The sequence below is a fragment of the Melozone crissalis genome, unplaced genomic scaffold (assembly GCF_028551555.1).
Source record: "Melozone crissalis strain CALT ecotype California unplaced genomic scaffold, PUWL_Pcris_2 ptg000061l_1, whole genome shotgun sequence".
Taxonomy (NCBI): domain Eukaryota; kingdom Metazoa; phylum Chordata; class Aves; order Passeriformes; family Passerellidae; genus Melozone; species Melozone crissalis.
In genome coordinates this window covers 4,692,338-5,257,037 of record NW_026535839.1, presented here as the reverse complement: position 1 = coordinate 5,257,037, position 564,700 = coordinate 4,692,338, and the positions used below count along the sequence as shown (strand labels likewise).

Genomic DNA, 564,700 nt, shown 5'->3' with positions numbered 1-564,700 from the left:
CTAATGGGGACGAATTTTTCCTTTCCTTCCAGACTGGGTTATCAATTATGAATTAGTGGCAATCTAAGATCAAAGGGGTTCCATTTCTGCAGCTGAATTTGAGGATTTTGGAACTGAAGAGATGAAATGCAGCTAATGACTCATTTCAGGAAGGCTGAGACAGGAGATAACTGGTGGGTGGAGTTAAGTGTTTGCTTTAATATATTTCTGACCACGGACATACATCCTCAAATGCAAAACTGGACACTGAGATCAAGTTAATCTTATGAAATGATGCTGTGAGCTCCTCTTGCTGAGCAATCTGATCTGCAGCATTTTTTCTTAATGCTGAACACAACCTAGTTATTGAGACATACAGAAACATGTTAAGGTAATCATGTATTTGTTACACCAAAGGCTTTGCATCCATACAAGTTCCATTACTGCTGAGAAAATGCTTCTCTCCAGCAAGAGCAGCTCAACACATGCTTAAAATCAAAACCAAAACAAAAAATTAAAAAAAAAATAATTATGAGGCTTTTAAATTAAAAGTGGCTACAGCCCAGTGGAGAGACATTGAAAAGAGCAGACCAAGGCAGGGCTCAGCTCTGTGCTGCTCCCTGAAGTGACAATAAAGCAGTTTATTATTTAAGGTAGTAGGTGGTGAGACAAAGATCTGGGAGCCTTAGGGGACAAACAATAATCTGCTGTGATTTCTGCAGGACCACTGGACAAAGCAGGAGCAGCATCAGGTGGCTTTAAGAGTCTTTTCTCCTTGCAATACTCTGCTCCTGAGTGAGTGGCCCAGGGGAAACCAGGTGAAAAGGGTTTGTGGTTAAGTGCTCAGGGCTCCTCCCCACAGGTGTTGGTGGGGCTCTGGGGGTGTGGAGCTGCCCAGGAAAGGCTGTGGATATCAAACACCACCCGTGGAGCTTCCCTGCAGCTCCAGAGCAGGAATTTCTTAACCTGGAGACTTGGAGGCAGCAGGAGGAATCTTCCCAAGGAGTCCTGGCAAAAGTGAGTTTCTTACTGGTGTAATAAATCCCTGAATTCCCAAATGTAGGGGGATAGAATATAAGAAAATAAAGACAGTGTAGAAAGTAATCTTCCCCCGTAAGGAGTTGCAGCTGGGTTAATTATCAAAGATTGGGAACAGGCCTGGCCTTAACAGGCCACAGGTGTAAGCAATGAGAAGAAGATGCTATAAGAGAGTGGGGTGGCTGCTTGAGAGGAGAGTTGGAGGCAGTTGGCTGCTGTGTGAAGAAGAAAGAGGCAGTGCTTGGAGGAGATGACCACGAGAAAACACCAAATAGGTAGGAAAGAAATTTTTGTGATAGGAGACAACAGTATGGAGCCCTTGCAATAAGATGATAACACCTACAGGGAAATTACTGGAGAGGGTGAGACAGCCTGGATGAGAGGGGGAGTCTTGGGTGGGCTGCTGGGGGTGTGAATCTATGGCTGCCCAGCATGTCTGTTCTAGCTCTAGTACTGGCTATCAGCTCTTGCTTCAAGAGCACAGCAGGAAAAGTCAATTATCTTGTGTGGTTTTATGTGAAATATTCTCTTTGCCCTCAAAGTTATAATTTTTAATAGGGTGTTAGATAAATTTCATACTATGTGTTACTTGTTTTGTTTGGATAATGACTTCTAAATAGGAGTTTAGATAAATTTATTTTTAATTGTTGCTTATTTTGTTTGGATAATGCCTCGTAGTAGGACTTTTTGAAATTAATGTGAATCTATTACTAAATTATAATGGAGCAATTATGAAAATAATGAATTTATGATCACAACTGCTGTTGGAATAAAAAGGAAGGGGATTCTAATGACCTGGTTCACCTTTGCTGATGTATCAGAGAGAAAATGAGGCTGGGAGTACTGAATGTTGTATTCAAACAGGTTAATGTATGGAGAGGAACTTTCAGAACTTCACACTGACATGAAATGGGAAATAAGTATTTATTTTGGGATAAAAATGATTTCTAACTTTAGAAGCGAAATGGAGAAAACCTGCTTCAGGTTTCATTAAGAAATTGGTTCTTCCCCCATGGCTTCTTTTGTTTTGAGGGCTAAAACACCTTTTTTAAGGATCTGTAATGAAAAATGGTTTTCCCCTCTATAAATTTTGTTTTTATTAGAGTTCTGATGTAGGCAAGGTGTGTTCTGATGCTCTGAGTTGCAGAACACTTTATTGTTATCCTTGTAACAAGAAACACCTGGAGATGAGAATATCTCCCTCTCCAAACCTGTGAAGAATCTGTTCAAATCAGTGGCTTAAAAGTTTCTTTTTCTTTCTCTGGGTCAGTGTCTGCATTTGTTCACCTTCAAGTGCTCCTCTATTTCCTGATAGTAATTTTATTTAACTAATAAATCTTTGTCAGAGACAACAGAAGGCATGACCTGGGCATGGTGTTTTAGGAAATAAACCTAAACCAATTACTATAGGGAAAATACTCAGCTCTTGATTAAGACTCTGAGATAATTTGGTGATGACTCTGTTCAGAGCACAGTATAACATTTTTTGGTTTTTATTTCTCAAAAGGATTTTCTTCTGGCTGCAGAGCCGTTGCTTGAGCAGTCACTGCTGTGTCCTCTCCGGTGGTTTCTGTGCTTTGATGCTCAGTGCAGGCTCTGTGCACAGAGGGAGCCCTGGGGGCCTCTGTGCTGCTCTTTGCCCAGCCTGGGCTCATTATGATCCTGATCCAGGGGCTCCCTGAGGTGAAAACCTGTCACAGCAAAGCTGAGTGCTCAGTGGGCTCTGGGCTGAGGTGTTAAACCACATTCCTTATCTCTGCATGGCTCTGCGTGCTCTGGCTCCTTCCCTGGTGCTGCCAGAACATCCAGCAATTTCTTTGCCTGGAATGTGCTGGTGATGGGATTGAGAATCTCCCATCCCCTCTGTTTGCTGTTTGTTTTATTGGAGGTGTTGTTAACCTTTACTCAGTGCACTTATTTACTTCAGGCTTTAATAGTGTGATAAGGTCACTACAAATTTAGTGGGAGGCATTTTAAGCACTTGTAGCCATAAATCACAGTGTTCATCACCCTTGTGCAGTTTATCCAGAACCAGAGAAATCCATTTTGGTCCAAACCATGAAGGCCAAATAAAGCCAGGTATCATGGTGAGAAAGCTTTGACATATGGCTCTGAGGGAACCTGCACACTTCTCCTCTATAAATTAACAGCTATTTTGCAGAGCTGACAAGTAGCTGGTATTCTTGGAACTGATCCTATTTGTGGCTTTCCCCCCCCCCCCCCCCTCCCCTCTTCCATTCTAGTCTCTTGATCTTTCCCTTTAGAAAATCCAGAGAGTGGAAAAAGCAGTCTGTTCTGTACAGTAGGCTTTAAACCACTGGTGGTATGGACCCATGTCACAAGTCTGCTGAACTTGCTGGTAGAGCACGAAACCCTAAAGCCTCAGGGACTCATCTCTGCAGGAATACGTTCTTATCTATTCCTTTATATAAGATTTTTTTTTTCTCCTTGGACAAGACAGCCTTTGCAGGTAGGATCAAACCAGACTGCAGGTCCAAGAAAGGGACAGCAGCAAGCTCTGTTCAAGGTGTGTTGTGGGTCACTAAAGTGCACTGGCCAAGAAATGGGCTCAGTAACCTGGAATGGATATCTGTGACAGTGTTCACAGGGGTCTGAGGATGAGAGAAGAGAGGAGGATCTGACTCCATGTTTCAGAAGGCTTGATTTATTTTTTTATTATATATATTGTATTAAAACTATACTAAAAGAATAGAAGGAAGGATTTCTTTAGAAGGCTAGCTAAGAATAGAATAATAAGGAATAATCACAAAGATTTGTGGCTCAGACTGTCTGAGCCAGCTGGGCTGTGATTGGCCATTAATTAGAAACAACTAATTTGGGCCAATCACAGATGCACCTGTTGCATTCCACAGCAGCAGATAATCAATGTTTACATTTTGTCCTTGAGGCTTCTCAGAAGGAAAAATCCTAAGGAAAGGATTTCTCATAAAAGATGTCTGCTTTAATTCCTGTTGGTTTCTGGCCCCTGCAGTACCCCAGGAGCCTGGCCTTACCCCTGCCTTCAGCCCAGCAAAATTCAAAGGCTGTTGGAGAAGGGGAGGAAGGGATTAGTTGGCAGCAGTGGTGTTGGACTCCTGCACTCTCTAAATGACCCAAGAGGAGATTGATTTCACCTGTAAAGCCCAGCAACCTCCTGGGTTTTAAGCTAGCATTAAAAATTAAATGCCAGTTTGTGTGTTACTAAAGGTGGAATGAAATTGCTGCATCCCACCACGTTCAGAGCAAGAAAAAGATGGAGGCTTTGCAGAGCTCAGCAACGCTGTTACTGTGAAGCGCAAAAGTGGTGTGAGGAGGAAGGATGACTGTCTCCTCGAGTTCCTCCTTCATCTGTGTAGTGAGAGAAGAAAAAACACTTGCTCTGAGTGAGAGACAGTGCTGTGATGTCTGCCAAAGTTGCCAGAGAGCAGAGTCAGGCTGGGCTGTGTGCACAGCACACCTGATGGATGCTCAAACACAGCCCCTGTGCAAACAGGCACGTCAGGCTGTGCCAGGCTCTGCTGCCTCTCACTCAGTGTCAAATGCTCCCTGCCAGAGCAGCTCCCTGAGTGATAGATTAAAAAGCAGCAAGAGCTCATCAAAGTCCAGATACATCTCTTTTAGGTAAATAAAACTTGTCACTTTGGAGAACTGCGGGGACTGGATGAGTTTTTCCAAGGCCTGAGGGTGAAGGCAGATCCCCCCCTCACCATTATGGATGTGTTTTGGGTGCACATAACCATTGCTGGTTCTGCCATTTTAATTTTGAGTCCTTGCCTGATGTTTTTCTGAAGAACTGCAGGTCCTGGAAATGTCTGATTCATTTGTTTTTAAAGGTACAAAACTCTTACCATCATCTGCATAGGTGTAGCATGAAGCTCTGACCTGTCTGCATCAGGCTGGGAGAAAAGCCAAGCCTTTTTTTTTTTGTCATAAAACCCTAGGACTTTGATCAAAGTACACATATTTTTGGAGCAATGGGGCTGAGATAGGTGATGCACAGGAACAGTGGAACCTGATGGAGGTCCCTATGACAGGACATGAAAGTGGTTGGTCTGCGTGATGAAATTCACGGAGCAGGAGCCAGAGGCTGAAGTAAACTGGATGTGCCCTTGGTGCAACCTGCCAGAGGTGCACACCACAGCTGTCACTGGCAGAGAACAGATTGGAGACTGAATCACTGGGAAAAGGGACCCTCACCTTTGAACAGGGTCTGTGCCGCTGCTCATGGCTGTGGTCATCACCATGCACTGAAATCTGCAGCTCCACAGCGTTTTCCATGCCAGGCAATCTCTCTTTTTAATGCCTAAATAGTCTGATAATCATCTTTTAATTTTTTCCTGACTAACTATGTCCATAACTTTTCTTCAGTAAAGTCTGCTTAGTGCACAGCCATGTTGTAAAGCCAAGCTGCAGTTCCAATGTGCCCCATCCTAAAAGCAATATTTGTTCAAAAAAGATCTATTTCTCAGGGAAATTTGCTTTGATTTGCAAAACAGGAAGCATATCCTCAACTCCCTCTGCTGATGTACGTGCAGTCCTTGGCAGGTCACAGGGCCTCAGGAGAGGACACCTGAGTTTCCAAGGCATGGGCATGGTTCTGTGTGTGCCATTTGCTTTCTGTCTGCTCCTTTCTTCACTGCTTTGAGAGAATTTGAGGGATAAAACCTTACAAATTGTGGCTTGACCCTTGTAGAATAGATATTTAAATGGAAATAATAGTTTTATAAGTTATGATAGAAAATGGTCCACCTTTAGGAGTGGAGCTAAGGCCACTCACCATCTCACAGTACCACTGAAATCCACCATTTTCTTCATCTGTAGGATGATTCAGAGCTCTGGAGAGCTTTTTCTTACATCCTTATGTTTTGCAAAACTATTCTTCCTTCACTTCTGAACTTCCTCCTCCTCTGGCTAACGTTCTCTGGGGAAGGTTTCTGCTCACTGCTGGCAGATGATGACCTAGATCTCTTGTGCATCTTTTCTGGAGAAAGCAGCTGAGCTGATGCTCCTTATTCTCCACACTGTTTAAAGCTGGGCATGGTTCAGCAGAACTCAAACACTTTGCCCTTGGGAGTAAATCTCAGATTCCAAGATTCATCTCTAGGATTGTGTTTTGTGCTCTGCAGGCTGAGGTGCCTGTCAGGGTTTCCTGTGAGCTGTGGGGATGAGTTGATACTCTCCCCCTCTCTTCTGCTGCTGACAGGGCACTTACCGTGAAATGCTGAGTGGCTCAATTTCCTTTTGCTTGTTTCATGTTGGCATCTCAATCCCTCTGAAACCAGAGACCCTGCTCCTTTTGCTGGGTTCTGTGTGCACTTACAGTGAGCACTTGTTGGACCTGTTGAAAGAAGTGATCTGGGCAGCCAAGATGAAGGGCAAGAAATGAAAATATTTTTCCCTTTTCCATGGGGAATTTCAGGCAGAGAGTGGAGAGGAGAAGCCTTGCCTAGGAGCTTGCTAGAAGCCCCAGCAATGACTTTGAGGCTGCTCTGGATGTTGGTGGCAGCAAAAGAAGCACATTTGTAGGTCTGTGACTCTTCCCTTGCCTGGGGATGAGTGGAAAATGGGATTTAATTGTCTGAACAGCGCAGGAGACTTTTGAAACAACTGCTTTTGTCATTTTCTCTGGTGCTATTTCTGCATTGTCAGCACTAAAGTCCCCAAACTTTTGATATGGGATGAGCACCCCTGTGTGGGGCTGGCAGGTGTGAGGTGTTCACAGGGTCCAAGGATGAGGGAAGAGATGAGGATCTGACTCCATGTTTCAGAAGGCTTGATTTATTATTTTATTATATGTATTACATTAAAATTATACTAAAATAATAGAAGAAAAGGTTTAATCAGAAGGTCAGCTAAGAATAGAATAGACAAGAATGATAACAAAGGTTTGTTTGAGCCAGCTGGGCTCTGACTGGCCATTAATTACAAACATCCAATGTGGGCCAATCACAGATGCACCTATTGCATTCCACAGCAGCAGATAATCAATGTTTACATTTTGTTCCTGAGGCTTCTCAGGAGGAAAAATCCTAGGGAAAGGATTTTTCATAAAAGATGTCTGTGACAGGCAGGGTCCAGTGGGAGCACGTGGAACTGGAGGTGACAGAGGGAAAGGGCACAGATTCAGGATGTCATTTATAAATATGCTTCTAATTGTTACCTTGGTTTGAAAGGCTTTGGAGAAGTGTGGACATATGGACTCCCTTAGCTTTCAGTTGTTTTCAAGAGGCATATTGTGAGTGGGTGAGTGTTTGATAGGATGGAAATAAGGAAACCAGAATTTTCCCAAGTGGTGAATCACTTCTGGCTCTCCCATTAGCAGAAGGTCTCCTTCTCAAGGTGACTTTATTAATTGGGCCTTTTATCATCTCTTGCATCACAGAGGAAAGTGAAAAGATATCAGCAACTGTGTGTGGCCCTGCAGACAGCCACCGTCTGCAAAATCATGCACTTTCCATCAAAAAGTAATTAAATTAGCCCACATTCCATGAGTAATGCAACTGGATCTCCCTGGCACCTCCCTAGAGAAACGTGCCTGAAGTCAAATGCACTCAGAGACCATATTTGTAACTGAAACAATTATTACTTTAATTCAGTCATCAAATTCATTTTCCAGAAGCAGGACATGCCAATCACCAGAGGGGGTGGCAGCAGAGTGCAGCTGCTCAGGCTCCAGTGGGGCTGATGGATGGGACAGACTGACCATCCTCCTGAGCTGGGAGCAGCCCATCAGCCTGTTCTCTCCTTGCTTTTCCAGATGGAATTTTTGTTTTGTATGATTGTGACAGTGTTCACAGAGGTCTGAGGATGAGGGAAGAGATGAGGATCTGACTCCATGTTTCAGAAGGCTTGATTTATTATCTTACGGTATGTATTATATTAAAACTATACTAAAAGAATAGAAGAAAGGATTTCATCAGAAGGCTAGCTAAGAATAGAATAGCAAGGAATGATAAAGGTTTGTGGCTCAGCTCCCTGAGCCAGCTGACTGTGATTGGCCATTAATTAGAAACAACCAACATGGGCCAATCACAGATGCACCTGTTGCATTCCACAGCAGCAGATAATCAATGCTTGCATTTTGTTCTTGAGGCCTCTCAGCTTCTCAGGAGGAAAAATCCTAAAGAAAGGATTTTCCATAAAAGATGTCTGTGACATACAATGGCACTGGAGGGCAGCTCCCTGGGCTGCCACAGCTGCTGTGCCCCACGAGCTGCAGGGAGCACAGGGAGGTTAAGGCCAGGAACAAGCCAGGGCTCCTCTTTGTGCACCAGGCACCGAAGAGAAGTAGTCGTGACATCTAAATTAGAGCCTGGTAGGGCTGTAGTCAAACTGCATCCTGAGCATTGCCATGAAGGGCAGTAAGTGGCCTGTCACATGCAGTTTGCTGCTTTGCTCATCCCCTGCCCTGCAGATGTCTGTGTGCACAAGGAGTTGTTTGCAGCAGCAGGAATTTTCCTGATAACCATAGACCCTGCTGCAGAAAGCAAGCTGAGATGTGGAGATAGTGAAGGCCCTTTAATCAGACAGCCCTTAGAAAATCTTTGATAGCGACAGATAAACATGGATGCAAAACCTTTTCATTTTCTTTTTCCTGCTTGTTCTGCATCAGTCTTTTCCAGGAGTCAGGACTGGGGTTAAGAATCTCCATTTCAGGGTCTGTATCAGCTGCTTTGCTTTCCTGACAGGTGCCTTTTCTGGGCTCTTTGGGAGTGCTCATTTTACCTTGCACCGATGGATGTGCTTGTTCTATCTACACTCAGCTTGTCCTAAACTTGATTGATTTCTAGAGTTCCTTTACCTGCTGATGGGCTCTCTCTATTTCTCTATTTGCTGCCTGAGTTTTTCACAGTTGCTTTCCTAAAGGTATTCTGTTTTCTGCCCAGCATGTTTTAACATTGGGTTTAGATTCAAGTACTGGTTCCATTCTATTTTGATCGGTCCAGTGTTTTTTATTTTGTTGTCACACAAATGATTACCTTGACTGATCTTCCCTCTCCTTGTGTTTATGCCTCTATGCAGGTTTTTCTGTATGGTTTGGTTGGTGGATTAACTACTTGAAATGTGACATTTGACTGTTGAGTGGTTTCTTTTTGCTGGTACACGTGGATGCTTCAGGCAGAGTGACTTGAGATCTTGGATTGACAAATGAAAATAACCTTATTGTGAATTTTAAAAATTGGTTTATGAAACCCAGCACCGTATGATTTCCTTCAGTGTTTCATGCAGTAAAGAACACTTGGACCCAGGCATGTAGTTGTGATACCTTGATGTGTTTGAAACTTAGGGTTGAATAATCTTTCTGATCCAGACTTGAAGTGAAATAAGCAGGAGGGAACCCTTGGAGGTAAATGCTGAGTGCTCTGTGTGTGGAGTTCAGCCATCCCCATGGTTGCTATCAATTGTAATGATGGTTGTGAATCTACATTCTCATTGTTCTTGCACAATTACCTTTGGTGCAATCAGAGCATCTCTTGAGGTTCCCTCTTCACTTTTTGCCACCAGCCAGAGCACCTGCCTCCCCTCCAGAGCCCCCCATGGGATCCACTGCACCATTCTCATTATCTGGGGTAGCTCATCAGCATTACCTCAAGGAGAGCTGAACAATCCTGCCAAGGCACAGGAATAGAACTGGGAGGGACAGTATGAAGCATCCAGCACACGGAGCAATGCCCTGTGTCATTCCCTCCCTCCCATGGGGCGGACTCAGCCTGGACCCTCCTGGTCCAGAGGGATGCTCTGGATCCAGAGCTCCACCACAAACAACATCCATTTCAGCTCTTGAGTTTCTGTGCTGCTCCAGGAGTGTCCTGGAGTTTGGCTCTGGATGTGATGAGACAGGGATGGGCTACAGGGAACTGGGAAGGGGCTTTGGCCTGGAGGTTCCAAAATCTTCCTGCTCTCCATGCTCTGGGGCTGGACCATCCCTGGTGCAATCTGCAAATCCCTCCCCACAGAGGGATCTGGCCCCAGCTGCAGCTTCCTTGCCCACTTAAGTGTGTTTATTCAGCTTTGCCAAAAAGGTGATGTGTGAAAATTGCTTTTATTACCAGAAAAAGAAGTTTGCAATAAAACCTGTCTCCTTGGGTGCACTAATTCTATTTTACAAAGAAAGAACATATTGTTTTAATTAATCATATGAAAGCAAAATTAGCATGATTATGTGAAAGGTGCTGTAAATCATTCTGATCCACATCATTGAACAAAGAGCACTTAGTTATTCCAGAGTTGTTAAAGATTTTATCTACCCAAGTGAAAATTCAATTAGCACAAACCAGTCTCATATAAAACTAAGGATTCTGACTGCAGGAAAAACTTTGTATGTGAATACTACCTTGTGCCAGTTTGACAGATTACTGTAATTAACTGTATCCCACGCAAGCTAAACAAAATTTACAGAAATGTTGTTGTACAAAAGGAATATCTTCTCTCTTGTTCTTGGCTGGAAATTGGAATAGTCTCCATAATACTGTTCTGATGATGCTAATCCATGTCAAAGTAAAAAAAAATGCCGTCAACAAATGCAGAGAGCTCTGATATTCACTGTTTGGGGTTTTTCCCCTTTTCCTGCTGCATCAGAAACAGGTACTGCACTTAACATGTCTCAACTTGAATTCAATTAGTTAACCCAAGATGTTTCAATTAAGCCACTTGAATTCAATTTGTTAACCCAAGACATTACTAGAGAAAGACAAACCAAGAAATAAATGAGATTGCTTAGAAAAAGAGCCGAGTTCTTATTCTTGGCCTTGCTGAGAGACTGGCAGAGTGCTGGAGGGACAGAAATGGAGGGCATGGCAAGTTGTGCCAGAATGCCTCATCCTAGTGCAAAAATGGCTGTACAAATAAGCATGTTTGTTCTTGGAAGTGTCTCTCCTCACCTGGTAATTGTATTTGTCAGGCTTTGGCTGAGCTCTCCTCCTGCAAGGAGGAGCTACTGTTGGTGTGTGCAGGGTCAGGCTCTTTGCTGCTCCATGTGTGCAGTCGCACATTGATGCTGCTCTTGGGATGAGCATGGATTTTGTTGCTGTCACCCTGAGGTGCTCTTGGTTTGTCTTGAAAAACACTTTATTAAGCAAATAGTAATGGCCTGTTCTAGTGAGAGTGGTCAGGTAGAGAGGAGCTGGTAGTTCTGTTTTAGTATTCCAGGTTGAGCAGAATGTGCTGTGTCCCTTATCCAGGCGTAACTGGGGAAGATTTGGGGAATTATTACCCCCTTATTATCCCCAAAGATTTGTACAATCCGTGGAGTGGACCGTGTGTACTGAGGAAGGCAGCTCTTTAGTGTTTTGAATGTAACTGCTACATGTTCTTGTTGAAAATGTGGTGGTCCAAGATATGACCTGGTAGTGTCTGGTGTCTGTCCTTTGTCTCATCTTGGGCTGTCTTTCCTGTGGAGAAGTAGGAAAAACCACAATAAAATTGTTCAATCTGAAGGAAGAAAGGGAGAATGAAAATGCACTTTTCTTTGGATGCTTGGGTGCAAAATGTGACCAATCTCTTGTGTCAGTTGTTTGCTTTGATTGGATTTTTGTGTAGCTTGAGCTTCCTTTCAAATTTAACTAAATGGCCCCAATTTGGATGTGAAGATGCCTCTGTTTGCCAGAAGTGGCAGATATTGAGGGTCATGGCTCTTGCAGCAATATCATACCAGGCTGTCTGACTTATGGGGTCTCTCTTGCTTTTTGGACTGAAAATAAAAAATACCCAGTAATGTAAGTAAGCCTTGAATTGTCAAATGGGCTGGTGCATGTTCCTGGACTCCTCAGCCTGCAACTAAACCTTGTGGCAGATCTTGGCATGCTTGATAATCAAAAGAGTACCTGGATAAGATCTCTGTGTGCCCTACCCATCACACTGATCATCCCTGTTTGATTCAGATGGGGGGAAAAAAATCCTTATAAATTGCTGGCACTGCTGTCTGCAGCACCTGAAAGTGTCTTGGACTTCTCCCAAACATGTAATGGCCTGGTCTGATTCTACTTCTATTACAGCTCAAGCACTGGAAGTCCTGGGGTCAGATCCTCAGCTGGAATAAATGAGGATTGCTCTGATTGCAGTCAGAGATCTCTGCCAGGAGGCATCAGTGGATGGGGCTGCTCTCTTTTTTAAGGGGAAAAAGTGGGCAAATGGAACTGGTATCAGAGAGGATGCAAATGTCTGTAGATATAGGCAAAGTAAGTAAAAGTGTGGTAGGGGGTGAAGATGGGAGCAAACACTTGAAGCAGCTGTCACAGAATCATAAAATCGTTTAGGTTGGAATAGACCTTTAAGGTCATTGAACCCAACATTGCTGTCGCTGCAGTTTAAGTGGAAACATTTACCTGCAGCACAAGTGAAAGGTCTGTCTGCGTGGCTGAAGTTGTTTGAACCTGTTTCCTTGGAGGTCAACAGGCAGAGAATTCATTTTTGTGTTTAAAAAAGGAAAACACCAAGTGTAAACCCCCAGAAATGAACATCCCCCCTGTGCTAGTGAGGGCATCAGTGGGGTGTAACAGCTACACCCTCTGCACAAACCCCCATCCCACAGCAGCTCTGTATCTCTTTCCAGAGCAAATCCCTCTTTCTCAGCAGTTCTCCTTCCCTGCCAGTTTAATTTCAATGCAGTTGGATTTCAGGCTTCCTCCTCTTAATCCCCACTTATTTCTTTAAACAGAAATGGTCAACCATTTTGGGGCAAGGTGGATTAGTGGAAGTGTTGGCAGAGAGCAATCTCTGTGTGGGAAAACCCTCAGCGTGTTTCCTCCAGTGCCAGATTAGCTCAGCTGGCCCCTGCTGAGTGAGGAAATGGGTCATTGCTAATGTTGTTTAATTTTGCTTTTCTGAGATGGGCTCTGTGTAGCTCAGCTCTGTTTCATTTGCCACTCACAAACCTCTGTGCCTTTCAATAGCAGGATGGCAGTGGTGACACTTACAAAGCTAAAGTGATTCACTTGTGGGGTTTTTTGCCCTCAAATTTTGCACTGATTTAAAGTAAATAATTCATAGAGTAATCTTCATCCTTTTCTCTTTGGCTCCCTTACACTCTCGGTCTGTTTGCTGACTGAACAGTAACTCATGAAACTACAGCTCTCACATTGTGGAGTTTATTTGCCTAGTCACTTTTTGTTTTGCAAAATTAATTAGATAAGGATAGATTTAAGTGACTGTGGAAGCTGGTGATGAAACATTACGTTCTCATTAGCTGGAATAATTCAGTTGCTCTGCTGTAATCTGCAGAATCCCCACAAGAGTCAACAAGATGGATGTGAGTGAGAGGAAGGGAAGTTCTGTAGTGACCTCCTGCCAGGGAGTGGTGGTGGGATGGCTCCTTGCAATCAATATCCCTCCTTTGGAAAGGGCATCCTTGCTGGGCTGAGCCTTGGAGCATGACCAGGAGGCTGCTCCTGTTGATCAGGAGCAGAGTCAGCACTTCTGGTGCATCCCCAAGGCACTTGGCTCTCTGCCCCTTCCCACTGCTGAGGGGTCCCTTCCCCACCCTGTCACTGCAGAATTCCTGCTTGGAAAGGCAAAAATTGTTTCTTCTTTTACAAATGGAGAAGAATAGAGAGGAAGGGAAAGGGAAAAGGTGGAGCGGAATAGAGAGGAGAGGAAAAGGTGGAGAAGAATATTAGGGAGGAAAGGAAAGAGGAAAAGGTGGAGAAGAATATTAGGGAGGAAAGGAAAGAAGAAAAGGTGGAGAAGAATATTGGGGAGGAAAGGAAAGAGGAAAGGGTGGAGAAGAATATTGGGGAGGAAAGGAAAGAGGAAAAGGTGACGGAGAAAACCAAATTAGACAGAATTCTTAGTAGCAAATGGGATGGAGTTCTGGTTTTGGGCTCATATGTCCGAGCATGTGTGATTTGAGCATGCTGAGCTGCTTTTTGTAATCACAAATGCTACCATAATATACGTAACAAAAAAAACAAGAAGTAGAAAGGTGATTGAATTCCTGGGAGACAAACAGCTGGAGCTGCGCTGCCATAAGGCTGTGGGCAAGGATCTGGGGCTGGATGAGTCCCTTCTATAAATAATTGGTGAGGAATACAGAACTTGGGATACTAAGGACAGAAAACAATGCCAGGGACAAAAACGCACAGCTAGGGAGTACTCTGAGAGACTGAAATGAATCACAGAGTGAAAAACAAACCAGACCAGAGGAAGGTTCTGGGGTTACAGCAAATAATGATGCACCTCTGCTGTAAAGAGGCTTGAAAGAAAGGCACTTGGTGAAAGTGCTTTATAAGCTGTACACTGGGTTGAATTCCCACTGAGGCCAATGGAATTGCTCCCATTTATTTTTTTTAATGAGTTGATTTGGGCCTCAGTGGCCATGTTTTGGTCCCCTGTGCTTTGGGGATGTTTTCTTACTCTACTGGACAAATATATCAGTTGGATTCAGCTGGACTGTTCGAGCACCAAGACTGTTAATTGTGATTTAGGTTATTCCTGTTGTTTAGGATCATGAGCTGTCATGGAATCAAGACCCTCTTTGCCTATCAGAGCTTGAAAAAGCATTTCTGCTCTGGACACAGATAATGTTCTGGTGCTGGTAGGGCCGTTGTACTTTTAGGAAGGATAGAGACCTAGAAAATAGAATTTATTTGCAACTGTGGGGAGAACTTGGCAGATTTTTTTTTTAGATGAGAAATCAAGACTGGTGATGGGAGCTTGTCAAATCAAGGCTTCCTAACCATTTTCTTCAAACCAGCATAAGTAATTCACCTGGATTAGATGCATAACCCAAGTAAAATTAATTCTTTAATCTCCTAATGATACCAAGCAATTAGCTTGTCAGGTATTTGTAGCCGACTCAAAAATATTTCTATTTTTTCTATTGAAATGGAAAAGACCACTTTGCCCAAATGTCTTTAAGACTGTCAGACATTCAGCTGATAGCAGCAGCAATTTGAGCAGCAGAATGCCCTTAGTGGAGGCTGCACAGGGGTCAGGTTCCGATCCCCATCTCCAAAGCTCCGCTGGATCTTTAATTCTTTCAATATTCCCTCCCAGACCTTCTGGTTAGGGCAGTGCCAGGACACTGACACCTCTTTGCTTTTTCCTTCTTTCCCTCTCAATTACTCATCACATCTGTCTCTGTTTATTTTGAAGTTTTCTATGACCACCTACCCCATAATTGCAGATCTGAGTGTAAATCAGGAAAGGCACCTGGGGCTTGAGTTTTCCGGTCAATAAATCATCAGGACAATCTGGGAGCTGCAGCAGGGTGAGGTGTACCTGTAGGCCAAAGGCCACTGTGTAAGTGCAGTGAAGCAGGGGAGAGAAGAAAAAAGAACTAATTAATGCTTATTGAATAAAACTATTCTGCTCTTTATCTATGAGAATTAGATTTAGAAAGAATTAGATTTAGAAGAGGCTGGAGCAAGCTGATTCAGTGACATGGATTTTGGTGTAGCACTGAGGCCAGTGTTGTTTGCAGAAGCAGACACCAAGGTCGTGTCTTTGAACTACACATGTTTTTGATAGGAATAAAAATGAAAGACATTTGTGGTGGCTTTGAACTGGTATCAAAAACAAGAGCTGGAGGTCACAAAGTGACAGTGAAGGAGAGGATGTACCCAAAATATTCATGACAAAAATTTCTTCAGCTGGGTAGAGCTTGGTGCTGCACAGGGACTTGGCTGTGTAAAAATACCCTGCAAGAAAAGGCTGGAAGGGAGCAGAATGGGTCTGCTTTGGGAAAACAGTGCTGCAGCCTGTAAATCACATTTGTGATGGTTGGGCCAGTGCCTCAAAAGTCTGCTGTGGAGGGCAGCTGCAGGCAGGGACCAAAACAGGACCAGGTTCCAAAAGGTACCTCCACACCTTTGGTGGGGGACAGATGTTCCCCTCTGCAGCTGCTCTGGTACCAAGTACTGCAAGTTGGTGAGAGAGGAAATGGGAAAACCAGTTCAGTGCTGGTTTCTATTTTCCCCTGCTCTCTTGCAGCTTTTCCTGCAGGTTTCACCCCTGCAGATATCTTGGTTCCCTGCAGTACAGCTGCAGCTTGATGCAGCAGCATCCCTCTGTGCTGTGACATGGTGGGCATGTCCAGCTGCATGGGGATGGACAGGAGTGCCCAGCACAGCCATGCCACTGGCAGGGCTCCTTTCCAGGTGGTTTCTCGGTTTTTGGTGAGTGTACCATGTCTGTAGCCATGGAGCTGGAGCCTAGAGTCTCCCTGAAGGAAAGGCAACACAAGGAGGGTGTTTGAGGTGGGCAAGGCTGAGCCAAGTCCCTTGAAACAGGTTATGACACTCAAGTGTCTAAAATGCCCCACAGTTTTTCCCTTATGGACAGTACATGGCTGCAACAGGAGCCTGCTGAGACCTCTGACCCCCCTCTCCATCTCTTCCCCCCCGTGTGTCACAGCTCAGCTGATGCACAGCCTCTTGGTGTTGCCACATTTCTCTTCACAGGGAAAATCAAGGCACAATTCTTCATAAGAATATTCTTATCTCATTGGCAGTCCCTGTGTTTGTGCCCAAGTGGAATGCAATGTGGAGATTGTTTACCCAGAGTGATGGTGTTTTGTTTCCTTGGCCTATCAGGGCCAGGTGTGTGTGTCAGGACTGTCGGCTGACAGCTGTGAGATTCAGAGCAGTGTGTGCAGTTGAGTGCTTGGCAGATTCAGTTTATGTGTAATGTAATATAATATAGATTAATATAGTATAATAAAGTAATTAATTAACCTTCTAAGATGGAGTCCTCCTCACCATTCTCCCCCCTTGTCAGGGGTTGCCTGCGAATTCGATACCTCAGAACTCAGCTGAGCTTAAGGAAAAAAGTTTGCTTTGACTTTGTCTTTTGTTGGTTTATTCCCTCTTGCTGACCTTTCCTGGCTGCTTCCTCACCCTTCCCTGTGATGATGCCTTCCTCTTGCCTGTGATTGTGTCAGCCTTATCCATCCATGGAGGAGGAGTGTCCTTGGGAAGGGCTGTCACTCCTGCTGATTGACAAAAGGAAGGGCATTTGTCCTTTTGTCTATCAGTGTGATAAGCAAATCCAGTGCCAGTCATTTGCATGCAGGGAGGACGGTTTCATTAAGAATTTCATTAAGATGGTAATGTTTAATGTTTCCTGGAAAAAATGAGTTTTTAGGTTGTTCAATTATATAATTAAAGTCAGAGAATTAGGGAAGATTGCAAGCTGCTTGCATAATGTGGGCAAGTTTAATGGTAAAACTTGTAAATAAGTTCAAAGGAAATGAGCTTTTCTTTATGTTACTTGCCTTGAATGGATTTTGTCTCCTGCAAGGGTGAGGGAAATGGAGAAGGGCATCTGGGCACTTAACAGGCTCTGCCAGAGGAATGAATTCACAGACAGATGTCATTTTTCCCTGAGTTTGAGCAACAGGAGATGGGTAAAATGGTAAGATGCAGAAATGCTGCCAGGCTGGACCAGGCTGTTCCATGAGCTGTGCAAGGCTGGGATTTCAGAGCACTTCTTCCACTTTATTCAGCACAACACTGGGTCACAGGGGCTTTGGCCTGGTGTTTTGCAAGGTGATTTTTTTCCCCTTGGGGTTGTGATGCTGCAGGCAGGCTGTGCTAGAACTGCCCTGCTCCAAGAGTGGTTTCCCTGAGCTCCAGAGCATCTGAACCTGGAGTTCACTGGTGTCCCAATGGCTCCTGAGACTCCCTGACCCCTGTCCTGCCCCAAAATCATGGATCTATGAGTGGGATCTCCCAGGGAGCTGCTCCTGCCTGCTGAGGGTTGCCAGCTCCATGGAATTATTCCAGAAGTTCTCCAAATCTTCCCATAGCATCCCTCAAATGTCAGCCCTGGAAAGTGACATATAAAGGAAATTTATTAGGGAGTTTTCCCAGCAGAAGCTCAAGCAGTATAACACCTTAAAAAGGGAATGGTGACCTGACAGAGCTGCAGCAGTGCCATGTATTATGTGCCTCTCCTTTAGTACTTTATATGGGTTATTTTAAGGAAATAACCATTTTGGATGCACCATTATTCTTTATAAAGACGATCTATATTTGAGTGATTTGAGAATGACAACTGCTTCCTCCTTGCTTATTTTTCCTGGTTTTCACAGTGTTCTAGTCCATTTCATTGCAGGCTTTTATTTTGTTCAGTTCATGACTTTTGATTGCTGTCCAGCATATTAATATTTCATATGGAAAATAATTTAGATTAACTAATTTATCCAGTCTCTTTTACTCATTCAGCTTGTGAAATAATAAAAAATATTTAATTTATTAAATCTCATCATTTTTCCCCAACTCAATATACATTCTATAACCATTCCTTGGGTTGTGAGATGGCTTAGAGCATTTCTTTTGGAGCATTGGTTGCATTTACATGTTGCATGTTACATTTTTGGACACAAGATCAGGCTGTGTATTTTCCAGTGCTAATAGTCTGGTCTTGGTGGAAGAGTCCCTTTAGCCCCTGAGTGAGCTTTTGCCTCAATATTTGTTTTCACAGATGAAGACTTTTGTGTTTTTTTTTTTTCTTTCCCCCCAGCCTCTGTGCATTCAGCAAATCTTCTCAGCACATTGACAAGAATGATGCATAGGTCTTTCATTATTATTTATCTGCAATGTTTTATGCATCACTGAATCCCATATTTTCCTTCTGCCTGATAAATACTTAGCTGCAGGGAGAAATGTACCCACCTGGTCATTAGCAGTCAAAGAATGGTGTGTCCTGGGAGAATACTGCTGGGTCAATAAAATTGTGTCTAGGCATTATGCTGGACAAAAGGGGATTACTGGGCTATTGAATGGGAGGTGAGTGATTATTGATTGAAGTATTTGTGTTTTGAAATAGCTCTGAATAAAAACATACCTCACGTGTTGTCACTTGCCAAACTTCTGGTTTTTCTCTGTGCTAATGGGAAGAGCCTTTTTTGCTGCTCATGACCAGTGATGTTATTCACCTGCTCAGTTCTGGAGCCTGCCCTGTGCAGTTTTAGACTTGATTTGTGGGTTCTGAGTTGTTGCCAGTGAAATTGGGAATTTTAGGACCCACAAGGTCCAAAATGCACTGAGTGGATTTGCCCCTCACCTGTGGGTCCAGCTTTGCCCCATGGCTCAGTCTGGCAATAATAAAGTTGTCTGAAGCAAGTCTCTGCTTTATCACCACTCTCCATTTAACATTTCCATATTTCCTGTCATCAGAGCATTGAGGAGATTGGGAATGTACTTTGCTTCCCAAATTCCCCGGAGGGCTCGGATTTCTCACTGCAAAGTAGTTAAGAATGCTGCATAGATGGGCAAGATTGATGAGCAGTAAGTAAAATATTTAAAGACGTGTGTAAGACAAGCTTTGCATGGTATCCATTTATCATCTTGAGCAGATTTCATCTCCAAGCTGAGTTCAGACTTTTAAAGGAGAGAACGAGAGCCTCTGCTCTTGGAACTGCAGTTTCAGAGAACTTCAAGGGGCTGCAGAATGAGTGTCTGTGCATCTTTATTGAACTGGTACTCACTCCCCATTTATTGCTGCGAAGGTTTGGTTGCTGCTGATGGCAAGAGGGACACAATCAGACATTTCAACAGTGTAATTAGTGTGGTGTGGAGGCAACAAAGTTGTTCCAAGGTCGTGTTGTCACATCAGAGCAGGCTGTTTCCTGCATCTCATTTCTGTGCCCACACACAAAGAGACAGTTTTCTGGCTGATATTTATAGAGAAGTCCTACAGTCATTTTAATTATGCACAACATACTGATGCCTGCTTCACTGATCATAATTGCAGCTCTGACCTGTTTTATTTTGTGATTTAGATGCTTTCTCTTAAGCCTTGCTCTGGGCTATGATTTACAGCAGCAGGTACTGGGAGGGAGGAGACAGCCATTGATAACTCAGCTTTGGCTGGTGGAGGCTGAGGTGAGCTCTGGGCTGTCACTGAAGGGTTCCTACATGTCCTGAGCAGTCTTGCCATATCTCAAACCCCTGGGAGGGAAGGGACCAGCTGTTTGGAGCATGGCCTGTCCACTTCTGCTCCAATGGCCTGTCTTGTTCACCCCCTCTAACTTTGTTTTCCCTCCTAGCATGAAAAGTTCACAGCCAAAACCTTCACACTGTGTCCATTCTTTCTCAAAGGGATTTTATTCCTGATCTGAATGATTGGTCATGCAAAGGAAAGTTCAGGGAGTGCCCTACCACAGGCAGCCCTGCACATGGTGGTGTCCAACAAAAACATCCCAGCACTACTGCGGTGCCCCTTGCTTTTGTCACATTAAAGTTTCACTGAGAGGAGAAATCCATTTCTTGTCAAACAAGGAAATGTAGGAACGTGGCGTCAGAACAGCAGTGCTGCATGTTGTAGCAAAAGCACCCCCAGGGAGTGTCTGGGGAGACTTAATTTTTAAATCCCTTGTCATGTTGTTGTGCCACTGGCTCATTTACCAGCAGAGGTGTCAGAAGGCAAGTTCCATGGGGCCTCTGCAGGGCTTGGAACAAAACATTTGTCACCTAATGCTTTTAAGTGCTTCCCCAGGGCAGGAAAGATGGGAGTGTTGGGGAGAGAAGATGACCCATTTCCATCTTTCAGAAGTCTTCCTCACATGGAAGCTTTGCCAGGAGGGATTTCTGCTGATGGAGGAAACACAGGATGCAACAAGCCCTTTGGAGAGGTGTCTGTCCATGGGGTGTGGGTTACAGAGCCTTGTTTTGATCACTTTAGCCCCATTAATAAGTCAGGGCTTGTATCTGTTCTGTCACAGTCAAACCCACTCTAACCAGCCCACTGTACCCGATCCCTGTGCACACAGACCCTGTGGTGCATCTCCTGACCTGAGCCTGGAATCATGAACTCTAAAATTGAGTAATCCCTTGTCTTGGGGCTCAAATAAACCCATTCTGGCTGCAGCAGAGGCTTGGGGTATTCCCCAGGGTGAAAGGATCCTGGTTGCTGGGTCAATGAAGGCACCAGGCCCCCCTCTCACCTCAGGTACAAGAGCAAGAGCTGGGCCCTGTGTCTGCTGAGGGAACTGGGGGCGCTTCAGCTCTTGCTATGAGTATTATTGTTTTTTATTTTTGTTTAACAAATTTAGCATTTCCCCTGAATTCTTCACTTTGTCTTAAAGCAACTGGTGCTGGTGTTTGGATGGACTGGAGAGCCTCATCCACAAATGACAGACAGAAGTTTAGTCCAGAATTAGTTATCCGGAATGTGCTTGCTGCTTGCTCTGCTTCTCCCCAGGAGTCAGTCTTACAGTATTCTCCTCCAATGATGGAGACTGCTTATTTTTTTTCCTCCTTTGGTGTGTCATTCTGTGGTATTTTAAAGAAATGTGACATGGCAAAACTGTTGCATTGTTCCTGGCTGCATCTCTGAACCCTGCAAAGGAGGTTCAGGCTCTGCCTGCCTGTCCTTGCAGGGAGCTCATTTCAGATGGTTTCTCTGCTGGGTGCTCATGCCACCTCTAGAGCACAGCTGGTGAAAATAAACTAGAGGAGATGGATTGTGTAGGCACTGAGTGATGATCTGTCTTGAGGAGCTAAAGTCTGAAAATTTTGTTTTTTGTTTTGGTATCCAATGTGTTCCTGCTTCCTTGCCTGAGTCACGTGGAAGTTGTTTAGAAGTTATGAGTTAAATGGATTTAGGTACTTGGCTCATTCAATGATAAACCCCTTGATGTCCCTTTGCTTTCTGTCCTGACAATCTCAAGGTGTCAGTGAGTGATTTCTTCTGTCCTTCTGCATGATGGAAAGTAGTCTGACAGTGTGGATAGATGTCACTTGCTATCAGGTGCAGATATGAAATGGCCAAGAAAAGCATAATGAAATTTTAAGTAATTTCCTTTGCTGTCTTCTGAAGCTGGGAGGGTGTTTTATTTTGATGTGTGGTTCCTTCTTTTACCAAAGGCATTTCTCCTTCATTCTTAACCTTTGGTATTAGCAGGTCAAATGAAGCTGGCATGGCACAAATAGAGAGCATCCTCTGAACGTGCACATGAGCACCCCAGACCTGTGCTGGGTGAAGCAGTTCTCTCCTGCCACAGGCTCCAGCTTGGTCCTGGCTCAGATTCCTGTGGACACTGGTTTTGTAAGCATAAATCTTGCTGGGATCTGCCTCCCTCACTTAGAAGTTGCAGCTTCTATGCTGGCACGCAGTTATTGGAAATCACGGCAACGCTGCCTGTTTGCATGTCATTAAACCATCACTGTCAGCCTCCTAATTCCAGAGCACAGCAATCTGCTGACAGCAAAGACTGAGGAGAGTGGTAATGACACCAGCAGGGCCAGCAAGGGAGCTGGGAGGGGCTGTGTTTGCTCTGAGAGAGCCTTCCCCAGCGAGCAGCAATTGCATGGCTCACCTTCCTGTCCTGACCTGGCAGTAATGCACCCTCAGCTGAAAGCCAGGAGCTGTTTATTGATTATTACACACCATCATTAACCTGCACATGCTGAACACAGGCATTGAAGTAGAGTGTGAAAATCTGGCTTTCAACTCCTGGGACTGATTTTCCAGGGAGGTGAAAGCAAACCTGTGACAGTCAACAAATTGGGAAATTCCTGATGTGTCACACATCAGTGCCAGCCTGTGGAGCAGCTCAGGAGGATCTGATACAGAAATATGAGCCATTAACAGACCTCATATGTTGTCCATATCCTCGTGGATGGGCCAGGGTATAAAATTAGCCAGGCAGTACAGCAAACTGCAAGCCTGGCATTTCAGGAAAGTTCACCTTCCACAAGTGCCCAGGACGGGGTGATGTTGCTTTGGATGTGCTGCTTTTCTGATTCAGAAACAATTGGCCCAAAACAGCTGGGGTAGGGACAGTATGGCATTGCCAGCTCAAACAGGGGAGGTGAGCTTGTAGGCAGGCAGAGGAACAGGACTGGTTTTTCCTGTTGTGTTTGTGGAAATGTGAGTTGCACACTAAATATTGAATCCTCCAGAAGCAATGCTGGTGTTTGTGGCTTTGCCCTCTCGTTCTTCAAGTCAGGTCGTTGGGTGTGCTGCTGAGGCTGCCACCAGTCCTCCTCTGCTCATCCCCTGAAGCTACCTTGTGCTGTAATTGGTGAGAAAACGTGCCAGAACAGGCATGTGTTAGAGCAACTTACTAATTTTTATCAGACAACAAATATTTTCATTTATTCTCTCTTGCAGAAGAGGCCTTGGTTACTCTTTGGGAAAATGGAACGGAGATAATAGGTTTGTGCTAATGCTGCTCTTCTATCTTTCTTACTCAGAGCTGACCCTGTCTCTGTGGTGGGGGACCAGCCTGTCCACTGAACATGTCACTGCCAAAGCAAACGGTGTAAATCTAATGATATTACACACTGCTCTCAAAGATGGAGGAAACATTTGTAATACTCTGGCTTATCACTAAGCTGCTCAGTCATGAAAGAAGCAGAAAGCTGGTGCATTCAAATAGTAGTATAAAAAAATAACAGAGGAAGAGAAAAATGTTTTAAGAAATCTCACTGTGGTGTTGACTTTTCCTGTCAAAAAGAGCAATGTTTTGGCTGGGTCAGCATGACTGTAACAGAATTTCTGAAATGTGGTTTGATGCAATATTTGTGAAGGTGGTGTTTGCTAAATTTATTTTCATTTTTCCCTACCAATCTCATTCCCCATTCCATAGTTACACTGAAAAAAATTGGCATTATACACACTCTAAATTATTGAGTTTTTCTTTATGGTGACTACCCACTGGTGAGCTTTAGTAACAATTATCTTCCTCCCAAAGTACAGGTCTGCACGGCAGGAGATTAGATTGGTTTTGTGACTTTGCAACCAACTTTCTTTCTAACCTTGAGTGAACCTTTTGATCACAATTATGTCTCAGCACACCATTGTTATTAAACCTAATGATACTTAAACATAGAATTTAAAACAAATGTTGTGATATTAATGGGTATGTAAGGCTGCCTTTTTTTTTTTTTTCCCCTCTGAAAATCTCAGCTCAGAGCTTTCACTGAGCTTGGGGACAGCTGACCTTTGTATGGCCAAGGACTGCAAGTCCTGTGCTGTGACAGTGCTCACAGGGGTTTTCAGATTGGGGAAGAGATGAGGATCTGACTCCATGTTTCAGAAGGCTTGATTTATTATTTTATGATATATATTACATTAAAATTATACTAAGAGAATAGAAGAAAGGATTTCATCAGAAAGCTAGCTAAAAATAGAATAGAAAAGAATAATAACAAAAGTTTGTGGCGCAGCTCTCTGTCTGAGCTAGCTGGGCTGTGATTGGCCATTAGTTACAAACATCCAACATGGGCCAATCAAAGGTCCACTTGTTGCATTCCACAGCAGCAGATAACCATTGTTTACATTTTGTTTTTGAAGCCTGTCAGCTTCTCAAGAGGAAAAATCATAAAAAAAGGATTTTTCATGAAGAGATGTCTGTGACACTGTGCAGTTCATGGGGCTCAGGGAGCACAGGGCATCACCTCTGCTTGGGGAGGACACCACAGCTCCTGCAGCACTGGTGCCCTTGGGCTGTGCAGGGTGTCTGGGGAGGGGTGGTCCAGGGGTACCCTGTTTGGGCTGCTTTGGTTCACATCCATGTGGGGCTGTGGGCATGGCCTGGGATCTGCTCCCAGCCACGCCAGGAGTGCTGAGCTGTTGGTACTGCGCAAGAATTCAGAGCCTCGTGCTGAGCATGGCTCTCAGCCAAGGTGATTTTGCCATGACTGAGTTCCCCTATTGATGGTTTTGGTGCCTTTAGCCTGATTGGATTGGTGTCTTCTGCCAACAGAAAAAGTGGGAAGACCTCTGGTGTGCCCAGTGTGGTTGATGAGGAATTCCCAAAGAATGGAAATCATTGCTGCATCCCTGATCTCTCTTATCTCTGGCCATTTCTGTCTCTTTAGCAGAGCAATATCCAGATAAAGCTGTCTGATTGCTTGGGAAATCTCCTTTCCAGGCTCTCCCTGAGCCAGCCGACACACTTCCCAGGAGGTGCAGCTGGTAATGAGCGCAAGGTGTGGCCCCAGGGGCATCCCCAGGTGTGGCCCCAGGGAAATCCTCTCTGTTTGGCTCAGTTTCCCTTTCAGGAGGGGCCCCAAGGTCACCAGGGGGCTCCCAGAAATGATCCATCAGCACGGTGAATGCTGTCACTTCCTCCCCATCACTCACTGGAAGGGGACACTGCATTCTAGATATTGGACTTAATTGCTTTCTGAATGACAACACATTAGGTTTAATTACCCATAAAATTGAAGTACAGAGACTTTGGGTCCAAAATAATTTTCCAGCTCAGTAATCTATATGTGCCCAACCTCTCAGCATGGTGTCCTGTATTTCCAAAGGTGTTTCAGGGTGCAGTGGGTACCTGTGTGCCCATCAAACCACTTTTACCTGGCAAGACTCCTTTTGCATGTGACATTTTTGTGATTGCAACCAAAACCCAAGAGTTTTGCTGGAGCTGAAGTCTGCAACTGAAATAACCTCTAGGATTGCTAAGTAAATGTGAAATTTTCCTAGGTCAGAGCTGCAGCGTTGCCTTTTATCTTTGAGCTGATTGCTCTTTGTAAAAAGTTGCACTGGGAAAAACTAAAGCAAATAAAATAGATGACATGCATCCTCTTTTAACTCCATTGATATTAAAAGAAATAAGCCAGATCAAATGCAGAGGAAATAACTACAGAGAAACTTTAATCTGCCTATGAGATCTTGTAAAATTAAAAGAGAAAGTTGTTCTTGCTCCTATATTGAAGTGAATAGAAACAAGATTAAAAAAGACATCCTTAAAAATGCTATTTCTATCTGTTTCTGTTTGTTTACCCCTCCCTGAACCCAGCCATTGGGTTCTCCTGACCAGGTCTGTCTGTCTGGAAAGTGCTTGGGCACTTTGAGCTGCATGTGGTGTCTCAGGTTTTCATGTTGTCATCTGCTGGGGCTGCATAGGGAATCAAATTGGGCAACACTTAAATTGCTTTAAAGCGTGGTCGAAATGAGGCTTGACAGAATGAAAATAGGGCCATTCTGCCATTGCTGTTAGTGGGGTTTTTGTGGCTTTTTTCTCCCCTTTTTTTTCCTCCTTTTCAGCACACAGCTCCCATGTATTTGTAGGAACCCATTCCTAGAACCCCCTTTGCCCACCACAAAGTTTTCTGGGAGGGAATGTTGTTCTTTTTGTGAATAAGAATACCTGGAATGGAATAACTGGCATTAGAAGCATTGAGTATTTTAAAGAGATTGGGAGATGACTCCCTCACATACTGGGCTTTTTTATTTCAGGGTGAATAATTGCTAAATAGTTAGAGTTCTGTGCCAGTGTCCATGCACAGGCACTGGGAGCCTGTAGCACTGAATCCTGCACCTTCAGCTGCACCCTGTGGAATAATTCCTCCTTCATCTGCAAGGAAAATAGCAGGCTCTAGGTTTATCCTGCGACTCTGTTCCCATTTCTTCCCAGTTTGTGGGAAGAAGACACAGCAGAATCTGTTATTCATGATGGCCCCGAGTTCAAGGAATTAAATAAGAGGGTACAGGTTAGGTGACCTCAAGCACATATTAATTAATTACCTCTATTTCCATGGTGGCTGGCTGGGATTCTGCTTGCATTGAGTCACAGCTTTGCTTATGCCTGCTCTGTATCTGCAAACCATCATGAGATTTCCTGTTGCTTTCCCTCTAAATCATTCTTTGTCGAACAAGCTGCATACCTCACTGAGCAAAAGCTGAACATTCCCTCCTTTATCTGAAGTATATATTATTCTGCTAATGCTCATATGGCTACTTTTTATTTTTTTCAAGGTCATTAGTCACTTGCCACGATGGTAAAAATGTGATGAACAGCCCCATGAAAAGTTCAATGAAATGAATAACTAGCTTTAAACTATTTTATGGAAAAAAAAAAAAAAAAAGCAGCAGTAAACCAGGCAGTGTGTTTCATGTAGATGAGTTTTCTATGACTAACCTTGCAAGGCTGAAACTCAGTCTTGGGCTTTGATTTTTAGATACCCTCATGAAATTACTCTAATGATCAAGAATTTCCTTTATTATTTCCCTGTATTCTTTATCTTCTCAGATAAGATGTGTGGTAACAGAAATTTCTCTGCCTCTGAGAAATAATGCTATTCCTTGTGTGCATTTACTTTTAGTAATTCCAGAGCTTTCACCCATAAGCCACAGAGTAGATGACTAATGAACTGGTTTCACTTGCAGCTGTTCTGCTCAATACAGAACATGCTGTGACAAAGTAATAAATTCACCACAAAAAGGGTTTATCATAGTACTGGGTATCCTGATATAGTGAGAACCTGGTTCTTCAGGGGGAAGGATGCTATAAAGATATCAACCCTGGTGTTTGTATTTACTTCTTCAGGTGAATAAGTAAATAAATCAGGTGCAACTGGTGTAAGAAAAGAAATAAATTATGGTGGCATTCAGACTGAGGTGGGAGAATGACCTGTGCCATGGTCTAGGCAAATGATCCAACACCTTGCTGTGAGCACATCAATCTCCTCCTGTAGTGACACAAAGGATTAAAGACTCATCAGTGGTGTTATCTAATTTAGAGGTGCCCAGTGAGACCTCAGGAGGGTTAGCAAGTTGCGTTGAGCTTTTGTTTGGAGGTTGTTTTATTTCTGGGTAAACCATTGAGGTTATGAACAGAAATGGAAGTGGCTTTTTTTCCCTGCTGTATTTGAAGGTTTTCAGTGTTTTCATTTCTGAAAAATTTTTGTTTCTTTAACTGCTGCAGTGCACACAAAGGTGAGATTTGTCCTTCTGGGAAGCTCAGCACAAGTACATTAATCTATTTGAATCCCAAGGGCTTGCTGAGAGAAGCCTTGTATGGATCTTGATCACCTTTGAATAGGAGTGAATTTTTGTTACAACCATAATGAGGAGCAATTTCAGTGTTGCCTTTTTATTTTTTTCCCTCCACTTTTTTTCTTATGATTATATTCTAAATCTTATATTATTTCACTTCATAAACTGAGCTCTTCAAAAGGGTCTTTAAAAAGAGCAGGCTTTTGCATAGAAAAATTTTGTTTCTGCCCTTCAGTTAGAGTCTCCCATTTAGGTGAAAGCCCAGGGAACAAGCAGAACTAAGTTTTTCCTTGTCACATCTTGCCCCTGTAATTTTTGGAATATGGCAGATTCAGGTTTTTTGACAGTTAATTGGTGGCAGCTGCTGTAACAGTAACACTTTGCATTCCTTCCACTTAGTGTCCTGTGCAAAGGTAAAAAGGCATCTAAGGAACCTGTGATATTTTTGGTGGACTGCCTTTGGGAGGCACCTTTTGTCGCCTCCATTCTGGTTCCTGGGGTGACAATGCTGCTGCAGAGGTGACTTGCCCAGGGCTGGGGATGCTCAGAGCAATCACTGAGCCAGGCACCATCTCCTTCGAGTCCTGCTACTCCCAAAACTTTATGCTCACAAATAAACGAGGGGTAGACCCCCTAGTTCCATGGAGTCAATATGCTAAACCATCAATATTTTGGAGACGTCTGCTCCCAATTTTGGAGTGCTTGATGCTGCCCAGGGCTGAAACAAGCTGCTCTGTGGGCAGGCCTGGTGAAGAAATACCTCTCTTTGTTTCTCCTGGGGCTATAAGTGGCTTGAGCTTCCTGAGGACGGCTTCTTGTTGTCAAATTATCAGTTATTATAGTGTTGTTGAGATGCTGGAGTGAATATCTCAAGTGCCACTTGAGCTGCAGCCGCAGATTTGTTGGCGGGCGCGAGCACACAATGCTCGCCCAGGGAGAGGTTGGAGTTGTCACTTCCCTCTTTAATGGAGACAGGAAAGGTAATTAACAGCCAGCCTTGTGTACAGATTCCTATTTCATGGGGAAGATGACTCATTTTGGCTCTGAGCAAGCATGAGAATGAAATTAAACCAACTCCTGGTGCCATGCCAGTGACTTTGGCATTTTAAAAATATCTCCCCTCTGTGTCCCAACACAAGCTCGCTATATTTTCAAAATCAGTATGTGCTTTGTGGGAACAGGGGTTTCCAGGCTCTCTCTGTAGGTGAAATACAGCTTTTATTTTCCTACTTGGATCCAAATTCAGTCATTTAGTAACCTCACAGTGTATTAGTTGTGTGGTTTTTATGTGCATCAACCTGTTTCCACAGAGTATTTAAAGTGCACTAGCTCAAGGTTAGATTTATTGCAGCAGTCAAGGAGATTGTAGAAGGGTGTGTTGGGCAGGATACATGGAACACGATGTTGGGAAAGGCTGCAGTTATCCCCTCTGCTAAGATTGTGCTCCCCACAGCTCTCACCTGCATCCCTGATAGTCAGGATGGATGAGCCATGCTCAGTCTGGAGCTTCTCTTCATCCCCAAAGGGCTGTAGGTGTTTTGTGTGTGATGAGTTAATGAGAAACTCCAAAGAAAGCTGCAATTTATGCATTAAAGTTTGGACAAAACTGCTGCAAATGAAATGCAAGACGCACTGTAATAATGAGAGCAATGTATTCTTTGTTCAGTGATGTGGGGTTACTCTGTTGTCATCTTTGTGAAGCGACTGATGACCAGTTACTGCCTTGTCCTTGCTTCTGTCTCTTCATGCTGCAAATCTTTGGGGTTTTTTTCCCTCAAAACACTCTGTTTCCATATTTGTGCCTGTCAGGGGGTGGCTGGGTGTCATCCCCAGCCTGTGGGGAGGCTCTGAAGGCAGCAGAGTCTGCCCAGGGCTGGGTGAGGAAACCCTTGTGATGGGTGGCATCAAAGGGGGCATTACCTGCACCCTCAAGGAGGGGACTCCCCAAATTCCACATCCTGGCATGTGGGAATTGCTGCTGGATGTGCCTCCTGCTCTGAGAGGGATGAGGGCAGGACTCTGCTCTCTGTCCTGTGCGGTGGCTGTGAGTCTGTCCGTCTGTCCCTCTGTGCTGATCACAGTTTCTCTGTGCTAACACTGAGCAGTGAACAAATCCGTTAGAATTCCAACTTATATTTACCTTTCACAGCTGTAAAGGACTATCCAGTGCCTTTTTACTACCCTGCCAATGTAATAACCAGAAATAAGACATATCTTGAGATATTATAAATAAATTCTGGTGCTTGTGCTGTCAATTTTTTGTACAATGTGGTAGAGACCTTGGATTATTTTTAAAATTTTATTTATTAAGGAAAAACAGCCATAAATAACCCTCTGCTGATGGACTGATTCATTACCTCCTCCCCCGCCCATTTCCAAAATAACAACCCAGATCCAGCTCCCCACCAGCTTTACCACAGCAGGAGCAGAATTTAGATAATGAGGGCATGAAGAAAAGGTTACCAAACAAAGCTAAGGGAGTTAAATTTAGAAAAGAAAGAGCTAACAGGTGGCTAGAGAAAAGGGAAGGAGGAAGACTTTGGAGAGGCAGTGAATAGAAGTGTGATTGCATTCGTTATGGGGTTTGTATAATAGAGGAAATGCTGGGAGTAAAATAAACTCCATAAAGAAATATTTAAAAATGTATTGTTTGCAGAAAACTGTAATCAATCTAACTGACAGTCAGAAAGGTCTATTTAAATTGCAGGGCTTCTCTCCCTTGCACTCCTACCAAAATCTGCTTCAATAAATTGGGACGAGTACAGAAACAGATACTCAACATGACAAGTTAGACAATTTCAGTTCTAACTGGATATGCATCTCCCTTTCCTGTATTTTATGGTCTGACATGATTTTGGTCCAAGGGCTCATCTTGGGATGATAATACCAAGACCCAAAACACTTCCAGACCTTTGCTGGCTCCTGTGTCTTCATGCCAAGTTGTTTTTTTGCCTCAAAGCCAACTTTTATCAAAGGAAGCATATAAAAGCAGAGCTATAGCACAAAGTCATTTACCTGCTGCTTTCATTTGGCAGTGATAGCTTTGACTGCAACTGTGCTCCATAGACTGACTCCTGAAGCAGAGATTAATTGTCCATGTGGGGGACTGAGATGTAGCTAAAGAAAGAAACTGAAGTTTGGCCAATGCCCTTGGTCTCACTTCTTATGTTGGAGGATATTGCCTGGAAGAAGGATTTGGTTCACAGTGTGTGATAAGAGTGACTTTGTGAGTAACACAATGCGGGATTTTTGTTGCTGCTTTTTTTTTTCTTTTTTTTTCTTTTTTTTTTCTTTTTTTTTTCTTTTTTTTTTCTTTTTTTTTCTTTTTTTTCTTTTTTTTCTTTTTTTTCTTTTTTTTCTTTTTTTTCTTTTTTTTTCTTTTTTTTTCTTTTTTTTTTCTTTTTTTTCTTTTTTTTTTGTTTTTGGTACCAAGGCTTTCTTAGTTTTTTGTTTTATTCAAAATGGAAGAAAACTCCATCTTGGCCACAGAGCCAAGAGAGTTTTCAGATGTATTTGACTAGAGAAATAGTATTCATTTTTCACGTTACTTATCTGCAATGCTTCTTGGCTCTATCCATCAGTAATGGACTCCAGAAATGCCCAGCTCTTCACATATGGAGTCTAAATGAATTTTCATATGCAAATATTAACGTTGCATGCATTTGAAGTTGGACAGATGAATCCCAAATGAAGTGCTCCCTGTACAGAGCTGGAATTTGGGAGTCTCAGCTGCACAACATTTCAGAGGTTTTTGTCAGCAGAGCAGTATTAAGCCCTTAGGTAATATATTATTGTTTATACTTAGCGGAAATCCTCCAAGGATTACTTTCTTTCTTCTCCTAGAGTTTGACTAGATTAAGGAGGTGTATTATGACAGTGCTGTGTCACTACTGGGCTTTAGCTGAAGGAGTAACTTCAATTTCTGCTGTCCCTGAACCATTCACTGTCAGCTGTGCATTGATAGAGGCCATGGTCCTTCTGTGGTACCTAGATGTGGCCTGTGCCTGGTGTGTCAGAGCTCAGCATCATCCTGAAGATGACGTTCCAGTCTCTTTTTATGATTCAGGGACAAACTCTTGAATTTCTTCTTTGACATGATTGCAGCTGACACCATTTTCAGCAATATTGGTTCTGAACAGGAGCATTTAGGTAGTGCCACAGCCATTGTTCTGAGGAGAATAACAAGGTTTTTATTTCTCTCTCTCCTTTGTTAATCCCTGGAAAACGTAGCCCTGGCTGCCTCAGCCAACTTTAAAAAGGAAAATGCAGCATGCAGACTCCTGGTCTTCACTCGGTGGAAATACTTTTATTTTGGGCATCCTTTTTATTCAGCAGATTGGCCTAATCTCAGATGCCCTTTCGATCCAATTCTGCCCTGACTTTGATTGATGCTATCTCTCTATTTGGGGATTGACTAATTAAGGCTATGCTATCTAAAATCATTTTCTTTGCTTGTTGGTTGTTTGTTTTGTTGGTTTTTTTTCCACTCACCTACTTTGAGTTTGAAATGGAGCAGGGCACTGTGTTGTACAACTTCTTTTAAAGTGTTTTGTTTCCCAGTGTTAAAACCAAATCAAATTTAAACTCTTCTCTTTACTTTAGAGTTTTCTCTGATCCAATCTACCTGTACTTATTTAACCCAATCACTCTGTTTCAGATTACTGTGTTTTTAATTATAGTATTGATTACCTCCTCCCCTCATTCATTTTTTAAAGTTTTTTGGTTTCTTAACCAGAAATACTGCAGGCGAGTTTGCATAGCACATCCTTGAAATTACACTTGGAAACTATTACTTGGACAGTTACTTTAGAGGCATTCTTGGAGGTCATTACAGTTTTTGTCAAGAACAGTTTAATTCCCTGCCATTTTCCACTTTTGTTATTATTGTGGATTGTCATGGGAGCAGGTTAATTTGGTCCAATTTCCTCCCCGTGTTCTGTCCCTCATCTCATGAATGCAAACACGTGGAAACTGGACTCTGCAGAAGATTAAACCTGTGGCAACAAGTAATTCCTGTGACAGAGGCTTTAATGGAAAGAGAAAAAGACCTTAAAATATCTCCTTTCACTTAATAAGGATAATCTGAGTGGTGGTAGGAGAGCCACAGGAGGACAGCTCTGAGCTGTGCTGGTCACATTGCAGTCCATGGTGGGACTGGCCTTGGGGCACGTGGGGCAGTGACTCCATGGGCAGGCAGGATTGAAGCCCATCTCTGAAAAGCAGAGAAAATCCTCAGTGCTGACCCAGGAGAAAATGTGCCTGAAGGAGCAGCTGCTGCAGGGGCTCATTCCACACTGTCCCTGCTCAGTGCCAGTATGGAATTTGCCATCACCTGGCCAGCCAAAGCCTGTCTAGGGGCAGATGTGTAGAAAAAGGCAGGAGAAATAAACAGACATTGAACCTGTCTCAGACAAATCTTTCCAGTTTTTGGCAATTGCTGGCTTGGGGGTGTTCAAGCCCTGCCTTTAGGCACTAAGTCCTCATGACTTTGTCTAGTCCTTTACTGAATCCTTTTAAAACTCTTTGTCTCGTGCAATAGCTTGTGTCAAGGAGTTCCATAAATTAACTGTGTAAAAAAGCACTTTATTTAATTTGTGTTAGACATGCTGCCTGATCATTTCATCAAATTCCACCCCTCACTCCCATTTATTAAGTTGGTAGTAGGTGCCCTCTCATTACCTTTCCACTCTGGATTTTGCAGACCTTTTCCATCACTCTCCTTCCATGCTCTAGAGAGAGCCCTTAAGGAATTCAGTGCTGTTCAATGGGAGAGGCCAGCTCGGAGCTGCTCCTCAGGGTCAGAGTCAGTCCAGGAGGCTTTAGCATGGCTTTTAGGGCAGCTTTTTGGAATCAGTTTGTTGTCATCCTAGGGAGAAAATCATTACTTTTTGTGAGTTTATTGATAGCAGGGCTGTGATTGATGATTAATCCCAACTCTGGGTTTCTCCTAAGACTTGTCTCTTGCTGGCTCTTCTCTTGACCTAGCCCTAAACCTCAGCACCCTCTGACCAGAGGAGGAAAGGGAGCAGCATGAAGAATAGATGCTGTATTTCAGTGAGATTGCCTGGTCCATCATTTGGATGTGAGTGTGAACTTAGCTCAGCAGGTCACTCAAACCCTCCTGTGCTGGCATCTCAGTGACTTCACTAAAAGCCAAACACACAAAACCCTTCTGAGTTTAAGAGCTCCTGGCGTCTCCCTGCATCAGGATGAGAGTGATCTCCTTGCTGTGGCTCAGCTGTAGCTGTGCTCCCCCTGATCCTGACCTGCTGGGGTAGGAGCCAGAGCCTGCTCTGTGCCCCCAGGCTCCCTGGGTGTATTTGGAGCAGCAATTCCTCTGCCTCCTTGCAATCTGTGCTGCAGCAGCTCTGGATAACTCACTCGTGTTACTAAAAGGCTGCCGTGGCAGCAGCTTGGAGGTTACACCCACCCATCTGAGAGGCTTTTGTTGCTGCAAGCTGGCTCCTTTTTATGTGAAGAAATCAATGTTTTTATAAGCTGAAGGTTGGGGGTTTTTTTCACCCCCAGTTCTGGACGCTCCCAAAAGGAAGAATGTTTCCATCAGGTATTAAAATCTGGCTTTTGCTTTCAGCAGCAGGCAGGGATGTGTGTTATTACTGTACTTGGACTAAATGTCACTCAGGATAATACAGAGCTGCAGACAAGCATTGCTCTGAAAGCAGGCCCTTGTCTCTCTGTATTTCCTCAGCACACTGAATGTTTGGCTAAGCTCCAGGAACTTTCCAAACACAAACAAGCATTTATGTTTTAAGCCTTTTTATCAGTCTGTGCTCTGTCTGAGCTGGGATGTGGGCAGCCTTTCTAATAAGGTGTATGCAGTGTTGTTAATGGCTTTCCCATCCACCTGTGCAACAAATATGTCCCAAATTTTTAATATTAAATCACTAAAAGCTTGGGTTTTTTCCAAGTACAATGCTATCTTCCTTTCACTAAACAGTATTAGAAGAATGGGGTAATTATGGATTTGATAAAAAAACACAGTTTTTCTGAAATAAATGGGGAGCTGCATGTGCATGGTGAGGACATGAAATGCAGGTTGAAGCTTTAGGATGTGGCTTGTGCTGGAATGAGCTTTGGCAGCACTGGCCCATCCCTGTCCCCTGGTCAGAGGGTGACAGTCCCACCAGCTTCCAGTCAGAGAAATAACAATCAAGCTAATAATTCTTGTGCAGCTGTGTTAGACACCCAGCCATTCAGGATTTCTAAGTATATTTCTAACAGAAATAGCATTAACTACCTTTAAAGGCAGAAAAAGTGAGACTTGGGAGCAGCAGGATGCTGTGCCATCAACAGTCCCCCAACACTGTTTGAGGGTGTTGCCCTGGAGTCATTGCAATCTCACTGGCATTTGGACTTGATGAAGTTTGAATTGCTGATGCTCAAGATGAGCTTGTTGTAAACTCTAGTAAAGGATTCCAGGCTTTTACTATGCTTTCCTTTCTTCCCCAGACTTGCTGAGATGAAAAAGAGATGCATTTAAAATACATACATTTAAATATGTAGATGTATTTTAGATTTGAAGATGCAATCTGTGGCTCAGTCCTTAGTTTATGTCTCTTATGTCAGTAGGACGATCTCCAAAATAAGCTACTAGCTCTGAGTGCTACCACAGCAAAACTTGGTTTCAAATAGTGCCTTGAAATAAAGTCTCATCAGCTGCAAGATGTGCTTTGTATTCGGAATGTTGATCATGGGGACTCATTTCCCATACATTTATGGGTCCCATGCTATCCTCTCCCTCCTTAGGCAGCAGCAGAAAGTCCTCAAAAGTGAAATTTAAACATAAATGTTTGTCTCTTTGGATTCAAATCTCACTTGCATCAAATAGCATCTGAAATGATCTCATTTATGTTCTCATCAAATGGGTAAGGAGGAATTATTGAGAAATAGTCTGGATCTCTGTGGGGAGCTCAACAGAAGTCAGCTGCAGGTGTGGAGAGGGACAGGATTGGGGTCCCCCAGCTGCATTATCAGGATCCTTATCACTAAAACAGCTGAGATAGGGACACAACGGCAAGGGACAGATGGTGGGAGCTGCTCAGGAAGGTGGCTGAGAAACACCAGGTCCTGCCTGTGTCCAAACTGAAGGACACAGACCTGTGAGGAGGGAACACTCCTGAGCAAGCTGTCACAGGAGTGGCTTCACATGCTGAATGAATTGGGCTTTGAGGAGTAGTCTTTGATATGCCACACTTTTTCTTTAAAAAAATCAAATATTTGTGTTCAGCCACAGTTCAGTTTTAAAACTCCAAGGTAACACTGGAGTTCATCGTGCCTCCCTTTCATTCCAGGAGTATTTATTTATTTTTTTCTCACCCCTGTTTCTGGCTGGTCCCTGTTAGCATGCAGCTCTCCTTGCATCTAGAGATCAAAAAATCCTGTCTATATGACAGGGCTATTGAAAGTAAAAAGGGGATAAAAGAGTGATAGCTGGGAATAAAGCCAATGTTGTGATTTCTCTAAAAGCACCCTTCTGAAGAGCAAGTGCTCCAAAAAGGCACCAGATGTTGTGTGTGTGTGTGTATTTTTAATATAGCTTTGACTAGAGGGAAGAGATAAAGATGGTTATCTCTAAAAAAGGGGTTTCAGGGCAGGAGATGATGAGCTGAGGACCAAATGCTCCTGTTGGTTTGTACTTGTCAGGGAGAGGAGGAACATTTCAGCTGATTGATCTTTGGGCTGCATCATCTGTGTCTGGAAGGCAGCAGACACTTCACACCTCCAGCTTCTCAGCATTGGCTTTTCTTCCTCACAAATGAAGGGGGGATGTGTTCAGCACCTGCTGTGCCTGGGGATTCCCTTTACTCCTGCAATGGGATCCCCTCAGTGTGCTCCAGGCTTGGAACCTTCCCTGCAGAGCACATCCCAGCTCTGCCAAGGGAGAAGGGAAAAGTGATAAAGCTGTCCCTGCCCACCTTGCTGTCCTGCTGGTCCTTGCACAGCCATCCCAGCCTGGGAAATGAGTTACTGATGGGGGTTCTTGTGTAAAGTCATTGTTGGAGAGCTGTCTGCAAGGTAGGTAATGCTCAGGGCTGCAGAGGGAGTCAGATTGGTCCCTGCAGTCCAGGATCAATGCTGGGGCTTGGCTGCCACTTTCAGTCCTCCCAGGGACTTCTTCCTTTTCTTTCTGTTCCCCATTTAACAGGACAGGGTGTTTCTGGCTGCCCCAGATGGGCATTATCCCCAAGGTGGATAATGCGCTTATCTTGACCCCTGTGCATCTCTTCAGGGAGAGCTCCTAATGTGACCAGGTCACACTGGGACAACTGGGAATGCTCTGTGAGAAAAATCCCCTTGTTAAATGCTTGCAGGCACACAGCTGACACAGCCTTGCTGAGATCAGAGGAGCTGTGGCAGAAGTTTCTGCTCAGCAGCTGTGAATTGTTAGCACTGCCAAGCCTTGATTCTGTTTCTGAACACATCTCCAGTGGCAGGAGAAGCTGTGAACAAAACAAGGTGCTTGGGAGGAAAGGGAGGCAGCTCAGTGGGCTGGGAAGGCTGAGGGTTTGGGTTTTTTCCCCTCCTAGTCATTTATCTGAACAACTGAAATTACAAAATGAGGCTGCTAATGCTGAGGTAGCCTGATGATTGCCACGGGGGTCAAGGAGCCTCCGTGCTCCTGGTGCCAAATCACAAATGCTCAGAGCAGCTCTGAGTGTGTGAGTCCCCTTCTGTGTCAGTCATTTCTGCTGTACAAGAACACAGAGAGAAAAACAGAAGAAAGGGAAGGAGCAGGCATCTCCTGAAAACCTGGGAGACTGCACCAGAGCATGCGCCCTCCTAGGGCACATCAGCAATCTCAGTGTTGTTTGTGGGCATATTGTTAAGGAAATGGTTCTAAACAATAGCTCTGTTGCAGATTGACTATGAAGAAAGCTTATTTTAGCATGATTTCTCCCAGAACATTTAGTGTTTTTCTTTTCTTTGGACAAACATAGAAGGGTGAGATGGATCCATGCACAAAAGCCCCAAAAGCTTCTGCTTTCACCAGCAGGGCTGGCTGTCAACTGGGATGGCCAGGAGCATCACTCTTGGAGCATCTCAGTAATTGGACTTTGCCAAGGAAGAAGTAAATAAAAGGTACCCAGTGAGGATTGCTCCAATAGCTTGGATTTCACAAATTGAAAACATATTAACTTCTGACAGCTCTGTTCTTCTATAGACAAAACAGCTGCATTCCCAGGAGCTCTGTGCTTAAAGTTTTAAACCTTTTCCCTTCTGGTGAATTCTTTGTGCATCTAAAGAAGACTCCCAGAGTATTTTCTATTTTTTTCCACTGTTTTGCACCTTAGTTTATCATTCAACTCCAAAGCCAGAAGGCTCAAAATGTTCTTTTGCATCTGATTTGGCAGCATTTCACTTCCACTTGGCACTGGGACATGTGTTTATGTCTCTTACTCCATGGGGTATGAGGCTGTAACAAATTTGGCCCTCTGGATATTTCTTACATTTGAACTCAGGGCTAGACATATTCTCTGGGACTCAGCAAGATTTCCATTCATTGTTTTCTTTCCTCTGCTCATCCTCTCTCTGTTCTTGGTGCCTGCTGATAAAACTGTGGATAAAACCTTGCCTTAAGTTTTGGAGACAAAAAAATGTCAGGTGCACCTTAGAAACAAACTTTTAGTCCTGGCTCATGGCTGCTCTGTCCTGCCAGGCTGTGCACAGTGTATTCCAGACTGGAACAGCTGGGGAGGAAGGAGACTTGTTCATATCTCACAACAATTCTTTCTCAGGCTCCTAGAGGGAAAGCTCACTGCTTTGCCTCAGTCTGCCAAAATAATTGAGTAAATAGGAGCCATCTTTTTTTCCTTTTCCACATGAATGAATTTGGCTTGTGGATTTTCCAGTAAATCACTAGAAAATTATTTGTGATTTGGCCTTCTTTGTATGACTTCTGCTCCGAGTGCCAGTTACACCAAATAGAAAAACTGACAACAAGGCAGATTTATACTCCTTGTCTTAATATAAATTTGGGACACTTTTTGCTTTGTAATGGATTCCAGCCAACCCTTTCCTGTATCCATGCGAAGGAGAGGTGGATCCAAGGTTGTTTTGCTAACAAGTAGGGATGAGTGGAGCATGGAAGACTTGAGGCAACCATCCCAGGAAATGTTGAATGGAACTGGGAGCACTGTTTTCCAGGATTCTTGGGAAGTTGATTTGCTGCTTTTATGTCATTTTCAGGCAGACATCCCTTAAAAACACCCCAGCCTTGTATACATCCTTTTTAGCCTCCAGTGATCAGGTTTGTGCCTTTGCAGAGAAGATCCCAAGAATCCATTTGTACTGAGCCTTTCCAGACACTGCTAACTGGCTTTCAAAACTTCAGTTTATAATTACTTTTGATTATATCAATGTTTATATGCTCCTGTGCGTGCTCTGGGCCAGATGGTACTGCTGTTGTTACCTGCATTGCAGAGGCAATTTGGCCCAAATGGTGCTGTTAAGTCACCCCCAAACGTCTCTCGGATGTCAGAGTTAAATATGAGCTTGTGTGAGTATCATTTTTCCCTCCTACATATGAAACAGGGCGAAGTAGGTAGGAAAGGAAGAAAAAAAGTGTAACCAAGCAGTGCAGTTGATACATGGCTAATCCCTGGCAGCAGCTTTGGGATGTCACAGCAGGAATGAGACAGCAGCCTTCAGACTTCACTAGTCATCCCAAAAGAGCAGGTCCCAGACACCTGGGGTAGGATTAGGAGAGTGCAGAAGCACAGAGGCTGTGCTGTTTGTGTTTGCAATCCTTTCCATCCCTGAGCTGCTCTGTGTGAAGGCATCCTACAGACGCAGCTGGGCAGAGGCGAGTCTGAGGCAGCAGGAAATTTCAGTGCTGCTCCAAGTGATTCTTCCTCATCAGGGGGATTTAGTGTGGTCACTCAGAAAATAAGCAGCTGGGTTGATTTAGCAGCTGTTGTACTGGGTGGTACCTAATATACTTGGCATCCAATGGAGGGAAGGCAAAGGAATCAGGGAGGCAGGTTGGAGTGACCATAATCACAGCTGGCAGCACTCCTGATTTTACCAAATGTCTTGGGGGGTTTGGTGATGTTTGAGAGTCCTGTGATTATGCAAAACTGTTCCTTTACAAAGAGGGAACTAAATGCATTTCAGGAGACCATTCTGTTCTCCCTTTCTGCATCCTCCCTGCTGTCTCTGCTGCACGTCCCAGTGTACACATCCCCTTATCTGCCATGGTGCTTGCCCTTGATGTCTGTAATACATCCAACCACAGGCTGAGCCTTTTGAAATGACAGCTTGGAATTAGGCACCCCAATCCTAGGAAGTTTGCTGGACTTTGGCATCATTGCAGAACTCTGCCTTGGTGATGCTTTTGGTGCTGTGACTCTCTTTTGGAAACCAGAAACTCAGGATGTGTCTCCCCATTTCTGTTTGCTATTTAAAATAAAACTTGGTTTGTGCTCTGACAGTTTTTAAACTCAGCAGAACCATCTGTGCCAAGCTAGGTGAGGGTGGCTTTCTGGAGTAATTTCTTGTGTCTCTTTACCATCCTATCAGGTACCTCCTGATATCATTTTTGTGTGTTTTGTATGTTCTGCACTTAAACACATCCATGGGAGCCACAGTCAGGTGACTTCAGTTCTCCAGGACTTCCTGAAGGCTGTGAGCTTTTCACAGGCTGCTTCTCCATTTCTCCAGAGGTCTCCCAAAGAAATCAGAGTTTTCTGCGCATTTTATTGTCTTCTACATCTTTGAAAAGCCAGTTCCATCTGGTCTGGGCAGATGTTGCAGTGGTATCTGTGCATCACTGGTGGGTTTGGCTGACTTGGGTTTCCTTTTGAGGTCTGCTGTGAGTTTTCCAAGGAATAAAACATGTCAAGGAACTAATATTTTCTATGGTTTCTCAGCTGCTAAGTTGCAGTTCCTAGTACTTCTAGAAATTTGAAGTAGATGGAATCAAATGATTTTCTATCTGGGTGGGTCTATTAAGACCTTGGACTGTTGAGTGTTGTCTAATCTAGAATAAAAGGCTATGCTCATTATAGTCACACTTGTATAAAAGGGAACAGTCTGCAGGATTTGAGGGCCAGAAATTTCTGAAACCTTCACACATAGTGGAGGTACTTAAAAACTCAATTTTGCAGCTGTTCACTTTATCAAAAGTGAATCTGACCCAGCCCAGTGCTCAGCTCCTACATCTCTGACTGCAAGCAGAGATGATTTATTTCTTGAAGGATTTTTGCATTTCAGGGGGGGTTTGCCCTGCTTAGGCTGGAGTCCAGGTACTTAATTTTGGAGTTTCACAAAGAGTTGTGTCAGTGTTTTGAAGCATTAGCTTGATGAGGGATATTTAAATAGAATTGATGTGCTTGGTGCATGTGTCCTTTTCCAATTCTTTTTGGTTTGTGTAACTCGTGTTTTCCTCACGCTTCACATCCATAACAAAAAAGTTTCTCATTTACTTAGACTTTCCCCAAGTTTCAATACTTGTTATTTCACAGAGCATGAAGAAGCTGGATGCTATTATATTTCCTATTTACTGTTTGCAGTTATAATACCCCTCTTAATGGTGTGAAATATAAATGAATTTTGTGCCCTCATTTGTGGTTGCAAGTTGCTGTTATAAATAATGCAAACGGATGCTCATGTGGTAGTAAATGAAATTTTTCAAAAAGAAACAGCACGAAGAATGGAAGAAAAGAGTGGTTTTTGCTTGCCTTGTGGCATGCAATAATGTGTGTGACTGAGTGTGCAGAACTGTTCATGCACACACTCCTCCTCTTGTTTGGTTTAATTTAAATCTTTTGTCTTAAAAACTGCTTATATTCCAAAATGCCACTCTGGTGTTGCCTTGCTTTTCCTGTTAGAGATGAAAAGTATGCTTTAAAAATAACTTTAATTAGAGAAAAAAATTAGGAATTTGACATATAAACCTTTTGCTAGGAGTGTGGAAATAAATGTTTCTTGCAGGATGTAGAGTACAGGTCTGGTTTTGAAATCAGTGAAGCAACAATGTTAATTTCTTATGCCTAGGATACCATAAATAATTCATTTAGTGTTGTAATTTATCATTACTCACAAATAATAAAAAATTAAGTTTCATATATTTGTTTTAAAGAAGTTTTCCAGCAGTGTTTTATGAATTGCATCCTTAAGTGTAAGTACAGATCTCAATGCAAGAGTTAGATCTGCTGGTACTATTTACTGGCATTGAAGTCATATCTGCCTCCCCCTGCAAAAACCTGCTGCTGGTTTTTAAAATGAGAAATTGATAAAAGAGAACCCAAAGGCATCTGACAAAAAAAATTTAAAAATTCTGGCCTGAAATGAATAGGATTGGTCATGTAGTTCATATTAGTCTTTTAAATATTTTGTTGAATTGCAACACAGATTGTACAGTCTTGAGTGATGAGGGTGTAAATACATTCTTCCTAGCTTTATTCTTTAATAATTGAAGTAAAACTGATCATAATTCTTCATTATGTGTTAAGTTTCAATAAGGTATTTTGTTCAGAAAAATACATATGTTAACAGCTCTCTGAATTATGCAAGTATTACATTTGAAGACCATCCTTCTTGTTCCTTTTGGCATTGCATATTTGTTCCCATTTCACTTTTATTCTTCATTGCCACTTTTGACTGCTTGGCTCAGGCATGGGAGTTTATCAAAATAAAAAATGTTTTGTTTTAGATAAGTGTGAACATGGGTAGTGAAATGATTAAATGAAAACAGGAGTGAAAAAATATCTCCTTGCACATCAGCAACTGGAGTGAGGATTGGGTTGTGGTTTTTTAAAAATTATTTTGGTTGTTTTTAAACTGTTGAGTTTGTATGTAAATATTTTTGCCAGACCCTCTTCCCTGGCTGGGTTTTAGGGACATTTTGTCTTCCCTGGGCTCGTTGGAGAGGGGATTCCATGAGTGCACAGTTCAGGTGATGATGATAGAAGGAAAGGTCTGCCATGAAAGCACAACAAGGATCTTCCCCAACTCTTTTCCTTGCACTCTTCATTTATCTGCAAGCCTGAATTGCAGTCCCATTGCTGTTAACCTTTCAACTGCTGGCAGCAGGGAGGGGAGGGTTGGAGCAGCTCTGAGGTGATGAATTGGCCTTGGCACTTTGCTCAGTGGCCACTCTCTGGAAAGTGGGACATGTGCACCAGCTCTGTGGGCTTTATACCCTCTGTAAAAGCCTGAAATCCAGGAGCAACAGAAAAGAGGGGGAACTGCAGCATTGGAAGGGTCATTTTATTTCTTTACTTCCACAACTGTCTGCTTCCCCTCTGAAAAAGGAGACAAACTTTCCCAGCTCTCATGGCAGCCTGCTGGAGGGGAGCACCAAGGCAGACTCATCTCCCAGGGGCTGCCCTGTTCTCTCTCAGTTCCAGACCTTGTTGGGACCAGCTGAAAACATAGGTCTCACAAATCTATGGGAATAAAAAGTGGTTATATTCATTAAAGGGCCCCCAGGGGCTATACTCAAAATATGGATGATGGGTCACAGGTCTTCATACTTTTATAAGTTTGGTCCATTTGCATATTGAGGGTTAATATTCCATTTACAGCTTCAAGTAATGAAGTAATTTACCCCAAGTTTGCTCCCTGCCAGCTCCCTTTCGTTTACATTTCTCAGGTCTGAGGCAGTGAGGTGTCCTTGATTCCCAGGCCTGGAGAGGAATTGTGTCGTCTGACCAAAATAGGAAAGCAGCAACTCATACTGTACATGAAGTTTAGAGCTACACACTGAAAAATTTCAGAATTACAAATATATGAAAAATATAAAAGCCAAAATCCTCAGGCAACCAGGACTGTGCCACCAGGCTCCTAGGTGTTTCTGACCTGTGGAGCTGGTGCTCCACACTCTGTCAGTCCCTCCTGGAGCTGTGCTGGATCCTGGCTGTGCCAGTGCTGCCATCTGCTCCGTGCAGGGCAGGGAACATTCTGTCCTGGCTCTGTCTGTCAGTGCAGCACAGCACACAGGTGCTCTCATTAAACAGGGTGGTGGAGATGGTGTTCTCTGGCAGGGATGGAGGGATGGAGGCTGCTGTCCCTGGGAGCTGCTGGCAGATCCTCTGCAGCACCTGAGTCTGCTGGGCCTCCCAGGTACACGAGCAGCCTCTGTCTTGGTGCCTTCATCCTTCTTATCCAGAGAATTGCACTGCACAAATGTCAACAAATGAGTCTCCAGCTAATGAAGTGAGTTTTTTGCCTTAAAGACCTAATTGTCCCTCTCTTTTGTATGACAAATGCAGGGCTTTCTTTTTCTATTTTTCCCCCTAGCAATGTGGCAGAATTTACAGATGTGCAAATACTGTGGGCGACATCTATTATTTAGCTTTCATTTCCATTAATACGAATTAAATTGATGGCATTTGTCAGGATGGTTTATGTGTTGTAGAAGACGCCTTAGGGAACTGCTTTTGAAAGAGGAGAATTTCAGGAAAAGAGAAGTTGTTTTGGTGGCTAGAGGGAAAGGGCTCTGAAGATGTGAGTTTAGCTCTAGTGAGAGCTGAATTTGCTTCTGTGTAGGACCTCGTGTAACTATTTCAAGGCCAGAGTTTCTCCCAAACTCACCTCCTGTTTACACAGCTTCCCAAAGTGGCCAGATTTTCATATCAGGTCCAGTAACACAACTGAGATATGAGTTTAATAATTTTGGATCCGCTTGAGGAGAAAAATGTGCAAATACAAGAGCAGGTGGGAGGTAAAACCCACTTATATTTGTTCAGATGTGACCAGGAAATTTTGGCTGTGATTTGCACATTCTGTAGCCCTGATTGTGCAGTGATATAACTGGAAAATCGTTCATATTGGAGCTCAAAGGTGGCAGTGTCTGAAAGGACATGAGTGGGGAGATCCAGGTGTACAGTTTGAGGGGTGTAAGGGCAATAGAATCATGTATTCAAGCATCAAACAGCATTGAGCAGCCAGGTGCTATAGAGGGTGGGTCAAAAAAACAATTTGAACAGAGGATTTTCAGTTTAGAAATAGTGGAAATACTGCAGCAGGAGCTGTTTCCTACCTCTGCTGGCTCTGCCTCTCAGGGGCTCTGCCCAGGCAGTGTCTGGCAGTGCCTGCTTTAGTCATTATTGTGTCTGTGTGGGTGAGTGCAGTGCAGGCAGGAGTGCTGCCTCGCTTAATCCCTTTTACATTTCAATTCTTAAGCAATTTCAGAAGAATAAACTCTTTTTCTTTTCTTTTTTTTTTAAAGTGGATTTCAAGAAATGGGAGAAAACAAAAAGAAAACCCAAAATCCAAGACCTTAATACCCAGCCACTGGTATTATGTTTAACTTGGGTTAATGCAGGGGACTCAGTCTGAGATAAGCAAGCCCAAATGCCTGATTTTGGTGGTGCAGATCTCCCTGCAAGTGGGAGATTTGAACTGCTATCCTCTCCTCTTCATTCTCTTATTTTATTTTTTTTTTTCCTGGAAAATGAACACTCCTTTTATAGAAGCATTGGCTTGCACAGCAGGCTGTGTGAAAGAGCCTCTGAAAACCCCCAAGTAATTGGTGCTGGGCTAAAAGTGAAAGATGACCCAAAATGCAGTGGTTGCTGAAGTTTCACCCAAACCACTTGGGCCGTGGGTGCAGTGTAGCACAAAAATAGCCACAGCTTTTCAGGAGCCTTTTTAGGAGCAGAAATCAGTCCTGACTAGACACAAAGCTCTTTGCTGTCAATCTGAGGATGAGGAGTCATGGTTGCCATTAGAAAGAAAGCACATCAGTGTTTCTGAGAGAGCTGCTCAGTCCCTTGGGTCTGCCCTGCTTGGGCAGCAATGTTCTTAACATTGATGCTGGGTGCAGATCTGCTGGTTGGATTTCCAACGTTGTGTGGGGACTGTCTGCTGAGAAACACACAAAGAGTTCACCTTCTTTGAAGTTGAGCATGAAATGGCAGCAATTTCCTAAACTGTCCTGGCTAGGGATGATCTGATAAGGAGGGAGCTTCATCTCTTGTTGTGAATCCCCAAAATCTCATGGTTGCGTTTTTAATATCTACTACAAAAAAGGTATGGCCGTGGACCACCTGTTTCTGATTCCTACACACCTCTGAGGAAGTGTTCCTATTAAAAATGCAGAGTTTCTGGCTGCCTCTTTGGTTTATTCATTCTGCCCATGCCCAGCAGTGGTTTCTGTGAGTGCTGGCCAGCAGAGCAGTGTGAGCTGCAGTTTATCTTGGTACAGAATATGGGCAGGAGCCTGTGTGAGGAGAGAGCTCCCCAGCCTGGAATCACTTACAGTTTAAGCTGAAAGGTCACCTACCTGTCAAAATCCTCACAGCACTGATTTTTCAAGCCATTTTTCATAGCAGGATGAACTCAAGACACATTCAATCTTTTCATAGTTACTAGATACGGTCTTTATTCCTGTGCCTTGGATCTAGAAGAATAAGATTTGAGAGAGGCTCTTAAACTTTCATGTTCTGGGACAGAAAATGGGAGAAGGAGCCCTTTCCTTTGGCTTATTTTCCAAGGGTGTCATTTCCTCAGAGACAGCCTGGGATAAGTGCTACACACCAGGCTGAAGTGGTCTGGGAAGTTGTGAAGAAATATCCATGCCATTTATGATTTATTTACACATCTGTAATGGGTTTTCTGGCTGAGCTGTGGGATTTGGGATTCTCCATCTGGGTCCTCTTCTCCGACTCCACCCTGTGTGTGATGCTGAAGAATTATAGATATTATTGCCTTCAGACATAGGGGAGTTTCAAACATTTTGGGACTCAAGACTGAATAGTCTTCTTCAAGTATTGAGGCTCCAGCTGCAATGTTTTCTGGAGAAGACATTTCATTTTACATTATCAGTAATGTTTGAGAGAACAAAAATAAAATGAAAAAGAAAAACCTTTTCAGAGAAACTGCTTCAGCATTCACAAAAATTCCACGGTTTTCCTGGGAAAAAGATTTCTCAGTTCTAATCTCTTTTTTTACCAAGGTTTCAACCAGATCTAATTAACAACAGCAGCTTGCTTTTGTATCAGGGCTTTTGCATGACAAAGGCTCATTTCAAACTCCTGCTCTGCATTAATATTATTTATTCAATGTCAGACCACTGCCAGGGGACAGGTGGGGTCCTCCTGACAGAGGCAGCAACCAGCAGGGGAGTGAAGGGGGATCAGAGCAGGAGCTGAACTCATATTTCTTTCATTCTATGCAGGTGTTCTCCCTTTATATTGGGAGTTTTAAAATTGCCCTGATACAGAATAATAAAATTTTCTAAATCCTTCAGAAATTTTACAAGTTCCTGAATTTGATGTCCCCAGATCAGTAATTATGTCCAGAGTATGAGATTAAGTCTATCAATATTGTAATACAGTAGATCTTTACTCATGTGAGAAACTAAACATTGGTTTATACATTTACATTAATGCTTGTTTGAGGAAACTTTTCATTGATCTTCCAGTCTCTGAAAAGCAACAAGTGTGGAGATGTTGGGATGTAGTTATCTGGTGCAACATCCAGTGGGTAATTTGTTCTGACAATTTTTATGAGCAGGAAAAAAACCCCTCATGAAATGTGTGTCTCACTTTGTGACCCCTCTCTGTGGTTCATTTACCTCCTGGAAGAGCCACCTGCTTTCTGCTTTGATGCTCCATTTGCAGCACTTGAGGGAGGAGTGATTACAGTGGCATGCAGCCACTGGCTCACTTCTCTCCAGATGTGTGCTCCAGATGTCTATCCTGAGAACCCAGCCCAGGTTTCCTGTTTAGCACTGACAGGCTGGATCCAGGCTCAAACACAATCTTCTGCTGGGCTGTCCTCCTTCCTAGCTGGTAGCAGCCATGGAGTGCTGCAAGCCACCGAAAACTACACTTTATCTGTTCTTGGCACACAGGAAACATTAAAGATGATGGGTTTAATTAGCCCTCTAGAAGCTTCTCGATGTACACAAATGGGCTGAAATTCACTGCATTTCATGAAGATTAGGATTGACCCTCAGAAACTCAGTGTGTTGGAAGTGGACAAACTGTCTGAGCAAATGCAAATACTATTTTTATTCAGCATTCAGTGGGTTCACACAGAATAATGGCTTCTCTCCTTGTTGCCTCTCTCACGTTTTCTGTTCCATCTCTCTGAACAATAGCACCAGCCTCTCTATTCTTGAGCTCTCTAAGGATGCTTTTTGTTTATCATCTTTCTGTAGTAACAACCAGTGTAGCTGGGTGATATAATTCAGCTTTGTGGAGTCCCAATCCCAGCAGAATGCCAAGTGGCTCCTCTCATTCCTCTGGAGTTCAGGAAAGCTGAAACAAAAGGCAGAAAACGAGCCCTGCTCTCCTTGTGCTCACTTCTCCATCTCTGCCTGCTTCTTATCAAAAATCTTGTATCTCTTTTTTTGCTTTTAAAACATGGAATCAATATTTTTTTTCCAACAAGTTCTCTTGATCATCTCAGAGCTAGGATGAGCATTCTCTTGTCAAACCACACCTGCAGATGTGATGCTGGGCATAGCAGAGCATGTGAGGGCAGCTCTGCCTCACTGGTTATTCTGTTGAGTTGGGATTAAATAACCTTGGGGCACGGTGTGACTCTGCAAGGGAGCTCTGCTGGGGCACCAGGATGCAGCACAGATCCCAGAGAGACAGTGCAGCCTGGAGACATCCAGCAGCTTTGCTGTGGGGGATTTGTTGTCACCTACCAGGCTACAGCACACAGCTCTGTGATCACAGCACTGGAGCTGCTGCTGGGTTAGGAGGGACTCAGATGGAACCTTCTGGAAGATGTCACACCTTTGAAGGTGACAAAGCCTCTCAAGCAACACACTGCTTAGCAGTGGGTTAGAAACCACAACACCAGATCTCAGCCCCCTAAAGCTTTGGGTCTGTTTGCATTTGTCTTGGGAATTTTGCGAGGCATAAGGCTTGCCATAGGTGACGCCTGTAGGAATTACAAAAAATTAGAAATTATAAGGAACCAGGCAGGAGAGCCTCGTGCTCCATATGGTAACTTTCAAAGGGCTTCACCCCTGATGTGTGTGTCTCATAACTCCATTCTGGGACAGAGCAGGAGGATGCAGCAAATGCTTGGAGGATGTGAAACCTGGCCAAAGCCATAAGGACACAGAGCTCCCCAAAGCCTCCATGTGGAATTGTGCCAAAGAGCCTAATGACCTCTAGGAATCACAGGACACAGAGCATCCAGCACAGGATCACAGCATGAAACCCCAGATTTTGGGAGCCTGTGGCAGCTGGAGCCTGTCTGTGGTGCTGCAGGAGGGGAGCAGCACTGCTCACTTTCCATCAAGTCTTTGAGAACACTTTCAACACCTTATTCCAGGAAATATGCCAGGAAAGGGCAAACACACCAGTTATTTATAGGCCTTCTTATGGCCTTCCTTATTACTGCCTGGAGTCCATCAGGGTAGGCATTTATGGACTGCTCTGACCTTTTCTGCCAGTTCAAAGAACACAGACCCTCTGGTTCTCCACTGACCTTCCAGTGCACTCTCTCTTGGGAGGACAGGAATAAGAAAAGAATCTTGAAAGGAAGAAACATTTTCCTCTCATTAAAAGATCCACTGTAAGCATAACTGGCAAAGAAAGGGCTTTTGTATTCTTCTGGCTCCCTTTGTCATGGGTGTGAATCAAGCAAGGAATTTTTTTGTTTTGTCACCTTGGCTCGGGGGGATAGGGATCATTTTTGTTTGTGTGAAGTCACTGCTTGGAAAGTTTTCAATATCTCTTATGAACAGAAGTAAAACTCCCACAGCAGAGGCTCCATTAATCTTTGCTGCCCTGATCCAGACTGACTTATTCAGTGCATGAACCAGATCATCAGCAGCACCAGGGATTTCTCCTGTCCTGGGGTGGAGAGAATGAGCCAGTGTGGGTGAGTGTGCAGGTTCATTACTGAATGCACACACATTTTCATACCTGGAGACCTTTGTAATAGACATTAGGTGCTGCTGGTTGACTCTTGTGTTGCAAAAGGTCAGTGGTATCCCCTCCCCAAGGGAAACATTGCTTATCACAGATGGTGTTTATGTTTGGCTAAACTTCAAACAATTCTGACCTTGTTTTTTTAAATCTGTGTGATTTAGTGATTTTGGAGGGTGGGTGGAAGAACTGTTCTTCCAGTCTTTCCAAGAGTCACCCAGGGGAGCTGTTTCTTTGCAAAGGCCAAGTTATCTCCTTTAAGATATAATTTCTCTGAGAATAGAATAATTTAAAACATAATTCTCTTACTTAAAATCCTGAAATCTCTGGTGTGTGGGTGAGGGAGATGCAGATGTTTCCAGACACTTGGGAACTGCTTACTGGTTGGTTTAAAATATTTAGCTATTTGCATGCTTAGTTTTGAGGTATGTAAAATAAATGGAACCATAAATCACTTCTTAAATATTCTGTTTTGTCCTGGGTGACTGGAAATAACAGATGGTTGCTTACAGGTGGGATTTAATTTAGCTCTAAGTTAGCAATGGGTTAGAAACTAGAGTACCAGATCTCAGCCCCCTAAAGCTTTGGGTCTATTTGCATCAGTTTTGGGAATTTTGTGAGGCATAAGACTTGCATTAAGTGAGTAACAGCTGTAAATCCATATCAGAGTCATCTTCAGCATTGGGACAGCTGAGGTCCAGGGCTGGGGGAATGTTCCCAACCTTCTGCTTAAAGCTGCTGTGAAATTAGGGAGTTGTTTGCATGCTGTGCGTGGGGCTATAATTCCTCCCTTTTGTATAAGCTTATTGAAAATACTAAACCTGGAGAGTAGGAGGGTGCCAGAAGGAAACCCCTGGCACAGGCTGGGTGGGTCAGAGGTTTGAAGCCCCCTCACACTGCACCCAGCTCCTTCAGGCAGTGAGTGCAGGGAGCCGAGAGCTGCAATGTGCACACACAATGTCCTCACTGCCTGTCAGCTCTGCCAGTGATTTTTGTCTTTTCATGCAAGACAAGAAGAGAGTGTGGTAAGAGAGGTTGTGATCCTGTGCCAGGAGACTCGTGCTTTCTGCACAGCTCCTTTAGCAGGGGCATTCTGCAGGCGCAGATTCAGGCAGGAGGAAGGATTGCATGGCACAGGAGCATCAGTGCCATGCCACCTTTCCTGCATCGGTGCCATGCCACTTTTCCTGCATCACTGCCATGCCACCTTTCCTGCATCTACAGAACTTTACAGAGATGTAGAATTGTACCCAGCAGCCAGACCATGGGTTTTAAGCAAAGCCTAAATTGGAAGGCCCAGGCGATGGGACCAGGCCTCTCTCCAGGGTATTTCTGAGCAGGAGGAGCACAATTTACAGCTATGTCTGGAACCTCTGCAGACAGCTGCTCTTCAGGGGATCCAGACCTGGGCACTTGTGTGGGCACTGGCCAAGGTGGTCACCAAGAGCTGGTGGAAGAGGATTCCATCTCTGGAGGAAGAGATTTCCCACTGCTGGAGATCTGCTCTGGGTAGTCATGCTGGAGTCTGGGAGTACCTGGAGGTCCAAAACTCTCATGACTGATGAAAAAGATAATTTGTTTTGCACCCTGTCCAAATTTATCTTGCATCTACTGTGCACGGAATTTGAGATCATTTTGTCAGGCCACTCGCTCGAAGCAGGTTCCTGCAAATATATTTAGAAATTTGACTTACATTTAACATTTTTCCATTTCCTTACCTGCTTTTTCTACTTAATAGTATCGCCTGTGACTCAGAAGTGAAGAAAACTGCAAGTGATTCAACAGCAGATGTGGCTCCTGTTTTCATTTGCCAAGGCACTGCCTGGTTCAGTGCAAACATTTAGTTTTTCTTAGAGCTGCAGCTGAAGGAGTCTCTCCAGCAGTAATCCTGCAGAGCCCAGTGTACACATTTCATCTTCTGTGCTGGGCTCACAAAGCCAGATTGGTCAGATTTGGCTTAGAGAACTCTTTCCAAGTTTACATTTAAAGTTCAGCCTTGACTGGGAGGATTCTCCAACACAAGAGCATCTTCATTACTACCAGCTAGCAGAAATGGGGAGAGAAGGAGCAGCACTTTTGAGGTGGATTTGCAGGCACAGTGCTCTTAGCCTGTGAATAGACTGAGTTTGGAGGTGGTGCTGATGCTTTTCTTGCATCCACCAGAGAAAGGTTATTGAGCATTCAGTAAATCTCATGGGGATCAGTTATAAAGAATGGTATTTACAGGAGGGTAAACTATAAATCTTTATGACCTTCTAGCATTTAGCAGCATTTAAAGTTGCATTATTCCTTTCGTCTTCCTGTAGACAAGGCTTTGATAAAACTATCTGTCAGTTAACTTAAATTATCCATGGGCAGCAGGGTCTTTCCTGGCTAAGAGGAGAAATTACTCAGTTGAATTTTAACTTGTTTGCTTGTTTTACCTCCTGACAGGTTTTTTTTTTCTTCCCCTCAGAAGATTAAAGATGAATTTCATGTTTTGATGTATTCTCTGGGGAACATTTGCCTTGACAGAAGGCAAACCCAAGCCCCCCATGGTCACCACTGTCTCCCTTTCTGATCTTGTCAGGTGGGCGATGACAACAGGACTGTGGAGAGTTGAGCAAGGGAATCTCTGTCACTCAAATTGTTGCATGTTTGATCCCTGCTGTCACTTTTCCATGAATTTCACATGCACAACACGTGTCTCCCCTTGTTGCTAATTAGCACTTGGGATTTTTCAGGCTACATGGGATAACCTCTCTGTTAAATAATTGAAATGTATCTTATTTTGATTTTACGGCTTTTTAGTTGTGGCGTTTTGATTCTCAGTACTTTATTTGCATAATGAGAAATTTGAAAGCTGCTCCTTTCCCTTGTTCTTTCATTACTCTCATTCAATGCCATAATTTCTTGTCCTTTGAGTTTCATTGACTTTTTGACACTTACTGTGAACAGATTGCATGTCTTATATTTATATCAACTTTCCAAATCATTCTTCATCTTTCTGTCAGCAGTTTTGGGCTGCAGCAGGCTATGGGTGCTACAGAGCACCCATATTTGAAGTCATGTGTGATTCCCTACAAAAGGAGACATGAATACTTGAAAAGGAAAAACAAGTGTCTGTGGCTTGGAAGTAGACAGTTTTGTTTTGTCATTTTTAAATTATGCAGTGCAAGAGCTTTCATAAATAACTGGTAATGTATAAACATTTACCGTCTGGAGCGAGATTAATTCATACATTTGTTTGAAAGAAAGGTACACGTTGCTCCAAGGGTTTGGTTTGTGAAGCATTTAAGTGCTTGCTTATGTCCTGCTGAAGCCAGGGAGATACTGTAAGTACAGATGGAGCCAGCTTTCCCTATCAACTTCTGCTCAGGTGTGATTTGCAAATGAAGTATTTTGGCTGGGGGGGAAGAACTTTCTCTGGAAAAGCAAGCAGTGACACATGGCACAATCATTGCTGGCTCCCAGCAATGCAATGGGGGAATTCACTGATGCTCACAACACTCTGATGGGGCAGGCATGGCACAGCGTGGGGAGAGCGCTGCTGCCTCCTCGTTCTGCGTGCCCTTTGCTTGAAAATTAAGAAGCAGATGGCTGGTTGGAATGACTTGCTTCCCCTTCCCTCCTCAGGTGCTCATTTCATGCTAACGGCAGCCATCTGTTTAGGACTGTTGACTTGAACCTGTGGAAAATAAATACTGAATAGGTTTTGTTCTACTGTAAGTGACTTTTAAGCTTGGAACATCCTGCTGAAGTATTGCCACGCTCCTGTTTGTGCCTGTTTCTGCTGTGGCACAGGGAGGTGTATTTCATGCCCTAGCAGTGGGGTGGTAAGGACTAGTCCTGAACATCAGTGTGTGATGTTGTGTTTTGCTGCTGTCTGGGGGGTGATTCCTGCTCTCTAATGGGTATCTCACTGTGCTGCTTTGTACAGTGCAGCTGGACTCCTCATTATTTACCCTCTTTATTCTAAAATTATCTGCCAGCACTCCTTCTGCTCGTGCCCAGGCAGCAGTTTCCTGCAAGCCCCTGCCATCATGAATGAGGGTACCACGCTCTATTTTGCTTGCAATCTGCTCATTTAAGGAAATACTTTATCATACAATTTTCAGGCTCCAAAGCAAATGCCTCATTATTTCCTTTAGTCCTCCCAGTCTCTGGGGATCCATCTTTCTCTGTTTCTCCCTTTACCTTTGTTGCTGTCCTCTTCAGTGGATGCCAAGCTCCTGGTAAAACAGGTCTGACTGATCTTTTTATTGGCACTTTGCTTCCAGCTCTGAAATGCATCGAATTTGTTTTTGAAATCCTACAGCACTGTGGGAACAATGTTATCCTGGTCCTGCACACCTCAGTGGTCCTTCCTGCTGTGATGTGTGCCCAGCTTTGTGCCCTGCCAGGCTCTGGGCCAGTGGCTGTGCCCCCCATTTCTGTCTGTGGGTGCAGCTTGTGCTCTGAAGGGCAGGTTCTGTCAGGAAGGGAAGCATGAAATAGGATGGCATGAGCAAAATACGTGCAGATGGAAAAAATAAAGCTCAGAGCTTTAGAAACTGGCTCCAAACCTTTTTGAAAATGCAGCCAGTTGGGCTAAATGCATCCCAGGTGTGTAAAACTGTGGGACTTGAATTCAGCTCTGCTGTAACCCTGGTGCTGTGGCTGTCTGATACACTCAAAAACAATCCTGGAGCAGAAACCATTGTCATCAGGGGCTTACATCTTTTACACCAGCAGACACTGTGGTCTAATAGATTTTTTTTGCATGGGTGTAGGTGTGTATGCAAGGAGATCACTTATGATCTTCCCACACAGAGGGCATGGATTAAATATTGAAAATTTTAACACTAGATTCTGGCTCAGAGAGAAAAAATCCTTTTGCCATTACGACACTCTCCCTTGTGCTGTAAATGGTGCAGCTTCTCCAGAAGAAGGGCACCTGTGAAATAATGAGCACTGCTGTCCATCAATTCCTACAGAAAGTCAGGAGAGATGTGAGCTGCTGCAATGGCTAAAAACTTCACTGAGGAAAGCCATAATGGGGGTGAAGTAAAATAAATAAAAAATGAAGGCAGCCAACACAGAATAAAAGGAATATGACTGAAAAGGGGTGAAAAGCAGAATTTGAGTAGAAAAGAGTTTAGTGAAATCATGCTCAAATGGGTTGAGTTTGCAGGTGAAAGGTGCTCTTTATTTATCCATTAGAATTGCATTTTGAGTCTTTTGTCTGCTTCTTTGTGCAGCTCTGCTACCTCTTCTCAGGATTAAGTCTCCCCAAATGAGCATAACTAATCCTTGCTTGCCTACTTAATGCCTGCTCCCTTTTTTTTAGAGCCTCTTTGAGAAAGCTGTGGGCACTGCTGCAATTCTTAATTCTGTCCTTCCAGGCTGGAAGAGAGGGAAAAAAAGAAACTGAGCAGCAGCTAGTGATGCAGGAATTTCCTAAGCTTTGCTCTCAAGTCTGCACAAGGCTAGATAATTTACTTTTTTCAGGTGGAGGTCCTGCTGAAAAAAGTGAATTATCACCTGAGAAGTTGAAGCAATGTTTGCATGAGGCTTGTGAGGTGCTGGGTGGTGCTGGCAGGGTTGGTTTGGGATCAGCCACTGCAGCAGGGGAGCTGTGCTGGCAGAGCTGCAGTCTGATCTTCTCCAAGCCTGGAGTGCACAAAGTGAAGCAGCAGAGGGAATAGGGTGCTTTCATGTGTTTATAACATTTCCAGAACTTAAAACTTCACCTGTGTTGCTTCTGTAAAGTACAGGGCAGTGTGCTCTGCCCCATGTGTGAGCACACAGGGTTGTTTAGGTTTAGGTACCAGGTTGTTCTTTTCTGGTTTTCAGAGTACAGCAGTGCTGGCAGTCTGTGATGGAAACTTCTGCTGTGTTACTCTCTCTGTCACACCATGCATGAGTAGCAGGTTTTACCAATCAGTGTGATTAACCTGGGGACCAATGACTTGTTTTTCAAAGAATAACCAAATTGCTGTTCCCATCCTGTACAGTCCTTCTGCTATATTCCTCTTGTCATCCAAAAAAAGGTTAAAAATACATGTATTTACCATAGCCACATTCCTCATTAATATGAAATTCAAGACACAATATGATAGGAGTATCAAGCAAAAAATATACCCCTAAAGGTTCAAATGAATTCAAACAAATTAATAGTATCAGAAATGGCTTGGCTGTGTGGGTGGGATTGGAGAAAGAGTTTTGGTGGTTCTTGAATCTAGACTCTTTGCTTGATTTCTCCTTTGGAGGAGGGTTTGTTTTGTATGGCAAATGCTTCATGGTGTTTGGACTGTGTGATCTGTCAGCTGATCTTTACCTTGACTTAAAAAATATCCAGAAAACCAAATCCTGACAAAGGACTCTGGAATGACACAGGTTTTACTGTATCCCTTATTAGCAATGAAAAGTGAATTAACTGCTGGTTCCTCTGGGTCTGCTTCTGCCTTGATGATTTCTTAATATCTTTTGTTTCCTTCAAAGGTTAATCTCCTTCAGCTACCCTGTGATATCTGGCTCCTTTCCACAAGCAGCTGCTTTTCTCAGCTGGGTCTTCAGTTGGTGACCTTATAACTCTGTAGACAAACAGGATCATTGTTGATCTGTCAAGTCCAATATCCCTTTGCTTAAATGTTAGATGGATTTATGTTATTGCTTTGGGAGGCAATAATCCAGAAGGGAATTCATTTTTCAGAGAGGTCTCCTGCCTTGCCTTACTAAAGGGCTGTTGGCTGAATGAGTCACCTCTCTAACATCATCCCAGTTGGTTTGCTTCTTCATTTGCTCGTGCATCGATTTTGTTTCTTGAATCAAAGTCTGATCCTTCCATCTGAGGTTTGGTAATCCTTGCTTGCGGCCAATGAAGGGCTGTCTCTGACGTAGCAGTGCTGGATTTTTATGCCTGAGGCTTCTCTGTGCAATGCCTGTGCACACACAAGGCAGCAGATGAAGGCCAGGTATCCTTTGGACCCTGCTGCCTCTTTGCTTGCTCACCACAGCAGTTTGAGAACTCAAGGAAATGAGCAGTAGGGACAGCAAATAAGAGTTAACCCAGCCAAAAGCCACAAAACCAAGTGCAACTGGCTTTGCTGGAGGCTTTGGAAAGCACTGAGAATGAATAACTGGGATCTCTGCTGCTCAGAGCAGTGCCAGGACTGTGGATGAATGGCTGCTCTACTGAACATTATCACATGCTCTTCTTTCTAGGAGTGGAGAGACTATATGAGCTTAATGGAATAAAAATCCATTGCAGCAGAGTGGCTGAAATGAAGTTTGTTAATGGAGGGACATTTAGTGGTACCTTCCATGGTTGTTTAGCCAGTAAAAAAAGCATTTTCCCGCTGGCTGTGGGTCTGGCTTGGCTGGAAGATGAATCAATGTGCATTTGGTGTCCAGGGTTTGTGAGCTCTTACCTGAATAGCTGGGCTGTGTGGGGGCCTCTCTCTGCAAGCAAGACGTGGATGTGTTTGTTTGTGCTGCAGATCTGACAGACCCCTCTTTCCTGAGACATTGATGTCACTTTTGGCACCTCCACTGCTCAGTGGTTTCAGCAGCAACATTCACTGTTCCCTTTAAAACATGCACCTTTAACATTTAGCTGAGGAGTAAAAACATCTTAATGTGACTAAGAGTTGCTTTTTGCTGACCGTGCATTCAGCTCAGACAATTGTTTCCCCTTCTGAGCAGAGAAAATAGCTGTAAATAAATCAAAATCAGCACTTTAAGCACAGGCTGTTCCTTTCATGGGTATCCATGTGGAGAACAGCCAGCCCAATGGAGCCCAGCTCCATAATGGAGCTGCTACTCAAGGCAGGAATATAAATATTAACAAATTCAAAAAGGCTCCTCAGAGTGATAGATAACCAAAAGCAGCTTGAGGTGAGGTTACTTCATTTTACTCCCGACTTGTGAAAAGACACAAGGACCCAAGTAAACTGCTGAGCTAATTATTTTTCAGAAGTGTTTACAGCTTTGGTTTATTTGTCTAGTGAAACCTCACAGTGATGTTGTCTCTATATATTACCATTTATTTGTCATGTTCTTAGCACAAGCCCTATCTGTTCATATATTATGTGCCCTGATTTAGCCCAGGCAGGATGTGATGCAATTTCTTGGAGCTGGTATAAAAGCAAATGTGTGCATTTATCTCCTTAGAAGCTGATCTGTTATTTCATGATGTGTGTTTGCTTGAACAGGCCAGAAGGAGGGTGCATGCTGAGTGCTTTGAACTCTGTGGTGACTGAAGGCAGCTGCACTTGTGCATTTGAAAATCTCCTTTATTTGCAGCTGTGAGCACAGCAATGCAGGATGTGGGCACCTCTGCATTATGAATATTCAGAATAAATCTCAAATCACTCAATGCATTTGCTCTTGTTTTTCCAGTTTTTTTGCTTCATTTCTTCCTCATGTGCCCAAGAAAAGGGAAATTGTGGAAAGCCACTCTCTATCTAAATGCAAATATTAGAAATATCCCATGGTCATTAGCTGTCCTTTTTTTGTGTGCTTTGGGTAGAAAAGACAGATCCCATTGCAAACTGATTCTATGGGAACTCCTTGCCTGTGGGGGAAGGAAATCACGGGGGTTTTGCCTCCAAAGGACTCCAAAGTTTCTCAGAATATTTTTAGTCTGATGCTTTCTGTGCAGTTTCTTCCTTGAGGTTGTTTAGAAGCTGTAAGCAGATTTATGATGGGTTTTTTGGTTGGGGTCATTTTAAAGGGATTATTTTGCCTCCTCTGACCTGATTAGAAAGGTAGCATTATTGCAGTCATCTGTTAGCAATGGGACTCTTTATGGATTACACAGAGCAGGGGCATGAATTGACCTGGAAAACAATTTGTTGTGAGCCCCCAAAGGAATGTTAAAATTTCAGTAGTAAAAGATTGTTCTTTGCTCACCTCTGCAAGTTGTGAGTCATTAGGGAAAAGCTCATTTTGTAGGGAGTGTTTTCTGTGGTTAAAAATTCATCCTGCTAAATATTGCAAGAGAAAATACATTGATAAACTTGGAGCATCCAGTAGTCACAAGTACTCAACTTTTTCCAACTTTATAGCAAATACCACAGGGGCTAGAATGCATTTTCCATCTCTTTTTTCCTTTCCCACTCTGCCATGGATGGCTGGGCCATTGGAACTCTTGGAGTCTCCATGTTAAGAGCAGCAGAGCTTAGAGAAGGAGTTTAGATTTTGTGAGGGTTCAGAAAGAAGCTGGGCAATAGCAGCTGGTCCTTGCCTTGGAAAAACCTTTGCCCAGCTCTTGCAAACTCAGTCAGAAGGTGGCTTTGCTTTTGAAAGACACAGTCTACCTAAATGCAAATTATTAGAAATATCCCATGGTCATTTAGCTGCTTTTTTTATCTGGAAGGGCAAAGCAGCTGCACCAGAACAGGGGGGAACTCCTTGCTCTGCCTCAGTTTCCCCCAACACATCCTTGTGCCTGTCCTGATGGCTGGGACCAGGTGCAGCACCAAAGGCAGAGAGCCCTTCTGTCTTGGTGACAAAAATACAGGTTCAGATTGACATTAAAAAATTCAGCAAGTGGCATTTATTCCTTTATATTCTATTTTCTGGCAACAGAGCCACATGCACATCATCAGTGACGCTTTCATTGTCTGCTGTGTTTTGAGTACAGATGTTTGCTGAGGAATCCTCCTCTGCCAGATGCTATGTAAAAAAATCTTACCATTAAAAAAACAAGCCATGAGATGATGTTTCCAATATTAAATAAAACTCCAGAATTGTTCCTTTAACTGAATTTTTTAAAAGAATCTATGTGGATGGTGAAATGAGTTTTGAGGGAGATTAATGTGGTACAGTGGAAAGAGCTGAAGTAAAGTTTGTATTTCTGCATGCTGCAGTGCTGGAGAGATATTAGAGAAATAAATAAAACCAGTGGTGGTCTGTGTAATTGGGAGGAGGATAAAAAATGGATCTGTTTGGAAAAGTTTGAAAATTATATTATTCCTGCTAAAAAAGAGGCAGCTGCTGAATGGAATGAGGGGCTAAAAAACAAGACTTGAAGGGACTGAAGAAAACTCAACATCACAAATCTGCCTTGAGCTTCTAAACAACCTCAAGGAAGAAAATGCACAGAAAGCATCAGACTAAAATTATTCTGACAAACTTTGGAGTCCTTTGGAGAAAAACCCATGATTTCCTTCTCCCCACAGGCAAGGAGATCCCATAGAATCAGTTTGCAATGGGATCTGTCTTTTCTACCCAAAGCACACAAAAGAAAAGGCATCTAAATGACCATGGGATATTTCTAATAATTTGCATTTAGGTAGAGAGTGGCTTTCAACTATTTCCTTTTTACTTGTGTTTCCAATTTCTGCTCCTGAAATCAATCATTATCTATTTGGAAGAACACTTTTTGTGGGTATGAGGTCAGATTTTGCTTGCACAAGGAGGGAATTATTTCAGAGGTCAACCATGTGCTCCTCTCACGTGCAGCCTGAGTGAGTCCACTCACCCCATGGCAGCAGCAGGCAGAGCCTCTCTGCTCCATCTCCTTTTTGGGCCATGGGCTGTCCTGAGAATCACAGCTTTTGTTTCAAACTCCCCGTGTTTTGATCTTAGTTAGCTGAAATATAAATTAGAGTTAGCAGAATACCTCTGACTTAGATTTTTGCCCTCTCATTTATGCTCCAGGCATTCTGCTTTAGGCAGCAGCTAAAATGGGATCCAAACTAAGAAAAAGCCCACAGGTCCTGACTCAAAGCACTGTTTCATGTTTAAAGGGAAAGGTTGAGTTATCAACACTTTGTAGTGATGCCTGCTCAGTGGGGAGGGTCCATTGAAACTTGCAGCGTGTTTGGATCCCGCTCTGTAGCCACAAAGGAAGCAAAAGGATTGAGGTCCAATTTGAACTGAACGAGTGAATTTGTGGGACGCATAGTAAATTGTACCTGGAGACTTGAAAAGACCTGATTTCTCTTTTTATTTCTCTTTTTGTACATGACTTCAAAAACACAGCAGGGCTCATCTAGAAAAATGTCAGTTTAGAGTTTTTTCCATGCAGTTGGAGCTTTGCATACATAAGCATTTTTGTATAGTTTGGGGCTTCTGCAGTCTGTGGATCCACACTCAGTTCCAGAAGTGTGTAACAATTTCCTAGAGGAAGGGCTGCTGCTCTCCAGTGCTGCCCTGGCACTCACCTGCTCCCACACAGATTTATAAACCTTGGTGTACACAGGGATGTCTCAGTTTTACTTGCTCTGCCTCTGCTGTTTTTACAGTTGTGCCATTCAGGGCATAATTTCCTGATTCAGTCCAATTTGCATTGCTGCCATCTCTTTTTACAGCTATCTATTTCCAGCCATGCCTGCTCGCTGCATTAGCCTGTAAATGCAGACATCAACCTCTGGAACTTCCCAGAGATTGATTTTATGGGGCTTAACTGGAAATAAAATGATACCAATAAAATCTTTTCCTTACTTTGCCTTGACAAACTGCAGGAACACTCTGCCATGCATCTTCTGAAGGGTTCTCCTTTAGTCTGTGAGTGGTCCCATTTTCCTGGGGAAAAGGGAAGAGGGGAATGCTGTTCATGGTGTGTGCCTAGAGCAGAATCTGCAGCCCTGTAAATAAGGGGCTATTGCTCTCAATTGGAGTCATAAACTCCTCCACTTTTTTTTTTTCTCCAATTACCAGCAGTTGCCATCATTTGAAAGGTGATGGCAGAGCTCTAGCTGAACAAAATTGTTTTAAAAATGAGAGAGAAGGGTTTTTCCCTGGTTCTCATTTCTAGTGGGAGGGGAGGGGATGAAAGAGGATCTGCATCCTGTGCTGCTCTGACCTTGGCAGAGCTGGTGTCTGAACTGAGTCCCTGTCAGATCTGTAGGAATTGGTTACACAGGAAATAGGGGGAAGAGAGGATGTGGAAGATATTGCCTCAGGAGAATGAGTTTTGTGACTATGAGCAAGTGGAAACCTTACCCTTCAATGGGGAGTGCTGGAATCTGAGAACAACAGGGCAGGGAGGCAAATGCTGGCAGCCTTCAGAGAGTGAATGATGCTGGGAGAGGTTATAGGGGAGGGGATAGGTTTGAGTAGAGTGCATGGCAAAGCAAAACCTGGCACACGGATCCTTCTTCAAGAAAATCCCTTTCTAATAAAACCTCTTTCATCATATAAAACTCTTTTCTCCTATGCTAATTATGTACCTTTCTTTCATGCTACTTTCTTTCCTTTATCTCAGACCAGAGGTTATTTTCTCCCTTCTGTTCCAGATATCATCAAAATACATTTATTTGTCCTTGAGAAACAGTATTGTTGTCATTAATAAAGCAGTAGCTGTGTTCATAGGGTAATGAAATATCAGAAATGCTCCAGTTTGCTGAGCTAAAGAAATGTGATATAGAGGAAAATAGTAAAAGTATGGTGATATAGTTTTAGAGAAAAAGCATAGTGAGAGGTTGGGCATTATTTATTATTTCCAGTGATTTTTCCTTGTAATATTTCCTACATTATCTCTGCACTAGAATACTTATTTTTTGTTAATGCCACTTTCCTTTAAGAAATTCAAGTTTGGTTGCAGTTAAGATTGCTGTTTCCTATAAAACATGGAGAAAGTTGGACCAGTGTAGTTATGAAAAACAACATTCTTGATGTGGTGGAGCCCTGTAGAAGTTCTGTGTTTAGTGGATGACCACCTTTGCTCTCAGGTACATTTTTATCCTTGTGCCTGGTAAATTGGGCTGGTGGTGAATTCTTTTACCAGGTTCCTTTCTAACACAGATGTGAACAAAAAATAGAGATGACAGCTTTGGGACTCTTACAAGAATCTTTAAATGTTGATGGGAATTCCTTATTGACTTGAGAGGGGAAAACTCTGCAGCGATGACAAGAGTTACCTTGCCTGATTTAAGCCCTGGGGTGCAGCATTGTGCTCCCAGGCTGGGTTTCAGAGCTGATGGAGGGGCTGGCCCTCAGCTGGGGCACTGCCTTGGTTCTGAGCACACCTGGCAGAGGCCATTGCTACACAATTCCTGCCTCGTGCCTGCTCCTTGATGTCCGAGCTGGTTTCCCTTTAAAGCTTGGTTTTAAACTCTGCTCACTAGAAATGTAAGCTGTAGACCCAAAATCAATCCTGCTCTAGTGCCTTTCTAATCAGCTGGCCTCTGGCTTGCATTCTGCAATAGCCTGCAGGGATTTTGTGCAGCAGGGCTCTGAGTGGGCTTGTGCCTTTCAGCAGAAAACAGGCACACAGAGGGGAGAGCACCTCCTGATTAATCTCCAATGTCCTTCCCAAAACTGGCTCCCTCCATCACCTCTCTTTTGTCTGCCACCAAGAACACGAAAATAGTCTCATTAGACACGTGGGAAGGTCTGTGCAAGGAGCCCACTGAATTCATCTTTTCAGCAGGAGGATGAAAGATGTGATATTATCAACATCTGAACTATTTGCATCCTACTGCTCCATCATTTCAGAGCACTGGGTTTGGCTAAATAGTCCAATTCTGAGTGCACACAGGCATATTGCCAGTGGAGAGAGGGAAGCTGCAGTGTTGAGAATCCTCTTTTCTGAAAGTCTCATGAAAACTGATCATTTTAAACTGCTATCGAAAATTTAGATCCTATGGTGGCACATCTTGATCAAAGTGATCCTAACATCAGAGATTAGCCCTTAGTTACCCATTTAGGAGACCCCTGCACTTTATAAAGAGGAGGAATCCTAGCCAGGAACACGATCCTGTTCTTTTCATGGATTTCAACTGTTCCTTTCTTCATCAGCTCCCACAAGGCCTGAAATTCTTTCTCTGCTTGTGTTGGGTAAAAGTTCTCAGCAGGTTTGCATGGTGCACAAAAGTGACAAGGCTTTAAACCACACAGGTTATTAAAATCAGCTGCAAATCTGCTGCCTTGAGAGAGACTTGTTCACTGGATATAAAACCCCTCTGCAGTTACTGCAGGTGCATCCACTGGCAACAGAGGCTGTTCCAAGTCCAGATGACTTTTCTGGGTCTCTTTGGGTGACTTGCAGTGAAACTGTGAGCCTGGAAATCCAATCAGTGCTGGGCTATGGACAGGTGGGGACTTGGAGGCAGTGTGAATGCATGTTGAGCAACCACAGGGACGAACATCCTGTCACCGCTTCAAACAGCTAGCAAGGGTTTTTGGATGTTTGATATAAAATGTACTGGACTGAGGGCACCATGCACAAGCTGGATTCACTGCCATCCAAAATGCTCTTATCAGCATGATGGCATTTTACCAAACAATCATATTTAATAAGTTTTGCCACAGCTTATCCCTTGCTTACATGGTCTCTTTGTTGGTTGTTCCTCTGAACCACAGTAATGTCTCAAAATGAGCTGAATTAATTTTTTTTCCCTTTCCCTTCAGCAGCAGCCATTCCACTTCTGCAGAAAAAATCCATTTTGTGAATTGCTTAATCTGAAACCAAAGCTCAGGGAAAGCCCTTGTAATCACAGCACAGGTCATGTAGGAGCCCTCAGCTGCTCATTTGGGGGCAAATAGTAAGTAGCAGGTTCTGAAAATGCTCAGCAGGGAGAAACTTTTTTTGTGGAAGGAAGTTATTCTACAGGAATGGCAGCACACCTGTGCTTACTGCTCACCCACTTGTACATGAAAACAAGCACAAATTGGAACTGATGGCCCAAGAATCTGCTGAGAACTGTAGATCCTAAAGTTCTGCACATTCTTCCTTTTGACAATTAATTTGTTTGTGCCGGTTGGGAAGGAGCTCCCAAGGAAGCCCCTGAGCTGATGCTCAGGCTGTTGCTGCTGAAGCAATGGGGTTTTTGTGGAACAAAGTGGTGAAGGGAGGTGTCCACAAAAAGGGGGAAGGCCTTGTGCTCAGGGTTCATCTCACGTTCAGCTCAGAGTTCCTCTTCTCTCTCCCAGTCTTTGTTTCCAAAGAGGTTTTCAGTCAGGTTGCTGCAGGAAACCATCTGCATCACTTTGTAGTTCAAATAATGAAACCAATCAAACAACCACATGTTGGATAAACAATCCCCAAACCACATTCCAAAGCAGCAAAACACAGGAGAAGCAAATGAGATAATATTGTTTTCCTTTTTCTCTGAGGCCTCTCGGCTTCCCAGGAGAAGAATCCTGGGCAAAGAGGATTTTTCAGAAAATGTGATGGTGACACCCTGGAGCAACAGTGCCCTCCAGACTGGCCCATGAGCACAGGAGCTGCCTTAGAATCCCTGAGCTAGCAAGAAACAGAAATTGTGAAAAACCCATGTTAATATGCCAAGAGCTGGCCAGGCCACTGGGGCACACATTGGCAGAGCTGCAAAGCAGAGAATGGATTTGGTAGTGCTTGCAGTTATTTGCAAAAATCACATTGTTTTACAGAATAAATTACTTCATGGTGCTTTTATATAGAAAAGAAGGCAGGGGACAGGTCCTCCACTGCCTTCCCTGAGACATCCTGACCACAGTGCAGCTTTCCTGCAGGTTCTGAATAGCAAACCTGGCATGGGTGAGGAGGAAAAGGAAGAATATCCATTAAAGAAACAGATTCAAAGACACTTTCTTCTTTTCCAATTTAAAACGGCAAAGCTTTCCACAGATTTTCTTGTTCTTTGATTCTAGAATGTGATTTCAAAGATGAGTGAAATGCCCTTGGCGGTTGAGGGGTGTCACCCTCTCTTTTGATTGAGCAGGCACATCTAAGGCTGAGGTTTACCAATTCTGCCTGCAAACTTTTAGTGCAGCTTGAAATCACCCCCTTTCCAAGTCTGTCCAAACCACTTTTAGAGAGAAGGGGTAAAAATGGATTTGCAGCTGGTTTTAATGTGTTTCTGAGCCACAGATCTGATACATAATTTCTTATTAATATACAGTCCCAGCAATTCTCCCCCAGCATAACTCAAATCTTTTTTCCTCCCATGAGACAGGCTTTTGGTACTAACCCACAGCATTAAAATCTCCTGTCCTGTGGCATCTTTACCCATTGCTCTTTTGTTACCATATGCATGTGTCTGATTGACAGAATTACTAATCCATTATAATCATATTTTCGTAATTAGTCCCACTGAGCCTCCGATGCCTGCATGCAAGCATAGGTAAACTGCAGCCTGCCACAATATGTTTTTACTTCCTGACAGCTCAGTGTGAAGGAAATGTCTGTCTAGTTCCTGCCACGGTTATTAGAGATGCCTTTTGTTTTTCCTTTCACTCTTTCTTCCTATTTTTTTTAATTTCCAAGTCTTTGTTGATGTAAACTCTTTGTTGATTACAAAAATCACAATTATCGACTTCTAATCTTTAAGAAAATCAGGAAACACTGGAATTTTACAGTCAGTTTTGAATAAAAACACACGGAAATGCATCAATTATTCACCAGACAAAGCCTGAGCAGACATAGATGCCAATATCTCTTTGCCTAATGGAGGAAAAGTTGCCAAAGCTTTCAGATTTGTCCTTTTGCATCTTTCACATCTCGGTGTTATGGCTGTGCTCTACATGACGCGAGGTCTTGTTGCCACGCAGCCTTTTTCAGTCGTGGATGGCTTTGAGGCATCAGCTCCTTGCCCGGCACCTTGTTCCAGGTTTGGTTCTGCCAGTGGTTGTGGATGAGTCTCTGGGGAGAAAGGGCATGGGGATTCAGCAGAATCCCTCTGAGGGGCTCCTGAGCAGCAAACACTGTCCCAGCCCCTCTCCCTGCACCTCCTGCCATTCCCTGTGCTTGCCCCACTCCTCCAGACACTGCAGCCATTCTGGACTACTCTGTTGGCTTCAGCAAGTCTCTGAAATTTACTTTATTTCTAACAAGATTAGAGTAAATCTTGGGTAAATTTAAAGTATTATCTTCTAATTTAAAAGAGAGAATACAAGTTATTTAAAAACACTCAAACAAGTTAACAAAAAAATCTGCTAAAGGTAATGGCTTGGCTTGGCCATAACTGTAATTATTTAGAATATTCTAGTAAATGCTTAAACAAAAGGTTTGCAGAAGTTCATCTCCTTTCAGTCTGCCCTGATGTTTCTACACTGTGTACCAAACCTTTTCCCCAACAACTCCAGAGTTTCATTAAAGCAGAGCACCTTATCTGCCTTGTGACTTCTTGATTAGGATGGAGGGCTGCAATCCCCAGGCAGAGAGAAGTGAGACATCCCATGCATTCCCCGATAGAAAGATATATCACTGCTGCAGGCATTGTCAGGAGTTACCTGGCTGCAGAAGCTGAGGCCCAGAGGGGAACAGCCAGGACTTTACATGTGAAAATCAGCCACCTTCTTAATTACTGCTATCATTAATCATCTGTGTGTGTCACATGCTATGTCCTGATCACACCGGGGATGGCTCCTGTGGCAGCAAAGGTAACTTAGGAGACTCTGTTTGGTTCTGTGCTTTCAGGAAGAGGGGGAAAATCCTGCACAGCTGCAGCTTGGAGAGAGGAGTAAGAGAAAGGCTTGACCCATGAGCTTTTCATTTTATTTTCTCTCCCCTGTCCAGCTGAGGAAAGGAGTGATTGAACAGCTTTGGTGGGCACCAAGAGTTCAGCCCGGGTCCCCCCACCACAGTTCTACAATTTTATTTCTTAACTAGTGTGTGCTTTATGAGGCTGGCCTTAGGGTCTGAGGGGAACAGAAGTTCCTCTGGGCTGTGCCTGGCCAGCACCTTGTCTGCGGATCAGGACAGATGGAACACACAAGCAAAAAGAAAATTTCCCTCTCCATCACTTTCTGGCTGGAGCACACCCAGAAGGGTTCAGGCTGATGATCTGGTAATACAGCTTTCTGTATCTGGGAGCTCCAGCTGTAACACTGTGAGGGATTTTAGAAGTAAAAGATCTGCTGGCTCTGATCTCAGAAGCCATATGCCTGTTGTACGGCTTTCTGTGCCTTTATGACCTGGTTTGTGCCTTTTGGCCTCGCTGTGACACAGTGCTTGAGTTTGCAGTCCCCAAAGGTCCCTGTAACAGATTGTGTGGCCTGCCAGCCCCACAGTTACCAGTCTTTGTTCTGGTACATATCTGAAATATATTTCTGAAAGTTAAATTAAAATTTGAAATATATTTTTGAAAGTTGAATTAAAATTATGCCATATATGTATATATATGTATGTGCCCAATACAGACTGGCTGGCATAGTTTTTAATTTAATTTTCAAAAAGACCAAGCAACAGTGGATATTTCTGTGTCTCTAGACACTCTTGAAAACTGGAATGGAATGGAATGGAAAACTTTGGCTTTTTGGCATGGGATGTCCTGCAGTTGCAAAGGAGATGTCTTGAAGTATGAGAATATTAGGATTTATGTAAGCTGATCTCATTACTGCAGGAGATGGGCTGATGCTCTCCAAGGGCAGTACATGGCCATGAAATGTAAAAAGGTACTGAAGCAGTAGGAAAGCAGCATCCTGGCTTTTCTAGAAGAAGTCACAGGTGAGAGTTGGTTAACTAAGCCTGTGGTGGTGTTTGATGGAAAACTCAGGCCTTGCAGTCTTTCATGAATAAATTCATTAGCAAACCCTTTAAAAAGGTCTAATTCAATTTTCCTTTCCATTACCCCCAAAACAGATTCTAGCAGAGAGGCAGTTAAGAGGAACAAGGAGGGCAGAACCTGATCAGAACGTGCCAGTGTCTCTCCTCCGTGCCTGATGGGAGGTGAGGCTGTGCACAGCACAGGAGAGGATTGTGTCCTGCTCCATCTGTGCCTGCAGATGCAGAGCCCAGGGAAGGGCTGCTCACAGAACAGCTTCTGCCCTGGTTCATGTGAGGATGTGAAGTAAGGCTGGGATTGAAGGTGTGAGCTGATAGATCCATTTCTGCTCTCTCCTTGTTAGCATCAAATATTTTGGCAGTAATAATATTTGAGAGAAAAGAACCACTATGTTTTCATATTGTTCATTGGCATAGACTTCCAAGCAGAGCAGGAGACCAACTTATCTTCAGTGTCTGGATCAGCATTCCCTTATCTATATAGGCACAGGTTCACAGGAGAGAATTTTCCATGGAGAAAAAAGTGGACACATTGCTTGTCATACAGAGCATTTCCAAGGGCTGTGTGGGCACTCAGGGGTAGGAATTCCTCACATTGTTTGCCCTACAAAGCATTTCCATGGGCTGTGTGGGCACTCAGGGGTGGGAATTCCTCACTTTGTTTGTCCTACAAAGCATTTCCATGGGCTGTGTGGGCACTCAGGGGTGGGAATTCCTCACTTTGTTTGTCCTACAGAGCATTTCCATGGGCTATGTGGGTATTCCTCACATTGTTTGTCATACAGAGCATTTCCATGGGCTGTGTGGGCACTCAGGGGTGGGTATTCCTCCCTCTGGCCCCGGGGCTGTGGCAGCAAATCTTTCCACCTGCTGTGGGGAAGCTGTGGACAGCTGATCTTTTGAGGAGAGTTCAGCTCAGGGTTATATCAGGAGGTCTGTTAGGTACTGAATAATGTATCCTGGCAGCAGGGCTTCAGTCAGTGACACAAATGTGGCATTTGCCTGCATCACGTCTTTTTTCATTTGCTTCCCTTAGATCAAGGAGGCTTAAAATCTCTCTGGTGTTTTGGATGACTGGTCATCTGTGGAAAGGGGACCACTTGAAGGTGAAATGGCTGAGACAGTTGCATCAGAACATCCTCAGAGAAACAAACACATCCCAAATATGAGCATGGTCCTTTCCCCAACAACTCATATGTGATGTGCAGCCACAGAGTGAAACATTGCAGGAAATAAAGGCAACAGGCATGATCCACACTGACAATTGTCTGAGGACTTTGAGGAACACCTGCCTGGCATGGCCATGTGGTTCTCTGGGAAAATCCTTAGGGTTACTGTAGACATCACACAGTTAGGTCTGCAACTTCAAATGCTACAGGGGAAATAACTGTTATTCTTGGTCAGCTTGCCGTGTAACATATTGGGAAGGCTAGCAAATAAGAGGTTGAGAAAAAGCTCAGGAAGGGGAAGAGGTACAGCCAAAATACTCTGTGTGTCTGTGATTTATACATAAATTAATTCAATGCTTGGCAGTCCCTCAGAGAATTTTGGGAGCTTTATAAATCTTAAGTAATATAGGCAAATAATACTTCTGTACCAGAGGCAATGAAATTTTGCTCTTGGTAGAATTAGGTCAGCATCAGGATTTTGCATGGTTCAGGTCATCACGTTTTGGTGAAGCTTCAGGGCAAGCAGATTTTTCAGTCCTGTTTTCAGGGCAGCTGGCCTTGATGCCCATGGGGGAGGTCCTGCTGAGGACCATCTCAGAATCCATCCTGTCTTCTGCAGAGAAAGAAAAAGGGATTGCCAACATGGGAACTAATGGGAGTTGGTTCTCACAAATCCTTAACTCGCAGCCCTGAGGCAGCCTACCCCAACTTCCAGCCTCAAGAGACATCCCTTGAAGTCTTTTCCCTTCTTTAAACACTACAAATTCCTTCTTTCTACATGTCTGCAGGCAGGACTGATGCCCTAACACTTTTCATAGACAGTAAATCTAGATGCTAATAGATGCGCAAGGAAGAATTTTGAGAAGAAGGTGTAAAAGGTGAATTTCTTCCTCTGATGGTGATGCTGGGCCATCCTCCAGATGGGTCCCCACCCCTCTTGGGGAGGATGACTTGGGATGGGGCACTGTGGAAAACACCTGGTGTGGTTGTTTTCGTACCAGCACCGAGCTGAGATAGCAAACAGAAAATGAACAGACAAATCAACTCAAGGTGATTTGATCAGAGGAAATCTATTGTGAATAAACTTCCCAAAGTGGAGGAACTGAGCTGCACTTTTGCCACCTGCCAGTTCATCTCCCACCCTCAGTGCCACAGTCTTGAGCACTGAGCACTGCTTCAATTGCTTCAGTTTGCTTGATTTACATGTACAGGAGGGAATGGCGGGTGGAAAAATAACTATTTGCCTCTCCATCAAAGTGTGGGATCTGGGGAAGCAGAGGAGTGCACGGAGTAATTCTCAGAACCACAGCCTCTGTGGGATAATTAAAAAGAAGACCAAAAGCTCTGCAGAAAGACTAATTGTAATAAATTGGCCAAGGAACTTAAAACTTTGGTTGTGCATTGCAGCAAAGCAGGAATTAATTCTGGGGAGCAGATAAGGCCCAGGTTGGCAGAAGGCTGATGAAATTGGCTCTGGGTGCAATCAGACAGTGCTGGCAACTCGGTGCCTTGGCATTTGAGAGGGTGACTGAGGAATGAGAGCCTGCCCTGCCAGCCACAGCACTGGAACTGATGGGATTTGGTGCATGTTAAAGCAACAATGATCCTGCAGTGTGGCCTCTGGATGATCACAGAGCAAGTGAGCAAATGTAGATAATCACACAGTGAGAGTCGTGGCAAAGGAAAGGCCAGCGGGGCCCCAAGCTGGGAGAATCAGAACAGGCTCTAGGTACAGGAAATGTGGGATTGCTGGCTGGAAAAATGAGACTCCACCTGGGCTGGGAGGATTGCAGGCATCAGGCTTTGTCTTGCCCAGCTCTTGCTAAAATAGATTAGCAAAAAGAAGCTGCAGCATGGCTGGAGTCAGAGCTCCCTTGTCTGCACTGATGTATAGACATGCTGCTTGCTGTATAATGTCATGGCTTTTGGGGTGGGATTTTTTTGTTTGTATGGGTTTGCTGTTGATGTTTTTTTAACTGTAGCTACTCTAGCCTTCCATGTCAAGATCTACACTCTGAAGTAAGAAAGGTGGATTCATTGGTCACAGTTTGCTGAAAAGACTGCACTTAAGGAAGTCTTAATTAGTTTCTCAGTGGGGAAGGTGATCTGGGGTAACCCATACAATTTAAAACATTTTAAATGTTTTAGATTGTGGTGAATATATAGGGTTTTTCATGCTTTACAAGCCCTGGGAGAATTAGGTGTCACAACCATGTACAAGGGAATTATAATGGATGGACTGAACATGACAATTCACATTTGCCAGTGGAGTAAAACCTCTCTTGCACTGGTGCAGCCCTGCCCCGTGGGCTGCAGCTTCCTACACCACTCTTGCCTCTCCTGAACCCCTACATTTGGGTACATCCCCTTACAGTAAACAGAGACTCTGCTGATCCAAGGAAGAGTTGGCAATGGGATATACCAAGTTTGCAGCCCTTCGTATCTAGTTAGCCAAAAAACAAAAATAAAAAATACAGACTATGCATTTCATCCATTCTTTTTCTTACTCTACCTTTGGTAGTCTCCCTAGGGTCATCTGAATCTGCTTTGTTTCTTTGTGAATCATTGATTGCCCAGGGCCTGAAATAACAGATTTGTAGTTCTGCCTTTTCTGTGTTTGCTCTCAGTGGAGTGGGAAACTCTTTGCTCTGGGGCACTGCTACACCCAGGGTAGTGCCACCTCCAGGTGGGAGATGCAGAGGAGGAGCCAAATGCTTCAGGAAAATCAGCATTTACACCCTGGGTAGGTAAAGGACAGGCAGTCTGAGCATTAGAGGGGCTGTCCTGTTAATACCCACAGCAGTGTCAACATTTTCTACAAATCCCTTGTGGCATTTTGCACACTCAATGGGCTACACTGACAAAAGCTCCTCTGTCCTGAGACCCTGGTGGCTGCTCATATGGCAGGCTGGGCTCTTCTCTCCTGTCTGGCATCTGCAAAAGGGATTTGGAATCTTTGTAGCTGGGGTTGGTTGGTCTCTTTATGTATTGCTGATTTGTTTATCACAAAACATTGTGAATAATTTGCCTCTGGGTAACTGCTGGTGTTTGTGCCTGGAACCTGAGGCTTGTTTGTGTAGTATCTGTTTTGGAGATGCTGGCTTCTTGCTCTTCATATAAATGTATTGTTACTTCAGAAGGGGCTTCAGGAAATCACATTTGAAATGGATGTATTATTTCTAAACCTGTCCTGATTAACTCTGGAGAGGATGGGGTGCACAGCCCGCTAGAGACAATTCCATCAACAGCATTGGCTTCATGGCAGACACAGTGAACTCTGAGTCTGTTTTAAAGGGTCATGCTGATTCTCATTTTGTTGTTATCTGCAAACCAAAGGCCAGTTATTCCACTTGTGTGACAGTGTTCACAGGGGTTTGAGGATGAGGGAAGAGATGAGGATCTGACTCTATGTTACAGAAGGCTTGATTTATTATTTTATGATATATATTACATTAAAACTGTACTAAAAGAATAGAAGGAAATGTTTCATCAGAAGGCTAGCTAAGAATAGAATCAGAAAGAATGATAACAAAGGCAGCTGTCTCGGACTCTGTGACTGTGATTGGCCATTAATTAGAAACAGCCAAATGAGACCAATCACTGATGCGCCTGTTGCATTCCACAGCAGAAGATAATCATTGTTTACATTTTGTTCCTGAGGCCTCCCAGCTTCTCAGGAGGAAAAAATCCTAAGGAAAGGATTTTTCATAAAAAGATGTCTGCGACACACTTGAGCTATTACATCAGGAGCACAACGTAGAGAAATCCTGCAGGACTGCTGCACAAGATCCAGCAGTTCCCTGGGGCTGCTTTCCATCTCCATTTCCCTGTGCAGGGTGGGGCTGTCCTGTCTCAGACCTGGGAGCAGCTCTGTGCTCTCCTGGCTCTGTTCCTGAGACCTCTCCTCCTGCAGCTCACACAGAGTGCCCACAGCCCCAAATATTGCTTTTTCCTCCCCTCCTGCCACTGCTGAGCTAACAGAGGGGTGCTCTGATCTGCTGTGCACATGTCTGGGTTGCCTGAGAAGAGCTTTTCACCCTCAGTAGTTCAGAAATGTATTTGTAATAAGATATGTGACAAACTGTTATAACCTGACAGTTCTTCACAATCATAGAAAAATACCAATACCATGTGCTCAAAAAGGAAAAAAGTGAGTTGTCTGTGGTCCAGTAACTTTCCAGACTACTCAGTGGTATGAAATTACCAGCACAAAATGCTTCCTTATATAAAACAGTAGGAACTTCTCTGTTATAAGTATATTTACAAGGCATATCTCCTGGGTAGTTGTTAAATGCATGAACATTATACTGGCATTTCCTCTTTAAACATTGTCATTTTATTGCTTTATCTATCTAGAGGAGAGCAGAAATGATCCTTTAATTACTATGAATGTAATAGCATTGGTTATACAGCATTTTAGCTCCCACACAGCAGGACTAAGCTTAGTCCTAGCACACATCATTGATTCATCTTTTCACCCTGCAGTGCTGAGTCTTTCCTAAGCCTTTGCTAAAAGCAGGTAAAGGACTGGAAGTTGGTGCTCAGACTGCCTTAGCCAAAAAGAATCAAAATGGGACTTCTGGAAGGTGTGGGCAAGGTGGGTTGTGCTGCTACTTTGCTGATTCTGAGAAGGAAGAGAAAAGCATGGGAATAAAAACCTGTCATTATCAAAACACAACACAGTAACACGGAGAGGTGGAGTAATTTATCTTTAAGTAACAGGCTGACCTATTCAGAACTGTAATTTTAAATGTAAGACTAACCTTTGAAAATAGATCAAGTGATATGAATTATTAAGGAACAGACATTTGTCAGATAGATGGTCTCTATTAGTAATTTTATGCATGAATGGTTATCTTCAAAGGTAGTGTTGCTGTCTGCTGAGAAAGAGAGTGCAAAAGAAGGTTACCTTAAACTGACGTGTAAGACTGACTTTTAATCAGTGTTTTTCTAATTCACTAAAAAGAAAAAAGGCCAAAGCACTGTGTAAGTCCTGAATTTCTTTGCTAGTAAAAGAAACTCCCGGTAACATTCCTAAACTATTTCCCAGTAGTTTTAGGATAAAACAGGTTGGCATGTTCCCCATTTGAGGTCAGCTGCTCCCACACTGGTGCCACTGGGATGTCCCAGCCCCTGGGCAGAGCAGAGCTGGTACCAGGGACCCTGAGGAGAGCAAATCCTGCTCTGTGCCAGGCTCTGTGCCCCTTCTGGGGGTGAGCAAATCCTGCCCTGTGCCAGGCTCTGGGGGTGCCTTTGAACCCTCCCTGCAGAGCAAACTGCAGCTCCTTCCTTTCCCTGCCTGCAATCAAAAGGAATGTTTGATGATGGATTGGTGTCTGCTACTCTGATGGTGCTTGGTCCATATTTTGGACTTGGAAAGGGAGAAGAAAAAGGGAGAGGTGGAGCTATCTGTGGAAGATGCTTTTCTACCCCCTGATCACTCTGCCTTTGTTTTTGCTTTTCCCAAATTTCCCTTTTCATGAGTTTCCCTCTGCTTTATTTGCTTGTTTATTTTATATGCAAACTACTTCCATGCCCTTGTGAACTTGTGATCCAAGTACTGCAGAGCACTTAATGTAAAACTAAATTTGACTTATTTTGAGAAGCTGCTGGAGGGAGACTGTGGCCATAAATTTGCTTTTCCCCATCCTCCATTCTTTGCATATCTTTAGCATGGAAAAGTAAGAGAGCAAACCTAAATTTAAGCCATGCCTGTTTGCTCCTGCAAACAAATGCAATTTCATTTTTCAAAATTAATTTTTCTACCATCTGTAGCTTTTTTAAGTCTAGTCTTCCAGACACAGATGCTGCTATTGCCTGACTTTTGAATGGGATGTTGATGGGAGGAATGAAAGCTTTTCCTCCATCCTGCAGTCACTCTGAAGCCTGTAGCACTTCAGGAGAGGTTGTGTGCACACTGGAGCATGTCCCTGCCAAATGAGACTTTTACTCTTGAGTTCTTTTCACTCATGATTTTGCACAGTGGCTCTACCATTGTCTTGCCTCTACAGCATAACAAAATGTATTTGATCTCTTCTGACATCTTCATTCACTCAAAAGTTGAACTGGGGCTAATCTACAGTGTTTGGTGTCTGCAATTCTCCTAGACCTGGGTTAAGGCCCCAAGAATGAGATTTCTAAGGGTACTGGAATTTATGACCCTTTTGACGATATCTAAGAAGAGATTTATTTTCTGAATCCTATTTTATTCAACTGCACTTGAGCAATTGACAGGGAAAAATTGAAATATAAACAATTACTCTGGTGTGCATAATCTCAGTGACTTCTCTCTTTTCCTCTTTTATCTTCATCTGACTTGTTGCTGTGCCAGGATGAATGGTTTATGGTTAAAGCACTGCAGTGGGATGCAAATGATGCAAGCTTAAATTTCCAGATATGTCAAAAGCTTCCTCTATGACTACAATTGATATTTCTGTGATCTCTGCATGTACTGTTAGGTACAAAAGGTATCTAAAAATATGACCTTCTCTCACATTCTTTTTGTCTGTTTAGGCATTCAAAACCAGGCTCTGGATGTTTGAACCCCCTTCACTTTGTTTCTTTGAACAAAATGCCTCCTGTTTGTGTTGGAGTGATACAGGTTAACACTTTGAACAAGAGAAAAAAAAAGAAAAAGATAAGCATTTGGTGTACTAATTTCAGGAGCAACTGTTTCCAGCAGCCTGGAACCTTTCTGCAGTATATTGATGTTTCAATTTGTGCAGAGTAGCAGCTGCCCTTAATGATAAAGAAAAGCAAGTGCTGTGCTCTGGGAGGATTTGACATGGCAGCAGTAGTCTTGTGGAAAGTGACATGACAACTTGGAGTAATGATATGTAGATACGATGCCACAGACATGTCACAAAATAACACAAATTAGTAAAAATTGTGGAAAGAGAAAACATCTTCAGAGCAAAAATATTGAGACAAAAAATTGTCACTTCTCACATCTGAGGGGAATATGGCAGTCTCTGATTCCTGCTGGAAACAGCTTAGCCTAAATTGTCCTTTATAATTGGAATTTTGCAAATCAACATTAGTAGACTCCAACTTGTCATACACAAAAGAAAGATGATTTTTCCAGCATCTGCAATGCTTTTTAATGCAAACTCTTCGTGGCTATGGACCATGTGTGTGACCATGCTCAGGAGGCCATGAAGGCTGTGCACATATTAATGAACATGGTCTCAAGGGGGACGCAGCTGTGGAGCAAAACAGTGCTGCAGGTTCAGACCCCACTCTGCACATTCCAGAGGATTTATTCCAGGTAGCTGTAGCATGAGGGGTTTGCTGGAGGGCAGTAGGTGAGCTCCTGAACTCAATCTTCCAGTGTAATTTTATCCCAAGATAAAATTGGGGTGTTCCAACACAGGCTGTGATGGGAACAAAAGCCCAGGAAAAGGAGATAACCATGGGAGTATTTTGAAAAGCAGACCCTGCTCCACTGTAAAACACTGACACAGGTTCAAAGACATCTGGGCTCTCTGATTGCTTCCTAAAGATGAACCAAATTGTTTATTCAAACAATCAGGTTAATCCTGCTGGAGGTAAGAGAATTATCATTGTGCTGATTAGAGTTGGATCAGTGGTTGATCCATTTATCCAGGAGCTACCTTCATCCGATTGTGCTTGCTGTTTCAAATAAAATGGAAATTGTTCTGAATCCTCTCTGATGGTGGGTAATGGAAAAGCCAAAGCCTGACCTCTTTGTATCATTTCCATCACAAATAATGTCAGTGTGATTCCTTAGATAGTGAGCTGGACAGAATTATACCAATGTCTATTCTGAATTTCCTTCTTCCCTTCCTGCTCCCTTCAGCCTCCACTTTCTGTAAGAGGAGAGGCTGTGCTTCATTCTTCTGTGAAGGCTTCTGCTGAACAAAAGCAGTTGACTCTGAGAATCATCCTCTTACATCAAACCCTTTGACTTACCAATGCATTGCTCAGGGTTTTAGATGTGAGTTTCCAATTGAATTTAATTGGAAATGTGCAGCTGCACCAAAGCTTTCAGGATGCACACCCTGAAATATTCATGTTGCCTTTCTCATTTTCTTTTCTCTCAGTCATGTTTGTTAAGGTTTAAGGGAAGTGGCTTCCACTTGTTGTAGGTGCAAATTCGTGCTTGCACAGTCTATGAAGACATTAGCATTTAGACACTGAGCATCCCTGATTTGTATGCACCAGTTACTTGATGATAAACAGCTGAAGTTGTTGCATTTATGCTGTCAGTTAATTCTGCCAAAATGGATTCCAGTTTTTGAAAGTTGGGTCCTATCAGATCTCTTCTCTCCCCTTGCTTGCACATGGGATGATTTTCATTCTCGCCTTTTCACATTCCCCATGTCTAGGAAGAAAGTTCCAGTTTCTGGTTGGTTTCCACTCAGGTTTGCAGGATCCCAAGGTAGTCTAAGGTTGCTTTCCTTCCTTCCAGAAGGAGAACATGACACAAGACAGAAGTAGGGTGCTAAAATATGGACACATTCCCTCAGTTTGTGTAGCATCCCTGAATAGAAGGTCTGAGAGCAAGACTTGCCTTTCTGAGATGGATTTGTATGAGAATGACAGCATATCCTGAGTGGGGAGGGACTCACAAGGATCATTGAGCCCAACTCTGTCTGTGACCCTGCACAGACATCCCAACAATCCCATCCTGTGCCTGAGAGCATTATCCAGATGTTCCTGGAGCTCTGGCAGCCTTGGGGCTGTGACCATTCCCTGGGGAGCCTGGGCAGTGCCTGGTCACCCTCTCTTCCTAGAGGGTGTGTGAATTCTAGGTACAAGGGCCCTACAGTGTAATAAGGATTATTTATCTTAATGTAGATTATATCAATAGTTTTAGAGCCACACATGTAGTGGGTATTTATCCCAGAGGAATCTCATCTTCAGAAATAATTGTACTTCCTTCTTTTCACTCAAATATAGACATTTCAAAATTTGCTCTAATTTTATCTCCAGTCTTACCCATGTCTGAAGGTGGCTTACCATGGAAGAGTTCCTAATTGGTCAACTGCAAAGCAAGTCTGCTAAAAACACTAAATTCTGCTAAAAGAAGTGGGAGTGTTTCTGTTTAAAGGGAAAAGTCCAGGGGAAAATAGCAGGAGTGCAGCTTTTCAGTCTCTGCCTCTGTACTCATACACTGTGTAGCCTTAATTCAGTAACCTCTTGTTGCCTTGACCTGCCCATTGGTAAAATGGGTACAGGGGTAATAATAAGAATAATCAAGAGCAAATGCTGACTTTTTCATGCCACTCACCTTTTCTCAGAGTTAATGATATTCCAAGCATGTGAGCTCCTGTGCCTCACAATTTCCTGCTTGTTGCTGTACTGATGAACTGACCACATGCCTGGCCCTAATCTATTGCACACACAGAGTGAAATGCATTATCTTGAAATACCATGAAGGCAGGCTGGCTGATAAGCAGAAAATCACAGAGATCTGATCACTCATTTCTTTGTAATTGCAGGTCCACACCCATAATTAATGTTTCTGGGCTGATTTGAGGCAAGCAGAAGCAAAGGGTATTAGGAGAACTTCTTGTACTTGGGTTTGTGGTCATCAGGTTTTGTAAAATCTCTTGCATGAGCAGACTTTGGAAATACTGCTTTATTCTTCAGCCTGGGAAAGATTTGCCTCATCAGCAAGGTGCTGCTGTTTTAGCTGCCTCCCTTTCTAATTGAATTTGGAATATAACAGAATCGTTGCTAGCAGCACTGCAAACCCTCCCAATTTGCTCTGGATAATTTTCTCTTACTGCTGCAGGGTTTTCTGCATCGTGTTGGGAATACCCAGGGAAAAATGCAAATGGTGACATTGAATTGCTCAGCTCTCTGCAGCAGCTGACAAGATCTGAGAACATTCTCTGTGTCTGTCTCCAACTGCTTCTGATTTCACTTGTTGCCATGTGTTTAGATTGGCAATTGTTTTGTATAGCTAGACCTGTAGTGTTAATATCCTGCTTTGATAATAGCACTCTTCAGGAATAATAATGAGTGGCTTTTGTATGTGGCATCTTTAAAACCTTCCAAATGCTTGTATGTTCTTATTAAATTTTTTTAATGGTGAAAGAGCACTGCTGAAGGCCTCTTGGGTAAATAGTGTTTAAAGCAGTCCATGCATTTTAATTAGCAAAGAAATACATAGATAAGGATGAAAGATTTGTTTTCCTCAGGCAAACAATAAGAACATCAGGCCCATAGGTAGCTTGGTTAAACTCCTGAGAGATTACATTTATATCTCTTCATCTTAATCTTAAAAATGCCATTCTGATACAAGTAGTACAAATTAAGGCAAGATAAAGGTATCTTCTCTGTTGGAGGTTTAAGATCCTTTATTCTGTGTGTTATTAAGGTGTCCTGTTCTGGAAGTGTAAAGGGAAGCAAAACTAGATCATGAAAACCACAATATAATGTGAATATAAAACTGTATTTCTGTATGCACAGGGAATTTAAATTAATGATTGGTCATAGAAGTGGGTAAGCTGTGTTTTGTGGTCATAAACCAGTGGAATCATGATGCAAATTTACATGTTTTAATTATTAAAGACCGATTTTCTTTGCTGGTAGGCTTCTGGTAGAAGATGCATGTCTGGTACTCACCTTTGCTGCGCAGCCACAGGCTGGTCATTTAATACCTGAGCTGGGTTTTGTTTTTAAGCTTGAGGTTTTTAACCTCTTCTGGGAGGTTAAATGAGGAACCTTTGGCTACACAGCATTTTTATGAGCACTCCTGTGGTGCCCAGGGGATGTTTTGAAGGGAGGATAACAGCAGCTCAGAGAGGCAGGATTGTTTCAGAGCCCCCATCAGTCTAGTCACTCTAAACAAGAGTTACTGCTTGCTTCTCAGGGAGAGGAGTTTGAACACTGAAAGAAGATGAGGCCATCCGTAGAAAAGGTGTTTTGCTGTGGATTTGGCTGCTGTAGCCCTCCCTCTCCCTGAGGGTTTGGAGATTGCTGTGCTCAGGGGTCAGCCAGGGGTGCTGCTGCTGAGGATGTCTGCGGGACAGGGATGGTGCTGCCCCTGCAGAGCTGCTCACAGGGCTGCAGCTCATTGCCAGTGTTCTCTAGTTCACTAATGAGGGCATCAGCTCAGCAGCAAGGAAACCTCCATGGAATGGCTGATAGCAAGGGGAAGGAACACAAACTGATCAGGGGCACCAGAGGTCCCCAGGGAGAAGGCTGAGCCACGGCTGCTGCTGCTTCCTCTTTCTTCTCTCTTTCACAAGCAGCTGGACTGGCTCATGCCAAACCAGAGTGAATGAGTGAAAGATAATGGTGAGGTTTTTCTAAAGGCCTGCCTAGAGACCACTGTCAGCTGAGCCCAGATAAAGATACCTGTTAGGCTGGAGATAAAGGAACCTGTCACGCTTTGCAGTGTTCCTTGTGCAGGAGCTGGGCCTGTGCTGTGACAGACAGTGCACAGACCCAGCACTGCCTCAGGAGGAGACTAAACATGCCACAGACTTCACTGAGATCCTGTGAGACCAAAAAACCCCCCTGTAGAGTTGTTATGTGTTATCCAACAAAGCAAAACACCTCTGAAAGGCGACATCGCCAAGTGCACGCAAGATTGGTTTGATTTCCAGGCCTAAGAGAGATTCCTGAGCCTAAGACCCAAATGGGAAAGGGATGGTGTCTGCTCCCAAGATTGAACATTGATCTAGACAGCCTCTGAAAAATGATGCTGGTTATGCCAGGACCATAACCAGCATCATGCATGACCATGGCACATGGAGGAGTAGATTTGTTAGAGGGAGCTCAAGCTGGAAGAGCTCTCCACTTCCTCAGCTTTCTGTAGAAGCCATTTAATGGTCATTTTTTGTGGTCTTTTGAGAAATAAGTCAGTGCTGTCTCCAACCTAATTACCAGTGTAAAAGACAATTTATCACTTACCCAGGCTTTGATTGCTTTTTCAGCCTTCAATGGCCTCTTGCTTGGTAGGTGGAATTGTGTACAAGATTGGCATTTTTTAAGGGGAAGTTTAAAGAGCAAAGAAAGAAAAGAAGACCCAAAACCTCAACTTCCAATTCTGTGCTTTACTGTCTGCATGATTTTTTTTTTTAATGTAAGCTTATGGTATTCCACATTTAGAAATCAGAAAAAATAAAGCCTCATTTAAGAATTCTATCTCTGGGTTCATATTTTTTAACAATGTTGCCCCTGAGAATGAAGATGCAGTTTCCCATAGCCTAAAATGCAAGAGTCAGCAGGAGAAATAGCTCACTTGAAAAAATTCCGAGGCATAATTACTAATTAATGTACAAGAAAAAGATTTGGTGTGCAAAAAGCTCTGTCTTTTTCTCATAGTTATCATTGATTTCTTCTGGACTTTAAATGCAACCCTGAACAAGCCATCTTATGTTGTATTTTTGCAGATCAAATGATCAGAAGAAAGCAGGTCATATGTTTTGATATGTACCACATAAAAAGGAAATGTTTAGACTGGTAGAGCCACACTCAAATTTAGGGAATTAAGTTTCTTCAAAGCAAATGGCTTTCTTGTACTTCTCATGCAATTAGCAAGTTGATTATACTAACTTGCCTGACAGATGATATTACTGATCTTATCAGCTTTCACTTATGTATACAGGGCTTTATTAATTTCTTGTTTGCTTATGAACTCCTTTGTCAACAGTGAATTTGGTGGGTAAATGTGGAGCATACGTGTGGGGGTAATGCTCTGCTTATCAGTAAATAACAAACTCTTGGCAAATAAATAAGAACAACGAGGGAGCAGGTGGGTCTTGGGGGGTTCTTTTGCACTCTTGGTGCTTGGTCATGTTGCTAAGTTACAGTAGCTTCTGGCTCCTACTTTACAGAGCAGAAGTTATTTTTAAATGTATAACAAGCACAGTACAATACCAGGGACTCCCAAAACTGCTCAGGAAGTGGCTGGAATACATTGTGGATTGTGGATGCTGACCAAAGACCAGCCCTGAAAAACACTTGTCTCACACAAAACCATCACATTTCACTTAGAGGTGTGCACGGTATTTAATTTCTTATAAGATGCCTTAAAAGCAGCAGGCAGCAATGATGAGCTGCTGGATTGGATGGCACCTGCAGAGTGTAGGGTGAGTAGGACTCAAAGGGCTCGGAAAAAACAGTGACAGTGACTTTTTGCACAGCCAGATAGTGGTAGGATAAGGGGGAACAGTTTTACACTAAAAGAGGGAATATTTAAATTAGGAAGAAATCAGAAAATTAGATTAGGAAGAAATCAGAAAAAAGAAATTAGAATTTCAGAAGAAATTCTTTACTGTGGCGAGGTCCTGGGACAGGTTGTCCAGAGAAGCTGTGGCTGCCCCAGCCCTGGAAGTCTCCAAGTCCTTGTTGGATGGGGCTTGGACCAACCTGTTCTGGAGAGTGACATCCCTGCCTGTGGAAAGGACTTAGAATTAGATGATCCATCAAATCCTTTCCAATTCAAATCCCTCTATGATTTTTTGAAAATGTAGGAATGATTGTTACTAGAAGTAAAAACTTTCAGATTAACCTCCATGAAGAGAATATTCCCAGAATAGATTATATATCCTTACTGAAAACGTAGTTATTTGCATTACTAGTAAAAGTTTTTATTCCTCCTATTCCAACAGGGATTTCATTTTTACTGCTATGAGGAGAACAAGCAGTAGCACTTCCTTCCTTGAGCAGGAATTTTGTACCCACTGAGAAGTTGCCTGGCATGGTCCTCCCTAATCCCTCTCAGACACCAAAGGAGGCACTGAGTGGTGTTACTTAGCCTTCAGCTGCTCTGTGGCATTATGAAGGCCGAAGCTCTGAACTGAAAAATGGAATCGGCTTTCAGGCTGAATTTGGAATACACAGTCAGCTTTTTATTGATATTTCAGTTTGTGAGAGGAAAGCATCATTTTCCTGCTGGTTAGGAGTTGCTCTCCACCATCTGGTGCTGGGCCCTTGAGCCCTTTGGAAGGGCTGGAGTTCAGCTCCCCTTGGCTCCAGGTTCAACCTGCATCTCCAGCGGAGGAGAGGAGTCCAGGGGGTCAGATGGTGGGACCATATGACTCCAAGCTGTTGGGGACACTGAGGGTGGCCTGGGTCCAGGGAGATGAGCACAGGGGCAGCTCAAAGCAGGAAATTGCAGAGTAATGTGTTTTGGCAGGAAATTGTCTGTGTGAGTGCCACGAGATCGAATGGGGCAGTGGGAGGGTGAGGGCGGCTTTGCAGCAGAGGATTGAAACCCAAAGAGAGATGTGTGAAACCAGTGAGTCTACAGGAAAAAAAAAAAAGAAAGAGATTTTCTGGCCTTTAGTTAAGCTTCTGATTTATATAATTTAACAGTTTCCAGGTGGGGAGATAAACCCAAAGTACTCTACTGAACAGAACTGGGCAGTTTTGGTAGATCCCAATGCAGCAGGAGGTGACTTGACATTGTGTTCTCTAATCTCAGTTAGTCCACCTGGAGATATTTTTCCATCCAATCTTTCACTCTGAAATGGGCTCTGGACCCACTGTGTAGTCTTTCTCTGTTTTTAAGAGTTCATAGAGGTGTGCCAGCTCTGCTTCTGATGAAGTTCAGAGGTGTCCTGTTCCTGGTTTGTCCATGCAAGGGAAATGCTCTTCTCTGCTTGTGGGGAAGATGATAAAAGACTGAATGTTTTTTTTCTGTATACCTTAGTTTTCTCACAGACTGACTTGTCTAAAAGTCTAAAAATTCTTATCTGTAAGTGGAGAAAGTGTGTGAGCCTCACAGACCTGCAGGGGGAAGCAGCAGGCCCCAGGACATTTGTCTAAGGGTAAAACCAGAACAGCTGTAGGGATGACACTCATACTAAACACCTCTCTGGCCAATGGTCACAGGACTGGCACAGGGACTACCTGAGGCACTTCTCCCTTCTGCCTCCAGGATCCAGCTGGGATGTCTGACTCATCCCTTCAGGCTGAGCCAGAACCATCCAGCTCTGAAAAACGGATTTCAAGGGGATTTTTCCTGTCTTGACATGGCACTCTGCAGGACAGCCAGCCCTCTGAAATCACCATCACTGTGCCCACGCTCCTCAGAAAGGCTGTGCTGGATTTCCAGCCTCCCCTGGGATCTGAGCTCCTTATGCAGAGTGACATGGCTTTGGAGATGTCCTTTCCTAGAACAGATGAAGTCAATGGGAGGCCTGGAGAAATGAGCTTTTGAAAGAGTCAGTGGATGAAAGAGGGAAGAGAAAACTTTCCATATTTAATTTTCCATCTTAACCTGCCTTTCTGGAATCTAAGATGATTACATTTGTGCTCAGATTTATAGGTAAGGCTCTAAAATCCAGACAGAGGTGATGATCAGGTCTGAGTCCTTCTCTGCTCATCTCTGTTGGGGGAATACAAACAAAAACAAGAGAAGTAGATCACAGCAGATCTGCCTTGGGTGAACTTTGGGAAGACTCAGTGGGCAGAGCCAGGTCTGCCTTTTATTTTTCTTTTCCTTCTTTTCCTTCTTTTCCTTCTTTTCCTTCTTTTCCTTCTTTTCCTTCTTTTCCTTCTTTTCCTTCTTTTCCTTCTTTTCCTTCTTTTCCTTCTTTTCCTTCTTTTCCTTCTTTTCCTTCTTTTCCTTCTTTTCCTTCTTTTCCTTCTTTTCTTTTTCTTTAGAGCAGAGAGAAATTCTTAATTTTCATCCCTCCTGCAGGACTGCTCATGGAGGTTTGTTAAACAGGACCCACAGCGCTGTATTCTCAGCGATTCAAGAGCAGGCTCAGCTGAGAGCTCCTGCCATCTGTCACTTGTCACCAGCACTGTCCCTCCAGGCAGACCTGTGGTGGGGCAGTGCTGCAGCAGCCACTTGTAGGTCTGGGAGTGGGGAGGCAGTGCAGAAGGGTGATTATTCACTGCTCTTCACAATAAGGGAACTGGGGAGCATCTGAATCTCACAGCAGGTTAGAAACTCAGAAGAACCATTATTTCCACATCATGCATAACTGAATTGTGGAGTTTGTTACCCTGTGATTTGGTGGGGATAAAATGTTTGGATGGCTTCCAAAAGCCATTAGGAAACATTCTGGAAGGGAAATGCGGTGTCTGGTAATCACAGTGATGCAGAAAAGTCTGAGGCTGGTAACTCCCCCCAGTTCCTCACCATGGAAGGGGCAATTTAGACCTTTTCTCTATCATTCTGCCATGGCTGACAGGTGCTGTGTTAGAACTCAAGAGCATAAAAACCAGTTTGACAATTCCCATGTTTCTTATGCTGGCTTTAAAGCCAGAAGCTTTGTAGGTTGAGAAGATTTTTTACTCCTTTTGATATTCAACCCTAGTTCAAAAAATGACAAGAGGAATGAAGAGGGAAGGGACAGTATATGCATGAAGGATTTGTTATCATCATTTGCTATGGAACAGTGTGGCAAACCATTTAGTTCAGCACTCAGTTTGTAAAATAACACCTGTGTGACCATGGAATCTCTGTAGTGAAGGATTTTATAGCTGAAGTAGTCACACATGGTGGTGAGAACAGCCACAAAGGCATTGCAGCCTGCTGGTGGCTGCCATGAGGAGGATGAGGAGCTGGCCTTGCTTGTCCTGCCAGCCCAAAGCCTCTGCCAGGAGGGGTCTCAGGATTCTTCAAGCAGCAGCAGTTTCTAGAGAGGCTTGGCTTGTCAGACATCCCAGGTAAAACACAACAAAGCTTCAACCTAATGAAAGAGCTTAAAATAAACACCTTCATCTTGGTGCTGAGCTGAGCACGCGCCTGTGTGCAGTTCTGCAGATCTCCAAAGTGTCAAAATTCATTGCACTGCAGCACTTTGGTCCTTCTTGGGAGCCCTTCAGCTTCCCAGTTACTGCAAGGGAATTCATTCACTGCCAGGCTCAGAACTCCTCTTTGTCTATCAGTGACAGTTCCACTGGTGTTTTATGCTCTTGTCTCCCTTTACCTGCAATTCCTGTGATATTTGTCTGAAACTCACCTCAAATTCCAACATCAGAGTATAGAAATTAGTAGATTTTGTTCTTGACCCTTTTTGGAACCTCACAAGAAACAGCCCTGGAGCTCTTTCCTCTGCAGAGCCCTGACCCATTTATATCCATGACAGATGCCTGAGAGGTGCCAAAATTCAGGTTTCCCACCTTGGGAAAGAGCAAAGGTCTGTGCTCATTCAGCCCTATAGAGGGTTAATTATTGTTTTGCTTAAAAAAGCATTCAGCTGCCCTTAGGTATAGGAATTTATTTAAGCCTTATCTGCATAATTATCATGTTTATTGCTCAGCACAGCTGGATGGATATGAAGCGTTTGCAGTTTTTGATACACACTTTATGTCAGAACCATTACAAGGGAAAATGATCATTCTCTTATAGCCCCAGCAAAGAGGCTGGCAGTAATAGTTTTCTGACTTTAAAAAACAAATCCTAGGACCAAATTTATTGGGCCTATTTCCATATTTTTGATGCCAAAGCTTTTCTTCCTTTTATGGACATATGTGCTGTGTGATGAACAGCCTGGATTTTGAAGGGTGATTGGTGACCTGAGATGTTTTTGCTTAACAGACTCAAATTGCAGAGAGGAAGGAGCTGCATCACATAAAAGTCATTCACCTCTTCCAGGGACTCCTGTCAGGCACACAAAATCACTGCTTGTCTTCAGGAATCTTAGCCACTTGTGACATTGTCATTATTGAGATATTGACATGGGAACTCTGGAGCAGCCAGGAAAATGTGGACAGAATTTTGATATATGATTTATATTTTAAAATTAATCTTTTAAGATGGCTGTTGCTCTACTGGAAGCCATAGTATGTTGTATCCTTTCTAGATAAACAATCATGAGGCATTGGTGGGTATTTCTGTAATTGTAGCAGGGTGCAAGCATTTAAATAGTCCAGCATTGACCCATTCATTACAGAGTACTTATTTCAAATTCAGGTTATTGCATGAGGCAGCACACTGCAGTCTGAGGGTTTCTTGGTGCAGCCTGCAGTTTATAGAAGCCTTGCAAATACCTGCAACACACAACCCTGGGGCAGCAGCTGCCTCCTACACTGCTGCGACTGCCAGCAACCCACAATAACACTGCAAATAAATATCAGATGCACACAAGTGCAAGCTAGAGCAGGAAAGGGATCTCTGCTGTACATTTTAGCCATGAAAAACCCTTTTTCTTTCTTTAGAAGAGGGGCTGTGGGGTTCTATACTGGAAAAATAACATTTAGCATCATTTGGACAAAGCTAATATTATCATAGAGTGGTTTGGGTTGGAAGGGACTTTAAAAATAATCTAATTCCCTCTCAATTTCTTGGTTAGGGGGACCTTCCCCAGACCAGGTTGCTCAGAACTTTATCCAGCCTGACCTTGAACATTTTCAGCAATGGGGCATCCCCAGCTTTTCTGGGCAATTTTTGCCAGGACCTCACCATTCTCACAGTAAAGAAATTCCTCCTCATATCCTATCTAAACCTGCTCTCTGTCAGTTTGAACCATTTCCCCTTGTTCTATCCCAATGTGCCCCTGCAAAAAGTCCCTCTGCAGCTCTCCTGGAGCCCCTGGAAGGAGCTCTGAGTTCCCCCTGGAGCCTTCTCTTCTCCATGTGAATACCCCCAGCTCTCCCAGCCAGGAGCAGGGGGGCTCCAGCCCTTGGAGCATCTTCTTGGTCTCCTCAGGACTGGTTCCAGCAGGTCCTGGGGAGTTTTCACCAACCAACACCCCCAAGTCCTCCTCCTCAGGGCTGCTCTGCATTCATTCCCTGCCCAGGCTGTATTTGTGCCTCTGTGCAGGACCCTGCCAGGCTGCAGCTGATGCCAGACACCCATAAGCTGTTTTTAACAGATCAAGGAAGTGTCACAGCTGATGTTAGCTATTTAAAATTTTATTTGCCTCTAGTTTGTTCTCATAAAAACACTCTAGTCCATTTGGCTTTTGTATTAAGACAGATCACCAGGTGACATCTGATCTCAACAACTGGCTTATGAAATGAGACTACAAAAGACCTAAAAAAGTAGCATTTCAGCTGCTTTCACCTTCATCAGTGCTGTGAGAACTGCTTAATTCAAAGCCCAGATCTTGTGTGGTAGGAGTAGGTACCAGGTACCAGTCAGTCTGTTGTCATTAGCTGGAGTGCTCACTGCTTCCATCTCCTGTTTGTTTGTTAGTTACCCTAATGAACCTTTTAGTTGTGGCTGGCAAGAAGATGAACATGGTGAAGTGACAGGATGGAACTTTTGCATAAAAGCCAAATTAGCTGGAAGGGAGGCAAACACTCATCAGTCAGGACTTTTCTCCTTCCCTCTGCTAATCTCCCCATGTTCCATAGATGATAAATTACCCATCACTTCCTTTCATTGGGAGGTATCTCTCCCCATGCTAACTTCTTGCCCCTGTTCTCAGTTCCCCAACCATCTTCTCTTTTGGTCTAATCAATATCTCTAGCCAGACAAATTGCTTCTGACTTGCTTACTCTGTACAAGAGAGTGTGTGTAACTTCCAGCTCTATGAGCTGCCTTGAAAGTTACGTTATCCATTCCTACAAACATTACCTGGCTCCCAGTTACTGCTGTTCACATAAAAAAGGGGTGTCATTATGGCCTGATGATCACAGTACAAAATACTGATCACACTAAAAGGCTGCTCACCAGGAGGTACCACCTCAAGCTCATAAATGTTAATAAATTTAAAGTGAGAAGACTTCCTGGGCCATAGCACAAAAATTTATTTGCCCTTTATTTCTCCAGATTGTGAAATTTGGGTGAAGAATATAGAAAGCATTTGATTACTATTTTCTCTCCCAAACACTTTACCAGTGTAAAGCCATTTCAGGACTGAGCATTTGTTTAATCTTCTTTCCCATTTCTGGTCTACAGCTCTGCAGACCAGCACAAAGTGTGAACAATTTTTTGAATGGGCCAGGGGATCAGTGTCAGAATCAGCAGTCTGAGCCTTGGTGGTGAACTTGAGGCTGAAGCTGAAGCATACAGTGCTCTCAAGTGTATTTTAAAGGTGTTTTAATTGATCCTGACCATGGCCTGGTGACTTCCCTGGGACAGGACATGGGGAACAGAGCACACCAGCCCTGAGGGGCACCCTGGATCCTCTGCACATGAGGATTCCTGCTTGTATTTTTTGACATCAGGTTTTAGCAAGGTTTGAAAATGCACAGCTAAGCTTTGGCACTCAAATATTTTTCTCAACTTTTTTTCAAGAACGTTTTAAAATGTTTTTTTTTTTCCCCCGAATTTTAATGGAAATTTGCTTGCTGTTATTCTGATTCTAAAGTCTTGAAATGAAGATGAGAAATTGGTGAAATGTTTTCAATACTCTTAACAGACTGGCCATGGTATGAAGAGTAATGGGAGAGGCTTTACTCAGCATTTAACAGAACAATTTTCCCAACTTGCCTGGTTAAATTACCATCACAGACAGCGTTGATTGCATAGAGGGGTCTCCAATTTATTAAAACATCTTCTTTCTCTTCTGTGGCCACACTTCAGCATGTTTCCTCACCATGGGATACGCAAACCTTTCCACAGGTGATCAGTACAACATATGGCCTCCAGTTAGGAAGCAGTCAGAGCTGGCCATTTCCCTTCCTGAGCAGCACCTTGCTCCAAATGAGGTGCCACTGGAGCAAAGCAGCCCTGTGGAGAGGCAGAGGAGCTGCTCCTCAGATTGCTTTGGTTTTATTTCCTGTTGTGCCTTTGCTGCAGGGAGAAACAGGTGATTTGAGAGTTTACCCTGTGGCTGAGGCAGTGTTACAAACCTTGCTGGTGGAGTTGGATGCCCTGGAGGGGAGATTCCATGGAAATGCCTCTTTTGAAGCTCTGGGCATTGATGCTGGAGTGTGGAATTCCTTGTGAGAAGTTGCTGGGTGGAAGCAGTGCTTGGTTTGCTCAGGGGAAAAAAAAAGAAATACAGAAGATGGGAAGAGTGAAGACCATAAAAGTTTCACATAAGCAATGACGAGTCTGGTTCCTTGGGAACCATTGAAGGATAAACTCTGAGGCATTTAAAGCATGGTCCTCTGCTGTCTACATCCCCCAGCAGATATTCCTTTTTCCCTTTAAAGGCTGCAGCACAATGCTCTGACAGCCCAGATTACATTCAGCAGGGCCGTGTAGGATTGCACCATGTCATGTTGGGCTTTCCCCTCTGCCTGGCACTAACAGGAGGTGACATTGCAGAGTGAGCCAATGCAGCGGGGATGGTGTGGGCCACCACAGGAGCTGAAGTCAAGAGAGTGAGGAAAAGTTAAGCAAAGAATAAAAAACCCACAAACCTTTGTTCTTTGATAAGTGTAGGACATTGCTGAATTATTAGCAGAGATTTCAGCAATTTTGCTTGGGGAGAGGGAACTTACCCTGATCTATTTCTGTCTTTTTATGGTTTATTATCTTAAAGTATTTGCCAATGGCTTCTAGAGTATTCTTAAATATTCAGCTTACTTTCTACTTTTGAAAATTGATCTCTTAAAACATATGTTGTAATTTCTGTACCTTGGTCAGCTAAAAATAAACAAGGGATTTGAGGTTATTTCTGCTAATTGTAGATTTCATCTTAAGAAAACACTCAGGACTCTTGGTAGTTGATTTGAATAGAAAAAAGGCCTTCAGGAAGAATTTCCTGGTGCTGTTATGAAAAATGTCCAAACCTCACCCCAGATTAGCCAAAGTGCAGGTAGGGAAGATGCTCCTTTGACATTTGTGATTCAGAGCAGAGAAATTAATTCAGATATCCCCTTGGCTGGACAGTGCTGGGCTAGGTAACTCATTGCTATACCAAGCAATATTTACTTATATAAAGTAAATTTTTTAAAAGTTAGATGATAGAGATGTATTTTTGGCTAGGTGGTCTAAATGTCATATCTCATTTGAGTGGAATTCTGCTCTGAAGCAGGTTTTTAAATGTGGAAAATCAGCTTTTGGCCACTCCAAGGTGGTTAAATCTGTCTGACTTGACCACTGACTCTCTACAGAACAGGGGAAATCTCTCTAATTAAGGGTTTTTTTATCCTGATTCATCTCCAAGAAATTTTGAACCAGTCTGCTAATAAAAAGCACACTGTCCTTTTATATTAAAAATGAATTCCTTACAAGTCCAATTATTCTGGATTCATATTACTTTTTATGTGTTACTACACTCTCCCAATGAGACAGTTATGTGGAGAACACCTCTAATTTCAGATATCTCCCTCCATCTTCATTGACATATTCCTGATAAAGAGCTCAGAGAAAAGAAACAAAGTACTTATGAGTCCAAGTAAATGAAATTACACAGAAAAAATTAAGACCATACAGTGTGGTATCTGTGGAAAGAAAGATTAAGTGGAGTGAAACAGCAAAGAAGGTCTTAGAAATACCTAAGAAATGTGAGCTTTGGGACAGAGGAATTATTTACAGGTAGAAAGGATTAAGAGAGAGTAACATAATGAAAAAAAGGAAAAGTTGTTTCAAATATCAGCCAAACTTCTGACAGGGAGGATTCCTGTGTTATATGGTCTCCCTGGGCAAGTGGCAGTAGTTCAGTGTCTGCTATGATTAAAGCTACTCCAGGTGAGATATTTAAAAATTGATAATAAGAAGCAACCCTCAAGTGACAGGAAGATGGACTGGAAGACCCAAGTCATTGCTCCTAATGTCAGTTATCACTCCACATATGCAGAGCCCAGGAAAAGAGATGTTTTTCTGTATTCCTGCAAGGCTGTGTTTGACTATTACTGTGTAGTTATTATGGCTTGGCTGGGTGAAAGGAGAGGTGGTGCCTCCTTGTCCTGGGCTCTGAGCTTAGGGAGCAGCTCTGTGTGTTGGCTGTGGTGTCTGAAATGCTTCTGTGAGAAAACGTACAACAGCAAATGCAGTAATCTGTCACTCTCTGGATGTCTGAGTAAGCGATTTCTCAGGAAACTGCTAACCAAAACCTTCAGATTGCTTTATTTCCACCGCCCCTGCAGAAATAGCACTTGTTTGGTGGCATGGCTTGTGACATATGACAAACTTAAGTGACTTGAGCAAGGCAGAGCTGAGTTTACAGCAAGGGCAGTGTATAAACCCTGACCTTGAATCCTTCTTGCAGCAGCTGGGCTCTGATGTAGTGGCTGGGAGTCTGTTGGACACGGTGGTGAATAGCTGCTAACACCCAGAGAATGGTGCAGTGTGGATCCCCACACTGGGAAAACACTCCAGGAATTACAGGAAACACTGACCCTTCCCTCTGGGGCTGTTGTTGGCATGGTCCTGGTGTGCAGAGTTGCAGAATCTGTGGGTCAGTGCAGTCTGTGCCCCTGCTGAGACCTCCAGCCCCCTCCTCTGACCCTGCTCCCTGCTCTGAATCTCCTCTGGCCCCTGCCTTGCCCTCTGTAACCCTCCCTGTCGCCTAACAAAACTCAGAAGACATTGAAACTCCTTCTGCAGAGCTGTTTCATTGCTCTCCCTGCCTGCCAGCAGAAGGTCTCAAGGTCCCTGCAGGGTCAGTCCTGCCCTCGGCACTGCTAAAGTGCTCCAGGATAAACTTTTCCCACCCAGAACAGAGGGAAGTTTGTGTTGTTTTAGTTGAAGGTAGCATCTCCAACTGCTTTCAAGGCAGGCATGGACTGAGATAGGTTTGAGGAAGCCCAGAGCTGGAGCTGGGAAGGTCTTAGAAATACCTAAGAAACGTAAGCTGGTCCCAGCCTGCCCAGAGATGAGCCTGCCACTCTCCTGTGGTGCAGAACTTCAGCAAGGACATTTGAATCAATATTTCATTCAGTGAAACTGCTCTGGCTTAGCCTTACAGTGACCTTTGCATGACTGCAGAGGCTGCTGGGTGTGAGCAGATCCCAGTGGGGCATTTAAACCCCTCCACACAGGAGAGCTCATTTCAAAAATACAAATTGTGCAGGCAGCTTGCTTGGGAACTCCCTCAATTATTTAGCAGCAAATGGCACTTGTGATCTGAGGAGAGCACTGCAGGTTGATGAACTGGCTTTGCAGAGGTCAGCAGCTGTCACTGGCTCCCTGCAGGGTCCCCACTCGGGGTGTCCCCCACGTGCCCCTTGCTGCAGTACGTGTTGGCACGGAGCACTCCTGCCTGGCTGCAACAGCAGATTTTGGGGCCAGAATGATAGTGGAGCCCTGGAAAAAGTTAAAAATAGAATCTAAAATGTTAATCTTGGTGTTTTCCCAGATCAACTGCACCTGCGCAAGCAGTATGATAAATTATATAATTGTTAGATGTGATGATTGTTTAGTAATTAAATATAATTATTATATAACCATAAGAAGAATAACAAGAAACTATGTTGGAAATTCAGAGGGGGGCTAAATCTATGTATACAATAGAACAATATAAGTTTAATAATTAACATGAAAGTTATATAACGATAGAGTATAAAAACATGATCATTTCGGATGTATGGTCGGAATCAGATTTGGGTAATACCCCAATTCCCAGAGCTCTTAAATAAAAAGCACCGCATATAATCGCTCCATGATTATGTGTTTTTGAACGCTAACAAGATGAGCTGATGCTGTTAGAACAAGTGATGCCAGGTTCAATCTTCCAACCTGGCCACCCAACACTCCTCAAGTTCTCATCTAAAAGTCCCTTAAAGAATTATTGTGCAGGCCCACAGAGCACAAGTTTGGGCTCTAAAGCGAACTCGTCTAAAAACTTTTACCTGCTCTTTTTTCCCTTCCTATTTTACCTTTTCCTCTGCTACTCCCTGAGCTGATGCTACTATCCTGATTTAGTCCCAAACTAGTAATTTCACACCTGCTGTTGTCTCACTGGCCTTTTGTTATATTTTCACTAAAAAAATGTCAATTATGGACACAATTATTTGCATTGCTGAAGAGATTTGCACAGCGCTCTAAATTTCCCATGTGTACAATTCTTTTAATTAAATTTGCATTTTCCTTGCATCTTTCCCAGGGTTTTGGCTGGTAGCACTGTCTGCAAAGTGATGAAGCTCCAGTTTTCCAGGATTGTAAAGGGATTTCTGCTAACAGGTAGGTTTCTCTCTGTGTTAAGCTATCAATTTTGTGAGATGATCATTAGGAAGTGATAGTTTCTTTTGGAGGTTGTACGAGTCAGTAATTTTGGAAGTTGTGACTTGGCTGTTTCTGTATTGCCGAGTTGCAAATTTGGGTTTTGCTGAGCAATAAGTTTTGGTTTTGCCAAGTTGTGACCTACAAAAAACAGCGAGTTGTGCAGTCACAACTTGCTGAGAGCCGGAGATATCCATGGTGCTTGGGCTTCTGAGAGACAGTGATTAAGTTGTTTTGTTTAGGCTTTTAAATGTGCTCCCAAACAGGCCACAGCATAATTACTATCTTAACAAAACATGGAGCCACAAATTCTTTCTTTTAGATGTATGGCTGTTTTCTCCTAAGGAGGAGAAAGGACAACTCTGTCCTTGTCTTCTGCTGGGAAAGGAAATAACTGCATTGATTTCAGGGGATACTAGATTTGGCTTCATAAGGATCTTCTGCATTTTATATCATTTTAGTCCCACCTTTTGTATTAGTGGTGACCTGAACACAGCCCCTGACCATTCACAGGGAATGGTGGTGCTCAGCCCTTCTCACAAGCTGATTTTAAAGTTGTTTCAGAGTTTTCCTTGGAAATATCCATTTTAGGAGCACAGGTGAATGGTGAGCATCCAGGGCTAAAGAGTGCTGAGTGCTCAAATGGTCCTGATGTCAGCCAAATGAACTGGATCATCCAATTATTTTCAATTACAATCCTGATCCTTTCTTTAATGTTTTCCTATGCTGGTATCTGTGTGGGTAATGCAGCCAGCTCTGGCTTTATGATCCCCCTTGTTGCAACGTGCTGTGCTTAATTACTTTGCCTCTGTAACAAACAGGCATTCTGAACAATTAGACAATAATATGGAAGCAGGAAAGGAAAATAGCTCAATATACTTTCATTTTAATTACGCTGATAGTGCACCCCATGGTTTTGAATCAATGCTGGAATAATGTTCTTTTGATAGTCTTCAATAACTTTAAACGACATCTAATAAATTTGTATTTTTATGTGAAGTTTAGAAGGAAAAATCCCTCATTGTTGATTTTATTTTCAATGGAAAATCACAGCTCCCATGATTTGTACACTTGTGTTCTAATTGAATGTCCATCCCCATTGAACACATCACTTAAACACCTTAATTACCATACCTGCAGGGATTACACTTCAAGCACATATTTAGTACTTTCCTGAGTTACTGCAAAAACAACCTTCTTGTGTTTTAGAAATTAGTGACATATGAAAAATCACGTTTAGGGCATTTTGTTCCTATACACTATCACAAACTTCTATGTATAATTAAAAAAAGGGGAAAAAAAAAGCTAAAGCTGGCAGTAAGCAGAATAGACTCCTTGTAAGTAAGAAGGAAGGCTGGTGTCATAAAATGAATGCCCATCTACTTTGTTCTTTAAAATTAAATTAATCTATTTTGGGAAAAGCTGTTACCAAGGTGTGCTGACACTAAGACACAATTTTGCTGTGTTGTGCTGCACAGCCACAGGTGTATATTTACCTACTTACATTTTGTTTGCCAATACCCCTCTACTAAAACAATCAGCACTAAACCAGTCAGTTTTCACAATGTTTTGCCTATTAGAATAACACTTTTCTTTTCTTACTGTTTTGGATTGCACAAATTTTCACAATTTATTTGGAAAAAGAGTTTCAGCACAGGTTTTATAAACAGTTTCAGAATGTCTCTATAAGCATGGGTAGGATTCACATGTCAGCTTACGGTTTTTAAAAGCCAGTGAATGATGTGTAGCAGCCTTTGAAAAAGGGTCTCATATAAGTGTGTGACATTGCCTATCCTATAAAGAATGTTCCAAAGTTATTACCCACTACTGAAAACCTTGGCTGTGCACACTGAAACCCTCACTGTGCCAGATCAGGCTAAATCAACATGATTATTTCCATTGCTGCTCAGAACTGTGGTTTGACTTGCTGTTCTCCAAAACTGAGTGTAACAGTACTACTGCTGAGGTGGAGATAGCTTGTCAAATGGTTTTACAAACATTAATGTGTTATGCTAACCTTTGTATCACCTGAGCACACATCCCAGGTACTCAGGGAATAGCATTGCTGCTAGAACCCCCAGACTGACTCCTCAGCACTTTGCTTTGCCCATAGGATCCCTTGAGCAAAAGTTTTGGAAGGAAAACCAGAGATGGGCTGGATTTGCAGTGATTAGGAGGGCAAGCTGCTGCTTGCCAGGCTCAAAGTTGTTTTGTGCTAAGCAGCAGGTACAGCTGTCAGTGGGAAACATAATTTGGTATCACCTGAGTTTCTCAAGCACAGCATTAATGAAGTGCCTCCTGTGATATGGAGCATTTTTGGATAATATTTGTAGAGTAATTGCTGTGCAATCACTGCTCCATTGCCAAAGATTTCAGTCAGTTGCTCTGAATCCTGCAGTAAAAATCCTGTTATGAACAGTGCAATGAAAACATCACAAGTGTTTGGGAAAATGAGGTGAGGTCAGTTGGTTTGATTTGACTTGATGTGGGTATTCAGTAGAGTGCACTGCCTGGTGTTAAGAGCATTTTCATTTCAAATCTGAAGAGTGGGAAGTTTCTCAAAAGAAAAATGAGTGGAAAGCTGGAATGCAATTACCAGTATTCATGTTATCTAGAAAGGAACAAGAACCTGTTGTCCTTTGGGTGACTCCATAGGTTGTGCTCTCTTGGAAAAGGAACAAAAAATCCAGGTCCAAAATACAGTAAATTTTTCTTGTTACATGGCAGATTTTTGATAAACATTCTTATCCTTTTCTTGAAAGATGCAGTCTTTTCTTTTTGTTTGTGGAAATTACATTCCTGGCAAATCCAGCTAATCTTTTCTCTGAGTTTTCACCTAACACAGAAAAATCTTATATCTAATCTTAATCCAATGTCTCATATTTTTGATTTTTCTTATCTAATATTGAACAGTGTCCCATTGTATTTAATTTTAGCTCTGAGAGTTCACTGCTTTCTCTGCCTGGTGATAAATATTTACTCGATTATGCTTCCCTGTGGGACACCCCTTCATCATAATTTTTAGCATGTGTGATACAACTTTTTGATGACTTCCCCTCAAAAGCAGTGAGGAAAGGGATCAATTGTCAGCTGCCTCTTGTAACTTTTAGAAAGTTGAGCCATGATGAGGTTTCCCTGCTGTTGTGCAAACTCTGCTCTTTCCTGAGTGTCCGTGCTGAGTCACCAGGAGCAGGATCTCACCGTGCACCTTCTGCTGTCTCCATTACTGACCCATCTGAGATCCAGAGTTTTACTGCCCAAACTGAGCTGTCAGAGGAGCTAGCTGACTGTTTCTCGTTAAGGTTCTGCAAAATGCTCAGCTGTTTTTAAGAGGGATTTGCTGTGAGGTGGCTGCAACTTTCCCTGACCTTTAATATAATTTATTTGGTTTCCTCCCACCAAGGTTCTCAGTCAGCAAAATAACTGTTCTTACTGGGCTGATTAACCTGAGGAAGTGTCTCACTTAGATGTAAGTTAGGTGAGGGACTTCTTTGGCACAGGGAATTGGGCAGAGATGAAGCAGCCAAAGGCTGGATGGTGTGAAAGGAATTTTAATGGGAATGGGCATTTTGGTCCAACTTCTGTGGCAAAACATCTCCTTTGGCATATTATCACCTTCAGTGCCTTCCCCTGTGCTCTCCACAGAGCAGCCAAGGCTCTCATGGTCAGCAAGGACTGGTTTTCCACCCAGGAAGGCTGGGGCTGGATGCTCCAGAATTGTAGTGGGATTTTTTGTTCAGAGAGGAGCAAAACCCAAATGCCATCAATGCTGTCCCTCCTGTTCACGTTTATCCCTGTGGAACTGATTTATCCTTTTGCTTCTTTTACTTTTTCAGCTCCTTCACAAAGATTTCAGTCCATCCAGAGGAGTCATTGCTTTGGGGATGCTCTGTGTGATGTGGGGGTGTCCTGTGGGATGCATTTTGGGTTTGCTGCTTTTCTGACCTGCCAGCCTCTGCAGAAGGCAGTCACCCAGAGTGGGGGCTGGCTCTGCATGAGCACAGAGCTTCTCTGACAGTGGACATGGTATTCCACTGAGACTTTTTTATTCTTCACAATTTCTTCTCTTTTCTTGATGTACTTCATCGATTTCCAGGGGCTCCCTTCTACAGAAAGCAATTGGAGAGTTTTGCTCTGCAACGACCTGGAAATGTTTTTGTTGCTAATATTTTCTTCATAAATGTTTCTGAAGCCTTCTAAACAGGTGTTCAGCCCAGACCAGGAGCTAGAAACATAATTTTTTGCATTTGTGTGATAGTTCTGTTGTAAGGTGGTGTTGTTCCTGTAGAATTGGTAGAATTCCAGTGGGGATTTGTGCATTGTGTTTGAGGGGACTGCTTGATTCTTCCCTTCACTGATCTGCTTTTTTATCAATATTTGTCACACTCCAGCAATGTTATATCTGCTCTTTCAGCACAAGACCAACTTCTGGTCTGAAAATTCTGTATTTTGCTCTCCAGTAGTAAGAAATGGATTTCTTCTTGCTGTGTAGCTGGGGTCTGCACAAATATTCTATCTCTGCCACTTGAAGGAATCTAATAGCTTAAGCAGTTCATTAGCAGAGTACCACAGTTCCTGTTGGCAGAAGGGGCACTAGAAGAAATATTAAACATTTTGTTCACCTTTTGCTTTTGGTGCATCCACAGAAACAAGCTTATATTCAGCTTTTTGTGCTGGGAGAACTGGCATTTTTATTCAAAACAGGAAGGTGCTTTTGCATTCAGTGAATGCAGAATTGGGTGAGATAAAGTGTGTAACATGAACTTGCAGGAATCAATTCTGTGGGTGAAGAAGAATCAATGACCCTAAACATAACTAAAAATAAGTGTAGTGCTCTCTGAAGTGTTTTCACTGTCACTCTGGAGTGGCTCTGAATGCAGGGCAGGTTGGATGCTGTCAGCTCACACCACCACATGAGCCAGAGGGAAATTGTATTTCATACACATGCAAGGATTCCTGTGGCTTTAGGGAAAGACTTTGTAGCTAAGTTGGCAAAAATTGTGTGGGAAAATATGATGTTCCATAGCTGATTAGCTCTGGAGTACATGATAGTAGAGTCAAGACATGGGATCCTTTGGAAACAAATGAGCAAATTTTATTGAAAATTATTGATTTTCATGGTCAGAGGTTAACGAGGTTTGTCTTTCATTTAGCTCCCCAGCTCTTGGGAGAATAATGAAATTGCCTGAAGATACAGACCATTCAATTAAAATCAACAGATGAGTCAAGCATATTAGAGTTGATTTCTGGTACTCTATCAATTTCTTGGGCATTTTACTATCGTGGGCTTTTGAAGAAGGGTGTGAAGGGACATTTTTTGAAATGCATGGCATCTCTCAGTTTGTTTTCTATATTTATATGAGTCTCCAATGCCTGAGTGATAGAAATGCACCCTAAGAGAAAATTATGTGCATTAGACTGGCAGAGCAGGATTGATTAGATGAGAGTGCTGGGGAGAGGGGATGCATATAGAAGAGAATAGGGCAGGGAAAAGATATCAGAAGATGGCAAGATTATTTTTCTTTTCTGTGCTTTAAAACTTCATTATCAGTTTCTCTGGTACACTAGATAGAGCTAAAACACGCCTTTCATACCTTCCTGTTTAATTTCTGGTATTGTATGAATACACACAAAGAAATAGGGGCTGCAATGCTGATGCCTTCCTCTCTCTGCATCTCATTCTAGTATCAGGATGCTTTTCCCCCCACAAATTTGGAGGAAATTGATACCAAAGAGATCCCTGCACCTCTGGCAAACCTGGGCAAAGCAGGTCATAGGCTCCTTGTGAGAGAAGCTGGTGCAGTTTCACCTTCTCAGGGCTGGCTAATGTCATTTCTGTGTGGAGAGGGAACTGCTCAGCCTTTCAGCTGGCTCTGTACTCCTTCAGGTTCCCAAATTCTGAGGGAATCCCTGTCTGCCTCTCTGCATTTCATGGCCTTCTCTCTCAGCTGGACCAGGCTGCAGAGATGCTGGTGGGATTCCAGGTGGAATTCCCTGGGGGCTCAGCAGGGCACACTACAGTGTTTTAGCTGCTCCTGCTCAGGGAAGCTGCTTTTTTTACCCAAAAATAACTTCCACCCAGCTTCCCACATTGTTGTTACCCTGGAAAAAAATTGAGAGTCCGCTGAAGACTGCAGAGATGTCAACTCCATGAAGAAGAGGAAGCTGAAAGTAAAGCCCGGCTTTTTCCTCCTTTCATTTCTCTTCTGTGTAGCCTCCAGACCATTTCAGGATAAAATGAGAAGTAACGACAAAAACAAATGCCTTTAGACCTAATTTTACCCTGTCAATATTGCTCAGGGAAGGGGAGTTTGTGGTTAAAATGCCCTTTTTGTCCACTCAAGCTGGATCAGGCACACGACTGCAGCAAACCCAAGCAGTTACCATGTGCTTGGTGAGTTTCAAAGCTGCAGGTTTTCCTAGGTGCTCTTTTCAGAGCAAGAAGAAATGCTGGGGTCTGAGATTGCAGTTTTCTGTGCACAAGGGTGTCCTGGCCACACAGAGATCACAGAGGTTGAAGTTACCCTGAGGGTTGCAGTAAGACAAATGCACTGGTGAATAATTGCATCAAATCCCTGCTTGATCTTTGTCTAAAAGAAATAGGTGTGGGAATCTATGCAAGATATCACTTTCTTCTGCATTCCTCTTATTTCATTTCCCTGTTTTGAAAGTGCAGAAAGTAATTTTCTACCTCAACTGTGCCTGACTCCATTCTGCCAAAGCACAGTGGCACATAATTGTTATCCTCTTGTGTATGAGCTGAGGTCTCTCGGAAAGAATTGATTTGTTAAGTGGTTGAGCAAAAAAGGAACTGGGGGAAATGTAACCTCAGTAGGTGAAATTAGTTGCTCTGTGGTGGTTATTCATGGATGCAGAGCTCACTTACTGGCCAAGAGGAGCTCAAAAGTGGGTGCCAGTAAAATCTCAGCACTTGCTCAATGCCCCAGTGGCACTCTGGCTGGCTGAAATGCAGAAAAAGCTCCTGGGTGAATTTATAAAGGCAAATATTTGGACAAAGAAATTTAATGAGAGCCTGTGGGGCTTAGTAAATGAGGTTTGTGGTGGTTTGAAGGGATGGTTGAACATGCTGGTCCCTAAGGAACTCTGCCTCTCTCTCCCTCTTTTTTACTTCTTGTGCATCTTCCCTGCATAATGGGGCCAAAGCACTCTGCAAGCTTGGTTTAACAAATCCCAGAGCTGTGCTATTCCAGGGGGAAAAGGTGAGTGGGAGGGCTCAGCCTCCCCATGGGATGTGCCTGAGCTGGGACCTCCACCCTGCTGCACACTGTGAGCAAACCAGAGCGGGGTAAATGGGCAGGAGGGGCCTTTGTCCCGTAATTGCTGCAGGTGATGAACTGGAAACGCTGATGTGGGGAGCTCTGGGCATTGTGCTCCACTGGGAGCATTATTCAGCCCAGCAAGGTGGTTCTGAGGGCCAGCACACAGAGCTGATGCTTCTGCAGCGTTTTTGACCTTTTGCACAAAGGAGTAGGGAAGGAGCCAAACGACTGCAGCCTGGTTTTTGTCCTCTCTGTGGGCAGAGGCAGCAAAGGGGATTGTTTCCTCTGAAACCAAGCTGATTTCTTCACAAAAGGCTGCAGCAAAGCCTAAAAACTGGCACAAGATCTTTAGAACTTAAATTTCCACCCCTGTGGGATACCAGAAGCTGTCTGATAACCAATGAGGAAATTCTTAGCCCAAATCAGACTGGAGTGGATAATATTTTGCTTTTTTCTTTTCATGCTGGTGACCTATGCTGCATGGGCCAAATTCCTATTTGATGTAATGTACTCCATCATAAAGTTTACAGACATGAAGGAAATCTTTGGACTGTGGGACAAACCAGGGTTGTGCCAGGGATGTGCAGGTTTGGGGGCTCTTCTTGGTGCTCTGAACTAGCTATTAACAGCAGATTGCTGAGTGATGCTGCTGCCCTGCAAAAATGGAGGATTTCTGTTAGAATCTGCATCTGTTGCAAGGTACTTTTAGAGAGTAGTGTCTCTTTGAGCACACTTGGTTCCTGGCAAATGCTTCCTGTTTTGGAGGGGGTGATTTTTCACACCAAGTGAAATATTCACCATTTTTCAGTTTGAAACTTTCCCAGGATAGGTCATTTTTTATCCTTTATTTTTCAGAGGGACCAGAATGACCCTTCCAGAATGCCTGGAAGCACAGGCAGTAGGCAGTGACAGTGAGTGTGTGGTGTCACATGTGTGAAGTGAATTTGAGACCAGGCAAAAACACCTCCAGAATATGTTGGGCAGAGGGTGGAGGACATGGATCAGTCCCAGTCTTACTGCTGGGAAGGTTCTGCCCTTCCCATCCTGTCCCTTGCTTTTGGTTCATTAAACTGTCATTTTTTTGGGAGAGTTCAGAAAGATTTGATAAAATTTGCCAAGGAAATTATTATTTTGACGGTTTTCTCTTTTTTTTTTTTTTTTTTTTTGTTCAGTTTCAGTGGTACTGGTGTGGTTCAAAAGGTGGATTTCCATACATATCCTGCTCAGGCACCCCCTGACTAATCATGACCTACAAGGAAACTAAATTTAATTAGTCTTTCAGAAGTACCAAGAGCTGAAGTTGTTATTGCTACCTGGTTTTGTTTCTAGGGTGTCCACAGCAGCAGAACATTGTAAAATTCAGCATTCATGCTCTGGCCTTCAACAGTTACTCTGTGTGAATATCATGAGTGCTACTTCATCATCATGAAGATTAACCAAATGAAATAGAAAGGTCAAACAGTAAAAAACAATTAGATGAGCACTTCCATCTACTGAAAAAATCAATCAAGAATGAAATTTGGTTTTCCAGTTCCAGTGACCTCAAATGTATTTGAATGTGTATCTCTGAGGAGCTGAAAAAACAAACTGCTCCTGTCCCTCCCCTCCAACAAAGCACATTTAGGGAGAAATGGAGAAGGGATTGGTTTATTTCAGAAGTTCCAAGCACCAACAGCTTCTACTCAGCTCAGAAAAGGCTTCTTGGATGGCTTTGAACTACAGCTTTGTGCTTTCCATGGTTTGCAGACACATTTTGAGGTTTCCTTTGCACTGTGATGTTGGCTGTAGCTGGGAGGGGAGGGTCCATGTGGCCACAGGTTTTCTCTGCAGCACTGAAGAGAATAACCAGAATATATCTTTAGGAAGGGAATATAGGCAGCAGGGCATGTGTAAAGCAACCTTCCTCCTCCCATCTGCTTCTGCTTGGAGCCCAAGCTTGGTGCTTTTTGGATCACTGTATTTATTGGTCCTCCATAAAGGCACACACACCCTTTTGGAAACTTTTTGTCTTCTTTTTCCTCATCCAGGTGCACTGATGGGGCCCTACATTTGTTTCTTTAAACTTTCCTAACAATCCCTCATGGTTTTCTAGCCACTGTGCATATTGTTGAGGATTGGTCTGAATGGGGAAGTTTGCAGGCAGTTCCAGGATGAGGGAAGGGACGAAGGAAGAGACGACAATCTCACGAATCTGACTCCATGTTTCAGAAGGCTGCTTTACTATTTTATGATATATATTGAAACCGTACTAAAAGAATAGAAGCAAGGATTTAATCAGAAGGCTAGCAAGGAATAGAAAGGAAAGGAATGATAATAAAATCTTGTGACTGACCAGAGAGTCCAAGCCAGCTGACTGTGACTGGCCATTAATTAGAAACGACCACCATGGGCCAATCACAGATGCACCTGTTGCATTCCACAGCAGCAGATAACCATTGTTTACATTTTGTTTTTGAGGTCTCTTAGCTTCTCAGGAGAAAAAATCCTAAGGAAAGGATTTTTCATAAAATATCACGGCTACAGTCTGAGTTTCACGGGGAGCTAACCAAAGGCTGCAGCATCCATACCCTGAATGGCAGCAGCCAATGCAGAGCCAATTGATTGGCATGAATAGATGCTTTTCCCAGCATTCGGTCCTTTCATCAGCAAAACTGGATTTCCTCTTCCATTTCACCATCCACTTCCTGAGGACTGCAAGTTCCTTATGCAACAGTTCGTGGTCTGCTTTAGATTTGATTATTCTGAATGATTTTGTATCACCTGCAGAACTTTGTCTTTTCACTATTCATCTCTTTTTCCGGATCATTTATGAATAGGAGTGTACATTTTCTAGTCCTTAATGATCTACCTTCAGAAACATTGATTTCTGCCTCTGAAATTTGCCTTTTCAAAAGCATTACAGAATTCAATAAGAATTGAGAACTTTCACAGAATCCTTTTGGGGCTGTTTCATGAAATACACACATTCAGTAGCAAAAAACCTCAAATACCACCACTTGTGAGCAACTGCCCTATAATTTTTTGGATAGAGAAGAGCTGCATGTGTGGAAGAGGTTGATATTGACTATGTTTAGTGGTGAATGAAGTGACTACATAAAAGTGAAAACATTTTTTTTTTAACTTCCCAACCCCTGTTGGTGGGGAAACAGCCTGAAATTTAGGACCACAAAACTTTCCACCTATATATTTGGTTTTATACTAGAGGGATTTTTATTTGCATTCAGTTTGACAGACTTATGCTCTCTTATCAAACCAGTGAAACCTCTGTCCCCAACCTTGTCAGAAATGAGCAGTCTGGTTTTACTGAGCTGTCCAGCTTTGCTAGAACATAATGTCTAAGTGCACAGTTTTTAAATAAAAGGTACAAAATTTGTGGCCAAAATAGTAATTTCCTCAGGGATAAAATTGTTTGGAGCTTATTTTCCTGCTCCCAAGATGTTCTCATTCACCTTTGCCAACACTGAGATGTCTCCTCTACGTGTCCAGCATCATGAGGCTACAGAATCTGAGTCTTGAAGCCACCAAATCTAGGCTTAAGGCCCCAAAAACTTACTTACATGTTTCCTGATAGATGTTATCACCCTGAATTACAATTTACCTTCACTGTGGATGACAAAAGATGAAAACAATGAGTAAAATGTCTTTGTAGAACTATAGTGAAAATCGGCCTCAATTTATCCAGATATAACAAAATAGCAACTGGTCTGTTCTTGTGCTTCCTTCATTAACTTCTGTTTTTGTACTCTTGTTCCAACCAGGAGTTTGGTTTTGTCACCTGTTTTTTTACATGTTCTTCCTTGTGCCTGATAATCACAACTTTTTTTTGTTTTAAAACTTTTGCCACACACCCTCATCGATAAACTCTAGGTCAGCTTCTCACTTTGACACTCCTGTAAAGAAAATCTGAGTTCTGGTGTCATTGAGCCAGTGGTTGGGTGACAAGCACAGTTAATCCTCTGACAATTTCAGGAGTGTCAAGGTCACTTGTCTGATCACAGCACAATAAACCTACTTTGACCAGATTAAACCCTGTTCAATCCCCATTACAGAGCAGCTCGCTACAGATGAAGCCCATTCTGATGTGGCACCCAACTTTCAAATTTATTTTTATAATTTACAGTATTAGTTCAAAGGACTGAAAAATATAAAAGTGATATGTCAGCATTCCCTAGCTACTTAACAATCCACTACAACGGTTTAAAATAGCTTATTTGAGGCTTCATTTCACTGTTCCTCAAACAGATGAGCAGCATTAACTATTATACAGCTGTTACTGCCTAAAGAATCCAAGTAGAGCAGTAACCAGACACAAGCAATAACTTCTCCTTTCATGTAGCTGATTATTTCTGTCTCAGGTATTCCAAAACTACCAGGTTTTTAGAATAGCAGACAGTTGCAAGATGACTCTGAAACACGAATGCTTTCATAAGATGGATAAGATAACAGAATGTAAGAGGTAATGACCAGGGGACAGCTGAGGGCAGTCCCAGCTCCTGTGCTGAGAAATTCAGGCTGGAATTTCACCCTGCAGGTTTAGCACAGGAGCTGTGTTTAGCCATTAACACCTTGGCTGCATCAGCTGAGGGTGAATCAATTCTGCATTAGCTCTTTGCAGAGCCCAGAGCAGTTTTCTGGGGAGTCACAGTCCTGGAGAAACCAACTTCAGGCTGAATGGGATTACCGTGCGAGTCCATCCAGCAGAACAGTAATTACACCACGCTGATTCTGCCTTGCCTCTAATCCTGTTTTCCATTCTGTAACTCAGCTAGCTTTTTTTTTTTTTTTTGCAGTTATTTCTGATTTAATTCTCTATGCTTATTGCATCCTGCTGCCCTGTCCTGAGTGCAGGCAGAGCTGTTGTTTCCTAGCAGAGACCTGTGACCGTGTTCACAGGGGTCTCAGGTTGAGGGAAGAGACAAGGATCTGACTCCATGTTTCAGAAGGCTTGATTTATTATTTTATTATATGTATTATATTAAAACTATACTAAAAGAATAGAAGAAAGGATTTCATTAGAAGGCTAGCTAAGAATAGAAAACGAAAGAATGATAACAAAAGTTTGTGGCTCGGACAGAGTCCAAGCCAGCTGACTGTGATTGGCCATTAATTAGAAACAACCACATGAGACCAATCACAGATGCACCTGTTGCATTCCACAGCAGCAGATAACCATTGTTTGCATTTTGTTCCTGAGGCCTTTCAGATTCTCAGGAGGAAAAATCCTAAGGAAAGGATTTTTCAGAAAATATCATGGCTACAGAGACCCAGCAATGGGAGACAGGGCAGTGGGATTTTTTGTCTAAAACCCCCTGTCACAAAATGCCTCCTGTGCTGCTTTGCTGGTTCAGATTTAGAGCTGTCTGCTATCACAGCTCTGGTGCATGGCTGAAGAAGTCCAAGCACTTCCCAAAAGAAGTGTCAGGGATGGTGACACTGCCACTGGACTTTGACAATGCCCACTGGAAAAGGGCTTAGCTGCAGCAAATGACATCGGTGCACGTGTGCCACTCTGAGGTGACACATCTCTGGCTTCAGTACAAGGATATCAGCGCCATCTAGTCAGCTGGGGACTTGGGTGCAAAATCCTCTTAAACAAAGGTGACACTTCTGGCACCAGCTGTGACAGCTGACCTTTCCTCAGATCACCACACTGCTAATGGATCTCTTAACATGAGCGGCACTGACACATGACAGGGCTCCTCAGGCATTCAGACGCTCCGCACAAGTCCATTAGATGTTACAGTTTACTGTCAGCTACAGTCACATCCTGCAGCTGCTGGGGGAGCAGGGCATCGCTGCAGGTGATGGCAAGAATATGTCACCAAACTAGTGCTGTGCACAGTGCGGGTGGCTGGCGCTGTCAGGTGCTCTCAGGCGGAGAAATCTGCCTCTCAGGACAGGAAGGGACAAGCGAGAGGGAGCAGCCGAGGTGCAGACAGAGTTATTCTCTGCTTTGTGGCTCAGAGATGCACTTAACTTTTCTGGTGATGCTGTTAGACTTTTCAGAGAGCCCAGATAAGACACTGATGTAGAAGGTCACAGAATAAGGATCTGGAGCTCAGAGAGTCTACAGGGCAGGAGTGTGACAGTGTTCACAAGAGTCCAAGAATGAGGGAAGAGACGAGGATCTGACTCCATGTTTCAGAAAGCTTGATCTATTATTTAATGATATATACTACATTAAAACTATACTAAAAGAATAAAGAAAGGATTTCATCAGAAGGCTAGCTAAGAATAGAAAAAGAAGGAACGATAACAAAGGCTTGTGGCTCAGACAGAGAGTCTGAGCCAGCTGACTCTGATTGGCCATTAATTAGAAACAACTCTGACACCAATCACAGATGCACCTGTTGCATTCCACAGCAGCAGATAACCATTGTTTACATTTTGTTCCTGAGGCTTCTCAGCTTCTCAGGAGAAAAAATCCTAAGGAAAGGATTTTCCATAAAAGATGTCTGTAGCACAGGCGTGTGGCTGAGTGAAGGTCAGCCCACAGGGTGTGTGCTTAGGGCACTGGTTTGGGGCATGGCACTGCCCTGTGCTCCTTCCAGAGCCCATATCCAGCATTACTTGCATGGGTAAAATGTAAATGTATTCTACTGGTGAAGTTTTGCTGAATTTCAGCTTAACCCCGTAGCAAAAACCATTCTGTGGCTCCTGACTATGAAATTCTCCCTGCTGGCAAAGGAATCTCCTGGATTTATTTGTGGTTTGCTGGTGCTGGGTTGGACTTGATGAGTTTAAAGGACTTTTCCATCCTATCCAATTCTATGACTTCAGCTTCTCAGTGGAGCTGACATAGCAGGCCTCTCCTCTTGCCTTTGGGGGTCCTCTCAGCACATCCTGCTCATGCCCTGTCCAGCAGCAGACACTGATTGGATTGCAGTCATGGGGAGTATTTTTCTTGAATATTACTTGAAATCTTTTCCAAGATATATAGTAGGCCATGCCAGTTGAAATAATTCATCCATTTGTTTTAGATTGCATTGTGTCTGGTTTAGGAACAGGAGAGTGGTGGGGTGTTTTATCCAGCACTTCAAGAAGCTTTCTACATGCTGGTCTCCTTTGTGAACATTGCTGTTGGCAGGGCTGGAGGTTAGCCTTGAAACAACTCTCTTTGATATTCACTTATTGCCTACCTCAGTGAAACTTGCACTTTATAGATCCAGAGATCCCTGGGACCACATGTAACCAATTTAGTTAATCAATTAGCTTTTATGAAATTAATCTTCCTGGATTAAGTGGGAAGCCCTGTTGTGGCCTATACAAATTAGGGAATGCTGTTTGTGCTATGGGTCTCCTCAGAATACAGTCAAAGCTCAGGGGATACTTTAAGAATCTTATTTTTAAGCCTTAAATACTATCTGTGGCACGAGTAAGAGAATATTCTCTCATTACCTGTCAGCTTTCTGAATAACAGGAGCAGCACCAATGAGAGATGAGTCCAGTTAGTGAATCACAGGAACTGGAAAGGGGCTGAAATTTGAACTGTCCTTCACAAGTGCACTCTTTGAAGTTACGGACAATGCATATAATGCATGCATTTTCCCTGGGTACTACTTGGGGATAAAAAAATGTGTAATTTCAGTCTTGTGCTTATGAAATTCAGTTTCTGCAGCAGACAGCAAAGTTCTGCCTTTCCCTGCTGCCAGTCATGCATTTTGTCCCCCTTTCCCTATAACTTTAATATTAATGCCATCTCACAATGAATTGTATCTGTCTGATGTAACTAAAATGAGCTCTGCGAAATAAATTCAGCTTTCAGTCAGTGTGCAGCTAGGCTGGAGAAGCAAAGGGTGTGAGCTGCTTGTGCTGAGAGTGAGCAGGGAGAGAGACAGGGCAGCCCCTTCTGGTCATCACACAGATTGTAGATGATCAGCTGTGGAGATTCACCTGAGCTTCCAGGAGTTATTTGGGGATTCTCGGAAAAATATGGGCCCCTTTCTTTGAAGTTTAGGGGCTCCTCTTGGAATTTTTAAAAATTAAAATATTACAATGTCTGCAGTATAATATACTTCTGCCATAATAAATATGAGTATATCCTTCCACTATAAATGCATAAAAAGGTTTGTGCAGGCAAAGTAAACCTTCCTGGGTTCCAGTAAGGCAGACAAGATAGGAACCTTACAAAATCTCTTGTAAAGTTTATTTTTTGATTATTCTAAACAGAAATTGCCTCTGCATTGGTGCAATTCCTGGCATGGCCAAGTGCCTTTTGCATTTGGTGAGGTGGATGTGAGCGTGCAGCACCTCTGGAGTGCACAAAGTAAACACAGCTATAATTTCTAAAGCAGTTTGAAAGCCATGAAGGGAGTTCTGGTAAATCTAGATCAGGTGCTAGGAAATGATGATGCTACCTGTCTACTCTCCAAGTCTACAGGCATCAGGGCATTTCTCTAAATGAAATATGTTCACTTCATATCAAGTTACAATACATCACGTTGTAAAACAACATGACAGCGTGTCAGGATGTGACAAACAACTGGTGCGCTGCATTAAGAAATTTAAATGAAAATTAGTTCAGACCATTTTTCTTCCCATCAGCTGGAAGAACAAGGGCTTGATGTGACATTTGTGGATCAGTTAAGTAACAGAGAGGAGCTGTGTGGTTTTGTGCCTTTGCAGTCCCTTGCAGGTGGTCTGTATGGCATCTTTGGATGTGTTTAATTAATTATTGGGGTTCTTTGAGAACATAGACGCAGTTTTGGGGAAGGGAAAATGATCAGTTATCACTAACCTCAACTTAGTTTGACCTAGGTTTTGGTAGTTTCAAATAAAATATTTTCATATACACAGATTATTCTGCAGTCACCCTGAGTGCTCTGTCTTGTTGAAGATATAAGAGCTTTCAGCTTCTCTTGCTTGGTCTGCTGGGTTAAATTTTATTCTTTATTGTTTTGGGAGTAAACAGATTTAGGTCCTTAGGAAACATTTCCCTTTATTATGTGAAACAAAGAGCAGAATATGATCTGTAAAACCAAGTATTCTAGAAGTTATATCCAGCCAATCTTATTACAGAAAACTGGGACAACTCTTATTAATATTATGCTACAATGAAAAATGGCCATTTCTTAAACCTTGTACTTTAGTTAGGAAGCCAGAATCTTAGTTAAGATTCAGAACTCATTCCTGCTTCTGAGTCCATGACTGCTTAGTTTAATTAATGAAGTCTTATGAAAAGCTTCAGGAAAAGCTTTAAAAAAGTCAAAGTTTTTGGTGAAGATGGTTTTCAAGACTTTGCTGACCCTTTGGAAGAATTTCAGGGTTGATTTTTCTTTATAGACTTTGTGCTGCTGATATCAATTATGCGATTCCCATCTAGATACTTTATAATTCCATTTTTAATTGACTTTGAATTAAGTATCCATTTTTTCATTCAAAATCACTCTCTTATCAAAAACTCCTTAGCCAGTCTAGATGGCACTTAATTTACCATTTCAGCAGTTTCTTGCAAGAGCGATATTATGTAAAATGATTTCAAATGTTAATATTTTGCAAGCTTGGGGGGAAAGAAACTTTTAAAAGTAGTTCTTTGAGAAACAGTTCATGCAACTTGCTATGAAAGTTACTGAAATAAGATAGACAAACAAACCTTGTTTCTGTAGGAAAACCAGCTGGACACCTGATAAACTTCTGATTTGGTATGGAAGAGTCTGGGAGCTGGAGAGTATTTTTACATCAAATGTTTCAGAAGAATCCAAAGCAGCACAAGTCCTTTTTTAACACACAGAATTGGGATATTTAACATTTAATGTGCTCTATTCAAAATTAAAAACGTATTTATTTATTTATAATTCCTTGGTACTTGGACTTTGGACTTTAAAGGCAGATATAACTTTAGCCAATGCTTTTCATCTCCCTCAAAAGAAGAAAGCAGATAGGTATTAGAGACCATGCCCTCTTCCTTATCATTAATTTAAATGGGATCAAGATCTGACAGAGAGCCCTGAACTTTCTCCTGGTGTCGTAGGTGACTTGGCTGATAAGCTCAATCCTGAGGAAATCCTTGCAGGAAAAATACTCTCAGGAGGAGCTTTGCCTAAATCCTACAACAGCAGTTGGGAACTTCATTAGAGCTGGTGAAGGGGGTGGAACAGCAGGTCCACCCCTCAGGGATATGAAAATCTGTGCTCTAAACAAGATTTCTCCAGGAAATCTTGCAGAATTGAGATTACAGCACATGCAGTGTTTTTTACCTCACTTTTCGAGGCTAAACATTTTTATCTGCACCTCCAAGTGCAAACTTAGATTTTGTTTGCTGAGCTAATAATTGCAGATTTTTGGCGTGTTGCTCTGCAGGTAGGGAACTGTGAGGGTAATTGAAGGACTGAACTCAGTGTTTAGTCCTTTGGAAAATGCATTCTTCTTGTGCACTCAGAAATGGCCATTTTCTACCCCTAATGTATTAGCCATGAAATAAATGCTCATTCAGGTAATACATTGCAATTTGATATTTTCTGGAGGTTATAAAACCAGGTTTGCTTCTCCTCAGTTGGTGTGCAGGAAACAACACATCCCTGGAATGGGGCACCCTAAAGAAGGACCAGGGAGAACAGGGAATGGTGCTTCTCTCTTGAAAACCCTGGAAATGCATCTTCCAGACCTTCAGGAGCACTTTGGAAATTGGGGAGCAGTGCCAAGGGAGTGGAGCTGTGTGACCGTGTTCACAGGGGTCCGAGGATGAGGGACGAGATGAGGATGTGACTCCATGTTTCAGAAGGCTTGATGTATTATTTTATGATATATACTACATTAAAGCTATACTAAAAGAATAGAAGAAAAGGTTTCATCAGAAGGCTAGCTAAGAATAGAAAAAGAAATAATTAATAACAAAGGCTTGTGTCTCAGACAGAGAGTCTGAGCCAACTGACTGTGATTGGCCATTAATTAGAAACAACCACATGAGACCAATCACAGATGCACCTGTTGCATTCCACAGCAGCAGATAACCATTGTTTACATTTTGTTCCTGAGGCTTCTCAGATTCTCAGGAGGAAAAACCCTAAGGAAAGGATTTTCCATAAAACATGTCTGTGCCAGAGCTGTCACTGCTGCCCCAGTGGCACAATGCAAGGCTCAGGACATGAGGCACTCACGGTGCTTGGGCTGATGGATCCACTGAACCAACTTCACCTCTCCCAGCAGGACAGTCAGGGTTTCAAACACAAATGCCTCTCTCTGGGATCTGTCCTGGGTGCTGTCCCTGCTGCTGAACCAAGAACTCATCTCTGCAAGGAAGGAATTCCCCATGAGCTAGGGGCAGGGAGGTTGCACCCTCTGCTCCCTCTGAGATGTTTTTGGGAGGAAAACTCAGTAAAAAACCACCCTTGCAAAATTTGGGTGATATTTGGAATAGATGGAGCGATTTTGTTGCAGCTTTGCAAAGGTTCCCCCTTTTTCACTTTGTCATTATGAGTGCTATCATGCAGAGTAGTTCAGTCCCTGTTGAAGTCAGTCCCTAAATGTCAAACCTGAAAAGATACAGCCCCTTAATTAGCAGAGCCATTTTATTCCATGGATGCTCCTTAAGAGCTTCCCTAAACCCTATAATTTCTGCTCTGATAGATTGAAAATTTTTTTATGTTCACTTCTAAATGTCTTTGTTTCTTCTGTAATGGATTAAATGAAGTTTTAACAAGGCTTATGGTGAGATTCCTCATCATTAAAATAACAAATGGTTGAAAAGCTGCCTTCTGTCTTGCAGAAATCTAACAGCATTAGTGGACCATAATCCAGCTGGTAACTGATTGCTGAACAACTGCAAAACCTTTCATACTTTGAGATGCTATCAGTACATAAAATATGTTTTCATGAAGTTTATTGAGCAGCTTATTAGCGGAGGTTAAGGCAATGGAGCTTCACAGATTCCACTTAGCATTCAAAAATATTTTATCAGAGCGTTTCAGATTTTTCAGATTTAATTGAGTTTCTTTAATCTATTCTGGATGCATCAAGGTAATGGTTTCTGAAAGATGTGCAATGTTTTCTCGTTCTAGCTCAGTGTTTTTCTGGTTCAAATCAGATTTGAGAGACTAAAATTATTTGTAGCCTCCAAAGAGGGATCATTTTGTTTTGCTCATATTCTTAAGGCCCTTTTTTCACCAGAAGGATTCTCTCATCTGTCCCTGGAGCTTCTGCAAAACACTAAAACATTGCCAGCATCATCCCAGTGATTCTGTCCTCATTTACAACCTCCCTTAAAATCCTCCCTGGTGAATGTGCTCCATCCTGGCTGGCTTGCCCAGAGCCACATCCATCCCAGCTGGAGGATTCGTTCTCCATTGCACTGCAGGTCCTTGATGCTGCTCCTGCAGAGCAGAGCTGACACATTTCTGGGGTTTCCTGGGGCCAAGGGGCAGCACTGGGTGGTGCAGGGCTGCACGTTCCTCCTCCTTCCCAGAAACAAAGGACAAGGGTGTAGGAACAGCACTCGGGCATCCTCCAGCAATTCCTCTCTGCCCTCACAGTTTCTTGAGCTTGTGGGCACCCAAGCACAAGCTAAAGTTGTCCTGAGGCTATTCTTGTTCAAACCACAGATCAGCAAGGAAAAGCGCTTCAGCCCACTGCATCTAATTGAGGGACAAGGCTGGGGAACACGATCTCTCTTATCTCTCTCCCTTTGACAGCCAGAGCCCTTCCATCAGGCTGGATGCAATCACTGGAAGCTCCTGCTCAGTCCATCTGTGTGTCTGGCTCCCTTGATTGTGAGAGCCTCAGCCTGTGGGTGCCTTTTTAAACCCCTCCTGTTCTGTACAAATCAAAGCTCCTTTCCTTACTATCACCACGGTCTCATCCCAATTCCTTTCTGGACAGTGCCAGCCTGTTCTCTAGTGAAATCTAATGATCATGCCTTTTGTAGTGTGTTAGCAACAGCATAAAGCATTTCTTGACACTTCTTATGCCTCCTGGACACTGAGTGCTTGACAGTGAGTTTTATGGATTGTTGGCAATGAGCACTGTGAGTGCTCAGCTCGCAGCTGAAGAATGGCACCACACAATTTCCTCCTGGAATTGCAATTTTCCTTTGTTTTCTTTAACACTGATAAGCGATTTGGGTCTTGCTTACATGCTCTGCACACCAAAATGAAGGGGAATTTTGTTACTGTTTTTCATGCTGCCAGGTACCAAACTTCAGCATTCAGATTCCTGGATACAGCACATTCTCACCTACAAAGGAATTTCTAAGATGTATGTACATTTTTGTCTCATTTATTTGTGCCTCCTGGATGCACATAGGAGTTCTGATGTCAGAACTCAGTCTGAGGAATTTGGAAATCTAGCAAAACTAAACATAGTTTACACTCTTCCTTAAACATGAAAAACTGTAACAGGTCCATAAATTTCTGTTACCAGTGCCCTTGAATTTTAAAATTTGTTTTTCATTTCTTAGATAAGCCACTACAGATGATTAAAAATATTTTCATTGTGTTCTGGCTAGCAGATACAGAAACATAAATGTTGAAGAATTTTTACTACCCAGGATTTGCATTTGAAGCCATTTCATTAATTTCATTTTAGAGACTATAAATGTCCTATTAAAAATTAATTGAAATATTGCACAAAAACTTGTAACTATTACTGCTCCAGACTTGTCTTTCTGACATGGCAATTGCACAACACTCAAAAAAATGAGGTTTTGGTTTTCTCTAGAGGTGCTTTGAGAGAGCTCCACATAAAGGAGCTCCAAGGTCACTGTGGGGATGTTTTGGAATGCCTTTAAAAACATGACTGGCAAGAGATCTCTCAAAATTAAAAATCTCTGCACAGATAAAATATGACATCCCTGTCTACTGTGATTACTTCAGTTCTGCAGAGTTGTCAGTCATTCCCAGCCATTCCCTTTGACTTTTGGAGTCATGCTCTCCACGCTTCCTCTCCGCTGCCTGCCCACCCTGGGGCAATCCTGGGACGAGACAAGAAAGGTCTCATTCAGCTCCTTGGTCATGCCTCTCCTCCCTGTAATTTCCCTGTCTGCCTTGCTATCTCCCCCAGATAACAAATCTGATTTTTACCTGCCTTTTCCCAGTGTGCCTTGAAATGCAAAGACACTCGGCCGAAGGGGATAAGGGATCGGAGAGAGGGAGGATTTTCATCTCTGCTCTTTGGCTCTGGAAGGGATATATAAACTGCACCAGGCTGCAGGAGGAAATCCTTTCTAGGTTTATTTATTTATTTATCTTTTTATTTATTTATTTATGCTAAGGCAGGGCTGCACTTTGTAGCCTCCTCCTCTGCCATATCCCCATGACAGCCTTCAAATACCAGGGGGAAGTAATTGGTTTTATTTCCTTGAGGAAAGTCAGTGCCTGTTGTTCCAGGCATGGGTGCCATCTGGCCTCTGCTGTATTTGAGTCTCTGAGCAGCAGGAGGTGTTTGTGTGGGTCCAGGGAACATTTCTATGTCATTCCTAAACCAGTTCTAAACTGCTGATCATCTGTGGGTTAAAAAATAGGTTGCACTATTAAAAAATAGTGCTTTAAAAATCAGGAATGCAAGTAAATATCTATTTACTGCCTTGTTTCTAGAGGGGGAAGTGGAGAGAGGTCAAGGGAAGAGGGAGAGGCAGCTGGAGGCAAAGATTTGTATTTAGGTTTAATTGGTGAGGTAAGCAGTGGAGATACCCAGGGGCCTGAAATGTATCCAGTCCCAAGCAAGTGCAATTAAGACTTTGGCAGAAATGCCGATTGACCCAGTTTTGGAGTAAGGGCTCGGGGAAGTGAAGGGACAGCCTGGCCAGCACCTCCCCTGTGCTGCTGCCAATCCCTTGTGAGCAAAGACAGCCAGACCTGGCCCAGGTGTGGCACTGCCCTGTGCCCAGCAGAAAGGAAAAAACACTGCTGGTCTGGGAATTAGTGGGTTAAATTTAGAAAATGGTGGTGTAGAAATTACACCCATGGGAGAAGAAGGACCTGTTAGAGCACAGGTTGGGTCCTTGCCCTCTTACCTCAGTGTGCACAGCTGATACCCCTGTTCACAGCTTGGGGACAGCTTCTTCTTCAAATCCCCGAAGGTTCTCAGAAGAAGCCTCTCAGTGAGCCAAGTATTATCAGCAATGGAGGAATTTGCATCTTCTGAGCTGCTGAGCTCTGCTGTGACTCCCTGTGCCTGTCACCTCCTCAGCATGGCTGAGTTAAGCAGAAACTCCTTTTTGAGAACTTGCTTGGTCACAGCTGGTTTTTGCGACAGCTGATGCTGTTGCAGCTGGCTGGGAGTTCATCCCATTCCTCCCTCCAGTGCCAATCTCCTTTTATTGAGGGGGTGACAGCGACTGGCTTGGGTGGGGAATTGGTCAGCTGAGCTTAGCAGCATGAGGTTAACAGCCAGGAATTTTGGTAGATCCCAGAGCACAGGAAAGTGAGTTGGTGGTACATTCATCTCCACTGAGGAGTCACATCTAATTGCACAATTTCACAATGAGGAAAACTGGTAGGAAGCAGAAAGAGCCTGTGAGCTGAGAGGGACATGTTGGTCCTGCCCTGTACGTCAAGGCTTCTTGGTTTCCATATGTGACATTCTGTCATTCCACAAGTCCAGAGAGATTGCAAAGAGAAAAGGATGTGAATCTCATCCCAGCTACACGCCTGCCTCTCTCAGACAGTTTGCCAGAACTACTTGTCTCTTCCCGAGAGAGACATGAGGAGAGGGATGTGTTTCAGGTGCCTGTCACTCAGAACAGTGGTAGCAAACTGTGCATCCCTCACTGTTATTGATCATGAAAAACGCTTTAAATTAGCCAGATACCCCCTATATCTCTACCATGTTCTGTCCTCTATCAAGAAAATTGATAAAGGCATAGCTCTTCCTCTGTTGCTTCCTATTGCACTAAATTCACCTTGTGTTTAACATCCTTGTTGGGAGCCTGTGAGGGATTATTGCAGTAATGAGGATAATTCATAAAGGGGCTTTGTGTTCTCCAGAGCTATTAGTGCCTGAACTACAGTGAGGGCTATCCCAGAGAGGGTGGAACACACTTTTGCATGAATTTAGGAGTGTGCAGGTCTGGGGCTTGGCGCATGGAAATTCCTAACAGCATTAGTGACTCACAAACACCACTTCAAGCCTGCTTCTGGATGCTGCTGCTGCTGTAATTGAGCATGCTCATTATTTATAGGCTCCCAAATTAAGCATTCATTTATGCTGTGTTTGGAATAAATGGAATTAACAACATGCCTTTTGGTGAAAGAGCTGCAGATGCAAACAGAAGCGTTCACAGCTTTCAAGTCTTGTGTTTGTTTACGTCAGTGAATGTGGACTGTTAGAACAACTTCCACCGCTGATTATTTTCAATTAAAGCTTGAGGAATTCTGAGAGGAAACTGTCACAATACTGTGATCAGGGATATTATAGCCTCTGGATGCAAATTAGCCACCAAACTTTCAAACAACAGATTTACAGAATCTGCTTCAAATTAATTGCCAACTGGCCGGGAGCACCTCCAGCTCTGAGCCTGTCTCCATGGTGGGTGCAGGAGCTGCTCTGGGGGTGTCCAGGCTGCAGGTGGAGATTGCCTGGCAGGAGAAAGGCATGGGGACACACTTCTGAAGTGTCCTTCAAGACTCTTTCCCGCCAGAGTCTCCTCAGTGCCTGTGCTGGATGCAGCTCAGGTCCAGCTCTCTCTCCCTCTCTCCTTCACCAGGCAGCCCCTGAACTCTGCAGTCAGGCAAAGTGGGAAGCCAGGGCCAGGTTGCACTAATTTATTCCAGGCACACCAAAGGTGTGTTCTTAAAAAATGCATGTTGGTGTGGGATTGAAACAGAAAAGACTTGTTGTACTCAGGACCGAGGTCTGCAAGATTCTAAGATGCAGAGAAAATTTACCTGCTGTCTTTTTGCACTGGCCAATGCTTACTTCTACTTCTGTAAGCATTTAAGCATTCTGTAAGCATGTGGGTAAAAGAAAATACCATTTTTAACACTCCTTCAAGACATAAACACTGTTTCTTAGATTTGTGTCTAGTGTATAGCCAGTAGAGAGAAATCATTTTTCATTCTCCTTTTCTGTGGCATGAGATCTAATAGTAACTTCAGATGCTTAACAATTTGTGCATTTACTTTTAAGGCAATAAGACAGAGCCATTTATTCCCACAAAAGAAGTCCTAGTAAATTTTGGCAGTTAGTGTTTTTATCCTAATACACATTCCTTATTATCACTTCTTACGGGAATCGAGGTAATTTGCCTACTTAATGTTATCTTTAGTAAATCTAAATAAAAGAAACTTGAGCAAGATCTCCTGTGGCTCTGTGGTAGATTTATGCTTCCTGTACCACAGCCACCGAATACAGGCGTGATGTTGGTAAAGAATTTCTTATTTTGCTCCAAGAGATTTCGATGAGCATAATTCTTACTGGCATGGGCTGCAGCTTAAATTCAGGATGGTTTTAAAGATCACCAGCAGTAGCCTTTGGCAAATAGAGAGTGTGGAGAAAGGATGAATTGTTTATACTTTGGTGCAAGAGCTTAGACAAGAGGAGAGTTTGGGTCCAGTGGAGTAGTTGTTGGTAATTTGAAGGAATTAATAAGTACCATTAGTGCAGTGACATGTAAATAATGCAGTATGTGCAAAACGTTAATGAACGGAAAAACAAAAAATCACCCAAAGTACCCAAAAAACAAGTAGTATGTGAACATGTGAGTGTTTTTGGTGTTTTCTTGAAATAAGAGAGATTTTAACTAGTAGAAAGCTTTTCTCACATAGGCCCCATGACTTGGCAAATTCTGGCTCACAGTTGCATCAGACTGAAACACTCTGCATGGACTGTCCCTGCCTCCCTTAAATGGGAGCCTGCAGGGAAAGGAAAACATTTACTAGATCCCACCTGTTGCACTGATAAACCAGAAACCTCAGCATGAGCAGCCTCGCTGGAAATCTCCTCACCTTTGCATTGGTGTGTTTAGCTCTGGGTCTGTATTAAATAACTGCGTGTGAATTAATTGCTATTAGTTTGTGTATTGTTTGGTGCTTGAATCATGGGATGATAAAATAGGAGCTGCAAAGGAGTAGTAAACAACTAAAAGAAGTTGTTTGGCACCTTCTAGCTGATCTTTCCTGTGTATTTCATGTGTCACACAGGGAAACTTGGGACAAAAGGCACAGCAGTGAGTGGGTTCAGTACTGGAACATTTAGGTGGAAGCAAAAGCAAACCAGAAAAATGCTGGTTTTTGTGCATTGTCCATCACAAAATCTCTTTATGGCTCTGCTGTAGCTCTTAGTTTCCCTTCATCATAAACCAGAATAGATTAATTTCTCCAGCTGTGTAGATTGTAGAGCAATACGAGTAGTTTTATGTTCAAGTTTAATGCAGTAATCAGTCTTTTAGAGGATGATAAGCAATAAACAGCATGCAATATTTGAAGAGAGATGCCCTACCATGACCTACAGGAGGGTGGTTGTGGCAGAATAGCCAAAACGTTGCTGAAATGCTTAATATTTAATTTGAAAGTTATGAAAGGTATTATGCTATTGAGCGATTAACAGTGTCCCCACTGAGACAAACTATTTTTACCAGACACAAGTAATTTCTTCTGGCCTCTTGTCTGCAAAAGAGATGAGAAAAGCAAACATTTTGCAAAGATGATGCACGAATATAAATTATTCTAGGAATTAAACTATCAGCTTGACCCTGTGTTAATCTGTGTGTGTGACACAGCCTCGAAGAGCCACAACTCCATCTCAGAGCAGCAGAAGCTCTAAGAATAGAAAACATCATTTCATGTTTGCTTGGAATCTGTGGTCGATTCTGATTCAGCTGCCATTGTCATTCTTTTGTGTTTGTTTTCTGTAAATGTTTCTGTGCTCAAGCTCTGTTAATGAAATTACATCCAGGAAGTAAATATTTATCTAAAATAGTCACCAAAATCAGATTGTGAATCCCATAATAACTTTGGGCATTGTCATTTTGTACTCTTGTGACCACTGCCATCCAAAATGCATGCTGCAAGTCCCAGGGAGCCATACAACATTTATATAAATTACAGCATAAATGAGGAATTATGAAAAATTGATTGCAATGTACATTATTCAATTAATTTGCCAACCTAGATTATTTGCTGCTGACAGGCTGAGCAGATGTATTGAAGTGACTGGATGTCCACCAAGAGAAAATGTTCAAAGAAGATTGGTTTTTGGATGCCTTTAAAACTAGTGCAGATAATGACAAAACTTTGATACAGACTTCTTCAGTGACTGGTAAAGCCAAAAAGCAAAATGTTGCCAGTAAAGGCAACTTTTCATCCTTAAATGCACTTAAATTTTTTTCATCTCAGAAGGGACTATGATGTTCATCTCATTAGATGTAAAATACAGATCATGTAGCTTATGATCCTCAACGTTTGCAGTGAGCTCCTGGTTTCTAAACAAGACCAAAGACATCCCCGGCCAAATCAGAATAAACTGCTGCTCTCTTTGTAGTGGAGGGACAGAGGTTTTTAGATGTTGCTCCAAAGGTTTAAGAGCACTGCTCTTTTTACATGTGTGTGTTATCTACCTGGGAAAGATGGAGATCAATGGGATCTGTACTGCAACCATGAAGCATGTTCAGCTTGAAATCATATTTTCAGGCTAACTTGAAAAAATATTGCGCTTTCTTTTTTGAGGGGAAGCTTTGAAAGAAACCTTACAACGCCATTCTCTAAGTTATAAAGTACAATTGCTGTGTAAGAAACACATGGTGGAAAAGCATAAGGAGGAGAAAACTTGGCAGAAGCAACAATCCATAATTTAGAAATGATGCTGTCTTATCACGCTCTGCAAATGTCATTCCCACCAGGAAGTTAAATTACTGCACCAAAGCATAGGCAAAGAGAGCAAAAAATGGCCCAGAAGTGTTCCTCTCACATGGCTGGGGGTGCATTCCCTGGGCTGTGTGCACAGCTGGATTAATGCCTGGGAGCACAGTCCTTGAGCTGTGCACGTGTACCACGGCACACAGGGCTCCTCCATCCCCCAGCCTGGAAACTCTGCTTCTTCCACAGGAAGAACTATCCTTGCTCACAAGCTTCTCTTGCTTTGTCTTCCCAGAGAGAAAAGATGCTGAGGTCAGATGTTTTTTTTTTTTTTTAAATTAAGCAAGACACAATGCAAAGTGTTTCCAAGGAGTAGAAGGAGGAAAGTCATATAAACCCCTCCCATGTGGGCAGTAACTAGAGGCTTCTTGTTGAAACATGCAAACAATTGGTGTGATTGCCTTTCCTTGGGTTCTCTGCTGCTGTAGCTGCAGTTAATTTGTGCTGCAGGAGCAATTCCCAGCTCTAAGCAAGGAATAGCTGGCCCAGGTCTTGTGGGCCAGGTATAACAAGGCATTTCCTCTTCCAAGGAATTTCATGCGCCTTTACTCCAGCAGATTCATCTGTAACTGTCCCTCCCTGCCTGAGCTCTGACCTGCTCAGGTTTAAGCCAGTTCTAACCTTGAACATGGCAGGATTCACCTGGGCAAGGCTGTATCCAGGTTCGTGCCTGGATTTGGGACTCTAAGCATCTCAGCTCAGCCATGCCATTGGAGCTGTTTGGTTTTTACCCCAGAGCTGGATCACATCTGGCTGAATGGAAACACCAGCTGTGGGGCTTAGGTCCTCCTGCACCTGCCTCAGAATTGTGCCTTTGGGAACATTTCAAATATAGCTCTGCATTTTCAGGGGACAGAGAAATGTTCATGTTAAAAGTGTTTCTTAATTAACTGCATCTGAGTAAATAATTCACAGTGAATAATTAACTGATGGATTTAGCCTGCCTCTTTTTCCTCCTCTTTCTTTCTTTTTTTTTTTTTCTTTGCACAAAACGTCCTTGAACAGATTGCAGGTTTCTTAACTTCCTACAGGAGTGAGTCTGATATTTTATCTGCCATTTTTATTGGGTTGTTTGCAATAGGTTCCTTACTTGCCTTAGTGAGACTTCTAAAGACAGGAACTGAAAAATAAAAACACTGCTATCTGCAGGGCAATTTAAGCACCCATGCTAGGGGGGAAAGGAAATTTTAAGATTTGCACGCTGTTTTTATGGGTAAAGCTCATTTCAAGGTGCTAATTCCATGTCTGTACATAACAAACAATGGTATTTCCTTTGATGGGCATTTCCTACCCCACAGCAGCTGAATTTTAAACCTAAAATACATTCCTTTTCATCTTCATGGACTTTTTCCTGTCTGAAACCTCCTGGCAGAATCAAGCCCATTGCTGAACAAAGAGCCTCCCCTGTGTAGAGGCAATGCCATTACTTAGTCCAGAACTTCCCTGCAGGACAGTGTTATCCCTGTGTGTGGCAGGGACACAGCTGAGTCTCAGCAGGTCATTCTGTCAAGAGGGTGGGCATTTCCTTTTTTGTTGGGAAATCATCACTCTTTGCGATTTGAAACTCATTCCCAGCTCATCTTTGTGGTGTTGCTTTTGCAGCAGCATCACCCAAATGTGGCAGCTCCTCTTGCTTGCAGACAGGCAGATGCAGCCAATTTGCCTCCTGCCTATATGAGCAGAAATTTTTTGAATAAAAATTTCTTTTGGGCACATCAGAGTGGAGCAGAACCCAGCTGAGTGGCAGTTCTGCATGGCTTGGGTGACACTGGGATTTCACCTGTTGCTCTGGGGGGCAGAGAAGAGAAAGCAGCCGAGAGGCTTCAGGTTCAGTGATGTCTCTAGGTTGATGTAAAAATGGGGAAAAAGAAAGTGGGACAGCGGAATACTCACATTTGGGGGGTGGGTGGGTGTCAGATCTTCCGCCCCATCCCTTTGGAGTGGCAAAAAGATGCTTCTGAATTCCTGGTGAGAAACATTTTCACGCCTTGTGAAAGGGCTGCAGGCACGATGTGATCCCAGCTCTAGCCCTCTGAGCTCTGGCTTGGAACAAGATGAGCAAAAAAAGCCCCAAAGCTGAAGTGTTCCTTGCTGGATTAGCATAATGGGAGGATAAAATAAAGCAGATCATTTGCAGCTGCTTCATGCACTGTATCTGGGGCAGGGAGTTTGAGCATCCTGCTGGAGCTATCAGCCCTGTAGCATCCTGTGGCTGCTAAGAGGAAAGGCTCAGCCCTGTGGGTTAATGAATGTTGTTCCTCACACAGGAAAACCAGCAGAGAACAGCATATGGACTCTGTGACAGGAGTGACTGTAGGGTGCTGGACTCCACTGATTTGATAGTTTTCCTTACATCCTCCTTAGCTGTAAAATTCTAATAAAGAAGAAAGAGGCCATTATATTAATGGCATTATAGGGATTGCAGCGTGATCTCTAGGACTCATGGGGATTCCTCTGATGTCCAGAATAAATTCTCTTCTATTCTAATGACCATAAACGACCTCTCTCCAAACCTGGTATTGATGAAATAGCTTTAATGTTTCAACATCAATGCTCCAAGCTTTGCTGAACAGTGACATTAATCTGATATTGCACAGCACATGGGGAAGAACAGCCAAAAAATATGCTGGCACTTATGAAGTTATGCAGCTCCCTAGCCTGACAGCCTTCATGCTATTTTCCCACCAAGTGGAAACAAGTCGTGGGATACAAATGACAGAGAGATTTTCCCTTCAAGCGTGATGGAAGGAATGATGATGGAAGGAATTCAGAAGTGGTTGGAAACTGCATATAATTTCAAAGGACACAGTGTAAAAAGAGGAAGTTTATTGAAAAGTTGGTGTACCTGTGCTCCTGTGTTTGCTTCTGTCAGGTTACAATCTATTTTCTTTTTCCTAGCAAACGTTTTTGATTACTTAGCATTATCTTAATTAATATGCAAACACAGACATGGATTTTCACAGCATAGGAGCAGAGCCATTGGCTGATTTATGATTTTAATCAGGTCAGCCTTAGCTGATACACAGTAAGAAATAATTAGCTGGCTGTTTGTACACAGAATTGCATTGTACCTAACCCCTAGGAATCAGCTTTTCCTGATACTTCAGCCCCCTGCTGATTTTGTTTTCTTAGCATTCCTTCTGGTCTCGAAATAGGAGCAAGGAGTAGTTTGCCACCTCTGAGGTCATTGTCCTCAATTCTTGATTAAGAGTAGGTTGGTCATTTGCAGGCCTTAGGAACAGGTCTGGTGTAGGATTGGCTGAAAGACTGAATTTGGGAGTTGACTAAACATCACAGTGGCCAAAAGAACTGCCCAGGAAAATTTCTGGGTATTTCAGGGCAGCTCTTGCTCTCTGCTTTGCTGTTTTGGATGTTATCAGTGTATTTCAAATGCACCTACACATTTTTTAAGTACACCTAGGGGCTCAGGGAAGTGTAATGTAGACCAGTTAGGACATATTGGCATGCACTGGCCTGAACTGGACCCCAGCCTTTCAGAATCTGGGGCACAGATCCAGGCTTCCCTCAGAAAGGGAAATTCTGCAGCTACAAAGCGGGTGATTGTTTCCCCCACTCCTCTTCCAAAATCCCATCTGTACCAGTGTCCCTGGCTACCAATTATGCTGCTGTTTCTGTCCTGTGCAAAGAGGGGTTTAGATTGCAGGTTATCAGTTTAATCAGTTTTATCTGTGTATTTTGTGTGCCTGGCACACCACTGTAGCTGCTGGACATTTTATGTCACACTGCACCATGGGAAGTGTAAATGCTGTTGGTGACTCTTACCTGCTGCCTCCATGCTAATGTGAGAAGTTTGCAAAGTACTGAAACTTGTCTGGAATCCTGAGTTTCATTAACCCTTTGTGAAAACCCACAAGCCTCTTGTGTTGGAGCCCAGACACAGGACATGGTTTCTAATGTTGCTCCTCTGCAAACTAATTGATGTATCTGGCACCAGCCAACTGACATCAAACCATTTGTACAGATGTGAGGCTCTGTCTAGACTGGATAATTGCTTCCCCTTTTGGCTTGATTTCCCCAGTTGCCAAGTTGGGTAACATTTAACCTTGACTTCTGGAGGCACAGCCACTGCCCAAGCCCTCCTAACGAGGAGCCATCCAGCAAGCTGACATGACAGGACCACGTTAATCTGAGCCTGGGAGGCTGCTCACACTGTGGTCAAAGCTGATGCAGCTGCATTAATCCTCTTTCTGTCCATACATCTTAATTCACCCTCAGAGCATGGCTAAGTTCTTGTGTTAATTGTTTTCTCCCCGCCTCCCCCCGTGAAGCGAAGTTCATTCCGTGAGCAGCACCGAGGAGCAGGTTAATAACTATTGATGCTGCCACGTTAATGATGGCCCTGCTGCCCGTGGATCTGAGCCTCCCCCTCACGAGGTGCTGGACACGACCTACTTAATCATTACATCTCCCTGTCCATGGATCTCAGCTCACCCTGTGAAGTGTTAATCATTCTGACTGCCTAATCATGACCATTTCTCACTGTCCAAGGGTGTGAGTTCAGCCTAGAACAGCTCCAGTGTCCTTGTTACTCCTTGCAATCTCTCACAGGCTGCAAAGGACAGGGATGTCTCTGCTGATCTTTTCAGTCCCTCTGTGCCTGGAGCCTGAGGAGCCTCCCTGTGCTGTCCCACAGAATCACAGAATACTCAGCTTGGAAGAGACCGCTAAGATCATCGAGTCCAACCTATGCCCTAACACCTCAACTAGACTCTAGCACCAAGAGCCATGTCCAGTCTTTTTATAAACGCATCCTGAGATGGTGATTCTACCACCTCCCTGGGGAGAGCATCCCAGTACTTTATTATTCTTTCAGTGAAAAAATTCTTCCTAATATCCAACCTATACCTTTCCCTGATGTAGCTTGAGACTGTGTCCTCTGCGATGCCCAAGGCACTTGATCCTCCTTCCAGCCCCAGTTCTGAGCCACTGCAAATCCTCTTCAACAGCAAAGTCTCCCTCTGGCAGGTGTCTCAGTGCAGCCAGCTCTGTGTGCCAGGCTGGGTTACAGAGTGTGCACAGGCTCTGTGGGCTGGATGCTGAGCTCCTCAAGGTGAGCTCGGAGCACAGGGATGAGCATTAACTCAATGAGACATTTCAGCTCCTTCTGCTGAGCTGCACGTTGTGCTGGGCAGGTCTGATAGGACTGTAAAACTAAATAGGTGTTGATGTGGTGCCACATGCTGCTCCCTTCTGCTGGCTCCAGCATGGGGCCCGGTGCTCTTAATGAACACTTAGAGCTCTTAATGCCTCTCCTCCAGCAGCAGGGACCATTGTGCCAGCTGAAGGGACATGGGGAGGGAAGATCAATCACAACTTTAGGGCATTGCAATGTCCCACCACCTTCCCACCTGTGCCTGCAGGATGTAGTGGTGATTGAAGCCTGGAAAGGGCATCAGGGAGCTGTTGAAACCACACAAATTGCAGAAGACATTTTGTGAACTCACGCCCATGCCTTTAATGCAGACATATAATTGCAGCGAGGGCTCTGGAACTGCATGTAGTATGTGAACAAGAAACTTGGCTCATTTTCAGCAGGTTTCCCCCATGTGCTCTGTACAGCTCCTCCCAAGGCTCCTTGAAGTGCTGCTTCCCTCTGGAAACCCAGCCACCTCCAGCTGCAGGCAGAACTGAGCAGCAGCTTTAAAGGAATCTGCTGGAAACAGCTTGGTGAGCCAAAGAGGTAGAAGGAACAGCACGAAGCAAAATCTAAAAGGAGCCACCTCCTTCCTCAGAGAGCCACAGAGCCAGTGTCAGCAGGCATCTTTGGGAGGCAGAGATCCTCTTTCCTGCTGAATCCTGAGTGCTGCCCTTCTCCCAAACACTTGGGCAACTCATTGCAGTTTTATTAGGTGGCACAGTAAACTTGTGAATTTCTTGTTTAATTTTGCAATTTATTTCCACCTCCCTCATCCTCAGATTGGTTTGGCAGTTTAGTTTAATAAACAGGCAGTTAGTTGATTAGAAGTGGCATATGTTTTGCTATGGCAGAGGCAGACTCAGGGGCATTTCATGCATGTGCTTTGAGAATAAAAAAGTGTCATTCTGGGGACAGTGGTAAATAACTTTTTCCCTAGCAAAATATTGGGAGTTCTTTCATGCAGATGATTTTATGCTTCATGAAAATGCAAGGGAAAGGGAAGACTGGTGTTTTGGAAAACAGGAAAGAAAAAGGTGGAAGGAGGGCAATTTATACCTAGTGTAACTAATTAAAATAAAGCAAACTTCATGAAAAGGTGAAACTAAATGCAGCAGAAACGCTGAATTAAAGAGACAGCAGTTAACAAAGACTGATCTTGAAGAGGTTTATGAAGATATTTCCACTGGTGTAATCAGAGGAGTATGGAAATCTGGTGCTGCTGCCTTTGTAACAGTGCTGCTGGCAGGAATGAAGGGAGATACATCCTTTTATTTGCTCAGGTTAGGCTGTCTGGTCGAGGTCGTTAGAGCAGGTGAGAGGAGCTGAAGCTTTCATGGCCCTTCCTGGGTAATGAGAAGTGACAGCTCCCCAGCACCTGAGCTGCTGCTCTGCAAAGGGAGCCAGGTAAATAGACCAAATTTTCATTATTGTTTGCAAACACCTCATTTGCAAACACCAAGTGGTTTTTTAGGACTTCACCTCTGGGATGCCCTGAGCACACAGCTCCCAGCCTCTCCCTTCTCTGATTAGCTGTGGAGTGAAGCAGCCCAGCCTCAGTCCCCCAAACAGCTCCATCCCTTCACACAGATTTAAAACATCTCCATCCCTGCAGCAGATATACTGTGCGTGGGCAAGGAAGTCACATTTTTTAAGGGAGCTCAGGAACAGAAATCTGATTCCTAAAGATAATTTCAGCCATGTCTGCACTGCCATAAAGCCCAAGACTAGGAGCCAGGCTGCTGTTTATACTCATCTTAAATCTTAAAGTGTAAGCTTTTAAATGCTGTGGGGTTTTCTAACCAGGCCAAGAAGCTTTCTCCAAGCCAAGATCAGAGCACACTGACTGTTTTTACCACATGTAATTCATTTTAAGGAGAGTGACAAAAACACTTATCTCAAGAAACATGAAAGCTGGAAAGAAGAAAAGACAGCAGGGACATAAAGTGTGAACTATCAGAGATTTTCTCATAAGCTTAGCTGCATGAGAAATGGAAATATTGAAGTTTCTAGTTTGGGTGTGTTATCCTGGATAGCCCCTTGGAGAACTACAGTAACCAGGCTGGTGTAGCATCAGGAGAAGGTATGAGGTAATCCTTAGGTTAGTGCCATGAGGATTCGTTCTGTGGAATCACCAATATTCATCCACTGCTGTTTATGCTGCAGATTTTCTTGTGCTGCTTTATTTGTATTCCATACCTGGCAGGTAACTCTGGTTTTCTAGTCAGAATTACAGCAGGATCTCTTATTGCTGTAGATGTGAGAATTCAGGTGTGATAACTTGTGAAATCTGTTCAGCCACGTGTTTCTGACTCCGCTCATGGACTCCTCAAGACAAACCTTCTTGGGTTTGATTTCAAAGTAAATGTTTATTTGTTATCAATAGTTTAGGCTCACCAGCTGCTGCCATTTTAAACTTTCAAATAGCTCTGGCTAGCAAATGTTTGTGTGTTGACCATCTAATGCCCATGGTTTAAGGGGGAAAGCCAAGTGTGGTACTTCATCCAGTCCCCACAATTTCCTTCACCTTGAAGTAGCTCAGAATCAAGCGATAAAATAAAACAGAGGATCTTCTGGCTTAAGAGACTGGAAGGATTTTCTCCAGCTTCCTGACACTGCTTCAGGACTTGATTCCACAATACCCTGCACCTACCCCTTCTCAATACAGAGACTTCCCAAGTTGTTAAATCCTGTATTTCCCCTGTCCCTGGGAGCTCTGCAGACACACCAAGGCTGGGCACAGCACCAGCTTCTGCCTTCCAAAGGTCTCATTGCCACCCCAGCCCTATCCATTCCCATCTATCCCAGATGCACACCCAGTGCAGCCTCCCTGCTCTCAAATTTCAGCTTCCCCACATCCTCTTCCTGGGATGAACATGATAAAATAATGAGGAGAATGTCAGTTGTGCAGGTCTGCCCCTGCTCATTTCCTCTTCTCAGACTTTGGGGGGGAAAAACCTGCAAAAGAAAAGAAAGGGAAAGTCACCACCAGCAGGGTTATCTGTAATAAATGTATTTAGGACTTTGGTGCAAATGAAAAACCTCTTGGGAAAAATATGGACTTTTTTTTGATTTTATATTAAAACTCCCATAGTCTGAGTTTGCTTGGATTTCCACAGGCCTCTGCTAAATTACTTTAAAAGAAAATATAATTTCCAAGCCAAATTATCTGTTGGGATGAATCATTTTCCTGATTTTGGATGGATTTTTTCCAGGAGAAAATCTGGCCCATGTTGCTGAACCAAATCACAACTTGGACTGTGGGCCTGGAAGCAGGACACATTTGGATGTTTTAACCTCCAGTGAATAGCAAATAGAGGATGCTGATGTCATGCAGTGAAAAATAAAATAAAACAATATGTGTAATGAGCTGATTTAAAATGCAGCTTTGAAAAAAAAAATCACTTTCCATTTTCTCACAATCCATCAGGGCGTCAATAGGTCTTTTATGGCTTCAGCACATTGTTATTAATAGTGCAGAAAAATGCAAATCAGAGGCTTGTGGGGGCTCCATAAGTTTCTTGTGGATATTCCAGGAAAAGTAAAATGCAGGTTAGATGTGCAGTGGCACAAGGGAAGGGTGGGAAGCACCCTGGAGATGCTCAGATTTTGTCAGAATTAACTTAATCCAGTGAAGCTCCAGGTGGGTTTCCCTGTTCATTACTTTGAATGAATTTGGTGCAATTCATCTCCAAAGAGAATAAGATGAATTCCAATAGAGCCATTCCTAACCAGAACTTCAACTGGCCACAATTCTGGTTAATATGTTCAAGGGATAGATTTCAAAATTTAATTTGGATTTGCTCTCTTGAGGGCTCCTGTGTGTGGAAATCCTGATGCCTGTCACTATGTCCACACAAAAGTTGTAATTGCCAGTGGAGTCCTGTCCCTCCATTTCCTGCAGCTGATCAGTAAATATTGTGCCTCTCCATCCTGCACCCAGTGAGATTGGTGTGTTTTACTTCTGACTTTTGAGTGCCATTCCAAGTTTATTACAAAAAAATTATAAAATAGATCCTTATTTTGTTCCTGATGTCAGATCTTATGTTCTTTTGAGTCCTAGCAGCTACCCATAAAATTTTGACCTGAGGTCTCTGGTGATTGCTAACCTATTTATAGGGAGTACCATGCACTGCAGGAGTATTTTATAGCCTTTAAGATGATGTTTCTCTGAATGCTTCGATTTAAGACCCATTAATAGAGATTAAAGAAACTTTCTGGTCTCCTTCAGATTCTGGTTGTTTTTGTCAGTCAATGCAGTATAAAAACACAGCTACATTTTTCAATATTAATGATCAGCTGTAAAAACCTGACATAACATTTTTAGAGCACTATAACTAATCTTTTTATTATCAAGTTACAATGGTTTACATCAAATATGCATCATCTGTAGTTAACTTTAAAACTTCTACAACTTGATGGTGGACTAATTAAGTTTATAAATATATGGGTTTGTTTGAAATACTGAGGGCTTTGCATGGAGGATGTAAAGCTTCCTGCCAAACTTTTCCTGCTGGAACAGCTCTGACAGTGTATCTCAGCTCACAGGTGGAAGCAGAGCCTGGGATTGAATTGTGGCTTTGCCTGTGGTGTTAGCTGAGGGCACAAACCTGGCTGGGGTGGAAATTGAGCTTATCACTCACCTGACCCATTAATAGAGCTTAAAATTCTCCTGTGCTGCACTTGAGGGGATGCACTGTTGCCTTGAACACCAGGGAGCTTTCAGAGGTCTTGCATAGTTACAGTCCTCTGGGAATTTTCATTCTTGAGGAAATGAGAGGGAAAGGAGTGAGGAGAAGGAGGAAAGGATGAAAGAGAAGCTCCCTGGACTCATGGGTAATAGACTACAGGACAGCAAAATGGGCTGAATCACAGGGCCTTGGCTAAATTGCATAATGGAAGTGCTGGAGAGATAATGAAAGCCCGCTTTAAACTGCTTCACCATGCTTATTGTCAGTGACTTGCCAGGAAAAGGAGCTGGTACAGGCTCATCAGCAGCTGCTTTTCTTGTTTTACCAGAGCCAGCTCTACTCTGTGATGCCTTGGCAGTGATGCCCACTGTGCCTTCACACAGCATCCCCTCCTAGGGGTCTGGCAGGGTCTGCAGTGTCCCCTGGGCCCCTCTGGGGTTGTTTTTGAAGGGAGCACAGGAAAGGTGAAGGGACCTCTCTGCATCCCCAGCACTGTTGGCTGGGGAGCCTGGCTGGTCTCACCCTCTGAGCAGGCCCAAAATACATTTTACAGAGCTTGTGGGGAGTGGGGTGACTGAAATATCTGCCTGGAGCTGCTGGAACTATCACAGCAGTGCCCCTGAAATATATTTTGTAAGTGAAATGGAACCAGTTAAAAGAGTTGCAAAAGTTTGACCCTGTGCTGGATGTATCAGTGCTGGCCTTGGGAGCATCCCAAATATTCCTGAGGTATTTTTTATGTTTCTAGGTGAGTGGTACCAGTGATGCAAAGGCATGATGAGGCACTGGCTGCATCCTTTTAGCAGACATGTAAGTTGAGAACGTGGCTTTGAGAGGCATCACAAATTGGAGCTTAATTACAATGTGTTGAAAAAGCTCAAGTGATTGTGATTTCTGAGCCTTCAAACAGAAGGGGGGGACTCACTGAAGCAATTCCAGCTGATTACAGATATTCTGAACTTGGCTGGTCTAAGTGAGTTTAATTTTTTCACCTGTCATTTATCTGCTTTTGAGAAGCGTAATTGCAACATTTGTGCAGAGCTATAAGCCTCTGGAATGGCAAAGGGATTTTGTGGTTTTTTTCTCTATGCAAACATTAAAAAACAAAAGGGGAAAGGAAAGACTATTTTTGAGACAGACTGCCACACACATGCCTGTGCATAGACACATGGCCTCTTTTAGCTTTCCTTTCTTTATTTTAATATCTTAAAAATACATATATCTCTGGGGGAAGCTTAATAAGAAACAGCCAGCTGAAGCAAGGATTTTAGGAGGAAAAAGAAAGCAGAGGACTTGTGCTATAGAGACAGCAGTCCAAACAGTGAAAAAGAGAACACAGCTGTGCACATCACAAATCCACAGCTGGGCAAGTGCAAAGAGAATATTCCCACACCTTCCCTTATAAATCTCCCCTCACCTTTCAGATCCCTCAGTTTTCTGTTGAGCAGAATAATTTTACATAGCAGGAGAGAGAGTTATTTGCATTTTGCTCCTCCTGCTGTTTGTGGTATCTAGGTCAGTGATACCTACCAAAGCCCCAAAAAAAGCACTGAGGATTTCTTCAGTGTCCTTCCTAGCAGGGTGTTTTTCTTAGCCTTCAAAGTCAAGGATTTTCCAGGCTAAAGAACAAGGGAGGCCTTAGCTGCAGGTGAATAAACCAACACACACGGACTCTGTGTCCAAAACACTCCTGAGGCAAGGTCTGAGGAGAAGGTGAGAGCAGATTTGTTTTGAGAGCTCCTCTCAGGACCTTGGCTGAGCATCCAAACAAGGCAGGCTTGGGCACTCACTGTGACTCTGCTGGGACTGGGGGTGAAGGAGCAAAGCCCTGAACCTGCTGCAGCTCCAGCAGTTTTGGATTTTCTCCCCATTCCTAACCAAAGTTAAGGACAGAGCAGCACAGATGCTGTTTGCCCTGCTTCTCCAGGGTTTGACTCTGAGCAGCACAATGCAGGTTTGGGAGAAGGATTGTTTAATACAACTACAAATAGATAGATCAATTTTTTTTTTTTTTTTTTGCTAAATTTTCCACAGAACTGTGCAAACTTGGTACCATAGCATCAACAAATTTTCAAAGGTTCAAATGTTGAATATTCAGATTCCTATTTAAACTGAAGCTGGGCTTGGGAGCTTTTGGTGTTTCTGTGTGTTTGTTCCTGGGTTTTGATGCAGAATAACTGATCATAAAATCTGTGTAAGGCTGGTTCACATCTGCAAAAGAACAGGTGACACCACTCATAGACTGGAAACTGTGCTCCAGAGTTGAACCTTAGTACTGGAAACTAGAGAGTTTTGCTTGTTCTGGCTAAAACAAGAGGTTTTTGTGGGAAGTAAAACACTGAAGTGCCTTTTGCTTGAATAATACACATTACCTAAAAACATTTAAAAGAGCATTTCCAGCAGCCGGTTTTGGTCTGCAGTATTCCAGTCCTTCAGTGCTGTAGTACATCATTATAAAATGCAGAAGAGAGGGAGAACACCAGGATTCTCCCTGGGTGAAGGAAATGTGGTTTCAAGAGAGAGAATGGCATTGTGGCCACTTCCAGCTTGGAATTTCTGTCTCTTTTGCTATAGTCAAGTGGAAAATTACCTTTAGTTGTAATAACTACAGAAATGCCATACTTTGGGAGCACCTATCTCCAAATGAAAGGTGACAGCTTTGGAATGAATCTATATATTATTGTTTTTCTAGGAAGGAAAGAAGCTGGGCCTTATGTGATTATAATGAAAGTTTATCAGTGTAGTAAGATCATATCTTGCAGTGTAGTAAGAGGAAATCTTTCTCATACCAAATCTGAGCAAGTTAATGTCCATTTTTTATTGCACAGTGGGGCTGAATACAATCCCTGGTGTAATGCTAGTGAAGTTAAGCCAAAGATAAATTATGTTACTGATTAATTAGTTTGAGAAATCTGTGGATAATGTGGGAGACTAAAGAATGGGCACGTGGAATTCACCACATGATAAAAGCTCCCCTGCTTGTCTTCCTCCCCCTGTCCATGCCTCACATTGAACAAGACAGTTTGCTTCCCCAGAGGTGGCTGAAAGTTCTTGTTTCCACCAAAAAGAAAAAAAAAGAAAAGTCTTGCAGTCTATTTCAAAGGGTTTTTTTAAATATTAATGAGAAAAATAATAAGAATGAAAATGTTTTCATTTTCTGAGAGCTCCCCAGAAAAAAAGGGTGAAAGCTGATAACCATTCTCAAGTTTCTAGTTAATTCTTTTTAATGCTTAACTTGAAAACAATCTCTAAAAAGACAGATTAGGTCTAGGCTTTGTAGTCATAAACACCCTGAAGACATCAGATGCCAATTTATAACAATGAATCATTTCTGTTTCTGAAAAAAGATTATTTTTAGAAAATATTTTTAGCCTTTCAAATCAGTGTTTTTCAGCAAATACTTTAAGAAAACATTTGAAAATGACCAGCAAGTAGAAATCAGAGTAATTTGAACTCACTTTTGCCCAGAATCTGTGAGCTTCCATTACTGCATGGTGGGCTAACACAGGGGGAAACACAATTAGTACAGCGCAAAAGCAGAGTATTGACACCCTGTCATTGGATCAACTGGGTCTGTTCTGGAGGCTCAGGGAATAAATTGCTGCATTAAAATATGATGTTTTCTTATAAAACACATTCATTTTCTCTCTCAGCATTTTTTTTTAATAACTTTTAATAACCAGAATTTAGGTGCAGCCTCTGTTTCCCAGGCTGCCTGTACAACAACTTGCACGAGGCCATTTTAGAGGGGATGCAGATCTCAGGGTTGGTGTCCTAGGGTGACAAGGGACAAGTGGCAGAACAGACTTGAAACATGCCTTACAGCAGCCTAATTATCTCATGTCTGGATGCCTATCTGCAGTAATCTAGACAAGTCTGTAATTTGCTTTTCAGTACAGCAGGATGAGTCTAATTAAATATTGTCCACTGCGTAGCATGGCCAAAAAGCCAAGCAGGGCCACAGTCTATGAGAATTGCTGGCTGCAGCCAGGTTGCTGTCTTAGCCTGAACTGTGGTGAATGTGCAGGGATTTTGGGGGCAGATATGATTTTGTGAAGCTTAGGAAATTGCTTGTGTTCTCTCTCTGTGGTCTCAGAGGTCAGGCAGGGAATGAGGAGAGCTGGAGACATGTTTGCTCAGCCCAAAATATACAGGTCAAAATCCTGCTCTTTATTTACACCAGGGCTCAGACTTGTGAATTTGCATTTTCTCATCTTTGCAAGCCACTCTTCAGTCCCTTTAGTTTTTTGAGCTAAAGCTTGTGGCAGTCCAGGAACCTCCCAGCAGCAGCAAAATGTTGCCTGGATTTTTCATTCCAGCAGTGTAAGTAGTTAATGTCACAGGATTTTCTGCTCTATCATCAGCTCAGTGATAAGGCACTTCAATTTATTGTCCCCCTGTGTAAGGGATCAAGTGACTAACTGAGCTATGGGAGGGCATCAGTGATGCCTGCTGGTTTATGGATGTGCCCCGTTTTCAGGAGTCATGACTGCTCTGGCCATTTCTGGTGTGTCATCATGGATATTGTTCACCACTGAGGTCTGCCCAGATCCTTCTTTCATTACCCACCAGCCTCCAGGCTACCTCTCTTTTCCCTTTGAGTGTTGTCTTCTCCCCTTGCTCTCTTTCCAGCATTTTCCTGGCCCCAGTACATCACTTTTGTTGCCATATGATCCCCGCTAATTACAGAGCTACTTGCTGCTTGGTGCTATCACCTCTTTTCTAGCTGGTTCTTTTAAAAGACCATTAGCTAGAAATACATCATCCTTCAGCTGTGGGCTTCAAGTCCACTCAGTAAGCATTTTATACACGCTTAAATAATGAGGAGAGAAAAGGAAAACAGCAGAGGAATATAAAAAGGATCCTCTGGGAATAAGGTTGTCAGAAAGTCATACTGAAAGGCTACTTCATAACTCTGGGCATTAGTCATTTTTCTTGCCATGGGTGGTCCCAATATGGGCTGAATTTTTAGTATTTTTTTTCTTGCTGTTCAGTAGTGCTATGACATTGTGCAGTGCTGGAGGAGAGGCGAGACCTGCAGGTGCTTGCCCTCCATGCCATGAGAGGGATGAATCTTTCTTTCAAACCTGAAATCCTGCTTGTTCTGGGCTTATTTTGGTGCCTTTTGGGAAACCCTGACTGTGCTGGGAGCAGGGTGGTGCAGCTGGGCCTGGAGCAGGGGTAAAGGAGAAGTTTGTCTCTTTTTGGGGCTGCTGTGGACTGATGAGGTGGAAATCTGAAAAGGCAAATGATGTGAGCCTGATTAATTGCTGCAGTAATTCAGAGGAATGAACTGAGAGGAGTGTTGCAGCTGCTGGTGGTGTTTGGGTGATGGAGTGGTCACCTCCAGAGTGTGAAAGCAGATAATTCTGTTGGTTTTCTTAAAACCCACCAAGCTGAGTGGTTACAGTGAAGGATGGAGGTGTGGTTCCCTCCTGCTTGGGGCTGCCTGAGCAGTGTGGGGAATTATTACCCCATTTCACAGCACTCACTGCACTGTGTGACACAGCACCATGTGCACACTCTTGTCCTGGGAAGTCCTGTAAATCCAGAGGCTGAGGAAACCTGCAGCTGTGCCAGGCTCCTGGTTCTGCCTCTGTGGAGCCTGTGCTGAGCAGAATTGCTGACCCAGATGTCTGTGCCCTTTGTTTTTATGTGCCCAGCTGGTCCCAAAGGGCTGCATTTCACTGTGTGGCTCCCGAGCTCAAATTACACCCACCAGCCCTGCTGTGCATTAACTAAGGCTCATTAGAATGAAATGGGAAATACACATATTTCAAAAATATTTTATTTGGAATACTAATCTTAATTTAGAATTCATGTTAAGCCGTTGAATCCTTGGCAACTAAAATGAAAACACACTGAATCATAATGAAATACAGTGCTACTGTATTCCATTACACACCACACCAGCATGACAACAGCCTTTTCTCTCACTGAAAATAGGATTGTTTACATTTTATTTTTATTTATTTTAGGGGAACAAGTAAGAAAGCATTTTATAATGAAATCCAGCTGTTAGCTCATATCTTGCTGCATGTTGTAGTAGCAATGAGAAGGGAGAGGGGAGCTGATGACAGCACAAAACTGTAGCAAGTATTTTACTGCTTGGTATTTCCATTCTGGACAGTGTGCAAAGCCAAGTAGCAGAGAGCAGTGATGCAAGAGCCTGTCTGGGGGCTGCTCAGGGGCCAGAGAAGGGATCCAGTGTGCTCCACATCATCACTGCACCTGAGGTAGAGCACACTGTGGTGATATAGGGAATAATCCATGGCTGCTGCTGCTTTATGGCAAAGCGTTGCTGTGCAGCCATAATTCCCTGCAGGAATTAACACACCACAGGCTTCACCCTCCACCCTCTTGTAGAAACAAGAATAAGGATTACTGAGGACATGAATTGGTGTAAAACCCTTCTTATCCCTTCCCTTGACAGATGTGAGATTGGGGTTGAGGACTGAGGCTGGGGACTGCAGTTCAGAGACACTGATGGAGCAGAGAAGGAATATATAGCACCCTGAGTGGGCTGAATCATCCCAGTTGGTTCACTCCCCTTCATGCTGAAGCACTTTATTTTTAACAAACAGCCTGAGATACAGAGATTTAAGACCCAATAATAGCATGGTATGAATGAATCAGTCTAGTAACACCAGACTCTGCCTCGGAAATGCACCACACTTGCCTCAATAATTACTAATTTTAAGAAAGTAGATTATACCAAATGCCCTATATTTTAAATTCCTGTTTTCATGAAGAGTGTTTCTTTTGTGGGATACAGCAGGGAAAATAGCAGTCTTTCAGAATCAGGGGGAAAGGTAAAGAGCAGAAGGACAGAAAAAATTAAATATAGGGGTGTTTTATTTGTATTGTAGTTCAAACCAAGTTGCCTGTAGGTTATGGATTCCTTTCCTCAAAGATGTTACCAAGAATTACCCAGCTCAGGGGAAATGTTAAGGGCAGGATGCAATATATATTCTCTGTTCTCCCGCCCAAGATGTCACTCATAAGTTAATTTTCCTCTGGACTTCAGATTTCAGTTAGTTCTGCTTGCTGTGTCCTTCATCCTGCTGGATAAGCACCTGCAATACCCCCTTGCACTGCCTCTGTCCTCTGCTTCATTAAAGAAGTGAAAAAGCAGGAGATGCTACGTAGAGGAAATAGGAATTACAAGGGTGGAAGGGACCTTGGGAGATCATCTAATCCATCTCTCTGCCTCAAAGGAGGTGAACATGTAATTAACTGCTCCTAAGGTCTCTCTGCCTGATCTGTTCTTCAAAACTTACTGCACAGGGATTTCCATCACCTCAGAGTTTAGCCCAGCGTTTCATTAGTTTCACACCAGAGAATTTTCCTGAGTCTCTTACTGAAATCTCCTTCGCTTTTATGTAAGCCCCTTGAGACTTATTTTTATGCTTTTCTCATACTTTGTGAGAAGTTTTGTTATTCCTGTGGTTCTCCATTGGACTTTTTCTCACTGGCCCCTAAACTTTCCCCAAATGCCCAGGTTAATCTGTCAGTGCTGCCCCAAACCCTGAGAAGAAGAGAATTATTTCATAGTTCATTTCCAGGTAATGACTGAATCTATAGCTTAAAGATATTCAGTGCTTCTGCAGTTTGGTCACTTAGCTTTCCATTTCAGATAATTCCACTAAATATTAATCTAGAAAAATTTCAATTTTCCCTTTTAGAGAAACATTGCTTATAGATTTTTCTTTAAATTTGCTTTTAACTTGAAGAAAATAGACTCATGTGAATTCACTTATAACAAAATAATTTCTTATAAGTAGAGTCCCTATCTGAATTTATTCCTCCCCTAAAGCCAAATATTAAGCATCTTCCTTACCCAGAATCCATGCAGCAAAGAAATGTGTTGATAACCATAATCAAGTATCTGAGGCTCACTGTAAGAAGCAGCATTTGTTTTCCTATTTCCATCTAGAACATTAAAGCCTTCCTACTACAATTCCTGTAGCCATAACTGCAGTGTCATTCACATCTCTAATAACATCATACAGATTTCTGCTCATCTCATATCAGATACAGCAGCAACTCATCTTGTTTTTTATCTCTGTCTTCAAAGAAGGCATCATTGTTCTGAAGATGCAATGATCAACTTATCTGAAGTGTCCTGAAGAGATATTGGCTCCTTTAACAGCATTTTTATCAGCTCTTTAATTACTTGGAATTTTGTCATGCAGCCTGTGAAGCTGTGTACACATGATGGAGAAAAATCTGGGTTTCCCCCAAGCAGCTAGAACAAATGGGGGTTTACACAGAAAGCTGCTTCAGATGACCTGCTGCTGCATTCCCAGGTACAACCCCAGGGAGAGATGTCCTAAAATACCCTGCTGATCTCTGGGGCCAGGGAAACACCCATCTGCAGATCCATTTCTCCTTGTTTAACTCCCCTGAAGTGCCTCCCAGCTCTCTGCAGTATGCTAGCAGACAATCCCAGACTTTTTCATGCTCAGAACATCTTGTTCTGCCTAAATCTGATTGTGCTCTAACATCTTTACTTGCCTTCCTCACCTTTAACCTTAGCACTTTCTCTGGGCTCCATTCCCCCAACCCACTGCTGAAATATTTCCTGATGGAAACTTGGGGACTGAGGGACTGAAGTTTCTGCATTTTAAAGCAAATAATGCAGGCCAGAGACTGTCCCTTGCTGGCATAGAAGCACCAATGTATCAGCCTTATCTAACTGGTGACAGCCTAATATTAATATAGCTAGAGAGCCATTTTGTTGTTTATTGGAGACAAAACTCCATCTGAAGCCCAAGAATGGTTTTGCCTAAATAAATGGTGTATGGTAGCTGCAGATAAAAATAATCGTCTGTCTAGTTAAAGTGAAAGATGTAAGCAGGGTTTTTTGTGGGGTTATGAGCTTGCTTTTGCTAGAAAAGTAAAGTTTAACTCATGTGAAATAACTAGATTTGTTGAAAGTGATGAGTTTTCCTGCGTGGCAAGAACACCTGGATGTGCTTTATTATCTTTATCTGGTACTTCTGTGTAGAAGCCCAGTGAATGGCAGCAGAGAGATCAGCAGAACCCTGGCCACAGAATGTGATCCACAGCTCCCAGGCAGCCCAGCTGAGACCTGCAGGGATTGCTGTGGGTCCTGTTATCACCAACAGAAGGAATAATTTGCCCAGCAATGGGGCAAGGAATGAGCTGCAGTGCAAAGTACCTAAATGTTTTCATTTCCCATGCAGGGTGGTTGCATTTGGCTCTGGTGGATCCCAGAATTTGCTGAGCTGTACAGAGCATGGAAAAACACCAGCTACAGTTGGTCTCTTCTCTTATATGGGTTTTCAGGATAAAGTGTTGGTGTCCTTTCATCACTGGGTTTAGGCAGTGTGTTTTCAGAGTCTGGCTGATTTTTGTGTCAGCCCTCTCCCAGCCTCCCTGCTGCCTTATCTTACAACTCAGAGGTGCTGCAGCACCGGAGCAAAGCTCTCTGCTTCTTTCTGAAGCCTCCTGCAGTAGCAGCTCTAGAAGACTCCTGGAAAAAGATTGACTTCCCTTAAAGGAAGTTCTTAAGTTCCTTTTCTTTTTTTTTTTTTTTTTTTTGTGGGAACAGTGGAGTTATAGAGCCCTTTATTTCCCCAGGAGCCTTCCTTGAGAAGTGAAAAATAAATTCAAAGAGAGGAGTGCCCTAGTTCAAGGGCAGAAGATTGAGGTTTATATGAGGAGTACTGGAGTGTGCGCATTCTGGCTCTGTGTACAGAGAGCCCAGTAAACTCACTGCCTAAATTTGTAGCTGAGGCATGGAGGAGACATTTTCCCCCTCTTCATCTTCCCCAGAACCTTAGTAAGCTGAGGAAACAAAGGCAGGGAGTATCCAGGCAAGAGAAGGTAATCTGTTAGCAAAGCAGGACATAGAATCCAGCAAAATGCACACCCAGCCCTTTGTTGTGAGCACTGCCACAGGTACCTGGCCAAAGGTCCTGATACAATTTATTCCAATAATTTTATAAGAGTACAAGGAGGTCCTGAAGTCCTCACCTCCAATATCAGCTGTAGCAGTGATGGGTACAGAAAGAAAGAAAGAAGTCAGTTATAAATCTGTCCTTCATGCTGTGAATACAGTCTCAGATACCCCAAGCACAATTTTGGCTGAGTTGTCTGAGAATTGAGACCTTCAAGAGGAGGCAGCAGCATAACTTTGAAGGCAGTTCAGAGCCCAGCCACACACACATCCTGTGAGCAGGAGACAGGTACATGTGACGCCTTAGAAGAACAATGAAAGCAAAACCCAAGGTGCTGAGCAGCCCTAGGTTAATATAAAAAAACTGTCTTTCCAAGAGTCCCATCCTCCTCACTGCATGCACTAGATGAGAAAGTTTTATCTTTCCATTCCAACTGCTCTTTGCTTTTCCCCTGGTTTTCTAGAGGTTTTCAAGCCCCTTTTATTCCACAGCACAGTTGGACCAGAGTGACATGAAAAGGGACAGGAAAATCTCTGATGAGAATGAGAATGGTTGCCCTGTCAGGTGTGATTAACACCAACATGGTTAAACACCTCACCAACAAAGACCTGCAGGATGTGCAGGACATTTTAAAAAGCCATTTTCTTTCCAGTCATGCCCTCTTGGTAAATTATAATTTCAGTAAATTAAGCAGAATGCTGATGAAAAATGTAATGTGGTGGAATCTGGCCATTTTGTCAGCCCAGCAAAGTCTATAATGTCCCTCAAAAAACTCCTGATATGATGATGCAGCTGAGCAACACAGCCACGTCCATCCTCCAGCAGGCCGCACACCAGAAGCCGATGAGCGCAATTAAAATTAAATGCTTCTCAAACAATCACAACAAAAAGGCAGATTTACTCAGCATTATCTTTGCCTCGTGGAAAGGCCCCTATGAGAAAGTTCAGCAATCAGAATGGAATTCCAGGGCTGCTTTCTGGCCCCGTGTTAGCAGAGCTTGAGACAAGATGAGCTGCTGTGAGCAGGGCAGCTTCACTGGGTGCCGCCACATCACGGAGAGCGGAGTCAGAGCTGTCATGTACAAATCTTGTTATAATGAGAGCAGCATTAGTAATAGAGGCTGAAATTTTCAAGCTGCCTAAGGGATTTAGATGCTCAGTTCCCATTAAATTTAATGGGATGCGGGCCTGGAAATCCCACCCACAATAAATTTTTACCGACCGTTCCCTGTGCAAAGGAAGCAGCGGGGAGAGGAAAATAGAGAAGGATGGAGAGAATCAGATATGAGAGTGTTTCTTACTGGGACTAAAGGCCAGCTGGGTGCTGTAAAATAGCACCTAAAAGGGGACTAAAATGAAATATGGGGACTAAAATGAAATATGGCATAGGCATCTCATCTAATACTCAGGTAATTTGGGTCTGGACTCCACTCCAACCTGTCCTGTAAGGTGGATGGGAACATAATGCCCTCTGCGCTTTGAGACTTCTATTTCTGGACTACAGACCTACTTGCAGTCATTAAAGCACATTTGAAAATGAAAATTAGGTAGAGAGACATGGATGGGACAGCAATGGTCTTCTGAGATATGTAGGGAGAGGATGAAAGGAGGCTGTGTTACACCAGTTCACTTCTCTAATTAGGTCTGGTTGCATTTACTTCTCCAACTAGATCTATCTGTATTTAAGTCAGGTGCTTTTTTAAGTGTCAAACCCACTGAAGATCAACATGTTTCTTTGTTAACTGTGGATCCCATTACTTTGCTTCCAGGAAGCCACCAGCTGCAGCCCACCTAAGTTCAGGCCCCAAATTGAGCAGGAGCCAGTCTAAGTTTTCTCCAGAGAGAAGAGAAGAATGATGCACTGATGGTTCAGACCTTGCCCCTGGGGAAGAGTGGGGTTCACCTCATTTAACTTCACCCACTCATATGTTGGGCACCAGCTCACAGATCTCTGCCTAAACTTTCTCCACAGACCATCAGGTAGTTATGTATTTAAGACTGGTATTAAATACTTGTGTATTTAGGATTGGTGCCCTGGTAGGAGCCTAGGGTTCCATGGTCCTGGCCCAAATGAATGCTCACATTTAGCCAGGATGCCCCAATAGTCAGTGAAGAGCGAATCCCATTCAGCTCCAGTTATACATGGTTTTGATCATTATTTTCATATTTGCTTGTAATGAGGGATTCCCTCATGCCCCTTCTGTAAATTACCTGCAAGCACCCCAAGTTAACAGGAGAAAACACATCTCAGCTGTGGATACTTGCAAACTTCAACCCATGACTTGTATTTCAATTTTTTTTCCTGGAGAAGAGTCTGCTATCAAAATGGCTAAGGGTGTTTTTTGTTTTAGTTGTTTTGTTCTAGTCACTTGTTTTGTTGGGCTGTTTTCCTTTGTTGGCTCTTTCCACATCTCGATTTTCCACCTGGAAATAAATAAGGCTAGAACACTCCCTTCACCCTGTGCTTGCCCTGCCTGTTCAGCATGAGGGATGTGGAGGTGGGTAGGAGAGATTCCAGGCAGCCTGCTGCAATGTGGCATCTGGAGACACAAACTTGGAGGGGTTCCCAGGAAGGGAGTATAACATTTGGCAAGGAAAGAAGGAGCTTAGATGAGAGAGGGCTGTGAGGTTTCCCCCTCTTCTGTCCCCGTCCTGTTGCTTATTTCTGCATATTTGTTTTATTCCTCAGCCATATTAGAAGTGTAAATTACACAGATGAGCTAATGAGATCATCTGTGCCTGTGCCATTTGGGAAAGTGGGAATCATGGAGATGCTTTCTCCTTTCTATCCTTTCTAATAATTTACCTTTAATTTGAGACTGAGGATGCTCAGATTGTGCACCCTCAGCTCTTCAAGCCTGGAACAGATCCTAGGGCATTTCTTCTGTGGCTTGATAGATATTTCTCCTCAGTGTTTACATGGCTTGTTATTCATCCCAAACATCTTTGTTGTCTTATGCCATATGTATGGGGTGAAGTTGTGGTCCAGGGAAGTTTTGAGTTTATGGGAGTAAGATTTGGATTTCACCCATGTAGAGCGTTAGGTTAAATAAATATAAGTCACTGTAAGGAAAAATGGGGTCGATAGCAATCTCCTTGTTCTCTTTGTCCCTAAATTCTACTGAGAAATGGCTGTAGGCAGTCCTGGGTAAATGTTCAGCTGGCATAAATGTAGGCACCTTCACTGCAGCATGGCTGATTTATTGGGATGTGACCCTATGTTTGCAATTAAGATTATGCCCATCGAACAGATGGGTCAGAGTGATGCATTTGTCTTTATGAGGCACTGAATCAGATTCTCTGCAATAGATCATTCATATCCCAAATTGATGCCATCTTGCTTTGAATGGAAGTGGTGAAAAGGGGGATTTTTTTGCAGCAGTTGACAACTTTCAGACTTTAACACATGAAGTTGACTCTCTTGTTAAATGTTGATTTGCATGGAAGGAAAGCAAGGCTGTAAGACATTCTTAGTTGCTGTGCTGAATTTACAATTCCATTTTTAAACCATTTGAAAGATGCTTACTTAGTAAGAAGCCTTTTGGTGGGAGGATAAAGACAGTTCTTTATTCAGCAACAGTTTGTAGAGTTTGGTGGTGAATCCCTCCACAGAGACACTGTACTCACATTTAGCCTCACTCCTGGTAGTTGCCTCAAATGCAAATTGTCAGAAATACACAAACTCCAGTTGGGAAACACACACTGAGTTTCTCAGCTGAGATAGGGACATTATTACTTAAGTGCTCTGATGCTGGAAATGTGAACTAAAGCAATATTTACATGGGAAAGAGGACACTTCCATGAGAACATCAGGCTACTGTCACATTCCCCATTACGTGCTGCTTTTAAAAGACCTTTCCTGGTCACTGGAAGATGCTGAGGCCAGAACTGGCAATGCTGAATTTCATTACTGTCACTCCTTTAGGAGTAGAATAAATGGTTGTTGGTTCATTCACCTCAGTTGTCAGTAGATATTAGAAGACATGAAAAGGAAGTACTTAACAAGAGAGATCTGCAGTATCAAGAGAAAATGATATAAAGATAAAATGCCTTCTGTAGCACAGATCTTTTATTCTCAGCTTTGCTCCCCACCAGCCTGCCCTACCTTCTTTCCTTTCTTACCTCCCAGGTAAGCTTAAAAGTGAAGTGAAATTTTGTTACTCTGCATTGTGAGGGGTCTGTTCTCTCCCTTCTGGGGGGGGAGGAGGGGAATATGGGATGCCCAGTCCTGCCTCATATCCAAATTTTACTTGCACTGTGATAATCTACGAAAAAGAAGGAAGGAGGGGTTACATATTTTCATTTTTCTGCACAAGGTCCTTTGACAAACACTTTGATGGTGCTGCTAATACCTGGTTTAAGGCTGATTTCCCATTTGGATGCCTCCAGAGAACAACTCTGGGAATGCAGAGGTTAAACTGGGCAACCCTGCCCAAGGTCACTCACAGGGTGGGACTGGGCTGCTGGCCATTTGGACAGTGCCAATTTCTATCTCTCTTTTTTTTGAAATTTTGAGTAGGAGAGCAGCAAGTGTGCCTGTGGAATTACCCCATCTCCTCCAAAGAGAGGGGTCACATCTTGTCCCTGTGATCTCTAAGCCTTGTCAGGGAAATGCTAAGGCAGGAGTTATATCAGAAGGGATGTCTGAGCTCTGTGATTGGGCCCTGAGTGAAAAGCCCGGCTCCTTCCTCTGTCTGAGGGGTCTCTCCCACCACCCAGACCAAGGTGTTTCCTATTTCTGGCTCTGGTGCACCTCAAACATGGCACAGAGGACAGTGAGAGCCCAAAATAAGGGCTTCCCTCCTTAATCCAAAGCACAGCGGGAATTCTTCTTTTTTTTGCATATGAGTCATTTGAATTCAGAATGCTTAACCTGTGGCAGAAATAATTCAGATTTGAGCACATTAATTGTGTCAGGTCAAAGGAACAGTTGTTTTTTGCATGGACCATTTCAGAATGTTTCTTTTGCGGGTGTTTGTAGCAGGCAAATCACAGGATGCAGTTGTTGCTATAGCAATGAGCCTCCCTAAGTGAAGGAGGTAGGGCAGCCCCCCTCAGACACATCCCACCAGTTATCACTGCAATGGAGGTACCTGAAATGCTTTAGTTGCAAGGGATGTGATAGGTATCAATAAACCCTGATTTCTAGGAGTAAATGGATCCCATGGGATTGATATGGTTCTAAAAATACTCCTTTGTTTGAGGTTTGAGTCACCAGTGAATCTGAAATTTGCTGACTATAATTGCATTAATTATGCTAACAAGTGATTTCTTTTTCAGTTGTGTATGAGCTGAGTATGGGATGTGTAATTTAGGTGTGTGTGATGTGTTGTAATTTAATTTGGAGGCTCAGTGAAACACAGTGGCTTGGAGAGCCTCTGTGATAGCTCTGCAAACAGCCTGGACCTAGCAGGGCAGTTTAAAAAGCCCTTAATTCTCATGGAAAATATCCAGTAAAATACCCTTGAAATATTTCATCTAGAAGTCAAAAATTAAAGCATAAGGAACACTTACATAATAAGGCTTATGATAATACCTGTTTCCTGGTGCCAGCTTTGTTTGGTGGTTCCAGCAGTGATCATGGCCCAGAGTCTTCAGGGAATGGATGCTTTGTTTATCAATATTCTGTGGGCAGATCCCAGGGGATGTGCCCAAGCCTTTTTCCTCCTGCTTGGTGAAAAAATGGCTCCAGTCCAAATCCTTTGGAAGTCAGTGCAATGATGGCCTGGAATTCTTTGAAAGGATCTCTTGGATTGTGTCCTGGACATGGGATTTAAGGCTTGACCATTCAGCTCAGCATCCTGACTTGCTTTCTGAGTCATTGGAGTGATTCTGAATTTATGCTGATGTCAAGAGAGGGAGGATCAGCCCCTTCTTCCCAACATTAGCCCATAATGAGGAACTACCAGCTCAGTTCACTGTGCGGCTGGTTCTGTTTCCTCCCATCTCTTCTCTCCCTCATATTCTTCAAACACTTATGTTATATATGAAAAACAGATCTTTCCAGATGGCTCCTGTAGGTGCCATCTAATTTGTGGTGATGATGGGCCAGTGGTTGTTGGAGAAACAGAATGAAAGAGAAAAGCAGTTGCAAAATTGCCACTTTTTGTGGGCTGCTTGCACTTGCCTCTAAGTGTTTATTATCCTAGATGGTAATCTCACTGATTCTTCTTGATGTACTCCAGCACTAATAAAGGAATTTTGCAATATTATTACAGCAATTTTAAATCAATTCACTCAGTGAATGCCGTTGCGCTCCAGAAGTCAATTATAGATATCACGTAAAAAAACCCAGATAATGCAAACCCGGCCCCGTGTTTTCATCATTATGCAGAAAGCAAAATAAAAACACAATGAGGCAAGTGCACATTAGAAAACCAGAGGTGCTGTGAAGGAAGGGGAGCAGGAAAGGTGATGTTTCTGCTGCAAGGTTTTCTTCAGGCTTCAGAGCATCACTGACACCACCACCTGCTCTGCCTTCCCCTGCAGCTCCCCAGGGCCCTTCAGGCACAAACAACACATCCTTTTTATGGCTTTTCTTCTGCAACAGCTCCTGCTAAAGATCATCATGAAAGCATCCAGGAGCCGTGGCAGGACCTCAGGCAAATTAAAAGACACTGCTTGAGGTTAATGGTGGGTTCATCCTTCGAGGCCAACAGCAAGCCAGAAGTTGATAAATATAAAGCACACCCCACCATGTGAGGTGGATGCCTACTTTTTTAATATTATGTTTCATTCCCTAGGCACTGAAGGCCCACATAATTTTGAGTTTCTTCTGTCACCATGTCCTTCAGAAAAGTGATTTTTTCTTGCTGTTAGGCATCCCAGGAGCATTAGGAAGATATCTATTATTGTGGCTAGAAACAGTGGCTAGTTTTTACTTCTTAAATTCTCTTTTCCTCTCTTTTACAGAGAACAGCTTGGAAGGGTTTCGGGTTGTCAGCTTGGGCTTACTGTAGGGGCTAACCTCGAAATAAGAAATAGAGTTAATTTGTAATTGTTCATTACTTGAGAAATTGAGTCCTGATCATTCAATAAAAACACTGCCTAAATGAGGGTATATATCAAGCAACTCCTGACAAGAGATCTTTGCAAAATAAGCATAATAATCACCTTTTTCTATTTTTTTCTGTGTTACAAAGACTCTTCAGCAAAATCTTACTTTATCTATAAAAACGTGATTCTGATTCCCATTATCACGCCTCTGGGCAGGGGGAGTCTGAAGTTTCAAGGTAGATAATGCCATGCCAACACTATGATAAACAGCCAAGCAGCTGTGCTTTATCTCTGGTGAAAGATAAGCTAGAATAAGGAGTGTGATTAACAGTTGTGTTGGAGATTTATGTAATCAATTTGGAGAGCAGGCTCATGTGTTGTCTTGACAGGATAGTTAAGGTAAAGTTGCAAGTTCAAGCAGCTTTGACCTCTGTAAACTTGCAGTACAGCCAGGGAGCCTCTCTTGATTATTCCCTGTTAAGGTTTATAGGATAATGAAAAGAAAGCAGAGGGGAAGATGGAACATAAAATGTAATTGCTTTTTCCTCCAGCCACCCCCTCCAGAAGCTGTGCTGTCACACAGGGTATGTCCTGGTCCCTGCCAGTCTCTGAACCAGGACAGATGAGCTCCAGCAGCAATAATTTTGCAGGAGGGGAGGATAAAAGGTGTCCCTGGGCTTTTTGGTCCCCATCAAATGTGATCTCCTGGCTTCTCCTCCCAGAACATGTGTGCTCATGGCACCTCGCTTGTAAACAACAGCTTTCTCTCCTTCTCCTTTTCCTTTTCCTTTTCCTTTTCCTTTTCCTTTTCCTTTTCCTTTTCCTTTCCCTTTCCCTTTTCCCTTTTCTTCCTCTTTTCTCTTTTCTCTTTCCTCTTTCCTCTTCTCTCTTCTCTCTTTTCTCTTTTCTCTCCTCTTCTCTCTTCTCTCTTCTCTTTTCTCTTTCCCTTTTCTCTTTCCCTTTTCTCTTTCCCTTTTCTCTTCCCCTTCCCCTTCCCCTTCCCCTTCCCTTCCCCTTCCCTTTGCATTCTTCTTTTCATGTGCATGTGTACACACAGAAGGGAGAGGAAGTGAAGCTGGAGCAGCCAGTCCTCCCTTTCTATTCAGGATGGATCCACCAGGCTCAGCCCACAACCCACACTCACCCGCATGGCAGTGCCAGCTCCCGGGGAAGGGAGAGAGAAAGCCCCAGGAAAAGCAGGAACGCAAGCATGACAAGCCTTAACATCACTCATAACTGCACCAGTACAACATTTTAGACCACTTTCAGGGAATTCTGTTCTGTTCTCCTTCCACTTATGAGCTCCTGCATGTTCTGGGCTGATAAGAACTCTCAGCAGCCTCCTGTTGCCTGACAAGAGGTAAAATTGCTCAGCCAGCCTTGGGGCAAAGCTGCTGCTGCCACGTTGTGCTCCCAGCAAATTGGCTCCATTATTTGTCCCTGATGGAGATGTGTACAAGGGAGGGGAGGGGAGAATTATTGTATATAAATGTTGCAATATACACAATTCCCACTTAGAATTGATTTTTCCCTTGTGAGATGTGCTGTCTCATTGAAAGAGGGAGAGAAGTATAATTTTAAACCTTGCTCCTGTTAGAGGAATTAAAAAAGGGGGGGAGGGAAAGAGCTGAAAAAGAGGAGGCATTATCTCAGGGGTGCCATAAATCATTTTCTTAGGAAAATGCGGCCCTGCTGTGCACCTTCCTAAACTGGTGAAGCAAACCTTCCTGTATCTGCCCACTGTAATATTTACTACTGAATCTCTCCAGCTCTTTTTCTCTGCATTCAACACCAGTTTGGCTTGTTTGTTGCAAGCGGCAGATTGGAAAGAAGTGGAGGTTACCTCTGACAGAATTGTCAAATTAAATTTATCCTGTTCCCTGTACCTTCTCCAGGAGTCCCCCTATTTATAGTAAAGTACACACAGCACATAAGCATTGGTTTTCAAAATCACTTTGACAGCAAATAATAAATACAAAATAATCTGCAATACAATATGCAATTGACTTGTGTGCCTCCCAGTCAATGCAAGTGTTATCCAGCATATAAAATTACATTGCAGGCAGCACATCCTTTGCCTGGGAATGACATACCCTGATAAAAAATAAATAATAATAATAATGGACCCCCCCCCCAAGTATGCACCACTGGGTGTCTTGTCTAAACGAGGCTATGAAGGATGAATGTGAAATTAGCACTCGATTAGAACTGAAGGAAATGCAGGATGTGAATGTAAAGCAAAGGATTATATCAATGTCTAAATATGAATGTGACATTTGGATGGCTGAATAAATAATCTCCTTGTGCAGCATCGTTCAGAGAGGAGATCTGCCACAGGAACAAGAGAGGGTAGGAGAAGTCTGGATTTAAGATGGTTTTCTCAAGTGGAAGACCTGTCCTTCACTCCTCTTCCCTTCTCTGCTTCCCCTGGGATCAGCAGGGACCTGGGAGTGCTGCAGTTTTTCCTTCCTGCCCTATTTATCTACTGTCACTGTACAAGATTCATAGCAAGTGGTTTTCTCAGAATTTTTTCCCTCAGGTTTTTCCACAGAGTTCAGACTGTGGCTCCCTAAATCTTCAGGATAGGTTGGTGATATTTGTATTTATATCTTGCTCTTCCTCCCTGGAACACAAAGTGATGAAGGTGGAGTGTTGGTTGTGACCGTGTTCACAGGGGTCTCAGGCTGAGGGAAGAGACAGAGATCTGACTCCATGGTTCAGAAGGCTGTTTTATTATTTTATTATATATATTACATTAAAACTATACTAAAAGAATAGAAGAAAGGATTTCATCAGAAGGGTGGCTAAGAATAGAATGTCAAAGAATGAATAACAAAGGCTTGTGTGTTGGACAGAGTCCGAGCTGACTGTGATTTGCCATTAATTAGAAACAACCACATGAGACCAATCACAGATGCACCTGTTGCATTCCACAGCAGCAGATAACCATTGTTTGCATTTTGTTCCTGAGGCCTTTCAGCTTCTCAGGAGGAAAAATCCCAAGGAAAGGATTTTTCATAAAAGATGTCTGTGACTGTTGGTCATCCCTTTCCCACAGCCAGGCACTGCCAGAAGAGCTTTTGGCCAGGCCAAGCACTCCCTCCATGCCATGCATGAGGGCAGTTATTACCCTGTCCCCATTAGATGTTCTGCAGCTCTCCCCTGTCCCCAGACAGCTCCCACCCCTCCCAGGTGTGCTCAGGACACTCTGCACCCATCCAGCCCCTTCCCCAAGCACCAGGCCATGAGGGCCCTTGGTAACTTCTGTCTTTCCTTTTCAAGCCTTACACCCTGAGCGTTTCTCTGAAAACAACAGAATGTGTTTGCTTTCCTATTGGTTTTGACCATGAGATGGAACCAACATCTCTTTTCCAGCCAAGACTCTGTGTATTATTTTTGAGTGTTGTGTTTACTGCCAGCTCCCCTTAAACAACAAGGCAAGCTAAATTCACAGGGTTTGCTTCTGGAGCGTGTGGTGCCACCCTCAGATCAGACCAATTTGGGATCTAAGAAAAACATGCATTTTTGAAATTAGTTTTTGACATCTTCCAAAGCTATCAGGAAAAGTTTGCATTTGTTACAGCCAACTTCACCATCTACTTGACCTTAAAGCCAAGAATTTATGTGCTGCTTCCCAAAATAGGTATCAGTAGGTCTGGGAGAATGCCTCAAGGGTGTGCAAGCCAAATTGTAGCAGTCAGAAAGATGCTGTTTTTAAAATCAGCTCTACGGGTGAATCTTCCCATCACTGTTAACGTTTAACATATCCCCCTAAGCCTGGATGCTCTTTGAAGCAAGTTACCAGCTTAATTGGGACTCTTTAATAAATTTAATGCTATTTTTTTAATGAAGAAAGATGAAAAGTTGCCTAGAGGGGAATCTCGAGCACAAGGTATTTAAAGAAATTATTCTTTGAGACTGTTGATCTCTTATCTCATTCTTCACAAATCATTTAATGAAATAACATTAACATTTCACTTCTAGTTATATTAGCTTCTTCCATTGCACTCTTTTCCTTATTTTTAGGGTTCTTTTTCTCCTTTTAAAGGAAAAAATAAAGTCCAATAGGGCTCTTGAACAACAACCTTGTGTTATTAAGAGACAATTAATATTGCAAATGGAGGGGCATAGTTTTTTTCCAGGCAATTAGGTAGATAACTTTCTCTTGCATTTTTAAATGCTGATCTAAAGTTTAGCAGGCTTGGCTTTGCAAGTTACATAATTACTGCAAACTTGGGCATCTGCAGCCTGACTTCAGACACAAACAGCACTATCACTGCTCCCTGTAGGCAAAAACCCAAAACAGGAGATGGTTTTCTGCTCCAAATGGAGATATTGAGCAGTCTCCCTTTAGACTGAAGAATTATTTGAGTCCTGCTCTCAGTAGCTGTCATTGAATTCAGGGCTTGATTCCGTGAATGGGGTAAAGAGGCATTAGCTTTTCCCTATAACTCCCTTAAAAGCCCCAGCTCTCCACAACCACCTGTTAGGGAGTGACTGCTGTATTCTGAGTGGAGAAGGGAACATTTCTGGTGTCCTTTCCTTGATGAAGCATTTTACCTCTTTGCCACTTCACAGAACCACAGAACGCTTTGGATTGGAAGGGATTTTAAAAATCATCTTGTTCCACCCCCCTGCAATGTCCAGGGACAATTTCCGCCATCCCAGGGTGCTCCAAGCCCTGTCCAGCCTGGCCTTGGGCACTGCCAGGGATCCAGGGCAGCCACAGCTGCTCTGGGCACCTGTGCCAGGGCCTGCCCACCCTCACAGGGAAGGTAAACATTTCTGGTTATTTTGGGTCCAAGCGCTCCTTTCTTAAATGAATTATTTGTCCAGTTTTGGTGCCACAGGTGTTGGATGGATCAGCACTGTCAGCAAATCCATGTGTGTCACTGCAGGTCTGACCAGGGAGAAGAGGGATGGGTTATAGGAGCAATGAGAAAGATAAATCCAGCCCATTAGCTTTACCATCCAAGGCAAGAATTTATCTTTTCCAGGCCTGTCTATAAATAATTGTTTCATTATTTTGACCAATTCATAGTGGTTATTCAGCTTTCAATACACTAGACACTTCTTCCCATATTTGTTAGTGCTTTGTTTCTCTTCTGTTTTCAGCATAAAAGGGACAATGGTAAATAATTTCCATAGAACCTGGCTCAGCCACATTTCCCTCTATGACATTTTCACCTAATTTCAAGGCTCTGTTATTTTCTGTAGCACTGTAATACGATCTTCATGGTTCCTGCAAGCTTTAGGAGAGACTGACTTATATGAGAATTTCCTGAGCAATCTCCAGTTTTGTCTCACATTCAAACCACCACACACATCCACAGGAAACAGAAAGAAACAGGTCATGGTGTTCCTTCCCCCAGCATACTAATTTAACTCCTCCAGAATAAGTGGGGAAAGCTCTCCTTCAGCACAGAGGGAAATTAATACACACCCTGGTACCTGACTGTGATGCTGAGTCTCCTCATCTGTCTGCAGCCCCACTGACTTTGAGGTCAGGTTGAAGGAGTAGGATGTAGCTTTGAAATAATATGAAGTTGACCTTTCCAAAAAAAAAAAAGAAAAAAAAAATCTGTTCTCAAATGATGGAGGTTTATATAGACATGCATACAGTACAAAGATATTTATAAAATTATTTCTATTTTTTATGCCCAAGAGAAATCAGGCATCACTGCACCCCAGCATGCAAAGCAACAGGGTCAAAAGAGGGACACTTCTGTCTTCATTCATATCTAAAGTCCTTCAAGATCCTTCTGTTGTTTGTGAGCTCTCTCTCATGCATTCGCTCAATAAACATCAGGTCAAGCCCTCTTCCAATCTGCCAAATCTTTTCTCCCCACCAGGCTGATCCCCAAAAGCTCCCCTCACATCCAGCCCAGGATTTCTGCCTCAGAAAAGACTCTCCAGATAAGTCACAAGGCAGACAATTAACTAAATGGCAAAACATGAAAACCACTCTTTTGCTTCCTAATGAGGACTCATAATAGCTATGCTGGATTTTTTCCTTTCATATTTATCAAGGTATGATTTAATTGTCATCAACATCCAAAAGACAAGAAAAGGCCCCTAAACTTAAACTGACAGACAATTCTGGGGGTTTTAGGTACTCTGTAGTAATGATTCATGCATTTACAGCTGGGATAATAATAGTCTAATACCTTGATCATATTGCATTTTACATAATTTTACATAATTGTTCATAAGGGCTACAATTATTGCGACTGTGAAGTGTAAAACTGCAGGAAGAGAATGAAAAAGCCAACTGAAATGAATACATTTAGCCTGATTTTCTTGTACTAATTACCACTGGGAAAACACATATTTTAACCTAGCAATGTTTGAGTGTTTTTGTACTGCGGCGCTGCCACAAATGAAATAGTATTAAAAAATACAGTTGTGGTTTAAGCCCAGCTGGCAGCTCAGCCCCACACAGTGGGGTGGGGGAGAGAATCAGAAGTGTGGATGGGAGGAAATGAGGCAAAGACAGTTTAATGGGCAAAGCAAAAGCTGTGCACACATGCAAAGTGGAACAGGGAATCCCTTCTCCACTTCCCATGGGCAGGCAGGCTCAGATATTTTCAGGAAAGCTGGGTTCTATCAGACATAACGGGGATTTGGGAACACAAATGCTGTCACTCTGAAAGTCCCCCATTCTTTATTGTCCCCCCATGCTGAGCATGGCCTGGGGTGTCCCTGGGCTCAGTTGGGGTCAGCTCTCCTGGCTGTGTCCCCCCCCAGCTCCCCGTGCACCCCCAGCCTCCAGAACTGGGGTGAGGAGCAGAAAAGGTCTGGGCTCTGTGTTAGCCCTGCCTGACAGTCATGGAAACATCCCTGGATTATCAGCACTGCTTCCAGCACAAACCCAAAACACAGCCCCAGTTTATGAAGTAAACTCTCCTCCAGACAAAACCAGCACAAGTGATTGGCATCCCAAGTGACAAATCACCAAGGACTGTTAAATGTGCTCACAGGGCCATGGAGGTGTTCTGGCTTCCTGAAATATTTCTAGCAAAGTGAGAGTGGTTATGAGTGATTTAAAGTACAGATAGTGCTCACCTGTTTGGTGTTTAAATGTGTTATGTTTCTGCTCTCTGCCATACCACACAGCACTCTGGCTGTCAGTGCCGTGAGGAATGTGATGGGTTTGTGTTATTTTTACCGTTTTCTCATTGCTCTAATTGTTCCCCAGTGTTTTTGAGGAAAAGCAATGTTCACTTGCAGGAAGAGAGGCAAAACCCACTCATTTGGAACACCGAGGCAGGTCTGAGGAAGGAGAAGCTGAGAAAGCTGCAAGCTTTGATAGATGCAAATTTCTGTGCAAAAACCATAATCCCTGAGGCTGGGCTTGCCTGTGTGCTGGTTTGCAGGCACAGATACACAAAGGGAGGCACCTGCAGCCACAGCTGCTCACTGTAGACACCAGCACCAAAAACCTGGCCAGGAAATCCTGCAAGAAGCAGCAGACACCAAGAGTGGCAGGAGGCTGAGAGTGTGAGGAGATGGGCTCAGGGGATGGGGCCAGCAGAGATCTGTCCCTGGCTACTGACTGCCCCTCCAGGGTGAGCTCAGAGCTTTGCTGAAGGTGGGCTCACCTTGGTATGCCAACCTCCACCTGGAGGCATTGAAATGCAGGCACATGTTTGCCTCTAATTGTCTGGGGGAGAGTGGACTGCTGTGAGCGCTGACTTTTTAAATTGCCTGTGTTAGAGCCCTCAGAGTTCCGCTAGCAGAGCTGTCACCCCTGTTTAGAGTTGTGGAAAGCCCACCAGACTAAGGTGGGAACAGGTCTTGGGCCTGGTCTTCACCCTGTGCAAGGGATGGAATTTGCCCAGAAAGCTGCAATAAAATGCAATGCATTAAGGGCACAAACTGTGCTTCAGAATGGTTTCCATTTAAAAAGGCAGGAGTAGACACAGGCTTCTGGTTCACAGAAAACCCCTTGTGTGCTGCCTTTGTGGCTGGTTAGAGCAGCCTTTGGGTGTGATCAGTCTCTTCTGGTTCACAGAGACCCTCTGGCTTGTTGTTGGGTGGAACAGGACACAGATTTATGTGCCCCACCTAAATTGTTCCCGAGGTGAGAGAAAACATTGCCCTCCCTGCATTTCCTCTGAGATCAAATATTGTGGCACTGACTTATGTTCTTCATAGGGAAAGATTTTCACACAGATAAACTCAGACCTGTTGGCACATTTCTGTTCTCTGTTGGCTCCTGCAACAATGGGAGGGAGGAAGATAAATAAAGTGTGGCTGTGGAGCTGAAAGAGCACCATGGCAATCCAGTCTGCACTGGGGTTTGAGCAAAAGGTTTGTTTTCGCAATAATACCTTGAGTTTAAAATTCTTTTAGGATGGATTATGACAAAATTTGCTCAGTCCAGTATCTTCAGGAGCCCTAATGACCATCAAAGCAACGACTTCATGATGACTCTTCTTCAAATCAGCTCTGTTATCTTGGAGCTAGCTGACCTCCTCTCTTCTGATTTCCCATCCCTCAAAGGCAAACCACGCTGCCAGCACAGCACTTGGGCTTCTCAGGACCTGCTGTTCTGGCAGATCAGAAATAGATTTTTGTGCCCCTCTTATGTCAGTCTTCACTCTCTGGAGACTGACCTGCACGAGTTAGAGTTAGCTGGTTCAGGCAATGTGTAAAAGTGAAAACAGTCAGGTTGAGTGTGGTGGTTGCTGTGCTTGGGTCCCTCAGCCAGGCTGGAGCTGAGACTGCTCTGCCTGGGCAGGGCTCAGGGCTCTGGGTCTCCTCATGGAAGGCTGAGGTGGGTATAAGATCCTGGGTGAGGCTCAGAGGAGCTTCCTGCAGGACACATCAGAGGTAGGATCATGCAGGAATGTCGCAGACATCTTTTATGGAAAATCCTTTCCTTAGGATTTTTCCTCCTGAGAAGCTGAAAGGCCTCAGGAACAAAATGCAAACAATGGTTATCTGCTGCTGTGGAATGCAACAGGTGCATCTGTGATTGGTCTCATGTGGTTGTTTCTAATTAATGGCCAATCACAGTCAGCTGGCTCAGACAGAGAGCCTGAGCCACAAACCTTTGTTATCATTCTTTCAAATTCTATTCTTAGCTAGTGTTCTGATGAGAACCTTTTCTTCTATTCTTTTAGTACAGTTTTAATGCAATATATATCATAAAATAATAAATCAAGCCTTCTGAAACATGGAGTCAGATCCTCCTCTCTTCCCCAATCCAAGAACCCCAGTGAACACTGTCACACAGGAACTCCATTTCAAAGTCCTCATTAAACTTTCTGTGTATTTCTTTTTCCTTATCTTCTTTTAAAGAAAGGATTATCCTGTAATAAATGGGGTGGTGCCATCTGTCTCTGGCCCATCAGAGGTGGGATCTGCACTCAGCCTCCCCTGTTTCCCCCCTCAGCTCCCCACTCACGGGATGATTTCTGCACAGTGGGTGTTTTCCACTGACTGACAGTGACATTCCTGTGCACTGAAGCCCTTCATGCTCTGTCAGAGGGTGGTGAAGGCAGGAGAGAAGCTCCATCACCCCTGTCTAATGTGGGACACTCTCTGTGTGTCCCCTGTGCATGTGCTGACTGTGGGAGGGTCACAAAGCACAGCAGACACTCCAGAGCAGCTGGCACTGGTCTGTGGCACAGAGGGCTGGCAAGCAGCAATACTAGGTCAGGTCTGGAAGAGAACAGAGCTGCATTCTCTGCGTGTCACCAAAGCATCCAATCCATCCCTCTGTGGGATCAGCACTTGTTTTATTCAGTGAGGCTGTTCCTCTGAGCTACCAGAATGACAGGAAGCAACCAGAGTGAGGAAAGCATCTGCTGCCCATTTTAAAAAGTGCCACACTTAATTTAATTTATTAATTTGGTTTTGTGGTCTGCAGCGTTTGTTGGCTGTCCCTGTGTCCTGAGATTTCTTCCTGCATGTGAGAAGACCCTGCCTAGCAGTGAGCACCACCTTTCCCTGTTTCACAAGCTCAGCCTGCCCTGCAGGGCTCTATAAGGGGCAGATTAGCACAAACTGCTCGATGGGGCTGCAAATTTCCCCCATTAGCAGCGTGTGTGGCTGGCAGGGCTGCGTTGTGCTCCTTAGTTACACGTAAAGTTCTCCTGAAACGAGAAGACAAAGGCAATATTCTCTGTCGTCATTCTCAGTTATTTCAAAATTGCTACCCACAGCAGAGCATCATCAGTCATTAGAGTCACATAGAGGAGCATTATATTCACTTTGTGGTCTCCCAGCTCCATCGCCAAGGACATCACAGCCACAATGAGACATAATCAGCGTGCTGTTGCCAATTTCAAGACATTGTAATTTAGCAAAAAAATTTCCTGTGTTGGGAGCCCTCTGAAGCTGGAGGGAGCTGCTCTGAATTCCTCTGCATTGCTCTCACCAAGCTGGGGGTGAGTGGCGTGGAGGGATCACTGAGGCTCCTCGTTGAGATGCCACAGTGATGCCCAGGAATTGCAGGGCACACAATGATACCACTGACAGGACAGGGGACAGCAGGAGGGGGCTGAGGAAAAGCCTCAACCTTGAATGACCTTGCTGTCGGGAATTTTTAACTTGTTCTTCTCCTTGTTGCTGCTATGAGAAAAAAAAAAAAAGTTGCTACACACAAAAATACTCTTTTGCACGGAAGTTTTGGGGGGGAAGCTTCAAATGACACAAATGTGAGGCAGTTGATCTGGTCCCCCAGGTTTCTCCAGATGGTATTTAGCTGTTCTGATCTTTGTTCCTGATTGTTGATGACTTAGTGGGTGACATCAAGCAAATCCCACAGTGCTGTGCCTCATTTTACCATGCAGAATTTTATTTACTCAGGGTTTGGTGAGCTAAGGAGGTTTTTAAAAGCCCTAATAAGAGCTAGGGAGCATTTGACCAGTAACTGCACTCTGCAATTTCATTTGCAATGTATCTTACAGCAACATTTTGAAAGTTGCAACCATTTACAAGCTGTTTTTTACTGCTAAAATTCTGCTAACAGTAGGGCTCAAGAAAATCTCTATCCTGTCTAAAAGAAAATAAAAAAGTGTGAATTTTCACAATCTGGAAGTGGGGCTGTTCCCAGAAACTTTCCTCTCTGCTCAGGAGAGGGATGATTGCCCACTGCTACAAAAACATTGCTTCCCCTGGTCCCCTTCCAGCCTGGCCAGGTTGGGTTGTTATCATTTTTGATTACCAGTACTTCGACTTTATTTACCCTCTGTAAAATGCTCATGAGCATTTGGCCATGCACTTAATGTATGGAACTTACTTTGGGGTCCTCTGCATGAGGAGACATAAACATAAACTCAGACAGATTTATTACAGTCTAATTTAATAAAAATGTCAGCAAATAAATGCGCATTTGACAGGGGAATAAATATCAAATAGGAGCGGAGCAGACAGTGGAGTAGGTTGTAAGAAATTAACATGAAACGTTTTGGTTTGACAGCGACTATAAAACAAAATTGTACTTTGGAGACTGGGAGTCATTTAGCAGAGGTGGAATCACTTTGCACCAGCCAGGCACAGGGAGATGGGTTCAGGATGAGCCCACATCGCTACAGAGGGGAATGGTTTGTGATCTGTCACTTCCATTTGTAAACTGACATTTAAGGCGAGCGGAGCGCGATGCTGCCTTGATTGGTTTCCCGAGCAGGCTGTGCCCGCACGTTGCTTAGCAGCAGCATGGCAGCCTGGGCCAGGGCCAGCAGCCTGCTCCTCATGCCTGCCTCCTGCATCTGCTTGGCCCTCCAGGGAGAGGCAAGGAGGAGATGTCACCTGTGTTTGCACCTTGCTGCGTGCCAGAGTGTGGAGCGATGCACCCAGGGTGGAGAGGCTGTAGTGATGCTCTTGGTACCCCACAGGTGAGACTGTGTTCACAGGGGTCTTAGGATGAGGGAAGAGATGAGAATGTTGACTCCATGTTTCAGAAGGCTTGATTTATTATTTTATGATATTTATTATATTAAAACTATACTAAAAGAATAGAAGAAAGGATTTCCTCCGAAGGCTAGCTAAGAATAGAAAAAGAAGGAATGATAACAAAGGCTTGTGGCTCAGACTCTCTATCTGAGCCAGCTGATTGTGATTGGCCATTAATTAGAAACAACCACATGAGACCAATCACAGATGCACCTGTTGCATTCCACAGCAGCAGATAACCATTGTTTGCATTTTGTTCCTGAGGCCTTTCAGCTTCTCAGGAGGAAAAATCCCAAGGAAAGGATTTTTCGTAAAAGATGTCCGTGACACACATGCTCACATCTCTTGCATTTTAAATATTCCATGGCCACAGCCCTTTCCCTGTGTCCAGCACCAGTTGTCCCCCAGGATTTTCACCAACACAGCAGCAGAATGAGTGTCCCACTCTGCTCCTCCCAGCCCTGCAGCTGAGGGAGCTCACCCAGCTCCAGGTAAGCCTCACCTGGAGGGAGCCTGCAGTCGTCCAGCTGTGGGCCCCATTTTTGTGTCACACAGACTTGAAGAGGGCTGTACAAGGAGAATTTGAGGGCTCCCGTGGATATGAGAGGGCAGATCCACAGCACAGCAGCTGGCTGTGATGCTAATGGGCTCCTCTGGTGCTCTCCATTGATTTCATCAAAAAGAAGTGTTAGGATGCTGTTCCTAAAGAAAGCACATGGCAATTTTTTTCTGTAGCAGTGAAGTAGCTGTTCAGGTGTCTTGCCATATTTGTTTTCACCTTTTTCTTTCTTTTTTCTTTTTTTTTTTTTTTTTTTTTGTATTATTCCCTCTTTCCTTTGTCTTTTGGGCTTCACTTTTTCACGAGGTTCCCAGGCAATTACTGAGGTTGTGTTTGCCACAAGAATTGTTCATTTCATTTTATTGCAGAAATGCACTGAAATCCTGGGAGTGGTTTTGTTTTAATGGCCCAGTCGATACATGGTGCTTATTCCACCTCAAGCATTAAAAAGAGATTTTAAAAGCATACTTGTTCATCTTAACACTCCCCTTAAGTTTCTGAAATGCTTCATATATCCTGTGTGTTTCTTAACATTTCAGCACAAATCCAATACCCTGCTTTCACTGTAGGCAAAGAACCATCACTCACCATGCTGGGGATCACATCTCAAGGTGTGTGTGCAGAAATTTAAGTTCAACCAGTTTGCACAGGGTAGAAGTGCAGTGACTAATGGGAAGGAGCACGTGGGAACAGAGTTTGCCTCACCATAAGTGGAATAACAGCTAAAAGTCTTCCATAGCACATACTGGGGGGAGTGGAGAGTTGTGGAGTGGAAACTTTTGCTCCTAAAGTTCTGGAAGAATTGATGTGTGAAATTGCAAATCTGGTAGTAAGAGTTTTTAATAAATCTATCAACTCAAGGGTGGCACTGTGTGACTGAAGAATAGCAAACACAGTGTCTGTATTTGAGAAAGGGAGAGTAACAGAGACCAGTGTGTACAGGCCTTTTAGTCTGGCATCAGCTCTACATAATCAAAATTTCTGGACAAAATTATGTCCACTTTGTGATGAGTTGTGAAAAGGACACAGCCTGCATCAGCAAAAGTACTGTCTGCATAGGTAAGGAGCTTTTAGCATCCTTGTTTGTTATAGATACTTGTGAATATCTAAGCTTAAAAAAAAGTGAATTAAAACAGAGAGACACAAATATGTGGGTATTAGAGAGATGAGGAGAATGGAGAGCCTGATTTACAAGAGGAGGCTAAAGGAGCGTGGCTTGTTGATCACAGCAAAATAAAGGATTAGGAGGGTTATGATTACTGCCTGTAAAACCTTAGGGAGAAAAAAGGACCATTTGCACTGGAGACCAATAAAATCACTCTGGAAATCAAAGTCTTCTAGCCATTAAGACAGGGAGGCTGGAACAGCCTTCTGGAAGGAATGACAATGAACAGAATCCCAGCTACCTCCCAGCCACAGCTCAGTGAGTTTATGGAGAGTCAATACAATGATAGAAGGGACTGCACTTGGTGACCCCAGAGATGACTTCCAGTCTGTATCCACATGCAGGAACTCCATTTCAAAGCCTTCATTAAACTTTCTGTGAATTTCTTTTTCCTTATCTTCTTTGAAAAAAGGATTATCCTGTAATAAACAGGGTGGTGCCATCTGCCACAGTCTCTGGCACAGAAGGGAGGAGTTGCTGTTCCCATGTTAGTTAGCTGTATTGAGAGGGGTGCGGGGAGGATCTGGGGCTGCCTCCATCTGGCACTGGGGCTGATTGAAGGTGAGAGATGATCTCTTGAAACTCAGTGAGAAACCATGGGTAAGGCACATAAAAGTTGTGAAGTGCCTCGAGAATACAGACCAAGCAGCTTAGGTTTGATGTGGCCACTAAAGAGTGCTGAGAGAAGGGCTGGTTAGAAGGGAATTATTCTGAAGGGAAGGTAAGAAAATTCCCTTCATAGTGTTGCTCTCAGAGGATACAAGCAGGGCAAAATGGCAGTTTTCTGTGTTAGAGAGAAGAAAATTAGAGTTGATCTGTGGTCTAAGATGATGAGACACTCTGCTGTGCTGGGAGAAGGATGGGCCCATTTCAGCAGAGGGAACTGCTGTGATGATACATTGATCTAGTGAGAGCACACGAGGCAGATCAAGAATGATGCCCAGGTTCCAAAGCTGGGAGAAACTGAAGTATTTCTCCAAGGCATTGGCCTGCTTCCAGCACTGACTGTTCAAGGGGAGCAGATTAGCAGGCAAACCTGTCTTTTGAAGTATTTGAAGCGTGGTTGCTGCAGGCTCAGCTCCCTGCTCCTGGGCGAGGAAGGTCCCCAGGAGCTGGGCTCTCTGCTGGGAATGTGCTGCTCAACCCCATCCTCTGGCCATGGGAAGGAAGAACTGGGTCCTGGCCATGCTGAGGCTGCTCTGGAATTCATGAGGAATGGGGAAAAGGTCACAAGGAAAGGGTGAAATCTGAGTTTCTTTCTCTTGAGTTTGGTCCTTAGGGAGTTGCATTTTCAGATGCTTCTCTGCAGGCATAAGAATCAGAGATTGGATCACTCCACCTTTGGTTCTTTCTCAGAATTAAAGACTCAGAGGAGATTCTGAACTGCCAAACTCCTGATTTCATTTTCCACAAATCTCCGATGCAGACTCCTCGTGTCTTCCCTGGTCAGGACTGTAAGATTTGGCTTTTGTAGCATAGTTATTAGGAAAACTCTTATTGATAGTCACCCACACCCTGCAGTCCTTTCTTGTGTCTCTCCTTCATTTTGAGAGGGTTTGTCTGTTATGCTGTTGGCCCAAAATTGAGGGTGTGATAGAGTGGATGATTAAAATGGCACTGAGAGCTTTGTGCAGAGAAGCTCAGTCAGTCCTTCATTAGCCTGGCTTAAATCACTGCAGGCTACTTTGATTCTGAGCAAGTTCACAGAGGATTTTTGGATTAGTTTTCCCACATAAATTCAGGCAAGCCCTAAAAAGGCCAGTAGCACACACAGCATGAACTTGAGGAAATGAGCTTCTTCTAGGGCTCCTTCCAGGAGCTCTTCTAGAGAAAAATACCTCTAGAGACATGAAATTCTGACGGCATGAGCCAGCAAAGGGGAGTGACATGACAGAGGCGATGGGCATCCACAGCCTCTCCTCCTGCTTCAGAGAAGCTTTCCCCTGAACTGGCAGAGGGTCAGACTTGGAGAGAAGGTGACAGTAAATTAAAATTAAAACTCCAGAGTATGGCCTCTGAGAAATATCCATTTCAGTTTCTGAGCTGCAAGCATCTGCTTGTGTTTCTGTCTGACAGTCCAGATATTGCTCCTTTTCTCAGTTTCTCCAGATATAAAATGGGGTAAAAAATATTGCTCTCCTTGGGAAAGTGCTTTGATACCCAGCACTAAAGAAGTTCCAAGAGTTCATTATCACCATCCTGTTAATGCTGCTGTTATCATTCAGTGGTTTGCTTTACTGGAGTAATGACCCATTAATATTATTTTGTTGACTGTACAGATGATCTTTCAAAGCAGCAGTGAAATGTGCTATTAAAAGCTCCAGACAACTTGCTGGCCTAATTTATAAGCAGATGCAACTAGTAATAAATAAGAGATTAAAATGAAGCAATGGTTGAGAAAGTTTTTACATGGAGAGCTCTAATCTCCTCTCACTCTCTCCCCAGCCATCAGAACCTCTCATGCTTCAAGACCCAGGTCTGAGGATAAGGAAGAGGCTTCTTTTCCATTACTCTGCATCCATTGCTTTTGCAAGCACTAAATTTATGTATAAAAAACAATCCCTCGAGCAAGGCCTCTGTTCATGCCTCCTGGAGACCTTGCTGGGGAGGGGGCCCAGGGAGATGTGCAGGTTTCCCTGTGGTGCAGCTTTGCTGGAGCTCCTGCAGCTCCCCAGGGACCCCCAGGAATCCACACAGCTCCCATCTTCTGGGCTGCTATAAGCAAAACAAAGAGTGTTTTAATAGTGATGCCAAAATAGCTAATAGCAACACTGGGATGCACTTTACCTCTCAGTAGGGAGAGTTTGATGGTAACCCTCCCTGCCCAGACACTGATGAATGTTTCATTAGCTGAGAAATGCAAAGCTGGCTTTTCCAGCAGAGACTGCAGAGGTGATGGGGAGTCTGTGATGTGGGGCAGCATTTATTCTGTCTTAGCACAATCAAAAATTGTCTCAGCTCAGTCAAAAATCTCCACCCAAATAAGCCCAGTGAAAAAAACCTAACCCAAAGGATGTGGCAGTTACTGATTAGTTAGTCTGCTTGTATCCAGCAGACTAACTAGACATTTATACCAGTAAAAGAATAGCATAGTTCAGTCATAATTCCTTGGCTTTTAATTACTTTCTTAAGAGATTAGGCGGAGGCACAGCATTTAAGGGTATCTCTTGCCACATCTGAAACACAAACAGATAGAAAACATAGATCATCCTGTTATGAGCTCCTCTGAAAAAGGCAGGATTTTGAAAGATAGAAATTTCTCAATGGAAATGTCTCCTTGTTTTTCATTAAGCTAACTATAATGGCTGCCCAATTCCCAGTGCCAGGAACCTGAGGCCCCACTATCCTGCCTGGTGTACCTAGTGCTCCACACTAAGGATGGGTTAAGTTTCCAATTATCATAATTATTTTCTTTCTCTATCTCTCTCTTTTTTTTATTTTATTTGTAAACTTCAGAAGTCCAAGAGAGAACGTGCTGCTTTTCCTTCCCTGTTCCCTGCTGACTTCATTCCCCTGATCAAAGTGAGAATAAGTAGGGCTGGTTTGTTTAATAGAGAGGGTCTTACCCAGGCACGCCTCTTTGTTTGCCGACATAATTGAGGAGAAGACAGCTCGGGGAATAGTGCTGCTTAATTGCTCTCACACTTGCTGCAAGGCACTCACTGGAGGCTTGGGCTAAATTTGGCCTATTGTGGATTTTTGAAAAGCCTTGGTAACAGAGGAGTCCAAAAAAATCCCCACCTCAAGCCCTTATATAACCAGCAAAGTAACCTTCACTGCAGCGTGGGTTTTTTCCTGCATAAAGTTCCCTTGGATGATCCAGGGAAATGCTGCAGCTGCCCCATCCCCACAGATCTCTGGTGGGCATGGAGAGAGAAGAAGGGGTGGAATGGAGCATCTGGGTGGAACATCTCGTCTATTAAAATGTTCAGCCTTTTAATAAAGTATATGTGTGGTGGTAGAAGCTTCCTCCCTAATGAGTCCCGGAGTGCAGAAATCACTGCTTCTCAAAGGAAGACCAGGCTGTAACTCTCTTGATTTTAAATCAAAGGTTGGCTGTGACTCCTCAATCCTTTGCAGTCCAGAAAAAGTCAGCAGAGCTGCTAATTAGAGCACTGGTTGTGGTTTTTTTTGGCTTGAAACCTTGAAATGAAGGGCAGGTCTGCTCTGTGTGTTTGACAATGACGAGACCTCAGATTCCTGGAGAAGGTTTTTAGGTGAAAGAAATGGAGAAGGGCTTCCCAGGGACAGAATTCCTTGGCCTTGGAGGGGACAAGCCTTCAACAACTCAGGGATGACACTGAGGGCAGTGTTGTCCCTGCCCTGGGGATCACAGGCTGGAGACAGAACTGGACTCTATTTCTAATGATGCTCAGACTGAACCTCTCCTGCTTGTAGAAACTGGTCTTAGTTCTGCAAAATTATTCTGTTTTCTGCTATTATTAGGTGGGATTCAAATATAGTATTGATAATATTCCTGCACTGAAGGGGAGAGGGAGATATTTTATGTGACAATGGGGACAAAAGCCTCATTCTCTCCCTGTTATATTCATTAGAGTTTCTTTTGTTTACAAGACTGCCTTACTCCATCAGAGGTATGGCAGATTGTCTCCTAAAGGAAGCAATGAATTCACTGAACATACACCTAAACCTTGACAATTATTGTCTCTTCCTATATATTTTTAAAGCCTTGGATACTATTAATCACAGAGCTCAGGAAAAAGCTTATGACCTCCTCTGTATCAGTCTTAGAAAGATCTTGTGCATTAAGAAGCTGTTTGCCAACAAGAGAACTGCAAATGGCTGAGCAGCTCCAGTCCCTGTGGTAAAGAGAGTTAGAGAAGCCACCAGGAACCCTGATTTATCTGGGTACAAACGCACACCTGAAGTTAGATATGTGCTTTCCCTGAGAGCTTGGCTCTCTGTGCCTTCTTTTGGGCCCTACAAAGATAAAACATCAGCAAATGTGTGAACACATCCTTCTCTCAGCCTTATTTTCTTCTGAAGCTCTTTCCAAGCTTGTCTTTCCTAGAAGTACATCACAAACATCCCAGGTGGCAGAAGGCATTCATAGTGCAAGGGGAGTTAAGAATTGCAGGTTACTTGATATTTTTGCCAATAACTTGGTGCCCTAAAGCCACTTTCAGGTTGCTGCTTCGTCACAGCTCTCTGGGCTGGGGACTATTCTGTATGGATCTATTTTGAAAAAAAAAAAAAAAGTGCTGACAATACTACAATAAATAATTCTAACATTTAACATTTGGCACATCCTTGAATGCCTTCCTGCAGTAGATTGAAAAGCCTGACCAGTATTCAAATTATAATAGGAAACTATTCTAGTTCAAACTTAAAGGAAATGGATTTTTGAAGCTTCATATTGCTAGAACTTATCAAGCATGTAACTTCAAACAGAGAAAAAGATGGAAGGTTGGGAGGGGATTTTTTTTGCCAGACTTTCTCCTTTATTTTGCTAGAAATGACAGCTGCGAGTAAACAGTGGCTATCCTCAAGCTTGAAAGGATGAGAGACATTTTAAAAGGGAAAAATTTCTCCTTGACACGCTGCATTTATGGCAGCAGTAGGAAAGAGTTAACAGGACAATAATGGGATGTTTTTCCTGTTATGTCCCTATCCTTCAGAACTTAAAAGCCCTGACTTAGTTTAAAAGTATTTTCTCATGAAAAAGAGGCTGTTAAGAAAAAAAAAAACCAACAAAAACCAACAACACAAAAAAAACCCCAAAAAACAACAACAAAAAAACCCAAAACAACAAATCACAACAGATTTAAGCTTTGCTTCTTTTGGCAGTGCTGTACAAGTCTCTCTTTCTTTATTTTGGAGCATCTCCCAAAGATTTTTAAATGCATGTTCAAGATGGCCTTCACTTTTACAGGTATTTTAATAACTTGGAGCAGGGAACTCACATTCAGCGTGGCTGCTTCTCTTTAGTTGCCCAGCAATCTATTTTTGGTTCAGTATCATAGAGCATCATTATTGGTGATCTAGAAGAAAATATCCAAATTCTAAGAAAAAAATCACAGATGACAGAAAAATCAGCAAATTAGTAAATAATAAATCAGTTCTTCAGAACGATCTGCATCTAATGAACAACCAGAGTCCTTGGAACAAGACAAAAAATATGAGGTTCAGGAACCAGAAAAATAGGTCATGCTGACTGGCTGAGGTGACTGTGTTTTTGAAATGATAAACACCTCAATGTGAGCTGCCTGCAGTAGCTGAAAAATTAAATAGGAACCTTGAATGTGTGAACTGGAGAAGAATGAGCTCATGCAGATATTGCCATGATACAGAGAAATAACGGCAGACCGTTTCTGCCACACTAATGTCACAGATTTAAAAGTGGTTCTGAAAAAGAAAAATCACCAGAATGGTGTTTGTCCTAGAAGTCCTGACTTGTAGGATAAGAGTTCAGTTCATTAGTTTTTTTGAGAGAAGTTGGGAGGTGTTTTACAAGCACTAACACAGAGGACCCTTGGATGTCACAGAGAACATTATGACATGATCTGAGCGCAGAAACTGGAGAGAGAAACACTCAGAATAGAAAAAAAGGCAAATGGTTTCAATAATGAACTGCTTGCCATGATGGATTTCCCAACATTAAATACATTTTTAAATGGGTTTGGGCATCTTTCTAAAACTGATAGCAGCCCAAAGTGGTCGGTTCCTTGGTACAGTCATGCCTGGAGGTTCTCCTGTCCCCTCTAGAGCTCACCCCGTGCTGTAGGGGCCATCCACAGTGTCTCTGTCAGGGTACTCCTAAAGAAGGAAGCCCATTTGTGTGTTTGCTCACCCTGGGGGAGAGAAGGCAGGGCAGGGAAGAAGCAGGAGCCTCCAGAGCCAGGCTGTGCCCGCAGCCTGCCCAGACCTGCAGCAGGGCTGTGACGGTGTTCACAGGGGTCTGAGGAAGAGGGGAGAGATGAGGATCTGACTCCATGTTTCAGAAGGCTTGATTTATTATTTTATTATATATATTACATTAAAACTATACTAAAAGCATAGAAGAAAGGATTTCATCAGAAGGCTGGCTAAGAATAGAAAAAGAAGGAATCATAACAAAAGCTTGTGTCTTGGACAGAGAGTCCGAGCCAGCTGACTGTGATTGGCCATTAATTAGAAACAACCAGCATGGGCCAATCACAGATGCACCTGTTGCATCCCACAGCAGCAGATAACCATTGTTTACATTTTGTTCCTGAGGCCTTTCAGCTTCTCAGGAGGAAAAATCCTAAGGAAAGGATTTTTCAGAAAAATATCATGGCTACAGGGGGGAGCAGACACCTTGGCCATCCTGCCTGCTGCCTCAACCATGGCCTTGCCCATCCTGCCTGCTGCCTCCCACCATCTGGAAGCACTCCACTGTGTTCTTTGAGGCTGATGCAAAGCACTTTACACCAGGCAATCAGTGATGGCAGGTAGATAAGTCCTTCCCTTTTGCAGTGGAGAGAGACTATTAGAAATACTTCTCCTGAAAAACAAAACAAGTGCCCTTTTAGAAATGCTCTTTGGATTTAGGAACTCTGCACAGTCCTTCATCTGTCAGCTTCCTCACATTTGATGGTTCACTGCTTTTAGATTTGCTTCTGCCTGGCTATCCATTCCTGTTCTCCTGTGACTAATATGTGGTTGTACGGTACCACTGAGAGCCTCTGCAAGGTGGTAGCACGGTGTGTATGGGACCCAGAGGAATTCTGAAACGACCTTTTTAAAAAAACAACAGCATAAAATAAATTAGAAAGGGGAAGCAGCTTTGGAGAAGGCTTGATGCTTAGAGCAGCAGCTGCAGTGAAGAGAAGTGAAATGTTTTAGAAGGAGCTTTTCCCCACCTGAGGTCAATGGGGAAACTCTTCTTGAGTCTCAGTATTTGCTCAGGTACCAATCTCTCATCCCTCCTCTGGCTCTCCAGTCGTTTCATCTTCAAAACCAGAGCATTATGGTTGCATATTTAAAAATACTTAATATTTTAGAATTACTGGTATCCTGTTGCTGCTGCCCAATGATTGTGGCAGCTCAGGAGCATCATGTGTAGGACTAAGTGTCCAAACCCTACTGCTGGTTTTCCTAGTTTTTACAGGGATGGGGTAACTGAGAGGAAAACCAACACCCTACATCCTTCTGGGGCCAGGTAAGGGATGAGTGCCATGAGTGATTCATCATTAAGCAGAATTAAAGCTACTGTAATTTAAATATATGGCCACAAACTAAAAGACACACCAAGGCAAGGGCTGCCAGTCCCTCTTTCTCCTCTCTCTTCCCCTAATGTGCCCCCAGAAAAGCACAGACCCTTCAGGGTACAGTGGTTACTACAAGAGCAATCCCATGATGAATTTTGCCTTTAACAGAAAGCCTCATGTCTAATTGCAGTGTGGATGAAGGGGATAGAAGGCTCTGCCACTTAGCAGAAATGATTTGAGGCAGAAATTCAGTGCCTAATATGTTTGTAAAGCATCTAGTGAGGGTCTGGGTAGTTCCTGGGCAGAGTAATAATTGACATTTTCTGTTTCATATTTATAATCCAGAAGAGTTAGCCCTTGAGTAAGTGTAAGCTGCACTTCCATCATATTTCCATTTGGGTTATGAATATTTCACACACCTGCAGTCTCAAAAGCACATAATTGCAAAACCACACTCAGACAGGGACTGAATAAACACTGTTGCTGATTCTTAATGAGCCATTAATCAGATGTTTAACTACAGGTAATTCCCTTGAGTCCCGATGTCCCAAGAAAAATCTGTATTCCCTCTAAGTCACAGAGAAGCAGATGACTTAAGAACAGGAAATTTTGAGATACAGGCTGAATGAACAACATTGGTTTTCCATGGCAACTCTTAATGGTGAAAGGTAAAATTTTTTACATTTTGTTTGGGTGTCTAAGTCTCACTGCCATGAGCCAAGGGCTCTAGAACCAGATAAGGACTTTGTTGGAGCTAAAGACTTTTGTTCCTGTTGTTGAAGGGTAAATTTCAGAGCTGTGAAGATGCTCTGCTTGGCTCCTGTCAGTCAGTGTCACCAGCTTTTCATGGAGTGCAGTAAGAGTGTGATGCTTCACACAGTGTGAAGTCCCCTCTGGAATCCAGTGTCAAAGGAGGGTGTGTATTCCAGCTGCATTTCAACAAGGGATGGATAATTTTATGGTCACTCTTATTTGTAGCTTTGCATGGTAAATTAAGGGTAATAAAAGGATAATAAAAGCAGGTATTTCAAAGTGTACAGCAAACTCTGCAGGAGTCGGGAAGGAAATTTCTTCCAGCAGCAGTATTGTATTGTTGTTTAGCTAGCCTGAAATGGACATCTCTTTCATGGGGAAAATAATAATTTCAGAATTTTATTTAAGTCCAAATAAGCCCAGTGCTATATTTTGAGCATGAGTTGATGTGCTGAAAAATCATTGTTCAAAAGCATTGCAGTCTTCCACTAGAACAGTTCAACGTGTTGAGGGATTTTTTGGAGGAAAAAAAAAAAAAAGAAAGAAAAAAAAAGGTTTTCCTAATTTCTAAGCTTGTGTCAAAACATGTCTGGTTTTAGTCCCAGTTTTGCTGGCACTAAAATGTCATATTGTGCTACAATGGCTTGGTGAGTTACTGATGTTCATGACAGATCTGCTGTAAACAGCATTTTGTAAAGGACACGAGGGTTTTAGGAGCTTATCCACTTCTCTTGGTAAAACAGTCACACATTCCGGTATCAGCCAACTGATGAGTGTAGCTGGTGTTCCTCTGAAGAGCAGGCACATGGAGGTGAAGCCAACCTACACATACCAGTTATCAGAGGAGCTCCAGGTTATTAGCTATGGAGAACAAAAGGTTTTAGAGGCCGTCTCCATCTGTTTCTCCCTCCTGTGCCAGCCACACGGTGCAGCAGACCGTGTCTTCACAGACATTTTCCAGGTGGAAAATGTGCACACAAGAAGCGTCTGCATCAACTCCTATATCTCTTCCCCAAAGCACAAGCTCTTTCCATCACAGCTGAAGGAGCCATATCCCAACAGCAGACACCCATAAAGTCTCATTCATGCTTTTAATCCCTGCCTTTTTTTTTTTTTTTTTTTTTTTTTTTTTTTTTTGTGGGGCTGTGTGCCAGACCCTGCTTGAGAGAGCAGTGGGAGTGTTTGTACCCACCTGCTTGCAGGGGGATCCCATATGGCTGCACTCCTGCCTGTGCTGCCCTCCTCCTCAGGGATTGGCATAGAGACTGAGCTGGAGGTGGCTCTGGGAAGATTTTGGGCAGCCAGGCACTGCTCTGTTGAACAGCCATGGCCCAAAGTGCTCCCAGGCCCAGGAAGGAATAGATGGAGAGCATGCACAGATCTTCCTGAAGGGATCAGCCACCAGCAGAGCTGCCCAAACAAGCATGTCCCACCACTGTGGCTGCTAAAGAAAGTTCAGATGATTAAAACATGCAGCACTCACTAACAGGGAGGTGCTTTCTTCATTCCCTCCTGTGGGAAGTAAGGCTTGCTGTCAGCAGACCCTGGATGTGCTGAGCAGTATCAATGGCTGCAGCACATGGCAGTGCAGTCCCACCCTCACAGCTCTATTTTCTATATTAATCACCATCTCTATTTTGCCCCTTTCCTGCTGCTGGCACAGCTCCCAGCAGCTTTCAGAGCAGGCACCATCTCCTGCTGCTGCTGCTGAGGTGTTTTGGTGTATGGCAAGGGGAAGGTAAAGGTGGGTTGAGGTAAAAATTGTTGAGAACACCAAGAAATGAAAGAGGCACTTCTGCCTTGCTTTTGTATACAGAAGCATGTGCAAAACCCCCCCTGTGATTCAGCAGCATCTGCGTGGCCATTTCACATTCAAACAGGGGCAAGGTGCTCTGAAAAACTAATGAGAGCAATGTGAAAGTCTTGTTAGGCTGCCCTCAATAAAACAGCACTTGTCATACAGGCAAGAGGGTGTATCATTCATCATTGCTGGGTTCACCTGCCAAAAGAGAGCTATAAGTTTTCTTTCTTCCATCCACAAATCTTGAAGTTCATTGTGGTCTGTCTAGACAGTTTCTCTCTGTGGGGGGAAAAAAAAAATGTTTTGAATTTAGTAAATAATCCTCAGGAATATTTACTAAATATAAAGATATATAAATGCCAACACCTCCTCTAAATATATAGTTCCGTGTCTTAAAATTGGCATGTGCACACGGGGTGACTGGTTGGGAATATTCTCCCTAAACAAAATCCCAGGCAGGCAGGCAGGCCAGCAGGGAGCTGTGCACATGGCGAAGAGCAATGCTCTGCCTTCATTGCAGGCTTAATTTATGAACTAGATTTATTAGGTCTTTTTTATTGAGTTATTGCACATCCTACTTCTTCCTGTGTCAATAGCTGTGTCCAGAGAGAAGGCAAAAAAAAAAAAATGAAAGGCGAAGGAACCAAAGCTTGGCACCACTTTGGACATGTAAATTCAATATTTGCAAATACCAGTGTGAAATGGTTTCACTTTCTGTTTTGTACCCAGAGGAAAAGAGGCCACAGTGGGCAGTGCAGTGGAGAGGGAAGCCCTCTCCCAGGGCATCCTCAGCACAGCTTGGCATTGCTCTGTCCCCCATTGCAGCTCAGCCCAACACCCCTTGTTCTCCACTGCCTCCCAGGGAGCAGGGACACAGCATGAGGAACTGGAATGGTGGGCTCAAAAACGGTCTGAGATTGTAGCAGAAATAAAAAATAGCAGGAAAAAATTATATTGTGCACATCTTGAGCTTCAGGTTATTGTCCCCTGCTGTATGTTGTGTGCTGCTTTAGCCTTTTCAGGACTTAACTGAGTGTCCTTTGCCTGTAGCTCTGCAGTCCCATAAAAAGATCCACTTCTTGCAGACTCTGATTGCACATAATTGCTTTTTTCCTTTCTAAATTGCAGTTTAGAGATTCCCCCAGCTTCTGTGCCTGACAGTTCAGGAGAATGATCTAAAGTCTAAAATCAAATTACAGACAAGTAATAGAGCTAAAACCACCTTAATGTATAATAAGTATAATGTTTCGCACACACCTCAGAAATATTCCTAGCCCTGTTAGATCAAACATAATAAAATTAAGTTATGGACTACTAAAATCACAGCAATTCAGCATCTTGTCCTTGGAACCCAAAACAAGAGACACTGAGATATTAGCCCTGATTTTCAAATCATCTCCAAAGCTGTATCTATTATTGTTGAGGGTTTTGCCTGCATGTTGTGCTTTTTATGGTATCTATTTATTTTTTCTGCTAAAACACAGATGTTTGTGCTGTATTGTATTCATGTGAACCAGCCAGATAAGCATTCAGCTGCTCTGTGCATGTAAGTACAATCATTTTGCATGTAAGGCATGGAGAAAACAGCCCCTGTCAGCTGAAATTGCAAAAGGAAAAAAAAAAGAACAAGAAAAAATAGGAGTGTGTGTGAACAAGCATTCAGTGATAGACGCCTTATCTCTGAGATTGATCTCAGAGATTTTGGCCCTTTAGCATGAGATTGATGTGGAACAGTTTTCAGTTTTGACATTGTGTTGGACTCATCAGAGATGTTGTTCCCATCTTTGCAAGCAGGGAAAGCTGGTGTCTGCCTCAGCAGGCAGCAGAGCAGAGCAATAAAGGCTCGGGGAGGTCTGACGTGTCTTCCTTATGGGATTTCTCTGCAATACTTTCTATTGATCCATTGTTGTCTTTTCCCTCAAACACCCCTTCGCCACATTTGCTGTTCTTGATCGTTTTTGGGTCCAGCTCCAAACAATATTTATTTGCCTTTAATTTCAAGGGTGTTCTGAGAGGGGCAGGGATCCCCCAAACACTTGTGGAATACTCAGGGGATTGGATGGATGATGGTGTAGGCTCTGAACACACACAACAGGGGGAAGCAGAGCTAAAGTCTGGCCTAACCTAACATGGGTATTTAAGTAGTTTAATTTTGAACTAATTTAAAAATAATGGAATTAGATTTTCTATGCTCCTAATTCTTCCTGACAAAACAATAGAATCAAATTGCTCCAGACCACTCACGCTGCAATCCCAAATATTCAAATAGAATTGAAGTGCCACTGAGGGCTGAGCCTGCCCATGTAAAGCTCTGGTGATCCTCAAGTGCCCAGGAAGGAGAACTCAAGGCATCACTTCCATGGGCACAGAATAGAACAGAATCAAGGCCTTTGTGCTCAGTAATTTTGATGTACTAATGCATTCAGCTCTCAATCACCTAAGCATCAAAGCAATTAAGCTTTGGTTTTCAGCAGTGCATCCTAATTGTGCAGTCTTCTCTGCAGAGATGGATGATCAAGCTCACATGGCAGTGCAGAGCTCAGGAGAGGGATATCCATCTCCCACTCAGCTCCTGCCTCTTGGTTCTCCCTGCAGAGACACTGGTTGGTGCTCAGGGACATGTACCCTCGACCTGTTTCCCCTTCAGTGTCATTGAGCCCATTTTTGGTGCTGTCTGACCTTGAAACACCCTTTATTTTTTATTTTTAAGCAGATTAGGAAGAAAGCTTCTTGGAGGGCTTAAAGGACTGTATGCTAAAGATGATTTCTACAACCTGATATGGATTACCATAGTTACTCTGTCTGAGCATGGCAGCTTTCCAACTCCTCTGCCAGGAATGATCTAAAAGCTTCTCTTTTATTGTATCTTGAGGTGAGAGTCTGGCTTTAAAAAGCTTTCAGAATTCTAATTCTTTCCTCCAGTTTGTTGGCAGGGGGAGTCTAGGCTGCTCCATCTGATGTCTGATATCGCTGATAACCCACCAACGACGCGCTCGGGATCTCAGATTGTGCATGTCCAATCGCTCCGTTAATTGAGGGAGATGCAGCTCATGGCATCCCCATTATCTCTGCAATCTCTTATTCCTCCAGCCTCTTTCCAGGCATACTGTTTGGGGTTTGAGGCACTCCTTCATGGAACATGTGCATTTGCTAGGCCAGATCTGCAGTTAGCAAGAGCAGCAGAATGTAAAGGGCAGTCTCTTGAGTCTTGTTATCTTCTTATGCACAGTAATAGCACAGTCTGCATGCCATTCATGATTTTTATTTAATAGAGTTTCCTGGTGTGTATTTTAGGATTCATTTAAAAATACATCAGTGATGAGCAGGGTAGGAAGAAGAAACTGAGCCAAAAATTCTCTCTAAACCCAGACCAATAACAGTCTTCTCCTGCCTGCAGCTGACATTTAGGAGTATTCTTAAATCATTTTAAGTGATTTTTAAAAATCACTTCCAAAAAAAGGAGTCTGAGGGAGAGACTATGGGTGGATTGCCTGATGCCAGCATGAGTAGGGTAAAGAAACTGGGTCCCAAGTTAATGTTGAATTAATGTTGATAAGTGATTAGAGGGAAACTGGAAACGGCAGACTGTGTGTGGAATGTCTCAGCATTGCTTATGGCACTGTTTTAATGATGAAAAAAATCCAGGTTTCTATATATAGTGCTGATTTATTCCTTGGGATTTTAAATGAGGCTCTTTCAGGATTCCATGGACTGTGACATGGACCACCCTGCTGACCACACCTGGGCAGGGAGCACTTTAGCACTTTTTTTATTTTATGTCTCTATTTGGCAGGTCCAAGACTGGGACAGACCCATTTCTCCTGGCCTCAAATTAATTCTTTATCATGAGACTATTCTTTATCCTGCTGTACAGTCTGGAAATTATAAATTATTGCTGTAGATAACAAATACTTCCTTCTTCTTCCTCCCCACTGCTTAGCCCTTGTTTGTAGTGCTGTCCTTCCTGACTTCAATAGTTGGGTTAAAGCCTGTACAAAAACCCAAGTCACAGTGAAATGTCAGCACGCAAAACCAGTCCAAAATTCCTGGATTGCTGATACAGACATGCTGCACATTCATCCATCTCCCTCCTGAAATCAATAAGGCTCTCAGCAGAGCCTTCCAAGGGGTCCCAGCAGAGCCTTCAGTGTAAGTTTTCTGCTCTGATCCGTGGTTTTGGCTGAACATCCTGAGGTGCTGCCTGTGCTGCAGCCCAGGCTGCCAGGGCTGCTTCAGCCCATCAGTCCACCAAGCCCAGCTCAGGAGATATTTTAAATACCATGAATATTTAAAATGAGCAAAAATCAAGCCCTCGAGCATCCCGCTTTTCCAAATTGTGAGAGCTGTGACCAAATACTGACACAGGTAGTTTACATAATTAAAATTAAGCCTTCTTTTCTTTTTTCCTCCTCTTCCTTTTCCAGCAGCACCCCATTTAATGCCTGTGGCAAGATTCATCACCTGGAGGCTGTTTTTTATGAGATTTGACAAAGATCATTCAGGAGTCAATATTTTGCCAAAAGCTAAGTGATAAGTCTAGTGACTTGCATATAATTACTCCTTTTCTTTTATGTCTTTCTTTTTTCCCCCATCTCTTTTCATTGGGGCTTTGAGTTACTGACAGCAGAGCAAATGAGCTATGCTCAAGAGGTATAAAGGCTTCAGGTTTGTACTTTGCTCACTGCCTCAGCTTCATTTTGCATGATTTCTGAATAACAGCAGGAGCACGGAGACGCCGTCGTGTCTTTATGTACAAAACTCACAGCTCTCCACTGAATTCCTTGAGTTTTTCTTGTATTTGATGAGGTAGGCAACAGTGGTTCCAGCAGGACAAAATGAACTGGCTTAAAGGAGCAGGGTATGGAATGGGCAAGGGGAATGAGGCTCTCAGATATCTTTAGGCTCCTTCAAATAACCTGGGCTGGATTTTGGTCCAATGGTGAATTTTGGTACAAAGAAATTTTTGCCTTTGTGAATGGACCTTAAGACAGAAACCAGCATAAAAATCCTCTCAGCAGCTGGCTCCCTTCCTACATATGATCACCCTTCAGCCCATAAAATTACAGCTCTAGCTTTGTACCAATGTAGTTAAAAGAGCAGATTTATCTGGGGCCCTAAATCAGAAGCTGCTGTGCAGCAGTGGCTGTGTGCTGCCAGACCCCTGCACAAATGCCCCAAGTCACAGTTGTTCCATTCTGGTAAAGATGTTTCTCAGATTTTGCAAAGAAATTTATATTGGAGATTTTTGGGTTTGTTTGTCTGATTGCCTGACAAGTGCTAGTGAGGCTTTTTAAGCAGGTCACATATGAAGGAGTGGTAAAAGGAACTGGATGCTGTGTCCTGGGTCAGGCATCTGGTCCTATCAAAGATCAATTTACCTGTGAAACCTTTCAAAAGGGAGAAAATTCACTCCTGTCTCCCTGGAAGCAAAGAGTTGCCTTGTGACTGAGTTAATGCTCACAGGGTGGTAAGAAATGTGTCTGTATTGATTTCCAAGAGAAGGTTGTTATGAGGAAGCATTTCCAACGACTCAAGGCTGGTTAGTTCGCAATCATTTTGTGTTAAATAATTCAGAAGCTGATGCAAAAGTAAATTAGTAAGTAGTCTAAACAACACGGTTTTGTGGCAAACTTTATCAAAGAGACCTAATTTTTACTCTCTGATTATATTACAAGTCTGGTAGACAAAAATGATCCTACAAATTTAGCGCATTTAGACTTTGTGAGGTGTTTGACTTGGCAGTGAATGGCGTGCTGATTAAACATTAGCACCATTCAGTACCATTAGAATATGCATTAAATGGATAACTAAGTGCCTGGCAGAGCTCAAGGAGTAGCTGTTGATGGGTAATCAGGACTAAATGGACATGTGGTTTCTGGGGCACTTTAGGGTTAAGTAACAAAGCTCTCTGTTGTTTGTATCAATGGTCTGCAGCAAAACACAAAATGAAAAATTTTTGCAAATGGTAGGCAGTGAAGAGGAAAGGAGGCTGGCATTGGGGAAGGTGAATTTTTTGGTGAAGGGGACGAGGAGCCATCAGGCCCATGCTGGTCTGTGCAAGGGCACAGCCCTGCAGGCTGGAGCACAGGGAGAGCTCATGGGATGAAGGGAGCATGATCCAAGAAGCCTCTGCACATCGATCCTGCTGCGATGGCCTGACAAAGGGAATTTATGTGGCCTTTAAATATATAAACAAGGGGGTACTAAACAACAGGAAAAGAGGTGATTTTAACTTTTATTGCAGCGCCGCCAAAGCCAGGTCTCAAGTAGCAAAGTATTGAGTCAGAACTTTGTAAGGAAATGAAAAAGTTGGAAAGTGGGTAGGAAAGAAAGGCTCAAATTATTTGAGGGTATGATGAAATGCTTTACAGTAGGAAGACTGAAAGTTTCAGTGTGTTTCATAGACCAAAAAATGGTCTGAGGTGATTTTTTTTTTTTTTTGGTGCACAAGTCTATTCTGGGAAGAAAATAACTCTGTCCTAAAAGGAAAGAAATATAAAAGAAGAGGCCATCTCTGAAAGCTGAAACAGATATAATTAAATGAGGTGTGGGGTTGGTGAGACATTTTTGGGGTTTGTTTTATTTTAACTGGGAAGTGATTTTATTCATTAGAGTACATAATTAAGAGAACAAAACAAGAACATTCTTTGCTTTTTGACAGCTCCAGAGTGAGACTTGCTGCTATTCTCCACTAGTGACTTCTTTGGGACTTAAAGCTCTGTTTGATTAGAAATAGCTGAGTAAAACACACTGGTCTGTTATAAGGTCAAAGGAAGATCTAATGAGTGTTCCTGATGTTGAACTTGTTGACACTCTAACAGGGGATGAACACAGTGATATTAAAGCAGCCTACCCCAGTCTCAAAAGGAAAAGCTCTCCCACTGTTATTAGCTTCCTCGTGTGTGACAGTTGTTGTTCATACATTTTTAATGTTTTAATCTGGAAAGCTCATTGACATTTTGTTCCGAAACAAACGGTGCTGCTCCGCAAAGGAGGACATTTGTTCCTGCAGCTGCACCATCTGGGCAGGAGAGCATCAGGGCTGCCCCAGACTGCCCTGCCCTGCCCTGCAGAGGCTTGCCAGGGTTCCTCAGGTGCTGGAATTGCTCCACTGCCATCCACAGGGTCTGTGCTGAATTAATATCGAGGCTGTCTTGGGTGGCTCTGCTCAGGAGCATCAGCAGCAACAGGCAAGGGTTTGATGGAAGATGGTGCAAACCTGATTCCAGCTGGAGGCAGAAGGAACAACTACAGTTATGAAATGTGCCAGGAAGTATTTCCCATCAGGAAGTAGTGAATTAACTGACCACTGGCCCAGTTGTGTCTGTATCTTACCCTTGCTGCAAGCCTCTGTGCCAGATATTAAAGCTGACCTGGTGCTAGGCCTGTTCTCAGGAGGGGAGTATCTCCCTGCTCTACAGCTCTTACCCTGAACATAACTGCTTTTTATCCCCCCAAAAATACCCAAACCAAAAAACAAAACCAAAAACAAACAAAAACCAAACCAAACCAAACCATAACCAAAACAAACTCCCCAAAAAACCCCACCAGAAACAAACAAAAACCCCCACTACAAAAACAAAAACAAACAGAAAATCCAAACAAAAACCCAAAAAAACCAAGAACAACAACAACAACAAAAAGACAAAAAATCCCCAAACAAACTATCAGACTTTTGGATACAAATTCTGCAGGCAGGAATCCCTGCCAGGCAGGAATTGCTGCCTTTTCTCCTCCCCTGGCAGAGTCAGAGAAAAGTTTTGTCTTGGATTGACCCAGCTCCAGCCTCAGCATAGGGGATTTGTTACAGACTTCCCCTTGTTCCATTCCTGCAGTGATTTAGCCATTTTTAGCTACTAAACCCCAAATGCATCCCCATGTCACGTCGCTGGCAGTGTCACCAGGTGCTCCAAGGCCAGTGCCTCTAAGCAGGGAGGAGGGAGTGGTGCACAGAAGCCTCTAAATTCCAAAGCAGAACTATAAAGAGCTGTAATTGTACCCAGAGTAACTTCCCTGCTATAATTCTCAGCAGGAAAACAATTACACTGCAGCAGTATAACCAGACAGACACGCTGTAAATACAAAACATCCTTTGGAAATATATGCTCCACATTCTAAATACATTTAGAATTAAAGCAAACAACTCTTTTCCAATTGGGATTCAGGGCAGACATGCCGAGGGGTTTGGGATTTTTTCTTTTTTTCTTCCCCCTTATGCTTCTACTTTTCTGTTTAGCAGACAGATGAAGGTGCTGTGTTGGTTGATATGTGGATGGCACTCTCAGGCTGTTGCAGGAGAAATGGCAGGGGAGAGCTCACCATCACTCAGTCCCTCATTCCCCACTGCAGCTGGCTGCCTCTGTCTCCTGAGATGAAGGCAAGTGAGAAGGGGGGGTTTGGTTGTTTTTGGCACCAGAGAGGGCAGAGCCAGAAGCACGGAGCCAGATCAGCTGCTGGTGCTGGGATGCAGCAGCGCTGAAGGCTCAGCTGTTCAATGCCCTCAGCGTGCTCTGGGCACTAGGGGAGGATAGAGGATCACACAGCCCTGGGTCATGGACACAGCCCTGAGGAAAATGGGAATGCTGCAGGGTCTGCTGCCTCAGATCTGCTTTTCTGCTACAGCAGAGCCCAGAGAAGCAGCTGGATACAGAAAGGAGAGGACCCATGCCTTGTTTCCTTTATACCTTTATTTGGTGGAGAGGACTCAGGGTTGATATTTGGGGCACGTTGTCTTTCCCCAAACACTCAGCATGTGATTGATGGTCGTTTTTAAGTGCTAAGATGTTGATCTGCCAGAGGTTATTTTAAATTACTGAGCTTGAAAGATAGATCTGAAGTCTATTTAGAGAGCCTAAAACGTATATAAATGCAATGTTTTAGTATCTTCATTCATCTTTTGAGGGATTTTATGCAGCATATGTTCCTACACTGCTCAAAGAAGTAAAATTTGGCCATTTATTGCTGCCTAGTCCAGCTCCTCTTGGATAAGGGTAACTTGGCAGACTTGGAGAGTTTTTTAATTTCTATCATCCCTCACCCAGTTCAACAGGAGAAGGAGATGGTGCAGGGGGAAACAAGGTCCTAAAGAAATGTGTTTGAAAATCTACACAGTTCTCTCGGAACAGAGATATCTTCTCTGTATGTATTTTAAAACCATTCTCCTGCAGTATGTTTTACAAACCTACAGGAAATTTTTCATTGGATACTTTGGGAGGGAAGATACAAGTTCATGTGGTTGTGTCAGTCAGGGTATGGCTTGCAATGCTTCATGCTGATTCTGGATGTGATTTATTCAAGTTATTTTGAGGTATTACAACAACTTCTATAAGTGTACACCCTATTTCCACTGATCAGTGGATATTTTAGAATTGTCTTTAATAAGACAATGCTGTAAAATTTAAGGACAGTAGGGTGAGTTGAGGTTATGAATGGTGTGTATCCACCACAAATGGAAGTATTGCTCGAGGCAGGAGATTAGGACAGAGCTTTCTCCAAAGACAGGAACAACAAAAAGTTCACATTTTGAAAATAATAACACAGGACAGAGAGAGGGGAGGAAGGAATAAAAGAGAGATCTTCCAGAGATCACAAAGCCAAACCTAGCAGCACTTTATTGCAGCTCTCAGAAGTTTAGAAGTGAAGCCCATAGCAGTGAAATGCATGGCTTGAGGGCCAGAGCTAAATCAGGCTCCCAGCACAGAGCAGGGCTGTCCTGCAGATCTGTTTGTCACTGCAAGCAAAGGCTGTGAAGCCAACAAAGGGGATCAGAGCTGATGTTTAACAGCCACAAAGCTGCTTCTCTATCTGAGAGCTTCCATCAGGAACAAGTGGTGGGTTGGGGTGGTGTTCACAGGGGTCCCAGGACGAGGGAAGAGATGAGAATCTTAACTCCATGTTTCATAAGGCTGATTTATTATTTTATGATATATATTATATTAAAAGAAAATTATATATTAAAACTATACTAGAAGAAAGGACTTCATCAGAAGGCTAGCAAGGAAAGGAATGGAAAGGAATGATAAAATCTTGTGACTGACCAGAGTCTGAGACAGCTGGACTGTGATTGGCCATTAATTAGAAACAACCACATGAGACCAATTAAAGATCCACCTGTTGCATTCCACAGCAGCAGATAATCATTGTTTACATTTTGTTTCTGGGGCCTCTCAGCTTCTCAGGAGAAAAAATCCTAGCAAAAGGATTTTTCATAAAATATGTCTGTGACAGTAAGTTTCTCCACACTGGCATGTCAGAAACCTGGGTTTTCCCTACAAATGCCCCTTTTCCATGCTCATTCTCTCTCGCTCTGAGGAAGTAAGAGAGCTTTTGAATTGGAATAATTGAATTTCCATTCCTGATTTCAGTGAAAACAGCAGTTTGCATGTACCAGAGCAGGAGTTTCTAAAAGCACAATCACTCAGTGCACATGCAAAAGTGCACAGACATGTACACACACAGGTATGCACACCCCAAACACAAACAGGCATCATCCTGCTGTGCACTTGTAGAGCTTCTGGTCTGAAACTGAACATGAAATTTCCTGTGTATTTGTCTTCTTTACAGTGTCTTCATTGCAATGACTTGATTTGCTTAGAGCAACAAACAACACATGGGGTAGGTAGGGAAATAAGCAATTGTCTTTATGTTTTGCCTATATATATACCATTAGCTCCACACAGAACATGACTCACCAGCAGCAGGTGTCCTGCTGTTATGTTCAGCAGATTAGTAATGATAGGGAGGGGGCTGCTCTCCCTATATGGCATCCCAGAGGGAACCTAAAAATAGCTCAGACTTACAGCAAAGTAAAAGTATTTGTGGGCTTTGAACAAAGTCTGCTTCTGAAGGTAAGAATCAGAGCTGATCTGTTTAATCTGCTATTCCTTCTTTTTTTTTTTTTCCCCCTCCTCTGTGAAGCTTGCCTTGGCAGGGAATTTAGAGTTATGAACAGTTGTCTTCTCTGTTTATAGAAACAGGGTGGGGATTGACCAGTTAGAAATCAGTGTAACAGCACTTGCAGTGGAGGCAGAGGCGACAGGGGGATGTGTCTCTGTTAGTCAAGAATAGTTGCCTTTTTTCCCCTCCCTTTTTCCCTCTCTCTCAGTTGTTAGAGAATCTGAATGGCATATGAGCCATCCCAGCATGTGACTCTGCTCCAAGGAGCAGGCGAGCTATTGCTGGTAGTTACTCCCACCATGAAACAAGTCCAGTAAGCAAAGTTGTCTGCAAAGTTATTGTGGCAGCAGAATTTGAGAAGAGAGGAGCTGGTTGTATTTCCAAGGTGTGTGCAAATCAAGGTGTGCTGCCGGTGCTCCATGGGAGTGTGGCTGAGGAGGTTTTTCATTTTTTCAGCCTTGCTGCTAAATGTCTGTGTGTCTCTGTGCTCAGGTATATTGTGGGTAGAGAGCTGGCCAAAAGGAAAATACTGCTTTTCAGAGGAAATCTATAGAAGATAACTGTGTGTTTATTATATTTACATGTGCATATCCACATTTGCACCTGTGCATAGAGATCCTGAGCTGCTGGGCTGCAGAAAAGCCCCCCAAGCTTTGCTGTGAGCCACTGCCTCTGTGCAGCACAGAAATGGAGTTGTAAGGGCTGAGCTGCACTGCTGAAAAATGAGGTACAAGGGCTGCTCGTTACACCAGAATAACCTCACGGGCTGTGATGGATTTCCCCTGACTTTTTCGAGTGGCACTGCCAATATTGAAAACAAGCAACTTTGGTGTTGTGGAGAGGGGATGAAAATCTGACAGCCCTGCACAGGGAGGGTCTGAGGACAGTGCTTGTGTCACACACAGGTGTCAGCATGTGTGGGCATCCCCACCAACAGCTGCCATGCCTGACTTTGAGCCCCCAGGGGAAAAGGATTTTCTCTGTGTGTCTCCTTCCATGCCCTCATTCGGTGCTGGTTTTGGCAAATGAGATCCAGAGGAGTGAGCATGGTTGGGGCCTGGCTGTGACCCCACTGTGCTGTGGGGTGGAGGTGGCACCTGGACCATGGTGGGACCATGGTGGGGTCTCACTGCCTCCTGCAGCAGGTGTTGGAGCCCAGCAGAGCCATTCCCAGGACACCTGGCTGTTCCTTGGCTCAGTGCTGATTCCTGGCTAGACCAGCAGCTCCCTTGGCTGCTATGGGGAAGATGGCAGAAACTGTCTAATTTTAGCTCCCTGATGTTGGGCCAGCTTTTCCTAAAATCAGCATCAATGGCAAAACCTGCATTAATTTGAGTGGGAAAAGGACTGAACCCAAATGAATATACGCTGGCCTTTGTAATTATCTTTATTAGCTGATAGGGAAGGAAGACCTTATTCACTCAGTGCATTTCTCTGGCTGCCTGGCTGTGCTCCAGGGATGCACCAGCCTGTGAGCAGACGGGCTGGGAGAGCAGGATGGGAGCGCTGGATTCCTGCACCAGGGGCTGGAATTCACTGTCATCCCCAAATGATCAAATCCTGCTTATTTCAAACTGCCAGGAAATGGGGCAACACCCACAAATATGGTGGGTAGGATTTAGCTACTCCTTGACAAACTTATCCTGTTGAGTCCAAAGTTCTAAATCCTGTGAGTAAAGCATGTAGGGTTTAGTCAGTGTTAAACACTCATTTTTAGACTGGTAAGAAGAGTGAAAATTGAAGAAAGCTGAGAAACACAAGAGGACAGGTCAGCTTGGCTAAGTGCTGGGGATGGACATAGACTAAAAACAAATCCTACTTGGCAGCTCAGAGAATCTGCTGGGGTTGGCAGTCTGAAACCTGTTCCACAATAACTGTTTTCTTCTCCAGTAAAAAGCCAATGTATTGATGAGGATAAGCAGAAAGGATCAGTCTTGATGGAGCTCTGCAGGGTGTTCTACTACATTTCTTGGTTCAAATGGCCACAGTTGAGGATCATGTGGTTTTCTCCGCTGAGCAAACTGGATATGACAAAAGACAATATAATTTAGGGGTTCTTTTTCTCTTTCTGAAAATGAAATGCTACATGAGATTTCATATGCTCACATTTGCATACTTAATGGGGCATCCCAACAAAAATTTCCACTGTGCCAGATCCTGGTTAGCACAGACACAATTTTGCAACTTCTTTTAAATGAATTCTCTTGGAAAAAAAAAAATATTATGGCATACTGAAACAGGGCAGACAATTCAATAGGAGCATGCTGAAAGCACACACCTGATATCTTGGTGATACCTCAATAAACAATTCAAGCAAGGTGGGCCCAAAATGCCACAGAAATGTGGAGTTGGTTCTGACCCTTCCATGGTTTCTCCAATGCCCTTGGATGTCCCTATTTGCCATGAGAGTGTGCACAAATGATTTGCATTTGAGAGGTCTTTCTGGCTTGTTTATTCCTCTTAATTCTTTACAAGGACATCAAGATGCAGACGATGCCAGGGAAGCTCATCGGAAGGAGGCCACCACGGTGGCTGTGTCTGTAATCCTCCTGCAAGGACTGGAGCCCTTCCTTGGGCTGGTCTTTTGCTGGCCATCTGCTTAGCATTCCCTGGTGGTTCTTGGGTTTGGATCTCTGGTTTGTTTGTCATTTCAGTCTCCCACTTTATTATTTCCAGAGCCAAGTGAACCGCTGCCAAAGCCAATGCAATGAGATTGCATTGTGAGCTTTGTGACATGGTATACTTTTCTTTTTATCTTGAAGCCTCAGCTCCTGGAATTAGTTGATTATGTTAGAATCCCAGCATTCATTTGAAAAAAGAGGGGGGAAGAAAGAGTGGATCTCTGCTCCTCAAGGACCAAGGAAAAAGCTTGAAAAAAAGGATCTCTGCAGACTTAGCAATCACAGGCTGAATGAAAAGAAGCTTTTTTTTTTTTTTTTTTCTTCCCCTCGACATCAGACTGTTTTACAGACAATCATCCTATTTCTGAGTCTCTCACAGTTTTTGAGTTCTGGGTGCTGGCAAACCTGAGTAGCAGCTGTTCCTTTCTAAAGGCAGGGAAAATAAGTAGAGTAATCTCTAAGAGGAGCGGTTATTTTATCTTTGCCCGTGCTGCATTTCCCTCTGGCCCTGCAGCCCAGTGGTCAGCCCAGCACTGGGAACCCTTTGCAGCACTCAAACCCCTGTAAGGCCCAGTGAGAGACAGAGGGACAAGAGTTTGTGTTAACCCAGGACTGTGATTCCCTTGAGGTCAGCAGCAGCAGCTGCTGCTGTCACTGACCCCATAACTTTAAATAATCTTAGCTATGGCTGTGTGTGGCACATCTGAAATGTGATTAGGGCTTGCCCACTTCTGGGGTACACACTGTCCCCCAGCTTGGGGATATATTTGGGATAAAACTACTGGAGCTGGGAAGGGTCCATCATTTATATTTCACTTTGCCTAGTGGACTGTTTTCCTATTTTTATTTGTCTGTGGGAGGAGACAGGACACATAAGTCTGATTTTAACAAAAATATGTTTGTTGGTCTGGATTTTTCATCACTGTGGGCTGAGGCCTTAGGGAAACATATTTTTTTTATTGCTTTTTTCCGCTAACTAAATGGAATTAGCATTCCCTGCCATTGCTGGCCAACTGAATCCACTTGCAAATCAGTGCAAGCAAAAGACAACACCAGTTATGAAGTACCAAAAAGGGAAGTGCTAAAATTAAAAGAATAACAGAAAAGAAAATTAAGACCTGTACGTCAAATTTGTTGCTTGATTAACTTGCTAAAATTTACAGTGCTTGATACTTGCCAGTTTGCTGATGTGCTTTTGTTTTCTTTCGGTCTGTCAGATTTCTTTAGTACTTTTTTTAATCTGGAGATAAGATTAAAAAAAGATAAGACTTTGGGGTTTTTTTGCATATAATGTACAACAGGAATTTTGCATATAATGTACAACAGGTGGAAGGAGTGCATGTGTAGAGGCTTTGGTGTAGGGTTTTATGGTGGAGCCCCTGTTCTTTAGCTGGGAAATGATTTTACAGACCTTTGATCAACCAAACCTGGCACTTCATTGGAATTTTAAGGAAAGGGAGGGTCCCAGTCCCATAAAGGGAAGGGAACAGCAGCAAGCGGCCATGTGATGTAAAGCTCTCTTTGAACACAAGTTTAACCTGTCCTAGCAACCACTAGTCAGTAGCTGCTGAGCTCATTGCAAATTCTACCTTGATACTGAGCTCCAGAGTAACACGTGGAAGGAAAGCACTCATTGCCATCTGCTAGACCCAAAGCATTTGCATATGGTTGCAAAACAACCAACTTTTTGGAGTACAAAAAAACCCCATTTCCACCGATTCCCTCTCCAACACATGGAGCTCCAAGGGAAAAGGAGCTGTGCTGCTGCTGGAGCCTTTGTACCACTCTGGGTGGCCGAGCCCCTGCTGCCACTTGGCTGCTGGGCACCGTCTGCTTTGCTAAAAGGCTTTGGCAGGGAGAGGGATGGGGAAAAATAAAATGAGAAGGGGGAAAAAAATCAATTAAAAAATAGGGCACTGAAGCTGTTGAAGGGTCTAGAGCGCAAGTCTTGTGAGGAGCTGAGGGTGATAACCTGGAGAAAAGGAGGCTCACAAGAGATCTTGTCTATTTCTACAACTACCTGAAAGGAGGCTGGAGCCAGATGGAGCTTTGGCCTCATCTCCCAAAGAATAAGCAGTAAAACAGCCTCAACCTCCAACAGGGCAGGTTTGATAGGATATAAGAAATAAATTCTTCACTGATAGGATTGTCAAGCACGGGAACAGACTGCGCTGGGAATAGTGGGGCCAGCATCCCTGGAGGTATTTCAGCGATGTGCAGATGTGGCACTTTGGGACACGGCTTAGCGGTGGGGTAGGGCTGGAATTGATGGTCTTGATCGTAAAGGTCTTTTCACACCTGAACGACTCTGTGATTCTGTGAAAAGCAGGGGGGAAATGGGACAGGTGGTTGAAAAAGGAAAAGGGGGCAGGAAAAAAGGAAAAGGGGCAGGAAAAAGGGAAAGGGGGCAGGAAAAAGAGCGATGGGAAAATGGAAGGGAATGGCGAGAAGGGGAGAAATGAGGAAGGGAAACAGTGGGGTGAAAAGGGAGAAAAAGCAGAAAAGCGGGGTGAGAGAAAAAAGGAATAAAAGGCGAGGGGGGAAAGGAGGAATAAAAAGAAGAGCCTGAGGAGGCAGCGGCGCTCCCGGCGCGGTGCCGGTGCCGCGGGTGCGGCGGGCGGAGGCGCGGCCGGGCCGGGCCGGGCCGGGGCGGTGCAGCGGGGCCGGGCCCGCCTCTCCGCGCCCCCCCGCGGGCCGGGGCGCCGCGGCCGCGTGTCGGGGGCGGCGCGGCTGCTGCGCCGCGGCTCGAGCAGCGCCGCGCCCCCGCTGCCGGAGCAGCCGCTCCGCCGCCGGCCCCGCGCTCCGCCGGCATGATCTCCTGAGGGGCCGAGCCCGCCCCCGGCCCGGTGAGTGCTGCTGAGGGCCCGGCCCGCGCTCGGACTTGGCGGAGTTTCGGGCTCCGGCCGGCGCTGTCCTTCGCGGGGGGACGCGGCCCTCGGGGTGCTCCCCGCGCCCCGGCTTCCCCGCGCCTCCCTCCCTCACATCGCTCCCTCGCATCCCTCCTTCACATCGCTCCCACTCATCCCTCCCTCGCATCCCTCCCTCGCAGCGCCGTGGCTCCGTGTTGGCATTCCCGGAGGGAAAAGTGTCTCTTGGCAGCGGGCGGACGCTGCCCGGCCCTCTGCAAGGCTCGGCCGAGCTTTGCGGGGGATGCTCGGTGTCGGAGCGGGGCGAGGCTCCCGTGGGGACGCGACTCTGCAAGTGCCCCTCGGGCTGAGTGTTCACAGCGGGCATGTGGGGGGGGGCTGCGGAGAGCGCCTTGGGCACCTGCGAGCAGCAGGTGAAAGAAAACGGGCTCAGATCGGGTTGGATCGGGGAAAAGCGCCGGGAGCCGCGGGGGATGCGGCGCTAACAGGTGCGGTGGTCGCGGCTGCTTTGGTGCCGGGAGGGGTTTCCGCGCCCCGGGCGGGTCTCGGTGCTGCTGCCGGGAATCGGAGCCGCGGGCGGGTCCCGGCAGCCGCCCCGGAGGCGCGGGGCTGAGCGCGGTGCGGAGCGGGGCGGTGGGAGCCCTGCGGTGGGAGCCCTGCGGTGGGAGCCCTGCGATGGGAGCCCCGCGGGATGCCGGCTCCGAGGTGCGAGGTGATGCTCACAGGTGAGACCGAAGCTCCCGTGCTTCCCGCACGGATCGGTGTGTTGCCCCCGTTGGGAAAATGTATCCGGTAATGCAAACTTTCAAAGTAAGGGGTTTTCAATGAGAGGCTCGTTTCGCCGGGTTTTGCAGAATTTCTCAGGGTTGTTGGTGATGCACTTTGTTTTCTGGTGGTCTTAAGGAGTAGCTGATGTAGAAGATGCCTTTTGGTCTGCGGTGTTAAGAATGTTTGTTGAAGTGTCTTTGCTTTAGCGTTTGTGAATTCCATGTATAATATGTAATAGGAAAAGAAAAAGTCTGGTATAAATATATATCAGACTATGAAAGGGTATAAAGCCCATGGATCTAAGTGCTTCCTGTTAAGTCAACTTTTAAAACAGCTTCTCCCTAGGCAGTAATTCACATTTTTCAAGGGGAGAAAGGATGGGTGCAATTGAATTGTTCAAATTAAGTCAAAATGAATTGCTTAATATTCAGAGGAGTTGATGAATGAGCCATTAAATCAACACTTGCATAGCGTTTCATTGAAAAGAAAAATGAACAACTCTCCATTGTGTGCTGGGCAGAATAGGTCAGCCAGTGACGTTGCTACATCAGTGTGCTGAACTGAGTCCTCCTCCTGCTAACAGATGTGTTTGCTGGGTGACATTCCTTAGGCATGGGAACGAGCTCCTGTGCCCTGTGTGATGAGGATTAGCATCTGCTATAAATGACTGTAATCGTCCCAGCTTCATCTCGAAGGAGAGAAATCTTGGTTAGGTTTCATTTGGCATAAATTAACATAATTTTATTGACTCCTCGTGTTGATGTATGTCTGTTGAGAATCCACTCCTCTATTTCAAGCTATGTTTTTGTTTTGTTCCTCCCCCCCCAAGGAAAGGCTATATTTTTGAATGCCAGTTTGAGGAAGAAATTATACTGATAAATGGAAAAATAAGGGTCATTATTTTGAAACAAGATTCCTTGTAGTAAAAGCTGTTTTCAGAGCATCACCTCTCAGCAATACAGAGGGTGAGCCTTGCTTCCAAACCCTTTGATTAGCGTAGGCACAACTGTTGCAATCATCTTCTTGCCACAGAAAAATTACCTTTGTCTTTGCCCCTTGAAATCCTTGTGTTGGAATGCACTGTGGATGTTGACTGTATCCTTATTGTGCCTTCTGGAAACTTCCAACACTTTGAAGAGTCATGGATGGTATGCCCCTGATGTTTTCCAGTTGCACCTCTTTGCTTTGTAGGTAGCTTGGAATAGCTAATTTTGCTGAAAGCTTTTAAAACTGAAGAAGTGACAGCTCTTCTGATTTGTGCATGTAAACTGAGTATTGCAAGGGGGAAATTGTGGAGGTGGGTTTTATTGTTTCTGGTGTTTTCCTCTTTTTTTTTTTTGTTTTTTTTGTTTCTTTTTTTTTTGTTGTTGTTTTTTTTCTTTAAGGTTCAGAGAAACAGATTATCCAGGCTCCAGGTGGGAGGATTGTAAATTGATTTAGGACTTGAGAAAGCTGCCTGCGTACAGGTCATTTGGCCAAGAGAGAGAGCTGGTGTGCAGCCCTTCAGACAGGCAGGGGCATTTATTCAGGTTTATAATTACATAGAAGTGTGTTGTGTTATGTAATGTGGTCTGCTGCTCTTTATTTTGGGTGGTGTGTATGGACCCAGAAGTCCTGCACAGATCTTTGGGTGATGGGTTATTAGCAGGAGCTGCTTGGATGTTTGGGGAGGTTTTGTGAGGAAGCAGATGGACAATTGTGTGTTTTCCTCATGGGAGAGGAGGTTCTGGATCTGGAAATGCCTTTAGGTAGTGCCTGCTGGTGGTGTGCATTTCTCAGATGTTTTGTTATTCTTAGAGGCCAGGGTAGCTGCAGGTATTTTTGTGCACCAGCAGTGTCTGGATTAGAGTAGTTTTTATTTGCTCCTAATCGTCCATAGAAATAAAAGAAGTAAAAATATTTTTTTCTGAAAACCTATTGTGCCTTGTGAGGATATCCTGCTCTTTCTGTTTCTTTGCTTACTATTCTTCTCTGAAATCATAATGCATTTCTTTAGTTCTTTTGATAAAGACTTTAACTCAAGCTTACTGGAAAATAGCCACTCTATACTGAGAGAGTTCTGGCATCTTATTGACTTATTTTGGGAATACTGGAGAAAAATATCTAAGATTCACTTTCATTGATTAAATCCTCCAGGGCAATCTTCTAACACTGCAGTTCTCTGGGTGCAAAATTAACTTTCTTCATTGTCTGCTCCTGCTTTTATTTCGTTTGTGTGAGTCCCAGGCTCTCTTACCAGTTTACATCAGTCCCTTAGGTGTGCTTGGAGTGGAAGGTGTCTCAGTGTGAAAGCTCACACACATTGTCACTCTCTGCGCCCATTTGTCTCTGGCCACCACCAGATCCCTCAATCCTGTTGGCCCTACAACAGTCCCAGAGGATTTTGCACCAGCCCATGGTTCTTTCCACCTGTGAAATGTTTCCTGAGTGATTGTAAAAAAAGTAAATATTAACAGCTACCTCGATGCTTTTCCAGAGGTTTGGGCAAGATAGCACTTTAGGTGCAGCTTAATGACAAACTTTGATTTATGAGGTAACTGAAAATGTTTGTATTTGTTGGATGTGGAGTGAAAGCATAGGAGCTTTCTGCATTTCATCTGCAGCTTTTCCATCACAATGTACAGCTAACAGCTTGTCTCTCATTGATTTTAGTAACAGATTTCTGCTGAATATGCCTGGAATAGTTTGAAGACATACTAACTTTTTGGGGGGCATTAGGTTACTCAACACCATAAAGAACTTTGCAATGTCTGCTTAGATAACCTTGAAAAATCTAAGGTTTTAGCTACTCTTTACATTCTCCCCCTGCCTGGGTTTAAGATGGATCCTATGGGAAGGCTGCTGTGTTTTTCTTTTAAGGGGGAAATGTTTAAAAGAAGCAAAAGTATGCTCTCCCCCACCCCTGATCAAGGGCTGCTGTGACTCCTGTACCTGTGTGTTTTCCCTGTGAATTCTTTGCCTTCTTCCTCTCTGCCTCCATCAGCTGCTCTCATAACAAGTCACATCAGGTGAGCTGTATCTGACTTGTTTGGAAACAGTTCAAAAGGATCCCATTGACATTACCAGGCAATGGGTCACGCTTGAAATCTTGCCATCCTGGTGTTAAGCCTTTTCTGTTTTTCTTTTCTTCACTTGCACCTTGATTTCTGACATATTTTTAGCTGCTGTGAATTTGGATAGAGCTAGTGAACAGGGATTTGGTATTGGGTTGTTTTTCTTTTTTTGTCTTTGAGAAATAGGGGATTTTATTTTTCACTAAAGATGGAGCCCAAGGGTGATTATCTGTTTTTCTGCTTAGCAAAGAAGGATGCTAGTTCCTCATGGAGGTGAAAACTTTGTAAAATCTCAGGATTGCCACTCAGTTTAACGCTAGAAGCTGATATGGATATTGGAGCTCTGCTATTTTTATTTTTTGAATTAATAATACTTTTAAGATTGTGGTGCTGCACAGAAAACTCCATGAATCTAATGCACTGCAGAGTGGTAAGCTTGGTAGTGTTTGGTGGTTGAAATATACCTATTATTTTCCCTCTTGGTGCCATAGGGTTTGTCAGGTTGGGTGCTGGAGAATTACCAGGAGTGCAGAAGAGCAGTGCTGGGACCACATCCAGGGAAGTGCTGCCCACTGTTGGGATGAGCCAAGATTTGCTGTGACCTCCCTAGGAGATGAAATGCTGCTGTAGTGGCTTCATCTGCTCCTTGCATGGAAGCCATGTGAGCAGTTAGGCAGTCTCATTTCTTCTTTGGCAGTGTGGCAGCAAGGGGAAATGATTTAATTAAAAGCTTCCTGCCTTCTCCAGGGGATTCCCTGGTGGGTCACCAGCTGAGGTTCTGCTTTCTGCCCATCAGCAGAAGCTTTCACCAGCCTGGCTCAGTTCACATCTCTGTGGGCAAGGAGGGAGCAGGAGGCTGAGCACATCTCTCTGAGGCTGAGCACATCTCTCTGCCCATTTTCTTGCTTTTTTTTTCCCTTCTGTGAGCCTGAGAAATAAAGTTTGTTCCTGTGTAATCCTGACACGACTGAAGAACCTCTTGCTGCAGGCAGCTCTGTCACTCTCTGTAGTGCTTGGATTGCTCAGCAGAGGGAGAAGAGACCATAATGCTGAAGGCACCCAGACACAGCCAGAGCCATTTCTCTGACAGACAGCAGGGAGAAGAGTCCCAAATCCTCCCTCCCTGCTTGATTTTTTTTTCCTGTCTTCACTTCTTGTTTTGAAGCTCGGAGCTAAGCTGTGATTTTTCACCTCTTAATCAAAAGTAGCTGCCTCAATGTGTAGGTTAATGGACTATTTCAGATGGCAGAGTGGGTGACTGTGATAGAAAAGATGAGTCCAAATCCAAGAAGCAGCATGCTTGAAAAAAAATCTCATCCATCCAAGCACTTCCTAAATATTCAGGAGCTTTCCTAAATACTTAAAAAGAAATGTTGGAATTGACCTTTAGTGACTGAAGCTTTACAACACATCCAGAGATAAACAAAATGAACCAAAACCAAACCCTTTGAATTAGTTGCAATTCAAGCAGCCAGTAAAGCCCATGACTCATCTCCAGGTCAGATTTTTAACTATCATGAATCAGTGCAGCTCCATTCTTTTCCCAGGCACTGTGCCAGTGCTGCCACTGGCTGGAGGGCTGGCCTGCTATTTTTGGGGGGGTATGAAGTTTGAACAGAAGATTGTGAGATTATGACAAAGTTGTGGAGTTTTGTTTGGGGTTTTTGTATGTGTGTTTGGGGTTTTTGTATGTGTGTTTGGGGTGATGTATGTTTGAGGTTTTGTATGTTTGTTTGGGGTTTTTGTATGTTTGAGTTTTGTATGTGTGTTTGAGGTTTTGTATGTTTGTTTGGGTTTTTGTTTGTTTGGGTTTTTTGTGGATGGGAAGGATACTTGTTTAAAGAACAAAACCTGTCCTCAGGCTAATCGACAGCATTGCTCAGCAGAGATTTGCTCCCCTGCAGCATATTGTGAGGAGATCCAGGAGAATTAGACATTTGTTTTTTTGTCAGAGATGTCGGTTTAATGTGATAAGAAAACAGCTGCCAGATAAAAGCAGGATGCTAAACATGAAATGGAACAAAACCAATGGGAAGTTCCTGCAATTTGATTGAACAAATCAGTGTTGTGGAGACCTGACTCGTTCCCTGTTGAGGGTGATGTGGTCAGCTTTGGGGCTGTACTCTTCAGAGCAGAGAGTGTTAGTGCTCCTGCAGCGCTGAAATTAATGAGGTGCCATTTACTGAGGGCTTGAGGAGCTGGAGCAGATGAAGCTGTGGGCCCTGGTAGAGGCAGGAGCAGCTTCCAAACTTTCCCCTGCACAATCAAAGGGCATGACCTGACTGCCCTGGCCACTTTCTAAATAAATATGTTCTCTTAAAGCATGAGCCAGGCACCCACAGGGGGTGAGGATAAGGGTCTTAACTCTCTTTTAGACAGGGAAATGTGCCTAGCAGGCAAATGTGGAATGTGCTGTTAGGAAAGCAGAAGGAGCACTGTTGAGAGGTGCTGGTCGCCCAGGGAAAAGCAATTGATGAAGGCTTTTCCATCCTCTGCACTGGAAATCCAACCAAGGCCAGCTCTGGGTTTGCTTTCCATGTTCTTCCCTTCCCTCCAAACCAGTTATGAAGAAAGGTCTGTGCTCCATCCCTGATTCCAGCCCTGCCTGCATGGGCTCTGCTCAGGGCAGGCAGAGGGTGACCAGGTGGAGCTGATGCTGTTCAACAGCCCAAGAAACACCTCTCTCCACAGGAGAGTTTGTCTCTGCTGGATAATGAGCTCTGCTGAGCTGGGACTGAGTTGCTGCAGCAGGGATCAGAAGGAAGCACAAATGAGGATGCAGCACTGGGCACCTCCTCCAGCCTCTTCTCTCCATAGCAAACAGCTAATTAACTGGGAGCTGCTGGGCTGCTGCTGGCCTGGCTTCCTGGGGAAGGATCTTGAGCAGTTTGTCTTGCTCCAGTAAGTTTCTGAAGTCTTTCAAAACTGTGCATTGCAGCAACACCTCAGTTTTTATTCTGACTTTTAGGCTTTTGCAAGTGTGACATCTGATAGTGGAGGTGGGCAGTGAAGCTTCAGCTGAAGGGAGAGTTGTTCAGGTACAGAATGCATAGCCATGGGTTGAGAGCCTTTCCATGATGTACAAAATAACCTGCCAATGTCTCTGTTTATATTTGAAGTACAAAATCCTTTATGCAGAAACTATAAACGTTTTTTGGGTGGCGGCGTGGGCAGTCTCGCTCCTCTTGCAACTTATTTTATGGCTATAAATGGGATGTAAGTGGATTTTCTGCCTTGTACTATCTGTCTGAAGGAGGATAAAATTCACTGTTATTACTGTCATGCTCAGGTAAAACAGTAACCCTGAATTTTAGCGGTTTTACCTTCTGAAGTTCACAGATACTGCAATTCAAAATTTTATTTTTTAGTATACATGACTTCTTGAAGAAGTGAAGCTAAAATATTCTTTAAATCAAGAATTTACCTTACTTAACCTGACTGCACTACAGAAGAATCATAGCCCTCACAGGGTACAGCTCAGTTTTCTGCTTACATGTTGCCCTGAAGAGCTGAATTATTTTGCAGGTTTTTTTTTCACAGAGCTTGCACTAGTGGTTTGCAGGAAATCATTAGTTGTATTACTGTTTCAGTGTGGGCACTGGGAAATCCACTTTTATCTGTTCCTGCTTACTAGTATGCTGCAAAAGGCTTGCCTTGCATGTACTGAAGCATGATTAATTTGGGGGGGTAATGATGAAACTGCAGTGCTTTGATAGGTTGATTATTTTATGCTCTGCCAGAAATGGATACTTGAAAGAAGATAGATCTGAACAAGATATTCAAGAGCCAGTTACTGGTTTGAGTTAGCTAACAGGGAATAGGCCAATCCTACTGCCACTGGTGTCAGTGAAAATAGAGAGTGAAGTCAGGCATGCAGTAATTAATTACCTACAGGTGATGATTTTTGAAGTAGTGAATAAAAGATTTGAAGTGCTGGTTGAATTGTCTGAAAACTAAATCTGTTCTTTCTGTCTGGCTTCTGCTGAACAACAGGTACTTCTGAATTCCACTGCCCAGGCTGGGGGATCTGGCAGATGTAGCCCTTATTCAGGCTGATGTTATACACCATTGCATGTTTAATTTCTCTATTTGAAAGTAATCTTTCAAATAGAGGGTGGGTATTTTATTGGTTTAGGGAAAAAGCACCTGCACACTGATTCCTGAGTGTTACAGTAATGAAGTTTTCTGGAAACAGGTATTTCCTGAAAGAGCTTTGTGAAGTCAGAGGTGAATGATTTTAAGTATCATGTTTAACAGTTGTCTTATTACTGGCATGGAGGACATTATAGTTATTATAATTGAGTCAGATATTGAAAAATGGTGCACTTAAATGTCTCCATTGTTCTTCTTTTCAACACCACTGTTATGAAGTGCCTTTAGTGAAAGGTTGGAGTGGGATAGTGCCTGTGAGGCTGAACTCGTGTTTGTGGGAATAGTTGAATCTTGTGAAAAATTATACAAAGCATGGAAGTTTTGTAAGCAGCAGAATTGTTTCTTAGATGATTTTGTGAATTAGTAGTTTCTATGTTGGAATTTTCTCAGCATCAGAATGTCCAGCAGGCCAGGTTTTTTGTCATTCTATTGTACTTTTGGCTCATAGCTCTTAATGCCTCTTCCTCTCTATGGGGAGATTAAAGAACTAAGTCGAAAATGATTTCTGCAAATTTTACATCCTGAGCAGTTGATGGTTACTCATGAACATGGTGTGAAAAGTTATGGTGGGAGTGGAAATTATGCTTTTAGGGGTAGGGTCAAGATATGAATGTGTTGCTGATGTAACAGAGCAGCTGCCTCATGTGGCTGGCTCCATCCTTGTCTATTGTTTGTCCCGGGAAATGAGATTTGATTTTCAGGTGGGAAAAGGCTGTTTAATCATAAATAGCACAAAACCCCTTGGTTTTCATGTGCTAAGCAAGAATGTTCTTACAGGGATCAAAATACTTCTTTTTTGGCACTTCTGTTTCCCTTTACTTATGGGAGGCTTCTGATGTGCTTGAATTTGGCTTTTCATCTAGTTTGGACCTGAGTCTTTGGGTTATAACACAAGAAATTGTCTAATGGACCTGGGGTGCTCCAACCCAACCTGAGCCTATTATCTGGTATTTTAGATGCTCAGTGCTGTGCTTATGTATACTCTTTATACACAAAAGTTGTTTTTTTCCCTCAGCTTGTGAAGGCAAAAGCCAGAATGTGCAGCTTTTCATATGGAAATGGAAAATACAGTGTTCAGCTAGCTTGAGCCTGCCCTTTTTGGGATAGGAGATGGCTCTGGAGGGTGTTTTTTCTTCTCTAACTTATGAAGCAATTTGAGTCTAATCTACTCCATAATTTCAAGCCTTGTATGATATTTCCCATTTGTTACTCTAATAAGACCAAAGGTAAAATTTTATAGCACATTGTGAGCTGAATGGTCAACGTCTTATTAAATGTCTTTGCTTCCAGGGCAGGTGGAAATGAGAGAAGTCTCTTGCAGATCACAGCCCAATTAATACAATTTATCTAAACATGCCCTGGCTTATCCTACTAACACTTCACAGGGAAGTAGAAATTGTGCTCTCTGTGTGTTCTGCCTCACAGGAAAATAAGAGCAATGCAGGTGGACAGACAAAAGGTTCATGCAGCTCTGCATCCTGTGTGTGGTATGGATCACACCTGGGTGGGTTGGCTCTTCTTCAGGCTGTAGAGTCCCAATGTACTCCTACTTCTGTTTCATTCTTAGCAAAGTGAAGCTTTTCACTGTTCAGAAGTAATTTTGGTCTTCTGATCCATCACATCATATGATGTCTTCATATGTTTTCTTTTAAAGATGACATAAGCAGAAATAGATGAGTTTTTAAGATGCAGATAAATCATGAGTTTCTGACATGGTATTTTGTATTTCAGCCTTGATACCTTTCCCTAGAAGTTCCAAAATTATTTGCTTATTATTTTTGGGTTGCTGCTGAGCTGATGTTTCCAGAAAGTTGTCTGTAGTGACTGCATCTCTTTTCTGCATTAGAACAGCTAATTCAGAGTCTGTCAGTCTATGTGGACAGTAATACCCCTTTATTTCAGTGCAATATTTTGCATTTATTAACATATAATTTATGCTGTCATTTTGCTGTCCAATCCCAGTGTCTTGAGACTCTTCTGCAGCTTTCACATCAGTTGTAATTTTACCTGCTCCTAATTGTTCTGTCTTTTCAGCATAGCTTGGCATTTCATTGCCTCGCTGTCCCTTTCTCAGACCAGGAACAGGTATTTGAACCAGTACAGGTCTTAGCAGAGATGCTGAGGTGATGTGTTATTTCCTTATTTCCAAATGATGTATTATTTCCTTTATTTCCTTTTTTTTTTCCCTTCCAGTTGATGATCCATAAGATGCCCTTGTTTTCTCTCCCATCATAGCCTGCCTTTTAAAAGAATCTTTTCTTAGGATTCCTTGAGACTGTTTGCTGAAGGATTTGGGAAAAGCCCTGTGTACTGCATGAGCCACCTGCATGTCCCTGCAGACCATGTCCCTTGTTAACTCTTTCAGGGAATTCTAACAGATTGTTGTGCATGACTGCTCTCTGCAAAATATCTGACTCTTTCCCGGTATATCATGCACCCACTTATTCAGTTCTTTATTATATTTTCTATCAACTCTTTTTGTATTGAAGTTAAACTCAGTGGTCTGTATCTTTGAACATTTGGCTTTTTAATGAAATGTTCAACTGTGGGAAGACAAAGAAGTGGAGTATGTTTTTTGTGTGATATTTTGTGAGTATTATGTTTTTTGGGAGGTTTTTTCCCCTCTCTGAACTGTAAGGTTACAGCTTTGTTCAGAGTTGTGGGGTTAGGATCAGAAATCATGGAAACAAGGCATGGGCATCACTGCCACATCCCCACGGTGTTATCATGTTACACTGTGTGACACTGCCACATTTCACCATGGAAATTTTCAAAGCGGCGCCCTGGGGTTTACAAGATCGACTTTATCAATGGTAATAAGCTTTAATCTATTTATTGCAAGGAATAAATCAAACACTAGAACTAATGTGGACTGAAACCAAATGTTGTATTACAGTTTTAAGCCTTTCTTGTATATACAATTATCAAGACACAGGGCTGTGTGCCCACAAAAGGAACTTTAATTTCACATTTTAAAGGTTCCAGAAATAAATTTACAAGTCGGGGAGATACTTTTGTTTTACTCTCTGTTCATTGCTCTACAAAACCCTAACAGAATGCCATTACTGCAGGCTTCTGACGCCAGCATTTGTCACTAGCCTTGGATTGGGACTCTGTTTTATGGAAAATTTAATGCTAGAAGCTTATCTATATTCTCAGCAGGAGAATCTGCAATATATATATGAAGTCTTGTAATGAAAAGCCATAGGAGAAAGCTGCAGCCCTTGTAAACAGCCACCTCAAGAAGGGCTGGCAGGCGTTGCAGGATTTATTTTGTTTTGCGCTTTTGTTTTGCACTGTGGGTCTCTCCTGAAGCACCAGGTGTGGTGGGTACCTGTGACCCTGTGCCGGGGCTGAGGGAGCTGCCAGTCCTCTCCACTGTGGCAGCAGAAAGCATTTACTCACTAAACCATCATCATCTCCACCAAAGGCTGGGGAAATCCATGGGTTACAGGACTGTCAGGTGTAGATCAGCACAGTCTCCAAATTTTGTCTCATCAAGAATCTTCTCTCTGGTCCACTATGGTGACCTTGCACTTAAAATGGTCATTTATTGTAGATGAATGTACTGCCTCTTAAAGAAAAAACCTGGGCTACCTGTTTGGTGAAGCTCCTGTAATAGCCTCAAAATCTTGTGATAAAATTGAAACAGCCAGTCAGTGGAGGATCTGGACATAAAATTCAATGATGTTTCCACTTAATTTTGTTGTTCTGCCTTCCATTCTGTCTGGGATTTGCTGTGCTTCACTTGCAGTTAAAAGTGAAAAGCTTTTGTCGTTCATGGAGCAGCTGGGTTCTCAGTCCTGAGCAATTTTAGGGTTGTGGCACCCAAAAGGAATAAAATTTCCACAGTTCCAGCCATTTGGTCCCGAGAAGGCAGAGCCCTGAGGGTGACAGTAGCTCCTCGTGTTCTTTGGCTCTTGGTGGCAGGAGTCATTTCCCAGTGCAAACTGCATTCTGCCCTTGTGCTGTGTCCCCAAAACTAAGGGGGAGGGTGGCTCTGGCCACCTTGCTGTGCCAGGTCCCTGCTGGTGCAGCTCAGGCAGCCCAGTGACATTGCTGCTTGTGTCTTGCATCACCTGAATTCAAGCCTGGGTTTATTCCAAAGGAGTGGCTGCTCCATGGGGCATCTTTCCAATCACATAGGCTTTAATCTGGTGCCAGCAGAAGATCTTCATTTTTTCCTCCACGCACTGCTTCTACAACATTGCTTGAGAAAAATTGTGTTTTCTTTCTGTTTTCTCTCAGCACCTTAGAGTGAGTCATGAGTTTGTTTAAGAGGGCTCCCAAAGACAGAGAGATGGAAAGAAAGCCAACAGAGCCAATTGTGGATCACAAGAAGCTCAGCTGAGCTCAGGTTACAGATGAACCTGCAATTGTCAGTACACTATTTTTGCCTCCAGCCAGCCAGTGTTGGTCTGCTCCATTTAATTTCAGAGATAACTTCTTGTCCCAGTGCTGTAGTTTATGATCCCCCATACATGTGACCACTGGTTTAATGGTCCCTTTGCACAAAGAGTGAAAATATCACGGGCAGGTAGAAATAAGGCCTGAAGTGTGACTCAATTCTTGAGTGAGGTGAGTTAGAAGCAGAGGAACAGGAGAAGACAGCTCAGCTGCTTTTGAGAAGGCCTGGAGCTGCATGGGAGCTGAGAGGAAATTCCTGCTGCTCCACTCGTGGAGATGGAGAGAGCCCACTTTGGTGAGCAGGGTTACTTGTGCATGCAGCTCATGGTGCTCGAGCCCTGCTGGTGCTGCAGTGACTTGGAAGGGTGACAGGTCCCAGAACATTGGCACCTGTGTGTCAATAAACCCTCCAGCTTTCCTTCCTCAGACTTGTGATGTCTTACAGAAAAATTAAAATGCTTCACTGAACTAATTTTGATCATTGCAATGCCTTGATTTCCCACTTTAGAGTGTGCAGGCTGATGGCCACATGGGTGTGAGCAGTTTCTTGTTCCAGGCTGCCCTGCCCAGTTGCTGGCAGGGCTGGGCAGTGCCCTGACATCTGCCTTGGCATGTGTATGGGATGTAAGCTGCTTTTTAAAGGTGCTGCATGAATATTCACTGTGTGTCAGGTGCTGGAAGGTGCCTTCGATCACATCTGATCTCGCTGGGTTTCGTTGCTCTTGTATAAATAAAAAAATCGTTGCCTCAGGTTTTTTACACAGCAGGGCTGATATTGGCAGTGGTACCCTGTTAAAATGAAGGAGTGTCTGTCTCATTACAGATAACCTGCATTTTCTGCCTTGTGACAATATACTGCACCAGATGAAAGTTCAGTGAGAGTTATGTGCAAGTTCAGAACTTTATGACTGTTTCTCAAGAAACTGAGAGTGTTTTTTAGTTGGGGAGAGGTGAGAATTTGATATTTGCTTTCTTTTTAATTGTGCAGTAATATAAGAGTTGTTGCAAAGGATAGACATGCCAAGGAATTACAAAATCTGATTGATGACTGGTTTTACAATGTGATTTGTATTGATGTTCTCCTTAAAACAAGCTCTCTGGTTTTGCTTGTATGCATCCTGTCAGCATGAAGTTTGCTTTGTTCATGTTTATAGCAAATATGTATCTTTGTATTATTTTGAGAGGCTGAAAGATGAAGTATATGACTATAGTGTGCTGCAGGTAGTAAATGTGTAATTTATGCTTGTGGATGGTTCAGAGTACTGTGTACTTTTGTAACACACCAAAAATGAGACAAAACTCTTGAGATTGTTGTCACTACAATTAAGCAAGAATTAAAAGCAGTATTAGGTGTCCAGATCCCTCTAGCATTTACTGAAAGCAGCATGGCCAATAGCTGTCGACACATGCAAGTTTGGATATCTAATTTGGGAGCCTCAAGGCCACACACGGTCACCAGAGCTGCCACAGGGTGATTCAAAGCTCTGAATTTAGAGCCTGATTCTCTCCTCTTGACCATGTGAGGAATTGAGTTTCTTGACTTAATGTTTAAATTAGCTGCCTAGATTGAATTGATTCTCCACCTCTCCTCTCTGCTTGCCTTTTGCTGTTTCCTGATTCCTTTCTCTTGTTTTTATTTTTTTCTTTTTGAAAATGATCTAGTAAGTGATAATGGATATGGATAGTGGATTCAAGTGATGGAAAATATACCTAAGGAAACTGAGATTGGAAGCACTTTCCTCTCTCTTGAAAAATTGCATTTTGTCTCCATTTTGAGCCTTGGTAGGTCTGGCTTTGCTTTTTCAGACACTGGAACTCTGCTAGATGAGGGAGCCCTGTCACAGGAGATGAACTTTCCATGTGCAGGAATTACCTAGCTGTAATTAGGTTCCTTCACCTTTTCACTCATAAATTAAATATCCTTACTTCCTTTATTCTCAGGCATTTCATTCTGATTAATAACCAAGTATGGTGGTACTATTAAGCTGCTGCAGCCTCAGTGTATTTTTATAAGCATTGTGCCAGCACTCTGCACTAGTGGTGTGTGTAGATAATGTGGGAGAGATGGGGAAGCTTTTGATGTGGGGACGCTGCAGAACTCCCTTAGTGTTATGGTCTGAGTGGGGTTGGGGTCAGTGGACATCAGTGTTGAGTGTGCATTGAAGGGAAGTCCCCAGTGCAGTGGGGTCAGTATTGCAAGAAGCCCCAAAACAGAGAACTTGACACAGGGATAGCAGCTGGAGGGAGGAAGGATGGGTATCTGTCACAGGAGTTTCCTCTTACTTTTTGTCTTTGTCTTGCTGGTGGCATTGAGACACTTCCTAGAGAGAAGATATGGGTTGGGTTGTTTTTTGTTTTTGGTTTTTTTTTTCTCAGGCTTTTTTTGTCATTCCACAAAAGCCAGGATTGCTTTTGCTGTTTATAACTGAGATTCGGTAATGTTGTTGCTTCTGGCTTGCCAGCTGGAGGGACCCAGGAGGGAGTAGCTCCTCTGCCCCAGCCTACCTCTGCAGCCTGGGCAGGAACACATTTCTGATTATCCCATTCTCAGTAGCAGCTGAGCTGTTCTCCTGTTTGCAAAGACAAGAGTTCCTTTTCTGTCACACTCATTTATTTTGAGTTGAGATAGTGAAATCCCAATCTTCTTTTGTGTTTCCATCGGCCTGGATGACAGAGCCGTCATGCTCAGGGGAAGGAGGCTCAGATAAAGCAGCTCTGGGTTCCTGTGCCTGAATTTCCCCCTGCACAGGGCTCTGTCCGCTGCAGTGGGGACACAAGTGTGTAAGGAGGCAAAATCAGGATTCCTGAGCAGGCTGCAAACTGAGCAAGCCATTTCTCAGTTTCCTGCCTTTCTTTTCCCTCCCCAAGGGATACAAAGGCATGGAACAAGCCATGTGAAAGCTTATGTGCATTTCTGTTGAAGCCAGATAAAAACAGAAGTGAAAGTTAAAATGCAGTTTTGTAGCAAGCTGAGAGAATAACAGCAGTGTCATTAGGATCACAGAAAAGTCAGCACACCAAAAATTTTAGAATATCAAATCAATGAAGGTTATGCAGAAGATGACCAGCCCATCCTCTGGTTCACCTTCTGTTTGCATCCTGGCTCAAGCAATTTTCAGGAGTTGATTTTAGCTATTTGCATGGGTTTTAATTTTAATAGATTTAGGCTAGAAATAACTGTGCATTCCTTTCAAGAAGTTTGTGCTAAGCATGCCTGGTGTTTAGTGAATAATAATGATCAATAACAGAAAATTAAATCCGAGAGTTGTCTGTTCCTTTGTCTAATTAACCCTGAGAATTATCTCCCTGTGTTCCAGCCCTCTCAGGCAGCCTGAATGAGGTTCACAGGTAGCTTTAGTAACAACACGGCACAAGCAGCTTAGGACATGTTTTGATGGCTCTTTAGTATTTTGTATCAGTAATACTTTTTTGGCAGCATCGAATGTGGGGAATGCATAATCTCTCTGAGCAGCCAATTAAAACGACTTGGATGGCAAGTTCCTCTCCTTTTTCCTCTTGTGTGTGGCTGTACCCTTCCCATCAAAGAACTTGTATCTTAATTGGCAATCCCCCTGCATCTGCTCACTCTGTCACCCCCCACTGAGAGGCGCGGTGCTTAATTAAAAGGAGTTTGTGTTTGTTTATCCCTGGAATTTCACTCGTGCTTTTGTAGAGGTTTCAAAGGTAGATGCATTTATAGAGACCTTGCTAAGTAATTAATCCTGTGATGTTATTACTTAAAAGGAAAAAAAAGGAAAAAAAAATGCTGAGTTCACAGGAGATGGGAAGAAGTTCCAAAGTTCCCAAACTTGGTATGGGTGTTGGAAGGGGACCCACCAGAGGAGCCAGTCCTCTTGTGAGGGTGATGTAACCTCCATGAAATGTGGTGGTTTTGCTGCATCATTTCTCCAGTGTGCTTCTCCTTGTGAAGGAGTGGCTGTTTCTGGAAGTGGCAAGGTAAATCTGCCATCAGAGAAAGTTTAACTTGGGACTACTCAAATGAGCTTTTTCCATGGAGGAATGTGGTATAATAATGAAAAATACTGAATTCAGCAACTAATTTCTGCTAAACCTATGGTTTTATAACTATCTCAGGCCCTTTGGAGTTGTGTCTGATCTTTAACTCTCTGAATTACTTGCAGAGGACTGCATACTTTTGTCATCAAGGTTTTTGTTGAAATCACCGCTGAAGTGCAGTGGGATCCCCTGAGATAAATGTGAAGTTCTTCACTTGGCTTCAGATACCAGTGGTCTAGAAAATACTGCTTTTCATTTTAAGAGCGAATGAGCTGGATGAGGTTCTTGGGAGCAGCATTTTCCCAGTGCCATGGCATTTTGGCCACCTCATCTCCTTCCTCTTGTTCTGCCCAAGGGAAGGCACGTTGCCAGGGATCCACTGGCTGGACTTTGGAGAGCACAGTCATCCTGCCAGGCTCTGGCTAGGTCTGGGCTGACCTTGGGCTGGGAAAGCTGCTCTGTGCCCACCTCTTGCCCATCTCTTTTCAGGCTGAGGGATTCAGCTTCTGCCATGCCAGCCCTCTGTGAAGCTGAGGGGTCTTTGTATTTCACACCACTTGGGTTTAGAAAAGATGCTTAAAATCAGAGGATAAAGTATATAATCATTCTGAATTTGGTTTCTTCCCCCTCTCTCTCTCGCCCCTGCCAGCTGCTTGTTTGCCAAGGCTGAAATAAAGGCAGTGGTGGCACAGCTGTGACTGGTGGCAGTGGCACATACATATTTCATAGGCTCCTAAGGGACAATGTTGGAGTTTATCTTGCATGAAACAATGCTGACATCTCATGATTGGAACCAGGCTACATAGATGGGCAAGGAGTAGTTGTGCATAACTGTGACTGCTCTGGCATGGTGTGAAATGTGTGCAGAGTTGGAAATGCCATTTGAATAGAAAGCTGCTGAGTGTTTGGGATTGACTCAGTGATGTCCTTTCACAGTGACTTGCAGGGCACTTGGCACAAAGCTGTGCTTTAGTCCCTTCTAGACTTTGGCACTGCTGGACCACGAGCACAGCACGCTCAAGGGGACAACAACAAAAATAAATAGTGAAATTGAATTTATGCTGGTGGTATGGGCCAGAAATAAAGCTGCTGGATAGATCAGTGAGAGGTATAGTACTTACTCTGCCTCCACTGGTTCATTAAATACAATGAATCTAGGCAAAAAAGGTCACTCTCCTGCTTTCCCTTAAGTTCAGAGTGATCTTGCTAAAGTGGGCTTGCATTGAGCTCTCTGGTGTGTGGTAGGAGCAGGGATTGGAGCATGAAGTAGAAAGTATTTAGATATGATGTACTGTAAGCTGTGTTTCTGCTCCCCTGAGCCAGAGAATTTAACTGCATGTCTAATGTAGTTAGTGCAGAGGCAAATCAGTCCCTTGCTGTGCTCACTTGGGTGGGGGAGGAGGAAGTCAAAAATCACAACATGAATTGCCTGAAATTTTGGTGGTATTTTCAGCTTTGTTTGTTTGATTCCTAGGAAGTGGGGGGAGAGGGTGTAAAGAGAAGCTCTTCTGGAGTGGAAGTGCTATAAAAGGAATAGGAAACCATTGAACAAATGGATTTTCTGTTTGCTTTATGCACTCTGCTTTTCAGTTCCATTAGGACACATTAGACTCATGAAGGTGACCACTGAAATTGTCTTGACAAAGATTTCTGCAAGGAGATAAAAATAAATAAGTTAGCAAAGAGTGACTGGAAAGACCTTCCCAATTACCAGTTCTTCAACCTCCTTCCTTAATTTTCTTGTGAGCTAATATGATAGGAGGAGGAGGAACACACCTTCATCAGAATGCTGCGCAGGAGAACAGGGTTGCTATTAAAAGCCCAGTAATGACTTGTATTGGTTTATGCAGATTTGCTCTGCTGGGTTACTCTGTGCCTGGCACTTGGCAAAGCACAGATAACATTTAAATCAGGCAGTAAGTGTAATTAAGTACTACCCTTCAGCGCATCTCTCCTTTTAAGACATTTTTATACACTGTGATTTAGAATATGACAATTGGGTGAGATTAAAGCAGCAAATTGTGCCTGTAAAACAAGCCCTGAGAATAGCAAGGGACTGTAAAATTTTATAAAGGGGAATACAGCACATGCCTCCAATCCGATAAAACTTTTGTGAGCTGGGAGATTAACTGTGAAATACAAATAAGATGATACAGTATGCATAGCATTGAGATAGTAAATTACTTGTTATTGTAACAACTTATTCCTTCTACCCTGAAGAATTTCTTAGTTAAGTTTTCCAGAAAATCTCACCGTGTGAATGATTCATTAACTCCTGGAGGTGTGGAGGGAAGGTAGGCAGTCAGGCAGCAGTGGTGTCCCTGTGGGCACAGCAGTGGTGTAAATGTAGTGTGAAAGATCATCTGTGCTGAAACACATGCACTCAAGCTTGTGATTGGTTTCTTCCTCAGCTTCAGTGGACTTGTATTTGCAAAGTGAAAAAAAAAATCCTTCCCTTATTTCAAGTCCTTAATAAGACCCATTGGAAGTTTTTCTTGGGGAACAAAAACGTTGCTTTATGTGAGAAGTCTAAAATGTTGTTTTCTGTGGGCCTTGACTGTGTTGGGTTGATTCGGTTCTGCTGCACTGACTGCATCTCAGCACCTTCATCAGCTTCACTGGGCACACCTGAAAAAAAAGGCTGTGAGCCTTTAGGAGCTTCTTACTTAATTTGTAACTCTCCTGCCTAGTGTGCCTCAAGTCACCTCAACACATCACACCGAGGTTGTCACTGATAGCAGGGAAAGGCAGTGACTCCTGTGATATCACTGGTCCCTGAGGCTTCTGCTGTTCATCAGCTGTTGTGTTATGGCATTGTCCTTCACAGGCTTATTGATCTCACATTTTCTCCCTTTCTTTTCTGTTCACACTAATCCTCCCTCATTCAGTCTTGCAATGCTTTTTTTAGATTTTTAAAATTGATGTCTTAATTACCCTCAATTGATAATTTCATTGTCCTTTATTAAGAGCCATAGCCTGATGATACTCAGCTTAAATGTCTGGTGGAAGGCATGCAGAACCCAAAAGCCTGCTCATTTCTTTCCACCTGTAGTAGCTGTACACAAAAGTTGTGTTGCATTGAGCCCATTGCATGTCAGTCACGTTAAAAGGAAGATTGTGCATGTGGAGCAGGGAGGAGGATGATGGCTGCATTTCTTACGGTCTAATATTCTCTGACCACCTTTGTTCTGCATAAAAGAACCCAAACAACTTTATGACACTTAGTTTTAATGATGTATTATGTAAGGAAATAGTAAAACTGGAAGGAGAGGTGTGAATTATTCTGGAGGAGAGTATTACATTTCAGTAATAGGACAGTTGGGTTTTGAAGGCTGAGCATCACTGCATTATGAACAAAGTATAAGGCCAGGCCATGAGCAAATAGCAGAGTGAGGAAGGAAATGGAGAAGAAAAAGTAGGAGCCTGATGAAAATGCAGCTGTGTGGGTAGTCAAGCATTTTGGGGGCACATGTCATGCTCAGCCCTTGTTTTGATTGGGGGGATGTTTATATATGTGTTGCTTTTATGCTTGACTTCCTTTTGACATTCTGATTTATTATTCAGTACCACATTTATGTTCGAGATTGTTTTGATATTGTTAGGGAGATGTCAATACTTCTGAATCAACGTTGAAAACATTCTGGTTTATAGAAATGTTGACCTTTTCTTCTTGCTTGGTTTGAAAAGTCAGTTCAAAATGGCAAGGTTTTGTACAGAATGGAAATTCCCTTTTCCAGGAAGCAGGTGTGAAGCAGGTGCAGCCAAAACAGGTGTTCTTGTGCCAGCACTGGTCCCATCTTTGATCCTATCCTGTTTTCCTGGGAAGGACAGGAATTTGCTTCTCAGTATCCTGTTGCTGCTGGATGTCCAGGAAGGTCCTGGGTGAGTTCAAAATCAAATCACACCATCAGTGTCTTGCTGAATCAAACCAGAGCAGTTAAAACATTTCAAAACATCTGTAGGAAGTCATTAGCATAGGAAAGGCTTTTGCAAGTGGGAGTCCCAAACGTTCCAGGCGTTGTTCTGACCGGCTGTCAGCGAGCAGCGCTCTCCTGTCCCGGTGGGACCCCTGCACCAGGGCTGCTGCGGGCAGAGCCCCAGGGAGCCCAGCCTGGCTCTCAGCTCACACTGGGGCTGGTCCTCCTTGGCCTCCTAACTTGCCCAGCAGCCGAGTTCCAGCTCACTGAGTTGCTGTTTAGGGGAAGTGTTTCCCCATGTGATGATGTTGATACCAATTTTTGCCCATTCCAGTGTCTACACTTCTTCACTTTTTTTTTGAGTGATGTGAAACCCCAGTCTTTCATTAGATGTGTTCTAATGGAAGCTTTTGGTGATAAGGAACTGGTCTTTGGGATTTTGCCTCTACTGTTCATATGTTTTGGTGCCTGTGGTCTGTACCAGACAATTACCCAGCCCATAGGGAACTTCAGAGTCGCCTGGAGCACAACTGAAACTGCAAGCTGACTTGTTTGACTGGGACCAGAATACTTTAGTGTTTAATTTACATCTTTATTTTTACCCATATAATATATAATAATATATCTTTATTTTTATTTTTGCTGATACCTCTTGTTGCTTAATCTACCTTTCAGAAGCATCAGCTTAAGTTTGTCTTAAAACAAAGTGGTATGGGTGGTATTGGCTCTGAGCTGCTGCTTAAATGGTTAGGGAATAAGCACAGAAACTAGTGGAATATTTGTTCTATTTGGAATGCAAAGGGCTTCATCTCAAAATTTGATCTGTAAGCTGTATTTGACTTATCTGTATACTTTAGAATTAAAATTTGTTTTCTTATTTGAATAGGTTTATGATTGGTCTATTGGGATGGCCGTGCTTGTTGATTAAAAACCAAAAAAGCAAAATAATGTATTTTCTTCTCAAAGTAATGCTTATCATTTTTAAGGTTTACATTTAAAGCTCCTGGAAGTGAGCAAAATGGGCAGAGGTTAACTAAAGTGAATTGCTCTGCTTTAACTTCAGGGAAAATGTGCTGCAGTAGGAATGCCAGTATTCCACCTCAGGTGGGGATTTGTAGGTCCAACCCTATTGACATTAATGGGAGCTAAGCCAGCAAATCCTCTGCTCATAGATGGGGAAAATGGAGCTATTAATTGAAACTGCTGCTCAGCGATGAAAACGGTTGTTTTCAGCTTTCCTGAGGGGGCATGTGAGCACTTCTGTGTTTGGGAATACTTTTTAATACTACTCAGCTGTGTTGGTGCTCTGACTGTGACTCCTGTTTGGGCTGTAGAGTTAAATTAAATGAGTTTGGGATGTCCTGTGTCACCTGGGCCATATGAGGAGATACCACTTTAATTATCCTGTTCTGCATCAAAGGAGCTTCTGACTTGTGAGTGATGGACAGACTGAAACCCCACAGTGCTGATGTGTGGGACTGCACCCCAGATAACCTTTCCTGCTGCCCTGAAGCCGTTTCCTCTCAAAGTATTTCATGGCTTCTTGAAGCAGTTGTGTTGCTTGAATAGAGACTTGGGAAGGGATGATTCTGAAAAATGTCAAATTGTCTCACATGGTCGTTCCTTTACATATAACAGTGATTTGTCAGGGATTCTTGCTTAATTAAGGACTTAATTAACTTAGATCAAGCATAACTATTATATTATTTTAAGAATTTAAGAGGATTAAGACTAAAAATACTGATGGCTCAGGTGTTCTTTGGCTGAAAAGCCAACAGCTAATGTGATTTGTCGTTGTGAGCTGCGCTTGTCTCATACAAATTATTTTTGGTCTTTCATTCTCTGTAACACTGTGGGTTTTGGCAGGATTTTGTCCTTTGAGATATTTCTGCATTAAATAATGTATTCCATTAAAACTTCAGTAGTTTTTTAGCTTGGTTAATAGTGTATTTGTGGTTTAGGTAAGAGGTAAATACAGGAAGTATGTATGAAGCATGGTATAAAGTCAGAACTTCAGGAAAAAGTTACTCTATTTTAAGATCAATGCTTGAAATCAATGCTTCTGCATTAGACCTTTGTGCCCCTCCCCAGTCCAGAAAAAAACATTCCATGTTTGTGAGTTTTTTGTTTTGTTTTTTTCTGAGTAATTCTCTTTACTGTCTGCATTTCAGTGATAAAACCTATATTCAGTGCTAGGTTGTGAGTCCCTTGAAGTCACCAATAAATCATTTCTCTTAAATATCTGCTTTATTACTTCCTGGTCGTGCTAAGACTGAATTCTGTAATCATATAAAAACATATTATTATTTATATAAGGAAGAGCAGTGGCAACAAGTGGGCTGCTGGATCTTCTCTTCAGGGCTTGATGATGCTGTGAGGAACTGGTTCAGAGGAAGGAAGGGAAGCACAAATGAATGATATTTACATCCTTAACAGTCTGCTTTTCTTTCTTATTAAACAAGGGAAGTCAAATATTAGTTGAGGTATTATGATATTACTGTGTATTACCTAACCTGCAAATGAAAGTGATGATGTTGTTCTCTAACCTCTTTTGAAGAAGCTGTGTTTGGAAATACAGGTCATTAAAAGCCCAGAAAGTAATCCAACAACCCAGACAAGTGTTTGGCATGCTTGGGTTCTCTGGATTTTATTAACACTAGTTGTTACCTATAATTTCAAGACAAAATTATATTTATCTTGGAATTTCTGATTAACAAATCCTGAACTAACTTCGCAGTGCTGGGTTAATGGTTGGACTAGATCATCTTAAGGATCTTTTGCCACCTAAAGGATTCTATATTTGTTTCAAATGAGACTCTCTTGAAACGTTTTTCCTGTGAGGCTGAAGGCAAACAACAGTAGGTCTGGAGAAGCATCTGGCCTGCTATCTCATGTGCTGTTTTTCTGAAAAAAAAAAAATAATCCTTGTAATGTTCAAGCAAAGCATCAGCATCTTGTACCTTTTTCATCTGAACACATTTATGTAGCCATGTCTGGGCAATGAGACTTGGGTGGAAAGGAGAAGAAATAAATCTATATCTCAGAGAAGCTTTGAAATGTGAGAGGATGGAAGAAGCACTAGGTGTATTGGGAGAAAGAAAATGCGGTGGAAGCTCATTTTGGAATTTACATCAGTGCCATCACACTTGCAAAAAACAATTCCTTCTTGTGCTGTGTGTTTGTTCCTCAGGCTGTGCCTCTCTGCAGAGGCATCTGGCAGAGTGAGCAGTGTCTGGGTGTCTGTGCAGGTTCTGCTGTGCCTCTGAGAGGGAGCCACTAGCACAGGACCAATATTGAGAGCCTCAGCAATATGGATGGCTCAGATGGATCTCCTGCCTGGAGAAGTCTGAGAGAGGAGTGCAGCAGGTTATCTCTTTTGTCTCCAAGCCATACTTATTTCCTGTATGGAAGTGTATTCATAATCTTCAGCTGAACCGTGAAGTAAAACTGCTCCTACAGTTGGTTCAAAATAAATGGTTGTTTATTGTCATCATCCCTGCACTAGGGCTGAGTGGTCAGCATTTCTGGGAAGTAATGTTTGGTTAAAAAAACCCTCTCCTTGAATGTGTTGAAAACTGAGAGTCAGACTAGCAAAAGCCTTAGCATGTCTGTCCTTAATACCAAACCAAATATATCAAACCTTTCCTTCTTCTGTTTATCAGTGAACTTGTATTTGTATTGCTGTAAATTAAACCAGTTGTTCTTGTCTAATCATTGGTGCACACAGGTACCAGCTGTTCTTCCTCCTCATCTTAATCACTTTACACATTTGATGGTCGTTCTTTCATGCTTTCCTGGGTTTCTCTTTTCTGTACCGCTTGTTTAGTTGTTTCATTTAACATGAACATTCCATTTAGCGTGTTGGTGTGTTTGGAGTGCCTTCTACTGAGCTTTTCTGTGGTTTGACCCCATCTGTTTAATGAGCAGTACATGAAACTGAGCACTCTGTGCTACCCAAAGTTGCCTCAGTGCTTGGGAGATGTTTCGACATGAAACATGGCTTAGATGACTCCTATGTAGTGTTTGTGGTAGTAGCACTTAAAAACCAAGTGTGATCCTGAGCACTGCTGAGGATTTGAGCTGTAGGAGTCCAAAGGCACAATACTGCACATCCTCCAGGCAGGAGAGGCTCTCCAGAAACTTATATCTCAGTGGGAGGTTCAGTATGTCTTTTAAATCCAAGCACCCAAATATTTTACACCATACAGACCAGAAAAAGTCACTGGGCAATTCTGCTGTTGGGTTTATAATTTCTTATAATAAGTCAGAACACAGTGTTCTAAAACACATCCACCCTCTGCTTAAGCCAATGCCATGAAGAAACATTTCCAAAAGGAGCATTTAAAAAAAAAGGAAAGGGGAAGACATTCCCATCCTTGCAATTATTCATTGCCTGTCTGTACCCTGTGGGGAGGCTCAGGACAACTGGCAGTGTGTTAGCAACTACACTGATCATAAACTGAAGAGAAATGGACATTCTTGAGCCAAGAGAGCATAACTGCAAGTATGGTTATTTTTGGAGGGATCATAATGCCAACTGGCAGAGCAAACTTGGCTAGGTGAAGGGTCTGGTGCAGCTGCAATAAAACACAAGGATACGGAATTTAGCCAAGGAGCAACAGGAATTATCACCAGTATTGTTGCTGGGGAGTACAGATGCAGTCTGGCATTTTATCAGCATAATCTTAGTTTCAACTTAATGAATAAAATTTAATATAGGGAGTTACAAATAGCTCTGACTCTGGATTTATACCCAGAGTACAGGTACATTTAATTTCAGTTAGTACATTGTGCTCCTCCTCATTGTTTGTGTAATTTGGATGTTAACTGTTGTTTATCCATCAGGGTTTGGTCTTTCAGAGAATTTCTCTGGGAAAAATTATATGTTATGATACTTTCTTCCTGTGTAAGACTCTCCTCAGATGAAAACATGGGTTAGTTTTTGAACTCCTGGTTAAATATCTGGATTTGTCAGATGGGCAGAATTTGTGCAGTAGCTCATATCAAAGACTGGAGTAATTGTAAATTTTTATTCTTATATTTTGCCAATAATTTGGACTTGACTGTGGTTAATAAAGGTGTACCCAGTGCCAAGTAACGTCAGGATGGTGATGTGCTGGCAGAGCTCTGTGCCAGGCAGATGAACAGGCATGGCATGACCCAGTGCCCGTGGGGAGTTTGCCATCTCTGGTGCTCGAGGTGTTCTGTGCAGGCTGGTTTAGGGGTGCATGTCTGGATTAACTGGAAGGCACTCGTGATGCACATATCACAAGCTGAAAACTTGGCTCTGAGCTGCTGCTTGGATCTATTTCCAAATTCACAGTGGTGCTGCAGAGCTCTGAGTCTCACCCGTTTCCCTGGGTGCAGAATTTTGGGTGAGCTCGGTCCCTGAGTCAGAGCTGAGCAGATTGCCTGAGGATGAGACACCTGGCTGGGTCTCCTCCAGAGCAAGAGGCTGAATCCTGGCAAAGCTTCCCTCGTCTTCACTGGAGAAAAGTGTTCAGGGAGTTTGCTGCAGTTCTGACCCATCCTTAAAAAGGATAGTCTGAAATAGAGGGAGTCTGCTCACACACTGGAATCCCAAGCAGAACAGCTGCTCTCTCCTAAAGAAAGGAGAACTGCAGGCCCTGAAGGCAGAGTGGCAGTCTTTAGGAAGGATAACCAGCTTTTGTGTTAGCCATCATCAGCCCAGAGAGGAACAGGTTTTGCAGTTCACCTTCACTGCAGCCACCAGGTATCAATGTATGGATTTAATTGTAGTTCAGTTGATGAGAACATTAACTGAAGAGCCTGTAGGTACAGCTCACACATTTCAGGTTGAAAGAGCACGTTTTGTAAAATTCCCACCTAGTCAGGTTCCTACGTGGTAAGTTCTATAAAAATATTTTTAGACTCTTAAAGACTTCACAGTCCCCTTCATATGTGAGAAAACTTCTTTAAGCAGACCATTTTCCTAATGATGGCTACTCTATGGCACTCTGCTTTCAGTTCTAAATGGCTCAAAAATGTGTTTTAACTGTATTTCATATGTTTTAAATTCATTATTGATACCTTTGAGCATTTTGGAAAAAGACTTTCTCTATAGTGCAGATGGGGAAGAGAAGAAAAATGCCTAATAATGAAGCATTCCTGTGAACCCAGTGACAGTATGTGGTGCCTGGTTTTGACCTCTTCTAACCCACATCCCTTTGCTTTTATCTTTCTTTTAGATTCTCCACTTTTCTTCAGTAAAGCTCATCACAGGAAGAGCTTTGGAGGAAATCTCTTTTGTAATGCACATCTTTGAGTGGAGGGCTGGGAGGGAAGTGGTGTGGGATGTGTGCCACAGTGGAAGATCAGGCTGGGTTTATACCAAGCTTGCAGTCCTTTTTAATCCTGTGACTACTGGGTTTCAGAACTCAGTGTGTGTGGGCATCATTCTTGTATTTAATGTCTCAGCCTGTGAGGGGTTGGAAATTATATGTATTGCTAATTGTACTTATTTATGATTGTATGGTGGAGTACTTTTCCCAGTGCATTTACTGCTCTTTCTGTCATACTGCCATCCATGACAATGATTTTTGTTTCCTTGTGCCACTTCTTGTCCTGGCACACTCAGAGATGCTCACTGCCCTTACAATGTCTATGGGAGAATTTGTGGAGAAGAGGCCTTGCCCAAAGCTGGTTATTGGCTAAGCCAAACCCCTTCCATTAGGGAATTACTTGTGCTAGTAACTGTAGGAACACAGGAAAACATCATGAAAAAAGGAAAACGCAGAGAGCAAAGCTCCTCTACTGAGTGAGACCCTGCATTCCCATGAGATGTGTTGGGTGCACAGTTATCCTTCAGCCTCCACTGACAGTGTGCTGTGTTTTCAGCTTGCTGAAGATGCTCCTGCATCTCCCAGAGTCCCGGTCAGTGCTCAGGGGTCAGCCCAGGAGGGAAGGACGGAGGTCTGGTGCAGATTTAGGTCCCCACATAGATCCCAGCCTGAGGGGATCCCTCCTGCACCCTGTGTTCCACCAAGGCCTTTTTGTTAGTGCTGCACTTTCATCCCCTGCCTTTTGGCATGCTTAAATCAAATTAAAGGCAAGAGCAGAGTTCCAGCAGACTTCTGGTTTAGGTCTGGTCCTTTATCATTTACAGTCTAAAATGCCCTGTAGGAAACTAATGCTTTATGTAGACCAACTGCAGTCCCATTTGCTGCACAGATAATAATAAACCCTAAGATTAGTGAAGGTTCTTTTCTGAATTAAAATATCACTTTGGGGAAAAGCTGTCTTCACTTGCTGTTGTGCACAGTCAGTGTCTTTTCCAGCTTGGATTGCTGCCAGAGCTCTGGCTTAGGGCTTTCTCCTGACCCTTTATGGGTTCTTATTAGTGTTGCTTGGATTGTGCATGAAGAAACTGCAGAATGCTGTTTCTGGGGGGTGGGATTAATAAATTATAGTAAGGGAGTGTCCAGCAAAGGTTTGGTTTAATGGGACAGTATTGAGAAATTGAATAATTCTTGAATTGTGGATTGCTTTCTTTTAAATGTGACTGTGGTAACTTGTTATGCTAAGAATTCCTTCCTCCCCCTCCTTTTTTGTTTAACGTATTATAGATACTAAGCACAATTTTCAAACCTAGACCCAGTTCTGTGTAACGATTCCTTGGACAAATATCTGGCCTCTAAAAAAAAAACACTAAACCCCTCTTGTGCTGTTTGACTTGTTAACTGGCCTCACCCCTCTGCTGCTTCCCTGGATCTTTACCCTGGGGCAATGCTGCGGTTTTGAAGCTAAGAGAACACTGAATGTTTTTTTTTCCTTTCTAGAAGAGATGTACCCGTCACTGACTGCACAGTCTCTGAATAATGCATGAAAGTTTATTTGCTTGTGTATGGGAGAGATCTTCCCTTCCCATTTAACATTGGTCTTATCCTTCCTCTTGCATGTGGCACTTGTTCCTCTCCTCTTTTTTGTGCACCTAGCAGGACATGCATTCACTTGCTTTTGGCAGCTGAAGACTTTCCAAGCTCAGTGTGAGATTGGCTTGATACACATTTTTCCCATCTTAGCCTGTTGTTGAGGGCACTGAACCACTGTGGTGGTGTTGAGCAGCACAAGGGGGGCAGATATTCCCTGCAGGGAAATGAGGGAGGTTGAAGAGCATCTAACCAGTGAAGGTGGCAAAGGGCTGTGGCTGCAGGCACTGCTTTCACTGAGATCTGTTATTTTCATTTTGGCCTCAAGACTGATGCACGTTGCAGGCACTGGTACATCCTGAACATCAGATTGATTGACTTCTTGGAGATCCACCTGCATTCCAGCATATGGAACCAGCACCTTTTCATTTATGTGGCAGTCTTAGCTTCAGTGTGGATGAGGGGAGCTGTGACTTCAGAGCCAAATGAGTTGGAGAAGCTCTTTTTTAGTATGTGCAGAATTAGTTTGATTGATCATATTTGACACCCGTTAGGGAAGAGAGAGGTATTCAGGCTGAGAGAGCAAGAACACATTCCAAGTCGGTTTTCTCTTCTGTATTCTCTGAATATGATGAATATTTTTTCCCCTCAGCTGTCATAGTCTTCTAATAAATGCTTTCCTTCCATTAAATTTTTAAAAATGAGTTTCTCTCTGTAACAAAATCCACAGTTTAAAAATAACTTCTGTGATGTACTTTTATGGTGGCAATTTCAAAGCCTGTGGAGATGGTGCTGCAAGATGCTTCTAATCTAATAATGAAATGTGTATAGCACACATGGAGAATAGAAGAGTAGCTGGAATCAGCTTATTTTTCTTTTCTTGTTTTCTTGCTTCTTCAGCTATTTCTGATATCTTCCCCTTTTAATTGCAGGACAGGGCTGAGGAATGTAGAATTGTAGCTGTCAGAAAAACTAGAAGAAAAGGTCTGTTTCCATAATCTTGCAGCTTCTTCTGTTTCAGAAGCCTGCTGGAATCACTGCAGCCTCTTTTCAGAAAAGAACAGCATAGTCTGCTTCATCTCTAACTGCTGTCAGCTGTTTAAGCTTTCCTTTCCCCAGCCCTCACTGAGAACATGTTTTCAGCTCAGCCAGGGATGTTATTACTAACTGATGAACAAACCTGAATACTGAACGTTTGACATTTTTAAAGGTAATCATAGAAACTCTTCATCCAGCAGCTGCTGAGGCCGCTCTGGATGCTGATACCCCATCTGATGCCAGCAGTGAAGAGCCTGTACAGTGGCAGCTCGAGATGAGTGGCTATAAAATGGCAAAAAAGAAGTTTGATTTTCATGACACTGTCATCATTTGTGTTGAGCACACTTTCTTGACTGGGAGACTAAAAGGAGACACATTTCTGCTAATACCTGCACATTCAAAGTGCTGTAGTTTGAAAAACTCCTCTTGCACAAAGCTTAAAATACCACATTAGTAAGAAGCTGTCCTACTAATTGAACAAATTGCATCAACTATTTTTCTTTATTTCTGGAGAAAGAAATATGACAGATAACTGCTTTGGCACAGAGGGTGTTGGTTTGTGGGCAACTTGTAATATTTGGGATGAGCAAAAAGGCTCATTCAAAATTTCTGCATTTAGAAAGGCAATTCTTTTAAGGGGAATTGAGCCCCTAACCTCATTTGTTTCTCTGGAAGCACACTCTTATTTCAGAAGCTTTGCTCAGTGCCTGTGGTGCAGGCTGTGCTGTGGCTGTCACCATTCTGTGCTCTGCTGACTGCAGCACTGACACCTGGCCTCTGGTCCTGTTTGCTTGACCCAAATCTAGCACTTCACTTTTTGAATAATTCAACGTATCTGCTAGTTATAGATGTTGAATTTTCTCAAGCTCCCATCTGCAGGAATGGCAGAATTAAATGGAGGAGTCCAGACCCTTTCACTCATCCTTGCTGTTTGTGGTGGGACAGCTCAGTCCCATGAAGCAGCAAGTGACATTTTTCTCTTCTTGAAAGCAGAATTTACATTGGTATTGGTTTTGCTGCTGTGGCTTGGTAGGATTTCCTTTAGCTGGGTTACTGTTATTTTGCAGACTGCCCCAATTCTCCTCTTGTTTCTTTGGATTTTGAACTTGTCTTTTGCTAAGATCTTCCCTCAGATATGGGATGTTTTCTGCTGGGTGAGGTCCCTTAGCAGAGAGCCCTGTCAGCTCTCACCGTGCTGGGAGCAGATGCTGCCTCAGGGGCTCTGAGTTTTATTGTTGTTTGCACACATTCAGATCTACTGACCCTGCAGCACCCAAGTGTGAAGAGGAATTGGAAGTGTTACACTTGTGCTTGACAATGTGGATTTTCAGTGTGCACCAAAATGAGCTGCTTCTCTGAGAACAGGTGGCATTGGAACACAGACTCTTAGAAATCCTAATACTTTCTAGGGTGGCTATTTCCCACTTAGTTGTCGATTTGATGAAAGCTCCTGTTCTGAGAAACAACTTGATTGGCCACCCTCTTCCAGTATTATGTAATCCCTTAATCTGTATTAACTTTCATCTGCTGAGATGAAAAGTTTGCAAAGTATTTTGCTGTAGTGACTGGAGTGGTGGTAGGACAGGAGGCTTTTAGGTGAATTTCCAAGTGTTTTTTCACCTTTCATAGAGCCTTGCTGGATGGGAGGGCTGAGGGTCTTTAAGGAAGCAAATGCATTTTCAACTGCCCCATTTTTACTTTTAAAAGTGTTTCTCTCAATAAAGCAGTGGGCTGTACATCTATCAACATTCTTACATGGAAACAAGTGCTCAGTTGCACCTCAGTTAGAGAGGACAGAGCAGCTTTTTTGAGGTTTGCTGCCTCCTGTGACACAATCTGATTTCATTTGTGACAGCGAAGACTTTCAGTGGTTAATTACATTAACTCTAGGGACCAGCAACTTTGAGGTTGTTAATATATTCAGTAGTATTTATGAGCTTAAATACCCAGAAGGAGCTCAAGTAAAAATCCCATGAACCCCCCCAACAGAAAAAAAAAAATCAAAACCATAAAGCCTTGTCTTTGCCTTCTATAAAATGTTCCTTTTGCTGTACTTCTACACATGTCCTCAGCTATTTTTTATATTTAAAATTCATCACTTTAGTAAAGTCCCCATGTGACAAAAAATCCCCAAACCAAAACAAAAACCAAAGAATTAATCCTAGACATCAGGGTAACAAATCTGAAGGATTAATACATATTTCTGAATTTCAAGCTTTATAATTCAACATTTGTAGTTTATGTCATACTTTTTTCCTGGCCAGATTGAACATTTTTATTCAGCAACTGCTCTCAGAGTAGGATTTGCTGAGCACTTTCAATAATAGTGACACTATTTTATTTCTGCCCTGGTGTTCTGGGACCACATTTGGTGTTGGAGGCCACATCTTCCCGGAATTTTATACAAGAAGCAACAGAAAAGAACATTTATCTAACAGAGCCACAACTTCACTGCCAACTAAAAAAGAAGAGCCAACAGATTCTAACTTAAAATGAAAGTCAGCTGTGAACAGAGGCAAATATTCCCCCAGGCACAGGGCATCTCTCTGAAGAGGAATTGTTGAAAATGCAAATGGCTGTAGGAGAGTTCAGTGTGATTGCTTCGTGTTCCACAGGCACTGTGGTTTCCTGTGCCCCAGGTCAGCTCTCAGGAGATGAACAGCCAAGAGTTCTGATTTCTGGAAGACCCGAGGCAGCTTTTCACATGCCATCTTCAAACTGCTCCCGTTTGCTTTGCAGGCAGAGTCGCTCTTGTGAGGGATTCCTTCAGGGGCCTGGGTTACAGGTGTGAGCATGGCCCCCTCGTGCAGCCTGACAGCACAGGGCACATACTAGACAAGAAGAAAAGCAACTTTTTTTTATTATTATTATTTTTTCTCCAAGCTCAGAGCTGTCACATTAGCTCTTCCAGTTGTGAAGGCATCCTTGGCAGGACATCACATCTTAATAATGCCAAACATCATCCTCACCATAGCTCTTAAAAGAAGGCAGGTGCTTATAATAATAAGTTCAGACTCTACTGGGAGGCCATCAGCTGGATGAGGAACAATTGACCTTTCAGGAAGAGCTGTACAATTAGAGGAAAGCGAGATAAAAGTACAGACAGGATAGAGTGAAATTGGAAAGCAGCATATTTGTATCAGATAAGATACTGGGATATAGGTTCTCTCCATCTTCAGGTGGAGAAAATGCATCTGAAATCTACTTTTCAGGAGGTGGGCTCACCACAACTGTGTGCTCAGAAGAGTGTGATAAAATTAATGACTGTGCTTCAGTTTGGTGATAAATCCATGTGCCAGTGGAGGAACCAGTCAGACACACACAACACCATCAAACTCCCTCTTCTTACTGGCTTAACGTGACAAAACACTTTCTTATGTCTCTGCTTCACATCCAAGGCAATATAAAAGTTCACTGAAAATTGTTATTAAATTTTGTGTCTCCTATTTCTTGCTCAGGAGAGGAGGCAAATGAGGACAGATTTAAGGAGGATGAGCACGAGGAGATCAGATCAGAGTGGAAAGCACGGGAAGCTGAAATTTGGAGTCTCCAGTTGAGAGACTCTCAGGTTTGGCACAATATAAAGGCCAAAATGCTCTGACCTGAGCAGAGGCCGTTGATCTCTTTCAGAGATTGTTGTGGTCCTGGGCTGGAAAGAGAAAAGACAGGAGAAGCAAACAGGCAGCAGAGTCTTCCTGATGGGCAAGAGTGATTCCAGCAGCAGTACTTAATGAGCAGAAAAATCATTGATCAGCTTAGTGTAGTGGGCAGACTAGAGAAGAAAAACTCTTGAAATAAGACTTAGAGCAAACTGTTTGCAAGATACCATTAAAGTCTGTCTGGTTTTTGATCCTAAACGTGAAGAAAGTAAAGGAAGGGGATACTTTGAACCAGTGATCTGATGCCTTGAAAGATTTCAAGTGGAAGTGGAGGGGCAGAGTGGCACAGATGGAGAGAGGTACACAAATACTATTCATGACATTTTATCTCAAAATGTCAAGTGCTAAAGCTCTGGAAATATGCTTACATGGTAGAGGCAGCACTGCATAATTGAAGGCCCATGAGAGTTAAGGAAATCTGTACTTTCTGGCCTTTATTTGTTTAAAAATAAAAGCTTTGTCAACACTGCGTGTACTGCTGAGTACATATGGCACTAAATCTCAGTGCAAAGTGCTGAGGTTTCCGGGACTGAGCAGAGATATTCCCTATGGCACCTTTCCCTTTGATCTCAGAGATTGACCTTTGGCAGCCTTTGCCCTTACTTTACATCTGTAAAGTCCTTTCCTGAATTCCTGCGTATAGGCATTGATGCCATTTTGCTTTGGAACAAGGGAATATATGTGTTGAGTTGGTATGTGTAAAAAATGGTGAAAATGTTCATGTGTTTAGTTGGTATATGTCAAAAATTGTGGAAATGTTCATGTGTTTAGTTGGTATGTGTCAAAAATTGTGGAAATGTTCATGTGTTTAGTGGATATGCGTAAAATATGGTGAAAATGCTCATGTGTTGTGTTGGTATATGTCAAAAATGGTGGAAATGCTCATGTGTTGAGTTGGTATATGTAAAAAACCATGGAAATGCTCATGTGTTGAGTTGGTGTATGTCAAAAATGGTGGAAATGCTCATGTGTTGAGTTGGTAGATGTCAAAAATGGTGAAAATGCTCATCTTTATTTTTATCACTGAGGAAACGTGCATCACTGAGTGTTGAAATGTTAAACCAACAAGTCTTGAAGGGTCCTTTCTCAGCAGTCTCTCCCAGACACAAATGAGTCTTTTGCTTCTTCAGCTCTTTGGTACTCCCCAGAAATGTGCCCACATTTCTACAGGAGTGCCCTTGAGAGAGTCTGGCCTGGAAATTGGCTCTGGATATTCCCCACCCACTCATGTTTTCCCTGATTTAACTGACCCCTGCACCACTCTTGGCCTGTAACTCCCTCCAGCAACGTCGCGGGGCTGTCGGCAGGAATCCTGTGCCAGAGCAGCAAACATGTGGGCCACGCTTGCCTGCTGTTGGAGGGGAGCCTGTTTGTGCCAGCTGCATTAGAAGGATTGTTCCAGAACAGTTCATCCATGTGTGAATTTTCCCCTCTGATTCTGCCAAGGCTGAGGAGGAGCTCGGGGAGATCTGCTGGCAACAGCGCCGGCGGCTCTTCCCTCCACCCAATTTGTCCAAGGTGCTGGAGGTCAGAGAGCAGCAGATAATGTAATTTGCTTGTCTGAACCAGTTCTTCTGCCTTGTTTAGTGTAGCTGGGGAGTTTTCATGCTGTGAACCGAACTTGCAGGGATAAAATATGGGTACTGCAGAATTTAAGTGGGAGAACCCATCTCCCCGCCCTGCAGTTTGCGTTATGCAGGTAAAAATGGGGAGAGAACTTGTTGCAGGCCCTTCCCTTTGGAAGCTCTTCAGCATTATAAATCACAGGTGGACTTTGCAGTGGGCCTTCCTGGTTGTTTACCTTGAGATAATTGCACACCATGGGCTATTTTTTCCCTCTGTTTTGAGGAAGGTACTGTGGGAGTTACTTTGGTTTCTTTGAATTTGACCTTTGTCAGCTTTGGAGGAAAAAAATATGCTTTCTTTTAGTCAAAGTAAATTAGGTGTATTCATTAGAGTAACTCAGAGGATTAAGCACAATTACTGGGTTTTTTTTTTCCCTTAGGGTAATGATTTAATTGCTTTGATTTTGTTTTGTTCATATCCTGAGGAAAAAAAAATATGATAGTAGAAGAAAATGCCTTTAACTATTCTTTTCCATGCAGTGTGTGCTTCTGTATGCCTGGCAGAACTTGCCTCATGCTAACCTTGTCCTTCTAGTGCTCTACTTAAAAATTCCCCTTCCTAAAATTTGTGTGTGTTTGTAGGTGTAGGTGTCTGTATATATGCCAACACACAAAAATAAAATACATTATACAAGCATACATAAATACATGTTTGCATAAAAATATTTTTGTGTGTGTGTGTCTATATATGTACACACACATATAAAAATAAAATAAATGCTGGCTCTCCCTTTAACTTTGAAAGTGTTTTGTTTTCTTTCAGCTCCAGCAAACTGGATTGAATTACAACTGAATTGAATGCACTTCTACAGCACCTTCCCTCAGGGATCTAAACCAATTTTCTCACCATTGCTAAATGCTGAACTTCCCCTGTACCCTCACAGAGTAAGTAGGATGCTGCTATCTGAGCTCTAGGGTAGGAAAATTAGGAAAAGTGTTGAATGCAACATACTGGAAAGGAAAGTGATAAGGTATTTCGCTCTTGGTTTTGAATATTGTTGTGTTTTCACACAGTTGTACTTTTCTGGGTAAGTGAAGCTTTGCAACATGTAACCTTAATATGGGAAAAGGAAGGACAGTATTCACCCCTGTGGCTGTGTGTTTGGTCACAGCTTTGGGATGGAGTAGGAAGGAACAGTAAAAGGTGTTTTTGAGAAATATGGAGTGTGTTTCTGATTTGACCCCTGATCTCTTTTAACTTGACCAGCCACATTGTGGGTTCCAGCTTCTGAAAAAAGGCATTTAGAAGTCAATTCAGGAGAGGGGAAGAAAACAGCTGCACCTCTCAGATGCTTGTCCATTGTAACCCTTGGCCAAGGCCAAGGGAGCTGCTCTGCTCCTACATCAGATCTGGTGCAAAGGGTTCAGTATGAGGTGACAGGGACAGAAGATTTGCCTCCCAGCAAATGTGGTTTTTTTCAGTTTCTTGCACGGCCATTCTGTGTGTTAAGCAAACAAAGGGAGAGTGTGATGATATTCACCATCCTTTGGTGATTCCTCAGTGGTTGTGTTCCTGATAAACTGTAAAAAGAAAGCTGACTGCAGGAAGGTTGGTGGCTAGGTTAATATACACTGTAGTGGAGTCATTTAAAATAATCCAAGCAAAGAGAGGAGATTTATATAAAAGTACATTTCCATTACTTGTGCCTCTGGCACAGTAATGTCTCATCTAGCATAGCAAAAAGCTAACAACATTATTCTTGTTTCTCTTTGTAACATCCATAGCCCTTAGTACTGCTATCCTTTGTTAATTTTCCAAAGACTAGTTGTTAATTAAGAGACACATTTGACTCAAAGGCAAGTCTTGACTGAAAAGAGCTCAGAGAACATGGCAGGAGTCTTGTGTTTTGGGGGTTTTAAAATTATTTTTTAAACAAGATCTTATTTTGAGCATTTCGAGATCCAGTTAAAATTTTGATGATTGGGATCCAAGCTCCTGTCGATGTCTTTATGGCAATGGCATTTGGTGTCTTTTTCTTAGATAGAACAGTAAGACAGGTCTGATTTTTGGACAGGTGAAAGAAGTCCACTTTAAAGCAAGGAAAGCAGACTACAAGTACAGTGAGATTTTTGTTTCCTTCCTCCCACTTTTTCCCCCAGAAGACTCAAGATCAGTCATTGAACACCACAGGTATGGCAGCACATTTAAACCCACTTTCTTTTACATTTTTTGTAAGGTCTTAGCACCTGGTGAGCACAAAAGTAGAGTTACTACTTAGCAAAGTCTGGCTACTTGCTTTGGTACTGAAATAGAAGCAGCTTTCTTCTAAAAATCAATCCCAAAGGGCCAAGACTGAAGTGTTTTGTATTCGCATTACTTTGAATGGAAATTTTTCCTTACTAAGGAGTTTGGCATTGGGATTGCTCAGAGAGCCAGGCACTCCTTTTATGTAGGTCCATTAATTTCGATTCTGCTAAATGTGTATTCCTAATTGCAATAAGTCAATGCACCTAAAGGGATCAGAAGAAGGAACTGATCCAGAAGGGGGAAAGCTTGTTACTGTGTGCTTTGAAGCTGTGAGATTGAGTGACCACATCATCTTGGCTGTGACTTTCAGGTGGGTAAAGTGAATGTATGGCTTTTAAGAGATGCATGGTATAATTGATGATTAATCAGGGCCCTTTGTTTTGCACAACTTTCAATTCTGCAGTCAAGCCTTGTGTGTATAATGAATGGTTTTTATTTTCTTTCTTCTGCAACTTACCTTTGCTGGCTGCACCTCTCTGCTCCTGATGTCTGTAAGCTCTAATAAATTGAGGAGTTTAGGCAGACAGTTCCTTAGGCAAGAGCTCTCCCCTGGCTGGTGATGCTGGTGAGACCTGCCTAGACTATAAAAGGCTCAGAAAAGGGGACAAGCTTTTGGCTGGAAGGCACAAGGGAAGTGGAACAACTTTTACATCCCTCCTTCATCTCTTTTCTTGGATATTTAATTGGCATTAGGAAACAGAGCAGGTCATTGGATTAATAAACAACAAAAAAAGTACTGTTTGAGTCAGAGATACCCTTAGGAATTCTCCTGTTGGTAGTGCTTGCACTGGTGTTATGAATTCCAAAATATTTAGTAGTTTTTAGAAAGACCTTAGCTATCAGAGTGGTGTGATAAAGCAAAAATCTGAGCTCTCATCCTGAAAAGATGCTTGCCCATGTATTTGGGGAGAACAGCCTGAAGATCTGAAGCTTTGGATTTGAGTGCACAAACAGAGCTCACCAAACGAATATAAAGACCCCCACAGCTTTCGTTCCTGTGGTGTTACTGTCTTGAATAAATATCCAGAAAGTAATGGCTTATAATTTTGTGTTTATTAAGAAAATCTATCTTTCACCAGCCCCTGCTTCCTTGCTCTCAAAAGCCTGCTTGACTCATATTTAATGCCATAATAATGCAGGTCAAATAGGACATTCTATTTAACACAGTCCATTGTCATTTCCCAGGCAGCATCTGCATCAAGCCAACAGCTTTCAGTTGACTGGAGAACTTGTTTTTTTCCCTGTGTTTGCCTAGAGACTTGTCTCTTGAAAACATGGTCAAGAGCTGCTTCTCTCTTCTGTTTATTGTTTCTCCCCCTTCCCATTTTTTAGTGTTGTCTACTCGCAAGAGCCTGTCACTTGAAAGGGTCAGAGAGATGAGAATGGCTGGACTCCATACTCTATCAGGATTACCAGCTCTGTGGTCATGGAGGAAGAATCATGCTGCTCCCTTCATCTTTACAGAGGGGATCCACATGGAACCAGAAAATGGTTTGGGCTGAAATTGATCTTAAAGCTCATCTTACTCCAACTCCCTTGCCATGTACAGGGACATCTCCCACTATCCCAGGTTGCTCCAAGCGCTCTCCAGCCTGGCCTTGGACACTTTATGGATCCAGGGGCAGCCCCAGCTTCTCTGGGCAGCCTGTGACCCCTCACAGGGAAGGATTCTTCCTCTTCAGCTAAACCTGTCCTCCTTCAATTGAAAGCCGTTGCACCTGGTTCCATGGCTGTTTGCCCTTTTCCAAAGTCCCTCTCCAGCTCTCTGAGTCCCTTTAGGCCCTGGAAGGGGCTTGAAGGTCCCCCAGGGTCTTCTCCAGCTGAACAACCTCATCTCTGTCAGGCTGTTTTCACAGCACAGGTGCTCCAGCCCCTGAGCATCATTGTGGCCTCCTCTGGACTGACTCCAACAGGTCCCTGACCTCCTGTGTTCCAGAATAACCATTTCTAGACAGGACAGATCAGTTAAAGTTTCTATCCTGCTACCACATGTTACTTTTAGTATGCCATCCAAAAACTCAGATTACAAACCAAATAGAGTAGAGGGAGCAGCAGTGGCAAAAATTAGAACCTGGTGGTTGAGTCTGTCACAACATTCCTGCCTTTTTCTCCTTCTGCACAGGGAAAGGAAAACACTCCTTGTCCATGGTGGATGAGGTGAGAAAGGATGGGCTTCAATTGCAGCAAGTGCGATTTACTTTTGTGGCAAAAACTTTCTAGGATGAAATATACCATTAGATTGCTTATGGGGGTTGTGGCAATTCCATCCTTGCAGGTCTTTAAGAATATGTTAGAAAAACATCTGTCAGGTATGATAGCTGTGGAGCTGCTCCTGCTCTGGGGTGTGGAGGTGGGCTAGATAACCTCTGGAGATCCCTTTCAGCCCTGTTCTCTATGAGCTCTAATCCAGGACTTTTCATTACTCATCCCTTGAAGCCCCAAAGGTGACAGGACTATCACACTTCATTTTTACCATCACACAATCTTTTTTGCTGGATGGTTTTTACTCATTCAGTGGTCTGGCTTCAGTTACATTTGTCATATGAGTCCCTTACAGCCTCTATGTATTAATTTTTTTTTTTTCAGTCCATGCCCTTTGGGCCTTTTGTCTCTGTTTTTTAAATGGATCTCACTAACTTTGAAACTTCCTGAAAGAAAAAGTTGCTGAAAACTTATTTTTTTTTTTAAATCTGAGATTTCAAATTAGACAAAATGAGTTAAAGCTGCTGTTAACTACTAATGTCATGTTCAGTGCTGCAGCAGGCACAGGAATAGGAACTGGTTTTGCTTTGTTGAAGTGAGATAAATGTGAACAGGAGCAGATGAATGAGGTGGGAGCTGCCCAGGACAGAGGCTATTCTATTTGTTTGTCCAGGGCTTGGTACAGTGTGGCCCTGAGCTGTGAGTGAAGAGCTGCTCTAATCACCCTATTTATGATGGGAAGCACTCAGGGGACCAGGTACATGTGTACAGTGTGCAGGAGGTGCTGCTGTAAGGTACAAAAGAACTGAGGTTTGGGCTTTGAAGTGAAAATGTGGTGATTTAGGGGTGATTTAAAAACACAGTAAATTAAAAGATAACCAAACCAGTGTGATGCTGTAAGTGCTGGGTTTTTATTCAGGAGTCATAGTGGCAGTAAATCCCTGCACAGTCCTCTCTCCCTGACTCAGCTGGGCATTTCACAAGCTGGTGTGAAACAGTGGGTTCCCATTATATTTGCCCTTTTTCATCTCTTCCTGACACGGAATTAAATTTAGTCTATTATTGGTGTGTGATGATTTTTAAGTGGTTTCCTTGCAGGTTTGTTTTGGGGCTTCCCCGACTCTCAAATTTGGATTGGTAAAGTGGAAGATTTCACAATAAAAATGAAGGTGTCAGGCTCGCGTTAAACAAACATCCTGCTTTATTTCATTGAAGTCTTCAGTTCAGCTCCAGGATGCCTTGATCTGTGAAACAGCTGTGCTAATTCTGCCTGTGGCTGGGTGCAATTGCTCCAGCCAGAGCTGGGCAGAGGAAGGTGCTTGGAGCACTCCCTGCTCTGGGTTTGGAGAGAAGCTCCAAACATGCTCAGGACATTTTGCTCCTTCCCACAGCTGCCCACATCTTCCTTGGCCCTTTTGTTGGCCTTCTTCATCTTCCCCCCTGGCTTAAACTGACCGTCAGAAGATGAGAAATCCCTGGGAGTGTTCTGCATAGGGTGGTGATTCACTTGGATGTTTTATGTTCCCCTGAATATTTGATGTCCTTCCATGGCTGTGAATTGGCAGCAGTGGAGCAGAGGGGCAGTGCCATGTGGGGTGTGACAGGCACACAGCTGCCTTGGGACACCCATGCTGTTTAACTTGGGTAATAATATTTAAATCATCATAGCAACTCTTCCTCCTCTGGACTTGCATTAAAGTTTCCTAATCCAGTTACGTTATTTTTCTGAGGAGCTGACTTTTTTTTGTAACTAATTATTTTGTGCTCAGCTGTATGTTTTGAGTTCTATTTGCTTCATGTCTGGTTTTGATGCATTCTCTTTAATTATGCACTTTTAGCATAAAAAAAGGAGGAAAAAACTCACTTTGGTAGCTCTGGGCTGCAGGAGTTGACGTGTTTGCTTCAATTTGCCTGCTCCCTCTAAAGGCTCTGGACCCCTGCAGCAAAATTATGAAGACAGAATTGGAAAAGCTTCTCTTTATGGAAACTTTGATTAATTTTTTTCAAGGGATGACCAGAGCTGCTGTGTTACAGAACTGTCAAATACCCTGTGTACAGAAGCTCTGTCATCTGAATTTCAAAGTCACAGCCATATTTTGAGAGACTTGCCCTTTTCATCCTATCTGGTCTGTGGGGGTGTTGCTGTGACTGAGCCCTGTTTGGCCATGTAAAAGCAGCCTGCCAGGCTTCCTTTGCCAGGGACTTTGAGTTTAAATATATTTCAGGCCTTTAAAAAGGTCACTCAAGGCTGCCAGCCAGAACCTGTGTCTTAATTCGCTGCTGTTAAAATCAGAGAAAAATAAAATCCGCAATTTTGGCTGGAGGGCAGGAAATGGTGGAATTATCAGAGGCTTTATAAAGTGCAGAATATGCTCTTGTTGCAGATTTCTGCTGTGTCTGAGGGGAGCAGGAGGGTCCCTGGGCAGCAGGAAGGCTGCTCAGGCACTGCTATGAACTTTGGGCTCCACCACAGGGACATGATTGCTGCTCTGGGACATGAAGCAGCTGCTTTGCTTTGCTTGCTGGAAGTCAGGATCACATTTTTACCCTAGCTGTTAGGTGGTGTATCTTTCCAGGTGATTTGTACCTGGCTGTTCAGGCTCCCCACCGCTGTTTATTTGGGTTTTTGCTCTGCAGCAAGGCAAAGGGGAAGCAGGAGTTGTGTGGAGGTTTGGGGTCTGGATTAGGGATTATTGCTCTGCTGGCTGTGCCTGGTGGGGAGGGGGAAAAGCTGAATTTAAGGTCTCAGTGGCCCATTCCCACCCTCTACTGATGACCCCAAAAATCCCCATCTTTCTCTTGCTTTGTATCATCTGATATACTTAATTGCCCTACTGAAAAAATCGTGTGAACTCCTACCAGGCTAATAGGTGTGTTTCTCCTTAATTCCTACTTGTAATCGTTCAGTTTGTTCTCTTATTTGTAGTCTAACATGGGTTCTTTTAAGAGTGGAGGGAGCTGACATCAGCAGTTCGGAGAGCCAAATAAAAGATTTCTTATAACAGTAATCAGCCTGGCTGATTTCCCAGCAGCATCCTGGCCTGCCAGGATATGGAACACCCAGCATAGGGACAGAGGCTCTTTTTCCACACTTGGGCCTAATTTAATAATGCTTTTTTGAATTGCATTACAAGTTTGAGTCTGGGTTTTGACTGTTATCTTGGAATGTGGGTTTTTTTTGTGATCTGGATAATTTTATATTTGTTTGGAGGGATTTAATTTTGTTAGCATCTTTACCAAATAATCTGATGAATGTTAAAAGCAGCTTTAATGTGATTTCTCATTGATTATTTTAATATAAAAGTTCTGTGATTTGAAGAGTAATAACTTTGTGCTCACTTGCCATCTTATAAGCAGGCCTTAGTTTTAATCCTGTAGGTTTTCAAAATTGAATCAGCAGAAATTGCAGAAAGTATGTTTACATTCACTTGCTATCTTACTAATGGATTTCAGCTTTAATCTCTCTGATTTTCCAAATTGTTTCAGCAAAAATGATGTCACCAGGATTTGGTTAAAGCATTCAGCTTCAGCTTAGCTCTTTTCTAATGTGTTAGATTTTCATATGCCAGTGCTAAAAAAATTAATAATACTAACCTCTTACTAGATCCTTATTTCTTAAAGTACTTTGAAAGCTTTGTGTGAAGTTTACTGGGATTTTTTTTTAAATTAAAATCTTGACTGCTAGTAAAACATACTTGTCAATTTGTAGTTAATTGTTGCATTAGTTCTGAAGTTATAAATCAAGTTGGAAAGTAAATTTGGTATCTTGTATTAGGCAGCAAAAACAGTTGTTGCAGTAGGAATGCTGTCTGCTAATTCATTGTCTCCTTTTAGCTAATCACTGCATTTATTCATGTTATGCATTTTGGCTGGGTGATCTCCATCTTGATACAACAATGACTGGAATGCCTTTTCTCCCTTCTGAAAGCTGGTTTCTGTGGAACGGGTATTTGTCCCAAACAAGAGGCAGATATGTGAACAAGCCTTTAGGGCAAGCAGATAGGACTATGAATTTATTTCTATTATTTTTTTAAAATTTCTTTAAGATTTTCTTCTTGTTTAGTTTTTTTATTTCTTCTTCAATAATGCAAGCAGCATTAGTAAGAAAAAAAGTTGATTGCAATGTGATTTTTTTGGATAAAATTATACAACCCTAAAATGATAATCTCAGGTGAGGTAGTGGGTCTGCATCAGTATGTTTTGACTGAACAACAAGGAAAAAGCATACTTACACCTCAATTTAATGTGAAGCACCACAAGTCCCCTCTCTTGCTGCACATGTACAGAGCTCCCCAAATCACCTCTTTAAATCCTGAAATTGCAGCTCTGTGTGTGGCTCCTGTGCTGTCACTGAGCTGTGAGCACCAGTGCCAGGGTCCCCTCTCTTGGAGGGGATTACAGGATCAAAGTTGGAGAGCACTGCAGTATAACCTGGTACTATTTTAGGAGCATCTCAGTTGTTCACAGAGGGAAAACCAGTGGTAGGTGAGCTGCTTAGAGGGGCTTTTTATGCAGCTGAGGCTGAAAAATGTCTGGGAATTTTGGTAAGAAATACAAGTTGTGTTTTGCATGCAGGGAGCAGCACCACCCCTGATGCTGTAAATCTTTGAAGTCCAACGCTCCCCAGCACCCAGGTGTGCTTTCAGCTGGCTTTGCTATTACCAGAGCAGAAACCAATAAAACTCTGCCAACTCCCGAGAGGGACTTGAGGAGATTTCTAGGAGCACATTTCACGTCTCCCACGCAGTCACGTTGTGGGGATGGTGCAGGCTAAATGCCTGTGCCTTGCTGCTGCTGCTGGCTTTGTGCAGGGCTGGCAATTGCCTTCCTTGCATCCCCTCCTGGGAGCCATCCCCTCGGTGTGCTGCCTTGCTCTGAGCTCACTGCAGCAGCCTCTGTGCTGCCCTGGAGCTCTGCCCTTGCTTTCCTCATCACCCTGAGTTCCGCCTCTCCATTAGCAAGTTGGATAAGGAGGACAATAATATAATGGGGCAAAATGTTCCTAAATGAGCAATTCAGTTCTTGCAGAAGGTGTGGAAGGGAGGGATGGGTGCTGGCACCCACGGGAGTGTGAGGCAGAGAGGAGCGGGGAGTGGGAGCCAGGTCAGGTGAAGCTGAAATGGTTTAAGCGCGTGCTTTCAAAAGGAAATCATCATTCTGGAGGTAAAATTTACCACTTAGGCTAAAAGTTAATGTGAGCTCTTGCAAGCTGTAACAATATCCTGCCCTTTATGAAGGCTGCTACCACTTACTGAGGCGAGATGCTGAAAGCATCCCTTAAGTGGCTGCTGGAGAAGTCAGTGCTGTAAACATGAGCGAGGTCAGGCTGCTGACCTTCACAAAGAGTTTTCCTTTCTGGAGGAGTAACTCCTGAAAAGGCAGTCTGCTAACGAGATTTTGGGTGTTTTATAGTGTGCAGTGTCCATAATTTTGTAAAGGGCCTCTCCCTGCTGCAGGCACACCCTTTTTCATCCAGTGTGCATGGGAGAGGTGGATCAGCACCTTTTAAAATATTAGTTTGGAAAATACGTAGCACAGGTGTAAAAGTCTGTGAAAAGATTAAAGAGGAATTATTTGGGGGAAGGAAAAGATGACAACTTTGTGGCCAAAAGGAGAATGTGACTTGGTAACATTTTGAACATTGTGAATCTCTGCAGGTAATCAGTTTTGTGAAGGTTTCATTATATGACACAACTCACTACACGGCTGAGCTTAATGTAGTAATAGATCAGTGTTCTTTCTTTCAGGTAGTGATGCTATTTAAGTAGAACATTCATTATATCATGATAACAGAGATCCTCAAAGAGCTAAATAATTGAAGCCAGGTGCTGGAAAAACAGTGAATACACATTGCAGTTTTAAAGACTGTTATTGTGGAAAGCCACCTAATTGCATTCTGCTGCAATTAATAATCATCTTAATGGCTTTGAATATTTATGAACATATAAAAATAAATAAGAAAATACACAGGCTAGGATAAAAATTTGGTTCATAAGATTTTATTGCTGGAAAGTAATTAAGCATGCCTCTAATCACAGCATCATTTTTCATCGTGGGTAGGTTTGGGTGGAATGAGAAAGTTTGGGAAAAGAAAATGTGACTGTTCCATAAATAAGCTTGTCTGAGAGATTTCATCTCACAGATATTAAAAATCAGGCACCTGCTTGTTTCTCATTTCCCTGCCATTGCCTGTTTTGATACTCTGAGTATGGAAGGGGATCACTTTTCATCCCTGTTTCTCCGTGAGATGGGTGGTGAAGCTTTTAGCTTCCATCTTCTGATCTGTATTGAACAGGAGGTCACAATGAAAGATTAGAGCAGCCTTTCCTGGCCTTTAAACAAATACTAATAATATCTGAGGTTTTGAGACTAAAATTTGTCTCCTGGGCATGCAAATAAAATCACAGGATAAGAGCACAGAGAATATTGCTTGAAGTTTTGGCCCAAGTGGGATTCCTTTCTGCTTATACCCTTGTAACTAGACATGAATTTGACTGGCTGAAGTTTCTCTTCAATCTGCACAGTAACCACTTACTCTCATTAGGAATTAATTCTACTTTACAGCCCTGTGCATTGCTAAATGTCCCTGCTTTGTTTTGACTTGACCTTTCATAGTCACTGCAAATCGATAGGCTTTAATGCATTTATTAAATAAGGAGGATTCTTGGGATTAACATGCAAGGTTCAGTGCTGGAGCAGGAGGAGAGGGTAAAGATGGAATATTCCTGCAGAGCCAAGCCAGCCCAGGGCCCCATTGCTGCCTTCTCTTCACTCTGTAAATTGTTCAAAGGAGGAAGCTTGCTCAGCTCTCTTTTCCTTTTTCTTCTTTCTTTTCTCCTCTGAAGAGAAATGACTTTTTCTCCTGCTTTGGTTGAGCTGTAGTTGACTTTGGAGGGATAGGGAGTAATGGGACTTCAAGCACAGCTGGATATCATTTGGGCTGCGAAAAATATTGAAGTATTTACTGTGAACTGTGCCTTGTTTCTGAGAATACTCTGGCTCTTGTGACCTGATCTTTTTTAAGTAATAAGATTTGTGCAAATGTTGTGCTCAGTTTAGTGTTCCATAGCGTGTATGTACTTACACATCCTTTATGTTTCTGAGTCTGGCTACCCATTTTTGTGCAAATCTCTGGTCTGCATGTTCCCACAGGATGGCTGCTCTTCAGCCTGCTGCCACACGTGTGCCTGTGTGTGGTGTACAGTTTCAGGTCCTTTGAAAAGGAGATAAGAAGTTTGACTTACTATTTTCAAGTCTTTATTCCCAAATATGAAGCTATTAGGTCATCTCCTCTGAGTGGCAAGTGTAAATGATATTGATTTCAGCAGGTTGGCTGAGATGTACCTGATAACACCAGTTTATGTACAAATACATTCATTTTTTAAAGTCAAATTGAACAGAAATTTAAAGTAGGCTTTTTCTTTAGCATTTTATCAACCTAGCCCTGATGGACTAAAACTAAAGCACATGAATGTCCTGGCACATCTTTTCTCTCAGTGTCTGTCACTGGGCTTTTTATGCCTCTTATTTATGGGTACTAATTAGGAAAACATTATTCTTGTGTATTTAAAGCCATTAATTTTCTCACTGATAGTTTGTAATGCCTCTTTGAAAAGATTACAGATTGATCCCCCACCTCAAATGAAATAAAAAGTAACACTCAAACACAAAATCTGGGCATGACAAGCTTCTTATGGCATGATCTGCAACATATTAAAACCAGAGTTACATACATGAAGAGTTTTCTTTCAATGCATGACAAATCTCACACACTTGTATCTTGGTGTCAACATGCATTCACATCTCAGCATATTAAGAATGATTTAGAAGGAAGCAGTGTCAAAACACATTGATCAAATTGTGGTGTTGCGAGATTTAAATTTTTTTTTGCCCCCTTAGCTGCTACACAGGGAAAAATGCTTTGTGTAGGTTTTAAAAAAAATAATTTACCACCCTAAGTAACAACATAAATAAAATCTTATACTGAAAAAATCAGAAGTGGAGTTTTATAGCATTTTTGCTTTCTTGGGACACAATAATGTCTAATCTGCAATAACAGAAGAGCAATAGATATGCACACAGAGGCAGTTAGATGATCAGTAATTGATTGTTTCCTTCCTAAAGAGCAAACTTCTTGTATACCAAAATGTGAGAGTGCTTTCCCTTTATGGGTCAGCATTGATTGTACATAAAACATGTGATAGAGGGTTTCTGAAAACAGTAATTAAAATGGTAGGGTTTCAAAAGTGAGCATTGATTATATTTCAGGGCCTCTCAGTTAAAAGTTAAAGAGTAAACAACAGAGTTTTCAGCTGGAATGTTTTGAGGCATCAGGACAAAGAGGGCCTTGAAACTTTGAGTTCTACCTGGGTAGTTCTAGTCAGGAGTAGAACATCACCCATAATTACATGTAAGAGAGGAACTCACATGCTTTTTCCCTTTGCTACTTCTAGCAATTTTTAAGTGATTAAAGCCCTTAATGAAGCATTTAATGCTTCGTGTGAAATGGGGCTTAGGTGCCCAAAGGGACCCCTCTGGTGCTGGGCTTGGCTGGCAGCAGGGAGAGGGGACTGGGAGGGGACATGGTGCCCCAATGACAATAGCTGGCCTCAGATGTTGCTCAAATATATTTTTGTGTCTCATTTTGAAAGCTTGGAACTATGTGGATCAGCCACCCTTTGGTATTAAATCAACAGGACTCAGCAGAATTCTGCCAATTTACACCACATCAGAAAGTAGCATGGAGGGAAATGCAGTAATTTGTATAACTCCAGCTGCATGCTGCTAGAAGCAACACAGAATGTTTTAAAGATGTCTTAGATTCTGTTACCAGGAGATTGTGTTTAATTAAATAAAAGTACATGTTGGAGTTGCCTTATTAAGCACTTGTACAGAAGGTAAAAAATAATTTGTCCCCATGTGATAAACCAGTGATTGTAAGACTTAAAGACTTTGACTGTGAGACTTACAGCCTTGTCACTTCCCTTTAAGTAGGTGAAAACTGAGAGTGCAAGTGTTTCTAGGAATCTGTGCTTATGTGATGTAATTTTATTGTTGTTGGTTTCAGGGCACGGTGCTTTTGCTGCCTAAACCACACACGCTGTCAGAAAGTCCCAAAGTGTGCTTTGGCTTTTGGTAGCACACAGGCAAAAATAATGTCAGATTGTTGATCTTGAATCACTGGATATCTGCCCTGAAAAATTTGCATCAGTGATTTAGAGCCCAGTGGGGTCATATCTAGTTGCTAGCCTACTCCAGACAAGTTCTGGTTTTTGCAGAACAGTGTACCAAGCAACTGAAGTTTTGCCACAAGTGAAAATACTAATTACCTTTGAAAATAAAGTTATTAATAGTCCTTACATTAGTGTTTTGGCTGCTGGTAGTCCTTGCCTTGCCTAGCAAGAATGGATATTATGTCACATCCCTAATAAATGATCAGATTAGCATTAGATGATCAGAGAAGAGTAACAGGATGTGGAATGCTCACTTCTCCATGCACTTCTGCCTGTCCAGCAGTAGTGCACCTGCATTGTTTGGAATGACCTTGACTGTGAGGTGCTTTTAAGCAGTGAGAATTTGCTGCAGAAAAGCGAAATCAGCCCAGTTGATATTCCTGTTTTTCACCAGCAAAGACGAACATGGGGAACCTGTGGCACTTGAGGTATTTTGACCTGATTGTTCACAAACTGTGTGGTTGATCACTGGGTTAGAAGACAGTGTCATCCCTGGAAAGGGATTGGAATGGCTTGAATGCATTTATACCCCACTCCTGTCATAGGAGGTGTGTGAGGAAAAAGAGTTTATCACCCCCACATTTGCATTGAGAGGGCAAATTCCGGTCCTGTAAAACTTGGTGACTGTGAGGAAGCTTCTCAAAACCTGTCTTGCTGCAGTCAGGGGTTTATTTATTACTAGAAGAACTCTAGAAGCTGCAATGCAACTGCTGTGTTTCATTATTGAACAGCAGAGTTTTTCAGCTTGGGTTTTAAGCCTGGTGTTTTTAAGTCTGCAACCTCTCATCGGAAGGACATGCTGAGAAGGGCTTCCTGCTTTCTGAATTAGTGTTTAATGTGTGGGAAGTGTACATCCCAATTGAAGTTTGTCTTCAGAAGCTTCTAATTAGGACAGAATGATTTGATTTTTCGGGAGGTAACTTTTGGGATTCCAGAAATAACAAGACAGCCACAAGGGTGATGCAGAGCAGGTATCACAGGTTACTGTCATCTTTGCAGCTGTCAGAAGTGTTTTGGTGGAAAGCAAACCCATGTGTTTGAATAAATAAATATTTTTTACTTAATTTATGGTTTTCAATCCAAAAGAAACTGTCAAATTTGAGGTATAATGACTGACTTTTTTTTTTTGTTTGCAGTGGCATGAAAATTTTCAGAAAGACTGAGTGATGTTTTAAGCTACTTCCCTGCAGGATGCGGAGCCACTTAGGTATTATTTTCCATATAACTTTATACAACAAAGCAGGAGAAGGGAGGCAGGAGAGCCAAGTGTAAAGTGGCCTCTCAGGGGGTAATGATATGGTATGCATTGCAGAGAAAAAAAGGCTGGTGTTTGAAATCACTGCAGTCAGTCCACGATGTGTGAATAAAGACAAGAATTACCCTGTGTCTGGTTTCCTGTCACAGCTGAAAGGCTGCTCATGCTTGCTCTCAGCATTTCATTTGGTAACTAAGTTTTCCTGCTCCTGAAACCTGGGTGCAGAGGGGATACCTTACAAATGATGGTTCCATTTCAGAGGGAGCTTCCAGAAACTGCTGAACAGACACACAGGAGATAGTTTTGTATTTAATCTCCTTTCCAGTGAGAAAAGCAGCATGATATCCCAGCCCAGGAAATGTGCAAGGCCAGGCTGGATGGGGCTTTCAGCAACCTGGTCTAGCAGGAGGTTTCCCTGCCATGCTAGGTGTGATGATATTTATGGTACCTTCCTACCCAGACTGTTCTGTGGTTCACATGATTCTGTGTTTGTGGATTGTGGAGTGACCTGTATCCGTATTTTCTGGTTAACATTTTGGAGGCACCTTGAACCTTCTAATCCCAGCAGGTGTGCACCTGCAAGAGATTTCTGGAGGCTCAGGGCTTGCATTGGCAGTGTAACCATGTGTGGGAAGCAGCACTTCAAAACCTGAAGCTGTTGAGCTCTGAAGGTCTCCAGGCTGGTCTGTGTGGCCACAACATGGGGTCCTCCAAGTGGCACTGGGCTCTGGCATCCTTGGCAATTCAGGTCTGTAAAAGCAAGGCAGGATTTCAATGCCAGGCAGCAGATGTGAGCCTTTGGCCTGTGAATTCATTGTTGTTCCCTGGCACTGAGCTCCTCTGTGTCAGAGAGGGGAATTTAGTGCAGGCTCTAGTAGGTAGAAACACAGAGGCTTTCTGTTTCTGTCTGAAGTCACCTCGTGGAGCTTTTGGGCTGGTATGTTGGCAGCTGAGCAAAAGGCTGTTTATTCTACATGACTCTTTAACAGTTTTGGAATAGCTTCCAAATACAAATCCATGGCTTGTTCCCCCAAAAAGCCAGTCAGAAATTTTTAACTCATCTGTCAGTAGCTGCTCTGGCTTTTATGGGTCAGCTCTGAGGAGCCAGTGTGATTAGAGCACTGTGTGTAGTCTCCAAGCAAGTTTTACAGCTTTGCTAGTGGAATGCGGATTTTTCTTATAGTTTTAAAATATTATCAGTATACTTTTGAAGACCTTGATTATTTAGCTAAGCCACTTGCCTGGTCTCAAAGCTGGCAGAAGAGAATTCTCCTCCCTTCCCTTCTTGCTTTCCCTATGTCCTCCAAACAGACATAAATAATGCCCTTTTTCCTCAGTCTCCTAAAAATGTAGGTTGCATTTCAATGAGAACTATGAAATTGCAGGTAGCTTCTGTTCCTCTCATATTCCCTTTTGCAGAAGAATTTCATGCAATTGCAGTCTGTCTGTGGGATTTGTTGATCCTTGTAGGATGAAATGGCTGCAATTCCTTCTGCTTTTCCTGCCTTGGAGATCCCTAGCACGCTGTCTCTGTGTGCTGCGTATCAGCTGTAGCAGATCCTCTCTCCCTGTCGGTGCTGGATGCTCTCTCCTCAGCAGTCTGTTACTGTTCAAAGCTTTGCAATGATCAAAGAGGAGGATGAGGAGTAACAAACTGCTTTAACGTTTGTTCTGGCAGGGATGGAGTAGCTCGTGTGAGGTGCACATGCTCTGGAAGGTGTAAAGTGTTACTGCTGCTGCTTTGACTGAGCCACAGGGAGGCTGACACAGAAATAAATAAATTCCTTCTTCCTATTGGCTCCTTGTGATATAGTGCTCCCCAAGATCTGCATTTCCCAAAGTCTTGAGCTTTCATTGGCTTTAAATTATTCCCAGCTTTGAGGGGAGGAAGGGCATGACCAGGATTGTTAGACAGGAATGCCCAAATTTTGAAGCTTACCCAAAACCTTTTTTCTGTTCAGCTTTTAAGACCCTTGTTTATGGAAATAGTTTTTCCTTGTAGGCTCCTTTTTCCTCTGGAAGATGAAAGTGCAGATTAAGTAATGTCACCCATGGGAGCCCTCATGATGGTTATTGGCTTCCTTTGAAATACTGAATTGTTCCCTGTTCCACAAACTGTGACGCTGGCAATAGGGATGTGGGGATATAGATTTTTGCAATAGTATCTCTCCAACCACTATTTGAGATATCATTTTCTTATTTTATTTTTTAATTCCTCACATGTTGGCCTTAGGAAAAATGGTAATATCTTCTCAGTGTGAAAGGGACACTGAACAAATAGATGGTTTTAAAGAGCAGCAAAATGTGATGCTACTTTTTAAGAGCTGCAGAATGTGATGCCATAGTTCCTCCAAGCAGCTTTGTAGGTCAGATGTGCTATTTCTTTTCGGCTCCATCTGGGAGCAAAAATAACATGTAAGCTTCATATGTGTAGCTTGAAGTCAGAATGATAATTTTAAATTTAAAATCACTTTTTATGTTTAATTGACGAGTGTCTTTATTAGCTCAGTAAATAGAAAACAAAGCAAAACAAATTGCTGCTGTGGCATTGTAAAAGAACTTGCTTCTACCTCGCTTAAAAGGAATTTCTGTGAAAATAATCTGCAAGAAGAAAAAGCTACATGGATGCTTCAGTAATTCACAGTGAATATGAACTTGTCTACTAGCACAGGTTTCATCTTGTGGGAAAAGAAAATTGCAGCTGATTTATGATAGAAATATGAATGTCAAGAAAAAGGAATTAATAGAACAGACAAAAAGGAATTATTCATTCCAGGAATGTGCATTGCTCTTTTCAAAGAAAAGTTTTGGTTCAGTTATGTTCTGCTGCTTCAGCCTTCTCAAAATTCATATTTGGGCTTTAACTTCTGGAAAAGATTAACAACTCTTTTGAGCAAAAAAACTGCATCTGATTTATGGAGAGGTTCCTCATGTTGATGGTTCTGTCAACCTAACAAGGTCTTGACATATTTTTCTCCCATAGGATAAATAATTAATAATGATTAAATATGACGGTTTGGACAATTGTTTTTGCTCTAATTCAGCATTTAAAAGTTGGAATTTCTTTTGCTTGTGTGGTCCATTTACTTTTGTCTCAGTCATGGACTTTCTCTTGAGCAGTTGTAAATGAGCACCATCTGCATCATGTTTGCAGATAAAAGTTTAATAGAAATTCTTATGTCAGGGTGGTTCTCCAGCAGAAAAAAATTGGATTGCTCTGAGATACCTCAAGGGAGACCAGAATACTTTATGGAATCTGATGTCACAGGTTAAATGTCTTGAATCAGGTACTTCAAAAAGCAGTTAGGAGAAAAAACCCTGAATTATCTGTTTTATGGAAATCTGTCTTTTGAATTAGGTCACCTGTACTAAGCTTCCATAGTCTAAATCTGTGTATCACACATGGAATATTTTATCTCACCCAAAAATTATGGGTGAGGGGGGGGAAATGAAAGAAATTCTGTTTTACTCAGCCCTGGCTGGGAGAATTTGTGCATGATCCCCAGCCTGCCTCTGGAAGGCTTTATATTAATGGGGGGGTAGAGGAAGAGAGAAGTCAGTTTCTTAACCTTAAAAAATTCCAAACGACTTTCCCTGAAAGAAAACCCATTAGGTGCTGTCAGCTGCATTCCACTTTGTCTCTCCAGATGTTTGTGGAAATGGAAGTGGTTTCAAGTGTCCTTAAGAATTGTGTGATTGATGAAATCAGCCAAATTCAGGGATGGGCAGGCATCTTTCTGCAGCTTGTTTTAGAACTTGATTAATACACCGATTTCTTGCCTCCTGTTCTTGGTGTCATTAAAATGTCTGAAATTAGTGGGAAGAATTTGGAAACTTCAGTTTGAACTATTCATTTGATGCTGTATATGAAAAGTTCTAAATGTACTGTACTCAACAGTGCAGTGTACAGGTTGGTCAACAGAGACTCTGAACTTGTCAGAAACAAATGTGAGTTAATTATTTTTTTTCCTTGAATGTTGCAATTTTGTTTCAGCTGATGCGAGCTCTGTCATACCGATTACTGTGGAGTAAATTATTACTAAATGTTAGGTGGTAGTGGTGATTATTTCAAAGATAGAGTAATCTAGAGGAGACAGCTTGCACAGGAAAAGCAGTCAGTCATATTAACTAAACTGGCAATAACTGCCACAAAACATCATCATCATTTTATACCCCTTTTGGTCGTGCTGTTGAACTAGATGAACTATGTCCTTGTTTGTGCTTCAGAGAAGAAATCTGGAATACAGTCACTTCAGGGAAAATGCAAGAGCCTTGATTTATTGATGTTATTTTATCAATTTTGCACAGGTTTTATGGGGAGGAGGGAAGGAAGGAAGATTAGGAATTTGAGATGAAGACAGAAAGAAACGGCCACAAATGCCTGTCACACCCAAGAGAAGTAATCAAATTACTGCCATGAAGGAAAATGATATCATTGATTATGAAATTTGAAATTGGTGCCTAGGGCACTAGGAAAGCTGACAGTGTGAGCCAGTGTATTTAAAAGGAGACTGGGTGCAAACATATTAATATGCTTTTAAGGAGAAGGAATCTTCTGCAGGAGGGCATGGAGTCAGTAATTTATGGGCATGAACAAAACTCTGCATCAGTGATTTATAGTGTCAGGAGGGGCTATTAATGTGATTAGGGTTCAGAGTTTAATTTACTTCCCTCTTTAAAAGAGAAGAATTATCTACTGTAAAGACACACTTGAGTTGTTTTAAATGGGGTGTGAGGACCCTTCTGGGTTAAACTGGAGGAACAGTTTTGAAGCAGTCAAGAGATTCAATGGGCATTGCATGTTCATTTTCCTTAGGTCTGTGGTATCCATGAGGAGTCCCTGTAGGTCCCACCTCTCAGGACAGGGTGAGCAGTGGCAGGTCTGGTTCTGTCTGGGCAGGTACCAGTGAATTTTGTTAGTTATTTGCATTTTTTTTCCTAATCTGTGAGAATTGTTCTCTTGGCACAGATTTGAAGTTATGTGACTTTCTTAGTTTCAGAAGAAGAAGAAAGAGGTGCTTCATTCTTAGTGTCAAATGACTTAATTTCTGCTGAAGATGCTAAGGCCAGAACTGCCTCTTGTTGTGACTGTCTTGGTATCCTTTGTGGTAACAGGAGCGATATTTGCATAATTTTCACAATAGTTGAAGTATTGCTTGCAGGAGCTAGACATGGCATCCTTGCTCTGATTTATGAATGAGAAATGAAGCCCAGAGAAAATTCCAGTTTTCAGGGTTGTGGAAATCAGAGGCTCTGGGGAAGAGGACCCATCACCCCAGAAGCAAGGCTTGTGTGGGTAAGGAAAAAGTGTCTCATTGCTTCTGTCATTAGGAAATCTGTTTGCAGTCCCAAGCCCCAGTGACTCTAGACATTCACCACCCAGTTCTCTAAATCTGCTTTTTGAGCACAGTTTATCTTCCCTGTTTGCTCTGCAGAGCTGCTGCTTGCTATCTTGAGCATCCTCCTCTTTCTCAGTTTGCAGTTAATCTCTCCCCACTCATCCCAGCCTGTTCTCTGGCTGGCACAGAGCTCTCATCTGTGGGAGGGCAGTGTGATTTAGCAGGGAGGAGAGAGAAGCTGAGTGCTTCTGCCTGTGAGTGGTTTTTGAGCTGTGGGTTCATTGCCATACACACCTCACCTTGCTTATAGTCTCCTCTGGAATTCTCTTCCATCCCTTGCAGATTTCTTTAAACTTTTCTGGGCAAACTTCTTGGCTGCTTTTTCCTCTGCTGCTCTGCGTAAAACTTGAGGCAGATGCAGTGCTTTTGCTGTGACCTTCAGTATCACTCCCACAGCTGATAGGAAATACCATACAAACCTTGTTGCAATTTCCCGTGGCTGCTGTAGGCAAAGTCTCGTATTAACGGAGGAGCCACGGGGGATTCTGATTGTGCTGTTTCTTCTGATTGTCACACTGGCTTAAAGATAAGTTATGCTTGGGGTCCTCTGACTGTATCTATCTCCCTGTGTGCATTTCACTTAGGTGTAAAATAATCCACACCTAGATGCTTTTCTATTATCAAAATGCTTTAGGTGATTTTGGACTTAAAGGCTTTCTATGTAAGATTGGTCCAGGGGAGTGATTTGTGAGACAGGAACCTTACTGGGAGGAGGAGGAGGGATTGAGTCTGTAGAGTGAGGGGATTTCAGAAGCTGGTGGGAACTGGATATTGGATGGGGAAATTCCTGCTGGGAGTCTGGGAAGGTATTTCAAGAATGGGTTTGGATGGAAGTTGAAGTACTGGTTGGGTGTGTGGGAACTGTGGGTGCTGGGTAGAGTGCACATCCTCCAGCATATGGAGAGGTGGAACCATCATATTACAGCAAGGAAATAATTGGGCTTTGTGTGAAGAGGAAAATGAAAAGAAACTAAAATGATTCTTATTGGTCTAAAATGCTTGGTTTGAAGGCAGCTGGAGTGATTGCAACTTTCAAAGAGCCTTTTTCCCAAGACGAAGTTTCAGCTGGCATAAAAGCTAGCATTTGACATCTTTTCTCATATAATGATTATATTAACAAAAGCAGACCTCGCTGTTGGCTGCTTTTGTAAAACAACTCCAGCACGGCTCTTCATTCTCTTAACTCCTGTGTGTGACTTGAAGTCAGCTGTAAGCTCCTGCTGGAATGCAGGCAGGTCAGCTCCTCTGATGCAGTTAGAGCATTGCAAACTGCTCCACATGGCTCAGCAAAGGCTCTTTGCAATTGTTCACTCCTGTTGCACTTTTAATACGCTGATGTTTGCAGCAGTCTCGTGTTTAATGTTCTCATCCCACAGGCAGGGAGAGAAGGATTGCTCAGGCATCTGCCTTGAGGTGCTGCTGTACAGCCCAAAAAAGCCTACAGTTACTAGGAGTTCCTTTGTAATTAGTGATGTTTTAATTGTTGTAGCAAATACTGGCTTCCGCTGTTTGTTGAGGGTTACAGCAGTGAAAATAGACCTCACTGACCAGAAGGGATTTGGGGAGAGCCTGTGATAAATTGTCCTGATACTTCTGGTGTCCTGATGTGAGGCTGGCTTTCCTCAGACTGCTGTTTGATTTCCAGGTTGTGTTACAGTTGTAATTTTCTCCAAAGTGCCCACACAGAGATTTTTTTTGTGCTCTCCCTTTTCCTTGTGGGATGCATCCACAGTTAAACCTCACACCTTATAGGAAATCCATATCACCTCTTAACGGCTAAAATTCCCAGTTTTTCTCCAGCTTGTTGCATGCTGTGTGATTTAAATAGCAATCCTGATTTCTTTTGTCTCTGAGAAGAGTGCAAGGGTTAGGGCAGGACTGTGTAGAGAATGAGGCAATCTGTATTTTAAGCCCTTCCACTGACACAGCCTGTTGGGGTGTGTGTGTGGGAGGAGGTTTCTAAATAGGAAACTTGTGATGTGAGGAATCCTAGGAGCCATGAGGATTGTGTAAATGTTTGCTCTTTAAAGCAGAAATAGTCTGCTTTCTCTACTGAGAGAAATCACTTTGCTTATGAGAGAGCGCAGTTTATTAGCTGTGGTGACTGGAGATGAAGCAAAGGGAAGGGACTCATTTTGCAGACTTGAAAAAACCAAACCCAAAGGAACATTTCTGCACTGTTCTGATTTATTTTTATCATGTTGTCTTCATCTGCTTGCCATTATTCAGATACAGCTGAGTAGAGGTGTAGGGAAGCACAGAAATTTTGAGCAGAGCATAAATATGAGAATGAACATTTGTTTCATTACTGTGAACATAGCCTGGATAGGTGAGAAAAAGGAATGTGAGGTAAGTGCTAGACATCAGCTTTGTTATAATTTGCATTTTATTAATAAATATTCTTGGAAATCATTATCCTTTAGCCTCTTATTGAAAACTACTGCTGAGACTATGTGGCTCCTATTTTGTACTGGTATAAATTGGTGTAGCTGAATTAGAAGTGTGATTTTCCAATTCTCTTGGATGCTGCTCCAGCTGGACAAGGAAAAGTTATCTGTCTTTGTCAGACTGAATTGCAGAACTGGGCTTTGCTCCATTTTGCATATCACTGGGACAGATAGAGGCCTTTAATTTGGTGGAGGAAGGCATGTGAGTAACCAACAGCTCCAAATTAAAGACGGGAAAATTAAAAGTTGGACATTTCTGGAAAAAGAAAGCCTGGATAGAGAACTGTGTGTTGATTTTACATCTTCTTGTTTTTCATGTACTCAGATCATGAAAGAATGACTTTCTGGGAGACTTTTGGTTGGACTGAAGGTATGAGCTTTAATACAGGGGGACTGTGGGAGGCTGCCTTGTGTGACTGGTAAAATGAAATGAGCTAATGGTGTGTTGTGGTCTTCAAAATCCCTGATATCCAGTGCAAACTCCCTTGCTGCTGATGGTGTAAGATTCCAAACCCTTTGACAAGCAGGTGAATGTCTTTCTGAGATGACTTGTGTAGTCCTTTCAAAATGTAATTCCACACTGAAAGAGAAACCTTGGTTTTGTGAAAAAATCTTGGTTTGTATTAAACCTGAACAGAGGTTTATTAATTAAAGCTTTCTATTTTTTGTTGTATGATGGATGGAAATACAAAAGCAAAGCATGCCCTGACTGCAAAAGAGGGATGGTTCTGAGTGACTACTGAGCAAATTTGAACAGGTGAGCATTTTCCCCCTGAGTTTTTCCTTGTGTGGTGTACCCAGGAGCAGAAGTTCTACTCTCCCCAGCTTTCCTTTGGTCAGGTCAGCAATCATCCTCTTAGTCCTTTCCACCCACTCCAGGGATAAAAATCAAATTACCCACATGAGAAATTCTTCTCAGCGATTGCTAATGCTCTGAAGAGAAAAAGGCAGAGGAAACTTTAAAGGACAGCTGAACTGAGACTCTTTTAAACTTCTGTGTTGTGGTCTTTGTAAAGAATGTCATCAGTTTTTTTGTTTCATTGAAGCTGTGGCTGTTGAAAACATCCAAGCTCAGCAGTATGAGGAACATTGGGGTTTTCATCCTAGAGTTCCTTAAGGAAAAAGTCAAAGAGGAGAGAATTGGGGAAGTATTTCTCATGTAATACAAGGAATTCTGGGGGGAATTGTGGAAAGTAATGCTGGCTATGGTGGTGTGAGGTGTCAATGTAGACCTTGTGGCAGAGATGTTCCTCATGAACAAGGTTTTTGGTATTTTGGTGTGATCCAAAAGAATCTGGGCTCTCCCTTTACCACCTGTGCTCAAGATTTTCTCTCTTTTTAGATATGCTGTAGCTGCATATTTCTTTCTTCTGGTCAATGAGAAGTCAAATTTCAAACCATTCTTTGCCAGGCAGGTGGTGATAGCTTTAAATTTAAAGAAAATGATGAAATGACTGAACAAATAGCTTTAAATTTAAAGAAAAGGATGGAATGACTGAACAATTTTGTACATGGAAAAAGAGCTGGAAAAGAGGTGACAGTGGGGGGATGATGGTGAATGTTTGCTAATCATGATATGGAAAAAGCTAATAGGGGTACTGTTCATTCTCTGTCATAATTGAGGAATCGGAAAGCATCATATAAAGAATTTGAATTAGTTAAAAAATACAGATCAAGATTATTCCTGACACAGAACCTGCTTCTGGAAATCTCTGTGAGAATAATCTGTTAGCTGAAAGTTTCTGCAGCTGAAAGATGTGGCTGTGAGAAATACACTGATGGTTCTCATAGGAAGATAGACAACCTCTGCTGGCTTAGGAAGCCCTGGGGCCACAACTTTTGGGATTATTTTGGAAGAGAATGGTGTTTGTATCCTGTTCTGTTTTTCCCAGGTCCAACAGTAGATTTTTTATTTCAGTAATTTAGGTCAGCTGGTTTAAGTTCATTGAACTTCTGAACTCATCAGTTCCAGCTGTTCATAAAGTGCTTTTGTCTGTATTGTATGTTCTTGTGTGTCTTGTGAACTTTTCACCTCTACAACAACTGATAAAAGTATCAGGATGACTATTTTGGTAAATAGGTCCATTCAAATGCTGTTGTATGGTTTTTTTGTCTAACATGCAAGTTGGCCCTTGTCTTTCCAACTGAAGATACCCAAAAATTTCAAAACTTTCTTGCCGAGACATCATAATAAATTTTATAGGAAAAACTGCTGGAAGAATTAGATAAAGAGCCCTGAAAACAAGGAGAGAGGAAAGGTATTACAGTTTGTATTTAAGCTCAAGCCTCTGTGTTCCATCATGGGGGGATTTTTGAAGAAAGCTGTTCCAGAGCTCTGAAGGGTTCTTCAGCCTCCAGCTCTGAGCTCTGGGAACTGGGCTGCAAACTCCTTGAAACCTGAGCAGATGTTTTGGTACAGAGCCTCAAAGCTTTGAAGGCTGTTTTCTCCACATGCCTTCTTATGTGAGGAGACTTTTAAGAGCTGCTGAATAGGTTTTATTATCTCTTTTACAAAAGCACTATCCACAAGGAAGAGGCAGACTTGGAACAGTTGTGGGCTCAGACGTGAGACAATAACCACATAATGCAGCTGAAGAAAAATGGAAGGGAAACAAGGGGGAGACGTGTCAGCCTGTTCAGGACCTGTTCAGGCAGACTTTGAGATGCTTCAGTAGCTCCTTCATGAAGATAAGTAAACACAGGGGAGCTGTATTGGCTTTGGCTCTGCCACATTAGATAGAAGAATTCCTAATGTTGGGAAGAGCACAGATGAGTAACAGCCCAGATGTTCCTCCTATTGCTTTATGTACATTTAGAAATGAAGCTGACAGTGATGAGTGCAACTGGAGAACCCACAGAGATTGGAATGGGTAAAAATGTCAGGAAAAGGCAATAAATGGGGCTTATCCTGTGTCCTTTCACCCCCTTCCCACACACTTAACTGGGTCTGTGCTGGGCTGGTGCTGCACGAATGCGCAGGAAAATAAAATCCCTGTTTAAGAATTTATCAAACTTTAAAAAGTTAAGACAAAGGAAAACATCTAGAAATAAGGGAGTGAGACATGAGAAATGAGATCCAATTCCGTTGAATTACAATGTTTCCAACCTGGAAGTCTGGGGTGCTTTTCAATACCTACCCTCTGTTACTAGAACAAGAAAAAATAGTGCAGTTATGTTATCATAGAATCATTAACAGTTCTGATATTTTTTATATTTTCTGGGGAGGAAATATCAAACTTAATGTGGTTCTCTTATTAGGACTTTGTATTTTTCTGTATCCAGGAGCAGACCAAATCATTTTAGCAGGTCATCATGCAAGAATTTCATTACTGTTTCTTGTTGCAATTTGCAGTATTTGTTCTTCTCTGTTTAGACTTTTGTTTTCCTTAAGGCATTGTAGTGAATTGGGAATGGGGAAACAAATGAAATATTTTTATCATGATGATTTTTCAGCTTAAAGATCTGAAGCAATAATATTTTTTTTTTCCCTAAAAGAGAATGCAGCCGTTAACCACATAACCGCCAGAAACTATGGCCCAATTTTTAAACCATCTAAGGCAGGATGGAGTTCATTTGTGAGGTCAAGATCTACTTATAAGTAATGGCACTTCCCGTGGGGAAAAACACTAACCCAATTTGCGAAAGTTATTTTATTTGATGGTCAAATAAACTCGATAGCACATCAGGAATAGGATTCCTGGCTGTGATGTGACACACAGAGCAGCATTTAGGCAGAAGGCTTTGTTTTTCCTATGAATGTATTGATGGATTTTCATGTGAATGTTTGACTTTTGAAATCATAGCCTTGGTATTCTGAAAGACAAATGAAAACTGTAGGATAAAGGAACAAAGCTAAACCAGCTCCAAAAAATATAGGAAACATGGCAGCAGGAGGGTCCACTCAGGGAAGATTATAAAGCTTCATGTTGCCAGAGCCTCTTTAGCAGCTCCTTCGCGTTGTGGGTTTGGCAGGAGGAGGATGACAGGGCTGCCAGCCTGCCTAATGATCTTCATCTAACATTTACCTTATTGAGAGGGGAATAATTCTGTTAAATTAACATCCGAGCATATTTGCTGTCCAGCCAGTTGATGAATTAAATAGCCTGAACAAAACGTTTCACGACTCGTTTATCCATAAAAAACGCTGAATTTTCCGCGCGAAAGGGAGGGACTTTCCAGCAGCTGTCTGCTGCGATGCCCTGCACCCGTTATCTGCAGAAATACACATGCTGATGTGTGAAAAGAAGATGTTTGATGAGGTTTTAGGAGTGGGAGAGCACGCAGACAGACCCTGCTCTCGAAGTGCCCCGGGCTCCGGTGCCTTGCCGTGCTCGGAGGCAGCGCAGACTGTTAATGACAGCCCACGAGCCTGTGACACTGGCATCGCCCCATCCATCAGAGCTGGCACCCCGTGCCAGCCCAGCCAGCTGGCCTCCTCCATCAGTGTCCGAAAGTGGCCGCAGGTGCCAGCTGCCAGCCTCCAGTAACCGCTGGGCCTGCCCCAGGATCGAGGGTGTTTAGGCAACCTGTTCAGATTGACTTGTCTGTCCTGACAGCCCCTTTTGAGTTTGTTTGGAAGAAGGAGAATAAACAAATTCAGACTAATAGAGCAGCACATGTCTAACAAGAAATCCAAGTCTAGGGCTTTACACTCCCCAGTTGTGTGACACCACCATAAGTGCCTGTGGCAGCAGGAGATGTTGCTGAGGGTGCAGTTGACTTTTCCTGCTTGGTTTCACCAAAATTTGGAACCTCACAGTGAAGTCTGTGGTTCATGGATCCACCAACCCACTGAGAATTTATCTTACTTCTGTTGATGTCTGTTGGGTGTGCCAAAGAGGACTTGAAGACTCAGTTTTGTGAGGAAATATATTATAAAGATGCTCATTAGAATTGTATTAGAGCTTGGATTAATTACTTAATTTTTTATATATACTTGCATACTTGATTATATTCATTCTAATAACAATTGGAGTTTCAGTGTGCAGCTGTGGAGAGTGTGGCTGTGAGCCCTTAGCTGAGGTTTGCTTGCTGCTGCACACCTGGAAAGTCTCTATGTATGACAGGCCCACCAAAACGGGGTGAGCAAGTAATTCAGGTGATTTTCAGATCCATGGGCAGGGATGCTTCTGCATCCTTAAGCCTTGAGGGCTCCAACATCTTGTGCATGTCAGGCTGGGGAGCCTGTAGGTATAAGAGGCTTATATGGGCAGTCAGGCTTTTACAATGGAAATGAGTATTTCAAGGCAAAAAAAAAATTCTATTGCTGCTGTAGCCCCCAGGCTGAGACACAGTCAGCAATTTAAACTGTTTTCACAAAGTTAGTCTCCTGCTCTTCTGGATTCCAGTGGTTCCAAGTGCAGCACTTTGCCCTTGTACATCTATATTAAGTTTTTTTTTCTCCTGTTATCATCACCAGATCCTTGTCCTCGCTCGATGTTTTCTAGGCTCCTCATTCCTATTCTCCAGCATGTATGAATTTTCTATTATTTCCTTGCTGAATGCAATCACTTGCAATTTCCCAGGTTCAAAAAAAAGAAGTTTCTTTAAAAAAAAAAGATGTAATGGAACATCCTCAAGTTGAAATGGGACCTGAGCACAGCTGATGGCTTGGGGACTTTAATTTACTAAACGTCAGTGGTTTGATGGCAATTCAACATGACTGGTGATTGCCTGCATCGTGTTACTGCTGTGGCTGAAAAGGCTGTTTACTTTTGGAAGACAGAAAGCTCAGCTGAGCAACACAAAGAGCAATCTCCTGTGACCTGCTTATAATTTTTTTTTTCCCAAAGATTCCTCAATTGCCGAGGAGCACAAACCCCTGGAGAAAAAACTTCTCTGCACATATGCTTGTTTATATATCTGTTACAAGAGGTCAACCCAGAAAAATTATGTTTGCAGAAGAACACTTTGTATCAGGAGTTTTCTTTGCTGCAAAGTCATCCTTAATTTGGCCAGTGCAAGACTTTTCCTTTTCAAGAGATTTCTCTTACATTTATCATCGCAGCTTGACACAGTGCTGAAATATTTCTCTGTATTTCTAATGTTTGTTGTGGTACTGCTTAGAGCCGTGAGTGGCCCAGTGCACGTTGGAGAGCAGTGGTTCAAAAAGAAAAAAAACGCATCTGGTTCTCATTAATTTGCTGAAATGATCAGAACCTTTCATAAGAGAAACTATGCTGCCTGTAGGGAAGAGATTGGCAGGGGCTCTTCATTTGTGCAAGTGGATGCAAACTCACCTGCCTAAGAATGATCTTGTTTCTAAAAATGAATTTGGGGTCCAAGGTCCTTAGATAACATCAGACTTGATGGACTTTCATCCATAAACGCCATTTCAGGCAGTGGCTTGTTCTCTTTCGCCCACTGCCAGGCAGGTGATTATGGAGGGATATTTTTTTGTGTGTGTTAAAAAGACAGCTAGGCTCTTGCTTACTATTTAAAGAAAAAAGTTAAGAGTTTAGAAAAAAGATTTTTAGAAGTTCATATGTGGAAGTAGAGCAGCTGAAGCTGAGACACACATCCACTGTCTTTGGGTCAGCAGCCCCTGAATGGCAGGTTCAGAAGTTTCACACAAATTTCTGTATTTCTGGTGTGCTTCTTTCCTTTTAACATTTGGCTTTTAGGCCTTTACTTTTGGGCTTTTTGTGCATGCAGAGCAGAATTTGTTGAAATACTGGTGTGTACACTCTGGGCTTCTCCAGCCTTCCTTCAGTGCTGGGCAGGACTCGCATCCACTCCCTGCTGCTGGGGAATCTATCAATGGCCAGCTTGCTAAGGATGGTTTTATAGGTTCTGCAGCAGATTTGTTTAAAATCAGATTACTGTCACATTTAGAAACATTTAGCACCACTGGACTAATGAGGAATAATAATTTAAAGAGGCTGACTAGATTTAATCAGTTTGTGGGAGATGAGACTTAATCAAACATAGGAGGTTGAGGAGGCTGATAGAGCTGATGAATTTGAATAGATAATGCAGACCCTGCCTGAACATTTTCTGTCCATGGTTGGTTTATAATAATAAAGTGTTTGCAAAAGTTATCAAACAATCGATAGGCATAAAGTTCTTTGTGTGAGGAAGCTTGCAGTGGGGAGAGAAAATTGTCTGAATTGAAATTGAAAAGTAGACATTGAAGGAGTTTTCTTTCAGTATGGGAATTCTAAGAGTTAATTGTCGATATTTTTGTAAAATGTAAGAAAAGGGAATTGGGAAATACCTTGAAGAAAAATACCCCTGTGAGCTGTATCCTGCTCAGGTCCTGCAGCATGTACTTACTGGAGAGCCCTGGCATGTGTTTTAACTTCCCTGACCTTTGCTTCTCCATCTGTAAAATTCATGTGCTCAACCTTTCCAACTCTGTTTTGTCTATTTTATGTGTTGTAGCTAGAGAAGTGTTGACTTTATAAAGAAAGACTGGCTGAGGTGGATGCTGTGAAATGTGTGCTACAGCAATCTCTGCCTTTCTATTACCAATCTTCCACCTTTATCTTACCGTCAAGCCCAAACAAAATAGATGCCTCCTCCTCAGCCCCCCCCTTTTAATCAAAGTCAAGGACAGGTGCAACTTTAAAATCAGAGTTTCTGAGACAAGTAATCTCTTTGGTGCTTTATATATTTGGGTTGCTTTAAGTGAGCAAAAAGTAACTGTATAAACTCATAATTTGGAATCCATGTGTGTGTAGCAGGAGCCTGAACCCATTCCTTCATGTTTTCAGTGGAGAAAAATTCTGCTTGTGCTTTCTTCAGCAAAGGCAGCAATTGTAAATATTTTTCAGCTTCTGTTGAATTAATTGTGAGAGGTCCTGCTCTCTGCCCACCTCCTTCTGGCAGTGCTGGCAGAGCTTTGCTGGGCTTTGGAGGAAGTTTTTGTCTCATACCTCTCCTTAAAGAGAATCATAAAAGCAGAGAATGGTTTGAGTTGGAAGGGACCTTAAAGGTCATCCAGCTGCAGTTCCAACCCCTTGCCATGAGCAGGGACACCTTCCACCAGACCAGGTCTCCCAGAGCTCCATCCTGGCCTTGAACACCTCCAGGGGTGGAGCAGCCACAGCTTCTCTGGGCAAAGAGAAGAAATGTGACAACAGAAGGACCAAATCCTGAGAGGTACTTTTAAAACATTGAGAATTTGGAATGCCTGAAGTTTTTTTTTTTTTTTCCACCTAGTAAAAACCCTCTTTGAGCTAAAGAAACTGGTAGGGAAATAGAAGGTGACTCCATTCTCCTGCCTTAGTCAGGTCAGGTCCTTCCTGCTGCTGGAAGGAGGATAAACTCTGTTAACTGCTGACATCAAGGTCCCCTATAAAAGACAAATATGCCTTAGGGGTGTGGTGAGGGGAATTGGGTTGGGACAGAGATTTTTAATCAGCATCAGGCCTGACAATGAACTAACATCACAACCAGCTGAATGATGGAGAGTCCTGAAATGGTGGAATATTCAGTAAATGCTGTATTTTGTGTAATGCTGTAGCAGTTGCTGAAGCTGTGGCTTTGCTCTTTTATTCTCACCAAGATCAGAAATGCCTTGTTCTGTTTTGGGTTTTTGATATTCTTTTGTCATAGTGCTCAGAAATGATGGGGCTGCATGGTAACTTTCCTTATATCACTGTGTTTATGTGAGAGGGTTGGTTGCTAAAAACATTAGGAGTTATAGAATTTTTTTTTTGTTGTTACTGCATCAGTAATGGAAAGCTCTACTTGAAATTAAATCTTTATTGTGCCATACACTGTTGAAGGCTGTCCTTCCATATTTCAATCCAAGGTGACCATGATCATTGTAAATCATGAGGGAAGATGGGGCATCCCTGCCTTCTACCTACAGATTTGAGATGCAGAGGGGTCTGTGGCCAGCTTATGCTCACTGAGGTGTGTTTGCAGTAAAATCAGACTTAGCTTAGCTTTAGCCAGCAAAAGCTGCCTGGTCTTTTAATTGTTATTTTAAATTCCCACTGTAAATGGTGCACATAAAGGCACCTCCATGCAGTGGAATTCCTTTATCTTTGACTTCTGTCTTAAGATATGATGAAATGTGCACTACACGGGGTGGTTTTTCTCCACCAACTCCATAAGGAGCCTCAAGAATCACTTTGGATGGAGCTCTGAGAAACCTGGTCTGGAGGAAGGTGTCCCTGTGCATGGCAGGGGGGTCAGAATAAATATCTTTAAGGACCTTCCAACCCAGGACATTTTATGGTTCCGTGACCCCTCTAGGTGGGTAAATGTTGTGATGAGCACCATCTTAAGTAGAACAGAGAATGGACTTGAGTTGCCTCCTGAGTTCCCAAGGAACATCACACTCCTTTTTTACACTCTGACACTCTTAAAAACATGTGCATTTTATTACCAAAATTATTTAAACATCAGGTGTGCTGTTGTAACATGTAGTCTTACCTCTGTGAAGTCACATTTTCCTCCCCAAAACGCCCAATTTTAGTCCTGCTCAGTATTTTGCATCTGCAGTGCAGGCAGGTGCCACTTGTGTCAGTCTCATTTTGTTAGGAGCAGTGCACATGTTCATTCGGAGTTTTCTTCGTGTTTCTAATGGCAGGCAGCATGCAGAGCTAATTAATGGTGTATGGGAAGAAGTCACTGATGAGCACAGATTGAATATCTTCAGACAAAAAGAGCCACGGGTCTCCTGTTGAGTTTAAAGAACAGCCCTGCTGAACCTTTGATGTGCAACCAGATGCAGCATGTAGAAGCAACCAAATCAAGGGTTAGAGGGGATGAAATTAGTTCAGCTGACTCTTAGTTTCTATGTGTACACTTCCAGAAATTGTTATTCCCTTGTGGGTAGCTAATCTAAATACAGAAGTGCTTAATTTTTTGCTCCCTAATTATAGAGGTCAGTACAACAACTTTCATTATCTCATTCAATGTTTTCTTGAGATGAATGGAGAGATTGGGATTTTTTTGTATTTTCTGCATACCAACCTATTTTGATGTCATGCAATGTAGAAATTAAGCAGCAAGAACCAAAGAGCCATTGTTTTATGGGGTTCCTAATACTAATACTCTGAGTTCAGGTGGGTTTATCTGTTTTCCTTTCATGGTGGGAATATCAGTGTAGGTAGAATGGTTGTTGGTGAAGAATTGCAGAATTGAATGGTTCATGCTCAAAGCAGCAGCTTTTCTGTTTAAAATGAAAGAATATAAAAGTAGGAACAGACAGGAAATGCAGCAGGAGCTACTAAACCATTTTGATTATACTGGTTTCTGCTTTGAGGGTAGAGAGGGTAACATAGGATGGGACTTGAGGTGAATTTCTTGTCCTGCTGATCGGGGGTTCAAGCAGAACTGATTGACAAGGAGTGATTTATGACCAGATACACATTTCATCAGTAGGAATATTTCTTCTTATCCTGAGTAGAGGAGTGTTTTTCCATGCCCTTGTTGTACATCCATTTCGTGAAGGTTACAGGTGGGTGCCCTTGATCATCTCCGCCAGATCTACTCCATGGCGAGTGTCCTGCCTTTTTTTTTGGTGGGGAATCCCATTGTGTTCTGCACTGACAGCTTTGAGTGCTGCTGGCATTTCAGCCTGGCACAGCACCTCCATCCAGATCCCTGCCCAAATCCTTGTCCCTGTGCAGGGGGAGGAGGTTTATAAGGAACAGAAAGATGGGAGAAAAGATGGAAAGGTTTTCATCTTCAGGGCTATTCTATGCCATTGCACAGACTTCCTGAAACAGTTGCTCTAATATTTGTTCCAGCCATCAACAGCAGAAGGAAATCCCTAATTTGGTGATGATTTCTTACTAGTTTCAGTCTATAAAGTGAACATGGGGGGCATGATTCAGTCCTCAATGGAGAACATCAGTGTTACTCCTTGAAAACCTTGATTTTGATATCTGCATGAACTTGTACTCTGAAGAATTTTCTGCCAGGATGGCAAGTGGCCTCATCATTTGCTGTGAAGGATGAGAAAGATTTGCTGTTGGATGCAGTTCAGCTGTGGGGTTTCCAGTTAATATGAGATTTCTCCTTTTGGGACAATGTGCTTGCTGCACTTCCTGCATTGACTAGTCATTATTGATATCCCCGTCTTCCCCCTGCTCCCTCCTTGGCTCCTTGGGAAGGTCACAGGCCTGGGATTTACAGCCCTTTGTGGTATATGGTGACTGTTACAGCAAAGATGGATGGGAAGGGAATCTTTTGTATGTTCCTCTGCCTGAAAACTTTCTCAAGGTTAGAGATCATGGGTGACTTTTATTGTTACCTGTTCTGACAACAGCCTCTCAATATGAAATAGAAACCAAAATAGAAGAGTGGCAACTACCTGGAAATAGACCTGAAAGGATTGGCATGGAGATAAAAATTGCTTATTGTTTATAGAATTTGTCTACTTAAAGCCCACTTCTCTCTTGAGAGTCTGGCTTACTTAAAAAGGAATTGCTGCTCTGAGAGAAGTTTCCTATATCCTAACTGTGTTATAGAAACATGTTGTGAAAGCAGTTGCCATGAAATTGAATTACAGGTGTTGTATTCTTCATTGCTTAAATTGCTCTATTATATCACAGGCCTCATCGTTTTGTTTTGAGCAAATAACTGCAATTTAGTAGGAGCCTAAGAGATGATGGTATTAGCAGTCAGGGGTTGTTTAAGGCTTCCTTAATGATGGAAAATTGTTCTTATCCATTTACCATGTGTTGTCTTCGTAAAAATGCATGTGCAGTGAATGGAAAACAGAAACGGTTCCCTCATGGCATCTTTTCCCTAAGTTTGTTTTTGTATTTCTCAGTGTGTGAAACAAACCTCAGTAGGTTTTTATATTAGTCAAGGCAATGTGGTCATTCATATATAACTTTGACACAGCTCTGATACATCAAATGGTGGCGCTGGATGTAGTCAGATGTTTCAGTTCATTCACTTTCACTTTGCTGGAATTAAGTACATGGTTGCTCAACCTAAAACTTCCCAGGTTTTATGGATTAGGGTTTTAAAACGTCCTTCAGGAAAATTTTAAAGATAACTCTCAGTGGTGAAAGCAATTATTGGTTTAGGCCAGAAGTTAAAATCATTTTGTCTAGGTTTGTCTAGGTTTAGATTCCTAATTGCTGCTCTGTGTGCTTCTTTCTCCCCAGCCCACTCAGGCCCAGTTGCCTTTTCTTGGATGTGCTTTGCAATTTACCCTGGAGCTTAATGTCTGTGAATTGCTGCCTTTGGCTTGGAAACAGGGTAACTCCAACAGAAAAGGGATGCTTGCAGAGATCTCGGGCTTGAAAATTAACCTTGCTTCCCCTCCTTCCTGTCCAGCTCTGTATTAATCTACAAAAGACACTCTCTACTGAAATTCAGAGGCAAAACCTGCTGTATCATGTGGCTCAGAACAAGCTTTATCAGTTTTCCTCTGTTCCAACCTGTTACTAGTCTAGAGATTTGGTGAAGTGTTACATATTCCAATTTCACAGGGAAAATGAGGTTAGGAAGGACAGGGAGAAGTCAGTTTGTCCATCCCTTGCCTGAAGGCAGGACCTGTTCTTCCAGGTCCTGCTTTATCCTTGACAGATGGCTGTCTGACATGTCCTTAAAATTCCTCAGCCATCCAGATTTGCTTACTTGCTTCGAGGTGTCACTTGTGGAAAGCCAATTAAATCTGCTTCAATGCCCTTACTTTGCCCATGTTCCATTAGCAATTAGGATCTGTTTTCTTGCTTGTTTCAGGGGTTTTTATATACCTGGTTTTTGTGTGTTTTTGATTTATTTTCCCCTTTTCTGCTCCTCTCCTGATTTGAAATGTGACTTTTCAACATCTGCTTTTAGCCAGTTTATGTGTCAGACCTCTGATGCTTTGCCCACTTGACTGAAGGGAGTGTGCAAGTTCCCTAATACTTCAGAAATTTCAATTTCATGGCAATCTTTAAGAATAAAAAAGGGAGTGAGGCAATTTTTGGAGTGAGTTCTTTTGAATGCATATTTTTGCTGACAAATCTTTATATTGGTGCTTTTAGTAAATCTTTTTTTCTTGTCTCTTGAAAGGTGATATAAGAGAATACAACTGCTTCACAAAGTTCTGTAAAAAATTAATGTGTACTGTAATTTAGGAGTTGGATCACTGGAGGGCATTTAAATGTTATGTTTTTGTTTCCTGCAAATTTTATTTTAAGGGAAACCAAATACTTACTTAAGGACAGTTTCAGAAACCCAACTAAGTGCTGCTGCTCCTAAAAGAATTAAGAGAGGAGAAATGAGGGGCACAGACTGCACAGCCTAATGAGGGGACATAAGCCTAATGATGCACAATTGCAAATTGCCCAAATTACAAAGCACTGTCCCCTGCTTGCAGCTCTGCTTTTAGGGCTCTCCAGAGCTGCTCAGCATTCAGATGTGCTGCTGGCAGTGCCGTGTGCCTGGTGCCATCCCAGCAGCCACAGAGCCTCTGAGTGACTCCAGCCAGGGCTGCCCTCCATGAGTTGGTGCCATGAGCTGACAGAAACCTTTCCAGGCTCTTAACTGCACCAGGCTGCAGAAAAGGTGGGGAATGAGCTTGTGGGATGACAGGGTAGAAGTCATCCCACATGGAGAAGTGGGAGAAGTCATCCCACAAGTTCATTGGCAATGCCAGAGATTTGGGTTCCCTTGCCCAGCACCCCCTTGATTCTCTGCTCTTGGAGGAGGCAAACTGGTTTTCATGGTTTGACATTCACCAAATTCCAGGCACCCACAAAAGCTGCTCATTCACCCTCTCCTGCCACAGCTGGGCAGAGGAGAGAAAAATTGAATGATTTCATAAGTTTAGATAAGGACTGAGAGAAAACACTCCAAGGGCAAAACAGGCTCAACTTAGAGGTACAAAGTGAGTTTGTTACTAACAAAATCAGAGGAGGATAATGGGAAGTAAAATAAGCCCTTAAAAAACACCTTTTCCCCCCTCCTTCCCACAGACAGCTCAGGGGGACAGGGCATGGGGTTTGGGTCAGTTCATCCCCTGAGGTTTTCTTCTGCTGCTCGGGGAGAGGAGTCCTTCCCCTGTGAGGCCGTGGAGTCCCTCCCATGGGAGACATGAACTTCTCCAGTGTGGGGCCACTCTCACCAGCAGCTGCCCTACCACACCTGCTGCAATGTGAGCCCCTCCCAAAACTGCTGTGGCATGGGTCACTCTTCCATAGGATGCAATCCTCCAAGTTCAGGCTGCTCCAGCCTGGAAGCAGGGCCCTCCCTCCCCTGGATCTCCCACTGGATCACAGCCTCCTCCAGGCATCCACCTGCTCAGGTGTGGACACCTTCCCCATGGGCTGTGGGTGGATCTCTGCATCTCTTGTGGATGCCCAGGGGCTGTGGATGGATCTCTGCATCCCCTGTTGATCCCCAGTGGCTGAGGGTGGATCTCTGCATCTCCTGTGGATCCCCATGGGCTGCAGGAGATGTTTCACCAAGGTCCTCACCACAGCCTGCAGATGAATTTCTCCAGGTGCTCACCTGGAGCACCTCCTTCCCTCCATCTCCACTGACCTTGGTGTCTCCACGTTGTTTCCCTCACATGTTCTCACCTCCTCCTCCTCCTCTTCTCTGGCTAGGAAAAAACTGCACCCCACTTTGTTCTGATTTCCTTCTTACATATGTTACCACAGAGTCATTACCATCATCTCTAATTGGCCCAGCCTTGGCCAGCAGCATGTCCGTCCTCAGAGCCATGAGGGGTTTTCTCTGCCATACCTTCTGGAACCTTCCAGCAGCTTCTGTGGCTACCAGAAAGAACCAACAATGTGCAGAACCAGCACATTGGTGCCTAGGTGATGATACAGCTTCAGCTTCCCCAGCACATGAGGGCTCCTGCTTGCAGCCAGGGAAGCATTTGGGGCATGTGCTGCACTGCAGGGTGAGTGTCCTAAAAGGTCAAAGGTGTTTTGGTGGGACAGCAAAACCAGAGCCCAGGGTTGCAGATAAAAGCAAGGTGAAAATGCATTTTTTTTACAGAGGAGTGTTTACCTTCTCGCTGCCTGCTCTTCCTGACCCGTAAAAGCTGCCAACTGTGGTGTCAAGCTGATAAAATGTTCACAGAGCTCTAGCCAGAGCAATGAACCATAACAAAAAAAACTGAGGGATTTTTGGTTTTTTTCCCTTGGCTTTTGCCAAGGATTCCAGCAAAAGTGTAAAAATGTATTTTTCTCACCGGTGTCACTTTCTGCTCCTAAAATCCATCTGTATAAGCAGGTCTGTCTTACCTTTGGGGTGCTGGTTATTCCTTCTCCTTTAGTTTGTGCAGGTCAAGGATGAAGCACAGCCTTAGCTTCAGTTCTATAACTTTGATAATAGTGAGATACCTGATAGTCTTGTGCAGCCTGTGTGCCTCAGAGATGCGATAAGCAGATATTTCTTCTGCTGATGGCTGATTGCTCATCTGAGTAAACTGGAATAATTCAGGGGAAGTCTTAGGTTTCCTTTAGAAATAGAACAAAGCATTTTGCAGCAAATGCAAAATCATGTGAGATAAGTGATGAGATTACTCAGTCAAAGCAGAATAAAAACTGGGAGGAATGTAATTCATTGTTTTATTTTTTTCAAGCTGCTGACATGATGTGAGAGTTGCTAATGCAGTCTGAAGTACAAATGATCTGCAAAATTCCCTGATAACTACCTGAGAATTCTCATTCCATCAGCAACTTCTATGTTATAATAAATGAGACAGCTTGAAAGGCACTTGTTGCATTTTGTATTGCATGCAGAAGTCATTTACACTTCAAATGAACTAGCCTAGATTATTTTTGATGGCTTTTTTTTCTGCACAGCTTTCATAAGCAATGGAACAATGCTGAATTACTACTCTATAACATTTAACAATTCAAGAATCATGGGGTGAGGAGACGTGGCAAATAAACACCCTGGTGAAGCTGCTTAGCAGCTGGGATTGTAAAAACAGGGCTTCAGTGAGTCAGATTGGTATGTCTGATCACCCCCTAAAGCTGACAAATGTTTAGATTTTAATTGTAATCTGTTTTTCTGCTCTGTTAACAGAGCTCAGAGGGTGAATGTGTGTTTGTCTCTTGGGACCCCAGGCTCAGCCCCAGTGGCTGTTTCCATCCAATGTGAATGGTCAGAGGCATGAATTGAGGAGTGAAGCAGAGAGGGAGGATGAGCACCGAGTTTGGTCTGCATCCTGGAGGTGAAATAAACCTGAGGGAGTCTCTCCAAAGCTCCAGGGCTCAATTCTCAGCTGCTGAAAACCAGCACAGTTCAGTATAAGTGAGGGTGAGGATCTGTCCATGGGACTTTATCTGTGCCCTGTACAGCAGATGATGAAATACAAATGCATGTTTAGGTGATGTGAGCCATGTGTAAGGATGAAGCAGGAATGTGCCTAAAAGCCTCCTAATCTGCAGTTTGTTCAATTCCTGCTATTTATCTCCCCATCACCCTTCCAGTATCTCTGTACTAATCTGGAAGACTCTCCATGCTGAATATAATGAATGTACAGAGGTCCAAAAAGGCCTGGGATGCTCATGGTTGCAGTGTTAAAGATAATTATCTGGTGTTTCTAGTCCAGATGCAATCCTGGAAAGCATGAAAACAGCTTTGGGTTGTACACTCACGGTGCTAGGAGAGGTCAGCAGGAGGTAGATGCTCACAAACTAATTGGACTTCTGGGATTCTGTTTTAAGGAGTGCCTTCATATAAAACAATGTATGTACCTACCCAGGACGTGCTGCTCAGTTGTTTCCTAAACTGACAGTTGTGTTAAGATAAGAGACGTTTTTATTTCACCAAAGCCCGTTTTCTCCAAGTCCAAAAGAGCCTGGAAACTAATACCTCACAGAAAAACACCTTGGGGTGTGTGTGTGGAAAAGGTGATGTGCTCTGCAGTGCTGGCAGGGTCGCCCTGCATGCCTCAGTCTCCTTTCTGTTTATGGAGGAGGAAAAACTTGAAATGCAAAGGATGTGAGTGGCTGTGGGTTTTATATGGCAGGGCACAAAGTGGCCCATGTGAACCGAGGGAGGTGTTGCTACCTGGGGGAGGCTCTTCATCCTCCCTGTGTGTTGACTTCTAATGAATATTCATCAGCTGTGAGTGTGTGGAGGGTTTTATAGCCTGTCACTGCAGCCTTATCTCAGGCACTAGGGACAGGAGGCAGCTCCTGGGTTTGGTGTCTGATGTTGGGCAGGGTGAAATACAGCACCCTGTGAGCCTGGAGGGGCCAGAGCTTGTGGGGACTGAAAGGGAGCCCTGCACTGCTCCGAGAATACCAAACAGGGAGTGCCCAAGGACAAGCAAACATAGGAAAATAAAAAGGAATCCTGAGCAGGCAGTAAATATTGTGCTTAGGAGGCTTCTCTTCTCATCCCCTGAATTTATGGCCTCAGTGTCTGCATTTTCCATCTTGCATCACTGTTCTGGGCCTGCCTAGGTGATTGTGTGCTGACCTTTTTCATTGTTTATAGTTCTTGCATGCCAGGATAGCACTAGTTAGGGTTGTGGGACACATTTTAAAACCCCCCAAAGTTGCTTTTTCTCTTTTTTTTTTTTTTTTTTCCCATGATGGGGTTACCCATTCCCAGTACTCTGCTGGTCTCTCTAAAAGGCCCTTCATGATTCCCAGAGCCCTTCCAGAAACACCTGCATCCTCTGTCCCTGCGATGCCTGGGGATATTTGGGTTGTGCCATCTTAGGCAAAGCTCTGAGTTTTGGGAGCCAGGTGGGGACACAGCATGGTTCTGTTGCTGGGTTTTATTGGGATCCCTGTTCTCTGGATTTAAGTGTGTAAGATTTAATAGTCCAGCCTAAGCTACTTGTGTGGGTGACCCTTTCAGTGAGTGGGCAGAGGTGGCTGCAGATGCTGTGTTTGTTGAACACCATCTCTCTTCTCACTGTTGGGCACAACCAGAGTGCTGGATATGGGAAAACAACTCCAACACCAAGGAGTCCCTGCTCTTCCCTTCTGGGCTTCACTTTCTCAGAGCAAAATAAATTAAAGCCAGAAAGTTCATCTTGAAACAAGATCACTCTGCTGAGTATTCCCAGAGTCTCATGTAATGCAGTCATAACACTGTCCTTGTTGTGGAGAGGGTGCTGGGGTGAAGAAGGGAAAAATGGAAAGAAAATTGCCTCCAAAAAGCAGTTGCTGAGGTGGATGAGGCAGATTTGACATGTCGTACTTGGCCTGTTATTGAAATAGCTATGACATTGTTTGCAGGATAACTTTGCATCTCAGCTGATTATGCCGTTTCTTTTCTTAGTACCTTGTATTTGGATAAAAATGCTTTTTTCTTTTTTTTTTTTCCTTTGGATTAACAGCAAATCACTATTTCTTTGTTAGATGATTGAGCAGGTTTTAATTTTCCATGCTGAAAATCACCCAGCAGCTGTTTAAATGAAAAATCTGTTTTGTAAGAAAAACAGAACAACCCAAAAATTACCAGTAGCTAAAAAGTACTTGCAGCATCTGTTGTTTAACTGTATCTGTGTTGCAATTAACAACAAACTGTAATAACATATCAGCATTTAGCTCCATTAATTTTATTTCTTTTTTTATTACATTATTATTCTTTCAAGTGGGTTCTGCAAAAGCACAAAAGATACAAACAATGCTTAATAATTGAATAGGCAAATAGATAAGCTTATTATAACTTTGTGCAAAGTCTGTTGCAGATGTATTTTTCATAAAATAAACAAATTGATAGAAAATTATAACACTTCCAGAAAAAAGGTATATGAGCAATGATTAGACTCACACCTGTTCAGCCACTAAAGCTTAATTGGTTGTGATTTTGTGTTTGAGGGCTCCATATCTCACTCCTGTCATGCTGTTCAGTTTGGGATCTCTGTATTATTACTTTCTTATTTCTCACTTGCACATGGGTACAGAACTGTGTTCTTTGAGTTACTACAATTCAATATCACATCAGCCCCTGAGTTGAGGTTTAAAGCTGTGCCAAATCAGTGTAAACTGGCCTAAGGTTGGCTTAAACATAAATGATGGAGGCAGCTCCTCGGGTACAATCCCAGCCCCTGGCCCTGCTGTGGAAGGATGTGGTGCAGGCTCACAGCTCTGACTCATCTCTTGCCTCTGGCAGTAATTTAGCTAATTAGCTCAAATATACCACCTGAACTTAGATGAACTCCTGTGTGCAGGTAAAATCTGGGGCTCCCAGTTCTATGTACTGCTGACATCTATGTGTGACCGGTCTGATTGACTGTAATTTTTCTAATTTGTGAAGCAGAAGGGGAGATCCATTCCATGTATTCCACTTGCAGACAGTTGATTGAATAGTTCAATCAGCTCTTGCTTATATATATCTGCAGAAATATCCTCTCAAAGGAGGACACTTGTATCAAATGGAGACACTTAAGCCGGTTTTTACTTTTTCCTTTTTTTCCTTTTTTTTTTGTGTGTGATAGGAAGATGATACATCATATGTACATCTCTGTGTTCCAGAGTATTAAGTGTAAGATCTGTTTATAAATGCAGCTAATGAAATTGGGGACTGTGTGGCCTCCAACCATTTAAAATAATGGCATGAGCAATCTCTGTCCATTAGGTTGGAGTGGAGGCAGTTGATGCTGAAGTGCTGGCTCCCTCAGGAGCCAGGGAGCCCTGATTGAATCTTGCTTGCAGAATGGCCAGTGAAGATAGGTTTGTTGCAGGGCAGATGACAGCTCTGACTCAACAGAAACTGCAGTGCTCAGGGGAAGGGCTGCCTCGAGCCTGTTAATGCATTTTTCTTTCTCTCCCACTGCTGTCTTTGCAGCTTTGCAGCAAAGGCAAGTGTCCTGTGTTGGTGTTTGCCAGGGGCACTGACTGAGGTGCAGAGGTGCCAGCAGGGTTGTGCTGGGTGATGCTGCTCTGCTCTTGGCTGGAATGCCTTTGGGCTTTCTCCTGCCAGCTCTTGGTCCAGAGCAAATAGTTCCTTTAAGAGAGTGGTTCTTCAGCAGTAAAATCCCTGTCCTGTCTTCTGGCATACTTTTAGCAGAAGATTACTTTAAATTGTTAGGAATTTTCTTGACTACCACGAGGTCCTTCTAACAAGGGAGATGACCAGGCCACAAAGCGACCAACCCTCCTTTTTTATCCTGTTATAATGTGTTTCAAAACACAGAAGTTGTTGGGAGATGCTCGACAAATGAGTTTTGACACAGGTTGATGAGCTGATGTGTGCTCTGCTGCAGTCTGTCTGTCTGGAGCGGTGCCCATGGCTGGCGGGGTGCTGTTTCTGTGAGGAGACAGCCACACCATCCCCTCGTGGCCACTTGGCAAGGAGAGCTTGCTTTCTCACCACCACTGGTAAATAGTGTGGGGATGAGAAGCCTGAAAATATGTGATGCTCCTGCCTTTGGCTCAAATTCACTGAGCCTGCTTTCTGTTCCTGCAGGAAAAGCTCCTGGGGACTGTTTCAGCACTCTGCGCACCAGCCACCAGCATGAAACATCCCTGGTTTTGCAGAGGGAAAATAAAATTGCTCCAGACAAAGGCCTGTAATATTTGAATATAAATACATCTGACAGAAGTTGCAGCTGCATGCATATCAGGACAGGGCAGTACTTGACTGGAGCCATGAAGGCTGAAGTGAGCTCACAATTCAGTAGAATGCTGCAGAAATGGGCTTGCAGGGCACTGGCCTGTATCGAGAGGAAACAGGAATTCTGCAAGACAAATAACAATTCCCAAATGCTTATCTAGCACAAACACATTGAACAAAATAAAGTTGACTCTTTCAAGTGAACATTTCATGCTGATGAGAGAACCTGGTGACGTCTTCAGTGGTGGAAAATAACCAGAAAAGGGGAAATTTGAGAGGGAGAGAGGAGTGGAGTTGGAGGTGCAAATCTGTAAGAGAGACAAATCAGCTGCAGCTTCTTCCAGACTCTCTTCCCCACTCTTCCATCCGTGTGGGATTGTGGGGAGGGGTTTATGTGATATGGGCAGCAGCTGAATGGAGCAGCAAGGTGAACCTGCTGGACCTCCATCCCCCTGGACACAGTGGATCACTCTGCTCTGTCTTGTCACAGTGGTTGCTAACTTTGTGTTTTCTGTAGTGACATTGTGCAAGGCAGCCTCAGCCTTTGGAGGAGCTCTGGCTGTTATTTTACATCTCCAGAAATAGCCCTCTGCACACCCAGGGTCAGTCTGAGACTGCCTTTTATGTGTGGCTTTTCCCAGCCTTCCCACAGTTCTACAGGCATATAATAATTTTACCAAAAGCAACGTTGCAAATCCAAGGAATTCAGAGTTAAGCTTAAGTATGTCATAAACCTCAATGAGAGGGTTATTTTGCTGTACTGCTCTGTCATATTGGGGAATTAATTTAGCAGCAGTGCAAGAGGAGGTTGGTGCTTCTGTCTCCCATGTAGCTTAGAAATGTATGGGTGAATGTAATGGTACTTCTCAATTTCCTGGAATTGGAGTGTGATGGGATTTTTTGAGGATACTGAAGGACTTCTGTGTGTTTAATTGAAAATGGCACACAAACAATGTCCCACAAATGTGGTTTGCAGAGCCTTGTTTTTCACTGCCAAGCTCAGAGCTTTCAGCCTTGAGATTCCCTTTGTAAGTTTGTGAAAGGAGAAGAAACACCTGGAGAAACTTGTGATGTTCTGAATGTGGGGGATGTAGTTTGTTGGTTCAGTTAGCCTGGCACACTCACTGGGGTAAATCCTAAAATCATGATGGCACGTGTCACTCGTTGGTGTGTGAACAATATTACATTTGAATGCCACTTGAAAAATGTGGTGGCTCTAGTGCATAATTGCAAATCGGCTCATGCTTTTATAATTAGCTTTGCCTGGATATAATGTAATAAAATACAATATTTGTCCTCATGTGAGACAGTTGATTAATTTAATCACAGCTGTGATGAAGAGCTCATTTTGCTTCTAAGTTTCTTTCCAGTTTAGTTTCCTTTGCCTTTGAAGATGCAAATGCTGCTGATTTGGGGATCACTTGGAATTCCTGTCTTGTGAGAGGCAGGGCAGAACACTGCGTAATACAAAGTCTCTTGAAGCTGATTCACCCTCTCAGATCATTTTAGGATTTGGATTTCACTTGTGTTAATGACAAGAATTATGCATAAAATACATTTCTGAGTTGGTTCTAAGTTTGGTGTGGCTTGAATCTGAGCTCTGGGTTCAAACCTGCTCAAACTATTAAGTTTTGAGTTTTTAATAACTTTTTTACTAATAATTTCTTAAGCTATGGAAATATAATCCAGTATCCATATAACCTGCTACTGTCAGTTTGAATATTTGCCATATTTAGCACGCCATGACTGCAAATGAAATTGTGAGTCGGGACTGAAAAATTCAGTGTTTCTGTGTTTCTTCTCTCAACTGGTCAGGTAATCCCCCACTAACCCCATGAATTTAAATATTAAGCCTAGATCAGATCCCAAGGCTTTAATTTTTTCTGTTTGTGTAAATGCTTCATTTTGACCTGATGGAAAGGTCATAACTCAGGGCAGCAGTTTCCCATCAGTGTCTTTCAGGTGCTCTCACCTTTCACTCTGTCGTGTTTTGTGGTTTCCTCCCATTTCACACTGCTTGCTTCCCCATCTTCCCTCTGTCCTTCCTTTGCAACCATCTACTTTATTTTAATCTCCTTGACAGGACCCTCTTATCTGTTCCTGCCAAGCTCCATTTAACCAGGGCTGCCTTGAGCAGATTTGTCTCTCTGCCTTCCGATTTCTCACAGGGCGCGCCGTGAGCAGGCCCCGAGCTCCCACCAAAATGTGATTTTTGATAATTTTAGGCTCTTGCATCCAGGGTTTCTGTTCTCCTGGGAATATGAAACTTGGACATGGCCATGGGTGGGCGGATCTGTTGTTTGTTTTCCACTCTTCCTCCAAACCCAGCCCAGGTCTCTGCCGGTTTGGGACCTCCTTCCGTTGTAGGAAAGAGATCCCAAAAACCAAACACTCACGAAAAACTCTGCCTTGTTCCTCCTGCTGAATTCACCCCATTTGTTTCAAAGACCAGGCTGGCCACTGGCTCTGTTTTAGTAGTAGAAAATGATTTTGTAGCAGTGAATTATTGCAGGGCTGGTGGCCAGCAGCCTCTGTCTGAAGCCTCTTTTTTGGAGCATGTGAAGATTTATGGGCAGCTCAGAGAGTGCTGAGCACGCTGTTGTGTGCTGGGCCAGCTCACTGCTCTGCACGTGGAACCATCTGAGCCTAAGATCTTTTTTAGTAGCTGAAATACATTCCTTGGGGAGCCTGAAGTGGTCAAAGGGTTGGGTTGTTTTTTGTCTGTTTGGGGTTTTTTTAAGCATCTAAAAATACCATATGCTGAAAAGGATATATGAAATTAAGAGCATTTATGGGGTTTTTTTCTCATCTTTTAAATTCAAAATTAGAGACTGTTTAATTTTCTTTTCTTCCTTCTGGCTGAATCTTTCACAGCAAAGAATTGTACTTCCTCTCCTAATTCTCCTCATTTCACATATACCTTTGAATGATAATTTCCATCCTTTCTTGATAAACAAAGCATTTTCATTTTGGGACACATTTGAATGCTATTTTAAAATAAAATTGATTTTCCATCTTTATGTAATTAAATTTTGTAGTCAGAAGGAAATTGTATTGGAATAACAAACGTGGTGTTTTTCCTCATTTCAGGTATGTACTTAAAAAATAAAACAAAGCAAAACCAATAGCAAAATATTGCTGGAAGAGAAGCTGTAGTGTCTGATGCAGCAAGGGAAAAAGACTTATTTTTTATTCTGTCAAAAGAGAGAGGTCACTCTGAGACTCTGGCACTGAAGTTGCCTTGTGTGATATAGATTTTGAAATTGCATTGTGATTCCTCACTTTTTAATAAGCAGAGAAGTGCATGAGAACTTTCCCAAATTAGCATCACTATCCAGTGACCTCTCTGGGGGTGAAAAGGGAAGATAACCTCACGAGAGTAGGATGGTTAATTGGGTAAAACATCGTGTCATTTAAAAAATCTTTGACCTGGAGTTCTGTTTAAAGCATGTGTCAACTGGTGCCATGCACACTTGTTTTATTTATGATGTTTAATACCATTGTAATCCATTAAAAGGTATATAATGGGGTGCTTCTCAGTTCTGGTTGCATTCTAGTAGCTGTTTTCTTTATTAGTATAAATATTTGCTATGAGAGAGCAAGCATGCTTTAAATTTCTCTTTGTTCCAAAGTCTGTAACTAGCTGAAGTTTATCCTTTGCTAAGGGGGGAATATTGCATTTGGACTTTTTCTTCTCTTCCTCATTGCCCAGCATTTGGCCAGAGCAACCTGTTGCAGTCTAGCAGCAGTGGGATGCTTTGGACGTGTCATATTCTGCATATTCAGAGCGGTCCAGCAATAATTTTCAACTTTTGCCCCAGTGTGACCAGGTAATGGGCAGGTGCTCTACAGTAAAACATCTACTTCCATCTGTTATGAATGTGAGTTTTCTGTTTCTCCAGTTTCCCCTGAAAAAACAGAAACCAAAAAACAACCAAATGAGCAATAAAAAGAAAAGGATCTTTTTGTGTGTGTTTTAACACAGCTGATGTGCATTGGGTCAGTCCACAAAAAGTTGGTTTGTTCCCATGCAGTGCAATGAATGCCCCGATTTTGGCTGACTAAAGATGCCTGTTCTGAGTTTCATTGCATCTTCTTTTCCTGCATGCTGAAATATGGACACTTCAAAATCATTTCACCTGCACAACTTGTAAATTACTGTAGGATTGGTCTCTGAGCTAACATTGGATCTTGTTAGGTGTTGGATTTGAACACATTTTTTGTGTGAAAACATGCCAAAAAGTCTTGAACTTAAAGAAAAATATGTGCTTCCTTGGAATACTGAGTTATAACTTGAATTTTGTGGATCATAGTGGTTCGGTGTAAGGCAGCAGCAGCCTGGCCTCAGCCTGCAGACTGAGCTTGTGTATTGGCTGCTCTGAACCTGTCAGTGTCAGGAGCTCACTGCAATTAAAGTCCCAAATGTTTAATGAGATGTGGGGAGATAATTCTGTCTGGCATTTTAGATAATACTCAAGATGTTGAAAAGCTTCAAGAGGCATTAAGGGGAAAGGATGGGCTATTGCTGTTGAGGACAGAGTGATTGGTGAGGGGATGCAGCTGCATCCCAGTGGGGTGGGTACCAGCCCTTCCCTTCCCTGGCTGGCATTGCTGGCTTGGACCAAATGCCTGGGGACGTGGCACATCACAGCCATCTGCAGAAATGACATGATTGTGATTCTCAGCCTCCTGGGGATTTGGGAGAATGAATCTGATGATGATGAGGTGCTTATAGCAGTAACAGGGCCAAACAGGCTCTTCAGACAGGGAGGTGGGGAGAGGCTGGGAGCAGAGCCTGGAAAATGACTTTTTTTTTTTGCAGACAGAATTTGCTTGCAGGAAGTTTGTATCCACACAATGAAATTAAACTCGGTGCCTGTCTCATCTGACAAAATTGTTGCTGTTCCTTCAGCACTGCCATGTGTGTGTCTCAGGGGAAAATCAAGCTCTGAATTTTGAATTTTGCCTCGTGCTGCTTGTTCCTCCAGCCCCACCTCGGCCCTGCAGAGGAGCCAGTCTCTCTCTATGAGAAATCTGAGTGTTAATAATTTCTGGCAAGTGTTGTGCTGAAGCAGACAATTCCCTAACGCCAGCCAGGCGTGGTGAGGAGTTACACTGGACAGGGCAAGGAAAACACTTCATTCATGTTTGAATTCCTCAGCCTCCAGGGCAGCCCTGTGAGCCAGGGCAGATCCATTTCACACGGGTGTTTTGCTTTGGAAATGCCTCTGGTGATGGGCTGGTATGCAGGGATGGCTGCTACTTTCTGTGAGAATACCCTCTGGCTTGAGATATTTTAAAAATATTTTAAATTTAATATTTAAAAAAAAATCCTGCCTTTTTTAAGGTGAATGAAGTGGTAAAGATAGCCAGATTTAATCTTGCCTCATGATGGTCTATCTTTTCCCTAATGACACTTGGTCAATAGGAACTTTGGGCCAGGTATATTCATTTGGGCATATTCAACATGTTTATTTGGTAAATATAAGCCTGGTTAGTTATTTTATTGTTAGCTTTATTTTAAATTCGACCTTCCCTTCCCCTCTGCCCTCAGTATTTCTGCCTATTTTTTTCTCCTGTGTTTTTTGGCTGTTTTGCAGAAGGATGTTAGAAATTGGATTGAGTGGGAAAAAATTATTTATGATAAAGGAAAAGTCTTGACTGTGTTTCCAGTACTGTTTTATTTAAAAGTCATCGGGGAAAAGAAAAGCAAGGTGGGCTAAATACTCCATCATTTGCTTGTGATATTTTTCAATCTAGAAAGAAAGGGTGGTTTATAACTAAGTCTCGCTTGGAATTGCTGGTGCTTGCCTGAGCTCCATGGGGATTTCTGGAGTGTGGCTGTCCATGCTGCATGAGGATCTCCCTTCCCTGACAGACACGAGGTCTGTGAAAAATTACTATCTGTGCCATGAGAATATCATTAATACTCTGCTTGCATCTGGAAGGGCCTTTTTCTGCTCTTTAGGGATGAAATCCTGGAGCTCTGCTTATCGATTCCCCTCTCCAGCTGCAGCTCTGTGGGGTCAGCAGGTGTGTGTGGGCTCAGGGATAACGAGCTGCTGCATCCCCCTTAATCCACACCGGCTGACCTGGGTAAACAGGAGGTGGCTCAAGGCTGCTTGACTTCGGTTTAGGAAAATATTTGTAATCACAAATATCTTTTTAATAACAGCATTTTCAAGGAGCTTCAAAGGTTTGTGGAACTGTTTTAGATCTCCATTTCATTGCATTAAAAAGGATATAAACACCAAATCAAGTGTCTTTATGTTCTCAGTGCAAAGGATATTTTTGTAATATATAAAGATTGTTGAGAGCAGTAAAATAGTTCTCTTTTTAAAATATAACATATTCCATGCAAGAAGAGATTAAACAGAGTGCAGTTTAATGCTGTGTAAATATTTGTATATAAATAGAATAATCCTTTTTTAAATAAATAACTCCAAGGAGAGTAGATTTCCTTTGTGCAGAGATTGTGCATGTAATAGTTTTCACCTACCAGTTTAGCAGTGCATTCAGACTGTAATTTTATTTGCCTGAATTACCAGGGACAATGGCAGAGGAGGTTGCCAGCACTGCTCATTACATGAAAACAGCAGTTCAAATGCTCCCAGGTATTCTGCCAGTGACACTTTCCCTGTCTTCCCTTTCTCTTTCTAATGGAACTCTGATGGAAATTACTGTCCAGTTTTCAGAAGGACAGTTCATGGCAGTTCATGCTTCACTGAGAGGTTTCTAATGAAGTTAGAAAAGCTGCAAAGTGAGATCAAATTTCACTAAGCAAAAGAATATTATTTCAACGCTAAACTAATTTTTTAAAATAATGAGATGTCTAGATGAACTGCATCCTAAAATGGATGCAGTTTAGATATCTATAATGAAATAGCATTTGTGTTTAGTGATACTTAATTTTTTCTTCTCTCTTTTTATTTAGAATGAGTGAAAGTGACACGTTGCTGTGGTATTTCCAGGTTGCTGCATTGTTCTTACAAGGTGGAAGGATGCTTTGTATTTCTCCTGCCAGTCCTGAAAAATCACTGTTAAAGACTTAAATTAGAAATAATTTAGAAATATTTAGAATTATTTTAGAAATAATTAGAGATAATTTTCCTAAGCACCTGTAGGAGTAAATCTGTGTGGCAGAGGCACTTTTAGAGTTCAGGATCCTGCTTTCTGCACAAAGTTCTCCCATTCCCAAGCAGGATAATAGAAGTGATTGATGTCTGAGCTGAGTTGTTTGGGTTTTTTAATTCTTCACCTGCTTATACATTCCTCTTGCTCTCACCTTATGCTGTACGAGGTGGTGGTGAAGCAGCTGTCCTAGGATCTAATATGAGATATTTTCTCAGCATATGGTGGGAGTTTGAACTCAGGGTGTGCCTTGAATACCAACAGCTTTATCTTCTCCTGTGGATTAGAGGTTTTGGGATGACTGGAGGGAGACACAGTGGGGCAAACCCAAAGGCAAAATCCACTTGCTGTGATGATTCTCCTCCTCCAAACCAAGATGATTCCTTAAATCCATTCATTTATTTTTATTTGTATTAAGGAATAATTGTTAGCACTGAAAATCAGATCTGTAACGTGAGCTTTGAAACAATTCACATGCTGAAAATGAAGTGTGAGCTGGAAGATCAAAGCCCAGCAGTGAGGGCTGGTGAGGGACAGAGCTCCAGCAAATTTAAATTAGGTGAATTATTGTTCAGTTAGAAAGTCCCAGGGCACTGCCTGTGGTGTTTCTTCTCAAATGGAAAGAGTTTACGTGAATATCAGAACAAAGCAAGTATTTGGAGAACACTAAAACGAGCAAAATAAACAGCCTCAAGTGAAGCATCACTGAAAATTCCAAAGGAAGGGACAAAAGGTGGGTGAGGAGCTGAAAGACACGACTCCCAGATATTTCAGTGATATTCAAAGACCTCATTTTTTGGCCAGCTGTGGGCTCAGTTTTAGTTATTTGGAGCCCACACTCGGTGATCTCTGTCTCTGAGGGGCTGGAGTCTGTGCTTGGCTGATTCTCCTCACGCAGCTTGAAGGAAGCAAACAGCTCCAGAGCTGCTCTTCTGGGCTTTGGTGTGAAAGTTGCTTCTCTTCCTTGCAAGATTTATGTGCTGCCTTCAGGTACACACTGGTGGCTTCTTGCTAAGTTCCTGCTTCTGCACTTCCAGGTGGTAGAAATCCACATAGATTTGTTACCTTCAGTGAGGTGATGCAATTAACATGAACTGGGATCTAGCCCTTAAGGAAATTCTCAACATTTTAAGCTAATTTTAGTATAACTTTAAAGGCAGTCATAGATAAAATTTAGACTTCTTCTTTAGGAGTGGTTGTTTTTGTTTATGTTATTCCCATTTTCTTGTAATCCACTTGGACATGAGTAAGCACAGCAGAATAAATCCCACAATGTTGATTGTTTCTGGAAAGGGATGCTCTGTGTTGACTAAGAAAATACTGAATTATTAAGTAGTTTTCTAAATATATTGCCTGTCAGAATAAAATTAATGGGATGGTAGATGCAGTTGTTACATTGAGGCTAAGACCTGAGATTTGTGAATGGAATAGGAATTATTTTTATGTTGAACAACAGAAAGAGTGTATGAACTACTTCTGTTCAGTAAAACCCTTGCCTAAGTCACCAGAATTGGTGTTCATTTGTATGGAAATGGTTTGTTATCTTGCACTGAGATTTTTTCACCAGAAAGAACCTAAATTTTTTCTCAAGCATGATGCTCAAAAAAGCTCTCATTTGTAAAGGCATGAAAGACTACTATTTATCCTCATATTTCAAATATACTTTTCCCCATCTTTAAAATAATATACAAAAATAATCTTCCATGAAAGGCAAGTGTTAGAGGCCACAGAGGATACTGGGAATGGAGGTTTATGTCATGAGATACCTGCCCCTAATTAGCAAAATCAAACTCAGTGGCCATTAGACTCTGGATGCCTTTCAGTGCCTCCTGGAATTGCCATTTTGTTTGCCATATATTCTGTGGACCATTCCTCAGGACCATTGTTCATTTGCTCCCAATGATGCCAAATTTCCACCGTGCCTATCCTTTAACCTTACATCCAATTTTCAGTGAGGTTGCCTGGCCAGGGGTTGCCTGTGGTGTTTGGAGCTGCTCCTGGTTCTGCTGGGACCCCCCTCAGCTGTAAAACAGCCAGAGATTAACCAGAACTCATTTCCTTGCTAGGCTTAATGTGAAAAAGGAATTTTTCATTAGATCAGAGGCAAGAACTGTTTTCAGGCTTGTTTTGTACATAGGACCTGCTGTCTCCTGGCATGATTTGGGCATTTTTATCCAACATCTTCCTTCTGCTGGTGTCTGACTCCTTTCTGCTTTGGGCAGGGGTCCTTGGTGCTCCTTTGTGATGTGCAGCTGGGAGATGGGGACACGTGGTGGCTGTGCAGGGACACTGGGATGGCCCTGCTGCTCCTCAGGGACCAGGCTCATCCCTCTGGGCTTTCCATTCCAGCCCTGACCCCCAGGCAGAGCTCACAGCTGCCAGTGATGCTTTTATTTTAAAAGCATCACTCTGTCCCATCCCCTTGCCATGGAACGTTGCTGTTCAGGCTGCTCCGTGTCCTGGTGTAATTATATCAAAGCAGGGAGATGTGGTGGTAGGGAGTGGCATCTGTAAATTCTCGTTTGTTTGATGACAGAATGCTGGAAGGGGCTGGCAGTGCCATGCTAATTGTTGTTTGTGTTTAATAAAAGTGGCTGTGTGGTAAGTGTCAACTGAACATTAAAATGATGTTATTAAATATGGATCTGTGCAAGCTGCTAACTGCTTTTGATAAGCTCATATAAACATGATGCATCTCTTAATTGTATTAAATTTAAGTAAATTTAACAATTAATCTTCATTTAATTAACACTGCAGTTTTGACAGCCTATCATTTAGGGATTGTTGTAGATTCTTTTCAGCAGTCAAACCAAATGCTCGTGATTTATTTATCTATATATTTATTAATTTATTTTCACTGCTTTTTGAGAGGACATGTTTCAGGGAAGTACCTTAAAAGGTAAATGCTGGATAAATCATTTGAAGTGTGTGTGTAGCTAAAATACTTCCCTGATCAGCTGCTCTGGCTTTGAAAGCATCATGCTGCATTACAAGTACACAAGAATCTTTAGATTTTTCTTTGAAACTTGTTCACAGAGACTCTCTGGCAAACAAGCCCATTCCTACTGCTTAGGGAGTAGGTGCAGAGCTACAGAGTTGTAGAAAGCTTTATTAATCCTACCTCTGATCCTTCAGTCTCATTGATTTTTGACATGGCTACTGGAAAACCACTGGCTTTTTCTTAATTCACTGTTCAGCTTCTTTTTTTTTTTTTTCCCTTTTTTTTTTGTGATCAGCTGATGCTAAAACTCTCTGGGAAGAATTCAGTGAATATTAAAGAAACAGTAATTTAAATTACAGGGCAAAGGTAATAAATCACTGTGCTTGGTACTCATTCTAAACTTCATCTCATTTAGAGACTTTTTTTCATGGTGACAGAATTAAAATATTAATTTGGTTTTCAATGATTCTCTTTCAGCTGCACTTTCTGTTTCTGCCTTAGGTTTGTATAGATTTTGTCACTTTAAAAAATGTACCACTAAGGGTAGAGGTTTAATTATCTGATTTGCCTTTCCATTTAAACTTCCAGAATGATTTTAATCCAAAGATCTTATCTTTTCTGTATTTGATTATTGGATGTAAATCCATCACATGGAGATATTTGTATCATCTGTCACATATGTTGGAAAATGACATTCAGAAATCAGAGTGTGCTGCTCATTTGGAGTTATCCCATTTGGATGCAGTTCAGCTCAGGAAGGAAAATCCACTCTGGATGCACCACTGCTCTGTGGTCATGGAACTGGGCTGGCACAGGAGAGCAAAGTGAAGCAAAATTAGCTCCAGCAATGTTAAAAACAGTTAGACAGGTTAAAGTATTTCAATATCTTAAATCTCCAAAAATAAAAGCGTGTTCCAAAGTCGTACCTCATTGTGATGAGACATGGATGATCTTAGGAAAGGAAGCAGGATTATCCCATTCAAGCCCCATGGAATCCCTCAGGAAATGCACTGTACATATTTCCTTGTGAACTCTTCAATCCCTGCATTTCCAATTATTCAAAAAAGCAAAATATGAACTCTTTGGTAGGGTTTTGCTGTGATCCCTTTGGGCTTGTGCAGTCATGAGTAATCTCTTGCTGTGTAGAAACTGGACATTTCTCCAGCTGGTGCCACATCTTTTAGTCTTCCCCAAAATTAAATTGTTGCTTGGATACTAAGTGTGATGTAAATCTCTGAAGAGGTCTGATTCTTCTCTGTGGCAGAAAAATGGGATGTCTCCACAAAGGGGATGCTCCTGCAGCATCTGCTGCAGTGATTGCAAAGTGATGGTTGATTAATTCTCTTCACATTTTAGATTGGTTTATGCTGTTTCAATGTCTTGCAAGGCTTTTTGCTCCAGCATAGATGGAAAATGGAGCATTGCCATCAGTTGCATGTGATGTAACAGTTGTTGTTGACCTGCATCTGATGTCAGAGCCTGTGGAGATGGGAAATGGGGAGGAGGGAATAGATACAGGACAATGAGATCAGTTTTAGCTTAATAAAACTCCCTGGCTGTGAAGATTTCACCCCCAGGCTGCTCCGCCTTGGAGGGTTCTGTGCATACCCAGAGCTCATGGACATCTGAAATACAAACTTGGCTCCTGTGTCCCTGGTACTATTTCCACACTAATAATGAGAACTTCTTAATTAGGCCTCTTCCACAGGAGCACTTACTCTCCACTTATGCAGTGAATTTCCTGTAAGTAAAAGTGTAGTACAATAATGGTGATGCATGATGGGCGTGTTTAGATAACCCTCCTATTATTTTAGGAAGTGCAGTACTTCAAAGAAAACTTATCCCAAGGTGTCCCTTAAACTTTTCTTTTGTATTACCCTCTGGATTACTCTCCTATCTTCTTCCTTTGATATGTTAATTCAGTCATTTTTTTCTACCAGGGCTCATTGCTCCTGCTTTTTTCCTTCTTTTTTAAACTGTAATTTAATTTTGTGGAGAGTTAATGCTTATCAGTCTTGTTTTACTAGTTGACAATTTCTGGGACCATTTTTCTTCTTTGAAATGAAAGTCTGGGTACTGTTCTGCCTGACTTTTGTGTTTACTAATCCCTGTTACTATTTTTTAACAGATTTTCCTTGTTACTGTTTGTTCTTTTTGAAACAGCAGCGCTAATTTTTTTCTTGGTTTTAGTCTGAGCTGTTTGGATCTCATAATGCTTTAGCATAATTAAGAAACATATATCAAAGCTGCTGACTGAAAGGTTTTGTCAGTCTCTGTTCCACACACATACTTGTCAACTTTGAAACTTCAACCAAGATTAGTCAAATTTACCCACAGTTCATGAAAACTTGACTCTGGTGGGAAACAAATGTTTGGATTTGAAGCAAACTCAGCCTCAAGCTTTGGGAGCTTCATTTTCTTGGCCAAAAGCTTCACCTGTCAGTTTTCAGGAAAACTTGTACAGCATATGAGATCTGACTTCTTTTCCATCAGCTATACAGCAAATGCTAATGAATTAATTTACAACTCATTATTTAAGCCCTTTGAGCAATAGCTTTAAAGATCTATCTGCTGTTGTCTCAAAAATTAAGCACCCAGCTCTGCCACCCGTGTACAGTTGGATGATGCAGATTCTGCAGGGCTGCAGGTTGCTCACATTGAATTGTAAAAATCTAATTCTTTATCCCTTTCTTACTCAGCATAAAGCTGATAAACCACTTTTTTTGTTTGTGCTTTGAATTTAGCAGAAGTCATATGGTATAGCAGGAGCTTAATTATATTTACTGATGAGTTCAGCCAGCTCTTCCAGTGGGTTTTTTTCCCCTGATGGCACTGCAGAAACATCCTGGCAGTGCAGCTGAAAATATCTGAAAATATCTGAAAATATCCCTGCTCAGTTCCTTCCCAGCAGAACGAACCTTTATATTTCTGATGCACTAATATAGGAGGAGAGCTTCTGCCACCAAAAGAGGAGGGGAGGAGGGAAAGGCCAGGATTAGAAGTTCATTTCCATGTGGCTGTTCCTGTCACTGCAGTGATCCCAGTGAGCTGCTGCTGTTTGGGGTCTTGCAGGGTTTCTGTGGTCACAGTGGGGCTGAATTCTGGTGTGTTAAATCAGCTTTACCAGTCCCAATCTGTCCTTCAGTGTGGAGTTACCTCCTTGGCTCTCTGTGGGTTTGCTTCCATGGTATTGGTGGCATTTACCTCGTTCTTAATTATTTTACTCATTTTAATCTTTGCTGTGAGGGTGGGCAGGCCCTGGCACAGGGTGCTCAGAGCAGCTGTGGCTGCCCCATCCCTGAAGGGTCCAAGGCCAGGTTGGATGGGGCTTGGAGCACCCTGGGATAGTGGAAGAGTCCCTGCTCATGGCAGGAAGGTTGGAATGAGATGATCTTAATATCCTTTCCACCCCAAACCATTCTGGAGTTCAGATTCTATGATACTGATGTATTTAACAATACTTGCAGCTCGTTAGAACTCTACTGTGTCTTTGCCTCCAGGCTCTTGAATAGCAATTAACAGGATCAGTACATAATGAGATACTCTCTGTATGTTGAAAGTCCTTCTTTTCTATTTATGTGTCTGGAGTACATCAAATGAAATTCAAACCTCTTGGGTGACTGTTTTTTCTCCTCACTCCTGTGCTTTTTCTTGGTGTTTGTGAATTTTGGTCTCCAGAGATTGTCACTCATGCTGATGGAATTAGGTGTCTGTGGTCCATCAGCCCAGAAATACTCCGCTGAATATCTCTTTATAAGGCTGGCTCACCATCATAAGCAAAGTTGGACAAGCCCTGAGCTTTGGGAATATCTTCGCCTATCTGAACTGCATCTTTTTGGCTGGAGCTAGATCCAAGAGCCAGCTGCACTCAAAGGCAGGGAAAGTTTGCATCTGGAGATGGATTTCAAGTCTTATCTATGCTTGATTTTTTCCCCAGCTCCTCTGTGAGCTCCCCTGTACCAGTGCGCAGTTGCTCTGACAGGCAAGACAGAGATTTTGTAATTAGGAGCCTTCCATCATCTGGTGTCCCTGCTGCGGTGCCTTGCCAGCTGTCTTCCCGGGGCTGAGGAAGCTTTGCTTCTACCATGCTTCACACAGCATTAAACTGTGTAGAAAAGGCTAAATATTGTAGGCCAGATGCTGCTTTCCCTTTGCCTTTTATCAGCCTAGAGAATAATCTCACTCCTGGGATGGCACTTTGCTCCTGTTAACCAGTGCCGGACTGCAGGAGGCTCCTGTTCCTCCTTGGTTCTCCTCGTGCCCTGGCCTTTGGCTGAGGATTATTTCCACTGGGGGCTGATTGTTTGGGACCACCTTTTCTTTTTCATTTTGGGATATTTTGGCGGGCTTCACTCCAGTTGCATCATGAAGGCAAGCAGAATATGTAGTGTTTTTTCTTTTATTTTTCTCTCATATATATATATTTTTAAGAAATCCTTAAAACAGGAATGGCAGTGACATCTTTTAACATTACTGGAGCTAAGCTCTCTATTTATTTATCTAATGATACTGAATTTTTCTGCAGAAAACTGCAGTTTTCTGTGTTCTCTTTCACAACACCAAGAGGCATTCTTTGAACTCCTCCCCATTTCCTTCTCCATTTCTATTTGGAAGTGCTCCTTATCTGCTTTTATCCTGCGAGGGAGGAATTTTTTGAGCCTGAAATGAAGAAGCAGCCCCTAAGGGGACTTTAATACAGAGAGGTTACAACTCAGACAATAATTTGGGTCAATTTAAATGGCATGTGGGTGTGGGTTTAAATAAATAGCTTTAACCTTTAGCTTACTGATGGAACTGAAAATAGATACAGGGTTGGGCATATAGGAAGAAATGTGCCATTGCTGCCAGCATTACTTTGAATAAATAGATCTCTCTTCAGGGCTGTCAAACCAGCACCTTTGCCAGTAAGAAGCAATAAGATATTTTTTCTTTTTCCTTTTCTATTTTTTAACCAGCAGCTAAGTCTAAAAGAAGCTCTTACTCTTTTTTTCCTTTGGTGGTTTTGTATTCCCAGACTTTCACTTTGCAATTTTCTTATATCACCTAGACTTTTAATAACATTCATAGATCTTTGTGGCTATTAACTTGCCCAGCTACACCTAAATGTAGACTTTCCCTAAGCAGTTATACCCTAAAGGCAGGAATTAGAGCATGTGTTGATATTACTCCATGTTTGCTGTGTTTCAGCCAGGAACTCTGTGAACTGCTTTTTCCCTACCTATTATTTGTGGCTCAATAAGTAGAGGAAAGCTCATGGAATTATTGGTTTAGAGGACAAAAAGTGGTGGACTTGCTCAAGTTTAACAGTAGTCCTCTCTAGGCTGAGCTCTGTCCCTGCTGCCCAGGTAGTTGATGTGGAACAGGTATGAACTCCTGTACTTTGCATCTTCAGGAAGACAGCAGAATTATGAGCAGAATTTGTCTACATGCATGTATCTGGTGAAGAAATATTAACTTCATTGTTATTTTAAGCTCATACCAATGTAAAAATCTGATTCAGAGTATTGTAATATGGCAGCTATTCAGTTGTCCACAAAGAGTTGATTTAAAGTCAAAATTTGCAGGCAGTTGGTGGGAGGGGAGGAGCATGTTGTTGCTTTATCTTAGGGGACTGAAAAACCTTTTGGAAACTCAAATGAAATAAAGAAACCCACAAAGCAAATGTCATGGAATAATTTTCTTAATGCATTCAAGCTGATGGGTGATATTTTGGTCACTAAATAGCAGCATGTTAAATGCTTGCTGCTGAATCCTACAGCCCTAGCCCAGTCAGGCAGCTGAGTGCCCTTGCTCTTCCAAGCTGCAGCTGCATTTTCCTTTCAAAGATCAGTGGCATTAACAGCAGTGCAGGTCTCCCACTGTCCATAGGGACGAAGCTCAGCAGCGTGGGAATTGCCTCTGTAAATAAGGTGCTGATAAAGAACTCCCAACTTTGGATCTTGTAAAGGCAGCAGGGTTTTTTGGAGGAGTGCAAAGCTATTTTCAGCTGCTGATTTGCTCATGGAGCATAAATGTGGGCATGATGAAATACGCAGATAATGTTTCATAGTAACCATCTGATAGCTAATAATGGGGAAGAAAAATAGAGTCGTAAGTTTGGCGTGGGCTGCAGTTTTAGCACCATTCCCTTCTGCAGGTTGCTACTACTGCCTGTACCTGCTGAGCAGCAGATATGTAGTTGCAAAGAGTGCCAAGGGCAAATAAATTCATTTTCTCCTTTTATTCCTGAACAGGTTGCTACCCCACTACAAACAGGTTGCATCCTTGTGTTCTGTAAAACCTAATGCAGTGTCAGCCCTGAGTAACTGTGCCACACCATGGAGTGCCACACTCTGTGGGGAGGTGTTTTGGCATACATTTCCATAATAAAATCCATAAATTCCACCTTAAATTTGCCTATGTGAAATATGGGTCTCCTCGAGCCAGGTCTCATAAGCTCTTGGAGATCTATTTCACACCCAAAATAGCTCAGCTACCTTAGAAGACATAAAACCAGCAGGATGGCTTCTGTGGTAGTGTTGGAAACAAAAAGGTTTGAATGAAAGGCAAAATAACAAAACTCTTTACAGAGAAAAACTGAGCCAGGTGCAAAAGGTCCTTGCCCCTGATAATCACAAAAAAATCACAATAGCAATTAGTTTCTTCATTCTCTTCTTTATCTAGTAAATTGCTGGGCTGGCGTTTGGCTTCTGTCCAGTTGGCTATCCTTAAGTTTGAGGTGAAGTCCCCCAGGTCTTATGAGATGTCTTTTCACCTAATTTAGGAGAGAAACTTATGGGCTTATTTCCTTTTCAAGGGGACAAAGGATAGTTTTGTCACTCCGTCAACAGGGGACACATTCTTTCCTATACCTGTGCAAACAGATTTGGAGTGATTCACTAAGTTTGCAAGGAGCCTCTTTAGGAAGAGCAGGGCAGTTGGTTATGGGGTTGTGATTTCATGTGATTTCATGGTTGTGGGTTTGGGATGGGCTGTGGAGTTGCTGAGGCTGAGGGACAAACTGCAGCAAGGTGCCACCAAGGACAAAGGCACAAGAGCTGAAGTCCAGAGGGTTGGACCTGATTTCACAGCAGTGAGACCATTCAGCATCAATGGTAAGGAGTGAAAGGGAGATGCTTGAGAGAGGTAAAGAAATTCTTCCTTTTGAGGTTATCTGGCTATTCTCTGGTGAATCAAGATGAGGAAGAAAACAACCCAGGTGGTTTTGTTGTTGTGTAACTGTTTGCAGAGGTTTCTCAAGCTCTTCCCTGAAGCATCTGCTTTTGCTGCTGTCTGATTCAGCTTTATGCTCTAAACAGAGCACTTGTCTGATCTGCTATGGCAAATTTCAAATTCTGAATATCATACAGAATAATCCATAAGTAAACAGTGATATTCTCTGTACTTCCAGGCCCTGGGCATTTTCATGGTTTTACGTGCCTCCCTTTGAAACTTCTACTCTGCCAATCAGTGGAGTGTTCAAGGCTGTGTCCAGCTGAGGAATGCTGGTCACTGTGAGCACTGAAGGCCAGTTGTTGTGTTATCAAAATCTGCAATTCCTGCATGAGGAATGGTCAGCAATATTGAACATGCCCCTGCACCTGTGAGGAGCTGCAGGGAGCAGTCTGGGTGGGACAGTGTCCATGGCTGTGTGGGCACAGAGAGAGGGGGCAGCCTGGCTGATACCCAGCATTTTGGGTTACCTGTGTGTGACCGTGTTCACAGGGGTTCTTGGATGAGGGAAGAGACGAGGATCTGACTCCATGTTTCAGAAGGCTTGATGTATTATTTTATGATATATATTATATTAAAACTATACTAAAAGAATAGAAGAAAGGATTTCATCAGAAGGCTGGCTAAGAATAGAAAGGAAAGAATGATAACAAAGGTTTGTGGCTTGGCTCTCTGTCCGAGTCAGCTGACTGTGATTGGCCATTAATTAGAAACAACCACATGAGACCCATCACAGATGCACCTGTTGCATTCCACAGCAGCAGATAACCATTGTTTGCATTTTGTTCCTGAGGCTACTCAGCTTCTCAGGAGGAAAAAGTCTAAGGAAAGGATTTTTCATAAAAGTTGTCTGTGACACCTGTGCAGAATATAAAGGCAGGTGCCTGTGTGTGCAGCTGGAATGAGTTATCACAAACAGCAGAAAAGGTGAATGTTGCAGAATGCCCTTGGGGGAGTGGAGCACCCTGCAGTGACAAAACCTGTCCTGGCTGCACCACCCGATGTGCAGGAATCAGCAGCAGCTCGCCCTCTGACACGGGGCTGGGATGGGAAGGGGGAGTCTGGGCTCAAGATGTTGCTTATTCATGTAACAATTTGTGTCAAGTAGGCACTTTCTTGTTCGTTCCATTTGATCTTTTTTACATACCCTAATTATGGATACAGTCTTGACAAAGATGATAAAGGGCCTCAGGGGTTATAAAACAGGAGGCAAGGTTAAGAAAATTATGTTTATATTCATTAGAATAGGAGAGATTAAGAGGGGTCGTGACCAAGGTGTACAAAACCCAAAAAGTATTGAAGAAAAAATGATGCCACCAGAATATTTAAAAGGGAAGCTGTGAAGACAGAGGTAAGTGGAGAGCAGCTGGCATTTTGATTGGAATTGGTTGTGGGACATTTTTTCAAGAGTGTTTCTCTTGGTGAGGAAAATTAACTTGTGTTGATCAGTGGGCTGTAGGCAGGCAAGTTAGAACACAGATATGTTGTTGGCCAGAATTATGGGATACATCATGGAACTTCTTTTTGGAATACCTTAGTGGGTTGGGTTTGGGCAGAGATTGCAAAGGGATTCACCTTTTGAGCTTGTTTGGAATAATGAGCTGGGCTGCCAAATGTTGGAAGAGGGAAAGTTCCACGTTTTCATATTGAAAATCCTTTGTACAAACTTGTTAACTAAAGCAGAGCTGTGGAATAGAGGCTTTTGAGAGCTCTATGCACAAAGATAATTTTGGGGGAGTAGCACAGCAAAGAAAGCTTTTCAGTATTGTGTATTGGCTCAAATGGGACAAACCAAAGATGTGTGGCCATGAACACCACCAGCTGTGCAGCCACTTAGACTAAAATCAGAAGGACATAGATGCAAAATCAGTTATGGCTATAAAAGGTTATAAAATGACTTAAAACACACTGGAAGTAAGAGGAAGGCAGAAGTCCATCAGGAAGAAAGGGAAGCAAATAAATGGACTGGAAGAGAAGACAGAAATACAAAATGCCATTATTTTGCACTGCTCTTCACAGAAAGGTTAATAACTGTGTCAGATCTGTAAGAGTGTTCTCTGTAAGAGGGCTTACAAGCAAAGGCAAGAACAAGATAAGGAGTATTTAGGTAACTGTGATATATTTGGGTCAATGTGGCCTTATAAAATGTACCCACTGAATTATTTACAACTCTCAGAAGCTTGTGGAGAATAGGGCAATTGACAGAATTCTGGAGGAAGGCAAACATAGTACCTGTCATCACAGAGGACACTACAAGGGAAACAGAGATTTGTAAATACCCAAGAAGATACAGAGCAAATTACCTGTGAGCACATACCTGTGAGCAGCACGAAGTAACTGACATGCTTTAAGCCCAGAATAATCTGATTTCTTTTTCTGATTGTGTGACTAATACCCAAGACAGGAGGAAAGCAAAAGCACTTTGTAGCCAGGAGTGCGATGCTCACGTGAGCATCACATTCTCATACCTGAGAGAAAGCTCAGAATTGTGACTGCCAAAGTTCTTGATCAGTGGATCATAAATTTCTTTTAGCAGAGCTTCATATGCCCAGGTAGCAAGGATTTCACTGTGCAACTGAGTGTACACCTGGCTTTAGCAAAGTCTTAAAAGCAGTATATTAATGTTTAACTCAGATGTTATTGGACATTTTAGCCATGGGCTGTGAGAAGTATCTGCCTTCATAATTTTGATCAGTTGTTTGAATGATGGACGAAAAAGTACAATTCTCAAGTGTGGGTGAGCCCCAATATGAAAGATGAAGCCCAGTTGCACATATGGAATTGTTTTACAGGGACCAGTGCTTCAGGTGAGCTCAGGGGATGTCACTGTGGACCCTGAACTGAGGGGTGGCTGCTGTGACATGGTGTTCACTAAGGATGTGGACAGCTTTGCAGGGAAACAACAAAACCAGGTCAGCAAAACCTCTGTTATTAATCTGGGGTCTACTGCACTGAGAAAATGCTGCAGCTTTACTGAGGGGGGGGTCATGTAGGGAAGTACTGGCGCATTCAGGACTATTTCAGAAATACACTTCCTAAAACTTGAGTCATGGCCTCTTGTTACCAGACTCAAAACAGGTAGACGGTTGCCTTCATAACAGAGCCAAAATTTCACAGTCTGTATGACGTGGAGCGATTCATGCACTGGTAAATCCAGTTACAGTCCTGATTTAGAAAAACACTGAAGCATCTGCTTGAGTTTTTGTCTGACAGGTTTTAACAGGTGCTAAAAACTCTGCCCTGAATGAATTACTTTGCTGAATTGAGACCCAATCAAGCATATGCTTGTGTTAGGAGAAGGATATATGCAGTGCCTAAGTTCTCTGAAGGGGGGAGGAATATACATTAGGATATTTTTAAATGTCTATTTTTGTGTATGCTTTCTCTCAATGGAAATTGCACAGGCTGCAGTACCATCCTCTTTGCTCTCTCTCCAGCTTCCCTTTCCCCAGTGCATTTCCTATGAAAGAGCTTTGCCGTGGGCCACAGCCTGTATTGCAGGGGAGTATCACATGCTGAGAACTTACCTAACATCCTGCAGAAATGTGATGGGTGGGTGGAGGATGGGGAGCTAGAGGTAAGCCTTTAAAAAGTTTTCCAAATGATAATTCTTTTTAACCACTCCTCAGGCTTTTGCATAAGGATTGCAGAGTAGGCACTCCAGCAGCTTAGAGGAGCCCTGGATTTATGCTCTATAATAAATGTATCCATAGGGTGCTGCGTTGTTGTAATGATGGCAAATGACAGTAAAATTAGGAGAATTAATAATGACCCAGCTGGAATAATTTAGCACTGTGATAAGTAAACTCTAACCTAATACTCAGCGTTCTGGCAGAACTATTTACAAAGCACATTGAATGCAGGAGTCTGAGGGGAATCTTCTATAGAAAACAAAGTGAAACCCTAATCACAAACAAATGCCATAGCATGTCATTAAGAGGATTAAGTGGCTTGAAATTGATGTCTAAGGCATTTTGGTTGATTGTTGCTAAAAATACCACATGCTTGACAATTATCTTCTGTTTGCCATGCTCTCTCCTGCTAGTAGTCTGTCATGCAGTATTATTCTTGTTTACCACCCTGCCTCACACCAGGTTTTTATCTGTGAGGTTTGCAGCTTGGTGCCACAGCTGATCTGGAATTCACAGTCTGATGTGTTGGCACTGGTTGGTGCCAGACCATTAATACCTTGATAGCAAGGGAGAGGCCAGGTTCAGCAAACACTGGGCTGAAACCAAAGTGGAACAGCACAAAACTTCTGGAGTCAGTTTTTTAATTAAAAATGCTTGGTTTTAGTTTGAAATACTGTATTTTCCCCTAAAAAGTATTTGTTACATTAGAGTTAACAAAATTCTAAAAACAATTTTAAATTTCAGTGAAGCATTTTACAAATAAATGAGTTTTATAGAGACTTGAACTCATAATATCTTTCTGAATAATTAGTATTTCTGAAACTTTGACTTTTGGTCTAAGTAACAAAATTTTAAAGGTAGAAAAATTTCTTACACTGCCCTGCTTAGTGATTCTGAGCTATTACCTCATTGGTCTGGGCTTTGCTGAGAGGAGGAAGCTGCAGATGCATTGAGGCAAGTCAGATATTTCTGAGGGAAAGCCTGGAAAGTAGCATCGTTGTGTGTGAGTGAGTGTCACCATATGGAGCATTTCTGAGCTGCTCAGGCTGTCAGTGAAGGGAGTGTGCACCAAGCTCCCAGAGACACGACAGGAGCTGTGCATGCTGCCATGGCTGCTGGATTGTGTGAGCTGAGCCGGCAGCAGGGAAAGCTCCAGCTCTGATTTGAATCCAGGAATTAGTGGGGAGCCTTGCCATGGAAATTGTGCACGTGGAGCCTTCACCTGCAGCCCTGGGTGTGGGCATCCAACCTGATTGAACGTCCTCACTCGAAATATCACCCCATGTCATTCTGGGGGCACTGAATTATCCTGTCAAAAAATGTGTCTTTGGCATCATTGGTTAGGTGTGAGCAAATTCTGCTGGCTTTTTCACTTTTGTGTCTTGTAGCCATGCAGTGCTGGGTTGTACTGAGCTGTGCTGCTTTTGTAGTCAGGGAAAATTGGCACTGAGAGATCCTGGCATGTGTGCCCTGTTGGCAAGAGGATCAATGTCCTGCATGATTTGAGAAAAGACCGAAGTCTCTTGTAGTGTGAGAGCTACACATGGACAAAGAAACCTCAGGTTTTGGGGTTTGATTTTTCTTTCCCCTGTATCAGTTTTATAATAATAATTATATCAAGAACAACAATACTAATAAAAATAGCTGTCCTGAATCCAGCCATGTGAGATGGCAGTGTGAGATACAGATATTTAAAATCAGATTATTGTCCTCCAAGACTGAGGTTCACACATTCCATCTATCTGGGCTGCAGGCAGCTGCAGAGGAGTTGCAGGAAAAAAAAATAAGGACAGCAGAGTTTTAAACTGTGGTTCAACCCATTCCCTCTCACTTAAGATGAGATGCCAAATCCACTGACCTACTGCCTCTCTTTCATGGATGCTTCTGCCCTTCCTTGGCAATATAATTACAGCATGGTTGGGAGTTCAGACTGTAATCTGGATGTAATCATCCTGCATTGAGGACGCCTGAATAAGTAAATATTGATTGCAATCCTAGTTAGTGTCTCCATGAGCTGTGCCTCAGGGCTGCCTCCTCAGGGTAACCCGTGCCCTCTGCAGACCTCAGCCAGAGAAGGTTTTTACCCACAGGGAAGATGAAGGTCACCCAAGTCCGTCCTGGCTCCTGCTGATGGCCGTGGTGTTGCAGCTCTTCAGTGATCCTGCACCTGCTGGGAAAGTCACATTTTTAAGGGACAGGAAGGGGAGGTGTTTGCTTGGTGAGACGTTGCCAAATGGAATTAGGATTTGTGTCTAGACAGCAATCAAAATTAGCCTTTCATCCTACATCAAGGTAATATACAAATTGTTCTGTAAGCATTAGTAAGTTAATTGTATTACTTTGAGGATGCATGCATAAATAAGCATTGAATATATTTGCTATAATGCAAATGGAAATGAAGCTAAAATACCAGCAAAGCTGGAGACTCCTCACTACTGGTTTTTCTTAACCCTCCTGTTCTGGCTGTGAGCTGGATTATTTTGTGTCACTGTTTCCCTTTTCTGTTGATTTAACCCAATGTAATTCTACATGCAGTGAGTATTTAGATGACCAGGTGAAATGCAATCTTCGTAAATTATTAAGACCAGTAGAAGTCCCTCACACTGCACAAAGGATTCTGGCTGCAGAGCAGTAAAGGAGCTTGCTCTGAGTCACAACCAGCATCTTTATAAAGGAAAAAAAAATCTTTTAAAAAAACTAAATGTAACAGACTATAAATGAAAGAAATGCAGTTATATATCAGAGCAATCCATTAAAGACACAACCTGCTGAGAGATGCTACAGTATCACTCATTCCTCTGTAAGTCAGTACATAAACTTGTTTTTAATTTTTTTGGCAGGCTTATGAAGCCAATTATCCTGGTAATAAATATTCAGCTTTAATGGGCAAGTAAATAATTAATGTTATTGCCTTTGCAAATTTAGCTTTTCACTTATAAATTAACATAATTAAAATAGTAATGTTTCAGTACGCATTTTACCAGCCAAAATCTAAATCAAGCAATTAAACTGTAGGTTTTTCACATCAAATGAGTTGAGTTTATAATGATACAAACTGTGGGCATAAATCTGCTTTTCATGGTCAGATTCATTATAGAAACATGAAGAAAAATTATTCTGCAGTAGATGTAATCAAGTATATTATTTGAAAAACCATTAATATATACTTTAACTACTTCTTGTTGTCCTTTCACAGTGAAATAGGAAGGAAAAGCACATTTCCCATGAGTCTCTGGCCCAGCAATAATTGCCTGTGTATAATTGTAATGGCCACTGTACAATGGCTGTCAGAGCATAGTGGCTGTCACATCTCTTTAGATTGATTGGAAAACCACAATGCACAGTATGGATCTGAAAAGGAAAAAAATTACTCTGTAGCCATTAACTTAAAAAACTCCAGTCTGAGTTGCACAGGCTGCAAATTTGATCATAGACTTTTCCTCCCCTACTCGTTGTTTTATATTTTTTGTGAGGAGCGTGTTCTGTCCTCGTGTCAATGTTCCAGCTTGGTGAGCAATCAGAGCAGAAAAGCTTTTCTTGATAAGAGGAGATGAGTTAGTAGGAATGTGCAACTCCTTCTGCTCTGAATGCAGCTCAGAGCTGGTGAAATTCAGCCCTTTGGGTAGTTGATCCCCAGGAGCAGAGTGTGAGGCTGTAACTTCAAGCTGGCTCAAGGGTTCAGGAGGTTGCATCAAAATTTCTGAATTTCTTTGTGAGAGGCAGTGAAACTCTCTGGCTTCTGAAAATTAGAAGCTTCAGGGATATCAGACTGTAGGAACTTGAGCCTTTCTCATTTTGTTTTTAAACTGGAAATGTCACAAGAGCATTTCAGTTTGTATGACTGATGTCAGTTTTTGACTCCTAAAAGGACTACATTTTGTTAGAAATGGGAAAAGCTCAGAGGTGACTCTGACATTCATCTATAGACAAGGGCACACACGGATGAAAACTTGAAGTCTGAAAATTTGCTCAGAGAAGTCCTGATAGCTTGTACTGAGAACCCAGAGCTTTAGACATTTCTGGTCTTGCAGTCTCCACAGATTATAATTTATCATGGGCCGAGCAGTGTATTTATAGCTCCTCAAAATGTTTCTAAGAGCAGCGTTTTGCAAGCTGCCAAAGGTTTGCAGATTTGTAATGAGGAGAATTCCTCGATGCACAGGCTTGCCCGCATCCAGACCTGCTCACTGACATTTTTACAAGCTGTGATTTCAGAGTCCTTTCGTGTCCCAGAACCCAGGGGGCAAATTTATCCCTGCAAAGGCCCACTGAAGTCACACCAAAGATGAATTCAAGTTAATGAATTTTATTTTAGTGGTGTTCAAACCATTTGCAGTGCTATGCAGATAGGCAGCTGTAGGCTTTTTGCAGTATCCAAGTGTTTAAGCTTTAGTGGACTAAAAACCAAAAAGTCCTTGAGCTGAATTCATGCTAGTTGACTTAAATGCACACGGAACTGCAGGTGTGGTTTTGACAACAATATTATCTGGAGTTTTAGAAGCACTTTAAAAAGAAGAAAAGCACACTAGACTCTCACGCACGCTATCTGTGGGTCCATATTGCCAATGATATTTTAATTGGACACAATTACGTGCTGGTGAGATGAGCTGTGGGTGGGAGAGCAGCGATGCAAGCACCTGATGGCACAGGTAGTTCTCTTGTAAGCACTGCTAACTCTGTCTGTCAGTGTGCACCTGTAGGAAATACAAATTTTTATCAGTGAAAAGGCCAATTTCTATCTCAAATGCTGCACTGTTAGAAGTAGTTTTAATCTGTATTTAATTATTGTACTTTAGCCATGTCTAGGTTTAGATGGGGTTGAGGTGCCCTGTATGGTTTCCTTGCCAGTGGTGGCTAAATGAGTTTTTTCATATCATGCCAAGCTCTGCCTGGGTTTGATGGCATATTTCTGGCTGGGCCTGGCCCTGGAGTCAGCAGGGCCATGTCTGACAAGAATCCAGCCTATTTTGTAACAAGGGTACTCTAAACTCCCTGACGTTTGATGGTCCCCTTTAGCTGTTTTGGTTTTCAGCACAAATCAAACATTGCTCTGAGGCACCTGAGCACTGAAGGCAGTTCAGGCACTGCTGTTCAGGCTGGCTCTGCTGGGAGCTGTATTTCTGCTCCTTTCTTTAGGATTTACAGCACTTTAAGGCAGAGTTTCCCCACGGAAGCACTGTGACACTGCCTTGTTTTATGGGTGAGTTAGAGTATTGCAGGTGTTTGCTGACTTTGTTGAAATCCAGCAAAGCTCCTCTCTCTGAGAGCCGGCAGCAGGAGGTGTTTGCATGGGTGAGCTGGAGATCTCTCCCATGTGGAGGCTGAAGAGGGATGTGTGTGTGTGTTTGGAGAGGAGGGACAGCATTAAGGGAGTTGTGGTTTGCAATTGCAGGCGCATTGTAGTGGAAGGCCAGCTCCTGGGGATTGCTTTTCTTTCTTTGTGGTTCCTTTAGACTTGCATCAGCTTCTCCACATTCCTGACACTGTTCCTAGAAAGCTTCAGCATCCTCCCACGGCCCCAGGTCTGCTCTGGCCTCTTCTGGCTCCCCAGTGCACTCCCCAGTCCCTGCTCACCCTCTTCTCATTTGATGCCAGATCACATCCTGCCCTCTCTGTCCTTTCTGCTGAAATCAAGGCACTCGAAGGCTCTAGGGCTTTACCAGGCTTCTGTGCTGGTTACCAGCTCAAATTTAGTTTCTTTCTCTTCACTTATGTAATCCACATAGGAAAAAGGACATTTTGGAAGTCAGGCTGGTGTTTTTAAGTGTTGTTGAATTTGATGCACTCTCCAGGCTAACAGATCTCTGCACTGAGTGAGGGACCTTTCTGTGTCATTTGTGGGCTTTGCTGACTCCTGCTTTCCCTGGGTTGTAAAAGCTGCAGCAATGGGTGGGACTTTGGATACACAGAAGTCAGTTCTGGATGGCATAATAGAAATTTGCAGATTTCAAATGAGATTAAAGTTAACAGTGGTCAAGTTAATGCCTTTAATAAAGAAGGATAGTATGTGTAGGAAAAGCTTAGGCTCTAATGTCCTGATCCTGCTTACTTTGCTTGGGTAGAAATTCTTGTTGGATGGATGAATTAAAAATGTTTTTTCTCTGGTTAGTGTAGTTTTGTGTTGCTGCACAGGTTGATAAATTTTGTTTCCCTTGGGTCAGCTGGGGCTTTCACAGCACATCCCACCTCTGCAGTGCTGCGGTTGCAGAGTGGAGCCCTCGCCCTGGGAACACCTTGGCAGAGGTGTGTGAATATGTGAGCCACAGGAGGAGAGAGAGAAACTGGAAAACTGATAATCTGTCCCATCTTTTGCAAAACATCTGTCCCTGGCTCAGTGTTAAAGTGATGAAGAGTATAAAGGAAAATAAATGCACTGATTTTGCCTTACCAATGAGTTAAGGACTCTGCCGTCCTAAATTTGGAACTGAAGCTTCTTAGTGAGCTACAGAACAAGGTGATGTTGATGCTGTGCACTTGGGGCTGGAGAAACTTGTTTCAAATTTGTGATATAAGAGACCTGCTTGAACCAGTAGCTGTGAGAGTGAGACCTGTGACTTAACTGTGACACTGAGATGAGTGACAGGATTGTTCCCTTGTTAGATTCCCATTTCAGGTTAGAGGAAGAGGAAATCCACTTAGATCTTGTTCCATCACTGAAGGTTGTATCACACAGCTGCTTCTGGTACAAACCTGTCAGCTCTTGTTGGGAGAAGTAGCTTCATTTCATTACTCGATTATTTCGATGATCTGTCTGGTTAAATGGAAGCTGGTTGCTACTCACCACTGAAGTGAGTTCAGAATTGCTTTTTCTCCCCCACAAATGTGCTTCCAACCCTTTGAAAGCGTTATTTGACAAATGTGTTTCCAACCCTTTGAAAGCATTATTTGACAAGGACATATGCATTGTAGTAACTTCATCATTGCTTTCAATTGAACTGGCAGAAGAAACAATAATCTCCTGAAAGAGCTTCAGTACAAGGGCAGATGTAAACACCTAAGGGGCCCAGGAGATCTTATTTTATAGTCTAAGCAGACTGTAATAGTAGGAGTAATAATAATAAAAACACTTAATAGTGTAATGCAGCTTTGGCAGCTGGAGAGTTAGACAGTAACCTGCAACTTAATGCTTTTGAACTTGGGAAGCAGCTTTGGTTAAAACCAACTGCCTGCTGAAGAAAGGAGTTGATATTATTTCAAATTGGAAGTATTTCTGTGGCATTTCTTGGGTTCATCTTCTGGAGTATTTACTTATGTGCAACAGCAGCAAAACCTGTTCAGTGTCAGAGCATTTTCTAATACAGCAAGATATTAATTACATTCTTGAACCTGGTAATGTAACATTGATGCTATGATGATGGGAATAGTTCCTTCAACAAGGGTGATTGACCACTTATTTCCTTTTTCCTGGATACCATTAGTTTGTACCTGGATAACAAAAATCAATGCTGATCTTCAGCAGCATCACAGCATTCTATTGTATTAATCCCAGTCAAAATATTCTTCATTTTATTATTGCTTGCATTCTTTAATAGATCAATTTCCCATCACACCACCAGTCCCCACCAAATTTCTAATGCTTGGTGTTACCACTTGAATTGCAGCTCTCCTGTTTCACTATTTGTTTTGTTGGCAGGGAAAGGGAAAAAAAAGCCTCCAAACAGCTGAGTGCCAGTAGTGCTGATGACTTCTGTTTTATTTATGTTTTGCACTGAGCCATGGTGAATGATAAAGTGTGTCTGGGACACGGCTGTGAGCAACACTCTTAAGTGTTATAGCTGGAAATCTGCCAGAGTTGCATTGCTACCAATTTTTTACCACTGTCCTTCTGGAGGGAAAGATTCAAAGTCTCATTTTACTGCCTTCTTCACCCGTGTCACCTTTGCAGTAAATTAATGTGAGATCTTCAGCAGAGATGGAGCTGACGTGGTGAGCTGCTGCTGCCACAGCTTCCCCTGGGACTGGAGCTGAGAGGAGTCAGGAGCATCCTTGGGGATAAAGAGAGCTTGGCTTGGAGCTGGAGCCTGTGGTGGGGTTGTGCTGGTGCTGTCCTGCAGCTCAGCAGGAAACTCTGGGCTTGATCCGAGGAAAAAGCAGAAAGCAGCAGTTGTTCCCTGCTCAGCCGTGTGGGGACTGTGTCCGAGGCTGTAATTAGCAGATATACCTGCTAATGAATTGGTGTAATCCCCTGCTGCGCTCAGAGTCTGCTGGGGGATCTCTTTTCCTGCCTTTGCAGAGGTAGGTGACCTTGCTAAATACTTAGCAGTAAAAATGTGTTTTCCCTTGCCTGTTTCACAGCCTTTCTTCTGGCTCTGCCACTGGAGCTCTTCTTTATTAATTGAAAATACTTACTCAAGTTTAGTTTCAGGAAAGGGGGAAGTTAGAAGAATATGTATGAACATGTTCCATATGTGTCGTACACATCTACGTGAATGCACACACAGATGGAATTCTGATTTCTTAATGCAATAAAAACAAAAGAAATTTCATATTTAAGCAAGGAGTTATGTTTTCAATTATTTTTTCAGTCACCAGCCACTTAAAATATTTAATCTTTTCTCCGCCCAACTAATTTATTCAATTGCAATTAGGTAGATTGTAATTAATATTTGATGAGACAAACTAATACTAATTTGCATATCTACTACACTGTGATATTTGCTCACAGCTGTGTTGTTTAGCTTCCAGATACCTCTTTTTTTGCCCTTGCTGAAGTTGCAGATGCTCATCGATGTTGCCACAAGGCCCTTCAGCTGTATGACACACAAATCTAAGGATGAGTGTGCTGGGTCAGAGGAGGGTCCGCCCAGCTCCTGTCCTCACCCCAACAGGAATCAATAGTTGATGCCTAAAGACAAGAATTAAGAACAGGGCAAAGGTACAGCAAGGCTTCCTGAGAGACAGCAAGTCTCCCAGACTTCATTGATTTGTGGCCTGGAAAGATCCCAAGATAGAAGTGGTATCTTCAAATTTAATATTTGAGCTTATTTGTTACGTCTAAAGTATGTAGTTATTTTGTATAATGCATGCTTTCCATCAGCAAAGGACTGGGATTCCTCCAAGGGAAATACTCTCTTTTTACTGGAAAAATGTCTTGTCTGCCTTTTCTGATTAATGAGAAGATCCATATGCTGGCTTTTGTGAGTGGAAGACGGATCTGATACCACTTAACTATGTTAACTGAATGTAAAAATCTGAAGTGGTGGGATAATGAAAGTAATTTGCAGTTTGTCGGCGTGTTCCCTCTGATCAAAGACAACTGGGGGAGCACAGCAACTTAGGAACAACACAACCAGACTCTGGGGTTTCTAAGACATGGGGCATTTTTTGCAAGTTCAGACTTGGTTTTGTTTCAGGTAGGAACAGTGCCAGCTCCTACAGCAGGCACAGGCTTTAATGGATGATTTGGGTTGGAAGGGATGGGTTGGATTTGGGTTGGAAGGGATCTTAAAGCCCATCCAGTCCCACCTCCTGCCATGGGCAGGGACAGCTTCCACCATCCCAGGTTGCTCCAAGCCCTGTCCAGCCTGGCCTTGGACAATTCCAGGGATGGGGAGCCACAGCTGCTCTGGGCACCCTGTTCTCACTCTGTGGGAGCTCCTGAGGCTCTGGGCTTGGCAGGAGCTGCCCAAAGGCGAGGAGGTGCCAGAACCATCTTGGCAGCTCTGTGATGAGATCTCTGAGGCTCTGAGAGGGAAACCAGCTGGACACTGGCCATCAGGTCAGGACTGACCTACTGAGTGAATGTGAAGGGGTTTTCTGTAAAACTGTGCAGGTTTGGGCAACACAAATGGCATACATTCTTTAATTTTTTTAACTATATTTTTTCTTCTTTTTCTTCCCTTGTATGGTTCTGAGCCGACACAAATTATAGCTCATGAGGGTTTCCATGCATTTATCTTCTGTAGCTTTTTTGCTTTATTGCTGACTAGGATGGTCCCTGGCCTGGCTCGCTGCCTCTGTACTGTGTGATCACATCAGCAGAGTGTGGAGGGAGCACGCTGCCTTCAGACTGGAGCATCTGCACTTTGCTGCTCCCTGGAAACCTGGCATTGATTTAATTCCATTAAGTTGCCCCATCTCAGTTACATCATGAGAGATGGGAATTGTGCACACTCAGTGCACTTTGTCATGAATAAAGTTGTTTCACCTCCTGTTACTTCTTCACGTTGCTAGATATTCTTTGGCAAACTGCGCTAAACAGGAACATCCAGAGCCCCACCTTTCCCAGCCTGAGCCCTGCACTCAGGTTTCGGTGATGATCTGGTGCTCTTGCTGTTACTTCCTCCACTCAGCTGATGCTCTGGTTAATGCACAGAAATGTAGCACTGATTTTCTTTAGTGACTATTCTATGTTACAATTTACGAGTAGAAATGAAAAAGTAATTGTAGCTGTGGTCTCCAGAGATAAAATCCCTTAAAAGCAGCAGAATTAGGTCTTACTGCTGCCTGCAGATCAAACTAGTGCAGCATCAGCCATTCCTGTGCCCATAAGTCACTCAGCAGCCATTTCAGTTGGCAGTCTGATTTTTCATGGTTGGCCTGGAAGAGGGCAGGAGCTGAAGGTCCACTTTTGTCCTTCATGTCTGAGTTCAAGAGAGGCAGGAATTCTGCAAATGTGAACAATAATCACAAGGCTGCTGTCTGCCACCCTGACTCCTGTTGTGGGTGTCCTGCAAGGTGTTGGGGAGCCTTTAGGGGTGTATGGAACATATGAGGTCCAGTAAAGTAATTAGTGCTAAATAAAGTAAATTTATTGGATTGTTCTGATCTGTGTGACTATGTGAGCTGTGTGGACTTCAACAAAAAAAGAAAAACATTATGTGCATTTGTGTGTATGTGTGTGTGTCTATATATGTATATAAAAGGCAGTATGATGCTAACTTCCAGTATGCACAATTTCATGTGCTGGTTGCTGAAATCTTCCTTCTTGCAAGCCCAAAACCTAATGTGTTTTCCAGATAGGTGTAAGCTGTTTGTGGGTTCAGGGTTTCTTGTGAAAGTGTAATGGGATTTTGTGGTACTTGGAGCTGCCATGGGTTTTCTCCTCTGAGGGAAACCTCTTGTATATCTCTGGTGTTTTTTCCCTTTGCTTTTCATAAAATTCCTAGGCAGAATCAGAGTATCTTCATGGCTTCTGAGTTAATCTTAGAAGAGCATCTCTGGGTGTGGTTTAAGGATGTGAGCCATGGATATATCTGACATAGGGAGCTCAGATGCTGCTCTTTCCTCAGTCCTCACCTGTTTTGTGCTGCTGTGCCCAGTTTTGCTTCACAGGCTGTATTACCTGGGTGGGGGAAGGATGATCCTTTGAGTGTTTCCCATCTGCCAGGGCTGAGGGATGAGCATTTGCACTTCCAGGGCTGCTCAGAGATTTCTGCTTGCTGGGAGTGCTGCCTCCATCGCTGTCTCCCACATCCCTGCTCAGTGCCAGGGTCTGACCTCTTGGGAGCTCTGAGCACCTCTAGCAGTGACAGTGGGCTGGAAAATGTGGTGTTGCTGAGCCCTCTGCTCCCAGAAAACCCCGGGACATTTCCCAGTCTCTGACAATTGCGTTGGAGGCAGAACTTTGGGAGCTGTGGCATGTTGGGCTGGCAGTCACGACTTCCCATCTGCTGTGAGCTCCTGAGCTCACAGAATTTCTTGAGTAAGAGCCATTTTATTGTGCAGAGTATTAAGACTGAGGTGATGTCTCTGCTTTTAATATGAAAGTCCTGTTATTCTTCAGAAATGCCATAATGAATTAAAATATTCCCTATGGAGAAGTGCATTACTTACTTTTGTGTTACAATATTGGACTGGAATAAAAAGCAGCCAGGCTGTCATTCATTTCCTGGTCTAGGGACACTATAAAAGTACTGTAAAGCAAGAATAGCTTTGCACCACATTTCTTGAATTCAATGATTGCCCTCTGAAGGTGCCACACATGATGGATTGTCATAGACTCTCTGTCCTGCCTTGACATTTCATTCCTATCCAATGTTGTCTTGTGTTCTGCTCTGAATCTGCCAAACAACTGACCCTAGAATTTAATGCCACACCTTCTTCTCTTTTCTTTTTCTGAGCAGCATCCTCTGCAGCTGAGGCTCTGAAATACTGGAGGACACTGCATCTTCCTCAGGGACACGGGCAAGGGAGAGCTGGAGCCTCTGGGGGGCTCGGACAGGAATTGTGGTTGGTGGTCGCCTGAGGAACTTATCTTCACCCCAATGTTGCTCTGAAAGGAGTCGTGTCCAACAGTCAGGTTTGGTAAGGTATGTATTTCTTCCCCTGCTCTTGTATTTTTACTCTTTTCTGAATATCTACATGTGGGGAAAGCAGAGCATTAGCAGCCTTTGAGTTTATTGCTGCATTCATGGCATGCTCATACTGTGCCTGTAAATAAGCTTTGCTCTCTCTGAATTTAGAAGGCGTTCACCAGGAGTGAAGTGTTTTTATTGTCTTGGGCTTGAGGGGGTGTCTGCTCATGTGAAGTTCTTTATTGAACGAAATGCTCGCTGACGGTTGCGTGTTGCTGCTGGTGATGGATACTTGGTGATAGGAATCTGTGTTTTGAAAATCCCACTTGTTGTGTTTCACTAATGACTGTAATTCTGAGGGTCAGAGATGGGGAAAATAAAAAGAGATGAAGTAGCCCATTTGTAATTCAGCCCCTTGCTTTTCTTTGTGCTTTGTATATTCTCACTGTGTGCAAAGGATGGAAATACCACTACCAATTTCCTGTATAATTGCATTCTCCCTTTGTTGTGTAGCACTTAAAATTTTTGTCTGTGTGAGCGTTCTCATACTCACACAAATGTTGCCCTGGCTGTGCTGGAACTGTAGCAAGGCAATATGCAACCATTTTCTAAAAAGAAACTGAAGGGCAGGATGTATTGTTAACGAAGATCATGCTGGTGAGATTTTAGGGTAATACAGTCTCTATTGCTTCTTTTACCTAGGTCAAGTTATTTCTGTGAAGGCAAAGTTTTCTGAGTCAAAAAAACCCCCAAAAAACAGATTTAAAGCAATGGTTCCAAGATCTCAGTAGAGTGGTATCAGATGATATTATCCTTTTTCATTTAGCACATGGGTATTGACTTCCTCCATATGACTGAACCAGCACTATAATCTTGTTGAGAAAAGTACAGCAGCAATATAACACCTGTGCTTGGTGTCAGTGGAGGAGCAGGGAAAAGAAGTCAAGACTTTCTTAAAAGCCTCTAAAATAAATCACAATGCAGGTGAGTGTACATTGCTTCTCCTGCTTTTGATCTGGTTGCACTCGTCATGTCAGCTCTGGAAATTGTGGGCTCTAACTCATGCTCCAGCAGAGCTCTGCCAGTGTCTGGCAATTGCAGGGAAAAGTTGGTTGGAACAGCTTAAATTGGGTGCTTAACTTTTAAATGTTGAGGGTCAAGAAAGGTCTGTTCCAACCACAGCATGTGCTGTTAATTTGTACAGGAATTTCAGGCAAACAACACGGTTGCCAGGGCAAGGTTCCCATCATTACAGCACAGCACAGCTCTGCTTGTCTGCCTGCTCTGGTTTCTGGAAGAGGAGCTTGTTAGACATTGCCCCTGCCTTTATTATCCTCTTCACTTCTGTTTATTTCCAAGCTGCCACTCTTGTGATTATAACACTTAAAAGGGAAGGTTGTAGGAGAGGTATTTTGTAATCAAGAGAGCTTCTTGACTCTTGCAGAGAAAAATTTGGCACTGTTATAATATAGAAATCACAGCAGTTTTGTTTATTCCTTGTTTGGGTTTGAGATGTCTGAGTTGAAATATGCAAATCTTCCTTGCAGTGAGTGTGTGAGTTTTGCGGGGTACCTGGGGTGTGTGAGGATCTGCTCCAGAGATGTTGGTTGCTGGTGTGACTGTGGTGCTGCTCCTGCCTTGGATAGGGGGGCAGGAAATGAGCTCCCCTGTCATTCCTGAGCCAATCCAAGTCTCACTCTAAGGTCTTTATAAATGATTTGTGTGAAATTATTGTTAAGGCATTAAACTCTAGGTTGGATTTGAATTATACGTTTGCATTTTACTTTGTGACCATCAGATCTAAAACTCGGTTCTTATTTAAATCTCACACTTATGGAAACTTCATCTTTAAGAACATTGCACTTTGAGAAGGTTGTGCTAAACTATAAAGATTTGGCCAAACTGTTGCTCACTTGAGTAGATGAGGCCTTTCCTTATTGATTCTCTTCATCTTGGGGACTCGTGATTACCAGAGTACTTGACTGCCATCAACTTCATCTGTTCCCACAACACCCTTGTAGGACAGAAGTGCTACTTATGTCCATTTTGTAAATGGTGCATAAGAAACAGGGTCACTTCTAGGTCACTTTTAAGTGGCAAACATCTGCCCCTGATTTTCAGGCAGCTGGAGGCACACAGCCCTGGCTGAGCACCAGATTCAGTTATGGATCTTTCTGAGGTCACTGCTCCCACCTAATCCAGTTTCTTCCACATGTCCTGCTCTCCCAAGTAGAGAGAGTTTTAATTAAGTGATTACAGTAACACTTAATGACATCAGGACCCAAGGTTTCCCTCCCTATCTCTGCTGAAAACTGAAACATCTGTTCAGATAATGTGAGCTGAATTCATCTTTGCAGCAGGGTGTTTGCTCACGTGAGACGAGCAGATTCCCTTTTAGCAACACTTATGAAATTGTGCTGATGGTAATCTTATTGCATGAGGAATTAGTTTAAATGGATCTGCAGATAATGTGCAGAGCAGTAGTTTTTTTTTCTGAAATTGCTCATTTTTAGGTTAGTAAGATCTGGTTAGTAAAATGCTCTGTTTGGCTGAAAAGGCACATTTAATAAATATGTAAGAGAAATTTTTAAGTAGCCATTAAACATAGTTAATAAATTTTATCTTGCAAGTAGAATTGGAAAAAAAACCTGTTCATTTAATGTGTTTTATGGCTCTCATAGCAATTAATTGTCTTCATTACATGAACATAAATCCTCAATGTAATTCACCTTTTTCAGATTAACTGCTATGGAAATTTTCCCTTTGCTTTGTTTGGACTAGTTATATTATTTCTCTTTTCCAAAAGTTGAATATCAACATCACATTTTTTTTACCTTTTCCAGATGTTCTGTAGATCAGTTCCAGTTAAAAAAATCTCTGTGTGCTCCAGGCCAGTGCAGGGGTGGTGTTGCAGCTGTGCTGCTCTGACCAGGTGAAGCAGAGACTTCTCCCTCTCTCATTCATTGTATTATATGGTCTGATAAAAACTTACTCTTTCTTCAAAATTTTCCTGTTTATTACATGATTTCATTTATTAAATCAGGAAAAAAACTCTGATTTCATATGCCTGTGGGTTTGGCTCTCACAGTAAGACCCTAATGCAACTCTTCAGTGTCTTTGCTGAGGGGTACAGGGCTGTGTCTGAACATTTGTCAGTAAAATTGTCCTCCAACATTATTGTGGGAAAATTTTGGTTGAGGCATCATGGGATTGCTGCTTGAATTCCCAAAATTAAGTTAAAAGCTGTATTTTGATTAAAGCCTTCATCCCCTGGATTGAATTTTGAACACCAAGCAGGACAAGAGGACAGCATGCAGGATTGTGTTTTACATATGTTTTTTTATCAGTGAGCAGGCTGAGCTTGTTTGCATGAGTAACATTTATGCAAATGTTTTCTAATGTTTCTGTACTGTTTTTCCAGGGTGAGGATATAAAACAGCTATTATATTTGCATGTTTTTGTTGCAAGATCAGCAGACTGGCTGTTAAGGTATCAATTCCCTTGATGACACCACTTCTGCAGCCACATTCACTCAGCTTCTCCTCACAGGGCTTTTATTGAATCCATCAACCTGACACATATCAAAGCACAATTTCTGATAACAAATATCTTGTTGTAAAATGAATTAAAGAGGTGATAGCAGCGGCAGAACCGAGCTGAATTTCTGAAAGAAAATAAGAAACTCCAGTACTAACATGAGATTCTTGAGATACCAATCACAGAACAGAAATATAATAGTCCTTTACCTGTTCTCCTGAAGTGCTGAGAAGTCAGTGGGTCTGTCTGCAGCCATTCAAATGGCCTTGCTCCTGGGCTGGCAGCTTGTGGCTCTGCCTTCTGCCCTCTGATGTTTGTAGTGGTGCTTCAGAGAGCGTGATGAAGTTGGGGTTTGTTTTCTTCTGGAGACACTTCCCCTGCGAGGAGCAGCAACCTCCTTGTGGTAACTCTGCACTCCAGTTGTGCAGAAACCTGGTGACGGAGGGATGGAAATGCTGGCTCTGAGTGCAGCACACGTTCCTTCTCTCAGAAGTCAAAGCAGTTTGGAGCCCCCTGTCCTCTGCAGAGCTCTGCTTGGCACTCATGGGCTGTGCACAGCCCAGCCAGGGTGGAAAAGGGCCTGTGTTTCTTTGGGCTGCAGGTGTTCTGAAATTAGCTGGCTCAAAACCTTGATCTGAGAACAGATTTTTCTGTCTCCTTACAGCCTTCTCCTATCTGTTTTGCTCTCTTCATCTTGCTTTTCTATTCCCTTTGGTTTTGCATCCCTCAGAGGACAAGCAGCTTCTGGCAGGGCTGCCTTTGCACTGGTGCTGCTCTCACTCTGCCCAGGCTCATTTACCTCTGATTTTTGGCTAGCATGCCCTGTAAAATACTAGCTAATAATAATCATGCTTTTTGCTCTGTGGCAGGCCTGCTTTCTGGATAAGTATCCACTGACAGTTTGCAGCCTAGCAGAGAGGAAGAGGAGGGCAGCCAACAGTTGATGTGGAAAATTAATTATGAACTGCCATCCTTCTGCCATGTAGTTAAGGCAGTTGTGCATTGCAAGCTTTACATCCAGCTGTGCGTTTCCTTCCTCACATAGTGGGAATGCTGCCAGAACAAAGCTTAGTGGAGAATGTTTTATATGGGACTGATCACTCAGGATGCTCTGGAGCCTTTACTGCTCTGCTCTCAGCCCTGACACCACCCAAGGAGTAATTTTTTACCCTTTGTTGAAGGAATGTTTAGCTTAATTGTGCATCCAAGTTGATAAAGATTTGTGTTTGTGGTGGGGAAGTCACCCATGTCCCCTCTGCAGTCAGGGAGCAACATTTTTGTGTTCCAGTGTAGTGGTAACATTCAAGTTTAGAGGAGCTGCCGCTTTTTTATATTTTCATCCTTCAGGATGACATATTTACTCATAATGATGCTCAAAAAGTGTCCATGGGAGGGGGGAGTTTGACAGGCACCAGGCAGCCCTGGGAATGCAATTACCCAAAGGAGCAGCTCTGTCCCTGGACAACCTCTGTCTGAATGATCACAGGCATTTGCTGGAAGCCCCAGCACCGTGGGCAGATCAGGAGCTGTTCTGGTCTCATAATTGAAGTCTGGCTCCCACCACCTTGAGCTGAGCACTGCAGAGCCAGCACAGCCAGTCTGAGTGCCAGGGATGCCCTTCCTCAGGGAGCCCTTTAGGATGTGTGAAAGAGTCTGAAAGAGGGAGGGTTTTGGAAAGCCCTGACAAATTTTAAGTGGCTATTTGGGGCTGAGCTAAAGAAATGGGTACTTGGTGTAACTCTCCTGGATGAAGCCTTTGTTTAGTTCAAAGGGTATTGAAGGGTGTGGTGGAAACAACGTTAGAAAGCCACCACAGTAACAGGTGTGAGGTGTTATGGAGATATTTCTCTCTATAACTTGTGTTTCTTCAGACCAGAAAAACCCTTTTGGCTGCTGAGGTTTTCAGTACCAGAAGTCTCCACTTTGTACATTTTTATTACAAAATTCATTGCCACAGTTGCTGACTGATTTAATGGTTAACTGAGGGATGATTTCTAAGAGATACCAAGGATTTTTTAAAGGGCCAAACTGCTGCCTGGTGGAAGTCACTGACTCAAATCATGATGGTGTGAGCCTCATCCTCTTCCTGAGCTCTGCCTCCTGATTGACATAAATTCTACTTTCTTTCTAGCGCTGTCATGCTGATTTTTTGCAGCCAGGGGACTGCATTTGGAAGCACAAACCCATTGAACAGGTTTAGATGTGCTGCAAATAATTGTGAATGTCTAATGAAGGGAAGCTAAAACATTCTGAAAATGTTTGGAAATCAGAGGGAATGTGTGCAGCCAAGCGTTAGCTGTGAATGGAGAGTTCTCGTTGGCATCGTTTAATGGGAACTTTCCAGCTCCCGGTTTTGTGGTGAATATGTAGATAACAGCAAAACCAAAAAGGCAGGGTTTGCTGTGGGTGAATGGAAGGAGCCTTTCACCTCTGGGGTAAAAGGGACAATGAAGTGAGCAGATTTCTGTTTATGGCTGACACCCCCTCAGTCTCTGCCTTCCAGTTACTGGGAAGGGGCCAGCACAGACCCCACAGCACTGGCCTCCTCTAAACAAAGTTGTGTCTTATTCCTTCAAAACACCAAACACCATCTGTTTTTTACTCCTGGCTGCCCAGGAAAAAACATGGAAAATTTTTTTAACCTTCTTTATTTTTTCTCTCTCTCTCTGTTAGTTGGATAAGGTAGTTCCATTTATATCTTTCCATATAAGCTCGGTGCCCTTGACATGAGTGGCCAAATGCCTTTTTGTCCTCCCTCAGGAAGTGGTCCCTGACCTTTGTGGAGATTGCCCTCTTCTTTTCTTCCCAGTGCTGCTCTGCTTTCCAGTCTCAATGCAGTGTGAGAAGTAACACTTCAGTTTTATGTTAGATGTTCTATAAAGACTTGGGCTTGAGCAGCCATCAAATTGATGTGCACTCAAGCTGTGCTGTGATGCCATCACCCATGTGGATGGAGAAGCTGAAAAACCAAAGTATTCTGAATGAAAAAGCACCATGAGGGGTAGGACTGTGCCATTTGCCTGGAAGTCCTTGTGCCTCTCAGGTATTGGAGGTTGTCAGCTTCTCTCCTTCTGCCCAGTCATATTCTGATGGGTCTGCACCAGCATGCTGGAAATATAAATATAATAAAGGGGAAATAGAAATATAATGAAGATAATTCCAGAAGTTTTCTACAAATTCTTTTGCATTTTATGGGTTAGATTGGGTAGGAAAGGTGGTGCTTGATTGGCACTGTAGGGTAACACCTCCAAGAGAGTCCTTGAGTTTATGACTGAAATAGGGAGGTTGTGAGTCCTTCTCTGCCCTGTTGTGCTGCCCCCAGGGGTGATGCCAAAACACAGAGGATCACTGCAAGTTTCCCCTTGGAATGCTCTTCAAAGGGGGCAAAACAACAAAAATAAAAAAGTCTTTCTGCTTAGGAAGGTTTGTTGGCACCTGTCGTTGGCTCAGGAGCACAGGGGGTGGGCAGCCCTGCACTCTGCTTGCTTTCTGTCTGGGAGGAATTTCTAGTTGTTAATGATTAATTCAAATGTTTCTTGTCATGAGTACAGTCTGCAGAGAGTGATAAATCTGTGGTGGGTTAGAGGTGGAGGTTGCTCAGAGCTGACAATTAGTTTGAGCCACAGGCTTTGCTTTCATTGGCATTTTCACAGAATTAACCTGGACCTTGTCAATTAAAATCCAGACACATTTTGATGAGGGACATCTTCTTCTAATGATAATTGTAATAATACCACTTTTCTTCATTTAAAACCTGTCAGGCAGGCCATGTTTCCTGGAAAATAACTGCCCAGTTTTCACATTGCCTAAATAACTAGGAAGTATCTTTCAGGTTTTTTTGAGCTGACGCTTCATCACCAATAACCAAAAGCATATGAGGCCAGAGCTGTTAATCTTGGAACACTTACCAACTTCAGTCAAGGTAATTTGACTTTATCTGCTAAAATAAGCAGGTTTATTAGCCTTCACTTTGGAGGCTAATAAACATTTGATAATTGCCTCAAGTCATTGATGGGGATTTATCCTATTTAGGTCTTCTATTTGACACTGTAGCTCCAGAGCATGTCCTAGGCAGTGATCCATTTCTGCAGCTCATGTGTTCATTAGGTGGAGGAGGAAAGGTTGATTAAGGAACTTGTCTGAGTTGCACAAGAAGTCTGCAGTAGAAGTAACCCTGGAAATCCTCTGTCCTTGTGTATTAACTGCAGTGGTTTAATTTGTGTCTGTAAATACATGTAGAATTTCTCTCACGTCACAAAAATGGCTATTTAATAGTTGCAATAGGATGGTGTATCAGGTTTCAATTAGAAACCCATTGTGGTTTTATTTTAGCATAGCATGAAAAATAAAAAGGTGAAAACACTGTTTAGTTTTGCATGGAGAAATACTTTTCATTTCTCTGAATGGTGGTTCGTGAGTGAAATCCTTCACAAATAGCCAGAGCAGGGAAGCAAAAAACTCTATCAAGTATAACTATCTAGACCTTGCAGTGTGTCTGATCTGAGCTTGTCCATGTGAGTGGAAAATGCTGCACTTCTTTATTAAAACTTGCTTCTGCTCTGGTCCTTCTCTGAGAGGTGTAGAAGAAGGAACTCTGATTATTTATGAGCACCTCTAGGTGATGCCATAATATAAGTAACAATAACCCACCTTATTTCTATAGCAGCTGGAAAAATGTCACCAGTTTTTTGTAACAAAACTCTTTTGTTTGTTTTGTTGCTTGTTCAAAACTCTGTACATAGCATGGACTCTGAGTAGGAGATCCAGGCACAAAATACTGCATTGAAGAGAGACTGAGGAATGATAACTGAGAACTAAATGGGCTTGGGCTCCTGTATTCTAGAATAAGTTCATAGCTGTGCTTTCAGTCAATGCAAAGAGGAATCCACCTCCTCTGTGGCAGAGCTTTTCCCTTTGCAGTGTGAACTGGCAAGCCTGTAATCTGCATTCTGGGGAATATGGAATTCACATTTACAGCAGCAGAGCTTGAAGGCTGTAAATATTATCAGATATTTTTCCAGTGAGCCTTCATCAATGGAGCTGTGTATCTCACTGCTCTCATTTTTTTAAGAGTGCATTAGGGGTGATCAATAAAACCTGACCTACCTTTGCAAGTTAAAGAGGGCTGATTTTAAATGGCCAGACTTAAAGAGATTAAGATTTTCTAACAGTGATTTAAAGTGCAAGCAAGGTCCATTTACATGCCATTTCTTTTCCACTTTTGAGGTTTGAATTGCAGAGGAAAACGGGTTCATGTTGGACATTAAAGCATGGAAGTGGAAGCTGATGCCCTGTTGAACATATCTTTATGTGGGGGCTACCTTCTTACCCTGCATTTCACTGTGTCTTACTGAAAACATAAAGTAATTCCTGGCTGTGGAGCACACCTAACTGTTCAGAGCGAAGACACTGTGAATTCAGACTATAAACAGTATTTCTTGTTTGGTGCTTTTGATTTCTGGGAGATGCCCAAGGGGGAAAAAAGAACGTGCAAGAAACAAACAAACAGACACAACATAATAAAAATATATATCTGCTGTTTAACCCTTGGAGTAGATTGTGGAAGTGGAGGCTGGAAGAGCAGCATGTCCCTGCAATGCAGGTCTGGCTGGGCACGAGGAAGGGATGGATTGGTGCTGTAGAGCTTTTATTTTCCCACTTCATGGCTTTTAAGCATTTAATTTAAGAACTTGGAAGCCATGTGGAATGGTCTTGTGTCATGAAGGACAGGTTTGGTTACACAAATTGAAGTATTTCATTGTCTTAAAGTTAGCCTGAAAGGTGTTGTAATAAGCAGGTCAGTGAGTCAAACATCCTGAAATAAAAGCTCCTGGCATGAATGCTGTATCCTGCAGGCATTATCTCTGTTACAAAGAACTGCTTGAGAACATTTTAAGTATTTTTGTGGCACTTGTTTGTCATAACACCCAGCCATTGGTCCATTGGGCTAGTTCTGATTACTGTGGTGTGTAGTGTGGTGCCTCTGGAGATTGCAGCTGAGTTGGGTGTAGCACCTGATGTAGTACCTGCATTTCCTGATGGTGTGTCTCAGTTTCACACAATCACATTGTGCCAGCTGCTTGTCCTCTCCCCTGCATGGTTCATACTGAGAGCAAGAGGAGTGTGGACTCAGTGAGAGCCATCAGAAGGTGCTCAGATGTCTCCATTGTTTTACATGGAGCTTGTGTGCATGAGTTTTGCCTGTAGGCTTATGTACATGCCTGCTCATACTCTGTTGGACTAGTTATTAGTAAAAATTATCATTGATTTTGTCCCTAAATGGTTTTATCTCTCTCTGTGGCCCTCGTTTGAGCCCTGCTATGCTCAGTGCTGGGGAGTGAGGCTGTACATGACAGTCCTTGGCCCAGGGAGCTTTTTTATCAAAAATCAGAGTGCAGTGGGAGGAGGAGGCAGGGATTGCCAGGCAGAGAGGAGGTGACAGATGGAGCACAGCGGTGCAGATGAAGGATGTGCTGAGCTTGGGGTGTTGTGGGGCATCAGTGATCAAAACTCCTCTTTGTTGTGGTGCCTGTACAAGGCTCACAGCAATCAGGGATTTGGTTTGCTGAGACTAACTCCTGCCTTGTTAACTACTACCTCTTGATTATTTCTGCCTATATCCATCTGCTGCCTCTTTGCTGTTAGATCTGCAAATTCCTTAGGGTTCTCACAGCTTTTTCTTTCTAGTGTTTGTGCACTACAGAATTCCGTGGGGTTCTGGCCCAGGGTTAATGCTGGGAGCTCTTATCAGTGGCATTTGCACATGAAAAGTAAGACATTAGGAAAACAATTATTTTTACGTCCTGATTATCTTTATTTGCATTCCGACATCCTCTGAATCTTTGAAACTGAAAACATTATTTAAATGAAAGATACATGATTATAATTATTGTCATAATGTTCTGTAACCACAAATAGGTCAATGCAGGAAATGAAATTTTTTTGGTGTGTGGTTGTTTATATATATATATACACACACACATCTGTATTTGTCTGGCAGGTAGATTTTATCTTGCAGCCTCTGGCTGTTGCTTTCCTAGGTGCTTATTCATATTTAATTGAGCTCCCCCGTGTATTTGCATACATAAATACACACTTGTTTTTAGCACCTGTCTGCATCTTTTAATTCTAGATGGACCCTGAGGCTGCTGGCTCTGGGGTTTGTGCATCCCCAGGTAAATGGGTGCTGCATGTTGCTCCTCTTTCCCAAGCCCTGGGCCCGTGTCACACTGACCTGCCAGCTGAAGTTTCCCCTGCTGGCACCACGCCACAGCCAAGTGCTTTCAGCGAGTTCTCAGCCATAATGCTGAGCTGATTTCTGGGATGCAATTCACTGCCACGGTTATCATATCAAAAGGGGAGTGATTTACATTTCCTGCACGTCTCCGTGTTGCCAGCCCCGGAGGATGCTGCAGAGAGAAAGTTAAGGCAATTTGATGAAATAAGGAAAATGAGCCTATTTACAGCGTTGCATCTTACGCTGTGGAGGAATTTGATACAAAGTTGGCATTAAGTACAAATTTAGGCTGTGCAGTGAGATTATTTTGAGGACTTTTTTTGGCTCCCAGGGAAAAAAATAGGAAGATTGTTCCTGAAGACTGAAAGCGTGGAGAGCTGTGTACTTGGCTTTGTGTGCTGCAAAATAAATCTTTATCTTGATTTCTTATTGTGTTGCCCCTTAAAGTTTCTCTCTTCTCCTGATATTCATCCAGAGCAGTGTCTGCATAACCTGTTATCTTTGGGTTTTATCTGACCCCCTCAGCCCTCTGCAGTTTCCTCACTGAAAAGGCATTGAGCAATCATGCCAGCATCATTTGTACAAAGTGAAACACTTTATGCTGAGGTATTTTAAGCACGTTCCTACTGGAAATGCCATAGGAATGGCAGGGCTGCAGCGTTTGCTGCTGCTGCGCATTCAGCTGCCCCATTTGTATGCAGGAGCACACACAGTGGTGGCTTCACATTCATTTCCTGTGTATCAATTACTTATTAGTAATCCAGAAGCCCAATTAAGGAGCTGGAGGTGGGATGTAATGCTGAGAGTGTGGCCATGCCTCTCCTGTTGGAGTCTGGAGAGGGAAGGGATGTATCTGGCGCAGGTGACAACTGGTGCTGTTACCTCTGAGACAGATTCCTGTGCTCTTGTCTAACTTTGGCTTAATTTCCTACTTTTTATGAGCATCTTTCTTGGCTGTATTGACTGTACTGCGATGAGGGGTTGTGTAAAAGGAGTACTTAGGGAGAACAGGGCAAAGCACTCAGATTTACTGCACCTTATCTTTGTCGTTTGAGGTTTTGATATTGTGTACTTGCAGCTGCAAATGCAAAAATATGTGCCATAAGTTTCATAAGCTTTCCAGAAATGGCAGCAACTCCTCTGCAGGGTTTGTAGTCCCAGGTCAGGGGGTTTTTTTTGGAGTTGGTGAGTAGAGGTCAAAAAATTCAGCTTCAGACTGTTCAGGACAGGGTATGCTCTGCCTCTCATTTCACTTCCCTTTTCTTCCTTACATTTCAGCGAAGAAATATCCTTGTTCATGCCTGTGTTTTACCTGCCATTAAAAGCTTTGAAGCTTTGCATAGTTCTCACTTAACTTCAGCAAATCCTTTAAAAGCAGATAGAGATTGACCACACCAGGCAAATATCACCGTGTCACTTTGATTAGTTTGGGTGCCTGACCTCCTCTTCCTCCTAACTTTGACTACTGCGTCTTGTCATCTTTGATTTCATCTTTCTCTCTTCTGTTTTTCCCCCCTTTCCCTTTACTGTCTGTAAAGATTTGCACTGCCTGATGCTATCACCTCTCCACACTGCTTGAATCTCAATGCAGGTGCCCTGGGACGAGATTACTCTCACCCTTCAAACTGATACGTCTCCTTTAATGTATGATGTCCAAAGTGAAGACCATTCCTGGATGCTGGGAATTAAAACCAACATGTTCACATGTTGCTTTATCCAGACAAAATGTAAACCTAAGTGAAAGTCAGATGACAGTGCTGCTGCATGGCTTGCATGCAGCAGGTCACCACACTTTCCTGTGCAAGTTAATCACTGATGAAAAGGGAAGCTCTGCACTTTTCTTCTGTCCCTCTCCTTCTTTTTTTCTCTCTATTCTACTTTTTTTTTAAAGAACTGATTTCCTTAGGGAGTTGTTAATGCTCAGGGCTTTTTACCCTGACATTTTGGACAATGATGTGACAACACAAGTGCATCTATTACTCTTCCTCTGGAAGCTGACTGAAGTAAGGACTTGATGGATAATGGCCACATTTTCCAGCAGCACCTGATGTACATGTGAGAAGAATGACTGAGTGACCTGCATATAAAGCCAGACTCTGTCAGGCATAAAGTCTGAGCTCAGAACTGGGAGGGAAGACTGAGAACATGAACTTTTCATTGTGAGGTCCTTATTTTGCTCCCCTTCTCTCCTGCAGGAAATGTGGTGCTGTGTTGAGGCAGTGCAGGTTGTGGTGTGGGAATGTGTCATCTCCTTCATGGGAAGGAGCAGGCTTGTGTGGCATGGGCAGCTTTAAGAGAAGGAGGCTGCACGCCTGGAAATGGAGCATCACTTCACCTTTGGTTGCTAAAGAAAGCTGATTCTCCTCTGCCTTGAGTAGTCAATTTACAAATTGAATGTAAAACAGCACTGGCTGGATCTTGCATTCTGTGCTGCTGTGGGGGCCCTTCAGGGAGAAAGGAAGAGAGCTGGAAGCCCTTGGGGCTGACTGGGGCTCCGGATCTGGAAATCACAGACCAGTGGAGCAGGTGAGGTGTACTGGTAGGATTGTGTGCCCTTGGTGCTTTGCTGTGTGCTGTAGACCTTTTGCAGAGGCTGATATTGCTCTGCCTTATATTTACCACGCTGACTTGCTAAAGCTGATTCTGAACTCGTGCAGCTGGGAGGGGATGGGGAGGAAGGGGAGGAAGGGGGGTTGCAGTGGCAGGGCTGGGTGCTCCCCTCCCTGTTCCCCAGCACATCACTCAGGCACAACCCCATTGATCCCTGACTCGTCTTCCTCCAGTTTCTCTCTCTGCAGCACCACAATGAGAAGTGATCAAGGGTTCAAGTAGTTCTCATGGAACTGGAGAAGGAGAAGTGTATGCAGCAGTGCAGGACCATGTGCCTTTGGCAGCAGAAGCACAGGGAGTGGATGGATGGCAGTTCTGCCCTCACCTGTACTGTGCTCAGGAGCTGCCAGAATGCCCAAGCCTTTCCCCTCTTGATCTGCTCTGGGGTATCATGAAAGTGCATTCCGTTATGTACTTTCTTCTTTTAATGACTTCAATAATTATTAGCTGAGCTTTTAGGCTCACGGAGTAGCTCACAGGTGAGGAGTGCTGTACTAAAGTCCATTGCTACAATTGTGCCTCAGGACAAGAATGTGCTCCAAGCAGACCTTAAGTGTTGAAGTTTCATGGAGGACACACTCTAAAATATTTGTGAACCACCAGGAATTTGCAGTGTGCCAACAGAAAAAAATAACATAGTGGGAAAACTAATCTGAGGTTGAGTATGTGTTTCTGGAACATATTTTCTGGGAATAAATTCCTGGCTTCTCTATGCTTCAGATTTTCCATCTTGCCAGGGGCACTCCCTCACCCTTACCTGGGATTTGGGGAAAACTGAGTAATTTGCCAGATGTGAGGTAGTCAGGGGCCACTCTGGAGACACCAGAGAACATGAGGCAGAGAAATCAGAGTGCCTTCTGTAGCAGTGCCTGCTGTCATGCTTGTTCTTCAGTTTGTATAAGGCAGAAGTGTCTGCAAAACTTCCTTTTCTCTCCCTAATGTAGCTTATAATTGCAGTACCAGTTGCCTCGCATGGAATAGGGGACTATTGTTTCCAACAACAGAAAAAACCCCATAAAATATTCTCCAAAGAAATTATGATATCCCATGTACCTTATTAGCAAAGATTTTGCCAAGAAATATGTGGCTGTAACAAGGAGGCTGAGAAACATCCCCAGTGTCACAGCAGTAAAACAGAATTGCCCTGCCACACTCAGGCCCACCCTGGCACACCTGGGCACACCCTTGCACACCCAGGCACACTCAGACACACCTGGGCACACCCTGGCACACCTTTGCACACTTGGGCACACTCTTGCACACCCGGCACACCCCTTTGAAAAAAATCAACTCGCATCACATGCACAAACTTCAAAACATTTTTTTGGAGGTTTTTTTTTTTTAAGAGACAGGCAGAATTACTTTCAAGCAGGCTCTGGTGTTTTTGCCAAACTTGTTGGAATATTGCACTGACGTGGCGACCTGTTGCTTCTCCATCCCAGGTTCAATGACTGTTCAGGTTTCCTGTCACACTTGGGCATTACCACAGCAGGACTCCTGCCAGGATTCTGTACCTGCTGCCTCCATGTGTAAGAGTATTATTTATTAGCTGTGGCTGGAACAGGGGCTCTGTGTTCCCAGGGTGTAATCCTCTCCCCCACTGCAGGAAAGGTGCCCTCAGAGCCCTTGCTGCCTCCTTGTTGTGGTCCCTGTGAAATGGGAGCAGTGATGTTCTTTCATATTGCTCCGTCCTGGAACAATGAGTTGCTGCTGTTCAAAATGGGCCCATTTTCCAAGAAAAAGAACAGTAAAAATAGATAATTTTCTGAGCTTTCAGCAAGTTCAAACCTGCTTCCCCAATAACTGAATATAAATTTCCCTCTAATTGTGGGTGTTTTGAACCTATCTTGGTCCTTAGAATAGCCCCTGATTGGTAAGGAGGATTTTCAAAGCATTAATCACCCAGTTCCCTGTGGCTTTTGGCAGTAGTTTAGTGGCTGATTTCCCTTTGTGGCTTTTCTATTAATCTCTCCTTGACCTCCTCTCTCAAGCAGACTCAAGGGTTTAACATCCAACCTCTTCCAGTTCCAGGGTGGTGGATGTCCATGGACAGCCCCAAACATGGCACAAGGTGGTTCTAAGGCTCAATGAACCACTCTGGGCTGAGCAGGACTGTTACACTCTTGGTTGAGCTCTTGGTTACTCTGTGAGGAGGGAAAATGGCTTAATTTTAGGTTCAGTTGTTATTCTGGGCTCCTGCGAGAGTTAAAATGAGATTTTTACACTGGACAAGATTATTGTGAAGATGAACAATTCTGAACTTGGGAAAAGCTTCAAAAGGCAGCGTATTTGGTGAAATAGAGGGGCTGTTGCTGGGAGGTTTTCTTGCAGGATTTAGGTCTCACACTCTGGTCCAGGGCTGGTGGAGATGAGGGGATGGGCAGAGAGCCCAATGTCTCACCTGGATCTGCACCCGTCCAGCTTTTGGAGCCTGCTGGGCACAGCCTGAGCATTGCTCTCTTACCCTGGTGCAGTGGGAGATTGCAGATGGCAGAGATTTGGAGACACTTGTTTCGTTTGAAAACAAATCTCCTTCTCTCCTCCAGATAATTTCTGTTTATTTTTGAAGGGGGAAAAGCAATCAGGCAGCTAAAAACAGCATAGCCATGACAAGTTGGTGATGCCTGGCCTATTCCAGAAGGCTTCCTTGTGTGTCGTACAAAGTGTTTCTGTTTGTGCAAATGAATTACTAAAAAAGAAAAAAGCTCATAGCCTTTTGGAAGCCATGCTGAGACTGAAACTGCCAAAGAGGGAAGGAGGGAAATATCCCCAAATGGCTGAATTGGGCTGATGCCTCAGGTTTGAGCTTTTATATTTTTCAGATTCTGTGCTGCTTTAGTGTCTGGGTCTGGGCTTCATATTAGGGCGTGGTGAGATATCTTCACAGAGTGAGGAGACAAAACAATTCCTGCTCTAGCTGGGGACCAAGGACAAATCATCCAAATTTCAGTCCCAAAAGCATAAACAACATGGGCTGAAGAGAGAAAAACAAGAAGGATTGGACTTCATGGGCTAGAGCTATAATTAGACAATTAACTCCAATATTCTAATGTGTAGGGGGATACAGTATGGGTAAATGAAGGTGGTGTAGAATGGAATCTTATCCCCCAACAAGTTACAGCTGAACCAATTACTGAAGATTAGGAGCAGGCCTGATCTTAACAAGCCACACCTGTAGCCAATAAGAACAATGGTATAAAAGAGTGGATTGGTGTGATCTGGAGTTGGATGACTGCTGCAAGGACCAGGAAGAGTTGGTGCCTAGAGGAGCTGCCTGTGGGAAGCATTGAGGAGGTGAGAAACTCTGGTGATATGGAATCCTTGCACTATAATGATAATAGAACTCTTGATATATAAGATGACTCTAACAGACCAGAACTTCTAAACGTGTGAGACCTGTGATCAGTTTTCCATTTTGGGACCATTTTGGGTTCATCTTGGGTGTAGCCCTGGCTGGGCTCTTGTGCTGCCCAAGGTGGTTCTGTTCAGGTCTCCTGATAAATCCTTACTGTATTCTTTAGCTCGGTCTCATCTTCTGGGTCAGCCTTCCCAAGGCATCAGTGCATGGTGACACCTGGGGAGGAGCACTGGCTTGCAGGGGATCATGAGAAATTGCTTGGGCATCAGAGCTGGGCTTCAGCCAAGCAGTACACCTGCACTGAGGCTATTCCTATTTTTTCTGAAGCTGGAGAGGGAACTGACACTGCTGGAATGAGCTGGAATGGGCCATGCAGGGCAGAGGGAGTGTGAAATGCAGCAGGGCACCAGCTGGCAGTGCTGATAGCCCTGTAAAGGGAAATGTTTGCAAGTGAGAAGAGATGAACGTGTGGATGTGCTTGTAGGATCCTTGTTACCGTGTTATCGAGGATCTCCAGGGACAAAATAGCCACTCATGTGTGGAGGTAAACAGACACACACTATGTATAAATAATGTGTGCAAGAGCAGCTTCTGAATGAAATTCCCATCATTATTTAAAAACCCGCTACTTAGGCAAATTATTATAATTCCAGTGACACTAACTAATCCATCAGTAATTAGGATGGGAAATGGGAATAAATTCCATGGAAATGATCTTGATATTTCACCCATCCAGTTGTACAGTAGTCTTCTTGAAAAATAAGCTGTCATTTGCCCAGGGTTTTTTTGGAGGGCTGTAATTTAGCTGATTAAAAAAAAAAAGGCAAAACAGGAAAATTCCCCTGGAGATCTCTATGTTAGGTTGAGAACACTTAAGTTTAGAATAATACAATTAGTAGTGCTTTTGCAGTATCTTCTCTTAGCATAGCTGATTATGTAAATACTGATAATAATTCCATCTTCTCTTGGCACCATTGGCATCCTGTGGGCTCTGTCCTTCCCAGGCTCAGTGAAGCCTCGTGGCTGCTGCTTTACCAGAGATGTTTTTGCTGCTCCCTTTGGGGAGCTCCTCCATAGCATTTCAATCTTTCAGAACTTCTTCCATGAGTAACAGGAACTGCAGATGTATTTATTAGAGCTTGGGGTATTTATCCTGGAGAAAAGGAGACTGAGGAAGGAACTTATTGCTGCCTACACCTGCCTGGAAGGAAGTTGGGGGACATTGGGGGCATAATCCTGTACTGAGTGTCAAGTGATGGGATGAAAGGAAATGGCCTCAATTTGTACCAAGGGAAATTCAGGTCAGGATTTAGGAAAAATTCCTTCACCATAAGAGTTGTCAAGCCCTGGAATGGGCTGCCCAGGGATGTGGTTGAGTCACCATCCTTGGAGGTCTCTGAAAGCTGTGTAGATGTGGCACCTGGAGACATGGTTTAGTGATGGATTTGGCATCCAGCACTGGGGTTGTTCAACATAGCTCAGTATACCTGCCTTGAAGTAAACACAATTTGCCAAAATAACAGTGGGGTGTTGGGAGAAACAGCTTGTGAAACCCCTTGAGTGGTGTTCCAAGTGCTGGGAGCTTTAAAATTCACCCTTTTTGATCTGCCAGCCCTATGGCCAAGAATCCTATTTTTACATACTCCTAAATATGCCAGAGGAATCAGCTCCCTGTATAGGAAAATGTGCTTTTTAATACCAGTTCCAGTATCTTGCACAGAACCTGGTAATCAAGTGAGTTTGTTCCTGGGCTTTGCTCTCTCTGGGGAGTAGATTAAGATCATCAGACCTCTTTCACTGGCAGCCCCAAACAAGTTTAAATACCTGCGTTGGAAGAGGGGGGAAAATGCAATTCCTGCCTTGCACTGCCTGCCCCTATTGAAGCAGGTCACTGTCAATGAAAAACTCTCTCACCAATCTTTAAAAATGGGTTTTTCTGTACTTCTGGTTCTGCTGAAGGGTAAAGCTGTACAGTAATTGAATTGGTGGGGCATGCAGACTGGAATTTTGTGGGATGAAATTACGGGGCTGTAATAGGTTGTCTCTGTTTTCCCCACTCTTCCCTCCATTGTATCTCTTTTTCACTGCTTTACCTTCTCTTATTTCGTGGTGTTGGAATTGGTAGCTGACCAGTTTTAAGTGGTTTATTGAGGAAAGCTGAAGTTGTGATTCAGGAAAACTTGGATTTTCAATTTGTTTTGAACTCTTTACATCTTGGAGCTCTGGTCATCTCTGCTGGCTAAATTATGTTGAAGCAAACATCGTGTTTAAAAAGCCAACCCCAAATCCTCAGTAGAGTAGGACACCTCTTACAGAGAGAGCCCCTGGAATGTAGGGGAGGAATGCTGAGATCCCTCAGTCACAGCAGGAGAGGGAGTTTTGGTTGCATTCAAATCCTTGGAACCTCCACGCTGGGTCTGCAGACAGGAAAAGTTCCCATTTGAAATTTGTGAGTAAGGATGTGCGCAGCTGCTTCTTCCTCCTCAGATTTTAAAACCATATAGGTTATTTTTTTCCTTTGCCTGCTGTAGTAGAGGTTGTTCAGCTTCTTTTTTTTTAGGATGTGTTCCTTTCCTGATAAGATGCCTGATTCCAGTGCCTCTCTCAGCAGGCAAAATCGCTTGAAGGTTTCAGCTTTAATTCGGGAAAGTTTCTTGGAGCATCCAAGTTGGGCCAGTAGCAGACACTGTCTCAGTTCTCTTTCTCCCCAAACTATTGTAATGCCTCCTAAATTTTTTCAGCTATAACATACTTCAAATGAGCTATTATTCTTGCTAAAATATCTGGGAATGTTGAACAAATATATGACATACTGTATCATTGAACAAAACTGTGTTTTCCTTTTCATTTTGCTTTTTTTTCCTCCTTTTTGTTTCATCTGTTTGCTCATATCTTTCCAAAGTCAAAAGCCAAAAACTCACCTCAGCAGTGCCCCACCAGACCTGCACTGACCTAATTTCCAGGAAGCCCAGAACTAAATCCCCATTTATTCAGCGAGTGTTGAACCAACAGAATCTGCTTTCCAAATACCAGATCAATTGTGGATGTTGGAACAAGAGATTGAGTTTCATCAGGGTTTGTCTGGGTGAAATGAGAACCAGGTCTCGGGCAATGTGGTGCCTCAAACAGAGGTGAGAAAAGCCCCCAGGGGACAATTCTTCAGAGCATGTGGCTTAGGATTGCAAACAAAGCAACAGCTTTCTGAGTTTTTTTCTTTTTAGGACAAAAGTATGCTATGCTTTTTGTTTGGAGGAGAGGTGGTTACACACAAAAATAAAGGAAAAAATTAAAATAAATGATGCTGTGATCAGATTTCCTAAATACAGCAGTGTGTAAAAGCCCTGAACACTGAAGAGTTATGTGAAGGAGGCAAAAGACAATCAGGGTTTGTTCCTTGGCAATACTTGCTGAACTACATCTCTTCTGACACTTTGGTTTCTCAAAGCCTTCTCCTGCTCCTCTTTCACCTCCTGCCTCAGCCCCTTTGGCCATTGCGCCACATTGACCCAGCCTTTCCAGAGCTGTCCTTGGCTGCCACTGGCAATAAATCCCAGTGCACAAACCACAAAGGTTCACACACACCCTACCTTCAATTCCTTTTTAAAAAGCAAATTCTGCTGTGACATCATTTTTCCCCCCCAGTATTTGCTGGGAGTCTGCACTAGGATTTGGAAGTAGGGCTGAAAGTTTTAGATCCAGACAAGCAACTCTCCTTTCATTAGCTAATGCCTTTTATTTAGCAATAAATAAATAAATTACAAATCCCTCCTTTTTGGTCTTTCTGCCTCATATGCCTCTGCCACAGCCTTTTTTCCATATAATTAATCAGCCCATATCTCTCATGCAGCTCTGCTTGTCAGCAGGGATTAAAGCCTGACAGTATTTAATCATCTTGTATTTTACAGAAAACTAACACACTCCCTTTGCTTCCTCTTCCCTCCTTTCCCTTTCATTTCCTTCTCTTTTCTGGGTGTGTAGCACACTGTCTGCTCTGTCTAAAGTTTTTATTCAGGGAGTGACAGGTATAAAATTCCTTTCTTGGCTTTCTTCTTATGTGCCCCATGTAATTCCCTCATGGGATCATTTGCTGTGACATTTTGGGTGTGCTGTGACCTACCCTGTTAGCAGGGGCTCACCACATGCTGAGGCTGTAGGAGTATGTATTGAATCATGTTTTACTGTTATTTTTTTCCCTCAGGAAATAGAGTAAAGCTCTGAGCCAAGTGGGCTGAATAACTAAGCCAATTATTATTTCATGTTTCTGGGGTGATGTAGCTGCTTTGAATATATGTGAGCAGCTTGGACATTGATTCATTTTATTAATTTAGGTATCTCATTAAATGATGGATCTCAATGTTTTACCTGCTCACAGAGATCCCCTTCAAGGGTAATCAAGGCATGGAAATGGATCCTTCCTTTAGGCACAATACTTCTATTTCAAGGTATAAATCCCCATGGATAGATGACTCATCTCCTAGAAGGGCTTCTTTGTCTCCACTGATGTTTAAATAAGTTGTCCAAATAGAGATATTTGTGTCAGTGATGTGGAGGGAGATCAGTTGCATGATGAGGTTTGAGTCTTTGCCACAGGAATTCTGTCCTGGGATGGGGTGAGGGGCTGAGGGAGCTGTCCATGGTGCCATTCCCTGGATTTCAGGAGTTCAAGGGACTCTCATTTGGTGCTGTGACACACAGGGGGATGAACCTGAGGGGTTGGCTCCCTACACAAAATAAATGCTCTGTCTCCTTTTTCCAAAGCATGGATTGCTAATTCCTCAGATTTAAAACAATCACTCTCTTAATTTAATTAGACCCCCCCTTTTGGCATGGGTGATGTCAGATGTTATAAGGTCTGTAGATGGAAAGGATTGAATGTATTCTGTTTAATTTGAATTTTTAGGTTAAGTGGTGTTGACCTGGCTAGCTTTTATATGGGAGACTCCCCAGAAATCCCAAGTGCCATCAAAGTAAATGGCATTTTGCTTCCCCCACACCAAATACAATGCCCCTGGAAAATGTTTGCTTTCTGCTGCTTTTCTGACATGGCTGTATTGATGGCTGAAAACTGGAAGAGGAAAGGAAAGGGAGAGAGAGACTTAAAACAGTTGAAAAAACCAATTATTTTCAATTAGGTAAATGTTTTCTTGCTGCAGAAGAAAGTTCTATTTATAACAGGGCTTCAGGTGCTGAGAGAGGTCATAGGAGGTAGCAGGGTAAACCTTTGGCAGATGCTGTTGGGTCCTAGAATATTCTTTTTCCTAATTCAGTTAAGAAGACTTCACCTTCACTGATTCTTGCTGTGGGAGGCAGCTTATTGTCTTTGGCCTCTTTTACACTCAAATGGTGGATGAAATGTTTGGCTACAGTTTTGACAACAAAAGTCAAAGAATAAATCACAATCTTTGGTGATATTTAGGTGTTTTTCTTCATTGACTGAAGTAGTGAAGTGAAAAAAAACACCACAACAAACAGATCTAAAGACAGTGAAGAATGCACTATTTGCTGTTTTCTTTCAGTTCTAACATGGGCAACTTCAGATCCGCAGACTGAAAATCCATACCTAAAAGCAGCCAAGTGGCTCTTAAATGGAATTTGCTTGTGCCAGAAATCTCAGGGACAAATGTTTGTTTTGTGTTGAATGGGCTGTCAAACTAATGATCAGAATAGATCTTTTTGGCCTCAAACCTTTTTATCAATACAGATTCTTCATTTTTCTTCCAAGACTGGCTGAATGGATGTTTATATTTTATGGGAAACAGCAAAACCAGCAGGCTAAAGTAAAAGCCAACAACAGTACAAGAAGTTGGGGCTTTTTTTAAAGGGAGGATTTATGATGTTTAAGCCTTGATTTATTTAAAAAAAAGAGCACAAGCAGTGGTTTTTAAGCACATTTGCCAAGGAAAAAGAGGCAGAAAGCTGCAAAATAAAAGTTAGGAAGTGATAAATGCAGACATCATTTAATGAAGAAAATTAATTCTACAAGCAGAGTGATACAGAAAGGAAACATCCGTTATTGAGGAAGGGGCATTGAGGCAGAGGACATTTGTCATCTCAAGTGACAATTAGATGAGCTCCAGAAAGAGCAGGGTAAAGGAGGTAAAAATATGCAAGGGAAGAAAATGAGGCGAGGAGAATTGGAGGAATACAGAGCAGACTTTTTCAGGTCTGTTGGCCTGATTTATGCTTTTACACCCTCCTTAGCATACAAACATCCCTGAAACGAAGAGCCTGCTTTGCTCTCATTACTGTGCAGTCCTGTGAGCGCCACACTGGGTAAATCTGCTTGGCAGCAGCAGCTGGGGCACTGAGCAGAAGGTGAGAGCACTGAGCCATGGGGGTGCCTGGTTCCCTGCCTGCTGTCCCAGGGGCTTGGGCAGGAGACAGGTGGGAGAGGAGCTCAGGGTTGTGCCCAAATCTTCTCTGCAGAGCAAAACCCTCTGCAAAGACTGGAGAGCACCACGGTCTGTCCCACTGTACTGAGCTCCACTCAGTACATTCACCATGCCTTGCCCTACTGAAAAAAATCAAGCTCTGTTTCCTTCTGTGGGGAGATGAATAGAGATGAGAAAATCCTGATTCTCTTGGGGGAAGTTCCTCTTTACAAGTTATTTCCTCTGTGTCTCTGCATTTGGGTAATACAAGACCTCTACCACACTCCATGGGTGTTGTTTCCGCAGGGGTCTCAGGGCATTGGGTGCCATAAGTTCTGCCCAAATATTCATGTTTAGAGAAGAGAGAGCTTTATTATTTTGCTCTTAGTATTTTGCATTTGCAGAAGAAATTGGTGGTCTGGTTTCAAATAGAAGTGCTGACAAAATGGACGAGTTTTCTGTTGTTGATGCAATTCAGATGATCCTGATGGTTTCTATCATCAAGAGGACCTTGTAATCTCCCACTTCCCATGAACTTCAGATGTCTCCTGTGTTCACTGCTGGGTCTCTTCCATTGCCCGAGCCCCTTTGACCCATTTCTCCATGGCTAAAGTCAAGGGTAGCTCACAGCAGAAACTTCTAGCGGTTCCTTTGCACAGAGCTCCTGCTCTGGGGGCCCTCTCATTGAGACCAGGATGAATAATTCAAGCTTAAATTGGGCAAGATGTGGCAGCCAGGCTCTTATTACTGCAATTCCTTTGGAAGAATGATGATCAAACCTGACACAGGTACTGGGATGTCATGGGAAAGGGGGACAGGGGGGCATCAGTGCTCCCCAGGTGTGCACTCATGCCTCAGGTACCCAGTCCTACACATGTATCAGTACTTTAAAGGAAATCTTTATCTATTCTGTAGAAAATCAGGCAGGGGCATCACCTGTCAGGCTGTTTCAGCTTTTAGAAATTTAGTCTGTTTTAAAGATTTTATAGAGAGTTACAAGTGGAAGCAGATTCCTTCAAGATGAACTTGAGCTGTTTATACATACTTTTTACAGGTTGCTTCTTGTTCTTGGTGTGTTCGGGGTAGTTTAAGTATTGTATGACTGTCAGTGTCAATCTGTGTGTAACACCCTTTCAAGTGCCCAAGTTTGGCAGGAATTGAATGTTCTGCAGAAAAAGGGGCTCTTCAGTCCCAGGTCAGGTAGGGTTGTAAGCTCCAAAGGCTGAGTGATCTTGTGTCAAATACGATCCTGTGCCTGTGGTTTTGATCCAGCTTTCAGCAGTTCTGCACCTGTGATTAGTGCTGTGAAAGAGTCAGAAAGGTGGAAAGTCCTGTGGTTTTAAAAGTCAAACTTGGCCCAACTCAAGATTCACTTACAGCCCTTGGGGCTCAAGTTTACAAACATAAACTTGTCAGGACTGCAAGCCATGAACCTTCCTCTTCTTTTGGGACTAATAAACTCGCAACTTTTGCATGTGAAATGCTAGAAAAGTGAAGTTATTATTTATATATTTCTTTGTCATTAATTTTTTATTCTACCTATCTTACTAAAAAAATAACAAACAAAACCCACCAAATATTGTTGCTTTAGGCACATTATACAGTGGGAAGTATTCAGTCTTGAAGTCAGCAGCTGCAAACTGTGGTTGTCCTGTATGGAATGGTTACAGGGAAGAGCTGTGCTGTGGTGCTAGGCAGGACAGCTTCAATATTTTTGGCAAGTGGCAACTTCATGGTCTCTTTTCTGTCCAACAGCTCTAAATAAAAGAGAATAATCTTTTTGAGCTGCTGGACTGGAGTTGGTCTCCTCTCTGTGATACACACCAGAGGCAAAGGTTCTGTGGTCTGTGTCTCTGCTGTTTCAATCCTGTTTATACATCATTTATTTCAAATTAGTGAGACTTAGCAGGAATCCAGAAATTTGCATCTGCTCCAGTGTCAGGGCCAAATAGGCAAAAATGGAGCAAAGCCACAAGGACTACTAGGAATCTGGTGGGTAGTATTGCTTAAATACCATTGCTGCTTTCAGGGAGTACCTTTATTACAATTTCCTAGCTGCCCCAGCCCTGTGGGCAGGCACACAGGAGGATGGGAGCTGCCTTTGGGCAGTGGGGAGGGTATTTTCAGCCCTGGGGATTGTTCCAGAGCAGTGCTGGGTTGCAGACACCTCCTGAGGATCTGCCCACTGGCTCTGTGTCATGCCAGGAGCTGCCTGAACAAGGCATTAATTATCCATTCCTGTGCATTCCTGGTTCCAATTAATTTACAAGCTTAATCTTTCCGTTTGGTTATGCAATTTGCTCCATGAAATATGGCTTGTGTTCTTTCCAGTAATGAAAACCCACAAATAATCCCCATGCCCTAAGTACCGGTCCCCATTATCTACCGCCCTCATAAGCGCTGCTTGCAGAATTATTTTGCCTGGTTAATGTTTGATTCTGTATTTATTCTAATTGCCACTGTTGCTATTTTAGAAGTCGCCAGCCCATTGGTGGGTATTGTGGTTTAATGCTTTTTTTGCCATCCCCTACAAGCTCCACTTTGCTTGTTTTACAAAGGCATTCTGAGTTCCTGCGCAGACACACTGGGGCTGGCCCCTGCTTCCATATGGTGCACATTAATCACGATTCAGCTATGTAAACACAAACCTGCATTTCTTGCTGCATACGGTTGCCCAGCTGAGGCTGAATGAAAGATTTCATTTTTGTAAGTCATATAAACACACCTGAGACTGTGAACACAGTGTAATGTGACTCTGTTCTATAGAACACATCAGTTTGCTAATTAAAAATCTGCTCTTATGGCTGATGCTTGTTTCTTTTTATGAAGCCCTGGAATGCTGTTAAGCAGGTCTGGAATGGTGATGTGTGGTTTGTTTCTTCTTAAAGTTGTTTCCTGCCTATTTTGTCTGTGATTTCATTGTCTTGAAGAGTCACTCTTTGCTTTTCATTTATGGTTTTCATAGGGTAAATCTGCAAGTATTGTTTATAGTTGAAATGTTCTCAATTGTATATTTCTGAACAGCTTGGATTTAATAGCTGGTTTATGTTTGGAATAAACAAGTAAAAAAAAAAAAAGTAAAGGGCCATGAATCAACCCAGGGAAAATACAAACAAAGTGTTTAGACAAGTAAGTAACAAGGCTGTACACCTTTTAACCCAGAAAATTCATCAATCCTTTTGTCCATGTGTACACTCATCACTTTGCTTTGATTCATGTGTACTTCAGGGACTCTGATGCTTACTCTAGGTGGGAACTATCAATAGAGCTATTACAACAAGACAGAGGAAAGACAGCCTGTTTCAAGTATTCAGCTCTTTGGGATTTTTTCTAAAATATTGCCAGTAGATAAGCTGCAGCGTGTTAGTCAGGCATACAGTTATCCAGATTTTATAAGAGCAGGGTTTAATGTAAAATAACATGCTAGGCTGCAAAAGCAATATTTGAAACTCATATAGCAGGGAATGTGTGGTTATAGAGAAGGGAGAGACCCATGGGTCATTCTGTCTCTAACAGATAATTATTAATGAAGAACAGCTTGAGAATCTGACATATACAAATACAAAACTTCCAATGTGTCTTTCTGTACTATTTATAAGATTTGCTGTGAGCAAGAGAGACTCCCACTTTTAGCAATTCTTAAGTGTAAGCACACAAAAAACCTAGTTTAGATCAACAGTTTTTATGGAAAAATCCATAAAACAAAACAGACCCTTTGTACAATTCAGAACAAATACTTTAGACTGCAAGCCCTGAGACAATTTCTGGTTAAGCTTGGCTGGAGGATGATGCTCTAACATGCAGAGTGGGCTTGTACAGCTTTGGCATTTAAATATAATCATAGGAGTAGATGGTTGAGAGTCCAACAAGAGCCACAAGCAACTGAGTAAGTTGCTGGCAAGAGGAGCTGATGGGAAGGACTGCAGTGATTGCAAATGAGGCCTGACCAGGAGGTAATGTGATTAGTGTTCTCTGAGAGCAAAGTACGTTGCAGAAATTAAATGAAGCCTGGAGTGAGGTGGAGGTGGGGGAGAAATCCCATCATTCCTCCAGTTTCATCTCATAAGAGCTTTATCATTTTCACTTGTGGGTCATTGCTGTTTTTTGGGTTTTTTTCCCAAGCCTTGTGCAGAGGGTTTTTGAGAGTTATTGTGAGATTTGAAAGAATGCTGAGGTTTTGATCTTGCCACGACTGAGAGTCCTTTACAAATGTCAGAGTTGGTGCCTGGAAATCTGGGACACTGCTCGGCCGCTTCTCTTGGGGGAGCTCGGCTAATGAGGCCACCAGAGAGCCACTGCTGAGCGGCCTGGGGTGGTGGCCCTGCTGCATCCAGCCCCTGGAGAGGGAGGAGGCACCTGGTGAGTGATGGCCAACAAACTGCCAAGCCTAATTAATTAATTAATCAGAATGTCTGGCATTCCCACAACGGGAGTGTTTTTGGGATGCGCGGCAGTTGTGGTCACCTCGCTCTGTCCTGACTCTCAGGATGTGGGGACCATGTCTTGAGGTTTTGGTGGCGAGTTCTGCCTGCTGCACTCAGGCTTTATCAGAGCAGGGTGAGATAACCACAGCAGGGCGTCTGGGGCACTGCAGCTGGGGCAGGAGCTCTGTTGGCCTCAGAAGGTTTTAATGCAAGTTAAGCCACAGAAGCGATGTGACACCAGCACTCACCTGACATTAGCAGTCACCAAAAATGTGACTGAATACACAGGAGATGTGATGAGTTTTTCTGGACAAGTTTTTTTGACGTTTCATAAACATGCAGCTCTTTTAAGGCTCACTAAGGAGTTTGCTTTTTCAGGAGCAGTGATTAAAAATTTCCACACTGTATTTGAGAGGAACAGGAGGGTTGCTACAGGAGATCCCACCAGCTGCCACTCACATGCCTGAATAACTGATTTGCACTGGAGTCTGGCAAAATTGCTTTTTTGAAGACACTGAACAAGAATAGTAACTTTTTCCTGGTGTACCAAGAAATTATATATATGGGCATATATTGATGACAAATTTCTTCCCTCCAAAGTACAGCTGTGAAAGGGCCAAGCGCTTTCCTTCTTCAGCAGGACACAGAGGCCCAAACTGGCACACAAATAATTTCCTTGAGTTCAAGAAAAGTTCTCATGTGCTTTAATTTATCTGCTTAAAAGGTTTGGGCTGAGCTGTGGTCAATGATGACACCAGTGTCCTGCAGACTTGTTGCTCCCCAAACCTCTTCCAACATCTGTCTCTACTGATCCTGAGAAGCTCAGAGGAAAAATCCTGCATTTGAAGGGAACATAAAGGATCCTCGACAGCAATTCAGATGCACAGATTAGGAAACCACTTTTCTAAAGCCCCAGAATGTCACTTTTCACTGCCTAGAAATTGGGTGCTTATGTTCTTCACAGATTTTGGAAATGGCAGGTGTCAGGCAGAAACTGTGCTGGTGCTGTAGTAGAAAACTCTGTTACTAAAATGTATTTTCCCCAAGAGAGAACAGGATTTTCCTGAGTGCTTGCTGTGCAGGGCATAGGTGTGGTTTAGACAGGAGGTTCACTCCAGGGAACAGCAGCACAAATGGGTTTGTGTCTCACAAGTATCACCTTGTGAATGTGACAGTGGCTATGTAACTCTTGGTAAATCTATTGAAACATCTGGAGCCCTCACTGTAGGGAAAGAATCTGTAAATACCAGTGAGTTGTGTATAATACAGCAATAATTTTTATTATTCATATTTGTATGAATAGTAATAATTTTAAGAAGAATAATTTTATTATTACTCATAAATAATAAGACGTTCCTTTGCCCCAGCCTGCTTGATCTGGACTCTCTTGCTTCAGGTAAATCAGTTTGAGCTGAAGTACACAAGCAGGACTTTATAGATTCTGTCCTGCTTTGTGAAATTAATCACTGGCTGGTTGATTAGTTAAATGGTGGTGCATGGCTTTGTTTTGGAGTTTCGTAGCAGTTGATTTGGACCACTTTAATGCCACATCCATTTTGAGGTGTCATTTATTGTAGGATCTTTGAGAATTCATTCCTCACCTGGGATCTGTCTGCTGGCCTGTGCTGGGCAGGTTTGTTCATTTTGGGTTTGGGGACTGGAAGATAAAGCCATGGTAGTTAGACAGCAGCAGCCTTATTAAACCATTGAGATCTGACATTGTGGCTCTGGAATCCACAGAGGATCAGGAATTTGGGGAGAAGAATGGGATTCAGTCATTCTGGCACTGGCTCTTGAGTCTCTCATGGTAAAGCAGCACATAATGATTTGGAATTTGTTTCCGCTACAAAATGGATCCTTGATCCCAAGGCAATAAACAGTGAAAAGGGAAGCAGCAATGAATCAAATACAGAAGCTCATGCTGAAACAAAACCTGAGATTTCTGTTGGGAATTTTGTATGGCTTTTCAGCAGCAGAATCTGGAATACATCAAACACTTGTAGTATGATATTTTTAACAATTAGAAGTCCAAATATGTGCAATTAGCAACAGTAGGACTTCTGTCAAGAATGACTGCACCAAGTTTAATGTACTCAGCCTTGTAATTGTTTTTTTTAATCTTGCTGTGACAATGACAGTGTTTTTTTGCTTTGTAGTTTTTATGTTTTATATCCGCCACAAATCACACATTTAAGACAGTTTTGTTTTGCAACATCTCTGAAATGCTGGCTTATTAGCAAGCCAGTCCATGCCAGATTATTTTAATATTGATAGACCGTATCAGCAGTTGAGTTTAAGATTCATTCCTTGTGCTGTTTTGTTAAGGTTTAGTGGGACTAAATCACAAAACATTGCTTTGCTTGGAAATTGAATTGAAAAGATCCATCTACAGTAGGATTACTTGTTTAGAGAGAGCTGCTCTTGCATTCTGAAGATTTTGGTGGTTTTTTCTTGGAGTTTGGGTGCCTGAACAATGCCAGGCAAATTTGAAGTGCCTCAGTGCTCCAGCACTGTGCTGAACTGTGATCTTTCTTACAAAGGATATTTTCATCTCCACTTCCCAAAGCTGTCTTTGTCATAAACAAATAGGGGATAGGAAAGCAAACCTGAATTTAGAGTTGTATGTGGCATTAATTTTCTATGCAATATAACCATGAGCCACTATTCCTACAGGTGACAAATGATGCTGGTGCCTGTGTGTTCTTACTCAATCTTTTGAGGCTGCACATGATTTTTAAGGATTAGTCTTGCAAACGGGAGTGCTTTCTTTTTCATCTTTTTACTTACTTTACGCTGAAACACTTGCATGTGCATTCAGGGTACTGCTTATTTCATTCTGGCACTTTTAATATGAAAATTGCCAGATTTTTATGCTGGGTTTGATGGATGATTACGTGTGGGCTGTGTACAGTCATTTTCCCAGGGCTTTTTGCTGGGGTAGTGGAAGTGCCTTAAAACCTGGACCTGCAGCAGCTTCTGCTCCCTTGTAGGGAATTACAGAAGGTAAGGAGGGAGAACAAGGCTTCTGTCAGGATTTCTGAACACAATCCCTTGGACTGCACTTTCTTTGGAAATTTTGTAGGGTTTTGTCAGGCAGATCAGGTTGATCACTCCTGACTGAGACTTCTTTTGTAGAGCAGATTACAGGGTATTTCAGCGTGTAGCATGTTACAGTGCTTGAAGTTACTGGGTAATGATCTGCATAATCTCATATATACGCCTTCAGCAGACACACAGCTGTGCACTTTTAGCTTGGGTTGCTCAATACCTAACTCACTGTATCCTCAGTCATTAAAAAATAAAAATTCACTGTGATAAAAAATTCAGTAACTCCTGGAATCTGGAGTAAGAAGAATTATTGTTGGACATAGTTTGCAGGCTGTGTTTCAGATTTTGGGAGAAGTCTGGCTCATTGTCTTTCGTGCTGTATGTCAGACCTCTGACATTAATCCTTTATGTCTCCTGGCAAGTATTTCACATTCCAAAAGGCTTATATGCCTAGGGGAAAAAAAAGAACCAGGAAAAAAGGCAATTTCAGTGACACAGGTTAAACTAATAGAGAACAGGGCTTAGAGAAGGTGTGGGAGTGTTTACACTTCTGTGTGGCAGTGATTCCTGCCTGGACTATGGCCCAATATTGCTGTTCTTCAGCACATTTCCCCTCCCAGCCCTGTGCACACCCGAGTGCTGAGTTCCTCTGCACATCCCTTCTTGTCGCTGGGACAGCTCAGACTTTCCTCCTTCTGGATGGAAATGAGACCCCCAAATTCCCACTTCTGCTGTGTTTCATTCCCCCTGGCTGTTCATGTCCCTAGAAATTGTGGAAAATCCCTGGTTCCAAACTGGTCATCCAGGGGCAGCAAACCTGGCTGAGGTTCTGCTCCTTCCTGCAGCTTTGGCCAGAGATGCAGCTGAGATGGCCAAAATCCTGCCTGACCTTGTGTCTGCAGAGAACTCAAACCTTGCTCCCCTGGTCCTGAAGGTTTTGTGTTAAACTCTTGGGGTTTTTATACTCTTTTCTCCGGGAGTAATTTTCTGTGCTCCTTAATTTTGCCTTAAAGTAGCCAGGGAAATGTTCTTCTTTGGAGCAGTGAATTTATCCTCTCCCCCTGATCTGGTAACTGCCCACTGTGGGTTTTCTTTGTGGATGGAGGAATCCACATCTGCACTGAGAAATCCAAATCACTGTTTGGCCCATGGCTGGAGGTGTATTTGGAAGGCTCATCTTGAACACAGGAACTGTTCTGTTCAGGTGTGCTGCGTGTCAGTGGGAGTTTAAGCTTTGTTAAATCTTCAGGAGACGATTTTCCCAGCTGGGTTTTTAAATGCAAGGTTTTCTTGCATTTTTGGCAAAAGAAAAATGGTTTTTGTCAAAGAAAAATGAGGCTTGTGGTCTCATTTTGAATCCTAAAACAAAGGTGTGCTCATGAACATTTCCATGACATAGACAGTGGCCAATTTCTTCAATGCCTGTTGACTTTATTCTGCAGTTGTTAATGGAGAGAATTTTTTAAGGCAGGGTGAGAGTGTGTGTTTTGACTGATGGTATCCAGCAGTGGTATTGGCTCTCAGGAGGCAGGAAGAAATTCCCAAACCATCTGATATCCTGCTACCTGCTGGTATGTAGCTGTTACCTGTTAGTTACTGAGTGTCACTGCAGCAGGGTGAAAGACCCTCAGTCTCCAATGCCTGGACATAAAAGTCTCCAAGAAACACAGACTGCACTTTTTCCAAGCTGTAGGTCCATCCCCCTAGTGTGTATTTCTGTGTGAATTATAATCAAAGTCTAAGAACTGGCCAATGCTTTGCTACCTTCTGCTGACAGCTTTTGGCTTTTTTGGAAATATTTTAGCTTGGTGCATACTGTAGCTGTCGCTGTGATTCAGAGCCTTTGGAAGCAGAGCTTCCTCTTGTATTTGTTATTTGCTTAGCAGAGCTTTGACTTTATGGCTATGTATTTCAGAATCTTTTATGCCAGGGAATCATTTATATTTCAGAGATATGGGAAGGCACCTTGGGGCTTGCTGCATGTCTTGTTTTTTAACCTTAGCCCAGTGTGATATTCTCTCTAAAGAGTATTCTCACATAATCCTGCAGGGAAGGATAAAGGTAACACCGTTGCCTGGCATTAAAACTGTAAATCAGAAGTATATAATGGCAAGTCTGAGAAATGTACTAAAAATAATAACAAGGCAGGCTTGTTTCTGAACAGTAACTGCCATTAAACTTTGCTTTGAATTCTGACTTCCATCCAAAATCTGCACCCACAGCCCTCAGCTGTGTGTCAAGGGGTTCTGTGCTTGTTTTGTACTTCAGAAGAGCTGACTTAACTTTATGTGCTGGTCCCGATGTGACTCCCCCTGGGGGTATTCCTTGGCCAGGCTGTGCAAAGATGTTTCTGAGAACCCAGAGAGAAATACAGAGCTGAAAACCTGGCCAGCACTGCCTCAGGGGCATTCATTTCCCTGAGAGAAAATGTGAGACTGGGGAGGGACAATGGCTAATTTTGTATGACTGAGAGCTGGAGGGTGACACTTTTCAAGCAGAAAAGTTTGATGGAACCTGAGCTGCTCCTTAAGCCCAGCTTACATGGAGAAGTGTGGTTGTGAAGTGATTTCAGTGAGGATTTCTGGGGGAAAGCTCAACAATGAGGCTTTCCCAAGAATTTTGGAAGCTCTGTGTACAGTTCTGATTTCCTTCTGGAGGTTTTGTCAGAGACTGTATCACCTTGATGGACATTTTTGGGATACAGGAGGCCCATCTCCATCCAGGACAGGCTCACCTGGGCCTCAGCAGGGTAACTATGGTGGAAAGTGGTGTAGCTTTCTTCCCTGGTGTAGCTTTCTTCCCTGGGTGCTGGAGAGTGCAGGGACTTTTCCTGGGGAAGAGGTGTGCACTGCACATTCCATTATGCTTCAAGGTCGTGTCATTTGTCTAGCAGGAAGGGACATAAATGCCTAATTTATGATCTCATTAGTGGTGCTTGATTCACATTGGCATTCATGGGCTCTGAGAAGAAAATGTTTGCATTTAAATCTTGTGCGAGATTTGAAATTAAAGATATGTGAAATGGCCCGAGAATCCCTTTAAGACATAAGGGTGAATCAGACATTAAAATTAAGGTCCTGAACTGCTGACATGGGGAGTAGATGCTCTTTTCAAGGCACTGTGGCTTCTCCTGATGCTGTGCAATGCAAAACCAGCCCAGAGCAATGCATTCCCTGGCAGCTCTGATAAAGATAACAGCCAGTCCTGCTGTATGGCAGGAGCCCCACAAAACCACAAAGCACAGACACACTCAGGACTTGGTCTGGGCTGGGGAGGGTGGTTTATTCAGGGATTCTGGCAGTCAGAAGGGTGGAGAGGTGGGGACAACACCTGCTTCAAACCTCTGTAATCTGATGAGGGGGTTCAGTGTGAACAGATGTAATTTGTACCTAGAAACCTGCATAAAACCTCTCAGTGTCTGATGGGAAGTTATACACACAGACACACAATCCCATCTTGCTTTTTTCCTCTTTGACATAAGTGTTGAAGATTTCCAAGTCTGGAAAATTGGTCATTCTGAGGATGAGAAGGCAAGGAAATGATCAAAGCAGATGCTGGACATGATGATAACATGGTTCGGTCCCATCAAATCAGTGCTAAATAAAGTGAGAACTTTGCTCTGGGAGGAGACCTGCCCCAGCAAGCCTCAAAGGCAAGCTGGTTCATTTAACCTAATCATGATGAGCCTAATCAACTGGCTCCTTCTAATTACCATGAAGGAGTGACTGTCTAAAACCTGCTTCTGTCATATGTATGGCAGGTTTGCTCTTTTGGAACTTCTCTCTTGCATGGTGAACTAAAACCAGGAGACCAGGCTGGCTGGTTGGGACAGTCCATGGCAGCCTCTCCAGCCTATACCTGCTTAATTTCCACATCAGTATAATCAGGAGATGGCTACAAATGTATTGAATTGTGTTGAATGTATTCCTCTGGGAAACTGGGTAGAAAACACCGAGTTTTGAGCAATGCTTCAGGAGGGGCTTGCTGACAGAGCAGCTCATGACGTGGAGGTTTTAATTGCCATCCAGAGCTGATGGTTCATAGGTTTCTCTCTTCCCATTCCCTTTCCCTTGGCAGACCCTGGCTGTCCTGCTGACAGCTGAAGGCAGCAGCTCAAACCTGAGCTCTCCCCTGTCCTTCAGAGCCCTCCCAGCTGCTCCTTTCCCCGTGGATGGTGACAGATCCACTGCACACTGTGTCCCACAGGCTCACAGCAGTGCTGCCACTTCACTTCACTCTCCCCTCTCTGTGAGGTTTTGTGAAGTGCTTGTGCTTATTTGTGCATTGTGACAGTGTTCACAGGGGTCTTGGGATGAGGGACGAGATGAGGATCTGACTCCATGTTTCAGAAGGCTTGATTTATTATTTTATGGTATATGTTACATTAAAACTATACTAAAAGAATAGAAGGAAGGATTTCATCAGAAGGCTGGCTAAGCTAAGAATAGAAAGGAATGATAAAGGCTTGTGGCTCGGCTCTGTCTGAGCCAGCTGACTGTGATTGGCCATTAATTAGAAACAACCACATGAGACCAATCACAGATGCACCTGTTGCATTCCACAGCAGCAGATAACCATTGTTTGCATTTTGTTCCTGAGGCCTCTCAGTTTCTCAGGAGGAAGAATCCTAAGGAAAGGATTTTTCATAAAAGCTGTCTGTGACAGTGCATCCCTGAATGTTCCTTCTCTCCGGTGTTTCTGCCACAAACTCCAGCACCCAGCTCTGTGGCTTTCCTGGCTCTGCATTGTGAATTTGGGAGGATCTCCCCCAACCTGCATTTCCCCCCCTTTTTCCACACCATGAACTTGTGCTGGGTAAGGGGAGAAACAGGCAGTAAGGCAAAAGGAAACTGATTTTAATTTCTGAAGCCACAATACGCTTGTTGTTATTCCCAGAGGAGCACAGCCTTTTGTGTTAATCCAAACATGAGATTTCCTGGGTTCTTCATGCTTTTGTTTCACTTCAGTGACAGACACTGCGAAATTGGTGGAAGTTTTTAGCAGAATATGGGTGATAGGGAAATGTGAGTGGCTCTAAGTTTGTCCTGAAGTTCACAAATGGATATTGCTGCCTGCTGGGGGGGCTTGAAGGGTTTGTGTGAATGAATCAATTAATCTTTGAGATAGTTAAGTAAAAAATATATAAAAAATCAACTGGGAATATTTCTACCCTCAATTACACACATAAAACATATTCAAATAGCCATAGCATATTCAGTTCAAATCCTACCTTATTCCTACAGCCTTAGGCCACCATATTTATGTTAAGAATTTCCCACAGAGACATGTGCAGTGCTCAGTGTAATGTCTGCAGAGAAAGTGCAGAGTTTCTGGGGTGCATTTATTTGCTACTCTTGGTCAACCATAATTTGCATAATATCCATATGAAACTCTAGCATGAGTTTGCATTAGTTAGCAGGTGTTGTTTATTTAGAAGTAGCTCAATACTTTTTTTTTTATATAAATGAGAGACAGAGAAATCAGCTTTTTATGTTTCCTAGGGTTGCCAGGGTAGCAGTAGTAAAATATAGCAAATCAACAGTGAGATCTGCAAGAATGAATACAGACTATGCCCAGAGGCTATGGAAGGCACCATGACATATTTCAGGCTTTATCTGGAATGAGGCAAACATTTGCACAGCCCTGAAAGAGCTTCTGGCTTTGCAGTGAACTGCCACAGAATGGTGTAATTAAAAGTTACATTCTGTTTGAGCTTTGTCTCACACTCAGCAATCAAACACCAAAATCAGAAGGAATTATTGCATTTGTATTCTGCCACCCTCTGAAAAAGATGCATTGCCTGGCTTATAGCCTGCTCTTGATTTATTAGGTCTAAGTTCAGAGAGTGGCACAAGAAGTGAGGCAGATTCCTGCAGGACCTGGTGCACACAGGCACTGGTGCGTTTTGGGTTGGTTTGGAGTTTTTTTGTTTCGTTTGTTTGGGGGTTTTCGTTTGGTTTTTTGTTTGTTTTTTTGTTGTTTGGTTGGTTTTTGGGGGTTTTTTTGTTTTGTTTTTTTGGGTTTTTTATGTGAGCTTCTCATTGCTTAGAACAAAACTCCCAGTTGTTTTCTAAAGCTGCTTGGAGCAGGCAGACAGGATGAAGGTTAAGCTGAGGGAGGGTTGATCAGGACATGGACATGCACAGGTCACTGAGGTTGGCAGCTCCAGCTCTGATGTGACCTCTGGGTGCTCTGGGTAAAACACAGGATTAGCAGCAAGGCACACACTGAGCTGAGTCTCCTCTGACAAGACAGAAGGGGAAATGGAATTTCTGTTCAGGGTATCAGGATTGACCCTTGAAGCATAGCATTGCTCGTTGATTGCAAATAATGGAGCTGCAAAAATTATTTCTACTCAGGAATGCACTGCTTGGCTTTGCTGCAAACTATTTTCTCTACCCATTTCACTACACAGCTGGGAGGTGATGACCATGAATTGTTTTGTTTGGTATAAGTAAGAATTTCCTGAAAAAATAGGAAAGCGTGAATAGAAATCCAGAGCTAATATTTTATGTCAAAATTATGCTTATAAGAGAAAGTAAATTGTGCATAATCCAGCAAACTTTTAGGATATCTGGTAAAGCAGCAATCCAAGTCTGTCCTTTCTGAAGGACACACTGGCATTCACTGGCATTCATCAGTATCCAGAAATGGCCAGGAAGATGTAGGCAGCAGTGTGTTTCCAAGTGTTTTTTCAATAGATGCGAGACATTCAAATTAAAATAAACCATTTAAAAAAGTGGCAAATGTGCTGCAACTGTTGGAAATGTGTGAGAGTCTGCAGCAGGCACAACAAACAGTTGGCAGAATAAACAGAGCCAGGCTGTGGCTGATGATTTTGTGATTAACAGCTGCCAGTTGTTTGAACAAAGGTTGTTTTTCCACCAAAGTCTTGCCACTCCTTTGGTGGGGGTAACCAAGCTTTCTTATTTGGTTCTGAGTTTACTTTTCAGCCTGATTTCTGTTCAAAACAGTCTGGAGAGCTGAGTTTAGATACCAAAGGCTATAACTGCAGGTCAGATCCAATGAGCTGGGAGTCCAGAAGGGAAAAAGGAGTTTCTGGAGAGGATTCAGAGCCTTCTTGGGTTGTCTTTGTTCATGATCCTCCCTCACACCCACCCACAACCCGTGTCCCAGCTCCAGGGGCAGAGATGTGCATCTGCAGCCCCCTCTGTGATCAGATTAGCACAGGTTAATGATCTCCAGCCTCTCAAAACAGCAGCCTCCTGACTTCTGGTGGCTCCAGCTGCTTCACTGGTGCCTCTTTTCCTTTATTCTTTGTCATTTTACCCTGCCTGGCTTGTCATGAGCCCCTCAGAGGAGGTACAGAGTAAACTTATTGGATGCTCTGCCCAGGGGCTGTGATTTATTTGTCCCCTTGTGTTTATTAAATGGAAAATTGCCTCGCTTTTCTCTCTATGTACAATGCCCACGTTCTTCATTTCCTGCCAACATTTCAAATGCTGGGACTTGGCAAGCACGCCCAGCTTCTTAAAATGTAGGCCTTGGAGGCAAAAGTTTTTTGAAACTAACAGGTGCCTCTGAACTTTGATTTAAACTTGTAGCTGTCACCAGGGTTTTGACAGATGGGTAATGAAACATCAAGACAAATGCTGGTAGGAGTCTTTTGAGATGTGCTGCTATTAGCATTTGCTCTGAGCACATTTTAAAGGGAACATAAGACTAACAATTTAATGTCTGTTAGTCATCTCACACTGGAGAGCTCCTGCCAGAGAAGGTGAAATGTCTAACTTGGAATTGATGGCAGGGGATTGGTAATAAAGGAGAGGCAAAGGGAGGCACCAAAACACCAGCTGTAACCCTGTACCAGGAAAAGAATTGAAACAAAGAGACTGATCAAGTCTGGGTTCTCAGATTTGGGGCTGTCAGTCAAAACTGAGCTTCACAGGGTATGGGCTGGGAAAAACACACCTGTAATGAGGTCTCTGCTGGATGTGGTATTAGCTGGAGATGCCTGGGACACAGTGGAGGAAATAAGATGTTTCTTAGAGTGACTGTTAAAGTTGTCAATGGAGAGTGGTACAGAACAATGCAGATAAGCTTCTTAAGCCACCCCTGGATTGCAGCTTAGTGGTACCTCTGCTTCCCCTGGATCTGGCTTTTTACATATTCTTTAATATAATATTGTACAAGGGCTCAGAGTGTGATATTTTATCATGCTCTGGCAGCCCCATATTCCATAAGTAATGAAGTGCCAGTGGAGTCAGAGGGATTGTCTTTTGAGGAAGGAGTCGCTCCACACAGCTCACCCTCCTCTGCTGTTGGATTTCATTGCATTTCCCTTCCACAGCACTGAGATGTCTCATGAGCTGCTAAACTGCAGCCCTAAACAAGCCAAGCAATTCCTTTTTGTGTAATACAAATAATGCAAATCCCCTGTGCCAGATGTGGGAGGGAGGGAGGGCACTGATGCTGTGCAGGGCTCTCTGCTTTTTCCCCTTCCAAAACCTGCACTGCCCTCTTTTACCCACAGAATGGAAAGAAAGGGACGGGGGACTGTGCTGAATTGTGTGTTCCTCCTCTCCAAAGCCTGTTAGGGGTCTGTTGGAAAACCCTGAGGAGGAGAAGGCTCAAAGCAACCCCAGCTCCTGCTGTGGGGGTGTGTGGGGCTGCTCAGTCCCCAGCAGAGCACATGAACCCCTCCCTGAATCCCCTTTTTCCCTTCAGTGTGTCTCTGAAGGATCCAAAACGATGACAAATTCCACCACAATAATTTTGCAAGAGACACAGGCTTTTTTTTCACTTCCCTCCTCCTTCAGTCTTTCCTGACATCCATCAGTGTATTTTCTAGCACCGTGTCTGTCATAAAATAACAGATCAGGGTGTGAAAACCTTCAGACCCTGGGAGAGGTGTTGGGAGGTCACAGGGTCCCCTCTTCAGGGCTATCACCATAATTCAGAGCCAGTGGCACCCACAGATTAATTGCCCTTTTATTGATTCTGAATTGACTTCTTTAATTAAGGAGAGTGCCACTTGCTTGCATGATTGCTCTTTTTTCATTTTCAAGTTATTAAACCAAAAGCTTGGAAGTGAAATCCTTTGCTGTGTATAAGCTCTTCCCTGGAAAATACTCTGCTGTGTTTAACATGCTTCCCTGCCTGAAGTTTTTATTTCCTTACTCAGTTTAGATTAATTGGTGTGTTTATTTTGATATAAAGTGCACTGAAATGACTGCAGCATCTGGGGCTATTGAAGCAGCAAGGAGCCCTGTCTGGGTGGGATATTGTGATAGAGATGCTTTCCTCAGAGGAACCAAAATAACTGGAAACTTGGAGAAAAATGTTCCCTTTTCACACAGCTTGTCAATATGTTAAGTGCTCTGAAGACAGTGCTTTTGTGCTTCTGTAGACATTAAATCCTGTACATTTCCTGAGCTGTGACAGTCCTGGTTTCAAATGTTTTAAGCATTGATTGTGCTCAGGGTGATGGACCCAGGGATGGAAGCTCAGCCGAGGGGATAATGGTGGCTCTAGAAAGAAGAGGGTGAAGTATTTTTTCTGGAATACCAGCCTTTGGTTCCTCCCTCAGGCTGTTCTTTGCACAGAGGCTTAAAACATAAAGCAAACACTGAGGTTTTGGAAAGGGAAGATAAAAACCATAGTGAAAAATTTGAAAATTCCCATGTAATTTTCCCTGGTTCTTCCCACCAGATGTGAGGTGGTGCCAGTTTGGGTCAATTCTCGTATGGGATTTTATTCTCTCTCTTCCACTTGACCAAGCCCACAAGGAAGGAGTGATGCTGAAGGGAGTGATGTTGGTTCTCAGGCTGCAAGGCTGATGGGGATTTTGTTCCTTTGGAAGGTTTGGAGCAAATGGGAGGAGGAGGAAAAGCCACAGCAATGTTCTCCAGACTGCTCTCACTGACATACCCCATGCCACAACAGCAAAGCCAAAAATCTGTAGTCCTGGCAGGATGAAGGGGGAGTTCTTTGGGGAAAAGTTGAGGTCTGGGGTAAACGTGGAGCTCTGTGAAGCTGCTTTTCAGGAAAGCAAGAAAAAAAAAGGGAAAACCAAGAAAAAAGTCTGTCATTGCCATCTGCTCCTGGCATTTCTGAGCACGCAGTACCCCCAGAACCTCCAACTCAGAAGGAAAAAGACTTTTCCTTTGCTTCCCTTCTCTCTTCACCCTGCTGCTGCTGGCATCCCCTGCCTGTTGGTGCTGGATCTTCCTTGAGCTGCAGCTCCTCAGTACAAATAATTGCTGTTATTTGGGAGGAGCAAGGGCAGGGCGAAGCTTCCAGGGTCACTTCCAATGTGTTGTGGCAGCCTTAGAGATGTAACTAAGGAGAGTTAACTGGTGGTTCTGTAAGATGTCCTGGTTAACTGGGAAGTTTTAGGAAAGCCATCACTGCAGGTGATGTGGAATTGGGTGGATTTTTGCTCTTCCCATCTGCAGGATTTCACATCAGAGCAGCAATGTTCTCTCTAGGGACAGATCAGGCGCAATCCCTGCTGCTTACTCATTGTCAGAAGCAAAGCATAAAATTCCTGCTTTGAAAATGGAAAGTCTCTCTCAAATGTATTATTCATTTTTAAGATATAAATACTGGAGCCGAAGAAATAATCGTAGTGCAAATATTTTCAAATATATTTCCATACATAATAGCTTTCTGAGTGTGTATATACACATGTTCTCCACAGTAAATATATATTCCAGTTAAAATTAATTTGTATAGTCATAATGGAGCTATTGTGGTTGGAGGTGATTTGCTTCTTTAATGGTTTGAGTTCTAATAGAGTAAGAAAACCATGGGTTTGATCTTCAGTGAGTGCAGGTTGGTGTAGCCCCACACTGTTGTCATTTTGGATATTCCAGAGTGAAGGTGGTGGCAAAACAGCATCAAGAGCGTGAATTGAGCCAGAGGGAACAGGTCAGATCACCCTCTCTGGGTTTTGCCTTGGGGTGTTTTCAGGAAATCTGGGCTGGATGCCCAGAGTTAGCTGGAATTTAAGACAGTTTGAGGAGAAAGAGTGTTGTTAAAATATGCCCTGTGGCTGCCATCACCTTTAACAGCATCTCAGAACTGCAGCCGTGACTCAAAAAAGCCCAGTTCTAATTTGGGGGTTTTTTTGAGGCTCCTCTCTCCCCAGCTCAGAATTTTATCATCAACTTGCCAAAACTTCTTGCTGATTTTTTTTTTTCCTCTGAAGATCTCTTGTAGAGAACAGAGAGTACAATCCACATGTGCTGCAAAAATTCTTTGAGGTTATTTTGCACTGATGGCACGATCCATCCCAGTGCAGCATCTTCCAGAGGAAACCCAGCAAAACCAGCCTGTGTTTGAGAGATTTATACAGAGAAAACTGTGAGGGAGTGGAACTGGACCAAGAATCCTCAAGAGGGAAACATATCCCAGCCAAAGACTGGCTCTTAAAAACAGATAATCTTCTCCATGTTTCTGTCTTTTCCCAAATTTACCAGTAGCAAACACAGGTGGAGGTCATTACTTGTTTGAAACAGCAAGGAAAGAAGTTGTATGCACCTATTGGGTATAATGCAATGAGAATGTGCCTTTTACCTTGCCTGGTGGCTGAGCTGTAACAGAGGCTCAGCCTTCCTCAGCTGCTAGCCAAAAATTGCACCTTTGGGTTAAACAAGAAAAACTCTGGCTTTTAAGCTTTAGTTCCATAAATTATTGAGTTGCTTTGATAAATCCATGTGAATTCAGTAAGGTGCTTAAGCAGGCACATCAATGAGCCTTAAGCAAACATCTCACAGCAGATGTGGCTTTATGGGCCCAGGCTAAAGGGTCTTGTCCCCTTTCTCCCATTAGGATGGTGCAGAACGTGTCACAGGCAGCTCTCTCGTGTCACACACTTGGTGTGGATGTGCTGGGTTGGCTCTGTGGCACTGTCCCACATCCTGGGGTGTGGATGTGCTGGGTTGGCTTTGTGGCACTGTCCCACATCCTGGGGTGTGGATGTGCTGGGTTGGCTCTGTGGCACTGTCCCACATCCTGGGGTGTGGATGTGCTGGGTTGGCTTTGTGGCACTGTCCCACATCCTGGGGTGTGGATGTGCTGGGTTGGCTCTGTGGCACTGTCCCACATCCTGGGGTGTGGATGTGCTGGGTTGGCTTTGTGGCACTGTCCCACATCCTGGGGTGTGGATGTGCTGGGTTGGCTCTGTGGCACTGTCCCACATCCTGGGGTGTGGATGTGCTGGGTTGGCTCTGTGGCACTGTCCCACATCCTGGCTGCTGTTTGGCTCCATGGAACACCCTCTAACCTGCCCTGTTCATGGAGGGATTATTCCTAGAGCCATAAGGACCATGGTGCCAGTCTGGATAAAGCACAGAACATTTCTGCTTTTATCTGTCACTGGAAGAGGATGCTGACACACCAGCAGCAAGCAGGATGGAGGGAGTGATCCATCGCAGGGCATATGCTCCTCATTTCTGATGGTCTGTACTTTGCAAAGACTTTCTGAGCCAGCAATCCTGTTCAGAGCACCACGGACCTGCCCTCTAAGATGTGTTAACTCACTTTGAAAACCATTTAAGCTTTTCAGTAGTTCATGAGCTTGAAAATCTTCCGCTGGGATGATGGCTTGGCTAATGACGGCGGTCGCTGTGATTTAAAGGAACACAGTTGCTTTTGTAGGCAGGCAGGGGCTGGAGGCTGCAGGCAGGTAGGAGAAGAGCAGGGCTGTGCCATCTGCTCCTGCTGAAGTCTGTTGTTCAGGGTAAGTGCCTGCCCAGTGCATTAATGGCCCCTGGTAGCAGCTCAGTACCTGGCGTCCGTTCCTGGCTAATAGAAAATGTCACAATGTAAGCACCGTGTTCTAATTGCGTTGGCACATTTCCATCACAAGCATTAGTTCAGTGTAATGCTGTTTGGGAATCTCAGTGAATTGCTGACGGGGGGCTTGCCAGCTGCTGGAGGTGCTGCAGTTCTGGTGGTGTGGGTGAGCTGCTCCAGCAGGAGCAGTGCAAGGGCTCAACTGGAGCAACTGAAAGCGTTTTAAAAGAGCAGACAGAGAATTTTTACAAGTGGAGCCAGGGCAGGAAGAAGCAGTGCCAGTTTGCATTGGGAAGGAGAGCAAAAATTAGGGAGTTTTGAACACTTTCCAAAGCTGCAACACTTTTAATGCAAGCTGACATTTATTCTGGTGTAAGCCATGTGAACACCAGCAGATCCCGTGTGTTTCACCAACATCAAAAATGGCAGAGCTGCATGGAAGGGGGGATGATTTACAATCAAATAACAGCAATTATACCAGGGATACAGATTACTTTATAATGAGACTGAGCCAAGGCCACATGTCAGTGCATTAGGCTTCCAGTTCACATCTAATCATAAATCTTCGGTATGAAGGTTATAAAACTCTTTTCACCAATATTTGTCTGCCTGAAAAATCTATGAAGCATTAGCAGCAGCTTGAAGCTATGAAGAGGAACCACTCAGCTTAATTTACATGTAGAATATATGCAGTACAAGCTGCAAAAAAGATCTCTTGATGTTTTCCCATGGTATAAATATTTGATGTTGTTTAGATTCCTTTCCTGTTCTTTTATGGAGGGTTTTCTACTCAATTAGAGCTGGGTGGAAACACATTTTCTGCCCAGTTTTGTACCAGAATCATGGAGAATGATCAAAATGAACAGATTTAAAAATTAAATTTGTTATTGCAAATGAGATTTATAGATATTTTCTCTTTGGGGAATATGTTGCTCTATTGATTTCTTCAAAATAACAAATAATGATTTGGACTATTAAAAGCTGTAAGGTGGTGAATCCAATTCCTGCCAATTTTATTATTCCATCACTCTGAAAAGAATTTGTTCAGCTAATTCTTGTTCTTGCTGATACAAAGCAAAGATGAAAGCCTCTGTAACTTGGTGGTTGAATTGACACCTTCATTCCTTAAGCTATAACAGAATGGACAGTACAAATTCCTCTCTAAAAAGATTTTTTTTTTTAATTTTTAGTGGAAAATAAATCTTGGCTTTGCCTGATTTTTAGGTACTGAAGAGCAGCTGTGCTGGGCCCAATAGTTGGGCTGTCCTGAAACTTGTGAAGAATCAGATCTGATGCAATATTTTAGGGCCCAGCCCTGAGCTGTGCAGCCATATCTGCACTAAGACTGTATCTGATTTTACTTTGTATGGGAGTCAGTCCAGAGAAATTTGCTGAGGGTAGATCTGTGGTGCTCATGTGAACCTGGTATAGTTTACCATGACATTTGGTTGAAAAAGAACCAAAGAAATACAGTTATAGGGTGAAATCCTTCTCACGTGGATCTTAATGGAAATTTTATGGACTACAGAAGTATTTATATGACATAAGAGAGTAAATTTGGTCTGCTTATTCCCATCCCTAGCACTACAATTGAGGTGGAGTACTTGTAATTTGTATATATTTATATAGAATAGCATAGTTACTACCTGGTGGAAGTCCCCACTTTCATGGTCATAATTCAGTGATTTTAAATATATATACCATAGTTATGCAATGCACAGGAGAGAGAAATTCCTGAGTGTATGGTACAGTCAAAATCAGCTGTACAACAGTGAGAGCCTGGTTCCTGTTTTTGCACATTCTTGTAATGATCCAGCAGCCTCCAGAAAAAAAAAAAAATTCCATTGCAAAGAAACACAGATAAAAACAAAAAAGAGTTGAAATCACTGATACCTAGCAATTATATCCAAATAATGATGATTCAAGTAACAAGCATATAACTACATTTCCTGGCACCAGCATTTCCACCATGGCAAAACAACACTTTAACAACGTTCCTAATCAGCATGTGCAACAAAACAGAGCCTCAGCTCAGTGCTGCTTAAGTGGATGCTTTTTTTTTTCCACAGTGTTTCATAAATATCTTTAGGAAGTGAATCTGATGATAATAATTATACTACTGCTGTATGCAGCTAAAGACTTCTCCCAGAATAACAAATAACCTGTTAGGAAATCTCTAAGAGCTCCCCATGCCTGCCTACACTAATAATACAGTAGAGCTTTGTGTATACATAGGCTTTTTAAAGGCACTTTCATGTTAATTATCTAATTAAGCCTTACAATTCTCTTTGAAAGTAAGTAAGTATGATTATACCTATTTTATGGAGGTGGAAGCTGGAAAATAAAAGCCTGATGTCATTTCATCTAATGTTCTTTGACCTTCCCTCACTTTCTTTGACATTGATGAGATTGACTGGAGGATTTAGGTGGGAGCACAGGCACCCAAAATTCCTCTCTAGGGAGCAGAGAAGGTGATTTAACCCTTGTGAGCTCTGTGGAGAGCTGCCCTGGCATCACTCCTGGCACCAGTGGGGTGTTAGGTCTGATCCCTCTGTCCGCACTGCCTAAAATTTGCAGGGAGGGGAGAGAAAAAACCCCAAAGTCCAATCAGCAAAGCTCCCAAAGTTGATCCTAGCAGTGCTCCAAGCTGTCTGCAGCATCCTCCTCATCTGGAAAAGGTCCCAGCACATGCAGGGTCCCCTGGGCATTGCAGGTGATCTGCCTGGTCAGCAGTGCAGCCACCATCACCCCAGGGCTTTGTCACAGGGCTGCTCACCCCTGTGGGGCTCCTGAGTCCTTCAGTGCAGGGAGAATGGGATGGGAGGAGAGAATTCTCTCCCTCTGTGCTCTGGAGTGCCAGCATTCCTTGCCTGTGAGCTGGGATCTGGCTCTGAGCTCCTGTGGGTGCCACAGGTCTGTTCATGCACAGTCCCTGCACTTCAGCACCTCTGGAGAAGCTGCTTTTCAGCCAGGAGTCTCAGGCTGTGCTCTGGTGGGTCTTGGTGGCACTGAGTTTGGCAGGGAGAAGCATCTCCAGCCCTGCTCTGCTGCCTGGCAAGCCTACCCAGCTTGCTTCAGTGTTTGCAGTGTTGTGAAACAACTTGTGCAGGCATCTGTGCAAGTGTTATGTGTATAGCAGCTGATGTGGTTTCCAAATGAGTATAAAAATCCCTAAGAACAGAAATGCTTATCATAAGACAAGAAATAAGTTTGGTAGGTGATAGTTTATAGTGGTATCTCCTTGATGGAGTGGTCTGCAGCCTTTCCTGGGGCATGGGCATGTGATACTGAGGGAACAAACTCCATATTTAGCATCAGGGTTTGCTGTTCTTTAATGTTTTGGTGGAATCTTCTTGATTTCCCCTGGCTACTGGCAGCACTAAGAGCTCTTACAGGCAAAGTACAGGTCCTTAATAGCGGTATTTCCTAAAACTTTCCTGTGCAAATTCAATAAATAATTCATGAAGTGACTGAGGCTGATAGAACTTTCTCCTGTGCTTGCAGTGGTTCAGACATCACTTTTATCTTTTCTAAGTCCTAATGTATAGTTGGAGAGTGACTTCCTTACTTCACAGGGAGCCAAACTGCTGGGAATTCAGGGCTTGGATGCTTAAGCAAAAATGATAATCAACATCATTAGGCTGTGATTGAGGCAGGGAGGTGCAGTGATGGAGGAGATGCAGAATCACATCTGTGTGTGGCCGGGGAGAAGCACTGCAGCTGGAATCAGGCTGTGAGCAGTGCCCCATCCACTGAGGTGTCCCTGGTGGGGTGTTTGTCCCTCTGGCAGGTGGGATGGAGGCAGCAGGGATTTCCAGCAGCTCATTCCCCCTGTGGAGATGAATCAGTTCCACTGTCACAGTAGAGCAGCCAGGAGAAGCGTGCAGAGAAGTTGGATGGAGGGAAAGTTGTCCATTAGAACTCTGCATTCCGTAAGGAAATGGGGAATTTAACAGCACTGCTTGAACCTGCCAGGTACATTTATTTACTTCTGTCCACACTGAAGTGTTTCTAATAATGAAAAAGTGAATATTGTACTGAAGTTGTGTTTCAGAAAAGCAGCTAAGTCCTAGAGGAGGGGTCTCTCACAGGGCTTGTTAGTATTTGCTGTTCCCCTGAAAACCTCAAAGGAGGCATATGCCAAGCTGAAAAGAGAGCAGAGCTTTTCAGTTCCCTTTCAAGTGCTGGCTGGAGGGGGAACCACAAGGACTTTCCTCTTATGTTGACTGCTGTAATGATGTGCTGTACTATTGAATTTCCAGGTCTAACTGATGTGGATCAATTATTTGAGTTTGATGGGCCACCTGCTTGGGAAACTTCTGTAGTATTTATAAAAGAGCTGGCAGTGCTCTCCTGGCAGGAGATACTTTTATATTCTCTCCTGTGGAAGTGCTGTCCAGGTTGAATTGTGAAATGAAGCAATGCCATGCTGGCAATGGGATGTTACTTGGGTTTTCAAGCTCCACAGTAGGACTTCCTCAGTGTGTAGTGCAGGACAGATAATTAGCCTAAAGTACGAGCCAGAACTTGAGACCAATTAAATGTTGCACATAAAAGCTGCTTTGTGTGAGAAACACTCGAGTCTGTGTCGGCACAGGGTGAGTGCGTTGCAGGGTGGCGCCCAGAGATTGTGGGTGGTGCTGGCAGCTGTGACAATTGTGGTTTGGGAATAACCCAGGCAGCTTTTATCAACACACTTCCCATGGAAATTACCATTCCTGCTGCTCAGCAGCAAAACAACCACTCCTGATCCTGCTGCTCCTGTCCAGATGTGTCCCTGACATGTGCAGAAAGGGGATGTGCAGCACAATCCTTTTCTTAACAATGTGAGGATTTTGGGTCTGGTCAGTTATACCTGTGTAGTCAGTGAAATGAGCTCTGTGGAATTGTTCTTACACAGGTTTGATTTTTTTTTTTTGCTCTGTGTTTTTTTGGGTTTTTTTATTCTGTGTTTAATAGCTGGGGCAGAATTTCTTACAGCTGCCCACCATGTGAGGCATCTGCAGTTTCTCCCAGCACTGAAATTCTTCAACAGTTTTCTTGCTATGACAAGAATTTGATAGTCACTCTTTCCCCACTGAGTATTTCTGACCACTGCATACAAATATTTGAAATATTTTACTTAGAAACATCTGGCTGCTTTAACCAAAAGAGAGATTGCTTTGGGATTAGGTTCATGAATTTAAATAAAAGCTATTACTTGTTGTGGCTTGGTTTTAGTTTACTTGTTGGCTAAGAAAATAGTCTTAAAGTATACAGTTATCTTTTCTGACCATGCCTGCTTTGTTCTTCCTGTTCTTTGAACATTCTATGATGTTAAATACTGAATTTTGATTCACCTTATGACTGAAGGACTCCCTTTGCAGGGTATCTTTCTGCACAAGGTGCAGTTACAGGTGTGTGAAAACCCTTGAATTTTTAAGTTTTCTCATTGAGATCTTTGTGCTCTTGAACTTCCAGCATGTGTAGACCAGACTCCTTTAAAATGCAGAAATGAAAATATTTCAAATTTAGATTTTTTTTTTTTTAGTTTGTTCAACTTGAAAGAAATTGAAGAAGGTTATGTAATGGATATATTGCTGGCTATTTGTAATTTTCCTGGAGGAGTAAAAGAATGTGAGCAGATTCCATTTTGGCTGTTAAAACAGTGGAGCCCTGAAACCACGTTAGCGTTTCTGACATTTCATCAGAGCGCTGATTTGGCAGCTCCTGACATTTGGATCAGTGACTGAACTTGTTTCCTTGTTGATAGCAAGTCATCTGCAGTTAGAGCCAAACATGGCTCCTAGACCTGACAGATCTTCCTTTGCCTTGAAAATAAATCCTAACATTGCAAGGTCATTTGAGAGCTCTCACTGGAAAAAAGCTCCTGCTCTTAACCCTTATCTGGGTCAGTACTTCTTTACATTTCCATGGTCTTTACTGGAGGATCAGAAAGTGCTTTATAAATATTAGATAGCATTAGATAATATTTCTGCTGAGTTTGATAAAGCAGCATTTCCTTCATTCCATGCTTTAGGCTCGGAGTAGTTAAGTGACTTGCCCAAAGGTAGAGCTGTGGATAAAATTTATGCTGATACCAGGTTGGCCTTTCTGTGCTGTGGTATTTTGTTCAAAGGGTACCTTAAGTGGCTCTACTGATTCAAGTGAAAATAGATATAATATGCTTTATAAACAAGTTCAGGAGCTGACAGGAAGGAAAAGAGAATTATTGTTTAAACAGAGGAAAGCACATTATTATTTTGCAGAATAAAGCAAAAGGGGTAAGAACACCTGGCTGCTCCCCTTGCCTCCCTAACACTGGACTGAGTGCAGGTATGAGCAGGTCCTGGTTTGTTATGGACATTAAGGGATGCTATAAATCCTTTTTGCAGCACCAAGGTGTGTAGTCCTAATCCAGGCACACATCTCAGGCATTTGTGGAGAGCCTGAGGAGTCACATTTCATAGTTAAACTACTAAACTATTTTTTGGTTTGTTTTTGGGTTTGTTTTTTTTTTGGTACAGAGGCAGAAAAAGATCCTGTAAAATCTGACTTTATTGATCATGTGATTCTGATCTCACATATCTACATAACAGTCATATTCTATGTACTCTGTTCTTCTGGCTTCACCTTAATCAGCCTCCTTATTGATGCTTGATTGGCAATTTAGTGTTGTGGGATGGAATTCAGCTCAGCACGGGATTGTCAACCTGGAGTGAATGGCTCCTCTCATTGTGGATGTATTTTTTCTGGAATATATCACTTTTGCATCAGTGATTCTCCACATGACCTCCTTGCTTTTGATTTCCTATTTGCAATATCAGCTTTTTCAGACAAAATCAATGATGAGCGGTATAATTAATTTTTACGTGTTTTAATTAAGTTTTCAGCTGCTCCAATGCTTTTCATTATCTTAGCACGATCTCTTGCTGCTACCAAACATTACAATGAAAAAAAACCTGTTGATTAAATAAATTATTATTTAAAAAGTCCCCTGCAAGTTGTCAAAGTAATTAAAGCTCAGCGATGGAAAGTGAATATAATACCTACTGCACAAAGAAATGTCAGGTAGAGCAAGGTATTTAGAAGGTCTCAGGAAACTAAAACCAGCTTGGGGCAGGTTACTGTCAACTCTGCAGTGGTTTGTGTGGCACCTCATCATCTTTCTGACATCTGGTGCCATTTGTGTTATCCCATCATGAGGCTGAAGGAGCCCTTGGTACCTCCAGGAGCTGAATTTGCAACTTGAGCAGAGATCACCATTATTAATATGGGATGATACAGAAAGGTTTGAGTTCTTGACAACTTCTGAAACTCCCCTTTGCAGAAAAAAATACAATATTTAACCTGCTACTAGATAGGAAAGAAATTGATGGTACCTTGTCTCTCAGGGGTTTATTTTTAGAGGAATCATCTTACTCTATTTCACTGGTAAATTAATCTGTTCATTGGGTTCTTGGGTAGAAGACAGACATTGCTTGGCTGTTGCCTGCTTAATTATACCCTGTAATTTTGACTGACAGTGGAATATGCATTGAAAAGCAGCTGGAAGTGTCTGTGAGCTGGTTTAGAAACTGGTGAGGAATCTGTGCCTCCTGCAGAAGCTGCTGGTTGTGCTAACCTGGCCAAGGGAGAGGCTGGTGGATGGCTGGGGGGCAAAAGCAAGCAGCCACCACTCTGTTCTGAGCAGTCAGAAATTAAATGTTTAAAGTGTGCCACAGCTAGTTCAGCAAACACTGGGCTCCCGCTCAGAACCTGAGGGTTGAGCATGAAGAGCTTGTGTTTCTGTGTAAGGCATTAATTGGGATTTCTCTCTGCTGGAGTGCCTGGGAGGATGCTTTTGCTGGGTTAAATTGAGATTCTTAGAGTGTGTTTGGCTTTTATGTGTGGCTTCTAGAACTGATTCTCAGTATTTCAGTAAATTGTGTGAGACTCCAAATCATTAAGGTAAAGGGACTTTCAGGGACTTTGAGGGGGGTAAAATGTGAGAATGGGGGGAAATGGAATGAATTTAGTTGAAAGCTGTGAGCTATAAAAGAAAAATACTAAACATTAATTGTTGGTGTGTGAAGTTTGAAGCTATTAAAATGGCTGGGAGACAATTCGTGCAGGGCTGAGCTGGTGCAGATATGTGGGGTTTGCCTGGTCTTCATCCCCCATTTCTCTGTCCACGATGTTCTGCTGCTGCTGCTGCATCACTCTTCCTCCTCTTGATCACACCAGTGTTGTGGGGGAGAAGGAGAATGAAGAGACTGTCAGAACTGTAATATTTTTGCCAGTAGCCTCCATTTCCTTATTCTGGGAGTTTCATCCCAGGACAGCCTCCCCAGGGGTGAAAGGAGGGCATTTTGGCATTTTTGCATTTTTCCCTGTTTGCCAGGGAGCTGTGAGTCAGTGACTGGTGAGGGAACAGCAGATGGAAATGAAAAGCTGGGGACGGCCCTAGTGTGTCACTATAGGACATGAAAGAACACAAGCTCACACTGCTGTTTTCTAGGTGAAGAAAAAGGGGAAGTTTATTTTCTGACTCTAACATTTATAGTTTTCTAAAAGTGACAGTGGATTGAAAGGTGACAGTGCCACCTCTCCAATGACACTGGTCAAACGAACAGTTTATCAACTCTCTCTTCCTCCATAAAGGAATGCAAAACAATGAGTTATTTACAGAAAGTGTGTGAGAAAGTTTACTACAAGAATGTCAACCTCAGAAGGTTTAGAAAATTTTAAAAAACCAGGGTGACACTAGTGCATGTCCCCAGCTGAGCAGACCTGCCCAGGCCAAGGCCCTACAAGCAATGATCCCTTCTTTGGTCAGCATTATCCCAAGTTTGTTGCCAAAAGGAACTGGAGAGGGATTGTGTGTCCATTTTTTGGGATGCTGTCATCAGGTCTGGTGATAGCAGCAGGGAAAGGAGAATGTGGGCCATGGGGACAGCCCTGGGACAGTTCCATGAGGGCTCTTTGCTGCCAGATCACAGCTCCAGCTCTGACTGCAGCTCCCCTTTTCACAGCTTTTACATGGGCATGAAGTGCCATACAAAATAAGCAGGATTCTCCATTCAAAACAAGGAGTGTGGCTTACCAAGTGATTTAAAGAACTGTTCTTTCAGAAATGTCTGTGCAACATGACTTGACTGATTTACCTTATAATGGCTCAAAGCCAGGAACATAATGAAATTGTGAGCAGAAGAAATTACTCTAGTGCTTTTTCCCTTTTGCTATCTGCTGATTTATTGGAAATGCCTTTCATTCAAATAACTGTCCCCTTAACCCACATGCTGCCAGAACCCTGGGAAAGGAAATAAAGCAAAACAGAGGCAGTGACTGCTCTGGAAGAGAGGAGAGCCAACAAGCTTAAGCATTGTTGCACTGTGTGTTTGCAGTTTTGGAGGCAGAGGGAAAAAAAAAGTTTATGGCTTCAAGTGTAATTGTTACTCTGGAAAGCTGGAAGCTTAAAAGCCCAATGGATAGCTAATAAAAATTTTGTGATGGCATGTCTCAGCTCTTCTGACATGGGCTGTTTAAATCCTGGACTTGTATTGCAATAATACTGAGATATTCCTCCCTGATATTGATTCTCTGCCCAGGTTGGGTCTGCCTGTGCATCCTCCCTCTGTGGTTCAGGAATGTTTGGTCTGGATCTTCATGGCAGAATTTCCTGGATTTCCTCTTTGTGCACTGCCAGCTAACTCCAGTTTGCTGCATTTCCTCTCACCTTGAATCAACAGCAGCTCCTGGAACTGCTGACAAGGAAAACAGTCAGTCCTAGGGATTTTCTTAATCTGGACCAGGAGAAGGAGGTTTCATCCACAAGTAACCTTTGGCAGCAGGGTTTATGGGTCTGCCAGTGGTTTTATCTACATCAATGCTCCCTGGGGAAGCAGGTAACAATTACTTTTAATTTGCTCAAATTACCAATTTGAGCAAAACTTTTGGGCAAATGCTGGTTGAAAGACATTTGGAGCAGTGGGACAGGACACACGTTGGTGTGGCCTTGTGGTGCCTTGTGGCTGGGATCTCACACAGAAAAAGGGCAGGAGGAGGAGGAGGAGAGGAACTGGGAGCTGGCAGGGAGGCTTGGCTGTGAAAATTCCTTCCAGCCCTTCCTGTGAGAGACAGAAAATAAATTGCTGCTGTTGAACATTTTATTTGCACTCACAGAATATTCATCCAAGGAGCAAAGAAAGCACCAGAGGAGTGTGATGAGGGCTCCTTTTTTCTTAGCAAGCCAATAGGAAATAATGCCAGAATCAGACACGGTGGAAGGTTTTTGACAACATGGAAATTCCTCTTTGTGCACTGCCAGCTGACTCCAGCTCAGTGCAATTCCTCTCACCTTGAATCAACAGCAGCTCCCAGAACTGCTGCAATTTCTTAATCAGTGGCTATTCAGCATGACTTCATAAGTGAACCTTTCCATTGTAGGCACAGACCAAGTGTAGCAACTAAAAAGCTTTTGTTTCTGCCCTTCTGGAAGAATAGAAAGAGAGAAATATTGACAGAAATTCTGGGCAGTGCCTCTGTTGGTATCTGTAAGTACTTCTGAAAACTGAGGAGCTCTTTTGAGGGGGTAAAAGAAGGGTAAATTGAATGCAAAGAGATGTTGTTGATCTGAATACATTTAAACAGAAAATTAGATTCTTTCCAATTGTCAGAATTTCTGGGATATTTTCCTGAAGAGATGTTAGGGACTGAAGGTTTAACAAATCTCATTAGTTTGGGGTAAGATTAGGTGGGAGTTTGGGGTAGATAAGTTTAGGAAGAAATGAGGTTTTGTCTGAAAGAACAAACACATTTATAGGTGATGTTCCTTTTGAAATGGAGGTGTTCTTGAGCCTCTCAAAATGCTTCAGCTCCACATTGGTTTTAGATTTAGCTTTATCCATCTCCCGCTTTCTGCATCAGGAGATGGACACTGTGTCCATGCCATGGGAGTGGCAGATTTTGCACCTCATCTGTTTTTCAGTTTTGAGACTGAACAGGCTGTTTATTTCTGGTGGATGTTGAAAAGGAATATTGATGGATACTGATAAAACCCAAGCTTTGGGTTGGAAAAGCACATCCTCAGTGAAGGTGGAAAACTTTCTCCTAGGAAAGCAAATGTGTTGTTAAAGTTTGGTACAACTCCTTGGGGTGTTGTTTGGAGCTGGCTGTAAATCAGGGGCCATTTGGGACTAGAAGAGAAGTAAAAACCCCTTTACAGTGATCAGGCAGCCCTTGGAAACTACACATACAGGTAAAGATTGAGATGAAATTGTCTGGCATTAAATTAAGTGTAACCATTTGTAAAGCTCTTTGAGTTTTACTCACTGATCAAGATGGGGCAGGCTGAAGATGCCCTGAGACAATGTGGAATTTGACACAAAATAAGGGGTTTTTTTCATTGCATAAGAGAATATCAGCTTGCAAGAGAAAAATAACAACAGTTCAAAGTTGTGTAGCTGAATATTGTGCCTCAAAGTTGTGTTGGAAGGGGAATTTCAAAGATTATTCTGCAGCCTTGCCAACTAAAATAAATGATAAATATTTGCATTCATGGATACCCTGGAGTCCTTTCTCTAAGAGAGAAAGAAAAGGTGGAACAAGGTTTGGAATTCAGTGCTTGCTAAGAAAATAAAGACCTGGGGCTGTGCACAAGTACTCACTTAATCCCTGTTGTATTTGCTGTTTCTTTGACACTTCTCTCTGTTACTTCCACTGATGTCTGGTAGATGGCATTAGCGTATAACAAATTTCTGAACTTCTTTTCTTGTTGGTGGGGGTTTATTTTTCATCCATTTTACAGATAATGCTGTCTCTTTCTGGCTAAGCAGTTTTAAAGCATTTTTCCCCCTCAGTGTTTCAGTTATGATTTGACTAAATGCTTATATTATTCAACATGCTTTTTTTTCCTCCTCCTTGTGCCATATAATTATTATTTCTTCTAGAGGGCATCAATCACTGAGAAAGAAAAACTTGATATTTTCAGCTATGAATTTAGGAGCTCTGTTATATTGTGCACTGTTGATATGCAGAACCATATTTATTTCATATTCTCTTGGTTTAGAAAGGGGAGATGGTGATCTAAAGGGAGAAGGAAAATGTCTCACATAGAGAGAAAAAATGCAGATACTCAGAGTAGTAAATAGAGGTGCTTACATACAGGGTTGAAGACATACTTGACTGCTTTGCAGAGGAAGAAGCTCCATAAATATATTTTGTCTTTTTTAGTCCGCATAAGCATTTTTAGCTAATTTTGTGTGTTCCAAGAAAATTAATAGACTTCCAGGACAAGGGGCCATTTTGCATAGGAAAAGAGTCAGTCCTGGGGATTTCCTTAATCTGGACCAGGAGAAGGAAGTTTCATCCACAAGTTTCATCCACAAGTTTCATTCACATCCGTCCATAACCTTTGGCAGCAGGGTTTATGTGTCTGCCCGTGGTTTTATCTTCATCAGTCCTCCCTGGGAATGACATTTTTGTGCTGAGATGTACATATTTATCCTTGCTTTTAGAATCAAGAAGCAGGTAACATTTTGAGCAGAAGTTTTGGCTAAATGCTGGTTGAAAGACCTTTGGAGCAATGGGACAATGCTTCCCCCCCCCCCACATTCTCCCCACCATAGAAAGAAGACTTATTTCCTTCATAAATAACTAGAAGGGATATTCATAATAGCAGAAGGAAGAAGTGGAGTGCTGGGGGATCAGTTTTGTGGGCACAGTAATGATTTTAAGCAATCCTCCAGAGGTGTCTGTTTATGAAGATGATCCTTTGCAGATCAGATGTGCTTGATAGCAAAGAACTAAAAAATGATAGAGATATCTTTGAGGTTAATTTTCTATAAAGACTATAGAAATGCAAAACATGCTAAGCACCAGGTTTTATTCAGTCTATCTAATTATGAGCAGCTAATCAGCATAATTTTCCTGCATTTTCAACCACATTTCCTTGAGATTGAAGTATTTTAGGCAATTATGAAGAAATGCCAACACCTAATTGTGACAAATTCTATCTTTAAGGAATCCTTGGGGTTGTCTTTATATAGAAATGCAAATAATTGGGGACAGACAGGGCTAAGCACTCTCTGGGTGCTGGTGTAAGAGGCATTTTTGTGGTGTGGATTCACTGCAGTGAGTAAAGGGCTGAACACAGCCAACTTTTCTTTTCTTCTCTTTTTAATGCTTGGTTTAGAGGTGTTTCAGGGCATGCAAGCATTCCTTGCTTCAAAACACAAGGCCAGCTTCTGCACCCAGTGGATGAGGGAAGCGTGTGGGTGCATTTCTGCCCTTTTGATTGCAACAACCTGTAACTTGCAGCATTAAGGTGTCATTTAAGTGGACACCACCACTCTGGAAGGAAGATGGACCAATTTCCCATGGGGATCACCATCTGAAACCTGCTGTCCTGCTGTAGCACACCAACAGGCTTTTGCAGGTGGAGGTGTCCTTGCTGGGGTTTCTCTGCTGTGTCATTTCCCCTCTCTGCCATCCTATCTTTATGGTGGTCTTTGCTATTATTTGCAGGCAGGTTGTCTTACAGCTGTTATTGCACCTTTCCTTGGCCTCTGTCATCTCTCCCAATTACTGAAATAGTGCTGATTGTGGGCTGCTCTCCAGTACAGAAATAGCATGTTGTTGTCATGTGGAGCATTAAAATTCATGGACTGTAGCCTGTCTGTTTCTTGCACTTTCTGGACAGGCCTGTTAACCTTTGAGGATTTGTTGTTCAGGTCTTGCTGTACAATAATAAAAACAGGGAAGTGAGAAGGAGCCCTGCTGGGAGAGCGTTTATGTGTAGGGATGATGAACCCATAAAACTCAGTGACTGTTCCAGACCGTGCTCCCAACACGTGTTATCCCCACCTGCTCCCATTCCAGCCCAGGAACCACCTGAGGGATTGAGGCTACAGGAGAGGCTCAGGCTGTGCTCCTGTGCTGCAGGCACATCAGTTTAACCTCCATGTGGCAGCCAGGATGGAGACTGTGCCACCCTGCTAAGCTGCTCCCAGATTTGGGTGAGGATGATGATGATAAATAGCTGCAGGGTGAGAGGGAGAGGCTTTGCTCAGCAGCACTGATGTGAGCACAGCCCAGCGCTGCTCCTGCCAGATGCTCTGGAACTGAGAAACAGTTGGTGCAGAATTCACATCTAACCCCACTGCTGCAATGCATTTTTTGTGACTTAAATATCACACTTCTTAAATGCATGTGTTTATTTTCACAGACAGCTGAGGGTAAATGTTCTGCATTGATTTCTCTTGTGCAAGGTGAGGGGTTACAAAAACACCCAGCCATTGATTAGAATTGTTGAATCACAGAATATCCACAAGGATGATCGAGGTCCAGCTCCTGTCCCTGCACAGGACAATCCCAAAAAAATCCCACCCTGGGCTGGAGAGTGCTGTGCAGACACCCCTGGAGCTCGGGCAGCCTCGGGGCTCTGCTCATCCCTGGGGAGCCTGGGCAGTGCCAGCACCCTCTGGGGGAAGAACCTTGCCCTGATCTCCATGCTGAATCTCCCCTGGCACAGCTCCAGCTGTTCCCTGGGTGCTGTCACTGTCACACAGAGCAGGGATCCGAGCTGTCCCTCAGGAGGAGCTGCAGTCCCTGGTGAGGTCTGACCTCAGTCTCCTCCTCTCCAGGCTGACCAAACCTGAAATCAGCTGCTTCTCATAGGGCTTCCCCTCTAGACCCTCATCTTTGCATTTGGAAATGAGGTTTGTAGGAAAGGGATTTAATTTTTCACTTTGCATGTTTCCTGCTCTTGTGGAGGGGGAGTTTACCAGCTTGAGCATGTCCCTGACCCACAGAAATGGAAAAGGCAGGACAGATCTGGAAAATGAGAATAAGACACAAGGGCACTTAAAAAAAAAAACAAAAGAGCAGCAGAAGCAAAAAAACTTTTTAAATTAACAGTTAGCAACTTCATAAACTACCATTGTAAATATAGCTCTGAGTGAGGCATAACATGAAAAGTCTCCTACTCTTTGAGAAGCATCCACAAAAACTTTTGTTATAACCTGCGGAGAAATGTGGGCAGGTAAAATCCCTCACTTTCTTGGAACATCTCTCTTACCTCCCTGTCGGCTACTTTGCCCAAAAACAAAGTCTGGATGAAAGACAAAAAGCACCACTCTCTCCTTTCCTCTCCTTGCCCTCTCTCCCTTTGTGATTCTTATTGGATAATGACAAGAAATCCAGGAAGGTATTTTTAGCCTGAGGGAATGGAGAATTTAGGGCAGAAATGATGTTGACATTAATCACAGCAGTGATGAAATTCCACTTCAAAATACACGAATGTGGCAAGGTTTTCCCTGTGTCCTACTCATGAAACGAAGATCCTGTTGCTGCCAAACCACAGGATGTTTTGCTTATGCAGAGGAGTCACAAAATGAGCCTCTTATTTTTCTGCCATATGGAAATGAGTATTGCAAGAGGAATTTCATTGCATTCCTCTACTTCTGCAGTGAAGATTCCTGCAGTGTGGGGCTGGTGGGGGCTGCTGGGGTCTCTGTGCTCACAAGGGATCCAACACCAGAGCTGTGAGGTTGTAGGATAAAGAGACAAAGCCAAGAACCAAATTGTATTCTGGTTCTGTGGAGGAAGGGACAGGACACTTGATTATTTCTTCTGTACTCTGAAGGGAACAAACATTCACAGCCCCATTTAGCATGACTCTTGGGGTCACAGAGGGATTTGGGAGCAGCAGCAGCCCTCTGACACTGCCATGAGGGTTAAACCTCACCGACTGCTGAGTCAGATAAACGTTTGGAAGAGGAGAGCAGAGCAAGTGCAAATGGTCTCAGCAACTCTCTTTGATGTTGCAACCTTTATTGATGCTGTTGAACCTGCAGGAAATCCTCCTAGCCCAGGCTCCAAAACCTGCTTAGGTATAGGAGAGCACAAGGAATCCTCTCAGAAACTGAGAGGTAATAGCTACAGAAATAAAGGGATTCCCTAATTAAATGCCTTTTTACCCTCTGTGCTGGCCTGCCAATAACTGAAACAGAGATACTGAGATGGAGGGGCCCTTGAGTGTATTCCTGTAGAGAAATGCAGGTCTGGAATTTTTGCACAATGGCCTTTTCATGATCCCTGGAGTACACATCCTCACCAAGATACCTCTGCCATACTGAGTTCTCTGGCAAAGGTCAGGTGTAATTACTGACATACAAGCATGCATTTATTTCTCAAGCCATTGCATCTTTTTTCCTTCCCTGTGACACAATCTCAGTGTAGCTTAATTTTCTAAGGAATTAGCTTTGTAAACCTTCTCCAGTGTTCTCAGTTGAAGCTTAAAATATGTGAGTGTGTGTGTGTTTGTTTATATATCAGCACAATCATTCTTTAATGTGCTACAGCTCCAAGTGTCTGCATTCTGTCAGGAGCTGCTCTATGAACAGCACGTGCCTTAGCACCTCTTGCAGAATACAAGCAGAGAGAAAGAATTTGCAAAATTTGGCCAAAGATTGTTCACTGTTTTGGTTACCAGATCTGTTGTCTCCTTGCTGCTTGTCCCAGAGTGGGTGCTGTACATAAAGTTTTAGAATCACAGAATGGTTTGGGTTGGGAGGGACCTTTAGAGGTTATCTTGGCCAAGCACTCTGCAATGAGGAGGGACATCTTCAACTACATCAGGTTGGCCAAAATCCTGTCCAGAATGGGTGGAGGGACCTCTCTGGGCTGCATGTTCTTGTACCTCACCACCCTCATTGTAAAAAAATGTCTTCAGCTATATCTAGTGTGATCTGGATAGTTTTACTGATGGTGAGAACCTAATGCTGCCACAGGAGGAGGGCAAGAGTTCTCCTTTGGTCAGATATTATGGATGAAGGTCCCTGCTGCCCATCTCAGGAGTGTCACAGCATCATGCAGAAGTGTTGCTGTCCAGAATGACACCCCAGAGCTTGTTAAAGCAGATGGTTCTGTCCTGGGCTGACAGGCCGCCTCGTTAGTGTTCTGCAAGAGTCCTGCTAATTGCTTGGAGAAAATATAGAGCTGCTGCCCACGGAAATTGTTCTGTGCAGCCAAATTTGGGAGAATTGGGTGGTGCTAAACTTTGTGATATAATAGGATACCTAAGTGTAAGTACAAGCAGAGCTTCTTTCTTGACAGAGTAAAAATAGTCTGGGTTGGAAAGGGAAAGGCTGTGATGAGCACAGGCTGCTGAACAGCTCTGCCTGACCAGAAACTGCTCTGCATCAAATCTAAGACTCATTTCAGTCCATACTCAGAAACTCTCCACTACAACAGACCTAGCAGAGAAACTGAAATGCTCCCCCAGAAGATGATTATTGCAGGCTGAGGTGACTGTGTGTCGTGGTCAGGGCACATATCTAAGCAAAGCTCAGAGAGCAGCTCTGTGCCTTGAACCTAATTTCTGAAAGAACGGAGCCTGAGGCTGCTCAGATAAGAGTAATGAATTTGGATACTGTTAAGACTTTAATAGTAGAACAATTATTGGCCTTGCCAACTGAATATTTGCTCTTATATCTGTATGGAATTAATCTTTGCAGCGGGTTTTTTTCCCCCTTGCATTTCTTATGCCAGAGGAGTAGAAGCCAGGGACATGGCACATCTTTTTGTCTGGTGACACCCATCCTGCTCCCTTGTCATGCTGCAAATGGAGAGACCCTATTGTTTGTAAATGAAGACCTTTCTGAATATTGATAAATAACCTCTGGATGGGAAGTATGACACATGCTGGCTGGAAGAACAGGGCTCTGTAATGGTAATATTGCCTTGAAATTACAGCCCACGTAGTTTGAGAATTATTCAGGATAATTACATTAATGTTGCCAGAGAAATGAAAAGGAACACTTTCCATTCTACCTATTAACAAGCTCTGCTGGCCTTAAATTATTTCTGAGAAGGGCCTGAAAATGGCTGAAATCATCAAAATAATTACGAAGCAGCAGTTGGGGTAGAGGGGTGGGCTGGGTGAGGTCCTGGCTGTGGCTTTTTTTGGCTGACAGGTGAACACTGTGCAGCTTTTGTGGGGAAAGGAGCACGGCACAGAGCTTCAGGGTTGGGAACGCTGCAGGGTGCAAATGGGCTCAGGGAGTCTGCAGGTTTGGACCCTAAGGAGAAAAGGGAGAAAAGAGCCTTGGGGGTGGGCTGCTCTCAGTGTAGGTGTTGCACATCAACGTGTGCACAGGGGAGCATGAGCCTGCTGCTGTTCTGCTGTGCTGGGTACCTCCATCCTCCCACCCTCCCTTGCTGACAGCTCTCCTGAGCCTGTGCAGGGGAAGGTGCCTTTGGTGATGACTTTTTGCCGCTTTTATCCTCGTCTCATAGCAGCAGCAGAGATGTGAATGTTTCTGAACTCCAGACCCTGAGCAGCAGCTCTCTGAGTCTGGCCTCTCGTGAAAGCTCAGTCCTTCTCTTGAGCTCCTCTTGTGTTTTTGGCCTTGTGCAAGCAGCACTGACTCCTGCCCTGACCTGCTGTTGCCCAGCTCACCTGTAACATTACTATGAAAACAGGACTTTTTCTTGTGTTTCCTTTGATTTGCTGTGTTTCCTTTGATTTGGTTATGTTATTGCACTGTTTGCTAAGTCTGGGATGAATAGAAGGGGAAAATTTAGTACTCAGATCTAAATAACTCAGTGTCATGGGTATCAGGGTCTCCAGGGCCACTTCTGCTGATACTGGAGTTTCTCATCTGTATGAAATTTAGAGCATCCTTGGAACGCCTGTCTACAGGAGCAGCTCTGTCCCTCTTTCTCTTTAGTCTCCAAGAATTAGCAGATTTTGCATCTCATGACCAGTCCTATATTTATCCTCCTTTTTAAGAAGTAGCCATATTTATCTCCTGTGAAGAAACTGGAGCAGTGGGTGAGGGTGTAGGGGGATGCAGGCCCTGCAGGTCTGTTCCAATACACAGCCATGTCCAAACACACACACACAAACACACACATTTCATTTTCTCCCATTTCCTTTGCACTTGTCCAACAAGTCCATCTCAGCCCTGTGTGATTGCTTGATGACCTGTGTGTGCCTTCAGCACTCCCAGCACTTAAACAGGGTTTTGCTGCCTGCCCTCAAGTCAGAATCACTCCCTGCACACACAGGGAAGGGTTTTCTCCCTTCACTACAGCATTCCACCCCTACAGCAACCCCCTGCTTGTCTCATGGCATTGCCCACCATCCTCTCTGCATGCTCAGGGCTGGGTGAATCCATCAGCAATGCCCAGAGCTGCCTTCCCTCAGCTTGCTGCTTCTGACCCACAATAGTTAACTTCCTAATCCATCAGCTCTCTTAATTCTGCATTTAAGGAGATGGAGCTGAAATGAGTCTTGGCTTCTCCCTTTGCACACAGGTACTCCAGAGATCTCTTAAAAGGCTCCAAGGCTGAGGGTGATTTAAAATAATGATAATTTGGCAGATGATTTCTTTCAGTTGAGACATTAAAAATATTTAAACATTTATATTTATTCTATTATGATACTTCAAGGGATTTAATGGATTTTAAAAGAAATAATTTGGAAGGAAAGCTCAAACCAAGGGATTGCTTAATTATTTCAGATAATAAAAATTTCATTTTGACTTCTTCCACTCCAGGTGCACCCACACCTGCGTTTACATGCTGATTCTTTCTGCATATTTGGTTTGCCCTGAATTTTTTAGGAAGGTTTGGGGAATGCTTGAGAGAGTTACTGGAAATCTGCACAGCGTGAAAACCTCAAGTTTCATTTTGTATGCAAATAGATATTATTTGTTAAATGAAATTAATTATTAATATTGATAATTCAGCAGTAAATATTAGATAAATTCAAGCTGCTTCTAGAACATGCTGTCAAAAGTGAGGGCAGGTATAAACGGTAGAGAAGGAACTTTGCTTCCTGTCTTTTGCAGGTCTCTTCATAGTGTAGAAATTCATGGATCCAGGTGGATTGGATCTCCTACACAAAATGGAAGTCCCTATGTGTTGCAGTCTCCAGCTGCAAAGATACTGAAGCTTTGAGGGGGGTTAATTTGTTTTCATCTTCCCAAAGAGCTCTAGTAGGTTTTTTTAATCCTCATAACCCTGCCAGTTCTGAGGAATAATAGCAGTTACACAGATAGTTATGTCGACATCAACTTAAGGTTTATGCTTGCAAGGTTCATATATTTTTGGTCGTGCTGGCACTAATACAAATGATAGCTCAATAACAGAAAAACAGAACAGTCCCGGAGCCACAGTTCTGATGCTTGAAGTGTCTTTAAGCCCTGCACCCAAATGAGAAGGAGATAAAAACAACCCACTCAAAGTGGCTTAGCTTGAAGGAGCATTTTATGTGTTACTTGATGACAAAATAGTGAGGCATTAATGCAGTTTACAGTAAGACACCCCTGAAGTTATCAGTGAGGTTGGTGTGATGCCTGACAGATTTAATGTAAATATTTATAGACTTGGCCTACTAATTATGCCAGTGGAAAAAATGCAGTATTAATGCTGTCACCTCCCCGTGTCTCTACCTGCCAGCCTGCTGCTAGCTCGCATAAATATTCTGAAGATAGAAAGTACATCACATAAACAGAGATCATTTAGATTTTTAATAGGGGATTAAGTTATCTCCAGCAGCAGTTTCCAGCCTGTGGGCCACGGATGTATGGGAGGCCTGGGGACTATCCCCAGGGAAAAATGACAAGTTAAGAGGGGGTTTTGTAAGGTGTGGAGGAATCTCTCTCTGTGAAATGATTACAGGGCTGTGCGCCACCTCTGTCAAGTATTTAGGGGTCTGCGCAGCAAGAAAAATTTGAAACCCACTGATTTACTGTATTTATGTAAAGAAGTGAGTAATCTCAAAGTGCTGTACTGCCATGTTTTAAATGATTGGACTAATGATCCTGCCAGAGCCAGGCTGCCATAAGAAGTCCTGGACCACAAAGCACTAAAGCATGTGCTTAACTCAAAACACACAGTGAGCCACTGAAGTTACTGCCTGCCCCATCCAGAGCTGCTTTGCTGAATAAAGACCACAGGGAAATTTGAGACAGAAGGCACGGGCTGCTATCATCTTGCAAACAGCTCTGCAGATGCCCGATTGTCTTGTACAACTGAAAATCTAATTATGTGAATCTGCAGTTCCCATTTTTCTGTTTCAGCTTATTTATACCCAGAGACTTTGGTACAGGCGCCTTTGGTTTCAGCTGTTGCTGGTTGCCAACCCAAAGAGTATTGCCATGGCTGTGGTAGTTTGTTGGGGAGACTCTGAACTGCACAGACAGTTCTTGTGATCTGTGATCCAGATGTCTGCTCTGGCACAAGCTGACTCCTCACAAGCTGTGCAAATAGATGTGAAATGCCACCACCACCAGTGGTTGTGTGTGTGCTCGCCTTTTGTTTGTAAGTCTTGCAAACTGAGGCAAGATGACTCTGTTGTTTCATCCTGTCTTCTGCAGAACAGCATCCTAGTCTGGATCCATCCCCACTGACCTGGATCCATCCCCACTGATTTTCAGTCCAGGCTGCCCACATCTGGCCTGTGCATGAGGGCAGTGCTGCTGGCCCCTGTGTGGCACTGTGCAGGATGAAGGAAACAGCCTTTTGGCAGCAGGGCAGAGTGCAGGCAAGAGCCAGGCATGGTGTGGCCACAGCAGCTCTCACAGCAGCTTGGGTGGATGAACTGCAGGCTTTCCATCCCACGTGGGTTTTGTAAAATCTCACTGCTGATGGGTGAAAGGCAGATCTCACATTCCTGTGGGTGAATGAGTCCTTGCCATGGACTGAATCCACAGCTCGTGGAAGGCAGCAGGTTTCCTCTGCCTTCAGACAGTGCTGGATCAGAGCTCTCTTTACTTCTAATCTCCACTGCCTTTATCCCTTGTAAACACTTCACCTGCCCACCACACCTCTGCAAACCACAGAACAGAGTAACCCCAAAGAAGTGGAGTGCACGGTTTGAAAAGGAGCATTAGGAGGGGAAAATCTCTCTCTCTCTCTTTAAACTGTCTCTTTTCTATATTGTTACCTTGACAACTCTGCTGCTGTGTTTCATCTTTGGTGGGACTTAGCCGTGGTAGAATAAGGGGGACATCCATGTGTGCTTCCACATCTACTCCAGCTCTGCCTGCCAGGCACATGCCAGGCACAGGGCATCCCCAGCTTGCTGCCCTGACCCGTGGTGCTGCCTGGAAATGATTACAGATATTAAGAACTGGGACCCATTCTGATTCAAGGTATAACATTATATCTTCTATTTCTTTTCCTTAAGCCAATGCCAGAGCGGTGTTAATGCTCTTTAAAAAGAGATGCAAGGTGCTTAAAATACTTTGGGTTATAAAGGTTAGGACAGCTGGAAAGCAGAGAGGGATGAAAGTACTCAAAAATAGTTGTATTATTTTTAGTATAAGCAGATACAGGAGTATGTGTCAAGATTAGGATACAGTTCTGATGTGCTGAACTCAGTCTAGAGGTGCTAAAAATATGCTTTCTTTTCTCATAATTTTAGAAGAGACAGAGGCAAAGGTAAGGGGAGAGTAGTGGTGAACTGAAATTTTATCCCCTGCGCTTCCTTGCTTGCTGGGATTTGGCAAAGCTGGCTGTTCACCTGGGTGCCCATGGCACCAGCAAAGCACAGGAGGCAGCGTGAGGTGTTATCAGTGGGAATGGGATCCCTCCCACCCCATTTTTCCTTCTCCCAAAGAAAATCTCCACCAACATAATCCCTTTATTGCTTTTAACCGCAATGGCAGGGCAGGCAGGCTCCGGGGCTGGGTGCAGACGGGGGCGTCTGTGTCTGAATGTGTGCAGGGAGAAGGGGGCTTTTAATGCAAAACACATGTGTTTTCAATTGCTTGCTGGAGCCAGCCCAGTAGCTGTAACTTGGCCTGACAAAGCCTTATTGAAGTACAGACAGTGTGGTTTCAAAGCAGTTAGAAAAAGAACGGGAATGCTGTTCAGGAAATTCTTCAGGCATGGGCAGGGACTTGGCTGCAGTTCTGCTGTTGGAAAATCTGACAGGGGCAGCTCATGAGCACAGGCCAGGCCTCGTGCTGCTCTGAAGGCTGAGCTGCATCTTCCCCAGGCTCCTGCACCCTCCGGGCGTTCATCCATCCCAAGGGAGAGGTAAGAGCTGCCCTGCTCCGTCCCAGCGCCGCGTGGATTCGCCTCCTTTTGTGCCTCTGCAAAGGGGCTCCTTGCTTTCACACTGCTGCTTAGAGCAGAAAAAAGAGTCAAGAATGGGGAGTTGTGGCATATTTGTGAAGGGTTGGGAGCAGTCTGAGGCTGGGTGGTGGTTTCTGCCTAAATTTGTGCCGATAGTAAAGCTGCAGGCAAAGCGACGCCCGCGCCGCGTCTCTGCCTAAGGGAATGCTGCACCCAAATATTCCCCAACTTTTTCATTTTGGGGAGTAAGTGTGTGTATAACCTGGAGCTGCTGAAAGGTTGGCTCTGGACCATGTGCCAGTCAGATATTTGGATGAAAAATGCGACTCAGTTACAGTAAAAACGTTTATAAGTGCATTGTATTGTAGTTGTTTAATGAGTTGAAAGCATGTTTGTCTGGGGGTTGTTTGCCAATTCCTGGTACAGCGAGCTTATGAAGAGAGGCAGCAACTCAGTAATAATCACTGCCTTGTGATTTGTCTGCATATTTTTTTTCCTGTGTCTTATAAAGCATGAGCAAACTGCAACAGACAGCACGGCCAGAAGCCACGTAGAGAAGATTAGGAGGGAAAACATTAATTTAGGGGCTGTTGTATCTGCAACTTCTCTTCCGATTTGCGTTTCTTTCCCCAAATAACTGAAGAAACATTTATGATGAAAAGCTCACTCCCTCTTTAGGGACCTGCCAGATTTAGGCAGTGTTCTCTCATCCTTTTAGTTGCAGCATTAAAGCTTGTCTTGCCTTTGCAGAGATATCAGCACCTTATATGGCAGGCTTGGGCTCGGGATTCGGGAGCGCGCGTTCGTCAAGGGATGGAGGTGTCAGGAGGAATCTGCCTCGCCTCACAAACTTCCTTGCCTCTGCCTTGGGTTTTCAGAGTAGTGTTGTTTGATGTGTTGAAAATGCTTTTTTAGCTGTGTTTTATGGTGGTGGTGTTGTTTTTTATTTCCTTTCAACAAGGAATGAATTAAGGGTATCCAATGGGACGGTGCGAAGAATCTCTGCCTGGTTCAAGGGAGCAGACACAGGTTTGCTTTGCCTGCATCCAGCAGGGCTCAAGCAGTCACTCATTTTGGCACCCCAAAAATTCAGGGACAAGGGGCAACAGATCCAGAATGTGGCAGGACCAGAGCTTTCTCCCAGTAATTCTGCTGAAGTGTGTTGAGTTTGTTGGAGCGAAATTAAAACTGTCTGGGTTTGGAGTGCAGGAAGGGTATCCTACAGGAGACATTGATGTACTCTGGCTTCTGGAGGCTGATGAGGGGCAAAGGGAATGAGAGGAAGGACAGAGATGAGCTGTGAAAGGGGGAGGCATATGGGGGAAATAAAGAAGCTTGATAAGCTCAAAATTTGCTTTGCATAAAATACACCTGCAGTGAAAATGCTGTGTTAAAGGAAGGTCTTACATGACCTGGAACTTCTTGAGCCTTCACAGGCTGCCATCTTACCCTGCAGACTTGGATCTCTATTGCTTTTCTCAGCAGCTGTTTGTCTAGGCAAGCAGTCAGCCTATTATCTTCTTCACTGCTAGCTATAAGCTTATTGTTAAAAAAACTAAATAACATTCAAGTTCCTGCCTCTGATCATGTAGCATGCCACCTCCCAAATGTGATTGTCAGCTTTGAAGAGCCAGAGATGTGCAGAGGCTGGAATGTGTCCATCTTAGCCAGCAGCAGCCAGGGCCATGGGAGCTGGTGTTTCCTCCCCACCTTTGGCAGCTCCTCCTGAGCCTCCTCAGTGCCCTTTGTGCAGCTCCACCTGGGTCAAGCATTCAAGCTTTGAATCCAGGAGGACTGAAGAATGTATGCGTGTGTGGGCAGAAGTGCAGAAACCCTCTGATTTTGGAAGCAGACAGATAGGAGAGCCATTAGCACACCCCAATATGTGTATGCCTGCTCCTGGTCCTTCCCAGCAGCAAACCAGAAAGAGAGTGAGTCAGTGCAGAAGAACAAATGGAATGGCACAGAAGGCACATCATGTGGAGGGAAGATGGAAGATGCAGCAGAACAAGTTTTAACTTGTGTGAGCAGGAACGCTGCAGAGACTGCACTCTGGATCCTGGCACATGCTCAAGCCCACAGCTCTCAATTTGTGCTGTGCTGGTTGGGTTCCAGCCGTATAAATTCATATTATGATCCTGCTTTGCACATTCCTACAAGCCATATCTCTTTTCTTGGTGCTGTGGGGTGAGAGTGTGTTGGGGCAGGAGTCTGCAAAGTGTCACCTCCTGTGGCTTGCTTTCTGATTGGAGCTCAGTTGATGAGATCCCTCTTGCTGTTCCCACAGCCTCCTGCAGTCACACCTGCTGCTGGCTATTTTGGTGCAGTTCTCATGTTTGTGCGTCCTGCTTTGAGGCACTCTGGTGGGAAAGAGCTTTTCTAAACTTGGCACCCATGGACAGGGGCTGTGAGTGCTTCACATCATCTGAGTGCTGCAAAGGAATCAGGGTGTGAATACAGCAGAGCTGGTGTGGTGTTTGCATGCAGTGTGAATTTTTTACCACAAATTGTGGGGCATTTTGTGAAAGACATTCTCTGTTGACTAGCTTGATACATAAAAGGACTCACTGCAGAGACTCTTTCTTCCTTGCTAGCTTTCCATTTTCTTCTTAATTTTGAAAGAAAGTATTGAGACAAGCTGACTATCAAGGAAAAAGTGTAAAATTAAAAAAGGCTGTCATAAATAAAAAAGCAGACATGTTTCTGTCCTTCTCAGAGAAGAGAAGCAATAGTGACATCACGTTGCTCACAGATTCTTGCAGCATAATAAAATACCACTTTTGGCTTAGGAAATACAATTCAGAGATGGAGCTGCCTGTTACTTTGGTTTGTTCTGGCAAATTCTAATAGGTTTAGAGTTTTTCTGTGAGTGCTCTTTGAATGCAGAGAAGGGACAGGACAGTCCCATTGTTCAGCTTTTGGTTGAGTCCATCTGCTCCAAGATATTGGTTTATAAACTGAGGTTCTTGCAGTGCACTTATCCTCAAGCTCATTTGTTGTGGAAGTGCTGCCAGCCCAAACAACTGGGGAAATTACAAGAGCTTTCAAGGTGTTAGAGGTGGGGAGCAGCCTGAGGGGTCTGAATGAGATGCTTTCCCAGAATATGAATCCCCAAGGTCTCCCCAGCTGCCTGTGCTGAGCCCATTTTCCACAAGATGCAAGAGGAAAGAAAGGTGTTTTCCATGGGCAGAGTGTGCCCTGATGGAGTACAGATCAAAAAAAGCTTGCTGATATGCTTATGTTTGCCAGAATCAGGCCAGATGTTTGACTAACTCTGCATGTGGTGTATCCCACTGAAAGAGACTGCTCATAAAAGAAAAGAACATTCCTTAGGATGTTTTCTTTTAATTCTTGTCTTTCTGGCCATGTATCATCAGTGAGAAATGGGCATTGAGTGGTGATGGTGGTCCCAACTCAGGGAAGAGCTGCTCCTCATATGGAGGGATAGGCACTGTTGGCAGAAGTACATGGACAAACAGAGAGCAAAGATTTAAGCTTTGGGCACACCAGTAACAGAGGCCAGTTTGATGGCTTAGATGGTCCTGGAGAAAGTGCTATGAGATTTAACTATCCCAGCAAGTATTTCATCCCATGGCCTGTTCCCCAATACTCAGCCCTTGCTGGCCATGCTACAAGTGAGAAGTCATTTTCCAGAGCCTGATTCTTTTTATGGAGACCCAGGCTGTGGGTCTCTGACCCATGTGAATGGCCATAAATCAGTTTTTGGGTCTTGCTGCTGCTGGATTAATGGACCTGGGAGTGTCAAACTTGAGAGACTTTTATGGGGAGCGGAGATGGAGAATGTCTTGTTGATAGATGGCTCAAAACACTCTTCTTCACACCAGATTTTGTTCTCAGTCACACTCCAGAAATGTCTGTTCTTTTGAACCTGGTGGATACTGTGCACTTAAAAGCCAGAGAAATTAAAGAGGATGAATCTGCAGAGCATTTACAGCTAGTGAATACAAGTACAATGCCTTCCAGTGATATGGCAGAGAGCACCTCTGAAGGTTTTTTAGGGCTTTTTTCCCCCCTCATTTCAACCCAAAAGAAAAGGGTTTTGTTTCAGAAAACAAAGAGAAAAAGAAGAGGATGTTGGTGATATGGACACAAAGAGAGGGCATGTGTGGGAGATGTAGGTCCAAGACCTGAGGGAATTTGAGCCCCTCTCTCATCTCTGGAAATGTGTTCCCATCACCGTGTTCCGGGTCAGCCTGGGGTCAGATGCTGCTGGTTTTTCTGATGAGGCTGTTACACCTCACTTATAGGCAGCCAGGCTGGCAGGGGAGATGCTGTGTTGGCTGTGCAAGGCTCAGGGCCATTCCTGCAGCAATGAGCTGATCCATGAGCTCCAGGACACTTCCAGCAGCAAATTTCAATAGGGCCCATAAGACAGAAGCTGCCTTCCCAGACTGCATCCTATTGCAGCTTGAAATTGTTCTGTTATTGAACATACATCCTTCAAGTGCTGATCAAAGAAACCCCCACGGCAGAGAAACGTTATTGATTCCTTATGTAAAACCTCACCCTGCTCATGGCCCTCCCTGAGCCTGCAAAGGCAGAGTGGCCAGGAATGTTACAGTGCCAGTGTTTGTGTGGGAAAGGTGTTAATTCATCCCTGTGCATGTAAACACTTTTCTGCCTGAGGAATTGGTAACGTGGGTTGCACAACCTGAGTGAGGAGCTTGCTGCCAAGAAGAACTTGGGGGAAGGAGGGAAACATGGAGCTAAGATCTGTCCTACCTGGTGAGGTCTGGTGTGAATTTCGTGAGCTCAGAGCCAGTTCTGCTTTCTGGTTTAGCTCTGCTGAAGGAAGGTGCTGAAGCTTTGCAGAAGCAGCCTGTGCAGATCAGCAGGTGGGGTGACAGGGCTCTTCCAGTCGCCTTAAAAAAACTAATAAATCTTTCTTGTCATGGGCCATATCTCTAAGGTATGCTAAAGCAAAAGGATGTATAGCTTTTCTAAGTGGACTGGATTTTGTCTCAGGCCCTGTTTGCAGTGTTGGTGTATATAAGGACTCAGTGTACAGCTTTAGTGCAAAAACTTACTCCTTTTTTTATTTTTTTGTGCATAACCAAGAACTCCTTGGTGAAATACCCACATTCCAGGCTGTATTTTTGTTGTCAAAGTCACATTGTCTGTGGCTAGATTACAAAGATTTGGCTGCTGCATTTTTTTCTGTTGTAGGTGGTATTGTTCATGCAGTGGTGGTGATCCAGTGCTGTGCACATGTGTCTTTAAGGCCTCTCACTTTAAAGTTTGACCTTTGGAAGGCATGCTTCTTTTCCAGTTTCTGTATTTGTTTCAGTATTATCTTTTGTCCGCTGTTACAGAATTAAGTGGTGGTTCCTAATATTTTCCTGAAGAAGAAATGAAAAATCCTATTAAGCAGCAGCAGCAGCCTTTTCTCTTAGTTCAGTAATTGAAAGGAGGGAGGTGTCACCAGCAAGTGCAGCCACTGGATATTCTTTCAAAGCAGTAATTTTTTGTCTGGTGCCTTAATTCTTTTCAATGTTTGAGTCAGGAAAAATTGCCAAAATTTAAATTATGACTAGCATACAGTACAGATTATTGATAGTGGATATAGTGGTTCCATAGGTGGTAGCCTTGCAGACTTTCTTATTCTGCTCATTTGTTTAACACACCTCAGCACTCTCTGTCCATCATCCTGTCATCTCTCCCTGAAGAACTACAGACATGAGCAATTTTTTGGTAATATTTACAGTTTGGGGGGGAACACTAGCTAGAAACCAAATATTGCTAAAGTGTGGCCGTGTGAGAGTTTGTATAGAAAGAACATGATATCTACAATTGCCATGCTATTTTCTTGTGATGAATTTATGCTGTATTGCTAAGTCTTGCTCATCACACATGTTGGAGTGCTTTAGTTGGTCTATGTTAGGGCAGCTGTGAGTTAAATATTTTATCAAAACTAGAGAAATTCTCAAAACCAGGCTGCTGTATGGATGCAAGTTGCTCTTTGTGGTTGTGTTCTGTTGCTATAAATTCTTTTGATGTTTGTAAAGTTTTGCCCCAGCTGGATATGCTATTTTCTCCATCCTAGAAACTGCAAGTAAAGAAAAAAAAGCAGAGATACAGTGAATAAACAAGTTTTGCAATAAAGGGGTATTTTTAGCTGGGTATTTCATATTGTTTCTCCTTGGTCAAACCTCTTCCATGGTTTGAGAGGGTTAGCAATGCAATTTATTCATTTTTCTCCAAGGGAGAGGCTGCATTTAATATGTGTTCTCCAGGATACCCTGTTAAAATATTAGGCAATAAAATCCTTGACTGTACAGTAGTTGCAGTTATAATTTCCCCCAGGTAGAGGAAACTCTGTGATTTATTATTGTTCAAGTTTGTTCGGGTTGGCGTGGTTGTGGCAGTGTAAAAAGATCTGCTTTGCTCCAGCCTCTGTGTGTGTGTGTTGGTGTCCCAGCTCCCCTCCCTGAGCAGCATCTCATTCCTAAAACTGCCTCACTCCAGACATGCACATCACTCTCCCACAGGGGAACTCACACTGCTCCCTCCTGGGATGTGAATTTTGTAATTCCCTGCATACAAACATCAGTGCCAGCAGCCCTGAGGAAGACACTCGTGGTGTTGAATCCACAGTGCAAGAGCCTGCTTGGTGGCTTCCTATCTGTCTGGAGTCTAAAATTTAAAACACTCAGCAAACTCTGTGTTACTAGAGATGATCTCCTCAGTCTGTGCATCAAAATAAGCTGAAAATGTAAGAAATGATCCCTGGGGAAGTCTGAGAAAGTGGCTTTCCTCAGCCTGAAAATGGAGGGTGAGAACATGAATTCCTTTTCCTTTTCCTTTTCCTTTTCCTTTTCCTTTTCCTTTTCCTTCCCTCCCCTTTCCCCTTCTCCCAGCACAGATATTTGTGATAATTGTTAAGGATGTGGCAGCTGGAGAACCTTGCTTCAGCTTCACTTTTTTAGGCAAGATTGGTGTGTAGGAAGAGGAAAGGCAAACATTTCCCCTTTGCCTTTTTTGTCTTTGGTTGGAAGGAATGATTTTGCTTGAGATGATATTTTATTTTTTCTTAAACTAAACCTCTGAGAAGTCATATTGCATCTTCCAAACAAACTGCTGAACTCAACTGCTTTTACCAAACGCATGCAGAATTTTCCCCTCAGGATCCTTGGAGGCCCTGGAGTGCCTGCCTTGCAAAACCTTGGGCTGTGAGCAGAGTCACTCCAGAGTAATTTCCATAGGATACCTTCAGCCAGAGTGCTTACGTGTATTTATAAGAACATTCACACACATTTAACACATCAGATTCTCTCCTGGTCTGTTACTGCGCACACCAGGCAGAAGGGAGAATAACCAAGGTATCCAAAGAGCTGCTGCCCAGCTGGTAAACTCTGAGAAAACCCCAAACCCTCCAAGAGGCACAGACAGGAGCAGTTTTTATCTCTGGCTTTCCTGGCCCTGAATACCCATGGTTGTCTCTTTGTGCTCATTTCAGATGCCTCAGGAACAGTACCCGCACCGGAGCACCATGCAGACCTCGGAAGGACCCCAGGTATACAAAGTGGGGATTTATGGCTGGAGGAAGAGGTGCCTCTATTTCTTTGTGCTGCTCCTAATGATTTTAATCCTGGTGAACCTTGCTATGACCATCTGGATTCTGAAGGTTATGAACTTCACAATTGTAAGTAGGGGTTACCTGGAAGGTCTGGGGAAGATGAGGGAGGGTGCTGGTCTTTCTGCTGAGCATGGCTTCAGATACAGCTTCAATAATGGGTGTTTCATTGCCATGGACAGTCCTTTCACAGAGAGGAACAAATTTACACTATGATCCTCTCTTTCTGCTGGATATTGCCAAGCTGAGGAATCAGCTCAGCACTGCAAATCGTGTTCCTCTTATCTGCTGTATATGTATATATACATGTATTTATGTAAACAATATGCACCACCCATCCTCAATTTTCAATTATAAAGTGTTTTAAAATTAGCAAAACCAGTTATTTTGGACTTGGATGTGGAATGTGTTTGAGCTTTTCTCTTACACTTCTTCTGCTTTTCCATGTGACCAGCAAGACAAGAATCTTGATTTGCTTTTTTTCTTTGGGAAAATTCATGTTGATTTAGTTTTCAAAGCATCATGAAATGAAATAGAATTTACAGGGTATCTCCCTGGCTGTGGTACTTAGGTGGAGCATGTCCTTATCCTTGTATTGCTGTGCTTGGTGCACATCAGTCCTGGAGCAGCTCCCCCTTGCTGCTCAGACTCCCTGGCCAGGGTTAGCTTTCCCCTTCCAGGGCTTGTGAGCCTTTATGTATGGCATATCCTTGTTTTTCACTAGATAATTTGGCCAGGCAGAGTGAAAATGAAGTTATCAGTCACCTCTTCTGCAAAGTAGTCATTGCCACCTTGTTCAGATGAGATTATCCATTTTAAGATTGTTTGAATCTTCAGGAGAAACCAAGTCTGAAGCTTTAATCCTGGTTCTACTTCCCGAGGGAGCTGTAAAGCTACACTTCCCTAGACAACTTTCAAGGATCTTCCCAGCCAGGCTCTGATATGAGCAGAATGTTTCAAGTTTTTTTGGCATTTCTTCCTCTGCTTTGGTCTTGTGCAGTCCCGAACAGCTGTGGCCAGAATTATGTCATTAATGGGCCATGAGAAGTTGAATAAACAACCTCTGGCTTCCTGTACCCAGCAGATAAAATGCTGTGTCAGGGGAATGTGCAGTGTTCATTTTCTCTAACCAGGTTGCTGTCAAGGTGTGCAGAAGATTGCAGTGCCTGTGTGCATAGGAAGCAGGCAATTATAAAGCAGTAATCCACAAAAAGCTCCTGTGAGCAGGCAAAGAGTGGCCAAAGTGGAGCAATTAATGCTTAACCAGAGCAGTTGTTTAATCTTGTGAAATTGATGCTGTTTTGATACCCATTTCATATTCTTTAGATTAATGGAGGTGAGCAATAGATATTTCTGAGGTGGTGGTGAAGTTGATCATTCAACATGCAGGCAAGGCTGTGGGTATCAACCTGAGAACAAAACAAAAGGATTTCAATTTATCACTTTTCAGGGATACAGCTTTATTTCTTTTTAATAACATAACTTCAGTCCCATGCATTTTTGCTGATGGTGGTGGTCAGTCATTCTCTACAGGTTGCTTGGGAAGTCAGGTGAACATCTGTGCTCTTTCTCCACCTCTGCCCTCTCATGATGCACTGCATTTTGCAGGCCAGGTGCTCAAGTGCCACATCTAGAGATGTGTGCAGAAACCTCCCATTTCCAGCAGCTCTGTCCCCTCCATAGGATACAGACTGGTTTTTAGAGCTGTGCACTGATCTTCAATTTCTTGTCTGATTCTGTTTCCTTACTTGCCCTCGGATTACTGGGGATTATTCCAGAGTAAAGCATATTTGTGTATGGCTTAGTTAATTCATATCTACTAATGCTAGTGGATGATGAACAGCATTTGGTGATAAAAACACAGGTGGTGCTGCTGAGTCCTGCAGTGGGAGCAGCTTTATGGTTGTAGGCATGGCCACACTACTCAGGGTGAGTGTTTCTGGCACCGCCAGCTGGAAATAAATACAAGAACTGGGCATGTAAAATGTGAGTCTTGCCCCAGTGTGCGCCCATTCATCTCCTGGTCTCCTGCTGCTCCTGCAGCCTCAACAGCTGCTTTGGATCCTGCTCTGCAATCCCTCCTGCACCATTCCCTGAGGCTGGGAAAAACACTTGGCTAAGTGAGTTTTTAGAGGCAGACTTTTATCTCTAAATAACAAACGTAGGAAAATTATCAAATGAGCAGATGCAAATATGGAAAAATCTTTCATTTGTTCCTGTTCTGACATGGGGAGCTGAGAGTCCTTCTGGGGCAGGGGAATGATCTGAGTAGTCAGTGAGCAATAGCTGCTGCTTGACAGGTCTGAGTTACCCCAGTACTTGCAGAGCAGAAAGAAGAGGAAGGTTTGTGTTTCTGTTCTTCTGGAAAATGGAATATTTCTAGCATCTTCCTACCCCTGAGCTCTCCTTCCAGAACCCGAGTCTGTTCAACTCCACAGAACAGTCCTGGCTCTTACCAGAATTTAATGATGCTCATTATAGCCAATAAGTGCTCACAGTATTTTAATGAGCACAGCAAACCTGCTCAGGAAAACTCAGGGGTGTTTTAAATGCTGATAGTGGGGAGTGGAGAAGGGGGAAAGAGATGAAACAAGACAATCTCAGGATACCAAAACACCTCCTCATGCTTGCTGTGGCAGTATCCATCCACTCCAATTCCTTGTCCAGCCCTGGCCTCCTGGCTTGTGCTCCTGGAGACAACTCCTGTGAAACCAAGCCATAAACTTCCAATCAGTGGATGTTAGCAAGCAAGCATCACTAACTAATTCTAGGTTTTGCTTTTATTTTAATGTTCAAGGGTTAAACAAATGTATATGTGGGCTGTTGCCTCTTACACAGGGCTGTCAAAGCAGTGTCACACCTGTGTGGGGACAGCTGGTCACTGTCTGCTCTGTCCTCTGGCACAATCATTCATTTCTCATGTACTGTTTGATACTCTATTTGTTTTAAATGCCTTTATCCAGCACAGGCTGTGTAAAAAACAGGCCTAGAGGGGACCTCAAATGTCACCTGCCTGTCCCATGGCCAGGTCCATTTGCTGTGCTCATTCACATCAGGGCTGAGCTGCTCTGGGGCTGCAGGGAGCTCTGGCCAGGCTGCTGCCTCTAAACCTTGCTTGGATTTTTAAGCCACACCACAGAATGAATCTGGACCAAAGCCACCAATGTGGTTGAAACCCAAATGTACCCTGAAGGTGGCCTAACCTAATGGAGGTAAAAACCACCATGCAGCACTCAACTTTCCAGTGGTACTTAGAGAGTGCCCTGCTTCATTCAGATCTTGGACAAGGCTGGTATTAGGTCTGTGGTTTGCACATTCTGGGCTTGGGGAAGGGCTGTTAGTGCCTGTGGGTTGTGTGTGTGACTGAACACTCAGTGTGCGGGTCCCACACGGCCACAGCTGCATCCTGCAGTCACACCAATGTGGTACAGGGCCCACCTGCAGCTGGGGAGGGAAACCTGCTGTGGTGGGCTCAGCCCCCAGCTGTGGTGATGATAATGTCCAGCTGTGGCAGTCTAAACCTCCAGCTGTGCTGCTCTAAACCTCCAGCTGTGCTGCTCTAAACCTCCAGCTGATGCAGGCTCAACCTCGAGCTGCCCAGAGCTTGGCTGAGGTGGGCACAGCCCCTGCATGAGTTTGTGAGTCCCAACTTAATTATGAAGCTGGAATGAGAGCTCTTAACAACCTCCTCTTTCTGGTCCACCTGCATTAGCAGCCCATGATGCAGCTCTAGCAGCACCATTGCCTGTGACTGTGCATATATTTTATGCTGCACACCAGTGATGTGCTGGGGGTCTCTATTTCACCTATTGCTAGTGAGCTTAAAGCATTTTTTAAAATGCTTCCTGATGTATTAGTTTCTGGATATTACAAGAAAAGATGTACTTACATAGACACAGTAAACCAATATCCTTATTTTAAGCAGTCCAAAGTTAGAAAGCTCAGATAATGGGCAATGACAGTGCACTGACCTCTTTGCACAAGGGTAGCACACAATGGCTGGTATTTTAAATGGTGCTAGGAGTCTGAAGCAGTCTCCATTAGTACCCCTTTATAGCCTGTTAGGCAGCAGGCAGAGCTTTAAACAGGAGAGATGGGGACTGTGTCCTGTTGTGGCTGCATTTGAATGTCACACACCCACCTACTTGTCTGCCCATCAAACCATAGAGGACCTTTACTTTTCCTTTGATTTTCCCAGTCTTCCTATTGCTTGTTATGGATTGTATTTTTTGGTAGTAGGAGCTGTTTGCATATGTAGTCATATACTGGCAGGCTCTACTGGACTTTGAACTGTAATAAATAGAAAATAATAATATTTTTCCCCAATCAGCCTGCAAGTCTTGAAATTTCTGGAGAGCTGTCTTCTAAGAATCATCTAAAGTAAAGGCTTCAGATTAGTTTTGTAAATAAAATATTCTGCAGCTTGGTATTCAGGAGCCACACTTTGCATGTTCCTCCAGACTGGGAGAGCCCCATCCCTGGAGATGTTTACAGATGTGCAGCTGTGCTGGTTTGGGACAGGGTTTAGGGTGGAATTGGCAGTACTGGGTTAGTGGTTGGACTCAATGATCTTAGAGGTCTTTTCTGACCTAAATAATTCTGTGCCTGCATGTGCTGCTGAGGTTTTCATCCCTTAGCATGAAGTTCAGCCATATTTTATTATTTTAATTGAACAGGAACAAATTACTTCAATTGTTCAGTTTTTTCCCCCATTTTTTGCCTCAGGCTGCATTCATAGCTGAAGGGGTCTGGTTTAGCAAAGTTGAATGAAATGTTGGCAATTTAGAGAGACAAAATGCTGCTGTGGATGGCACAAATGCTAAATATCATGATTATCTTGCTTTCTTTATTAAAAGTTGCTAGGAAAAATGAGCTTTTAAAATTTGGTTATGAACAGTTATTTCCAATACAATTACTCCCTCTTGTGTGTAAACTACCTGCCACATTTCAATTACAGGAAAACAGTGGGGTAATAACACAGCAGTAAAGATGGATTAGAGTTAGGAAAGCTCATTGCCCTAGCTGGCAGGATTCTTCTATTAATGATTTAAAGGAATAGACTTTGTTCTAATTTCTTTTTTTTTAAATCAGAGATTGGCTTAGAAGAAAATGACTGTTCTGTTTATGTTCCCTTTTCATGATTTCTCTGGGGTCTCTTAGGTGCAATGGTAAGGCCAACATGGGAAGGAGCTCTGATCAGCTTTTCAGCTTCTGCTGGTGCAGCTGTAATCAGTCAGCTAAAATTGGCTGGAGTTAGAATTAATATTACTATATCCTTATTAAGGAAAGAGTGAAGTTCTGTTTCTCTCCCTCTCCCCCTTGCACACACACACCCATTGCAGAATTGTGCACTTTCCCATCCTAATTCATGTTGCTCTTTCTGTAGAACAAGTAATTGTTCTGAGACCGCATGCATGACCCAAGAGCTTTGTGTATTTCCCTCCTTTCCTCATTCACATGGACTGCATCTTCTCATATAAAGATGTTAATCTTGCAGTGGCCTGACAACACCAGAAGTGCTGTGAGTGATTGTACTATTAACTGAAGAGGTTCCTATGGGTGAGAACCTTCCTGGCTGGAATTTAGCAGGAATCTTGGCACTGACATCAGTGGATCAAGCTCTTCACTGTAATGCTTTTTATTTCCAGTTTTCTTTACAGCAACTTCTAATTTCTTTCCTCTAGGTTGAGGATAAAGTGTGCTATGCTTTCTTTTACTCTTTTTTAGACATCCAGATTTCAGTCCTGGAGGGTTTCTGTTTCTGCATGAAAAGCAGCAGGGATTACTTATCTTTTTTAAAGATACATATAGTACTTTTTGCCTTTACTCATTTGGAGTTTAGAATAATATAGTCAGTTTAAACAGGATATTGTGTGAAGCTATTGAAAGTTTGACCCCTTCATTGCTGCATCCTCCGGGGCATCAAGGTAGTGGTGATTTGTTGAGTTAAAATGCATCAGTTTCTTCTAGTGTTACACCTTTGAAACATTGGTCTCTCATAATATTTCATTTTTATTATCCTAATAACCACATTTTCTCAGCCAGTACAAGCACATAAGGCTTTCTTCATCCTTGTTACCGAAAAATGATGAAAGGTCCCCATATTTTTCCCTCTCTGTCTCTACTCCCTGCTGAACCATTGAGTTTTTAGAGACCTGCCAGGCATTGGATATGCTGACAGATTATGCTGTGGGAGCAGAAGGAATAGTAAAATATTAAATGTTCTACTCATGCCACTAACTCAGGCTGCATGTGCTGCACTGCAATCACTTAGGTAACTCTTTGGATTTTTCCTTTGGCAATTGCTCAAGACATTCTGGGTTATACAGAGTATTAGGATGGCAGATGGCCCTTTTTTCCCTCAAATATTTTGTGTTGGGTTTCACAAGGAGCTGAGGTTTATGTGACTGTGCTTCCATCTTGATGGACAGGATTCCTGCTCTCAGTTCTCAGATGTTTCTGAGCCATTGTTCATACTCAAGTCATCTGAACAGAACTATGCATCCAGGAGAAACAAATATCTCAAACATATTTAGTTACTGCATTTTTCAGAGGCAGAACAAAGAAGTGTTATTTATTGCTATCTCTACTGTAGGAGAAGCTGCTGCATAAATTCTGTACTTACTACTCACCAGGAGTGAAAGATGTTATAAATGTCCCCACAGCAGAGAAATGTTTGATTGGTGCTGTTTTCCTCCTGGACACCAGAGAATTTGGCCCTGACATGCAGATACTCCAGGACACATCCCTTGGTTATTAGTGCTTCTCATTTGGGGGAATCTCAGCAATGCCCATCTCCTCACACCTGCAGCTCAGAGCACGTGTGCAGGCAAACCATCATCTCCAGACTTGCTGTGTGTGCCCTGCTGAGACTCAATAACTGGTCTGGTGTACATCCCCAGCAGGAAAATACCTGATTGCATTAAAAATACATGACAGCTTTGTTAGATGTCTCCAAGAACAGAGGGATACAAATAGATGGGGAAGGGAGGAGAGTGGCAGGGATTTGGGAGGTTTGCAATGGGAGGTTGATAATTTATTTTTTGGAACAACCCTTAATTTCCAGGCATTTCTGCCTATGAGCAGAGGGCCCTGCCTGCTGGTGCCCCAGATCCCTGCTGTGATGGGGGAATCACAATGGGAAGGGTTAAGAGCCCAGGAGGAGCTGCTCTGTGTGAGGTGGAACAGCAAGGAGGGCATGGGTGGGCTGTGCAGGGTGAGTCATAAACTCTTGATCCCAGATCCTCCCTCCTGCCACCTCCCTCCAGAGGAGATTGTTCTCAGCCTCTTTCATCTGAAGAAATAAGATATTTCATATTAGCATTCATCTCAGTGCCAACAAAAGATCTTCAGACTAGCAGTTCTGAAGCAGAGAGAGATTTGTCTCTTGGAGAACATGTAAAAGGTATTATTATAAATGTGCAAAAGAACAAAAACAAGCTCACTGCTAAAATGTCGATAATCATTGAGTCCTCTGAACAGCTTACAACCTGATCCTTCCTCATATTCTCACAGTGCAGGAGCAGAAATGATTTAATTTGGGAATCCACACAGAAACGACATGCCATGCTGAGCCATAGAGTCAGTTTGCTGCTGCTGCTGCTTCTCTTGTTCCTTGAGCTCTTTTTTTTCTTTCTAAGCCTCCCAACATCCCTCCTGCACTCTCTGCACAGCAGAGAGCAATGGCCTTCCAGGCTTTCAAAACCTAGCAGCCAGTGCTGGAACAGAAATACAATTCCTCTGAAGCAGCTGTTCTGCATGGCTGCCTTCAGGCTGAGGTGCTGCTTGGAGTAGCCTCCATCCTTCCTTCCTCTTGTCCTGGAACTGCAAAGCCATCAGATTTTCAGAAAAGCTTTCTTGGCATTCTGAGCCCCTGCTGCTGGAGCATAACCATGGAAAGGGAAGGGTGGTGGCTTTCTCTTTGAACTCTAAATGGCCGAGGAGAGTCTGAAACACTGAGGAGCAGAAATGTTCCTGTGCTTTGTGTGGAGCTGGGTCCTGCCTGCTCAGTGGGGTGAGCTCATCATCACCTGAAAAAAAAGTAAAAGAGAAGTGCCCTATTCTTCCCACAGTTGTGCATTTACTTTATTTACCTTCTTGCTATGATGACTGAGGGGTTTGAGGCCAGGACTGCAGCCCTGTGCTGTGCAGAGTCTGTCTGTCCCCTCCTGCAGGGGGGAAATATTATCCCTGTGTTACCTCTTCTCCACTCCCATGCCTCATTTGATAGAAGCATTTAAAATACGTGCTGCCATTTCCTGTGCCTGTTCTTCCAGAGCTCTGCAGTGGAGATGAGCTTGAATATATCACTCAAATTCATCATAGCTTGAGTTTTAGTTCTGGCCATTTCCACTTCAATTGCATCTTGCCCTGAACCCGTCCTGCCTCCGCTGCCGTGGCCAGCAGCAAGATGGACTGAGGTAATTATTTGTATTTTGGCCTCTTTCTGAGGGACTGCACTCCAGTGCACTTGCATGAAGGACAGCCTGTTAGCACTGAAATGATGTGCTTGCAGCCAGACTTAGAGAAGAGGAATAGATTCACACAGGTAATTCAGCCTTAACCTCTTGAGTTCTCATTACTTTGTGTCCACCCAGTGCTACTGCCCACCCCTTTCCTTTCCAAATGAGATCCAGTAACTAAAAAAGAAATTATGGCAATTTGCTATATGAAATTTGTGATTATTTGCATTTAATTAAAGGCTTCTCTTGGGAAAATGAAGGGCAGCTTAACCTCAGAGAAGCCTCTACATCTCCAGTAATTGCTTCTAATTGAAGTGCTTTGAGTTTCCATCCCACCAGAAAAAAAGGAAAAAAAAAAACCTCAAACCTGAAAAGTTCACTTCCACACATAGGGTCCCTGAAAATTATTTTATCCTTGTGCAATTAAGGCAACTGAGGGTCCTCAGAAATGATTCTCCAGTGTGGACTAACCAGCTAAAATTGAAGTTTCATTACTGCAAAGGCTGGTTTGTGGTGTGCTCATGAGAAATCCAAGGCAGAGCCCATATTCCTGAGCTGCTGTGCTACAGATGCAGGGGTGCAGGTGCACATCATTTGCCTAAGTGCTCCTGCTGGTTTCTACTTTTTTACAGGTTTTTTGACTTCCAGAAGTATTGTGGTTATTATTGGCTAAACCTTTCTGGCTCAGTGTGTCCTGTGAAATACAGGAGAGGGTTTTCATCAGCTGGAGGTGTAGAGAGTTAATCATCAGGAGAGCTTTTGGGGTTGGGAACACCTTGGACATTTCCCTGCATCTCCACCTGTGTGTGCCTTAGTTTTTGATGCTGCAAAAAGTGTACACGTCTCATGCCAGCTCCATTCCCTGTTCATCCTGGCACATGGAGTGTGTCCCTAGAGCAGGGGTGGCATTTCCATGCAGCTCCCGGCAGTGATGTCTCTGCTTACACCTTTGGTGCTGTTAAACTCCTCCTTGTGTGGTGAGTCTGAAAGCAGGGCTGACATAAATCAAAGTTTGCATGTTGTAGCAGCAGGTATGGACATTTTCTGCTGTTTATTCTTTCCACTGAAGATACCAAAGTTGAGAAGCATGAGAGTCTTCTGCTTTCCTGCGTTCTCACCTTGTTCATTAATGCCTGGTATCTAACAAGTCAGCAGGAATGTGCGTCTGATTTCTGTACTTTATTTTCCCTAAAGTTCTCTTTAATTTACACTGAAACACAGAAAATCTCTAGGTAGACTGAAACCTTTTAGAGTGACCTCTGAGATGGCCATGGGTGAATTGTCAGAAATGGGAGCATCGTTGTTTGTCTTTTTTTTTGACGTTGCAGCTGCAGGTAAACACATGAAAACATTTGTGACCTGCCTCTGTTAACTTCTTAGCAAGCAGACATGCTTGGGAAAGTGCACCTCTTCATTTGAAGAATAAGAAAAAAAATGTTTTAATTCTTTATGCAGAGTCCTGAAGTACTTGTACTTTGTGTAGGTGCAAGTCATATAGACATGTGTAGGTGCTGATTTTGTTTCAGGTTATTTAACAGGGTGGTATTGTTTCTGACAACAAATATTAATCTTTCAAAACAAGACATTAGAGAACTTTGTTCTAGGAAACGAGGAAATCAAATGCCTTTTATAGTCTTTCTCTAGTAGAGTAGAAAGGGAATTCCTGCTAGTTACATATTTGTGCTAGTTAGAACACCACTTCTGAATCAAGCACTTATTTACAGGGAGATGTCATCAACAGAGGCTGGTGGAAGGCTTGCAGCAATGCCTTGAGCCTTGTGAAGGGGAGGGAATTCAGCCTGAGCAGCTGATGGCTGAGTTGTGGAAATACCAGGTGGATTTACAGAAAAGTGCTTTGTCTGGAAGGGAGAACAATTCGCTTCACCAGCAGGTATAGATTGAAAGGCAAATTTCATCTCTATTTGAAGTTTCCTATTGACCAAAGATATTTGTCTTTGTTGGTATGATAAAGGATTCAGCCTTGTGCTTTGCCCAAGAAGCAGGCTGGATGTTAGAAAGCTGATGTGTGTAATTCCTTTCTTCTTCCCAGTAGAGCTACATTTACTGCCATTACACCTTTCTTCTAATAGGAAGCTTTTGTGCAGAACAGTTTGCCTTGTCAGTCCTTTTTATATTGAGCTGAGAATGAGAGAATGAGGAGCTTTTACATATTCAGGGCTGAAATAACAATTTTCTGTACAGGAAGGCTGAGGCCAGTAAAGACACTGTTGTTCTTGCCATGTCAGGAGCTGGGGCATCCTCAGCTGTCTTCCCACCACCACTGTGGTCACTTTCCATCCTCCCAGCTGCCACCCAGGGCAGCTCATAACAAATTTGCACTCACCGAATTGGCATTGAGAGATTTCCCTACAGGAGCAATCTGCACAAGGGAACAGCTTTCAACTTGAGGGCAGAAATCTTGCTGTAGGTGAGGTCAGAACCTGGGGTGGGGAGGCAGTTAATTCCAGTTTTGCTTGTAAATTATGCTAAACAGGCATGGAGTGGTCAGTCAGTTGTTGCATGACTCAGTTATCCTCTTGCAGGGATGTAAATGGGTGGCATCAAGTTGGGATTGCGTAGTTACAAGTGAGGGAAGAACAGCCTGGCAGCATAGAGCTCCAGAAGGCAACTGCAAGGGACAGGGATTTAAACTTTGAAATATGGACAGTGTCTGAGCAATTGAAAAGAAGAGTCTGTCCTAGTTTGGAGGTTTTTGGAGTTACTTTTTCCCCCCTCATAGGCAATAGAAGAGACTATGGCTATGGGTTGGTAATAATCTGCAGGGTGACACGTTAAATGGGTTTCACTCACCTATGAAGTTTGTCAGTTTAAAACAAATACATAGATACTGTGAGGATTTATGCAGTACAGAACATATACAAGGACCCAAGAGAGCTCTGCAGACAGAAATAGCTGGAAAAAAATAATACAAATCCATGCTCTGAAATCTTGCAGAAACAGGCTTCCAGTTTTGGAAACATGGCATAGGAACCTGGAAATGGTGGACAATTACACCCCTTAAATGAGAGTAAACTAATCAGTTGTGCTCATTTCTCTTCCCTTTTCCTCATTGCATGCTTTCCTGTTCTTGAAATGAATCCATCCAGTAAGAAATGTGAAGTTAAATGGCTGAACTCTCTGCTCAGTCACAGTTCTCCCTGATGCTCATGTTGGAGGCGCTGGCTGAAATGCTCACTGAGAGAGATGATGAGATCCACGGTGGGGAAATGACCACCATCCATCCAAAATGTTTTCAGCAGCAGCACTGGGAAGGGAATACTCTGGTGCAATCTGTAGCTCTTGTTTCTGTTTTAAAGGTCTCTAATGAGCCATGTGTGCACTGCATTTCACCCTGGGAAATCCCACTGAAATCTGGCACTCGCATTTCATTTCTTACTCTGCTATATTTAGGGCAGAAAGCAGATCTCCCAGCGTGGCTCCTTCTGGCTTCTAGAAACCCTGCAAAGTGTCTCAGTAATATACACTAATTGCTTACCAAAGCTGCCAGCTCCCTGTGAAAATCCTTTCAAAGGATGGGAAGAGGAAGCAGAGCAGTTGCCTGGGCCTTCTGCAGGCACGTGGCAGTGCCAGTTGTGTCTGTGCCATAGGGATGGGGGGCTGATGACCTTGCTGGATGTGATGTTGTCTTCATTACTGAGGGCTCACACTCAAACACTGTTTTTCTGCCCCTCCATTTTCATTCTGTGGATGAGAAGTTCAATCAGAGGTGCCTCTGTCGAGTTTTAATGAGTGAATTAAATATTTCTTAAACCTGCAGTCAGTGGCAGTCTCAGAGCATGCACATTCCCTTCCTCTGATGTATTTATTTTTAATAAGTTCCCATCTTTCTTGACCTTAGTTCCACTAAAAGTCATTCACAGCCATGCCAAGTCATCATTCGACATCATCTTGTTATAATCAAAGGAATGGACCTCTCTGCTCAATACAATCCCTTTCCTGTGCTGAGGCTTGCCAGCCCAGCTGTACCCAGATTTCTGCAGCTGAAGTGAGAGGGTGGTCCATGCCTTGTGTTAAAGAAATCTGGTGCCATGCAGGTTTTTCTGTTGTGGATAGGAGGGAGAAGCAATCCATGTCAGTATTAGCAGTGTAAGGTGAGAGTATGGTATTTTTATATTCTGGCATTTAGAGAAATATTTCAGGTATTTCATAGCCTTTCCATACTTGTCTATATAGGAAAAAAATACTTTAAACTGAAGAATAATGGAGTGACTACAGTTTCATAGAAATGATATTCAAAATCTACTAAATTAAGCAGAGAACATGTCCATCCCAGCAGCTCTCTGTTGTCTTTCACAGTTCTTTGATAGGGATATAATTTTTCTGTAATCACTCAGAAAGATGGTTGGATATTTTTTCTATTAAATTCTGAAGGACTTAAACATTTTCTGGCTTACCTTTGCTATTTTTCATGTTTATATACAACAGTATAATGCATCAGCATTTTTATACCTTTCACATATAAAAATGAGCCATGTTTATAGAGGCTGTCAGACTTTCTATTCCACAGAATAACTGGAGCATCACTGTAAGTTGACACCAGCCTAAAAAATCACATATAGTTGCTGAAATGTCTTATTTTATGGCCCTGTTGCTGTTTAATAGCTAAGCTGTGCCCATTTCTTAATTTACCATCTCTGTCCAGGAGTGCATTGGTGTTGGGGGATGCTCTGCAGAGGTTCCAGGGCAGCTCTGCTGCTTTTGTGGGTGCCCTGATCAGCAGAGCTGCTGTTGGCTGAGGAGCTGCCCAAGCTGTGATAATTACCTGGGGAGGTAAACCACTCTACCCTGCTTTAACCTTCTTGCAGCAGGTTTCTCCTACCAGGCACTGGAATATAAATTTATTACTTTTTTTTGCTCTCTCTCTGCAGTATTTAGCTTCAGGAGATTTTGGATAGGTTCTGGCTATTACAGACACAGTAAATGCCTAGCTGGAAGCTATCTGGTATTCATAACCTTAAGGTATTTAGGAAATCATAAAAGCTGAATGGATTTTTTTCTTTTTTTTCTTTTTCTTTTTTTTTTTTTTTTTTTTTTTTTAGGAGAACAGCTCCAAGAGCTGAAGGCACTGCTTGCCTTTCAGGTAAATTCCATTCAGGATGATAAATTATGGCTGAACTGAACCAAAATGTTCCTAATGGCCCTAGTCAAAAGGCCTATTACAGGATGTCTAACTCACTTAAATTCCTTTTGGCTTTAAATTGTTAATGATTAGGTGTTTTAGGGCTAACGTGATACACACTTAAAGGGCACTTTGCTTTATAGTTAGCCAAACTGAGCACCTCAAGTGAGGGACACAGATTCACTTGAGTGACCTTCAGGCAGAGAAATCAGGATGTTGTCTCTACAGGTGGGTAATTTTGTGGGAATATTTGCAGGACACCAGGCAGGTTTGTGGAAAAGGAAGCAGAGGAACGTTCTGGAGCAGAGAGGAGCAGCAGCTTTGGCCAGCTCTTGTGGTTTTTAAATTACACTTCTGACATTGCAGAGAGAAAGTTTATTTGTCTTTGGGTATGACATTTGGAGGAGAAAACATTCAGTGGTGTCAAAGGTGTTTTCCCAAAGGAGCAGCTGGTCAGCTGTGAGGCACCAGTCCTGTGCTGGGGCAGTTCCTTGGGTTTCAGTGTGGTTTTGCAGCACTGGAGGTGCCAAACCTGTCTGGTAATCACAAATTTTGGACTCCTGTCCAGCCCTGTGCTGCTGACCAGCGAGCAGTGCCATGGGTTTATCTGAAAGGATGTGCAGTGATGTTGTAGAAATCCTTTCAGCATTGTCAGCTTTAGGAACTTCTCAGTTTCATAGATGTTTAATGTCTCCCGACAGTGAATCACAGAAAATTCCAAGTCACTTCATACAGGCACTTATGGGACCTGGGTACTCACAGCAGCCTTGCTCACATGGATATTAATGTTCAGTTTGGCTTTTGTTAATTCATGGATGAGTTTATTGGAATTGAGATTTGCCTTCTAATCCTTTTCCCTGAGAGTTATCAGCACACAGATTCAGCAGCTGTACACGCTGCCTTCTGCTCAGGAAAATTCAGAGGTGACCTGAGGAGGCAGGCCCTGGCTCAGACTCACACTCACCTTCCTTTATGCAGGGCTTTGGTTCAGGGCCAGCAAGCAGCACATGCAGGAAAAAATTCCAAGCAGAAATGCCAAGAGTGGCCCCCTAATAAAACATATGCCCATGCACAGTTGGCTTGCAGAAAAAGCTGAAAGGATATTTTCCAAAATATCCACATTGCTCCTCGGGCTGCACAGTCAGCTTGCAGGCATCCAGGACCATGACACTGCCATCTTCTGATATTCTTTATTGCAGAATAAAGGACAAATTCTTTATAAATTTCAAAATACCCATTTTCCTTAGGTTTTTCCCCTCTTGGTGCTGCAGCTCCCCACTGGGGAGTTTAAGCAAACATTGTTCCCACTTGTTTGGGATGCTGTTAATGGGAATTCCTGGCCCAGTGCTTTGCAGACGTCTGGCTCCTCCAGAATGTTTCTATTCCCTGCTGAGTCTCTTCCCCTTTGATATCTGATGAGTCAGCAGGTCTTTAATTGCTCTCCCTCTTAGCAGGGAGTTCTGTGCTCGATACATTAAATATTTGATTGCCCCAGGTCTCCAGGCAGAGCAGGCCACACAGGGGGGTTTTCAGCTCCCCAGGCAGAGCCTGTTGCCCTTGCAGACAGTGATTTTGGCAGCTCAGCCCGAGGCCATGCCTGGAAATCCTCACCTGGAGCCCGGGGGGAGCACAGGGATCTGAGCAGGCCAGGTGGTTTGGGATGCTAGAGGCATTTTGGGATGGCAGCAGCTGTGCTCAGCAAGGCTTGAGAGTCTGAGCATCACCAGGGAGGCCCCTGCATGGCCAGGAGGTGAGTGTGGCCACCTGTCCTGCCTCTCCCAGAACTCCTTTTTCTCACCTTTTTAAAAGCAGCAATGCAGAAATACCCACTGGGATACTCCTGTGCTTGGTGGATTGTGGAGTGTGCCTTCAGGGACTTAGTGAGATGGGCTATTATAGCAGTAAAATTATCTTCTGGTAACTTCCTTGGATATTATGCATGTATTTCATACTCAGTGAGCTGAAATAAGGCCACTTTCAATGGTGTTTTTCAAGTGTTTGAGATGAGTGCGCCATGTGGGGACAATCTCTGTGCCTTCTAGAAGGAAGCCTGGCTGCAGGTGGGGCTGTTCCTGGGCAGAGATGGGATTTCAGCCTTGCAGGTGGCTCCTTGAGAGGGGAAATCCAGTGTAGCATTCACAAGCATGCAGTACATACTCAGAAATCTGGGATTTGCTGCTGCCTCCCTGCTCTGGGGAGGAATTGCTGCACACAATGCTGAGTGGGAGTGTGCAGGCTCACACTGGGGAAAGCAGCATTAATCCTGGGGATTGTGAGCAGTGTAGGCTTGAGGCAGAGCTGCAGTGCAGTCTGTGGAGGAGAATATCCCAAGTGGACCCCTCTGCATCTGCCTTTGGGCTGCCTCTTGCTCTGAAGTCTCAGAGCCTCCGTGTTTCTCGTGTTGGGAGTAGAGCAGAAAGGAAGGCTGAGAAATGCAGACAGCAGCATGCACTTCACACACACATCCCATCACTTCATCCCTGGTGGGTGGCACTGGAGAGAAGAAAGAGGCTTGGTGGGGATAATGGGGGAAGGAAGAGCCCTACAGCCTCACTTTGTTAATCCTATTAGCCTGGCCCTAATGTAAGAGAAGCTGCTACAGTGCACATGCTCAAGGGATGACTTGGAAAAAATCCCACGAGTTTCCCTCCCACTGAGTCAAAGAGAAGCAATCTCACTCCCACTGAAATGAAGTAAATGTAGCTGCTATTAGAGCCGAGCAGTGAGCACCAGAACTATCATTTTGTGGAGCAGACCTTTTAAACAGACCTTTCCGATTAAGAAGAATGGGTGCAGAATAAAATTCTGTCCTGAAGCAAAGTTGGCAGTACTGCAGCAGTGAGACAGAGGAACCCTATGAATACATAAGTGGTGTTTTCCCACATTATTCAAAGTGCCCACTTGCTGAGCAAGTGGAGCAGAAAGTTCTGGGCAGATGAGGAATGGGGAGAGAGCAGTCCGTGCACACAGAGCCTTGACTTCTGCCAGGCTGTTAATATCAGGGATGTCTGTGACCTTCCAGTCAAGCAGGGGAGAATAACTCTTCAGCAGTCAGGTTCAATCCAGCTAATGCTTCCAGGATTAAATGCAAACTTGCAGACTGGATCTGATTGCCAGTTTTACTCTGAACCCTTCCTGTCTGTACACAATATCAGGTTTTGATCTGTGGTGCTGTATACAAGGAGAGAGCTGGCAGGAAATGTGGGAGAGCTTGAGAGGCTTCCTTTGCTCTGAGCAATGCAGAAAATCCCCACTGTGATGAGAGAACCGTCCTGCACCTCAGTATCTGCATTCCACAGGTGCCCTCCAGGTGGGAGAGCTGCCCTTGTGTCCCTTCAGCCACATCCACCTCTCCAGGAGCTCAATCCCAGAGGTTCTGCCAGGGCTGCGGAGTGGGGCTGAACAACCTTCAGGGATGACATGGCGTATTGTGGCCCTGTGGCTCTGCAAGGCCTTATTTTTGAAAGATGCCACTTAGAGATTTGACAATATCTTCATTAATGGAAACCAGTTGATGGTCCAGCCCTGTCTAAGGTAATAGAGCACATAAGGAAAGCTTGGTGACTCCCAACTTTGAGCTTAAACTGAAGTTAAAGGCTTTTACAGCAGTAATACACACTGTGTTCTAGATTGGAAAACCAGGGAGTTTGCCACTGTACACAAACATCTGAGCTCTCACGAGTGGATTTGTAATGGAGGTGGGCTGAGTCACCTACTCAGTGCCCACGTCAGGGAAGATTTCCATAGAGCCAGTTTACCTGTCTCCTGTTGATAAAAATAATTGGAATTATTGGAGCTTCAAAGCCGTGGAGAAAGTAATGGATGACCAGCTGCACTTCAAATGAAAAAGTAATCTGTGGAATAATTGCTGCCAGTCAGCCCGAGCCCAGCTGTGAAATATTAATGGGTTGCTTGATCAGTCTATACAGAGCTCTCAATCATCCTCCTAGAGAGCAGCACAAACCCAGCAAACAGCTCAGGATTTGTGCTCAGCCAGATTATTGACAGGGGCAGAATAAGATGTTCTAATGTGGTATTTGCTGGAAGCGAGTAATAGTTTATTGGGTGCTAATGGGAAACTTTTTCACAATATTTATGTGTTCAGAGATGATCTGTCTTACTCCTCTGCAGCACCCACCGTCTCTCACTGGGGACAAGCAGTGGCAGCCCGTGGACAGCACTGCTGTGAAACCTGGCAGCCAGGGATAGTCCAGGAGGAAAATAAATCCATTGAACAGAGGGCCTGCTATATTTAAGTGTCCTGTGTGCCTCAGAGCCTGGTGAGAAGGAAGCTGCCACCCTGATCCAGCCAAGCTCTGCCCTTCAGGTGTGTGAGCGCTCCCATTTGCTTCAGAGAAACTCTGCCTGAGCTGGAGCACTTTGTGAGACTGAAGTCTACTGAATAGGAGTTCATAAGTAAAAAGAGAAAGATCTGCACAGGGTTTCTCTTTTGGAGCCCTTGAACTTAACAGAAGTTCAGCTTCAAAAAAGGGAGGCAGCCAGGGAGGGAACAGAGGCTGCTTTGATTGGGAAAGCTGCAAAGTTCTGATTGTCCCATGAGGTGTGGGCCTCATGCTGCGTTTGGTAATGGCAATTGCCTCTTCTTTGTGTACCCCCCCCTGCTCACAGCAGATCTCAGTGTCCATCCTCCCACACTGCCTTGGTGTGGGCACAGGGCAGTGCCAAACCTCAGAGAAAAATCTGCTTTGTCTCTGAAGGGGGCTCAGCTTTGGGATTGGGGGCTGCCTTCACTCTGTGTTGCAGAGAGCAATGCAAAACTTCAGAGCTTCTGTTTAAAACTAGGAAATGAGGGATTTGGATCTATGTAGTCTTCATGCTGTACAGCTTTTAGAGTGGATGGTTTTTGACTCCCAGAGAAGTAAGTGACCCAGCCATAACTATGGAGAGTGCAGGACTTCCCCTTCTCCCTGTAGCTACAGAGCTATGCTTTTGTCATGTCATGTCATTCTCTGGCCCTGTTTTCTCCTTCCCAATCCCTTGCTTATCACCATTATGAGATTTTTTTTTTTTTTTTGTAGGGACAGCTTTTAGATAATAAAATACATTGTTGTTGTTATTATTATTATTATTATTATTATTATTATTATTATTATTATTATTATATTTGTATATCACAGCAAGCCTGTGCTCAGATTTCAGAATTAACCAGTGGACTCCATCCTCAGTACTCCATTTTTTTGCCTGTGGAGCAAATAGTACAACCCAGAAAGCTTTGCTCCTCTGGGCAGCATGGCCTGGAGAAGCAGAGTCTTCCAGAGCCTGCAGGACAATGCCGGAGAGCCTGTTGAGCCACATGTTGAAGATGATTGCTTTAGGTATTATTGCATTATAAATAGCAGCTAATAATAGCAGCATAACAGCAAGGTTCTCAGCTGATGTAAATTGGAAACTGTAATTCCGTAGAAGTTAATGGAGCTCAACTGATTTACACTAGTTGGCTGTCTGGACCTTAGCAAATGATTCTAAATCTGATAAAATTAAATGAGATTCAAAGCTCTCTCACATAAGAGAATATTAAACCCTATCTCTGCTGTCAGACTTCTGCATGGCTGTCAGGCTTTGTAGCTGGGACTTTTAAGATCCTGTTTTAAGTTCTTGATTTTATTATTTGATATTTTTTCACTTCTCTCTCTTTTATTTTGTTTAGTTGGTGAAATCGTATTTCCCAAAAAGGAGAATTAGAAAAATCACCCATTTTGAGGCATCACTAGATGCCATTTGTTGGTATTAACTAGCTGTTGGCAGAGATCTTAAAGCCATAGACATTTGTGTCCTTTAATTTCAGTTCAGAATGCAGACATTGAAAACATCTGTTCAGCATCCATTCTGGAGAGGTCTGTAACCTCAGTGTTTCTCACTTGTCCTCAGGAAAGTACTGTAAATTTTATTTACTGTGACTGCCTCTAGCCTATAAATTTAAAGAAAAAAAAACCAAACCAAACCTCAGGTTTTCAAATGTGGTGGAATTAAAACTGAGTGTTGAATTAGTTCATGACAAGCTGTGGGTTTATTTGGAGCATGGATCAGACAGGAGGTGACAGCTCCTAGGGAAGAGGACCCAGTGGTCAGAAGTGACAAGACGGGAGATCTGGGAGAAATTCACCCTTTGATGATTTCTTGCATCTCCTGGCAGAAATGTACAAACCATGGTTCCTTCTCTTGGTTCTGCTGAAGGGATCCCAACTGGCTTGAGCAGTTTGAGGAGCAGAAATCCTGACTGGTTTGCCAGAACTGCGGCAGACTACTCAGAAGGGTGGAAAAGCCTCTCATTTGTGCCCATGCTGCTGTGAGCATTTTGGGCAGCTCTCACAGATGTTGATGGGAGGTAAAACACCAGAAATGTGTTTGAAAACAAGCATAAGGCTCAAACCATAGATTTGTTTTCTTCAGCACATTACTGCATGCTGAGGTCTCCACTAAAGCAGAAGGTAAATGAAATCATCAGCATCATCTTCACTGAATTTGATTAAAAAAGGTAATATGTGTTTAAAAATTCATGGCACAGACCCACAGATGCTCATGCAGACATGCAGGGCGCAGTCAGGCAGCCTATGTTTCTTGTAGGAAGCTGGCACTGAAAGCTGCACCCATCCATATTTGAGTTAGAACATCTTGGAGCTTTTTTTGTCTGTTAATTTTCTCCCTGAATTCATCTTCCCAGTCAGCACTGTACAAGCAACTTCCCATTGTATCATTTCCCTTGGATCCATTCATAAAGCTGAAATCTCAAGGCAAACTTGAAAGAGTAATACATAAAAAAATACAGTCACATATATTTTTCCTAATTCTGGTAGCGAGCTGGGAAAAATCTATATTCTTTGAATATTGGAGCTTTGGATTTACGAAGGCATAAAAACATCCCTGGTGTGTCTCTTGCTGTAAATCAGAAGTGGCATCTCTCTGCTGGCGTGGTTCCTTCAGCAGTGGAGGAACTCCACACTCTTGGGGCCAAACAGCTGCTGCTTGAACCATGTTTCTGTTAAAATCCTCCCAATGTTGACGTTTGTTGGTGAGCAAAGCTCATAATTGCTGCCAGTGAATTTAGAACAAACAGCAATAAAATGTGTGTGTGTGTAAAAGAAAATTTCATCTGTGAGCCTAATGGAAAAGGAACCCTGCATGGGTCTGTGGAAGTTTATTTTACTGGATTTAGTGAGACTAAGCAGAAATGCAGCAGCCCTGCGTGCTCAGATCGCTGAATTGCTGTGTGTGAATAAGGGTAACAGGATTTGGACAACACTGGGAGGGAGACAGGGAAATTAATTTTCTTGGTGTGCTGCCTGTAAGTTTCAAACAATTCTGGGAGACTCCTGATAAGGGCCGGTGAGACTTGTTCTGGGAACAAAATGATGTTAACCAATCTGTGAGTAAACTCTGCTCGGCACTCCACTTGTCATTATTCAATCTGTCCTGACGAATAACACAGATAAAAGGATGCTCTCACTCCCTTGATGCAGAGGACTGACACACACAGTGAATCATAATAAAGCCAGGGACTCGGGGTTTTTCCCTTTTTTAATTTTTTTTTTCAGATAAGAGAAGCAGTTACCAGCTTTTAAATAGCATCATAAATTATTTGTTCTCTTTTGGCAAAAATGCTTAATTGCATCTCATAGCGAAATCATCTGGGCTTTGGTGAAATTATTTAAGACTTGTTTTAGTGTGTGTTGTTATGTTTTGCTTATCCAAGCTCTGGGCCAACTGTAATTTACTTGATATTAATTAGTCCAGAGCGCTGAAATAGGCATAATGAGCCAAACTGCTTTTGTGCTGTGTTACTCAGGTTTAAAAAATGAATCTACAAATGCCCAAATCTCTGTCTTTTACTATATTTTCACATCAATCCAAGTCCAAAGTTTTTCTTTGTTTGATATCATTTGCATATAGCTAAATATATTAAATATATTAAGTAATCTACTGCTTCGACTTACTGCATGCATTTTAAGAAATGTTTTTTGAGCTGTGTAGGATAAAGATATTCTAAAGAATGCCTTTAGGACTTCTAATGGAACTCTCATTTCAAGTGCAGTACAAGGGCTCCTCTGCCATCTTCCTTAAGGAAAGAGGTGAGAGAAGTCAAACACAACTCCTAGAAATCTGAGTAAATGTTCTTAAATGTGGTGCTGATCAAGTTTTCCTGGAGCAGCAGTTGACTGTGCAGTCTCCATGAAGAGCCAACATTTGGCATCCTCCTGTGCTGGTGGTGCTCCCAGGCTGGCTCCAGGCATCAGCTCCTGCTTTCCTCTCCCTTTTGCCCTGAATCCTTGTGCAGCCCTCAGCTCTTCTGTGCTGAGCCTGGAGAAATAAGATACTCCATTAAGCCACCCATTAAGGAAGATATTGGCTTTTTTTTTTTCCTCCCCCTGTGGTAGAGAAATTGTGTATTAATTCGTCTAGACCAAAGACATAAATATTTGATTTTCATGGAGTCACCATATTAACAAAAAGCATCCAGAGCTCACTTTTGTTTCATTAGTTGTAATAAGCTAGGGCAATTTCAGTTCATAAACGCAGTTTTTGATTGTACTGGCACGGTTTTAAAATACACTTAAAATCCTGTTACTTGAAATCTGTAAACAAAATATAGTTCTTTCATCTAATTTATGTTGTCAAGAGCAAAGTAATTTACATAAGAGGGTTGATAGACTATCAGGAACAGCTATACTTTGAGAGAGAAAAGCCTATTAGATCTTAATCCATCTGATAAGCATATTACTTCCACCAAAGCCGAACTGCTTTCGTATTCTGTATAAATAATTCCATTTAGTGTAATTGATTATTTTACAGCGGGAACCAAGATAGATATTGTTGGAGGAGAATCAGCCTATTAGTCACATTTTGGAGGTTGTTCTGGAGAAGTCAGATTTCGATAAGCTCGAGGTCTGAGCGATTTGAGGAGAGGATCACCAGCCAAGCTGTTGTTGTGCAGCTTCTGCTCCCTCCTAAATATTGGCTGAGCTGTTGTGCTTTGGCTCAAGGGAGCAGGAGGAATAAACCAGATGCAGGGAGGCACCATCAGTATTGGTGTCAGTTTGTAGCACCTGGTTGGTGGCATCCCACATAATTACTGTGGCTTTTCCTTTTTGGGCTCCATCCTGCAAGGAAGGACAAACATGACAGAGTGATTGTAATAATCATGGATTTATGAGAGCGCATGAATGATTGGGATGAATAGGGAATCAAAAATCAATTAATGGCTGATTATTGTTTCTTCCACAAATTGATTTCAGGTTTTGGCAGCCTTTAGGAAATGTTCTGCCAGGTGTGATGAGCTTAGCAAAGTTTAAAAAAACAGACAAGAATAAAGTCTTCATCTTATGGCTCAGTCTTGAATACCTAAAAATACCTGAAGTGAAACATGAGAATAAATCACACCTTTTCCATCTTGTGCCCACTTTCCTTTTTCTTCTTTTTTTTTTCTTTCAATCTCAGACATCTTTTCTTTCTAATTGTTTGTTAAAATGCACGGAATGGGTTTGGATGTGGCTCCTTCTCCTTTTGTACATGTGGTGGCTGTGTTTAAGTGCTGTCCCCCTCTGTGTGAATTACAAAAGGGTTCATTATCAGCTTCCAGAAACATGTGTCACTGTTATTCAACCCATCACCGTACTGAGGGATTGTTAGTTAGTCCCACAGATTGTCTGATCCCTGGGATTATTGTTGGAAGGACAAAAGGGAGAAGCTTGAATTGCAGCACAGGAGAAAGAGATGAGGGTCTGATGCACTCAGGTGCTCAATGTCTTCTGCAAACTTGGAGCCTTTCCTGCAATTCAGGGTAAATTGAAAATATTTTGTGCAGGTGAAAAAGAAATCTTTTATACCCAGAGAAATGAATGCACTGGATTCTAAAGGGATTAATGACTCCAATGTGCTTATAAAGAAAGAAAGTAAAAATATTTACTTTTGAAAGTATGGGAACTGAGGAGTACTGTTAGTGGGGAAAGAGAGGTCACCAGTGGGAGCTGAGAACGTGTAAATATTATCCAACAGCTCTATAAATGAGGGAAGTTAAACATGCCTTTGGAGATTGGTAATTGTTAAATACTCTCAACTCCTTTATGAAAACTATGAAAGGTTTTTCTTTCAAAAAGGGAGGAGGACAGACTTCTTCATAAAACTGCATAAAAGCAGGAACGGGAGTGTGGAGTGCAGCATCATCTCTGTGTGGCTTAGGAGATCTTCTTTTGTATGACTTGAGTCAAAATCTGAGAAAAACCCTATGCTGAATAAATATGTTTTGGCTGAACTGATTAAGGACTCAGAGTTTTGAACTGTGGAGTTCAGTGAGCACAGAAGGAGAAACAGGGATTCATTTTTGTATCGTGTGCAAATTTCACACATTTGGTGAGTTTGGAAATAAGACTGTGGGCAATTTGAGGCTGTCAGCAGTGCAATAGTATTCATGTGTCCCCTGCCCCAGCCTGCCCACCCCAGGCTCTGCTTGCAGGTCACACATCCCTCTCCTTTGTGGCAGAGGTGGCACTCAGAGTGCCCAGGAAGATGCATGAATACTTAGCCACAAATTATTCTTCTTTTTGAAATTTCAGCCAGGAGCCAAAGTAATTCTTCAGTCTAAATAACTTTAAAATTTTGGTGTTGCTGCCTTTTTGGTGGGTTTTGTGATGCCGTGTGTGTTATCACTGCTGCTGGAGGTGCAAGTACTGAAGCAAAACATGAAAACTTGACTATTAGTGTTGCTCACCCAGATCAGCTATAAATATGGGAATTTCTGTATTGAACAGCTTAAAACCACGTGATTTCTAGAGGGAAATGATTTTGGTTAGTTGTGAAAATGGAGAAATGTGTGCATTTACAAAGAACACATAACATCCCTCTTGTCTCTGGGTGAATGAGTCTATTCCCAACTCAGGGAATTGAGCTGAGCTGCTGAAGGTGAGGCTTTCTTTGGGTGCCCCACTGCTGGTAAAGCCCACCTGAGGCAGTCTGGACGTTTCCCTACAAAGCCCTCAGTCAAATCTTCAGGAATTTCCACGAGTGAGCAAAGCCCAAGGAATATTCTGTGCAGCTGAGTTGGTCCTGTCCTCCACAAATACAAGAGAATTCATGTCAGGTTAACCTTGTTTAACTGCATTAGAGTTACCCAGCTCTTACCAGACACTAAAAATATGAGCAGGCAGGATGAAATGTCTCAGTAGACCCGCACCAATGCATTTGGCTGTGAGGAGTAACCTGTGTACCCAGGTCTTGATTGCACAAACATAAATGTGGGTTTTTCTGGCTGCAAACACCCAAAACTCCATCTTCTAATCTGATTTTTCTCTCAAAAAGTTTAGACTGCAACCTTTGAAAAGGGACAGGCAGAACTATCAATTATTTAATAAAGATAATAGCCTTTTGGGGACAGGGTAATAATGAAAGTAATTACTAATGAGGTTTTGGCAGATTAAATGGACTCTCCAGATGATGCGAGATTTAGCTCTTTCCTGTGTCAGTATAGGTAGTGAAATATTTGGATGTGTTTTTCAGTGATATCTGTCAGCCTCTCCTTTTTATTTTCCATGTAGCCATTTACCTCAAGCAGTCCATGAATGAGAAAGAAAAAAAAAATTAGTATGTAATGTAAAAACCTCGACTTTTATATTCCTGCAGTGTCCTCAGGGTTTTGGTCGCACGTTTGAGGCTCAACTCCTCTTACTTAATAAATTCTGGATGTGAAACTTCACTTTTACACATCATATTAAAAAAAAAGTTTGGAACATTAACTTTAAGTGGAGTCCCTTTAACAAGCCCATTTTTCACTAACTTTCTTTGCTGTGGAAACAATAAGTGTGGAATGAAAGTTTTTGCCCTGTGGCAACGGGATATTACTTTTACTACTCTAACTTCAGAAGTGAGGCTATAATGTGAGGCAAAAAAAAAATGAATATCAATGTCACAGAACAGCCAAAATGATCCTGAAGAGCTTTTTTAGCACTACACTGCTGATGGCATGTCTTGATACAGGAAGCCAGCACCTGAGCTGTGCAGGTGGGGCACTGCCCTGCTGCCTTTAAATGTGGTTGCTTATCAGCTCTGAGCTTATAGCAGAAAGTTCTGTGTTGGGTGGGGTGGCACCACCAGAAATGGATGTGCTGGAGGGCCAGAGCAGGTCCAAGGGTTTACAGCACCCAGTAAGTCCTGACCCAAGTTTTTAATGATGCTTCCCTTCATTATAAATTGCTGTTCTTCTTGACTTATGCCCCATGGTATATATATTATTGATCTCTTCTCTTGACTTCCCTGACCATAGAGTGATTTGTCTTCTCTTGCTTTCCTGACCACTCACAGAATGTGTCATTATCAGCTCCTGGTCTCCTTTTCTCTTTCTTTTCATGTTTCTATCCTTCCTTTTTTTCTCCTGCTGTTGTCTCATTCAATAACTCCCAGTGGCCTGACTTGCCAAAATCAACAGGATGGAACAACCCTTTCTTAATTTGTAGTGATGTAATTAAATTCTTCTGTTTCACAACTAACTTGCATAAGCTACTTTTTAATACAGAATTGATTTTTCTCCTTCTGGTGACTGATGCTAGAATCTTAGCTTTTTCCAGGTTTAACATTTACATGACCTTGTGAAGGTTCAGGTTCCTCAGAGAGCTCAAACCCCTGGGGCAGTGGTCACTCACTGGTGCTCTTGTCCAGCCCACACCACCTCAGTGGTCAAGGAGTGTTCTATAAACCAAGTTTGTACTTAATGATTATTTTAAGACATGAATCATCCATATTTCCTTGAGAGATGTGCATAAAATTTCAGTGAGGCTGCCATCAAGCTTTGGAGAACATTTTCTTGCCCAGCAAAATAGATGTAGTGCATTGTACAGGAGTTCTGGGGTATTGCCACCAAAAAATGCTAAAGCTGTGTGTCCTGTCAGCCTCACCTGGCAAACTCCATGTCTGTCAGCTCACACATCTCAAAGATGTTCAGCCACATTTCCACTGAGAGCTGCAGAAATGTTCTAGGCTCTCTCGGATCACTTTGAATTAATGGAGTAATGAATTCAATTAAAATATATTAATGTCACATTGGGCTTTTAGCCATGATTTTAAGGAATCACAGGGGAGTCAAACTGCCAACATTTCTCAAAATATGTCTCAGATAAGTTGGAAGATATAATGAAAAGTAATTAGAAGCACAAAAAGAAAATGAAGTAGAGTTACCACCACTGGGATAGGCCATTGGCTTAAGGAATCAAGAATATTACACATCTGATGTGAAATTTCCTTTGCCAAGTTTCAGGTATCCAAAGACAGAGTTCAGTGAGCACATCCCATAGCAGGCACCTGACTTGGGCAGGATGAATTGCTCTTTGGTAGCTGCTTTGATTTTCCCTGGCTCTGGAGTTAATCTGAGCACCTCGCTGGGATGGTGCACCCCAGGCTTTGGTGACTCATGTTTTGTGAAGGTGTAATGTGAGTTTGAAAGGACAAGAGCACAGGGAACAAAATGTTCCTCCCAAAGTTACGAGCAAAATGCCATCCAAGTGATTTGTGCTGTGAGTGTCTTATTCCTTATCCAGGTAAAGAGAAAAGTGTGAAAAAGCCTGACCTGATGCTGAAATTTCATAGTTGTCATTAAAATCCCAGTTTTGTCTCTGTGTGTTTAGATTGATTTATGGTGCCAAGGGTTTTGTTTCAAATGGCCTTAAATTTTTCAGATTTTCAGGAGATTTTTACAAACTTCAGTGCTATTATAGTGTTTGGTCTCACCTCATTAGAGACCCACAGAAAAGCCAAACCCCAATCCAGGCTGCTTTGACATTTCACAGTGGTTTTGCTGGTGACTTTATTTTGATCTTAGACATTCTGTGATTTCAAAGATTAAGAGATTTAGAGTTATCATCTTGGGTTCAGTGGGTTCTTCTGAAAATCCCCAAGGTGCCTGCAGCTGGCCATTTATACAGCCCTGATGAGCTTCCTTGGATATCAATCCCAGGCTAAGTAGTTCACACCTGATATTGGATGAAATCTGCCAGCTGGTGGTGAGCAGGTCCCTTCACCATGAACCATCTGCACAGCACTGAGAAATGAAGGTTGGAATTGCCAATTGTAATTCCAGAGCTCGGGAGCAGCAAACTGAGCACAGTTATATGAATATTATGATCCCAGAACTCTGTTATCTGCTAGGTGCATCCATATCAATAACTGGTTATTATTCTGTTCTAGCTGGCTGACATTTATGGTTTTCAGGATTTAGACTGGGGTTTTCAGTTCACTTAAATCAGATGTCTGCAAATAAGCATCTGTTAAGTTTTAAGTTTCCCAAAGCCTTCCTTTCAAACCTGTTATTTTCTCTGAATCAAATGCTTAGCTCAGCAGAGCCTGAAAATGAAAACAAACTCCAAATGGTCTCCACAGGATATTTTGTGGAAAAAAAAAATGTCTTTCAAAAGATAAGAAAAAGCCATGACTGGGATAAAATGCATGTATCAATATTTGTTATTTATCCAGAGCTTTCTAAAAAAATTGTTACTAGAAAAAAAGTTGTAGACTGCTAAAATTCACTGCAGAAGTCTTGAATTTTAGTTTAGGTTCTTTATTAGGCAGGAGGATAAATGATGTGAGGAGAGACCAGGGTATCATGCTTTTCCATCTCCAGAATTTTTCTAAGTTGGCTGCTGCAGGTGGGTGATATCTGGTGGTCTTGAAAAAAAGATGCTCTGAACTTTCTGCCTCTGTTTTTTTTTTTTCATATTTATTCACTACTGGGAACTGGGAAGAAAAACAGTCTGAGGTGATGCTGAGAAAACCAAATGAATCTTTCAAAAAAATCCTCAGAGGCACTTCCTCACCCCATGCAGATGTTGGATGTCATATAATGCCACACATAAAACAACATGGAAGTTTTTTAGTGTTTTGAAGGGTTTCTAGAAGAGGATGAAGGAAGAGATATTTTCATTGAAGCATGACATTTAGTGATGCAAGTTCTGATAGTAAAAGAGCAAAGCAAAAAGGTAAAACAACTGGAGAATTTGTGATAAATATTGTTCTATAATGGATTCACTGGCACAGGTTTTCCAAGGCCTTATACCAGATTTGCAGTGCAGATTGCAATAATTATCACCAAAGATTTGATTTTTTCAGTAAAAAAATATTTTATACACACTTTTACCTCTACCTTGGATAAAACTGGAAGTGATGACTGGTGAGTGCAATCCCAGCAGATTGAATTGTGTCATTGTTTTAGATGGGCTTTAATACAGTATATTTAAAATTTATTTAATTAATTTTCAGATTTATTCATTTGTTTGTTTGTTTGTTTATTTAGCATTTTAGAGGCAGGTGGGGGTTGTCTGTATGAGAAACCAGTCAGGAAAAAACCAACATGATATCATCGTGCAAATAATCAATATAGTCACAGTATTAGCAGGGTCTATCGAATTCTTCAAGGGCCTTCTCTAATTGTCTCTGCAAACAGAATTAGCAAATTAGCAAGATGGTTTCACTAACATTTTTCTATTTTTAGTGGCAGCTGCCTACCCAATTATATATATTCATTAGCTCTGGTGTGATTTCATTAACCAACGTACAGTAAGTGCCTGTTAAGCAACTTGTGCTCATGTTCCCAGACAAGCAGTGATGCATCTTCTGGTGAGCATCCTCAGCAGCCCATTGGCCTGGATAAACTGGGTTTTATTTTTATTTTCAATTTGTCATTACTCATGAGCAGCAGAAGCTGAAGGATAAAATGTAAGAAGCTAATTAAGCTGGTTACTTTAATTATTTTTTATTTCAACTGTGCCTCAGAACCATGAATCTGGCTGGCCAGGCAAATGAGCATTAATGAATGAAACCACATAATTAAAACATCTGTCACTGTCCTAGAGGGTCGATTGAAGACTTGGATTGGCTGTGGAAAACCAAATAAGCCAGAGTTAATGTTCTCCTAATCCTTCACCTGTTGAGGTGACAGTGATGGGTAGCAAACATGCACCAATGAGCAGTAATGAAGTCGCTTTTAGATTGGTTCAGCACAGGTTTTTCAGGCTAATTAGGTAGACAAAAATGTTAATTTAATCAAAGGAACGTGTATTCATTAAAGAAGGTGCATAAGATAACTGAAGTGGAGAATTAGCTCAGTCAAGAGGCAGGCAGTAGCTCCTGACTAAATTGTCCAGATTATAAAGAGAATGATGTATTGCTAGCTAAATGTTTAAGATATTTTTAAACTTTTTCTTAAAATGTGCAAATCCATGGTTTTGTCTCTGTGTGTCAGGGGATTTACACCAGGGAGAAAAACTGTCTCCCTATATTCCTGTGTGTTGTAGTGGGAGAACAGAGAGTTCACGACTCAGAAAGGGAAAGCATGGAGGGAATGAGATGTTCCCTCTGCATTCCAGATGGCACAGGCCACACCATCACATTATTGCTGAAATGAGCTCATTACCTTCCTTCATGGGACTTGCTGTAGCAGTGATGTAGCATGGCTGGGTTTGTCTCATTTTCCTTGGTCTTCTTTGGGCCCTGACTGATATGCAAGGCACAAATTGAACAATTTTGTTCGTACTGTAGATGCAGTGAGTGTCCTTTTGGGGCACATTAGGAAAAAAAAACCCAAGAAATACAGATTTTCAGCAGTTAAGATGTAAAATACAGTGCATTACCTTATCAGATTCAGCTGTATCTCAGCTAAACCCAATAAAAAGGAAAGATGAGTCTCTAAGATCACACGGCAGTGGTAGCTCAGAAAATAATTAAAACATTGTACTGGAGGCTTGTTACAATTTTAACCTTCTCCAACCCCACATTCTGTTTAGATTTCGGATTTAGATAAGCAGTGCAAATGACAGTTTATAGTTGGAGAATGAGACCATTTGGGTGCATTTTAAATAAGGTCCTTGATCCCAAAACTGGCTGCCTTTATCCCCCTCCATGCCTCCACCCAGGGGAGCTGATGCTGATTGATGCAGCATTTCCCAGAACATGATGGTGTCTGTAATTGTACAGTGGCACATGGTGACCCACGAGACAAACATCTGGGAGCAGCAGCTGTGGGAGCAGTGTCAGTGTTTGCCATAGTCAGTTCTGAGGGATTGGACAGCTCAAATATTATCTGAAACATAAATATCTTTAAATAATTATATATAATTAACTGTGTAGTGCTTCAGATGAAAGAATAATTATCACCTACTGCTGTGGTAGGTTGTATCTGTTATATTTCTTTTAATGGCTGGAAGTCTTTTATCTTATTCCTTCCAAGAGGATGGAGAGTGTTCAGTGAGGGTTATGGATCAATTATTTATTTCTAAATAGAATGTGTGGAGGTTGGTTGGTTGGTTAGTTGAGAAAATGTCTGGAGAGGAGGAATATTAGAACATGCTGGCATTCATGGATTACTTTGCTTTTATATCATAATTTTCAGTGTAATGGTTAATGGGACTGTTTTAATTCTTTTAATGTCTGTTGTGCTGTGAAGACAAGTTAACAATTACTTTTTTGATTGTTTGTTTGTTTAGTCCATGGTTTCTGGAATTGGTCTTCTAGGAGAGCAGATGGTAGAAAGGAGATTGAGGTAGAAATTAAGGATTCTTATTATAACTAACAGTTTTTATGGATTGCAATAGAGGTTTCATTTCTGTGGTTAACCAGCATAAACAGTTTTCATTAGCATCTAAATTTAACATAATTTTCAGGAACATGCAAGTTCTGGTAACTGAAGATGATGATTGATACTGATCTAACAATGAAGGAAAAAACAATTAAAATGCTGAAAGTTAAATTTAGGAAAGAGAGATGAAGACGAAGCTTTTAATTTGGGATAAATGAATCAACAGCATGCATGACTTTGAAAATGCAATTTTATATTTTTTTATGTTATACGTTTTATATGTTAAATGATAAGGTACTGGTTTAAAATTTCTTCTAAGAGGCTGTTTAAAAAAAAATCTTAAAAACATTTGAAAAGGAAATAAAAACTCCCTAAAATTTACAAAATGTTGGTCATCATGACAATATCATCCTGAGATAATCAGGTCAAATATAAGCTGTTCTTTCCATCTGAATAAATGGGTTGTATAAAAGAAATGATGACATGGAACATCTTTGGCCAAGTGCAGTAATAATAATAACCAACTGTGCTTTATTGCAAGGAAGAAATGTTATCACTCCAATTACCCCATACAGGAGATGTGAAAAAATCCTAATAAGAAACAGTTTAAGCGTTGCTGTGAAGTTATTATTTCAAAACTAGATGTAATCAGTTACCAACAATACACAGTATGGCTTAATTAATGGCCGAAGTACATGAAATCTCCAGGGGGCCTGTCTGCACTGGTGTTTAGGGACATATTATAACTCAAGGTAATTGAATAGCAATTAAGTAGAGTTAATGAACGTGCATTCTTGGGAAGACACACAGCAGTTAATGGATCAGCCCAGAATGAACCACAGTTAAACACGCACCCGTTTGTTTTGCTGATCCTCTGAATGTCCACACCAGGATAAATAAGGCCATTAATTAATTTGAATTAATAGACATTGGTCTCTTCTCCCATTCCAAGTGAAAGACACTCTGTAGGTGATGCAAGGACAGCTGTTGATGTTTCCTGGCTACACCAATTAAAGATATTGCCCCTATTAACCATGGCACAAGCTTTTGTTAACTGTGGGTCTTTAACACAATGTGGGCAATAAACAGGAGTTTGAAGTCTATGAGGTGGAATTCATGTTGCATTAGAGAACTAATGGAACTAAATTGGAGACAGGCTTTCACCAAAATTTCATGCAATGGGGAGGAGAAAGGACATTTCAGCCTGTGCTCCCCTTTTCCATGTCAACTTCTTCCAGATTTGGATACAGGCAGCAGCTAACCACTGAACCAGGGTCTGCATCTATCAATTGAAAGATAAACTGATTGCCAAATGCTGTCTCTTTGTTCTGAAAATAGAAGGCTGTTTTATGCAAAATTCCTTGGGTGATTATAGGGACAGATAAGATTTTTCTTGGAACTTGAGGAACACAAATATTTGAATGCAGTCCCAAATGCTGCTAGGAGCCAAAACATGGAGAGCTCAGATTTAAGTGACTCTTTCTGAAAGATTTATAGAGAGCTTAACAAGATACTAATAATGTACAAATTCAATAACCAGAGGAAAATTTAAAAAGTAAATGTACATGTAAGTTGTTTGCATTATCCAAAAGTTAAGTAAACAAGACTGTATTTTTCAGTGATTTAGGAATCACTGCCTTACTCCAACAAACAGGAAATTCTCTAGAAATCCAGCATAAGATCCGGCAGAAAAAAGAGACATTAAAAATCAGATACTATGCAGGCAAAGAAATTATTTTTGATGATACAGCAAAGAGGAGGTCAGTTCATCCAGTGTAAATGAGAAACTGCTGCAACATTCCTCTGAGAGTCTGGTGCACCCACAGGCTGGGCTTGATTCTTCAATGATGGCTGCATGTGCTCTTCATAACCTGTGTTAAGTAAAATGTGGTTTCACTGGAAAAGGCCAGCAGGTAATGAGAGGATGACAGGGGACCTGCAGGAAATGGAACAGGGTAAATTCATGTGGGTAAATTCACATGGGTAATGAAAGGATGACAGGGGACCTGCAGGAAATGGAACAGGGTAAATTCATGTGGGTAAATTTGTGGTGCTCCTCCTCAGTGTAGTGTGGCACTGATGGGGTTTGTGGTGCCTCCAGACACCCTGGGGGTGTTTGGGGGGCTCTGGGCAGGGCCAGGGGTGCCCCCTTGGGCTGGCAGGAGCACTGGGCTGCAGCATCCAGTGCCAGCTGCCCAAACCTTGGGATGTGTCCAAATCCATCCTGGAGAGCCTGAGAGCCCTGTGTGGGAAAAAAAAATCTCTTAGCAGCGTCCTCTTTCATGTCACAGTAAACAAAGCCATTCAGAGGTGGCAGAGTTTTGTTTAAGGGGGCCTTGGGTTCTCTTTGGGACTTGAACCTGTTCAAACAATTGAAAAGGCAAAGGCTCCGAATTAAATCCTGCTATAAATTAACACAATTAATGTGTTTCATTTCAGCTACCTGCACATCATTCAGGCAGCTGTCTTGAAAGAGACAAATTAATTACTAATAAGAATTCTATACCCTGCTATTTTCTCTATTTACTGCTGTTACTTTCCAACGCTTTTCCAGAAATACTCAGTCTGATATTTAACAAGTGAAGCTATTATTATCTTAAATTACATAAGATTTTCTTCCCTTGTGGTTGTGATAGAGGAGGATGAAAGTAAAAAAAAAAAAACCCCTTTAGCAGGGCTTTAACAAATTCACTGCAGAATTTCATAGTGGATATGGAAGAGTTGAACAAGCTGAGACAAAAAATATTGAGATCAGAGAAATGCTGAATGAAGGAGGCTTTGAGTCAGAGATTATATTTTTGGCTTTGCATAGCCTCACTGTAAATTTCAATATTTCTATGAAATATTTGCCCTAGACACATCAATAAGCTTTGAAAGTACAGGTTGTTAATGAGTTGCAGCTGAATCCCAATTTTCTTTCTGTTTATTTTTTTGAGTAGTAGAAATACTCCCTGCGTCTATATAATTAGTGTTTTCATGTTTGTTTTCCTTCAGTGGAGTCTGCCTTTTGAGATACTCCTTTGGTTCTTTCATCATTTCACAAAAATTAAAATTCTGCCCAAAATAACTCAAACTGTCCTTAAGTTATATGCAAAGGATTCTCAGCTCCAAAACAGGTCTTTTCAAGCTTATTCTGAAAAAAAGTCTTTCAAGTTACAAAGGCTTCCACTGCCATTTATAAGAAAAGTGGTTTTTTTGGGTTTTTTTAATATTTTATTTTGAAAAGGATGCTGTTGACCATGAAGAAATACTTAAATAATCTTTTCATTGAATAGAAATACCCTGTATTTAAGCAATGTCTTTCATTTTTAAGAAATCCTAGGACTTCTGACAAAGACATTTTGACCCACAGCATTTGCTGCTTGCATTTGGTACCAAATGTTGGAAATAAACATTATGACATAATCTCTAAGCATAGGATGAATAAACATGGTTTTCTCAGGAACGTCTCCTACAGCCTACAGCAACTTAGAACACTAATTAAAGTGAGACATTTTTGTCAATCATTTCATAATTTAGAAATTGTTTGGTAAAGCAGAAAGCATCCCATAGGAATGCACTCTGGTGAGCTGGTCCCATTCCCCATGTTAGATATTTATTCCCCATTTTAGATATTTATTCAAATATTTCCTAGAGATTTGCAGTGTATTGCACTGGTTGCCTAGATTGCTTATGCCTTTAAGACCCCACCAATAACTGAAAGGAAGAAATCAGATATTTTTGAATAAACCTTGAGTGAGAAAAGAGCAGTGATATGTAGCCATAGCCATAGCTATGAACTATACATTTTTAACAGTGTCGACAAAGACAGTCTGGAAAGAACCAATTAGAATAATTAACATTTGCACTGGTACTTCTGCCTTGATAACAAGTCACTGACCACATTTAGCACAGTTACTGTAATTAATAGCCCCATTCAGGAAAGATATTTATAGGTGCAGTATTTCACCCAAGCAAGTAAGGCCTTCACAAGGTATCCGACAGCTGGCATTGAGTAATACATTCTAAAGCATATCCCCAGTAATCCATCTCAATTCCTTGTTTATTACCTTTGCAGCTTTCTAGCACTTTTGTCAATAAGATATTGCTTCCAGCAGTTCAACTTTATTCTTACATTAATATCCCAAATTTATCATAGGGTTCTAAATTTCCTCTGGTCACCAAAATGTCCCATTGAGCCATTTAAGCTCCTGGAAACTCCGTTCTTTATTGGCAGCTGGGGAAAAATATTTTTTGCCCTCTATCCCTGAGTGTTTTGAGATTAAATTCACTAACATTGTCAAGTTAGGTCAGCGAGGGAAGCCAAAACAAGAGAGAAAAATGTTGTTGGGGATTTAGGGGGATTGAGGGAAGGGGAGGAGGGGACAGAGGTGCAGAGCTCCAGCCCTGCTGTCGCAGCTGTGTCCTGGGCAGAGCTGCAGATGGGCAGAGGGACTGAAATCTCCTGGCTTCAGGCAGCCTGAAGGTCTGTGTGCTCACCAAAGGACAGCTAAAGGGAAATACAAGTGTCAGCCTCTGTGCTTTTTGTTCTTTTAGTGGATAAAAGTTCCTTCTCCAGCAGTTTTGGTCCCTGACGAAGTGCAGCAGTTGTTGATGAATGTGTCCTTATTCCCCAGAGGTTCTTTTTCTTGGAAAGGAATGTCTTATTCAGGCAGTAACAAGCACAGGCTGCCAAAAGAGCCAAAAAGCTGTAAGAAGAGTCTAGGTTACCCTCAGAGCCCTGACTGGGACATGATGGAGAGCTGAGTTGCCTCTTGCTGCCTGTGAGCCAGCCCCAGTCTGCCTGCAGAGCTGTGTGGAGGAGCATGGCAGTGAGCTCCCAGCCAGCAGCACTGCCTGACCAAAAACACTTCACCAAACCCATTATTTTAGTGTTAATTTAACATTTTTTAACTTAGCCTGATGCTGTCTCCCCTCTCCCTGCCTGCAAGCTGGGGCTGCCCCGTGGGACTGGGCTGCAAGGGCTGCATCCTCCTCCTGGGCTGGTTTATTTATTTTCTTTGCAGAAGTCCCAGGGAGCAGAACCAGGGGCTTCTGCCAAAGCTTGCAGACACCCAGTGGGGAATACAAGGTGTTGAAATTGCTGGCATCACATTTTCTGCTCACCCTTGCTCATTCTGCCAGGCTGGACGGGAGGGAGCATCACTTCTGACTCATGGAGGTGTTGCTGCTAGATTGTGCCCAGGAGCAGCATTTGGGCTGAAGGAATGCTCAAAGGTTCTTTGTGATTGAGGAAATCCAGATCTGAGACACTTAATAATTTATTTCGAAGGATTTTGTGATTTAAATAATCTTGGTTCTGCTGGAAAGGATTTTTAAAGCTGGTGAGGTGAGGTTTCACGCAGTGGGTAAATTAATAATTATGCAGGTTGTGAGTCACTGCATTTGTTTCTGCTGGTGTCATGTTTCAAAAAGGAGCAGAATGAGGAGGAAATGCTAATATCCCCAAAGAAGACATATTTCTGCAAGGAAGGGGCACACAGAGCTGTGCTCTCTAAAGGCCAAAGCACAGTGAGAGCAATCATTTCCCTGTGGCTTTAAAACCCTCTGTTTAAAGAAAGTATTTTAAAAAGCTGCTGTCTCTTGCTCTGTTGCCACTTGCTGATGCCAGCTGTATATTTTTGCATGTGATTTTTGGCTATTTCAGGTAACCACCTGACTTACATACACATAATATTGTACTCCTGAATTCCAACAGAATCTCCTGGAATCTGGTAAAAGTCCCCTATGACTCAGTAAGAACCCACTCAATAAATAATTTGAAATGAAAAGCATCCCACCCATGAGTTCTGGATTTAAAAAAAAAAAAAAAAGAAGAAAACCTTTATTGCCTTTATTTCCCCCAAAAAGTAAACAGTGGGAAAATTATCTCACTGTTGCTTTGCAAATGTATCATCTACCATAATGATAATTTTGGGTATTGCATCAGGAAATGCTGTCTTGCAGGAGGATTCTGGATTTGGGTTGGTGGCCAGCAAGTTCCTAGTTCCTTTGCTGTTTAATCATCATTGATTTTAGTCTAGTAAACACTTCTGCATGTGCATTAGAAGGCTGTGGAGAAGACAAGGGGCATTAAACATAATGCACCTTCTGGCAAGGAGGCAGAGGGATGCAAACTGCAGGGAGATGAGACAGGAGCTGGAGTCTGAGTTACTGGCATTTGAAAGTTGCCAGAATTACCCGGTGGTTTCTCATGAGCAGGATATTTATGGTTTCTGTGCTGCAGCACTGTCACACAAGAGGGTGTGAGAGACAAACCATGGCTGTGCTTCCCTTGGCAGTTTTCTCATTGGTGGATACCTGACTTCGTGCCTCAGTTTCCCCTTTGAGGGGAACCTGGTCTAGGGGGGGTTGAAATGAGAGGATCTTTAGGATCCCTTCCAACCCAAACCATTTTTATTTCATCAGTGATTTCCTCCTGCTGCTCCATGGCCAGGTGGCAGGTGGGTGTAAATTGATGGAGCAATTTGAAATCAATATCTGCACTCCACGGATCAGATCTCATTCTGTGCCCTCCATTCCTGGTGGTGAGGGGCCCTAAACATACTCATATATTTTCCTCTATGAATAATTATTTACTGGCAATTGTTCAAAAAGCAGTGGAAGCAATATCCTTATTTCAGCCTCTCTGGGAGCAGCATTTTCAGTTCCCTCATTTCTTTGCCGTCCCCAGAGCCTCTCTTGCTAAAAAAAAAAAGTCATAGACACACTGTAGATAAGTCTGGAAGACAGTTTAAATTATTTTTCTGTATATTCTGATAGTGAAAGAGCAAAATAATATATTTTCTGTGACAAATAACAGCTATAAAAATTCATTGGTGGTTCTTTGGCCATGAGGGCAGTTTCTCAACTATGGATTCCTCTTAAAAAAGAGAATTTGATTTTAAAAGAAATTTCCTTTACCTACCTGTGTAAATAAATTGAATGTGCTCTATCTCCTATCTCTTATTGAAAGTATGAGACTTGATTAAAAAAAAATCATTAAGATAATCCCTGGAGTCACTCTATGTGGATATAGTTGGAATCACATTTTAAAAATACACTTTATTTCATGATATCTGTTTATTGACTGGCAACCTGTTTGTTTTCTTTTTGAGTCCTGTTGCACTTTGAGTGCACTTTGTGGTGAGTTCCAGGTTTATTGCAGAAATCTGAAGGCATCCAGAAAAGATTCCTAACTCACCTTAGAGGGTGCCTTCATCCACAGCAGTGTGTAAGAAGCACTCCAGGGATTGATTTGGGTTCTATTTGGACCTTTTTGCCATTTTCTCTCCCCTGACTGCAGAGGTAGCACAGGGTGATTATCTGCAGTGCAGGCTCATCAGTTAAATTCCTGATTCTGGCTGATTGGGAGGGGTCAGAAGTGATTAATTAATCAAAAAATTATTGAAAATATTCTTCCTTGCTCACCCTGCTTTCTTCTGGTTCTGGAAACAGAGGAGGTAATGGTGGAGTAAATGAAGCAACTGAAAATGCACATTCACATCATGATTACCCCATTTGGAGGCTGGGGCTGCCATGGCAGGGAGTTTCTCACACAGGGGTGGGGTTGGGAAGGTCAGTGCAGCTCCATCAGTGTCCCCACAGCCTGTAAATCCATCTGCTGGGACGGGATCATCTCATGTGCCCTGGGGATGGGACCTGGGACAGTGTCACAGCCCTGCTGGGTCTCCTCACCCGCGCTTTGAGCTCTCTTGGGTGCTGCTGTGAGGTTTGGATGGCATTAAACCACAGCATGTTTGCATGGGCCTCATTTCTCTGCCCAGACCTGGTGTTATGCTCTGATGAATGCCCCTGAGTTGTTCTGGCATGTCCACATCAGACAAAAATGACAAATAATTGTCCCCATTTCTGAGAGCTCACCCTCAGACACGCCGCAGCAGAGCTGCTGCTTCCCCCTCACACCGTCAGCTTGGTGGGGGGAACTGCTAAATGCTGGATTAGTCAGAAAAACCTCGCTTCAGAGTGTAAGGACAGAACGCAAAAGGGATCCACCAAGATAAAGGAAAACAAAAAAAAGAAAAATTCCTTCTTCTCTCTGGAAACTTCCTCTAAAGATGATGAGTCCAGTCAGCCTTGGTGTAACTTGGAGCAGCATTGCCACAGAGGACTTTGTGTCCAAAATCTTTATAGTCTGAAAAGAGAAGTGTTTGTTCTGTTCTTCATGTGGTGATTGACAGATTAGCATAGTTAAGGAGCATTAGGCCATAATTTGTAAGAATTCTTTCTGCACCCTCTGCATCAGTGAGTTTCTGTGCTGATTTTATTATTAAATCACTGCATTAAAAGACTCCTTGTTCCTATGAGTATAAAAATCTTTTTCTCCCACTTCTGAATGAGCACAAATTTGTGCAGGATGGGACTTTTCCCTTTTCGTTAGCATAATTATGGTAATGAGCTGGACTAAAAAAGATGGAGAATTCCAGGGACACATTTGGAATGTATGTTGATGGTAAGATGTGAAACCTTACTGTTTGTCTTGGAGAAAAAAAGCAGAAAAGTGCTCAAGAGAGCGTGGCTCATTTTATAATGCTGCAGTGCCAAAGTGCTCTGTAACAAGGAGTTGGAGAGGTGAAAGCCAAGTTTCCATCTTTTCCCTGCTGTACCAGTGGAAAGGGAAATTATAACCCTAGAGGGAAATTGTGCATATGATGGTTCAGTTGTAGTAACAATGCTGGGATTCATAATCATTTCTCCAGAAGGTCTGCTAATCTTTTTCCCTGCAAAATGTACTCTCAGATGGGGTGGCTTAATTCATCGAAATCCTGCTTTTGTGGTGCCACACCTGACCATACTTTGAATAAATTCACTTTGCTTTGGAAAGAAATACCTCCTGCCTAGAGTAATTCCAGCACTATGCAGTAAATCCAGAGCTGAGCTTTCTTCAGCTCTGGCTGAAGGATTTGTTTAGAAATTGTTCCAGCACTAGTTTGGAATTGTTTCAAGGGGTGAGATTTAGTTGCTTTGGTTGGTTGTAACTTACTTGAAACAGTAATTGGAAAACCACATTTGAGCCTGTTCTTCCTGTTCATTAAGACTTTTCTCCTGAACTTCCACTAAAGCAAATTTATCAAATTTATTTATTTATTTATTTTCCCTTCCACATGAGCTTCATGGGGCTCCCTGAGTATCTTTTGTCATGAATGGTGTTGGCTCTGGGGAGCACCCGGACAGTGTGGAAGGAGCAGACAGAGGAGAAGGGTGCTGTGGGGATGTGCATGTGGAAATGATCCCTAATGCCCTCAAAACAATGTGAGTCTGATGGGAATGGAGCCAAGATGTTCTGCATCAAATCTCATTGCTGTGGCTGGGGTGTGCTCTCAGTTCTTGTGCTCTGCTTGTTGTTTTCTGCCTCTGTTTCTGCAGTCATGCAGAGGAGCTCACAAAACCAGGAGTTACCATGGGAAAGGAAAGGGCTCTGGGCTTTGCAAGGGCTTTGTTTGGGCTGAGTTTTACATTGACCATCATGGTGAGCAGGCAATTCCCTCCGCTTGCACAAAATTCCTTCCCAAGCTCAAAACCCGTCTGGATTTCCTGTAGCTGTCACAAATAACTTCACACCCATGGAAGGAGCTGAAAGTGCCTACACAGCTCACACTACTTCAACATCAGCTTGCAGAGGTCTTTTTCCAGTGGGTGACTCCCACAGCTGCTCTGTGTTCATTCCCATCCCTGTCTCCTGTGACTGATGGCTGCAGCACCAGAGATTATTCAGAGCTGTCACCTCCCAGGCTGTCAGGAGGTTCTGGATGGAGCCTTCTGCAAGGAGCACTGAGTTAGCTGATTGCTGCTCTTGCTGCTTCTGTAATGTTGTTTTAGCTGCAGGATTTTAGCTGTGCTTCCCCAGTGTCTCATTCCTTCCCTGGAGAAGGATAAACTGTCCCACGGTGATCCAAGGCACAGTGGGATCACTTCCTTCACCCCCTGAAGTCTCAGCTCAGTTTTCCTGCCCTGTACCTGTCACCTTTAGAGGCAAATGCTACCAGCAAGGCATCCGACAGGGATATCTGAGGTCAGGAAGCAGAGGAGGAGGGAGTTGATGGCAATGATGGACATGGGACCTCACAGTGCAATTCACAGCATAATCCTGGATCTGTGCACAGGGATATGGTCATTTGTGCTGTGTGATGCTACATTGCCGTGGTTTTCTCTGCTGGCCACACAAACTTGAGTCTCAAAGCAAGGTCTTATGCCAGAGGAAGAAGTTTTCACACACTATCTCCTTACCTGTGTCGCTCTGGACCAAGCTGTATAACCAGATTTAATTTTATAAGATTGGTGCTGCTGGTAGGTGTCTTCCATAGGAAAATATTGCTGCTGATCCACAGCTGGATATTGGGATCCTTATTAAGATGATCAATTAGCTGAAGAAAATGAAGAGAAGGAGGGAGGGCAGATGCAATTAGAACAAGTTTGAGGCTGTAAAGAGCTGGCAATGATGTGTTTTGTACCTGGAATCTGGAAACATTTAATATCATGTCAGAGAGAAAAGGACAGTATAGATATCCTCCCAGGAGGGAGGAAAAAAAACGAGGTCACTTGCCTTTGCTGAGGGTTTTTTTTCCTAACTTTGGATGTATTGAGCTGTGTAATAACTTGCACATATCTGGAAGCAATGCAGAGCACAGCAATCAATAATACAAGCAACAATAATCAGGTGTTTCAGCCATCTGACACAAGCAGTCTCCAAAGATAATTCTCTCCCACAGGACATTGCTGAACATAACTTCAGTTTATTCCTAGCAAAAAAAAATAAATGCTTACCTGCTGTGCAGAGACAAACCTTGCCAACCATTCTCCTCCTGAAAACTGGAAAGGGATGGAGGTGCAGGGAAAACCAGTGGGAAACAACCACTGGAGCTGGTGGTGGCCAGCAGAGCTGGAGCAATCTGTCACCAGTGTCCTTAAAATCCTTAGAAAGACCTCAATAAACAGGAACTTTGTTCAGCAGTGCCAGGAGAGCAGAGGGAAGCACAGAAGAGTTTGAGGCTGCATTTTGTGTTTGTCAGGGACAGAGGATCCTGGCCCAAGGGACACAGGGGTTGTGTGTCACTGTCACTGTGGCTCTTGAGCAGGGTAAGCTGCAGCGTGAGCCCAGCCTGGTCTCATAAAGCTGCCCATGAATGAGACAGCACTGGAAATTCCCCCTGCCCCTGTGTGGGATCAACCCAGGTCAGTGCAGCCAGAACCAATCCCAGGTATTTATTGTAGAGTTAGAGAAAAGTTTGGGTTGGGAGGGACCTTAAAAACCATCATGTTCCACACCAACATGGGCAGGGACACCTCTCACTATGCCAGGTGGCTCCAAGCCAAATCCAGCCTGGCCTGGAATCTTCCAGGGATCCAGGGGCAGCCTCAGCTTCTCTGGGCACCCTGTGCCAGGGCATCACCACTCCCTCAGGGAAGAATATCTTCCTAATATCTCATCTAAACCTACTCTCAGTTTAAGCCTTTATCACAGCAGTTACATGTCTCTGGTTAGGGTGGTTGTTTTTTTCTTATTCTGTTAGCTGGATCTTCCTGCTGCCAGCCTTGCCATTAAAAAAGTAAAATTAAAGTAACCCAAATCGTTAAAAAGTAAAACAAATATAAACTGGACTTTAGCCACTTGCGTGGCCGCATTGCCAAGCAAAGGCAGAGAGGAGCTTTGGTGATCAGACACCATCAATGCTGAGCTCTTCCCCTAACAGTAATACCATCATTCTTAATTGGCTGTAAAAATGAGATGCTTCTCAAGCTACTAAAATCCAAAATTCCTTTCTCATCCAGCATCACCAAAATGACATTTATGTTATTCAGGATTGCTATCCCCTTTCAACCCAGAGAGTCAGCGCGACAGCACATAAATTTTTATGCCTGTCCAGTACAAGGCACTGCATAAAAAGAGAGAGGGCATAAATGATGTAATTGATGTGAGAGTTTTTGCCACGGCCTCCCAAAAAGCAGAAAAATTCACTGCAGGTGGTGAAGGAGGAACTCTGTGCCTCCTGTTTGGAGCTTCCCTCCTGGGAGCTCCCACAAACCAGGCTTGTGCCTGCACTACAGTGCCACTCTGCTGAAGAGTCTATTAGTAAAAAGGAGAGAAACAATGATTTTCAGATGGCAGAGTATGAAATAATCAATACTTCTCCTTATTCACAAGCAGAAGAGTGGCAGATAAGGATATATACCAGTCACAGACACAATGTTTAATAAAACATCTTGGTCTTTGTCACTCTAGGCAGTTTTCTGCCACATTTTATAGGTCACAGTCCATGAAATTTCATAGGAACTTTCATATCTATTCTCTCTAGCAGGATATGACATTTATTTGTTATTAAACCATATAATTTAGGGAGAATGAAGATACTTTATCCAAAACAACATGTGAAGTAGTCTTTCCAACAATGATTTCTCTCTAATGTATCTGTATTTTGGGACCTCTATATAAACCTGAGAGCTTCTTATTTTTTTTTAATGGGAAATAACAGAGGAATATAATTTTGTAGTGATTGTATGATAAGAGGCCAAGATATTTGTTAAACTCAGGGCACAACCTTTGCTTGTTTTTTCACCTGCTGAGCCAGACTGTCACCACAAAAACCTGTCAGCTTTAATCATGAGAAACATGAGCAGTGGGGAGTTAATCGTGGTCAGTGCTAAGCATTGATCCACTCCTAAACACCTGCAAGTCAAGAGAGGATTTGTGGTGGGCACAGCTGTTATTGCTTCTGGCAGATGCAGGAGGAGGGAAAGGTGAGTGGAGTGGAGGTTGAGAAGGATCTAAGATTGAGAAAAAAGCATGAGGAAATGCCTCTTTCTCTCCAGTCCAGTGGGTTTGTAAGAGGATTCGCCAACTTTGATTAATCAAATGTGTCCTTGATGTTTTGGTTGTAGCACATTGTCCCATAGGCCTGATACCTCTTTTGGGATGGACCTGCTGGCTGTCAGCTAAACTTCCCTTATGTACATTTTTTATATGTAAAAATCCTTTGGACCACACTTGGGAGAACAGAGGGTGAAGGAGAGAAAGAGAAACACACAGGAGAAGAGCAGAGTGGGATTCTGGGTCTGTGTCGTTCCAACAGAACAGGGTTGTGAGTCATCGAAATTGCTGGTTTGCCATAGCTTCAGTGGTGGCTTGAAAAGTCCCTTTTTATCCCTAGGTCCACGTTCTGGAAAAGTATTGCCCCATTCAGCTGAGGAGGCAGCCCTGGAGGGGTCAGCACTGCATGTCCACGGAGCTGGTCCCTCTTGCAGCTGGCTGGGGCACACAGCAGCTTGCCTGACCTGCAACTTTCCTTATAAAACCAGAGAAGACACTGCTGTGTGAAAGCCCTCAGGGCTTGTAACCTTACTGAGATAATCTATTTTAGGGGAAAAAAAAAAAACTGTAGAGATTTTTTAGCAGCCCAGACCGTGTGAGGGTCTGTAGATAGCTGTAATAATTCCTGCTCGCTCAAATCGCAAAGCACACTGCTATCAAAATTTAATCTGGGCTTTTTGGTGAATAATCATATTTCACTCATTTTCCTCCATACTGCTGCTTGAGATAAATGAACCCCTTCTGTGCCACCACCAACCCAGAATTCATAGGCCAATATTTTACACCCGGGGCCAACAAATGTGGGGAGTGGTATTTTATGACCCATCTCAGTAGCATTTCCAGCATCTGTCTCTCAAATTCGCTCATAGCCTTGAGTCCAAAATGAGATGACAGCGGTCTCTTTATCAACCAGCATCACCTTTGGTCATGAGACACCAGGGTCTGGCAAGAGCAGTCTTAACTTGGCAGGGAACTACCTGGGGATGGCATTTCTTGGAACAGGAGAACCCCTGGCCGGTGACCAGTGCTGCTGCTGAGCCGTGCGAGGTCGCTGATTTTCATCCCTCCACGTTCAGGCCTTTGGCAGCAGTTCATGGAAATCTGTCTGGGTTAGATCTCCTCTCTCTTGGAGAGACTCTGATTCCTCATCTGGGGCTGGAGGTGCTCTCACAGTGGGAGGAAGAGGAAGCAGACAGGTGGGGTTTCATTTTTGTGGATTGGGAAGCATGCTAGATGTATATCCAAATACACGTGGTTTTCCTGGATTTTCCTGGTCTCCTCTTATGATCTTCTTTTGCCTTCTACCCAAGTATTCCCCTTTCCTACAAAATCCCCAAAACAGCTGTGGGTTAGGCATGGAGGTGCTAGTTTTACTTTTACTTAATCCTGGTGATTTCAGTCAGTTTTTTGCTAAAAGGTATTCTTCAAACCATCTTTTTCTCAGAACAAAACAGTTTATCTCAGTCCTTGCAAACTTTGACAATCACCCTGAATCTTGAAAATAATACCTTACATTTGATGTGGTTTTGATTATAAATGTACCTGTGCAATTTCCTACTCACACTGCTTCTTGCACACCCTTCCTAAGCACTTACAGCCTAAGTGAAGCTAAATCCCTCATCTTAATAAAAATTAGAACTTTCATGTGTCAGAGGTGAAATATATTTTGGTACAGTTCTCTGTTTGAGTGTATCTGTACAGATATTAATCAGACATTCTTTACAGGGATTTGCTCTGAATGAGCAGGTATATTATTATATTATAAAGGCAGGCAGTTAATATTACAGTGAATAGTTTCCTGTTAACACAGAGCATCACTGCCTCTCTGTGAGTAGAGAATGACTTAGCTCAAAGGAACATCTTTCATCTGTGTAAATGGTTTACTGGGGGGCATTGCAGATAGTTCTGAATAGAATTTTTTTTCTCCACAGAAACTGAGCTACAAGCATAACACAAGTAATTGCATTCTCTAGTGCCTCCCAGTGCTATACATGTTATCTTCAATGGGAAAAATCAGCTATTGGCAGCCTGGTGAATTTAGTAATTGTAACTAATAGGGTTGTTTCTTTTTTGCCTGTCTTTCAGGATGGAATGGGGAACCTGAGGATCACAGAAAAGGGTCTGAAGCTTGAAGGAGATTCAGAATTCTTGAAACCTCTCTACGCCAAAGAAATCCGATCAAGACCAGTAAGTTTTTGGGAAAGGAATAAGTTTGTTTCTGTAGCCCTTACAGAAAGAAACCATGAAGGGGCAGCGTGATATGGCTACTGGATAAATTGCTTTGGCCATTGGCCTCTCTATACAGGTGCAGTTTGGGGAGTGAGGCTTTGAGGGCTTCATCCAGACACTGCATCCTTTGGGCAGTTCCACAGTTGACACCCATGGCTCTGGTTTGTGTAATCCACAGTTAAAACTCTTCAGGACCTCTGAAGTTTCACACTGTCTTTGCTTTCTTTTGAGGTAGATCCTAAACCACTCTAAACTGGAGGAGCTGTTCTTTCTGAGGCAGAGGGATGGCTGGCCGCTCTGAAATCAGCTCACTTTTAACCAGTTACAGCTTACCTGGATAGCAGAGGGATGGCTGGCAGCTCTGAAATCAGCTCACCTTTAACAGTTACAGCTTACCTGGATAGCAGAGAGGTGCTGCCTTGGCACAAGGGCCCGATCTGATGTTCATTAGCACATTGAACCCATATTATGTCCTCAATCCTATTTCATGTTGGTTTAAAAATATCTGTAGTTAAAATTCAATGCTGCTAGGAGTGACTGCTTGACAAAAGTGGCAAGAATGTTAACTACTGGAAATGAGAAAGAACCCAAGTGTGATTGAAATAACATTTTCATAGCAGCACTTTGTTGGCTGTTGGTGACTTTTGGTCTTTCTAATGCAATCCTGTATGTCCTGAGCAGCTTTAAAATAACTGAAACAATTACAGAGTTTCCAGGATCTGTGTCAGAAGATATCATCTGTCTTGTTTCCTGATCTAAAGTGTTAATTTGAGTCAGATACCAACCTTCCCTTTTGATAACAACGGCAGATAGCTAATTAAATAAACTTAACATCCTTTTATCTTAGCATTTCAGTGCTCTTGTAGAAATTGGAACTTGGAGCATAATTAACAAAACAGCCAATACCATACCCCATTTAATTATTGAAGGTTGTAACCTCTGTAAGATGGCTAGGAATTCATTTGAACAAGCATAATCATTCAGGAAGAAAACTTAATAAGAAAACCTTCATATCTATAAATGCTTTCAGCCCTGAATTAAAACAGAACCTGTAAAACCTTCCATGTCATTCACCTTTTAATATAAAATATGTGGGAACCAGGTGCAGCAGTTGGTTTGATAAATAGGCTGACAAATCACTACCTACATTTCTTTTTCTCTACTTACATTAATGAAAATAACATTTGATTGCTAAGAGAAGTGAGAACTACTTCTTGCTACTGGGGAGTTTACTGTTTTCATATTATCATATTGATCTACATTTTAATACATCAGGGGGTACAAAAGGTGTCCCTTTCCTGAGGCTGTGGGAGTAATTTCCACACACCATTGACAGATTACTGAGTGCCAGGAACAAGAAATGTAAGGTGGGGCCTGTGTGTGTTCCTTGCTTTATCCCCCAGCCAGGGTTATTTTTGCTGTTAGCTGGAGGAGGGTGTAGCTGCCAGCCAGAAGCTCTGATCTGCAGGCTGGGGAGCTGCAGCATCCCTTGCCCTCAGCAGATGAGTCCTGCAAACTGTGTCAACCACATACTTACACAGACCATGCACATTGTTCCTCTGACTTCTGCAATAAACTGGAATAGCCTCTGCTGGATTTTAGGTTGCTTGTGGTAAACCTGGAATTATTTTTGGGCGGGGGGCAACAGCAGAGATCTTGGTGCATTCAGACAACTTCTGCTTTCCTGTGCTGTGTGTGAATTTGGCTTCTTGAAAGGGAATGAAAGGATTCAGTCAACCAAAGGTTTATAGTTACAGAATATTTGAAAATATTGTTAAATAATCAACACTCAATCTTTTTAAAGAGCAGTAGTATGATCCAGTGTTGTCTTGGAGGGAAGCGTGGTAGCAGTTCCTGAACCTGATGAATATTGTTAAAATGAGGTGCCAAACTCAGAGCTCAGTAACAGATGAACATCCATACTAATGCTAGAGTGAACTTCTCTGGGTTTTCAGGAGTGCATAATGCAGCTTTAAATATGTGAAGAGTAACAGAAACAAATATGACAAATAACAGAGTAAAGAGCATCCCAGAAATAATCTGACATCTACAATTTTTCATATGCTTAATTAAACAACCTAAGAGTTGTGTACAGTAATAAATAATGGTTTCATATGAACTCCAAAGACTTTTAAATGCTGGTTATTTATAGAATAATTAATTTATTTTTCTTTATAAACTCAAAATTTAACTTCAGTATTGTTCTGTGTAGTGGGTGAAGGAGCATTGCTACTGCCTGGAAAGGGCAGGGAAAAATCACTTTTCCTGTAAGTGGCTGCAGTTCCATGAGCTCTATGCCCTGGGTTTTCCCACTCTTGTGTCTCTGTGGTGCTGCAGAGCTGCACACAGAGCTGGGAAACCCCTGCCAAAATATTTCCAAAATGAGAATTGTGATTATTCTTGAAAGCCTGACTTTGTCACTGGTGCCTCTTCTCTGCTGCATCTCTTGAATCCCAGGAAGTTGGTAATTAAAATTACACACAGACTTGCATTCCTAGGAGCTTTGCCTTCTGTTTTAATGATAGTTTTGGATTTCCACTTAAAAGTGGATTTCTTTTTCAAATTGATTTGGCTGGAAGAGAAGATCAAGGATTAGACAGGAGGAAAAGCCCTCCAATGTCATCCCTAGGGACTGCTGGGTGGGCAGCTCTGAGCTTCTGTGCCTTAAGGAGCCCTGCTGGGTCCTGCTCCCTTCGTCACCTGAACAGGCAGAGGAGCTGCACTGAGATGTGCTTCTCATCCCAGCTTAAAATTCCAGATTTTAGCAGAAGGATTGGATCGATGTGGTTTGGACCCAGGCAGAGAAATCACTGACATGACCTGACTTCTTAAACCTGCTGCCGTCCAGTTTGTCTCTGCATCTGACACCCCCAAGATTTGCTTTATTTTTCCCTCACCCACTCAAGAGTGACCCCCCAAATTCTTTCTGGTTTTATAGAGAGAAGAGGATCTCTGTTCCTGCTGTTTTCCATCCTAGTCCTGCCTCAGTAGTACTGGATTTTTCTTATGGGTTGGGAACCTGTTTTCAGGCATCAGAGCTTGCAAAAAAATGTAACCTTGCAATTTTACAATCCTAAAGTTTATCTGGAGGTTAATGAGTGGGTGGTAGGAGTGTTTGCACCTTTGTAGCCTTCTTTTTAAAGAAAAGAGATGGATGTGTTCCCTTTTCCCAGAGTGTTCAGAGCATCCTGAACTCCCAGCTGAACATATTGCACACTGAGCAGTGTTTTTGCCTTGCATGGAACATGAGCATCTTGCTGCCTTTAATTAAGAAGATAGCTGGACCATGAAGTATTGCCTGTGTAAATAAAAGTGATTTGTACTTAGTCAAGGAGCTACATTAGGAATTCTCACATTTCTTTACTTGCAGATAAATTATGAAGATTATTAAAAATTGGAAGGGTCATCTATAAACCCATCTGTAGCTCAGCTGCACTGTCACTCTCAAAATGTAGCTGTCTTTCTAACTGTTGTAATTTATTGTGGACTATCGTGTGAACCATCTGCTTGCTTATAAATCAGACCAACTTTGACTGAAAGTTGTACCCAGCAGTAGAAATCGTTAATTTTATGTCCTGGAAAGTAGTGGCAACAGTTTAGGGGACTTCAGTCTTCATTGCCTTAAATGGAATAGAAATTTAAAACTGGAAATTTTCCTGCCTGTGTTGAGATGAGCTGCTAAGAAGCAAGTTGTTTGCAATTTAGAATTAGTCCACATTTAGCTTGCTTAGTGCACTTGGGGTGTTTGGAAGCCTGGCACATCCAGGTCTGTAAGGAACCTGAAAGGGGCAAGACCCAGAAGAAGCTGTGTGCATTTTCCATCCAGATAACAACAGAAATAAAATCCTGTGCTGCGATTACACAGGAAAATCCAGTGAATTACTTCTCCCAGGAGCTGTCTGACAACCAATGAGATGATAATCTCAGTTTCAGGAAGCAGAGAAAAACATTGCCATGACAGGATTAGGATGGGTTTGCCCTTTCAGTGTTCGTTCCAAGCGCATAGATAGGAAAGAAAAATAAACTCAGTTTGCAAATGTTTACACCTGGGCTTTATTTTTCTTACTCTGAACACTTTTAAAGAGAAGAATATGGATTTGCCTGAGAACTTTGACTTTGCTTCAGTAAAAAGCACTTGACCTCCTTTAAGCTTTCTTTCAGACTCTCCTATTGATGGGTCTGGGAACAGAGAATTAAATGTGGGCACCAAAATTTCTACCTGGGAGAGCTCCAAGCTATGCTGTTGCACAGGTGTAAGGGATGGCAGAATTCTCTGAACAGATTTTGAGGAGATTTTCAAGTCCTTTAGTGTATGTAGCTAGTTTCATGTTGAAGGTTTGCTTCTGGTTATTTTTAATCAGCTAAAAAATTAGTTAAAAAGAAAAACCCGATACATCAAAGAAAAAAGAGGCAAAGGACTGTGTCCTTTTGTTATTTCCCTTTTTTGGGGGATGTTAGAGGTCCCTGTCCCACTCAGTGTGGCAGGGAGTGACTCAGAGCACCCTGCTTGCTCAGACTGTTGGAGCAAACCTGCCCTCATTTGAAGCCATGGAAAACAAGTGGTGACTCCAGTGGAAGGAGGGCTGGGCTGTCACTGACACTTGGCTGGGGTCCTGCAGGGGCATCTGTTTGGCCTGAAAAACTCCCAGTTGTGAATTAGGGCTGATAACTGCTATTCCCTTTACTGGTGTTTAGTAAGTTCTTATCAGAGTAAAAGCTAGACCAGCAAGTGCCTAAAATATGTTTCTCTGTCCTTTGCATTCTCCCCAGCCAGTATTTGAATGATAAAAATTTTAAGGGAAGCTTTTAGGGTGATAAATAATTATTTTGCCAATGTACTCATCTCACTATGTTCCGTGCTGGAATAAGAGTGCTGTAATTTAAAAGCACTTCTGTAATGGCTGTATTCTTTGGTGTTATTTGCTCTGCAGGTCTACCTGCCTCCAAGCTAAAAATACTGACTGCAAAACAATAAACCATGTATTTGGATTAAACAGTGACATGTGCCCACAGTGGGGCATACCTGCCATGTAGCCATAAATACATATTTATAAGCAATATAACATACTAATTTGGATAAAAAGAGAATGCAGATGGCAAGATAATTGCAACTTTTTATGAGGCTCAAACTGTGTAGTAGAAATGTAGCTTTTAGATAGATAGCATGAAAGAAGGTTGCAATTTTTTGAGGAAGAAGACAAAATAATTCCTTTTCTTCCTTTGTCAAAGTTCACAGAGGAATAAAAGGACATTGATTTAGTTCCTGGTGGTTTGCTCTAGCAAAGTGCTGAAGGGTTTCAGCGTGTGGAAATGAGGAAGTGCAGTTTGTGCCACCACGCTGCCATCACTCAGCTGTCCCTGCCTGCTGCCACCAGCCCTGCACCCCTGCTCCTTGGGGACTGGGCCTTCAAAGAGAGGAATCCTCTTTGCAGAACGTGGTACATCCCAGCCTGTGAGAGCTCCTGCCGGCTCTGGAGGTGCTGATCTCCTGGCATTGCCTCTGGGGAAGTTCATCTCCCACTGTAGCTCCAGGTAGAAAATTCTCCCACCACCCAAGATCAGCTTCTGCAGCACCTCCTCTTCACAACCTGGTGCCCTTTGGCTGAGCTTTGGTTCAGAAGATGAGCCAAAAAGAAATGAACAAAAGATGAACAAAAGAACAGATGAACAAAAAGAAGAAGGTTGCTGTGGATGGCACAGCCAAGCTCCTTGCAGCCGTGCCTGTCCTGTGCTCCCTGCAGGGTTTGTTAACCATTCATGGTGGCACCACTGGGTTACATTCCAGTGTTCTCTGGCTGCAGGTGTCTCTCAGCTGGGTCTTTCTTGCCCCACAGAGGTCAGCAGAGAGGAGAGCTGGCACTCAGCAGGGGATGCAGTGAAAGAACAAGTTGCAAAAAGCATCATTTTGGCAGAAATGCCCTCACCTGATGTGCAGATATTTCTGCCATCACCATCCAAAGCAGATTTGAGTCTGGACAGCAGGAGGCTGTGAGTGCCCAGTGGGATTTATAAAACTGATATTCTCTCCAATAATAAATTTTATTCTGAAGCAATGAAATCCAGAGAGCCTACTTGAGTCTGAACCTTGGCTGCCCCGGCGCTCTGGGGGCAGTTAGTGGCTCTGTGATATTTCCAGTGTGCTGGAGAGGTGAAAGTTAAGTAAATTTTACAGCAACTATGAAAATATTTCCCTTTACCTTCATAGTAAAATTGGTGAGAAGTCTTCAGCTTTGAATTTTGCAGGGAATTTTGTAGGCTGGCTGTGACAAACAGCATCAGGATTAAATCCTGCTATGCCTGTTCCTGGTTGTTTCTGTAAGGATCTGGTGTTGTGTGCCCCACATTGAGAGCACAACAGGGAACTGAAGTATCCCACCAGCTGCCAAATCAGAGCATCCCAAAGATGTGCAGGAAAGGAAGCTCTGATGTAAACAAACTTTCAGAAATAACTCCACAAGTTGCATTTCAAAGCAAAATCTCGTGGAGACTGCCTATGGCATTTTAAAGGGGATTTCATTCGATCTTGCTAACTTGTCATAAGATCTCCTAAATGGGAGGGTAATGGCTCATAACATTTGTAAGCTTTTTAATTTCATGCAATATGAGCAGTGTAATCAACACCTACTAAAGCCAATCAGCTGTGCCCAGTGGGTTACCTACCTCAGCTTTTGTCTGTATTTGCATTTTGGGTACACCTCTGAACTAACCCTTGGAACCAGGGGCTTGTGGTTCCCTACCCTGCCATCAGTGGAGGGTTTGTGTCCAGAAAATGTGATGTGATCATTGCAGAAGCATCTGACCCCATAAGGTGCATAAGCATTTTATACTGAGTGTTTTTCACCTTCTTGTGAGGGAGTTTAGAGTTGATGTGGACAAGTTAACAGCTGTGGAGTTAAACACAGGAGGATGAAGGAGACAGAGATTTTCCCAGATGATCTGTCAATGTATTTTGCTTTTTCCCTTTGACAAGTAAATTTCTCTCTTGAGCTGCTTGCGTGAGGGGAGAGAAACTGTTCAGATCATGAGTTTGTTTTGCTGCTCTGGTCCCATTCCCACCTCCTCTTCATTCTAAACTTCTGCAGCTGGACCCTGTGGCAGCAAAAATGAGTGGTGGGCATCCCAGCTCCAAGTGAGCTCTGTGGGCTCTCAGCTTTTGCACTGAATTTCTGCCACAATCCCAGAAATTGTTTCTGTTTCAGCTGTGAAAAGGAGGACAGTGGGGCACAGGGAACATGAGGAACTCTGGGGGCTGCATTTCTCTCTCTGAAGTGCAAAGGCTTTGCGTTTAAGGATTTACCATGTCTAGACATTGCTGCTGACAATCAGGATCCTGGCTGCTTTGTAGAGGCTGAAGTACAAAAACAACTTGTTAATACTAAAAATGAAAAAGAAATAAAACTTGATGCAGTATGGGAGAGGGAAGATAGAGGAAAATAGAAAATAGAAACACTGAAAGACAAATAGGAAGATCCAATTATAAAGAAAAATGATGTTTTTCTCATTTTCCAAGAAGCCTGAAGAGCAGAGCTTTGTATCTTCTTACCACAGGACAGCAAACACTTCTGCAGCTCTTCTGCTGATCAAAACTGTTTGGGCAGGAAAGTTCTGTATTTTGTAAGGCAGGAGTTGACAGACAAGCTGTGCTGTCATGAGGAAGTTCAGGCACACAGAACTGGTTTTACAGACAGCTCAGCTCCTGGGTTCTTTGATCTATGACAGGAAAGCAAAGTCAGATTTTCCAGGTTTTATTTACCAGTTACTATACCTCTTTGCTTTATTTCTAAATAACAGATGTGTTTGGAGAAGAAAGAATGCAGGTAAAAACAAGAATTACTTTAAATTTGCTCATTTTCTTTTAGGACAAATTTGCTGATGGTCTTGGGAAAACTAACTTGCTGCTCGAGAAATAAAAAGTACCATTTCTTTGGCTTTTAAGATCTTCCTGGTTAGAACATGTTTCCTGTAAAAGCACATGCAGTAAAAACTTGTTCATGTTGGGGGGTGGTGAAAGAAAGCAGTTTCCATGGTGCCTCGTTTGTTTTTTTGGTTTTGTTGTTTCTTTTTTTCTTGATTTACTCCAGGTTTTCAGTATAAAATGTTACATGTGCATTGATTTCCTCCTGATGTGCTGTGATTCTGAGTCCCGTGGGATTTTAGGGCTGCTTCCAGCCTGGCCTTAAAATGTTCTGAGGCAGGTTGTATCAAGTACTAGCAGGAGTCTGCTCTTGTTTTCCCTCTGAAACAGAATAACCCATGGAACAAAAGGAAAACTTAAAGTGCTTCAGCTCCCAGTATTTCTTCCTTGTTCATCTATCAAGCACAACCATCCTTACATAAAACTGCGGGAGATTCCTCACTTTCAAGCCTTTATGTTTTCCATGGGTAGAGCTAAAGCCTCCTTGGCTTTTGGCTTTTCACCTCTGAGGTTCCCCAGTGCTGCTGTCATCCCACTTACCCCAGGAATATCCCTTCTAAGGACAGAGGCACATCCTCCTTTGGAGAACTCTTCTTTATGGTCTACTAGGGAAGGATTTTTTTTTAAGTTTGTTTCCAATTCAGCAGTGATTTGTAAATCACTGTTCATGAAAATGTTGAGGAAATGCCATGATTTTCACTGTATCTTAGTTGGGGCAGGTTACTTAGTTGGATTCTTGATTAGTAATCTAAACCTAGGCACTTAAAATTGCTTTTTTGATCTAGGCTTTTTATTTTCTCTTTCTTTCCAGCTGCAGCTTGATATTCTGCTTCTAGTTCTTTCTTCTTGAGCAAAATATTGTGTGATTCCAATGCTTCTCTCTTGATTTAGACAAGGGGCTGATTTGTGATGGGGCATCCAGTGAAGTGGTGAACATCTGAGTCCTGATTCTGTGCTAAAAAACCAGCAGCAGCTGCAGAAGCTGGAATGGGTGGTTGCTGATTTGGGGAGAAGCTTTGCTGTTCTCTGAATCATCCTTGTTGCTCTTCACGGAGCCTGGGAATTCTTCTTTTTGATGTGCCAGTGCAAACTGAGCCTTCTTGGATGTGATCTGACAGGATTGCAGCCCAGGGCTGCACAGCTGAAGAGTCAGATGTGGTTTTTTCCAAAGAGAAGCTTTGTAAGACATCAATATTTAAAATCAGAAAAACAAATAAACTGAAGGCAGTGGGTTGATTGAGGGGAAAAGAGAGGTCACTGTCTGACAGATCAGGCATTCCTCTCCAGAATGGATTTCAGTTTTTCATCCAAAAGCCTTTGTCTTTCTTTTGATTAGGGTGATTGGTAAAAGTGTGAACAATTCATTATTCTTCTTAAAATCCTGGTTTTTCTAGGTGTGTTTTGCAGGTTGGGAGTGGGCACATCTTTTCAAGACCTTAGAGCAGCTGGTGTTTCACTTTAGGCAGAATCACTGTTGTGTCCTACATGCAAGGGAAGCCAAATAATCCATAATCCAAACACACAAATTGCTGTGAGGGGTCAGGAGTACCTGCTCAGCTGAAGCTGATTCAGAGTCTTGGTGTCCATGGTTAGAAGGTAGTGAGTTGATAAGATGAGTTTCTTCTCCTGCTTTCCATGTTGGATGTTCAGAACCTGTGTCCTCCATCCCTCAGTCTTTAAATGAAATAAAGGCCACACAGGGCAGTGGCATGGATGATGTCACAGCTGGCTTGAGAAGCACCTTTGATTGCATGTCTGCTTCAAGTCATAATATTTTATCTGTATCCTGCTACCTTCTGAAAACCCCAGCTCCTCCTGCAAAGTGACTTTTGCTCTTTATTTTTTGAAGATTGCAACTGTTATTTATAAATTATGAGCCTTGATGTTGGTACCAGGTTGGGGGAGCAGGAGGCTTTTTGTTTCTCTCTGCAGCATTATCTGTGATGCAGCATGCTGGGAGGGGCAGCTTAGGTGAAGCAGAAGAAACAGGAGCACACAGGCAGGACCCTTCCTGTGCCCTTTGCTGTAGGAGCCACTGGCTGGGTGCCTTCACTGATCAGTTCTGTTCCTCCAGAGTTTGGGAAGGACTTCAGGAATAAAAACACCAGCAGAAAATACCTTTTCAAAGCAGGAGTTATCAGGCTGAGCCACACTGCTGATTGCCCAAAGAGTAATTGGGGTCCTTGGCTCTGATATTCCTCCCTGGGCTCTGTTTTCCCTTCACACATCCCATTCTCTTTGGCTGCTTTTGCCATTACTCACCATTTCCCCAGACAACTTTGCTGTCTTCTTCCAGGCACGGAGAAAGCATCTGCTGCTTTTTCTGCCAGCCTGACATCTCTTGAAATCCCTCTCCCCAGCTCCCCAGTGGAGCTGGTCAGGGATGTGTGTTCCTGTAGCACAGCAATACCCTGTGCTCTCTCCTCACCCCTGAGCAGATTCTCAGGAGTGTCTGTTGACTGGCAGCCACAAGATCCATCCAAATCCCAGCACAAGCATCCTGCTCCTGCACTTGTGCTGCTGATCACACCTGTGCTGCTGTGCTCTCTCTATGGGTACAGGTGTGCACTGTGGCAATGTTCAGCCTGATTTAGGATCTTCCCTTCAGACCAGCCTAATTCCACATCCCATCTGTATCTGTCATTTTACCTGTCCAAGTGCCCTCTCATCACAGTCTTGGATTTTCAGCCTCTCCAAAGCAGTGGAGTTTGCAGTTCTGCCCCTCTGAGACAGTTCCTGTCTGACATTAACACACACTCAAACTGCTCCAGCTCTGCAGCTCAGAGCTTGGCCCCTCTGTTTATCCTGGGGAGGAAGACTCTGGTTGTGCAGACCCACAGAGCATCCTTAAAGGCAGCTCTTGTTCATTTCAGCAGAGGAAACAAAGTGCCTGCACTTCAGCAATTCAAAACCAGTTTGTGCTGATGTTTCTGTGACCCCATAACCCTTTATCATAATTAAAGCAGATAAATCACTTCTGTATCAGAGGTAAACTCATAGGCCCAGCCTGCCTTTCCTGCCCTTCCCCTACAGGGTTAACTGAGCATATTCCTACAATAAATATTCCCACAACAAGGCCTAAATATGGTTTTCATCAATCATTTTATAGCTGCTTCCAACCTGTCACACCAGAGTAGGCGTTTACAGCAGCTCAGGAAAAAAAATGCAGAAAAACCACAAATAAAAGAATTGAAATAGAAAAGCTGAATTTTCCACCAGGAATGGTCAGATAATCTTTCTTTGTGTCTTGTGCAGTGGCAAGTGGACAGTCTTCAATGAATAAATAATTGCAGATCCAGGAAATGAGATTATTACTCCCATGAAGCAGTTGAAAAGGAGAGTTCCCTGTGCCCTTCAAACATATTTTCTGAAGCACAATCCTGAATTTACCTGTGGAGCACAGCAAACCTGAACAATGGGGCTCATAAATAAGAGCTTCTTAATTGTGACAGGAGCCCAGAAACTGAAACACTTTTATTGCAGGAACATGTCTGGGCTGCACCTTGTCATTTCACAGGCCAGATGCATGGGAGAGAACTCCAGTGGGTAATCACACAAGTGAGGATGGCTGCCTGCATCTTGCCTCCCAGCCCCTCACCATGCTGTAATATCGTTGCTTTTGCAGTGTAATTGCTTTCTCTGCAGGGCTCCTTCCTATTGATTCTGCTTGTGTGGATCTAAATGGTTTGCAGGTTGTAACTAGACTCAGGTTGGTCTGCACCTCCACTGCTCTGTGCTAGGCAGCTCACGTGGCACTTGTGAGAGACTTCAAAGCTGCCCAGATAGCATCACTGCCTGGCCTGCACCTATATATTTGATTGGGAGAGAGGGGTTGGATCAGATAAGTTCAGAACATCAATAAATACATGCATTTTGTTTGGTGACACTTGTTCAATTTGAGTCTTTTTCCCAGGAAGCAGCTTGTGTTGTGTCATTTTTTCGGCGCGCTGTGTAAATGCTCTGCATCTGCAACTGTCAAGGCTGGTGCCATCCCCTAGCAGCACCATCTGCTCGCTCAGAGAGTGCTTTTTGCACAGATAAAAAATGTGAGGTGTTACTCATAATTAGGCAAATCACATGCTGTGATCTGTGATTGATTTGGTTCCTGTTGCTGGTTACCTCGCATATGTCTGTGTGTCCATAAGTATTGTCTACATACCAGCATATGGATGCAGATGAATCACAAATCCTTTTTTCCTCAATCCAGACAGATGGAAATGTTTTCCCTTCTTCTTATTAGCAGCAGCTGAATTTCAGTCACACCAGGGGCCTCTGCTAGGAGCTTTGCTGTGTTTCGTGCTGCACACGCACCCGTAAGTTGGCATGGCCATTTATAATCTAATACAAGAAGCAAGCCATCCATGACATGCAGCAAAGGAAAGCTGTAATTTCAAAGCAGTGTTCAGAGGTATCCACCTTATTAGCCTTCCTGGAGAAAAATATCTGGATATATAACTTGGCATTACGCAGTGCAGTAACAGAATGCCTAAAAGGACGTGTGAGCATTGCAGAGCCCCAGTGTCTCTGCTGAATCTGATTTCTGGGAAATACTGCTGTGCTTTTCTTAGTAATAACAGTCTGTGCTCTTAAACATGTGTTCTGTAAACCTCACTGACTGAGATCTTAATTGTTTCTGGTTGTAGTATGGTCCAAGTAGTGTTGGTGGTAAGGGAAAGTAAGAAATTAGTAGTTCTGTATAATTTTGATAGTGTCTTCCAATATCTTTTATAGGTATTGAAGTATGATTTACTGGCAGTATTAAAAGATGTTTAAGGCCGGCAGTAGGGACACCAGAAAGGCCATAAAAATGAAAACACACGAACAGAGGTCTGCACGCTTGACTGGAGTAAGAGTTACAAGCAGTGGAGTAGCTGTAGAGTTGGATGATTTAGAATATTTTTAAGCCTCAGCAGAGCTCTCTTCTTTTCTCTCCCTCTCTCCTGTGCCTACCTACAGTGTGTTTACTTCAGCAGGAGATCTGTCACCACTGGACTCTGATCAGCCCAAGGCAGAAAATAGGATATAACTTAGCACAAATCCACAGTCCTGCTGCTCCACTACCTCCTTGCAGACAAGGATCAGATTGGAGCAGCAGCAGCTGCAGCCTGGCTTTTCTGCACAGGAATTCAAGGAAATTGAAATGCTTAGAGAATACGTGGTTGATTTTATGCTGGAGGGGCTGAGCAGTGTGCTGAGAACCCAGGTCTGCTGTTGACCTGTTTTAGAGCATTGGTTTGAGCCAAAAGGAGAATGCAAAGGAGGGCTGTTCCCCAGGGATGCTGAGTTAATCATCAGCACACATTTGATTGACTCTGGTGTGTGTCTTTTGGGTGAGCTCTCAGTGCAGGGAAGAGCTTGAAGCATTTTCAGAGTTAGTTGGTTGTTTCACAAGTTGTGCTGCTCTCTTCATTTCATTCCTCTGTCTTACCAGAGGGCTCCTGGAGCTGAGCTTGCTTCAATGCTTCAGATTATTTCCAAAGCCTGTAATGATCCCTTCAGTCCTACCTACAGAGGAAGTTTTGCGGATGTGCAGCAGCCTTCAGATGTTACAAACACCTGAGGTTTGTAAAGCACATCAAATGCTTGAAACCCAGATTTCCCACCCCTGTGGATACTGAATAGAACTCCAGCATGCACAGTTGCATTTTATTTTCATGTGTATGTCTGTTGGTTTCATCAAGTCACCTGTGGTTTTCCTTACATTATAACTCAGTGAAGTAAAGAAGAAAGAAGAACAGCAATGAAGTCAAGGCAGGTGTAATGCCTTGGAAATTTTTCAGTGTTGTTTTTTAATATCAGCAGACATGGTGTAATTTAATTTTCAGAAGAGTCTCAGCTGCAAAGTAGCTGATTAGGCATCTTGAAGAAGCAGCCAATCTCTCAAAACACTCTGTTCATGAGATTATTACAGGTATTCTTCTAAAGAGAGAAACCCCTAGATTGCCAGAAATAAATCACTTTGAAGGATCCAAACCCCTTTGGGTAGCCTTCCAGAAGCAGAACCCAGTCATTTAGATCTCACATCACAGACCTGCCTTCTCTGCACTTCAAAAAGAAGAGTCGAAGATAATTGCTTTAATGGAGCAGAAGGAAATTTATCTTTTGTTTCTATTGTTACTAAAATGAACTTCAAGAAGTGCCAGGAAAGAGAGGGGTTTGTGGCATTGGACATAAAGCTCAGACCTGCACTATCTGTGCCATTAGAATATGTCACACTGGGTGGGACCACAGGATTTTCTGAGCTTCTTGGTACTGTAAAACCAACCACATATCATTCTGTGAAGGTAACTGAACTTTGTTTGCATGGAAAATAGAACTTGAATTTTTTTTTTTTTTGTTTAAGCATTTGAGCTCTTGATAAAAAGTCAGAAATTGTATCACAGCACACCAAGCTCATGATGCTTCATTTATGTTTTTGAGTGTAGGTCAGGACTGTGCCAGCTTACATGACCTGGGCACATTCCACTTGTGATAAAGTTTCTTTCCTGGAAGAAGAAGATGCAAATTGCATTTTGTTACATCTCCACTGAACCTACTGCCTGCTTCCTAAAAATCACCATTTTCAGACACACATCTAGCACATACTGGGGCATTTTAAAGCGTTTGTTTTAATCTGTTTCTTACCAATTCTGTTCACAGTTTGCTTTCATTCTGCTGTGAAAAGCTTACACTGTCAAATCAGAAGTTTTACTAAGAAAGGGATTTAGTAACATGAACATTATGTTCAGCTGTTTGAAGGACAAAATCAAGATGAAAAGAGACTCAGTGATTACACAACAAAAAGTATGTTTAAATAATATTAAGGGCTATTTTCAATCTATCACCTAAGGATTTAGCTACATGCCTTAAATTTTTGTGCCAGGAAGCTTCTGGGGAAAATCCTATTCCTGCAGTGGGGATCTAGATCAGAAAAAGGAGGAAGAGCTTTTGACATAGAAGCAGTAATGGTTGGTTTGCAAGTTTAGCATGAAGTCTGGATTTTCTGCTGGTGTAGATGGAGGCCAGGCTGCTGTTCCAGGCAGGATCTTAGGGATGGGGTTCAGTAGATGCTCCCCATTTTTTTTCTTCACAGGCAAAGGTAGATGTTGTCCAATGCTCCCAGTTTGCTCTTCAGGAGGTGCATGGTGTCTGCGCAATGTTCTGTGAGCTCTGCTGAGGCTCCTGGTGGTGCCGATTCCCTGATCCTGCAGCATCACTCAGTTCTGGAGGGGTTTTACTCAATCTCCTCCTAACTCTCTATTTTAAGGGGGCAATTCTGAATTTTCCAGCATCAAACACTCTCCAAAGCAGTTTCTGTTCCCAAGGCAGGAGGAAGTGCACCCTTGGGGACAGGTCCTGGTTTTTTTGACTGTGCTCACAGTGTGTTCTGGAGACCTTTGTGGTTCAGAAACTCCAAACCTCAGTGAGATGTTCCTGGTGCTTCCCTTTGAAAGAGGAGCAAGTGGTTTGGGAGCATCCAGAACTGGGTCAGAAGGACTCATTTAAGCATGTCTGTGTCAAGTGACCAAAAATGACAGAGTAAGGGTCACCAGGTCAGCTTTCCTGATGGGTCAGGGGACATCCAGACACCTGCACTAATGAATGAGCTGCATAACATGGGATGTCCTCAGCAGTGCTCTGGGCCACCCAAATTACAGAAATTACAGAGGTGGGATGGCTTTGTGGCTTTTCATTAGAGGTTTGCCATTCTTAATGAAGAATATTTCAGGCACCCTAAAATTACTGCTGTGTCTCTCATTTATTGGGCAATGAATTCTTTCTGCTCCAAACTAGCAAAAAACTGAGGTGCAGCTCTGAGCTGTCCCTACCAGTGGAAAATGCAGTGCAGGAAAGTGTCACTGCTGTTATTGCTGTTATCACATTTAGCTGCTGGTTGGATTTGAAGAAAGGAATTTATTTATTTATTACCCACCCAGAACTTCCCCTTGGAACACCACTCAGGGGTGCAGGCAGGTGAGTGCTGCCTGTGGCTGTGGGCCAGAAGCAGGAGAGCTTTTGCTGGCTGCTTGCCTTACAGAAAACAAGATTCTGCCCTCTGACATTCCAGCTGAGCACAGAGCAGTGTTTGCTTCCTGTAATGTCACTGAGAGATGGGGTTGAGCAGGAAAATGGTGCTCTGAGTGACTTCTCCATAGACTGCTCCTTGCCAGCCTAGATTATGCTTTAAGATTTTATTTTTACCATTGTTTTGTCAAGCCTGCAGGAAATTCACCATTTCCATTATTTCCACAAGCTTCACTTGGCAGTTACTGTGTGAAGTCTGTGAATCCATAGGATCAGATCAAAGCTGTTCCTTTTGACCATCTGAACTACAAACACGCCAACTGTGAGGCATTATTTTTAAATTTCCTGTAAAAATTTAAAAGCATTTCTAAATATTTTTAATAATTCCCTAAAACAGTCTAAGGACATCTGTTAAAGTACTGAATTTCCCAGAAGACAGCAGTAGTTGGGATTGCTTCAGCTGCAAATTAAGGTTGTCAGTCAAAGGGCTTTTTCTGTTTCAGTCTTTGATCTGGGAGTTTTTAGCATCTCTTCCAAAGTGAGCCAAAGAAAGACAGCTAGTGAGCTGTTCTGGCTTGTTTTGCCATGTGTTTAACCTAGCAAACAGTCAGTTGATACCTTTTGTGAAGTTTTCTATATTTTACTGGATACCTCTGCTTGGTGAGGAACCAAGCTATGCAGTTTTGACATATTTTTGCACTTTTCATATTCCTTCTTCTGCAGCATGTGTCCAATGTTTTAATATATTGAGTAGCTGTGGCAAATGCTGTTGTGTGCCTGCAAACGTTTGAATTATTTTAAGGCACTGGCTCTGCTAATGAGCTGGAGTAAGAGCAGAATGATGTATTTACTCCCCAGGATTTCCTGCAGAGATGAATTGTAGGTTCATGGTGAGCTGAAAGGATATGACCAGCCCAAAGATTCTTTAAAAGATGTTCTTGTTTATTGCATGCTGATATTCCAACTCCAGCTCCATCAAGGGCTATGACAGTTTATGAAAATATTGCTTCTCTCCATAACTGTTTTATTGTGGTGCTGATGCCATACTGATCTAGATTTCCACCTGCTCATATGCATCAGAATACTTCATTTTGTGTCATGGTAACATGAAAGTGTAAGAGAAGGGGAAGGCTTTGTCTTTTCAGTTGTAAATCCTAACTGGATTTTAAAGCTTTCATTATTTTGTTCTGTGTGATTGAAAGAAGCTGGCATCATCACCAAGCTTGCAACAGAGGAAATTTTTTTTTTAATGTTCAGTGTTTAAAAGATGTCAATGTTATTTCCTTTGTAAACAGAAGATGATGGATAGAAAATCTGCCGAATTTTCAGCAAAAGGGAGTAATTTCTTCAGTTCTTTTTCATTCCTTAATGGAAAAAGAATTATGGAAATGAGAGCAGGCATTGCATTAAGTGCTTCCAATGTTCTTTCCCTGCAGACCAATAAAAACATAACTCCTCCATTAGGGAAATTTAGTTTTTTGAAGGCTGTGTGAATTTGAGTTCTGAATGAGTGAATGAGATGACTGTGCTGGAGTAAACATTTCCAGGTCTGATTATGTATTTTAAGCCTTTTCTAGATGGATACCAGCTCTTTCCTTGTCTTGTAGGTCTTCTTCAGAGCAACTCTTTCTGTGGCTTTTTACATTGGCTTATCTTGTAGTTCCTCTGTAGTGCAATCTCACATTACAAAGAGCAGTAACAGTTTTCAAAGTCATGGGAATTGAACTATTTTTCTTGCCTGACTGTGAACTAGAGTTCGTGGCTTTTTCAAAACACTCCAGCTGCTTCAAAACTCCATAAGCAAAATTCAAACAGTAAAAGTAAAAAAAAAAAAAAATATATACTTTTCTGTGCTTCCTATGGTGTGTACATACTTCTGTATGTAGTTATAGTCTCACCCATAACTGTACATTATGCAGATTGTAGCTGTCTACCTTTAAAAATACTCTTTATGTGTAAGTGGGAAATGGATATGCAGCAGTGAACTGCTGTTCCTGGGTGTGCTCAAATCAGGTCCCTGAGCAGGGGGGATCCAAGTGAAGCCATCTTTTCTTTCTCAGCTGTTAACCATTAAATAGTAATAAATAATCAGCGTTCATTTCTAGAAGTTCTAGAAGATAACAAAAATTAGAGAAGAGGAGAATCATTGCAAGTCATTAGAACTGATCCTTACTTATAAATTATCAATCATAATTCAGTTTTGTATACAATAATACTTAAGGTGTCAGACACATTGAAGAAGTATAAAAGGATGATTTGTCCTCATTTAGTGTAGGAGGGGACAGAGGCACCAAGAGCTTCTGAAACTTGTCCAAAATCTGGAAATGATTAAGTGAAATTCATTTTTTCATTATTATTTTTATTCAGTTGTAAATAGCCTGGATGTAGCCAAAATGTTCTAGTTATAATTGATCAAACAAACCCCATTCTACTCTTTATTGTTGAAGGGTTGCCCATGGGAACATGCTGCAAAAGCAGTGAAGGCAGCAAATGTAATTACGGTGAATATTTGGTCATGTGAGGCTGGTTTTATTTTAGTTTTTTGAGGTTTATTTTCTGAACACACTGCTGGGAATTGTTTGTTCATCACTAGAGTGTTCCCTGAAGGCCCAGTCCACTACAGGACTCCCAGGAATAATTTCTGTGTTCCTATTATATTTTATATGCAGACAACTTAATCCTTCTGCCACGATCCAGAAAAAAATGGCATCTATGAAAATATTGTGTTCATTACAAATCCAGGAGGCAAGGAAAACATGCCTGACCCACAGGATTCTCTGTCCCCACCCTGATTATTCATTCCTAATGGAAAAAGTTTGAAATGCTGGAAAAAACACATTGGGCATAAAAATTTTCAACTTCTTGCTGATTTTAAGTTGAAAATTTTTCAACTTCTTGCTATTTTATCTCCTCTGTGTCTCAGTCAATTGATGAATCTGATCAGCTGCGTGCTTTAGGTGTTACGAAGGGATGCTGGTAGTGAATCTCCACCTCTCTCATGGGATTTGTGGCTGATTTGATTTGGGGTCAGCCCGTGCTGGTGCTGTGGGTGGCTGGTAGCCCCTGAGGAGCCAGCTGTGCCCAGCTGTGCCCAGCTGTGCAGGCTGGGGCTGCCTGTGGAGAACACGAGTTCCCGGGTGCCTGGGCTGTGTTTGCACACAGGAGCAGCCAGATGGTTGGAGCTGTGGGTTTGCTTTGGCTTCACTCTCAGCAGAAGTACCTGAGATGGATGTTGCCAGGTCGCTGCGTGGCTCCTGTGTGCTGCCAGCTGCTCTGGCTCTTCTCTCTGAGGTGTGTTTAAAGCATTACAATGAGAAATTGGTGGAACTCTCTGTGGTCGAGTGGGAGTGGGGAAGAGTTTGTGGCTTGTGTTCTGCAGACCTGGTGGGATGGGTCTGGTCACAGGCTGGAATCCCAGCCCACAGTGTGGTGGGGGAATGTCCCAGGTGCTTCACAAGTGCTTTGAGGTCTAAGGCACTCTCCACATGTAAATCACATTTTCTCCTCCCCAGCCCTTGGGCACGGCTCGCTCACGTGGTGGGCACACATTGTCACCCACTGGAGTCATCAGAAGCTGTAATTTTGCAGATTTACCTCTGAAATACACTGCTGCAGTCCACCACCCTCCTGAAACACCTTTGGGAAGCTTAGCTCAGGTCCCATATCACCTTTTAAAATTACAGGGTGGTTGGTAGAGTCAATCATCCCTAAAGCAAGGCACTGCCTGGGCCAGACAGAGCTGTGGTGACCACTCTGGGCTTATCCTGGAGGAGTTCCTGCAGGGTGGATGCACCCCAGGCTCAGTGCTGGGCACAGCTCCAGCTGCCTCACCAGGCTGCCACCCCCATCTCACACCCTTGGTCTCGTGGTCTTGTTCCAGGGCAACCCCCTGTACTTCCAGTCCGCCAGGAACGTGACCGTGAACATCCTCAACGAGAACACGAAGGTCCTCACTCGCCTTGTAACAGGTAAGGAGGGGGAAAGGCTGCTTGGAGAGGTGAAAATGGTGTTTGGGGATGCTCTGCTGGCTTCAGCACACAGAGGGGAGCCTCGGTGTCTTGTGGAGTAGAAATGAAAACTTCGCTGCACTCTGTAGAAACAAAGGCAGGGACAGGAAAGCTGTGCTGGGGAGGCACCTGGCTGGGGCTATCTGACAACAAAACAAACCATCATTTTCATCTGAAAGCCAGCCCAGAGTTAGAAATGTTTGCTGTATGACATCAGGGTCAAGAAGAACATACGCCAGGCTGACATTTCTGTTCTAACAAGAACAGGTTTTTCTGAAGACATTTATAACTTGCCTGAAATCTTGGGAACTCTGGAGCCCAACTGTGGCAACAGTTTGCAATTTAAAGTCCTCCTGCTGATAAAGAACTCCCTTTGCACCCAAACAAGAGTATGTTGGGTGGGGAAATGGGTGTTTTTTAAATCCCCAGTGCGCAGCAGCCTTAGAATGAATGAATAAATAAATAATTTGGGTTGAAATAGTCTAATGCATTATGTAAAGAATATGGCACTGTATATGTGATATAAAATGTATATTTGATATGGGACAGAGATATATTTACTGAGATTTATGGATAGACTGTGAGAAGTATTGGTGTGTGGCAAGGGCAGTAATCCATAAACATGTTTCTAAGTTGAGACTGGGTTGCTTGGTTTGCTTATATAACATCTTGGCCTTTAGTCACAGTACTAAATAATTAAATATGCAGCTTCAGTGAGCAATTATTTAGGCAGCATGTGTGAAACTTGCCTGGAGGAAGGAAATAAATTCGACCCCAGGCTCCCTGATTCTCACATTCAGAATGAAGATCTTCAGTTTGTTGGTTCTTCATGTTGTTTCAAGAGGGTGTTTGGTTCCCTTAAGCACCACTGTGTCACGAGAGTTTGGGACTCAGTGATACCTCCCAGTGTGGTGCTCTGGCTATTGAGCTTTTTATGCATTCAGCACCAGCTTTGGTTTCACAGTGGAGCAAAGATGTGGTCCCATGTTGTGCCTACTGCAAGGATGAGTGGGAAGGTGGTTAATTAGCAAGACACAAATCAGATTTTTACTGCATTTTCTCAGTGTGGCTGCACGAGTTTTTAAGTATTTCCAGGGATCTCAGCATAGCCTTGCTTGTGTGAAGTGCAAACCACATGCATGATTCTGTGTGTCCAGGTGCCAGCACAGGTTATCTGTAGGTAGGGTAGGGATGGAGTTTTTAAGAAAATACTGGCTTTCAAGTGTTAATTTTCTTGTCTTTTGACAAATGAGACTGGTCCTGAAGACGGCCATAATGAATGCAAAGTCCAATCACCTGCAGTGTGCAGGATGATATTCCAGGAGGGCTGTGGCTTGGTTGGAGTTGGGAGTGGTGAGTTGTCCAAAGTCTGACTGGGTCAGTAACCCAGGGCAGCCTCTTTGTAACTCTTGGCAGCCTTTGAGCCACAAACCTGCGCAGAATGGCTCTCAGGCAGCTGATGTTTATCAGCCCCCACAAGAAAACGAATTGCCAGAGGCTTTCCAGCACTGTAGGGCACAGCAGCCTGCAGGAAAAGCAGCAGAATTGAAATAAGATCTTCAAAGGAAAGTTTTGCTTGTCTACAAACTTTCTGCACTTTGAGAGGATGCCATTTTTTCCTGGCCTGCACATGATTGAAGGAGTCTAAAATAAAACATTTGCTCCTGTCCTGGTGTTTGTCTTTTTTTTTTTTTTTTTTTTTTTTTAATTGGGCTGTGCATGCCACTGATAGAATTTTAATCCATATGTGTTTAAAAGCTAGAAAACCAGGAATCTTTTACACAGCAGCATCAGTCCAAGCAAAATGGGCCCAGGAGCTCTTGATGCCTCTTACACCTGCAGCAATACTCTCAAAGCATGGCTGGATTTGTTCATTGCTGTTTCACAGATGAGTCTGTCTTTTTGTAAAAATATCCCAGCTATCCCGAGTTCAATGGTGATTTTATGGCACACATAAGCATTAGAAAAGCATAAGTAGAAATAGTTGAGCAGTTGTTACTTGGGTAGAAAACTGCCCTTTCCTAATAAGATCTAAAAAGCCTCTCTGTTTGGTGTCTCTGATGCAATTTGTTGAGCTAGTATTACTCAGCAAATGGGTTTATTGAATGTATGAAGATACTGTGATTTTCTTACACTTTTCCCTAAAGTAAAGCTTCTTCCCCCTAGGTCCCCAAGCAGTGGAAGCACACAGCCAAAAATTTGAGGTGAAAACCCTCTCTGGAAAATTGCTGTTTTCTGCAGATGACAACGAAGTGGTGGTTGGAGCAGAGAGATTGAGAGTTCTAGGTAAGAGATTGTTCATTAAGCCACAATTTTAATATGCACCTCTTCAAATCTGAGTAAAGTTTTGCCTGACTTTCCTTCCTACTTGCTGAAAACTTCTTTTGCAGATAAAACCTTGTGCTGTCTTTATGGCTTTGAATCTTCTCCAAGCAGATGAAGGCCAGGAGTTTCTGTGTGAGGGCTTTCTTAACCTGCACCATTTGTTCTTTCCCCTCCATTAAAAACTCCCCTGGAAGTGGTTTGTCTGGCTGAGTGAAATAGCTTTAAAACCAGTTTTGGAACCTGCACAACTTTTATATCTTGGATCTGGGGTGGAGGACAGTGAGGGGCTGCCCCAGGGATGTGCCCATGTCTGCAGTCACTGTGCAAAGGGAACCTCAGGGTTCAAGGTTTGGTGCCAGCAATGTCACCAGCTCCTCCTTCATTCTGAAACAAACCAGGAGGATCTGCCTCCCCAGCTGGGCTGCCTGCCAGGATTTATTCCTAATAAAGTAGGAATAAATGGTATTTCCTAATGAAAACTGGGAAACACTCTGGGTTTGGTATGTAGGGGTTCTTTCTTGTTTATTTGGATTTTTTTTTTGTCATTAATTGGAGAAACAAAACAGTTGTGGCAATTGGAAATATTGAAACTTATTTGATAGCTATATAAAATTAACTGTCTGGAAGTTGAATTTTTTGTGCTCCCCAGTTCAAGCCATGCTCTTTGGTTAGTCTGGGATTTGGTCAGGGATGTTTTCACACAGGACCAGAGTGGGTAGCTCAGTGTTGTTCAGTCACACAGCAGTGCTGCTGGTCTCTGTGGAGGCACCAATATCTGTTAAATAGTGACTTGTTTTAGATGCATCTTTTCATTACAAACTGTTCCTTACTTCTCTTGTAAAAACAGCTCAATAAGGAGCTTGGAATTATATATAGATGTAGATAGTATTTTTATTATTATTTTTATTATAATTGCTAGCTATTTAATAGATTATTATGTATCATATAAATGGGACTTGGTATCCAAGCCTTAACATTTTTTGCTGCCTGATGTCCTGCTGTTCTGGATGGCTCCTGTTTGTGGGCAGGGTGGGTGGAGCTGGCTGCACATCACTGTTGTTACACACTGGACTGGTTCAGTCACCAGCTATAAAAGGTTAGGTGGGCTTCACAGAATAAATGTTGAACTTCACAAAATTCAGAGTATCTTTGTTGGCTTAGAACTTTGAAGAGACCCATTCAAAATTCTTGTGGTGTTCCAGAGCTGGGGACATTTGTAACAATCCATGTTCTCCAACAAAGCTCCCTTCACACTGCACCTTTCAGAGCTAGTTCTTGCAGGGTAGATGAAGTCAGGAAGCAACAGTTTTTAAGTGTTTTCTTGGAGGCCTTAAAAGAGATTTACATTGTTGATTTTAAAAAAATTACAGAACCTTCTTACAAGCTGCAATTACTCCTTTTTCAGATTACATACTTTAAAAAAATTGCTTTTAAATTCCTCTGTACTTTGAAGAAACCAGGAATTAATTTTGATAGCTATTTTGAGGTACTGCTTTGTTTTAGTCTCCAGACTAAACAACATCAAAAATCTGCTGATCACTGTAGTGCACTTTGATTTTTACCTGTAACTGAGTGTTTCTCAAGGCTGGTTTGACTTTTGCAGATCTATCAGAAAAGAAAAAAATAAAATCATACTACTGGCGATGTTACATAGCAAGTATTCCAATGACCTTGAGCTGAAATGCTTTCTGAGTTCATTCTTGGCTTTGTTTTTCTCCAGCTTTGCTTCCCCAATCTAATTTTATCTCTGAAAGTGTTTGCCGTGGCTGTTTGCCATGCTGGGGAGTGTTACACCATATGTTGGTGTTTCTTGCAGTGTTTTTGTCTGCTCTGAAGGCCAGTCCGAGTTGCAGCACACAGACCAATCCCTTTGATCATTCCTCTGGTGTTTGGGCTCTCAGGTGCTGCTGGAATGTGTCTGCTGACACCCATCTAGGCCGTGTAAATAATTTCAACTTGTTATTACTGAACAAATACTTCTTGTAGAGGCAAGTGTGTGTCAGCAACCTGGCATGAAAGTCATCCCACAGAGGTCAGAGCAGCAGTTCTTGGGTCCAGCTTTGAATATTGCCAGAGACAATAACTCTTTTCTTTGTACAGACTCCAAAGTTTTTTTCTGGAAGTTTGTGCTACAAACCGATGCTGAATCCTTGTCCTGAGAAAGGAGGTGCTCTGCTGTTTTGAAATGAACCCTGCTCTGGGTATCTAGAGGGTTTTTCAACATTAGCAGGGGATGAAAAAGGGGAAGAATACACAGAATTATAGATTAAAAACAAATGCAAGTAGGACATAGGATGCATTTGATGGTGCTTCAAAAAACCGCGCAGCACGGGCAGTGCAGATTTCCATATGAAAGTGCTTTTTATTTGATTTGTATTTTGGGGAGTTATTTCTGATTTATGAGCATTAACAGACACAGAGAGACAGAGCTGGCCACCTCTGCTTTTCATGTATGACGTAATTTCAGTGATTTTATTTGATAAAGTGAATCCAGTCAAAGCTGTCATCATAGGAGGATGGCAGGAGCTTCTGTCTGAGGGGAAGGGCAGATCTGAGCCCTGCTAACACTGACACAACCTTGGGCAGACCCAAAAATCCCCTCTGCCCTGCTCGAGTTGGGAGCTCAGCAGTGCCTGGGTCCAGATAACCCTGAGGGAGCTTGTGTTTGCCTGCAAGAACCCTATAAAAACTGAGCCCTACAACGACTCCACTCTGCCCTTTCACTTCTGAGCTCTTCTGCCAGTGCTCGTGTGCGGATGGGATGGGATGGGATGGGATGGCATGGCATGGGATGGGATGGGATGGGATGGGATGGGATGGGATGGAAGCCCATTCTCACTCTTAGCATCCCTTTCCTCCCCAAATGGAATGACAACACCCCATAGTGTTGTGAAAGATCCCATAGCAACCCTCAGAGCTGCTCTCCTTCCCCAGAACCTCAGCTCTGCCTTTGCAGGATTTGGATTTCTGGAGGCAAAATCTGTCCCTTCCCTGGCAGCCCTGGGGGTGTGTGGGGTGATGTGAGCCCTTCCCTGGCAGCCCCTGCCGTGGCCAGCAGAGCTTTGGGCAAACCCCAGGGACACAGAGCTCACTCACACCTGGCTGGAGCCCCCCAGTGCTCCTAACTCAGACCCTTCCATGGCAGATAAATGAGCTGCTCCTAATTGAATTTGTATTTGCTGCCTCATCCTGACTCCCTCCTTCCCTCCCTCCAGAAACGAAACGTGTCCAGCCCATCTGAAAAACAGGGTGTAAGAAATGCTCTTTAGTTAAAAGAGTATTAAAAATAACTTTGATATATATTAATTACAATTTCATTTAATAGCTTATTGAACGTTATAGCATTTATAAATAAAAGACAATCATAAAGCATTATTCTGACTGTTAATTAGCTCTATTTATTCTCCAGATTAGTTTTTAAATATGCCCTCTAGATGCCACTTGATACTAATTAACAGAGTTACATTATTATCTCTATAGAAAGGCATTTTTAATTAAATCTAAAGCAATTTAAATTAGCATGAGTTTTTACAGAAATTAAACTCTGGTCAGATGCTTAATTTAGCCTTATAAGACAACATCTGATGACATGCCAGTGTCAGTTCTCCCAGGGGCCTTGACATCATTTTTATTTGAGATTATTTTTTGAAGTTTATTTTCAGGGAAACTTGCCACTATGCTCTGGTGTTTAATATTTATGATGGATTTAACCAGGTTTTTTTGAAGACTAAATGTTGATGGGAATCCACGTGCATTGCAGTGAGCTGAGATAATGCCACAAAAGCCACACTTGTGCAGCTTACAGGAGTCTGGCAGTGCCTGGGTTTGCGTGGGAGGTGGGATTGCATGGGCTGGATGTTGTCCTCTTACAAATCTACCAAGCTTTTTAACCACTGTTAAAATTACTGTTTTGCTTTCCAGCAAGGATAGGATTAATCACAACCCCACAGGGTCCCTTCTCTACAACAGAACAATACAGGGATTGCTCCCACCCCCCAGAAAATGTCTCTAACCCATTTGGATTAGCATGGCAGAAGCTTTTCTTCTGATGGAGCCTAATGATAAAGACCTGGCTAAAGCCTTCTCCTGTGGCAAACCCTGACTAAAATAGCTGTATTTAGAGTGGGGTAGGATACCTTTCATCTCCCAGAATACAGACTGCAGGAGCAGTGTGAGCCAGCCCAGCACCATGGCTGGTTTAAAAGCACCTTTGATCTCACCAATCTTTCCTTGCTCTCCTGTCAAATAATTAGCCACTAATTATTATTGTGGCTTCTTTTCCACTGTAGCCAACACCCTTTGGGCACTGAACCATGTGGAGCATGTCAGTACTGACCACAGGTTAGAATTTAGGACTGTCAGTTTGGGAACATTTTTTTTTGTCCAATTTTCTCTCCAGCTGCCTGGGAATGCACCTGGAAAGAGGAATCAGCTGTTGAAAGGTTATTGCAAGTTTATTAATAAGTTTGGAGCAATTAAATCCAAGGCACATTTCCAGCATTTTATTTATGAGCTGTTTATTAAGGAATTTAGAGGACTTAGAGGAAGAACACCAACAATAAAAGCTGTGTGGTCCAGGAGTGTGTGGCTATTTACAAGAGCAAGCAGTGATGGAGGAAGAGAAATGGCTTTAAACTGAAAGAAGTTAGATTTAGATTAGATATCATTAAAAATAGGACACTGTGAGGGTGGTGAGGCACAGGAATGGGTTGCCCAGAGAAGCTGTGGGTGCCCCATTCAGCTTGGATGGAGCTCAGAGCAACCTGGTCTAGTGGAAGATGTCCCTGCCTGTGGCAAGGGAGTGAAAGAAAATGACCTTTAATGTCCATTCCAGGGCAAATCATTCTGTCATTCTGTGACTGGAGAGAGCTCTTTTAAATGACAATATTATGGTTGCTGTTGGGGACCTACTCTGCAGTTGTGGAACACAAGGTGCTATGGCCTGTTCCTCATGGAAGGGTTAAAAAAGCCTTTGCAATAGTATCCTTCTCTGTTCAAGAGGAGAGCAGGATTTAATGTGGATGTTACTGAGCTGACACATCTGTGTAAGCTGCCCCAGCTGCCCTAAGCTTCACATCTACAAACATTTTCAGGGTTCCATTATCAGCTTGATCTGGAGCCCTGCAGAGCTGTGGCTGCAGTGCCAGCCTGGTCAGAGAACTCTGCTCACATTTCCTCCATATTAAACTTTTAGGGACTTCTTGGCATGTCCTTTTCAGCCTTTACTTGCTGCAGTAGTTACAGCAGGATAACTTTAATGACTGCAAGAGTAGTTACATTTCATTAAATAATCCACAGAGGTATTTGACTGGTATCAGTCATTTCAGAGGGTGGGGTAAGCTAGAAATTTAACAGTTTCCAGGAATTACCACCCATTTTTACAGCATGTACCCTTCTTCAGCAGTGATTATTTATGGATCAGAACATGCATGGTTGCTCTTTACAGCAGCCATTATGATTTCCAAATGGCATTTTGCTGATGTGTTTGTGGCAGAGGGAAATACTCTGGTAGTCAAGTGTTGAAATCAGGCCTGACCCAGAGAAGAAATGGAAGTTTCTGGTCTCACCAGTGAGTCTGCTGCAGCTTTTGCCTGAGGGTAAATGCCAAGCTTCAATCTTTGTAGTGTGGATTTTGGGCATTGCCCTGACAAACATGTCCTTGTTAGAGGTTTGTGAGTGGCCTTCTGAAAGGAGCCATGGTGCTGCAATACTCATGTTTTATGAAACTGAGACATTTTCCTACTCTAATCCTTTTCCTTTACAAAGGCAGTGGAGGGGAAGGTGCCTTTAACCCAAAGAACCAAGAATTTCTCTGGGGTACCTCACTGGGATGTCTTGTGTGCCTCTGGACCAAACTGCCACAGCCCTTTCCCAGTTCACCCAGTTGCAAACAAGCTCCAGCTTGCTTGGGCCGCTCCTGAGCTCCTCTGTGCCCTCAGCCAGGGATGGAAGGAGCCCCAGCCAGCTGGGACAAGCATTTGACCTTTTGCTGGAGATGTATGAGCTTCTCTGGGCAGCAGCTGCAGTGCTCAGAGCTCCCTGCCCACAGGTAATGAGGCAGCAGCACTAATGCAGTCCTAGAGCAATTGCCAAGCTGGGCTGCAGGAAAAGGATGGGGAATGAAGCAAGGGGAGCAGGGAAATGTGCTGGCAAATGAAGGCAGCAGGGTTTACACTGGCACTACCAGGCTGGAAACTGCCCCCACTGTCTTTAGTTCTCAGTTGTGACAGAGCAGATTTCCTTGAGCTCGTTGCAGAGCTGTGATTATGGAAAAAAATTATGTTTAGCAAAATTAAGGAGTAGAGGAGGGCAAAAACACATATTTACTCTCAGTGGTTAAAGCCACAAGAATTTTATTTTTTTTTTCTCTCAGCTAAGAATCGTGCTGTTGCTGTGTCCATGAAGAAGCAGGGGTCACAAAGTGATTTAACCTGTAATCAGCGTTGGCATAGAATTTAAAAACTGTATAGAAAAGAAACCTGATTTAGTTGAATTGGGTGGGTTTAGGGTGTAGGGTGTTTTTGGTTTTTTTTCCCCAGAGGTGGAGATGAAACTGTTGGATGTTTTCTTTCAAATAAAGTATTTCTCCCATTCTGCAAGGGGAGAAATTTAAATTACCAATTCTTGAATGAATACTTCTGATAGCTCCCATGCTTTAAGGGCAATAGGTGTGATGCTGTTTTCCATTCTTTTTAATGGCAAATCCAACTTAGATTGCTCTCCTTTTTCAAAATCCACTCACCCAGATTGCAAATTTGTCTTTTTATTGGCAAGAACAAGGTGTGTTGGGAGAGAGAGATACTGAGGAGTTTTCTTTGTGTTTGCTTTTACTTAAAGTACATTCCAGGCTGAAAGGATAGCATTTATGTAAAGTGTATAGGCTTCGAGTCCAGGCTGAAATGTGTGTTCAGATTGTGTTCCCTTAATCCTGTTTAAGGAAAGAGAGGAATCATCCACCATCAGATTAATATTGATTAAATGTCACAGGGATTATGAAAGAAACATACTGTACACTTACCAAACACTGAAATCAAGTTTAAAAGTGTGGCAGATTTATATTTTATTTCCTAAGTGTCCTCGCCAGCTGATCTGTTTGAAGCTCACACAATATTCTCCATGATAAATTTCCACTGTGTATTCCCACTTCAGGTGCTCCCCTGAGTTCCTTTGCAAGTTTGCACAAGAATGTTGAGAGGAGCTTCAAAGGAATTCAGTGATGACATTGCTATTGTTGAGCTGCAGGAAAAGTGTTGAAGGACCCCAAAACTAGTCAAGAAGGAAATATCTAGAGGTCAGCATAAGTTGTAGCAGCCTTTTTTGCTGTGTCTGTTCTCAGTCTGGGTGTGAGCCTGTCTGCTCTGCTCTGTTCTTCCCTTTATGTTCTCAGACAAATGAGCTGTGCCAGGGAGGCTGGTGGAGACGGTGTGACTGCAGGCACATACATCACTAATGACCCACTTGCTCCTCTCTGGGCTTGCAGCTCATCTCATTGTTTGCAAGTTTTCCAGCATAAAACCCAGGCTCCATTGATTCCTTGGGACTCTGAGACAGAATTTTTTCTCCTCCACCCAGCAGGGCTGGAGTCACAAGAGCTCCTGTCTGGCCTAACCCAGCCCCAGCCCAGTGCCTAAGGCTTGGCTCACTCCCTGTGTGCATACAGTGCCAAGATCAGGGGCTAAAAATAATCTGTAATAAGAAATAGAATCCATTTTTAAAAAATTATATTACATTTTTTATTATAAACACTTCGTTGATGCTGCACATGATCTCATTATTGCTCTCATTATTCAGGAATTTTTGATGGCCCTTAAAAGAACAGCTGCCCAACACTTAGACAAAAAAGGAAGACAGACAGACCTTTGCAATGAGCTGTTTTTATAGGATCCTGGAAAGAAACTTGAATGAAGCTTCATGGCTTTTGTTCAATGCACTGGCTTAACCTAACCAGGCTATTATTGGACCCTGAAATAGAGCTCTTATTGATTTCAGATTTAATGGGATTCAAGGGGAGCAACAGCAATTACCATGCTCACCCATTTAAAAACATAAATTAAGGATGAATAAGGCTTTTAAAGCTTGGAATTAGAAGAAGCAGTCACAAATAATTTTTACCTGCATTGTATTGGATTTACTTCCTGGGCATCTGTTTGCACACACTTTCTGAGACTGTCACATATTATCCTGATGAGACCTGCAGAGGAGAGAACTCCTCAGATGGGTGTTTTCATGAACAAATTGCTGAATGTGTCCTGATCAATAATAGTGGGAATAAAAGTAGTTTATGGAGAGCAACAGCACAGTATGCATTGCCTCTTGACTCCAGCTAGAAAAAAATCACAGCAGATCCTTCTCCTTCCCCCTTCATTTGCACAGTCCTGCAGACATTAAAGAGAAGATGCACTGAGGCAAACTTAATCACCAGGTTCATCACAGGCCTCTGAGACCCCACTTTCATTTGGAAGCAGTCATATACAACACTAAAGGTGTGCTGCAGATCTGTAATTATCACCAAAAAAATACAGAATGGGAGAGAAATGAAAAGAAAAAGAGAAGTGGGGAATAGCTGACCAGATGTGTCTGCACCTGAGTGGAAACCTGATGTCTCCCTGCATTCTGCTCAGCCCCAGGAGCTGCTCAGCTGATTGTCACCTACCCCTGACTGCAGCAGCATCAATTATTAGTCTAAAATAACCTCTCATTGCATTCCATTTGGGCTCCTCTTCTCTCTGTCCCAGCAGAGAGCAGGGGAAGCCCAGAGCAGGGTTTGTGCAGAGGGAGGGGATGTGCTCAGTGTCTGGGCACAGTGCTGGGTCCCAGCTGGCACAGGGAGCAGGGACGGCCCTTGGCACCAGGGAAGGTGCCAGGACAGTGACATGCAGCTCAGGCACTTGGGACAGCAGGAGGCAGCTGGAAAAGCTGAGCACAGATTCCTGTGTTCCTCTGGTGGGAGCTGTTGCTGGTTGAGATGCCCCTTCCAGCTGAGATTTGCTTCTTTCCTGGGGCATTTGTGCTCCTCCATGTCCAAACCCTAGAACTGGACTGGAAATGTTCTCTTGCCGTGAAACTCTTGATTTTTGTTCTTGAATGAAGTGAGCACATACAGGGGTCTTTGACACCCCACACCTTGTGCACTGCAAGGGGGGAAAAAGCCAAAAAACCCCAAAATACTCTCTGAGTGAATCTTTATGGTGATTCAAAATACTTCAGGTTGATCCTGTCATATGCTGTATAAGTTCCTGACTGATTGTATGGAATTAAGTTATTGGGCAGAGAACCAGCTAATGGAAACACATTGATGAAATCATCTTTGAGGGACATTAAATGGGACTTAAAATAAAGCTGAAATGGCTTTATGGATTTTTCAGTCAAACTGTTTATGAACATTTATCGGTGGTAAATTACACAGTGTCAGAAGAGGGAATCAGTATAATAGAAGCTTCTCTGATATAATACTGTGAGAAAGAATAATTTATTGGCTAGGGATGTACAGTACAGTGTGTTTAAATCCTAATGATATTATTGTTTTCTTCTGTCTTTGGCTGATTGCACATAAGTTACCCTCAGCAGCAGCAGAGTCTCATATGATGAAAAAAAATTAGTACTTTGCAATGAAGTAGAAATTTTCTGTATGTGTCTTTATGGCAGATAGAAAATGTTTTAATAACTGATAATTCAGGAAGCAGAAACTGTGTTGTACAATAATAAATGTAGGTTACATTTGCTTTATACTCAGTAAAAGAGGAAGAGGGATAGAGCAGGTTTGATTGAAAAGGGAAATTGTAGCAGCTGATTCTTGAACTGTTGGAGATATTTGTTAATACCATTTGCCAAAACCCATAATTTCTCAGGTAGAGGACAGTGAAAATAAGACTAGAGGACTGCAAGACCAAAAGGAAATTGCTGGTCCTGAAAATATTGTCCCTTGGTTCTGGGACACCAGATCATCCAGTCAGGAATTTCTCAGATCTGTGATATTGTCTGTCCCATCTAACTGAAAAGCTGCTCCCATTGTAGCTCCTCTCTTGGCTAGAAAACCTTCATTTTCCTTCCCAGATATACTCAGGACCAGTTTACTGCTACTGAAATAAGCACTGGCTCCCATATAAACATTGGCTTAGGGCCAGTGGTTCTTTTCCCTTGGTGTTATTTACCCTCCTGATGGGTTTGTGCACAGCATGAGGATCCTTCCTGAGCACACCTTGCTGCTCAGCTGCACAGCCAACTCCTTCCAGGCTTCTTTTGTAGGACAGACAGATCTCTGTGCAGTCATGGCAGTTTTTCCTCTCTGGGGATGAGTAGGGGGGGCACACAATAGTTTGAGGATTCACTGATGATTCTTAAAATTATGTGGTTTCCTTTTTTTGTGTGTGTATTCCTGTTAGACTTTCTTCTTGCCTTTCAGTTTAATGCTGTGTTTGCCTTCCCTTTGACTCTGTCACACTCCCATAAATCATGAGCAGCATTCAGCTTTTATCCAGGGATATTATATCTTGGAAACCTCTAACATGTAGAAGAAATTTTTATTACTTTCTAAGCACATGACCCTGGACTTCATATTTTCAATCATTTATTACTCCATAACATCCCAGTTCCCCTCAGCAGAGCTGGAATAGCCCAATTCAGTGACAGCAGCACATTTCCCTCAAACTTTCCTTCCTTTTTTAGCCAAAGCCTTGAGTCACAGTTGGATTCCATGATCCTCGGTCTTTTCCAACATCAATGATTCTATGATTCTAAAACCACTAAATGAGGTCACTTCCTCCAGCCTTCACTTTCAACCCCATCCAACACTGGTGCTGTCAGAGCCTGGCTGGGGACTTCCACAGTGGCCAAAAGCCAAACTTTGACACAAATATCCAGTGGAGCTGAATTAGTCCAAGGCAGTTTTTCCTCTCATGAGCTGCTGATCCCCCAGGCAGAGATTGAGACTCTCCACTGTAGAATTGAGGGGGCTGGAGGGAGGGGGCATGATTGGGGCCCAGAAAATTCCCAATAGCACAGAAAGAAGAGGATAGTTCTTTAGTGAAATCATCAGGCAGTGGGGTGAAGCCACAGGGAGAACTTCCCCAGAGTGTTTAATTCATCCATCAGCCCCCTGCTACAGAAAGGGGACACTTAGAACAAGGTTTAGGTGAGGTGAGGGAAGGTTATCAGTGTTTCTGATAAACTTTCTCTGCCAATTCAAGGGGCCCTGAGCTGCTGAGAGCCAGAGCCAAGGGAGGGATGTCTCAGTCCTGGTCCCTCAGCATCCCCTCGTGGCTGGTGTCCTGCTCAGTGACACAGACAGGTGGCCCTTTGGGACATTCTGTGTTATTAAAGGAGAATATGAATTATACAGGCAAGGCAGAAAGCCTTATCAAGGCAGGTAGCATTCACTTCAAATTCAGATCAAAGGAGAGAAACAGAAAGGTTTGGAAATCTCATTCCTGTTCCCAATGCATGAGGGACTTTTTAATGGATCTGGCAGGAAAAGGGGATTTGAGAACTGTGTAGGAGGGGGAAACAAGAAAATGGAAGAACAAATACCCAGCTCTTTCATTTTCAACTTCCTTGAAATGACTGCATTGGGGTCTTCATTGACCTTGGTTCCAAAGTTGCTTCCTGAATTTAATCTAAAAAATGAAAGCTTGGAAAACCCCAAGTTTAGGAATAAGTTAAAGTTTCTCCTTATTCTGCAGGCACTTCTGGTTACAGGCAGGTAGTTGTTTTGAGTTTGCATGACTTGAGTATCCAGCTTAAGGTGTCTAAAAATAAATTAAAATGCCCAGCATAAAGTCACCATTTAAGCCATGTGGGTAGAAAGGGTACAAGGATATCTGGGTGCATCTCAACTGCACCTCCTCATCCTCCTTCCCTCAAAAATCACTGTTCTGTTATGCAGATAAGTGCAGGCTGGATGTTTTGCTACATTTCATTGCAAAGCCAAGAGCCAAGGCAATTGTGTTGGATAAAGCAGAGATTTAAATCATTTGTAAACTGTTGAGAGAGGACAGATCTGATAGTAACAACCTTCATGGTTGGCAAGTTACAGCTGCTTATGACAACTTGTAACAATGAAAGCTTATAGTAAAGTTAAAAGCTCAGTATCTGTATTGTGCCATAGGATCAACTTCAATCCCCAAGTATAAACCTTCAAACTTTAGGCTGCTTTTATCATCTTTCAGTTTACTTTGGTTTTTTCTGGGTTAAAAAGAGTTGGGTAATTTTGTATAAATGTTAGAGTGCTTGTTTTCATTCTCATTTCTTTTCTTTTGCACATTGGGACAGCTTAGTTAATTTATTGCAGTGCAAAAAAAGTGTAGTCATACTGCAGTTGTAGGTGTTTCTCACTTATGGCAGCAGTTACAGCAGGATGTTGTCATGACACGTTTTGGACCATCTCAGAACATCTGTTATTCTGTAATGATGACTTTCAGACTGCACACAGGGAACAGTTAGCATGTGTTAGGAGTGCTCTCAAACTGTACATGTAAAAGTTTCCATCAGGGTCTGTAGTTTGCACCAATAACTTTATCAGACTAAAATCTAAAGAAATAAAAAAATGCCACCAGTGCTGTCTGCATGCTGACACTGAAAATGCTGTGATGACTGCAGGTAAAGAGTGACTAATTGTTCACAGTGTGTCTGAAGGCAAGACCACAGGTCTGAATTGAAGAATATAGGTCATACTTGCTCATTGGCTTGGCAGCTATATCTTGGAGAACAGGAGCATTAATTTCTAGTGCACACACTCTGTGTGTGAGGCAGGTAGTGCCACTCTCAGCTGTGTTTTAATTGGGAGTTTCAGTGGGAGCAGGAACGTGATGTTCTGCAGCAGAGAGTCAGTGGCAGCACCTGGGGACTCCTGTGCTCCAACAGAGTGTTTTAAAAGTAGAACAGGTTCAGGAAAAATAAAGCAGTGAGAAGTCCAGAGGATTTGCTTCACAGTGATTGATTCAGAAAGCTCAGAACTTCTCAGACAATCAGAGCAGGCTGGGGGAGTTGGGTCGTCATCGGTGTCTGACTAAAGTCTCCTCATGCAAGGCTGGTTGGCACACAAGGACTGGAGAAGATTCAGTGGCTGAAAGATGAAATGGGACCATTTCAGATTAGATTCCCATTTTAAATGAGAACAGTCAGTGGAAAGGGTTGGCAGAGGGTGGCAGGGCTTTGGCTCACTGCAGTGATGTGAGGAGAGCACATCTTTCTAGAGAAGAGAGAACAGGGTTGGTCACAGAATATGGACCCAGTTCAGGGATGGTTGGGTGAAATGGCCCAATTGGGCTGTGCAGGTGGCCATGAAGAGGATTGCAGGGGTCTGGAACATAGACAAGCTGTTTATAGTACCCAACAGTCTAAAGCCAGTCAGCAAATGGGGCAGTGCAGCTTCCCCATTGTCTCTGAGAGAGGGGGGAATGAGCAGAAGTTAAATAATTTCTGGCTCACACATTGAACTGGTGGCCTGGCTGGGCCGGGGCAGGGTCTGCTTGTGCTGCCCTGCATGAGGCTGCACCTCCCTCCTTTTACCCAGGCAGGAGCACAGCCTGACTGGAGAGGGGCTTGCAGGGATCCAGTCAAAATCTGCTTTTCTCCCTTGTGTATCTCTGAGAGCCCAGTGAAAGAAATGATGATGTGACATGCATCCATGTTCTTCCATGAGGGATGCAGCTGGATTAGATGCCTGGTTAGCAAAGGGTGTCTTTCCCAAGCTCCCTGCATCAATTGAGTCAGCAGACTCTCCCCAAGTCAGGGTGCAAGCACCTGCTTTTCCAGCCAGAAGTGCAGTTTGCAGGCAAACCCCACGTGCAGTCAAGGCAACCCATTGCAGATGAAGAAGGTCTGGCTTTTTTGGGGACAGAAGGGGTGTGCAAGCAAGGCATGGGGTCAGGCAATGGGTTAAATTGCACCTAGGTATGATTTGACAATCACTCCCCTGATAACAGCTCATAATGTTTACAATTTGTCTTCTGTTTTGTTTTGTGATTTCAGGAGCAGAAGGCACAGTGTTCCCTAAATCTATAGAAACTCCCAATGTCAGGGCAGACCCCTTCAAGGAACTAAGGTAAACTTTGGAATATGGTTTAATGGTAACTCAGTGGAGCCTTGTTGGAGTTGTGCTTACTGCTGGGCATCATTTCTGCTTTTGCATAAGAGCTTGGGGATTCTCTTTGGAAGGCATCACAAGAGAGGATGCCATGGAAGAGAAGGGACCTGACATATTTACATGTGATATGACCAAATTAAAGGCAATCACAGGTCATGAGAGCAGCATTTCTGCTCTGCAATGTGCTCTGGAAAAAAAAATAGAATAATCTTTTCCTGGTTGCGCAGGGAGGTGCTGAAGGCTGTGCTGGATCACAGGGAGTAGCAGCAGGCAAAAGGATAATGTTCTCCAGCATTATCTGACTTGCAGAATTGCAAACCCTCTCTGACCTACACAGGGCACAGCTGTGCACATGTGTAACTGCTGGCACTTGCAGAGATGCCACTCCTGACAGCATTGTGCCATGGGGGAATAAACAGTTCTGCCCTCAAGATCAGGCCGAGTGTTATATTTACTTCATTTTTAAAAATAATTTTTAAAAAGTGTGGCACTACAGGTTAAGTTGAATCACTAGCCTCTGGAAAGATAATAATCATATGGCCTAAAAAACTATTGACTGAATCTCCTGATATTTCTGACTAAGAGTGCTGTAGGGGTTTGCCTCAATACTCAAATTATCCCTCCTTAGAAAAAGAGAGAGAGAGAGGGAGAGAGTTTGGTATTTGCAGGGTTCCCCAGACGGAGGAGGAATTGAGAATCTGATTCCATGTTCTTAAAAGGCTAATTTATTATTTTATGATATTGTATTATATTAAAGAATGCTATACTAAAACAATGCTATACTAAAGAATAAAGAAAGGATATAGACAGAAGGCTAAAGGATAATAATGAAAAAGTCCTGACTCCTTCCAGAGTCCCGACAGCCTGACTGTGATTGGTCATTAAGTCAAAACAATTCACATGTTGGATAAACACTGCCCAAACCACATTCCAAAGCAGCAAAACACAGAAGAAGCAAATGAGATAAGATTGTTTTCCTTTTTCTCTGAGGCTTCTCAGCTTCCCAGGAGAAGAAATCCTGGTGAAGGGATTTTTCCAGAAAATCTGACAGTGACAGAGAGAGAAGTATAAAAATAAAAACAATTTAAAAAAAAAAAATAGGAGAAGGACATTTTGTCCTTAAATCTTGGGTTGCCAACTCTCCTTTGCTGGAAAGGGCTGGGGATGGAGCAATCCTGAGCCAGCTGAAGTTGAGCATGAGCACTGCTGGGTTACTGCAGATGCAGGGGGCTGAGAGAGAGCACCTCTCATGGATCCCCTGCTCTGATACCAGGGATAGTTATGGCTCAGCTAGGTCACCAGGGAAGATAAAGAATATCCCACCTGCCTTCCCTTGGCTCTGTCTCTACCTTTCAGTTTCCCCCAGGAAACCCTCTAATTGTTCCCATTTCCCACTCTGGGGATCATCTGTCAGACAGCAGCAGTGGAGGCGTGATTGGGTTTGTTGTGAAAGTTTATTCTCTTCCTCCAGGCGGGGACTTTAACCCTGCCTCGTGGTTTTCCCAGTTTGGGTCTGCTTCCTTTAAAAAAAGAGGAAATGTGGTGTTTACTCACCGTGACATGCAGCTGGCAGGGCAGGGGCTGGTGTGGGGAAAGGAGACTGAGGGCAGGGAGTGGTGGGGCAAGGCTCTTGATTTCCCTGGAAAAGCCAAGCAAAGGCACCAGCACATGGATTTCTAGGTGACCTCCAGGTGACTGAGGCTTTCTGGCATAGCCCATGTTTACTGACATTTTCATTTTAAAAAAACCCACAAAAACAAACAAACAAAGCCCCAAAACAAAAACAAACAACCCACCCCCAAAAAACAAGAGCAAAGCAAAAAAAAAAAAACCCTGCAAAATCTTTTACAAGAACCGAAATTTATAAAACCAAGTCTTGAGAAGTGCAAAAGAGATGCGAGATTTAGGTCCAAGTTTGTGGTGATTTGAGGCTTTTCTAAAATGGGAAGGGGGGAAAAATATCCAAATAAGTGTAGGATGTGGTATTGGAGGGGAAAAATGTGAATTGAAAGAGCTTTAACCTGATTGACTATGCTTCTGTTCCAAAGCAAATTAAGCTAAATGAAATTGAAATGAATTAATGGCAGTATCCATGCAAGGGATTGATTCAGTATATTTGATCTGCTTTAAATTCATGTTGTTGTTTCACTTGTTTTATGTGGAGAGCTGTTAGGTAACTGATTTCCTTTTGAATTAGTGGACTGGGTGAAAAAATCCTTTAAAATCTGTTGTGGTTTTTGTATTTTTTTTAAAGGAAAATTATTGAATAGAATTTAGCTGGGGGAAAAAAGGTCCCAGAAAGTGCTAAAATACTTTGTGTGCTTCTGACAAGTTTATCTTGGCAAAAATAAATGCTCTAACAGCATTCTGAGGAGAAAAGAACCAGTGGTGTAGGGTGTGCAGGGAAAGCAAGGTTTTCCAAGAGCAAATGCTTTGCTGCTCCCCAGACCAAGATCCATCCATTTCTCTCTCCATGTTGGATCATTGGCTGCTTCTTAGGTAAAACGGTGCCTTTTGGGGGCAGTACAGAGTTAATAGTGAAAATAATCTCACTCTGAGGGGAGATTTTTTGCTTCCTTCCTATTTTGATAGCAGAGTGTGTGCATAAGGTGTCCTTTTTGCCTATTTGCAAAGATGCTGCAGTGAAATGGGGCTGGATGAGATGGGCCCTGAGCTGTCACACATTGCTGGGGAAGCAGCAGTGAAATCGCACCCTCAGTAGCTGGCTTGCCTCTAAAAGACCTTTTTCTGTAATAAATAGTGCTTTCTTTCCTGCTTAGGCTGAACTTCTCAGGTGGAAAGTGCACATTCAGCTGCCGCAGGTGCCCCAGGCACCACCAGCCTCCACCTTTATCCCAAAGCAAGGATTATGATCCACTGGGGATTTCTCCCTTTGCTCTTGTCAGTGCCCACTCCTCTTCTTTTGTTAGATTCCAAAATGAGGTGGCAGCTGTCACAAATAGAGGAGACCAGCTGCTCCTGTCACAGCTGGCAGCCAGGACAGCTGGGTGTCCTCCTTGCCTTCCTCCTCTCCTGGACAGACAGACTGGCAGGACAGACAGGACGTGCCACTCATGTGCCCAAGGCCTGCAGTCACACCTGTGTCACCACAGCTGACATCTCCAGGTGACAGGACACTTGTTCTCACCAGGCTTTCTGTCCCTTTGGCTGTGAATGGTTTTCATCATTCAGCTTTATGGTTAAATCAGCTGCTCTTTCAGGTGCTCATCATCCTGGTGATCCTCTTGGCTCAGTGTCATTTTTAAAACATTTTTGCAGTGTTTTAGGAGAGAATCCCAGTGGGAATATGTGCACAGCCTTTTCCTGACATGCTGAGCCCCTCTCAAGGCTCCAAGATTTGCTTTTGTGCTGGTTTGAGCCAGCACTGGACTTTGCTGCAGACTCAGGAACCCTGAGACATTCCTGCTCAATATCCACTGTGCTAGGAATGCCAGACCTCATTAATTTCTTGTTTAATTCAGAGTATAATTCACAGCTCATGTTTCTTAACTAGACTCTACAATATTCTTTAATAGTGACCTAAAAACTAGAGATGGTTGACAAATTTTTGATTTACTTTTGTGAACTTCTTCATGTTTCTACATATTGTAGACTCCTGAATGTATTTGTTGTTGTTTGTTGGGTTCTAAACTGGTCAAAAGCTGTAAAAAGGAAAGCAAACAAATCCAAATTAATTTTAAATACTTGGGATGTTTAGCATTGCCATCTGGTATCGTCCCAAAATAGTTTAGGGGGAGGGCTTGGGAGATTTGTTTGGACATTGAAATATTTGTACTCATCTGCATTGATGCTTTTTAAAGCAGGTTGGTGCCTTTGACATATGGTAATGTGATTGCTTATGTATAAAATTTGAATTCAATATGACCTTTTCTCACTGGATTATTTGAGCAGCACCCAGGTAACTTGTCAAGAGGCTGCCTTGAGAACCTCTCTTTGACATTGGCAGGAATCACCTGCCTTTTTCTATTTACATTCCTCCAAAAAACAAATACATGCCAGAGATGCAAACAGAAATTGTCCATCAAACACCAGATCAGCACTCTGCAGAGGTGAGGGATAAAGGCTGGGCTAGCCAGTGAATAAGGAAGAAGGAAATAGTTGGAGGGGAAGGGATTAAAAGGTGGGTGATGAAATAGAAGATAAAAGTCTCAGGAGGATGCTGTTGAAGTGCCAGGTGCTGGAGGCTGGGGATGGGGTGGGGTTGGGGCAGAGCTGCCTGAAGTACAAATGCCCAGCTCGTGCTGCAGCTTGGAAACCTGCTCTGGGGTATTTCTGTTCCCAGAGTTAAATAAAAAGAAGTCAGACAGCATGAAATTCACTCCATGAGGGGCAAGCACACACCTGGAATTCATCCACAGATATTGTAGGTTGAAAATGCAGTAAATTGCTCATCCAAGGCCAGGAAGCCAGGGGATGACTGTTTTTTTCTATAATGCACAAATATAGTTAAGGGAGAATTAATCCCTTGGGCTTAAAGGGGTAATTTTTGGCTAAAGTTAATTATGAAGCACTGAAAGCCCGAAATGGCAGATGAAATGTGCTTGCTGCTTGATTTTATTAGTGCAATTCCACCTCACCATGTAGAGTACTGAACTATCCAAATAGTCCAAGTGAGACCTATTGTAACAAAAAACAATTTAAATACAGTGCTGAGCTAACATAACAAGACTCATTTTGAAAAACGGGAATTCTTACCAAGTTAAGGTTTCTGTCAGCTGTGTTTCACAAGACACCATAGATAAGTAGGTACAAAAATAGTATTTCTGTCTAAAACCAATTACATTAATAATGATTAAGAGGAGAGAAATGAGAGGAAATGCAGAAAATGAATGGTATAAAAGAGGAAGTAATTGGTGAGAAATGAAAGTAATTTATAGAGAGTAATACATGATACTGAAACACTGTTTATTTCACAGTGAACACTTGTGGGTTCCTGTGAGGTGCCAGCAAGGGGGAGATGACCACTGAACCCTTGTACAGTGCTGGTGTTATTTTCTGATTGTTTTACCAGCAGGGATGCAATTTATTTCTCTGTTATACCAGTGCAATCCCAATAATTTTGATAGTCCTACCAGCTTAAAACACAACAGATTTTCCTTGGGATGAGCTTGCCTTCACACTGTAACAAACATAACTATCTTGAGGTACTTTCAGACAGGTTGAATGTATACAAGCATCTCCACTAAAGCCAAGACAAAGTTATTCATACACAACTGAAAGGAAACACCAGATTCCTGGTTTCTAAACTTCAGGCTCATTTCAGTGCCCTTTGGCGAGTTGCTTTTGAATCCTCATCACCTCATTTTCTGATTGAGGACACCACATCTGATTTAGCAATTCTCCCATGGCAGCTGAGGCTTCCTGAAACTCTTGCTGTTGAAGAGACTTTCCCGGAGCAGAATTCACACTGATCTTGCAGCCACTTTACTTTAGTATTTTGTCCTGTTGACATCCCTTCAAATCTGCTGCCTGTTGGTCTCTTACAAAACACAAGCCAGAATCCTCCCAAGCCAAAGGCAGCCTTTCCACAGCTTCCTGGGTGCATTAAGATATATTTATACCACTGGACATAAGGACTAGAGTTAGGGAAGAAGTTGATTGCTGGGGCTTTCCATCTGTTCAAGTATTTCTCTTGCAAAAAGGAGGAGAGGAGGGTTGTTGTTCCTTTTTCTTACCCCAGAAAACCTTCTCTTGATGGTCGTCTTCTCTTTTCACACCCAGCACCAGGAAGGGTGGGTTTAGCTCTTGGTGTCCTTTCCTTCCCTGTTTTCAGTGGGTGAAGCCTCAATCTGGATGAGCTGACCAGGAGGGAAATGCAGAGGTGTTAGTGGGGCTGTGCTCATTTATCCCAGTTGGATAAACCATGGCTCTGCCCCGTTCCCTTATCCCTGCTGGATAAACCATGGCGCTGCCCTGTTCCCTTATCCCTGCTGGATAAACCATGGCGCTGCCCTGTTCCCTTATCCAGCTGGATAAACCATGGCTCTGCCCTGTTCCCAGTGCTGCTGATGGCATCTATCCACAGGCAGATCCTCTTCACAGAGGACTAATGGATGGTGAAGGCAGGTTTGGCAGGAAGGTGTCTTGCTGAAGTAGAAAACAAATTCAGGAAAAAAGGCAAAGCAGCTGGAATTGGTGGTGAAGCAGCCTGAAGAGTGTGCTGGGGTCTTCCCAGAGGCCCCTCTGTCCCCTGTGCTGCTGGCACTGTGGCTGCAGGAGCCAGCACATTCCATCAGAGCTTTGTGGCCCTTCAGGTGAGAGCAGGAGTGAGAATGGGGAAGAAAAGGGCAGATTTCTACAGGAAATTGCTGCCAAGCAGCATTGCCTGCAGGATAGAGAGCAGTGGGAATATCCCTCTTGTTTGCTGGTTGTGGCACCAAAAGATGTGGGAAGATACTCAAGATTCATCTTTTTCTGCACATAATTAAACAGCACAGTTTCAACTGGAGCAATGGCTCCAGACAGAGAGCAGTTTAACTCTTCCTGGCCTTTCTCTCCCTGCATTTATTCTGTGGGGGTTTCCTGATGCAAACCAAGTCTTTTTCTGGGAGATATTAATCGTCAGTCCTGGCTGTTATCTCAGATTGAATTCCTTTGCTGTGTACAAGATCTGTATCCTGCCTTGCTGCCTTGTGCCCAGGTTTGTCATTAGCTTTCAACAGCAGAATGTCACTTGTTCCATAATCAGAGCATCCATCTGACCTTCGAGTGCTGCTCACAGAGGTGTGTGAGCCAGAAATCCGCTGGGACTTGAGAGAAACCCCATCCCTGTGACCAACCTGTACAGTCAGACATGCAGATGTATCCATTTGAATAACAAAAAAGTGAGCTTGTTTGGCTTTTTTTAACTCTCTGTGCAGTACACTGCTAACCTTGAGTAGAAAATAGATGCTAATAAATGCAAGGACTTAAAAATGTGAATTATAGCCATTTCACACTCCATGGCAGACTCACACTGGTGAAATGGCTTAATACTTAATTACAATGCTTGTCCTTCTCTCAAGTGCAGATGACATTCCTCAGATAGATTTTGCAATGACATCTGTGGAAATAAGTTGTGAAACTAATTAGTTATTCATATAATACAGAATATTGACTCCACACTGATTAAAGGGATGTGGTGACACATCTAACATGATGTATCTGTCGAGTGGGTTAGTCTGAGGTGGTATTTTTGGAAGATCTTACAGAAAATTATGAAAATACCATTTGGCCTCTGGAATGCAGATGTCTATTGGAAATGTTGCCTTTCATTTACATTTTAGGAGGGCTGCCATGCTCTGGAGTGACACTGTGCCCTGGCACCTGGGCTCCAGGCTCTGAGTACCATTTTGGGGGTGCCAACTATGAAAAAGTCTGCAGGTTATTGACTACCTGCAGCCAGAAGTGCTCTAAAAGCAATCATTAGACAGCTGCCCAGAGAGATGGGCAAAGAAACTGTTGGGGTTTTTTTTCAATGTTTTCCTTGCAGCAGAGCCTGGCTGGAGCTGCTGCTCCTTAGGGCAGTCAGGAGATGCTGCAGCAGGAATCAGTTGGTGCTGCTGCTCAGGGATCCTGCATTTGTCACGCTCTGTGAAAAGCCCAAAACCTATTCTTTTATCATAACATTTGTACTTGAGATAGAGCTATTTGTACTGAGGGTATTGAGCATGAAATACAGAAGTAAATAGAAAGCTGGCAAGGAAAGCACCTTACTCACCTATCACCGTGATCCCAATCCTTTGCAAATACTCTGATATTTAGGATGTAATCATATTCAAAATGACTGAATAGCTCAGAAGAGAAGGAGATTTTCCTTTGAGCACTGTTCTTATCTTAAAGAAATGAGAGGAATGTAATCCACTGAGCACCATGTTTGCTTTTGGGTAGAAAAATACCTGGTTTTCTTTAATATTTCTCTCTATCCCTTCATACATCTCTCCAGCTGTGCATCACATATTCCTAAAACCCCAAGTGAAGAGCAAAGCAGGCAAAGCAAAAATCTGTGCGTTACTCAGCAGTCAGTACCTGCTTTTTAGAAGGAATATCTCCGTGCCAAGGCTTCACCTGTGAGCCTGGGAGCTGTCTGCAGGCAGAGCTCCCTGTTCCCACTGTGCTGAGCCCAGCACAGGAGCCACAGCTGGGATTTCACCTGCTGAACTGCAGCAGTGCACAACCAGCTTCCTGAAAATGAGGCATTTAACACAGGCCTCTCATTAACCTGGTACAAAATAGGGAAGGACAGTTCAGACACTTCACTGCCCAAGTGAGGAGTTCCTCAGGGTTTTGTTTCCTGCTGCCCTTTGCTGGTGCCAGAGGGTTTGGCTGGGCCACAGCAATAATGTTTATTAGTTTGAGTGAGGGACTTGGAGCTGCAGAAGTCTCCTGTGAATAAAAAGGACATTTTTACAAATACACTAATTGTACTTCAGGCAGTAGTCAGGGATCAATAGCTGCTGCATAACCTTATTAAAGAGAGGGGAAATATGCATCCACAACAACTACAGTGGGGTCCTTCCTTTTGAAAGCAGTATTTTTTATATATTTATTAAGAGAAATGACTAATGTTCACCATGCCTACAGAATCTTTATTCTGAATTTGTTTCATGTGGAATAGAGTTGCTTTCTTCAGGCCAAACAGGAATAGCTACGTCCTTTCATCATGAATTGATTTTATCTTTTTCATGTGTGGTGACTGCCACTGCTTTGCTTCTCTTGTGTATGGATTTATCCCCTGGGTTATTGGGGCACCTCTGGCTGTCTTGAATTGTGATAATTTCTGGCCAAATAGCATTGCTGAGTTCACACTGAGGGAATGTCACTGCGTCACTGCCAGCTCTGGAGTGGTGTTTGGAATCAGCATGTGGCTCATGAGAATCCCTTCCTAAAAATGACCAGCAGCCAAACCTGGCCATTCTTTGTACAGTCCATAGTTGCTTCCCTGGTTTCTACTTCATCCAGAGTGATAAGAATCCATTATCAGTGTGTGAGCATCAGCTGTGGGCTGCCCTGCCCTTCCTGGGCTCAGCAGTGTTGCCTGGAGGAGGTCGCTGACCCCTCTGACACCTTGTGTCCTGTGAAGGGAGGAGATGGAAGTGCTCCTTTGTGCTGCCAGGTGAGTCCTTTTTCTCATCTCTAGATTTCACAGCCTCCTTTCCAGGTTCTGCTGACAGCTCTGAAGCTGGCAGTCCCTGCTATGCTTCCCAGCTGAACTGGTGTTGGAGTCACTCACTGAAAAAGGAGCATTTTGGGGCCGTACTTGTGAAAGCACCGTGTTAAAGGTGGAGCGCTGGTTTGAAAGGCAAAGTGGCAGCCACCATTTCATCTGTCCCAGAGCTATGAATACACACCCCAACACACACACACAGCCTTGCTGGCAAGGAAAATAATGCCCTCTTTCACTTCAGCTGCACAAGAGCATCCTTGGATAGAAGAGGCCTTAAAAAAAAACCTTAAAAGCTTTTCCTTCATGTGATGCTGTGTGGCTTCAGGGCCATGCAGGAGATGAGGAAGCAGAAATGGGAATGCACCCCAGTAATAGTCCAAAAGCAGATGAGTGGCCTGAGGAAAGCTGAAAACCACAGGAATACTGTGCAGTTCTCCAGAAAGAGGCAAAAACCCCATGGTGGGGACAGTAGGTGCAGAAAGAGAGGAGCTTTGCCCTGGCTTAGGCAAACAGGGATGGGTGCTGGGATTTGGGACCCTCCTGGAAATTCTTCCTCCAGCTGAAACTCAGCTGAAACTCTCTGCTCTCTGTTGAGGTGACCTCAGTTCATGAGTTATCTCCTGCCTTTTGCAAAACAAAAAGAAAAACACATTCTCTGCCTTCTTGCCTGGTTTCATGTCATTAAGGAAGGCTGGCTGAGGACGTGTTATAGAGTGGCACAAGGGAATCAAGCAGGAAAGTAAACTGAAAAACCCCAAACTTAGGCCATCAAGGATCATAAAAGAGGTTGTAAAGCAGAGAGGAAATGGTCTCCTGGTGAGCTGGAGAACAGCTGATAGGGCTGGATAATGAGGGGATGTGCTGCTCTAAGGAGATGTTCCCTGCCAGTGGACTCAGAGAAAATCTGCTTATATTTGATATAATAAGGGCAAAAAAGCAAGACACAGAGTTTACACTGCTAGTGCTGAAGTATGTGGCAGTGATAAAAATATGTCATGTCCTGTCCACTTCCTTAAGTATTAGCATTTTAAAAGACAGAGAAAGAAGTAAAGTAAAATGTCAATTTAGGGGTTTTTATTAAGGATTTGCTGTCTTAAGTTTAATGAAGGAGTAATAAATATAAATGGATATTAATGGAAGGTTATTAAAGCTGTCTATTTTGATAGAAAATATGCAGTATCTTCTCCTGCAATGCCAGAGGTTAAAGATTATTATTGCTTCCTAAGGCTTCTGAAATTAAATTCTCTCTTATATGACCCAAAAGGTATGAGTGAAAATGTGTGCATGTGAAATGGTTTGTAATAAATTCATATTGCAATAAAAATCTCTTTAGAAAAACAGGATATCTTACAAGAATCAACTGAGGAGCTCTGTCTAAAGAGGGAAGCTTTTTTATAAACCATTTGGGAAATTCAAATGCTGCCAGAAGGATCACCCAGAAAGCACACAGGAACTGGTGAGCAGGTTCTGAGCTTTCAGCCAAAGGTTGAAATCCAGAGTGCCCTGGGTTAAAAACTGCCTTTAACAGGATCTTTTCTGGTTTATACACTTCTAATTAATTACAAATGACATTTCTGACAGAGCCTCTTAGGGTACAAAAATGAAGTCCTTCATAACTGCTGTTTGCTTCTTTCTAAAGCTTCCAGACCTCTAAATACCAGATAATCAATTCTTGTTCCCCTGGAGCAGAAGGGCCTGTGCTCGAAGCACAGTGGAAAAAGCCATTCCCAGCTTACAGTGCCAGGAGATTTGGGCAATTCATCTCTGCTCCTCTCCAAATCCAAACCTGTGGGTGCAAATCCTACTGCAGACTCTGGATTAATTCACTGAAGCTTTCTGAACTTAGGCAGTGTGGGGTAACCATTGTGGTGTTGGTGTTTCTAATTAATAGGCTGAATTCTGCAGGCAGAGCCTTGCCTTTATTCAAAGAGCAGTTCCCATGAAGCCACAAGGTAATGTTGGCCCTACACAGCACGTTGTGTCCCTTGGTCATTTCTGCATAATTTCCTTCAGTATAAATAGATATTAATGGAAGGTTATTAAAGTGTTCATTTTGATAGGAAATGTGCAGTACCTTCTCCTGCAATGCCAGAGGTTAAAGATTATTATTATTGCTTCCTAAGGTTTCTGAAATTAAATCCTTTCTCTAACGACCCAAAAGGTATTATTGGAAATGTGTGCTTGCAGTCACACTGTGTGCCACCACATGGCATGTGTTCCTGCAGGAACTGCACATCTGGAAACAGCCCAGGTCCTGAATTCAGCCGTGGGACCTGGAAACTGCTTTAGCCTGGGCCTTGGTCCATCTGTGCCCTGCATACTTCTAAAACTGATCAGTTTTATCTGTGTGGGATCAAACTGATTCTATCAAGAAGAGAATATTTGGTTGTTTACCTAGACTCAGTTCCTCATCTCCACCACTGCTTAATCCTTTACAAAAAAAACCCCAACAAAGTCTCACAGAAAACATCAAGGGCAATACTGCTAAAGAGATGGAAAATGGAACACTAAATCTCTCCTAATTCCTTTCCTCTTCTTCCCTGCTTAGCATGTGACAAATTTTCTATAACACCCACTAAATATGTTGATTTTATGGGTTCTCAGTTGAGCAGTAGGGCACCATTTAATCTCTCCATCCCTTGGCATTGTGCTGAACACTGAGAGAGGACCAAGCAATGAATTTGTCAGAAGGTTTTGCAGAGCTCTGAGGCGCACAGCATTCAAACAACATCACACCAGGAGTCTAAATCTACGAGTCTAGAGGTTAGTTACAGATAGAAAGAATAAATCAAGCAATAAAGGATGCCTATAAAAAAAGGATGCTGCCTTTTAAATGAAGATACTTCAGAGTTCATCATAAACCTCTGACATATATTCAGTCACTCTGCTTGCTGTCACAGACTGAAATATATTTGAAGGTGGCTGCATATTTTATGCTGTAACCTCTGATAAACACATGCACATTTTCAATGATGTTGCATCAGACCTTGTGAGCTGATGTGACTTGAAAAGGGAATCACTGCCAGGGAAATGGGAGCTCTGCAGGCAGAGGTGCTCAGAGCCACATGAAAAGTGTTTCTGTGACTCACACAGTCTGTCAAAGTGTCCATGCAATACCAAAGAGAGTGTTGGTTTCATAACCACCTCTTTGAGGAAGCTCTCCTCCAGCTGGATGCCAGCTCCCAGTTTCCCAGTGAAGCAAAGCACAATTCCCTCAGTGTCTGGCCAGGCTGTGGGAGGTTCCAGCAGTGGCCAACCTGCCAGAGGAATTGTCCCACAGTAAACAATTCTACAGCAAAATAATTGCTGCCTTTGGTTTGAATTTCCAGGGGGAAAAAAACAAAGCTCAGTATAAACAAAAGCAACATCTGGCTGCACTTTGAAAGCAATGAAAAGCAAAATCAGCCTTCAAAAGCCGGACTGAAATTACCATAATGGTTCTCTTGCTTCTCACATGGAGATTATGGCTCTCCTGAAAGAACAACTGCAAGACTTATGCAGGGCCAATACTTAAAATTGACCATCCCTTAATTTTTTAGTGTCTGTCAGGAATTAATGGTGTGGCATTGATTTATGGAGCTACCCAGGCCACTTGTGCAGAGCTCCTTTCTTTTCAGAGGTAAGTATTCTGGGAAGCTGCTGGTGTTTGTTATCCATCAGGACCCGTCAGCCACTCTCCATATGGTTTGCTGCAGTCAGAAGAATGCAAAATTCCTCTTAAAAGAATCATTTTCTACAGTTCAAAAAGTGCACTTTCTGAGAGATGGATTAAGAGTAAAGCAGAGGAGGCAATAATTATTATTAGTCTGTATTTCAAGAAGTAACTGAAGATGTTTGAGCACCTGAGAGATTAATGTTTTTAATCCTTGATTTTTCCAAATAGGATTGTCCATACTGTATAAATTATCAAGGGGTTACAAGCTGGTAATTTTTAAAAAAGAATTGGACATTTCTGGCATTTTCTACAAACTAGGAAAAGAAAAATAGAGGAACCAAATGTAGAAAAAATGAAATAGCTGATGCTTTAAGTGCTTGTGGTCAGTATAACAATGTGCAGAGTTTGCAAATCTGACTCAGCTACTTGAAAAATGATGGGATCTACTTTCAGTGAAAGGCTGAGGCATGGAGAAGAGACTGGGATGATCAATTATCCCATGAGAATAGTGCAGTGTCTCCCTGTGGCATGCCACCAAACTTCTCATAAAAAAACATGTTATCTTGGCTTCAAAACATGTCAGCATTACCCTGCTTTTCTAACAGATCTATGCAAATATGTCTAAGTGCTGTATGTGGTAAGGGAGAAATGATGCCTTGGACTTGTTGCTTTATGGGCTTATCTGTCTTCTGTTGGCATTAAAGTTGACATGATGCCAAACTCAGAAGAGTTTCAATATGTAAATTGGAGAGTTTGGAGGGTGTGCAAAGTGTATGGATGGGTAGAGTTGGTGTTGCTTCCCTTCTGAGTAATTACTGATCTATCTTGGTTGACAGAAGAGGTGTTTTCCATTCCAAACCTGAACACACTCCCAGAGAGGGTGAAGCTTTGTATTTGTGAGGGTTTTAACTTTGAGGGAGGGATCTGTTGGCGATGCTGGGTTTGCCCCTGTGTGATTTCCCTTCTGCTGTGATGTGTGGGGCCCTGGGGAGCTGAGGGAGCTGTGAGGATGGACAGGCAGTGCCCCCATCACCTGTGTGCTGAGCAGAACTGCCATTAGCTCAGCTCAGCTTTTCCTGCTCTGCCCTCAGCCAATACCAACAATCCTGAACTGCTTTTACACATACTCAGGCCACCAGCACGTGCCTGTGTTTTTCCTGAAACTCTGCCATTCCTTCTATTGAAATAGGAGGGTTTAGAGCTATTTGAGCTCTGTTTGTGCTGTGAATTCACAGCACAAAGTAAGAGCTGAGTGCTACAGGGCAGTCTGCATTCCTCTCCCTGAATCCATGTGGAATGGGATGCCAGAGGTGCCCCATTCCCACACCAAACTCCCTGACAGCCCTCAGTGCACAGTGCAGAATGGTACAGAAATAACCATGCTGGCTTTGACACTGAGCCGGGACAATCCTGTTGCCCTGCAGCTTTGGGTGGTTCAGCCTCTCATGTGTCTTGTTCCTGGTGGAAACATTCCCCATGGATCAGCCATGCCTGCTGCTCTGCTCCTCAGCAGTCAGTGCTCTCAGCACAAGCCTGACAGGCCCCACTGGTGCCTCTGACATCTCCAGCAGCAGAAGGCACTGGTAAAATTGCCTCAGAAGAGCTCACAGTCTCATTTGCCAAGCCTAGTGCCTAAAGTGCAGCCTAGTCCACTCTCTCAGTGGAAAGCAAATAGAAAAATCATTTTCACAGTGCCCAGCAATGTTTATCAGCCAGGTTGGCTGGCCTGCAGTGACATTAGTGTCCCCAGAGCCTCTGAACTTAATGATTTCCAGTTGCTGCTTGCCTGCTTGAAGCAATGCTCGTCCAGCCTCCGCTGTGTTCTCCTGCCAGTCACTATGGGAACAGCAATCAAAGCTCATATTTATGGCTCTGTAGATGTCCAAGGTCACGGAGCACAGGTCTGGTGGGAACAATTAAAACAGACCTGTCCAGTTACATCTCTTTAAGCTCTCCCCACATTACACCTCTAACTAGAGCAGTAAAGTTAAAGCAGCATGACTGGCAGGATGTGCTTTAAGCTTTTTAGAAGATATCCTTTACAGAGATAAAGACACTCAGGATGAGGTGGAAGTGTGCTAGGAGTGAAGTCAGCATTGCTGGCTAAAACCTTTCCCAGGTTTCGTTTCACAGCCATCCATGGGGGCAGAGCTGTGCCCAGCAGCCCTGGCAGGTGTTCCCAAAATTCACAGAATTCACACAGAATCACTGGGTTGGAAGAGACCTTAAAGATCGAGTCCAACCCAGCCCCAACACCTCAACTAAACCCTGGCACCCAGTGCCACATCCAGGCTTTGTTAAACACACCCAGGGATGGGGACTCCACCACCTCCCCAGGCAGAGCATTCCAGAACTTTATCACCCTTTCTGTAAGAAACTTTTTCCTAATATCCAAACTATATTTCCTTTGAGTTCCCACTGGAGCAGCTCAGCTCTCTGCAGCTCCTGCCTCACCCTCCACAGGAGCAGCTGGAATGAAGTGGTTTCAATGAGCTCTTTTGGGGAGCAGAGGATGTTTAGTGTGGTTTGTGGGGTTTTGTGGTTTCAGTGGTTTCACCCTGGGTACTCCATTACTGTCATCACCTATAAACTAAAAATGGCAAATGTGCATTTTTAGGGTAACAGGAAATGGTGTTTACTCCTGGGGAGTTGCTCTATGGCAGAATACAGGGGGGAAAAGGACTTCAGGAATAACTGGAATAAGATGGAGGGAAGAGCTGCAGTGAACTTAATGTCTGAGGGAGAGAGAAGTAATTATTTGGGAATTTCCAGGTTTTGTAAGAGGCAGCTATTTCTCTCTCCATTCCTGTTTCAGCCAGGGTCACTTTCTATTGAGGGTCCTGTGTGGTGGGACTCAGGAACCATTGTCTGGGTTTTATTGGGTCTATAGCAACAAATATTCTTATTGGGTTTATAAGAACAAATATTCTTATTGGGTTTATAAGAACAAATGTTCTCAATTCCTTGGGACCAGCAAGTGGGGACAGGATTCCCTGTTCTGGAGCTGGAATATCCACTCCTGGCTGCAGGGCCATGGGGTGGGATGTTGTCACCAGGGGGGTGACAGGGCAGCCTTGGCTTGGAGCCTTTATAAACCTAGAGGGTTGACAGCTCTAAAAGGCAGAAATTAAGACATTTCTCACAGCCTTTCTCTCAAAGAACAGGAACACCCCAGCATTTTGAGGAGCTGGGAAGGCTCCAACTCCTGCCCTGCCTGGCTGGGTAGCTTTGGTTACTGACACAGAGGAAAACCACAGCATGAATTTTCACTGGGAAGGTTTTAGAAGTGATGATCACCCATAAAAAAATTATCCACATTCCAGTTGCACTGGAGGAATCTGAACAGAGTTAAGTTCTCGCCCGTTTTATTCTTCCTCCTGTTACCTACCAAGCAGACAATCAATAGTGTTAATGTGACTGCTGAGAGGTGCCATGAGTGTGCAGGCAATTCAGAAAAAACAAGACATTCCAGGAAAAAAAAAATTACACCTTGCAGCTTTGATCGTTCTTGGTTTCTAAGACCATAAAAACCATCCATAATTCTTTTTTTTCTCTTGCAGTTTTTCTTCATCATTGTTGTTGTTGTTGTTGTTGTTGTTATTATTATTATTTTGCTGGCTGTGCAAAGGGAGAATTAAGGTTGATTTTAAAGTCCAGTTTCCTTTCTCTTGTTGTGTTCCCAGGGTAACTCCATTGAGTTCTTTTAAGGGCAGTCTTGGGCTGAGATCTGTGCACTTGGGGCCATTCCCACCTCACTGGACCATCTGCTGAAGTTCCTTGTGGAGGTGATGGCTCAGGACTGTGCTTTGCAGCAGAGGGGGCATTCTGTGAGGAAGTTTTCCAATGAGTTGGCTTGGATGCTAGGGAAAATCAGCAGCAAAGACATTTCTGTTTCAGTTTGTTGTTTTAGGGAGAATTCTTCCTCCTGGGCTGTGCTGAGCCATCCCCACCAGGCTGCAGGGAACCCAGGGACCGCTGGATGTGGTCACAAAGGAACTTAATCTCAGGGCTGGAAATTGAATCCCAGCTTCAGCCACAAAGCCAGTTCTGCTACCTGGCTGCCTTTTTCAAATCAAAATAAAATAGTGCAAAATGAATTGAAAATCACAGCCAAAAACCTGTTCTAGGAAGGGGTTATGCCACTGAGTGGTGCAGCAGCTTTTCTGACATCAGTTCTTTTTTGGTTTTTAATCTGTTTCACTTCACCTCCATTTGACCTCTTCCATTAGGAACTGGAATTGTCTTTGTTACCTGCTAAAGACACATCCAGGGGAGGTTGTTGCAGTCAAAAGGCAGACTTGGCCAAGGAAGGATGGAAGGAACCTTGCAAGAGTCAAGAAATGTTGAGCATAATCTCATTTTGCTGTGGCTGGCCCAAGGAGCAGGAGAAGAGGTTTCAATGCCTTAAAATGAACAAGGTCAACAACTCAGAGCAGCAGCACCTTGGAACATCCCAACCAGCAAAAGGAGAGGCAGAGAGAGGAAGCGGAGCTGCTTGAGACACTCCTGTGAGCAGCAGGGTCCACAGCTCCCAGGTGAAGCAGGACAGGGGTTTCCCTCCCCAGGATGAGGTGGGTTTATGCCAGTAGGGCCAGCTCCCAGCAAAGGGTGAATTGCCACCACCAGGCTCAATAGTCACTCTTGCAGATCAGAAAAATATCATCTGGCACATCTGTCTTGAAGGATCGCCAGGCCTTACCTCTGAATGCATGTTTTACTCAGGAGTGATTATGTGCAAAAAACAAATAGAAAACAGTTTTTGTTTTAGCTGAAAATAAACTGATGTTAAAAATTTGCAAAACATCCTCTTCCCTAAATTAAAGTAGTCCCTTTGGAGACATCTCTATACTCCCATTTTCAGTAAGTTGGGCTTTAATTTTTCCTGATCTCTTTATCTCTCTGCTCCTTTCCTCCCTCCACCCTCCTACACAACTCCTTTATTTTCTTCTCTACACCATTTCCCAACCTATTTTCTTTAGCATATTTGAAAGCAAGAAATTAGTTGGAAATCTCAAAGAGCTGTAAGATTTTCTGTTCTACACCAGCAAAGAGCTTTGAGCCTGACTTTGTTCAAATGCTCCTCATCCCTCCCATTGCCCTTCCAAACTCCTCTGTGCCAAAAATGTCACCAGGAGGAGCCCTGGGCTCTCTGTGCATGGTGGTCTTCCCCATTCCTTGGCTTTATTTTAGAATTCCTCCTAAAACAAGGCTGTCAATGAGTGATCTGGAAGGGGAAACATCTCCCCAGCTGTGAGCAGGAGTCCAGCACTTTGGAAAAGAGGATGGTGCAGAATTGTTGCATGATAATGGGCTGGATTTGAGGAGTCTGGATCATTTCTGTGCCCTTGCACATGCAGACATGGAACCACATTGCTGGTGTAACCTGTGACTGTGAGAGAGGCCACAACCTTGGCATATGCATCCCTTTACATTTACAATTTATGCACATTTGCAATTTTTTTAAAGTATGCTGGGAACAGAAAATGGTATATCTTCTGCATAAAAATGAAAAGTAACTGAAAAGCTGTTATATGCTCTATATAGCTCTGATCAGAGGGGAAAAGATGACTGCAGATTTGTGGTTGACAGCCTTCAGAAAAGGTTCAACAGAGTGTGAAAATTGACATTTAGCAAATAGCAATTCAGCCTTCATTTTTAGTGGAGCTGCTTGAAATAAATGGCAGGTTTTAAACAAAATGTTTGTTATATTGGATGCTGCTTGTCTCATTACTGCAGTTAATTAAAAGGAGGGGACAATAAGTCAAAGCCAGAGTCAATAAGTTTGTTAATAAAGATTTAATTTGGTGGAATCATTATAAATTGACTGTACAATGAATGGATATGCCACGGGAATGTGAGTGTCTGCAGGTCCATGAATGGGTTTTCAGAAATACCCATTAGGTTGTAGCCAATTTGTCATGCTAAATAAGCTCTTCAAATCCACTTAGGCAAGTGTGTACATGTTTCCAAAGGGTATCACCACTGAGTAGATGATGCACAAAGACACACCTTTTTAAATTTTTTTTTCAGCAGTTTTTTTTATTCTGCCATTCCAAATCCTTTTTAGCTTTGTTATCTCTGTATTTCTCATTGTTAGTGATTTACTATTCATGCCAGTCTTTTTAGAAGGAATAGAATAAATCAGCAGAGAGGAGAAAGAGTAAATCATCACTGCAGTGAGTGCTGGAGGCTGAACCTGAGCAATACCATGTGAGATTTTAATCCACCTGATGCTTTTGCTTTATTGCTGACCAAACAGCAGGTGGAAACCCCATGGGCAGACAAACTTCAAAAGTAATTTTAAAATGAAAATCCAGATCGGCATCTCTTCCTCAAGCAGTTCTGATGCAGGAGACTGCATGCAAAGGCTGATGCTCATGAGTGCAAGATTTGCATAGTGCTGCACCCCTGCCAGTAATCCTCTCATTGGAGTGTGGGTTATCACAGGAAAGCAATTTCTCTGGCAGGGATGGCGTGCTGGTCTGCCCTGCAGGATTTTTCAACACTCTGGAAAACAGGAGAATAAGATAAAGCATTTGCATCATGCTGCCTTCTTTCAGAGGAAAGCAGAAGAGCAAATCATGAAAGTGGCAGAGATTGGGCCCAATTTCATCCAGCTGCCGACTGCACATGACAGCCACCCCAAATCTGAGCACTATGTACTGTGTATATTAACAAATACAAATTGTTCATCCAGCACGTTTTACCTCACTCAAGCTTCCATCTTGTCATGGTGTTTTATCATTTTAGCCTAACTCAGATGGTTTTGTCCTCCTGCCACCATCCAGCAGCCTGTATAAACTTCAGGAAAAAGCTGATTGAAGCCTGAATTGTTCCCTCTGCTTCAGCATCCCTGTCCCTGTGCCAGTGGCTCAGGGTTGCTGTGAAATGTGGCCCTGCAGCCTCCTCTGTGATGTGTTCATCTCCTCTGTGTCCCTGGGGCAGCACTTGGTGAGACACCGGGTAGCAAAGCGTCAGTGGCCCCAAGGAAGAGCCACAACATTTGATTTCTGTTTCTTTTTCTCCCCCCTGGCACGGTGACAGTGCATCAAGCTAATACCCAATCTTAGCAGCTTCTTCTGCAATTCTGCTTGAAAGGGTTCCTTCCAATTTATGCCTTTTAATTAGAAGCTTTCAACCTGTAATTAGAAACTTACACCAGCCCAACCTTTGTTTCTTAAAAAATGCATTTGTGGTTTAGGCAATTATGGTAACATGAAAAGTAATTATTTCTCTCCGTGTGTGAAATGAGCCTGGTCGTTAGTGCAGCCAACAGGAGGAGGAATTTATTTTCTTTCCATTTGTTTTAATTTATTGCAAGAAGTTACATAATAAGCAAAATAAATGGGTGGTTTAGGTAGTGGATGAGGATGTGTAGCTCTGGTTTGGGAGGCTGTGGGCAGTGTGATCAGAAGCACAGCCACACTGCAATGCCAAACCCCCTGGTTCCACACACAGGTCAGACAGAAAGAAATTTCCACACTGTTATTTGAGCAGTTTTGATCTGGTCTATGTAAATGTTCAAGGAGCTGTGGTCAGGTGTTTGTAATAAAAATAATTATTGGCTCTTAGGTGCCAGCCAGTGGCATCAGCAGCAGCACTGAGCCTTGGTCAGAGCTCAGCTTTCTTGTGATAATGCCATTTTCTGTCTCAGTTCTGGCTGTTCCCACCACTCAGCACACGGATGGCTCTGGCTGTCCCAGCTTGTCAGTGAAGGCTGGAAGCTGGACCAGCCCAGGTGAGGAGAGGGATGTTGCAGTCATCCTTACACTTAAAATAGAGTAATTATTTTTACATCTCCGAATCCCTTCTCTGTCTGCTTAAACGCATCATCTTTTTAAGCCACATCTGTATTTACCACGCATGGTGTTCAACTATCTCCCAATTTCTATGATAATTTCCCTCCTTGATTTATAAGCAACAGAATTTTTTAATTATCCAGATGATTTTAATTTCCTCAGCCATACCTCCACTTCATTGAACATTAATCTTGCACTTTTTTTCTTAGACAATCTCTGCCCTTCACCACTTCTCCAGTTCATAATGAAACTAGATCTCAGTAGTATTACACAGTCATTTTTCTCCTTAGATTAATTTGATATCATCTGCTTGATCTCAGGGTTTGTCTTCTAAATACTATATTTGGCTTCTGCTAAGCTATTTCAGAAATTACTTTAAATGTAAAACAAAAAACAAAACTACCCTAAGACATTTAAGACAACTTTACATAATTACCTTGCCTTCAGCAATGCCTGTGCTGTAGCATGGAAGGCAATCACAAGGAATTTACAGTTGTATTTTGACTGCTCCATGTTTTCCTAGTTTTGCTGCTTTTTAGTGCTCTGAATCAGCCTCAGCTAGTGCAAAGTGTACTGGAAGACTGCAGCAGGGGATTTGCAGTGTGGTGGGAGGAACCATATGTTCAAACCTCTCCTCTTGCTGAGGAATGGCATTTTTTTGGAGGGAGGATGAAAGCTGGTTCTCACCGGCTTGGTGCTGCAAGACAATACCCTCCCTACAAACTCCTCTGATTACTCGTTTGTCTGGATCTTCTCAAATCTTCTTTTAATTTAGCTGAGCATCTTCCTGATGCTAGCTTTGCTCTCCTCTGTGATGGTTTCACTGCTTTAGTTAGCCCTTTTCACAGAGTTGTGGCCTCTGAAGAGATAATAATAAGATATGTCCATTACATGGTCAGAAGAATATTGTTTTAGCATCAGCTCTCTTCAGGAAAAGTTCACTAAACACAGACCCATAACTCAAACTGGGTGAAAAATCCATAAACTGGTCCATTGGGCTCTGAGATGAAGTTACCAAAACCAGCAGCAGATTTATTACAGTGCTGGTGATGAAGCATTCCTTGAAGCTGTAAGAGCTCTATTTAAAAAAGAAGAAAGAAAAGTTGTAAACACAAGGTTCCCTACCCAAGGAAACAGTGAAGCTTACAAAGTTAGCACAAGGGTAATTTTCAACTCCTTTTTGTCTTTCTCTTGACTCAGCTTTGTACAGAATCTCTTCAGCATCTGTGTTGCCCAAACACAGATGAGAAAATTTGTTGCACCCCCTGCCATTTGAACCAGACTTGTCTCTAACTCAATTAGAAAACTCTAATTTCCAATAAAGCATCATTAAACCTCTGCACCTGTCAGGTCTCTGACAGATTTAGGTGGGTTTTGCTTGGGAATTACCTGTGGTTTGTGGAGATAGATAAAATAATTTTCATTTACTGTTCAGTGTATTACATTATAAATTGCATAAGGTTTTGGACCCGAAGCCATAACAATCTCTTTCAGATTATAGCTGCACTGGAATTGTCACTCATTAGATTTGCAGCATAAACACTGGAAACTGTGGTGATGCACACTGTCAGACTAACCAGTATTTACAGTGATAGGCAGGATTTACAATTGGATGACATGATAATAATATATCCTTATTTACTTCTCTAATTAATGTTTCTAAAGAAAATACCCTGGAAACGTTCCATAAGCAAGATTTATTTCTGTTGATTGTGACTGTAATCAGATGTCCCTATTCAAACAGTAATTGGTGTGCTTCATTAGCATGTAATTGAAAACAAGATTTATGTCAATGCTAGGCAATAAATAACAGGGATACATATTTTCTTATTAGTGATGATCTCTTCTGTAAGCTCTCAGAGTGCTTGCTGCTTTTGTATTGTGCACTTAGGTCATATTTTGTCAAAATCATGGTGTCTCAGGAAAAGACATTGTGCATTTAAAATCCTTTGGATTTTAACCTCTGGCTCTGATGTACCAAGGCCAGCTCCCTTTTTTTATCTTTCCTGCTTTATATTAGACTCGCTGATCTTGCCATTTTTTAGCCTATGTTTTTGCCATGAAATGCCAATACCAGTGGGAAGGAATTCTAGTGATGAAGGGGAGAGCTCAGGGCAGAGACAAAACTTTGCTTGAACTTATTTTCAGTTGAGGTTTCCACCAGGTTAATCAAGGCTCAAACGTTGTTCCTCCTTCTAAACATTTTTCTGTTCCAATACAAGTAAAGACAATTTAAAATAATAATAAAAAAACACTTCTAGGCATTCTAAAAATAGAAACTAAGCATGGCTTCTTTGCAATTCAGTAAAACTTAATTAACTTCCTGTTAATAGGGAGGCAAGCATTGTGTTTTGTTTTAGGAGTTGACATATATGAGATAACACACAAATAATGAAGTCAGAAGTGTAAGTCGCTGGGAATGGGTGATCCCATTGATTTCATTGAAACAAGGGAGTTAAAATTGAAAACAAATTTCAGCTGAAGAAGCTGGTTCATTACCAGCAAATTGATGGAGCTCCATGTTTACTTGCTGAAATAATTTACCAATTGTATAAGATAGAAGCAGGCACAGTGCTAACATTGGCTAATTTTATGCTCAACGTGAATCTTATGGCTGGTCAGATGGATACCATAAAAAATAATTAGAGTCATTAGAGGTAATGGGCTACAGCTGCAGTAATACATGCTCTATTCTCAGTCCAGAGGTTTCTAAGCAAAATTAAATTAGCTCCTGTTACCACACTGCTGCATCATATGCTCCTCACCTCCTGTGCATGAACCTCTCTTCCCATTTCCATACTGCAAGCAGTGTTTGTGCCCCACACAGAAAAAGCCCTTTGTGGGGACAAGGAATTCTGAAACTTGAGGCCATTCCTAGTTAAAAAGGAAAAAAAAAAGAAAAAATGAGAAAAAGAAAAAAATGAAAATAATTATAAAGAGGCAGCAGAAGGTCCTCAGCTCACAGGAGCTCCTTTCACATGTTGAGGATCATCCCTCTCCTCTGCTGTAGCCTTTGGTGCAAGGCACAGATTGCAAATCATGTTTGCATCAGTGCTGAACCTCGGCAAATTTCCCACATGAACTATCTACATTAAATTTAACTTTTTAACAGAATTATGCCCACTGTATTGGAAGCACATCATCAGCCTCCAACTTCAGGTGATACTGCCTGCACATCTGTACTACCTTCCTTTTTTCCCAAAATTCAAAAGGCTGTTCATAAGAGTAAGGAAAATGCTGCATTGTCCTGGAGGGGGTGAGGGGAGGGACAAGAAGGAAATAGCACCTCCATGGTGCTGAGGTGATTAATGTGACTGTTTTTGATGAAGGAAATGAAAACTAAAAATCTAGGTAAGTAATGATCTTTCCAAGTGAATGCCTTTCTCTGGAACCACAATACAAACTCATGGGCTGATTTCCTTTAAATTACTGCTAAAGGTCCCAAAGCAAAGCAGGGATGACACTGAATTATTTTTTTCCCATGTTGGTTTTCAGGAGCACAGAATTCCCATAGATTTCCAGGAGTTCACAGTGAGGTGCCCACATGCCATCACCTCTCTTTAAAACAGGAGGTGCTTTGGTGTAGGATGGAGCAGAGGGGCTTTAGAGGCACATTTAGCACTGTCCATTCAGGGTGGTGAGCTGGAGCTGAGTGTGCTCAGGGGGAAGAACAGGACTAACACTGTTTTTGATGAAGATACAAGCCCAGCAGAGCAGCTTGAGCAGGATCAGTTATCCACGTGCCAGACATTTATCCCTGGCCATGGTGACTTCCCTGGCCTCAGTTATTGCAGTATATAAAGGCTTCACAACTGCTAATATATTTATCTTCCCATCCTCCCCATGGAGTTGGGAAGTGCTGTTACCTCTGTTGCAGAACTAAGAACTGAGATTAAGGGTCAGATTTGTTATGGCATTTAGGTGCTCAATGGGATTTTCAAAAGTAGCTAACACCCGTTGTAATAAGTGGAACTTGGGAACTTGGATAGTTCTGAAAATCCTGTTACTTGTGTCTTTTTTAAAAAAAAAAAAATTTGGAATTATATGAAACCTTGGGATCCAGAGGAATAGCTCCCAAGTTGTGGGGAGTCACCCAGACAGGAGAATGTCTCTTCATCCACCTCCCAGGAGACTGCAGGTGGGACAAGCAATTTCATGGCAGTGGCTTATCTCAGTGCTGAATTCAGCAAGCTGTGACTGTGCACAGCATTGCATTTACCCTTCTTGCCCAGCTCTGGGAGAGAGGTCAAAATCCAGTCCTGCAAATACTGGAGCAAAAATAAGCAGCACCCATGGTCAATAAAAAGGGCTTATGTGCCAATTGCTGGGATGGAAAATTCAAGAGCAGGAGCAAATAATGAAACAATCTATATTCATGCAGCCACCTTTCCAGCCTACTGCTCTAAGTACAGGCTTACACCTCACCAGGAGATGGGAATCCCACTAAAAGCTCTGGAGTATCACACTGGAAAACAAATGTTGATTTTGAATGAATTATCTGTTAATCTCTAAATCATTTTCTTTCATTATTAGTCTCCAAATTGGTTCTGCTCTGCAAGGCAGAATTAGGTTTAAAAGCAGAGCGTCTCTTAAACGCCTGCTTCAAATGAAAGTGTTCAGTAAACATTGCTCAAACCCCCAGAGCATAAACTCCTCAGCTGCTTTCTCTGGCTTTGCATAGATTTTGCAGCTCCTGGTTTATGGTCAGGTGGCTCAGGAATTCATTCAGGATATCAGAAAATAATCAAATGAAATCCCTTACAAACATATGCCCCTTAAATACCAAGGAAACAATTTTTAAGACCTTCCTGTCCTCCTTTACAGTAGCATAAACTGGTACAAGAGTCCCAAAAAGATGGATTTACAGCAATATGGAAATTGGAGGAGAGAGAAGAGTCAGGCTCCAAACCACAGCACAAGCACAAAGCCATGGGGGCTGCAGACCAAAGTTTTCATGATTGAAAGAGCTGCACTTTGCTGTCCTGGTATTTCCAAACATTTCTGTAGTTTTAAGGTTCTAAAGAGATCCCTGGGCTTTAAAGTTGTATTTTCAGCATTAAAGGGTTGGGTTTGGGTTGAATCAGTGTGAATCAGGACTGCAGCTGTCTGAGGCTGTGGTTTGGGATGGTGGGCTGGGGTCAGTGAGGAGGGTGATGGAGCAGCAGCAGAGCCCTGGCTGTTGTGGTGTCCTTGTCTCACATCACACCATGGGCTGTTCAAAGGGTCCTTTGTGCCTCCATGAGAAAAGAAGCTGTGCATGGATTAGAATGCATCCAAAAATGAAATGGTTTTCAACAGTGTTTGCAAGATGCCCTTATTCCACTCCTTCAGGTGGAGGAGGGAGAATAACTCCATCACTTCGTCACACATGAAAGAGAATAAAACTTTGGGTTGTCTAGGACACTCCAGATCATTGGTAGCTTATTCAAAGCTTGAATTTTAACTCAGTTTGCAGTTCAGGGAACCAGTGTGCACAGGGAAAGATGTGCAAGAAGCTCCTCTATTGATCCTCCCCCAAGACTTCCACAGCTTTCCCAGCTCTCCTCTCTCCAGCGAAGGTCTGGGACAGGGAGGCTGCTCCTGCACAGAGCAGGAATTGGGGGCTGCTGCAAAGGAATATGTCTGCACTGTGCTGTCTGAGCACTGTTTTGTACCTAGGAGATTTATTTCTCAGTGGATAGAAGAGCTAAAAGATTAACAGATGAACAAATAAATTGAGACAGCCAGGACATCAAAGAAATTGGAGAGTCACTGAGATGCTGGAGAGCTGGAGAGTCACCAGGCCGTGTTCTTAGGAATTATTTTATCCTCAGATTACCTCAGCTATCTTGGGGTTTGGACACATCCTCTGGAATTGGACACATCCTCTGGTGAATTTAGCTCCATGATTTAAGATAAAACTGGCCCAAGCTCTCTGCTGCTGCTCCTCCTGCCTGTGGAGCAGAAGGGATGTGTGCCAGACCCTGCAGCAGAGATCCTGGGGCTTAGGGTAAGCAGAGGGTCCTTTGTTCCTCAGGGCAAACACCAGCCTGTGAGATACACCAAGGGTGACAGTGTGCTGAATCCCTGGGCAGAAATCTCCAGGGAAAACATGGGTCAGACAGCTTTTTGTCCTCCATGCAAGCTGCAATTCAGTCAGGAAAAAAAAGTTATTTGCAGCAGCCTTAACCTTAGGTTCTTCACACAGAAACCAGTTGAGGCATGATAACAGTGGAAGGAATCAGAAGAAGTTTACATAAAATGTGGCTTCCCTGCAGAAAACAAAAGGCAGCTCAGAAGGGTTGTGCAGAGGCTGCTAACCATGAGACCACACTCATTCCTTAGGCTGCATATGCCTACGTTGCTCCCTGAAATTTAGATTTACTTAAGTCAGCCAGGAAATGATGGATAAGTTTGGGGTCTTGAGGGAAAGGTTGTTCAAAAATCAGCAACATGAAGACACAGAGAGAGGGAAAGTCGTAACTTGAAAAGTGCCACACAGAGGGAGCTGTGCCTGTGCTTTATTGAACTGTTGGCTGCAATAAATACAGTTGAATTCCCTCAGTCCCCCGTAATGCTGTCTCAGTACCAGCAGGAGTCCATTTAAGAGCACACTTACATGCACAAATGATTATATATATGAGAGCAGGGAAAGAGCTGATGCAGGCAAACCCTGAGAGCTGCCCAGGGGAGCTGGGGGTGGTGCTGGGCTGCCCCTGCCCAGCTTTGGTCAGTGCTGCCAGCCCCAAATGGCAAAGCAGAGCAGCTCCTGCTGCAGCCCTCCCACCTGCCTCACCTGAGGACACCACAGCCTGGATCTTGTGACCCTACAGGAAATAAATGAGGATGAAATCAACGGAGAGGATATTCCCAAAGAGGGAGGGTTGGTTTTTCATAACCATTTGCAATACAGAGAGTAATAAGAGACTGTATTGTAAATAAGAAGGAGACAAGTATAATAGAAGAACTGAAAATGGATGATGAACAAGAAAGACTGAACTTTGTGCTTCTGCACTTTACAGCATTAACCTTGAAGTTAAAGGGCTGTAACAGGGCTGTGTTAAAGGGCTGTCAGAGGCCTCTGCAGTGTATCCACATTTAGGAGGGAGCTGAGCATTCTGAAGCTCTGCAGAACACATGGTCATGCCTGGTGTGATGTGAGCCTAGGGCTGGAGACCACAAATTCTGGGGTCTTCAGCCTGATTGCTTTCATTGATTTCCTTGTATCTTTAAACCCTTACAAACCTCATGTTGTAGGAAGTCAGGAGAACTAATTCATTCCTTTTTGAACATGGGTGTGAGGAAGAGGAGCACTTGCACCTTCTGTGCAGGTGCTCAGCTCTGCTGATATCCCATTAGCACTGATTAGTGAGAGAGCAGAACCAGAAATAGGAGCCAGCTGACCTTGGGGGTGGCTTCATTGCCCCTTTTCTCTTGGCCCAGCATAGTAAAGCTGGTATGGAATGTTAGCAGATCAGATTTGTGGTGTGTTTTACCATGCATGAACCTTTTCCTCTGGAAGCAGGTGAGAACCTGCACGTCAGCAGGATCTGAGGGGCAGCACAGGAACCTGAGCAGGAGCATGGAGCCCATGGGCTGTGTGAGCACTGTGTGTTGCAGGCTGGGGCAGCACAGGGATCTGATCAGGAGCTGTTTTCCCCCTGTTTGTTGCAGGCTGGGGCAGGGTGTTGCAGCACAGCGATCTGATCAGGATCTCTTTCCCCCCCTGTGTGTAGCAGCACAGGGATCTGATCAGAATCTGTTTCCCCCATGTGTTGCAGCACAGGGATGTGATCAGGATCTGTTTCCCCCCACGTGTTGCAGGCTGGTGCAGCACAGCGATCTGATCAGGATCTCTTTCCCCCCCTGGGTGTTGCAGCACAGGGATCTGATCACGATCTCTTTCCCCCCTGTGTTGCAGGCTGGGGCAGGGTGGTGCAGCACAGGGATGTGATCAGGATGTTTTCCCCTGTGTGTTGCAGGGTGGTGCAGCACAGGTGCAGCACAGGGATGTGATCAGGATGTTTTCCCCTGTGTGTTGCAGGGTGGTGCAGCACAGGTGCAGCACAGGGATGTGATCAGGATGTTTTCCCCCTGTGTTGCAGCACAGGGATGTGATCAGGATGTTTTCCCCCTGTGTTGCAGGCTGGAGTCGCCCACGCGCGCGCTGGTGATGGAGGCTCCCAAGGGCATCGAGATCAACGCCGAGGCCGGCAGCCTGAAGGCCACGTGCAGGACAGAGCTCAGGCTGGAATCCAAAGACGGAGAGGTGAGTGCAAAGCCCAGCCAAGGGTCCCCTGCAGAGCTGTGTGCCACCAGGCTGCTGTGTGTGCAAGCCTGGGCACAGGGGGCTCTCCTGACCTCATTCCTGCTCACCCTGATTGAACACATCCCATGCAAATCAGGCTCACTCCGTGGCAAAAGCTGATTCATTATTTTTAAAGTGCATGGATAATAGCATCTGTTGTTCCAGCAGATTTATGCAGCTGTAAAATGCACACCGCTCCTAAATTCTTTGTTTCCTTGTCACTTTAAAACAAGATTTACTTGGCCAGCATAATTAAATCTTTTATCATATATTGTTCTATAAGAAGAGCTTAATTCACTGGTATTGATCTGAAAAGCTTTTGTGGCTGATGTTTCATTCTGGAACGAAAGGGAGCATTAGGAGACACAGGTTGTTGCACTGGAGAAACTTCCAAAGGGGAAGAGAGAACAATTAAAGCTGATAACATGGAGCAAAAGTAAAGTAGGTGTTGAGTTAAGCCTCTTCTGGTGTCACAAAATCACGTGGGCAGATTGTTTTGATGTTTTTCTCATCCCCTCCTCCTGCCACAGTGATGGAAGACACCAAAGGATGAGGCTGAGGAGCTCCCAGTGGAGAAACCACTGAGACCCTTGTCAGGAGGAGCTGCCCATGGAACACAAACCTCCAGGCCAGAGGGCTCTCACATAAGTTAAGATTTACCTATCTTAGTTTCAGGGCTAAAAAACAGAAAGACTTTTTAATTGTAGTTTCTGTTATTTCTAAATATTTGCATTTTAAGACAGTCCAAACCTAGACCATGGGTGCTAAGGAAAAACCTCTGAAAAATACCAGAAAAAAAACCTCAAATTAATACACTGAGATAGAAATCCAAAGCATTTCACAATTTCCAGCAGTTGCTTTCAATACTCAGATGCTTTTAAATGCATAAATTGACTTCTGTCTTTCAGGACATGAGATGGGTGGATACTAAACTGGGAGATTCTTACTGTCATTGCTGATATTCTCAGTCACCCTGTATTATTCTGGGGTTCAGGTTATTTTACTGTATTCTGGCTGATGCCAGAGCACTCCCCTGCAGCTGCCACATGTCTGAGAGCTGCCACATGTTGTTTGCCTTATGTTGTTTTGTAAGGAGGGATTTAGGACTGTTAGAGCATTTGAGTTATTTTTAATGTACACAAAAGTGTTACACATATGCATAAAATATGCATAAAATATACATAAAATATACATAAAATATACATAAAAGTCAGTGCTGGGAGCCTGCAAGTGTAACTGGCAATGGGATCACAGTGACAGAGATCTTGGTGGCAGAACAGGGTGGTTGGGTGGGTGTGAACCATCCATGCTCTCCATCTGACAGTGGGGTACCTCTGGTTGGGTCAATCCAGACTGGGCATTTGATTCCTGGAGGTGTCCCAGGAAGCCAAAAGCCAAGAAAACACAGTGGGAACAACAGCAGAAACAGACTGGAGGTCATGGTAAAGGCAGATAATGTGCCCACCTAGATTTGTATCAGACTTTCCCATCCTGAAACACTTCCCTACCCAGTTTTTGCACCAGCTGAGCCATCTGGAGGAAGCTTCTTTAAACACAGAAATCACAAATAACAGCTCTTTCTTTAAATCAGAAGTAACAGCTCCCCGCTAATTCTCTCTCTTTTTTTTTTTTTCCCCTCTCTCTCCACGTTTGACTCCAGATAACGTTGAATTCTGCAAAAATCAAACTACCTAACTTGCCTCAAGGATCTTCCTCTTCTGCAGGGTCCAGGCAAAAAATCTACGAGCTCTGTGTGTGTCCCAATGGGCGGCTGTTCCTGTCGCAGGCAGGCAGCAGCTCCACCTGCCAGATAAACACGAGCGTCTGCCTTTGAGGGACACTGTGCACAGGGGCATCACAGGCAGCACAAAAGCCAGTTCTGGTCTCACAGATCCAGCTGCCAACTATTTTTACTAGAACACAGAAAGCCTATCAAAGACTTTTTTTGTGTGTGCGCGCGCGTGTGTGTGAATATATATATAAAAAAATATATATAAGATATATATATATATATCCTCTGTGTAAAATGATGTTTCAGTACAAGGAATCCCAGGGTGACCCTGTTACATTTGTGTAGCATTTCTCTTTCCCACACCAAAATTTACTGGTACAATCTGCTGAATTGGATCTGATGCTCCCCTGGACCCTTCTGTATTAAGACAGCGCAATGATCACCCCTCGTTTTTGATCATGTTCTCAGAGCAATGGGATTGCTGGCTGGGCAAGACCCTGGAACCAATGCAGAGCCACCACCATCCAAAGGGAAGAGAAGCATCTCTGATTATTTTTGTGCCATTAAATCGGTGGCATGAGAAAGGAATAGTTTTAAAACCAACAAAACAGCCAGATGTGCTGTGCTGATCACCTACAGTGATCCAAGATACCTCAGGTTAAATTACTCTTTAATTATTACCTGAAGCATGGCTCCCTGTTGGGAGAGATGGATGCACTTGGCCAGCAGGAAAGTCCAGACCTTCTTGCTGAAATAAGAAATGTGATTTTCTGAAGGGGTTCAACACTGGCCCGTGCATGGCCAAGGATGCCTTGTGCTATTCAGGTGTGACACATCAGGTCCAACATTAACCTAAAATCATCTCTGTGCTGGCAAAACTGGTGTTGTACTTAGTCATTGGAAAGAACAAAATTGTGAAAGTTGGACTAAGTAGAAAAATTCTGAACCTCTTTTGCTAACAGGTGTCCTGGATCACCCTACAAACTCCCCATTGACACCTTCAATTTTGAACACATTTGGTGTGAAGTTGTGAAAATTTAAGATTTGGACACTGCCTAAATACCTGTAGAAACAGAGAAAATTAACTAGAAACTGAGAAAATCATAAAATTAAGTGAATAATGTAGATGCTACACCAGAATTTTTGTCATCTTTCTTTTCAAGATCTACAGTCCAAGATCACATAGATTTGGTGGAAACTGCAGTTATCAGAGATGCTGACAATTAAAGACTTTTTTTAAGGATTTATAAAGATTGTGACAAAGCCAGATTATTGAAAGGAAGGGCTTTGGATGCTGGTTCCTCTAGAATTTGAGTCCCCAAAACTCTGTGGTTGAATCTTATCATGGTTGCATTTTTTTTTTTATTTTAAGTCTAGGAGTCACGGGCAGGATAAAACACAAATATCTGATCTGGTAACATTACTTCCACTTTTAAAGGTTTGGAAAATAATGATAAGAGCCCAGATCATTGAAATCTGACCCATAATTTCATCCACATGTATGTAAAAAATCCTTTAAAAAAACCAAATATACCAATTAAGGCAAAAGTTTCCAAGTGACAACAATCTCACGAGGACAGCAAGGTTTCTGAGCCACTGAGATGCTTTTGAAGTATTACCTCATGTGCAAATAAGACAGATCTGTGCCCATCCCTAGTGGTATCTAACCAAAGCTAGTATTCTTCAAGTGATTTTCAAGATAAAACATAGCTGACAGAAATCTTTAGAAATAATTTAGCCAATTCCCTTTTCTTACAGCTTTTCATGTATTTTCTTGTGGTCTCGAGAGTACCAGGGTTTGATTTTTTTTTTAATTTTTTATTTTTTAATTAACAATTCTGGCTTAATCCAAAACTGATTGGACTCAGAGAAGATTTCTATGGAGTTTAGATTGGATGTGTTGCTGCCCAACAAAGCAGCACTCTCAAAAACATTTATTCCTGAAAGAGGATTGAATTCTTTCCTTTTATTTCAATAATGCTTTCTGATAAATTAACGTATTCAAACTATTTGTTAATGAATGATTCCTGTAATTATTATGTCTTGAGTCAACATTTGAATGCAAAGGGTCACCCAGGGTAACAATTGTATTGGGACACAGGATGTACCATCTCTGTTCAAAGAGGGGAATTGTGCCTATGCCTTAAGTCAATGCACTCAGCAAGGAGAAGCACATCATATTTATCTTGTTATTAAATCTAGTTTATTTGGGGGGAGGGACAGGAGGGTGTCTTGGGAACTGGTTGTGCAACTTAAAACAGATATTGGTGAAATACATTAAGACTGTAGGGGCACCTAGAATGATACAGACTTTTTTTTTCTTGCCATGTTAATATAGCAAAATACTGTGTATGTTACCTCTGGGGCCATGGCTGAAGTCCCACTCATAGTCCTACATTTACTGTAGATTTTGTTTTTCCTTGTTTCATTGAATACTGATCACAAACCTCATAGCAAGCATGGCCCAACCCATAACCAAATCCTGTGTGAGCAGTTTGAAGACATGTGCTGCAGGAAGAGTTCCTGTCAATGAATCAGATTAACTCCCAGCCCTGGGAGTGCTCAGGGGGTGAGGAAGGCAGGGCTGAGCCCACCAGGGATGCTCCATCCTGATTTCTGTGCTCTGCTCCAGACACAGCAGTGGCTCAGTCCTCGTCCCTGTGCCACCCTCTGGCTGCTCCCAATTTCCATCCCAACAAATTAATTTTGAGTAGCTGCTTTTCCCAGCTGGGCTCTTGGATGAGGTTATCACCTCCTCATGTCACAGCAGCCATGAAACTGCTAAGGACATTCATATCTTGGTGTGAATTTCTGCTGGGGAGCTGCTAGGAAATGACCTTAACATCTGTGCCATCACTGCAGGTGCTTCTCTGAGGTGAACAAAAGGTACCTTAATTATATGAAAAAATTCTTGTTTTGATATATTTTAACCATGTTTCCATCTTAAAAAACATAAAATTATGTGCTGTGTTGAAATGTGAGGAATTGTTTCTAGAAAAAATGAACCCCTGTAGGGACTTCTAGATCATTTGAACACCACTTGAGTTTTAAAACAGTGGTTTGGGTGATGCTGCCTGTGCTGGTCAGCAAGTGGCAAACATAAACACTGGGCAGAGAATGGGTCAGGAATGTTCCTGAGGAGAAGGACTTGGGTTGTTGGTTGAGGAGAAGCTCAACATGACCTGAAGTGCACTCACAGCCCAGAAAGCCAATCCTGTCCTGGGCTGCATCAAAAGCAGTCGAGGGAGGGGATTCTGAGCCCTTGTGAGACCCCACTGCAGTGCTGGTCCAGCTCTGGGGGTCCCAGCATCAGCAGGGTGGGGACACAGTGGGGACCACAAAGGTGCTCTGAGCGCTGGAGCCCCTCTGGGAGAGCTGGGGGTGCTCACCTGGAGAAGAGAAGGCTCCAGGGAGACCTCAGAGCCCCTCCAGGGCCCAAAGGGGCTCCAGGAGAGCTGGAGAGGGACTTTTTAGAAGGGCAGGGAGTAACAGGCATGGAAAATGGCTTCAAACTGACAGCAAGCAGGGTTGGGTTAAAGATTAGGAAGAAACTCTTTGCTGTGAGGGTGGTGAGGCCCTGGCACAGGCTGCCCAGAGAAGCTGTGGATGCCCCATCCCTGGCAGGGGCTTGTAGTAGCCTGGTCTAGTGGAAGGTGTCCCTGCCCATGACAAGGGGCTGGAACTGGGTGATTTAATTCCCTTTCATCCCAAACCATTCTAGGATTCTGTGAAAGCAGAGCAAACAGGACTGTGTCTCAGATCCCAGGGGAAAAATCAGGCATTTTGTTTAAAAAGCTGCCTGCTAACACTTCCAGCCATCTCACACTCCACAGTTTGTTGTGAAGGGACTCTCCTGTTGGACAAGGCAAGTGCAGGAGAGTCCCTTCTCCTCCTGCCTTGCCCAGAAATCCCTCGCAGTACCTGTGTGGGCTGCTTTTCCCTGAATCCATTAAATCCAGAGCTTCCCTGACTGTGGAATTTCATCCACGTGCTCTACCTACCACTGATGAAATGCCAGAGACAAACAAGGGGTTGTGTGTTTCCTTGTGAATTGGGCCTGAAGTTCGGTTCAGTGGAGCATTTGCTGTTTGGAGGTGGGGTTGATCTGAAATGGAGTTGAGTTTGTGTCTGCTGAGCTCAGTGGGAGAGATGGTGATGAGTTCCTGGCCTGAGCTGGGAGCTGAGGGCAGTGGGAGCACTGAACCAGACCCTGCATTGCAGCTGTGAGCACCAAAACCCCACCCAGATGTTCACCAAGGGGCTGTGCCACAGTGTCAGTGCACCTGGGGCAGCCATGCAGGGCCATAAATGCATTTTATGTGTGCTGGCTCTTTGTAGGGCTGCAGGACTCATCCAGTTTGCTGTAAATGTGACACTTCAGGAAAGGGTCAGAGAATGACAGTCAGTGCTCACCTGTGACAGGAACCTTATCCATATGTAGTGTGTGAGCCTCCTGTCATACCTGGTTATCCTAAAGCAAAAAGATTTGCCATTAGCAAAAGCAGAGTTCCTGATATTGGCTGCACACCCATTCTCCACATTTCTTTGTGGGTTTTTTTGGTTTGTATGGGTTTTTTGTTCATTTTGAAGCACACTACCCCATAGTTAAACAGTACAAAGAAATGTTAACAGTAAAGGAAGTCATCAAAAGGGGAAGCCAGTAACTACTACAATATTTGTAAAGCCTCTCCTAAGTATTCATTTTTAGAAGACTGAGTATGTGCAAGAATGATTTGTATTTGGTTACCTCAGTCATGTGCTGTCTAACAGCTGTGTTTTGGAAGGCTTGTGGGGTTTTTTCTCTTCTTATGATAAATATCACATTGCACAAACAAACTTTGAAGGCATAAGCCTAAAAATACAATCTGCAGTATAAGGTATAGCAAAATGATGGCTAAATAAAAACCCCTCCCTAGAAACTGCTCCAAGGTTAAAGGGAGAGTCCTGTGGGACTTGGGAAGGCTAGCTCACATCACAACCAAGAGAAAATTCATTTTGTTGTCATAAGATGCTCACACATGCACACAAATACACACACACTCTCATATACACTTGTTTACAACAAAAGCCAATTTTCTTTGTTTTTTCTTATGACTTTAAGTTTCACATTGCAAAAGAGAGTGAGACAAAGACCAAAGACTTCAAGAAGTTCATCCCTCTCTGGTTGCCCTCATGCCTGAAATGCAGTAACTTTAATGGTGCTTTTTCTGAACTGGGGAGGACAAATGCAGGTGTATCATAAAGCTGCATTTGAGAGAATAAAGTGGCAGGAAGGCTCTAACTTGGTTAGCAGGGAGAGGAGGAAATAATGTGAAAAATCTTGAAATGTCTGCAGAGGGCAAGGTTACCTGAAATCTGAAATGTGGAGAAATAGCCCAGAAAGCTTAAAGACAGCATCCTGGGCTGGAAGTATAAATAAACTGAGCAAATGGGGCCAGCTGTTCACCTGAGCATTAGCAGGGCAGGAGCTCCAGTGGCTGCTTTGTGGAGAAGAGTAACTGCTGCAATGATTTCATTTTAGAAGTACCTACAGTAAAAAAAAAAAAAAGGAAGAAAAAAAGAAAGAAGGAAAAAAAGTTAGAGGCTGTGCTCTTTTTTATGGCTGACATTTTAAATTTTGAAATGTCATCATCCAGAATTCACCCCAGCAAGCACAGGGCGTGTTCCTGCCAAGCTTTGCCAAGCACTGCTTTGGTGCTTTTGGAATGTGAAAATATCAGCCTTTTTATTGCCCTGGCTGCTCAGGAACGTGATCCTGGCAACTGCTCCCTTTTCCCCATTTTAACCTGTTTTTTTCCTCAGCTCTGAAATTGCTGTGTGATGTTTTGGTAGCTGGCATCCTGTTCCCAAATCCAGCAGCCCCCAAAACCCAAAACTTGCGTGTAGCAGTGGCATGACCATAAAATTGGGACTTCCAGGTAAATTCTGCCTGGCAGTTGCTGTGTATTCACAGCTGATGTAGCCAAGTTTATGGCTGTGAGTGGAGCAGGGTTAAACACTGACGTGGTGCTGAGGTTATTCAAGCAAGAGTGGAGTGAATTAAACAAGGCAGGTAGGAGGGAAGGGGAAGAAATGGGGAGAGACATCACCCTAATCACAGTAATGCAGTCAACGTCTCTGTCCCTTTGCACTATTATACTTTAAATTAATAACATCCATTTTACTAAATATGGTGGCAATTATGCTTGATCTTTTCATGGAGCTCAGTGGAATTACTGTCACTGAAACCACTTAGAGCTCGGGCTGTTCAAGATTGCTGGGGTGTTGTTTCCATCCACAATAACCACAGTGGCTTGGGGCTTGGATGGAAATTACAGTGAATAGCTTGTATTTAGAAAGCTTTTAAGTCTGCTGTGGTTGAGAGGCCCCTGGTTATGCACATCCAGCCCTGAGGCTTTATCATTTCAGCCTCTCTTGTCCTGCCACTTGAATTGTATTGTGCCCTTGTGAAAAGCGACACACGGTATAAAGAACACAGCAAAAGATGGATATTTAAAGCTGCAGGATTTTTATCTGAAACGAAGAAGGAAATACAATCAGAGTGCCCCACTGAGATTTTCCATCCAAATCACTTTAAACTACAGGTGCAAGTCCCTTAAAAATTAATTTGCTACAAGTGTCATTCCTGCAGCAAAGTTAGCACTGGTGTCTCTCCCAGGACATGTCTCACCTTCCTGCAGCTGGGAGCCCTGTGGTGGCTGGGATTTTGTGCCACCAAATGGAGTGATGGAGGAAGTCAGGTTTCCTTTGAGGCAGCTGATCTCCATGGATTGGGCTTTTGTTAGCTTTTAGCAGGGATTAAAGAACAAGATGGGTAAATCCACTGTGAAATGATATGTAATTGTATGTTTGCCTCATTTAGTTGGTTGAAGCTTTCCACCAGGAAGGGAAAATATCAGGAGAAATTTCTGTGAAAATGTTACATTTACATTGTGCCACCAAATGCTTCAGATAAAAACATGCAGCTTTAGCTAAACAGACTTCTCTTCTGAGATTAAAAAGGGCTCTGTGGAGCCTCTCATGGGGTCCTACCCAAATGGAAAGTTTTACCATTTCCAGCATATTTGTTGTTATAGGAACAGGCCCATTGCAAAGCACAAGTCATGTGCATCTTTGCATGTAACAGGAATTTTAAATTGCATTGTTCTCTTACATTTTTTCCCCATTCAAAGGCTTAACCACTGATAGGAGATAGAGCCCTGTGAAACCTTTCCTGCTAAATGCATTTTCTCCTCCTAAAGCAATGTATGTCCTTTGGTCTCTTAAAAATTTCCTCATAATGGAGTCCTTGAAACATCTTGAGGCAGGCTCACACTGGAGAGCAAGAGAGCAATTATTTGTGGGTGGTGCTATTTTTGCTGAAGCTTGGATTGGAGCTGAAATAAATGTTTCTGTTAGAGCTTCTCCCACACTCCCTTAACTGCAGAGCCCACCTGGCCCACACCAGGGCTGGATCTCTCCAGGGTGGCTCCCTTAGAGCAGGGAGTGACTTCCCACACCAAGCACTGCCTGATGGTTTTGTCTTCAGCTGGGTCCTCCCCTGGCCCTGTGCACTCTGTGATGGATAAAGAGACATTTTGGCAATTTTAGGGTTTTCTGCAGATGGTACCGATGATGTGTACCTGCAGCCTGAGTGGATAAATGATGCTGTTAATTTTTGTGTGCTGTTCTCACGAGCCTTTGGCCACCTTGAGAGCAGCAGCTCCTGAGGGCAGGCACTGCTGGAGGAATTCCCTGTCTCATCCCTTTTTGTGGGTTATCAGAGCGAGTGAAGATGAGCAAATCCTGCAGAGTAAGAGTGCCAGGAACCTCAGAAAGGGCAGATCTGAGCCAGCAGTGTCCCCTGTGTGTGTCACAGAAGGGCTGAGGGGACACCATCCACACCTGGATTCCTGCCTAGGCCAGAGCTTTCCCTGAGCCTCTGTGCTGGTTTGGGAGCAGGGAAGGGACTGACCTGCTGGGTCTGGATTTTCCTTGTGACTTTGTTTATTTTTTCCCACCCCGTATTTGAATTCTTTTCCCTGCGAGCAAAAGCCAATAGAGCTGTCAATATTCACCCAAAAATGCTCCATACATGTAGAGCCAACAGCAAAACATTCAGTGAGAGTCAAAGGACACCTTGTTCATCTACAGCAGCAGCATAAAACGCATGACCATTGTGCTACAGCAGTTTTCATCTGTGATGGGAAAACACCTTGTCTGACCTCTACTCTGAAAACCACCAATGACCTTGGTCGTGTAAACAGGACAAAATGAATTTAAAGTCTTATCACAGTTCTCATGACGAAATTCAGATTTGTTTGGCTTTTTATTTTCTTTTTAATTTATGTATGTGTGTGGTTGTGTGGGAAAATATAAAGCTTTTTTGTATCAAATAACATCAATCCTTGCACACTCTATGCAAAATTTTGTAAGCATTGCAATAATGCTATGAATTACACAAGGAACTATTTTAACTTTATTACACTTTCTGTATAAAAAAAAAAGTTTGTATTTAAATGATTTCAACTGCAATCTTGTAAAATATATTAATAAAATAATGATTGTTAAGAAGGAAAGAGATGTTGGGGTTTTTTTTGTTGATCACTGCAGTGATCTGTTTCATAGGAACAAGAACATGGATGTATTTATGCCAAAAATGCTGTAGAAGATGGAATGAGAATTTCTGTGAATTGCTGTGGGAAGAAAACCTGTAATCAACAAAACAAAGGGTTTTTGTCTTTGGGGAAAGTTGAGTCTTTCTTATAATTGTAGATTTTCTCAACCTTTCTGGTGAAGAGAATTTGGTGCTGCTTGTGCTCCAAACCAGCAGGAGCTCAGGGTTTTCCAAGAGTGACCAGAGCTGGGTGCAGGAACATCCAGGAACAGATCCCCACCTGCACACAGTGGAGGGAGCAGGAGCTCCAGTCTGCCTGGGAAAAAATAATAATTAAAAAAAACCAAAACAAACAAACAAAAACCAAAAAAAATCAAAACAAAGAAAAACACCACCAAAAAACTAAACCCCAAAACCAGCAGCCTCTGGACCAAGTCACAGAAAGCCTCTTGGAAACCTCTGGCTGCTTTAATGATCCATCAGTTTTGTTTTAATTGGCCAACTAATCAGGTGCTCATTGGTGACTCTGCACATGCCAGGCAATCACTTCTGAGGGCATTTTGCAGGAGCTGGGCTTTAAATATGAATTTGTTCGCCCTGGATTTTGTCAGTAAATGAGAGCATTGATTGAGGCTCATTATCTGAACAAATTGCAGGATTTCAATCCGGGTGGAAAGTTGTTTGTGCCTCCCAAACCCCTCAGAGAGACAAAGCCCAGTCCCACTGGGACACAGCAGGATCCAGGCTGGAGGAACATTTGTTTTCCAGTTTGCAGGGGCTGCTGTTCACCAGGCTCCACACAAGTTCCCTCAGTTCTGCTGGATGGGCACACACAGACTTCTGGTCCCTCACTGGGTCGTGGACTGTTTGTCCTTTAAAAAATATTTTAAAAAGAGAAAAGGCATCTTTCAGCTGAACTCCAGCTGCAGTTGTTGGCCTGAATGTGGAATTTCCAGCGAAGGGACAATGAAATAATTCATGAATTAACCCCCAGCAAGAAGGACATTGGCAGGAGGTTCCCAGCCCAGGGAACCCCTCAGCCCCTGCCTCTCTTGGGGTGGGGTTCAGCAGCTCAGCAGAGCAGCAGCATTTTTGCAATGCCCCATGCTAGAAATGATGGGTAGAACTCAACAGCAGCAGCATCTCCACCATTTTTTAACTCTGGGAAGCCAAAACCAGGATTTGGCTTCCAAAATCAGCTCCTGGGAAAATCATCAAAATGTAATTTCCTCCCAAGTACCTTGCCCTTCACTTATTAAGAACCACCTCCCAATTTTTTCTTGCTTTTTTTTCTACCCCTACAGGTGATTATTTCCTTTTTTTTTATCCTAAATAGCCAAGATAAACAAAAAATAATTACCAAATAAAGAATCATTTAGATAAAATGAGTCCATTTCATACTCTGTAAAATGGTAACAACTTCCACAGCTTAAAATTTTATGTGTAGCTGGGTTTTCATATTTTTTCATCTGAGTTCAGTACAGACAAGTTGCTGCTGCTGAAGTTCAGTTGTTAAATCTGAGTGATTATTTTTTATTTTTATGAACAGTGGCCAGAAAATCAGCAAGGAGAACTATCTGTTTTTAACAGTTTTTCTCCAGTGCTATGACCTTGATTCTTCTCTCCTTAAGCTGAACTGAAAAATCTTCCTCAATTTAGTGATGAAGGTTCAGACCTAAATAGCTCCAGTGCCAAATGTATCCCAGAGGAAAATTATATGGCCTCATTTAATAGAGAAAAAGCATGAAGTCAAGCCAGCAGCAAGAACTTGGCTCTTTTCTGCAGTCATTTCAGGATAAAAAGCAGAGTGTAAGTAGTCTTTAAATATTTGATTCACACTATTGTAATCTACATTACTGATATGATCTGCACTTATTAAAATTGGGGTTTGTGAATAGCTCTGCACATAACAGCTCTGCTTCAGGCCATCACACAACCAGGCCTGTGTTTCACCAGCTCTGGTATTTTCCCTCTCACACCTACGTGGGCTTGTTTTTTTTCCTTATTTGTGGGCTTTGCTTTCAGTCTCCTGAGCAGCACAGGCAGAAAGCAGCCCACTGCCTCCTCTCTGAGGAATGCAATCCCGTCTGCTGGGCTCCTTTCAGTGGGTGCCTGTAGGGAGGGGAGAGGCACAAACACCACTGGTATCTCTGGAATAACCTCCCTGATCTGGGTTTGTGGTTTTGTGGAGCAGAGCTGGCACCAGCCCAGGCTCCCCCTTGGAGCCCCATTCCCCCCTCTCCTCCCTGCCTGGACCTGGCACTGCTGGTTCATGGTGGGACTTGGTGGTTTTGGAGGCCTTTTCCACCCTAAATGATCCTCTGAGAGCCCCATTCCCATGCCACCCCCTTACCCAGGCTGTGAAACAGGAATATTTCAAACGCCAGCATAACCCACAAGTGTCGCAGACATCTTTTTATGAGACATCTTAAGATTTTTTTTCCTCCTGAGAAGCTGAGAGGCCTCAGGGATAAAATGTAAACATTGATTATCTGCTGCTGTGGAATGCAACAGGTGCATCTGTGATTGGTCTCATGTAGATGTTTGGAATTAATGGCCAATCACAGTCAGCTGGCTTAAACACAGTGCCCGAGCCACAAACCTTTGTTATCATTCTTTGCTATTCTATTCTATTCTATTCTATTCTATTCTATTCTATTCTATTCTATTCTATTCTTAGCTAGTCTTCTGAGAACCTTTTCTTCTATTCTTTAGTATAGTTTTAATGTAATATATATCATAAAATAATAAATCAAGCCTTCTGAAACATGGAGTCAGATCCTCGTCTCTTCCCTCATCTGAAAAGCCCTGTGAACACTGTCACACCCAAGTACACAGGGAACAGTAAGACTGCAGTGCTGCTTGGTATTTCAGCACGTTTTAAAACAAAAAAAATCGTGCATTTCTTGGCCTAAACCCTACCTGCAACTTGAGTCCAGCAGCTGAGAGCTGCAAGGATGCTGCCCATGACTGAGATGGGATTTTAGTCACTGGATGTGGGTCTTGCATCTGCTTTGCCAGATTGGGAAGACAAGGAAACAAACAAACAAACAAAAAAACCCAAACAAAGCCCTTTCTGCATATTTTACCTATTTATACAGGGTTTAATGCTTTTCTGGGAACAAACTAGGGAGGCCCCAGAGCTGGAATTAGCAGTGTCAGAGGTGACACTGGTTCCAGAGAGAGCCACGTTTGCTGTAATGCCCACCCAAAAAACCAAAACCCGCCTTGGGAAATCAGGGAGATGAAAAACCTCTCATTGCTGTCCAGCATCATCAGGTTTAGGACTGATAAATTACTAATAGGGAAGTGTGAGTGCATATGTGTGTGTGCATGGGACAGGGGAGGTGCATTTCTGGATAATTTGTTATTTTTCTGTCTGTTGTAACTACTCCCAAAAATCATTTGGGTATTACAATAAACCCCAATCTCAAAAAAGAGTTTTTGCAACACAATAGTCCTGAACCACAGTAAGTAAATTTGAGAATAACTATCATGTGCCAGAAAGGCATTAAAACATCCACAGCAGAACCAACAGGCTGCAGTGGGAGCTCTGCACACACACAAGATGAACACAGAAAAATGAAAGGAGAAAAGCACTGCCACTTCTAAGAAAACCCACAACCCACCACCTACACGATGAACTTTAAAGCACAGAGTGCAACACCCAATGAATTATGTATGAATTAATTTCCAATGAGCAGTTTAGCAGTCAAAGGAAACACAAACAGGCAGCACAGCCCTGCCTGGGGTGACAGCAGGGGACACAGGAGTGCTGTTCCTGTGGCAAGAAGACATTTAGCAGCGTGCATGACGAGCTGCACACTAATAAAGTTAAAAACAAAAATCCAATTCCTAGCAAGCACCAGGCTGTGCAGTATCCCAACACAGCCTGTGGGATGTGCACGTGGCACATGCCCAGCAGTGCCAGGTGACAGCACTTCACCCCTGCCACACTCATTTTCTGCTACCTAAAATACAAATACAACGAGTTGCTGCTTAAGGGTAATGATGGGACAAAGAAATCAGGAGACAGAAAGGCCACATCCTGCTTTTAAATTAATTCTTTATAGCCAGGCTGTAGAATGGGCTCTGCACTGAGGGCTCCACACCAGCAGTGGCCTTTAGCATGACATTAAATTAATGTTTTGTGGGCCTTTTTCCTCCCCCTAGGCTGAGACGCTGCAGCTGTGCCCATTCCTGCTGCAGTCACAGCTCTGTGTGCCAGGCTCTGGGGCTCTGAGCACCTTCCCAACACCAGCAGGGCACAAATAAACCCCGGGGGGATTCCTGAATTGCTGGGGCAGGGACAGGGGAGGTGTTGCAGCTTCAGGAGAACAGAGGCAGGAGAGGCTTGGGAGAAGCACAAAGCAGAGCAGAATGGTTGGGCTGGGCTGTTCTGGGATTGCTGCAGCATTTCTCACACAGCTCCTGGCTGCTGCAGCTGGAAGAGCTCAAAAATGCTCATTTTTTTCTTCATTCATTGCCAGAGCATCACCAAGTCCTGCCCAGTTCCAGGAGAGGGGCTGAGATTGCTGCTCCTCTCACTGCTGAGCCTGCTTTAGCTCACTTCTCACACTGGCTTTGACAATGGTCACTTCTGTGATATTCCAAAGCCCAGTGTGGCAGTGCACAGTGCTGGAGCCAGGAGGGGAATGGGTTATTTTGTTTATTTTGGTTTTTTTAGCAGTGCCTCAATGGAAACCCTGCATCCAGAGAGCCAGCATTTCCCTGTGGGGAGAGCAGCATCTCATTCCTTGGTAATTCTGACTCGCACCCAGGTAAGCTCTGCATGATGAAGCCAGGATGTTTCAAGTGAGATCCTGTCTCACTTTATTCTGTTTTCCACCAGAAAGACTGAAGGCAAAAGCAGAAAGATGCAGTGATGGTTTAAAGAAAGTGACTTAACTGAAGCAGGTGAAACATTTAAGAACCAGCCTGGTTCCAATCCTGTCCCACTCTGGCTGTTGGGCTATTGTTCCCCTCCCAAAGTGAGCAGACCAGGCAGAGCAGCCAAGAGCAGCAGAATCATGGGATTATTTTCCTGGTTTCTGCCTTTTTCTTCCTTTCTGTTTTCTGCATTGGCTTCTGGACCTCAAACCTTTTCCACATCCATTAAATGAAATCCTTGAGCAGGACAAACCTGGTGAGCACAGTGTGCCAAGGGGAAACCTGGGGGTTTTTTCCATTTTTGCAGGACAAGGGCACTACAGATAGAACTTGCATCACAGAGAGGCAGGAGCACAATGAGCCAGATGGAAACTGGTGGGGCCTGTGGGTCCCAGGGTGAGAAGTGGGTGCACACAAGCACAAGTTTCCTGATGGATCTTGATTGTCACTTCTCTCCCTCTCACTTTGCAGCACCTAACAAGTGCCTGTCTGGGGTTTGGAGATGTGATTTTTTCCTGATGTGAGGATGCCTCCATTAGCCATGGCATTTTAAGACATGCCCCCTGCCACACTTCTTTCTTTCTCTGAGAAGATGACGGAAAAGAGCAAAAACAACAGCAGAAATATTGAAAGCTCTGCAACCCCTGAGCAAGTTCAGTCAGTTCCCACTGACATCAGTAGGTGTTCTGTCCACAGATAGATTTTCCACTCATGTTTTTAAGAGCTAGAATAGGCAGCTTAATGTGAAAGGGCCAAATTTTGGCATGATGTGAATGACAGTTTGGATCCAGAGTCAGCTGTGGGCAGATTTGGCTCAGCAGAGTTGATGTGGGCCACTCCCTTCCTGAGAAACACAAAAACAGCCACCAGGGCCAAAAGGGAAAGGCTAAAAATAAATAAATTTATTTATTATAACAATAAGCATCATCCCCATCTGAGAGCTACTGACCTCAGAATTACACTCTCATTCCTGCTTTGCACGAGAACTGCCAGGAGGAGTTTATGGTAAGCCTTAGAAGGTGCAGGAATGGAGATGTCAGGCAATTCTGGGTAAACAATGCCATAAATTACAATTGAGTTACTTGCAATTAAAAAACATTTTTAAGCTGATAAATTCCATTAACATTGCACGGCCTCTGTAAAGTGACCCCTTACTGCATATTAAAGAAGGAGTTGTCTTTTTACATTTTCATCTCACCACATAAAACATAATTTGGTGAGGAACACGTTGCCCATTGCCCAGCCCAGCCCAGAGCTTTCCTGCACATCTTACAGCCCTTTGGGCTGCAACAGGACAAAATGCAGCAGCCTTGGGGCCACTGAGGAAGAGTTCCCCCATCGGATGCAGATCTGAGCTGATGCTGCAATAACTTTGGTGCTGTGCACCAGAAGTCACAGCCAAGCAGCTGTAAAGTCACATGGACTCCAGAAAATACCTGACTGCAATTACTCAGTTTTTGAGAGCAGTTAGGACTCCAGGGTGTTGTTATTTTACTGTCAGCATCTGAACAGAAACCTTAAATGCCATGGTGCCAATGCCTAGGCTGCAAATCCAGAAACACTGCAGCGTGTCTAGAAGCAATTGTTCTTTGGTCAGACCCAGAAAAGAACAACTCCCTGGAGGATTTGGCAGTGGGGGGGCACTGGAACTGTCCTAGCTTATTTGGGTTTTCTCTGTGCAGAGATAGAGTTGTATGGAATGATCCTGTGAAAGGCTCACTTGGCTGCAGTCAGACAAATGGCCCATTCTGAATGATCCTCTCTGAACTGCAAAATCTCCCAGGCTCTGATTTCTCACCTTGGGTTTTTCTACACCCCTCAAGATTTCTAACTGTTGTAGTTCATCCTATCCATGAGAAATTAAGCACAGTGCATGGCTCTAGAGGCAATTTCTCTGTCTTCCCTCAACCCCAGGAGCCAAGTGGAGTCTCACTCCTTGTAGTGGAAAAGGCAGCAGAGGAATGAAAAAGAATTAAAAAGAAGGACTCCCAGAGGAATTTCAGCTTTTCCTTTTCTGGCATTCAGGAGGAGGATTCAGGACTTCACCCAGCATTCAGATAGAAGATTGTTCTGCCTAGAATGAGAGTTTAAAAATATCAGAAGATAAAGAAGGTCCCTTCAGCCATGCCAGGTGTTTTGAGCCCAAAGGCAAGGAGGAGTGGGAGGAACACATGGAAGTCAGAGGTGAGGCTGGAAAAGACCTTTCATCCACTTGGGTTCCTGAGGCTCTTCTGTTCTGGCTGGGAAAAGGCTGCACAAATCACACAGGAGGTGCTGGCAGTTCACTCATTGGAGCACAAGCTCTGCCAGTGGCATCATTTGGATGTTTAAAGCCCTTGGCTCTAATTGCAGCACTTGCATGCTTGAATGAGCAGTGCTGGGATTGCAGTCATTGTGGGAAACGGGATGGGTTAGGTCCCAGTTTGCCTGGGAGGGGAAGGCAGTCCTGGCTCTGCTGGGTGGGGAGTGGCAGCCAGGGCCTCTGACACCCTGAGAGCCCCTGCCATGATTTCCCTCGGGGAGAGAGGGCTCCAAGGGGCAAAGGAGGAGCTCAAGCAGACTGAAGCATCCCTTCAGCTCCCTTTACATCCAACTGCTCCATTTACATCCAACTTTACCCAGCCTAGCTGAGGATTTGCAGCCAGGTCTGCAGGGGTGGGAAGCCAAGGACTCCCCTGTCCCCTGTGAAGGGAGCAAACACTCCTGGGCACCAGGAATATTTCCCACTCCTGCAAAGAAATACCAGCCTGGGAGTCTGGTAAGAGCAAGAATGGGCTACTAAGACATTTCTCACTCAGATGATCTCCTGGCCTGTGCTGTTCATTGTCTGTAATGTGTTCAGTGAATCCCAAGCAGATGGATGAATTCTGTCACACAAAAAGCCAGAGGCAATGCTTGGAGGCCTGGACCTCCAGGTCTTCATCTTTAGAGATAAGCAAGTTCTGAGTCTTTGGAAGAAACATTCTGAGTACTGCTAATTATTACTGAAGCCTTGACATCTGCTGCTGCATGGCAAATGTGAGGGCAGTGTCAACATGGGCTAACAGGCCTAGAGGACAGGCAAATATCACCACTGAGATGAGAATTGGTGTTTTGCTTGGCTAGCCTATCTTTCATGCACAAAAAAATAAAATTGTATGGAATGTCTTCCTGGAATGACAGTTCCTTTCCTTCCATGTTAATACTGAGAGTCAAAAGTTAAACACAGCAGACAAAATACACATAGAATTAATGCAGTGTTGGAGCAACATCCAACATCAATCCATCTTGAGCTCCTGTTTCCTTTCCCCTTCTGGCCACATGGAGGATTCTCTGTGCCCTTGTGCTGGGGAGAAGGGAGGAAGCAACGGGTCAACTACAACAACACACACGCATAGATATAGATATATATAATAGATATATAATAGATATAGATATAGATATAGATATAGATATAGATATAGATATAGATATAGATATATCCCTGAAATAGCCATGATTTCTCAAACAGGGGTTAAGCTGGAGGCCTCCAGCATTCAGACTTAGCTCATTCCAAAGGAAAGAAAATAAATTTGTAGGAAAAACCAGCTCTTTTTAGTACAGTTTTAGGGAGAATTGAACACCAGCTTGGGTTCAGCTCCTGTCTCTGAGAAACTTGGGACTTTCCCCAGAAGAAAGACAATTTGAGGAGATGAGTCCAAAATCACGGGTGCAGGAGTTGCCCCATCCAGGACTGCTTTGTTCTGCCTTTCTGCATCAGATGCTCCTGCAGTGCTGCTGGTTTCTCCCTGGAGCCCTTCCCAAGGAGGAGCTGACACTGAGGAGCAAACAGAGCCCTGCTCTGCACACTGAGTAATGAGATGCCAGGCTCAGGGAGCCCCTGGCAGGCAATGTTCTCCAGGTCCCCGTTAATTACCAATGTTTGCTTAGCAAATAGTTGTTGAAATGCCTCAGTGCACCAACTTTTCTGGGACCACTTTGTATTTCCTAGATGTGCAGCTGGCAAAAGGCTGACAGATGGATTCCTCTGATTATTTTCCCTCTAACTGGCAGAAGTTTGGAGGGGTTGATTTGACATTCCCTGCAGTAGATTCTACAGCCATCAGGTCAGACACCTCTGAGATGCAAGCAGTTGCTTTCCAAAATGATAAAGGCAAGCAAGTAACATGAATTTAATGTGGAACCAGCACTTTTCCACCCCCTGGCTAGACATGAAACCACTGTGAAGAGCAGCACACAGGGATGGCTCTGCTTATACAGATCCTAATCCTGAGGCTCATCCAAGTGAGTTCACCTTGCTCTAGCCCAAGAATTAAGAGAGATCTGAGTCACCTCCAAGGCAGAATTAACATCTGACATATAGTTAGGCAGGACAAAGGAGCTGAACCTCTCCATTCAGGGCCCTGAAACTGCTTGTCTCTGCCAATACCTCACACTCATCTGTCAGGGCAGGCACAGACCTGGAGGAGCTCCCTTGGAGGGGGAAACATTTAATATTCAGCAAAGAAAAGAAACAGCACTTCTAGCTTCTCACTGCAAAGTGGAATTCCATCTAAACCTGCAAATTTTAGGCAAAATTAAATTTAAAAAAAAATTAAAAATTAAAATTAGTCAGAGAAAACTGTTGTAGGCAATTGACTTTGGAACAAATGCATGAAGCCAGGAATACATGTGTTTAGAACAGTTCCATATAAGCCATTTGGTATCTCTGTTCTGGGATTAATGCATTTCATGGGGCATTCTTCACTAATAGTACTGAAATAATTAGCTCAAAGAAGCTTCAGATAACCTGAATACCGAACCCTTTTCTAGTTCTAGTCCAGTTTCTGTCATTTAAGGAGAAATGCACTTTGCAGCCTTCTTGCAGATGTGATCACAGGACTCTTCTATTTGCATCCTACATCGTGCAGAAGTTGTTTATCTAAAAGGCTTAGACAGAATGTGGGGAAAGCAGAAGCTCAGGGAAAGAAGAAAAGAAGCAGAACCCACGTGTCATCACTAGAAGATACCTAGAGCAGTGATCTTCTGCTGAAGTCTTGCAGCTTGTATTGAGTTTTGAGACACCTAGGAAGAGACAATCTGCTTGCCCATGTCTGCCTACAGGCTTTTATGCTGCAGTCTGCCTGAAACTTATAAAAGAAACCTCTATTTATCCAGAACCAGTACAAAATGAATGATTCCTGATACCATGGAAGCTGACCTTCTACCTTAAGCAGGAAGCCTGTCAGACCATATAATTTTAGCTGTCATCTAAAACCCATCAAGCAGCGACTTTAACTTCTGTTCACTGCTAAAAAGAGGAGGATAATCCCTCTTATAAAGCTGAACTTTGGTTTCTGAAAACTCATGCAGGTTGCTTTAATGTACAGGTCAACGCTTCCATTTTCTGGATGAGCATCAGCACCTGTGCACTGAGCAGAGCTTTTAATCTGCTCCTCAGCTCTGTGAAACCAGACCTCTTCATTACTGCCCCCAGAGCTTCCTAAACAAAGCCAGCTGAAGGCATCAAGCTCAGCACAGTGCTGCATTTCAGTGCAGGTGGCATTTTAATGGCTGAACAGCTCCATTAGCACTTAAGAGCAGTTGTAAGCAAGTGTTCTCACGAGTCTTACAAGCATTGGTGGGCTCAGGAACCTGTTAGTGAGGCTGCAGAGCTCTGTCAGGCACTGTCAGTGTGCTGGGTGAGCGAGGGATGGGAGATCCCAGCTCTGGGAGCAGGAATGAGGGAGGAGATGGAGAAGTCTTGTCCCAGAGGGCTCTGTGGAATTTGACTTTTTCAGAGTTAAAATGCTCCCTTTTTTCAGAGGATGCCAGTGAAGAAAAGACACCAGTTTCAGAGGACACCAGTGAAGGACACACTAACCCTAACCCAAACCCAAACCCAAACCCAAACGAGCTCCCTTTAAACTGCCAAGAGATCCACACAGACTTTGAAAAGTCCCACACTGAGGGCATTACCCACATTTTGGTAGGCATGCACTGCCTGCCTTCACTGCACTTTGATTTCTTCTTTGGGCACATCAGCCCAGCTCCCTCATGGACCCATTAATTTACCTGAGATATAGTTCAGAGAATAAAGCTCCCATCAGCTTTGGCCTGTTGTGGAAGGATCAGAGGTTTAATCATTTAAACTCCCTAATCACTGCCTCCAGATGTTTTTAAAAGAGAAAAGAAAAGAAAAATCACAGTCAAGAACAGTTTTGTTAATTTTACCTAATTGTTATCTGGGTAAAAATATAAAAGAGAATTTTAAGAATCAGTTTCTATCCCCTGTAATTAGTGCCTGGGGAACAGATCTTCAGCAAATATTCATAGCAATGAAACATTTATAGACATGCTGCCTAGGTTTACCTACAGATTTTCTAGCCATGTTTCAGAAACAGCATCTAGGTCTCATTAGGCTACTCTGAAAACTCATGACCTGCACATCTTTAAGAGTATCACATAAAAAATTCTTTCAAATCATATAGCAAATGTGGTAGAGAAGTGTATATTGTCTGAATTTCCAGCAATAAGTAAGATTCCATAACCAGGCCACAATTTATAGCTGCAAAATTTCTGTTGACTTCAAACAAAAGAGAATTTGGATCTCTGATCATTAGTACAGCAAACGTAAAATTCCTGCAAAGGAGCACCGTCTAGGAAGAAGACTGCAAAAGATATCTGGTTTAGTGTTTGGTTCAAAAGAAAGCCACAGGTGAAAATCCTTCTGGCTTGTAAAATACATTTCACGGAACCAATCTGTCATCTCTGCATCCTGCTTCATCTAACCAGTCTCTCTATTAGCTCTCATCACCATGGTATCTGAACCTCTGCTGCTGGAGGTGTTATTCCAATTATTTTAGTGTAGCTGCTGACATGTAACCGAGAGCAAAATGTGAGGTTCTGTTAGAAAAATAATGCTCCAATTAGCTGCTCCTTCTTCCTCTAACAGCTCACAAAGTCCCACTGGGGAGGATTGTTGCCAGAGCTTGCTCCCTGTGGTAGTTTCTCCTTATTGTTGCCTCTGCAGTGTTGACACAGGAGTTTGGCAGTCCCAGCCTGGGTATTTGACACCCAAATACTGATCAGACACTGACCCAACACCATCCCAGAGCTGGAGCTGTTTGTGACACCCAAATACTGATCAGACACTGACCCAACACCATCCCAGCGATGGAGCTGTTTGTGACACCCAAATACTGATCAGACACTGATCCATCCCCTCCCAGGTACAGCAATCAATGTAGGAGACAGAAAAAGTCTTTTTCTTGTGGATCTTTGCTCCTTTTGAAAGCAAAAGTTCCTGAGAAGGAGAGCAGTAAATATACAGTAAAGTCTGAGCTGGTTTGTGATCACGTACAAACTGCTTCTCTCTCAGCAGTTCCCTGGGATTGGGAATACATTTCATGACTGACAAAATATTTCATCCAGACACAGCATAAGAAAGAATTATAAACAATTTCAGAGACTGCTCCCAAGCTAAATCTTTGTGTATCTTCTAGCTGAAAAATCAAATATCTTGCTAAAAACTGGGATAATCAACACTTCAAGATTTTCACTGTGGACCCTCTGATCCCACCAGCAGCTGCAGTTGCTTGTCAAGCTTGAAAGCAGCAGTTGAAAACCACTTCCCTCCACTTCAGCTCTTGTTTCCCAGAAAATGAACCAAGAAGGAGATAATAGATCTGAGGAACAATGTCTCACCCAGCTGCAAACAGATCTTCTTGACTTACATCCCATCTGATGGTGAACACACACTGCTGCCTTCTCCATGCTCAACCAGCATCCAGTGCTCCCAGGGAGGAGTGGATCTGATCTGGGGAACATAAAAAAAATAGAAGAGTTGTTAGATAACTTGTAAAAACAAGTTACAGCAGAGCTCCTTAAACTTCCACTGTTACCTGTGGTGGATCTCAGCTTTCCTGGGGATGGCTGAACTCCTGCCTGCCCATGGGAACTGATTTTAAAGGATTCCTTGTCTGGCCTTGCTTGCCTGCTCAGCTCTTTTTTTGCCTATTAAATGGGGGTTTTTTTGTGTCTGACATATGAGGTTTTTGCCTTTAACCCTTCAGATTCTCTCCCCTATCCCACTGGAGGAGGGATGAGTGGCTGTGAGTGGGGCTGAGCTGCCAGCTGGGGTAAAACCATGGCACAGGAGTTGGGAAGGTTTGGATGTTTTTAAGGCAAGGTTTCTCCTTCTCTCAACAGGTTAAAATGCCTTTGCAAGCCAAACCAGCACTTTGCACACACATGTGTACACACACATTGGAGCTGCAGCTCTGGGGCTGAGATCCACCCATAAGCAATCACTTGCAGAGCTTTCCAGTCAGACTCTCAGCAGAACAGTAAATAAAATCAGTTTATCCACAAGAGATGGGACTCAGCCTGATCACTGTGAGCTGTCTGGACAGTTCTAGGAAAAGGTACAATCCCAATTCCTGCTGTGACAGAGCTGATCTGAAATCTGTGCCTGCCCATCCCTCTTTGGGGCAGCACTGCCACCAGCCCCGTGTCACAAACCCTCCTATAACACAGAAGGTGATGAGGAGGTTCTTGGGAAAAGAAGAATTAATTCTGCCAGCACATGAGCCATGCTTGCAGAGCCCTGAGCATCACCATGGCCATGGGGACACATGGCCCTGTCCCACAGGAATGGGGACAGCAAACAGCTCTGATGGTCCATGGCTGCAGCTTCCCCCTGAGCCCAGCTGCCTGTGCTGAGCAGCAAAGCACCTACAGCAGCACCAATCCTGCCTAATGTGCCATCTGCAAAAGGAGCTGCTTTGAAGCTCTGTAGATCATCACAAGCAGCAGAAAGGATTAGCTGGTGGTTTTGTGAATGAGGTGGATTAGGAGATGTGCCGGGTACAGCTTTAGTGGCTTACAGCAAGCTGGCGCTTCATAATCACTGATTTCTTTCTTTCTCTTTTTGAAAACAAACCAGCAACAAACAGGAACCTGTAAGGGCTGAATCCTGGCTCTGTCTCAGGCAGCGGCAGACATTCCTTTCCCCCAGCTCTGTGCTGGTGCAGGATCTGCCCTGAACCCTGTGGTTCTTGTACTCCTTTGTTGAGGATAACACCCTCAAAACTCAGAGTGTGTTAAAGGAAACACCAACCCCTACCTACAGCAAGATCCAGCCCAGAACCTCACAGCAGAAAAAGCTCTTGAGACATTTTGAGATTAACTAAGACATTTTGAGATTAACTAGGACATTTTGTCTCACTAAAAACTCCCCCCCCCCCCCCCCCCAATGCCTCTCAGAAAATAAAAGGGGAACAAACTGCCCAGGTTTTTACACCACTGGAGGAATTTCATGGGGATAAACTTCTGTCTCAAACCTGGACAACGAGCTCAGGTATTGGGTATTGCCTGTCAGAACCATGTAAATATTGATGAAAAGTCATTTATTTCTCACACCTGAAGGACAAACAGCATCCCCCCCAGGACTGGGGGATTTTGCTGCCCAGGAAGTGATGATTTTATACACACACCAGCCAAGGTTCAACCTGCTGAAGGAAAGTGCCTGTTCTATTAAAGGATTTGCTACCTGAACAACTTTTAACATATAGAAGTCAAATATCTCTCATAGGCATGAAGCCTCTTCAATAAATAATGAGCAGGAAAAAGTGACAACGTCTTTTACAAAGAATTTATGAAACCATAGTGAAGGATCAAGGATTTTGCTGATCTGAATCTTTTTCAACAGCTGCCTTTTTGGTTTAAAATAAGTATGACTGACCTTGAAACCCTTCTTGAGAAAGTTTTTCCTTTGAGAAGTCACCTTCAAGCTGGCAAGAGCTGAAGCTCTAATATTCTATAGTAACACCACCACCTCCGCTCCCCCAACTGCAATTAAATTCAGATTAAAACTTTACACAGCTGAAAGGGAAATCATATATTTTGGTTGTTTCTACAGCTCCTTTGGCAGCTCTGAACATTGTGGGATGGTTTCGTTTTTAAACTACCAGAATTTAACTTTTTCCCCAAATAGAGAAAAGCATGGAGCCAATGGCTGCAAAAATTTCAGTGTCATCACCACAGGAGTGTGCATACAAGTGAAGCAAGACCCCAAACCCTGAATTCTGCTTTGTTTTATGCACTGTGAAAAGCAGATTTGCTTTGCAGAGTATGAAACCTGCCAGCACACCTTTGCTGGGAGACAAGGAGATAAGAAACTTTCCTTTTGGGTGAATTGTGGGTGTTTTCTCTGCCAGCCTCTGTGACTTGTACACTTGTACCACACTTAATGTAGATAAAAGTACAAATATTTAGCATAATTACATGGATGTTAACATTCCCAGTGCCTGTGGCAGCAGTTCTAATTTAGCAAAGTGAATCAGTTCCTTTCTCTAACAATTCATCACTGCTGTGCCAAACAGAAAGGCTGCATCATGCCTGGCTGTTACCACACTCCAACATTAGCAATTCTAATTGCAGAACTCTTTTAAGTGTTACTCTACTAGGAAAAAAAAAAAAAAAAAGAATATTTTTTTTAAAAACATAGAAGTTTCTCCTCAGATCTCAGCTTTGACATAACACAGGCAGAAATTGCAGCAGCAGAATCAAGTTATAATCATGGTGGAAGTGCAAGACTTGCCATATTTTTCTTTCCACACCATTGCCCTGCCTTGCTGGTGTGTTTTACATGGTCACAGATGGTGTGTGCTGTTAATTTGGGCCCCATTAGCACCAGGACGTGCTACCAGAGCAGAGAGGAGCTGACAGCTTTTACCTCAAATATTAATTGAGGCAGCGGAGCAAATTCCTAGAAAGTACTGGGAAAATGCCTAGAAAACAATAGAGGAAATCCTTGAAAGTCACATTAAAAACTGCTAGAAAGCACAGGGAAATTGCCCCAAAGCAGCACTCAAACTTCTGGAGAGCAGCTGGGGGAAAGTCTTTGTGATTTCAAGGAGAATTCCTAGAAAACTAAGGGCAAATGATGGAAGGCACCACGTAAATTCCTAGAAATTGGTGGGAAAATCTCGAGGAAGCATCAATAAAATTCCTAAAAAACCACAATTAATTAGTAATTAAATTAATTTGCTAGATTAATATTCTGGAAAACAACCAAGATGAAGGGCACCATTTGACAGGACCAGAGGAAAGAGCCTCAAGTCTCACCAGGGGAGGTTTAGATCAGATATTAGGAAATTTTTATTTCACAGAAAATGTTTGAACAGACTATCCAGGGAAGTGGTGGAGTCACCATCCCTGGAAGTGATCAAAAACCACGTGGATGTGGCACATGAGGATGTGGTTTAAAAATGGTGAACATGGTGCTGGGTTGATGGCTGGATTTGATGACCTTAGAGGTCTTTTCCACCCTGAAAGCTTCTATGAATTTAATTCCTAGAAAATAGTATGACAGTTATTAAAAAGGAACGAGAAAATTCCTAGACTGCATGGGGGGAATTCACAAAAAACAAAAGGAATTTTCCTGCAAAGCACACGTGGAAAGGCTGTGAGAAAATTCCTTACTAAGTCACAAAAAACAAATCTGAAAAGCACCTGGATTGAATTCATGAAAAGCAGCAGAAAGTTGCCTAAATGCACCAGGAACATTCCTAGAGAGATTCCAACCCAAGGAATTTCTGGAAAGCAGTAAGTGAATTCCTAGGAAGACTCCAGATTGAGGAATTTCTGGAAAATCAGGGGTATTGCTTAAACCTTCTAATGCAAGGATACTTGGAAGGAATTGGGAAGTCATAAGGATTTTTTAGAAAGCTTTTGGGCACAGGGATTCCTGTAAAGCTTTTGGAAAATATCCAGATTGAGGCACTGCTGGAAATCCAGGGGAGGGTTTAGAGAGAAGGGGTAAATTGGGACAATTCTCAAAAGCCATGGAAGATCCCTGGTCTATATTTTGGGGTATATTTGTCCTCAGACACAGCAGAGCCCTGCTGGGGGAAGCAGCAAAAGGAAAATCACCCTGGAGGAGGATCTGATAAATATTTACCAATTTTGGGCTGAAAACCACGGGGTGAGGCAGTGGAATCCTCACACACATCCATCTGGGGGAGGACAGCGCAGAGCTGAGACGTTTTGTGGCTGCTTACATGACATTAATTCAAGAAGCCCTTTGCAGTATTAGCTGGAGCAGAGGAGAAAAGACCCACTCATCAGAACTGATCCTTTGTAGAGAGCCCATCTAATTCCTAATGAGGTTTCTCTGTGTTGTGCAGCTAAAAAAAAATCCCAAAAATCTGCCTTGGCAGAGGACATCCCCTGTGTGAGCATGAGCTCCTGCACCAGGGGGCTGATTACCTGCTGATTATTGTGCCAATAATTTAAAAGGCAGTGCTGGGCACAGCCAGGCATCCCAGGAGAGAGCCAGGTTACTGCTGTGGGTGCCTAAAATTTTAATATTTTCCCCTCTCTTATTTTGCTTCTCTGTGTTTGTATCTCTATTATTTTCCTTTTCCTTTTTTTAATTCTATTTCCCTTTCACTCCTTTTTTGGTTTTTTGTTGGTTTTTTTGTTGTTGGTGGTGGTTTTGTGAGTTTTTTGGGGGGTTTTTGTTTTTTTTTTTTTTTAGCTTAGTTTTTGGTTTTTGTGGGTTTTTTGTGGGTTTTTTTTTAGTTTGGTTTTTGTGTTTTGTTTTGTTTGTGGGGGGTTTTTTTTCTTGCTTTGTTTTATATAAGCAAGCCAAAAATTTGGGGTGAAATTCAAGCAGGATGGGCTGGTAAAATGTGGTTTTATGGCACACTGGTGCCTCTGAAGTCACAGGGGATCTGCCTTGAGCCTGGTACAATTTAGCACAATCTCCAAGTGTCCTCTGTGGATCACCTGGGAGCTGTAAGGAAACAGCTCCATCCTGGGCACACCATCTCTGCCTCCAAATTGCTTTCTGACACTTCTGGCCACTACAATCAACTCCTTCACCTCGATGATTTCTCTGATTCTAGCAGAGCATCCCAGCTGCTGATGAAGAGAACATCAGAGATTGCACAAAAAGCCCAAAGGTTTGGGGTGTCAGGTCCTGAGCCAGTCTGATGGCTGTGCCAGGGATGAGAATGGAAAAAGGGAGGGATGATCCCACCCCACAGCCTGTCTGCATCCCTTTGATTTTATGCTCCCCATGTCACACCCTGTGGGTGGGGGGCTGGTTTATGCAGGAGGGGAATTGTGTCAATATTCACATATAAATTGAAAATGTATTAAGCCTGTCAGTTATCCTGGTTTATGTACATATTTTATTTCTGCTTCATATTCAGCTCTTTCACAGCCACAATATTTTGTGTTCCTTGTATGAAAATTAATAAAAAAAAATTGGATCATCATGAAAGGCTTCATTTCCTTAAGCTAGCAGTGGTGAGAAAAAATTCCATCTGCTTTATGTCACCTCAGTTTCAATCAGTCAAAAGTAAATTTCCATCAACTCAATCCATATACTTTTCCTCTCTGTTTGCTCTCCCTGTGCTGCATGGAATCCAGCTAAAGTGCAGGAAGACTTTTATGGGCCTTTTAGATTGGTGCATGTGGTGCTGCACAAAGACAAGAAATGCATCTCTCTTGCACCCTCCTGTTGCTGCCCAGGGAAGCCACTGAGCACTTCCACATGCCTCATTTCCCACCTGGATTGATGCTGCTGCTGTTTACAGCCTTTGAAATTTACTTATATTCTTTCCCTCAGATTGAGAAACTGTTCTGCCTGCTGCTGTTTCTGCAGGCTGTGGCTGGGTCACCTCTTAACCCTCCCTTGGATAAAACCTTGAAATATCTCAGCTTCTTCAGCCCAGTTTTAGAGTTTTATTGTTATTTTTTAACCCAGTATGATTTGATGGACAGTTTTGGCCAGGTGGAACCCACCCAAAGTTCCCACTCTAGATTATTTGGAATGGTGGGAAGGGACCCCATCATGTCCCTCCTTTACCTGATAATTACATTCCTCTAATTGCTGCTGGCTGCCTTTCTCCCACTCCCCAACACAGCTCACAAGGGAAAACAAAGCTCCACCAGGATTTTAAGAAATGGAAGAAGCCTGGATGCCCAGATTTGGACTGGGAACACTGCCCTTGACCACCCTGCAGACATCACCCTGGGATCTCCTGCCTTGCACCTCCAGCCCATCATGAAGCCCTGCCATGGAGATCAGAGGGAAAATTCTCTGTCCTGGCTCAGGGAAGCTTGGCCAGAGCTGCAGGCAGATATTCTGGGGCACTGGTGCTGTGGGGAGCACAGGGAGCAGGCAGCAAGGGATGGGCTCCATTCAGTGTGAGAGAGCCCCAGGGCAGAGCCTGCAATGTAAACTCAGCGCAGGCCAGCCCTGGAGCCCAAGGCAGCCAAGCACACACCGTGTTTGTGCAAACACTGTGCAATTCATTTGCTTTTTTTCACCCAAAGCTCCCTGTTTTTCGCCAAAAGGACTTTTCTGATTTCTACCCACGCCTCTCCCCCACAGCCATTACATGAAAGTTATTTGCTCTCAGTAATTGAGAAGGGATGGGCAGGGCAAGCAAGCCACTCACATTTTGTTCAAAATCCTTTTTGTGCCCTTCTGGTTTAGTTAAATTTGGTCAGGCTTTTCTGCTGCCCTTCGGACCATAGCAAATAACTCATCACTTCAGATTTGGGACGGTGGAAGGAGAAGGAGCAGGAGTGCCACCTGCAGCAGCAGGACTGAAATGTGGCTTCTCCTCCTGCCTCAGGGGCTGCAGCTCGAGTATCCAGCAGGGATTTTCATGTGGTCCATATACAGCTCTGACTCTCAGGGAAATCATCCTGTGCAAAGACAGAAAATTCAGTTTTATTTAAATGTTTATAAAATTGTATAAAATGGGAATCTCTAGTTGCCATTTTCCTGAACTGCTGGCTGAATGAAGGCAGCTGATGGCTTGGCTTGGAAGGGACCCTAAATATCACCCTGAAGGCATCATTTTCTGCAGGCACCACTGTGATGTTTGCAGGAAATACCAAGGGAGCTCCAGCCAGCCAAGTGTTTGTGGATTTGGGATGGTGCCTGCCCAGAGCAGCACTTTGGCTTTGCCCTGGCAGGAGATTGAGCAGAGTCCCAGGGGCTTCATTCCCTGCAGCTGCATCCTCCCTTCCTCCAGCTGTGGGGAAATGATGGGCTCTCAGTGGCACTGCAGGGACCATCACTTCTGAGTAATCACATAGTGGAATCACAATGAAAATGAGTTGTAACCATGAGCAAACCTTCCCATGATACTTCCAATGCCAGCCCCCCTCACTGGGGAGCTCCACTGGTCACACCTGCTTTCCACATTGTCCCCTGAGGTCTCGAGTGGCTTTTTTCCATCAACTCTTCTCACTCTCCAACCTAAGAAGGGCTGAGATTAAGACCAACATTGCTCCTCCCACACTGGGCTGTAATTTCTGCTCTCAGAAGGACAAGTAGGGATTGCACTTGGAGCTGCTGCTGCCTTAAATCTTGTTTTATATCAATTTGCTAATGCCAGTCTTCTGATTTAGTGAAAACAGACTTACACAGTAACACCTTAGTTAAGTTTTCAATCAATCAGCAGGAAATTAATGGACAATCACTGTTATACTCTGCACAGAAGAAGCAGAACACAGCCACAATGAGAAGAGACACCAGCCTGACCAGATTATCCATGCACACCAATACAGCCTTTTTTTACCCTTTTCCTCTGAATTACAACAGTGCAGAATTGAGTTGCCCAATGTCCCAGACAGCCCATGTCTGACCACAGGCTCTGCAGGAAGACATGGTCACAGGCAGCATCCCCAAGTGCTGTTGCACAAGATCTCCACAAACAGCCACAACCAAACAGTCCTTGGGGTTCCCCAGCTCCAGCCTCTGCTCCCAGAGGACACAGCTCACATTCATTCACAGCCCAGCACAAATTCTGCTGCAGGTTTGGGAAAGAACAGGCAGCTCTCACAGGGCACCTCAAAGAGCAAAAATCCCAGCAATGTGGCAGAGAGCAGCACACAGGCAAGATGCTCTGATCGGATCTGATCACACAGGCAGGATCAAAAGCATGTGCACAGAAGGAGTAGGACAATTAACTGCCAAAAAAAAAAAACCAAAACAAAAATACAAACACAAGTGTAAGTTTCCATAAAACATCATCTATAAAAAAAATCCCATTTTAGGTAAATTCAGACATTCTGTGGACACTTGCTTGCTAATGGTTTCTCATTAAAGAAACACACAGGACATCCCACAGGCATCTTGGCAACATCTGTCTTCCAGTCTGAAAATGTCAAGATGAAGCACTTGAGCAGCTTCAGCAGCAGCATGGTGTGACTTCTGCACATAAATACATTCCTGTATTTACTTTGCATTATGGAAAATATCAACTGCTTCCACTGACCAACCAAACAAAAAACTAATTCAAAAATACAGATTTGTGCAGCACCAACCTTGCTCTTCAAAGCTCATTTTGAACAGGAAGAGGTTTTCCAAAATCAAGGAATTTTCCAAGTTTGACAACCTCATCTCAACCCATACTCCTGACATGGGGAGCAAACAGGAATTCATGAGGGAGAACAAAAATCTTGTCTGAGCACCAGCCCAGTTTGAGTTCACAGAAAAAAAGCCAAACAGGAGTTTTTACAAACTCACTGAGGTGGGGAGTGCAGTGATGCTGCCTTAGTCTGGGAGAGCAGGTCACAAACAGGGAGTCCAAAAGGACATCAAGATGTGTTTTCTTGTACTGAAATATCTAATTTTTCTTGTATTGTATCTAGTACACCAGCATTTGATGGTTGATGGCATAACCTCCTGCCAAAAACCTCCCTCAGCTCATTGCAATGAGCTTTCCATGATAACCAATCAAAAATTACTGCACATGAAACTTTTTCTTTCCTTTCCCAAAAGCATCAGAAGATCATGTCCAGATTATGGCCCTTTTTTAAATCCTGGAGGACTCAGGGTGTACAGCTGGGTCCCTAAGATGATGCTTTAAGTCTTTAATGTGCCTTTCAAGCATCTGTATGTCTTTAAATGTGCCTTCCGCAGAAGCAATTTAAACAGAAAATTGCCTTGCCTACTTCACACAGATGCAGAAAAAAAGACAGCAAAAAAAAAAAAAAAAAAAAAAAAAAAAAAAAACCACAAACAACAAACTACTGCAAAAGAGAAAATACAAATATGTCAATGAAATGAAAAACCAACACCAAAGTCATTGCAGATTAGTGGAGCACATCTACCAAGCTGATTTTTCTATGAAAACCTGCAAGCAAGCTGATGAATCCCAGCAAGGCTGGATCACCTCTCATCAAGGTTAATTATCTAGAAGGGGTGCTGAAGAAGGAAGAACACTGGGATGGGGCTGGCACACTCCTGTTGGTGCCTATTCCCCCTCCTGCCCTCCCTGAGTTGATCTGATTCAGAAGGTTGATTTATTATTTTATTATATACATTATATTAAAAGAAAATTATATACTAAAACTATACTAAAAGAATGTACTAAAAGAAAGGATTTCATCAGAAGGCCAGCAAAGAAAGAATAGAAAGGAAGGATGATAAAATGTTTTGACTGACAGAGTCCCAACAGCTGGACCTCTGATTGGTCTTCAAGTAGAAATAACTCACATGGACTAATCAAAGATGCCCCTGTTGCATTCCACAGCAGCAGATAATCATTGTTTACATTTAATTTCTGAGGCCTCTCAGCTTCTCAGGAGAAAAATCCTGGCAAAGGGATTTTTCATAAAATCTATCCATGACATCACACCCATTTGGTTTAGGTTTGGCTCCAGCCTTCTCTGAGTTGAACTGATTGCTGTCACACAGTTTGGTTTGGGTTTGGCTCCAGCCTGGAGCCCTGCCCTCCCCTTCAGGGGTCTGGAGCCTCCTGCAGCCCCAGGGCTGAGCCCTGGCTCCCTCCTGGACCTACTAAAGAACATTCCTGGCCCTGAGGGTGCTCCTGAATCATTCAAGAGCAGCAAACAAACAAAGCATCAAGAAGTGACCTTGGGCAGAGGCACTCTGTCACCCACGCAGAGATCACTGCAGGGTCCATGTCCCTAACACAGGGATACTAAAAATACTAAAATAGAATAAATAATGCCTTCCCCACCAGTCTCCTTCACCTCATATATGTTGACAATTTTCCTCCCAGTAAGGTACACTGCAGAAAGCTGAAGCTTTTCATTTACTGACTGCAGAACCAGCAAACAAAATCTTTGTCAGGAGCAAAACCCAGGGAGTTCTACATCTGCAAGCCACAAGTGACTGGGGTTTTAAACTTAAAACATGGTCTTTAATTAGTACTAATCTAGTCAGTTCCCAAGAACTAGGATGTAAATTTGCTATAAATCTTTCAAATGATCCTGAAAAAAAAAATTAATGCTGCTGCTTTCTCCATCATTCTCAACTGAGTCATTACAATGTGGATGCAATCTGAGGAGTCAGTGCTGCTGGTCTGAGGGTTGGCCAAGCACAAATTCATCTTTTGCTGCAGAAAACAGTGGAGAAGGGGGTGGGACAGATGCAGCTCTATAGACTTTGCTGCCAGGAAATGGCAGACGAGCCTCTCTGACTTTGGGATTATTCTGTGCTGTTTTCAGAGTCCTTGTTTTGACCAAAGTTATAAGACAACTGAGTGGCACAGCCAGAAATATCAGCAGAATGACTCCCTGCTGGACCCTCTATTTCTCCTTGTTATTCATGTATTCTTTTGGACTCCTTTACCTTCTGCAGTGCTAAAATGCCACCCTCTGCACAAATTCCATAGTTACACCCTGGAGCTGATGATGGAATCATCTCACAATTGCTGCCTAAAGAGATTGAAATCAAACAGAACATATTGGCTGTTTTTATTCCGAGCACAAGGGAGCCTCTTCCTGAATTTTCAATCACGTTAAAGTGGGGAATCAAATTAATCAGGAATTGGATGAAGTGGAAGGTTCTTGATCAAAAAATTTATTGTAAAGTTCTCACATGAATTAAACCAGTAGGCTGAGGAAGCAGCTGCACTTGGCTCACCCGAACTGGAGGAATTTGTGTCAGGTGGAAATGCAGCAGAAGAGTGGCACCTAATGGCCAAAGACTTTCAGGGAACTGCTCTGTCCCTCCTTTTCTCCACTGCCACCATTCCTGGCATTCCTGTGTTGCACCCTGCCCTGTTCTGCATGATACAAACCGAAAGACAAAGTTTTTCCTATCACACTTTTTTTTTTTTTTTTTACTTTGCTGTCACATATTGTGCCTGCACATCTGAAATCAAAACAAATTTATTTTAAAAAAATCAAAATTTAACTTATCTTCCTTCTCTGATGTAGAGGCTGCTGTTGCATTGAAGTCTGAATGGTGTGAGCCAGCAGAGCCTTCTTGCCCTCACATTTACCCCAAAGATACCCCAAACCTACCCCAAAGAATAGCACAAAATTCTTCAGGTTCTTTCCTCCTAAACTCCCAAGACTAAAAGTGATTTATGCCCAGAAAGGCATAAATCTTTTTCTTTCATCCCTTCAGCATGGAAGAAAAGCAAAAGCAGAGCCAAACCTCCCTTTGCTGTCCCAGGAACATGGCCAGAATTGCCAACTTTGAATTGCAAAGTGAGATTTGGGGGCTTCTGGTGCCTAAACCTGGGTTTAGGGCAATGGAAGCTGTGCTGTGACAGAATTCTCCTGTGCTCCCATTTCCTTGGGGCTGCTTTTGCTGCAGGTGGTTTTTGCAGCAGCCTAAATATTAAACCTGCAGCAGCCTCTTCCCAGGAGAAGGTCAGTTCCAGAGGCAAATGGAAACACTGAGTTAATCTGATCAATGTTTTGTAACAAATGGAAAAATTTGAAAATGCATGTCCCATACACAGTTTCTGTAACAATGCCTGCATTCTGTGTCCAGAAACTGTGTCTTATTTTCGCAGAAAATGGCTTTAGATGGAAAGCAGTACTTTTTGTCCTTGCGTGGAGGTCACTCAACCCATGAAATTCACCCAGCTATACCAACAGAACACAAGAATCTCCCAAATCTCCTGTGATCTAAGGACTGAATTATGCTTTTTTTATTCAGCAGGATTCTGCTGCTGTGACCAGCTTCTCATTAACCCAGCCTCTGGCACTCTTGTTTTGGACAAGCAAATGCACACAGGTTGGTAAAATCACGGGGCAGAGGTTTTCTTTTCATTTATATTCATTTGCAGACCTGGAGAGCAGCAGCACTATCAGGGCTCATTGGTAACACAGCCAGCACCACCAGGAGAGGGGGAAGGAAGAAAGGAAGGAGGTCAGGAAGGCAAAGAGGCCAAGAAAGGACCATGAAACAGCTCTGTGTGCCCCAGGACAGCCCTTCCCATCACAAACTCCCACTAACCCACTTTCTTCCCATTCCCACCTTGCCAAGAGCTACATCTCATGAATTCCCTGTTTTAATCACTTAGTCCTATTTTCCAGCACATTCATCATCTCATTAACAGTAAATGCCTTTATTAAGTTAAATATGAAATCCAGCACTAAGCTGTTCAAATGGGTTTTTAGGGGCATGGACAGGTTTCCTTCTTCCCTCCTCCAATCTTGTAGCATCCATATTCAAATAATTCTTTTATATATTCATGTAATTGTCTGGTCCCAATCTTTAATTAACTGTATTTTTATGGAATCTCGATTTTCCCAAGAGAAAGCAATATTTAATATGATTCAATGTTCACCTGCCTTTTCATGGAGACAGACAAAACACTGCCTGATTAATTTTATCCATTAGTTCTCTGTTAATTTGAATCATGAGGAGGGGAGAGAGGAAATATATTTAAATGCCCAATCCTTTCTCACAGTTTGGCTATTTTGGGGTTCCAGAAAGTGGGCCAAGAACACAGAAATTTTCTGGTTTGTGATCTCTGACCTGGACCCTGACCCTTGTCAGGAAAACTTCCTCTGCAGGGAGACACCAAAGAGCTTCATTTATTTGATTTCACCAAGGGAAGGTGAAGAGGTCTCTGAAGTACCCACATGATTTTCTATTGAGGAAAAGCTCTTTAATCTCTCAGACAGGGCCAGGACAAGACCCAATGGCTGGAAGCTGAAACTGGATCAATCCAAGCTAAGTATGGGGAGTCATTTTCTAATTATTATTTTTCTACAAAGCAAAGGGAGTAATTAACCACGGGAACACCTTCCATTAGTGCCTGATAGATTTTCTATCACTGAAAGCACTTGAGCTACAGAGCATGGACACTTCCAGCTCAATCACACAGGGCCAAGCAGGAGGAGGAAGGTGAGTTTTACTTCCAATTGTGCCACTGGGGAAAGAAACCCAGGATGCTGGCTCCACTCTGGTGCCAATGGCTTTTAAAAAGCAGGTTAAAAAGCTGAACCAGCTGAAAAGGAGAAGTACAAAGCAATTCAGGATTAAAGAGTCCAAGGGACATCTTAAAGGTCAAATTTGTTTAGTAAGGAAAAGTCAAAGCCAGTCAGTGTTGGGAATGAGTGTTTTCCAAGGGAAGGAATATTGGTGCTGGATGGAGAAAGGCACAGTGAGAAACTACATATGCTTGAGAAGGTAGAAAAATAAAAAAGAAATTTAAAATAGAAGGGTTTTTACTCCTCCTGGAAAGACTTGAGTGGGTTTGTCTGCAGGACCTCTGTGCTCACATTAGCAGCCATAGGGAAGCCACAGAGGTGTTTCTGAGTAGCATTTCCAGCAGCCAAGCCTCCCCAAACCCTGCTTTGATGTGTCCCAGCAGCTTTTCCATCCTGCAGTGGGATGGAGCACGTTTTGGCACTGCTGTTTTACTGAAATCCTGGAATTAAGGTGTTGCCATATCCTCAAACCTTGTGGAACAGGGTGTGCTGGCCAAGCAAGGAAGGAGTTACAGAGCCCAGCCCAGCTGCCTTTTGGTGAAATTCTTACTGAGAATCCAGAGGAAGGGAGAGGAATGGCTGCAGTTTAGGGAAAACAAGGGATTTTCTAACTGATGGAGAGTGATGCGCAGGCAGCCCAGCGAAGGAAAGAGATGCTCCCATATTCTTAGAGACAAGTTATGTGGTGGGCTTTGGGAAGAAAAAGGATTCCTACTTGTATTAAAATAACACCAACAATGCCTAATAAAAGAAATTAGGTCCAATTCTCCCTTTCCTAAAGGGAGGGGAATCCCTGGAATGAAATGTTTTGGTAAAAATAGATGAAGAGAGAGAACAGGCAGAAGTCTGAGCCTACTACATTGGGTCTGTGTGGCAGTCTGGGTACACATTCTCCTGTAAAGCTCCCTAAATATCCCTTGCACTTCACCTCAGTGGCTGAATGGTGGCCTGGAGCTGTGTGAGAGCAGAGAAGAACTCCCTGCTTTCTGTTTTTCCCATGGGATGACACCTTAAATGGTGGGGGTTGCATCACTTGGAAAGTCAGAGACAAAAAAAATCCTGGTAACATTTTGCAGGTGGTAAAATGCAAAGAAAAGAGAAGGCACAAAAGAGTTAACTTTGGATTCAGTCAGAGTATGACCAGCTAGCTGATCAGTAGGATGTTGGTATTATTAATAGAAAAAATTAAGGTACTATCACTAAATGAATAGACAGGGAAGAGTCAACCATGCTAACAGATGCCACCAAATGCCAGAGTCAGGAGACAGCTGAATAATGTATTGTAATATCAGAAACACACTGGTGAGCCAGTGCTGCAACATGAAATGAAAATGAATCCATAGAAAGTAATGAGAGAGAATAATACGTGGATTAGTGAGGACAGAGATGGATTTCTGATCCAGGATTTTCCCCAAAAGACAGCTATGTGCTCTAAGAACTATAAATCTTTAATCAGTTCTTCAAGTAGCTCAGTTATTCCTCTGTGCATACATTCAGGGCTAGATAAAAGCACCTTCTGCATCTGAAATCCAGGCATGGCAGTTTCTGGGGCTGAGCAGGGGTGCTGGGCTGCTGGAGTGCAGCCAGATCCTGCAGTGAAGGGCTGGAAGAGGGGCACTGCACAGGAATTAGTGCCTGCCTTGGAAATGATCCAGCCAAAGCTGGGCCATCCACAGAAATGATCCCCCTGCAAGACTCCTGACAGGCAAAAAGGGCAGTGTGACAGTGTTCACAGGGGTTTTTGGTTGAAGGAAGAGACAAGGATCTGACTCCATGTTTTGGAAGGCTTGATTTATTATTTTATGATATATATTACATTAAAACTATACTGAAAGAACAGAAGAAAAGGTTTCATCAAAAAGCTAGCTAAGAACAGAATAGCAAAGAATGATAACAAAGACTTGTGGCTCGGACTCTCTGTCCAAGCCAGCTGACTGTGATTGGCCATTAATTAGAAACAACCACATGAGACCAATCACAGATGCACCTGTTGCATTCCACAGCAGCAGATAACCATTGTTTACATTTTGTTCCTGAGGCCTTTCAGCTTCTCAGGAGGAAAAATCCTCAAGATTTTTCCATAAAAGATGTCTGTGACAGGGCAGGGGATTTATGGGGGTACAAGCTGCTTGCTGAGACAATCACAGAAAAGGAAAATGACTTTGTTGCTGGTCCAAAACCTTGTGAATTTGGTTGAAAGAAAAATGCAAAGCAATAGGAGGACAAGTCCAGAGCCCAGGCTTCTCTTTAACTGGATCCTGCTCCATCCTGGCAGTGATTTCTCTCTCTGGCACCAGTAGAACCCAGGAAAGCATTCCTACTCCAGAGCAGCCACCAGCTCAGCCCCTCTGCTGGGAGAAGTGGCTTTAGACTCTCTCAGAAGGTTAGAAATGGATTCCTGGTTTCCAATGCATGAGCACACACTGTAACTCATTATAAAGAAGAGATTTTGCCTTCAGCACCTCTTCTCCTTCTGGCAATGTCTTAAGAGAGCTGCAGCAATTACATGTAGTGGGAAACTCTGTCCTGAGGCATGGCATCACCCTGGGAGCCCTGGCTGAGCCCTTGCAGGTGAGGGGCAGCTGTGTCCTCATTCCTGGGGCTCTGGGGGCTCAGCAGGAGGATGGCAGCTGACACTCTGTCAAGAATGTGGATTTTATTAACCCACAACTACAAGTGGCAAGAAGTAAAACTTTCTTTTTACTGGGCCGGGTGGATTTGATGTGGTAGATTTTGGTTCTGAGGAGAAAGCACAGTAAACTTTGGATCTCAATTTTTGCCTTGCCTTGACCCCACTTGTGCCTCAAATGAGAGTTCTTTAGAGAAACTTTCTGAAGACAGGAGATTTATATCTTGTTTCCAAATGGAACAGACTCTGCTGAAAATGGCATGGATTTTACCAGGTCAATACAATTTATGATGAAATGGGAGATGTTTAAATCTAGTTCTACATAAATAGCCCCAGCAGGAAAGTAGTGGAGCCTGATAAAAAAAAAAAAAAAATTAATCCATTTTTAATGCATCTGCATCAGAAAATGTAACATCAGCCAAAGAGATCTCAAATCCTTCCTGCAGAGGGAAGGAAAGGGAGCACACTGCTCATGCCAGCGAGTGTGTGGGCAGACTCACTGGCTACACTTTTACTGAAAGGATTCAAACCACCTTTCCTGAAGGGACATTCAGACCATATCCAGTGCCAACACCACACACAGTTAACAGAGCACAGCTTGGAAAGTGATTTTCCAATTGATGAACCAAATGGGCAAATCAGGCAAGAGTGAGTGCAGCACCGTGGGTGAGGTGGTCAGAACAGGGGTGAGGACACCAACCTGCTCTGCTGAGACCATTTCCCAGAGAGCTGGACACAAAATCCAGGCTGCTGGAGAAGAGAGATGCAGGAGCAACGTGGGAATGCATACACTGGTAGAAATAGAGGAATTCTGTTCCTCCAAGAGGCTTTTGGTCAAAGCCCCACCAGGCTCCCACAGTGAGCACCCTGCACTGGCTCAGATGGTCCATCCTCACCAAGCAGCTTTATGGCCATCCAAACTCTCTGAGATCTCTCTTCCTTGCACATCTCTCAAGAAGAAAAACAGGGATGAAAACTAACTAGCAAGCTGGGCTTTGCTGCCTAGAGCCAAGATTCACACGATACCTTTTAACAGCCTTTCCTTGCCTGGATTTCAATTAACTGCTCTGCACTGAAGATTGCAGACTGTCAACTCATGCAAAGAGTAAATCCTTTCCTAGAGCTTTTAAAACTATTTTCTCAGGCTCCTGACTGCAGAGGGCTTTGAACAAACGGCTTCCATGGAGGGAGAGGAAAATGAGGAGGATGGTTTGTTGCAGCCAGCAGCATTTCTCCCAAGGTGCTGCTGCTCTGGGCAAGAGGAGCTGTCACATCTCAGTGGGCTTTTTCCAGGCAGAGCCATCAGTCCTGACTTCATATTTCCTTGGGGTTAGATGGAAATTCCTCAAGAAGGAAAGTAGGAAGCAGAAAGGCACCTACCTCCCTACCTATCATACGCAATCTGCGAGAGGTGAGACTACAGAATGTTTCCAATTTGCTTCAGAGCAAAAGAGAACTGAAATGCTTTAGTAAAACCTGACACTCCTCGTTTTTCAGGTCAGGACCAAAATGGAGGTGACATTTGAAAAGGATGCCTGCTCTTCCAGGAATTTGTTTGAAAACTAGGTGCTGTACACTGCAATAACTGATGCTGTGAACAAGCTGGTGAGAAATACAGGATTCAAAGAGAATTCTCCACTCTGGGGACATGAAGTGAGAAAATTAGGAGCCTTTTAAAAATCAGAAAATTTAATAAACTGCTAAAAGTGACTACAAGTCAACTGAACTATGTTAGCAATTTGCAGGAGGGACCTGAAAGATAGTAGCTGGATATGGGGAACAGGTTTTCTGTTTTGGGTTGGGTTGGTTGGGTTTTTTTTAAATTCTAAAATTGTATTAGTTTCTTTATATATATAAAGAGAGAGAGTACATGACCTTGCAGATCTGACATTCCAGATTAATTTTTAATTCTCTCATGAAGGGGGAAATTGGAATGAAGAAATAATGGCTGAGAAAGCAGAACAAAGCAGTTCCAAAATCACTGTTCCCTCTGAAAAAACACCAAAACAAAACAAAAAACAAAACAACAACAACAAAACCAACCCTATATTAACTTTTAAACCCAAACCAAAAAAGCCATGTTCACCATGGATGGCAGCCCAACATTATTCCCTGCATTCAGGCTTGCAGAGACACAGCCCTGAAGACTGCTCAAAATAAAATTCCAGTGTTAAAATCTGGTGATTTTTCTATTTCCATCACTGATTGATTCCAGATGAGGAAATGTACTACAAAGTCATTTGGGAAGTAGCTTTAATGTGCCTCCAAGACTTGCAGGGGTTTAACTGGCCATTTCCTCTCTTAAAGGTGCTGCTTCAGATCTCTGGATTGGAGCAAGGCAACCTCAGCACTCCTCTCATTGCATATCAACATTTATTTTTCATTTTCTTGTTAAAGGAGGCTTCAGAAAATTCTCAGAAAAAGAAGAAAAAGACTAAGAAAGAGGAACCCATTGTCCCATCAGCACAAGGAGCAGGGACAAATATAAATAGGAGTATATATACACCTAGATATGTATATATGCTCCACCCTGAAAGAGTGACAAACTGCATCTCACTGTTTTGCTCTATTTTGTCCCCTTCTCAGGACATTTCCCTTGCCAAGAGGAAGAGCTGGAGCCCTCCCATCTCCCTCCCTCCTCCATCATCTTGGCTCTAACCTGGCACAAACCCGTTGCTGCATTTTATATAACTTCATTGGTCTGGCTTTCCAACTGCTTAACAGCCCTTATCAGCAAATAAAAGCCTCCAGCAGCAGATGAGCAAAGTGATTGAGAAAGCCATAAAAACTGCAGAGAGAGAGCTGTCTGTAGTTAAAACAAGCCTCAGCTCCTGCTCCCCAGCCAACTCCCCCAGTAAGCAGGGAGGAATAGCAGCTTTATTACCCTCCCTCTGATTGTATGTCATCATTACAGCATTGTTTTCCCACATACCGATTCCTTCCTAGCTCCCACTTGCAATAAAAACCAGAGATTTGGGTTCTTTTAAAAGATTAATGGACACAGCTGCCCTCATACCCTAAACTCGTGGAGTGGCTGGATATCACTCTTGAAATCCCAAATTCTGGCAGTTTTCTGCCAGGGCTGGGAGTCAATGATGTCGTGAATTACAGCAGGGCTGTGTGGAGGGAAGGAGGTGGCACTGAGGAGAAATGAGACCTGTTGAGGGACAGCTCCTCGTAAAGAAACTGCAGAATTAACAACCCTGTTTGATGAAAACAATGAACAGCAAAAGTAAAAATGGTTTACATAGAGGTTTACAAGAGGAAAAATAATAAACATTTTGCACAGAATGACTTGAGACTTGTCTGTGCTCTGCTTCGAGGGCGAGTAGGAAATGATGCTCGAAACCAAACATTGCTCTAAACACCACAGTTGGTTCATGTGGGACAAAAGCACATCCTGGGGTCTGATTTGGAGGTGCTGGGATGGCTGGGATGAGGTGGGAGCCAGGTGCCCAGTGCCATGGGCAGGAAATACAGCTCAGCACAGGAGGGGCAGGGATGGAGCAGAAGAGCAAAAGAGAGAAGGGTCTTTTGGCTGGAAAACCTGAAACTTGGTTACTTTTTTTGCTGATAGGAGACAGTTTGTAAGCAAGGGCTGATTTCTGTCTGACTCTCCCAACCCCAGGAGGATTGGTGATGCCCTTGGCCCTCAGTGAACCCCAGAAAATGTCCCTGCAGAGCCTTGCTGTGGATCTGTAAGGTCCCAAAGCCGTCCCATGGTGTCCCCTGAGCTGTCAGGCCAGGCAGAGGCTGACCATTCACAAAGAAATACAACAGGGTAGGCAAAGCCCACAGGGGTTAGGAGGGACAATGGGTGGCACAAAGGGCTGGGAGGGCACCCTCATGTCCCCAGAGTTGGGGTCAGTTCCAGTCCTGCTCACAGGACAGGACAGGACCAGCTGGGGCTCCTTGCTGGCACCATTCAGGAGGGAAAAGTGAAAATAAATCCAACCTGACCTGTTGTATGGCACTAAATGACCTTCACTACAAGCCTGTGTGGGCTGTCAAGACCCAAAAGAAGAAACCCAGACCCGTGGAGCAGTCTCTTGCCAACCCAGAAACACTGCATTCTCCCTCTAGCTATGATGTTTGCATTTAATATTCACTGCCATGTCACTGATCCTCATGAATTCCTTCCATTTGCATGTGCCTCCCTCATCCATTTCTATCAGCACCTCACTGTAATTTATTATTAGTTAAGAATTAATAGACACTTGGAAGTATAATGTTAGATTTTTGTCTTCTGGTGCTCTGAAGCATTTCATGCAGCAGATCAAGCATTAAATCTGTCATGTAAACACATTATTTTGTCATGTGATGCATTATGATAGCCCGCTACCAGGAAAATGAAAAGCACTTAAAGGTTCCTGTTTGATGTGTACTGTCAACAAAACTCAGGAAGAATTTATAGGGTGTTGTGGTTTAATGAGTACCTGTTTAATAGGGTTTGAGTATCATTCAAAAATGTGGCTTTACAGGAGACATGTGATACATTGAATTTCAATGTGAATTATAAAGCCCAATCTGGATCTCCAGGCTTCTACACAGCAAAGATAATAAGATCCAGGGAGCTGTTTATTAGCAATAAATCATGACCTTCTCTCATTTTCTCTTGGAATATTCCTCTCTCCTTCATCAGGTTTATGAAGCTGCAGGGTTCATGTATGGAGATGCCATCCAGTATCTTGGATTAGGGCAGAATAACTCAGCTCTAGACAGGGGATGAATGAACTGAAGAGAAAGGAAGAGCTGATAAATAGGAGCTCCACCAAACACCCAGCCACTGGCAAGCCTGGCAAATTCCAGGGAAGAGTTTGTTACTGACTTGGGAAAGCTTCAGTGAGTTGTTTCCAGGTGGAATCTTCACCCAGCAGACTCCTGACAAAAGCCCCTCACACCTGGCCAGAGGTATTCACAACAGCAGCACAAAAAATTGCAAAAATCTGAACAAACACGGAATTTCTTCTCCCTTTCCTACCCAGGATGCTGCTGGAAGTGACGCCTTAGGATTTTAGCCTTTATATTTTTCATATATTTGTAATAATTCTTTAATGTATAACTCTGGACTCCATATAGAGTGTTAGCTGCTGCTTTCCCACTTTGGTCAGACACAAGAACTCCTCTCCAGACCTGGGAATCAGGGACACCTCACTACCTCAGGCCTCAAGAAATGTAAAACAAAAGTGAGTTTGGGGGGTGGGAGCAAACTTGGAGTAAATGACTTCATTTCCTGAAGCTGTAATTGGAAAATAAACTCCCAATATGCAAATGGACCAAACTTATAAAAGTGTGGAAACCCGTGACCATTTTTGGGTGTAGCTCCTGGGGGGCTTCATGTGCCCTAAATGTACCTGAAGGCCCTTCAATAAATATAACCACTTTTTATTCCCTTAATTTTGTCTGGCCTCTGTTTTTAAGTAGCCCCAAAAGGCATCAGAAGCACCTCCCAAACCAAGACAAGATACAGTGTGATATGACAAAGAACAGAGAGCAGCCTGAAGATAAATCCCAAACCCTTTGTTATCCCACAAAGGAACCAGCCAGGCAGTGCTCACAGAGGAGCCCAAGGTGGATCCACCAAGAGGATCCAAATTTCAGCTCCCCTTGGCCTCATGGCACATAGTTCACAGGGTGAGAGCCCTAAAACCATCTCCTCAGACAGCTTTGGTTAGAATTCATCAAGACCTGATGCAATTAAATGCTCCAAGTTATTAATACTAACAAGATTTACTGCTCCCCATTTACAAATGATTTGCATTTTTATGCATTCTTTTAGCATGGATCATCACGACTTTCTTTGGTATTCATGAGGTTGCAATTTGTGTATTTCCATAATTACCTCATCATATTCCCCATTAGATAATGGACCAAGGGCATAAAACACCAAGCAGAATTCAAAAGCAGCATTGACTCTCTGCTCCACTGAGAGGCTGAATGTCCCTTGTCCTTGAAGCAGAGCTCAAAGGAAAGCCCTGGCAAAGGGCTCTGCCCCAGCATTGGCTGAGGCTTGCAGGTAGAAATAAAATTTAAAATCATTTAAAAAAATAAAAATCAGTGTTTGATCATTACAGCCTCTGGAGTTTCCCTCCTCACCCTGAGTACATTGACACATTCTCTGCACAGCCCCTATGGACTAAAGAGGATTGTACCACGTGCAAGACAAGCTAAGGAATCACAATCATTTCAACATCACAGCTTTTAAAGCAGGACACAAGTGAGAGCTGAAGAAGCAGAATCAGCTTGGACAAACAGTCCTCCATGCCAGGACACTCTCACCACACCCCCTAAGGGACAGTTTGCATCTCAAACCCACCCAAACCACACAAGTAATTCACTGGAAGGAGGGGAAGGAAGGAAGGAAGGGAGATGAATTTCATGTACATGGAAACCTTTTTGTACACTTAGAAATGGAGATGAACAGACTTAAAATTAACTGGCTGAGTTCACTGCTGGGCAAGTGATCTGAAATGGCCAATAAATAATTTATGCCAGCACCATCCATCACTGTGCAGCCTGGCTGGTGACGCTGCCCACGTCGGGGCTCGCTTGGTGAAGAGAGACAACTTAATTCAGCACAAAGTGAACAACCCAAAATCCCATCAATGATTCATTGCTGGATTAAAAGCTAGAGATTTCTCCATAAATTTCTCTGCCCTGCATTAAATATGCAGATGATTGTGTGATGTTTATTAACTACTGGATGGCTTAGTTCAGGATGACACTGGCTCTGGTACCTTTGAAGCCATGAATCTTCATTAGATGTGCATTTAAGCATGAAAAGGGATTACCTTCCAGGATTCAGTGTTCACTTACATCAGTAGAACTACAGAATATGTATATGAGATAAGAGAGTCAGGCCTTAGTATACTTTGTTTTAGAAAACATTAATATAGACAGGAATTATTTCCTAGTTTGGATTACCTACCATACACCTCTTCTCCTAGGTATTATAAAATACCAAGCCACCAAAAAACCCCAAAACACACCCTCACTAAATTTTCCTCTTTTTTTCTAGATACTTAAATAAAGAAGCTGCATTTTGAAATAGTTAGAGAATATTCTGCCTCTTTTCTTATAAAATAAAAAAAAATATTTTGGGAAGTGGTAGATTTCCCTTCCCCTTGGATAAGGGTCAGTGCTTGAAAAACTAAAAAATGGCAATGAACTTTTACCAGAAATAATTTCCCAACAACTTCCCCCCCAACCCTTCCCCTGGTATTTGCACACTCCAATTTTCCTCTCTCTTCCCAGTGTCCTCATGATCCTTCCTGTCTCAGTTTCAAACTACATGGAGCTCTTTAGCTTTAGAGGTTAGAAAAAGTCCTGTGAGGAGAGCTGAGGGAGCTGGGGGCATTTAGCCTGGAGAAAAGGAGACTCAGGAGGGACCTTCTTGCTCTCAGCAGCTCCCAGCAATCAGGTTTTGGCCAGCTGGGGCAGGGAATCAGCAACAGGACAAGAAATGGTACCAAGCTGCATCAGGGAAGGTGCAGGCTGGACATCAGGAAGAATTTCTTCACTGAAAGCACTGTTGGGCATTGGAAGGGCTGCCCAGGGAGGTGGAGTCCCCATCCCTGGAGGTGTTGAAGGAACAGTCCCCCAGTGCTCTGGTGTGGGTGATAAGGTGGGGATCAGTCATGGGTTGGACTCGATGATCTTGGAGATCTTTTTGAACCTCATTGATTCTGTGACTCTGCACTACAGGGTGAGGAAATGCGGGTGAGAAGATGAGGGTGAGGAAATGAGGGTTCTCTGTGGGAAGCCCCACTCCAATCTCAGCGCTCCTCTTAGCTCCTAAACACTCTCCAAGGTGATTCCTTGGAGAACTCCGTGCCAAGGCCCCTGTCCTGCTGGATGGCTGGAGGGAGTGAGGCTGAGATGAGCTCTGGCTTTGTTTAGGGCTGACATTTCCTTTCCCAGGTCACTGCCTCCACTGTGTGACTGCAGGAGCTGCTGAGTCTTCGGGTTTGTGTTTTAAATTAGCAAGGGAAACCAAAACCACCCTGCTCCCAGCTGGGGTTAGACGGCAGCGGGAAGGGGAAACCGAGAACTGCATGGTCACCCCAGCCCAGGAGCACCAGAAAACCAGGGGGTTGCTGAGGCTGGCAGGAAATTGTGCTGCTAAAGGCCACATGAGCCAGAGCCCAGTGTGCTGAAACATTCCCTGGAGCCACGAGCTCAGCCCAGGAACTCCTGCCTGGGACCTCCATGGTCACTGGAGGAGGCTGCATTGATTCTGCTCAGTGTCAGCAAATCTGCATCACCTTTACAGCCTCTCCTCATCTCTCCAGATGTTTCTCTGCTCAGTCTCTGCAGCTCAATTTTGCCATCTGCTGTCATGTCTGTGGCAGCACGTCACATTTCTTCTTTCTACCAGGCTAAAATTTTCCACTTTTTCATGCATTCATCTCACACTGTGTGGTTATCTCTGTTCTTTCCCCAAGTCCCATGATGCTATTTATTCTTATTTCTAATTTCCTACGTAGTCAGACACATTCTTCCCTTCTGCTTGCTCTTTCTTAAGCCCCAATTACATTTCACCTTTGAAACCAAGAGATTTATTTATATTAACCTTAAAAAATGCCTAGAAAAGCACATTAAGGCTAAGAAACAAACCTGGAAACATAATGAAATGTGCTGCTGAGATGGAAAGGGACCATGAGAACAGTCAGGTCCCATAAAGTCTATTAAGAGAGGTCTCTTATTAATCTCAAAATGATATTTAATTCATTCCTCTGGTTTCTCTTTAAAGGGTTTGTATTCCTAACTCAGCACTTGCCTTTCTTTTTTTTATTTCCTCCTGTTTCCTCATTAGTCAACCCCATTTCCCAAAATATTCAAATCTCCCTTTTTAATTGCTTTTCTGTACCTCCACCATACTAATCTGGCAGTTCAGTCATTATCTCCTCACGTCAGCCCTCCTTTACCCTCTCTAATCAGTCATTTTGATACAGACAATTGTCCACAAAGTACTGGGGACCAGTAAAAATTATTACTTGGACCAAAAGCTAAATCCTCCATTAATTAACCGCCTTGCTCCACAGAGCCAAACCAGGCTCTCCAGATATAACAACATTTGGGCTTGACATGGACTCTAAACAAATTAAATCCTGCTTTGCTCTGCCCCAGGCTCCCTGTGCAAGCCCATAAGTGCTGAGATAACTCCAGCAGCTCCAAGTGCTGGGGAGAGGACTCAGACCTGGGTAATTTTAGCTCGTGGTGCTTGGCACTTTGAGAGGTGGTGGGAGGCCAGGATGGAGGGACTGCAGCTTTGGGGAAAGGCAGGGTGGTTTTAAAGCAAATGGCTTTGCTCCTGTGCCCTCTGTGTATTGCTTTAATCTGTTACCAGAGGGGGTTTTGGCTACAGTGCTTTATTTTTACTCAAGTGTATTTTTATTTTTTTTTGCCTTCAAGGTAAAAGTCTTAAAAATAAAGGCCAACATTTCCAGATGCCAATGACATCCTCTCCCACAGCCTTTTCTTTCTCAAAACTTGCTGCTTTCATCCAGCTTTTCTCTACTAGACCCAGAGACTGCATTCTGGGCTTCTGTTGCTTTTAGAAAGCAGCATTTCCTCCAGCTACATTTAAAAGGCTCACTTTAACCTTTCCCTGAACACTCTGACAGCCCCAGTCCTCACAAATAACTCCAATGAATTTTCATTTAAATACAACCCTCCCCAAATCCTTGCCTCCAATTGCCATTCCAAACCCAAGGCTCTGCCTCAATAATTGGGCTGGATAAAAAGATAAATAAGAATGCTCAGTGGTATAAGTTACACTTACAGCTTCCCTGCAGCTTCTCAGGGCTGTATTTCCACATGGCTGATCAGATCAAACTCACTTTGTTGGCTCCCATCTCTTCTCTCCTTGTGCAACTCCCCAAAACCAGGGGCTTTTAAATCCAGCCAGCACCACAGCAAATGTGCTAGAACCTTCCCAAGTGAGAGCCAGCTCTGCTGTAATGAAGTCATTAGTGAGGAGCTAATTAGTAAGAGCAAAAGGATTGGCCCAACTCTGCCAATTGGAAGCTGAAAATGGAGATATTGTTGACTTAATTAGCAGGTTTAATTGGGTGGGGGAAAAAAAGGCAAAAAGGAAAAGTTTGTGTTTTTCAAAGGACTACATCAAAACTGTTTGGGATTTTCTTTTTGGCTTGTTTCCTTTCATTCCTCCCAGGTTTGTGTGGGATTCATGGCTAGAAGTGAGAGATGCCAGGTCCCTGTGCTGGGGTGGTGACAGTGACAGTCACTGGAGTGGGACAGCCCCAGTCACTGGGGTGGGACAGCCCCAGTCACTGGGGTGGGACAGACACAGCCCCAGCTGAGCACACCCAGCCTGGGAGCCCACAGGCCATGTCCTGAAATGGGGCATTTCAGGATTTGTCCCGAAATCACTGCAGCAGGGTGGGTGAGGAGCCCAGGGGATTACGCAACATCTCTGCAGATCATCCATCAATGATCCCACCGTCTATGGACAATCCCTTTTCCTTAACAGATTTAGAAATTAGTGGTTTGTGGGGGCAAGGTAGAGAAATTCCCCTCTAGGTTGGTCTTCTGGGCATTCTCCCACCTCTGCTAATGCTGCAGTATTTCTCTGGAGAGCTGAGACAGCACACCAATAATTTCCACACCTGGGAAATACCTAACTCCTGTTGAAATGTTGTAGGATGTGGCATAAAAAGTCCAGTTGCCAGCAAAAAAATTACAGAGTTTATTAACATATTCTCCAAGGGTTATTCAAACATGCTGAATCACAGGCAGTAGTGATACCCCTTAAGTAATCTGCATTTTTGATTTAAACTCACAGCATTCTTGTTGCTTAATTTTTCTGTTGATTACATGAAAGCATTAAAATCTGTATTTTACGATTCCTTTTCTTTCTTCATGGCAATTTGAAGATAGTCAGCCTTCCATGTGATCTCTTCTGTTCCTCAGAGTACAAGTTATACTCAAGGAAGAGCATTAGTAAAAATGGAGAAAAACAAATTCAATTGTGCAACATGTGATAGTAGGAAGGCAGATGCCAGAAGCATCCATGAATAATGTATAAAGCCCCTTCTCAAATAAGCTTCTTTATGCAGTGAGTTTTAAGGGTGATATGGGAAAATTTGCACAAAGATTTCAAATTTTCATGGTTGAAGCTTTGGCCTTTGTTTTTTACCCGCTGATATTTTGAGGGCTCACAAGTATCTCTCAGTGCAGCATGGATCAGGCCCTTTTTATTTCCCATGGCATCTGCAGGTGATGTAGGAGCTCTTCACAGGGAAAAAATGTTGTTTTCTCCTTCAGCACCACTGAAAGCTTTGTCAGTCTCTTCTGGTGGTCCAGCACTGCAGTGAGAAGCACAGATCACTGTGGATGGGGAAAAAGGACATTGCTGCTCCAGAGCATTCTATTTTATTTGTAACATCAGCAAATTCCCATGGGAATGGAAACATGAAGCTACTGAGCACAGTGACTGCAATGAGGTAACTCCTACTTTTTACAGCAGGGAGGTATTTGCCTGGCTTGCATCCTTCTCATGGATAGGGGGGAAGGGTTGTTTGAACCCTGTAATGGCAGCTGCAGGGTAACCACCATAGGATTCAGAAAAGAATCTCTTCCCAGTCCCTGTCTCCCAGGTAGAGCAAGCAGTGAAGGACCAGCTACCATTGAAAAATTATTGGTCTTTGGAAAAGGGGTGATGGGTTTATTTTTTTCAAGATAAACAGAAGATATAAACTTATCAATCACATTTGCACAAGGTATCATGTCCTGGTACTCAATCAAAAATAAAAGCAGATGAAGCACTGCCTTATGCTATAGTCACTACACTGCAGTAATTGTTGCTTAATTTCTCCATTGCTCTGGGTTTCTGTTCATTCCTACACAGAAGCAGCATCTAGGAGCCACTATTGAATTTCTGGAGTGAAGTTCCGTGAAGTTTCCTCGTAATACAACTTTGGTAATCAGCACCACAAGCCAATACTGCACCCGTTACAATCAGTGGCCAATATACCTTCCTGTCTCTAAGAAAAATTACACTGGAACTTTTAATAGGAAATTACAAAATGGATTACCTTTTCACTATAAACTTCTTTGTCTGTTTACCTGGAAGCAAAATAATATTAATGTTACAATGGCAAAACAAAATCTATAATTCCAATGTATCTGTCAAATGAGCTCAGAAGCAATGACAGCAAGGTGCAAAATTTCTGTGGGCTAAGCAGGAAAGAAAGGATCCCATCCTGATTTCAGTTACACCAGTGTCTTTTAGGAGCATTTCCAGGAAATTATGGAGCCACTTAACTATAAAGAGAGAGCCAACAGGATGAGCCAGCCCTGCAAGAAGTGAGGACACAGGTTCTTTGCACAGGCTGCCTCCTGTGCATCCCCACCAACTCATCCTCCCTGGCCCCCTGATGCTGCCACAGCCCTGGAGAAAGGACAGAAACTCCCACAAAATGAGCACAGCCCTGGCTGCAGGGCCATGGCAGAGTTCCCAGAACAGCCAGGGACTCAGTAGGACATTAGAATCATTCAGCTCAGGATACTCACGTTTCCAAACCAACAAGCCCAGAAGGATGGACCCCGCTACGACACAGGCAATGACAATGGCAGAGCTGGGAAACTGGAAGGGAGAATAGAGAGGCTGAAAAGGCTTTGGGAACACATTTCCTTCAGAGCTATTTGCACAGGAGGGGCTGCACTGGTGCTCAGAGCACTGGGCTCCAGTTTGCAATGCTGTTCTGAGCTTGCCTGTACAAAATGCTGAGAAGAGACATCATGATAAACAACATTAATTACCCTTCAGCATTTAATAAACCTTATTCTGAAATGCTGAAATCAGATTCAGCCCATTTAGCATGAACTTCTCAATAAGGTGCCCAAAGTAGAGGTAGGAGCTCAGTCACCCCCATCTTTCTCTTAGAGACATGGGAAGGTGTAACAGCCAACAGCCTCCTAAATTGCCTTTTACCTCAAGGATGATACCTTCCCCATCTCACCTCCCCTGTCTCACAGGGAATCAGTTTTTTCTGAGGTTTCCAAGTCAGATGAAATGCTCAGATTTTGGCTCTAGCCACTGAAAACAGGAACAGATGGTTCCTGATCTTCTAAATACAAGTTCAAGCTACTGTTTGCAAAAGCTCTCTCTGTAGTAGAAATACACTGAAAATCACTTGCATGTCCTGCTGTTCTGATTTCTACTCAAACACTCTTGAAACTTACAGGAAGTTTTGCCTCATCTTCTCTATCTTCATATTTCCCAGCACTGCCATCTGAATTTGCTGAAAGCTCTGAAAATGAAAGAGATGGAAATGATTACTGGCACAGCCACCTGAAGGAGGGAGGGCTGCAGTGGCTGTCACTGCTTCATGTGAGGAGTAATGAACTGTCAGGGAATGAGAAGGGCAAAAGCACCTTGCAACCAAAAGAGAAGGATCAGTTTCCACCACAAATGGTGGCTGAGGAAGCTGTGGGAAACCCCAGCCTTCTCCAAAAAAAGAGGAAAACCCAGGGACACCTTCACTGTCTCAGGCTGCTCCAAGTCCCATCCAGCCCGGCTTTGGGCATTTCCAGGGATGGGGCAGCCACAGCTTCTCTGGGCAATCTGTGCCAGGGCCTCCCCACCCTCACAGGGAAGAATTTTTCCTAATATCCAATCTAAACCTGCCCTCAGTTTGCAGCCATTCCCCCTTCTCCTGTCGCTACATATTCCTGTAAATCGTGTCTCTCCAAGATATAATCCCATTGCTATTTTTCTTTTATTTTTTTTTAACTTCTCATAGCATGTTATCTCATTCATAACCAAATCTGCCCCAACTATCTCAGTTCTGACCAGCCCCCTGTGGGAGCTGTGTTGATGTGTCTCCACATCCCATGTGCTTGTATTTTATCAAAGACATGGCTCTGACTAGAACTAGGAGGCCAAATACAACATGTCATCCTTGAATTTTAGCATTAAGTTCTCTGTTGGGGGCACAACACATGGGGAAGATTTAAAATGGAAATCTCAATGAACTCATAGTGATGACAAATCAGATATCTGAGAATTCAGCCATGTTGAAATGTTCAGTTTTTGACTTCTCTCAGACCTGAGATATCTGACGGTCATGAGTTACTCAAAACCAACTTCCTTTGGAGGTATAAAACCATGTTTTTCTCACCTGTTGTTACATTGTGATTTCAAACAATTTCTGTGTGGATCCCTGATACTGCCAGCTGCAATGAATAATCATCAGTACCCGTTTAGTGCACTCTTGATACTCAACAGTTTTGTTGATGCCAACTTTTTTAATTTCTCTGAGCAAGGAAACTTCTGATCTTGTAATGTTATCCTACTCACCCCTGACTGACAACTCCTCCATCAGGACAGAGGTGGAGGTTTCCTCTGCAGCTGGAAGTTTATCTGGCAATTCAGTGGTCACTGAAACAAAGTAAAAAGTAATGCTGATAAAGATCACTAATTAAAAGGGTATCCACATGGCATTCAAATCTGTGCAGACATCAATCTGTGGAAATGAAGTCAGTAATGTGGATGAAGTAGCAACCCACAAATGGTTTGATAGCAGATCACTCTGATCACTAATAACAGCAGCAGCCTTCATATGAGATGAGAATGTAAATACTCATTTTTAAACATGCTTTGAATTGTCACTATTTCTCAAGCAGAACATGCTCTAAACTAAACTTTTCACCAGGCAATTTCAATTGTCTTTCACAAATCAAGGAAAAAAATTAGTGCACAGTTCAGTGAATCTCTCTTACCCCACTTCAGGTGCTGTGCTTTGCATTTATTCCTGTTGTACTTCATGAGGTTTCTGCCACATTATTTCTCCATGTTAAAGCTCCTCTGCAGGAAGCCTGACCCTCTGCTGCCTTGGCTGTTCACCCCAATTTTGCATCATCTACAACTACTGACCTGTGTTTGCCTAAACCCCCTGAAACACACCCATAGGCATCTCAGAGAGGACTTCCCTGATATAAATATAAATATTGGAGAGTCTCTATGATGGCAGCCAGGCTAACAGAGACCATCTCTGCTACACAGAAAAAGGGAAGGATTGGTGCTGTTACCCTCTGTGCTTCCAGGGAGTGTGGAGCAGAACATGTCATCTTCAGTTGTCACATCAGCTGCTTGGAAAGTGGTTGGAAAATCTGGGGACGAACTCGTTTCCATCACAGTCTCAGTAAAAATATCATTTTCTGTCCCAACAGCAATGGTTGGGGGAGCAGAGGTGTCCCCTGTAGTTACTGCTGGAGACTGGGGGGCTGTGGTTGCAGGTGGAAGGGGGCTGGTTGTCAGCAGGACTGTGGTCTCTGTTGTTGGCTGGGGATCAGAGGTTGCTTGAGGAGCAGAAGTTGTTTCTGTAAAATATATGGAGAAAACGGGAGCTTCTGTGGTGGTGCTGGTGGTGCTGGTGCTGGTGGTGCTGGTGGTGGTGGTGCTGGTGGTGGTGGTGGTGGTCACTGGAGGGGCTGCATGGAAAAAACACAGCCAAGGGAAAAGCCAGGTCAGAGCATTCACAACCAACCCTGAGGGAAGCCAATGCAGAACTGAATAAAAATTATCTGGCTGCTAAAACACTGAAAATGAAGGTGGGGGAGTTACTATTTTAATTAGCTGAAAGCACGACCAGTCCAAGAAATTCACAGATTTATAGATTTGCTTTGCTTTTACCAGTCTCAAACAGCCCCTCCTTGACCGTCTTGTAGAAATGGAAGGGCCAGAACCTGGTGTGGTAAAACCCCAAAGCCTGAAAACTTTGTTATTTTGCTTTTCAATGTCCTCATAAAAATATAATAAATAATACAGCTCCATTTTTCAGCTACAATCTTCTTGCTAATTTTTGCAACTGGTTCTTTTTTTCATGGCCTGTTGCCTCAGCCTCAGGAGCAGACAATCAATTGCAGCATTTTTCACACTTTCTCCTGCTCTATTGTTTAAAAAAGACTAACAAATGTGCTGTGAACACCAATCCCCGATCTGTAAAAGCCGCAAAAGAAATGTTTTTCTGCTCTGTGGAGGGTGGGTATCATCTCATTTTTTTCTGTGCAAGAATTTGCTTTATCCTGCAGCTCAGAAAAATAATAGGAAGGGGAAGAAGCCCTTCAAGATTCTGAGACAAAATTTCCAAATATGTGGATGTTGAGGACCCACCCTTAAGGGGAAGGAAGCACCCTTAAGGGTGGATCATCCTAATGTGTTTCCTTACAACATGAATGAAACTAAAGTCTTAAGTGTTGGGGTGAACCTCAAATGAAAAACTGAGTATCATTCCAAGCGCTCTTTAAATTACAAATCCCTTTTTAATTCCATCATCTTTTAAAAAGTCAAGCCGAGCTACACAGCGAGAAATAAAATATTCATTTGAAAGGAAAAAAAAAAAAAGGTTAAAATTTAGGGAGTTGTTTTAATTTAAACTGCGCATTCACTGTGACTCAATAAAAGACTGGATGTGGCACTCAGTGCCATGGTTCAGTTGAGGTGTCAGGGAATGGGTTGGACTCAATGATCTTGAAGGTCTCTTCCAACCTTGTGATTCTGTGTGAATTCTTTGATTCTGTGATCTCCCTTGAAAAATACATAATTTGGGAAAAACATGTCATGGTTTGATGCTGGCGCAAGGTCAGTGCTCTTATGAAAATATTTTTTTTTTTTGTGTTTGCTGTGAGATGTGACGAGGAATAGAGTAAAGTAGGCTCTAACTTAGGAATAAAGAAGAGAAAACTTTATTAACTTACAACTATATGTAAAAAGAAACACACAGAAAGAATGAAAAACTTCTAAAAACCTTTTTTCTTCTTACTAAATTTTTAATACATCTATCTTTTAAATAACTAATTCTTAGTCTATCACTACTTTTTAGATAATCAATTCTCAGTTTATTAAGGAGTGAGGAGTCTTTCTTGTATTATAGGCTTCTTTTGGAAACACAGTTGAGACTTCTTGTGTTTCCTGTCACACGTGGCACTGCTTGGAGATTATTTGCTATCGTGACATCTTTCTATGCTTAGTGCTTTCACTACTGCCATGGACTAGAGCTGCTTCTAGGGTTTTTCTTTTCAGGGTGCCTTGTTTAGTTCTAAAAACAGCACAGTCTCTCACTTTTGGGACACCTGTCTCTTTTAAATTTCACTTCACGGGGCTGAGGGGTTTTAAGAACAGAGATCTTCTTTGGCCAAAACAACCAAAAAAAGCACACATAGACTCCAATTTCAGTACCTAGGGAATGGATTGTCCCTGCTGGCCATGTCCCCAAGGCCCCCAGACCCACCTCTGGCCACCAGCAGCCGGATGTTGCGCTTGATGTCGTTGAAGAGGCCGGGGATCTCCACGCGGCAGCAGTACAGGCCTGCATCCTGCGCCTGGGCCGCCCCAATGGTGAGGGACACGTCTCCAGAGGGAACAGACCCACGCAGGCTGTACCTCTGAGACACCCTGAACGTCACCGTGGGGCCACTGGTGTGCAGGATTTTGTTGGAGCACTTGGAGTTGGGGCAGCGGCCTCTGCCCCAGCACATGTCGGAGATGTCCTTGCGCTGCGCCACGCGGTAGGAGCAGGGCAGGGTCACAGGCTGTCCCTCTGTCCCTCTGACAACCATGTCACACACCGTGGGGGCTGCCAGGGAGAGCAAGGAGAGGGGACAGATGTCAGTCTCTCATGGTGACTCTGCCTACGCAACACAGGGAGTGAACAACTGTGGTGGTGTTCACAGAGGTCCCAGGATGAGGGAAGAGACGAGAATATTGACTCCATATTTCAGAAGGCTGATTTAATATTTTATTATATATATTATAGTAAAAGAAAATTATATAAATAATATATAAATATAAAACTATATATATATACTATTCGTATAAATATAAAACTATACTAAAAGAATAGAAGAAAGGATTTTATCAGAAGTCTAGCAAGGAATAGAAAGGAATGGAATGATAATAAATTCTTGTGACTGACCAGAGAGTCCAAACAGCCGGACTGTGATTGGCCATTAATTAAAAACAACAACACGAGACCAATCAAAGATGCACCTGTTGCATTCCACAGCAGCAGATAATTATTGTTTACATTTTGTTTCTGAGGCCTCTCAGGAGAAAAAATCCTGGCAAAGGGATTTTTCATAAAATATGTCTGTAACAAACAACCAAACCCTCCAGCCTGCAGGCCACAGCTGCTGATCCCCAAGGCTTCTCCTGCAGCTCATGCCCCAAGGCACTACAGGCAGCAGCCAGGAGCTATCAGGCTTTGCTCTGCTCTTTGCTCTGGTCCTGGCCAGGTGCTGAAGAGAGGCTTATAAAATACATCAGATATGTGGTGAGCAAAGCTGGGGTCTGTCACTGGCAGCCCAAGCACAAACAGGACCTCTGCAAATGGAATTTGAGAGTTCTGCTCCCATCCCATCTCCTCTCCTAAGAGGCCGTTTGAAAGTTGTTCAGAACCCTGTTGTGAAAGACATCTGGTTTTCTCAGCCCACCATCACCTCCTTCAAAAAGGAAATGCTGTCACAGTTGCCTTTCACTGACAGTCTCAAAAGCAGGATCCAAAACACCTATTCATGTGTGAAATTAGGGCCTAATTAAACTGGCACAGCAGTGGGATCTGTCTGTAGGAACCTGTTCTCAGAAAGTGCACTGAGCAAGCCCTGCCAACCAATCCCACTCACCTTGTGGAACTCTGTCTACAGAGAAACTTTAGTTGTTGGTGCTATGCTGATTTTAAAAAGAGCCCATACACACTTTCCTTGTCCTCTTACTCTTAGTGACTAGCTTAGGTTGGTGTTTACAGTCAGTGCCCATCTTGGCATCTGGTCTGAATCCTTCTGTATATTATTCCATCTTAACCATCTATGAAGTTCCCAGATTGCCCTAAAACAGATTTCTTCTTCACAAAAGGAATTACACAAAAAAGTTCCCAGATCTTTCCTGCTTTACACCCACCTGCTCTGTGTCAGTCGTCCTACCTTTCTTTTGCCCCCATGTTATCATTTACACACTGTGGAGCAGGAACTGATGAACTTGGGGAGCAACCAGACCTGTCCTCCAGCCCTGCAGATCTGATGTCTCATGGCCAGCTTGCTCACCCCAAAGAGGACTTGCTTCTGCTGCTATTATCACCAGCTTCAGCCCTGATTTGCCAAACATTTCTATTTTGCCAGATGTTTGAATGCCTTTCCTTTTTGGCACAACTCCCGGGTAGAAAACAGATGCTTCCAACTGTGTCCATGTCCCTTTTGTTTTCTCTTTAATGGACTATTCCCTAGGTGAGGCTTTAGTCTGTGGCAGGCTGCCTCATGACTTGTTATTGGAATGACATTTCAGATCCATTATTGCTCATCCCACTGGCAAGAGAAGCCAACCCGTTCAGGTTTCCACAGCTCCAAATGTTGAAAGAATAGAGGCAGACAAAACAACAGGCAATATGGCCTGAAGGGCAGGAGCTTCTGCAGAGAAATGAAGGCAGGAGATGCCAGAAAATTGAATTCCTGAATACAGGATAAGGCTTTGAGAGATGGTGGCTTTGGCCCTTGGAAAGGGAAGGTTCATTTGCCTTGAAACAGCAAAACAGAGAAAACGGCTTCTCTCTATGGAGACAGAACCAAACATGCAGTTGACCTTGAAAGTATTTCTGTGAGAGGCAGGGGTTAGTCATGAGCAGGTTAACACATATTTTCAAGAAGGTCCATCAAAGATGTGTGCAAAAGCAGCTAAAACTATTGCTAGGATTCAGGTCACTGCTTCTTGAGGAGAAATGGGCTCATCTTCTAGTCTTTCAGCTCATTTCTGCATATCACAAAAACAGCCTCATATAGCAATCCTTTAACACATGAAAATTTGCCTGCTCTTCTCTTTGGAAGAAGCAGAGCCCTGAACTTAGTCAATAAATAAGTAAACACTTTGAAAGAAGAAGAGGAAAGACACGAGGCATCAGAGTGTCTTCAGTGCAGTTTCCCTCTAGTATTCCTGTTAGAAAGTTACAGGTTTTGCAGTTTCAAATCCTCTGTCAGTTTCTGTGAAGCTAATGTTGCCAACATCTGCCTGCACTGCAGGCTGCTGAGGAGAGCTTCAATACTGCAGCAGCCTGGATTGAACAGCATGAATCTTTATTTAATAAGGATTAAATAACTTACTTCTCAGGTGCAGCCTCTTCTACAGACTAATTTTACAAAGGAAACAGTAAATAGGAGGGAATGAACATGTATTTGAAATTAGGAGCTTCCTGAGACCCTGCTCTTCCTGTGAGGGGAATCCTGCCCCGACCTTCCAGGCACCCAGGTTTGACCCAAGGCTCTGCCTTGCTTTTCCCACTGAATTCTGTGAGCTTTGCCTCTCTTAGGTTCTTCATTAGTGAGAGAGAAATGGACTCCAGATGTTTAACATCCCACCCAAAATAGAAAGGGGTATTCATAATTGGTCAGATCATACAGGTGTGCTCATATTTGTATTCATTCTCTCTCAAACCCACCCTCAGGTGCAACTGGCACTAAGCAGTAATTCCCATAGTTGCTCTTGTAGTTGTCCTCTCTCCCACAAACTGGTCATTGAATGGACAAAAACATTCATCCTCCAGCCCAAACAGATGTTTGAGAAGACTTCTTTTCCCCCTTGATCTATTCCTGGAATAATTTTCCTACTTTGCAGAAGATATTTGGAATGTTTGCCCTATCAATCCTTTTTATTTTTTTTTTTCTTACTGAAGCTTCTTTACTGATGAGATTGCAGAGAGTATGACTGATAAACAGAAAAGAAGCATTTAACTGGCTATTGAACCTCAAGACAACACATTCTCAGTGTGGAGCTGAGTTAAAGAGCAGATAACAAAAAGCCATTCTCATCCTTCAGGAGCTCTGCAAAGGAAAAGAACAAGGGAACTAACACAGAGAAAACCGCATACATTTTTGAAAGTGAAAAAACCACAACCTTCAAGCAATATTAACTCTGTAAACAAGAAAATTTTTGAAGTTCTATATACAATTATGATTTTTTTCACTGTTTTGTTTTCACAAAACAAGTGTTGCTGGTTTTCATTTGAAAACAATGTTAATTTCCTGAGCAAACACACAAAAAGCAGGTGAAGACTCACCTATAAAGATCTGTATCACCATCCAGTAAAACAGCACAAAATGGGACATTCTGGCTGATGGAGACACCCAGGTAGTGAGTGGAAGAGTAGGAAACCAGATCTTATCCTTTCCTGAGCCTGAGTGAGTCTCACTGCAGTCTCATTTCTCCATTTCCAGATCTGACATGCTGAGAGTGTTTCCGGATAGGAACTGGCCAAAGGGGGATCTCCTGCTGTGCTCAGAGCTCTGCAGCCCCACTTGGGGCACTGTGGGCAGCTCTGGGCTGCACAATTTAAGGACATTCAGGTACTGCAATACACAACCACAGCACACAGTCTCAAGCTGCATCGAGGGAAATATAGGTTGGACATTAGGAAAATGTTTTTTATGTAAAGAGTGATAAAGTTCTGGAATGGCTGCCCGGGGAGGCGGTGGAGTCACCATCCCTGGATGCGTTTAAAACAGGAGTGGATGTGGCACTGGGTGCCAGGGTTTATTTGAGGTGGTGGGGCTGGGTTGAACTTGGTGATCTTTAAGGTCTCTTCCAACCCAGTGATTCTGTGACTCTGTGAATTCTGTGAATTCTGTGAATGTGCTCAGACAAGGCCAACTGAGAAGGTGGCAGGGCCTGGAATGAATGTCCTGTGAGGAGCAGCTGGGGACTCCAGGACTGGAGAAAAGGGGGCTGAGAGGAGCTCAGATCTCTCTGCAGCTTCCTGAGGAGGGGACATGGACAGGAAATGCTGATCCCTCCTCCCTGGTAGCCACTCACAGGACACATGGGGATGAATCCAAGCTCACCAGGGGGTTTTACACAGGACATTAGGAAGTATTTAGTGAGAGGGCAGTAATCCCTGGAACAGGCTGTCCTTTTCACCTTTCCTCTTCCAAGACATTTAGCATGGTACTATCACCAGAAATTTCAATATTCTATATGCTTTGCCATTCCTTGGAACTCTTTAAGCCCAGTTCTGTTCCAGAGTCCTGAGTGGCAAAAACAAATTCTGTGCCTTTACACCCCTAAACATTTGGTGTAGTCTCCCCTCAGACTGTGTATTCACTTACATTTTCTTAATCTCTCATTTCCCATGCTTCTGTCTTCTGCCTGAAGACCCCTCTCTTTCCCCAGCTTCATTTTCTGTTTGCAGAGACAGCCTTGGAGGAAGTTGTTGCAAATGTTTTGTTGCCAAAACCACATCCTTCCCAAAGAAATGCAACATCATCTTCAAGAAATACATTTCACTCCTTCTGACTGTTTTGTTTCTTTCTGACCAATTGACAAATAAGTTCTCTGAAAGTTCTTTGGAGCAGCCAAGTAATAAAGCAAAAGTAATTCAGGGCAGTAAGGTCACGAATGAAGAATTGCAGATAGACAAAATTCTGTGCAAATAAATGTAGCACAGTGCAAACAAGTGCAATTCCAAGTTCAAATGATAAAATGATGGGCTGTTAACCAGGCATTACACTTTTAGTAATGAGATTTTAGGCTTATCATGATAGTCAAGCCCATGAAAATATCACCCTTCTGCTTGCTAGCACTGAAAAAAGCAAATAAAATGTTAGCAGTAAAGGCAATGAGTAAAATGCCTAATTTGCTATATTCTACCAGGTACAGTTCATACAATGGCCCAGCCCCAGCTGCTCTGTGAGCAGAACTAATGAAAGCTGAGCTATCCAATATCCTGGAGACTTTTTCCCTGCAATGATCATGGTTTCTCCCATTACTGACCACCCAGCAGTGGCTGTGAGCTGATGCTGAGCTGATGCCAGAGCAGGGAGCAGCTGAGTCTCACCTGGGGCACAAAGCTGGGTCATAATTCAGCTACAAATTCCTATGAAGCTTGTCCAGACAGAATGGACAGAATGTCACAGGCAACCAGGAAAGGCAGAGGGTGAACACAGCATCCTATCAGCTCTGTTTTTATAGCAAGGCTGGGCCAACAGCAGAGTGCATGGAAAAAGGACACCCAAAATCCAAGTGTGCTGGGAGGAACCACAAACACATGGGGCACTTTCTGCTTTTGTACTCCTATCTAGTGGCTTCTTGCAGGCAGAAAAGGCAGAGGTGTCTCAAAAAAGAGAGTTTTCAGCTCATCAGCTCACTGTGCTGCCAGACAATCTCCTGATGGCTGAATGGCTGCCAAGCCATTTACCTGCTTGTGTCTGAGGCTCTTTTTGAAATGCCTGATCCAAATCCACTGACACAAGTGCAGGTAGGAAAAGCCCAGGGAGCTTCTGCCTTTGTGGAATGTATTACACTGCATGCCCAAGGCAAAGTTCTTGCTCCACACCAGCTTTGCAAAGTCTGTTTATCAAGCAGTTGCAGAGCAGAAATGTTTTGCTTGATTCAAGATTTTGGTTATCAGATACTCTAGAATTTTACTTTACATGAAAAATTTGCTTATGGAAGAATTAGTCTGAAATATTCATTTCAAAATCCTTATGAACAAGCATCTTTTATAATTAGGAGTCTTAAGGCTGGCCCACAAACTCCTTAAGAGTAGGGACAGTTGAAATCAGATGATTTTGGAGATCCCACATGTCTAACTCTGACCCAGTAGAGACTGATTACATAAAACTGTGGAAAGCAGAAACTGCTGAAGATGTTCCCTGAGAGCCAGTTCAGAGACCAGATCAGACTTCCTCCAGCAGCAACATGCTAAGCCAGGCAGAAGGAAAGCACTGTGTGCAGCAGGGGCAGAGATTTGAGGTCAGTAATTGTTATTTATAGTCAAATGCAAAAATACAGTCTGACACCAGCCAGTCATTTCTGATTCTGTACCTTCTTACACAAAGCTACACATGATGTGAAGAGAGAAAATGGCAGAGCTGGTTTTGTCCCTCACTTTTCCTGATATCTAGAGATGTGTGAAGGCAAGGCCAACTTCCAGCTAATATTTTGTCCATGATTTCTCTCCAAGATAAGAAAATAACTTCATTTGCTTTACAAAGGTAGGGGGGAAGGTTGTTCAGATTTTTTAGAAACTTTGAAGTGAGACTTTCCACCCCAAGGGCTTCTCAGGGTAAAGATGTACCTGAGAAGAAAGCCACAGAAAAACAGTGATGTCCTTTGCCAAAAAACCTCACACTTAGTCATAATTCTCTCACAGCACACAAGCTGTGACCGTTCTGCCCATTGAGGTTCTAATGCTGTAGGCTTCAAGGATATCCCTGTGGGGGTGAGCAGCCACATCTCTTCCACATTTAATTCCAGGTGGACAGACATTAATATATTGCATTCCTGAGCTGCTACCAGAACAGGCCATACCTGATTGCAATGAAAATACAACTCAGTGTGTATTAAATTACTAATACCACCAAGATTGGCCATGTGACCTCTTTGTCACACAGCTCTGAGATTGCTCTGCCCTCTGATGGCACAGACTCAGTGGAAGGTGGCAGATAGAATCCACAGTGAACACAATTGTGCCCTTCTGGCACTTCCTCTTTTTTTTTTCCAACAAGGAAGCGAGAATTTGAAGCAGATAATAAATATAATCATAACTTTCTTTAGGAAATGGAAAGTTCCACCAATGACAGTTTTGGTTTCTGTCTCTGGAACAGGCTGATAAAGATTTTAATTTAAAGTGTAGCTTTTATTTGTTTTATTATTAGGATGGGAATAATGCTTCAGTAGTGCAGTCACGCTCAGCTGCTGAGCAGAGGGAGCAGCCAACATTTTGCAAACTGTTTAATGTCCCAGCAATGACAAAGGCAGCCATGCATCCAGTCCTTAGTCCATGATATAAACATTTTCCTCTGCAGGATTCTCCTCTTCCAGGGCACTATGGCTTCCCATACCTCGTGGCCTCTGAAATGCAACAAGGCTGCACAAAAGAGTAAAAAACCATGGTGTTAAAGCCAAAAACAGACAATAAAACCACAGAGGGACAGATTAACAAGCTCACTAGAACATGTAAAATATGCTTAAACATGTGATCATGACTGATAATGAATCATCTTTCCACTTATGAGACAATTGACACCTGAGGTTAGAAAGCTCTGTAATGTGAACTGACAGTGATGCTTATTTTTGTCTTTTAAGTAGCAAAAACTAGCAGAAGTTACTAGTTTCTTTTTATAATGTTTTCTATAAACTTGAGGTTAAAAAAGAAAGCCAAAGGATCTGGTGGGAATGGCCAGCACACCAACATTTTTTTTCTGCAACCTCATTTGTCCTTCTAGCAAAAGCAGGAACAGAAAACTTACCCTGCAGAACCACCCATCTTCTTGATGTTGTAAAAATATTCTAAGGACCATTCAGAATGAAAAGAAAGAAAGAAAAAAAATTAATTTTGTTTAAACCATTTGAGGCAAGTAAAGCAGTCAGTTCAAAGATAAATTGATGTCACACACATCTTTTTATAAAAATCTTTTCTTTAGGATTTTTCCTTATGGGAAGCTGAGGCCCCAGAAAAAGAATGTAAACAACAGTTATCTGCTGTTGTGGAATGCAACAGGTGTACTTGTGATTGGCTCATATTAGATGTGTACAATTAAGAGCTAATCAAAGACCGAGCTCTCTCTGGGACAGAATCAGAGAGAGCTCCTTTGTTTATTCATTCTTTTTCTATTCTTAGCTTAGCTAACTTCTGAGAACTTCTTCTTTATTCTTTTAGTATAGTTATAATGTAATACATATATCATAAAATAATAAATCAAGCCTTCTGAACATGAAGTCAAGATTCTCGCCTCTCTCTTCGCCCTGAAGACCCTACAAGCCCTGTAACAAATTCATGTGTAAGAAACTAAACAAGGGAACTTCAAAAATGTTTTCAGGATAGGAAATTCCCATTGTGAACAGCCAGAGCTCAGGGGCCTCCCGGGATCTCAGCTCCCTGCCCTGAGGTGGGAGATGTGGCATCAGCCCCAGCTGGGGCTGGGCAAACCTCAATAATCCTTGAGACACTGCCTATGGAAAGTACTCACGTTTAGAGAGGAGCAGAGCCAGAATCAGGATGAGCAGCACTGCTGCACATGAGCCAATCCCAATGTAGAGCCCATGCTCTGGGTGCTGCTCTCTGGGAAGTGACACAGATGCGTTCTGTCAAACACAAGCCAAGGAGTGTTAGAGGGACTGACAGCAAGAAGCTCATGCAGCACCCAAAGGCCTCCTGTGTGTTTTGCACCTTTGCAGGAAAAGCACACCTGAGACCAAACCCTAATGTGAGAAATGGGCCCAGTTTCAAGCAGAATCTCTGCAACAATTGTGTGAACTGTGCTGTTAAACACAGGCTTGGAGATTTTCAGAAGACATGAATTATGCCAAATCCCATTTGTTCAGGTTTAATAATATTTGGTGATTTTTTTTAAATGAATAAGATGTCTCATGATGTCCCACCCTCCCAGCTGTGCTGCAGGGCTGAGCAGGACACACAGAGCTGCCTGTTTGACCCCTCTGCACAGGGAGGGCAGGGCAGCCCTGTGCTCTCAGGTGGCCCAAGCTCCACTCCTGCCCATGTCCTGCCATACCTGCAGGCTTGCAGCCACATCCAGGCAGTCTGAGGGGCCTGAGCAGGGAGTAGAGGCCTGAAAAGAAATAGAAATGTTGCTAAAGCTCTTTCCCCTCTAGAAGGAAGTACTTTATGCATGCTAAGCAGGGTATTTCCCCCCCCCCCTCTAATAATGAGCACATAAGCACTCTTTATAACCACTAAACACGCAGACTAGCAAACAATATTCTGTTGCAATCAGACAAAAGTAGCAGAAGTGACCTGTTGGGATGACCCAGTAACCTCTCAGGTCCCTCCACTCTGTCTAGGTGTGCTACAGCAAGGCTGATGCTTACAGTCTGAGGAGCTTCTGAAGCAGAAACCGGTGGCCAGGTCCTTGTGACAGTGAAGGAGGATTCCCTGGTGCTGCCAGGACCTGAGCAAAGGCAAGGCAAACACATCACTTGCACAGAAAACTGCTCTGCCTCGACAGGGAAGAATTTGTACAGCTCACTTGGGACCCTGAACTACTGTGTGTATCAACAGTCTGGGCTCTGCTTATCATAAGAGGTTGGTGCCTTCCGAGGGCAGCACAAAACTCTGAATATTGAAGTTTATGCTGTTCTTTTCAGAGCCTTGAACTCCTTCTTGGAAATACCTGACTCACTGTTATCTCAAGGGAAGAAGTTACCAGTCAGCTCTGGAGCCAAGAAACAGTGGCCATAGGATCATAAAGCAGATTGGGATAAAAGGGATTTAAAGCCCATATCATCCCCTACCATGGGCAGGGACACCTTCCACTAGGCCAGGTTTCTCAATACCCCATCCAACCTGGCCTTGAAGCAAAAAATGATGCATAAAGCAAACTTAGGTTATCAGCTGAAAACTGATGAAGATTATCTCAGGACCTTGAAGCAGCACATGATGCAGAGTCACAGCAAACAGGTGATACTTTTATAGCCCCAGGCAGCTCTACAGTAAACAGACTGAGCAAAATGTGATATATTTGCATAAGGACCTGCAGCACATTTTGAGGTAATTTCCCAGAGCACAGCTGTTCACCACATTTAAAATTAAAAGCTACAAATTTCTGTCTTATCTATCATCAGACTCAGTTTCTCCTTGTGTTGTCAGATGACATAAAAACCTCCTGAACACAAAATCTCCTGCTCCCTCTGTTCCAACCCCAGCTGGTTGCTTCTATGTTTTAAATTCTTATGCTTATCCCAGAAGCTTTATTTTGAAGAGGACAGGATCATCAGCTTCCACTGGAGATTCTAGAGTATTTCTAAATCAGAGGCACATGGCCACCTGCCTTTTCCCATCTCCTCAGTGTGATCATGCACACACTACCTTTATTCTGAAAACTTCAAACATTGTTCCACCACCAGCTGAAGAAGAGGTCACAGGGATAAGAAAATCCCTGAGTTCTAAGATTGTAATCAATGTTATTTGCAACTAGAATGGAAACTGTCTGAGAAAGTTTTCACTTCTTCTTCCAAAAAGGAAATGCAACTGTTGTAACACTAATTTGGAGTTGCTTAGCTGAAAACATCCAAGATAGAGGGAGAAATACAAATGGCATCCCTGATTCATTTTTTTTCAGAATCCAGAGAATAAGCCATTGCTACACCACGAGGTTTCTCTTGTGTAGTGGAAATTAAAGTTGTCTTTTTCAGACTGGAAAGATGCAGCTGAGAGGGTTCATGATAGAAGTTTATCCTTTTGTGAAGAGAATGGAGAAAACAAGTGAGGAATAGCTGAGCACTGTCTCTTCCCTTGCAGTGAGGGCCCTCACATTATTAAATGTGCACAGAGGCTGTGGGCAGCCTCAGGGACACACCTTACAACCAGGTGGAATAATAATTTGGCACTGTATCACAAAATTAATGCCATTTTTCTACCATTCTCCTTAATCTTCTGCTGCTGACTGCTACAGGAGGCAGGAGCCTTAATTTGATGTTCTTTTGAGCTAGTCCAATAAAACAGTTGTGATTAAATAGTGGGTACACCCAACTCCTAAAAGTTGTGTTTTACCATTCATGGGATGCATTTCTAGAAGATGAGGTGAGGTTTTATACCACAAAAAAACCCCAACAAACTAAAACAACAGTCAAATAAAAGCAAACCTTGCAGTACAACTAAACATCTACTTAAACATCACACCTGGAAGCAGCTTCCTCCCAAATATACATGTTCCTTCTGTATAATATCAAGCAGAATTCAAATCCAAGTTCTGATCTTTGGTAATGTTTAATAAATTTAAGCCAAATATTTCTATCATCTATAATATTTTTTTCCTTCCTAAGATTCCCCATTTGCAATATGGCTTGTATATGCTATTAACACTTGGATAAAAATTACCTGAGGTCTGTTCAGAGGTGTAAGTGTGTGGACTTGCAGTAGAGATCCTTGCTGATGTTAAAATATAAAACAAAATTAACACATAATTAACCTTATTGGGCATTTGTGTATTGAGAAAGAGACAGTGTTTCCATAGTAAAAAAATTTGCTAGCAAAGCACAAGTACATATGTCAGCCACTTGTTCTAAATAGTATCACAAGCAAGGGAAAAACTAAAAATCAAAGGAAGAATGCATAAAAAGCTTCTCTATACCAATTTTGCATCCCTGGGCTTTAATCTGGAATGAAGCAAGGAAAATCAAACACAGCTTTCAATTACAAAGGTGCAGCAATAAAGATTTAGATGAATACGTTATGCTGCCCTTCCTTTTAAATTCTTTGGTGTCTCTAAGAATGCTCCATGAAAGCATCATGTCCTTTTTTACCTGCAGTGACTGCAGTGGGATAACAACATTGCCAAAGGCAGCTTAACAGCAGATGGGCAAGGTCCTCAAGATCAGTCTTATGGATGACTGCAGAAATCATTTCCACCACAAGCTTTCAGTCCAGACCCAGGAGCAGATCCACCACAATGGTGCTCACAAGAGCACTGCTCTGCACTCACCTTTCCTCACCACAACCTTGTGATTAATCAGTTGATCATTGAACCACCCTGGGATCTCCACACGGCAGCAGTAGGTCCCAGAGTCTGATTCCCTGGCGTCCACGATTGTCAGGGACACGTCCCCCCTGTGCAGGTCCCCTCTCAGCTGGTACCTGCTGCTGTGCTGCTCTGTCACCCTCCAGCCATCTGTCCAGATAATGGGCCGGGAACACTTTGACTTGGGGCAGCTGCCCCGGCCCCAGCACATGGATGTGATGCTGTCTCTGTTCCAGACACTGTAACGGCAGGGCACACTGATGTCCTGCCCCACCTCTCCTATCACAATTGATTCTGATACTGTGGAGCCTGTGGACAGAAAGACAAAGGGTTATAGAGCACAGGGCACGTGGAAGCTTCTTGTGCATCTTGCATGTCTGAAACCTCCCATCTCCCAAAGAACACCAGGCTTTGCTGGATCAGATTTTGCACAAATAGACATTTGTGTCCTGGCAGGACTGGTGCAGTGAGGAATAACGATCAGGCCAGGGACACGTTCAGAGAAAAACCATTTTCTGCAGCCTCTGCACATAGGCAATGAGATGAAGAAACTCTGTGGCTTCTCCTGAGCCAGGTGCAGTCTCTTGGCTCTTTTTCCTTTGTGTGCATTTAACCCAAGCCACACACACAAGGGAACAGTGAGACATTTACTTTTCTCAAAACCACTGTGGGAAACTCTTCCCTCCTTTCAATGAACTGAACTGCAGGTTTCATCTGAAGGATCACTGCTGAATGAATTTCCTTTTCTCCTGCCTCAAGGCAGGTTTTGCCAATTCTTATTACAAGAAATGTTTCAGGGCTTTTTTGAGGAATATTATATATACTCTCTTTTTTGTTCCACTACCTTATTCCCTCTTCTAAATCTTATGTAATTTTTAACTTGTTTGCTTCCCCATAAATTTGTCACATTTCCTCGAGGCTGTCACGCTACTCAGGTCAAGACAGTGAGCCCTAACATCCAGTAGATCATTCATGACAGCAAAAAAACACACTAGAAACAAGTCTCTAAAACCAGCTGATCTTCTTTAATATGAAAAGGAAGCTCAAAATGTGACTCATCATAAAAGGCTTTATAAAAAACTACAAGAAATATCTGTAAAACCCCTTTTCTTTCTACTGAGTTTATTTTGCCACCAAGTTTTTATGTCTGTCTATCTTTATTATTAGCATTTTGCAACCTGTTGTTTTCATTGCTGTTGCCGTTAACAATCTAGGACTTCTCCCTCAGGATTTAAAAACAAAAAAGGAAAAATTCTCAATTTGTCTCAATAATATTTCATATAGCTAAGAAACACCAGAAGCCACAGTTGATCTTTTCCCTGTCTACCTAAGCATTCATCTTCACAAAGCCTGCAAAAGTAAATTGTCTTTGTTTTACATCTTCTCTAAAACAAGTTGAAGTTCTCTGCTCAAATCATCATTGTCTAAAAAAGCCCATTAGCAAGAAGCAGCATCTTTAAAACCACCATACCCTCGGCATGTTTCTGTTTCACAAAGGAGAAAAGGTCATTAGAACTCTACTGAGCCATCACGAAGTTCTATTTTAACACAGAACTGCAGCCTCTATGTGGCAACTCTTCCTGCTGCAAGACAAAATTCTCTTTGCCACCCTCAGAATCCCTGATGTGTGTCTCCTCCACCCACCTCCCCCCAGCTGTTTGTGACCCTTGGTTACCTGTGAGCAGCACCAGGAGAACCCAGGTCAGGCAGATGTGAGACAACATTCTGGCTGAAGGTGACAAACAGCGCTCCTGTTCACACTTCTCATCCAAGAAAAATTATCTTCTTTGTGAACTTCTGTGTTTCCTTCTTAGCACACCATCTCCAGACAGAGCTGTGGTGCCTCTCAGCCCACGCTGGGCTGTTTTGGTTGTGCTGTGTGCTGCAGCACAGCTGCTGGGGCAGGGTACAAGTGCACTGAGCTCCTGCTGGCGGGGCTTTGACTGAGAGGTGACAGCACTTCACAGCACCACACAAATCTGCTTCTCGTTTTTGCCAGATCTGTTTGATGACTGTAAGTGAAACTTGCCAGCAGCACTGAGCTGAGTGTCAGCAATCCACTGCCCCAGACTGCTTCCCACACCTGCTTTTGCCACAGCAGACGAGCTTTGGATAGAAGATTACATAATGCACAGCAGACTGTGGGAAGTGGAAAGGGCTTGGCCAAGTAACAGAGTTGTAGGATCAACCATTCAAGCTTTTCATCGTAAGTTTCTGGTTCTAATACTCAGAAGAAACTCAGAGCATCTTCTGGCAAATTTTATTTGCCAGTAATAATTTGATGGTTTTGGAAAACTGTTACACAGCTGAGTCTAATGTAGTGCCAGTCCTTTTTCATATTTAAAAATGTCAGGTGCATCTGCATAAACATCCAGAATAGAGAGGAGGCTTGCAAAAGTAGTGTGGAAACTGAATCAAGGCTCACTCTGAAAAAATGCTGAAATACAGCTTTTGAGAAATGCTGTCCCCTGGCCACTCTCCCTGTGCCTCAATCACCACCCTCTCCTCAAGGATATCTTGTATTTTTATATTGTTTGGGCTAGAACTGCACCTGAGATCAAGAGCCAAGAAAAGTTCTTTGCTGAAGCAGCTAAACTACTTCACAGTTTTTTATACAGGTTAATTTAAATACTGAGGAGTTATTTATGAGTAAGTGGAAGATGTTAAAATTGGAACCTTGCCTTTCATGACTACCTTATAGGAGAACAGAAGCACCAAACTGACGGGTGTTCTAAGTGAAAATGAGGAAAACCAAGGGATTAATGTAGCTGAGAGACAAACTGGCAACACACTTGAAAAAAAGAAGTGATAGAAAGAGGGATGAAGGGTGAATTTGCATGCAGCAGCTGGTAAGAGAAGGCTTCCTCTCAGTTCTTGTGGTTTCTGAGGAAACTGCAGAGAGCTCCTAGAGGAACAATTCTGATAATTACCACCAGGATCCTGAAACTGCTCTGCAAAAATGGGAAAGGCAGGGCAGGCTGGCTCTGCCAGGATCCCAGGAAAGCCATTTTGGTCACAGAATAAAAGGATGTGAGAGCTACAGGACAACAGTTAACCCATTGCTTTAGATTTCACCTCAGACACAGACCATAACGAATGCCTTGATGTAATCTGAGTTTCTGTCCACCTGTTTTCCAAGTTCCTGTGTGTTGTTTATGCAAGAAACAAACACCATTTCTGTAGGAATTTCTTCTTGCCTCAGAATTACAGAATGGCATACTCAAAACAAGCAGCAAGTGACAAATGAAAGTACAACAGGAAAAGCCAGCTTTAATCTGTGCCTACCATCTCACATGATACATTTAACAAAAGTTAGACTTTTTCATTTTTACCAAAAAACCACAAAACTTTAAACATTTTCATCTGCCCAGTCACTCACAACCTCCAACAGGTGCACAACAAATGCTTTGTCTGCTTGTACAACAGCAAAACAAAACACAACGTGTATCCTCAGAACCCCTCCTGTCTCTCACTGCGGTGCAGTAACAAAACCAGCTGCTTGCTTCATGTCATTTCATCAATAATGCTGCACATTGCTGCATCCTTGTCCAGAACTTGATCTCTCTTGCCCCCAGAACGCTCCCTCTGCTTTTCGCTCTGCCCAGCGCAGCTGCTGCCATCATCAGCATCCATGGGCTCCACGCTGACCCTCAGCCCGCCCTCTGTGTGAGGCAGGTCATCGGGCAGGGACGCCAGGCAGTTCTGGATCATCTCCACCACTCTCTCCAGGTGCTTCTGGAAGCGCTCGGCCGTCTCCAGGCGCTGCCGCTTCTGCACCTCCATCATCACCCTCAGCGTCTCCCTGGCCTGGTGGGGCCGGTACTCGTTTATCAGGTGATGCACGTGGACAAAAAGCAGCTTCAAGTCTTCCAGCTTCTCCTCTCGCTTTATACTCCCTGGACTCCTTATCAAGATGTCCAAGAGGTCCAGGAAGTTGACCAGGATAGACATGTTAAGTTTCCTTAGCTCCTTCTTGTGGTCAAACTGCATAGGATGCAGCCGCTCGATGCCCTGGCTCTCCAGGGGCCGAATGATCAGGTCATCACACTGGAACTGGTTCCCAAACATCATGTAGCTGTCCTTGACAGGCGGAGGGGGCTTTGGAGCCAGCCCTTTACGGATATTTTCATCAGTGTATTCTTTGATATATTGCATTGGAGGCGGAGGGAGGGCGCTCACTTGCTGAGGTTCACCCATGTTTGCCAGATGAAATTCCTAGGGAATGACCCAAGAAACAAATGTTAATAATTTGTGTCACAAGGTTATGATATAAATGTAAACAAAGACAAAATATGGGAGGTGGCAGTGAGAAAATGAGCCAGAAAAGACAAATCCATGTGCAGAATACAGGAAACTCATGGCAAATCCACATTACTTTTTCACTAAGGCTTACTTATAGCAAGATTAATTGTACTAGAAGAACACAGAACACTCATTTCCCTAAATATGAAAGACCAACCTGTAAACTGGGCAGTCGAAGGGAGAGGGGTGACCCCCTTCCTCAGATGAGGCTGAGGCCTGGTGGGCAAACCCCCCAGAATCACAGAATATCCCAAGCTGGAAGGAATACACAAGGATCTGCACAGGACACCCCAATAATTTCCCCACCGTGCCTGAGATTGTATCCCGAAGGCTTCCTGAACTCTTTCAGGCTTGGGGGCTGTGACAAGGAGAGCCTGGGGAACCTGCTCAGTGCCCAACTACCTTCTGGAGAAAGAACCTTTTCCTAATATCCGCCTAACCCTCCCCTGGCACAGCTCCAGCCGTTCCCTCGGCCGTGTCACTGGTCAGAGGGCAGAGACAGGCGCTGTCCCTCGGGGGGAAGCTGCAGTGAGATCCCCCTCAGTGTGCCCTTCTCCAGGCTGACCAGACCAAGCGCCTTCAGCCGCTCCTCGGGCGGCCTCCCCTCTTCACCCGCGCCCACGAGAGAAACCCGGCAGGGCCCACACCCGCCACCCTGCGCTGAGCCGGGCTCTGAGGAGGCACAAACCCCGCGGCGGGGTTCGCCAAGTCAACGCGGAAGAGACAAGAGCCGAAACCACATCCTGGCGGAGGGCACGAACCCCTCACCGGCCCTCCCGCGCTCACCTGCCCGCTCCGCCCGCCGCGCTCCCTCAGCGCCGCCGCGGCCGCTTCCGCCCGGCCGCCCTCTGCTCTCGCTCGCTATTGGTTGGAGGCCTAGCAGTGCCGCGCTCTGATTGGCTGTCGCGCAGAGCAGTCAGGCACTCCTCCACTCAGCTCGCTCGGGGGCGGGGCCACGCGCGGGGCGTGGCTCCCTTCATGGCGGGGCCGGGGCTGCTCCGTCCTGGGGCCGCGGGGTCCCCTCAGCGGTGTTTGGCCCCTCACGTTCTGTGACCCCTCAGCCTTCTGTGATCCCTCAGGGTTTTCTGGCCCCTCAGCGGTCCATGGCTCCTCAGGGTGCGGGGCTCCCTCACCACAAGCCGCTGTGAGGCAGCAGGAGCTGCCGGGGGCGGGAGGGACCAGCCCGGCGTCCCTCAGCGGAGCGGGGACAGCGCTCGTCAGGGAGACAGAGCATCACAGAAAGCACAGAAATCGCAGCAATCACAAAAATCACAAAATCAATTCAGTTGGAAAAGACCTCTGAGGTCCCCCTGGGAAGTGTTTACAGCCTCCCGCCAGCAGAATACACTAAATCTGACCGTAACTGTTGGGCTTCGTTGCTTTTCTTTCCGTTTTCTTCTCGGGGGAGTTGAAATTAACATGCGGGATGTAAGTTTTTTACCGAAGCTGGGCTTGCTGGCATCGTTTCTGCAGGATTTTCTCTCCGAATGGCCAACAAGGAGGATTTTTCGACGCTTGGCCAACTCTGTGCCGTTCTCTCTCAGCAGATGGCAGCAATGGCCTTGGTGACAGCGACCCATCACCGCACACGCGGTGTCATTCACAGATTCACTCATCCAGATCGATCATTTGCTAAAAAAAATCAATCGAATGATAATTACTTTGGATCCTGTTAATTATTTCTAAGAACATGCAAGGAAGATCCAAAATCGTAGGATTTATTTGATGAGAAAGCCTGAAATGATGCACAGAATATCTGAATATTCATATATTCCAAACTAAGCTACACTTTACAATTTACAATGAGTTGAATATTTGAATATTCCAAACTGAGCTACACTTTACAATTAACAGTGAGTACAAGCCTGGCTGCAAAATAGGCTGATTTGTTTTCATTTGTAAGCAATTTGCTGAATTCAGAAAGGGATGCAGTTCCATGCTGCAATTAAAACGTTACTGCTTTGGAGAAGGTGATTTTATTCCTTCACCCCTGTTCCTGCTTCCTCATCCCACTCTCCTTTCTTCCCTCCCTGCTCCTCCAGCCCCTCACTGGCTGTGCAGCCTTTTCTTGTCACTGCTTGTGCCACCACCATCCGGCACTGGGTTGCAAAGCAAACTGATGCAGCCCCAAACCCCATAAAAACATCACTGCAGGCTTTTTTGTTAAGTTTTCAGCTTTTGTAATAAGTTAACACACTGTGCTCTGTGCCCTGTGAGCATCAGGGAGAGCTTTTGAGAGAGGAGTGTGCATAGGCAGAAGGAAAGGAGAAGGTTGGGAACATGGGGTGGGGAATTGTCCTCTCCATTTCTGTGACAGAAAGTTCTTATCTTGTGTCAAATCATCTTGTTACATCATACTCAGAAAGGCAGGCAAGGAATAAAAATCATCGCCTCCAGAGATGTGTGAGATAACACGAATAGTAGGAGGTACCAGCACACCTTTGGTTTTATTGGACTTTCCAGACTTTGATTTCACACTCATTTTACAGGAGCTGAGCTTGATTCTCTAGTGCCTGGCACTCAGTGAAGCATGCAGCAAGGATGTAAAATGCTGTGACTTCAAACAGGAGCAGGCAGAGAGAGCCAAGCTCTTGTTTTTTCCTCGATCTCTGTGATCTCCTTGACTCATTTTCTCTGTGATGGTGGCCAAGACAGAGGGGATATAACATCAGTCTTGTTCTTGGTGGCAGGGCTGCTTCTCAGGAGACCCCTGGATGACCCTTCCCAGCCCACAGGGAGCTGCTGACATTGCTCCTTACAGTGTTTCTAAATGAGAAGTTAAGAATGATGGGGAATGTCAAGTGTAGCACTCTACAGTTTGCTTCCTGCTGCATTCCAGCTCTTTTCTGGAATAAGGGCACCATCCAGTACAAGGCTACCACTGGTAATGAAGCACAATTCCTACATCATTGTGGGAATGAGCCTGGACACTCCTTCAACAGATGGTGAAGCAGTACCATGATATTCTCTGCCTCAAAATCTCAACGTCTTAATTTACAGCTTTGGTTAAGTTTATTTTCATTTTCTTCATAACTAATTTTATGCAAATTGGCATGTTTCAGTAGCAAGCACTCCAGTTCTGTTAATTCAGCAGCAGTGTGTACAGTGTGTGCCATTGCAGTATGCTGTTATTTTAGCAGAACTGGAATCCAAACATTGTACAAGCACAGTAAATATAAACCCCATTTTCAAGCATGCTCTTAGAATAGTGCTGCTCTCTTCTGTGCTACAACAGATTTCTTTCATTTCTTGCTGCTATTGCACTCTAAATAATAAATAAATAAATAAATAAATGTGCGTGTGTTTTTCTCTTGTTGTCTGAAAAACAACCCCAAAGTCAAACTCAGTTCCAGTCTCTTGTTGGGCGTAGGTTAGGCTTGTATCTTACAGCCTGGTTAAGCAATGAGCTCAGGAATTTCCTTTTTTGGTGGTTGTTACAGGCTTTGTTGCAGGATATACCGGGGAGGAGGGCGAGAGAAAAGGAGCCTGTTGGGGGTGAAGGAGACTTAACCAAGCTTTATGTCTCCATCTGCTGTGGTTAATTCCCATCTCCCTGTCTCCTGCTGTGGCTTTGGGAGTGAATGCATTTGCAGTGCAGTGCTGTGCAACCTTTTCTTCCTGACTCCTCAGACTAAAATATCAGCTGCAGCCTATTGGCACACCTGCTAATGTAGGAGAGGAGTTTAATGTTCCCATCATGTGAAAACTGGGGCACAACACAGTGCAGTGCGTGACAGCTGAACTGTTTCTTGTTCTACAGCCTGTTATCAAACAGATTCAAAGCTCAAAACAGAGCTTTCATGGTTATTTAGCAACAAAACAAGTATCTCACTACTATTTGGAAAGTGGGGCAAAATCCAGGCATGTTTTGATGGAATCACCCAGCACTCTTTCCTGTGTTCATAGTCATGATATTGTCTCTGGAAGCAGCCCCCCGACCTGATTTTGAAGCCAGACATTAATGCTGGGTGTTTTCTTGCTCACATGCCTGTAGTAACTGTTTATTCAAACATGTATTTGAACATGTCTCAAAAAATGCATCTGCATGGCACAAAGAAGTAATTCCTGTCCAGCCATCAGTGGCCTGGGTATGGCAAACATGTCATATTGCCAGAGTCAGTCCTGGGGTCTGCAGCATGTTCTGCCAGCAGTGCAAGTCCCACCTTTGTCTTCAGAGGGAGACAGAAGCAGACAGGACCCACGATAGCCAGGCACTGATAAAAGGAGCTGGAACAAAATGCCAGTTTGGGTATTACCCCCGTGAAACAGGGTTTACCTTTCTGCATTTCAGCTGAGGAAAGGATTAATTGTCCCTTCCGAAGAGCCTGTCCTAACCCTGTGCAAGTTCTCCAATATAAAATATGTTCTCTATGTTACTCCCAATCCTGGGAGTTACTCACTTCACAAATGATGGATAATTCACTACATCCTCCCATCAGATGCTCAAACAAGGCATCCCCTTTCCCAGAGCTCCCAAACAGTTCATAGGAGGATCTTGCTCTGCTTCTACAACTCCCTGGGTCACTGGGAACAGTGTGAGGGGATTCAAAGGTGCAGTTGTAAGACCTGGAGGAAAGCTGGATGCAGCTGGCTCGTAAAGACCAGGCTAATTCTTCCCTTTTCCTGCAGCTTTCTGTCTTGTGCTTTGGGTCTATTTGAGCCATGTTTCTTGGGGTGATAATGAACTGCTAAAGCAAGACAGCTGAGTGACCTAAACATCAGCTTCTCACACTCTAAGCTAATTAGCAAAATGGGTTGAATTATGGAAGTTTAGCAGTTGAGTGATAATCATCATATTAAGCAGCTCATGTAAAGGAAGAGCTGGCATCAAGACAGCAAACCTGACCCAAATATTGCACATGATAGAAGGATATAGGTCAATTTATGGGAGTGAAGAGAGAGTTGCAGCCTTCCGGACTGTTTTTTATACAGAAACAAAAATTACCTATATTTAACTTCATAAATTTCTCTGCCGCCTTCAGGACATAAACCTTGGTATCAGAGCAGGATGTGCGGGTGGGGAGATTTTCAGTCTGCAGTAATCAAAGTGAGAACTGCATAATCTGGGAAAAACCCCCATGAAAAAATCCAATCCATAAAATAACTTTTTTTTTTTTTAATCAGAAATAAAGCAGTTTGCAGGAGGTAGGAAGGAAAAAAACAAAGGTGATTGAAAGAAATAAAGTCCACTGAGGCTACAGATGATAAGAAGAACTTTATCTACAACCTCAACTTGCTCAGCACAGAGGAGTATTTAGAGCACATAGCAGCTCAAACTTCAATCTGAATCATTTAAAATATTTCAGATATTCCTGCATATGGACAGAAAAGTGTCAAAGGATACATGGTAGCAAGCTTTATAAAAGCACTGAAGCAGAGAAGATGTAGGATACCTAAAAAATTCATCACCCCTCATCATGTAGTTTAGTCTTACAGTGGTTTTAAGATATTCAGGACAGTTATGTTTAATTCTATTCTACAAAGGATACAGAATTTCTGTACTTTGCAATATCAAGTGCTGCCAAAATGCTTGAAAGGAGCATTCAGTGTAAAAATGTACCATCCTATGAGGTCGGGTTCCAGAAATGGGGTACTTGTGTTACTGGGGTATTCCAGCCCTCTGAGGGGCCCTTTCAGTAGTTTGTGTCTAGAGCTCTGCAGAGACCCTCACATATTCCAGCTCTTCAGCCAACTTGGTCCTAGGCAAGTGGTGCATTTCTACCTATATATATACATATAGGTATATTTATATATCCTACTCAACTGTAGAAGGGTCCTGAAGCACTTCAATGCCTGAGGCTTTCTTTAAAAGGGTTATAATCCTTATTCATCCAGATGGATAATGACAAATTATTTATATCTTGAAAGGAACAAAGAATGTTAGTTTAAAATGGTCAGGAAATAATGATCTTTGAAATTCAAATACACTTAAACAGGTTACTCTCTCCTAAATGTACAAGTAAATATAAATACAATTCTTAAACCATATGTTTTTTTGTTTATATGTGTCAGCCTGGCTATACATTCTTTAGACTTAGTATTCCTTTCTGGTTTTGGCTTGCTACACTCAAGCATTTGTGAGTTTGCAATGAATGGCGTTTGGAATTACAGTGAAAGAAGAAAAGAAGGGGTACATCTCTGGCAAGAGTGATGGAAAGATCTGCTTTGCTCCCCAGTTCGGCAGAGTTATCAGCTGATAAAGCTATTGCAAAACAGCACTGAAACCAATACCAATGTTTATATGAAATCTACGTTTTTATCAAATCCCATGTTTAACCAAATCTGGCTGTGTTGACTTGTTTCCTTGCTCAGGGTCATTCATATTTCCCTCTTTACTCTCTTAGCTGGCCCACCTTCACTTAAAACCATGGAATACTCAGAGTGGCTGATCTTGCCTGCTCAGTCCTACTAGTTCTTATACTCAGGGCCAAAATCTGTCATTATTTTCTTGCAGTTATTTTTGTATTTTCTTGTGCATCTTTCTGCGTATGTTGTATTAATCTGTATTCTCAGCTTCTCCTTGTTTCTCGCTTCCCTGTTTTACCTGGCCCCTCACAGCCCCTTCCTGCCAGCCATGGTGTCACATCGTGCCATGTTTACACCAAATGCAGTGCAGTTAGGAAGCCCCTTATCTGTGTATTTGATCAAATTGCTCCTTCTCCGTGCCCCTCTGAGAGCTCATCTCTTATCTCATGAACAGATCAAGCTGCCAGTCACTGTGTTCAAAGAATTTCTTAGCTCTCCCCCCACCACTCACCACCTTGGTTAATCTGCTCTTCCCCCACATCCTCCATCTCCAGCAGCACCTCTCCTCTCAGGGGTTTCTGTGCTGGCTTCTCGACTCTGCTGTCCTGCACTCCTTCTTCTGTGCA

The 564,700-nt window shown here is 43.1% G+C and overlaps 3 protein-coding genes across 5 annotated transcripts; 1 reads left to right on the top strand and 2 right to left on the bottom strand.

Annotated features, from left to right (window-relative positions):
* Positions 1-188,567: 188,567 nt before the first annotated feature.
* Positions 188,568-489,046, top strand: SGCD (sarcoglycan delta). 3 transcript variants are annotated; one of them, XM_054287886.1, is made up of 9 exons: positions 188,568-188,634; positions 299,394-299,579; positions 373,441-373,626; positions 419,616-419,717; positions 439,559-439,646; positions 441,852-441,971; positions 455,979-456,051; positions 484,838-484,961; positions 486,661-489,046. In XM_054287886.1, exons 3-9 carry the CDS (start codon positions 373,441-373,443, stop codon positions 486,832-486,834), a joined length of 867 nt encoding a protein of 288 aa, XP_054143861.1. In that variant the 5' UTR covers positions 188,568-188,634; positions 299,394-299,579; the 3' UTR covers positions 486,835-489,046. The 3 variants fall into 3 exon arrangements, with proteins under 3 accessions (XP_054143861.1, XP_054143860.1, XP_054143862.1); XM_054287885.1 differs by lacking the exon at positions 188,568-188,634 and adding an exon at positions 223,990-224,065; XM_054287887.1 differs by lacking the exons at positions 188,568-188,634; positions 299,394-299,579 and adding an exon at positions 365,844-365,924.
* A 45,701-nt stretch (positions 489,047-534,747) lies between these two features.
* LOC128944810 (uncharacterized) lies at positions 534,748-555,389 on the bottom strand. Its single transcript, XM_054288260.1, has 16 exons — positions 555,202-555,389; positions 553,491-553,835; positions 552,887-552,937; positions 550,879-550,958; positions 550,563-550,619; positions 550,020-550,134; positions 549,300-549,339; positions 548,826-548,917; positions 545,111-545,227; positions 541,304-541,648; positions 539,103-539,504; positions 538,372-538,452; positions 537,255-537,322; positions 536,583-536,655; positions 536,105-536,135; positions 534,748-535,375 (listed from the first exon to the last, which is right to left on the bottom strand). The coding sequence occupies exons 1-16, from the start codon at positions 555,248-555,250 to the stop codon at positions 535,303-535,305; spliced, it is 2,019 nt and encodes a 672-aa protein (XP_054144235.1). The 5' UTR covers positions 555,251-555,389; the 3' UTR covers positions 534,748-535,302.
* A 1,387-nt stretch (positions 555,390-556,776) lies between these two features.
* On the bottom strand, positions 556,777-558,673 carry MED7 (mediator complex subunit 7). Its single transcript, XM_054288056.1, has 2 exons — positions 558,615-558,673; positions 556,777-557,741 (listed from the first exon to the last, which is right to left on the bottom strand). The coding sequence occupies exon 2, from the start codon at positions 557,721-557,723 to the stop codon at positions 557,031-557,033; it is 693 nt and encodes a 230-aa protein (XP_054144031.1). The 5' UTR covers positions 557,724-557,741; positions 558,615-558,673; the 3' UTR covers positions 556,777-557,030.
* Positions 558,674-564,700: the final 6,027 nt, after the last annotated feature.

What these genes read in the sequence shown, in the direction of transcription:
- MED7 (XM_054288056.1), bottom strand. Translation starts at nt 557,723, where the DNA reads ATGGGTGAACCTCAGCAAGTGAGCGCCCTCCCTCCGCCTCCAATGCAA.
- LOC128944810 (XM_054288260.1), bottom strand. Translation starts at nt 555,250, where the DNA reads ATGTTGTCTCACATCTGCCTGACCTGGGTTCTCCTGGTGCTGCTCACA. An exon ending in CACCTCTGAACAGACCTCAG is followed by an intron (nt 550,959 to 552,886) that starts GTAATTTTTATC and finishes GCCTTTGCTCAG; the next exon opens with GTCCTGGCAGCACCAGGGAA. An exon ending in GGTGATACAGATCTTTATAG is followed by an intron (nt 541,649 to 545,110) that starts GTGAGTCTTCAC and finishes TCTCCCTGGCAG; the next exon opens with CCCCCACGGTGTGTGACATG.
- SGCD (XM_054287886.1), top strand. Translation starts at nt 373,441, where the DNA reads ATGCCTCAGGAACAGTACCCGCACCGGAGCACCATGCAGACCTCGGAA. An exon ending in AGGTTATGAACTTCACAATT is followed by an intron (nt 373,627 to 419,615) that starts GTAAGTAGGGGT and finishes CCTGTCTTTCAG; the next exon opens with GATGGAATGGGGAACCTGAG. An exon ending in AAGAAATCCGATCAAGACCA is followed by an intron (nt 419,718 to 439,558) that starts GTAAGTTTTTGG and finishes GTCTTGTTCCAG; the next exon opens with GGCAACCCCCTGTACTTCCA.